The 576,716-nt window shown below is 39.8% G+C and overlaps 2 protein-coding genes across 5 annotated transcripts; one reads left to right on the forward strand and one right to left on the reverse strand.

Annotated features, from left to right (window-relative positions):
* Positions 1 to 31,453: 31,453 nt before the first annotated feature.
* Positions 31,454 to 340,469, reverse strand: PRKCE (protein kinase C epsilon). Of its 2 annotated transcripts, none has more exons than XM_075412859.1 (15): positions 339,417 to 340,469; positions 234,477 to 234,540; positions 148,857 to 149,016; positions 147,971 to 148,005; positions 145,433 to 145,518; positions 143,695 to 143,827; positions 140,726 to 140,868; positions 139,451 to 139,547; positions 137,575 to 137,789; positions 136,182 to 136,355; positions 87,274 to 87,428; positions 61,502 to 61,640; positions 58,922 to 59,110; positions 53,854 to 54,000; positions 31,454 to 34,363 (listed from the first exon to the last, which is right to left on the reverse strand). In XM_075412859.1, the coding sequence occupies exons 1-15, from the start codon at positions 339,762 to 339,764 to the stop codon at positions 34,217 to 34,219; spliced, it is 2,232 nt and encodes a 743-aa protein (XP_075268974.1). In that variant the 5' UTR covers positions 339,765 to 340,469; the 3' UTR covers positions 31,454 to 34,216. The 2 variants fall into 2 exon arrangements, with proteins under 2 accessions (XP_075268974.1, XP_075268975.1); XM_075412860.1 differs by lacking the exon at positions 31,454 to 34,363 and adding an exon at positions 45,841 to 45,870.
* A 22,615-nt stretch (positions 340,470 to 363,084) lies between these two features.
* SRBD1 (S1 RNA binding domain 1) lies at positions 363,085 to 492,644 on the forward strand. 3 transcript variants are annotated; one of them, XM_075412861.1, is made up of 23 exons: positions 363,085 to 363,293; positions 364,257 to 364,369; positions 368,890 to 369,081; positions 370,367 to 370,449; positions 370,889 to 371,054; positions 372,091 to 372,453; positions 373,939 to 374,105; positions 375,263 to 375,380; positions 375,520 to 375,658; positions 378,579 to 378,675; positions 380,033 to 380,168; positions 385,752 to 385,855; positions 390,758 to 390,865; positions 396,666 to 396,823; positions 398,003 to 398,093; positions 399,154 to 399,261; positions 427,375 to 427,466; positions 439,124 to 439,206; positions 470,449 to 470,555; positions 473,164 to 473,340; positions 476,047 to 476,199; positions 487,768 to 487,952; positions 491,666 to 492,644. In XM_075412861.1, the coding sequence occupies exons 4-23, from the start codon at positions 370,367 to 370,369 to the stop codon at positions 491,953 to 491,955; spliced, it is 2,925 nt and encodes a 974-aa protein (XP_075268976.1). In that variant the 5' UTR covers positions 363,085 to 363,293; positions 364,257 to 364,369; positions 368,890 to 369,081; the 3' UTR covers positions 491,956 to 492,644. The 3 variants fall into 3 exon arrangements, with proteins under 3 accessions (XP_075268976.1, XP_075268978.1, XP_075268977.1); XM_075412863.1 differs by having other exon boundaries at positions 368,966 to 369,081; XM_075412862.1 differs by having other exon boundaries at positions 363,085 to 363,210.
* Positions 492,645 to 576,716: the final 84,072 nt, after the last annotated feature.

Raw genomic sequence — 576,716 nt, forward strand, 5'->3', positions numbered from 1 at the left:
TTCACCATGTAAGTAACCGCACTGGGGATTTTTAGATCTTGGGTTCTTTGTCAGGTAACATGGGCAGATGAAACCACCAGTGCTCTGAATGTTTCATGACCACATGACAACTCCTTTCATGGGCCAACAGTTTCCCTTTCTGCCAGAAAACCACACGGAAGGTTCATCTGGAGTGAGAGTCCTCACTCCCTCTAGAACAACAGTCTGAATTTAAAGCTTTGCTTGCGTACTACTAGGTGAGAGGAAGTATTTGCTAGGGGTGGGACATAATGATGTCGACATTTAACAAGAGCATTTCGAATTTTCAGAAGTGTATACCCTGAGCACCTTTAAGGTGAACATGGAAGCTAGTTGGTAGGAAAAACCACTGAGAAGGATCAGGAAAGTATTATTTCTAAAGGCAGCCAATCTAAAAAAAAATCTCATTTCACTAAAAGGTAAGAAATGCAGGAGTTGAGGTTCCAACAGCAATTATCATCACTGCTGTTCTTTGCAAAAGCATTTCCCTGAAAAACAAACCATACTGACAGCCTACTGTGGAATCCCCCGCAGCCTCTGGGGCTTTGGATTGGCAGTGAGTGGGTGGATTGCTGCAAGTTGCAGGATCGAGAATTATCCACCAAATTGCAAACGTGCCCAGACTGTGTAATCATTTGACGACGACCCTTATCCTTTCCTGGATCCTTCCCTCTCCACCTTTTATTAGCGCGTCACCAGTGTCAGGCAGTGGCCTCTTACAGGACGGATCATATCTTTCCATATTGTTTTTCCTCCAAGATGTCCAGACCACTTCCTAGAGACGTGAAAAGAACTCCCAGGGAGCTTAACTCAGTGGGATGCAGTCGTTACGCAGCAGACTCACACGCTTCAGCATTTGCTAAATATGTGCCGTAAAAATCAAATGGATATGCTGCTATATTAATACTGCTTTCCAGCTGTATATTTTGCATGGGTTGACTCTGCAAGTTTCCAGATGAACTGATTCTCTTGGGACAGTTATCGGTAATCATGGAAAAAGAAACTGAATGCCTAAGAACTTGGAGTTAAACAACACTGAAAAAAGGCTCCACCCTCCTATGTCTGCCAAGAAGAGTTTTTGTGACACTTCCTAGCACTTCAGGAGAGCTGCATGGCCAGCACAGGAAGGCTCCAGCAGGTGTCTGGAGGCTCAGAGCGGCTCAGGCTGGCGTGGACCCGAAGCCCTTCCTCCCAGCCTCTCACCCCACTCACAAGGATTGTCCAAAGCATGAAGGCCTTGCTGCAGGAAAAATACTGCAGCTCCAGGAGACCAAATGAGCTAACTGTTCATCACAGGTGAAAAGTATTTCCACCATCTGGCTTCCCACACCCATTCCTGTCTTACATCTTGCTAGGCCTGATGCTCATTAGACTGTTCTTATTAGCCACTTTAGCTCATTAACCCAGCAGGAAACTACGCCAGAAAAAAAGCTACATATATATATATATATATATGAAGTAGTACACAATTTTATGCTGGTATTAAGGCTTAATCATCTCAAAGAGTCCAAGCAGCTGGTGCAAAGGAGTGAGAGAGACCTCTTCCTCTCTGTGGTGAAAAACTGATGTGTCTGCTTATTCCACACATCCACTTGCCCACCTGAGTAAGGGTGCTCAAGGACTCTAGCTTGCTTACTCCTAGGACAGAAAGCCATTCTGTGATCAAGACTGAAAACAAACAACTGGCTAGCGATTCCAGCTGTGTGACAAGAGCAATACCAGACGCCCCTGATGTTTGAAAGCATGCATCTGCAGCTGCCTCCACCATGGGAGAAGAAACACAAGCAGCCTTCTCTAAAGTGGAATGCTGAAAAAAATCACCACTTCTGTTAATTTTTCTGAAGATCTTGGCTTGTGAGCTCCCTGGGATACCTCAGGAAATGTGGATTTCCTCATCCAAACCAGCCAATCTTGTAAATTGGTACTGCAGAAACCAGCAGCCAGTGTGGTTAGCTCTCAAAACCACCGGAGAAATAAACTGCAGACTCTCTAGCAATGCGATCAGTGTTAGGGCACGGGAGTAGCCACAGGCACCGCATCAAATTCCCTTGTCTCCAAGGGGAAAGCTGTATCATCTCTGATCTCAATCTAAATTACCTTACATCAATTGCAAGCCGGTCCCATACTAGCTGGCTGCTTTTCCACCAGTTGTCTGGAATTGCTGGCACATGGGGCCACCAGCTCGATGCTCTGCCTGGTGCCTCTCCCAAAAGGGGCAGAGGAGCAAGAGACGCCTTTTGCCTTGAGGGGCAGCTCCAGAGGTGCAACGTGTATTGGAGAACACTTTAAGCCGCAGGAACAGTGCAACAGATACAGCTACATCAAAGGGCATAGCACTATCCTACCAGATATACTGGTATTTTCTTGCATATAAACCCTGGGACTGAAAAGGTAGAAGGCTGACAATAGGCTTTTGAAATTCAAAATAAGGATTAAAAAAATCTGCATATTTATGTAATACAGTTTATTACATTTTGGGAGTTTTCTAATGTAATGATCTGTTAATGGCTGGTGTAGATGGGCTGCGTCTAAGATCATAAAAAGTCCTGAGAAAGATTGCTGCATAGGTACCCTTACCTCAGAGCACTATGCCAGCTGACAAGCAGTAACGCAGCACATGGTGTCTTCTACAATCACCTAAGTTTGCTGCTTCTCTGCATTGCTGTGATTGTCTTTATTGGTTTATATTGCATTCTCTCCCGGTCCTAAAGCATTTTGCACTTTGAACAGTCCCTTTACAAAACAGATTCTTAGAAAAAGCAAATATCTATATATGCTTCTACACAAAAGTGGCTGAATGAGTGATCCGAGAGCAGAGTAGTAGGTGGAAAAACTTAAGGTGCTCTATCACAGCAAGTGAAGTGTAAAAGTTTACTGAAACCACAGTAAACAAGTTAACTTTTAGCCATTTACTGTACGCTATTTAACAGCTAAATTCACTCTAGCCCCCCTCTAGCGCTGCAGCGATTGCATGCTTCACTTTAAAAGCTGGTGTCACATACCTGAGATTAGGGAGGTATTCAGCTAGATTGCTGAAATTGGGGATCACAGAGCAGTTCATTAATAGTTGTACAATTATTCCAGCTTAACAGCAACACTAAGACTTACCGAGTTCAGTCTGAGCAGAAGAAAGAAACAAAAGAACAGGACTTCTATAAGAGTAGGTACAGACATTACAAACTTTGAGCCAGTGTAAATCAATGAAGATCAAGAGCTTTAACGGACACTTAGGCCAAGCAATATTGTCTAAGGATCTGTCTTTAACAAGCTGGGTTTAGTTAAGCTATAGAGCATATGAACAAGCAGTACTGCTTCAGGGCCATGTCTGCTTCAGCTTTTCTTTTTAATTTTGGTTGAATGCTCTCTTTGGGATCAGTGGCAACCTCGTGATGGGCTTCCAAGAAAAGGATGAAGTTAAGCAAGACCAAATTTCCCTCAGTACTTTTAAAATTCTATTGAAAGCAGGCTTGAACGGTATCTTAATCATCATTCACAGATTACATGATAAACAGTAGAGAACCAAAAATGGTTAGAAATAAGGACAGAGTTAAATGGAATAAAACCTAGGCAAACGTCAGCTATACATGGGGTTTGCAAGGAAAATAATTTGACAGATGTTCATTAAAACACAGTAACATGGAATTGTGAAATTCAGAGCTAGGCCTGTTTCATCCCTGCTGCAAAGCTGCATCATTTAAATTAAATTCCAGCAAGAGCCAATTTGGCCCTTGCAGCGAGAGCAGGCGACATAATGTGGAACCAACACTGCAGCCGACAAGTTCAGTCGTTAGAATGCTTGACTCAGAAAGGGCAAAATGCATTTCTTCGCGAGGCCAGGGACAATCCAGCAGGATTTTCATCTGAACTTCAGAAAGATGTAAACAACTGTGAGAGACTTTGGAGAAGAGCTTCAAAACAATTATGTGATTGGAGGAACTGACTAAGGCTTCTTCACAAGAGCTAAACATATCGAGTCCAGCTGGGCAGTCTCCAGCAGCAGCAGCGGGAGACAGACCTGGGAATTTTTGAGAGTCTTCAGTATTGTTTTGGGCTTTACATGAAGGTACTTACAGAAATACAAAGCAAATGAGTGTCATGGGATAAAATTAAACACTAGAAATTAAGCTGATAGACAAAAGCATACCCCATAGAAAAGTGATTCTACTGTGAAATAAGTAGCCAAGGAAAGCAGCTGCATATCAATCCAGGTACTAACAACCAAATTTGAGGGATATTTTTTACTGGAATCCTACAAAGCCCCAAGGAGTAACACACTTCATGAACTGAGATAACAGAAAATAAGAATTTTTTGATCTGAAGACAGACTTCTTGGTGTTCTCCACATCCAAAGTCTAAAGTATGCTCCTTCCCAAGTTCTTGAATTAGCAACACTGATTATTTCAAACATCTGAATGTCTCACTAAAAATTTGACCCGCTACTTTATACAGAAATCTCTTCCTTAAAGGAAAAAAAAATTTTTTTACAACTGATAAGAGAAAACCAAGTTTTGCTTGCAGTAGTTCAGTTGCAAATTTGTATCATACAGGCTGTTTTAAGTAGGTAGAAGATGTTGGAATACAGCTGTCATCAGAGCATACCGATCGCACTGTCAGAATCTGAGCCTTTTTGGTTCACAGAAAGAGCAGACAAATGCAAAGGGGGAAGTGAGCCTGTAATTCTGCTGTTCATTATCCCCACGTCTGTAATACTGACTGATGCAAATTTCTGCTTTTAATTGTTTTTGCACTTAATTACATTAGCGTACATGGGCACATTATTGGACTGGTGTCTCACAGGGGAGTAGTGTATTGGTAGGAGCAACAAACTACAGAGATCTAGTAAGTATTTTCCAATTCTTAGACGTATGTCCTACTGAAAATGGCAATCTTTCATGCATATTATTCCAGCTTAAAATAAGCCAATAAGCCCTAATTGTGGTCTAAAGCTTGGCGTCTGTTAACTTTAGGGCACATAGATACACAAATATAGTAACATTTATTTTCTGCATATTGTATCCTTCATTCATGCTGCTGAGAACCTTTTTACATCAAATATTCCTCCAGTTCCTACTCCCCCCCCGCCTCTCATCTGCACACAAACTTCATGTTCTTGTCTATCTTTCCTTTTAGCTCAATTTTTCTCCCCTTTGGGAACAATAACTGAGGCACAGAAACTTTCCAGTTACATTTGTCTTTCCCTCAGAAACAAAAATGATAGACATTAGAGGAAACGGACCGCACGGTAGCAATTACACTTCTGTTGAGTACAGCATTTGGTCTGTATATTTTGGTTGCCTTCTGAAGGTCCTTTTATTTTAGCCCCAGGCCTACTTGGCTGCAGTAGGTCACTTGTTTCCAACAGCAATAAAAATAAAAATAAAAAAGAAACAGCCCTGAAAGCAGCATTCTTTTTTTTGCTCCCCCTCCACCCCCCTGACGATGTTGTTTCCTAGCCAGTCTCAGTTTCCGGTTCCCATGGACCAGCTTGTTGCTGTTGGGTTTGGATTCACTGCACCATAGCAAGATGTTAACAGGTTTGCTTTCTTTCAAAGAAAAAGCGAGACACATTTTTAATAGAAAGGCATCTTGGCTTCCATGCATTTAAAAAAAAAAAAAAAAAAATCTATTTTTTCAATCTTTTTCTCTATTGCCTTCTTTGTATTTGGTCCAGAAAATCCCTTTCACATTTACTGAGATTTTGAGGGGTACCAAAGAACCAAGGCTTGGCTTTCTGCAGCAACTCACTTTCCCTATGGATGGTGCTGCTCTGTCAGGAGAGGCTCTCGAGGATTTTGTCCATTGCAGCCAGCATTTTGGGAAATCACGTTCTGTCACCCCTCGAAATGCCAGCCCATGTCATGACCCCACCATGGCGTCACCAGCTAGCTAAGGGCAAGAGCCAGGCTGGCGCCTTGAGACCATTTGCCTCCCTCTTCAGGTCCAACCCATCCCTCTCTGCTTCAAAGGAAGAGGTCAGATGAGCACAACTGGTAACAAAAGCCCGAGGAATAGGCTTGTTGCTCCATGGAAATCACATCTTATATAAAACACACACATGCACATGTATATAGAGATATATATATATACACATACATAGCTATCTTCAGTCACTACTGCAGGACTTGGAGTCAATGGCGGGGGGGGGGGGGGTGTTTGCTATGGATGTTTTTCATAGCCTAGTTTCATATGCTAAAACAGCTGACCCTGCTTCCATTAGTAGGTTGCAGTGGATGATCCACCATGGCGCCTTCCAACTTGAATTGTCATCCTATGACCCTAAAATTCAACTAAACTCTCAGAACACACTCTCCCCTCCCACCCTCCCCCAATAGTTTTGAACTTGACTGACTTCTATCCAGCTTGGCAAGGGATATTTAAAGATAATTAAGGTCCTGGAAGTTTGCTTGGATTTTTTTTTTGTTTTGTTTGTTTGTTTGGTTTGGTTTTTGTTTGTTTGTTTTTCTAAGTATGGCAGGGTAGAGAAGATGAAAAGCAGATTCCTCCTCGCCTCCCCTGGGAAAAACAGACTGATTTCGCATTTTGAATGCTCTTTGGCAACAGCACATACATCAAACCAGCCTATTTCCTTCAGCCGTTTATGCCTGTGACTCAGATAAGTCAAAGACACCAACTCCCACACAACAGCCCCATTTTCCCCTCCTCCAGATGCCAACCATTCTCCAGAGGTGCTCACACCCTGATCTAGCAGATGTCAAGCAGAAGTAATGGTGGCCCCCAGCTGCAGCTCCCAGCTCTGGGGCTCTCCGGCACACCCCGAGATACACACCACACTCCAAAGGGACCACAAAAAAAACCCAGAAGTGGCTTAGGCAGAACCTGGGGGAGCTTCCACATACTTTTGTGTCACTGGCACAGATAAGTTGCGTGTTTTGCTGCAGTTTCACCCCAGGAGATGCCTGTTACATGCTCTGGCAATTTTCCTCTTGAAAACAGCCACACGTACTTCAGACTTCACAGAAACTTCGAGGGGCTCTCACGCCCCAGGAGGTTTTCAAGCCTGAGGAGAGGTACGAGGCAGATCTGAAAGCGAGATTGGGCCCTCAATCAGCAAAGCATCCAGGTTTCTCGGGGCACTATCTCACCCTGGGCCAGCTCACGTGGCCAGCTGGAGAAACCCAGCAGGAACCACCCTCAGGGCAGCAGGCGAGGAGCTCGGCTGGCTGCCTGGTGGTGCAGGAGGCCTCGCCAGGGCTGGACTTGCCATGTCGGCATCAGGTCAATGTAGCAGAGATAGTGGGATCCCTTGCCACAACCCGACGTGCGTTCCCACACAGGAGCCACAGGTCCCGGTCTGCACCTCTCTGGTTCCCCCTCCCTCCCCTGATGTGGGATAAAGTGCAGCGGAGATGGAAAGGTGTAAGGAAGTCCCACATATTTATCTATATATATATTTATGATGCAAGCAAACCCAGAACATTAAAAAAGGTCTTCCCTCCTCTGACAGGCTGCACACGAGCATGGCGCGTTTAAGCGTGCCGTGTATTTGACTAGCAGCAGCCGGGAGACTTTGGGTATTCTCTTAACTCTCCGTATCCTGATCCCTTGCTTCGGTGGACACATACGTGTGGGTATTGTCCCCCCCCTCACACTCACAAGGCAACATCACAGCTTTTTTCACAGCTCCACAGCCTCACGTGCCGGAGCCGACCCAGGTGGGGAGGCAGGAGAGGCCAGTGGGTGCGGGGAGAAGGACAGCAGTGCTTGCGGAGCTCAGCACCATCGCCCAGTTTGGGGCTGGGCAAGGGAAAAAGGCAGGAGTTATTCTCCACATCCCATCATTCACAGCAGGGCTATCCCTGTTCCTGAGAATAGTCCTGTTCATGTCCATCCTGGGACATTGGCTCCCTTAGTCTTGCCTGTGCTCTCCTGTTTGCACTTATGCCTCCCAGGATGAAAAGAAAAAAAAAAGGAGGGAAAAAAAAAAGAACCATCAGCAGAGTAGTGGTAGTACTGAGAAAATCTAAAAGGCCAAACTGACACCTCGTTGCATGGAGCAGCAACTCATCGATTCCACGCCGAGCTCACGTCGCACAAGGACGTGATGGAGGCTGGTGCTGCTCTGTAACCCCCTGGAAAGCTTCCAAGTGCTGGGCAACCCGACCAGGAGGGGTCTGTTCCACCACGACAGGCCAGCACACTGCCTGGAAAGCCTACGTACCCTGCCCCGTTTCCTCTGCACGTCCCATGTTTCGAGGTGCTCTGCATCTGGCCTGTGAGGAGCCCTGTCCTGGGACCCCAAGCGTGTGGGGTGAGGAGCCTGCATGGCCTCTGCTTCTCCCAGGCTTGGGCATCCGGTGGGACACAGCTCAAAGGGTCTGCTCCCAGCCATGGCACTGGCACCCTGATGGCAGGGCTTACGCCGTCGTCCAGCTCGTGTCTGCTGCACTGTGTATGTCCTAGCACCCTCCCCTGCGCCTCACCCGACCCCTCCAGCCCTGCCCCGAGATCCCTCAGACAAGCGAAGGCATCACGTTTTGGTCTACGGGAAGCACAGGGGGGCTGCACCACCCTCCCTGTGAGGCCCAATTTGTTGCCCAGCCAATGTCAATCACAATTTCTTCATACGAGCATTTTCACACAGGCAGCGTTTTGTGTCCGAAAGCTGAGCAGGGTCCCAGTAACTGCAAAAATAGAATCCGATGCAATAGCAGCTTACATAAGCTTTGGTTAATAATAAACCCAACTTTACTCAAATCCTAGTGACTCCAGTCCTAATAGTGAGAGGATAGGAGATAACTATGAGAACATACTGAACTATTTACTGTGATTTGACGAGATTATCCTTCCTGCACTTTGGAAATTGTTAATAAGGAAAGGACATATTCAGGGTCCACTCTCCCTCCCATTGCTTGGGATTGTTCAGGTAGCTCAAATCAAACACCTGATTTAACGGACTGATTGCGAGTGTTACAGCACAGGTTTGTGAATTCTGTTTTACTAGAACCCAAAAGATATAAAGACACACCAAGTGGGATTCTTAGCTATCTTTTGGTTTACCTCTCCAAAATCAACAGTAAAACCCTATTAAAAAAAAAAAAAAAAAGTAGCATTACTTCTATTGGTAGGATAAACTGAGTCCTTTTAAAGTCTGTCCTGGCTATCCTTGTGCATCTTGATTAGACAAGCTGGCCTTTATAAACTATGTTTGCTTCTGCCAAAAAACAACCTACTTGGTCAGGGAATAAAGCGAGTTTCTGATAAACTGGATTATCCATTTTGGAGCCCTTTGAACTAAGAAAATATTAGTCTTCCCTCCCGCCCCTTAGTGATTGTAACAAGGGTCTGAAATACTGTCACACAAGTTTACAAAGCTACCTGAGAACAAGCTCTAGCCTGCCTGTTCCTCCTATTTGGGAGACATTATTTGACGAAAGTGCTAAATAGATACTATTATCGGCCATACCTATCCTCTTCTGCCATGGAGACAGTAATGTCCTAGGACAGGTTAGAGACAAAAAGGCATCCAAGCCTTCGATAGCCAGGGGTCTAAGAACACACATTCCAGGGACAAACAAATGAGAGGAATTTAAATGCACTGAAATGCAACAGTCTCAGAGATACTAACAAAGAACATGCCCTATAAAGGAATTTGCAAGGTCACAACCTGGTAAGAATATTCATATTCCTCCTAGACACTGCCAACTGGATTTGCAAGCTTCTTTGAAGCCTGTTCTAAGTTACACATTGCTTCAAGTTTTGTCGTCTCAATGATATACGTGCTATTGCATCAATAGTACCTGTAACTAATACAAGTTATTCAGATATGTTTGTTAAAAGCAAAACAAAACATATGTTTGCTCATATCAGATCATCTGTTTTTACTCAATTTTACGACAGAAGTCCAACACAGACGTTAATTACAGAGAATACTCCCCAGGTTATTCTGAGAAGTGCCTTTGCTGTTGAAGAGGAATGTAACACTTTTCAATTACAAGCTGAATTTGCCTTAGCATATTTGACCATGTCTCTCTTTTTGGCTACTTATGCCTTTGCTCTTGTTCTGCATACTTAGCAAGGCAAGGAGTATCTGTAGAAAGATAAAGCATATGCACTGACATAATGAGACACTTCCATAACATATGAAAAAAGTGATAAATTTTAATGGTCTTAAAAAGTGATTGTATTTTCTTTGAAGTGTTAGGCTTCCTAACTTTAACAATGTTCTAATAATTTTTTATGCCCTTTATTTTTAATGAGGGAATGCACACGTCATGGTAACAACTAGCATCTCAAAGTCATCATGGAGGGAACGTTCAGGTTCAGATGTGAGCAGCAGCACTGCAGCGGACATCCAGCAGGCAGAGGATGGGAGAAGGTATCAGTGGATCACAGCATGATCCTGAATAAGTTATTTGACTGCTTAGCTCCAGTTTTTTAGTTTGTGAAATGGAAATATTAATGCTTACCTACCTCAATAAACCAACATATACACATGAATACTGAAAAGGCCATGGTACTTCCATGTTAGAAATACAAGTTAGCACATGGGAGCTCCTTTTACCAGGAATTTGACCCTTTGCTATTCCCACACCCATCCAAAAAAAAAAAAGTCTAGAAGAACAACACAAAATTGACACAAGGCCTCAGAGTGAGCATGATTTGGGGAATTTAACTTATCAAAGAGAAGGTCAAAAGTTAACTTGATCACAATCTACAGGTACTTATACAAGCAGACAACAGCTGTAACTAGAGGGCTCCTCTTAGACAAAGGCAAAACAACTAATAGAAATTCAAATTACCCAAGGCTGCAACGAATGCACCAGCAGCAACAATCTTCAGATCAAGGCTGAAGAGCAAAAATTTCTGAGATACACGCTAGGTTCACTCGCAAGTCACTGGGTTACCTGCAGGCATCACTGGCCAAGACCATACATGCATTCTTTGCAGAGGGTCAGATTAGGCTATCTTAATGCATTTTTCCAGCCTCCATCTAGAAAAATATTTTTTAACAGCACAAATTGAATTAGAGATCTAAGAAGGCATCTTTATCCATGGGCTGGTAATTACTTGGGAGCAATGAAGACTGAAGCACTGACACTGGCTAGAATGTTATTAAAGTTTCTGTAGCCACCACTGAAGTTGATAGCTTTAACAGCAGCTCACTACAGTTTAAAAATGGTTTTCTTGGGAGTGCGTGTGGAAAACAGGAGGTCAAGTTTTACCAGAAAGGGGGGCTGAAAAAGCAGACAGCCAAGGGCAGCCCCACAGCACTCCACTTGGTATGGGGGAGGGATGGGTAGCAGAAAGTTATTGTGAGTCAGAAGCCTCAGGAATGAGAGCAAAGGTTTCACACCAGCTACTGCACTACTGGGAATACTCTGCTTCTTTCACCTGTAAGCAGCCTGTCTTCTCTCCTGACTTGAAACCTTTGAGTGGGAATGCACAACAGTCCTTTTGTTTTCCCCTTGTCCTCTCCTTTTTGGTAAAGGCAGGTAATCAGCACTCACCAAATCTGAACACCACAGTCTTTTGAACAATTAATCCAGCTGGAAATAACTGCATGAGGTAAATGTAACAGTGAAAGACAGTCTTTTTGGACACATGCTTCTTTCAAACAAAGTTTATCAAACCTAGGAAATCAAAGCCCTGCACTGTTAGGCTGCTCTTATCCATCCCCATCACAATTAAGAAAACTCCAGCATCTATATACAACATCATCTGGTAATGCAGGTGACTGTTCAAGGGCTAATGAAAGTTTAAACTAGAGCTGTAAGCAGGGATGAATTTGGATATTCTCACCTAGACTGTTACTCCTTCACACATCCCAGAGCTGCAGCTAAGAGCCATCTTCTAGATGCATGCCCCCTTCTCATACAAATCATTAAAAAAAGAACCCCAGAAAGTAAGGCCCATTTCCCTGGAAACTCTCCCCTGTGGAATTAGATGTCTAAGCAGATTGCCTTTTCATGAAAAGCTGAGACATTTGGGCTCCAGATTAACCAGGGTTAAAGGAGTGCTCTGGGTACAGAGGACTTGAGTTTAATCCCTCCTCTTAGAACTTGAATACGAACCTCTGTCTTCTACCTCCTGGGGGCCGAACAGGCTACTGCATCCTAAAAGTACTCTGGAGCAAATACCGGTGCAGACTGTGTTGAAACGATGCACTGCCTGCGGTGGAACATTCCAAAAGGTCGCGTTATTTACTGTAAACATCCATGAACTACATGTACTCTTATCTCTTGATTCAGGAGACCAGCAGAGACAAAACCACAAACACAACATTATGTGATTTGCTGTTTACTTTCTGTCATTTACCAACACAGGTCCATACCCAACTGGCAAGGGATCCGGGTTGCTTTTTTTTTTTTTATAATTTGTACAAACTTGCTATTTTGTAAAGTCGCATAACTTCACGTTGCTAAGTCAACAGTAAATAAGAACAGCTTGGAGTAAGCACTGTGCGCTTGACCCACGTAAATGCTCGATCTACTCTTTAGCTATACAAACAATTAATTAAATGTTTTTACATATTGCAATCACGCTGCTCAGTTAAAAGGTTGAACGGAATCCTAGTAAGGGACATGAACATCCCTGCAGCACATTGCATCCCATTAAAACATTCTGGGAACTACTTTAGATGACACTTATGATCCCAGACCTCTTGTCAAAAATCCTCTCTTTTTCCAAATATTTCACAGAAATCAGTAGAACACAGTTTCTAGGAGACACTTCAAATTGGTTTCAGTGGAAGCTAGGCACCTACCAGTCTTTAGGAGACAAATTATTCCCCACTTGTGCATCTCTCAAGTGCAGGGTATTTATATTTCTATCATCAAAGAAAAAGGGCTTTCCTTATTTTGAGGAACACACATTCATGTGTGCTATCAGCTTAACAAAATACAGACCAGTTTCTGTACCGTTCACATGCCCTGTGCAACACACCTGAGATAATCAGGGCTCCACAGGAAAATAAATTCGTTTCCTTAAACGTGACATATACTTTACCTGGAACAGATATTCTGGGTGTGTTAGTGATAATCAAGCATAAAAAGACAGGAAGACTTCAAATGCAGCTCCCATGCCCCCCCCCCCCCCCCGTGCCCATCCAAGAGATGCTGTTCTGCAGCAGCCTCAGGCCAGAAGAGGCCAGGCACCTTCTTGTCTGGCCCAAACCTCCCTGGTTCTGCTTTTGCAGTCCAATCTAATTCTGGCTGGAGCCAGCTGAAATCACAGTGTAACCCAGACAGTAGCGAGGGAAAGCTAGGCCTCCTGTGTCCAAGCAGGTAGGCATGTCCTGGATGCACTTAACGCACATCAACAGGGCAAACCAAAATGCATCTGCTTGGTCTTAGAGGCAAAAGTTCGGATACTGAGTAGCACCAGCCAGATTCTGTATAACAGCCTAGTGGTCAGACTTCTTCCCAAGAGAGCACAACGACAGGGCTGATCCCTGCTTTAGAAATTGTGGCATCACACAGTCAGGAGTGCAAGGGTCAAAATACAGCCTGACCTGCAATACAGTGTTTAGGGCACTCGAGCAAGAGTCCTGGATTTGCGTCTTGCTCACTGCGCTAATGCAAACAAACAAAAGAAATGCAGTGACACTGAGTAAGAGAATGAACCCTACAGCTTCCCATTCAAATGATCTCAGTGGATGATTAAGTTCCCTCTTATCTCTGTGGTGGCAGGATTTCAACAGGCAACACCTGTCAGGAGACATTCAGGGCTTCCTCCTCAGTGGAAGCAGATGCCTGTTTGGCCGCTGTGACATAGAGATGTGAAGAAACTGGTTCTCACCACTTTATCTGACAGCATTCCTACCTCCAGACTGCTGCAAAACAGATCAGAATCGCTTCCACTTCTTCATCCATCACAGACCATATAATCAAAGAGGGATCTCATCTTACGGATCCCCAACAGGCGACCAGATTTCTTTGCACCTCTAACTTTAGTTGGCCATACCTTGCTAATGGTAGGACTACGGATACACCGCAACACTTCGCATTTCTCAGCAATTGATTCTCTAAGGAGATCATGTTTAGCAAGTGTTTGGCCATTCTGAGCTGAACTCTCTCTGTGCTCAGTTTTGGCCACCAAAATACCTGGAACAGGTATGTGGATTGCACATGAAAATTACTGAAGGTGGACTTTAGAGCGTGCAGCAGCAAGGTAGCCAAGCGTTACTGAGTACACAGCACATGAACGATTTTTGTTTTCCTTGTCTTCCTCTTACCTTGACTTGTCCTAAAACCAGCAGCTATTAGAAGAAATCACTCTCTTTACCCAGTAGGGCTACATTTCTAAGAGGGCAATGGCATTTTGTGACTGTAAAAAGCACTTTTGCCTTCACCTAGTGAGATAAAGGTAACCAAACTCTTATGTTGCTGACTATGCACACCAACAAGTCTTGACAAGGGTGGACAGATGCCTCTCCAGCCTATTCAGACATTTGGTCAATCTCTAGCACAAGGCATACTGCTCTGCTGCTGTAACCACAATCCTCTGTTGTGATTTGACAGGCATATCACTCAGCAGCAATACCAACTTTAGCAGCCCCTTGTCCCTTTTCCTTACTCTTTTTTGTTTGCTCATTGGTGGCTCTCCTTCACATCATGCTGGTACATTTGCCCCTGCAGTTGTGCCTTCAGTCAAGCGAGAACTGACTCAGGTTAAAGACACCCCATCAAAAAGCTTTAGCTCCAACATGGGGGTATTCATAGTTTGGTCCAACCAGCACAATTCAACTCTGTACCAGTAAAAGGGGAATAGAAAGTAAATGGGAGGATAAGCAAGCTATCTCTGGGAAAGGCACGCCAGTCTCCTCCCACAGCTTGCACCTTGCCCTCTGTCTATCTTGCTGCCACCCAGCCCTAAATGGTGTTGACAAAAGCTGAACAGGAATACAAAGAGGAGACGCAGATGGTAAGTTCTGGGTTATTAAGGTGTCAGCTATATCAAGATATATGTATGTTATCAAGAGCCCTCTTGCCTCCCCTACAGGAGGGCAAAGACGGGACAAAGACGTGAACAGAGAACCTCTCTCCCACCCCTCAGAGGACCACTGCCCCACCAAGTCCCTGCGCCCTTTCATGCCACTCCAGTTCTTCTGTTCTACAGAACCACCCAAAGGGGCAATAAAGACAAAAATTATTAAGAACTCTCTACCTACAAATTTGATCTCCGTGTTACCTCTCAATTATATTTTTTGTGTTAGTCAGACCATGGACAAAGGTGGGAAGAGAGGGATGAAAAGGCCGCAGTTTAGAAACACATATACATACCAAAAATGATGACTGCAAGTGAAAAATTAAAGGTTCAAATATGTGATTAAAGAATGTTCTCCTTATAGCTCCAATCATTAAGCACGAGCTTCATTGTTTTTAGGAGTGTTTCACACTACAAACAAAACCACCCTCACTCTTAGTCACAGAGATGCAATCATGTGACTTGAAACTAAGATTAAAAAAAAAGTCTACCACCAAATGGCGCAAGAATCACTAAGAGAGCAGTGTGCAGTTTTAGCGTAGTTTTTATACTTTTGATTTGCAGCAAGTGGGAAAAAAAGGCAAGAGACAAACTAGCCTGCCTAAAGGAGAAAGAAAAATAAAAGAGATAGAACAGAAAGCAAAAGTTCGAATAAAAGATGAACCAAGGAGGTATTTCTCCATCTATGGATTGAAACACTTTGGTGGGTTGTCCAAACAACCAAGAGAAAAAGACAACTCACAAGCCCTTTTACTCATGCAAGCAAAACCCACAAAGTTGAGCAAATATAGGCAATATTCAAAATGTGGTCTAGCATTTCTAGCAATCAACTAGCATTCTAGCAATTAAATAAATTTGTGGTCTAGCATTAGTTTGCATTTGAAATAAGGTTGTTTGCAGATTTTTCTCCCCTAAGAAATTTGAGAAGCTTTATCTTAGGGGACTGGAGTGTTTTAAATCTTATATTAAAAAAGAGTTTGAGGGGATGATTTTAAAAAAAATGGGGGTGGGGGTGATGTCCTTCAAGAAATAAGAGGTTATTCTATCATTCTTCAGAAAGTTCAATTTCAAAGACTGTCACAATGGCAAAGACATGCAGCAGAGATTTTTCTTGGCATTTAATAAACACTGCTACTCAGCTATGGCTTCTTTTCATCAAGTTAATTCTGGTTCATGAGCACAAGAAAACAGAGAGAGCTGACACATAAAGCATTATAAGAAGGTAAACATTTACACAGGCATAGATCAAGAAAAAGAAATTGAAGTAGCTTTGCCTTTTAGCCTTCTCTGTTCTAACTTTCTTGCTGCATTTTTGTAGGGAGTTAAACTTGGAGGAGATGGTGCAACTGTAAGAGAGTACTTGGTCTACAAGATCCTGCACCTGTAAGCTCTCTGAGATCAAGCCACAAGAGTGTAAACCCTCTCTCACAGGTTCCAATTCCACAGACACTTTGCAGCTGGAATCAGCTAGCAATGCCAGTTATACAAGTCCTCCCACCCCTGTCCTGCACAGCTTCCTAGTGCAGCAGAAGGGCTGGCCTCAGCCTGGTTTGAAAGTGGTTCAGATGGCCTTTCTGTCACTGCCCAGTGACAGAAAGCACAGTACAAGTTCCCTGGGTTACTATGACATGTGGTTTCCCGCACAGAGACATTCACATCTTTTCAAGTCCCGATACAAGGAAATCACTCCTAGAAGAAACTTGAGCTGTAAAAAGAAAAACACACAAGGAAAGAGGGTGGACTGAAGTCAGTGTACTAGCTTTCTTCTGTTCTGCACCTGATGGCAGCTCAGGACACTGTCCACCACACCACGTTAACAGCAACTGCACAACAAAGAACCCATGACAGGCTCATTATCAGAACTGCTTCGTTTATGTGTCCAGTCACAGTTTGTCCCACCCAAAGAACTGCCACAGACAATCCTACAAACTTCCTTATCCTTTCCACAGGCTCGCAGACAAGGAGCAAAGCCCCAATCATTCAAGCTAGTGCCTCACCACAAGTGCCCACCTTTATCAACATCAAGCCCAAGTTCTAGTCATTTAGTCTTTTTTTCGCTCCAGGTGCTTCAGGGCAGATCTACCACAGGTGCTATGCCTGCTGCCAGGATAACCACAGCGGCACAGTCATATGTTTCACTTTCTATTACAAGAGGGAAATGTTTGCAGTCAAACTAAGGATAAAGGGCACGCAAATGAAGCTAGCCTGAACCTTCACCCTTTAACTATATTTCAATCCTTCAAAGAGAAAGGGGTGTATTAGTAATAGGCAGGTTTTGCACACAGTTAAGGTGAACTACAGCCCTGCACATTCCACTTGTCTCTGCTTCTAACCCACCTCTGCTACTGTGGAACTGCTAAAGCACAGCAAAACCTCACCTACAGCTCCTTCCTCTGCCCTCTTATCATCCCCATGGCAAGAAAGGGACAAGAGTAGGCTGATCCTAGTGTCAGAGAACCCCATTTCTTGGCTTTTGTCCTTTCACTACTGAACTCGTGCAAAAGAGGTTGACTGCAGGGCTCAGTCTCTGATCCAGAACCCACATGGGAGTTTACTCATCCTACAGCAAACCACAAGCAGAGATCAAGGGAGAGATATCAAGACTTTACTATAATGTCTATATCTTGAGATGAAATTATGTCTTCAGTAGGTCCTCTTAATTTTACTTTTCTGATGAAAATAATCACCAAAAATAACCCTACACATCAACACACAGTGAAGTGTAATGGGAGGCTAGTTTGCTCTACAACTGCAGTGAGAGACTGAGGGACATATCTGGTTCATGCTTAAGTATAGTAAAGCCATCACACATTAGATTTTTTAGCACACGATTTTTTCATTAAGTATCTCTGAATTCATGCTATAACTTCACAATAAAGTAACATGCTTTATTTTTACCATACTTTATCCTACCACAGAGCTCACAAAACACAAGGCACCTTGTAGTTAGCAGTGATGACTAGAAAAGTCTTCTTTTTTTGGCTAGAAACAAGCATAGAGTTTGCATTTGAACAAGATCTAATGCAACAGAAGCCTGACTGAAGCTTCTGTCTGCTACTACAAGCAATAGTTCAGTCACAAACAACCCTGAACCCCCCCATTTATTAGAAAAGCATTGGAAATCCTGAATGCTTCTCTAGACTACACACAGTAGCAAGGAAATAACTCACCTCACGTATCAGAATTTTTACAGAACAATGACTTCTCCTGACATGCTCCAAAATTAAGTCATCTTTCTCAACAAAGGACCAATTTTACCAGCGTACCACAGGTACAAATATACTTCCCCCACCCCCTTAAAGCCATCCATGACACCACCACGAGCAACTGCACTTGTTGCTGCACGACCTGCATTTCTCCCACAACAACCCTGCAAACCCACCTCAGGGGAGCAACAAGAGCACAACTTCAGAGCAAACCTCTCCCCACAACGCAGAGCAGCCCCCAGTTCTTGCTCAGGGCCCGTCATGGCCACCTCAACTGCCACGGCTGCCTTGGCACAGCTGGGGCTCGTTGTGGCCCTGCCAGCTCCACCCCGCTGCCTACCAGGAGCGCGGCTTCACCCCCTCCAACCCCCATCCTCAGGTCTGTTGGGAGTCAAAACCTCCCAGGTACAAGTGCAGCAGGAGGTGGGAGGATCGCAACCAGTAGTGAAAAATAGTGTGAGTACTGCAGCCGTCCCTAGGCAAGGAAAATAGCTTTATATATGTAAAGGTTGAATGAACAACATTAAGTCACTGCATTTAAAGCAAGGAGCACAGCTTTTCTGGAGCATGTAGGGTGTTGGGTGGTGGTGGTGAGACAGGCTGGCGAGCCCAGTGTGTTCAGGTGATGCGGTACGCAGGGTGTCTGGGGAGAAAACAAAACACTCAGGGAGGGAAAAGGAAAAGCAACCTCTTTTCTGTTTATCCTCTGGAAGCTCTTCATAACTTGGCTCCCCTCTTCCGCCGTGATCTTTCTCCCATTAAAAGATCAGCCCTGCTCTTTGCTCTGCCAACACCCGATTCCCTGGCCAATGCTTTAACTTCTTCCCAGGCTACCTTTTACACGACAAACCAAGTCGTGCTTTGGAAGCACCATCTTCAACATCTCTCTCAGCTCTGTGTAATGCACATTGAGCGCTGCAGCGTGCTGACAGCTCTGACTGCAGCCGTTGGTTTTGAATCTCCATTTGCAATTACAACACCTCTATGCCTTCCTCTGCTTTTCTCTTCTACCTGCTTGCTCTTCTTTTTAGATTAGGAATGGACTTTAGAGCAAGAACTACCATGTTACCAGAAAATGTAGATCCCCCATGTGGTGGGATCCTGAGCTGCTTGGAAATATGGCTATCAGCAGAGAATACATGTTCCTATTCCAAGTGGCCTGTGTTACTTTTTCACCTATCAATCATATCTGGACTTTCAGAAGTTTTTCAAATGGGGAATATAAGTAAAATTCAGCAGAGGTGTAAAGATTATTCTTCAGTTATAGGTTGGTCATTGCATGGTCATTACAGTATTATGAGTGTTCACTGCTCATGGTATGGTGCTGGCATGAAACATCTTGGAAACTTCATGCTCAGGGTAGACAGAAAACCAGGAGAGAGAAAACACAGGGCATAGAAAATTAACCTGCGATATTTCCAGGGTGGATGACTCTGTGGACATTTCACAGACAGAGTGGAGGCATCTGGTGCAGACCTAAGTAAGGACTACTAGATTTTGGTTCATATAAACAGCAGTTCCTTTGCTGTCTTTGCACAGTTAGCACACTACTTCAGAAGCAAAAGTTGTGGTATCTGAACATACCTTCTTCACTGCCTGACACTGGAAGGCGCGAATACAGATTGCTGAGTAGAAAGTCTGAATCACTGCAAAGCAGCCAAACTGATGCTCACTTTGCCACTCCTAATTATCATTGCATAACACACAAAAGAGAGGGATGACAATACATGTTTTTGAAAACATATCACCATAGCAGATGTTGTCCCTTCTTTTCCATTGTACTTATGCCTATTGTACACCCAACAATGAAATCATCTGTCACTTCAGCTATCCTCAGGAAAGAGAGTTGTATATATTCACACTGACATGTCAAGCAACAAGTAAATTTGATGGATATCAGCAGTATTAAAACTTACAATAAGAGGAAAAATCATGCACTTTAGATACTTGTAAAAAAATTCCTTCTTTTTATAGCTTTCAAATTTCAATTGGCCAGCAACAAGCACAGGAAGGGGAAAAAAATAGAAAGGGACACGACCAGCAGCACACTGGACGAGACACATGATTAAATCCCGGCTAGATGCCTCCAAGTACTGCAGTCCAAACAACATTGTTAAGGGCCTCACTCCTTCAAACAGCCGAGCTCACAGGTCTCTAGCAAGCACACCACTCCTTTACTCTTCCCAGCATGGGAATATCACCAGCGCTCTGCATACAGGCCCTGCCCAACTCTGCTGGTGACCTGCACCCGTGAAGCAAGCGTGTCCTGGTTCTTGCCCTGCCCCGGCTCCCTTGGCCTGATGGCAGCAGAGAATGGCTCATACTCTGCAGGGGGGCAAGGCAGGGCAGGCCGAAAAACAAGGCACTCAAACGATGCAGAGGTCAGAGGAAGCAGCTGCTGGGCTCTCACCAGCAGTGCAGACGGGCAGAGGGAACAGCATGCACAACCCATCAGGAAAACAGCCAGCAGTCATCCAGAAACAACAGGAGACCAAGTGCCAGGGCTCTTCTCCTCCTCTCCCAAGCTGGGGTAAGAGATTAGTATTTTGCTCATCTCGGAGTCTCAAGAGAAAAGGAGAGGTAGCAGAGTGCTGACCTTGTTCCAGAAGTTGTGGGTAGAAGGGGATGAAATGGTCCCTCCTCTAAAAGCTCAGTTGCTTCTCTGAGGGTTCTGGAGTATTTACAGCACAAATGTATTAGGACCCAGGGCAACGTATTAGAGACTTTCTGGTCTCAAAGTCCTAACTTCGAGGAATCACCCTGTTAAATTCCTAGCTTAATCTGGTCTGTTCTTCATTTACCTGATATACAGTACCATCACAGAACAAAATCCCCACAACGTGGTTTTTCATTGGTAGTTGCAGTATCAGTATGGATTTATTAATTTAGAGGAAAGTTTGCAAGGCCAATGAATCTTTTTCCACTGTGAATCTCAAACACATTTCTCATCTTCAAAGAACTGCAGAGGACTGATCAGCAGTCACAGCAGCTACCGACAAAACCGCAAGTATTTGGAGTAATTTTTTCCCCCTGTTTGCACAGATCTTCTTTGAACAGGATTTCAAAGAGTTGATTAGTGTTTGGTCATTGGGCATCTGTGACAGAAGATGACTAAGAGAATCAGTAATTCCTTTCACTTCTAATCTCTCATTGTGGGTATTGGGTAGCAGATGCACAAAAGTGTATGGCTACTTTTATTGTACATGCAAACGAGCTTTCAAAGCAAACTGAGGGACAAATGTTGCTGCTCAGAACACCCATTAGCTTCCTGATCAAATCTCTCTTTGATATCCAAAGTGGTGCGTTCCAAGAGCACATGCTATTGACTGCAGTACCGTGAAAACTGGCTGGCTCACATGCAGGATTGTAATTTTGGTAAATCTGTTTCCTTTAACATAGTCACTTTTTGCAGTGAGGAGGAAGAGGGGTTGTGTGGAAGAAAAGGGGTGTGAGGTAGCAGAACAAGGCAGAATGCCAGCATTTTCCTTCAGTCAGTGTCTGTACCTATTAAAACGTTTTGCCAAATCAAAGAGATGAATTACCGCACTGTTTCTGGAGTCTGACACAACTCTATTCGCTCACTCTGAGCCTGCAGTCAGCTGGTATAATTTTGCAGGCTAGGAGAGCTGTGATTTACAGTCTGGGGGATATAAACTCAACAGTTGGATCACAAGTTTTGGAACTTTCAGAGCACAACATTGGGCATCTGTTCTTTCAGGATGAGTTTTGGCAGATGGCGGTAGCCAAGGAAATTCACCCAGCCTTCCACCTTCATTAAACATCGGCTGGTGGGTAACTAGTGCTCTGTGTTTATATATAGTTAGTAGTATCATCATTGTTCTGCGCTCCTGTAATGACACAATTTCTTCTCTGCTCCTGCTGTGAATGACACTGAATGAATTGTATTATCTCAGCCAAAGTCACAGCAGGCACTGGGTCAACGGGTAAAACTGTCCAGTGCAGGAAGAAATCTCACCCAACAGTTCACTCTCCAGCTGTTGACATGAACTGGAGGAAAAAAACTAGAAAGAGGAGGGAAGAGACAAAATTAGGTTGAAGGAAAAAAAAAAATTAATAATATAAGTGGAAAACCAGCCAGAAATCGACTAAAACCAAAGCAAGACATACACAAAACAGTTAGAGAGAGTGCTTCGGAGAGGTAACTTCTGAATTTCTATGTTATTGAGGAGAATGGGCTGCAAATAGCATAGGATGTTTGCAGGGCTCTTTGAGATACTGAATTTCTCATCTTGCTTGCCTCCACTCCAGTGAATTTGAGTATTCTTCTTTGCTCCTGAGACCTGAGAATGCTGTGCACCTCACAGACCAGGCTCTCAGTTCTCTTGTTTAAACAGTTGGACCCAACCTCCCATCACTGTGCTAGCCAAGGCTGCAGCTGAGCTGTGAGCTGGTGGCTTGGAAAGGGCTGGTAAATCCCCACCCCAGTCCATGGAAAGCACGGATACAAAGATAAGTTTCAGCAAAGCAACTGCTAGTTCAGCAGTTCTTTTGGTGAAATACTAAGCACGCTCAGTTCTTCGAATATTGCCACAGAGGTACAAACCGACGATCTACGATATCTGCCTGGAGTCTCTGGGGTCTACATTCTGGAAAAAAAAATCCAGCAATGTCTGCTTGGAAAAAAAAAAAACACCACAAAAACCCTCTACTAAAATGCTACAGTTTTGTCAGCCCCATAATTTATTACTTTCCACACCCAGCAAGTAGGAGAGTGGGTGCTGACCTGCACGGCTTCTGCAAGCCCATTGAATCTCTTCGGGAGACCGGGAAGTGCAGCCGGAACGAGTGCCTGTGATCACACAGTCCCTAGCATAGCTCTGGATTCTAGTCCAAGCATGAAGGCGACAGGGAGCACCCTAGTAGGTCATAGCCAGCTGGGCGATGCTGCTCACATCTGAGCGGGAGGAGTGGCTGCTGCTCAGCTCTGGAGGTAGCATAGGCTGCTTGCCTGACGACAAGACATTCTTAACTGGAATCACGGGCAATTCTTCCCTCACTTTTGCTGGGTGGGTCATTATAACTTTTGTATTTTACCTTAATTCCCTATTGAATATTTCCTCTGAAAAATGTGGGCTTTCTCATTATTTTTTTTTTAAATGCACTTTCAAGAACCTGATTTTTTATCTGGTTTGAATCACTACATTTGAACCGCTACCTTTTCAGCAACTGCATCCTCTAATTCACCATGCCAGCACTGGACCAGCACTGATTCCAAGACAAGGCAACACCCCACTGATTCACCAGCATGGTTTCCTGCAGCACAGGATTGTCCTTTAGTTATTTCTCACCTTTGCCCATGGTGTCCCTTGAGCCTGTTTAGTTAAGAAGAGATAAGGTGACGTGAGATGAAGTGCCCAGCCCCAGCACCCCAAAGCACAGTCTCATCTCTTTCTCCCACCTTGCCATTCCCAGTTCCACAACCATACCACTTGCCTTTAGCAGGCCAGCATGCACCCAATCCTTTTCTGAACTAATTCAGCCTGCTAAAGTGGCAGACAACTGACTCACGCAAAAAAGTGAGTTGTTTCCTATCAGGTTAGAAAGCTGGATTGTCTCAACAGAGGTCAGGCAATCGCCAGAGCCAGCACAAAGCCAGCAGTGCGAGCAGGAAACTCCAGGAGGCAGGAAGGGAGACTGCCCTCTTTGTGCCACGGAGCGTGATAAATAGGCTCTGCACACTGTAAATAAACGAGTGGGTGTTGACCTACACCGCTTCCCATAAAGGCGTTTCAGGAAACTGATAAGCAGAGAGGAGGAACGGAGTACAGCACCTACCACACTTGAATCTCGGCTCACAGTGCTCACAAAGTTGGGATCATGCGGCTGAGAGCAAGGACAGATGGGCAAAAAAAAATTTGCGAAGTGCCCCTTTTGTTAGCTTGGTCCACCAGTAGCCTTAGGCTAGTTTTCTGTTCTGAAAAGTCAAGACAACACAGAATAGGAGCCTGAATGTTGACAAATTAAAACATACTCTGAATACATGAAGTATTTGCTAGCATAATTTTCTATCCTCTACATGGAAATTAATGAGTTGTTAAATAGATCTCATATTTGGTTTGTTGTATTGCCTTCTTACTTTTGATGTGTGAAAAGAGTTGTTCTTGCGTTGTTGAATGAACAGGAAGGATAACACTGAAAAAAATCAGCATGTCCCTTTGGTGCAGTATCACGATGCAGTGGGCTAACAGCCATAGACTGGCATTGTAATGATCTCCCTTATGATCTCCCTATATTTTTTGATGTTTCCATCACGAAAAAACACATATTTTCATTGTGCGAAAACATATAGAGCACCAGTAATTGAGGTTCATTCTATTTTATATTAGAAAAATCCACCTCTTTGCTTTTTTTGGGAAAAATCCTAGTACACTAACTGCTCTAGATTTTTAATGCAAAGGCCATAAAGCTTGGATTTCTTGCAGTCTTTCAAAAACGTTGTATTACTGGTTTTAAAAATTATGCCCTTCCCTTGAAGGAGCTGAATGTAAGAGCCTTATGAACATACTTTTGGGAGGGAGATGGTGGCCAAGTGGTAATCTTGATGGAAGAGACCGTGTCATTCCATGGACACAACCTTTGGGTTTTTATTTAGATGGGCCTCCAGTGTAGGTCAACACTATGATTTGAAATTGTGTATAAACACCGTGGATTAGCTTTAAACCAGCTCGCTCTTTACTCCTAGCAATGTAATCAGCAGCCATGTCGAGTTCTCAGCTGATAGTAAAGTCCCTTCCCTCGGGTGCCAGGTAAATATTTGAACATGAGGCCGCACTGCTGAGGTAACGGTACCTGCTAGCTATTTTAAAAGTAGCTTGGGCATATCTTGGGACACGGCTTGAAGCACAGCCATCCACTTTGAATTCTTCTTGTCCTCTGCTATGCTTAGCTTCTATCCAAGATTCACATTTGCTCCCTCGATCACCTTTCAGCAACTTCTTGCTGTTCTCCTTGATCACTGGAAAGCTCCCTCATTCTTCATTTTGGACTGGTACTGCATTTTTTGTCTTTCCCATTCTCATCTACTTGCTCATCAGTCTGCTGTTGCCATGAAAATAACTGTCCTGTCCTTCCACCCAGTTCTTCGAACTCCTCCTCCTCCTGTTTCATGCCAGAGCAAGCTTAAATCGCGTGTCCGCTGGCTCCTGGCACTGCACAGCCGCCGCCTGCGAGTGCCTGATATCGTGTTAACGAGGTGCTCACGCGCGACAGCCATGGCTGGTTTACGTATTTCCACCGGGCGCCCCGCACGGGTGGGTGATTTCCCAGCCGTCAGGCAGGAGGTGGCCTCAGCGCTTTCCCCACAATCAGCAGTGCATCTCAAGGTCTTGCATTCTTCCACTTCCAGATTCTTTCACTGAGGAAAGCATGTTTATTGCTAAGTGCAAAATTGCCTTAGTAATGTATGGTTTCCAGCAGAATTCCTGGAATCTGCTGTTTACAAGCAGGATCAGGGGTTATAGAAATACTTTCAATTTGCATATGAGTGATATACCAGGAGGTTTTTTGCCCATGCACTGTCTAAACTATATGACAACCGCTTTTTATTGGTGTTGATAACCTCCCTGGTTCTGAGATCAGCTTCTTCAGCTGTGTGGGTGGTTCAAATTATTGCTAGACAGCTCAATAAATGAAAATTAATACTCTCCACTCCCCTTCATCACCCAGATTCTTCTCCCAACACAGGCAGGAATATTAACAAGAACAAAAACGTCAGTAAAGCCCTCATATCTGAAGTCTTGCAGCTGTAGATCCTCTCCCAGTATGTCAACGAAATACATGGTGGCAGCATTACTATCCACTGCAAAACGCTCCTGCGGTGTGTTCCTTTCATCCCTGAGCCAGCAAATGAGAAAATGGATAACAGAACCGAGATGGGAATCTGGACAGTTCACCGCTTGGTATGGGCCTCTGCCTCCCCCAGCCTGTTGGCAGGGATGTATTGAGAGGATGTTGTAAGTTGACTTCTTCTGAACGAAGGAGATTTCTCTGGTGGTATCAGAGACTGATGGTTTCACGTTGGTTTTGTAGCCCTTCAACTTGTCAGAATACTAGTGTTCTGCACAGTTTTCCCTGTCTTTTCCCACTGAAGTCAAGATGTGTCCAGCTGCTGCCTGACCAAGCCAGCGCTGGTGATGTGCAATGGGAGGCAGGGTGACAGCAATCTCCCGTTTCGACTGCAAGATGACTATGCAATTAACAGTAAGAGAGACTCACTGTACTGCAGACTTTGGATCAGCACTTTATGGCCCATATTTGGTAGACTGGAACACACTGATGATTTTAGCAGGCTGTCTCTATGACTAGAGATGCTTTGAATGGGAATACACGCTTAAAAAGTCGCCTCATATTTCAGATTGGAAAAGCGTGGAAAAAAATCTGGTGAGGTTCCTGTGCTCCAGGAGGACTGATCTTGGGCTTACCCAGGGCCGCAGTTCAGGAGCTAGGAGGTGGTGTTCCAGGGATTTCACACAACCCTGTACTTCAGTAGGGCAGCATCACAAACCAGGAACAGGTCTCACAACAGCAGAATTCGGGATCTAGGAATTTCAGCTCCTGTCCTTTACAGCGGGATAAGAGGAGTGCAGGTGCAATGCACTAGCATGTAAGGGGGTTAATCAAAGAAAAAATGTCCCAAAAAATTATCCCAACAAATAAAGTTTAAAGGTCTAAAGTTTATTTCTAAACAGGACAGTGATCCCCACCCTAACATAAACATTTACCTAAGTGAGATTTGCATAATCTTTTTGGTCCTCAATCTGCTCATCTTAATCAACGACATAATTGTTTAGAAAAATGTGCCTCCATGTGCCTGATATCTTTGCCTTCTTCTCACTGCTCATTAACCAAAAATCAACAGAAAATGTTCTTTTTTGATGTACTAAAGCCTCTGAGTAAATAGCTTTCCTAGAACACAGAGTCTCAAACTTTGCCTGGGTGTGGCCATGTTTCAATACAAAGCTTATCCCATTGTAAAACCAAAAAACCCACCTCTATTATGCATCAACTACTGTATCTGATTGCACACAACTTTTGGCTGTCTTTTGGCTTAGCAACTGAAGAGAGGAATGAAGGGCACTCCAAGCAGCCGCGAAGCCCTTCCACGTGAGGCTGGCAGGTATTCAGTGACGCATGGTTTGAAAACACCTTGTGCTCAGAAATGCCAGTACAGCGAGAGCACTGACTAGCTTCGCACATGCTCTCTTCCTAGCGCTTCTGCTGACTTTATACCAACACAATAAGAAGTAAATCATCATCGTAGCACCCAGTTTCAGTTTGCTCATTTGTAAAACGGCCGTACAGTGCCTCTCCCTTTGCACAACTCCAAAGTCTCAAGCTCTATGCCACTCGTGTCAATGAAAACAGAAGGTTGCTTAAGCAACTGTACTCATTTTTTCCTACACGTAAGCACAGGGAGCAAGTGCATTTCTAACATCTAGACACACTTCTTCATGCTGATATTCCAGTCTCTCCCTCTCTGTAACTGTCACCATCTGACAGACATATTTGAGCAGGGATGTATTTATTGTCACTTGAGGAATATCTGGCCTATTCCTAAAAGGTTGTAAAGGGTACAGCTACGTAAGGTGACCAAACTAACCTAATAGCTCGTGTATGCCAAAAGCTGGACTCCTGTTCTTTACTTTCCCCCTCGCGGCAACAATCCTGGATGCATGGCACCTTTGGGTAACATTTTGTCTTAATAGGTTTACAGAAATGAGAATGCACATTGGCACAGATGAGCATCAGCCTGGCACTGGCTCTTGCTGTTAACAGCAGCTTCAGTCTTACGTCTGTGCTACCTCCTGTAGTATATAAGACTCTAGATCAAACTGGTAGTATTGGATGGTGATGACAAGTGTACGCAATGCTCAGTTCAGTTCTCAGTCCAGTGCCCAAGTCAGCAATAGACTCCAGGTCACTGACTTTCTTCCTAATTGATTTTTTTCCAAGGATTAAACATCTGTGTACAAATGTGAAAGGTCTTTAATGATCTTCCAACTTCTGAACAGTCTTGCATAATTATTTCACAATATTTATAGTGGCAGCTTGTGTTCCACCTCAGGCTGCTGCTCTTATCTCCTGCTTCCACAGCAATGATGAGGTAAAAGGAAAGATGGAGTGGAAACTATTTTGGCACATACATACATTTTCCCAGTGTGCTAAGGAAACCTTTATCTTTCTCCTCTTCATTGTAGCTACTGTGTCAAAAGAAGGGATATTGAAGAACACAGTAAGAGCTTGTATTGACAGGAGGGCAGTAGAGCATGTCCTGTATCTTGATTTTGAAAAACGTTTGTTGCACACAATGTTCTAATCGGCAAGCTAGGGAAAGACAGTCTAAACATAGCTATATATAGGGGGTACAAAAGCAGTAGGAAAACCATACCAAGAAGGTAATCATCAAAGGTTTACTGCTAAAATGGAAGCCTGCACCAAGGCAGCCTTTTGCACTGGTTAAATTCCTATTTAACCTATTTTCATTATGTCCTGGACAGAACCTATTTTCATTACAACTCAAGAATCTAATAGAAAGCATGCATATTAGATTTACAACTGACACTAATCTGGGAAGGCCTGTAAAATAATTGAGAAAAAATTTGGATTTGGAAAAAAAGATATAAATATGTAACAGAAAACAAAACAGAACACACTGGTCATTATAATAATCCACGTTGCATCCACATACTGAATATTACACATAATTCTACTCCCCAACTTCAAAAGGGATACAGTAGAACTAGAAAAGATTCAGGGAAAGTTGACACAGATGACAAAAAAATGGGATGTGTCTGTATGAAGCCTTTTCAGGGGAAAGATTTTTCAGTCTGAAGAAGATCTGGCTGAGGAAGGATGTATCAGCGACCTATAAAATTCTGAGTGGCATGAAAAAGGTGAACAGCAAATGACTATTTATCCTCTTTCAAAGAAAGACCCAGGGAGCAAAAAATAGAACTACGGCTGGGTCAGAATAAACAAAAGCATGTAATTTCTAACACAACAATTAGTTGAGCTGTGTAGCTCTTTCCCACAGAATGTTTTGCAAGCCAGAGGTTGACATTGTTCAATAAACTGATTAATCAAACAGAAGTTACTTCAGAGATATTAAATAAAATAAAGACACCACCACATACTTCATAACATCATGGAGTCCAACTGCTGCAGGCAGAACAGCACCTCATGCTTTTTCTTGTCCTCAGATTTTTCCACAGATGTTTTCCATTGGTTATATTTTTACACTGCTAAAGCTACAATCAAAGCTGACTTCATGACGTCAAATCAGTGCACATTATTGCTTAAGCTACTGACCATTACCGAGAGCAGGATACCTGATCTGAGTGATGTTTGGTTTTACCCAGTATGGCTGCTCACACCTCCTTTTGATTATATGAATACTTTACTTACGTTACTCAGACAAAAAGTCTCTTGTTCCTAAAAGAGGTCCAATCTAACTCATTATCGTTTTCTCCTCATGCCTGGGATGAGGCATGTTCACCCCGTATGTTTTTAAAAAACTGTTTTGTTGAAACCATATATATAGATGAAGACCGAAATTGAATTTCTGTAGCTTCTTCAAGTCAGGATACATCAATCTGTTTAATGCTTCAATTCACTATTGGATAATTGCTCTGATTTTGATCAGTTTGTTTAGGTGCTGATCGTATTGATTTACTCATGCACCTGATGACACTACTAGGGGGCCAAAAACATTTTTGACTGTAAAGCGACCTAACATCCCCTGTGTGGAAGGCCACAGCAGCAGACAGATACACACTGAGACTCTCTCCCTGAACTTTTAGTACCACATTTATAGCACGGACAGTCAATCAAACTGCGACTCACTCCTCTGCAAAAGACTGCTGTCTTTCCAAATTTTGCAGTCCACTCCTCTGCAAAAGACTGCTGTCTTTCCAAATTTTGCAGTCCACCAGCAAGGATAAAAACACTTCTTAATATACATCAGTTACAGCATTACAAGAAAACGTAAGATGGATTGATGTATTTGGAGACTTGTGATGCTTACTGTTTGTAAGATGATGGTTAAGTTCTTCGTATGCTTTTAAGGTTGCAAAACACACCCAGAAAATCAAGATGTTACACAGTTGTTTAACTGGTAAAATCTGTGTGACAAAGCTTATGCTGATACTGTCAACACACAAGAATTTGGAACACGCTCAGAGGCACCAAACACATTCAGCAACTTGAGAAGACTCAGCATGAAGGAAAAAACTGGAGGTTTATGCAAAAGCTGTAATTTGAACAGAAAATACTCGTCAATTTTTTTTAAATTTTTTTATTTTTTTAAAGCTAGTTCGTATACCTGCTGTCTAGGTATACTAACTGGAGATTGTGAGCTGGAATTACTGCCGGAGTGTGCTGATAGCTGATCTACTGAAACAAAAGTCAAGAATTTTAGACTATGAAAATGGAAGTATTTAAGGTGCAAATTGAAACATGATGAAATATTGAAACATTTCAGACAATGTCACATTGACAGAATAAGGTAAATAAATCATTTATTAAGCTCTGTGACTCTAACTAATTAAACTTATGCATACTATTAATCCCTGTAATCAATCCAGTTAAAGACTAAAGCAGTCTCACGTGTTTGTACCCAAAGTGCTCTACTGAAGTGAGCTTTAACAATGCAGCTAAGCAGAATGCTGGGATCAGTCAGAACTCAGTGACCATTATGCTGCTGGGAAGCAGAAAAAGTTTGGAAACTCACCTGCTTGGTGTTTTTGAGGTAAATGTGATATTGCCCAAGATAAACAGCATTCATGCACTGTTACCTGTGTTTCTCTTGGAATGTTTAGTGCTTCACAGATGAGGCTTGTTAGGAAACCCTTCCTTTGCATAATGTCCACTCCTAAAAGACAAGCTCACGGTATTTTGCATAACATGTAACAGGACAAATATTCATCCTTCGTCTTTCTTTTCTCCTCCTCATTAGGAAATACTCAGGAAAACTTTGGGGAAAAAAATAAGATTTAACATCATTGTATTTATTAGGTTCCGAAACAATACACATTCACATCCTTTTGAATACAGTACATTTGGCACAGTAATAATGTTTACGATGAAATAACACTAATGAATGGCATTACATCCATAAGAAAAAAATTCTGTACAAATAAATCCTCACAATAAAAAAAAACCTACCCCCCAAACTGAATACATTTTATATTTAGCCAGAACTATTCTGCACATAATTTAAAAAGAGGTAATTTGCAAGCCTTTTTTGGAGAGAATTATTCACCCTATTGAGAAAAACGTGTTTCCATTTTTTATTAAAGTCTACTTGGAACGAAAAACAAGAAACAACGGATTCTTTATAATTATTATTATTATTAATAATATTTTTGGCATTTTGCACTCATTTTACAAAGAAGAAACAGGAAAGATTTTACAGAACAGGCAGAAATGTAACAGAATGTCCATTTTTAAGAATTATCTGTAAAAAATGTTCAAGGTAACAGACAGATCTTCTGATGTAAACCCAATGCAGAGGATCTAACTATTTATATTGAAGAAATATCTGCCCATGCAAAAGTTTTTATCTCCTTCACTTTCTCTTAGCATCCTACCAAACATTGCAGGTGCTGAGGCCTCTTGAAATACAACCATTTGCTAATTGGTTTCACGTTAGAAATGGGAACACAGACTACATAGCTTGCTTACAAAAGCTTTATGGGACGCTATTATTCCTTCAACATAAATGCTCAGAGTTTTGCGTAAAGGCCTCTGGTTGTACAAACAGTAGTGCACGATTCGATAACCTGTCTTCCTAGCCACTCTACTCACCTATGGAAAAGAACGCTTTAGCATTGTGATCAGTTCTCGCCTGGATGTCAAAAGCTAACCATGATGAGAAAAAAACAGAGCCAGTGGCGAGACACAAATTGATGGGCAGTTCTACAATATATTTCTAAAAGAGAAAGAAATTTAAACATTGAGATGATGCAATCATTAAGATGTTTCTGTGCTGGTACTCAGCTCCAGAAGCTAGTCTTTTCCCAGTACAAAAGATTACTGAAGATAAATTAAATTAAACTAAAGGCTTGATCCATTATTACACCTGTAGGCCAGACAACACATTAATTGATATATCGTAATATTTAATATTTTGAAATCATTATAAGAATATATATAATAATTACACCTGAGTTTTAAAAACAAAACAAAATGGAACTGAATGTTGTCATCAGTAACAGGCTATGAGCAGCCAGACGCAAAACTGACACAAACTAACTCATCTGCTTGAGACCGAGATTATCTCTTAAAGCCAATGATTCACACCTTGTCCACCACGATTTGTAACATTCCTTTCTCTTTTCGAGCTCTATCATGTCATAATAGAGTTGAAGAGAACTATACAAGAGATTTAGTATAGCTTAATATATGTCTACATCTTTTATAACAAAAACCTCATCTCTCTGACAGTAACTTGAACCAATACACATACAAGAGTATTGCACATGGACATTATTATAATTATTCTTTCATAGACTAACATTTTAATAGTATGCCTGAACATGCAGCAGTTGATACCTCTATATTCAATGAATTCCACAGGCCTTGCAGCAAACACTATATACAAAATCTCACCTGTACAAAAGGCAAAAAAGCTTCTTTAGTGCCACTTTGCCAATCACAAGTATATATATTTTTGTGCAGCTGGAAATCCATGTGCAACAATTAAAATGGATTCCAATGACCGCTCACTCAGTCCAGTAAAATATATAATAAAATGACCTCAGCGATACATGTACACAAAAAAAAATCCAAACCACAGGGTACTCCTGGAAATATAAGTACATAACACTGTTAGCATATCTACAGGAGGTAACTTCACATTAGTAATATTGTCCACATGAGTTACCATTTCAATTCATACACAAAAAAATTCAATTTACAACTTTCAATAATGTCAGTTTGTGAATGTTTGATCTTCAGTTTTTTAACACACTTCCACATAATGCACGTGTAGCCTTATTTTGTGTCTTTTAAAAGCAGATTTCTCTTTAGATTTTAAACATAAAAAACAACAAACACAGTAGTATTATGGTTTTGTAAAAGTGTGCAAAAGTAACACACTGCTGAGAAAATAAATATAAATAAGAAATTATTTATCAACTTAGCTACAATGGAAAAGGCAAATTTATAATGTTTATAATTCATTTTTGATGTAAAATTAACTGTGCACATTTGCAAGCTTGCCATCACATTAATGGTTCATTTAAATGGATATTAAATTTGGTAACATGGATAGTACACCCAATTGCCTGAAAAACTATAAAATGCCTATATATAGCTGTGTTAAAGTACTATAGGCTTTTTATTCTTTAGCCCTTTAATAACTATCCATATAGTATCTATTTCCTGCTTTAAATAAAATTTCAGTTGTGTTTGTGACTCTTCTTATTCCTAAGAGTTCTGTAAATTGTACGAGGAACTTATCGAAAGCTTTAACCAATGTGCTTCTTTTCCTGGACAGCTTTATTTAAAAATAAATTAATAATTGAGGATTACATCTCCATGAAGGCAGAATTCTTTGCTTATCAAAGGGTAACATAATACTTAGTTGTTCCACATCTGAGTACAGATCTTACCATAACCACCAGTGCAGAGGAAACAGTTCTCACCTTCTTTGCATAACTACATATGACGATTACAGAATGTGATCTGCTAAATCACTTTTAACAGCACGGGTTCATTTTCCACAGAAAAGATGCAATTTTGTCCTCTGGGGAGATCTTAGGAATAAAAGAAAAGTTGCAAATATATGGCAGTGTGTTACATCTACAATTTCTGATACAAAATTATTTTGCATTGCTTTGTGAGACAGAAATTAAGAGTGCTTTCAGGTCAGAAGATTAAAGGAAAAAAACAATAAATATATACTTTAAATGGGGATATGGGCTCAGGGTAAGAGAAGTAGTTCTTGATCTACTGAGTCTCAGTAATTTGATGATCTCTTCAGAATCACTTCTCGCAGCATCATTCATCTGTCAGCCTAACGTTGTCTATGGCAGTAGCTCTTCTCCAAAATAAGAGAACCCTTTAAATTCTTCTTGATTGATTTGTTTTATAATTGTCTCATCCACCAGCGTTAATACTGGTTCTTCTCGTGTAAAGTCTTGGTCAAAGTTATTTACATCCCTTTTGGTTTTCTGAGAAGAAAAATACAAATAAAGTGAATGGTAAAACAGCACAGTAAAATAAAAGGTGCTCTCCCTCTTCTCCATCCCCCCTGCAAGGCTGAATTTTCTGGAATGATTGAAATAAAAGAGGAGCTACTCCACACAAAGAATAACAGACGTATGACAGAAGCTACAGGAGCAAGTACTATAAATGAGTTCAGGAGAGGCCACAGAAGCAGTACTATAAATGAGTTCCCAGAGACTCGCGCGTCTCTGACAGGCAAAGGAATAGCAGTATGGTGATAAAGCAGGAAGCTGAGATTAGGACTCGTTTCAAAAGGCTTTGGCATAGTAGGTGGTATGGCTGTTTCCTCTTAAGATTCAAACATAATGATATCTCATTTGAGAGGCCCAGAGCGAGCTGATTTAATTGATTTCCCCACAATATAGCCTACTGTTTCAACTCTAAGTTAACTGTTTCTTTATATCTGGCTACACTCAGCTTTAAAATCAGACCTAGACCTCACAACAGCTCTCAGTCCAAAATCCTCGAGCTCCACATCAGCAACTCAGATTTCCTAACACAGCCAAATTCACTCAGAGCACCACGGCAAACTGCGAAATTCTGGCTCCAGACAAATCCACCTCAGAATTCTTCTTCATTTCAACGGCATCAGGATTTCCCCACTGAAGTCAAAAGCACCTTGCTCCTTCAGCAAAGTTGGGCCAGCAATGTGCAACTGTACATGTTGCTGTTGGGACAAGATGTATTAACCAGAGACAGTCCTGGGAGGCCAACTCGTTGTCCTCAGGGCACTCATGACGGTGACTATCTGTGACCACTTACATGTAAAAAACCCCAAGGCTGAAGGGGAAAACATTCCCTATGGTTATTCCCTTGTGACCTGCACTGTTGGTGTTTTCCACGTTAGCAGCGTATTTCAGGCATGTACAGGTTCAGGGCATCAAAACAAGCATTTTCCTCTACACTCTCTTTTTTCTCTTTGTTTCATGAGATCTCATGGCTCCCTGAGTGATACTTAATGGAGGCACACTGACACACTGAAAACTAGCTTTGTGTCCATCCTGCACGTCTGAGATTCAGATGATACCAGAAACAGAACGGCTATTTGACTTGCAAAGTAAAATGATAACATCATACAGTGATACATCATAAAGTACATTAATGTATTCCAGATGGGATATATGCCTTCTTTCAATGTAGGTAAATTTTCCCATAAAATATACATATAATTGTATTTTCTTCATCAGCTCTACTGAGGCACTAAACCAAATAGTTTTATTTCTCACAACTGTAAAATGGTCATAGTGACCTTCACCTACATTGTTTCTAAGAACTTTATAGATATAGGGGAAAAAAGGGTCTCTATAAAAGCAAGAGACTGTCACTTGTAAACAAAGTGCTTTCCAAGCACAGGCAACCAAAAATCCACATCCTCTGTCTACAAAATTCCATTAAAAGGAAAGGAACATGGACTTAACAGACATATATATATAGGCTTATATTGTTTACATTTGCAATATTTACTTTGTACATAAAGACTGGACATAAAGTGTATGTGACCCATATACTCTGAACTGTGAGGGATGTGGATTTGTGCTTTGTGTTTTTTCCCAGTCATTTGGGCAAATACTGCAAAATAAGAACGAAATTCCACATGAATTTTAAAGTGCACTACATTGCAACTACATCTACATTCTTCTTGTTCCCCATCTCCTACTGTAGTATTTTGACACACCCATACCATGAATTTGCTACAGGAACAGTCACTAAAGCAGAAGGAGGTAAGTGAATACTTGTAGAAAATAGAATTCAAATTCAGAAGTGTAATTATGTGCAAGAGGAACATGACTACACTCACACTTTAACCACTAGCTATCCAGGGCAAATAAGCTCTGCACTAGCCGAGAACAAATACAATATATATTATTTTCAGGTTTTCATACTAAACGTATTTGTGGAAAGTGTTATTTCCTTGTTGAAGCTAAAAGAGTAAGGTGACAAATTCCTCAAAATCTATCGGGGCAGTTGATTCCCAGTAGATACTTTTTCCAGAAAACCATCAGTAAGATTTGTGAAGGTGTTAGGCGAAAAGGAGTACAGATGAGTACATCTGAAAAACTGTCCCAACACCAGTGTACCCAAATCCTATTGATTAAAAATAATTGTACTTTCAGCAGAACTTTGGATCCCAAACACTTGTGAAACAACAACCAAAGGTATTTGCTTAGATTTAAAAGCCTAACATCTTAAAATATGCCTTCAAGACCAAGGAAAGAAATAGAAGTTTTTACTTTCTCAGATATATAAACAATTCCATCTCTATTTGGCAGCATAGATGTACATCACCCAGTTTATTACCAGGACAAGTATGAGGCAATCTAAGATTGCAAGGATATGCCAGCAAGCCTCTAACCAACCAATTCATGAAGTGAGATTAAATAAATCACAGGGAACAAAAGTGAGTGGATTAAATCATATGACACAAAAGGTTCATAGCAAGTGCTTCTTTTCAATGGAAAGATTTATTTGAGAAACCCTCCTTAGCAACTCAGGCACTTTCTTCCTGAAGCTATGACTATTTTGCAAGACCCCATCTGCTAAGACGAAACAGGTCTGGCCACATTTCTGCCACTACTGCTATTTTAATGGGCTTGCACTGTGAATACTCTCTAGGCCAGCAGCATCCATGAACCAATATATAGCTGCAGCATGAGGGCTCAGGATGAAGGTATGAAGGGCTGTGGCTGTCTCCTAGCAGAGAAGCTGAGAAAAGAAAGAAGATCTGCAAGGTAAGGAGAGTATATAAAGGAAACAGACGGCAGCTATTATCCAACCTTGAGCATTAAAAAAATCATGAAGAAAAAAGGAAAAATATTTAGATTGGCTGGCAAATGCATCATTAAAAATGCAGTAATTAAATGGGCGGGATTCTGTTTATTTAGCCTGCAGCTCCTGAGACTTTGGGACACATTATTTTTAACTTTTCAAACTTTTTTCCAGGCAGGACTTTTCAATTTCAGATGGCTGAAGAAACTAGGTTATTAGGAAAAAAAGAACCCCCAAAACAACAGCTGTCCACCCAAACACCCAGAAATTAGACTAAGATTCAGATGCTACTTTTTTTCTCTCTAGACTACCCAAACACCTTGTGTTCAGCATGCGTCAATGCTGCCCGAGAGCCGGGGCACAGCAGCTACCCAAGAGGTTCCAACAATACGTGCCAAATTCCACGCTGCACTGAAACTGCTCCTACTGCGGGCAGCATGTGGGCAGTCTGTCTCCGTCTGACAGAGAGCAGCAGCACTGCCACAGCACTTTTAATGACTAAAAATGACACGACTCCAATTCTAAACCTCATCTGAAAGATGGCTTCTCCACCAGCATGGTATCTCTGATAGTAAGAAGGAATAGTGACTCACTACCTCTTGTGCAGGAAACCCACCAGCTAGTCGATCTTTTATTTTTTCTAGCAGTGTGAATGCTTCATAGGTCTCCCGTCTGAGCACTGACCTAGTGTGACCTACTTATCCTGGGAGACATGGTGGACCTGCTTCATGTGGGTGATACGATCTGATTAGATGCAACACTTCTGCTACAGAAATAGAACCCCTTGAATTAATGAATATTAACATGACCTACTGCTCATGATGGATGACAATTTTTAAGTCACAGAATCACATAATGGCAGGGGTTGGAAGGGAGCTCTGTGGGTCATCTAGTCCAACCCCCCTGCCGAAGCAGGGTCACCTACAGCAGGCTGCACAGGACCTTGTCCAGGCAGGTCTTGAATATCTCCAGAGAAGGAGACTCCACAACCTCTCTGGGCAGCCTGTTCCAGTGCTCCATCACCCTCAAAGTAAAGAAGTTCTTCCTCATGTTCAGCTGGAACTTCCTATGCTTCAGTTTCTGCCCATTGCCCCTTGCCCTGTTGCTGGGGACCACTGAAAAGAGTCTGGCCCTGTCCTCTTGACACCCATCCTTAAGATGTTTATAAGCATTTATAAAGTCCCCTCTCAGCCTTCTCCAAGTCAGCCATGTTTTATCCTATTCAAAGATTACTGCTGCTGTTCGAACAGCTAAAGATATTGGAAATTCTAAAATACTGTCTCTTCATAACACAGCATTTAATCAGCTTTCCTAGTTGGCCTGCACAACTTTGGACAAAGGAATATTGTTTTATGAGTCAAAATGCTTTTTTCATTAAATGCCTTCACATAAATACTAAAAGATTAAAAGGAACTTCATACACTATTAATAAGCACACATTAAACAGTGGTTTTCTGAACTAGGCTTATCTTTACTACCATTTCAATGAAAAATTAATTTTCTACCTCCAGTCACAGACTCAAGCTTAATAAAAACCTCCAAAACATGATTAATAAGCTTTCCAGTGTCATTATCAACCTTCTCTGTTAATTATGAGTACGTTTCACTATATGAATTGGAACAGTGAATAAAGAAATCTAATTTGATGGGTTTATCACCTTAAATACATTGAGAAAGTTAGAACTTGCCATTCCTTCCATTAAACACGTGAACCAAAAGTGAATGACAGGAGCCTTTGGTATTGAAAGGCCACAGAAATCCTTGCAAGAAGGCACCTGACAGCGGGTGTTCCAAACCAGGGAACTCAGCAAAGCTTGGGCACCTCATCAGCTGTGCCATGAGGCCAAGAGGCTGAGGCTCGGTGGACTCTATTCCGCCCAGCAAAAATTAAGTTAATTCTCCAGCTTGGAGGCATTAAGACACATCTGTGTCTACTCCATTATTTGTTTTCATTTAACTTGAAAAAAATCACTAAAACTCTTTGAAGTCCATTGCAAACTCAATGGCTCCGTTGAATTGGGCTTGAATTGTCTAGTGGGTTCAAAGGCTACTCAGAGGAGGTGAAAGAAAGATGGAGATGGTGGCTAGAAAACAACACTGCCACAACAGCGTAGGTTTTTTATTTCAGTCTGATTTTTCTACAAATTCACAATATGCTGTTTAAAAAAACCCTGTAGGAATCCTCTTTAAATTAATTAATAGATTTCTGTTTAGTTTAGCAGATAGAATGAGGAGCTAATCCACAACAGACAGCCAATACAAGTAAATGAGGCCAGAAATGATCATTGTAACAGTGAACCAATATGCTGGAAGAAAAAATACTGTGCTATGATATTTATCAGTAAGTGGGCCTTTTGACACAAAATATATACAAAGCTCATCCAGTCCGAGATACTGTCAGCACAGAAATGCAGATGGAGATTGGCCTTTCTGTACGACTGAATGAAACATCTTTAACTTTACTCCACTGCAATTTTTCTGTCAACAGCAGTGCTTGGCACCTCTTCCTATATTTTCAAGCCCACAGTGAAATCCTGGAGTTTGTCACTCTTCTGGGGAGCTTCACCAGAGAACCCTTCCAGTGCAGCGCCCGGCCGGGCCAGCAGCACACCAAACAGCTGGCAGGCACGTGGAAGCTGGGCAGGCAGCTGCTGCAGCTGTCCGTGCGCAGCCACAGGGGCACGGGACAGCAGGAATGCGACATGCAGCAAGAGTCGCACCTTCTAAAGTGTACTACACAGTATCATTTAATTTTATCCAGATTTTTACTTTGATAAGAAATAAATGATTCTCATGTTTGACACAGTATTATCAAGAAGAAATTCTTAGATCAGGATGATCAGAGTTTGAATATTTTGTATTTACCTTTTCACTGACACGATTTTCAGATTATTTTGTTCAAGACATATGGAAACTCGAGACACCAAACAAACTGGTTTGAAGCACAAGGTTATGTGGCTAACCTCGCATATCACTGTCCTCTCATTCACCTCTCTTTCTTATGATAACAAAAACCACAGCGCAGGCAGAGATCACTTTGCACCAATGACTGGATCTCTTTTCATAAAGGTGCAGTAGTTTCTAAAAAGTTGAGACCAACTGTAACGAGCACTCACTTTCACAAATAACTCATTCTATAGATACAGAAATTCAGTATGAACACTGTGAAAGAAACGGTCTGAGAAGCAGAACACTTCAGGCTTGTCCTTCTGTTTGTCCTGGTGATGTCTCTTCACAGTATCTGCACATTCTGAGAATCTGTATCGGTATCAGAAGTATTTCCTAGAATGTTTCATTGCAGAAGATATGAAACATGTTATCAGAATAACTTTACAAGTTATTAAATTTTTTTCAGCTCGTTAATTGCTCTATTCACACACGGAAGAGTTACAACAGATCAGTCATGAGCTGCAGTATATTCAGCTGAAGGTTATGATGATAAAAAGGGTTTTGAATCCAAGTAGTTTTTACAAGTATATCAACATTCATTACTTCTAAGCAGAGGGTGAGACTTTGTGCTCCTAGATTACGCTTTCATTAGGTGTAAGGGACACCACATTAAGAGAAAGAAGTGGAGAAAACCCCCACTCAATGAAGATAGCGAAACAGTATTTGAAAAGCATGCCAATCTATGCAGCCTACAATCTAATCTGTTATGGAAGTACGCAGATATTTAATAAACACCAAGCTAGTCTTCTGAATTACAAATTTTAAAAGGGATCATTTGTGATCCAGTAAGCTGAAATCACCTTTATACTGAAACGGTATGTGTCTTTCCTAGGAATGTGAAATCAGTCAAGTAGGAAGGAGGAATAACCTGAATGATTTGGGGGTACAAACATTTAATGACTACATGGCCAGGATGCCAGCCTTAGTATTTCACTTTTGCACAGCCTTTCTCCTATCCTACACCCCAAAAGCACCACAATAAAACAAACAGCAAGGCAAACAAAATCGAAGCTCTGCAGTTTTGCTGACAACCACCCCATGTTCACCGTCTGGGCAATGAACCTCACTCAGAAGAAGTCGCTGTAAAATCATTGTCCCCTGTGGCCATACTTGGGTATGGTTGTAGCATGAATGAGTACACAGCCCTAAAGCTATATATACCAAACCCACTTTGTTCATAGCCTGATTGCTAAAGCACAGCAGTTATGTGTGTGTAAAACATCGACGAAGACAGATTTCACAGGAGCTGCAGGGGAGATGAGCACTACAGCTTCCCACCTGGGATTAGGCCTTTACCCTCAAGATCCATCTTGTCCACCTTATCAGGGCTTGCTTCCATTCAGACTTTATCATGACATAACCACTGCACATAAGCTATGCTATGGTAGAATACACAAATTTTTTAGAGTGAAAAAAACCGCAGGGGAAGAGTGCCAACTTCTGAATTTCTACACTATATTTTTCCCTTTTGGTAAGTTTCTTTGAGTGTTTAACTACATGGAAACAATTTCATATTTCTTCTTCAGGTGGGGAGGAAATATGAGAAGAGACAGTAATGGAACAATCACAATCATATGAAAGTATCCTTCATCTGCACAGTGCAATTCCTACTGCAAATTTTATGATCCACTCTGCAGCGCAGATTTTATGTGTGCCTCTAATTCACATTATATTGGCCAGCCTCCACTGATATGCTCAACTGCTCTAAGGTTGTGATCACCAATGTCACCTCCCCCCTTACATCCTGGCACACATTCAAGATTAGTCCCTTTTCGGTTGTGTTCTCCTGAAATTTCATTTTAACTATTGTTGTTACAGCAGAGTTATAGCAGTCAGGGCTGGTGCATCTGTGACATGCTAAACCACCTGCTGGTGAGTCCTCAAATACCTGTGTAGAAGACTTTTGGTTGTCCTGATCGCCAGCACTTTAGCACAAAGGATTGGCTATACCGAGAAAAAGGAGCTGACTTGCAAAGAAGAGAAAAAGGTGAATGCAGGAGAGTTGGTAAGCCTAGAGCACACATCCCTAGAATTCCAGTGGCTTCCAGAAGACATTCCATAAATGACTGAAAAATCACACAAATACAGATAGTCTAGAAGTGCACCGAGATATTTAACCAGATTTATTCTGTAAAAGATCAATAGATTTAATTTGCTTTCCATTCTTTAAGCAATCACAAAGACAGGGAATAAATTAAGGAGAATCTAATGCTAGTGAATAGGTGAACGATGTAATGGCATATTTGAAGACTCATATCTCTGCCATGTATCCTGAAAAAATACTGACTGACTTTCCAATGTTTTCTTCTGCCTACAGTCACCTATGCCACTTAATTACAGAAAACTAGCACATTATGAAAACCTTTCTGAATACGTTATGAAATTATAAATATATAGCACTAACTTGTGATTCTGAGCCCCTCCTCTATTGAGGAGGCATGGACACGCGCATTGTTACACTGGACGCAAAAAACCACCACCGCATGAAATGTAACAGCAAGCACGTACAGTGGGAGCATCATCCCGTGACTCAGCTACAGACTACTACTGTTTGCACTGTAGGCCGTAGAGTGGGAATGTTGTGGAGCTTTTGGCAAGACCGCCTGCTTCAAAACATTTGGGGAAACTCACACTCTTTGGTGGTGATCTCTGGCTCATTAAGAATAAAGCTTCTAGTTTGACATGGACGATGCAAAGGACAGACTTTCATACAGAGCAGTAGCATAGCAGGTCTCACCTTCTACAAATGGAGAAAGCTACACAGTGATGGTTTAATTCTAAGACTACTGAATTGTTAGAGATCACATTTTGAAGTCTAATGATTATTTTTAAGCCTGTGCAAAGACAGATTAAAATAAAGACATACGTGACTTTTTAGAAAGCAGCTGAAGCTGCTGTGGGTTTTTTTTTAAACTAATGCACATACTCATACAAATTGTAGATTGAAAAAAAAAGGCATTGCACAATGATGCATGAATGCCTACTACTTCTGCACCTCAATGTATCTCCTTTCCATCATTCCTCCAGACACTGGAACTGCTTTTTTGGAACACAGTTTAATTAAAAGAGCGCAGTAAGACACAGAAGAGTTTGCAGTGACACGGGTTTCATTCTTAGTTCTGCTACTGATCTGCTTTGAGCTTGAGTAATTTTCTCCTCACTACACATCTAACTTTCTTCCTGTTTTTGTTCTCCTATACATGGATTGTGATCTCTCTGTCTATCATTATCTACGACGTCTTGATTGTCTCGCACTTCTATGGCTTTTTGCACAGCAGGAACTTCATCTTCCTGGGAACTCGAGCTGTTATTGTGGACTTGAGGGCACAATTTAAATTTCTCTTTCTTCTCATGGCTGTCAAATATAAACACAACCCTTCAGAGAGTCATGCGCAGTCATGATCTTCAACTCCTTTTCCACACTCCATAATTAAGCAAAGGGAATAATTGTTCTGTAGGTCCTTTGAAAACATGATTATGGCGTGCAAATCAAGGAATAAGATCTGTGCTTAAGGTTTTTCATGAATATCTAAACTGAGTGTTCCACTCCTCCTGCATTAATTTAAGCATGTGACTCCTGGAGCATGCTGTGGAGAGGACCAGTACAAGGTCTGTGCCTCCACAGCAACAAAATCCCTTGTAAGAGAAGAGCAGCATAACAACAGGAAAGCAGCAGTTAATGAAGTGCTAGGATTCCTTACCATTTAAAGACGCCTTCCCTGTCCTGCTACTGAAGGTAAGTGCCTACCCATCAGCTGCTTCAGTCCACCATCTGCCTATTGGTGCACACCTCAAAGGAAGTAACTTTTGCACTGATATGCTGAGTTGTGAACACATACGATGACAAATTTTTGCTGCCTATTTTGGATGAACATCCTAGAAAGGCACTGTAGTTAACTTTACTCTCACATTAGCATGGTATACTGCGAATGCAAAAGGTTCTGCATGCCAAACAAACGCAAAGGCAAAGCTCTTCTCATACACTATGTTCACCAGACCCCAGCTGTGAATGGGACTAGTCATGGACCGCCAGCCTTTGACGAGTCTTTCCTTTTTTCTGATAAATTCCTCTCCACGGTCTGATAAAGAGCCAGATGTTGCTGCTTCTTAAATCACCTGGTGTTTTGCCACTGGCTTTTAATGACATCAGAAACAGGCCCAACCCAGGAACATTATTTATTATCTACATTAATGCAGAAATAATGTATTTCTGTTTGAATGCTTAAGAGTACTTTAAGTAACCATGATAAGACGACTTCACTTAATCGTTTAGATTACTTTCTGAAAATAGCACTGGAGATTAAAGCAGCCAAAAAGTGAAACAGAATTTGTCTTATTCTGAGGAAGCCCGAAAGGAAAGCAGGAACACTCTGGCTGCTTATCGCTCCATCCCAACCAGCACCACTTAACAATGTACGTTTAACAGATGGTTAAATGAACCTAATTATTCAGTATGAAAAGATTTTAGTGCTGTAAGACTAGGACTCAACAAAACCAAACAAATACTGCTGGATCCCCAGTACAGAATCAAAAGAAGCATAATAAAAGTTGTTTAACTTATAAATATTTGGGAACCTGCAGTGCTGGGAAGTAGCTTTCAAACTTCTGTAATTCTAGTGTTGTGGCAATCACAGCTAAAAACAGCTGCTGCAGGCACTGACGTTGACGAGAATAAAAAACAAAAAATAAGAATAACTGAACGAGCAAGTTCTGGGAAAACAGAACCTTGTTCATCCAAACAAACAACACTGAAATCCCATAAAACTGAAATTCCATAAAAATTATCAGCTCACTTACTCTTGATTTCTCTAAGTTATGATACAAGCTGCACACAAGCTCCTCGAAAGCTATATACTTACACTGTGAGCAAATTTAGTGATTGTACAAAGTGCCAAGCTAGTTGAAGCTTGGGAACCAAGGTCCTTCACTTTGTTGAGGGCAGAGGCTGCAGTGTTAGAGACTTCTCTGCCCTGCCCAGCCACTTGCTAGACCGACTGGTATGAGCTACGTTGCAGGCATGGTACTGTTGTTCACAACTGTCTACTGAAAGCTGAACTGAGATCTCAAACTTCATCGCGTGCCGATAGCCAACACTTCTCAATCAGCAGCGACATGGCTAACACTTGAAGCAGCAGCAGAAAACTGCAACTTCTATGAACCTGTTGACATTAAATATTCTACTTCATGATACCCTGTGCCAGGGGCAGCGTGCAAAAAAGGAGTGTTGGACTTCAACCGTTATGGCTGTTTGTAAATAAAAAGGCTGTCCCGAAAGTCCACATCCATTTTTCTTTAGTTTTTGTAAAGAGTATATGTTAACCATTTGACAAATATAGATTCTTCCCTGCTTCTAAACTTTTTTTTTTGTACCTCAGTATTAATCACCACGGTGTCATTCTCAGAAGAAAGCCCACTGTTCTCCTATGCCTGAAATGCCTGCAGCAAGTGGGGAATACATAATGTGCAATGTTTAACAATGGTACATGAGAGTTGGAGGTCTCAAGATCACTCCCCAGTGTTTCGTCTAAGCAGTAACACTTCATGCAAAAGCATGCAGTATAGCCCCTTGCGTGCCCGTCTGCTAAATGCTCATTGCCATGCACTGATGACTGAATGGAAATATATTATGAAACTGAAGGGACACCTCAAGGTTATTAGGCCTAAAAATGGACCTACCTTGACATTCTCCCCATACTGAAGGCCTTACCTTAAAGAGGGACATTCACACTGAAGCAAACTTGAAAAGAGAGAACATTTATACAAAAAGAAATTTACTTGGCCTGTGATTTCCTAAGTTCCTTTTGGTGTTACTGAATGATACTGCATTTTAAAGGGCTTCTTCCCCACAGCGCAAAGGCAAAGTCATAGTTCTGCATGTATGACGATATAATCCACTGTCACAAAAAAACAGAGGCGTACCAAAAAACCCCACCAAAACAGTATCATGACTTCCCAACAACAGGTTAAAAATCCCTCGTTAAAAAGTAAAAAAATCTTTGCCTGTTAGCAGTCATGTATGAAAACAATTCTGAGATTATAAAACTTATGTTTCAGGCTAATATATTTGAAAGTTTTCTCCAGAAACGTGGTCCCTCTTTAAGGATTCCAGCCATATTTCATAGTAAGCAGATGGTTGCTGCAGCAATTTAAACACGCACCTCTCTAATTGCACACATTTTCGGGAGCCCTCCGGTGAGGCACCTAGCCAGGAGGCAGGTGCGGCCTCTGCCTGCGCAAACAGGCCAGCTGCACACTCTGTAGGTGCTGATTTGTATTTGCTATTTATTACCCAGCTTCCAAACACTGTGGGCATCCGGCTCGTCATAACTCATCAACAAAGGGCTGCCAAAATTTTCCCAGTTTTTCACTCATGTAGAAGAGAGGGAAAAGAAAATTCCCAGTGCTCATTGACTCCAGTGGTAACCCACCATCATTGGCTAGGACCAGAATTTCGTATTTGGGAATGATTTTATTTCAAACCTTTGCTGCAGCGCAAAACTGAAAGAGGACACGTTGCTGGCATCCTTAAGTCAAGACTTAACAAGGGAGTTCAGGTTCACAAGGAAACTGCATACAGACAATGTGGCTCAGATAGTGATAACTAAGGGGGGAGGGACTTCAATAATGCTTTATGATTATCTTAGAGTTACTGGAGCTGAGAGAGAGGTGCAAATTACTGTAGGATATTTGAGACTGAGGACCAAGATCAAATCTGCTAACACTGAGGTCTGGTATAGCACAGAACACTCTTCCAAGGGAAGTGCTACACATTCAGTCAATTTAAAAGCCAGGCTCATCTTAAGCATTTGGTTTTTAACACTTCTCAGTCATATTTCTTCACTGTCAGGGAATTTGCATTACACATCCTGAGATTACCACAGAGTGGAAACTGAGGCACAAAAAGGTTAGGTGCTGAACCTTGGACCACACCAGGAGTTTCTAGAAACTTTGGTAGAAGAACTTCAGTATCTTGCAGTTTTCGGGTCTCTGGTTTTAGCTGCTAGACCAACTCTCTATCCCTGAGAAGTCAGAACTGAAAAAGGAACATCCAACTACTCAGAAAACATTCTCAGCGATATAACAGTAGGAATGGAAGTGGCTGCAAAACAAAAGGAGTCACATTAGATAAACTAAATGGGCCAGCGGAAGTTGTTGTTGCTCCATACTGCAAGATACACTTCTGCAGTAGACCATGTTGTTCATTTTGTTTCTAATGCTCTTGAAGAAAGTGAGCTTCTAAAATGGAAAACCAAGAAATTATGAATGCATAGAGAAAATTAAAATAATGTACTGCTCTGTGAAAGCTGCACATTCACAGTAAATCATTGTAATGTGATTATTTTGTTAATTTAATCTCCATAACGCCACACTATGAATGGATTGCCACAGGCACTGATAAAGCCATTAGCAATGAAACTTTGGCTTAATTGCTAAAAAGAAATACATACGCCAAACATCTGTTTTACCAGGCTTTGTATTACCCTCTGGCTCAGAGTTCTTCAGCTTTTTCATGTTGAGGACTTCTTAGTCAAAGTCTCAAATTTTCCCAACCTGGACATTTACAACAGTGTGGATGAAAACAGCAAGTCTGTCTGTTTGCACGCGCATGTCTCAAGGGTTGACAGTGAAAACTCAGCCTGAAGGGACAGGAGTGTGCCTGTGGTGAGACTGCCCTTGCTGTGTAGTGCCTAGCAGCCTCCTCTGTCTCACAGCTCCTCACAGCACACTGAGGCTCCAACATCAACAGCGTAAGAAATACGAGAGTGAGTTTATTGTGCTGGTCTAATTCCACAAAAACCAAGAAGAAATCCCTCAGAGGGCTGGAACACTTCTCCCATGTGAGGAAAGGCTGAGAGAGTTGGGGTTGTTCAGCCGGCAGAAGGTTCTGGGGAGACCTTATAGCAGCCTTCCAGTACTTCAGCAGGGTTTATAAGAAAGATGGGGAAAAACTTTTTAGCAGGGCCTGTTGCAGCAGGAGAAAGGGTAACAGTTTTGAACTAAAAGAGGGTAGATTTAGACTGGATATAAGGAAGAAATTTTTTACAATGAGGGTGGTGAAACACTGGCACAGGTTGCCCAGAGAGGTGGTGGATGCCCCATCCCTGGAAACATGCAAGGCCAGGTTGGACAGGGCTCTGAGCAAGCTGATCTAGGGGCAGATGTCCCTGCTCATCGCAGGGGGGTTGGACTAGATGGTCTTTAAAGGTCCTTTCCAATCCAAACTATTCTATGACTCTATGAAATTGATGCTCGTATGAGGCTACCATGGCCTTCAGCCACATAAGAAACAAATTTTGGGCTGTGACGTTCCTCCATCCCTGGCAAGTGGGACTGGGATATCGTGTACCTTTATGCCACTCATGCACATGTGTCTGAGCTGTACTGGCTGATGTTGGTGGCCTGTCAGCAGGCCACAAGTTCAGTATGCAAATCCTACAGTTGGCCAGCTGTGCTCTCAGCACTCGCACAAATAATTTCTTGCAGGAATCTAATGAGATATGGAGAAGACTGAGGAAAAAGCAAAATACGACAAAATATACCTTTGTTTCACTGTTTCATATATAAGCTTTAACAGCAAATAACAACTTGGGACAACATCATTTTAATCAATACACATCAAAGGTGAACCAGCAATCTGTTTCAATCACTGTTTTTAATGCATATTCTGTTACTTGGTATGGGATAGACACAATCGTCCCATCACATCACTAAGCAAGACCTACCACGCTTACCACCACACCAATGACTTTGGTATGAAATTAACCTACTGCACCCTTGTTTTCATTTGTAATATGGCAAATGCACTTTGAAAATGGAAATAACCAATTCGACCACGGCAGGAGCATAACTATGGAAACAAAGAGGGATGGAGAGCAGAGAATGACTGAATACTATCAAGGCCTTTGTGGTTCTTGGGCAATAAATTATGTTGAAAACCATAGCCTGGTCTTATGGCTACTGAATAGCGAAAATTCAATCTCCAAATGGAATAAAATTCCAGGAATAATACATGAGACAAAATATCTCAACACAGGAATAAAATGCCTCAAAGGGATTTCTGTCTCACAACAGTTGCTCTGGAGAAAAGATATCTGTCTGCACTAAACCTGTACTTATTTTTGCATATACAATTACATATTCATGTCTGCATTAAAATCAGCAGGGAAGAATAATATTATTCAGAAAATTTCAAGACAGTCTGTGAAACTCTAAAATCAGATTTTAAGAAGAGCAGAAATGATCTTGAAGAGACACTGTTAAGGTCACTGGAGCTTAGATGTAACAAAACTCCTCTTCATAACTGTTCAATAGTTTGCTTGATTTCGAATACACATGCCCCAGAGCTATTGCTTTTCCTGTAGTAGCATAACATTTAAAATAGCTCTACATGGGACAAACCCTCAGTATAGCAAACCATAGTACATATATAAAAAAACTAATTTTGCCACTGAGAAGCCTCATAATTCTGGATTTATGAAAGGAAGGGCTGGTAGACCGTATGCATCATAGGATATTCCAAGTCATGATGCTGGAGGAGAAGCCAAAGATCTTTCACAGCAGATTTCAGGGCCACGAAATCTGCTTCCATTGTCTGTACCTAGCACAGTGTAGTGTGGCACTCCTGTCACTGCTTAGCAATCTAAACCTCAGACATTTGTAGGAGTGCTCTGCCCAGGGCTCTCTTGCAAGCCTCCAGAAAACACACACAGTTTTTCAAGGACCTTTTGGACTTCAGCAATTTTCAATCCAAGGCTGAAAACAGTTAGGAAAGAAAATTCAGGTTCCAAAACATCATTAGAATAACCAAATAATGTACGAACTAGAAGGACATTAATGGTATATTTCTGGTATAATAAGGAATATATTTGCATCCGTCCACAGCATGAATGAGGTTTTAAAAAACCCTCTCAAAAGTCTGGCTAATAAATAGCCATGCAGTGTTTCTTCAAAGTCCAGTTGAAAAATTCAGACTTAAGGGTGGCAGAGCTGAAGAGACACACCAGAACTATGGAGAAGCACAGGCCTTACAGTACCGTGTAACATAAATCTGTTATGGCAGAGAAAGGATAAAAGGCAGCAGAAAAGGAAGATGGCTGTGCTAACCAAGGAACTTGTGTGTTTTGGGGATCAGTGAAGTAGTGAAGCAGAACTGAAGCAAGGTTTGTTTCCACACTAGCACCTCTGTGACCTCCCTTGGCAGATTATTCCATTGTCTGATGGGACCTCAGTGTTTGACCTCAGTGTTTTGGGGATCAGTGAAGTAGTGAAGCAGAACTGAAGCAAGGTTTGTTTCCACACTAGCACCTCTGTGACCTCCCTTGGCAGATTATTCCATTGTCTGATGGGACCTCAGTGTCTGACCATTTTTCCTAATGACTTTACTCATTTAATGTCAGCATTTTATATTGCCCAGAGCTCATCTGAATAGACCCCATGGTTTTTGGGTTTTCTTGAAAGTGTGTGTGATACAGTAGTTACAAAATTTCCCCCCTTAGTCATCTTAACGATTGGTCAGAAAATAGATGAATACCTGAGTAAATATATGCATTCTTGCATGAGCAAAATTTTGTATGTGCATGCAAAACTCAATTTGAATGCACAAATGACTATATATGCATTATACGCTTCCTTCTCTACACATATGTACACTCACATATCACATGCAAGAATGTCTATTTTCTGACTAATAATCTGGCCTCTCTTCTCACAGCTATTTTCACAGATCTAGGCTCTCCTGATCATAAGATTAAAAGTATATATTTTTTATCCCCTTTTAATATTACAAGTCACTTTTGAATAATCAACAGCCCTTTATCAATACTGAAAGATGTTAAAAACCAGAAAACATTCCAAACACAGGCATTAGTTATGTTTTTTCCATAGTTATTCTATAGCTATGGAACAGTAACAGTGGTTAATCTGAATCAACATATCTCAATGCTACACCCACAACTGATTTTAATGAGGAACTCTCTACCTAGATTTTAAAGTAGACTTGATTTCAGTAGTGTTCAACTCCTTCCCTCTTTCCTGTATTTTTCAAAGTGAGTGCAATCTCTTCTAGCTTGGCAAGTATCCAAAATCACCTTTTCAGCATTTGAAATTTACTGCCCTAGATTCCTTTACCACTTCCAAAGTTGCACAATAATCACATTTAATTTGTGTGATATTTGTCTCCAGCCTGAATATATATCACACTTCACTTTCCAACTAATAAATTGTTCAATTTTAAGAGGACAAGTAAAAATTTCAGTATGATCTTGCTCAAAGATTTGCAACAACAAAATCCAAACAATTGCAAAATATACAGCTGATACAAAACATCTTATGGATCATAAACATAGTGTAAATGTATAACGTATATCCTTTCTAAGCATAGAAAAGTTATCAGTCAAAGTTGATAGGACCAGGTCACTGGGGAAGATATCTTAGTGAGAGCAGACTAAAAACGTGAAAATAATAGGGATGTCCGCAACACAGACTACATATTATCTGATTTTATCACCATTAAAAAAAAGTGTTCAGAAAAAAACAAGCGTACAGAACTACTAGGAATCAAAATTGTCAGAATAAAGAAAGCTGGCTTATACAATATGGAAAGAAGTACTATGAAAACATGACATTCTAGAAGCAGCTTGAAGAAAAATGAGAAAAGGTGTAAATAAAGGTGTATAAAATCACCCTAACAATTATTAAAGAGCAAGAAGCTGTCTTGAAACTTATATGAAAGACTGCTCTGAAATAATCTGAAATCACTACTAAAACTGAAATATCCAACTAAAATACCATTAAAGGAAGGAGAAAAGGAATAAAACAACAGGAACGGATTTACAATATAACAGCAGTGAAATAATTACCAGAAAGAGAAAGAAGCTGCACTGAGAAGGCAGAAGGTATTTATGTCAACAATAAATAAAAAAAATCTGACATACTAAATGCCTCCTGACTTTGAAGAAATATCGCCGCAACAGGAATACTTACAAAAATAATAAAGGCCTCCTAAAAATACCTATTGTCGAAGCAACCGCGCACCTTGATCATGAAAGGAAAAGAGCCAATAAACAGACTAGATGTGCGGAGGAATCTGGGACTTACTAGATGCAGGCATCAAGTGAAAATTATTTTGGAACTGTGCATGCTGATTCGATAACTGTATTACCAAAGCGCTGATGAATACTGAGCAAAGCAACAAAAATTACTGTGAGATGAATGGCCAACTTCTCATGGAAACAGGACAAGAGCTACACACCCGCAACTCGGCTAAACACTGACTAAGGCTGTCTGCAGCTAGGCGAGGGCTGCGGAACCCGACTGGAAAGCAGCTAGTTACGGTATTAAATCAGCTCCTGATAGATACTAATGGGGTTCATTTGGGGTTGACGCATCCTGCAGCAGCGCAGAGGCATGTAAGTCAGTGCAGGCACTAGATGCCACCCAGCCAGAGCAGAGCAGGGCAGCAGGGTGAGGGAGCCGGCGTGCCCAGCTGGCTGGACCCTTCCCACTGCATTACAAGGTTTTCATTCTGCCAGAAATACATTAAGAAAAACCTCCCCATATGATAACATTATATCTTACTGCTAGGAAGACATTCAGAAGGGCTTTGACTTGCAGTTGTCAGTCCTTTGGGCTCCTTCTGCATAGCTACAGAGAGAGAGACTTCTCCAAGGGTGGACTCAGATGAGCTACCTCAGGCTGCTGTTCTGGACACGCAGCCCTGCTTTCAGTGCCTACACAAGGAACTTGGGGAAATGCATCTCACTAGATGAGAAGTAAACGCATTAAATGCGACAGACAGCAATTCTGCAATGACAGAGGGGGCTTTCTCACTTCTACATTTAAGCTAGGATTCAGTGTCGAGCCCAAAGTTTGTTGGTTTTTTTTGTTTGTTTGTTTTTAAATATACCTTTGTAAACTATCTAAAGAAAGAAACAAGTACCTTGATCTTATTTACAGGCAAATTCAACCTTGCAACTAGGAAAGTGCAAAGTCAAAAGACGCAAATCATTCTCAAAGGATTTATCACAAAATTATTCTCTTGTACTGTTCAAGCACAAAATTAACTGTACATATTTTCCGCTGAAAATCTGACAGTTGGTGAACTGCAAGTATTTTCACCCAGAGGAAGACAAGAATAAGTAAATTTTTGCTTGGCTTTTGTAGTTTCCGCATGTGGGGCTGTTATTTACACTTTTTGTTACTTTAACACAGAAATACTTGATTATTACCTAGGAAAATGTAAATACACCAATTTATCTAATCATGATGTGTATTTCTTTCCCCCAGGAAGCTGTTTTTTTCAGGTATCTTCAGTTAAAATACTATTAATCAGAAACCCTTTGCTCTGTGTTTCACTGCAAAACCCAGTGGCCATCAGCAACGCAGGACTGTAGCGGAGTTCACACAGAAGTATAGACAGTATATACCCAGATGAAATAATCTCTTCCGACCCAGGTATCTTTAGGAACATAGGAAAATAATTAAACTGGGGCCTCCAACCCTCTTATGGTTTATGTGACTGAACATGAACATTCTCTTGTGCATTAAATCTATTCCTGACACTTACCTTCACAGAAGCAATGACAAGGCAATCTTTTCAGTGCCATTTCTATGTTACTATTTCAACCCCTAAATGCTGCATCAAGTAATCTCATGTCTCAGAAAAGCCAACTAGAACTGTCAAACCAAGTTTTCTCTGAATGTTATGCAAACTGTTACTTACAATCCGAGGTTTGAAGGGTGGCTTGATTTTCCTTTGTTCTAGAAGAACCCAGTCTATTTCCTTGAAAAACGGATGCTGCTTAATCGCATCTTCCCCGTTTTGTGACGCCACACAGCCAAGTCGCTTATTTGGGTTTTTTGTCATGAACTACAGGGTGGGGGAGGGAGAAGAGAAAAAAGTTAAAACATGAATGGCAACAGTTGGTAACCATTTGCAGGTCAATTACTCATTACAATTCCTAATGCCTAGTTTTTAAAGACAGTCCCCTTTCAGAAGGTTATTTTTTCTCTAAGAGAGACAAGGATGCCCCTCCAAATTTCAGAGGTTCCAGCTAAATTAACAAATTTAGAGACTCTGAAGTGTAAGTTTCCTACAGGAAGCTCTTTCAACTGATTGCTGTGACCTCGTAATCTCATCTGGCTGGGAGTGCTACAGGAACACATTCTCTTTCAGTATTTCTAGTTCCAACTTTGCCCAAAAATATTGAAGAAAGAAAGTATTAAAACCTCCAGAGACACTTCCAAATAGATGGTCAGCATAGCTCGTATTTTATCTTATTTGCTCTGTATTAACCATTAATTTGGGGGATAGGGGCTACATATTATGCTTACTGTTGTTTATTTTTGTTGGGTACACAGGTTGCATAATCATGCACCCCATTCAAGAAGACACATGAACAGTCCTAACCTTACTCATTTCTTGGATTTTGTTCTAATACGAGTAAGAACAGCACCTGCAGCTGTGAGAATTATAAGCGTTCTGTCCATATATTTCAGGAAATACACGGACTCAGTACAAGGAGAAAGCTTCCCTTGAAAAACTCCACAATATAACGATATCAAATGATGGCAGCTGATAATATTTTTCCTGATTTTGCTCTGTTATTTCTTCCTTCATTTATTAGCAATTGCTCTACATATTTCCTAATGCATGTGGACATAGAATGCTTGCAATTCAAGTAGCAACAAACGCTGTTCGTATACACACATGCACTCATATTATAGAATTATCCCAATGTTTGCCATAACTCCATATTCAGCTATTATTATACCATTTTTTAAATTAAAAAAGTATACAAATGAAACAAAATGTGATAATTGTTCAGTGTCTTTTTAACCTAGGTACCACATCATACTATACATCTGCAGAAAAAAAAACTTACAAAAAAAAATAAATCACTATAATGCATACTCTTGCTTTAGTACTCCAGTTATTAGATAAGTAGCTACTGAAGCCCTTAAGATGGTTTTAGATAGCTAGATCAACCATCCACAGGAGAATACCATTGCTATCATTTTAAAGACATAACATAGATCAGCAAGGCAATTCTCTCTGTGGTTTCTGACATATACGCGCCGCTCCAAAGTCGATCCTTCTCTTTGGTCTTGTGTTCAACTGCTCTGCAAGTTCTTTTGCAAGTAGAAAAGTCGTATCTAAACTACAGGCCATATTTTCTATGAGCAGGAGAGACAAAGGTTTTGAAAGGATTACTGTGCTTTGGTGAGGTCTCTTGGAAAACCACAAAATGCATTCCTACATTCCTCCGCTTTACTTCACCTCCAGGACCGGAGTGAGCAGGCCAGGAATCAGCAGCCACACGTTTTGCAGAAACAGAACACGGAAACTACAGGATATGCTTTTTGTACTGTATAATCCAGGTATCAAAGGAGTAAAATCTCATCCTAGTATCTGCCATGGTGTATCTTTGTTTTAAGCCAGAGGCAGGGAAAACATCAGAACATGTCATTTTTAAGAAGCCTAGGACATGAAAATACGACTAGATAGTACAGTTTAGTACTGTACTTCAGAAACTTCATGAAACTTGGAAATGGATGACGAGGGAGAGCAAATTTTAAGAAGGAATACTTTAAACAAATAAAAAATTATATGCAGGTGTGATGAAATAATCTCAAACTTCTGGAGTGGACATTTAATTCTATAAATTTCAACTCATGCAATAAATATTCATTTTTTTCACCTATTTCTGAAGCACAAGCTGACATTTATTCTCTGTTTATCATCAGCATCAACAATGATACAACCGTCAGGGCAGAGACCGCTGTTGACTGTACTGTGTTGATGAGATGGTTGCCAATGGAACTGACAACCATAGCCGTAAGTGTTGCCTTTTTATTTTCCCATATTAGGGCAGGAACCTCCTTTTATGAAAAGAGAAGCCTTTCAAGATCGGAGTTCCTACTGACTTAAACGTCAACAGGACAAAAGATTGCTGAGATAGCCTGGTAACTTGGGGCCCACATGAAGGATCATCAAGGTCCCAAAATTTTGCTTCTTGAAATAAATGCACAGCTTAGAAACAGAGTTTCGCTTCTGTACGCAGAGGTCTCTGTCGTCTGGGTACACAGGGAACACACACTATAGACACAAGCTCTTTGCATTGCTTGCAAAGAAGCACAGAGCTAATTTCAGTGAAGAATTGTTTTTCTTACCAGACAGGAAAGAATTTTAAATAGCAATTCCTGTCAATTCACAGAAACAAAACTAATAAGATCTGTGGGATTTCATGGGACAAGCAACGTGCTGCCTTGCAATACTCAGCTGTAAAATTATCCTCCTTAGTGTTTTGTTGCAAATAACAGGAAAACTGTTTCTTCAGAAAACAAGAAAACATTGTTACTTAATACAAGAGACTATCTTCTTATTAGACTTTCCTTACATGCCGTTTAGTGCAAAAATACACTGTTTCTAAAGAATAAAACCCATGTCTCAAAGCACAATGTGAGGAAACGAAGTGTTCCAAAGTTAATCCCTTGCTACCATTCAGCAGTAAACTACATAGACGCCTCTTTCTTTCCTCTGTTTTTCCTGTTCTCCGTTTAACAGAATGTGGACAAGGATCAGATGAAGAACACAAGTTTCAAACATGTTTCACACCATGGCTGCATAAGCAGCACGTTGCTAAATGTAAGGAAATGCTTTCTTTTTATGGTGTAAACTGGCACAGCTCCGTTAAATTATATCAATTTATGCCAATGAAGACATCTTGCTCAATGAGGAATAACAAGTTATTACAGTGCAAATGTATTTAATGGATACAACTCTCTTTTAAGGTTTATAATGGCAGTAAGGATTAACTTTAGGCAAAAAAAAAACCCCAAAAGGCCACAACTACAGCAAAATACAAATCCCCATGCCTGCTATGAAAACGCAGACCTGGGAAAACAGTCTCATGAAAATTTATAGCAAAGTCAGCTTCAAAACAAAGTAGAGGGTTTAACACCCTTGCACTTACAGTCACAAAAATACATAGCTTACACCTGCAGCCCAATTCTGTGTCTGCATTTGTGTGTGGTTAAAGAATGACATGTATAACATTAACAGACATCTCACTACTTGCACCACCAATGAGATAACACAGTAAGGCTCTGACTGTGAAATCTGTTTTTCCCTTTGCTCTGTAAAATAAACACCTTCTAATAGTCACAATGGCTCTCGTACCACACACTTAAAATCAAGAGTTGTGAGTTAACTCTTCCCCTCCAACAAATGTTTGCATGATTCAGAATCATAGAAAGGTCAGTAAACACAGATTCACTCAAGTAGCCAGTGGATGGCAAAGGAACACATCTAACAGACTGTGAAACCAAAATACTACAGAAAATATCCTGGACTTCAGAGAAATTCAGATGCAGATATGAACACTGACAACAACCCTTTCTCTATAATACGTCAAAATAACCTCTGAACCCTCGATATCAGCCTGAATTCTGCAGCTCAAGTCCATACATTTTAACTGCTGAACGGAAAATAATTGAAGGGTCTGGAAACAAAAATGGACACATGAAAGTATCATGTCAGCTAATAAAAAGTCATCAGAGAGCAATCTGGGGGGAGAAGGGAGAATATGTATACAGGTCAGCTTTAATAAATCCTCCATGTTCTCACTACAGTGAATGGAGCAAAAGAGAAAATCCAGCAAACAATTCAGAGAGGTCAACTTTGACTTCTGTTTTGAATCATTTGCTAGAGCATCTCTCTCTCTCAGCAAGAATGAGCCTGCTGATATTTTTATTAAAATATCAAGATGAGCATTTCTGCAGAAAATGTTACCTGTCCACTGGTGTTAAAATCAGAATTTGTTCGAGTTTTATATATAATTTCAAAATGTAACCCCGTATGCAGCTCTTTGCAGGACTTTACCAGCTGCCCTCTTAATTGAAACTCTCCCTTATTTCAGATGCTGAAAGAAAAATAGAAGTGTAAAGGTAAAGATCTTCCACTTTCAAAGAATGTGGAAAACTGGAGTAAAAAACAAATTGTTTGTTTTTAGGCCAGAAATCCTCCTCAGGTTTTCAAACTGTGAGGATTGGCATACTGCTTCTGTTTTGTTTTGCTTTCTATTTTAGGATGATACTAACATAGAAGAAAGAATTTATGTCAGTGTCACGCTAATGAAGTAAACTTGACTTTAGAAAGGTAGTCTAAAAATTGAAGTTGCCTAGTGGCACATTTTGACTGACCAAAAAAATTGTGGCATTTGCTGACACATTTCTGTCAGGTCACTACTTCTATTGAGAAACATCAACCAGGGCAGTAACAATTACACTAGCGTGAGACTGTTTATCAAAGTGTTATATGAACTATGAAATAGAACATGCAGCTGTAAATAAAAGGCTTTCAACCCACCTTGATGATAGGGGAAGAAAGGCAGAGGGAAAGGACATTTTATAAATGGGTTAAATAAAAACATTGTTTTTTTAATTACATAGTGCTCCCCCCACCCTAGTGAACATGCAGCATATAAAGTGTCAATGTGATAGCACAGTTCTAGTTGGTTGGGTTTTCCCTGAAACATGAATCTGTGGTACACAGATTTATACAGTGTACAACTGCGTGGAATACAAACATTCTGTTCCTTTCCCACAAGTGGTGTAATTTATCCCAGGCCCCATTATCCTAACAGTGGCACTCTGAACTGTGCTTGAACTCCCAGCGGTGACTGCTCTCAACAACTTTCAGCAAATTCAATTTTAATCAAGGAAAAAACCCTAACAACCTCCCAAAACAACACGAAGAGGAGCAGGAAAGCAAGTAATGGAAGACTCACTGCTTTTAAAATGCTGACAGCTTCTTTACTGAGCCAGACTGGATACAAGACATCATCGTGAAGGATGGATTCAAAGAGATCATCTTCGTTGTCAGCTTCAAAGGGGGGCTGCCCAGCCATCATTTCATACATGAGAACACCCAATGCCCACCAGTCTACTGATGGGCCGTATTCTAACTCCTGGAGGATCTAGTATAGAAAGAGATTGGAATAAACAGACAAGGTAGACAACACTCTCAGCTGCACGTTTGCTGTTTCAACACGATACACCCCTTCTTTCCCCCAGTGCTTAAGCAGGACTAAATCCCACACTGATTTTGGTAACAGCAGACATAATTTCTTACCGATGCAATTTGCACTAAGACAGCTAAGTGTCAATGTGTAGCTGTTCTCAGAAGGACTGACTGAGTTTATCAGTCCCCTGAGTAAAAGAGTATGCTCGTAAGCAAAAGAGCTGTATATCCTTCCAAACTGTTTAAAGCAGGTCACGCTATAGGGGAAAAAAAGATCACATATACAAAACAGATTGGTGGAAAATGTGAAACATTTCCTTGTCTCTATCTTGAACAAAACAAACTGAACCAGCTTGTAATGCTGCACAGAGATCATCTGAGAGATTTATTCTAGTCCTTTAGGTAGGGCTGGAGGAAGCCAAAAGCATTTTTGTTCAAGTTCTTTTACAGCACTAAAATGCTGTACAATACATGGCTGTAGGACTCACTTTAATGGCCCTTTCAGAAAAACTGGCTACAGCTTTTCACGTGGCACAAGTTCAACCTTGCAGCAAATATCTTTACTGGGGAGTAGTAGGTTAGCGTGATGGTGGTTTATTGTACTACTTCGTGCTACAGAACTAATGTTGTATAAGGAACAAGTTTAATTCTTGGCTCCTCTCCACTGAAAAGAAGCTTGTAGATTGGCTGCAGCATTTCAGCATGAGAGGGGACTGGGAAAGTAGAGTGGGTGACTGTTTAAGGTGAAGCTGACTGCCTTAAAATGAGGTGGAATGGCAACAACTCCACCACCTCCTTAAACACCACCAGTGCTGCAGTCAGAAGCCTTGCGGTGAACCACATGAGCTCAGTGCTTTATTTGGGAATCGCAACTAACAAAAAAACAAATTCAGTCCTAACATAAAAACAGAAACAAGCTTGACATTTGAATACAGCGGTCTGGACCCCAACTACATTCTTAGTCGAATGGATGTTATATTCTATAGACATTAAGTACAGAAAATTATACGCTTCAAAAGTGCACTTTTCAGGTGTTATGGGCACTCTTTCGAACTCAGATATTGCTGAAGAAAAAGAAATTGAAACATACTACCATGATGCAAGAGAAATAGAAGTAGGAGATAAACTTCCGCAATTAAGATGATAAAATGGAAGCCTGAGTTACTGACTTCACTGAGACCAGGATTTCATGTAAAAGTTCCTGGGATCTCATTATTGCTTTGTTTTCAGTAACAATTTTCAAAGAATTTGCCAAAGGACTCAATTAGTATACTGGGTCAGAAAAGAATTAATACAAAACCAAAACCATCACACTGGTATCTAATTTCTTTTAACGCTGGAATATTTTTCAAACTCCCTAAAACACACATTTCTATTATGGTAGTTTGAAGAAGACTCACACTTTATCAGTTGTGTTACCAAAGCTTGACAGCCATGAACACTAAAAATATGGATTTCTAATATATTGTCTCTAACAAATAATAAACTAACATTTTTCCCTGCTGAAAATTTATGGTTGATGAAAGACAAACCAATGAAACTTATACATAAAACAGCACACTGAATCTTCAGTGGAAAGCTGCACAGGTTACTGACTAAACTGAGCTGACAAAGTCTTGCTAGCACACTAACTGTACAATATTGATTCATTTTAGGCACTTGGAAATGCATCTCATAATATTAAAATTTAGTATATGTAAAACCAGCACAATTGTCAGCCATTTCTTTTATCCAATGAATGCCCTGAAATGACTTTGAATGTTGCCAACTGATACACAGCATCCATATAAAAAGTTCCTACTTTTCTATGCAAGTCTATACTTTCTGTTCTTCCATATGGCAAGAAGTACCATAAAACATAGTATCTTTCACTCACAGATACTTCAAAAAAAAGGAAAAAAGAAATATTCCTGCAAAGACTCTAGGCAAAATGACACCAAACGTATGCTGCCTTCTGTATGAACATCCCCTTCTAAGTCTTCTGAAAAATTAAAAACATTTTTGCAACTACTAAAGACCAGTGCTGGCAGTATGCAGTTGCATCTAGCACCCTAAAGTCTAGTGTCTTCACAATAGTGCTGAGTCACAAGTGAGTATATGGAAAAGGATACTGTTAGTTCAGGGGAAAAATGACAGAAAAAACACACTTTGTCACTCCTGTCAACACGGAATATTGCCTGTGATCAATACGGTAACCAATTTCTGCAAGATTACCCAGAGGAAACTGCAGCACAGTCTAGTGTGCATCTTCTACTGTTTTCATCTACATGTAAAAAGTGCCTAAAATTACATGTTACAGTCTGATGAATGACAATATCTGTGTTCTTAGTGCAGTGCAAAAAAATACCTCTGGAGCTATATAGTCAGGTGTGCCACAAAAGGTTGTGGTGGTCACTCCATTCAGAATCCCTTCTTTGCACATCCCAAAATCAGCCAGTTTACAGTGGCCTTCTGCATCCAGAAGAATATTGTCCAGTTTCAGGTCCCTGAAATAAAGAGGCTCAAAATTACATCAACTTTCAAATTTAGATTACATGCTCTTGTCTTTCATCATAAACTATAGAATATGACAAATAGATGGTTTCACTAACACCATTGAGAAACCACTCTTCACACGTGTGCACAAAAAGTTGGTAGCAGTCGCTAAACAGACCTGGTTAAAAGCAATATGGAAGCAGGCAATGACAAGCATTTTGCAAGACCAAGCCTTTACTCTCTCCATAGTGGCAGGAAAGCACAGCTGTATTCAATACAGCATCAGAAACGTTTGGAAAAGATCTCAGTCTCGTTTGCTACAAATCTAACATTCTATGTGAAATAGGTCAATGATGTCTAACGAAGCCATTCTCCATTTTTGCATTAGCACAAAGTCAGGAATACCAATTTACCCATACTCTATCACATGGGTTGAATTAATATGTACTTTCAAACTAGGACTATTTTGAATTGGATTCTTAATGTATACTAGCAATTCAAAGTTCAAACTGCAATGAGAGGGAAGAAAAACAATGCTCTCAGCTTTGGGACCATTATTTTCTGCAATTTAAACCTGCTCAAAAGCAACCTCACAGGAATATTTTGCATTCATGGTTAAACAACACATCTTAGCAGCTGTCTCTGATCACTTGTACAAATGTCTTTGTGTCAAAACCACACAATTCTTCAGTTATTAAACTGGGTGAGGTCAAAAACAGGTTGAGAAAGGGATATCCACCTTTCCTGCCTTGCCCTCCGCACATTTTCTAAATATATCATTGATGGTTATCGCATGTTCCAACACAATGGATGCTAGGTACCATTTAATGTACCTGCCACTCGCCTTAGAGTAAACTACAAAAGTATCTGGAAAGTCAATGAATAAAAGAACTCTCACTTGCAGGGAAAAAACCCCCACAATTAAAAACATTTTACGATGTATAAATAATAAAACAAACATAAAACAATAGCAAAACCCCCCACTTATATTGCATGGACCATATTAATTTTATACTTCTATCTAGGCTTTAGGTACCTCTCTGGTGTGTATTAAAAATACACAGCAATAAATGAAGGCATTGTACAGAGACATACAGAGGTGAGAATCAAAAGTGGAACACGTCCTCAGGTGACTTTGTGGACACTTCCTGATCAGAACTTTACTCCTAGAAGAATTAGAGAAATTTCCATAGGTGGAACTGATGAGAAAAAAGTGTGTGTAGGCAAGTTCTAAATCAGACAGAGGAATAAAATCCCATTACAGCTTCTGTAAACAAATTTCACCCCAAAAGTCTATGAAAAGACACAGGTTTTTTTGCACAAAACTTTTATGCCAACAAATTCCACGTGAGTGAGGGATGAGAAGTCTTCACACCCTACTCTTGGGATTTCTTTCAGAGAAATGTCTCCCTGTCAGCCCCTAGACTTTAGAACAACAGGCACTGTAACATGGTGGAAGCATTCACACACATTAAAGGATTAAACAAGCTTTCCAAGGCTGCGTTATGTTAACAGTTTTTGTGGACATGTCCAAGGCTACAGTATGCTAGGATTTCCCCCAAAATGTTCTTTTCTCCCTATCAAACCAATTTCAGTAGATGGAGTTTATTCTTTGTTTTTTCTTCTCTTTCTTTCGACACTCATTCAAAATTTTCAAACATGCTGGCCCACCTGTATTTACCATATATTTCTGAAGCATGTACACAGGACAGCATAAAAATCAGATATTTCTGGGACACAGTGGACTTACTACTCAAGGTCAACATAATCATTCCACATCTGTGCAGTAAATCAGACACTTCTTGGAAGCACTGGATGACTTACTGTGCATGTAGAGATCGGTTGTGCTGTGTACGTGTTATAAAGCGGTTTGTGCACGTACAAGAAGTCTGACATAGCAAAACAAAGTCAGATTTACCTCACCAACAGCAAACCCACTGTCTCCCACATAAACTAGCTTTATCAGATATGTTTTATGTAGCTGAAGTATATACTGGCTGTAGAAACGTTCACTGTAACCAGTACACCCTACACTGGGCTTTGCTATCTCCAGATCAGATACGCTGCTCTTATAGGTCCTCTACTGGTCATCCACATAAGGCCCCTTGGAGCAGACTACGTATTTTATCATTCCTTAAGGTCATCCTTTTTATGAGTTCCTAAACAACCCAAGATCCAGCTGGCTACAACATAGTTCCCTACACCTAACCATTTAACCCATCAAATAACCGCCTCTTCCTATCCCTGGAAAGTGATTTGCAAGAATTGTCCAACATCACGCAAGGGCAAACAGATATCAACAGCTCTGTGCTCCCAAAGTAGTCAAATAAACAAAATAAAGCTCCTTGCTCCAGAAATCATGTGCCTTCCCAAAACGGCTCTTCCGGTGAATTACAAGCATTACTATCAAAAGACCTGCATTAAGACAAGACTACAACATCATGAAGTAGAATGTGATCAAGTACAACAATAGGATAAAGCTCTTGCAGATGGGAGAAGGGAATAAGCTTGTAGCTGTGGCTTTTAACCTTCCAAATGCAGTGTTATCTTGGATGTTCCTAAGCTAAGGAAGAATACAAGCTACATTTCAAAAAGTCAAGATGTTCAGATAAAGAAATCAAAGTATAATTATGTCTGATGTGATCTTGGAACCACTTCCAGCCACCATCACAACAGACTGTTAGGAAGAAGGTCATAATACAAACAATTATGATAGGAACTGATGAAATTTAAGAGGCTGCTCAGAAAACTAGATCCACCTTAATCTGGAGTGGTAAATGATCATCAGAAGACTCCTAAATGTTACCTTAACTCTGATCCCAGAAGCAGGACTTCCCAGTGCAGGCCGGTGACACAACGGAGCTGCTAGGACCTAAAATGCCACCCATATACTAGACATGGAGTTGAATGGAGATACAGTCGGTAACCCAAGAAACTCCTAAGCTAAGAGAAATCTCAACAGTAATAAAACACTAATAGCAAGCCACCACATAATGGAGAAGGACAGGATACTAACCATTGTCTTTATTTCCTTAAAGATTTGTACAAGACACAGAAATTAGCAATAAAAATTTCACTTGACAGTGGAAAAAGAGAATGAACAAACTGAGAAAAGACAAAAACAGGACGAGTCTAAATATTGAACTCTGACTACCTGTAAAGATCTGCCAGTGAAATTTTAAGCCTACCTGTAAAAGCGCAAGTCAATTTTACTTGCTTACCATTTACCAAACTATAATCCTACTTGACAGAAGAAAAACATCTGGGATCCTGCCATCAAGACAAAGCAAAGCAGTGAAGCTTATAAACCTCTTCAAAACTCTATTGGAGGCACTGAGGACATCAGCTCAATTACTCACGCAATAATGGAATTTAATACCAGTAGATTCTTATTATCACGAAGTGCACCAAAGTTTCAAAAGAAATTTGGAAGAGGCTAAACCAATGGCAGCATGACTCCCATTAAAGTACAGATGGGAGGTGAAAAGGTAAGCTGGGAGTCTGCCAAAGTGCCAAATTCATAGCTAGCCCGCAAGATTGTCATAGTCGATAGAAGTGCTTGCACTGAAAACCATTCAAAACCATTCTGCAATTTACTGTTGATGGATTAAAAAAAAACAAAAAAAAACCCTAAACAAAAAAACCCACAAAACTCCCCTAATTATGCAACTTTGGAAAAAGAAATCTTCGTTAACTAAATACATGTAAGAGAATAGGTAACGTGCTATTAAACACCCCACAGAAGAAAACCTAAACTAAAACAGACAGAGATGAGGAAACAAATGAAAAAGTAAAGAAAAAGAGTTGTCAAGGAAGCTTGTCTTTCCAGATCAGCAGTCTCACTGAAAAAAAAACCTTTAAGTTTTAGTTTAAGACCTGTCTCCCTAGAACTGTTCTAAGAAACTGCCAGCTCTCCTACATCTCAAAAAGTAAACAGCTAGCAATCTCTGGAATTAAATTAATTGTCTGTACAGAGCGATCCATTCTGATCCATTCTGTCTTTTATTTGGTTCTTGGCATTAGTGCCAGCTGCCTACCTCTAAATCAGAACATAACAAATAATACAGTGTCAAATAGCTCAATGACAAAGGTCTATTAAATTCTTCTTTTTCTCATTTTGCTTTCTCTTTGTAGGAACTAAGAAAGTCATCTGTGTCTGACAAAATGAGTTCCTACAACCTGAGTAATTACATGCAACTGCAAACAACCTAACCAGTTAAGCCAGGAAAATGCCCAGAATGGTTGAATGCAGTAATGCTACATTAAGCTACTTCTCTCCTTTGTTTCTTTGCCAAGATACTTTGTACAGTCAGTTCAGTTGACTTGAGCACTCTATTACATAAAATGTTTGGGTTTTTTTTAAATATTTTTTTTTCCTTTCTCAGAAAGCATTAAACAGAAATTTAAGCCTTGGTTTCTATTTCTGGATAACTGCCAGCATTGCAATCACCTCAGAAGCTGGAATGATTGGCAGGATCTCAAGAAAGAATTGGGATTATGACAGCAAGGTTTGTGCAAGTCAGAACAGAAGAGCAGGCTGACTGCAGGTAACCTGTGAGAAAGCTTCACGAATGCTCATTCCTTCCTACTCGCGCCAGTGCCCTGAGACACTGCCTGCCTCAGCTTCCCACAAATGCTCAGTGGACAAGGACCTCACAGGAGACAATGAGATAACCGCCTTGTGTGCGTGGCCTTATGTCACACATGTCATTTAGATAACAGATAATTTTCATGTTGAAAGTAAGGCAATTAAACAGTCAAGATGGGTTTTGACCAGTAAGATCAGAAAGTCTGCCAAACATTACTAACAGTAGCCTTTGAACATGGTAAACATTAGTGACTAAATAAATCCATATTTGAAGAACAAGATCAAGTAGCTAAGAAACATATCACACGGTGGTTTTAAGCAATCACTTTACAATGAAGTGTCTCTGCAGCATCTGCTTCTACACTAGCTGCTGAATGAGCGACATAACTAGAAAGGATATACATTTCAGAATATAGGTCAGAATGAAGAATAAGAATAATCATTATCTACAAATAATAATTATCTACAATAACAAACAAGAATGTTTCTTTACAGAGTGAAAGTTCAGTGAAGGACTGTACCTTACTAAACATCTATAGGACATCAAAGACGAAAGATCTGAAAGCAACACAAATCTAAAATATGCAGCTACTGAACAACCATCAAAGAAGCAGGATCCTCCTTCTTTTTTTTTTTGTGACTTTCAACTGCAGTAAACACTTTCAGTAGTGTATTTGAAATCATTGCCATTGTTCCCCTGCATAGGAAAATCACATCCTCTCTGCGGGCTTTAAATAGACAGGAGAAACCGCAGAAGGTAAAAGGGAAACTTTCCCAACAACATGGAGAACCATCAGAAGAGTTCTCTAGTTAATACAGTTGTTGAAATTCATAACTGAAAGAAATATGCTCATTATATCAATTAACAATTTCAACAAGTAAAATGAATTCTTTTTTTCTTTGATTAAGGTAAGAGTTCTACTTTCCTAGAATTATTTTTTAACTTAGTGGTATCCAGACTGCTTTTGAGACAAAAAGATGCTCACCTGCAACAACAGGTCTCTCCTGTGCCCAGAACAAATTTACTCTTTACTATAATTTTAGTTAATGTTTCATTTTCAATATAAATTTCAATCACAAGCAGTAAATGTCACAGAACTTGGATCATTTGTACCTTACTCTCTGAAACTGTACTTTTTGGAAGACTGGTACATTCACTAAAACCTTTGTCTCAGTTCTTCAAACACACTGGTGTTCTCAAAATATCCAGCTACCTAATGTACTAGATTCTGATTGAAGCAAGATGGAGTTATATATGGAGCTGGTCAGAAAACCAAAAGAAATTTCAACAGTTTTTATGTTCTGATGTTAGCTTCTTCAGTGATTAGCTTTCACCAACTTAATCTCAGCTTCCAGACATCAACTGTCATGAACTAACTCATGGATAAGGCCAACGGCATCCTGGCTTGTATCAGGAATAGTGTGGCCAGCAGGAGCAGGGAGGTGATCGTGCCCCTGTGCTCAGCACTGGTGAGGCTGCACCTCAAGTACTGTGTTCAGTTTTGGGCCCCTCACTACAAGAAAGACATGGAGTTGCTGGAGCGTGTCCATAGAAGGGCAATGAAGCTGGTGAAGGGTCTGGAGAACAACTCTTATGAGAAGCAGCTGAGGGAGCTGGGGCTGTTTAGTCTGCAGAAGAGGAGGCTGAGGGGAGACCTTCTTGCTCTCTACAACTACCTGAAAGGAGGTTGTAGTGAGGTGGGTGTTGGTCTCTTCTCCCAAGTAACTAGTGATAGGATGAGAGGAAATGGCCTCAAGTTGTGCCGGTGGAGGTTTAGACTGGATATTAGGAAAGATTTCTTTACTGAAAGATTGGTCAGGCATTGGAACAGGCTGCCCAGGGAACTGGTGGAGTCACCATCCCTGGAGGTGTTTAAAAAATGTGTAGACGTGCCACTTCGAGACATAGTTTAGTAGTCATGGCAGCATTGTGTTGACGGTTGGACTTGATGATGTTAGAGGTCTTTTCCAACCTTAATGATTCTATGGGACAGATCTACTAGGACTAGTGGCTTCTTTTATTGCTTCAAGTATTTTAGTCACAACAAATCAGCATGGCTTTTTTTCCTCCCCCAACAGATCAAAGAGAAATGGGAAAATCCAAACCTTAACTTCTAAGAAAACACAAACTAATAATCTCATTTTTTCGCACTTGAGAAGCTGTATGGGAAAGAAGGATCCCATACTCTCTGATGTTACTGAGCATAAACATGCACTAATAGCAGCATAATTGAATGTCAGGTTCTACCGGTTGATGTGACTTCCCTTATCTGTGGAGTAAGAAACAGGACACCCCCTGGGATGTTCATGCTTATGAGTGGATTCATGACAGCAGGGCAGTTTTTGTTAGCAGGGAGGAAGTAGGGAGAAACCCCAGTGAGACTAACAGTGAGAAAAAGATGGTTCTGCTGCTTTTATTGCTGTTGGAGATCTCAGGAAGTTTTGCCTGTGTTTATCTGAAAGTCTTGGAATTTCTCTGCTTTGCTATTATGTTGATTCATTAAGTAATTACTAGATTTAGGATATGCATTTTCTTTGTCACTGTTACATTACTTGATATTATTAAAGAATAAGGATATTCTCTATTGCAACAACTATAGCCAAGCCATACTCAGCAACATACAAAAAAATCTGCTGTGCAGATCTGAAAACTGTGACTTTTCAGCAGTGCTAAGTTTGGAATAAAGGGAATCTACCTCATATTGATGTGTATCAGTATGCATAATGGTTAGTGGCAGATGAATGAAGAGCACAGACTCGGTTTCCAATTAAGTCCGATACCATAGCTACTTTTCTTCAAAGAAAACTGTGATAGTTCAGATAACAGGGTAAGCATTAAAGTGAAACGCCAACTTTCAATGTGACCATAGTGACACTCTCGCTCAGGCATGTTTACTTTTAAAACCACACACATTTACTTTCCTTATATAACACAATGTCCATCACCCTGCCATCTGCACAAATATCTTGTGGACTAAGGGGGTGGCAGAGACGGGAGGAGGGATGCAGCGAAAGGCACTTTGCTATCTACCCGCCAAGGACATCAGAGGGAGACAAACACACGACTGCTATCCGCAGCTCTGTAAACCCCAATCACTACGAGGCAGAAGTATGGCTCGCACGATGTATAACATCCCCTGCTCCAGCAAAGTTTGTCATTGAGAAAATTTGCAGGTCAGCAAGGTCCGGAGACAGAAGAGGCAGTTCATCACATGGCATTAAGTATTTACTGATGTCTTAATGATGTATTGAACAAAGGCTTAATTTTCCTTTCCAGTAGCTTAAGGAAACCAACAACTTTTCTGGTAGCATAAAAACATTTTCTATAAAATAATTTCTATATATGGCTTTTTAATGGCTTTGACCATAACTTTATTACAATTGTCGGTAGCAGCTTAGGACATTACAGTGCCTGATCTGCTTATCTTATTATGCCGAGTTTCCTTAAAATAATGTGCAGATAAATAAATATATTGTACTTAACAGCCTTCCTTTGTGTGACTTTTCCTTTCTTATTATTTCCACATTTTTACTGGTGAACATAAGTGAAATATGTAGAAGTTTAAATACGCATTATGTACAACATTCTCAGAAATTGGCTAAGCACAGAGGGGAGCGGTCTCTATTTCTTTTTCAAGAAAGAGTTGCCTTTTACACTCACATCATGCTGCTTTATAAACCTCATCCTCCCATGACCCCTACCTGGGAATGCAACAATTCTTCCATGAGCCTGAGGCAAGAATGGGACGTAGCGCTACCACTGTGCCTCTCCACTTAGCCTACTGACAAAGCCCTAATTCAGACAAATCTCATGCTGGATCCCAGTTGCAGCTCTGCCTTCCCATGGCAGGAGGCAGTTTTTGTCCCAGGTAAGAACTGTCACTAATGGAGCTGGCTGCATGTTAGGCCTATTGTGTAGGCCAAACAATCTGCCTCAGAAACTCGCAGCTAAACCAGATAGCAAATGATCTTCCCATCTTGTAAGGCTTCTTGAGATTTTACAAACCATTTGTGTTTCACGCTGGGTGAAAACACAGACTGTTCAAAGGTTTTTGTGCAAGTAGTGTGCGAACAGCCGATGGCCCGGGGCTCAGCACAGTGACTGGCTTGGAACTGGGCCTGAGCTGCCTGCTCGTCCTAGTCCCCCATCACACCCGTGAGTGCCCTGACTTTAAGGGTACTAGCAGTTGTCTCGGGGATTTTCTTCCTTCTTTCTCACTGTTTCCACTTTGGTTAAAAACACCATTTTCTAACCTTTTTTTGTTGAAGACTTGAGCTGAAAAATTCCTAACTGGCTCCACGTATTCAGGCTGGGAGTGAAAGGGTGAAATCTGTACTATCACTAATGATATTTACTGTTTCAGCCTCTGCCACAAAACCCACGTGTTAAGTTATTGCTAAATACGTAATGTGATAAACCCTGTCCTCACTGACACCTCGGTGATCCCACTAAAGACAATAGAGGTCCCTGGGTTTAGCCAAGGACTGACTCAAGCTGTGGTATGCTACTGTGAGGTTCAATGCTTCATGCTCTTATTTTTATATCTCAAATAACATAAAAATAAGATTGCATATTATAACAATAGGTTAGGTGGAGTGCAAACTAAAAGTGCCTACTATGTATGTCTATAATCCTTTTGAACTAAACAATACTAAACTGTTATTTGATAAAACCACTTGATGAAAGACAGTGAAAGGATGGCATGGAGCTAGAAAAGCTTGTCGGATCAAGTTTTGAAAAATCAGTTCTGAAAAAATGTTACCAGAACCTTAGAAAGCAAGTTTTTCAGCAGACACACTAATTAAGTTTGGATCTGTTAAAAAGTATTTCTTTGGAAACCAAAAGCAATGCTTTTTTTTTTCCTCAGTGACCTTAGTAGGTAGGATGACAAAGTCACTGTCATTTGAACAGCAATGGAATACAAATTATGCAAACACAAAGAAAAGAGTACTTGGGTTTCAGGCATATAGTTCCTGTGGCTAACAAAAAAGACTGGAATTCTTTCTTCTCTTTCCTATTTTTGAGTGAAGCTTTCTTGCACAGAATAGAAAAACAGGGAGCCAACAAATGCATGTCTATCCAGGTAGTATCTTGCATTTTTGTAGTAGTTCTCATTCAGCTATCTCAGCACTGAAGCCTTGTAACTCTTAATAACACACAATAAGGATATATTACTGCCTTACACAGATAATAGGAAAGGCAGAATAAAAGGCTATAATGTAATAAGCCACAATTCCATCCTTTTTTAAAAATTACCTTAAACATGAAAGTAACTAGAGCTCTAAACATTTCGCTCTTTTTATAGCAATTTTCTTTCTGGTATTTTCCAGGGTTCTGACCCAGATTTATCCCACCAGACATTAGGGTTTGATTGAGGTACCACGGTTTGCTCCAGGCTCTCTTCATGGCCATCTCCACCTCTAAGCATATGATTCATGGAATATGTGGGCTGCACAGCTCCCTAAAGACGCCTACCTTTCTCCACCGACTGTAAATGCACTCCAGGACAAGCAGGATCCTGGCTTGGAAGCTTCAGTTGCATTCCTAAAGTTAGGTGAGATGAATCTGAGCCTTTGTGCACATTCAGTATAAGCTGCTTCCTGGCTTCCTGTCTTCCAGCTAGAGGTTTCATTCACATTAGTTGTAAAACTCCCATTTTTGTAGGGGAAAGCCAAACAAAGGTAGCTTTTTTAAAAAGACCTGCACTCATTTGTCTTGTTACTCATGGTGGAATTGCCACATAAAAACACACACAGCTTGATAGGCTCTGAAGTTATGCCCTGTAATAATTCTAAATTTTTCTCACTTATGTCACATGGCATTCTCCTGACTGGAAAAACTCCCAACATGCATATCCATCAAAAAGCCAGACGTTTAATTGCTGTACTTGGATACACCAAATAAAGGGCTCCAAAGCATTATTGTTCTACATTGTTTCGGGCACACAGAAAGAGCATTCTAAAAAAAATAAAACTGAGAAGAAAAGCTGCTACTGTAATCAGCCATGATTGAAGGCATTTCCTGTATTTTGCTATCAAACCAGTTGTTTTTTCCATTACACACTAAGTGAACTTTAGTAAGGTCAAGACACCAGAGAAAAACAGGATCAGAGTATCTTTAATCAACTAAATTTGACTACTTCAGTCTCTCTCTTTCAGATGTTTAGTCCTGGATCTCATCCCACATCTCCAAATATCTTCCTTAAACCATAGATGCATAAACCAGGTCAGTGTGAATTTATGATTTACATAGTTGTTTTCAATGTCATTTAACTTGTTAGCCTTACCCTTCCCCTAGCCTAAATGTCAATGAACCTCACGGTACGTAACAATACCAGTATTATATTAGTATGATATAAGACCAACAGGGGAGATGAGTTTTCATTCAAAATCATAATACTGGGCCAAAAACTTCCCTCAGTTGGAAGCCTATTGTTTCCATCATGCTGCCTAATAAGATCAAGTGTAAGTTTTAAATGACCGTTAAACAAAAGTCAAAGCTACAATAGCACAGGTTAATTTGATCCAATCCTGTACACTGCGATCCTTCTGTCACACTAAAAGCAGACTATTTTAAGGTATGTAGCATGCCTGTCCTGTGCTCTGACCCTATTCTTCTTCCAGAGAAAAAGCCTTTTTTTTTTCCATGAATGCCAGATAATACAAATGTCAACACCTCCCTCGGAAATGACCAGTTCCAAGAGTGTTGTTGACTCAGTGAATAAGGGAAAAGCACGTCATGTTCTCCCAGCAGCTACTAAGAAAACCCTGTGCTTTGGTCCCATTCCGTTACATAAAGGAGAAGGCCAGCCTGCCTGAACACTGTGATAAGGCTGACAGCCGACTCATCACATAACCTTATCACCTACCTGCTGAACACAGATGCACACACAGAATCACAGAATCACAGAATAGTAGGGGTTGGAAGGGACCTCTGTGGGTCATCTAGTCCAGCCCCCCTGCCGAAGCAGGGTCACCTACAGCAGGCTGCACAGGACCCCGTCCAGGCGGGTCTTGAATATCTCCAGAGAAGGAGACTCCACAACCTCCCTGGGCAGCCTGTTCCAGCGCTCCGTCACCCTCAGAGGGAAGAAGTTCCTCCTCATGTTCAGACGGAACTTCCTGTGCTTCAGTTTGTGCCCATTGCCCCTTGTCCTGTCACTGGGCACCACTGAAAAGAGCTTGGCCCCATCCTCCTGACACCCACCCTTCAGATATTTGTAGGCATTTATAAGGTCCCCTAGCAGCCTTCTCTTCTTCAGGCTGAACAAGCTCAGTTCCCTCAACCTCTCCTCGTAGGGGAGATGCTCCAGTCCCCTCACCATCCTCGTAGCCCTCCGCTGGACTCTCTCCAGTAGCTCTTCATCTTTCTTGAACTGGGGAGCCCAGAACTGGACACAGTACTCCAGATGAGGCCTCACTAGGGCAGTGTAGAGGGGAAGGAGAACCTCCCTCCTCCTGCTAGCCACACTCTTCTTGATGCACCCCAGGATCCCATTGGCTTTCTTGGCAGCCAGGGCACACTGCTGGCTCATGGTTAACCTGTCGTCCACCAGGACACTCAGGTCCCTCTCCGCAGAGCTGCTCTCCAGCAGGTCCACCCCAAGCCTGTACTGATGCATGAGGTTGTTCCTCCCCAGGTGCAGGACCCTGCACTTGCCCTTGTTGAACCTCATCAGGTTCCTCTCTGCCCAGCTTTCCAGCCTATCCAGGTCACGCTGAATGGCAGCAGAGCCTTCTGGTGTATCTACCACACCTCCCAGTTTGGTGTCATCAGCAAACTTGCTGAGGGTACATTCTAACTCTTCATCCAGGTCGTTGATGAAGAAGTTAAACAAGACTGGGCCCAGTACTGACCCCTGGGGGACACCACTTGTCACCAGCCTCCAACTAGACTCAGCGCCGCTGATGACAACCCTCTGAGTTCTGCCATTCAGCCAGTTCTCTATCCACTTCACCGACCACTCATCCAGCCCACACTTCCTCAGCTTCCCTAGGAGGATATCATGGGAGACTGTGTCGAAAGCCTTGCTGAAGTCAAGGTAGACAACATCCACGGCTCTCCCTTCGTCTACCCAGCCAGTCATGTCATTGTAGAAAGCTATCAGATTGGTCAGGCATGATTTCCCTTTGGTGAATCCATGCTGACTACTCCTGATAACCTTCTTTTCTTCCACTTGCTTCATGATGGCCTCCAGGATAAGCTGCTCCATCACCTTTCCCGGGATGGAGGTGAGGCTGACCGGCCTGTAGTTCCCTGGGTCCTCCTTCTTGCCCTTTTTGAAGATTGGAGTGACATTGGCCTTTCTCCAGTCCTCGGGCACCTCTCCTGTCCTCCAGGACCTCTCAAAGATGATGGAGAGTGGCTCAGCAATGACATCCGCCAGCTCCCTCAGCACTCGTGGGTGCATTCCATCGGGGCCCATGGATTTGTGGACGTCCAGATCGCTTAAGCGATCCCTCACACAGTCCTCCTCAACCAAGGGAAAGTCGTCCTCTTTGTAGGCTTCTTCTTTTACCTCCGGGGCCTGGGATTCCTGAGGGCCAGTCTTAGCACTGAAGACTGAAGCAAAGAAGGCATTCAGTAGCTCTGCCTTCTCCGCATCCTCCGTCACCAGGACACCCGCCTCATTCAGCAGCGGCCCCACGTTGTCCCTAGCCTTCCTTTTGCTGCTGATGTAGTTGAAGAAGCCCTTCTTGTTGTTTTTGACATCCCTTGCCAGCTTCAATTCCAGGTGAGCCTTGGCCTTCCTCGTCGCATCCCTGCATGCTCTCACCACGTTTCTGTACTCTTCCCAAGTGGCCTGCCCCTCTTTCCACATTCCATGGACACAGTAGAGGCTACTCATTGCTAGCAGGTGGCCTCCAAAGCTCACCTTAAGTCCTGTTCTCCCTTGCCCTCCACCCCTTTTCTAGCTCCAAAACTTTAGTAAAGCTTCTCTTTAGAATTCAGTTGAGGTTGTTTATCAAAAGAAAACTAATGACACTCACATAAATCCCTATTTTTCAGCCAAGGGACCAGATCTTCAATACAGTCAAAGACGAGAACACACAGTGAAGATGAAGAGCCCTTAAAATATTACAATCTGTTTCTAAAAGGTAGCACAAACTTTTACATCCTCAATAATGCTTATTTTGTGCTTGTATCAGGAACAGACAGAACCACCCTTAGATTCAGGCTAAAAATGAAAACGTGACAATGCTGGGAACCTATTTTATAACTTGAATTAGTCGTCCTTTTCTTTCATTCCTTTGAGTAAACTCTGTACACTCTGTAGACTTTTAAAGAAGATGTTTAGAAAAATTATTTTAGTCTGGCAACCACAACACGGGGCATACAACAAAATGGCCCAACACAGGTGATTGGGAGCATATCCTGAGCAAGCCATTAATGCACCAGCATAAGCAGACAATTCCAGTGCATCTTCTGTATTAGCCAGGGCCCTCTGCAGCTTTATGACGCCCAGAAAGTGTAAAGGAGAAGGGTTGCTGAAGGTTTTTACACACAGTGTTTCTTTTTATAAAAGAAATAAATTTATCAGACTTCTCTTCCCTGTGCTCCCAAGGGTGTCCTTAGCAGGGAACAAATACAGCTCCTAGCAGTAAGCAGACTCCTGTTAAAGCTCCATATCATGTTTCCATGGAGAAAAATGCTTTCTTAGTCAGAAAAACACCAACTCTGCAGTGAACTTTTGTACAGACACTGTTTTTTTCCAACCTCACTTTGGTCTCAGTTCCACCTCTTGGGTCTTTTTATGGAAAGCCTTTCCACAGAGTGGTGTATGTAACACTACGCAGAATGGACTAAATAAATTATATAGCATAAACGAAATGATGTAACTCAGCAAGAATGTTGCTTCCAACAAAATGTTTACTTATATGGAATCACAAGATGGAAAATTTGAATAATTTCTGCTTCTATTCTGATTTCAGTAGCATAGTTCACATGCCTAAACATCTTTTTACACAGTCACGTGGTCTGAACTTGGGAAGGGTATGTAGGCTCTTAATTTAAAACCTTTTCTAACCCTGCTGTATTTGTCAAGGCTCAGAACCGCAGCAGTCAACAGCGGTTTAACAGACTGCTGCAGAAAGTCTTGTAAAAACAGTGAGTTAAGTCTATTCAGGTTTTTTATCTTCTAAAAGCATTCTGTTATACAGATAGATTTGTCTGTTTCAAAATTCCGTATAGTTAACAATTTTCTAGTCTGTTTGATGGAAGACTACTGCAGTGGAGGGATTCTGGCAAAATTAAGAAGAATTTTTATTATTTGTCTGTAAAGTATCAAGAAGATGCCTGAAAAAAATCGGAGTTGCTCGCCCTTCTGTGTTGATCTATAGATAAAATAAACCGCTAATGCTGCTTCCAGACAGAGGTCACAGAAGCTCGTGCTTTGCACTGATGGTTCCAGCTCCAAACCTTGCTTCGATACGTAATGAAAAAGGGTTATACATGTTAATACTGACAGCTATATTTCACAACATACTCTTTTAAAATTACCATTGTGTAGCAAAATCAATCACTTTCCCACCCAACCTCTGCCCGAAAGCTGCACAAACATTCCTAAAGAGATTTTTCTTGTGCAGGAAGTTTTGGCTCCAGTGTGGTTTCAAATGCGGCTCCTGCAGCCTTCCCCCGTCTCCTGTAGAAAACACATGCTCAGGAGTGCCACTGCGGCTGTAGTGCCAACGCATACTATCACCACCTAAAATCTACTTATACAAAGCACCCCACTATTTTCAATTAATCCGAATGGTATGGGAAGATGACTCCTGGGTTACTCACATGAAATAAAACATGGCATGACTTATGAAATTCACAGTGTATTCACTTTTGCCAACACCAAGAGTTTTACCTTCAGCTGTATAGGCTACAGGGAAGAGCCTAATAGTCCCACGCAAAAGAAAAGAGAGAGGCAATTCTGAATACAAGAGCTGGGAGGCTAAAATATGATTTTCATCTCTAGCATTTGGTACTTACTGGGTAGTCATTGCATGTAAATACTGACTTCAGTAGGAATATAATGTAAACTGTTGACCAAAGTGGGCTGTTCTTGAACAATTTTGTCAACATTACAAAAAAAATATTTTGAGCCTGAGGAATTATCTTTGTATTTCTATGTGCCCAGCCATTAGGCCTCTCTTCAGAGACCTGCTAACCAGACTCTATGTCCTGACAAGATCAGAAATTATCCTATAAAATTCCCAGATAGTTACGAGGCCAAAGACTAGCGAGAAACCTAATTATACAACTTACAGAAGAACTATTTTACATAAAGCTTCATTAAATTATGATGTTGAATCAACTCTCTTTGCATCTTTCTGACAGCCTTAAACGGAGCACACTGAGTACCATTTAATTCCATCGTAAAATTGCTTTGCTCCTCTGGTGTCAGGAAGAGCTTTTACTGCAAATTAAAATCATGATTTTTAAAGAAACAGTCTGTTCTACACCAGATAGTAGCCTCTACACACCCATGTCATGTTGTAATCACATGTGCAACATATTTTTATTATATTATCACATTCTGAATTCCAAATAAAAATGCATGAACAAATGAATCTCTGAGAAAAACTATCAAAACACTTTTAAAACAAAATGAATTATCTCTGGCTTTACAAGCTATAGCTCATTAATAGCAGTTGATGTTTTGTTGTTACTACTAAACAGAGATTTCCAGGATACTGTTTCAAAATTTCTTTTGACCCTTCTGCTCATGGACAGAACAACTTCTACCCAATCTGCAGATGCTTTAAAAAATCATAGCTAAATCTTTTTCCTCTTGGCTCATCCACAGAAAACCAGAACCTTTGTCCTACTGTGTGTGCAAGTGTACCATTCGCTATGATCCTGTGGAGGCTGACAAAAGATCGCCTCCTTTTTCTTTTGTGAATTTTCAAAGGCTGAAAACAGAACCTGCCTAAACCCAACTGCTGTCCAAAGGGTTTCTCTCACCTCCACTCTCCAGGTCTGTGGAAACCAGCTCGGAGAGTTTTGGCAGAGACAGCTTCCCTCAGCTTGCAAAGGAGTGCCTTCAGCCTCACGGCAAGGCGTACGCTGCTGACCTGCTGTCTGCTTCCCCCGTTCGCAATCTGAGGATCCTTTTATGCTATCGGGTATTTAGAGACTTTCATATAAATGAGATTCAGGACGTCTTTATAATGGTTATAGCCCCTTTGGACCTATTACAGACTATCAACAAGTGAACTGGCACACAGCTGGTATGCCTTTCTATGCCCTCAGTATACAGCACCATAAACGCTTGCTGTCCTCTTATTGGTGGTTAAGGCTAAGCAAATATGTACTCAGGCTGTTTCTTAAGTGCATATTATTTTTGTTCTACAAGTACTCCTTTAGAGTTGTTTCAGATTTATGCTTTTAAATATCCATTACCCACTTAACTGACCATAGCAATTCCATCTGACTCATTATTTGTGTTTGTTAGAATATATTTAGGCATTTTTTAAAATGGGTGTTAATAGACTATAGGCTTTCCCTTGGAAGCCCTGTAATAAATCAAGTAAATACATGGTGAAGTGTTAAAATGTTTATTTTAATTTATACTTAATTTTATCCTTAATATTCCACATTTTGAACACACGTTATTAGTGACTGAGCTTTCTTTGGTTATTTTTTTTCAGGCACTGCTTCTGTATTACTCAGTTTCTTACCAAGGTGCACCCATGCCAGCTGCTATACTGGCTATCTACTGTTGAAGCCACCCCACCCTTCCCTCCCTTTAAAGGGGCAATCACATGCCCTAAGACTGGAATACCTTGTGAAGAATACTTTTACAACTGCCACTGTCAAATCTACATTAAAAATTCCACACAACTGAATGTACTATTTGCATTTGACACGCTTTGAAGAACGGTATTTTCTGGGACTTCCATACATCAGCATAAGGAAATTAAAGTCTGGAGGAAAAAGTATACCTATGTAAGTATTGACATTATTTCTGGCCTCTCCTCTATTTTTGTCTCTCTCACTGCTGTTTTGCAAGACTGACTACTGGAAACAAATTCTAGAAACAGGAGGCAAGAAGTGAAGACCCATCTGGTGTGTACATTGGTAGAAGAAGTGTTGCCTGGGCTTTTCCTCATAAGCTGGATGTTACCGTAGGAATTTTTCTGAATTCAAAACACTACACTCCCAACATAAGCGGTCTTGGGGGTCAAAATTCAATCCAGTGGTAGCAGGAGAGTGTCTTTCCCTGGTGCCATCCATCCCAGGGTGTACCACAGTGCAGAAACCACACAAACTTTCATCTCAGTAAAAGCTGGCCTTGGCATCACTGCCATTCCTGCTTAGCCCAGCTCCACATCTGCCTCCTCTACATGTATTCAGTGCTGCTGAGATGATGAAGACAATGTATTTCTGCCACTGTCTGCTGCTCTGGGAAGCTGCTTGTTCAGACTCTGGGAAACACTGTCAGCTGAAGAGAGGGGCAGGCATTACTTCTGACACAAGAAGGTAAACTAAGTGACTTGTTACCACTCTGGCCTTGTTACCCCTCACTTTTCCGCTCCTTTTCAGCATGGTCATGGCCACCTGATCTATTTTGTTCCACCTTCTGATTCCCCTGGTTAGACTGCACCTAGTCTGTCCAAGGTCCTTCTGATGTAATCCTAGCACTGTTTATTCTGGTAGCAGTAGAGACTTTGATGCACTCTCCAAAACGCTGGGGCTCTTACTGGCTGTATCTTCTCTGTTCTAGTTCATTAGGCCACTTCAGTTAACCTCCTGGTGAACAATACTATTTCTGTTTTCTTACATATAAGTACAAATTGTAAGCTATACAGACATTTTTAAAGTTTCAGTGATGACTCAGTTATGTCAGCTTTTAGATTGGCTAAATTCTCATTTTCTACAGACTTTTGCAGTGGTAAGCAAAATAACATATGGTTTTTAGTAACAGTGCGCTCTCAAATGTGATGATTTTCTATTTTAAAATAAACAAACTGTCAATCTGAAAAGTCAAACCAAGGTCCCAAATAATCCAGGAAGCTGCACGCTTCATGCATATGAAGAGTCTCACCGAATCAAAATCAGCCTATGAGCACAGTGATTTGTAGGCAGAAATGTTTGCCTGAGCAGTGTCTGAGTGATAAGCCCTTTTATAATGAGGAGGTGGATAATAGTGGGGGGGAAGAGAGGACAAGGTGAATAAATGCAAACCTTGAGCCAAAAGTAGCAAGGTTCTGCCCAGAAGACGGAAAAAGTTGTACACAAGTGTCTCAACCAAAGCGTATCATCCAAATTTTGTTTTAAGGTTTTCTAGTACTTTGAATATCATTACTTAAGAAACACTAAATAGAGTTCCTTACATGTTTTCATCTAACGTTTTGCATTACTCTCCAACTTCTCTGTTGCATGTCAAGAGCACAACAAACTCTTTGTGGAATGCTTACTGCCTCAGAACCACATTTGCTGTGCACCTCTCTATTACTACGAAACTTTGGCAGATGCATTCAATAGCATGCAAAAAGGCAAAGCCTCACCCTTAACATGACATAGTTTCAACACCACTGCAACTGGGTTACAGAAATATTTTCCATTGTTTGAAGACAAACATGACTGAAGAGCACAACAAAATTCAGTCCTAACTTTTGCCTGTTAGCAGCAGAATTCTATTTAGGAACCAACTTCAGAGTTTTAATGCACTATGAAACAAAAAGCATTTTCTTTCTTCTGTTAGAAAACTGTTTGAAGAATATAATTTTGTTTGGAACTGGTGTACATGTTTCTGTAGAAACAAAGCTGTGTCTTAGTGTTGTAGCAAAACTACAAGGGATTATCTTGTGTCAGTACGTTTCAGTTATACATGTGCTGCAGCTCTGGTGGATTATTATTTTGTGTATGTTTCTCTCAGTTAAAATCTTCTTATCAAATGCAGAAAGATAACACACATTTCTTCCTGTTATAAAATAAAAGCACAAACATCAATCATCTAAAATCACTGACATTCACCTAGAAATAAATACAAATACGCTCTGTAACATTTTGCTGCTATTATCTGTTGAGAAGTGCTGTCGCCCTTTCTACTGAGCGTACCGGAACACGGCTGCCCTCACAGGAATGTAAACTTGGCATTAACCCTGGCAGATTCCCACTGCCTGCCCTCTCTCATTTAACATTAACTCACTCCTATACTGTTATCAGAAAGCAAAGGTCATAGCTTTATTTACACAATATAGCACTATACAAATGGTCATTAAACAAGAAAATCTTGCACCAAATGAACATGAAGCAAAAAACCAATGCTGACCTTGCTACTGGGAACTCCCCCTGGAAGTACCTGGTCATTCCCCAAATGAGGTCAATGGTGTTGCTCTATCCTTCCAAATACTAACTGCCCCGCACCGCTCCTCCACATGCCCAACTCCCACGCAAGAGCCAGCTCAGGACTTTCTTATGTTCCAAACCCAGGAGAAATTCAGAAAGCATTCTACTGTTGGCAGGACCGCATGGTTCATATCCTATTCCCACAGCCTTTACTCATCCTTCCACAGCTGGAAACCTTGTCAAAGGCTCTCCTATATGACAGCAGCCTTTAGCACAATACATAAGCTGGGCAGATGGCAGGGTGGACTCCCTCGGTCCGAATGCCAGAAGCCTGGGAACCAACCCTTCTTCCTGCTTCTCATCTCCCTCAGCCCCGCTGCTCTCCACCCCGGCCCACTGCCTTTTCCTGAGGGGAAGACATCCTGCTTATTTATGCATCTCATCACTGCCTAGATCCAGCTCGAAAAAGTGCAAGGAGGGCAGGAGGCCACCGACTCAAATCCCGTTGGAGCTCACTCTCTGTTTCAGAAAGTGGACCAGGCAGAGCAGAGCGTGGATGCAGCCTGGGGCACAAATCCGTCCAGGAGCACCGGTCGGGTGGCGCAGCTTGGGCAGCAGTCCCTGGACACGCTGCGACACAGGGACACGCTGCAGCACAATTCACTCCTTGCTCCCTGCTTTTACTGAACGTGAGGGAAATAGTTTGCTGCCCACTTACGCCAGAAGCAAACTAACCTCTCCGTAGCAGACTCCTGCACCAGGCAGTTTATGTGGGTAAGGGCTTGAATTCACGATATTCCCGTGCCTATGTCTGAATATGCTATGTGAGAGTATGAGGTCCTTCTCACCCTCCTTCATGGACCATAGCTCAAGCAGCAATTTAACCTTTAACTCTTTAGAGTTGCAATAACATGATCTTTACACACTTAAAACCAAATTTAAATCAAAATGCACCATGTCTAGTTTTGTATTTTAAAAAGCCAAAAAAACAGGAGGGAGGGGAATTTTATTTGGCTGCTGCCACTCAGAAATAACACAGTACGGTAACTTGGGAGAATGATGACTTTTAACATGTTAACCACTGACCATGCAACATTTTCATCAGTGTAAATATAACTCCTCGTTACTCTGCCAAGGTTGTACTGAATCATACAACCACCAGTGAAGTCAGACTTTCTAAATATTCTTCTTTCACATAAAAACACACTAATGAAAGTGCTTTTAATTTTAGGCAGCTCTTTCTGAAACACTGGTGTATGTTGCCCTGATAAATGGGAATGCCAGGAAAACTGATCATCCAAGGAAAAATTCAGTTGGTGTTCAGACAAGTTCTCAGGGTATTTGTGTATGGAAAGAGCCCGGAGGTATACAAGGATTGGCATCAGCATATTTATATTCGCGTTCAGTGTTAACACATCCTTCATCACGACCAACATACTAATTACATAGTGCACAGAGCCTCAGAAAGCTGCAGTAAGTTACAGGCTGGATTATTACTTCATATTGCTGAGGACCATGATAATTCATAGCTCTGAATGAGGACTCCCCTGTGACCAGGTGCTGTACGATTTGAAGGCAACATCTCACAGACCTTACATGCAAAACCAAAAGAATAAGTTAACCCAAAGCAGCTGCCACTAATTTCCCAGTTAAGATACTTTTCATCCTCTCAGGTGAACTGAAATTGTGTACATTCAGTTTCCTTCTTCGGTGTTTCAGAGAGAGCACCCCATTTAATCACTTGGATGGTCTTGGAGCATGCCAGAGACCATGCAACATGCAACTGCTGACCGTTCAGGTCTTCACTGAAACAAAGTTTGTAGCTCACACAGTCATTCCCTAAACCAAATATGAACTGGGGACACTGGCGTTTATGGTAATGAAGTGCTACCCCATTCTAGTGCTGACGTCCCTGCCTGGGGAAACAACAGTTCTTTGTACGTATTTCAGGCCAGAGTGGGCCACTTGTGTCACCTCACTTGAACTCCTACCACGAGAGCCAGAGACACCCATCCAGGTACTCCTGTCCTCAGCCCAACGACTGCAGGTGAAACAAGAACAGGTAATATTTACATGTATCTGCAGAAAGCGCACAGGAATGTTGAAAGTCAGTACAAGAGGGGAGTATGGAACTGGCAGTTCCTTAACACCCGGTTTGTTGCATCTTCCCTATATCAGAATATATATTAAGGTGATGATAGCTGACTTTAAATATACCAGACTCCAGCCAGAGACAGGTGACAGTGAACACAGCCCACAAACTTTCATCACCGAGTTTGAAGTCCAGTTCAGCTCACAGGCAAAATGAGATTCATAGTCTAGCCCTTAATTCCTGAACCTTGGATACATTTTTTCAAAGTGGTGCAATTGCATAACACAAACAACGACGACCGCCAGAAACTGCGACTGAAACTTCTCTAGTGTCTGATTGACTGTACTTGTATTATCAGGCCCCAGCTTGACATGTGCCTGAATAGCTGAATGCCAGAAGAGAGGGAAGGTGGCAGGGCTAATGCAAATATTTTTGTTAAGTTGTTGAAGTGTTTTTGACACAACAACAGTAACATTATACCCCTAAAAATGCCACACTGAAAATTAGCCTAAAGTTTATCTGTCATACACTCTGCAGTTAGTAACAGCAGCATCTTTATGTATAAAAGTTGTGAGGTTCATCTTCATTTCCAAATTAACTTGATAAACAAAAGGAAGGTACGTAATTCCAGTGAGCACACAGATAATTGGACAAGTCTGGGAACAACTGTTGGGCCAGTTGCAAAGCTGTGAGCTTACAGAATAATATCTATTGCCATACAGGGAGCTAGCTTTCTCTTTCAACTTCAGGGGAAATGAGGATAAACTAGTTATTATAAAAGATGATCATTTAGTATCATCACAGCACTTTCTAAAAATCTAACCAACAAGCCAAAGCATGAGCTAAAGCTAGTTATTTACTTCCAAAAATATAACTGTGTTTAGCTCCAAACAAATACTTCCACATACATGGCTGAAAAAAGATCAGAAGGTATAGCAGCTATTTTGAAACCTGCATTTCCATAAAACATCTTAGTTTATTTATATATTCCCCACTTTCCTTGAAGTATTGCCCACACAAGCAGCATTTCCCACTTTGGAGAATAACCATTAATTTCACACCGCAATGTTTTTTCTAGAAATATAATTACACAGAAGACAAGTACTCTTTATTAAAATATCTGAAGGCATGTCAGGTAGTTATGACTGGTAGTTATTCAGGAGCACAGGTTTCCTTTTTTTCTTTTTTTTCCCCCCTTTCCTTTCCTTGTTTGCCAACTAATAAGAGCTTCGGAGATGTAAAGGAGTGACTTGATCCCAGTGCATTTTTAACACTGTAATAAATGATGCAGTGAGGTACGGAATAATCAGGCTGAAACTGTTCTGTGCGAGACAACTATTCTAACATCTGCTTGAAATCAACAAACGCATTCTCCCAGGGCCTGGCACACTATGAATGAATTGTGACATTTTCTTACGATTCATTATTTTAAGACAATCTCTAACTTCTTCGTTCTACTTGTATTTTGCAGAGTAACTGGGATATACATTTTATGAATTGTTGAAGCTCCTAGTATCCCGCTTGGGAAAACGAGATCTTCTCACAGATCCAAAAGACTGTGTGAAAGCAGAATACAACTAAATCTGTTCCTAACGTTGTTCTTGTTGCTTTTAGATTCTGCTTTCATCCTACAACTCATGTTATTTCTCATCTTTTGCCTCTTCTGACAATACACCCAATATAACATGGCATTTACAATTTCAGTGTTTTACTGTAGCATGCCAAAGATGTATCAGCATAATCTCTGAATCAGAAGTTGAGAGTTATCTTGCAAAGTGTAAATTACAAAGACTTGTCTCATCAGAATGACATTTCTATTGGGATCGAAGCATTTTGATGATAAAATGTCACAGAAACAACATAGGCACATGAAGTGATTCAATGCAGCCAGGAGCCAACACACAGCAGAATGTACACATAAGACAAGGGAAAAGAGGGAGTAAAGAGAGGAAAGAGAAGAGGATGAGTGTCAAAGGATGGGAGCAGGGGGGGAAGAATGAATGCACCCTCATATAAAGAAGGGGGAAGGTAATTTTACCTGTTCTTTCTTGCTGGTTCACAGAAATCACTAAACTGACTGCTAATTACAAAGTGTCTAAACTCCAGTTTTCAGGAAGAGGAAATCAGCTCAAGACTTCTTATGGAAAGAAATCCTCAAAATCCTTCACTTTTTAAAGTACCAATGTTATCTGTTTTCCTTATGACGGATACTTACAAATTCTGAAGTTGCCATGTTCTACCGTTTAACTGTATGAACACATAGCTTTGGAAGTAAATGCAGACAATATGAAATGTGATATGGGCAGCAAAAGTAACAAATGTTTTGGATCTTCAGCACTTGAAAACAAACCTATGCAAAGTGGTAAGGCTGAAAGTCCAATCCAATATGCAAACATCACACCAGTGTTAATAAAAGATGGAAATTAAGAGCTGCAGCTAGCAAAAAAGTTTTCGAAAGAAAACCAGATTTTTGACTGAAAGACCAGTTTCAGAGAAATTTCTTTTCCTCAGAAGATGCAATGTCCTGCTGTTTGCGATGTCTCTGGAAAGGAGACTCCTCCTCTGAGAAGTTTCTCTTCGAATCCCAGTTGATGGGAAAGCTAATGGTCTCTGATGGAAGTCAGCATTCAGTCCTGGTTACTAAACATTTAAAATTCACTTCTTTCAATTTCTAATACTCTTGAGAGCAGCCTTAATATGAATCCAGTAATGTGACAAATTCCACATCCTCATCTTGATGTTTCTGCTCAAGAAAAATGAAACTGCCTGCCCCTGAGATAACTACCCCAAATGAAAATTGATAACCTGAGAGTGAGAATATCAAGAGAATATCAAAACTCCATTAGATCCACAGAACTCAGAATTTTTAGTAGACAGGATAGACTTGTATCACAAAACCTGTAAAGCACTCTGCTTATGAAAGCCCAAATTTATTGCAAGCAATGACAGGCTGCTAAAGACAAAAAAAAAGAGGAAGGGTGAAATGACAAGATAAAGAACTTGATAAATACATTGACATCAGGGTGAAAATTTTCAAAGTGATTCCTCACTTTTAATAATAAAAGCCTATACCTAAATACATGCTTCGACACAGCACAACAATCTGCACTTTTTTGGTGTGTGTGCATGGGTGTTGACAATTACAGCTTTTGGGGGGCGGAGGTTCAAACAGAGGTGGGCCACTTGCAAGCAAATCAAACTTGTCTGCAAAGAGCCCCTTCCTGCTGGTGAGCAAGCCTTCACCCAGACAGTCAAGAGGAAGGGGCATAAGTAAAGCGTTGCGAACGACCACCCTGATTGTATCGGAGTGGAGACAGCCAGGACAAACAAACTCAGGAAGGGGCAGGGAGTTAGAAACTGAGAGGAAACCCATGGCACAGTGAGGAAAGTGAAGAGATTGCGCTGCTGTGCAGAGAGGTCACCTCTGGGTCGCACTGTGCCAAGCTTTTTCAAAACCGCTTTATTTGGACTATAACACAAAACTGGCACACACAGCTGGCGACTGCTGCAGAGGCTATTCAAATGTTAACATTCTCAGTGATAAACAGCCAAAAAAAGTTCTATGTAAGCAAATTGGAACAAACAACTAATCTAAATCTGGTTGCTAAGAGACAGAGGATTCAGCCAAAATCAGCCCCAAGCCTTAAGAATACTTTATTTTTGACAAAAAAAAAGTACCTGTAGATGACGCCATGTTGGTGAAGAAACATGAGTGCTGATGTGACCTCTGCTGCGTAAAAGCGGGATCGAGGTTCGTCAAATTTGCGTGAACGTTGGATTTGAAACATTAGGTCTCCTCCATTTACATATTCCATGACGAAAAAGAGGCGGTCCTGAAATTAATTAAACAGTGCTATTTAGTTAATTTCTTTTAGTCACACAAAGGACTACTTGAAGCCACACTTCAAGCGACTGCAGCATTTGCGTCAAGAAATGAAAGAAACAAATGCTACAAATCTGAAAAAGGAAAAGCTGACAAACAAAATCTCCCAAACCTAAAGAAAATGAGACAAGAGTCTCAAAATGAGAAACAAGAAAAAGGGAATAGAATAAAAATGCAGTAATAAGCAATAAACACACAAATCTCCACACATCACCAAATACATATGGAATTATAATCTATTTTATATAAGAACAGAGATACTTCAGTGATGCCGTTTCATTTAAAATTTAGCCATAGCAATGAAGAGACAAAGTAAATTCTGTCAACTACTGATGGCTGCTGGGCAAATTTCAGGCTCCTTATGCCTGCTCTTATCTCCTACCAGCTACTTTGTCTCAGAAGCATCTTTCCCAAATTACCTAAAAACAAATTAGAACTGTTAAGATATGGAAACCAGTGCTAGCAATCTCAAACACCTACATATACCTCTTTGAATTGCCTCAAACTCTCATAAGACAATGAAATATAATTACATTATTGAAATATGTATCAGGTTCTTTTTATTTTCTTCTGATACTTATCACTTCAAAGGTCAAATTTTCAAGCCTATCTCCATGATGGAGAGCTAGAAATGAACTTTACTTGAGAACAGCAACCGAGATTCTCAGGCAATTGCCCCATTTTGGTGTGTTTCAGCAAAAAACCCAAAAAGTTAAGCACTTGGTGAAGAAGTCAGCACTGACAACAGCAGTAAACTAAAAGTGTGCTTGGCACCTTGAACCATTTCTGATCTAAACTGATAATGCAGATGAAGGCATAAGCAAAGAAACAACACACATCCACTTGATATAATTTAGATCCTATCTTTTGTAAATGTTTGTGATAAATTTTCACAGTGTTCCCTAAACTGCACTAACAGTTCTCAATCATCATCTCTTTGCCCATTCACCCTTGGTTTTTAAGCCTCCTTCCACATTTTTTACTTCCTTATTGTAGAATACCTACGTCTACATGCACAAGAGTTTAGACAGGTAACTCGCGTGTGACATAAAGAACAGCTCTGAACACACACTCCTTGCTCTGCATTAGCTCACGTGACATAAACATTTTGTTTGCTGGCCACACCATACACAGGTGTGTAAGCATGGGACTTCACCCAAGGGATCCCATCTCCAACTTTCACATCATACTGCAGTTTGGCTTTAGCTCATGGTGTCTGGTGTGCTGGGTTGAAAAAAAGCAGACAAGATGCAGCATTGCTTTGGACAAACCAAACCAAAAGAAGATGGAAGTTAATAACGTCCCACAAGTGAATCCAAGCCTGCAGATTACATAGTTTATATATATATGAGTCCAGAAATTCATAAATGTTTGCTGTTTGCCTTTAATCATCTACTCTACAGCTCAGATTCAAAGCACAGCACTTCAAAATATCCTTAAACTTAGCCATGTGCATTAGTCCTGCTCATTAAGTGCTTAAATGTTGTACTTATCAGGGATGTTTCCTGGACGAGACTAGAAATGTTTGGCTGACTTTTTGCTGATTACAGAAAGAGGATGAAAAAAAAACCATTGTGCCTTTCCCCCTGTATCTTGGGAACACAGAAACTGCCAGAGTGGATCAAATTCAGGACTCAGGTGGACTGGAATTCTTGGTAAAACACTGCTAACAACTTTGGTACATTTTCCTACATTTTTCTTACCATTCCCTAGTAAGGAAAACCTACTAAAGAACAACATCAAAGCTTCTGGCTGTATCATACACCCGAAAGAGCACGGCTTTAGAACCATGTCTTCATTCTTTTTGCAATGCTCAATACTGCTGATAAGAAATATTCAAAATCATAGTGCAGATCTCTCAACGTTATTGTAGGCTTTAAATATCACCTTTGCTTGTTTTAATGAGAAATGTGGGTCCTTGTGCTGTCTCTCTGATTTATCTCCGGAATCAATGAGAATTACAGCCTTGGTCTTACGATTCAGAAGCTAGAGCCTAAGGACAACAGCAAATGCAGTCATTTTTGTGATAAAGTCAATCAAAAGCATAGCTATACTGGTACTGTAACGTAGCATAAGAAGATATGACATCCCTAAGAAGAAGATGCAGGCACTGTCCTTCGTTAGGCTCCTCATCACTGTGCTGCAGACAGAGTATCTCTGAAGAGCGGTTTCAGCACGGGTGTCCCTTTGCAACACGTTGCCTTAGATTATCTCACATGGATGTAGTTCAGTGTTTCAAGTACAAAACCCATTCGCAGTGCAGGCTGGGGAGTGTCTGACTAACATTTGGCTGACGTAACTTCTCCTAACACTTGCTGAAATCGAACCTTCTTACATTGCTGTTTTAACCTTTCCAAAGTCAACAGTTTGGACAACAGTGGGCACAACCAGGAAAAGGGAGCTGCAACGCACATACCCCTGAGCAGCCATACTCATTCCCAACATTGCTACCTTTTTGCTGCACCTATATCACAAGCATAAAACAAACAATGCCGATGCAGAGTGATTGTGCTGTATTTTGCAGTTGTGACTCCCAAACAGTGATCCTCAACCTACCACGGAGCTGGGAGCTGCTGCTCCCAACAGCGATGCCACCACCCTTCCAACTGCTAGAGATGGTGGACAAAAAAATAAAAGGCTAGTTTACACAACTATGTAGATCGGGGTCATCTCCTAACACGTCATTGTATCATTTTTATATTAAATATTCTATGTTTGAGCCACACAGAACCAATGTTTTTTTGTGGCATTCACCAAATGCCTAATTGCTGATCCTAAGTATCAGAAATTGTGTTTAGTTAAAACTTCAGGTTCATTTATTTTGGTTCGGTCCTTTGTAGGACATTTCCAGTTTAGCCAGCCGAAAATGTAACCTAGATTGTTCAGCAGAATTTCTTGTCATTAGAGAGTCTGGAAAAAAGCTTTAGCTGCAGCTCCATTCCCAGAGCTGGACAGTGTTAACTCTCCTATCCTCTTTCACATCTTCCTTACTACGTACATCCCATTCTCAATTTGAACGGGTATCTCTGGCAGATTCTGCAGCTTAGTTGACCACCTCTTCAAAAGTATAGCTACTAAAACCAGACCTAACAGCTCAGTGATTGAAATTGCTTTGATGTTGCATTTTTCTGCTATACACTGATATTTCAAGCTACTTTTAAAGCTTTCCTGGGTGCACACTTCAGCTTCCTAATAAGAATTCACAGAAAAAAAAAAAAGTTTGAAAGTTCTGTTCTCTGTTTACAATGACTCTTGGAAAGAGTTTCATTTTGAGAGGAGAAAAATATTAATTTTAACCCACTACCATGGGGTAAACAATAAGATGCACAAAATACACAGCAGGCCAGAGTCTCAACGTTAGAAGGTATTATCTTTTCTGATGAATATACTCAGTCTCTATGAAAACTACTTTCTGAAAAGTACTCTCTTGTCTCTTGTTGGTCAGGACAATGACATGGTCAGCTGGGACTCAAATTTACATACAAGGAGGATGCACGAGAAGAGAGAATGTTTTATGAATATGAGTTGAGATTGGTAAATCTATTTTTCTTCTGCTTACCATAACCTCAACAACAACAGACACTATTTTCATTTTTGCTGCTTAACCTTTTTCCCCCCAATCTTTCCTGAAAAGTTAATGATCAAAATACAAGTTCCTAACAGTCTCCTTCCTTTCTGTCATACTGCATGCACAGGCACAGCGTGACCCAAGACCTTTGAGACTTCATTGCAGAGAGGATTTCATCCTCAAACAGTAATTGTGAAACAACTCTATTATGCCTGATTGTATGCATCTTGCTACATGCATCACCAGGGTATATTCAAATATCGAAGTGGGGAATATAAAGTGAACGCCCTAAAGAATTATGCATTATTAAGGGACAAGACAGTGTTTACTCAGTTAAAAATGAGATACAAGGTACGACTTTATCATTGATTGCGTTCCAAGAGAAAACTGAATGGGTTTGGTTTGGACTACATTATTTTTGGACTACGTTTTCATAAAATTTGAGAAGTATCTTTTGATGAACAAAATAAATGTAAAGTAGTCCTGGGAACTCTTTAATTATATAAACTGAAATAAAAGGCAAGATCACAAACAAAGACATAGATTAATCCTCTCTTGGCATCTATAAAGCAAAAAAAGTACTGCAAAGTAAGACAATATGTTTTCTGAAGTAATGAGATTCTTTTACAGCATTTATTTTAGCCCTTAATCATATCTGCTTTTCCTTGAATTTCTCAAAAGGTATGGTCAAATGAGAATAACTAAAACAATAAATGGAAAGAAAAACAGAGCAGAGAGCATGGGTAAGAGAATTCAAAAGGAAAGGGGACATGGAATAAACAGACCAGAAGTCAAGACAAAAAATGTTCAACTTCACTCTGTACTGCCATAGTATTTTCTGACTATGCCTTTAACTACTGATACCCTAGAATGCAGAACTGCCCGTCTTAACATCTCTACTATTCCAGTTTTTCTTAATTGAGATACTCTCCTGCATGCTTTACAGTTTCAAAACGCAACTCTAAAAGCAACCTCTCTTCTAGTCTCTGTCCCTATTACTGTCTGGAGAAGTACACTAGTCACTTACACTAGAAACTTGTTTTGTCTTCTCTGTCATTCCACTCCTTTAATTGTTCATTTTTCATCCTCCTTGACACTGAAAACAGCCACCCAGTAAATCCTTCTAACTAATCCTTTGCTTTTCATTCTGATTAGAACCACGACCTTCCCTCTTCAAAACCATTCTCTGATCTTTAGTTTATATATGTTTTGTTAACACCAGACTACATGTTATATGCACTCCCAGTTTATATTTACTTGTTTTAAGAAGTTATGAGTTCCATTGGACAGAGCTTCTACCCTTTGCTTCTTTTGGAATAATGTATAAGTTTTTAATTGGGGGTGAAAACGAGGGTGATTTCCAGAAATGTCCATAGTAATAAACTCTCAGGACATAACAGATTCAATCCAGTGTCTTTTTGTGGAGGTGTGATTAATGACCATGACCTTCCTACTAGTAAGACCAGATAACCTTGCCAATCAGTTTTGATTTAACAGATGACACTACACAGTCTGTTAGTTGTTTTACATGTGGAACAATACCATTGTTGAGGAACCAGCTTCTACGTAAACCCTGTATGAAAGCTTAGACATGGAAAGACTTTGATGTATTGTTTACATTAATTATTGTGTAGCCCTTAAAAGATGTATTTAAAACTGTTATCAGTCATTAACCTGTCTGTCCTTTGTTTGTTTTCCAATTAATATCTCATTAACATTAGATTGCAGCTTAAAGACAATACATAGATAGACACAAGGACAAGAACAATTCTCACTGCAATCTGAAGAGTACAATTTTTTTTTTCTTTCGAACGGCTCCTACCAGCTGGGGGACCCAACATCAGTTCAGCACAGCCTCATCACTGAAATATTACAAACCAAAAATTAATCATGCAATCTGTCTCCCAAATCTGAGATGTGCATCCACGCTACAAGCCTGAGAACAAATCTTTGCACTACTGGATTTTGTCTCCCAGTTCAACCCTTATGACACTTAAAACCAGAGAAATCAGGAAAGGCATCAAACATGGACTCTGTAACTAAAGCCCACAATTGATAAACCTCACCAGCCTACTCCAACTACCATTTTTTCCTTCCTCTATATTTTCATGCAATTGGCTGTGAATAAATTCTTCCCAATTCTCACTAGTTCCCTAAACTAAGTTCTTTGTGTGAACATACTTTTTTCCTCTCAATTTCAGAATGTCATATTTGAATTAGATTTCTCCAGAGGCTACTGAAAATATCCAAAAAATAATATATGCATTAAATGCAGGTAAATTTAACACAAAATAGTTAATACTTTAGTAAAGTATTGTTACAAAATGAAATATGTTTAGCCACTCAACTTGTTGCTAAACAAAAGTCAAAGATAAAACTTCTATTGCACAAGAAGTCAGCTAAATGTATCACAACCTTGGTATGCTCTGTAAGATGATATTTTATTCATATCATGCATGTATGGAATTCTTTTCCAGCTAGTACAAAACTGTGATTACTTAACTCTATTTAAACAGGATGCTCAAACAGTTCGTTTAAAATTACCTAAAACTACAGCAACAGTCCCACCCCTCAGAACTTGAATAAACATTTCCTGCTTCAGATGGAAATTGCACAGGCACACTGTACACAAAACTATACGCAAACCTTCAACACCCTGAGCAGAAGGCTAACCAGGATGGCAGCTTCATCTTCCACAATCACAGCATTAGGAGGAACAAATACAAAAACAAGAGAAAATCCAGGTACAACACTAAAGAAAACAACAAAAAGTTGTCTCCTGTTCATTTGGTTCCTTTTTGAAGTTTACAGTAACAATCTTCAACAGGACACTACGACATGTCATCTGTCTCCTATTTCAGTGTTTATACTCAGGGCTAATTGTGTTGTTTTTCCTGTTTTGCTCCAGTGCTTTCATGGAGTTCCAAATAAGAAGGGAACAATTTCTATGAATCCCACATTTCTTGGAATAAATGCCCTGTACATAGCAACTGTTATCTTAAATTTCACACAGGATATTTGCATCTTCCACTTAAAAAAATGAACTCATTCAGATTTTGTATTAAAGGATTTTTTTTGTCAACCAGACACTTCAAATTTCTCTCAAATTGGTGAATACTATTATAGCCAGGGACTTCTTACTCAGTTTTACTCAGCTTTGCCCAGTATTCAATTTTGAACCCAATTTTTTGCCCTTGAAAGAAAGAATGACCTCAAAGTTAAGACACAGAGTGGAGAGAGTCAGAGAGTCACACAGAACTGGATAAAGAAGTCTTGCAAGTCACCCAGCTTATCCCACAGCTGACAGGCGGGATCAGCTGTACCCAGGCCAAGGGGAACTAACCTTTCCAACGCTGCGAGGCAGTCTGTGGGCACTGTGAGCCAGCGATCTAACCCTGAACCCGAACAGCCCTGCTGAGTGGACTCCATTTGGCCCACAAAGACCTAGGACAGAAGTCGCTGGTCTGCTGGAAGGCAAGTGGGTTTGTCTGCGCTCCACCGCAGCGGCATCTCCTGCTGTGCCAGAAACGCTCTGTTCCCTTCTGAGTCCCCTCGTCAGCAGCAGAAGCCAGTAGCACATAGCATTTCTTGAACATATTCTGCCTTGCAGGCCAGAAAACTGCATCAGTTCCTGAAATTCATCTGATCAGCTATTAAAAATCACCACTGATAAGCACTCCTTGACCTCCACTGGCAGTCTATTTCAGTATTTATACGAAATACCACAGGGAACTTTTTTCGTTGCTGCTAATAATTTGCATTACATTTTATGCTTCCCTTACTCAAAATATCAATTCCCAGCTGTGCTGCAAGTTATATACTACCCTCAGAGAACCACTTTGATGCTTTCCACCTTTGTTGCCCACACAAAGAACTGGTTATTGATTTCTCTTGATTTTACAAAACCAGTCACAAAATATATCTATTCTGTTCGTAGAGACCCCAGACATGATGTCAACTGAGAGCCTGTGGCACAAAAAAACCTTGAGACACTGGAATCAGTCTGAAAAATCCTTCTCTACCCTATCATATTGTACCATGTGAAGCGCCGGAAAAAGCTACAAATCAAATACAACTCATTTCCAAACAGTGCTTACAGAATCAGTACTGAGGTTCTCAAAACCTTTACACTGTATTACTGTAAAGGCTTGCATTGTAGCATTTACTCATCCATAACGTGAGTTGCTGGAAAGGGTTTTTAAGCAAGATGTTTGTCTGAGATCTCTAACCTTCATGAAGTGGACATGGTATGTTGCTTTTGTCATGGGAGATTTATGTTGCCTCCCTGTGGAATATCAACTGATACTGGAACAGAATGGGGTTTTTAGCATGTTTTTCATGCCCTTAACGCATCCCATAGTACTGTTCAACACGTAAAATACAGCTAGTGTATGCATCTTGAGACAAACTGGCTGGCTGGGGGTGGGGGACTTGCTATGTGCCAGCAGTAGGTCACAGAACTATGGAAATTACAATTTCTGATTCAAAGCAGGAAACATTAGCTAGGACCTCATGGACATCACCTATTCCTCTCCAAAAATGTCAAGGGATGATTAGGTTTTACTTGGACTGGCATTCAAGAAGGAAGTCTTGTTTAATGATTTTTCCAAAGACAGATCCAACAATATTCTAAAATCGTCCAAAATGAAGAGAAGCCAGCCTGTCTCAGTCTCTTAGAGAGTGAAAAAATGCGCCATTTGGTTATCCTCTTAGTACTGATACTTCCAGCAAAGTTTAGTTGATTGTTTCAATTACCCAAAGAATCTAATCCCACATTACTGTGGCCAGAAAAATCCACTGACATTAACAGTACTTTTGAAATGCACAGGTCTTCATCTGTACCATAAATTTTGGAATATGATAAAATATGGATACAAATAAAATCTATACCCTAGAATCTGCAACTAATAATCATACACGTCAGAATAATAGCTGAAGGTTACCTCCTTTACAAAGAGCATTTTCTTGTGTAATTTAAGAATACCTGATGTTTCAACACAGTCTTCCTACTGGTTTTTCAGATAATGAATTCTGGCAGATTACTATCTGGATTGAATTTACTATGCATTGGATTAGTTGGTGTATGAGGCTCATACAGGGAAAAAATAAAGAAAAGATGGTTCAAAATGTCATTAATCCTGATTTTAAAAAAGATAAAGTTTAGACTAATTCAATGTAGCACAGAAACAGCAGAGAGTTGTCAGCCTGCTCTCCACAGAGCTGTCATTTTATTCCCTAAGAATACTGACATAAAATTCTAGCTCTACCCAAGTTTCTTGAATAGACAAAAATTTCATATTAAGACCCTAAGATATTATCATGTGAGTGCGAACATTTTCATTTTTTCAGTTTCTTCCCACTTTAAAAAAGAATTACAATTTTGTTTTTTGTTTTTCTCAGTCACTAAAGCATATTGTGCCTTCTGCATATGTGAATGTTTTCTGTGACACCTGTAATACAATATCTAATGTTCTGACACAGTATCTACACGGCCTAGTGGTGAGACTCTCTTTAGCTCAGATGGGGTTTAAGTCACGATTAAATTTTTAATGCTGTAATATGTGGAATTTGTTAGCTGAGGGCATGCCATGAAGATGCAGAACAAATTATATGCACTGCCATTTCATTAGCTTGATCCCCTACCATCTAACCTTAGAAATGAACTGAAAAAAAGAGACTTCCAACTTTGGGAAAATATTTAACCCCAAATTATCCTGGAGAGCTATGTGTTTGGTTGTCAGTGGATTTTCCTGGGAGTTGATGCAAATCTTTCAGTCTCTGCCCCAAGCTGCAGTGCTGGCAGCTACGAGCTCCATGGCGAGCTCAGGGAAGGACTGCTGCTCCCTGGAGCAGCAGCCCTGATCCCTGTCTGCTACCCAAAAGCCCAAGCAAGCCCCGGGAGCAGGGTCCCACAAGTGTCCTAGCTGGTGTACTATGCTCTTCGTGCCCTTCCTCTCATACATGGGAGAAACACAACCGGAATTCTCTGCAGAAACTGCGCATTTTGTAGTTCCAGTCACTTCAAAAGGGGTATCAAGTAGGAAAAGCTTCTCGGGCCATCCCCCTAATACCTTCATTTGATGACAGATAAGCTGTGAAAAGCGCCTTTTACGAAATTCTTTGATCTCATCTTCTTTTGGTGTTGTTTGGAAAGAAGGGCTGTTCTGTTGAGATAATTTTAAAGACCTCTCATTTAATGGCCTGATGGACATGGCAGAAAATTATATCGAGCCTGTAAAACGTCACTACGCAGAAAATGTTAAAATGTGCAGGCAGCTATTAATATTCCTTTGTTCTGATTCTTATAGGAAAAATACAAACACCGTCTTCCAATCAGAACTAACTATATGGTTTTTGAAGGCACTTCAGAACTTCTAAGAACAACTTTCAACCTGTTTATGTTCAACCAAGGAGCAGAGATCGAGATGGCACTTGTCCTAGGTGTCTCCTCAGCTCCTAGGCTGGTTCTGAAAACTTTCTTATTCCTGTTTGCTTATGCTGTCTGACCATCTAGGTTATGCCTTTGAGCACACAGGGAAATGCTACACAACTGAGAATGCCCTGGGGAATGCAACCAGTTGGCCCAGCAGCAGTAGTATCAGAAGGAAAAAGAACCCAGTTAAGGAAGATAATGAAAATGATAGGACAAAACACTCATCCAGTAACCATTTTCTGAGAAATTATCCATTATCACTGAAAAAAGCAACTAGAAGCAATTAGCTGAGTGGGCAAGTCTTTATATCATAGTCATGATATATTGCAACAGTGATTTTTGTTTCTAGGGATGCAATCAACTGACCAAAAGGCAGAAGTTGTCTTCTCAGATCTATGAAATCATCAGTCGTGATCCAGGAGGAAACTACCACGTCTTTACCGAAGAGTTAGTTGTATGAAAGCTACCTAGACAAAGAAATCTGCTGCAATATGATTTGCAGCCACATATATCAGGACCAGGCATACTGAACCAAAATGGGCACTACAGCAGAAATGCATGAGCATATTTTATATTTAAATTTCACTCACTGCTTACATTTTCAGAATTAGAATTACACTTAGAAAAATCAACAAAATGCTAAAATCTTTATAAGAAAAGAAAGTACAGCTGTACAGAGCCTTCCTCTTTCCCCATGCAACAACAAATTTTTGCCATTGCACCAGCCTGCAAAAGGAGAGTTGTTCTGCATTACGGAATTTGGCACTGGAAAAACCTGCCCCTTATTCCAGCTTAAAATTGCACTTGCCCATGAACAGAGTAGTAGGCATTGTGAAGGAAAGGCGGCAACACAGAAGGGTACAAAAAGTTATTCAAACATTCAGTACATTCTATTGCAAGTTAACTTGGCTAATGGGAACTTTATGTGAGCATTAGCGCACTTATTCAGAAAGAAATAAACTAGAATTCTCCAAGATTTTCAAATCTCTTTCCCTGTAATGTGGGAATGAGCTTTGGAAAACTGTGCTGCCGTAAGGCCAGCTTCTACACATACTGATTAGACATTCCATTTATGATGCTCTATGTGTTACAGAAACATTTGCTACCAGATATTCTTTACTGCTTTTATGTTGTTATTTTTGCCTAAGCAAAAAAGGGGGGTGGGTACTTTGGTACCACAGCTTTGGTACTTTGCCCACAGCTAACTTTTTTTTTCTGAAGAGGAATCACCAAATGAAACTCAGGAAACAAAGTAGGAGCATTAAATAGGGGCTTTTACCAATTTCTCAGTACAAACTTCTTATTCTTTGCAGCTGATAATTTTCCAAGATCTAGCTGGCTAGCATCTCCCTTACATTCATCAGTAAGTCATTCATAATCAATGTTCCCATCAGAGTGCTCCTTTGCATGTTCTTCATACTTCCTTACTCTTATAATCGACTCAGTCATTTTGCGCTACGGACAAAAAAGTGTAAGATTATTCACTGACGCACCTATCAGCACACAGTACTTTGCATTCAGCAATTTTCCATAAGTTAGAGCACAATAAAACATTCTCTGGCCTTATTTTAGGACTTGGTTTTCTAACTTTTGTTCATTAGACCAGGCCACTGACTCCTACAGGGCATTTTGTGAGATTAAGTGGTAAGGAACTGGCTCATTTATACACTTAAAAAGTTTGCAGTGGGGGAGGACAGGGAATCCTGTGCTCCATTCAAAAGCAGAAGATGAATGAAGTCTTTGGCAACATAAAGATATTCACTACCAGAGAAACAGCTCTTCTCTATTATGTGAAGCGTTTCAGTAATGTTCCCACGTACTTAAAAACAAAGGTCAGCCAGTGACAACAGTTAGTTCTAGCTTGACAACAAAGCAAGAAACTTCTACTGCACTGTGATCATCCAGATGGAAAATTTATATGAGATACTGTCATATATCAGTTCACGAACTATGCCCTGGATGCCAGAAATAAATTGAAGTCTACAGTTTACTTGAACATAATGTTCTGAATAGTAAAAAATAGTTGCATTTGTACTAACAAAACCTTTCTGAGTATTTCAAGTTCCTTAAAATGACACATTAGCATGAGTAACTGTGTTTCCACTCACATGAAAGAAAAACAGCATAGTATTATTTTGCAGTCATTACCAAAGAAACTTTCTTTTTGGGAACTTGGCTGAGCCAGAATAAAATAACTATGACAGCAAAAATAGATGTGTTGCTGCTTTAAGCTAAGTTAAGAAATGTTGCCATTCAGATGTATCTAATTCCAGCTTTTTCTTCAGGACCCCTCTTTTCTTACAGGTATTAATTCATAGCACTCTAACAGCTACAAGCACATTAATGTGCTGATGCTCATATCCTCAAATTCAAGCTCTTCAGATTCTACATATATGAAGCAGTATGTTGAGTTCAAACGTATACTATTATTAGTTGTAATAAAATTCCATAATGAGACTCAATGACAGAAAAACTTTCCACTGATACTGTACTTAGTAATACAGACTGAAAGCTCCTCCACATTGAGACTTGGTATACGCCCAGAAGGGGCAGAGTTCAGATGTACAGGGAGAGACAGCAAGACAACTACTCAAGGTAATACTAGGAAAAGTGCTTGCAGGGCATCTGCTGCCTAACCTGAATGAGCTGCAGCCTTTGTTGAGGGCTGGAGTCGCTGCTAGAGCCTCAGGAATCACCACTTTGCTATGCTTCAGGGATTGCACATGTTAGACCTCACTTTTTTACCCATGCCCAGTCTATTTCCCATTGTGCAAGCTTCATTGCATCAACTGCAGCAATGAAATAACAGCTGCTCATCCATGCTTTGGGAAGTGCATGCTTCGTTCAGAAAGGACAACACAAAATTATCACTGAATAACTCTGTTCGGGAACAGACGAAAAGACCTGTTGCTAACTTCATGCCTGGTGCAAGGCCATACACAAAACTGTGCCCTCTCTTCACCTCATCTTATGCTACGCTTCTTACTCCTAGCCTGCCCTAGCTAACAATTAACATAACAGTTTCATTAGATAGTGATAATATATAATAGTTTCTCAAGATTTTCAGTGCTTTTCCTGAAACCTCTCTGTGGAAACATGACAACACCAAAATTCTCTTGTCACAAGGAGACAGAGGTCAGTATGACGAGCAGCTTACAGGCAGAGCTTCCACCTTGGGTAATGTTCTGAGCAAATCCCTGTGCAGCCTCTGTTGCTAAGCAGAAACCAGATAACCTGCTCTACCAGAGAGCAGCTGCCAGAGAGGGAAACTTAACCTTCGTATGCTCTCTCTCGTGTCTCTTGTACACACCACTATTCCAGCCACAAACTCAGTGTTTTGTGCTTTGATTTGCTCTCATGCAGCAAAAATCCCAACAAACCCACACCAAAAAGGGAGAATGAAATTATAAAGACTAAAAAAAGTTAACATTTAACACAATTAATACCAATTCAAACAAATATGTTTACTTCAAAACAATTTAAACAGATTCTCCTGTTCAGCAAATGGTAAGAGGCCAGCGTATATACAGAGCTCCCATGTGCACTGGTGCAGGGGGATGAGCACTGTGACAGACCCTCCCAGTACAGGACTTTCTGCTGAGCTGAGTGCTGTCATCCTCTGTAGCCCCAAATTTCGCATTTAACACTCTTTGCATCTGAAAAATTGCTAATGACAGAGTCAGGACTCTGAGGGCACTTCCAGGCCCCACTGACCCTGCCCTACCTCCTCCGGTGAGGGACAACCCCGCAACGCTGCCATGAGGGCCCCGTTTCAGTCCAGCCCAGGGCCGCAGGTGTGCACCTGGACCCTGGACCTCACCACACCGGGGGCTGCTGATGGACGTCTCTACCCGCACCCAGCTCTGCTCATCACATCTGGGCCCCACGGGTCTGGGTCAATGGTGAGGGTGGCCTGCGCTCGGTCACTCTCAGCGCCCGGTGTGCAGGCTGGCGCTTACTCTCACTGACAGACAGTGCGTCTCTATCTCCAAAGGTATCAACTCATTTGAACCAATGGTGATTACATTTATATCCCCAAAGGACGGCAATTAATGTTGGGTACAATGTGACCCCCAGGAATTTCAGAAGATTCTCTGTTTGAAGCACAGGTTGTTCCCTGCATGACTTAATCAGTAGTCAAGCTGCTTACGGGAAAGCAAGCGGAGGGAGAGATGCCTTGGCTTACTATGGAGATGACAAGTGCCTTGCAGGTTACACACGAGGACTTTGCTCCAGATTGAGTAATGCCGAACTCACTCTAAGACTGAGTAAAATGTTCGTAGGTTTTAAAACCGGATCATCAAGTTTCCCCTGAAGCAACGAGCAGGGACACGCACATCAAGTGATGCCATGAGGACAACGCCAACAGTCACTGACCTCTGACTTGGGCGAAGCTGTTGCGAGATCAGATTTGCACTTGCTGCTTGGAGCAGCATACGTATGGAGGCTTCAGGCTGCACTTACTCATTGGGCATCTTCAGTGCATACTGAAGCATGGCTAATTTAAAACATTAGTCCTGTAAATACATGCTTGTATGTGGAAATAATTGCACATTTTGAACATACATTTATTTTACTGATGAGATCTCTAAATTGAGTTCAGTTTGTCTGTCAGCTGCTCAATGAATTTCTGTCTTCCCATGGAAGGAAAGTGTTTTGATATACAGCAAACACAGACTTCAACTTATCTACTGTGTCTACAGTCTTTTTAAATTATCTAGAAATCTGCTTCTTTGATTTGTTCTTTAGCTGGTTAAAGGTTAAAAAACTTTAAAGGACACAGCATTTATTGCAACATCAAAGATGATTACAGAATAGCCTGGCAGTTTACCTCTCTGCAGAATGCCCATAAAAAAGAAAGATGTGTGCATCAGGAATTTGCAGAATGTGTTGCACTATAAGATAAACTGAAAAAGGAATGTATATGTGCATGAATACAGTAGAGTTCCCAGTTTGACAGTTACTGAAATAGCTTAAGTGGTACCACTTTTTTTGTAAATCTAGAAGGAAAGATGTTTCTGAAAAATACTTAAAGAGATGACAGAATGGATCCAGGTCATAAAAGTTTAATTCTAGGTTAAATACAAAATGCAATGTGATTCAAAGCACAACAGAGAGAAATTGCAAGGTGGAATCATTGACTTTACACTAGATTCTTGGTACTTGCACCGCCAAAAAATATTCAGCCTTCTGCTGGCATTACAAGCAGATAATGCTACCAAACAGATGGAATGAATTAACATCAGAAATGAAGACCTGGACATGGTTCATGAAGTTTGGAAACATACATTGCTTAACAATTTCAGTAGATCTTTGATTTAAAATCCCCTAAAAATCACTTTTCCTTTCCTGATCTTAAAGAAATGAGAGGCTAATGCAAACTCAAGGTCACACCAACTCCTATTTGCATGTGTGTGTGTTTGTGTAATCCCACAGTAGAAGTAGAAAAATTCACTTAAATTACTTTTTTATGCTCCATTTCTACATCTGTAAAATGCTAACAGCATCATATCTAGATAAAATATGGCAAGAATAAGGCAAGGAGAGGGAACGGAATTTTCTTGAGGGAACTTCTTTAGTATCAGAGGAATTCGTATAAGAAGAATTTGATACAGGAGTACAGCTATTTCATCTGACAGATCCTTAACAAATCAGTATTTTATTAATGGCAGAAAAACATCACTTTATTGGTGGGGTCCCACTAAGGATCATTTCTAAGCTCAGTTTTATTCAACAACTCTATTTTTTCACACAGTGATCAGTGAAATTTGGGAATTCGCTGCTGTAGCTGTGGAGGCAGACTGTATCAGCTCCCTCAAACAGGGATTAGAAACATTCATGGACAATAGATCCATAAACAGACAGTAACAGGGATCAGGCAGAGAAGTCCCTTTTAACATCCTACAATTCGGGATGCTGGTGGACTAGGAAGGGAATAGACTGCAGAAAAGAGGCACCTACATGCCCCCTCTAAATAGCCTCTGGTATTGCATGGTATTGTCAGTAGCAACAAAATGTATTAGACAGACCACTGATTTTACCCGGCAGGACTAGTCTCATTTTCATAGATTACAAAAAAACCTACATGATATATATACATATACAGAGACACACACAAAATGGATTCTTTTAAAGATCACTATCCTAGTGAAGGTGCCAATATATCTGAAGAATAACTGCATTATTGTACTAACTATTTTAAAAGAACAATGAAGGAGATGATATAGGCATCATCAGGCGAAAGACTGAAATTATGATAGCAGCAGGTCAAAACAAGAATGATAGCATAAAATATAAAAGTCATGTTTATTTTCACTTTATTTTGGAAAAGAGACTACAGATCACCTTGTTTCAGGCTTTCAATTCATACTTGGCTCTAAATTTTTCATTTAGGATTCACGAACTAAAATTAATGTATGAAAATATTTAAACAAAAATGTTTGGAAAGTGTGAACAGAGGTCACACAACTTGAGTGTTCAAGTCTTCCAACTCTGACAAAGAATTTCAAAGCCTTTTCCTCTGCATCTATCAATGAACTGTGACATCTGCTAATGTGCAACAATGCAGATCAAATGTAAAAAACATAGTAAAAAAATTCCATTGATCAACCACAAGCTTTCTTTAAAAGCCTGTGCTTTCAAGAATGTAGTGGGGTACAAAACAAATAATAATCTCCTTTAGAATACCATGTTGTGAATAAAGCTCATTATCATTCCAAGGCTCCAGTCAGATGGGTCTACAGACTCTGCATCAATTGAAAGGTCAGTTTGAATAGATTTGACTGTAGAATGGGACCTATTTTTTTTTTTACTGGGTCTTTCACCTGTACATATTTTCTGATTACACCGAAGTACTAGAAACAAAGCCAGTGCTTTACATCTACATAAACAGATTGATTTCAAGCTGCAGATTAAAAAAAACCCAAACACTACACAGAAAAACCCCAAACAAAACCCCTTAGTCTTTCCAAGTACAGGTATTTATGTCAACTGGAGTTTTACGCAGATTCATATGATGTATTGGAACATTATGGTTGTACAAGATTATCCTAAGAGAATACTTGAAACTGAAAATTATAGTGGAATATCCTAAAGTAATTTCACAAAAATGCATAACCTCCTTTATTTATGAAGTATTTTTCCAAATACTTGCATTTTGCTTTTGTGACGTAGGATCACCTTTAGTTTCACTTATTGTACACCAGAAAAAATATAAACTTGACACTGACTCACAGAACCTCAAATGCCTTTTAGAAAAAAAAAGGTTCCATTTCCCCATCAGGTGGCCTTTTTTTTTTCATTCTAACTTTGAAGCCAACCAAAACATGTTTCTATGTCTGCAGTGAGCAGGAATAAAACAATAAAATTATTTCAGCTGCTAGAATTCAGGAAGTAAAAAACTCACCCGATGCCAGAGCAAGGAAGAAAACTCCTAGCTTTCTGTCTCCTTTTTCTCCATCTACACTTATTACCCTGTTGTTAATTAGTTACATTGCTAGAAATAGACCTTTATTTTTTAGGGTGATACTGCTTTGCTAGCTTCAAAGTGCTTTTTGGTCATATCATTCAGATCAAGTTCTTATACGCGTGAAGTCAGCCTGTGAGCAAGTGCAGGGACTGCACTCAATGATGTGCATTTTCTAAAGCCATGTGCAATGGTTTAAATGTTGCACTAGTGTTGAAACTCTACAGACTATGAAGGGATTTTAAAAGTACTTCAAGAGCAAAGAATAAGAGAAGATCTTCAGCCTGGCAAGTTCAATCATAAGACATCATTTGCAGCAAAGCTGCCATAAGAATGAGGAAAGTCCCTCTGCCTAAGGCAGGTAATAATTCCTTTACTTGAGTATCATTTCAAGCACCATTTTTATGTACTGCCTAGGTAACATTTTAACACCACAAGCACTTTACTACTACTGTGGAACCTTTTTAGTCTTTCACCTTACAAGTCCTTTACGTTTTTGAAATCAGTGCAGCATTGGGGTGAATTTCCACTTCAGTGCAAGTTACATCAGCTTCTTCTGCACTTTTATATTACCCTGACTTCTAAGTGAGATAGCAGTCTTACACCTACCAAGATGGTAATGACAAAACGATTGCTTTTACTAAACATTTTAAATTTTAAATTCCGCAAACTCCACATCAATAAAACATAAAAAATGCAAAGTAAATAATTTTGACTAATGCTCTACAGCTGACTGAATGCAGATGCCCTGCTCCTCTAGCCACTGAACTTTAGTTAAATCCACGCCGCCAGAAAAAGAGTCAAAATGTAATATCAAAGGTTTCCCCATGAGTCCTAAAGGTAGTCTGGCAACAATCACTAGGGGTCCATTCACCACCTGGTGACTGCAGGAGTGTGTTATGCTTCATCCTACTCCTTCTAAGGCCTCAAGACAGCCCCTTCACAGCAAGTGAAACAGGGCTCTCAGACCTCTCTGGGTCTGTTACATGAGATTCTACTATACCATGCAAATAAAAGCAAACCCAGGAAGATGCCATTCAGCCTTACTGTTATTAAATGATGAAACAAAATTCCACATAATTTCATTTATACAGAAATTAGAGGATATGATGGTTAAAATACAATGAGGCAGGCTGGACCTAGCTTAAGTATTCTGCCCTTCATATTCATTAAATTCTGTGTTAGCCAGCACCGCAAGCCTTACCACTTTTTTCCTTGGTGAGGCTTAAAAATTAGCCCTTTCACCTTACTTAAATGCAGTCTTGTTTTATCGAAAAAATATTTAACATCCTGGACAGTGAACTGCTTGCTTCCAGCTCTTTCTTTCCATCACAACACAACGAGTTGCAGGACCTTTGCCAGAGCAATCTTGGCTTATGGAGAGACGAGGCGCTTATCCTTCAGAAAGGGCTGGCCATGGAAGTGTCCTGAGTTGCACTGTGCTCTCTGCAGCTTGGGTAGTGTTCCTGTAGTGGTTTATTTATGTCTTACCAGAGTAGAAAACATGCAAGTTTAAGTAAATTGAGGTCACAAGATGTAGTAAGCTTCTACAAATCTAACTCCAGCATAGTATTGTTCTTGGCAAGCTTTTGGTAATAGGATCTCATATAAAAAAAAATAACCTGTTCACTGGTAGGAGGAAGTCAAAGCTCACTGGAATCAATGGATCTGTGATCACTTAGACCAGCCATGAAGCTAATGTGTTGCGTTTAACAGTACTGGACACTGAGCAAGTAAACTGCTATGGTACTGGTACTAGATACTATTGTCTATGTACAAACTTTAAGTTGAGTAGGACAATATACTGACTCTAGTCTTTACACAATCCACAAATTGAAACTTCTTTTGAAGTTCAAGGAAGTTCTTTTTTCTGTTTCCACTACTAGTTGGAATCTTATTAGTCTGATGAGGACTGGAAGAAAAACTGTTAGACAGGATGAAGAACCTTTTTTTCTACTCGTACTACACAGAGGAAATACTCCGACATGATTCCTACTTGAGATGCAGAAGAAGAAAATTTCTAGTCCATACTAAATCAATCACTCCTTGTTTGTAACCTGTTTGAAACTTTACAAAGCTCTAAAAGCCTTTCACTCTCACTGAATCCAAAAGAGAAATAAAACCTTTGTTAAAAACACATTAAATAAAATCACAAAAAAGGTCAATTGTGTAAAACCTAGGAAGATCAGAAACAATAACCTGGAAATAAGCATTCTGGCAACACAACATTTGTTTTCAATTTTTTCTGGTAGCACATCCTTCAATTTAATCTGATTTTATGACACTACTTAGATTTATATGATCAATTATAAAGTAGTTGCTTCTTTTTTGTGTACCTAATAAATATCTGCTCAGTTAGCAGAACACTAGATGATTCTTTTACTCATAGCCATACTAATTCCTTCCCTGGTATAAAAGTAGAGTTCAGTTGTTGAAGGAACGATAACAGTATTGCTAGTGTTGTGATGTTATTTATCTTTGGAAAATTGCAGGCAGTGAAGAGTCTACTCTCTAAGCAGAGTTATGTTCTGAGGCAGACCCCCTGGAATCCCCTGCAATGAGGAAGGGTGAGGTGAAGGAGAAAAACAGATGATGAATAAATTTACTGAACAATAATTTACAGACCCAAGAAATTTCACCAATTATGCAGTCAGACTCTGCACTATTGATTTCCCTGTGAACAGAAAGCAACTTGCTTCAGTGTGGCAGAGGAAAACGAATATATAAGGTTAAGCAGATACTACAGATATTGGTAAGACTACACGTCCCATTACTGTTGGCCTAAACTGCAAAAATAGAAATACACACAAACCTAAGTGTAATGTTATCGTTTGTTTCTTCTTTTTTTCAGTAGGCTCCATGAATCACTTATCTGGGGATCCAAGCCCTCAGTGTCACACACTCCTGAGCAGCTCTCATTAAGGTATCGGCTGCTCTGCTCCATCCAGGTGAAATGGATCAGCATTTCTTCCAGTGGGAAAACCAAGTAGGTTTTTTTCTTAACAAACACCGTCATCCATTCCTACCTGCAGACCATCTCATAGATGAGAGACAAAGCAGCTGACTGCTTGATTTCCACTGGGCTTAGTTCTCCTGCAGTCAGCACATTAGTAAGAAATATTAGGACTATATTTCAATATTTCTACTTCATGCTATACATAGAAATCGGGAAGCTGGAAACTATTAAATAAGTAGCTTCTATTTATGAACAAGCATCCATCACCTAACTGAACTGACTATATTTGAAGTGTGATTTTGGGTGCAAAATGGAGAACAGGCATGTGTTTTTCTTTAAATTTTGCTTGTAAAACCATCCTCTTTTATCCCTGGAAGGTGTTCATTACATAGTCTTTGTGCAACTACGTACTTGCTGTGCTGGCTCTCTTCTGGAGAGGTTAGCAGATAATTTTTGTGAACTATTTATCTCTCAGATAATACATCTACAGCAAACATTTCTTGTTTTTTTTAAACTATTCCTTTGTTACTGAGTTGCACAATTCTTGTCTTCCCAGATTTATTCCTTTTTTCCCATTCATTGAATATGAATGACCTGTCTGACCAACCCAGTGGCCTTCTATGATGGAGCAAATACACCAGTGGACTGGACAAGGGATGAGCGACGGATGTCATCTACCTGGACTTCTGTAAGGCCTTTCACATGGTCCCCCACCACATCCTTCTCTCTAAATCGGATTGAGCGCGATTTGATGGGTGGACAGTGGATGAGGAATTCCTTGGATGGTCGCATCCAGAGGGTAGTGGTCAAAGGCTCAATGTCCAGACGGAAATCGGTGACAAGTGGTGTCCCTCAGGGGTCTGTATTGGGATCAGTGCTGTTTAATATCTTCATCAATGACATAGACAGCAGAATTGAGTGCACACTCAGCAAGTTTGCCAACGACATCAAACTGAGTGGTGCAGTTGACACATCAGCAGGATGGGATGCCAGAAGGACCTGGACAAGCTGCAGAGGTGGGCCTGTGTGAACCTCATGAGGTTCAACAAGGCCAAGTGCAAGGTCCTGCACCTGTGTCGGGGCAACTGCCAGCATCAATACAGGCTGGGGGATGAAGGGATGGAGAGTAGCCCTGCCGAGAAGGGTTTGGGGGTACTGGTGGATAAAAAGCTGGACATGAGCTAACAATGTACACTCGCAGTCCAGAAAGCCAACCATATCTTGGGCTGCATCAAAAGCAGTGTGGCCAGCAGGTCAAGGGAGGGGATTCTGCCCCTCTGCTCTGGTGAGACCCCACCTGGAGTCATGCGTCCAGCTCTGGAGTACCTCAGTACAGGAAAGACATGGACCTGTTGCAGCGGGTCCAGAGGAGAGCCACAAAGATGATCAGAGGGATGGAACACCTCTCCTCTGAGGAAAGGCTGAGAGAGCTGGGGTTGTTCAGAATGGAGAAGAGAAGGCTGCGAGGAGACCTCATTGCAGCCTTTCAGTACTTAAAGGAGTCTTAAGAGAAAGACGGGGACAAACTTTTTAGCAGGGCCTGTTACAGTAAGACAAGGGGTCTACCTTTAAACTAAAAGAGGGTAGATTTAGACTAGATACAATGAGTGTGATGAAGCACTGGAACAGGTTGCCCAGAGAGGTGGTAGATGTCCCACCCCCGGAAAAGTTCAAGGTCAGCCTGGATGGGGCTCTGAGCAACCTGATCTAGTAGAAGATGTCCCTGCTCATTGCAGGGCCGTTGGACTAGGTGACCTTTAAAGGTCCCTTCCAACCCAAACTATTCTATTATTCTATCATTCTATATTCTGGGGAATGGCTAAAAAATAACATCAACACTTTTACCATCCATATATTTTATCACTGAGCACAGCAGCAAAGTGGTAAGTATTGATGGATTTGCAACATCTAGCATTGCTTTGTTTGAACAACTGACTCGAAATAAGCAATGTTATGATCCAATATTAATCTGTCAAAACCTTTCATAGAAAATGACTGTCACTTACTTGAAAATAATACATAAATTTCTGTCTCGCACTGGATTCAGACACTGGAATTTTCATAAACAACTTTTCAACAACTTGCCCATTTGCTTAATTATCTTTTAGGAACTTGGCTGTAGGTAACCAAGTCTTAGAGATCTTTAACTACAGTTCATACGCAGTTCTAGATATGCTTTAAGAGAAACGGAGCAGCTAGAATTAAACACCGTGCTTTCAAAATTACCTTATTGTCAGGCAGGACTTTTTTTTAGCCTTTGAGGATTATCACAAAGATTCAGTCAACATAGCTTCAGTCCCCTCTCACTTCAATGAAAGTGCACGATAAGTTCAGGGTGTGCAACACAGATACATATTAAATGGTAGCCCAGGACACTATCTCCTACTGGCCAGGTGCGAAGACCAGACAGAAGTTTAGAAAAAGCCAGCAATGTTGTCGTTTTTTTTTTTTTTTTGGTTTGCTACAGATAAACTCACACTAACACTTCAGATAGCATTCTCAGGATTCCACTGGAGAGACAAAAGAGTTCCTGTTGTGGTTCTCTGGGAGAGATGTGAATTCAGAAACAATGTCCTCCGGAGAAGATAAAAAGCCAAGACAGATGCCAGGGCTGCAAATTATACTGTGAAAGATGTGTGCTACAGATTTACAGCAATCCCTGCTCAACACAAGCTTCCCGTGTTACGTGCTATTAATTCTGCACTCTTCAAAACACTCAGAATGCTGGATATAATGAAACACCGCATCAACATTACATGTAACTTATCCATTGCCACATAGGAAACAACTTAATGAAAGATTTGGGAAAAGACCTTAATTTTACCTTTCAGTTCCTTTGACTCTGAATAGATGTGATGATGTACAAACTAGGAGGTGACAATAACACTTAAATCTTTTGACATCAAAGAGTAGACTTTCCATTAATCACACAACAGCATGTATGTTACTGAAATCACTCCGATAAAGAAATTGATGATAGGCTTCAGACATCACTGTAGACTTCACTGTACTGGAGACTTACAACAAATATTGTAAACTCAGTCAAGGTAAGCCAAACAATAGATCTCCCTGAAGAAAATGAACAGTGTATCTGAAACTACTTAAAGACAAGAAGCAGCTAAAAATAGGACCACATTATGGACATCCCTGAAGTAAGCAAAATTCTCATAGCAGTAAAAGCTGGATTTAGGGTTAAAGGACTAAGCTTGATTTCCCATCACTGTGAATATATAAATGCATGCAAAAGTGCATATGTGTTTGGTAAATAAATGTAAAAAAACATACACAATAATAAGTAAAAGAACATCACGGCAGTAGTCAAAGACTCAAAACCCAAGAAATGCCAGAATTAAGAATGCTTGTATACCTTCATCTATTCCCCATTTGCCTCTTTAGACTGCAGTTTGATGCTGCTTACTTAAACAATGACTATGTTTTCTTTTAAAACCCCACTTTATTACAAGAGGAAAGCTTAAAGAAATGTTATAAGTGAAGCTGCTTTTTGGAGAAAGTATGGTTTCAGAATTAATTGTCACTCTAAACAGAGGGAGTCTGTCCTTGCCTTGGTTACATCATCAACCCTACTAGTCAGGCCTCTTAAAAGTGTTTAAGAGTCAGTTGCTATGTATTTCTCTTCCCCCGCACCCTCTCTGCAGAAGCTTAGGACATTAAGCTGAAGTAAAACACAAAGTGTTGTCCATAAAACACTAACACTGAAAATATGTTAATATGCTGTGCACAATTTTATTCCATCCAACTTTAAGATAGCTAATAAAGACGCCTAGTTTTGGAGCCTTATGAACCTCAGCTCCCTACACGAAGACAGTTTATTTCCAATTTCAGTGCTACAGTTAGGCAGAATGAATTTAGGCACAAGTGATGTTTTACAAAAACAAAACTCTTGAAGATTATGTCTGCGATCCCTCTGTACCTAAGGTCTCCAGTTGTAAAACAGTTACAGCAGTTTGAGCCGCTCCCACGGGGTACCCTGGTTATTGTTTTGTGAAGCGTTCAGGCAGCATGGTAAAAGAACCACAAACATACTTATCACAGATACAAAAAACACCGTCTCCTCTTCCACTACGGCAACGGTCTGGGATAAAAATGTACACAATCATGGAATTAAGGACTGCATCATACCGAATACTCAGAAGACTCAATTCCACAGGAAATTTCAGTAATGAATTTTCCTAAATGAATTTTCCTAAAACAAAAAGGTTTTGGCTATGTGACTTTACCTCAGTGTTCCTTGAAGCACTTCCAAAGAGATGTTATAGAGGGCTTGTTTTTAAGCTAAACATTTAAAGGCTTAGGTGATCAATGTCTTTAAAAGTAGCAGTTTGCACATAAAAGGAAAATATTAATGTATTCTTTGCCAATCACTTCCTACTGGATGTAAGTGTGGGAGAATCACTGGACTAGAAGTTTTGGGGAGCTACCATGCAAGTTCTTGTACTAAAAATTTCAAAGTAAAAGATTTTCTACAGCACCTTAGAGGTTTACAAGGAGGAGGAAAAAATACCGCTCCTTACAATGGTGGTGAAGAGAGTCAGGCAAGAGTAAGAAAACTAAAATGAACATCTTCCTAAAAGTCCTCAATGACTTCCACAGAGCCAGAATTTTACCTTACACTACATGTGTGGATAGGAAAAATCCTGTCAAGGAAGGGAAACCGATCTCAGCATGGCTGGCTATCATTAAGTCAACTTTAGAAACTGTTGTCTATCTTTTTGCCTCGTCAGCAGGTAACTTGGTAAAGACTAGGTTTATATCCTTGAAGGCGTGCCCCACAATATCTAGGGACACATTACACTGAAGGTGCTGACAGAGAACGGACACATTTAACCTTGGCAGGGGGAAGAAGGGGAACTTAACAATAAGCAGTTTTCTTTAAAGCAGCAGCTGGTTTTTTGAACTTCACTTAAGCAGAGGAAGTAGCATCCAGCTGGGCTATTGCTGTAACAAAGGCCTTGACTAGCACAGAAAAGGGGCTGGGCAGAAAAGGGAGGAAGAAGAAAAAAAATCTGACTTCTTATATAAGATACTTTGTATGCCAGCATAGTTTGTTGGAGTTATTCATTGCTGGAATCCTCTCTTCTCCTCTAAATTTGTCGCAGAAAAACTGAGGGTTTGAGCAATTTCAAAGTGTTGCAAAAATGGTTTCTACGAAATAAAAAAGCAACTAAATATCATGACGCTGCCTCATGGAAGAGGAATGTTTAGCACAAGCACTATTGTGATAAGTGCCATGTAAGGAGATACACTGAGAGAAACTGCCCCCCCCCCCCCCCAGGATTCTTGGATACCTCGGCAATATTTATTTTAGGCCTATCAAAAATAGAAGGAAAAAAAGCAAGGGTGGAGGGGACCAAAATGAATGCTCTGGCAGCTTTGGAGGGCTTAGAAGTCACTCCCTCCACTCAGAGGCAGTAATTCACATGCAGGTGTTGGCTAGAAATTCAAACTCCTGTGTGATCTCCCCCAGTATTGCTACTACACGTCACTCTTGCATATTCCAAGCAAAAAACAAATTAAAAATACTAAGCGAGAGATTGCCTGGTAAGAAATAGTCCTGATACGAGAAGATAAAGTGTACCTACATTCTAAAAATAAAGGAAGATGATCTTTGCAGTCTGAAAGCAGCAGCCAAACTCCTGGCAGTCCTTGCCCAAGCAAAGTTCTTAAAAATCCATTTTAGAGGAGATTGCCAACTATATACGCAGAGTTTTACACTTTGAATGGAGCCTCTTCTAGGACGGACAATAACTACTAATGGAAAAATTATTACAAACCAAAGCACAGTTGGAGAACTTCTGGCTAGGAAAGTCCCCTGCTCCGGGGAGAGCTGTGGAAGCCCCCAGGCTCCTTTGGCAGGCTCTGTTAGTGACACAGGGATGTGACTGGTGCTGCAGACGTTCACTGTCACCAGTCACATGTGGGTGACTTTAAAGCTCCAACAAAGAGGAAATAAAACAATGACCTTCCGTGTTACTGTGATCTTCAAGTAAAACTCTGACGTGGCAACCACCAAAGCCAAGAAGTTACACAGGCAATTCCCCATTATCACAATGAAAAAGTGACGTACCCCTCAAAATGCCCAGATTATTCTTGACTGTAATCCAGAAACTTCAAAGACAAAACACACAAGAACTGGAAGTCTGGATATCTGCTAAAAAATCCAGTATACCCATTCAAGCAGGCTGTTCCTAAATATGTGTCCTGTACATTACAGATGTGGAGTTCATATAACAGATTTTACAAGAGTTACGAATTAATGTGACACAGTCAGATAATGGTGGTAGCTTAATGGCAGCTTTGACATTCAGATCCTTTGAGTTCAGACAGTTTGTCAGGTTGTAAAACATATGTGTTATTCTCCAAGAATCACCACTCTAGTCCAATATATATGCCATATTTTCCAATAATTCTGATGGCTGTAACACAGTAAACATGCTTCTACAACACCTTCATTTTGCCACTCTCTTGTCTGTATCCACAAACCTGTACAGCTACATACCCCTTCTATGTAATTATTCAACAGCCAACGTGTTCCTGCTACACGATGGAATTTCTCATAACACTTTAACACACAGCAGACTGTTCACAAGGCTAATCCTGCAGAAAGTGCTTTTGTTACGCTCCCACCAAATCAGCTGGAGTTCTCTGCGAATGGCTGGACTTCTTGCCACATTCAGATTTGCTTGCACTATCTAGGTGAGAGACCTTGTGGCTCTGGCAAGACTGATCAAGCTGACCCTGCTTTTTAAGCCTAAATTTTACTATGACTTTATGGCCTGTTATTTGACATTAAAAAAAAAAAGTATTAAAATACAACAGATTTAAAATACAATTGAGTCTGAAGACACAGAAAAAGCACGCACAAATAAACAAGGGAACTCAGAAACAGAGTTAATGAACAATTCAAAAGGTCAGTACAAAAATGCCCTTAAAAACCATTAATCTACACACACACACAGAAAAATGATTTGGTAACTGAAGATAAAAAACAGCTACTCCTTTTTTTTCTTGCCTTTAGCATTATAATTAAGTAAGCATTAATGATGAACTTGTAACTGGTTTCCTCAGCACAGGCAAGAATATGTAGGAACGGTTTAATTTTTCCACTACTTTAAAAGTCCTTCCTTTCAGGGACCCCACGAAAGGAACTGCAGACACCCTTCACAATGTGAAAAGGCAGAAAGTCATTCTGATTCTAGCTGGGTAACCCTTACAGGCACAGACTTTTACAACATGCGTAATTCCCACGTGTTTTTTCTTTCGATATGAAAACAATCAAATTATAGTTTTCTAAATCACAGATAGAGGAAGATGCGAGTAATTTTATGGTACACATTTTTAATCTGTTAGAACCTGACTTCATAAGAAAAAACGTGAAGTTTGCAATAACTTCAATGTGACAAATTTGAATTTATCCAACTCCAGTCTTTGGATCATGAAGTCTACATTTTTCAGAGAACTATAATGAAATTATTCTTTAGGATTTCACATTTTATGTTTCAAAATTTATCTCTTGTCAGCACTATATCTCTAGAAGTTTCCTCGTAGAAAATCGGATCGTACTTGTTGCTTGCATGACTTTTCCCCTATGCCACTGTTGGACTGCATAATGTTTTTCCTGCCACATAAGCACGTCTATAAGAAGCCCAAACAAGTTCAGAAGGAGTTATATAACATTTTTTGCATTTTTGGGGACTATAATTAAAGCGATAAGATTATGGCAGAGATCCTAGAACAGATTAAGCTCAGAATTCTATGATGAATGAAAGTTTGGGTCATTAAAAGTGCAAAGCTACATTTTTTTCTTTAAACCACACACAGCTCAACATCTAGCACATAAAATTTTGCACTTAAACACCTTTAATGTACTGGTGCATACGTTGAGAAAAGAAAAACTGAACACAAAAAAGACAAAAAAAACCCCAACCTAAAAAATCGTCAGTAGCAAGCCTCCCTCAAATATCTGTGCTGTGTCCAGATTGAAAGTAATTACATGAAAGGACGTACCTAGTTGTAGATCTAAGAAATTTACAGGAATTCTTAGGGAAAAAACTTATTAAGAACTCCTGACAGAGGTAACTTGGATGTACACAGGATCTACCTCTGAATCCATTTAAATCAATAGATTCATAGATTGTGAAAGCTGTCTGAAAACAGAGCTTAGTATTTAGTTTAGCATATTGAAGTGTTGGAAATAGAAAGCTAAAAGACTCCGTGGTTTGAAAAATGGAAGGAAAATAGAGTCACTGAGCCTCCAGCATGCACAGTGTTGGTCTACAGCAAAAAAAGAGCCTTTTTGTTGAAAGACAGATACGAACAGCCTACCAATAAAATCTACTCCTATGTTTTTCTCTTTACATAGACAATTTTTCTCCGCATTAAAAATGTGATTGTATCGTAACATAGAAAAGTAACCACATGGACATCTGTTGTGACCCTCCTGTTGCTAGATGACGACCAGCAGGTATCACTTCCCTGCATCATTAGTCATAAGCCTTCAACACCGAGCATTCTTCTTCCCAGTGCCAATGAGTTTCAATGTATTTTTTGCAGTCCAAAGCATTTTTATGTGGGATTTGAACTGTTTCTCTAGTATTGAGTCATACAGAAATGTAAAAAAAAAATAAAATCTTATATTAGTACATATTAATGAATTTAAGTAGAAGCCATGTTTAAAAAGACTTCAGCAGGTCTAGCTTTCATCTGTAATGGTAACACAATTTTAATCACCAAGATATATACAACAATTCAAATCAACTCAAGAAGAAAGCCAAGATTTTTTGGAGAGGAAGATAAAATTAAGATGGCAAACTTCTTTAAACAGTTCGAAAAGTTTTAAAATTATAGCACACATGTTAAAGAAATGGTCATGAAAATAATTAACCTGTGCATAGGGGAAGCTGTGTGAACACTCAGCAACCAGGACGGAAATATATTCTAGCAAAAGTGTATGCACTTTGGGTGCATGAATATGCAAACATATTCCTGCAAATGTTTTATATACATGGTTTGGCGAGAACAACAGTGACAGACTAACCCCCTTCTGTCTCCTGATTTCAAACAGAAAGTAGAAACTGTTCCAAAGAGTAGTCAAAAGTGTGTACAAATAGTCACCTGGGCTTGAAGACATAGGAGAAAACATCCCCTGAAACCATCAAAACTGCAACGGCAAACTCACTTGTGCATGCCTTTCGTGTAATTTCATACATTCGGCTTTCCTATTTTGTCCATTTCACCCCCAAACCTCCCGTAACAGCGGGAAAGGCACAAAGTAAGTGTAGCCAGCAGGTTAGGACTTGCGTCTATCTGAGTCAGGCCTTGCTCAAAGACAGGATGTCAAGCCTGCAGACTCCCAACCAGCAGCCACGCACCTGACAGTGACGCTAAGCAGAGCAGTGGTCAGGGAGTAGGGCTGATCCTGCCTAGGGAGCTCGCAGTCCTGCAAGAAGATAGCGACAGGCAGTCACAGGGGATATTTGAGAAAGTTTAGACAAAATTGCCTGAAGAAAGGAGAATACACAAGGACATTCAAGTTCTTGAAAGACTGATATGTCTGGAGAGTGCCAACACTAGTGTACATTATAATGTAAATGCTCTGCAATCTCTAGCTGTTTTCCAAATTAACTACTGCACTTGATATACAGAAATCTAATGGCCAATTATTTTTCTGTCCTTTAAAAATCCACATTCAGATATTTCACATTCCATTTGGGATCAACCATTATAAGTCATCTACCGCATAAGTAACACACCATCCGTCTAATCCACATAATCTAACACTGTACAGAAGTGAAATAACTACTTCCAAAGATCGACATGGAAAATTATGGCGTGTCCCATTAACAGTATAATTAATTTATGTATAACACCTACTACTGAGTCTTCACTGACTATAAACACTAGAATTAACAACAAATAAAACTTCCAAAAAAAACCCCCAAACCCACAAACAAAGCAGCAATTGCACAAGCTGCCCTCATATTTGCAGTGCCAAAAGCTGAATTTCTAACAGATGACAAAATGACACATCTCATCTGCAATTACACTTCTGGTCATGGCAAAAAAAAAAAAAAGGAAGGGTAATGTTTCTGACCCCTCTGAAGTCAAAGGGAATATAACTCTTATCTTCAAAAGGACCAAGACTGACCCACAAATCTTGTTTTCCATTCTCATGAGCAACTTAATAGCAATCATGAGAATAAAGAGTTTAGGATCACATCTAAGGTGATTAGAGCCACAAAAGAGCAATGTGAAAAAACTACAGTTCAAATTTTCTTACTACTCTTTTAAGCAGAAAATCCACTGCTGTCTGGACAGGCAGGGCTACGCGGGATTTCACAGCTGGCTTAGCGTCCCAGTAGCGAGGGGAGCAACAGCTTCCTTCCCACTGGCTGCCTCTCGGGCACCAGTGAGTGCCAGGCGGGTTAATACTGCTCCCTGACACACAGAGTATTTTTTGCAACTGTAGCTTTCAGCTCTACCAGCAAATTGATCCAACTCATCCACACAAGAGCTCACTGGAACAGATGCAATGGAAAGACTGGGCAGCCCTGGCAAGAGGGAGCAGCGGGGCAGACGTCCTCATCCCGCAGCAGCAGCACGGTCTCAGATCAGTGCACACGTATCATGAAACCACACTATTAACTGGTCAATGTTCAAATGGCCTGGAATAAAATACCCATGTTTAGGTTTTGTACAAACACATCCAAACTGTTTATTTTCCATTTTTCACCCCTCAATAGTAATTTTCGCTTTTCAGCTTCAGTGAACTAAACGTAGTCGCTATTAGACCCAATCCCCCGACCCCTGCAAATTAGGCAATATCCTGAAAAAAGTTTTAAATGACTTACACCTGGCTGTCAGATATAGACTGAGTAGATTTTCTGTATTCTTTCCACAAACATTCTCATCGGATGACAGACTGCAGCAGTAAAACGTTACAAAACATTCCTAAAATTTATACAGTGCCATTACACTATATCTTGCTTTCATCATTATAAGCCTGATCAAAAGAAAAATAACTTTTATGAGTTCTGGATCAAATCATAATTCCAGTTACAACTTTTGTGGCTTCACTTAATTGTTCCATGCAAACAGTGATAATGGAAGTACATGAACCTCGTTTTTTAAGACATGGCTTTAAAGACAAAGCTTTCTGTACCCTTTTCTCAATATCAAGGCTGACTACAAAGAACATACAAAAGATTAAAACCATGCAAAAATAAGTACAGGTTTTGATAAGCAGTAAGGAAAAATGCAGAATCTCTATACACTCATTTCTGTTGCTTACCTGTCAAAAATCCCATCCTATGTGTGTAACACCAGCAAGTTTTAACATAGGTTCAACAGCTTTTTATACTAACAAAATAAGCAGAAACAGCCAGTGGCTTGGTGAGATTACAAGCATCAGCTATGAAAATATCAATGGTGTTTATGAACAGTGCAGTGATGGGAACTTCCTCATAGTTTGAGAAGATATGGAAAATTCCTTTCAGATTTTTTTTTTTCATAACATATGTAAAGTTAAGGCAAAATGCCTTTCCACAAATAATGCATGAATAATGCATTCTCTTTGGATAATGCAAACAGGATTGCAACTAAAAATTTTAAAAGACCACCCACAATAGGTATTTGCTGAATTTCTAAAAAAATGAGTAGTTGTATCTGCGATTGCCGACACATATTATCTCTCTCTCCCCTTTCTGGTAGATGTATTTAAGCTTGAGCTTTAACAAAAAAAATAAGCTATCTTTCTTTTCATTATAAATTAACTGATTTCACTCTGTCTATCAGAGAGAAGCATGACTGTATTTATTTTTCTAATTTCAGTTATTCTAGGCTTTAAACTTCAAGCTGAGGAGTGTTCTGTCCCTGAAGCAGCAATGGTTTTCAGTATATTGAAGAACATAATATATGAATAACTTCTTGTTCACAGTCATCAGCATCTTGAAACCAACAACTGGTGAACTGTATATTTGAAAACTGATGTCAAAGGTTCACATAATGATTTTTGAAATAGATTTAAAAAAATGTCGTAACTTCCCACATATTTATTTCACTTTTACTTTATAGCAGTTGTGTTATGTGAAACAAGGCAAGGAGAGGGCAAAGTTTTTATCCTTCTTAGTTCAGGATCAAAAACTACACTGAGGCCACCAGAACTCAACTGACAGACGAACACAGCAAGCCGGTAAAGCGAAACGATGCAATCGGTGTCCGCTAACTAACAAAAACTACAAAGAAATCTCCTATTTTAGGAGAAAAAGAACATCAGTGGGATATATTTCTGGCTTTGTAAGCCAGAAAATGTTGTACAAAATCTTGAACTCGTAGTTTACATTTGCTCCAGCAGTTTCACATTGCATTTCTACAACTATTCCCGGACTAAAACATGTTCAGGGAATATAACATGCCGTAACCTTGGCCCAGTGCAATATTTAATTCTAAGAACAAGTATATTACTAATGAAAAAATGCTTTCTGGAATTAGGAACAAAAGAGCATAGGTAAAAATTGGCACAAACGCAGCCTTTGTGATTCAGTAAGTACACCAGCAGTGATTGGAAGCTTCCCTTTCGCTACCTTGTGGCCATGCTAATCCAGCATTTCAAAGCAAACTTCAGTTGTACTGACACAATTTCCCATGTCTTTAGTTCCATAGGAGAGAGAAGGTCTTTCTGAAATTTTCCCCTACTTTCGCCTCAAGGCTTCATGAGGCTCCTTTGAAGTTTATAACCTAAGGTTTCCACGGGACAACATTTGCGTAATTCAATTGAGAGCTTTCAGGAAAGATCACAAATTGCTACTTGTTAAATTAACAGACATCTTCTATTACAGCAAAAAAGAAGGAAAAGGAAAAATAATTAAAAACCTCAGAATTTTTCATTAACAGATTATCATGTTTTTAACCTTCTAAGCATTCTACTTAAACCTTCAAATATTTTTTTTTTTGTAGTCTGTTTATCTTTCTGAGACCATCAGTAATTTGACAAAGGCGGTAACTTGCAAGCAGAACTTGTGGGTGGGACCAAAAAATTGATATAATTCTTCACTGTATCATGATAAGATCTGGGAACTTTTTTTCCATAGTTTAGATTTCTTTATTCAAGTATAACGCAGTAAATTCAGTTTGCCAAGACACAATGTTCTCTCTCTCATCTGTTACTTGAATAATGTAATTTAGGATTTGCTTCAAGAATATTTTCAAAAAGAACCCATAAACTCATATGTCCTCTAACCTCTTCAAGCAGTAGCTTCCGCATTTCCTCAAAGAATGTAAACAACTTTAAAAACAACATACTACTAATGGATAAAACATTACTTTTCTCTGGACAAAGCCAGTAAATAAACCTCCTTTCTGTCAATGCTATTTGCAGAATGATGTTAACTGTGCAATCAGATAATGGTTAACAAATTTTAATGAAGTCTGTATTGTGTATCAGATCCTGAACTTGGTGATATTTTAGGTTCTAGGGAGCTGCCTGTGGCTTCTTAGACCCAAATCATCAGCTAAATCCAGTTAAAAAGCAAAGTGAAACAATACTCAGATATTGGGTTACACATGTGGCTGAGATTACATGTTAGCCTAAGGGATATTTGAACCACTTCGAGTGTTTTATATAATAATACCACGTTGAACGGCACTGTGGAAAGCAGTTAATCTCCTCAGGCATATCACTCTGCAACAATTCTTTCCTAACTTTTCCCACAGATTCATGGCAAGTTGCCAAAAGTTCAGAGGTTTGGTGAGATTAAGCCTCTTTAAATTCAGATTCCTATCTAAAACTCCCTCATTTCTGGTCCAGAAACCTCATTAGATATGATCTTCCTGTTTCTTGCCATGCTAGAAAAGCTCTGCAAGCTTCCTTTCCTATGCTGCTGCAATACAGCAGTTGCCATTAAAGGACTTGCTGTTGAATAAGGCAGGCACGGAGGCGATGTTCATATCTGCAATGCACAAAGTGAACCTGTGGCACCATCCTGCATGAATGAGAGCTCAGCGACATGACCACTGAGTTTCTCACATCTGAATGCAACCAAAGAGGACTTTCCAGGAGTTAAATACATCACAGGACTACACTGAATTTTAAACCCCTGAAGACAGCCCCTTCTCCTGCCCAAACCTTATTTCATATTTACTCTTTAAGTGTCTAAAAATACCACAAGTGAGATTTCTTGCATGTCCAAAGAAGCTAATTAACTTCTCTTTTAGAACTTGTCCTCCTACTGTATGGGTCCATAAATGAATCCATGGGTTATACTCATCAATATATCCAACACAGCTATTCTCATTTCTGAAAAAGTTGTCTATACCCTGTCTTTTCTTTAAGGAATGCTCAGACAAATCTGCTAAAAAGTGGCTGAATTAAGTTTAAAATAACCTTTATTTCATTTCTACTTCTGAAATTCAACAAAAGAACACTGGAGACAAAATCTGAAAGAGGATGGCATCACCCTTTGGCATGCTTCTGAATTAAGTCTAATGCATTATGCATGATGCCCTTTTGGCTCTGGCATGACATTGCCAGCTGTGGTTCACAGGGAAAGCACAAGATACTGTAACATCTCTTTCTTTCAGTACCTTAGCTCTCAGTGATGGAAAATGTGACTTGAGAATTGTTTTATCAAATTTATTATGCACTATCTACCTACATTACAACATGTAATTTTTTTTTATACCTAATGTATGCATAACAAAACATTATGGAAACGCGTATCAAAACACCTGTAGGGAATCCTGGTTTTACTATCTGAGAAACCTCAGTACGCTTACTTGCTATTTCCATGGCATCAGATATGTTATTTCACTACTGTAGAAGATGATGGAGAAATTGTGAAGCTACATCAGTTTGGAGTTTTTTAATGGCATAGACACTGCTTTCAGAAATATTATTAAAAAGAAACAGTATAAATATTTATACTGCACTATAGGTCTGTCTGTTTGCAGATGTGATATTAAGAGGATTTCTCTACTCCAGGGTGGAGAGCAAAACACAATGCTCTCCAACATACACATTTCTAAATAGTTTCTCACTTTTAACACTTCCCACGAACAATATCATGTGCAAAAGCGCCACCTCATTACATGCAAAACCACCATCTTTGGCTCAGAAAATGCCCAAGTCATCGATCTCCTCATATTGTGATAGCATTCTGGAAAAACGTCATGATATGCCTCATCCTGCACCTACGTTCTTCCTGGGCATCTGCTTTGGCACTGCAAGCGACAGGATACGGGGCCAAACAAGCCATTGTCTGTCTTCTGCAGTCCTCCATGAGATCAGAGCCTGGTTTTGTCTTTTCTTCGGCCCTCTATACAAATTTGCTTTCCAAAAGAGGCCGAAAGGAATCTAGCAAGAGGTTAAAAATTCATGTTTCAAGAGAAAAATTACATGAGCACACAGAATTAATTAACTGATAAATACGTGCAAAATCCTTAGTCCATGTTTAACATTCTCTGTTCAACACGTTTTCATAACCCTTCCTGAAAATGAAGCTCTTTATAAATATCCATTGATCGGTGTAAGCACCACATGCTGATATTTTTGTTCTATATGATAAACATGAGTTACCTGAGCCAGGCTTTTTCAATACCTATTCATACATCTCTCTTCACTGTCTGGATTTCTGTGGTTCTATAAATGCAACATTGACCTTTAAAAGCATTAGTTGTATCTATTTTATTTTCCATACTTTCCTGTTTCCAGAACATGATTAATTTTTGGCAATGCATATGCTTCACACAGCTGAAAACCCTGGCAATTCACAAATATAAATAAGTCAGACAACAGGAAACACTGTCCAAAATTCTGCCATCATTTAAGCCATCCAAACCCTCTGTAATGAGTAAAGCACACAGAAAAAAAATTGCGTGTTTTATCTTCAGGGTGTAGTTTTTTCCGCAATTCAGGAAGCAGTTTTAAGGGGCAGAATTTTGTGTAATTATTTTAACATTGTGTTTCTGAAGACAGAAAAGAGAAATTAAGCACCACTACAGACTTTTCAAGAAACCACTTATCAATTAGAGTATTTGAATTTACTTATCTTGTGTGAGTCTGTGAAGCTTCTTGGAAAAACTTATTTATAGAAGCTTATGAAATGGATCCCTTTCATCCTTCTATTGGCTGAAAGGAAAGTTAAGTACCTTAAAGGACAGTTTTCCTTCTTGTGTACTTGGCAAGGTATACATACTCTGAAAGGATGAATTATAACTGGATCTTTCTTGGATGCATTAAGGACAAAATGGGGTGGCCTCTCCATGTCACAACTTAAAAATAAGTCTATGGAAATACGCAGACTTACTACTACCTGGTATTATTCCATACACAATTAAAGAAGTTAAGTTTGTAAGATAACCTTCAGAGTGCCTTCATGAACACGCAGTTCCCTTATAACATACTACCTCTAAAAGACGAAAGATTTAGTCCAGCATAGCTACTGCTATTATTTAAATTATTTAAAGTAGTGTCATCAGATGATCATTATTTTTAAGAGTCACACCATTCCAGCAAAACCTCATTAATCCTTAGAGGACCTAGTGGTCTGACCGCAACAAAGCTAACCTTACACACAGAGAGTCCCTGTGCATGGGAAAGAAACTTACAGTTACTAAATACACTGTGTGCCGCAGGAAAAGATGGATTAGTACACCCGATGAGGGAAAAGTAAAATATTTATGCTACACTGTGTAGGAAGAGAAAGACTGAGCAAATTAAGCTCAGGATTTCCCCTTGGGAAATAATTTAAAACACTGTTTTATACTAGTTTTATAATATAATAGACATATTCTGAGATCACAATATAAATAATTCATGCTTCAGTCATAATCAGAATCTACTTACTAGGAAAAGGAACATTAACTAAAACTCACAGCCCTTCAGTCTTATTTAAAGGTGACTATGCACATTTTTAGACACAGAAAGTGAAGAATGGAAAAAGAAAGTGTTTCACAGTAATTCACAGCCATTTGCTGTAAGATGAAATAGCAGAGCCCAAAACCTAGTGTTCACTGTTGTGATCTCCCAGTTGCTAACATCCTTTGCATTCCTACAAACTACTGTATTAATAAGCACAGCTAGGACTTGGAGGGAGTCTTTATTATGCAGGTTTTCTTAGTTCTGAATAATTACTTTTTAATGACCGATCAATTTACTAGGGAAGAAGAGAAAATATTAATGACGAGATACAGTTTACCTGTACAGTTTTTATAGATCTACGTTTACTGTTTCTTACTATTAGTATATACTTCTTATACAGCATTTCAGCCCAGGCGTAGCGGCACTGCAGACTCACAGGCCCACAAGTGACACACCACTCGCTCTCCTCTAGAGAGTCACTTCTCTTAACTGCTAAGTTGACATTATGCACTACCTTCCTTGTCATCTTTTTTAAGGAGATAGCCAATGCACTGAATACTTCTCAGCTTACAGAATGGCCTCAGACTCACCTTATGCGGGAACACAAAGAAGCTCTCTACATGCTTCCCCACACACAAGCATGAGACTATAGCCTGGGCATCACTACTCTTAGCTTGCACTAATTAGACAAGAGTATACCCTGCTGCCCCCCAAAAAGAATGTGTGTTTTGGCTCAAAGTACTCCCCTACAAGTGAGATAAAATGTCATAAACTGGATTCATAAACTTGGTTAAACAAGGAGCTTCTAGCGGAGATCAGGCAGAAGAGAAAGGTCCATGGCATGTGGAAAGAGGGACAGGCCACTTGGGAAGAGTACAGAAACGTAGTGAGAGCATGCAGGGATGCGACGAGGAAGGCCAAGGCTCACCTGGAATTGAAGCTGGCAAGGGATGTCAAAAACAACAAGAAGGGCTTCTTCAACTACATCAGCAGCAAAAGGAAGGCTAGGGACAACGTGGGGCCGCTGCTGAATGAGGCGGGTGTCCTGGTGACGGAGGATGCGGAGAAGGCAGAGCTACTGAATGCCTTCTTTGCTTCAGTCTTCAGTGCTAAGACTGGCCCTCAGGAATCCCAGGCCCCGGAGGTAAGAGAAGAAGCCTACAGAGAGGACGACTTTCCCTTGGTCGAGGAGGACTGTGTGAGGGATCGCTTAAGCGATCTGGATGTCCACAAATCCATGGGCCCCGACGGAATGCACCCACGAGTGCTGAGGGAGCTGGCGGATGTCATTGCTGAGCCACTCTCCATCATCTTTGAGAGGTCCTGGAGGACTGGAGAGGTGCCCGAGGACTGGAGAAAGGCCAATGTCACTCCAATCTTCAAAAAGGGCAAGAAGGAGGACCCAGGGAACTACAGGCCGGTCAGCCTCACCTCCATCCCGGGAAAGGTGATGGAGCAGCTTATCCTGGAGGCCATCATCAAGCAAGTGGAAGAAAAGAAGGTTATCAGGAGTAGTCAGCATGGATTCACCAAGGGGAAATCATGCCTGACCAATCTGATAGCTTTCTATGATGACATGACTGGCTGGGTAGACGAAGGGAGAGCTGTGGATGTTATCTACCTTGACTTCAGCAAGGCTTTCGACACAGTCTCCCATGATATCCTCCTGGGGAAGCTGAGGAAGTGTGGGCTGGATGAGTGGTCGGTGAAGTGGATAGAGAACTGGCTGAATGGCAGAACTCAGAGGGTTGTCATCAGCGGCGCTGAGTCTAGTTGGAGGCTGGTGACAAGTGGTGTCCCTCAGGGGTCAGTACTGGGCCCAGTCTTGTTTAACTTCTTCATCAACGACCTGGATGAAGAGTTAGAATGTACCCTCAGCAAGTTTGCTGACGACACCAAACTGGGAGGTGTGGTAGATACACCGGAAGGCTGTGCTGCCATTCAGCGTGACCTGGATAGGCTGGAGAGCTGGGCAGAGAGGAACCTGATGAGGTTCAACAAGGGCAAGTGCAGGGTCCTGCACCTGGGGAGGAACAACCTCATGCACCAGTACAGGCTTGGGGTGGACCTGCTGGAGAGCAGCTCTGCGGAGAGGGACCTGAGTGTCCTGGTGGACGACAGGTTAACTATGAGCCAGCAGTGTGCCCTGGCTGCCAAGAAGGCCAATGGGATCCTGGGGTGCATCAAGAAGAGTGTGGCCAGCAGGACAAGGGAGGTTCTCCTTCCCCTCTACACTACCCTGGTGAGGCCTCATCTGGAGTACTGTGTCCAGTTCTGGGCTCCCCAGTTCAAGAAGGATGAAGAGCTACTGGAGAGAGTCCAGCGGAGGGCTACAAGGATGGTGAGGGGACTGGAGCATCTCCACTACGAGGAGAGGTTGAGGGAACTGGGCTTGTTCAGCCTGAAGAAGAGAAGGCTGCGAGGGGACCTTATAAATGCCTACAAATATCTGAAGGGTGGGTGTCAGGAGGATGGGGCCAAGCTCTTTTCAGTGGTGCCCAGTGACAGGACAAGGGGTAATGGGCACAAACTGAGGCACAGGAAGTTCCGTCTGAACATGAGGAGGAACTTCTTCTCTCTGAGGGTGACGGAGCACTGGAACAGGCTGCCCAGGGAGGTTGTGGAGTCTCCTTCTCTGGAGATATTCAAGACCCGCCTGGACAAGGTCCTGTGCAGCCTGCTGTAGGTGACCCTGCTTCGGCGGGGGGGTTGGACTAGATGACCCACAGAGGTCCCTTCCAACCCCTACTATTCTGTGATTCTGTGATTCTGTGATTCCGTTAAATCTTCTCACATGCCCATTTAGAGTGCAAAAATAATCTGATGCTGTGGTTCTGAGAAGAAGATAAAGTGTAATTTAAGTTATACTCTGCTCGAGTTTGGCCCACCTCGCACATGGTATATGGTGCAGAAGAAATCTTATGCCAAAACTAAAATTATTTTGTGTGCATGCTAAAAAAAGCAATGAAAATTTTACTAAACATGCAAACCCAAATGTTTTGTAAATTCCACTTCTTTCCCATGGTGAAATTCTCGCGTGTACAATCACCATTTACTAAGCTTACTGCTGTTAACAAAAAACAAAAAAAAAGAAGTTGCATTAAAGTATCCAGATGAATTCCAAAGAGAATCATTTCCTGCATTTAGAAAAGAAGCTGCAGAAGAATCAAATTTTATACGCAGTTTCCTTTTTCCTGACTCTTCCTTTGGGGTGCGTTCATTGTTTACTTGTAAGAGCAAGACCTAGCAAACACAGTATTAAATGTTTTCCCACAATCACTTGGGCAAAACAGGCTTTCTTTAAATAGCTTTTAAAATGGTTAACTAGCATAAACAAGGCATCCTGATAGTTACCCATGTGAGCACTACATTTCCACTTGTTTTAAAGATAGGTTTTATTTTTACATATTAATTTTTGTATTGTACCCATTAGAGGCAAATTGTGAATAGTGCTTTATGGCTATAAAACACAAGAAAAAGCACAAAGGGTGCTAGGGCCAAGGACCAGTGGATTTGTGTAGGTCATGTACTCGGGTCTCTTCTGTCCAAATAGGGGATCCTACACCAGGTCTGAGGAGGGTCTTGAGACCTAGATGCAGAGGAAGGACAGAAAGGAGGGGCACAGCACACGGCTGCAGGGGGACAGATCCTGCTACAAACCAGCCAGGCACATTGCTTACAACGGCTGCTGCCACAAGGCGGATTACCCTTACCCTTCCCACTCTTCTCTCCGAAGACAAAACTAAACTAAAAGCCACAATCCAGCCTTACCCTGCAGGATTTCGCTTAAAGTAGCATTGTTCAATTATCCTGCTGGATGAGGAATAGTACTCTATTCCCACAAAAGCTGTAAAATTAAGAATGCCAGATGAGGAACCAACCAGCATGATGTTAACACAGCCACAGCGCAAGGCTTTTCCAGAGATTCTGTGGACCCAGTAAGTGATGGGTCTACTCCAGTTCTGTTCAAAGCCTGCTACCCGCTTTGCCCTGTTTAGATGACAGTATTCCTGGTCTCCTCTGATCTCTGCTAAAGCATGATGTACAAGACAGACTTGCCAGGAAAGTTACTGGAAAAGCATCTGGTAGATATTCTGAAAATTCCTCCCCTCAAACATGTCTCAGCTGGAGAAACACATTTTTCTCAAGAGAAGTGTGCAATACGTAGTTCCAGCTACTCTGTCCAAGAGATATGAAAACTGTACCTAAAAGGCCCTCAGCTCCACCTGTTATCCTAAAAGCCTCCTGTCTGCACATGATCACAGCAGGATTAAAATCCTGAAGTTGAATTTTACGCTTGGTTACACTAAGATGTTTCTAACACAGTGAACTACTGGCACAGTTAACTCTAAAACCCTAATATGCAGGCATGAGGGTCAAGGTAAATAAAGTCAGCACAAACTCCAGCTTGCCCTCACCTATTTCATGATGGCAGTTACAGTGAATTCTGGCCACAGAATCTGACTCGGGACTATTCCCAGAGTTGTTGAGGCCTCAGTTGGTTACAGCAAAGCAATCCGTGGAGCTGCAGCTGCAGCACTCACTTTTATACATGCAAACTAGGAACAAGCCCCAGCTTTGAGAGGGTGTGAAAGAGTCCTGTTCAGTTTGGGTGCTACATCACAAAACAAAAGTCTTTCCTGTCTGAAAGAGAAGCATTTAGACTCTTCTGATTGATGCTGGAGGAGTAATTTCTCCTACGAGCCCCTGATGAGCCTGGCTGCACTGATAGCCTGACTTGAAGTTTAACACTAAAATGACTATGTGAACAATGAATCTTCAGTGAGCTAACCAGGCTTTAATAATTCTTCAAGAGCAGCTAGCAATAACTGAGCAGCATAATAGCAAGTTTCCAAAACGGGGTCATCATGCTGCAAACAGGGGCTTGTGTGTGTGAGAGACAGCGATTACATTATTTAATCATCAGCTTCACCGTTCCAACTATTCTTGACCACAGTGTCTACTTTTAGACAATACAATGATCATGGTCAATGCATTCATACCGTGCAGCAGTCAACAGGAAATCTAAATTTAACATACACAGCACCCAAATTTCTGAAAAACCTTATTCTGCCAAAATTTCACATATTTACATGACTTCTTGACTGTATGAGATATGCGACATCATCAGACACCACTCTAACTTCCAGCGCTTCAGGAAATAGTCTGAAGAATGAGTCAATATCAGTTCATTTTGATTTCTTATGATATGAATTGCCTGTAGAAACCATCTGGGAATTAAAAAATAGCTACTGTTGCACATGTTCTGTGCATATATATATACAAAATAACACAGGTAAATAAAATATTTAAATTTAGTTTAACTATAAATGTGTATAAATGTATATCAAAAGATACCATAATACAAACAACTTGTTCCATGCTTACTTACCACTTTATTCTACCTTCTAACAATAGTCAACTCTTACCATTCAGATACCTTTGTCAAAAATTTTATATTTAAGTTGTACTAAAATATTTCAGCACTGAAGTAGCTAAAAATGCAGGGGCTAATTTAGTCTTTTGTGTCACACGTACAAATCTGCTGAAGCCGGGATAATAATGAACAGAATTGGCCCCTAAAAAGTTCTAATTTGACACTAATCAGTAATAAAAGGCAATGCAAACTTGTGCTAAACAGATTATACCCATATAGCAATATCTGCATAATGGCTTTAGATGCTTAGCAACAAAAGTACAAGAATACCAGATAAAATGGATTATAAGCTTTGATTAGTCCCAGATGAATGTAACAGTGGCCAGTCAGTTAGGTTAATTTGCACTGTATATCATAAATGACACTCCTCTGAGCTACTATTACAGATGACATTTACTTTTTCGTACAAATACATGTAAGAGAAATAAGACTTGCTTTTACATTACCAAAGACAGTTTTGGTCACATGCTACAGTGATTCTTCTTAAATTAACGTAGAAAACATGACTTAAAGACATCATAAGCATATGACCCTCTTTCCTTTTGCTGTTTAACGTTTTCTTACACAAATAAAACAAATCACTTTAAAAATGTAGATCCATTTTACTCCTTTTCCAATGTTCCACTTTTCCATACTGATCCTTGTACTCTGCAATAACATTGTACTACTGGAACTCCAAACCCTCCTTAGAAATATTTAAATACAAGCCATGAGTAGAAGGACTGATTACTCCTGGTTTTTACAGAGGGGTATGATGCAGAAAGAGGTTCAGAGATTTGCCAGAAATCACAGAGGAACATTGTGACAGCTGAAACTGAAACAAACCTCCCTAAATTTTTGCTTTATAAAAATCAGACTGCTAGCATCACCCAGAGTGTGCTAGATCCAGTGCAAATGTGCAGAACGGAATAGTACCTGAAGCACAGTACTCACAATCTAGGATAAACCAGCAGTAAGCCACTAGGTAGAACACAACAGTTAAGGGATCAACATAGCCATAATAGGGTCACTACAGCCTACTCCTAGATGTCCTTCAGTTCTGCCACTGTCATGTGGCTAATCTCTACCTTACAACTCTTCCTTACACAGGAAAGAAGTGAACGGCCTTGCAGGTCAGCTCCGGAGCTACACTATGAAGAGATACGCCGCTTTTAACATGCAGACAATCATTTTTATGTTTTTGTGGGTGGGATAAGTCTGCCTATTTACCTGTAGTAACTGACTTTCTCTTTCCTTTATTTAATTATTTGTGTTCTCCAATAGAAATAGCTATAATGGTGACTAAGGGTCATTTACTAGTCATGCAACTCTATCATTCAACAGGAACACTGCTCTGTACTGACAGTACTCTCTACCATGTCAGTGTGCAAAGCAATTTTGCTGAATACAATACTCTGGAGAGAGCAGGAGAATACTAGCTTCAAATTTATCGGATTTCATGAAGGTGGATAAAAAAGCAAACGGTAGATGTTAAAAGCAGTAGCTCTCTGGTCTTCCAAATTTATAATGAATTATTGTAATAAAGGTTTCACCGTCTTAAATAGTTTTAAAAGCATTTTAATTCTAAAGTATTTATTAGGATAATTCATTATAAATTATAGGGTGTACACATATATGTGTACGCATCTCATATTGTAGAGGTCTAGAAAAGTACTACGAAGAAGGTTGACAGGGGTGTAGGAGGAATAAAGTGAAGTTAGCTATACCTTTCTTTTGTAGAATCTCAACTTTCCATTAAAAAAGACTTATAATTTTCACAGTTCTGAAACTTCCAGCTGTGAATGAAGTATCACAAGTGCAAAAATGTCTGCAGAGAAAATAGCTCTAGAAATACTTAAATCCCCTTTGCCAGCCACCTGACCAAAGCAATATCAATAAAACCTGATGTTGATACTGTTCCATGGTTGATCACTGAAGCATAGTATGAGGTTGGAGGGAGGACGACACTGGAGAGGCGAACTGGGTAGCACCAGCATTATGGGCAGATACTCCTTACTGAAAACACAAGGAATCAGCACACAGAAGAAGAGAAAGAGAAGGCAGGAGGAAGAGTGAGAAAAGAAAGCAAACAGTAGTACCCCTGAAAAAAACCCAACGTTTTCTCAATAAAGGACACAACGAAGTCCTGAATAAATCAAAGATGATGATAAGCAAAGGTCAGTTATTACAAAAATGCTGTACTCTGTATGCTACGACTTGTGCAAGTTTTGCTATGGGAGTGCCAATTACAGAATGCAGTATTCTTCATTTATATCCCGCCTGGACAAGGTCCTCTACAACCTACTGTAGGTGACCCTGCTTCAGCAGGAGGGTTGGACTAGATGACCCACAGAGGTCCCTTCAAACCCCTACCATTCTGTGATTCTGTGATTCTGTGATCCCAGCTGATGACCACAAGCAAAATAGAAATCAAACCTCTGAATACATTGATAGATTCATTGCCCATATTCTGGCAAAAGGAGAAGGGAAATGCTACCGTAGTATAGCAGTGTTGAAAAATACTATCCAGCTGTGACATGGCTTTATAAGATATGCTATACTAAACCCTTGTGAGCTCCTTCCACGTAAAAATGTGCATCAGCTGAGGTCCTGCCAGTAGATTTTACATTCTTTCTAATGTGTAGGACTGGGTTGATGAGTTCACACCTCAAACTTTCACAGACAAAACATCATACATCAGCTTCACACACTTTATCCCAAGCTTTGGAACAGAACTCCACTTCCATGACTTCCAGGTCACTGCAGAAGATCGCAAAGCAATCCCTGAAGTTCAATATCTGTACATATATGTAATTCTAATATAGAATATTGATTTTTCAGGGGGATCATTTTTTGATGAGCTTAAAGCAAACCAGTTTGATCAAAGCTAGCTTTTGGATTAAGAAGGAACATGAGAAATACCAGTCCCAAGAATAGTCCTTTGAAATAAGGAAGCTAGATGGGACCGCTAAAAGTGAATTCACATATGTAGGGCTAAAACCACATTAGTGTCTAAGGTGTGCTGTTATTAGCCATTATTTGGCATGATTTCTGAATTTCAAGATAACTTTAAATATGATCCTTTACTTGTTTTGATAATAATAATATCATTTAGTAAATTATACTAATGAAAAGTCTGCTCCATGTAAAAAACAAATAATACTGAAGCATACTTACTATAAAAAGCATATTAGGCAACTTTTCTGCAGTGTCTTCACCTCATGACTGAAGGAAAACACTGCAATACACAGTCAAACTCATACATTCACATTTTTGTGGAAGAGGAACAAAGCAAGTAATCTCATTACACAAAGTCAACCTCTGAGTGCTTTGACAACGAATACTGAGTCAATCTGCCCATTAGTTCAGGGTGTATACAACAAATATGCTCTACTTAAAATGTAAAATTTAATTCCAGCATGATCACTTCGGGGACTAGTTCTGCAAAGCACAGCAGCCATGGCTCAGCACGCAATTGCAGCAGAAGTAACTAGGCACTACTGTTAAAAACATTTTAAAATCTATTATACAATAGCCTTTGTCTCAGCAGAGCTATTTTAATCACAGACCATGTTTGTTCAAGCAAGTTTTTCTACCTGTTTTTCCATTGAACCTGAGTAAATCATTCAGTACCTAATTTACTCTGTACATTTTCATTTGCTGTCATTCATAAATAACTTACAGCTTTAGCAGTTGTATTGCTTTTGCTTTTACATATGTTTTGCCGTTTTGCTTCTTTAGAAAGAGTTCTTTGCAAATTGTTCATCGGTCATGCTCAGAAAAACCCTTCAGTTTTTCAACTGTGGACTTTTAATTTGGCTGGGTAGCACTAGGTATAGTTTTGGTAGTTTGATAGGAGTCACTAGCTTATGACTTGTAACTGTAAATTATATACCTATCTGTTCCCCTGAGCTCAAGCAAAGCCACAAATGGTAGTTTCTCTCTGGTGAAGAGATGTGGGAAGAGAGAAGATAGTGACAAGAATTTCTGAATATCTTACTTTGATGAATGGCTTTGGAGAGCAGGGAGGAAGTCAGAAAGCATGATACAAAAGATTGGAGAACAGATGAAAAATACAAAAGAAATTACATCTTCAGGAAACCAGAGAAGTAGCAGGAGAACCTTCTGCCATAATTCCCTTAATGCAAAGCTGATCTTTATCAATGTTCTGCCACATGATTCACATCTGGCTGGCGATACGCTTATTTACACTTCAGGGAGCGTGGTCTACCTTAGTCCTGCAGGTCCCTCTCTGTTCACAATGTTTATCCCTCACCCTAGTACAGTCTTTTTATCACTTTCTTCATCTGAAATAATATGCCTAATTGTAGTTACAGATTTTACAATAATATATTCAAACATTTAAAGAGTATGTTCACACATAAATTCAAATGAAATGGAAGTCTGAACGCATGAAACATCCTCCGTAGACATAAACTGTATACACACCTCCCTGGGCTATTATTTTGTGTCAACTTCAAAGCATATAAAACGCTAATGCATTTTCACTGTTTTAAGAACTATATCAACATATTAAACATTCGCTATTTGCATATTTGAACACACTATAATCTTGATCCTACTAGCCATCTTCCTATGGCTTTCCCACAGCTCTATTTATCTTTCCTAACAACTTTGCTGGAAGATCTTCCAGTCACAGCTTTTCTTTAATTCTACACATATAATTATTGCAATTGCTCATTTGTGACATACATGGTTTTGGTTATAATATGTGAATATGTATGTATTTACACATGCAGACACCTGAAGTCATACACACCACTAGTAACTCCTAATTTCGTTCAATATGCTAAATCAGTTATTCATTTAATCTGCCAAACTTCTCCATTAAATTGACTCAAATACTCGACTGTCTTACTGAAAGAAAAAAACCACAGAAGTTTGACGGAAGTTGATCGATTCTCAAGTATTTTATTTAAAACCTGCATATATATTAACGTCTAAACTTACTCCCTGCAGGTCAAAACCTCATCTCATTGAAACAAATGGTGTATTTAGTTCAGCAGGCAAAAGCCCAAACCTTAGTGCTTTGAAGTAGTAAATTATCAGGCACTTCAAAAATAACAGATGCTTCTGTAACTTCGATGATACATGACTGGTATTCTATCTGCAAGACGGATTCACCTTGTGGGTTTTTTTTTGCCCATAAAGCTTTCTGGACAGTCAGGTAAAAAACTATCAGCTCAGCTGAAGGACAAGAGAGATATAAGGGATCAAAAAATGAAACCCAGAAATATTCCGTGAACACAACTGGTTTCAAGCACTTAGACTGATTGGATTCAGAAATCCTAGAGAGTTAGCTAAACCATCCAAACATTCACTTACATTTAAGCAGCAAATCCAGAACATATGCTGTGAAGAGGAATTCTGTATGAAAAATTAGCAACAAGTAACACGCCACAAGAACAGTCTCTCGTTATGAGCTCTCTCTGCCTTTCCTTCTCTCTCCTCCTCAAGCACATGGGAGGCATTAGCGCTATATGAATTTACACATGCTACACAGTATACCTATTGCCTTTCTCTTTTGAACATTTTGTATACTGTACAGCACAAGAAAACTGAAAAGATGAGTGTTCTGTCATAATCTCATTTCTGACCAGATCATTTTAGAATTTTTACTCTGCATACTGGATGTTGAAAACATTTGTACTTAATTCAACAGACGATACACCATATTAATGTACAGAAGAAACCCAGAAAATGGCACCTCAGTAGTTTTTTTATTGTTTTATGCATGCGGGTTTTAAAAAAATTTTAACTCATTTACTGCCATCTCCTGGTACTTATCAGGTAATAGTATTTACACTATTTAACAGCAGCCAGTACTCCTGTTCAGTACTACTGAAATGCCAAAAATTTCTCAGAAATATTTTTGAAATATTGCTGTACTTTTCACATTGCTGTCTTTTATTCTGGAAATAGTGAATTTTGTTCCTTGGGCACAAATTGGTGAAAGGTTCATGTAGCTTACCTTTGTCTGGAAGCAGCAGTACAGTTGTGTTAGGTATGGATGTTTCCGTGCTAATGCCAGAATTCTCTTCTCTGTCATTGTACAGTCTACATCGTCATCTTGAAGTATGACATCTTTCTTCAAGACTTTCACTGCATATACTTCATCTTTTCCTTTTAGTTCAGCTAACATTACCTAAAACAAACAGAAATTCTGTTTACATATGAACAAGAGATACCATAAATGCAGGGTTACATATGAGTTTGACTGCACTGGAAATATAAAGGCGGTTACATAGACAATATCTATTTTGTTAGTTGAGAATGCAGAAGATAAAAAATTTTTATCTCTTCATTTAAATATCTTAATGAGTGCCTATTAATGAGATCTCAAAAACTGAAAAAGGAAGGAAGTTGATATAGAACAGAATTTATTTCCCACTTTTATCTCCCACTTCTGGTAGTCAGATTTGTGTGTGATGAACTTAGTATACTATCTCACATACCATTCTGGCCACTTTAAAGTTGTTGGTTTTAACTACTACTATTGTTCAAGGTTGGAGTCCTATGCTCTGTTTAAGGTCAGTTCTGGCTCGGAGCCAGAGTAATCTTCAGAGCAGAGATTAGAAAACAGGGAGACAAAAGAACTGCCTCAGTCCTGCCCCTCTGCATCCCATATATCAAGGAAGGAAGAGTGTACTTGTGAAACAGATTCGCATTTCAGTCCTCCTCTTTGATTCCACGGTGCCCAGCACTGTGAAAAGAAAATCTGTAAGCCCTGTAAACAGAGCAAGGTCTTTTCCACCCCCATCAATCCCCTGCTATCGAAGGTATCTGGTGAGTTACATCTTTGCCTCATACACGGTATTTTGGGCAGCTACCTAAGCCTCTTGCACTCGTTGTATCTGAGTGGAAATGCTCGAGGTCTCCTTCCTCCAGCACTGAACACACCCACTGAGGAAAAATAAGCATATAAATTGTTCTGTGAAATAAACAAACTTGAACTGGGTATTATCTAGAAAGGTAATGAACTCAGAACTCCACAGCATTACTCCTGGGCAGATTTTTCCTGCTTGACCACAATTAACTATCTTGTGAACTTTATGTATGTAACTGTATGCATATCTTCATTACCAATATCCTAAAACAGTGAAACATTGACATTTTGTTTCAAAAGGCTTGATCCTAGCTAACGAAGTGAGTTAAAGCACAGAAAATGCCAGCTGATCAGGAGGCTGATATTCCTGATCTGTGGGGTAGAAGCTGCTTTACCCAATGGGTAAAGAATGGAAGGAAACCCCTGAGGTGGAAGCACTTTCTGAATGTCATTATGAATACTTTCAAAGCCGTACAATCAAAAAAAAAGCCTGCACACCAGGGAAAACCATCCAACCAACCAACCAAAAGTCACCCACCTTGCCAAAGCTGCCTTTCCCTAATACTTTTATGAAGTTGAACTCTTCAAGGCCTATTCGCTTGGTCTGGGCCTGTTTGACCTCCCCATTTTCACCATTCTCCCCAGGTTTGTTGAGCTGGTTGTCTGCTGACGTTGTAGCTGTTGCTCTGTGTTCTTCTCCCCGATTGTCGAATGATAATGCTTTCCTAATGTTGTTTTCCAGCTCTTTGATTTCTGTGGAAATATGAGAAAAGTGGTCATTTTAACCAACAACCAGAAAAACAGCCTGTGTTAGTCTGTATCAGTTTTAGGAAGGGACATTCATCATCCCTGAATGCTGTGTAGAGCATTCTGTGGTTAATAATACATATTTAGCAAACTGCTTCTCCACCTTAAACGAGACAAAACCCTGTTCTAACAGGAAGGGTGGCCTTTTAAAATTAACCTGAGAGAATGACATATCCAAACTTGAAAGATAAGTCAGAATAGTGGCCAAATAGTTGCTTTAGTGATTTTGGGTGTTCCTGTACCACAGAGAAGTACTTTGTTTTGAATACCTCTATCTTCCTGCAGCCCTTACTCATCTTCCTGCTTAAGTATTTTAGACCTGTATCTTCAAAAGTTCAAAGGACAGTTGGCCCTTGAAGTCAACATGAATGGAGCATCTTACTCAGCTCCAGCTGTTATCAGACACCCGCCAATAAAGTATTTGACCATCTCCTAGTGCTGCTTCAAGCAGCTATAGTGCAGATCTGCTAAATGGTTCTGAAGGTTTCTCCATGTTAGTCACAGTGACTCCCTGTGACTAACGGACCTTGGGGTCTGCCTCAAGCTCTTGCATAGTACTTCTCTCTGATGGCCTTGGAAGGAACAACTTTAGTGGACAACTACAGAAGTGAAATTTAAGAGAGCATTGAGATAAATGCTTTGTTCTTATTTGAAGCAAAACATCAGCTATTTAAAAAAATATTATTCACTCAAAATACTGTCTGTGAAACCAAAACATTGGCAAATTTAAAGCAGTTCTGGACTCAGAGTTTTACAGTACTTATTACCATGGAGCTTTGGAAGTCTATTCCCTAAAAATAACACTGAGAAACTTCTCAACTGTAAATACTTTTCAAAGAATTTGACACAAAAGTATCCGTCTTCCTATGTCTTGGTGTGAAGATTTTTCATTCATCAGTTCACACATGTGATGGTAGGTAAGATAACTCCTAGAATTCTGAATTTTGAAAACAACAATCAGATCAGACTCAAAAAGTGCTGCTGACATACACATTCTGTCAATCAGGCTGTTAAGCTCAATAAAATCAGGTCATATCAATGAAGATTAAAATACTTGTCTCCAAAACTATACATGAAAAAAAAATCACTGAAATGAAACATGGTTTTACAAAGCCTCTAGAGACCATACAGACAAGCTAGCATAGCCTAACTGGATAGAAGTTTTTATTATCACAAATGTTCAACACGGAATTGCACACAGGTAATTTTATCTCAAAAACTGACTAACAGAGGCTTTTCAGACAGATAAAAGCATGCTCAAGTTCTATGGTACTATTTAAAATGTTCTCACTCTTATCTTAGAATATATGACCTCCTTACATAACGGTATTTGGTTAGGCAAGGACTCATCTACTAAACTTCATATTTTAAGATGACTGTTTTATAATTTTCCCCTTAAAAGCCACTTAATTTCACAGATTTCAACAAAATGAGAAGCGGGTGTTTTAAAAAAGTTTTTATAATTCCTAAGTGCGTGCTTCATTTTCTGGTGGTAGTTACTTCATTGATTTGGTTCTACAGAGGGTGGGGCGGATAGCATTTTTACTCCTCATAAAGAAGGAAAATATGTGACAATATATACTGGAAAATCAAAGGAGATGTTCGACCTTGATCACATGGAGAAGTCGGTGCTGACTTTGACCTATCTTCTTCTGATGATGCGCTTCCAGGAACTGGTTGTTGAGTCTCTGCGCCTGCAATTAGCTAAGAACAATTCCAAAAGGGGTACTCAGCTATGAGATTCTCCCGTGTCAACAGGAAATTTAATTTAAGAGTATTAATTCACAAGTAGAAGTATGAAGGAAAGTGAAGATGTTCTACCCATATAGACTGTCACTGGCAGGACCTCAACTACACAATAGAGGGTGTCAAATCAAATGAAGACCATAATCTAAACAGAGAAAGAACCGGCAATTTAAAGAAAAAGAGGTTCTTCGGATGAAATAAACGTAATAAGCTTACCCAGTGAGTGGGAAAGTTTAGTATAGCCACCATGAGACTGTGTAGAAACCTATCTGGTAAATACATTTAACTGTAACAAGTACCAGCAAGCACTGCAAACTAACTCCTGCAGTTACAACATGACAACATCTTTTCCCAGGAAATGCAGATAAATGCATTTATTCCTGACTTTTCTATGTTTCTGTAACATTTTGAAATAGTGTACATGGGATCCAAATGTGCAATGCTCAGGAAAATGAACAGAACCAAATATCAATGTTTCAAGAAATCATGGTAAAAATTGCGTATTTTTGTAAGTGAGAGCAATGGGTCTGTTGTCACAATCATACAAACAGAGATAGAAAGTGTGGCCAAATTCTGATCCAGGATACATATTATCAATCCAGAATAACTCCATCAGCTTTGGATGTACTTGGGGTGACCTATGCTACTTATTTCTAGAAGAGCCACGTTCCTTCTATAATAGTGGTGATAATACTGGAACCGACATCTGGCAAACAGCTCCTCTTCAAGCACACTGCTCATTTATCAGCATTTACAATGTTATGGAATCAATCAGTTGTTAATCAATCAATTATCTGATTCCAATTCTAAGCCAAAGAGACATTTATGCTTTTATGAACTGTTGTGTCAGACGTCTCTCTGTCAAATCTCCTTCCTCAAAATTAATAACGGGAAATCCTTCCAGACTCTATACAGACTCTAGGTTTGCAAAACTGTAGAAGGTCAAAATAAATTTAATCTAAAAATTCAGAATAGATGATTTGCACTTACAAATCAGAAGCCAAAGTCTGAGTTCTCTAGTGACTTAAAAAAAAATCTTGTGCAAGCCAAGTAAGTGGGATTGAACCCCAACTAGTAAAGTTACAATACAGTTGTACTTAAGTCATTTGTTATGTGACACTACATAGTAAAGGTACCTTTTTCCTCCTCTGCCCGCTATTAGTGATCTTATCTGGAGTGACTCCAAGATCTGCAAGAACTTTAGCTATGCCTCTAGCATCCACTCCACAGTTTGGTGCCACATTTGTTTCACAGCGTCGATGTACATTCATCTTGCAAACTGCAATGAAACGTAAAGTAATAGAGTAAATTAAATACTACCTTGGCATGCATTTGTCCTATTTAAATAAGACCTTACTGGACCTACCAAGAGCTTGTTCAAACAAGTATAATTTCAGTAGAAAATTACTTAGCTGGATTTGCAGTGACACTTCAATGCTAATATAAAATTATTAACCTGGATATCATTCTTCTGCTAAGACAATGTTGAACAGTGTTTTCATACAGTACCCAGAACAGACACAGGAACAAATTAAAATACCCAATGATCCCATAAATTTTAAATAGAATTTGAATTAGAAGAAAGTCCTGCAGAGCTTGGATTTTAGCAGTCCACTTCTGTTCTCATACTGAGAGCACAACATTAGTTCCTCATGTATTATTGCTTCTTACTCTCTTTTACTGAAGCAGATTAACTCCTAATGCAGGCAGGCATAAAACCAATAGTGTTTTAAGTTTCAGTAGAAGTCTTTGGCACTGTTAGACACTCTCTTTCTTCAGAGAGCAACCCGTTTACTAAGCTCTTTCTCTTAAATACCACCTCCTGAAACTAGCATACTAGTAAGAGGAAAAAAAGGTTACATTGCTTCCAGGTTGTAGGAACATATACATGGAACCCAGCTCCACTGAAAATAGCACAGCGTGGATTTGTTAGGAGCACGGGACATTTTATCTTAGACTTCACTGCCCTCTCGTGGAGCAAGGCACAAAGAAAGCAAAACTGCATGTGTTATTAAATACTAGATTAGCATTCAATTATTCACTTCATTAATTTATAGAGAAAAATAATTAAAAAGTATGCATTTATAGAGCTGCCTTTCATTATATTGCTCATCAATAATGCTTTCACCATATAAGCCCTAAAGAAACAAACCACATTTGCCTCTGAGACCATACACAGGCCCTGTATCTGCAGTAGTAACCGTGCGCTTCAGAAAGCGAGTAGCAGGTGCTTCTCCTTCTCAAGTATGTTTCAGCTCACAAGAAGAACAAAAAGAAATTGCTACACACAGTACTTTCAGTGCAGGTATATTCAGTGATGAAAGCTCAGCGGCAAGTAAAATGTCTGATCTTAGCAGCAGACACTGAAGAACTGAACTGCTTGAAATAAAGCAAACTGGACAATTTTGTACAGTACGACTTTATGAGCATATTTTGTAAAAAGAAGCACGGGAATAAGCAGGGAAAAAACAGAAGAAGAATAAACCTTTGGAATACACTTTTCATGGTGTTAATAACCATACTAGGCAAGCAAGTACATCTCTGAAGAAGGGAGCAGTCTTCGGCACTTGTTAATAGGGAAAACAAGGCACGGAGAAAATATCATTTCCAGCTCAGGTGAGTTTGAGACTGCATTTTTACAGGCACTAGTTTATGAACCTGGAGAAAACAACATAGGCTCTCTGAACTACTGTTTCTATGCATCTGCCACACAGTAAATGCATACATATGAGAAGTTACATTATTTTCTACAGTTAAGAGGAAATGAACCACTACAGTACTTCAGAGAGACTATGAAAGTGAACTAATACATTCACAGATTAAGTGGAGAGATACTATAGCTCTAAAATTGAAAGACAAAAAAAACCAAAAGAGTTTTAATTAAAAAATCTTTGAACACATCTCCACTATAATTTAGATAGCATTTGAACAAAATCTTTAATAGTAGTAAAGTAACAGTATTTAGAGTCTAACAATTCATCGTTGTTCACTAGCTACAATCACAATAGAAGGCTTGAACTTCAGAACGCTCTCACTGTTTATCACTGTGCCATGAAGTAAATTTCTTCCTTCCCTTGCTGCTCAGCAATTTGTGATATGAAACATTAGGTCTGACCTTCACCTATAGCTATGTCTCATCTTACATACCGCACAGGATACACTGAATAGATTACACGTTTATACCTATATATGTGACTCCACGTTTCTGTTGTTGAAAAGTGCATGTAACATGATTTTTGTATTTATGAAGATGGACCTACCCATTCATAAAGGCGTAACAAAATGAGAATACTTGCAATTCCATTATGTACCACTCTCTAAGAATGTGACAGCCTTCATGAAATCATTCCCATCATTCCCATCAACCCACTAATTGAGGTATTTTATTCACTACTTCTAAAATATTGCTTTCCTTTGCAAGCGTTTGTACTGTTTTCATCCCCTTTTAGAATATATAGATCTGCTTGAAACAAGGAGATATGGAACCAACCATTTCTGTTAGTCAGCTAAAACAACACAAATGCACCTTCCAGCAGTAACTTCATATGCAGTTACTGTACAGAGTACACAGTCCTTAAGCTGCAGAATATAATGAATCCCCTGCTTTCCAGAATAGAGGGGCTAGGCAGACCATCGCAAAGGATGACTTAGCTGGATACCAGAATACCTCGTTCTGGATACAGGCGCACAGAACTGATTCTGCCTAGCCTAGCCAATACATAATAGTAATTTTTGAAGACAGTATTACACGGAAAAGTAGCTGGAACAACGATGTTTAAAAAGTTTAACAAGCATCTCCACAAACTTGAAAACGTAAAAGGCATATAAGCTGAAAGGATGTAAATTCTCATGCTCCTAATTTTCTGTCAATTTCTAATTTCCTGTGTGGCAATATAGGCACCTCTGTCCTCTGCATCTGTTACTGACTGGTGGTGCAGACAGGGCAAAGGACCATTCTCTGAACACGATGGCAATCCCTACAGCAGTCCACTCTTTACTTTCTGTTCATTTCTGTACATGCTGGTAAAGACAGAACAACTTCAAGTCTTTCCAAGTCTACTGCACTCACAAAGAAAAAGAAAAGCTCTGAAGCTGTAATCCTTACCTTTGCATTGTAAACCTTGTCTCAAAAGACCCCAGAGCAATGAACCACAGTGGTCACAGAAGGTGGGCACTTTGTAATTGTGAATGCTGAACTTGTGAGGCATGTTGACACTGAAACGCTGGGATCCCACTTGCTGAAAAAGAAGAGCACAGCATATTTCATTCTAATTAATTTCTTTATAGTAAGTGTATGCTGAGGCCCTGTTAGGTTTTGAAACCACACAGAATTCAAACAAGATGAAATAGGTTTGTGCTCAGATGATGATCTTTGTGTTAGATATACTCCGGCTCCAGAGTTCTCACTACTTTATTTGGGAAAAGAGGGGGAAAGGCTGCTGTTGTCCAAGAGATAAAGACTAAAGTCCTAGTACTTCTGGGAACAACAAATATATAGCTATCAGGAAAGATCTCTTAATGTGGAAGGCAAGGAAGTCACTTCCAATTGTTTTAGGATCAGGAGGCCGAACTAATACAGGACAAAGAAACAGAAATATATCACAAACCCTTTACCTTTTCACATCCCACTCTTTAGATTATGAAAATTACAGTGATAATTTGTTGTGTTCAGGGATTCCAAGGTATGATTATTTACTAATTGAAGGATGTCACTGATAAGTTTTTATAGTGGCCACTGTATAGCAAGAGATATATTTTGATGTTTTTCCTTCCCTTTCCTATCACCTCTGGCTTCTCTCCAGTGGTATAGTACCCCCTCTAAACAATAAGAGGATTATATCAGCAAAGCATACAAGTCTCCACCGGCCTGGAGCCTGGGAATATAAATCTATGCAAGATTTTGTATCTTCCTGTGTGTATTATGCAAAAAACAGCACTAGCTAAACACAGTCCTTTATCACAATCCTATGCAAGCAATCTAATTTCAGACGTAAAACACTGGTTGTCAACCAGATATTAAAGAATGCTTCCAGCATGAAAAATGCTAGTGAACTGCACAGGAAGAATGAGATTAGTTAGTGCCTCCGTGAAATTCCTATCAAAGTTGGAAGAGTGGTTTAAAACCATCGTTACACACAACTCTGACTTGTAATTTAGAACCAGGCTTTTTCAAGCATACAAGGTAGGTTTTTAACAAATAAAACTAAGAAATCTACTTTTTCTGCATGGTCAAGGAACTGGGATCACCCACAGACTACCTCGCCTAATCCTATGGCGAAAGATAGTAGGCTCTTGCTGTTGCACAAAACAGAACAGGACAGTGAGCATTCATGAGCTTTTCCGTTAAGAAAAAAGACAAACAAAAAACTTCTGTATAAAATAAAACATTCACTGGCTACAACTGAGGCCATAAAGTACATATTGTGATAATTCCATTAATATACAAAATCTATCCTTTCAGCTGCTAATGACTCCGCCACACAAAATACAAAAAATCTTTTTGCAAAATGCAAAAATCTTTTGAATTAAAATGACAAAACTTGCATTAACTCAGAAATGGAGAATGTTAAAAGTGAAAAGGATTGGAAGCAGCTCACTGAGACTTTAAGCATTCGGATGTTGTAAAAAGTTTACTAATGAGAAATAGATTGCTGTGTAATAATTCCCATGCAAATGAAACTGCTATGGTAATCTGTCATTCCAAAGTAAATGTCACATCACAAGACGACCAGAAGGGCACAAAAAAGTCTGTAACATTTTTTGATTAAACAGAGGAGATGACACTATTTTGAACAGATGAAAGACTGAGTTTTATCTAGAAAATTTATTTTATAAATATTTACCTCATCGTGAGTTTCCTGTTTTTTTAAGCCAGCACACTTCGTTATTATAAGTTCATGGCATCTCTTGTGGACTACACAAGTGCAAACTATAAACAAAAAAACAGATAAAAGAATGAGTTTTCATGAAGACTGATTTTAAAGCAAAAGTCTTATCTCAGCAGACTACAAATGCTGGGGTTTGAAAGGCTGCAAGTGACTGGTGACTTTGTGAATCCTATGAAGTAAGTCTGGCTGACAAAGGCAGAAGATAATGGACATCTGAGAGACCAATGAATTTGAGAGCTAAAGCATACCTGCCAAAATGTCGGTATGTAAAACCACAAGTTACCTTCTGAAGTATTAATCACAGTTTTTCTCAACTTTTACATATTTGATTTCTTTATATGATAAAGTCTATGATCTCCACATTACATGAGACACAAAGGCAAAAACAATTCCTGTCTGAAGAGCTTCAGAGGAAAAGAGACATAAAGATAACTTGTTGTAAAAGTCAAAGAAAAAAAAACCTAAGTCAAACCTTCTTTCTGTAACACATTATCATAAGTTGATAACAGTAAAAGGTTTCAGGACACAAAAAAAGCTTTGTCAATATTCATATTAATTAATCAATGAATAACATTTGCAGATATGACAGATAAGATTGAAAATTGCAAGGTCTATCGTACTGTGGGACTCAAGGTCATTAAGTGAAGAAAAAAGCCTTCGGAGTAAAACATCAAATTTCATTTTCTTATAGCTTTGGTCACTGTTGTAAGAAAAAAAAAATAAAAACTGATGTATGTTAATAAAGTAATGCTTATTACAGCATGTAAAACCATTATTTGCATTTATTTATTTACAATGAGATTTCATCAAATCTTTTGTAACTGAAAAATCATCACTAACTTGATTACTTCTACTTGTCAGATAAAAATTCAGTAGAAAAACATCACCCCAAGAGGAGACTGCATAAAAAATTAAGAGTACAAGAAACTGAGTTGAAAAATGGGAGTTGAAAACGAAACCCTCCTGCAGTCTTTACTATACCCTTTTCTAACGATGACTTCTATAATTATCTCATCTATTTAATTACAGTCTTTGCAATTACCTGACATTCTTAAACAAAGAATCTTCAACATAATAAAGAATTCATAATTTTAAAATGCAAGAATTGAAAAACGAAGAAGACAGTTGGATGTGCATCAAGAGACACCTAGGAGCTGCCGTTCAGTGATGTTAACTGTGCCCCTACATCACATACGCTGTCTAACAACAACAGTTTTGAAAAATCTTACACTGACTTACTGTATTGGGTTTGTGTGGCAAGGTTTTGGTAGCTGGGGGGCTGCAGGGGTGGCTTCTGTGAGAAGCTGCCAGAAGCTTCTCCCATGTCCGACAGAGCCAATGCCAGACGGCTCCAAGATGGGCCCATCACTGGCCAAGGCTGAGCCCATTAGCGATGGTGGTAGCGCCTCTGGGATAACATAGTTAAGAAGGGGAAAAAAGTTGCTGCGCAAGAGCAATTGCAGTGGGAGAGAGGACTGAGACGATGTGAGAGAAGCAACTCTGCAGACACCAAGGTCAGTGAAGGAGAAGGGGGAGGAGGTGCTCCAGGCACCGGAGCAGAGATTCCCCTGCAGCCTGTGGAGAAGACCATGGTGAGGCAAGCTGTCCCCCTGCAGCCGATGGGGGTCCATGGTGGAGCAGATATCCACCTGCAGCCCGGGAAGGATCCCATGCCGGAGCAGGTGGATGTGCCTGAAGGAGGCTGCGACCCCGTGGAGAGCCTGTGCTGGAGCAGGCTCCTAGCAGGACCTGTGGCCCCATGGAGAGAGGAGCCTACGCTGGAGCAGGCTTGCTGGCAGGGCCTGTGACCCCATGGGGGACCTACACTGGAGCAGTCTGTCCCTGAAGGGCTGCAGCCCACGGGAAGGACTTACACTGGAGAAGTTCGTGGAGGACTGTCTGCTGTGGGAGGGACCCCATGATGGAGCAGGGGAAGAGAGTGAGGAGGAAGGAGCAGCAGAAACAATGTGTGATGAATTGACCGCAAGCCCCATTCCCTGTCTCCCTGCACCGCTTCGGTTGGGGAGGGGGGAGGGTAGAGAAAATCCGGAGTCAAGTTAAGCCAGGGAAGAAGGGAGGGGTGGGGGGAAGGTGTTTTAAGATTTAGTTTATTTTCTCATGATCCTACTCTGATCAAATTGGTGATAAATAATTATTTTCCCCAAGTCAAGTCCGTTTTGCCCATGACACTAATTGGTGAGTGATCTCTCTGTGTCCTTATCTGGACCCAGGAGTATTTCATTACATTTTCTCTCCCCCGCCCAGCTGAGGGGAGTGATAGTGCAGCTTTGGTGGGCACCTGGCATCCAGCCAGGGTCAACTCACCACACTTACTGCAAAGACTGTATGTTTGGAGAGACAAACTTGCTCTGATCACCTTGTGCTAAATTCTTAATACGGTACATATATAATGCTTGATGAAAATATCTTATTATTTACATATTGTAACATAACACATATGTTCAAACTATCCCCATGTAGATTTTCTCTTACCTTGACATTGGTATCCCTGTTTTCCTATCACACCCCTGAAAATAAAACAGTATTTTAGAAAATGAAGAATATGTATATTTTAAAATGAAAAACAAAAATTTTTCCTCTCTTTACTAGACATGCACAAGTTTAGAAGAACAGCTTCTTATAACCAACCATCTGATAACTGCATGCCTAGACCGAGATAATTTCAAAGTAGGAACCGCATTTCAGCTGCTAAGAGGTAACAGGTAGGAAGATAAGCCATGAAGGGATTCAGAAGTAAAGACACATATAGGATCATAAAATAGGCAAAGCCAAAGGGTACATAGAGAGGGAAGCCACGAGCTGGTAAAATAGTCATCAAGAAGGCCTCTAAATAGACAGAAGATGGCATTGGCCAATATTATTGCTTGAAATCATCTTAGCTAACCTAAAGCCTAACCTGCAGACATTTCTTAGAGGAATGTAGTTGAGTTCATGTACAATTCACATCATTTCACAGTAAGAAAGACTGCTGTATTACATACACTTCAGAAATATTAATTACGGATCACATCAGCTCCTATGTGTATTACGGTGCAAATCAGTATCTCTAGGTAACTTTGGAAAACATCAACAGAGTTGCTCAAAAATATCTGAAAACTGAATGTCTCCGCAACTTTTTCCTACCTGAAAATTGACAGTACTCAAAACTAAAGCAAATAATTTCTAAAAGAGAGTTCTCAACATACACTGTAATGAGAAAGACGCTGTACACTGAGCACCCAAACCCCTGGATCATTAGAAGCCTAATATTCCCATATTTCATTAACTTCAGTAGGATGTATAGGAGCTTGGTGTTTCCTAGGAGGAAGAGGGTATGTTAACTCTTCAATTCAAAGTTGCAAAGAAAGCAAAGTCATACCATATAAAATCTCTGCAGTGCGAACAATACGTTGGTTGTCTAAGATAGGTGGCCATAAACTTGTGTCCATTAACCTGATGTACTCTGCGTCGCACAGCACCCTGCCGTTTTCTGGGGCGCATACGTTCCCGGAACACACGTTCCTCATTGTCTTTGGGTGCTGAAACAGAAAAAACAGAAAGTGCTGGCTGTATCAGACACAAATACAAGAAAACTCAAACGTAATACACAAGTAGATATTCTCCAAAAATATAAATAATCCTCTCTAGCTAGCAGTGCAAGATAACTTCCCTAAATTGTGGGTAATGTTTTTTCTTTTTTAGCATCAACTACTAAAGGGCAAGGGTTTTCATTGCCTACTACAGGGTCTTCTTTTTGTTCTAAACCTTTATCTCTAAATTCACGCTAAGCTGGGAATAAGTCTTCTGTGCTTTATCACTATCAAGCACCATGAAAATCTCCTTAACAGTAATTACATAGATTCTCCAAACAGCTCAAACTCTCATCCCATTTGATCTTTTGGGGGGGGGGGGGGGGGGGAATCCACCAAAAATCCCAACATCCTCTGGTCCCCATACACTCAGAAAGTGCTGACACAAGTGCAAGAAAGCTGAGTACAAATACATGTTATCAAATAGAACAAAAATTCCATCCAGAACTGATTACTTTATAGAATTCCTGATTAAGATCTGATCTTCAGGCTCTAATAATCCACGTTGATACTAATACTTTCAGCAAAATGTTCAAGGGAAGGAAGTTCTTCCTCTTAACCAATTCCCCTTCAATTGTATATGAGATTTAATGGTAGAGGAAGTAAAAAATGAAGTTGATATATCTCAGAATGAAAACTTCGGAACAAAATCCTTCAGAGTGTCTTTTTTTGCAAGGCTTTATTTTGAAAAGTATCGCTAACACCTCCATAGCATTCTATATGCATTAAGCAAAAGCTGACGATGAATTAGCAATGAAGAACAGTGCACAGCTGTTAATGAAAGACAGATTTCACAAGCATTCCTGGAGCCACTCGTGTGTGCAAAATGGAATATCAGATTTGGAGGGGCCCACATTCAGTCATCCATTGCCACCTGAATCTATGCACTCACTACTTCAGTGCATATAACATTTTGAAATATATTGAACACTTGTCATTCTCTGAATTCCAGCTACCCTGAATCATTATGCTGGCCTAAAGGTGCCAACTTTGGTCTGTTGCAAGCTTTTCTGTACACAGATGAGTTCTTCAAGTAACAGTACAGTATTTAACAACAACACAAAGAAAATTAAAAGTCTCAGAACAACTCGAATCTATAATAGTCTCAAATTCTTTTACAAACACTGAAATAAAGCCTGGTTTTGAAGCTTGTAAAATTAAAAGGTATCGATTTAAGAATTCTTAGAAAATGGTCTTCAACTAAGCCAATAGATGGATGTCCTGGGAAAATACAGAGCACAGACCCATGAACTGAGATCAATTTCTTTCACTGCACGGCAAGGGCTAATACCCATGACACTAGCAAATTCATTTATGCACTAAAAAGCCTAAGCTCCTTCCACATTAGTATCTTACAAGAACTTCACATTCAGTATCTTACAAAAACTTCATATTCAGAGTGTGTTTTCACCCTAAGATGACTCATCTGTGGGACGGCCAGAATGGCATTACTTTTGTATTCTAAGTCAGCTCTCAGTAAATAAACACTTATACACAGAGCTACTCCTTTTACTTATGCCAAAGAACAATAAAAAGCAATGACTCTAGGTCCCCCTTCAAGAAAGGGGTAAGTACCACCAAACAGTTATCAACTATGATTATTTTTACACATTAAGCAAAATTCTGATGTCTAATAAATACCACAGCCCCTCAAGAGAATGACTGTCTTCCACAAAGAATACACAACAAGTAGTTGGAAATCCTACCAAAGACTCCTAGTTCCAGCTTCTGAATGATCTGTTGACTTTACAAAGCTGCTGGAAATCTTTTAAAAGTTACTATTACAGGAAATAATTCTATAGTAACACAGAACTGTTATTTTGGTTATCATCCAGACTGTAGAAATTGCTGAAGTATGCAGCCTCAATGTGGGAAAGTTAAACTCTCCTGGAAAGGGCTCCCAAAAATTTATCTGCTTTTATGAAACGAACAAGATGTTCTGAAGTGCACAGTTCACACTTCATATGATAATCCATCTACAATACTGCTTTTCTCCTTTCTTCATCTGAAGCGTAATTCTGTACAGATAAAGCACCTGTAACTTTACAGAGCAGATAAAAATCCTCTTCTTCCTCTTCTTGTTTTGGCTAAACACAATATCATGACATCTATCTTTTTTTTTTTTTAAACCAACAGAGTCTTTAAACTAGTTTTACTGTATTACTTTCAGTTCTATTTTTAATACTTTTACAAAATATCATTTTTTACATACAACACTTACAGTATAAAGACAACAACAAAACTGTGTCTTTTTCAGAAATGCACTGACCTGAAAACAGATGCAAGCAATATACCAGTCCTGAAATTATCAGATTAAATGGCAGGTCTCAATTATCGGTAACATTTCTACATAAACAGCATCTCTGTGTGTGTGTCTGAAACAGCTCAGGGAAATGTAGTTTTCTTGGTCTGTCTTGGATAACACTGAGGTCCGTTAGCCAGTTCCCCCCCAACTGTCTCTTCTGTCAGTCTGCTGTTCCACATTTATCCCTAAGGACTGGCACTCGGCCAAATCCATGCACCGCATCCTGCTTCGGTGTCGAACCGCACAGATGAACTGCATGCTGAAGAGCAGGGACTCTCCCGCAGTGACTCTGCCCCCACTTCAACTCTCATCACAGCAGAGGGTCACCACCTCGCCAGTCGGCAGCAGCACTTGTCTGGGGGAGCCGGAGCTGCTGAAGCAGCATCTGGCATTAACAGTGCACGACTGCGTGACTGGACATCAGCCTTTCATCAAAGCAGACCAAGTCACAAGAGAAATGAACTCACCCATGAGCTTTACAGTCAGTTTACATTAAGTTCAGCTAGCTTGCTCACTGTAACCCAACAAAGACACATAAGCAATGCTTTTCCACAGTCCCCAAGCAAAATGCTGCCATGTCTTACACGAGTCACACCGCTGCTGTGGACCACAGGCACCAAATCAGGGAGGAACTTTCCCAGGTGACTTGGAAGTGGATGATCCCATCTGTGCTGGCTCATACCCAGGGTTGTGAACCACTTCTTTCTAGTTGCACTAACAATAGTCTTATGTTTAAATGAAAATCCATTTATCTCATACTGAACAGCCACACTAGAGACATTCATTTAACTGTTTGAAGACATCTCCTTCAAAAGGGAGCTGCACTGCTCGCCCCAAAATTGTCTTGTTGTTCACCAGCAGGAAAGCAAAGATCACTAAATGCTATCAGAAAACAGAGAATACTTGGGAAAACCCCCAACATTTGTGTAATAGAGCCAACTAGTACTTTCAAGACATACTTTAGAAAATATTAGCATCCCAAACAAAATTGGCCTTTAAATATACTTTAAAAAGAAAAAGTCTTACAGTGGTATACAATAGATTCTAGAGAATACTATTAGGATACTGCATACTGCCCAATCGTGGCATTTCTATTCTTAGCAGAGGAGTTCAAATTAAAATTAAGTGCCTTTGCTGTACTCAGTCTATAAGCAAGTTCCAATACAAACATCTGAAAATTAAATTTCTTCTCACAGTTTTTCCACTAAATAGTCACAGAGGGTTATCGCTTCCTCAGTAAAATCTGTTTCTTTATGCAAAGTACATTCTGTTCCCTGTTTTGATTTCGAGTCCTTCAGCCCTTTATATTATTCAGTTTATCTTTTTCTAGTGCATTTATTTAACTTTCGGTTCCAAGAGGAGTATGAAAGGCTCATGATAATTTCCAAGTGTTCATGGAGAATACTGTCAATGCAGCACACTGAGTTTAGGCTTTATATGATGGTACTTGAGAACAGGTAAATTTAGAACTAATTTCCTCTCAAAACTATACCCAGTAATGCCACTACTTCTTTTCACTGTAGCCAAGAGTAACTCTGAAAACAGCAGCATATAATTGCTTTTATAAACTCATATGTACATACAAACGTATTGCCTACAATTTCAAAGACTGAAAAGACTTACAGGCTTAACTCCAAGCTCTTCGAGAAGTGTTACAAAAGTCAAAAGTATTTGGAATGCAAAACTGAACTAAATTCATAAATACTTGCAAAAAGAATGTTTAAATGAACTGTCTGGAACTACATTTAACACTGTTAATAGTGTAGTATCTGTTCAGTATGTATTATAAGTCATAATTTAAGATAAGAAAGTAACACAGAATACTCCCCAACCCTCAAACGGGACAAGTTTGCAAGAAAAAGACCCTGTATGCCAAATAACAAAGGCTGGAACGTGTCAAGTTTTGTTTCATACTAAAATGGTTTTGGCATAAATGAGAAGGGTTCAGCGTGGAGCACTAACCACAACAGACAGAATTCTCCTGCATAGCAAAATGTGTTATTTCCATTCTTTCTCCTCTGTGTTGCGAGTCCTTATAGAAATCTGACAATACAAAAAAGGAAAGAATACTGCAGAAAAAGAAGAAGAGAGATTACACACATAGAGAGGTTTCTCAGCATTCGCTATTGCTCAGAATGCTGACTTCTAAAAGGGAACAGGCTGGGCACTTCCCTTCATTTGGAGGAGATTGGCATTGAACAGAGACAGTGTTTGGGCAGAAAAAAAATCAAATCAGATATTATAGTCAAATGCCCACTGCCCCACCAAAGCCAAACTGTAGGCCCTGTACAATGGTAACACTTGCAGCAGGCAGTGTAGCTGCCAGGTAACCCCATGCAACAGGACACTGACACCTCCCTGGCACTTCTGGCACAAAGTGATTTTCACCCTGGGCACCTCTTGGGAGTCTTCACGTTGCTGTCATCCGTAACTGCAACCAGCATCCAGAAAAAAAAGCTGTTTAACAACACCCTTAGTAACTACAACAGAGCCTAACTGGACAATGAATGGAAAACAACAACGAGCACACTGATGTTTTAGTGCTGAAGATTAAAATTAAAAGCTTTTGTATAATATTTAAACCTGATCACTTTAACCAGTACGTGTACTGAAATACAGTTATTGTTTTAGCACTATATAACACCTAAATCATAGAATCATAGAATCATAGAAAGTTTTGGGTCAGAAGGGACCCCTAGAGATCATCTAGTCCAACCACCCAGCAGCGAGCAGGGACACCACTAACTAGATCAGGTTGCTCAGAGCCCTGTCCAACCCGGTCTTGAATGTTTCCAGGGATGGGGCCTCCACCACCTCTCTGGGCAACCTGTTCCAGTGTTTCACAGACCTCATTGTAAAGATTTTCTTCCTTATATCCAGCCTAAACCTACCCTGTTTTAGTTTAAAACCATTACCCCTCGCCCTGTCACTGCTGTCTCTACTAAAAAGATTGTCCCCATCTTTCCTATAGGCTCCCTTTAAGTACTGAAAGGCTGCAATCAGGTCTCCCCGCAGCCTTCTCTTCTCCAGGCTGAACAAGCCCAACTCTCTCAGCCTGTCCTCATAGGAGAGGTGCTCCAGCCCTCGGATCATTTTTGTAGCCCTCCTTTGGACCCGCTCCAACAGTTCCATGTCCTTCTTGTGCTGAGGGCTCCAGAGCTGAATGCAGTACTCCAGGTGAAGTCTCACCAGAGCAGAGCAGAGGGGCAGAATCACCTCTCTTGACCTGCTGGCCACGCTTCTCTTGATGCAGCCCAGGACACGGTTGGCCCTCTGGGCTGCCAACACACATTGCCGGCTCATGTCCAGCCTTTCATCTATCAGTACCCCCAAGTCCCTCTCAGCATGGCTGCTCTCGATCCTTTCATCCCCCAGCCTGTATTGATAGCAGGGATTACCCCAACCCAGGTGTAGGACCTTGCACTTGGCCTTGTTGAACCTCATGAAGTTCACACAGGCCCACCTCTCCAGCTTGTCCAGGTCCCTCTGGATGGCATCCCGTCCTTCTGGTGTCTCAACCGTACCACTCAGCTTGGTGTCATCTGCAAACTTGCTGAGGGTACACTCGATGTCGCTGTCCATGTCATTGATAAATATATTGAACAGCACCGGTCCCAGTACAGACCCCTGAAGGACTCCACTCATCACTGGTCTCCATCCGGACATTGAGCCGTTGACCACTACCCTTTGACTGCGACCATCCAGCCAATTCCTTATCCACTGAATGGTCCATCCATCAAATCCACGGCTCTCCAATTTGGAGAGAAGGATGTTGTGGGGGACCATGTCAAAGGCTTTACAAAAATCCAGATAGATGACATCCATTGGTTTTCCCTTGTCCACTCTTGTTGTTACACCATCATAGAAAGCCACTAGGTTGGTGAGGCAGGACTTGCCCTTGGTGAAGCCATGCTGGCTGTCTTGAATCACCTCCCTGGCCTCCATGTGCCTTAGCATATCTTCTAGGAGGATCTGTTCCATGATCTTCCCAGGCACAGAGGTGAGGCTGACAGGTCGGTAGTTCCCAGGGTCTTCCCTTCTACCCTTTTTGAAAAGGGGCACAATGTTTCCCTTTTTCCAGTCACTGGGGACTTCCCCTGACTGCCATGACTTTTCAAATATCATGGAGAGTGGCTTGGCAACTACGTCAGCCAGTTCCCTCAGGACTCTGGGATGCATCTCATCAGGTCCCATGGACTTCTGTACATTTAGGTTCCTCAGGAGGTCCCAAACCTGATCTTCACTTACAGCTGGAGGGATTTTACCCTCCTGGTGTCCTTCATGCCATCCATCGACTCGGGAGGGGTGAGGAGAGAGGTTGCCAGTGAAGACTGAGGCAAAAAAGTTGTTGTCTACCTCAACTTTCTCCTCATCTGCTGTTACCAGTTTGCCGGTCTCGGTCATGAGCGGGGATACGCTTTCTTTGACCATCTTTTGCCGGCTGACATACCTGTAGAAGCCCTTCTTATTTTTCGCATCACTTGCCAAGTTCAGTTCCAGCTGAACTTCTTCCTTAGTTTGACCAGCATCTCTTGCCTCAGCCGTGCCGGTCTCTTCCCTTCTCTGCCCGACTTCTTACACTTGGGGATCAAGAGCTCTTGCGCTCTGTGGAATACATCCTTAAAGACCTGCCAGCTCTGTTCTGTTCCCCTGTCCCTGAGGACCGTTTCCCAGGGAGTCCTTCTGACTATCTCCTTGAAGAGCTGGAAATTTGCCCTCCTAAAATTTAGGGTCCTGACTATGCTCTTCATTATTCCCATTTCCCTCGGTAGCATTAGTTCCACCAGCGCGTGGTCACTGCAGCCCAGGCTGCCTCCGATCTTGACATCCCCAATGAGCTCACTCGCATTGGTGACCACCAGGTCTAGTATCGCATCCCCTCGGGTAGGGGTGCTTATTACCTGGCTTAAGAAGTTGTCCTCAATGCATTCTAGGAACCTGCTGGATTGCCTACAGCTTGCCGTGTTGCTTTTCCAGCAGATGGAGGAAGGATACTGAGGCAGGAGAGGTAATTTGCCTAAAGTTGTGTCAGAAAGTGAGAAGGGGGAGGAACAATTTCCAGGGCTCCTTTGGTTTCAGGATGGAGTGTAACCGGATCATTATGCATCAAAATTAGGTCCCAAAGGATTATTCCCAAACTCTATTTTGGGCCTCTACAGCAGAAGCATATATACTGTCACCAAGATTTCTCCAGGCAGAAACCGTTACAGGATTTTGCCTTTAAGGCTTTCATCTTCTTTAAAGAAAAAAAAAAAACCAAATCCTCATATATTTACATATCTATTTCTCCTTGCTTTTAAAAGCCTTGCTTTAAAATCCATGCAACAAACAAGTTTGTAACTCTGAGACAAACAGCAAGGTAAATGCTACAATCTAATTTCATAAAGCTGCTACTGATGAACAGAGAAATGAACTGCATAGTTTATCACAGTCATAGAAAGAGCATGTAATTATTCTTTTTCTAAAAAGACAGTATTTCCAGCCCATTTCTTTAAAAAGGAATAAAAATACAGGCGTTGCTTACTATATCTCATATCTGCTTTCTTTAGGAAAGCTGACAGGAAATTTCTTGTCTAACGGGAGAAGAATCAGATCCTTAGATAATGCTATATTGTTAAAGAAAACAAAGATGATGAGTGTTACTAGAGAAATGAAAAAATGCTCACAGAATGCGTTTTAGAAGAGACAGGTGGTCTTGACAAGTCACGTCTGTTAACATGAGCTATTTACTGAATGCATTGAGGAATAAATTGCATTCTAAAGTATATCAAGCCCAAATATGGTGGGTGGCTTTGTAGCATGGGCTCAGGCTCAAATTTGTTTGCCTTCAAACACAAGCTTATCTTTAGATGCTTGAATTCTTGTCCAAAAGAAAGATTCTGCCTATACGTATTTGAAGACTTCTCTTGACATGCAAACACATAAAAGTGATTTGGCTTGTGACAGGCACACATTTTTGTTTCAGGGCTTATTTTACTTTTCTTTTTTTTTTTAAAAAAAAAGCCCCAACCTATAAAGCTATCCAAATGATTATTCACACACGGTTCAAACCTTCTCTACATACTTATTATCATGAACACACTCATTAGCTCACTCAATGCTGAAGGGACAACAGTAGCTCCCCAGATCCCTTCAAATGGAAATACTTCCACATCCAATTCACTTAATAAGGAAGAACATAAAGCCCGGAAGTACTAAAGAGTCAAATAGATACTGAAGGTCTGATTGCAATTCCAGCACATGGAGAAGTCCGAGTTAGGCTTCAGAAACGTCCCACCCTTGCTGCCTGCCAGTAATTTGGACCAAATGTTCAAAAACCAGGAGCGTGATGCTTGGTAACCGTGGGGACACTGCTGCCCCAGCTGTGGCCCCTCTGCGCTGCTGCAGCAGGGGCTGGGGGCGAGGGAGAACGAGTTCCCATATGTGCTCATGCAAAATTCTTCTTCAAATGACTTTATGACTTTCTCTAAGAAAGCCTTCAAGATAAGCCCTCACATGTATCTGCTCTCCATCTGCCCAGTGCCCACAGAGTAAGTGACAACTTACACAAGCTTAAGGTATTAACAACACATGGTTTTCTTCAGATGATCATACAACTTGTTTTAATGAATCTAATATTTAATGAACAGACTTCTGTTTTATAGGAACTGTTGATTGGATAACTGGTAGGGGATGGATATAAATATAGGGTGCTACATTCATTTTTCAGACCCTTGGGGGCTCACACAGATGACAGGGGTACTGACCTCATCTTGGAGGGTGAATGTATCAATTCCTATGGATAAACAGCTGCCAGATCCACAAAGTAAACAAATCAGAGACAGATTCCTCCTACCTCCTCTCAGTTTCTTTATTGGTGGTATTTAACATTAATGATTTTAAGAAATATGGTATTCCTGAAATAAAGAACTTGTAACCACAACTTTCACACTACATTTTACTTGGCAAAAGAAGTACTATTGCTAGAAACACAACAGGGAAGTTATTGCTATATGACAGGTTTTCTGAAAAGTTGATTTCACATCTCGAGGTTTTTTAAATAAAATTTCAACTTCCAAGACTCTACAAGACAGAATTTAGAGTTTTTTCAGTTGGGAAACAGACAATGTCACAACAGGACAAAAAAAAAATCAATGCTAACTAAGGCTATTTTGGTCCTCCAGTATTATCTTTCAGGAGGAACAAACAGCCTCACTCTAAACACAATACCCTTATGTCAATAAATCTGCAATTGAAATCAGAGAGATGGAAATGCATTCTACATATGGTGAATACTACAGCTATTATTCAGGAGAAAAGTCTTACTTCATGGAATGTAATGGGTCTACTCATGTAATAGCTAGTAATGTAAAAATACTAATTTGCAAAACACAGAACAGTTTTTGTGCCTTAACTTCACATGATAAACTGACAGGAAGAAAATTAATTCAGTTTGTGGCAGTGACATTCAGTTCATGTTGACACAGTGTTAGTAATCAGTAGTATTAGTAGCCTCGTGTTACTACTGATAGTGTTAAGTCCTGGCAGGCCAACAATGTGCGGTATCTCTTACTAAATCAACTACTTACTACAGCTAAAAAAATACATGATCTTTTGAATGAAGAAACTACCTATATAATACATTATATTATTATTATAGTCATGATCAGACCAAAAGCAATCCTGGGGACTAGATTTCCCTACCCTTATTGCTGCAAGACTGCAAACATGTCCTGCAAGCTGATTGCAGCTTGCTCCTCGGAGCACGCCCGGCCACTTGTGGTGGTGGTGGCGGACACTCTGGCAACACACGCTATATTGACTGTCCTTTGGTTGTCTTCAAGGAACGAAGAAAAATGTGACAAAACATCACAGTCAAGGCTGCTGTGGAAGATGAATGTTCCAAGGGGTGTACAAATGCATGTTTATTTTAAGAGAGCTCCAGGCTATGAAAGTATCTGCAGGGTCAACTGATCTCTCTGCAGGGTCAACACCTGAGCTGCTGGCCTTTGTCATTTCCTGCAAAGGAAATGATGTTGTGATGCTAAGAAAGAAAACAAGCATTGTGAAAATTTCAGGATAAAGCCCTTTTTCCCAGAGGTAACTATTAAACCAGACAGATCCCGAATGACAGTATTTTAAGCATATGTTTGTTCAGAGAAGTTCAGCAGTCTTTTTCTAATATTTGCAAAATCTAAACAGAGCGCGATGAAACAGAACCTTGTATGACTGGGGTTTCTGGTCTTTCAGAAAAGAGTTATTTCTTCGGTCTTTTTTCAACCCCAGCTTCGCTCCTTTGCCATAGAATAACAGAAGCGTAAGTGGCAGGCACCTAAGAGATGTCCGAGCCCGGCCTCCTGCAGTGGGGATGGGTCTCATACTTCAGGCATCCTCAGCTTCCATTTTTCTGATGGTTCCTGAAAATCTCCAGCGAGGGAAATTCCACAACACACTTGTGTATCTTGTATCACTGCTCTGGCAGGCAGGCTGTACAGTCAACCTAAATCCTTTTGCAGTAAGTTATGCTGGATGAGTGAATGGCAGGTTCTGAAAAAGCAAGTTTTTGCCAGAACAGAAACTACTGAAGTATGTGTAGAAAGGCAACTACTATACCACTGTACACCGTGCAAAAGACCAGGGGCTGGGGATGGCCAGAGACACAGCAAGATGTCACAGAAAAGACCACTGTAGAAACTTTGCATACTTCTCCGGCCACAGCAAGACAGAAGCCGCTTTGAACTAAACAGGTGTCTGCGGACACCCCAGTCACATACTCACTGCAGTAAAGCCATGATATCTGAAGGTAAAAAGGGGAATGAAAACCAATCCTGCCTTTAAGCTACTAAATCTCACAGTCATCTTGCTGAGTCCATTTCCAGATCCCCCGCCTGATAGCAACAACTTATTTCCACCTAAGCTTAGAAATGCATGTAAAAAAGCTCACTTGCGCTAAAATCTCGATATTAAATCTTACAATTGCATATAACCACATTGAGGACCTATGGTGTATAACCTACACAGGTCAGAGAAGATGGCTTTCAAAACACAGTTTTACAATGATTATATGCCCTGGCGAAGCTCAAGCCAGTGATCTACATTACACATATTCAGGTTTCAGAGTGCTTCTCAGTGGAAGCAAAATCTTCTTACTTACAACTGGGAAAGACACCATTCTGAGGTGTCACCACTGCAGACTTGAGCAGTAAACAAACTTCAGTAAGTTTACTTTACAGAAGTGATTCTTTTTGCTTTTTAAAGTATTTCTTCATTTGTTTCTCAAGAAAGTACTAACTACTTGCTTGTGTCCTCCATGGGGCAGAGTGAGTCTGCTGCAGAACTGCCTGTGATTTAAAAGAGCCTCACACAGTGCGTATGTAATAACTGAAAAAGCCTGAGAAGATTGCATAACCACTCCTTCGTCCCAAGCAGGAAGAATCCTTCCCATTAGTCTAATTTTGGTATAAAATAAAAAGCACTGAATCCTCAATACTTTGCTCAAAAAATGCTCAGGAAGGTCAGAGGGAGTTCTGAGGGCAGGCAGAATGACAGTGACATATTTTATTTATAGGCTTTTTTCATACACTTTCACATAATGGCAATGATATTTTTCAACAAATTAAAATAGAGGCCGTAAAAATTGGGTATTTATTTCCCCCCCAACAGTATTAAAGTAGTAAGACACAAAGTATCTGTACCTTTGTGTAGATAAATCAACTGATGAAACCGTAATGGCTCTCATAAGCAGAAGAGGATTTGACCCTAAGCAGTAGGCCGTGTTATTAGAAATAACAAGTGAGACAATCAACTTCATAGCCACTGTTTGCCAAATAGGTTCAGGATGCTTTATAGCTGTTTTATGTCGCTGTAACTGTACAGTAGCTTTGTCTGCTTAGGGAAATGACTTACAATACTATTTAAAATTCAAACTATTAAGTGTTGGGAAAGAAACCTTTCAATAGTGAAACAAGAAAACAAACTATTTTTATTTCAAAATAACCTAAAAGGCTCTGTTTTCTGAAGTAAGTTGATACTTTGGGTTCTCCATAGAAATCATATCTAGCAACTGCTAAACTATTTCTTGCTCTTACGACATATTCTTGGTAATCTTTTGAGTTAGAGAACGCACCATATTGTCTTGATACAGGTTAGAAACACGTACCTGGTTGCCACTGGTATCTAAACTCCTCTATGTCAGCTGTCCATCTAGTGAGGCAGCCAAATCTGGTAAAACTTTGGACCAGTCTGCAGGAAGGGCTTGGGGATCAGGGTGTCACTGAAACGTGCTCCGAGACAGCCCCATCACGGCAGCCTGACGCACTGGGTCTGGACCCCTAGTGCCACCCCGTGGATGGCAGCCAGGCAGCCTGACAGAAAGATGAAATTTTCTAATATAATCACACGGAGTTTTCATCTTTTTTCTCCTTTTGTTTCACCACTTATATCTTTTATAAATTGGTTCTGCACACTAAAACCACACGATACACCTCTGCTCTGCAGTGAAGCCTGCCAGGCACCCAACAGTTCAGAGTGGGCCCTCATTTGAACTGCACAGATGATTTTTTTCTTTCTTGGATGGAGGGTGTAGGAGTCTATAGGTAATCAACCTCTGAACTTTTCATTTCTCACAACTCCCCCGTTGAACTGAATAAAACAAGTGAAGATATTGGTGTTACTCACGACCTTAGAAAGGACTGTTCCTCAAGGCAGCTGCCACCAATAAATAACAACTGCCACTACTTTTCCCTTTTTAGCCCAATACATAACACCTGACACACTTCCACTGGTGTTCCAACATGTCACTGCTCTTTCTGGTTTGCATCTTTTCCTGAGGGTCGTATTATTACAATGCTGTCATACTCTACCAACATCCTCCTCTCGCCTATCTCCTAAGTGGGCAATTCTTACAATCATTCGTAAGAGACAAAAATCAGCAGTAAAAGAACTCATCCCCTCTTTCCATTGTCTTTCTTGCAAACGTGGGAGGAATTTTTCATATTCTGATACCCCCCCCACACACACAACAAAAGCTTAATTAAGAATATCTCTGACTCACAAGCAGTGCTATTAAAGCAACTCTTCCATCTATGTCTCTCAACATTAAATACACTATTACTAATTTCCATTCAGAGAACAGTAATAGATTATATTATGTAAATCCTGAAGTACTCGTATGATTTATTATCAGCGTACTACTTTAAAACCTCAATTTAGCAAAGCATTTCCGGATATGGCTATATGAAAGCCATGGTTTTCAATGGAAATCTTCCAATACTTAAAGAACTATTTACCTGCCCTGCTAGATGTTAATTATATGCATCTATTGCACAGTAAAAATGGAAATGTGCTAAACAGTATGTTCTTTCTCCCTGCCAGGCTCATTGGCACAGTGTCATGAGGTAATTGCAAATGGCGAGTTTGCATATTGTCAGTAGAGCCTAAATGTGTTATGCAGGTTTTTACTGGGGGGGGGGGGGACTAACACATGGCAGGGGTGGGGGGATGACCACCCTCATGGCCTATAATTAGGAGAAGCATTTCTCAGTGACAAAAAGAGAACTTTTAAAGCTTATTTGCTATTGGATTTCAACATACAGGTTATTCTACAGTCCAAACTCTACATAACAACAAAAAACTACAGGGTAACAAGATGAGTCCACAGCATTAACTCATCCTACTTCTGTACAATTTGGGGCCTACCATGCATTTGCTGCCAGCTCCATCGTGTACTCTGATTTGTAATATTAGATATCCACCTGCAGCCCGTGGAAGGGACCCCATGCCAGAGCAGGTGGATGTGCCCAAAGAAGGCTGTGACCCCACGGAGAACCTGCGCTGGAGCAGGCTCCTGGCAGGACCTGTGGCCCCATGGAAAGAGGAGACCATGCTGGAGAAGGTTTGCTGGCAGGACTTGTGACCCTGGGGGGGACTCATGCTGGAGTAGTCTGTTCTTGAAGGGCTGCACCCGGTGGGAAGGACCCACGCTGGAGCAGTTCCTGAAGAACTGCAGACCATGGGAAGGAGCCACGTCGGTCAGTTCACGAAGGATTGTTTGCCGTGGGAGGGACCCTACGCTGGAGCAGGGGAAGAGCATGAGGAGGAAGGAGTGGCAGAGACAACACGTGATGAACTGACCATAATCCCCATTCCCCATCCCCCTGCGCTGCTTGGGTTGGGGGAGGAGGTAGAGAATTAGGGAGTAAACTTGAGCCCAGGAAAAAGGGAGGGGTGGGGGGAAGGTGTTTTAAGATTTGGTTTTTCTTTCTCATTACCCTACTCTGATTCTGTTGACAATAAATTAAACTACTTTCACCAAGTTGAGTCTATTTTGCCCATGACTGTGACTGCTGAGTGATCTCCCTGTCCGTATATCGACGCACGAGTCTTTCATCACATTTTTCTCTCCCTGTCCAGTTGAGGAGCGGGAGTGATAGAGCAGCTTGGTGAGCACCTGGTATCCAGCCATGGTCAATCCACTACAGTTGATCAAACTTTTTATCTTACTGTGTGAGACACACACATGTGTAGAAGACGAGACTCTCTGTGTTTGAAATGAGTTACAAAAACTTACTTGTTCCTAGCTTTTGCTACCTTCTTGATATTCCAAACTTTCTACCTCCAGTGTTCACATATTTAGTCCCAATTCTCCAACCTTTGGCGAGACAGACGTATCAGTGTCTTCGACATTTTCAGTCATTCAGTAAGCATGTGGCTCAAGCTTTCACATAAAATGAAAAGTGCCTCTGGCTTAACTGGACACCCAATTTCCAACCAAGTCAGAATTTCAGGAAAGTTTTTAAGCATCAGCTGCTTGAAGTAATCTAATGGGACCTGAGCCATTTTTCCTGACCTATGGCAGAATAAGTCTCTAATAAAAGGTATACTCACAGAGGAAAAGAACTGGCAAACAGCCTTTGAAGAGGCAACAGATGTGCTGATTGAGATGTATTTTGTTTTTCATAGCTCTCTAAAACTGATGTAATATTCAAGAACGCTTAAGAACTTACTGATGGAAGCAGCTGGCAAGTGGGAAGGGTGGGATGTTGGATGACGAGGTGCTTTACTGTAGAAACTGAGGGGAAAAAAAAAATGACCAAAATGGAATCAGACAGTCTTAATCCTCTCACTTTGGAGAACGAAACTCTGAGAAAAATAGGACGTGAAAGAAAAGGGAGGGAGGAATGAAAGTGAACCTAGGGTTGATGAAAGAGAACATATCAGAGGAATACTCCTTTTACTCCCTGCAGGACAAACTGTGAGCAATGCAGCTCACATCAGTCAACGACCCAGATGCCAAGGCCAATCTGAGTTCAGGATTATTGTCAATCAGTAAATTAACTTCCTTTCTACCCATTTGCTGTAAAGAAAAGTTAACTCTCCCTGTATGGAAAACTCATACGTAAGAACTAGGAGATACATATGTACAATGAGTTAGCTACAGCAAAGCACTGAAGATCTGTATTTTTTCCACAGGGATCTAGGTATCTGTCTTGCACCGCTCTAAGAGAATGGATATTCTCATGCCTGAAGAAAATATGTTAGACTTGCTAATGTTTTCCCAAAGATACTGAGCAAAGCAAGTTCAATCAAACAACTAACTTCAAAACAACAAGAGGCTGCTTTAGAATTGCTATTGTTTTTTTCAGATATGTGATAGTTAAAGCTAATTCAAACTACATGTATGTGGAAGAACAGGTACAGAAAGCCAGCTCAGCAAGTTAAGACAGTTACATATTGTAGTCTGTTACATTACTTGAAACTAATAGATTTTTTTCTCCTTCAGCAAATCCCCTTTGTTACTTCCTAAGACTAAAAGCAGTTCAATATTAACAAATCCCCACAGCACTCACTGAAAGTTAGCTTTCAAAATGCACATGAAGACTTTATACAAGAATTAATCAATGCGTGTGGGAGAAAACCTACTCCTAACATTTCTTAAAACTGTAAGTATTCCAAGAAAAATATTTGTTAAACTCTGGGCTATGCATCTGTATACTGTAGCTGAAAGAGAAAACGGAACTCAGAAAAAAAACACTGAATTTTTTTCTTCTCTTCTTCAGCACAAAGATCAAATCAAATGCTACTTCAAGATCCAAAAAACTTTCTCCCTATTTAGTCCCAACACTAAATCAGACAACGAAAACACAGATGAAATAATTCTTAGAATGACTGCTGATTTAATTTTTCTCTTGTTATTCCAGTGCCCGAACTGTTTTCCATTCAGCACTGATCCTGCCTTCACACCTGCGGTACTGCCTTTGGATATTCTAAGGCGTCAGGTAAGTTCTCCTGCCACTGCGACCACAAAACTCATCTGGAAGCCTGCGCACAGCACACGGAGGATGGAGTCCAAGCAAAAGCTGTGGAAAGCCAAGGGAATGACAAGGAGACTTGCCTGCAGCACAAAGGACGACTATTCTTAATGCTCTACATGCATAGTCACATGAGGATAAGATCTATCCTTGGTTACAGGCAAAATAAAATCAAGCAGAAATTAGCTCAGTTTACTTACAGTAGAGATAAGAAACCTTGATTGCCTATGTCCAAACTGTAAGGATACAAACTGTTTTTGCAGTTGTAAACTACTAACCTCTAAAACTTCATTCCATTTATTGTTTTGTTTATTAACAGGTGAAGAGATAGCAGACACTTTAAAAAAGCTTTCCTTAAAAAGTGCAAGTTATAACCCATGATCTCAAACCCTTTCTGTCCTCTTTGGTCATATTCAAACACCACATAATTAATTTTAACTTCGCCTTATCAGGTTGCTGAATAAGGATGTGAAAGTCAGCCGGCTGTAAGTTCAAAAAATATATTCAGTGCCTCCTTATTGCTGCTGTCACCAATTTAGCTGTTCCCATGGTAAACTTAAATACCACCACTGGAAGCTGTGGCACCTATCAATTCACAAGTTGGGAAGTGCAGTGTATGGAGATTGGATTTAACAGATCCCAGAACTGTCTGGTTGAAGGATGTGGCAGTTGAAAGCTGGAGGCTGCATTTCTTTTTTTTTTTTTTCCCCTTCCTCCATTTTTTTTTAAACTTGTATAATCTCAAGAAAGCCAAGACATATGGCAGCATTTCCAAGTTGGTTTCAAAGAGATCTTGATTTCCCACTTACTTTCTCTAAGTGTGAATTACCTAAGAAGGTGTCAGAAGTTCCTCGAAAAAATCCTTTTAACACTGGTTGTCTTTCGAAAAAAGACTTCTAGAGAGAAGCTCCCACTTTTTTTCTTTTTTAAAAATGATTTTGACAATTCTATAGCTGGAGCCTCTGACTTGACTACCCATATGACACATCACAGCACTCATGAATTATCTTTTTTACAACCACTTCAATTCAGAAAATAATGAAGCTTCCTCATTAATAAGGAGATAAAAAACACCCTGAGGAGGAGATCATCCCCCAGACTAGAAAGAAACTTTACCATCAGAAATTGCATAGGTAAGAGCTAATGTTTCCTTCCTTCAGTAAATATCTACCAAAAATCAAATATATTCTTACATGTTGAAAAGATTCCTCTGAACTTTTCTTTAATAAAAATGACCTTTGCCATTAGCATACCAGCTGCCAAATAAAAATATGCACTGCACTTTTAGAAACAGAAATAAGGATGGGAAAAAAAATCGATTTTTTAAGGTAATTCAGAATAAAGCCATGTTTATAGAGCACCATTTTCTTTATTTCACACCCAAAAACAATAAACAAAATATTTTAAGAACAAAGAAAAAAATTTTAAAGATTGTTTTTAATAAGTATAAAAGAAAGACAAGGAAACAGAAACACAACATTTCAAGATTCAAATATTTGAAAATTCTCTTAAAATAAAAGAGACTCTTCACTACTTGTCCAGGAGGTGTTACAAAGCCTCCAGTAACACCTCATCCAACACACATAACCAAAACTTCCTTTTCGGCATGCTTGGAAAATGCACTGAACTTGAAAATCTAATATGACACAGTGCACCCAAACCAGTCAATTGTGAGTAGGGATTTTGTGATCCTCCACTTTTGAGAGCACCGTAACAAACTTATATTAGAAAGTACAGATTTTGTAAGGTTCAGGGAAACTGTCTCAACTCAGCTACATTAAACGCATTTTAAATCCTATATTCTAAAGCAGAGGTATAGAGAATAGCTGCCCATATTTAGGAACTTAGACCACCATGTCCTCATTGCAGAATCAGTTTGCTTATCTTCCTACATGCAAGAATATCATCTTAGTACAGACAATATCCCTCGTTTCTTCATGGGAAAAAAAGTCACAGAAATGAGCTAAGAAAATTAGATGTAGCTAAGCAACTTTCAGCCAGCACCCACAGAACATTAGGGGGAAGAAAGCATTCCTCTGAGCAAGTATCAGCGCTATTATTAGCAGCATCTAAACTTACTTAAAACCATTATTCCAGTATTTATTCCAGCAAGCAATACAAATTACACTTGTCCCTTAGACAGAAAGACAGACACAAAATCATGAATATGATCCTCCCTCTGCATTGTATTTATCTTTATCAGAAGCAACAAAAACAGGATAGAAAGCATTCCTGGAAACTAAGGGCAAAAATAAACCTTAGTTTAAAAGAGGCCATTTTCAACATTATGATTACTGTGCCAGAGCTCTGTGTTCGATGAAAATGATTGTAGGTGATTTAGAAAGATGTAGAAAGCTGCATCACACACTGAATGGAGTAAGGTCTCAGTCTGACATTTGTCCATGGACTACACAGAGATCAGCAAATCATTGCTGCTCGCCACCAGCAATGCAAGAGGTGTGCGGCTCCACCACTTCACCAGAAGCACTTTTTGAATCCCACTTTCCAGAACATGGAACCATCAAAATAACTGACCTGGGCATTTGTGAGATTTTAAACTAATGGGGCAATCATGAGATGCAAGAAGCACAGGGCTTCAGACCAGTGAAAATCTCTAGTTTTAGTTATATCACATTTTTCCCTTCCTTTCATCCCCACAACGTGTAACTTCATGCCAAATTTCAGAACATCACCTGTCTGGACACACATGCAACATGAGCATGCATTCCTACAAATAGCTACTGAAATACTACTGAGAAGTTTTCCGTTTTAACAGGGTGTTATACCACTGGTCCCAAGCCAGGAAGTATTTCAGCCTACCACTCGTGTCTTTAATGAGTGCTGCCTCTAAAACAACTGTTCCCTTCTCAGACAGAAATTGGGTACATGCTAAAATATAACGGTCTTGGTCAGGGACCAACTCTGATAAACTGCCAGGAGTTTTGAATTGTATCGCTGTAAACTCACACGAAAAGAACCCGTCTCTCCACATATAATGATTCTCAGAATAACAGTTCTTTGGAATAGCTTTATAGCTTACCCACAACAAAATTAAAGCAAAAATCTCTCAGCAAGTGGGAGACTTCCTTAAGAAATTAAAATAGAAATATTCCTCCTATGTAGAAGGTTGTATTGGACTAGGCTAATAATTACTCGCCAATTTTAAAAATTTATTTATCTATTTGTTTATATGTAATAGTGTTATTTCTTTCACTTAACTTTAACCCCTAAAGAACGGCATTTCTCCTATGATACTTTTTTTCTCCTAACATTGTCAAACACTGATTCTCCCTTTCCCTCCACCCCTGGGTTTCTGAAGAACAACAGCTGGAACTGACATGGCTGGTTTGGTCTACTCTATGGCATCGTTCAAGGATTTTTGAATTCATCATCTATGCACTGATCACAGTGACTATGCCAGCTCAAACTGTGGGAATATAGTCCAGTAATGAAAATGAATCTGTCATAGGTAAAATTATGAAAAAGCTACATAAATAAAAGAAAATGTTTTATACTACAATAATGTTATTTTTAATTTCAGAATAACATACAAGTAGGACTGATAACATCAAAGCAAACAATTACTAAGGAAGAATAAGCCAATGATTCTTCTTAATAAATCCATATATAAAAGCCAGCTGACTCATCCAGAAGTTATCCCATGCATGTATCATTATCCATGTATCACAAATACATGAAAAACATACTTAGAGTCTACAGCCTTGCTTTCACATCCTACTTGCCTTCATAACCAGCCTAACTTGGTTAGTACAACAGCAGCACTGAATGTGTGTGACTGTCACTAGTAGTCACGGTATCTCTGAAATAGCGGGTTTTTTGCCGCTACTTGTCAAAGGGCTTTACCCAAGAGGCACAGAGACATTGAGTGACATTCCTGAGGCCACCCAGATAACCTGTTGCACATGACTTGCGCATGGTGCCTTCACAGCCTTCACCCAGGATTTTCTTCCCATCATTTCTAAGCACCTAGAGACTGATATGGTGCTTACGACTAACACCAAATAATCACTTCCTTGAATCCTCCTGCTTGATCGCTAAATAAGGACATTTTGGCTTCCTGTGATTTTTCCCCCATAGCAGGAAAAATACAAAGGGCATTAGTCCATGCTCAGTAGCTTTAAGTTTCTATCTGTTTCTGAACTATTAACTCGGTACCATGTTACAACCATTTTTCCAGATTCACCCATCTCCCAATTGGGCAGAAACTGGTGATCAAAAATCAGTTGCAGATAAAAGCCAACAGAAATCTTAGAAACATCTGTGACACCTAAATCAGAGTTAAAAATACCTACCAAGTGCTTTTATCTATACTACAGATATATAGCATAGCTGCGTTTTTCAAAGGGAAATTAGTATCACGATGTGTTTAGCTAAATAAACACAACGGTAGCCTCATGTGCCACTGTTTTGTTCCTAAGAAAATTGTATATGTAGTAGATCCACTATAAAATTAGGCATCTTAACAAGTTTGTAATCACCATCTCTCCAGTTGCCTAACTTTATCCTGTATCCTCTTTGCCTGTCTTTTGTGATTCCAACTGAACACTCGTGACAGTCAGCTGTCCTTTGTGCTTGGACACAAAATGATGCAAAATTCATAAAAAAACCTGTCCTATGTATTTAGGACAACATTGTTTTTTCTATAAAAAACAAACAACATTGAATAAAATAACATTTTGTAGGAAAAACAAAGATCATCATCAACCCAAAACACCATTAGGTGTCAAGTGAAAATTTCTGTCTCTCTGTCACACACTGTCTTCACAAACCACGGGGTAACGCAGGCTGGAAGGCGCCTCTGGAGGTCTCGAGTCCAAACCCTGCCCCAAGCAGCTCCAGCTAAGGCAGCCTGCTCTGGGCCTTGTCCAGTCCAAATCCAAGTACATTCAAGGTTCACATCCATTTTCCAACAACTACCCTCCAAACAGCCTCTATCAGCTTACTTAATTTTAGCTACACAGACTATAAATGACAAAGCCAGGACTGTTCCCTCAAAAATCTGAGTTCAGACCACTGGATCCAAGGATCAGACTACAAAATTTCCTCCCCAATTTAAACCATAGGAATTCATTTACTGTCATGTGTCTGTAGTACAAATGTCTCTGCAAGATCAAGTTTCCTAGGTAGTATCTTCTTCTTATATTATGGAAAGGTCCTTTAGAAAAATACATATAAAAAAGCAGAAGCTAGAACAAGACCAATAAAAGAATCAGTGGATATTACACAGTAATTAAAGTGCTTAACACACAAAATGAGTTAATGCAGGAAACAGAGGAAAACTTACTACTGCTTAAAGCTAGGACTGATACCCAAAATCTTTTGATTAACTTAATTTGAGGATGACCACTATGATCTTCTACATATCTGTTTTCTCATCACATCAGCATCCTAAACACTGAGCCATATTCCATAAAATATTATACAATGTCTTTTAAGGAGTACATTACTATGGAGCCTAAATAAAAAATAGAAACCTATTTATAAAACCTATTTATAAAAGTAGTGATTTCACAAACACTGACTTGGCCATGACTGCCTTCTTCCCTTCCCCCCCAGCCCTTATCTAGGGCTAAGAAAATAGTGCATATAAAAGCTGGCAAGATTTTTATATATAATTTACAATGTAGCAGGTAAGCAGGCAGGCAGACAGATCAATCAACTTTTTAAAGTTAGTGCGTAAGGTTTACTGTGAAAGGAGGTATCTTTCATGAGAGACAGGAGTTCAGGATTTTCTCGGTTTTTTTTGGTTATCACATCTTTCTAACAGATCATGATTCATTCAGTAGTCTTCAGGGAAGATCAGTGCACATGCATATTTTTAAGCACAGTGCCTGCACAGTTAGCTTAACACTCATTTGCTGCAGTAAGATTAGACTCTAATGAAGCCTCAGCATTTCTGCCCATATAATACATGCAAGGAGCTGTGGAGAGCCCCACAACTCACGCTGGACTCAAGGCTCCGCAGAAACCAAGCTGCCAAGCAGCACACAGTACGGGGACTTCTCCAGATCAGGCTGAATTTATGTTCCTAAATGGAGTCTTCAGCACCGTGAAGTGGATGTTTGACGCACTGAAGTAAAATTTTAGAAAGAGAAGCTAAATATTTTTATTTAACATACATGTCACATGGCATGCTTTTATGGGCACGTATAGGTATTTACACAGCCAAATCTGATGTCAGACGAGATGCACACCGTTCTGCTGTGCCCTCCTCTCCCTGTAAAAATCATTATCACGTCTGATTTGTGGAATTTGGGGGATTGCAGAAGAAAGCAAATTTGCCAGCATAGAGGCTCTCTCTTACAAACTTCACTAATGTAAATTCTATTTTGCAAGTGCAATATCCCTTTTATTGCCACCTTTTACCTATTCTGTCAAACACAGGCATAACTTTCAGGCCTCTTCTACAAAATCGTGACCAAATATCTTACGAGTAAGCAACATATAGAAGTGTTTTGTTTTCCCAGCTGCAGAAAATCTATTCTTCTTAGTGCTTGAGGTTTTTCAAGACTACTTCAGTTTAGTGATGGTCCACAAACTAGTACTCTGCTGCTCATTGTTGCTGAATTACTAAGAATTGGAAGTAACATTTAGAAATTTTAAGGAACTTCTGAAAAAGGGGAATTCCTAGGAAACAGCCTCTCTAAAAAATAAAACAATATGTTAATATTTAAAATCATAAAAGATAAAGAAACAAGTCAATTATTAAAGTAGGAAGACTACAGGAGCTATAAAAATCCTGGGCATTGGAAAACAGAGGATTCATAATCACGGCAAACAAACCTTTGAACACGGCAGTTCAAACATCCCATCCTTCCAGGCTCCAAGCTGAACAAACCTTTCAGTTACAAGTGTAAACCTTGTATATAACCCATAAATTAGAAAAGAACCCTGAAGGCTTTAAGCTATGATCCAATACGCAATTAGAAATTTCAGGACCTAAATTTGCCTTATGACAATTGGCAGCAACCATGACGTATTTTATCATACCTGTAAGTTGCACAATGTGTTATTATTTAACTCACACTACTTGTTTTTAAGTACCTGAAAAATTTTATTCTCAGACACTCACATACACTCAGTTATGCTTGGTATGGAAAGCTAACAGGAGTGTTTTTCCAGAAGAACCATTCAAGCTAACTTTCAATTATCTAGGTGTCAATTACCACAGTTTTTTGTTAATTATTTAATAGCAACAACAATGAGATTTTAATTATTTGGTTTTTTCACCTAGACATAAATAAGTTGCCAAATTGCAATCAAAGAATGCTATAATTTACACGGAGAGACCACCTGCCAAAAATGAAACACAGAACAATTATATGTAAAAATCTTAGATAAATTTTAAATTAATAGAAGCTTAGTTTATATTTAAGACACTATGACATAGACGCATGACAATATAAGATGTTATTAGTCACAGTGTTGTGCTATCACTTGCTGTAATGGGTTTCTTTTGCAGACTGAAGTGAATGTGGAGTTTGCTTCTCAAACAGGAACTCCAGAATGAAAAATTACATTACCCTCCCAAAAAAGCTCACACCCACAAAGCATTAATGAGCATATCATTTGTTTCAGGTGACTGCACTACCTTTTTTCACTTAGCAGAACTCACTTAAAGATTCCCTAAAGACTTGCTCCTGAACAGCTCTATGACCTAGTTCAAAGAAAATCTAAAAGCATTACATTTTTGGCTCTTTAAATCAATGTTTTTTTGGCATTTACAAACTTTGCTGAACCGTTTTGGCTGTGGTGCCTTTCCTTATCTGCCCAAGCAATACTCAGCAGCATGGAATTTGCTTCCAGGGCACAACGAAAGTGCTAGCACTTTGCAAAAACCATTATTTCTTTAGTGAAACATCTTTCATTGTATTTTACAAAACAATTTTGAAGTCTTTTCAATACATCCACACAATGTCCATCAGCACAGTAGAAATGTACTCAAATGCATCCAAGAAAACCTCCAGAGAGGTGCGTGGGTCTATCAAAACATAACCTAAAAAACACTGCCCGACAGAGCTCCGTTGATTAATACGTGAACATAAGACCCAGTGGTTCAAGCACAAAGGAAAGAGCACCAAGAACCAATTGCTAAGGCTGTTTGTCTAGAGAGGCTGACTTATTGAAGGTTTCAAAACCTGCAAAATCAATTAAAAGAATCAGGTTTTATTATTGAACATATTCTAACTACATTAACAGTATAAGGCAGATGACTGAGCCTCAGAGTTAACGCTCAGTAGAGTTAATAAAAAAAAGAGCTAAGCAATTTAATTACACCTTTCAAATCTGCCTGCACACATCTACCCCATACTTCAACATTCAAACTTAGTTTCATCCCTTCTACTAAAAATACCTTTTATTACAGAGGGGTAAAAGCAAAAAGCTTATTCAGAACAAAAATTATAATTTCAGACAATGCATGGTGTGAAATGACATGTACCTTCCCATGTTAATGAGTATTTCAGTAGCAGCACAGCTTACGTAATAATCATGGGGTTTATAGCAGCTGGTTATTTTGACAAGAAATCTGAAGGAGTTGTATGAAAATAGCACAGAAAGAAGGAAAGAAAAGCAATAGGTCTGACATGTCAGATACCCTTTTACAAAGCATGCCAAGTCTGTACTTTGTTACTTTTCTTGGGTTTCATATTGAAGGTCCAATTTTGAATCCTACAAATAGATAAAAAAGCAATTTGCAGCAAAAAGTCTTCAGGAATCCATGTGCAAACATGTTTCTACAAGTCCCTCTTCCACTGAAATGGAAATTGTTAAACAGGGAGTGGGCATTTGCTTATTTTTTAAACAAAGTCTAACTTTTTAATACGTTGTAGTGAGTGGGGAAAAGAGAAAAAAGGTTTAATCAGTACAGTTCAACTGTGGTGTTGGAAATGCTTCAAAAAATGTTGGAAATTATTTCAAAATGTAGGGATCAATCCTGTTCTAAAATAACTAAGAAAGAGCTTTATTACTCCTTTTCAGCACGAAAAATTCTAAAGCAAGACTACATAATTTACAGTAAATCCCAGCAGATGAAAAGACACAATTTTACTTAATGAAATGTTTTCTTCTACATATGTATTTTAAAGTTTAATTTTTACAAACAGCACAAGTTAACATAGTCTGACCACCAAAAATAAACCAGTTGTGATTATTTACAGTCAGTTTTCATAAAAAAACAGTAGTGCATCTTAAAATGGTCGTTGATTCTAAACAAGATAACCACATGGTGGCAGAAGAATCAATGTCTTGCTCAGAAACTGGATTGCTCCCAGAAAAACATGCAACCTGAGGGGTTTGTATTGCACAGTAAATGGTTTGCTGCTAATAACGTTGATGAAAAATGCATTGGTTCAGTGTAACTCAACCCAAGGGCTGGTAAAAGTACTTATTTTTCCAGAGCATTCTAGCTACTGCAAATCAAATTGTTACTTTATAGATTGAAAGTTTGTGCAACTGAAAACTTCAGTTTAAAATACAATCAGATTATTTTATATCTAATTATTAATACAGTTTCATAAAAAAACCCAAACAAGCTTTCGGTGTATTGCCACATTCAGCCTAAAAATCTGGAAGAGCTCCCATTTGAAAACACGCTACAAGTAACAGAATTTACTGGAAACTGTAAGTTCCGTAATTTCATCCGTAATTTCTAAGAGTTTATTTATGAATTTCAAAGCAGATCACTAGTTAGAATAATAAATATGAGCTCCTCCTAACAGTCTATTTTACTATTCTCTTCCCTATTTCCCGCTATAGCAAGACCCTCCCAGAACCGAGCGTGTTTTGCCGTGTAGGAGCTGGGAAGAGCTCGGGCTCCTCACAGCCACCAGCCAGCGCAGAGCCAGGACTGACCGAGCCGGGGCCAGGCCCTGCACAGCCCCAGCCCGCAGCACCCGTCCCCACGCGGCTGCTCAAACACGGGTCAGCATCACGCCGCCTCAGCGACGCTTGCACCTGGCACAGCCACAGGAACTATTCCCTCTCCCCGACTTGTGCACAGTCCTGCCACAAAGCCGAAAAACAACTAACCTGCTAACCCAGCAGGATGATTCCTGAATGAGCCTGAAAGCTTTACCAGCTCACGTGGCTCAAGTGAAACCAGGCAGAAAATGTACTGAAGCAAAGCTCCGGAGAATACCTGCTGCGAAATTTCTAAAATATATATATTTATTTTACGAATTCAAACAAATTATTCTGTTTTGCAGCCAAAACCAAGGAGCCAACTAAAGGGATCTTGCAACCTTTATATACAGCTCGCTAAACATAGCTACTACTACTTATAACTTCAAATAATTACATATGATGCTTCTACCTCTCACCACTGATCTCTCTTTTCCTCAGTGTTTACTGACAGAACTGAAAATGCCCTTAGCTAGATTGCAGCAAAACAGAGGAATGCATGGTGACAGATGTAGATCCCACAATGAATTATGTTTATGATTTCTTGTCATATTCATAGATATTAGTTGATTCTGTAGCAAAATGATAATCATTGAAAGTTTTTTCAGTTTGCTTTAGTGTTGATGTATAGAGAAGAAAAAGACAGCACGAGACTCCCCTCTCAAAGTAAATGAAAAGTGCGTTTACCCAGGCATTTTATCTCCAATTAAATGTGCCTTTTTGAAGCACGTCTTATGATCATCCATATCTACCACGCTTTGCTTCGCATCACCGAATGCTCTCAGACAGCACAAACAGGACTCTTTTTTGAGTAAAACTAAGTCAGACAAGAGCTAGCCCAAAGCAAAACCTTCACAGCACATACAGCACGCAAAGCGGATCCTCAGTACTGAGGCTTTACCTTACAAGTCCAACCCCGTGGCGCTGGACGGTGTGCTAACGCAGACCCAGTAGGTTTTGGAACACCTCTCGGGAATATGAAATACCAGGAGCATGGCTGCTATCTAAAATCACTTTAAGGCTTTCTCTCCTCTATGCATTTCAATGTGTCTATCATGGTACCTCTTGTTACTTGTAGAACATTAAAGTACAAGTGTATTAAAAAGAGAAAAAAACTTGAGAAAAATATTAATAAATGCTTTTAAAAATAACAACCAGATTTAGTTATTGGAAAACCCATACTAATTTACTGATTTCAGTAAGATTGGTGAAAAAAGTAGGCATTAAAACACAGGAAAAATCACTGAAAATAATCTGGGTAATATCAACTTCCTTTCTTTCCCCAGATCACAACTACTATACAATACTCATGAGCAGGAAACGGGAATCCGTAGTAAATGCTTTTGGAGAGGATATTTGCATCATCAGTGTCAGAGTGACAAAATGTTCATATTGGCAAATGGCACTTCAGCTAGGTTCTGAGACATGGAGTTAAAGAGAATGTTCATGTTTTTCTTCTTGTGATTTTCTTCCAAGAGAAATAAAATTTGAAAAAATAAATATGCAAAATCTTCTACATGAATTAAACATGATTAAAATAAAGTAAAAGGAAAACATTTATACTAAATAGTTTTTCAGCTCTGCTCAGCAGACATAGCCATAGTAGAACACATTCATCAACAACTTCCCACTGCACATGACTAATTTGTTTGATTGGTGTCACTTCTACAAAGGAAGAAAGTTTGAATTTACTGAAGTTTATTTTTTGGAAATTGATTTCTGTTGCATTTGCAATGGAAGTTGGAATTACAACTACCCTTACGGAAAACTTCTTCCCTTACTAGATTATACAAAGAAATGTAACACTTCAGCTTCTATTGAGCTTTATTAACTCTCAGATTGCTATGTGCTTGTACATCTACACTGCATCCAGGACTGAGGTGGCATTGCACCCTAACCATGCATGTGCATTCATAATTTAGCCTGGAAAAGACCTTACAAGGTCATCTGGCTGGGAGCTCATTCAAAGCAGGAATAACCTCAGTGTCACTCAGAGCTGACAGCATTCGTCTGTGTAGGCTCTGTTTCCCGCTTGCAGCCTCATGACATACATTTGAAAAATTCACAAGGTCTCAGATTTCTGTAGCCACAATATTAGAATAACAATAGTACCTCATCTGTAACTTGTGAAATATTTTACTAATGCTTTTACATCCCTTTGAAACCTTGAAACTAATATAAAACATAAAGTATATGAACAGAGGAAACCAAAACTTTCATTTGAAAAACATACTTAAGAAGCATTTAGATGCTCAAGTGTATTCGCTAACTGGAAAAGTTGGGGAAAAAGAAAAGTTATCTTAGATCCAAATGCCATGAAATCAGTAGCTAGCTTTCTGGCCGTGTGAAGAGCAGCAACCCAAGCAACACTAAAACTGGTCATAGAGAGCTATTTCCCATTCCAATTAGGAGTTAAAAAAGGTTCTCGTTACAAAGTAATTTCAGACTGTCATAAATCCACAGGGCCAGTGGAAGCAGTGATCCTCTCCCCTTGCCGGCTCTCCCAGAGCATCACCTGTAGCTCTGGTGCTGCTGTGTGACAGGTTTGGTCAGGGCACCGACATGCTGAAACTCAGCAGGACAAGAAGGTCCACAGAGAGCACAAACTTACGCTAGGTTACAGGGCATGTTTAAACACCGCCTCATTTTAATTTCCTAATACAATTCAACATTAGACTGGACGCTATTTTTTTAAATTTATGCCTTCAAACAGGAAACATAAGGCTGTACAATCTCCAGATTCTCCAGAAAACACTGCCAACATGCCCTTACAAAAAGGCATACTGATGTGGGGCTTCCTAGGTCCAACATCAAGGACAGTAATATAGGTCTATAAATTAGAGATGCAATTACAAGTGCATCAGCTTTACACAATGAAATGCTCTTACATTTGCATAGCCTCTTTCATATGGGACTAACACCAGCTGATTTAACATCTGTAACTCTGATGCCCCATTGTTCCCTTTTCCTCCAACAGAGCCCTGGAAAAGCAAGATTCCTACTGAAGACGAAAACATCATGATGTTTGAGCTAATGGGGTGGCCCTTGCTAAAAAGCAGCAGTTCCCAGCTTTGCTTTTCCTACCCTGCAGAGAGAGTAGGAATGCTGCTTTTTCTGATCAGCTCTATGCATTGTTGCTTTCACTTACCCTTCCTAAAGCAGGAAAACCCTGGCTTGTCACCCTCAGGATGGCAAAATGTATTTTCGCTCGTGCTTCTGAGAAGATTTGAGCTAAACTCAGAGCTAAACCTTACGAAGCCCCATCTGCCAGCACTCGGCTCCGAAGCCAAGAAAACCCGACGTTGCCCTCAAGGCATCCAGTGATAGCTGAAGCATTGCAACCTAAATCCTAAACAAACCCAGGGCCTTTGCTATACGTGACCATGTTATTTCTATCTGGTAAGATCTGGTTGAACTAGCATCAGAGTATACATTTTAAATTTACTTACACACATAAAAGGAAAGCAGTCTCAAACTAGAAACTTCATATAATAGTCAGCCTTATGAAACAGCCCCTTTCCGGCATCAGTGCCCAGGCTGTTAAACTGCTGTTTAACAGCAGTATGGGAGAATTGCTTCAATCTGCTTTTGATGATGCTTTTCAAAGCGTTATTGCAGCAGTCGTGAAAGCTGCAACTATAGCCTTCCTGCCACAGGTAATTCTGAAACTCATTGATGAAATTAAGAGACAATCTATCCTGTAAACTTACAAACAATTAAATTTAACAGACAAAGAAATGACAGTCACAGAAAGTAATTTTGCTCCATTTTATTTTCTTATGGCATTCTGGCTCTTAGGGATAGATGCAAATCTTGGCACCAGTTTGGAAAAAAATGATGCAAAGCAGCAGTTCCCAGAAATCCTTTATTATTTCAGTGGGTTCAAACAACTCAAGACAAAAGGAAAGCTGGATTTGCCATGCATTGTGAACTATCAATAATTTCTTAAAGGGACAGAGAGGAGGAAAAATTCTTCAGTTTGAAGAACGACTTCCACCTATAGACTGCACTGGTAATTGCCATTCAGGAGCTTAAGCCTCCTTATTGAAGTGTTAGAAACAACTTACGCACTCTGCACTAGGGAACTAGCACAGCTTGCTCGTTTGGGCCAGCTCCTTCTGTTTTCCACCTTCCATTCACTTTGAAATTTCTCACCCCTCTGCTGCATCACATTCCACACGTCTATCCCAAGACACTAGCCAAAACCAGAGGAGAGAGCGCCAATACTCTAAAAGCCCAGATAAAACTGCTGTGCTCCACTTGCTTCTTCTATAGATGGGGCTCCTGCCTCTCCGAACTTTCACGACTGGATTCCTCCCCTTTCGATCCACTGAGCAGTCACAGTTCCTTTTGTTGCTTTGTTGACTCCCAACGTCATATTGCTTTTTCACAGCACTTGTCGTGCACAGAACAGCATCCCAAACATGGCACATATTCTGAGGACCTAAATGCTATTTAAATCCCTAGGCTACTTGGCTCCTAGAGCCAGGGCACCTCTGATGGTAGAAAGCCAGATGATGGGAAAAACTAGGCAAAGGGACATGGATGAAATGAGGCTGCTTGACTTCAATGTTCTCCCCTTCCCTTGTTCAAAAAATGCTGTATTTCCTATTTATTCCAGGAAACATTTACAATGGAGAACTGAACCACTCTGTTTACTGCACTGCTCTTGTGCTGTTAGACTGCAAATTGTTTGGGGAAACCAACAGTGGAAAAGTTTACTACAATATCCTGCAGACATCCCACAATTTCTCAGCTAACATTATGATTGCTTACTTGCCACATTTGCTATTGCAGACTGCTACTGAAGGACAGTAATTTTCTTTGTTTTAAAATAAAGAGACATTTCATTCAGCAATTTCCATTCTTTTTGGCATAGGGTATCAAAGGAGACTCCAGAGGGGGTGGCATGGCTCCTCCCTTGCTCACAAGCACAGGGGCAGAATTATCAGGAACCAAAAATTATCACCTCAGTGATGTACTTGCTTTTTATTTATGTAGTTATTTACACCCCCCCCTTTTTTTTTTCTTCTGAGTACATATTCTGATGATTCTCTAAGGCCTTCTTTCTGAATACAAGGCATCACCTAGATGGCAAGAGTAAGCTGTGAACACTGTCACTCTCCATCAGAAACAGTTAGCTTATATTTTTGAAATGTTGTATCTGAACTAGTTCACGGATGGCCCACTGTACTGTCACAGAGCAGGAATTGGGTCTTTGTTTCCTCAACACTCCTAAACTCAGGTTTTTGATCAAAGCAGACAGGACAGGTGCTGTCACAAAATCTTTCTGAAACAGGGTAGCAAGATGACATTAAATTGCTTGCTATGCAGTAAGGAAAAAAAGAATAATAATAATAATAAACCCCACACACTTATCAAAATGGATATATTAATTTCTGTATTAAATCCTTAAAGAAACACTATCCAAATTTCTCAATGTTTTCTGTTTCCTTGGTCTATGTTCTGTGGTCAGTGTTTGAATTTGGTAGTTCCACTCCCACTCTTGACATCAGATTGTCTGTTTCTGCTCGATATTTTTGTGATTAAAATTAAAATGAAGTTCTAACGCAGCTTCAGTTTAAATCACCCTGATGACGTTAAAGCATCTCTCTTTGAATCAGAATTACTGCTAATACCAACAGAATTCTCAGAATAGGTTAGTGAACACAGTGCTACAGGGCCTTGAACAGAAGTATACAATTTCCCCCCCCATCTATTTTAAGGAAGTGACTATTATTCTCGTAGGTGCTTTGTGACAGGTAAGGACATCTCCTGAATAATCCAAATGCTAACCAGCCATGCACCATGACACCTGTCTCTTTGGCCCAAGGAAGCCTATAATGGACAAAAAGTGACAAAACCACAGACACACTAACCAGAATGGGTGGTCCCAAATCTTCTTGTGCCCAAGTGTGCTCTGCCAGGGATTTTTTGGCTTGCTTATTTATGTCCAGACTAACAGAACAGAGATACTGGAAAATACACAATTTTTCCAAAATTAATTTGCCTGGGTTCCAGCAGCAGTTGTATCAATTGCAGCTGCTCCTTGTCTTGTCTACGAATTGGATGAGGCACTCTGTTATTTGTAAATGGTCATATAATACCTTGAAATAGCTTTCTAATCACTATCAATACACTAAATACAGTTTATGAACTTGCTTTGAACCACGACAAAGAATAGAGGTCAACCTTATTCAGCAAACACACACAGAACAGCCTGCATTGTACATTTTAATTATTCATCCACAGCCTGCTGCTCTAATGGAATAGTTCTGCAAAGCAACAACACAGGATAAATGTCTGCACATGTTCCCTCTCATTTTTACCAGTAAAAGATATGAATTGGAATTCATTTCAGAAAAGACGTCTTGACTCTGTGAGGTATTACTGGATCTTTTATGTTGTCTGTCTCTGAGAGACTGACTGATGAACATGCACAGAGCTCTATACTACCATAACTAGACCGTCTTGTTTCTTAAGAGTTCATTGACAGCTCATTCAGAAATCTTTCAGAGATATAAGGAGGGTTGGGAGTATTATGGTGAGATGAATTATTTATCCCAAGAAGCAAATATCCATTACAAGTACCGCTCCTCCTTATCTTCCCACAGCTCGTGCCCACAGAAACTCAACCTCCTCTTCCAGTCTTTCTCTCTGTTCTATGCTCTACAGTTAAGAGCCACATTATGCTCATGCACAGAGGTATTTCTGTCTAGAACTCTTTATAATTCTAAAACTCTTTAAAATCAATGTTAGTATTCCTTACTTATCTGTATTTTAAGAGAGTTTATTGGCTTAGGTTTCACAAGGACTCCCAGAAGAGCTATCACACCAACTTTCCCTGCTCACACCTGGCATGGAAACTGTGCTCACTTCAGGCAGATTCAGACTCAGCCGCGGGACACACCGGCAGCATCTCCAGGAGGACCTCGTGGTGCTCTGCACACCCATGTACCAAGCACACAGTCTGAGGAAGGTCCAAGATTCACCAAGGCTTTTACATGCTTACATCCTTTTGTTTTCAGTGGTCTTTGGGTTCCAGGATGCCCTCCGAGCCTAAATCAAAGCGGTTCAGGTGAGTGGCGGCTCTGGGTGTGACTGCAGGTGATCGCAGAGGCTGTGCAACGCTGTGCGAGCCAGAGTCAACATGAACCACAGTGCTCCCATGGTGACACACACAACCTACTGCGGCCACCCAGCCCTCCCACAGCAGCACCACAAACTAAGCAAACAAGAAAACTGCTATCTTCTATTCCAACAAAACAAAGTCCAATTCTTCCTTTAGGTAGGAAAGGAACTGTTTTGAGATGCTCTCTAGAATGTAGGGACAGAATTAAAGAAGAAAAATAAAAAGGAAGGATGGCTCAATGGTTATCAATGTAACTGGAAAAGAAGGATATACTAGAATAAGGATTTTCTTAACAATGTATAAGTATCTATATTTATCACTGTCACCATCTTCCAATTAAATTATTGATGATAATAATTTGCATTTGTGTAGCATTTACACTCTATGCAAGTAGTCAATAGGCTCTTTTTAGACCTAAGGCTAACCTCAGCTGGAAACATGGCCAGACAGTAAGAGAATCACACTCTCAGGCACAAGTCTTTAAAGTAGACTTCAGACCACTAATAGGCAACAGGGCTTGCCACTAAGCGATATTTAGTTTATTTGTTCTGGATTTTACAGAAAGAAGAATAGCTGCTAGTCTACAGGATCTTACACATAAACATGTACTTCTTAGGTTTGCCTACAATGACTGCTTTTCATCTATTTTAAAGCTATGCTGTCACTGGCTATTTAATTTGCTACAAACTAAATTCTAAATAGCAAGCACAGTGACCACAGATGAGGCCAATACTGAAAAAAAACCTTTGCATTTATTTTCTCCTTAAAACCTAAGTCAGAGAGAACCTACGAGAGGGAAAGTTCTTGCAGAGCTTGCCACTGACGGCAGAGGAGGCAGCTGCCGACACTCAGATCTGCGTGGGACGTGTTTCCTACATGCAGCACTGGGATAGGGCAATAATCCATTCATCACTCCCTGAAACTGCCCAAATACTGAACTCTGCAATCTAGGCAAGATCACTTTAAAACAAGCTAATGTAAAAGTTTTAATTACCTATCAGATCTCTTGCCATATCCTGCACGTAATGAAGTAAAACCCTTGTTGCTGCAGACACAATCACTAAGGCTTTGGACAAATGCTTCTAAAGAATGTAGCTGTGAAAATGTCTGCACCAAGGCACATGTTTATGTGATGCCTCTACCACTTTGGAGTTAGCACAGAAATTAAGCTTTGTCTTAAAAAAAAAAAAAATTCCCTTAAATTGTATTACGTGTACAAAAAGACAAGTTCTTCATGTGTGGGCTGCTCTCTTTGAACAGCCTCCCACATAAACCACTGCACATTTCTCCTAAAACCAGACACTTCTCTCAAGAAAAACAGATCTGCATTTCTTTCACCAAATTACATGACTGTAAGCAAAACATTTTTTAAAAAAATGGTATTATTTGCTTAACTGCCAGAAGTATATTTTTTGTTATGATAATCATTCAGTACTCCACGTTCAAGCTCGCCAATTCATAGTTTACCAATATCTTGGATTTAACCAGCACCATCTACAGCATTATAGTGTCATTAATAATTCTATTAAAAGCACCAAAAACTAGTTCACATAAACTTCATTTACTAAACTTATTTATATTGCCAAGGCTGACAGAGGTCCAGGCAAATATAGCAGTGAAATGCTCTATGGCAGGCCATTAATTTTAAAATGCTGTCAAACCATCCTCAGTCTAGCTTTCATTACTAATTTGTAACTAACTGCTCAGTCGCTCAGCTGTAATCTTTCATGGAGGGCTGTTTTTTAAACAGAATACGAGGCACCAACACAAAACCGTAATGGGTACTTCCCCTAGGGAGCCACCTTTTTAAAATTTCCTCACATCCCACTCTCCGACAACTCATCACTGTAACAGATGACTCTAAGCTTTTTCTCACCACTCGGCAGTACACGACCTTGCCGGTGAGAAAAGGGAAATCCACAGTTCACTACGAGTGCAGAGGAGGGGCAGGGGAGATCCTCTGCGCTCTCCTGCTTCCTTGCAAACTGCCGAGCCCCTTGCTTGTGATTTCCCTGGCAGACAGGAGCCAGGCAGGACAGGGAACTGGAACACCTGGCTTGTCGTCCCCCCTGCCTGCTGTGCCCCACACCAAAGGGTGCTGGTGGGCCGAGCCACGGAGGCTGCTGCTCCCCAGACACCCCCTAACAACGCCTGGTGCCTGCGGGGACCAGCCCAGTCACGCAAGCCAAGCCTCTGCCCTGCCCTGGGTTGCCCTGTACGGCACGAGCATCCAGATCTTTTCCTTCCCTTCCTTTCAGACTCAGAGGACCAGACAACTCTGTCAAGTACATATGAGAAGATCAGCAATACCTACATTTTGCTCTAAAGATGCCATATACCACAATGTGAGATTATTTATTATTTCCTATAAGACCTGTACGTTGGTACATACGTTACCCCCCTTCTCTTAAGGTTTTACAATCTCTACTACCAGTCTCCAGTTGCTGTGCTTACGGGCCCACAGTGTTGCAAAAGAGACTCTGGGTCCTCTATGTGCAACACACGTGTCAATACTTTATTAAAAAACCTTTAGGTAAATATTCTCTCTTGCATAGTCAATTTGACATAAACAGTAATTTTATTTTCACCAGCTTTTAAAGGTATTTTAAAAGGTATTCTAAAGGTATTACAAAAGGTATCACAAAATACCATTCACAAAACCAAATAGAAGACACCCACTTTTGGCGAAAGCGGAAATGTGAAAATGTCACCATTATCTTAAACCAAGAGCCCTGGTAAACTACTCAGTCAACTGCTCAGTCCCTCTGGAAAACAGGAAGTTTTGTCTTTTCTGGAAGAAAAATGTAAGAGAATTTTCAGGGTTAAATATTTACTCAACCAATATATTTAGTGCACAAATGTGACAAAATTGGATATAGACCTAGGGCTAACATTTGGATGTGTCACAGGCAATAAGGGTGGTGTGGGTGTGTATATATATACACACACAGACACATGCTGACACGCACAGCACTGGCAGGCTAGAACTGCATCTTCTTTTTTTCTCCTCTATCTTTATCTTTCCTCCTCCATTCCAAGCCTGCTAGAACAATATGAAGGAAGTCTTAGCATGGCTCTGCAAACGCAAAAAAACAAACAAAACTACGTAAGTCTAAACCAATTAACTGCACACTCATTGCATAATGATTACATTTAGCATATGCCATGCAAAAATTATGTCATCAAGATACTCACAAAATAACAGGACATTCTTGATATCAATGATTTTTCAGGGTAGAAAGTTGTCTCCACCATCTATAAGGATGGCACACCTAGCACACAAATTCCCCTATGTTTTATAATTATGCTGCCAATTAATGCCATTTAAAGAGCCAAGATCATAAGAAAAACATACAAAATAAGATCACCCACAGAGAAACAGTTATATTATTTGACAGTTCTTAATTCCACTCTTTTCTTCTTTTTCAGCAGAACATTAGAAAGTAAAAAAAAAAAAGGAAGAATAAGACAGTTGTTTGTACAAGTACGAGAAGAATTTGAAATGCAGACTGGATTGGATAAGGGTAGCTCTAGATAATCTGGAAGTGTTCAGCAGCTAGTACATTCCAAACAGCACCTAAGAGTGATTTTAAAGGAAGGTATTTAAACAATTGTGGCCTGAACAGTTGAACAATCCCAGCCAGTTCTTGATGCAGCTAAATATGTCTCTTTCTATAAACAGGGGAGGTAAATTAAACAAACAAGCAGAAGTTAACAACAGTGCAACCAGTTTTAAACTTTTTTGGGTTGTTTTTTTTGTTTGGTTGGTTTTGGTTGTTTTTCGTTTTGTTTTTTTAAAAAAAGAGCAGGCTACTTTTGGAGATAGGTATCTCCACACATATTCGGGCTTAATTCTAGTGATTTACGCTCTGACCATCTGGTCTACTTGACCAAATCTAGGAAAAAAAGCTTAAGACCACACACTGAGAAAAGATGCATAATTAAAACGGGTAAACTGTATTTCTCACCTTTGCAAATTACACAGAGGGAAATTTTACTATTAGCAGCAGTAGCAAATAATCAGAACTACCTGCACAGGGTTTTCCCATAGTTTAAGGCAAGCTTTCCCCTTCTTTCCATTCCAGCCAGAAACACAGAGTGAGTGATCTCGTCCCTGTGCTAGGGCAGATACTTGGTCCACCTAGCTTCAGTTACCTCCACGTCCTCCGAGACAACAGTCGGCTTTTTATCAGCACCAGGACCTCACAGAAGTATTTTACAATGCACGATGGTATTCTTTTAACATTTTCAGGCAGACATGAAAATTGTGCCAAGCTTGCAGCCTTTTTCCATCATAGTATTTTTGCCTTAGACTCTGGGATTTGGCCAGACTGCCAGGGTCTGATTTCATTAAAGCTTGAATAGTCTTTTGCAAAACCTAGTTCATGACTGTGATAAATTGCTTTCTCTATTTGTGTATTAACAAGCAGATCACAGCTAGAGGAGGTTAAAGGCAGCACTGTGGATGAAACAGTGTTTATTTAACTCAGAAAAGCAGCTGGACAAAGCTTCCCTCCTGCCCCTTTTCCCCCCAGATGACTTATCTAGCCTACTTACATACATCATAAACTCACATTTAAATTTCTAGATTACTCCTAGAAAGAATAAAGAATTTCAGGTGTTTCAATAGCTGAACATATTTTAACTTGGCCTTTTTGCTTATTGTACTGCAAATCATAAAACCTGCACAGATGACAATTCAAACTACAAGAAAACAACCACTGCGCACACACCCCAGTGTATTCATCACCCTGGCTTCATACAAACCTTCTTGGCAGTCATGGACCCACCAGATACCTGCATGCTCATTGATGCTGTACAGACAAAACCAGCTGCAAACATTATCCAGAACACACTAAGGTGACACAGCTGATGCACTGTGTCAGCTTACTACTAACCAGGTGTTTCCATTTCTCTCATAGTTCGGCACACTTACCAATGTTTCTCTTGTACTTCAAGCTTCAAGTAAAGGTTGATAGAAAACTATGAACAGAATAGTTTTGCCTGGTTTTAACTAATATTATTGCTGGAAATATTTCACTTGATTTTTAAATTGATGTTAATAAAACATTGAATGTTTCAGATGAGTTAAAAGATAGGGAGCTTTGCCTTTGGCAAATTACGACAAAGCAAATACCCCGAGGAATACAGAAAACCTTTACCAGCCCTTCTACAAAAGTTGAGCTCTAACCACACCTGCAGACCTGCTCTTTAACCCCAACCCTAGGGACGCAGAGTTCTGTTCTGCATCTCACATCCCTTAATTAAGTAGCAATTCTGTGATCTAACACCTTTGCAAGCGTTATTTAAGGATGTTAATGCAGAAATAGTTTTTTCCTGCTGAAGACAGGATAGTATTTCTCTGCTTTGTAATCTCTTTAATGCAAATATTATCATCTTGGCTCTCTGGTTTTGACTCCTCATCTTTCCAATGCAATGGAGTCCATGCTTTTTAGAAATGCTCTCAAATTCACAGAATAAGCCAGAGTAACAACTGGTGTAAATTTACCGCTACACCAAGTGTGAGGCGATCTCAAAGCATTTGAACACTTCCCCATCTCTATACTGATAAGGAGAAGAGTCAATGATAAATCTGCTTGAGTACTAGAGGACATGGACACAGGACTTCCAGTGAGCTTATCTGTCAACTTTCCAGAAACAAAGAAATTAGATTTATTCTAAATTTTAGATATTATAATAAAATAAAAATTATTTGAAAGTACTGCATCTGTCTTATCCACATCGATAGAGCTCTTACCAACATAAATGACACCCATAACGTTTGCCAAATTTCTGTATAGACTCCCAGAATGGAACCAACACCTCAAGCAAGACAGCATCCATTATTACACATTTACTGGGACATAATTTTTTTTTTATGAGACAAATAATTATGTGAAACTGTAAAAGCATTGTTCTCTTAGTTAAAATAGTTGGCAGTTAAAATAACCTTGCAAAGAAAGATACACTAGATTCATACTCTTTATTATAATAAAGGTATTAAACAGGACACATTTTGCCATAATATCTTGGCTTTTCTGATTATTTCTTACACTTTAAATGAGTAAGCTTCTTGCTATTTTTATAAAAAGTCTTCCATTATTTTTATTTTTAAAATGCTGCTTCTGCCACCTCCTTTAAAAACTGCAGAATGATGAAGAATTAGCTGGAAGGAAAACTTCATGAGTTCCACTGAAGCAGTTTATTCTGGAACACCATTTATAGAAATGCCTTTTTGTCATTTTTACCCTGAACAGAAACTGTATGTGATATTTCTGCCCTTATACAACTGAACTCATTATACTGTTTCCATAACAACAAATAGCAGTACATGAAATTAGATCTCAATAAGATTCTGAGAAAATTAAGTTACAGCCTGCTAATGTGTCTCTTAGAGACTCATACAGTAAATGAGAAACCAAATGTGCAAAGCTAGCAATGTGGGTACCTAGTAACAGTGGTACAAGAGGTTAATATCTCATGAAGGGAATCAAGGAAAAACTGCCTTAGCCTATATCCACTATGTAAGAAAAATCTCTGTTTAACACAGAAGCGTAAAAACTGCTATACAGATGGACACATTTAACTCGGTGGTTTATCCGAGAATTGGCCTAATAGCAGACGCTTCAGAAAAAAAGATTAACGGCTCCATGGGGTAGATTGTCAGACAGTAGCTTGTCAGTTGGAAAATTTCTTCCTAACTCCTTAGGACTCCTACGGTCCTTCCTTTCTGTTACAGATAACACACACAACTGAAGTCTTTAAAATTTATCCTTGTCTATAGCTGAAGACTATATTTAATTAATTTCTTTTCAACACAGCTTTGAGTTTGCAAAACAAAAGAAGTTAAATGAGCCCGTGACTGACCTCCTCTCACAGGCACTTGGTCTTAACACAGCACCTACTGAACTCCAGCGCTAAGCTCTGTTGCTGCTCTAATTCAGATAAATTAACCTTGCATTGCCTGCAACACCATCACCACACACACAGTACAGCCAAGTGTAAAGTCTGTTTCAAACCAGAAGTTAGGGAAGAAGCCTTCTTTCCTCACTAGAGCCTGTTTTTGTATCTGTTCAATGATGACAGCCAAAAGCACAGCACACAGTTTTAATGGAATTTAATAAAATATTGCTACAAACTCATCGGACAGTAATGACCCTAGATCATGCTACTTTATCTCTTCTCCCCATTCCTTCAACTTCCAATGGCAAGCAGCTGTACAGCAGTCCTCTGACTCAGAGGAATGGAGAAGAGAGTGATGGAGGTGCCTAAATCTCAATAAAAAGCATCCTCCTTCAGAACTGCTGACTTGCTTCTGGTACAAAGCATGTATAGCTTTTCATATAGCAAGCAACATCCTGCAATACACACCTATCTACAGACCATTAGTATCTGAGGATTGCAAAAAAGAAAAAATTCAAAACTTGACTCTGTCTTAGCCCAATGAACTGCTTGTTTCAAACACCTAGACACCAAATTTTCAACATTTGAAGGATGTAAGCTGGTTACCTAGAGAAAAAACTGTCTGAAGTTTAGCTTAAGCTAGATTGCAAGATTTTTGTAAGCTAACTCTTTCCAAAAGATTTTAATCTGTCATTCATAATGCTCTTTGACATAGCCATAATAAATGGAATGCAATAGAGGAGTAAATGGATATCCTGGGGAGACACCAGCACTCAGAATATTTGTCTGCAGTGGACACGTAACTAGTCAAACTCAAGGACTGATATCCAGGCATTCTGCCACAACTCATAGGGCCTGAGGATCTAACAAAAACACAAATAAATAAATATATAAATAAAAATAACTGAAATAAGGATATTGTCATGGCCAGAACGTCTAAAATTAGCCGCAGTAGCCATGTTTTGGTTTGTATTGTGCAAGCCCTTTTCTGTGCCAGGCAGTCTCTTGTGCTGGTCAGGTTACATATCAAAACAGATGAATCCTCCTCATTACGATACAAACTGTTACTGTCTTCAGCACATGCTTTCTTCTCTGATTTGAATGAACAAGCAGGCAGAAAGGGCAGACTGTTCATGCTTCTGTCACAATGTTATTCCCACTTCAAACCAGATGATGTAGAGATGCACAAAAGAGATGCCTTATTACAATGTATGCCAGACATCTTTCTTTGTGGGAAACTGAATTGTCGTAGCAATAAAGTCTTCATCTATACCCTGCTGAAGAACGGTTCTTCAAAGCACAATAAATCCATCAGTTTAGGAACAGAAACTAGATCTCAAATACATACTTTACTTCTTAAAAATGTGCTACATTACAATTTTCTTTCAAGAACTAAATTCCGTGGTGAAGTTTCCACCATCTTACTATGCATTGCTCCTGAATTTCAAAAGGACTCATTCATCACGTATTTGCTCTAATTAAAAATAATCCTACTGTCCTAGTAATGTTCACAGAAATAGAGGCCTCGTCTACAAAAAGTAATTCTGAGCATATAAATGGAAATACAGTTTCTTCAGTGAATGATCTGATAATGTACAAGAACAAATATATAGAAACAGTCCCTGCTCTGAGCCTGTTGTGATGACCACAAAAGTCTATTTTTTCTCCAATCCTTACAGAAATAGCAATCACAATATAAAGTACAAGCATATAGTATATATACTATATAAAGTATATAGTATGCATTCACACTAAAATGCCTTTTACCTGTTTTTCCATACCAAAAAGTTTTCAGTAGAACAGCTTGCATGTAGATACAGAAGTATAGAGCACAACAAAAGTGGTTTTCTTCTAGGCTGAAAGCCATCCTCAGGGATAACTTACTCCATAATGAGCCCAGGACAGCTAGTCAGCGCACATGAAAGACAGTGAACTTCCTGCATTCACATTAGAATCACTTTTGCTATTATTAGGAAATATTGTCAGTCACCTACATCTGGATGCAAGCATGGATTCTGAGCACTTTCCAAAAAATTCGTCTTTCAAGTCCTAAATACGGAGCAGAGTTAGCTTCTAACTTCAATAACCCAAATGCACATTTCAGCCTTTTGAAAACAAAGACCGTAAAGTATCCCCTGGCTGACAAAACAGAAGAAATATTCATCAGCAGGACATCAGAAAATGAAGAGTGCCTGTGGTCAAAACAGCTTTCTGCACACGAACAGAGTAGGTCATTGCCACTGGTACACTCCTGGCAATTTGGCAAGTGGACCACTCAAGCTGGGTAGGACAGGAGCGACACAGAGAACTCCTGTCCCAGTTACAATGCAATGTCAGCGTGGTTTCACTACAGTCAGCTAAGAGGTTGTAAGCACAAACAAACTGCTATGAAGTAAAATACGAACTTAAATTAACAAACTATCAATACTCCAAAAAGAAAGAAGATTGAGAACTTCATGTTTGCTTCCGGTCAAGCACACACATACAGCAATCATCAGACATAGTGGATAACACTGCAGCAGAAAAAAACGGTAATGTGATCACTTCCTAATCCACTACATCTGAAGAACCTTTCCTATCTCCTCTAAAGCATCACAGTAGTCACCGGTGATGAAAAAAACTTCAAAAATAAAAAGATCAAATGCCTCTAAGGACAACATACAGACAAAAAGCACTTAAGTGATACTGCTTTTGATGTCCTCTTTTTAATTTTACAATAAATTACTCCTTCAGTCTAGTGAATAAGACAGGAGAAAGAGTAGCTGTTACTCAGTAGACAGCCACACATGCAAGTGATTGCCTCACTGATTCTTCAATAATACAAACTTCCATGGAAAAAATAGTTTCTAGTTCTTGTAAAACAGATAACCCTCTCCACTGGATTACAAGTGAGGCCCGAAAGTCTCTTCAGACAGGAAGAAAAAACAACGGATTATTGTAAAAAAAACCTGAACAAAACCACCAATATATCCCGTCTCCCCCTCTTACTGCTTGAAGTTTCAAGCCCAGCAGTGAGAACTTCATAATGATTTCAAATACAGATCACTGTAACAGATATAATCAGCAGGCATATTCTTGGATAAAATGCTGACAACTTGGGTAAAGTCAGGATCTGTAAATCTCAGCACTGGAGGATTTCCAAAAATAGGTCGCTTGCTTATTGAACAAAAAGTTGCAAATAGCTCAATAAGTTTTCAAGATCTTGAAATAATTACAGATAATTATGCTGAAGTTTGGATGTTTGTATGCAGTTTTCAAACGTAAGAAGAAACAGTGTCACTACTCAATTAAGGTCACTTCAGTGCTTTGGAACCTTTGAGAAAATGCAGCAGCTAAACTGTTAAGACACTACCACCAATCCCCCCCACTTTAAGAATAAAAAAGCCAAAGCACACTAAGTTTTTCTTTAAGTGGTGGGTTGTTTTTTTTTCTCACACAAAATTACCATTGGTACTCTTAGACAGCGCAAATAAAACTAAATCTCTAGAGGTTAATAACTTGACTTGCTGTTCTTAATCACTTTCATCTCAGTAAAGATTCCACAATTTCCACCGGCTTGAAGCATCCATAATTAGTGAAAAGAGAAATAAACTTTGTTAATAAACTGTGTGTTGTACTGTGACTGGCACTGGCTTTCTCTACCTCTCTTCTTTGGTAAGACCCAGAAATTGCTGATGGGAAAGATGGATGTTTTATTTTTAAAGTTTCACAGAATATAGAAAGTATTACTACTTAAACTTAACCTGCCTTTCCATAAGTGCTGTAAAGACACCCAGTGCTGCTACCGCCTTTCACATTTTTGGACTTAATTATGTGCCATCAATATTAATATCATTTGCTAAGAATCATCTTTCTAGTAGTTTCCTGTGCTGCTACACTAAAGATGATTAAGTCTAGCAAGGAAGCTGTAGAGAAAAGGCAATATTAATACTGCATTCGTCTTGGAAGTTACACATCAGCAAGCTAGAAAATATTAAATGCCAACAGGCAAGGTACTGCTAGATAATAAATTTTACGGCAAGAAATTAAAGCCCTATGCAGAAAACCATTAACAGGCAATGAATTACTTACAAGATTTTTAACAGCAATCCAAATACCAATACTTAAAATTAATTCAAATCCAGTGAGAATGTTCATGAAGTAAGTTGCAACTCCATAAATTTTACCAGCAGGAAGAGCATGAATAAGGGTAGCATAATCTCGCTGTCTGAAAATACATGGTTTAATTTTAGTGTACTTTTCTCAATCTATTTTTGCCAACTTGTAGAATGTAAAGAGTACAGGGCCTTTGTTTCAACAAACAGCTTTTCTGGTCCAGTACAGAGCTGCTTGATTCTCAGAAGAGATTTATTACTCTGTATCTGAGAGAGCAGAAAGAAATAAATTCATACTCTTCTGTGATTCTGAAGCCAAGTCTTCTCCCTTATGGGCTCATAAACAGCAGTGCACAAATGGATGCTGGTTTGGTGAGGTTACAACAAAAGCAAAAAATATGATTTTTGAGAATTTAACCTAAAAGATATGCATGCAAGTTGGTATGTATAGATATAGTTCCCTATAATTTTAATGAATCTGGAATTAAAAACCCATGCAGTTAAAAATAAGATATTTTTAATTTTTGCTCCAGAGCAACCATACAAAAAAAGTTAGACTGATTTTGAGAACTGTAACAATCAATAAAGAAGAACTTCATTAATCTTCAATAAAAGTTTTGATCATGGGTTCAAGTGAATCTCAAATCAATTCTCATTCCTCCTGTACTCATTTAAAAACGACAAATAATGAAAAAGCAGGGCAAGGAAGAAGTTCTTTCCAAAAGTTGCCTGCAGTAAAACAGATTTGAAAAGATCGATTAGCTGTGAATATAAATGTTGAATATGTAATTTAATGCATTGTTTACTAAGATAAATAATTCACTCTTTCCTCGACTGTCTCCTCTAAATGTATTTGCAACTGAATGACAGAAACTACCCGCTCTTCAGAACGATCATAGCTTTAATGATGCCTTCAAGAGAGGAAATCCAGTGCCTAGAGGACCTCTCATCAGCAGGGACACAGTAACCCCTACAGGCATGGAAGAAGCAAGCTCCCTGATCCTTTTTGCATATACTTTTTGTTTTCTTGGTGCATAGTTCACGTACTAGTGAACACAGCAAGAGAGCGAGCCACATATGTATTTTATATTACTCCTCCTCCAAGTCCTCAGGCTTGGACTTTCAAAAATGGGTGAGGTTATTAAATGCTCCCAAAAGCCAGAGGACTTGGCACTTCAGCATATCTGACAGACATCTTCTGAAAACCAAACTGTATGTCAAGAGCCTAATCTGATGCCTTTTGGAAGCAATGGAAGCCTTCTTATAATTTCATTCGACTTCGGATAAAGTTTTACAGGAAACACAAGGAACTGCAGGTGAAACTGCTCCTGTAACGGACATGCTGACCCAGTCTGCAAAGCAGACCATGCAAAAACTTCTGCAGCAGTAGGACGCAGTATAATTAACTCCAAAATAACTTCCAACTCATTTTATACGTTGAAATCTGTGGATTTGTATGCAATTTATGGATGTGACAATCTTGTCCCTGGGACCAAATATTCTGCTAAGTATCAGCCACGTTGGTTACGCTTTCCTGCGACCTGTTTTAAAAGTGGTTACTTCTTGGTTTCACTGGAGCTCTCTCAAACTTTGGTCAGGAAATGTTCAAAGAAATATGTTCCCTAATGGCCACTACACATTCCCCTGTTATGCTCTTCAATCATTATTTTACTATGACAACTAGCAATAATCGCCGATGTATAGAAGTCCATTAAAGACTTTGCTATCATTTTTCAGGACTATTCTGCATGTGCAACAGCCAGTTAGAGTAATAAAAAATATCAACAGAAAGAAAACATATAATGAATTTACTTGTTTAACAATATTTTTAATACTTCTAGCACTGTTACTCCATCCCTTTCTTAACATCACTTCGTATTTGCTCATTATGCCCTGCAATGGAGTTGGACTTGGAGCATCACATAACTACCTTGTGTGAGTGAAAGTCTGGCGTTCTAATCCACTCTGTCAGCCCCACTCTGGCTATCAAATACCAGCAGAGTATTTTGACACTTTCCCTGCCCAGATATATGGCAGAAGACTAAGGAAAAGGTAGAGGAAGATCCTTCCCCAATCAGTTCATCTTCTGTAGAAAGATTAGTAAAAACTTTCATCACGCTTAAAATAGATTAGGACTTCCTAAAGTTGGAGAAAAGCCAAACCTCACACCCCCATGAAACAAACTTTCATTTACCAGTAAAAGTGGATGATGAAGTTTTAGGAATTCAAGGTCAGATAGAAATTTCAATGTGGAAATGAAAGTCCTGCAGATTTGCAAAAGTGACTAAGCAGATACGGTCCATAAATCATCTTTCCTGAATCCTAGTTACCTGAACTATGATTTAGCAAAGTAGTCATGTACAAACAAGTTAATTCAAATTAGATTTAACTGAAATGAAGGAAGCAATTCACACCTCATAGCTATTGTTTCAGGCTCTCCTGTAAACTCAGGAAATCATTTCAACACTTCTGAAGCTCTTTTCATGTTTGGAATGTTTTCTTTGCAATTATTTGAAAGGCCTCAGAAATCTACCACTACATGCTTCAAACATTAATATGAATCATGCACTATCTACTCATTCAAGTATTCTGTATATTTGACCTCTGAGAACTTGAGTAGCATATAAATAAAGACTGTATTTCTGCAAATTTCTCACATAATGCTACTTGTCACTCAAGAACCTCAAATCCCTGACCATTTTAAAGAAAAATACCTCCTATATTACTTCTCTGTAAATCAAAAGACAAAACAAAATCAACCTCAACTACATTTATTTTCCATCTTCTACTTTCTCCCCCTCGCCCAGTTTCCGGTATTTTGCTCTAACTCCTATGATTGCTAACCACAGAACTCAATTTCACTTCATGTTTCTAGTTTTACCATGCGGCTTTCTAGTCGTCTTACGACCCGTGCTCCTTGCTTTTTAGTCTTTCCCAACACATTATTAGCACCACAGCACACTCAGGGGGGAGCAGGGACGAGCAGTACAATCAAATATCATTTACATGATCTGAAGAAACATTTGGGATTTTTTTTGTGTGGAATTATATATCATTACTATGCCATTTTAAATTATGCATAGGAAGTCCACATTTTATATTCCCAGAAATTCATGACATTTTTCAGCAGTCAGGTCTATTAGACTAATGTAATAACACTGCCAGCCACCACGCATAAGTCATAAGTGGTATGATTGGATTTGTCTGCTCATTGCATTTTTAATTTGAATAATAGTCATATTATTCAATTGCAAATATCTTTTTTGTCTAAATACTCTACTGTGATATTTAGTTGGAGCTGGGACAGCAGCATGAAACACTAAGGAGGAACGGAGTAGACTATTTCTACTGTACTGGTATACAATCAAATTCCTGTCTTTTGTTAGGCGCCGTACCTCAGTACAGCACTAAAAAGTCTCATCCCCTTATGCTACTGTTATGAACAGTACAGTTGCCAGAAATATTTTGAATTGGCAAAATTAGTCTAATTTTTTCCAAATGTTTAGTTGCCAGCTTTATAAGAAAGAGAGCTTTGTGATGGTCCAAAAAGGATGGCAAGTACAATGTAAGTGCTGTCTATATCGAGGAGCAAGCTGGAACGGCTGTTCCACAGCAGCTCCCACAGCAGATACTCTTATTTCAGAAAAAGTGCTTTTTTTACACATTAAGAAAGAGTAGAAGCCAAGGCACCCTGAGGCTTTAGCTGTGTGAAGTAATACAACCCTCATAAAGAGTCAATGTGAAAGAATTACTGTTTTTCAATATGTACACTAAAGTATTTCATAGGGTTTTAATGTCCCCTCCCTTTCCTTTCAGCCAGAAGACAGCTCTTAAGTGATTTAGAAGGCTTAATCAGGTTGAACAATGTTGTAATAAGAGAAGGCACTAGGACTTCACCAGAAGAGGATCCAATTTTCTAATCCAGGAGACCTTCCCAGCATGATTTCAGACAGGCTGTGCAACGTTGCTGCAGTGATGTAGTTCACCATCTAAAGAAAGAATCTATCTAATGGGGGGAAATCTTGAGGTTAAGATACTGTGCAGGAAGGCCAAAAAGATTTCTATTTTAAACATGAACAAAATTCCATTAGTTGAAGACAACAGAAATAAAACTCTGTGTTGAAAAAGAATTTAGTTGCTCGTAAACTAGACCAAATTAGGCAAAAAAAAACCAACTTCTTTCAAAAATGGCATAGAAGTAGATTGATTTTTGTTCTACAATCTAAAATACACTGACATTTCCATTTACTTCGTTCAACGTTTATATTGCCATTTTGTCTTCCCCCCCTCTACTTGCCACTGAAGTAGACTGAAATAAAGAGGATAAAGAGAAAAGAACTTCATTTTGTTTAAAACTTTGTCAAAAAATTTAAGTTCATTTTTTCCCCAAAACCACTCCTTACATTGAAAGACAGGAAGAGATCTTTTGCTTTTACATAACCAGCTCCAGAGGCATTTGATTTGTTTTTCTCCAGCTAGTGAAACCATGTATGTACATTTTTTAATCCAAGAGTACCCAAGGGAGAAAAGAGCGCGTAATAGTCCTGTCTATATCGTAAATAACTTTCTCATCTCTCAAAATTCTTAGCCTTTCCAAGTATCTGAAACACTAATCAAGCTGAATCCCGTTCTTTTTGTTAAATACAGGTGTTCTTTCTTTGCCTTGATTTTTCTGAAATCCTCAAACGGAAGAGTCCTCACAGAATGCGCTAGGGCCTTACAGGAGGAAAAAAAAACAAACACAAAACTATGGAGGGCTGCATTCTGTACTGCTCTCTGCCAGCAAAGGCCAGGGCTTGGGCTGTAGTTGTGGTTATATCCCTCTAACAAGCTGGAATGACCTCAGGAGGAGAGGGTTCATCATTCACATGCATGGGTACCTTTTCCCCAAGACCTAGCCATATGCACATACAAACTGGTGATTCACACAAATAACGTTGCAAACAACTGATGCACATGGCTGCAAGGGTTTCAGAATTTTTATTTAAATCGCATTTATTTCAGAAAACTGGTAGCAATTCAAGAAATAATGGAAATTATTATCGGAAGTGTGACTAATAGTATTTAAGTCAACTGCATGTGAGAATAAGCATGCACTTTGGGGTAACCAACTCCATCTTTCATGCTGCTGCTTACAGGGACATCTGCAGATGTCGGAGCAGCCACCAGAGGGCTCCCATATTTTTTCTATTCAAGCTAAAAAAATGTTGAGATTAAAAAAAATATATATAAATTTTGCCTTAGAAGTTTAAAAAGTAGAATTGAAAGATGGAAAATAACAGACCGATATGATGATCTTACGATACTTGGTAGCTGCAAAGATTTTTTTGAGAAAAGATAAAGATCTCCAGATTTTGAAGGCTGTTTTAATGCCCGCGTTCTTACATGTAGCACTAAACAAAATGGGTCAGAAACTAAGTGTGTGCAACCTGTAGGCATTTCAGTGAAATGAAAAGCCTAATTACTACGTCACCTGGCACACTGTCTCTCTAGGGAATGCCTAAAAACTACCTTTAAAAGAAGTCTGGGGAAAAAACACCAAAAACCCACTACAACAAAGACACCCCAATAGTGCAAAGGAGAACTTCATAGAGTTCACAGAGTTCACGCCAACAAGGGTCTAAAATGTATCTTCTGAGAACCTGTACTCCCATCTGCAGAAGGAACCTTGTCTTTCCATGGAACAAGGTAAAAAGAAAAAATAAAGTAAAAGCTAAAACCAGTACAAGTCTGAGCAAAGCAGTGAACTCACACATGCACACTCAGAGATGGCATTAAAGCAGATACGATTAATTCTATTCCAGGTCAGGAACTGCAGGGAGCCGTTTTGTGACTGTAAGAAAGGTCTGAACGTCATGAGATCAGCCAATACATTCACAACCCATGACAGGAAAGACGGCATTTTTCAAACACTGCGTGACAAAGCTGCACTCCCCGAACTCCAGGTAGGGTGCTGCGGGAGGAGTGGCAGGGAATCTCCACAGCACTTTCAATTGAAACAATCCAAAGAGTGACTGGGATTAAGAGGGTTGAGCCTACAGTAGCAACTTTACTACTTTCCTGTCCCTCACTTCTATTTAACACACAGGCACAGCCATCAGAGATGCAGCATGGAAATGTGCCCAACAGTGACCATGCAGCTGGTTGGAGAGCACAAAAAGCTGTAACATTCTGGAGAAAGTTAGTACTAATAGCGGAAGAAAATAGCTGAGGAATAAATACGTTTAGAGCCATACATTTACGGTTCACTGTTTGGGACTAATGAAGGCTACAATTCAACATTAAAATGGATCCTGCACAATTTAAAACAATCACAGAATCACAGAATCACAGAATGGTAGGGGTTGGAAGGGACCTCTGTGGGTCATGTAGTCCAGCCCCCCTGCCAAAGCAGGGTCACCTACAGCAGGCTGCACAGGACCCCGTCCAGGCGCGTCTTGAATATCTCCAGAGAAGGAGACTCCACAACCTCCCTGGGCAGCCTGTTCCAGTGCTCCGTCACCCTCAGAGGGAAGAAGTTCTTCCCCCTGTTCAGACGGAACTTCCTGTGCCTCAGTTTGTGCCCATTGCCCCTTGTCCTGTCACTGGGCACCACTGAAAAGAGCTTGGCCCCATCCTCCTGACACCCACCCTTCAGATATTTGTAGGCATTTATAAGGTCCCCTCACAGCCTTCTCTTCTTCAGGCTGAACAAGTCCAGTTCCCTCAACCTCTCCTCGTAGGGGAGATGCTCCAGTCCCCTCACCATCCTCGTAGCCCTCCGCTGGACTCTCTCCAGTAGCTCTTCATCTTTCTTGTTAATAAAACCACAGTAAGATTGTGAGAAGGCATAATGACTTGCTCATAAAGGCATTTTTAATTCAGCTTTGTATAAAAAAGTATTTTATGAAAACAAAGGCAGAATGCAAGCAGTTTGAAAGATGGAGAAGCCATCTTCTAAAATTTAGATGCAGGAATTCATACAAACATAGCAAAATACATACTTTTTTAAACTACATGCAAGATACAGACCCAATTTCTACCTGATTATTAAGGAGAAGGCAAAAATACACATGCATGTGAGAACCAAGGGATACTAAGTGGGACAGTACAGTGATGTCAATTCAGTGCCCCATCGTCTGCAGAATGTGAAAAAATATTCCAGTATCTGTATATTTATATCCCCATAATGCAGGCAATCAAAACAGGAAAATTCAAGTCATGAATGAACTTACAAGGTCTAGCCTCAAACTATACAAATATGTTTATAAATCAAACTTACAAAGGCAATGCCAGACAGCAAAACATCCCAATGGTGTTACCAGGTGTTATAGAGAAGCAAAGTAATTCCAGATAGAAAAAGCTGTATATTATTTTTCAAAAGTAGATACAATGGCAAATGTCCCATGCCTTGAAACTTTGACGTCACTAATGAAATTGTCATAAGTGGTACTGAAATTCGGCGTAGGGATTTCTATTTGATACCGAGCAGAAGTAAAAAATTTTCCAAGGAGGACAGGTAGTGAAACAATGGGTAATGATGCTGGACCACTATCAGACCATGACTCTACACTAAGTGTGAGACACTGTCAGTGTTCAGCTGGACAACAGCTTCAGCAGGAGTGCACTACAAGATGGAGAAAGTTACCAGTGCTGTAAGTTTGCATATTTGGTGACATCTGTAGCATCTCAGCACTATTTGGAAGAAGTATAAGGGCCCTCTAAAAGTCTTCTAGAATAGAAACAAGCCACAATATACCCCCATAATAATAATCATCATAATCTAATACATCTAGAAGAAATACAAAGCAAAAGAGTATTTACTAAAGACTTAAACAAGTCTAGTCAAGGTCACACATTCTAGGGATTATATTTAACATAAAGAAGTTACATAACATTATTCCTTTGTAGTTTCAAACTTGTATCTCCAAAGTGATATGCCGAATTTCCTCTGAATGTCCCTAGCACAGTTCCCTGCTGGCACAGGACTTGCGGACGACCATTTTCAGCCACACTGGTCTCATTTCAGCAGTGCTAGAGTAAGGGTCAAAATAGGTTATATACTGGAAAACTAGTCACAGCAACTGCTTTTTTTTTTCCCTCTGCTTTTCCATAAACAGCAGAGAAATTTGGCATTAAGCCAAATATTTATTTATAGACAACATTTATTTTTAGGTATTTATTTTAGTCACAGGAGAACAATTGCAGCTAAATGTACTTGTAACTATCTGGAAATCTATTTTTTAAAATATCCTCTGTGAATGTAAATTTTTTTGTCACTGTCTAACTGCATTTTGCCCTTTATGCACATGCTGTGTGTATTAATCGCATACATTTCCACCACACCTGGAAGCTGAGTGATTTTCCCAAGTAAAAGACACAATGCTGAAGTCCCCCCTCAGGTTTTATGTAGAAAACCCTAATTGCTCTACATACTGGTTTTCTTAAATACATGCCAGAATAAGAATCAAGTCTCAGGGTTTTGCAGTATGACTTCAGTGAGCTGGTCTTTGCTAGTAGAACCAGGTTTCTTACAAACCCTGTGCATAGTAACCTCGACCTACACTTTCAATTTAGAGCCACCCATTTCCACTGCCGAATGAGAAAGGCTGTGGCTTCAACACCATCTTTGTTGCTTACATAGGCAAAACAGCATAAAATGAAAAAAGTGCACCCTCTTTTCATAGACCAGAGCTCCTCTACTGAATTCACACTTAAAATGTCATGCTTCTGTCAAGGATTTGTCTCTTACTTTACAAAGCAGTAACTCCTTCTCTTTACATTTTCTGCATCTTTCCCCTTGCCCTCTTTTGTCTGACTGATTTGTCCCAGCCTCAGGACAAGGCCTGAACTGACCTTAGTCTCCATATGTTTGCCAGTTATTTATTGACATATGTTCAGGTCAACCTCTGCAAGGTAAGAAATTTTTATTTACTCCATTTTGCAGACTGATAATGGAGCCGGAGATTAGATGATTCATATAATACAAGCGATTGTACTTGTAAACTCCATAACACCAGTGCAATGTATTTCAGCCAGCTCTTACATTTCAGCTATCAGCAGAGATTTTCAGATGTTTCTGTGCTGCTTACAGGGCTCAGAGGGATGCAGCCATTGCATTGAACACAGGCCTGAAGAGGCACACAACCATAGGCACATGCACAAAATCAGCTTAACGCTCATGACTCCTCACAAAACCTTCCCGACTCATTTTCCTCTACAGAAAAGAGGGAATCATAAGGACAACAAAACAGAAAAACAATTCGGAGATCAGCAGTTAAAATCACTGAGTATGCAGAATGCCAGACATCTATACCAGCTTTCTTGGGTTCAGAGTGCTGATGCAGTAGGTGAGAAGTGAGCTACCACACAGCTTCTCATTTTCTTGTTCAACAGTTGATATGACTTTCTATTGAAAAGGTGACAATTCCTCACCTTGTGATCCACTGATTTTACAATATTTCAAACTACGCAGTGAACACCAGTGTCTTAAATTGTACAAAGCTTGCCTACATATTCTCCCCTGCAAACACCATAATGGCTTTTCCATTATTAATGATAACTTAGAATGTTCCAAGATGTTGTAAGGTGGTTACTGGACCCATACTCTACCTGGGCCATTAACTGTTTCTCTGATTATATCAAAATGCATCTCAACTCCCCATCTACCTCCCCGCTACAATTACTTCATCAATATTCATAAGATCCAAGAGCTTGATATTGATTACCACATCTAATGGACTCATTATGCAAAGTCATCGTGACCTCTGAAGCAATTCTACTTTTGTGACTTATCTAGATGCTTGCTCAAAATGTTTTCAGACATGTACCGATGCAGGAGCAAGCACAGCAGGACAAAACCCACCACAGCATCTTTAACTGATGATACTGATAGGACAGACCATTTTCCACGTCTGTGTGCGATGCCATGCCACACTACAAGCTCTGTCACATTATCTCCAACTTAACAGGAGGCCTTGTTACCACACAGCAGAAAGAAGCAGTTAATATTAACTGATGATTATTAACATTCATTACGGAAAATCAATCTGATTGTGCTGTAACCTCCCGCTGCAGTCAGCCGGGTTATTCTGATATTTACATAATACGGAGTTCCTGCTAACTAAAATGATGGCGGTTATATAACACATTTCAATGTCATGGTGATTCCGCAAAAAAAATCTATTCTGTTTGTCAGCACCAAGGTACAGTCTAAATGCATTCTGCAAACAGTTTCTAATGGCAAATCTTTTACTGTTTGTTATGTCCAACATTAACAGTGACAAGCATTCTTCCTTGGAAAGATAAGAATAAAACAGTACAACTACAGGGTGAGTTCATCTTCTATTCTCAAAATCTAACTGTCTCTGGAAGAATGATATTCAGTAAGAACTCACTTTTAAAAAAACACAATTCTCTTATGCTAAGAAATCGAAAGAGTGAAAACAAAAGTTAGACAAATTCTAGAGTAGAAATGAGGAATAATGTGTTAAACTAAGTAAAATAAGCCACAAGAATGAACGACCTAGAAAGGTAAGTACATCATCACTTGGATTCTTACAAAACATCTCTAACTCAGAAACTGTCATCTGGATTCAAGAATAATTTAGTAAAATATTATTGGTACAGCTGCAGTTGTTCCATTATAGTCAACTATGAAATGATTATCGGGATGTTTTCTGCTAACTACATCTGATTAAATCAAGATGGAAAAGAATTAGTACACATACTTTTTCAGGGTCGCGTCCCCTCTTCCCCCTTCAAATATTTTTTTGTGGATCAGTTACTATATGTGTCAAAGTATAGGATGATTTTCAGCTTAGTTCTCTTCTACGCTCTCCAATAATGTTCTCAGTCAAAAAATTAGTTTTCATTCAGATTTTAACATTCAATCCAAATTTACTTTGAAGACTCCCAAAATGAATCTAAATATATTATAAATATTAAATAAATATATTTACACAAAAGATTAGCACATTATTCTGTCCTTTAATGTGAACATAGGATAAAGACTTTTAGAATATAACTGCATACTGGTTTTGGACTTTTCCATTACGAGTGTGTTAAAGCAGAACAGCTTTTGATTACATCATTTTAATCTTCTTTATTGAAAATTAATCTAAATATAAGGTCCATATACTTCAAATAATTTACACACATCTAACTGAAAATTTGAATATCTTGAAAAGGTGAAACATTTTTATCCATCTGAAATAAATTCAAATGATAAGACTGAAGAAAAATTGTCAGCTGTAGTCAGAAAGTAGAAGCAATACATTAATCTACCTGAGCACACTTAGCAAGTGTATCTATAGATAATCTCCTTGGTTTAAAACCTGACTCGTGTCGCATTTTCATCTTTAGCAGGAACATACAGCAGAAGGTAGGCATCTTTTACTCAGGTTTGACTTCTGCTACATCTGAGACTTCCTAAGTAAAGATGGAGCAACATTAGAGCCACATCTGGCCTATTTTATGCAGCATTATTGCTGGTTGCTTCAGAATTAGCCAAAACACATCTAAAAATGATACAAACCAAAATATAGCTTGCCATAAAGTCTGTATTATTTTCATTCCTCACACAAAGTAAATCTATATTATGCTGCAGGATAACCTTAAAACATGACTCCAAAAAAGTGATTGTTTAATTAGAGCGATTCATAGGTACACCATTCATGTTTGGGCATGGTGTAAAAGTCCAAATTTTATCTTCATTCAGAAATTTCTATTTTTTTGAGCAACACGATCTAAAACAACCACATTTTTCTCCAGACAGAACCAAAATTAAAAATTCAAAGCACATACTCTCACTCTGTTTCACAGCTGAACTATCTGCCAATTAGCAACTCTGTCAGCAAAAACTTAACATTGCAAAAATTTCAAAGGTAGAACTAATTAGAAAGCAAGCATAATGAACCCAAATGAGATGACTTTAAAACTCTCAACCTTCAGTGAGTATTTAGATGTATGTTTGAATCGAGAGCATTTATGCGTACGAACTAGCACCTCTGATTTACAGAACTGCAAAAAATCATTTCCCAAATATAAACAATATAGAGGTGTTTGCTATCTGTCATTACTGTCACTATTCATACTTCTATACAAGAACACTAGTGGATATAAATTAATGGATTAGCTTAGTCCTGGTATCACAGTTACAAAGAATCTGCTGAGAGTACGTAGAGGGTTTCATAGGCAAACCCTCAGCACGTGCTGTAGCAGGGATCACAGGGGACTGAACAAATTAGCAGCTATAGACAGGGAGAGGGTGGGACCTTGCTCTTGAAGCCAGTCCAAGGGAGGAAACAGCAGACCGTGACTACGTAGCGTAACTATGCACTGCCTTCTAAATAGGGCAGCCTTGGAGGAGTGCGGCCAGCCCAGGGGAAGGTGCTGCTCACTCTTAAAGCACTCAGATCTTACCCTCAAGAATTAAACTTCACTACACACAAACAGGCAAGTAGAGTTTATTAATTTATTTTTAAATTAAGTTCCTTACTGTATGTTTTCTATTAGTCAATTTTTCCCCCAGCAGTTAGGCAGGCCTATTTATTGATTATCCTTCCTACCAATACTTTCTAACATCTGAATCCAAGGCACTTCATTTATGTTATAAACGTGTGCTAAAAATCTGAATAGCTGCCATGTTTATTTCTAAATACAAACCCACTCTACGTCTGCTTACAACGCTACCATACCTTTGGGCAGAAGGGCTCCAAATGTTTCAGAAACTGGAATGTCAAATGCTACAAAACCCAGTAGCTTTGTGAATGAAGTTGCCTGACTTGACTTTGCACCCGCTATAAAGCTATCAGACTCTCGGACATCTCTTTCAGATGCTCCATGACTACCAGCAGAATAAAAAAAGATAGACATACTGTTATCATCAAGGCCTTAGTACAGTTAGAGTAGCAGGACTTTGTTGCTTATTTAGGATAAGATTTAGGAATGCGTTTGAAACCTTTGCCTTCAAGCTGCCCAGAAGAGCCTTTAAACCAAGGGGAACTGTCCTTGAAGGAGATAAGCACACCATGAGAACACTGCTTGTTAACGCTTGGCTAGTTTTGGCTGGTTCTGGCCAAAAAGTAGTGTCCGAAAGTAACCTATCCTTCATTATAACACATTATAATACTAAAAATCACAACCCCTGGGGGCAGGTCCCCCGGAGCCTTACTCACTGAATATGGGCAGTGTGAAAATGCTGACTGAGTGTTATGTAAATGATGCAACCAGTCAGCAACATGGGACTGCCCCACAGGCTGAAACTTTTCGGTAAGAAATTGAATACAGGAATCCTGCTTTGATACATGGTCTGCACGTTAGGAGGAACTATGCCCCGTGCATCCGGCGCCGTAATAAAGAATGCTTGCTTTCTAGAATTCCCAAATGAGTTTTAGAGAGTCTTTGTTTTTGCTGACTTATGGCATCAATATACACATTCCATGAATGGTACTAACGAAAATCAAGAGAAATTACAGTATACTTCACGTTACAGTAAAAATGTTACTGAATTTTGCCCCTGCCTATGATGACTGCTGTTGTGGTGGTCCTGTTTAACAATTAGGCAATCACTGATCAACCTGTAACTTTTATTTTCTTGCCTCCCTCTGGGAAGCCACATACCAGACACAAGTAATAAAGGCAACTGATGGCGAAGTGACGTCCTGTTTCACAAAACCTCACCAGCCTGCAACATTAGTTCTGCACTTCATCCCCTGTAGAGGTGCTCTACACCTGTATGATCAAGTTACACAGATTCAGTTCTAAAACCCTGCCTACAAAAGCACCACAGTAATGAGCAGCCAAGGTCTAAAAACCAGGCTCTGAAAGTCAGCGTAAAACCAAACAGGATCAATGGAAAATTTTCCAATGGCAACAACAGACTTTGAAAAGTGATCTACACGGCCAAGATCTTTCATCCACCTAAAACCAGATACTGTTGCTGTTAAGTACCATCTACAGTCTGAATATAACAATCAAAAAATAGAACTTATAAGTGTGTGACATAATATAAATTTATCCTGTTACCTTTAGTATGACAGCTTCTAGACATCAAAATCATTTGGTCCCTTCAGTAAAGGAGTTGTTCATAAGAAAAAGTAAAATCTAATAAAAATATTAATATAAGTCATGGAAATTCAGATGAAGTTGACTGTGCAATCAGCACAACTGTGACACTGGCACAATGAATCTGACTGAAAGAAATTAATTTTGCATGGATGCTTTTCAGTATACATTCAACTGATCAGTTAAATTTATACTGTGATAATCTTGTTAATCTTAATCCGTTAGGGTACCACAGAAAATTCATCCTGCTTCAAATACTTTTTTTTTTTTTAATCACAATATGCATGTACCAAAGTAATAAATACTGTTACAAAAAAAAAAAAAAAAGAATCAGGAATCAGCTAAACTTCAGTAGGCAGTAATCCAAAACCCCCTCAGGGCTGAAGGTTTAAAGAACAGATTCGGTGGTCTTGCTGGATGAATGCTCCATAAAGAACAGACTGGGTTTGGTCCCTAAATGTGGTTTTTTTCATGAGATGGACAGGCCAAAGCTCTAGCAACAGACCTGCTTCCTAAAGCTCTCAGTTATCTTCTGCTAGGAATCACAAGTGCAGATGAGATATTTGTATCTTATGAGACAGGATAATTTATAGAGTTTATGTGAGGTCTTCAAGATGGGGGTGGTGGATCACTCAGTGTCAAAGACTGGAATATTATGCTGAAATATGCATTCTCCGTTCAGTGAAGTATGGCAAACTCTCAGACTATTAAGCTCCTCGGATAGCAGTGTGCTCAACAGGGGCACAAGCTTAGCTTCAGGCCACAGGCAAGAGGGCAAACTGTCTAACCACCGGATCCACCTCCGACAGTGAAGTGATGAATCAACAGCTAGCTGGTGCACAGAAGGGGACTGCTACAAATACCCTGTGCGTTTAAATTACATCTGTTTTGACAAACTTGTGGTCAAAGTAATGAGCATTTTTTCAACAGCTCCTCTAAAGAAAGAAAGGGAAAAAAAAGACCTGGAAAAACAACAGGTGAAATAATTGGAGATGCCCATGACAGAGAAAAGTACTTCTATAAACCCTGGAATTAATGAAGTCTGTTTGAGATGAGCTCTCTCTAAGCACTTCTCAACCCTCCATGAAGGTCCTCCCTTCTCCACCAAGCCATTTATTTTTCACTGAGCTTGCAGCAGCATAATTAACTTTTGACACTTTTGCCCCATCACATTTGAAATAAGCCAGCAGATTCCCAGAAAGAATAGTATCTTCTTCATTAGGAAGAAAGGGACACAGACACAGAAAGATGGAATAGCTTTGAAGCTGTTTCCAGTGCGAGTGTATGCTGGGGCACGGAGCATAAAAATCCTGAGAAGCAACAGGCCCAAACAATATGGACCTTCCACAGAATTTTTGTTTTTCAATCCATCCTTCAAGTTTTAACAGATTGTTATCACAGTGTTTCTGAAAAGTATGTACCTGAGCATGAAATGTTTCAGATCTCCTCTTAGTTCCCACATTTAGAACAGCACCTCCTAACAAACCGGGAAGTTTCTGTTCTAAAGCTATTTTGTCAAAATGCAAAGCCGAGCAGAAACACTATTTACAAGAAATTCAGTTATAAAAGCCCCATGCTACTTAAGGAGGTTTAGTTAAGATCATGGGTTTATTTATTTATTTATTCAGGAAAAATGGCTGTGAGAAGATGGGAAATAAGATTTCTGACAAAACTTTGCATTATTTTCAGAAGCTTCTATGCAAGACATATTTTTGTCAAAAAACTCTCACAGAAAGAAAAAAATACTTCCTGTGCAGTTCTGGCATCTTGCCTTTCAGTGGACAACAATAACAGCCCAGTAAAAACAGAGCGCAACACACAGGATCCAAGTGTTTCCTCCAGATGCACCTGCAGACGTCCCTTTGCCTCGTATAAGAAAGTGCACTGTCTCTCCTGAATCTCGTCTTTATAGAATGATAATCTGAAAGAAAAAAGTCCCATCAACTCGATCTGATTTTCTCAGTGTTTCTATTCCCTTCTATAGGTTATTCCACAAGGAAGAGTGTTCTGCATTGAAATAATTGAAGACAAGGAAGCATTGTTTTATTCACAGCTTGTGTATGAAATTTAAGGTAAGCCTAACAAAATTACACATTTCCGAAACTGAAATGAAAACAGGAATACAAATGAGCAAGCCAGCTTAGACTAAACATGTAAAGGTTCTGCATTTGCTGTTAAGCGTGCAATAGAAACACTGTTACGTTTCCGCTTTTACTATTGCTAAATTTCACTGTTACTGAAAATTTCTTCAGTGAACACTAAAAATGTCTTTGGCTATCACAGGAAACATTGCAACATGCCAATAATTAATTTTATTACATTTAATCACAGTGATGCTTGCTGAAGATGTACAGGGGAAGGTGTCAGTCAAACTATGCTAGAACTTCTTGCACTGGACTTATACAAGTGGCTTTGGAGAGCATGAAGAGGAAGCGCGCAGACTTTCGGCTGCATGACTGCTCGGCTAGGGCACCTCCCGTTCCTGATTCCTGGTTTGCAGAATACTGGGAAACAACAGGAGCAGAAACATGAATGGTTTGTTTAAAGTAAAACATCCTCCAACAAGAAACTCCATTGGGTTATTCGGCTCAGCAAACAGCTGAGGACTACACTTTTCGCACACAAAAGGATGAGACAGAAAAGCTCTCAGTCCAACACGAGAGGGGCATACAGCACCGCGAAACTACTGCAGTACAGAGAGCCCTCATCTTCCACAAACACAATCTCTGAAACATTCTTACAATGATGACAGACACAAAGGTTTGGGTGAATACTTTGTGTTCTGCTCTAACACTGCACAGCTGTTTGTGTACAGTTGTCCAGCGAGGCACCTTTAAAAGCAGCACCACCAAGAACATGAAATGTTGTAGCCACTGAAATCAGACCATCTCCTGCATTCCTAGCCGCCTCAACAGGTTTAGCTGGTGGCCACAGATAACAGCGCCTCTGGATGTAGGTGCAAAACAGTATTACTCATAGTCTGCAGTTTCTGAAACTTCACACATACAAGAACCAGGCTATTTCGTGTCAAAAAAGTCACACTGTCTTTGTTACCTTTCTTTCTTGTGTCTATTTTATGCAATCTAACAGTTCTACTATCTATTATTTCTGCTTTTTCTGCAAAAGTACACCAACAGCTAAGGATACTTACTCAGTACAGCGTTTACTTACACAATACCATTTCTCAGTAAACAGGATCATACTGAAAAAAGCTAAATATAAACTTACCTGGCAGAGATCCACATGTAAACCAAATGACAGAAACTACTTTATAATTCTACAGACAGTTAAAATTATTAATACTACCATTTGGAATGAAAAAAAATTAGTTATAACTTCCCCTGCTCATCCCCAAGGAATCCTTCTAAGAAACATTTGCATAAGATAGCCATTTGTAGACTTTATTAACACCTTCCTCTGTATATCAAATTCATTTAACAAGTTGTGAAATAGGTTGCTACAACATTGATGCAACCCTAATATACCCCTTCAGAGTACCTGGTAAATTAATAAGTTTCACATAGCATCTAGAGGCTCAAGGTTTATAAATTCTGTGTCGTGTTATTCACATCCAAGATAATTTAAGCAATAACTTCGCAGTAATAATAAAAGTCTGTTTTTTAATACAGGCTGTACTTTTCTCACATGATTTTTTGTAAGTCATTATAGATAGATATAGGCAAAATAAAAATGATCACCATTGCACATGACATCATTGCTGTTCCTTAAAGAACACATTTCATATTGAAGAAAGTGACAGGCTTATCTCCAGATATCAGTAATAAACAATCACAAATAATATACCTTCTCCATTTATATTTGTATGTAGTTGGCTATAATCTAATGGTGCTGTGTATGAGAGTTCTCAGTTATCTCACCAAGAAGCTAATTTATTTGGCTCCCATCAACAGTACGTGCATTTCCTCAGCCACGCCCAACAGGAGCCAGCGTTAGTGAGTGGAGTTCAGTGCTACACTCGCTCCTTTCTCTTCTTTTGACTGACAGTGAAGAGCGCACTGAACTGCAAAAATGCAACCTTATACGCAGAATCACAAATCATATCAAATTTATCAGTTCTTAAGTTTAATTAGTAGGTATCCAAATACAAATATATTTCTATGGCTAACTTCCTCTACTTGCTCAGAAATGAGCAAACAGTGGACAGAGCTCCCTTCTTAGACTGTATCCACAGGATGATTTAAGGAAACTGAAATCCAGCAAGGAAATAACACAGTGAGCAGTATGCAATTTTGTCTACCAATATGGACAGTGTTCCAGGAGAAGTTGCATCTAAAGGTCACAGAAAATTTCGTGCCTCCACAGCTCAGTTCTTGTTCCATGCTGAATGTATCAGCAAGGGTATTGTTTATAACAGAGGGGTTTTTTGTTTGGTTTTGATGTATCCATGAGGAGTTAGAGCTAGACCACCAACTGATTTCATGCAGGCCACCCAAGTATTCCCTCAATATCAAAAGCAGGAAGATTCCTTTTCAAAATTTTAAGATTTTGCTTTTGTCTGTAGTACCGATTATAATCTAACACAGCAAAACACCACCACAGATAGAAGATTTTTACTGTAAATCAAAACAGAGGAGTTCTGCATAAAAGCAAGGACTATTTAAAGACAGGACAAAGGGGGAGCCATGACGGAATCCATGCATTGCAAACAACATTGACATCATGGTACAGTTCACCCTGGAGAGTCAGTTTTCCATGCCCTAGGCAAACGCTCAACTGCCTTTTATCAGCACTATTAGTCATTATCCTGACAGCAATATAGTATGAAATCAGCATCCGTTACATTGCATAGTTACCTTAAATGCCATCCAGCCACTGAAACACAGAAGGCTGGAAAATTACTTGGAGCAATATTGCAATTTTGCTTGTGCTAGTGCATTTTTCAATTGATGCAAACGCATTAAGACAGTTAATCAATTACAAATCAAAATCCATTCTCTGTACTATTAATGAATACAACTTTGTTTAGGTAAAAGCACGGTGTTGAAATACTTTGAACTAAACATTAACAGTGTATGAATTCTGAATAACAAGAGCAAAACAAACTCCTCCAAGGGTTTTTTCCTCTTTAAAAGTAATTCTTCCATCATCTAAAGCAACTTTTTGTTGTTTTCTTCTATAAATACATTCTAATAATGTGTCAAGGATGAATCCTAATCATTTGAAGTTCTCTAACAAAAGGAGCTAAGCAGTAGTCAATGAAGGACCTGCAGAATCACCCTTCTACCTCCGTAAAAGCATACACGCTGCCTATTTCAAACATGACCTTGTGTAGCTTGAAAGGATGCTTCAGCTATTTTCATAATCAACTGCTCTGCTCCTCCAAAAGTTTTCAAGTAATGCAGTGTGGAAATTGCAGTGTCCATATCTTACATTACAGTGACTAGCATAAGGATAAAAAACTCAGCAAGAGCGAGCTGGTTTGATACTCTACACTAAATCTGTAATGTGAAACATTTTATTAAAAAAAACTAATTAGCACCCTTTCATTAAGCTGCTGCTTTTTCCCAATTTGTGTCACACAGGTGAGAGACAGGATAAAAGGACCTGCTTTGCAACCTGTACATCAGCAATCCTCACTTGCCCTGCATGAATAAGGATCACAGCACTGGATCCTGAAAAGAGATTCAGTCATAATTCAATAGCTTTAAAATGAATTACCTTCATGTCAATACTATTGCATGACTTCATATTTCAAACTTGATTTTCTCCTCCAGGAGGTCACAGGTGAAGCATACTGTAGGTGCTAATGCATCTCTGAAGTGACAAAGTGTTAACGGAAATACTGAAAAGACTGCCTAGTGCTGATCCCCTGGGAAAAAACCTGCACACCAGATCTCTGTCTCAGCCTTCAGCAGCAGCTGACAGGAAAGGGAAGTAGAACAAACCAGAATCTGCACCAATCGCTCTTCCTCTAAACTGACAGAACAATTCGACGTATTTACTTCATCTATGCATGTAATACAAAAATTCATATTTAAAAATTATTGCACTTCAGTTACAGATTATTCAGAAGTTTTGATTTGAGAATATAAGAGGGAGCAGGTAGCTGACAGCCCTTCTTTAGGGAGCTGAAGCCATGCTCCTGTGCCCAGCTCCCAGAACGCAACTCTGCCTTGCAGATCTGCCTGCCATAGTTAGATGGCCTAATGCAAAAAAGTAAAGCACTTGCTGGAGTCCTTCAAGTACTGCATTGAAAAACAAAAATATAAAACCAGAAATATCAGCATTTCTAATGATATTTTCCTCCAGAACTAGAAAAGCGCTTTCTTGTTAACAGAAAGGATTTAAAAGTCTACCGTCACATCCAAGACAGAGTTATCCATTAGTTTTATGCAGCTTTTTTTTTGTTTTGTTTTTTTGCAATGCCTGACTCTGGTTCAGGATGGTAACATGGGCATCAGGAGAACTGATCTCAGCTCCAGCATGCTCCAGACTCTTGGCAGCCCTACCTGCTCGATTCAGTTTTCCATATATTTTATCCCTGGCAGTCCTATTTAACAACAGTGTTGACACACAAGCAGAATTGAGATGTGGGGTAAACTGATGACTTGTCCAAAGTCACAAATACTTATTTGCTGAGGCAGCTTCCTGAATCCGGTATTCACTGAGCAACCCACTAGCCTATAATCCTCCCAAGTCTGGAGGAATGGCAGCATCTCTGCCTCAGTTTCTCCATGTAAAAACACTTCTTCTAAAGACGTAAGGCAGGGAAGGCGACTAAAAAAATTTAGAAGTGAAATATCTAGCCTGTTTTGGGTATCTGAAAGTCTTGCTACAGTTCAGGCTGTAGCTGCCTGTTTTTAACAGTGAAGAGTAGTTGGTTATTGGGTATGCTGAACTCCCTGTTGTTCATAGTCTCTACAACAAGAGAGGATGTTTTCCTAAAATTTGACTACTTTTCAAAGGAGAGCTACGAGCTTAAGTAGGAATTTCTGGGTTACTTTATTTGGTCAGTCCTTTGGAAGAAGTCAGACTAGAGGATCATAATTGACGGTTGGACTGGATGATCTTAAGAGGTCTTTTCCGACCTTAATGATTGTATGTTGTAAAGCTTATGCAACATATAGAGTCTTCTATGATGGTAAGAAATGCCATATAAATGCAACTTTTACCATATACAGGAAATCTCGTCTCTTTTCCTTACAAAGGACATCAACAATACCAGCAGAAGTAGCAAGACCATGGTGTCAAGATCAAGGTTTATATAATATTTAATTCTAAACTACATTACCTACTGTCCTGCAACTTCTTTTGTAAAACCACTTTTTTCATACCTCACATAACAGATGTTGATAAACACTGAAAACGTCTTACATTATGCTTTGCTGCATAGTCAGTTGCTGCTTAAACTTTCGTTAACCAAACGAGTAAACGGCCATTTTGTGTACTCCAGCATCTTTCAGCTAAGCGATACAATTTATTATCCCTAGGAAGACTCCAGACAGCCACAATGATAATCTAGGATTAAAACTCTTAGTAGCTCGGTTATTTAAACATAAAAAGAATACATGCTACATCAATATAAATAATACTACTACAACCATTATTGATTATTAAGGTGTTTGATAAAACCATAACGGAACTACTTGTTATTCTGATACAACATATCAAACATGCTAACATTTTCCAGGCACTCACAAGACATTTTTCAGTTATGAATTATTTATTTAAGCTATATATATATATTTATGTGTATACATACACACACGTGTCCTTTTGACTGATGGAATCAGATTAGTCTGAATTTTTTCATCGTTAATTTTGGTTTGGTAATCTGAATTGTCTTTTAACGATAACAGAGTATCTCCTGCTTATTCTGTTTTTCCTGTGGATTCTGTTTATCTTCTCAAATGCAAAATGTACAAGTGGTGGTGTTTTGGACTGGCAGCTCCATGCCTCACTATTGCCACATAAAGGCAGGCTAATTTATCCCTAAAACTTGTACTAAGATACAAATATCACAATTTGCAATGATTTTATTCCTAAGAATGCACTCTAAATAATAGACAGCCACAGTTTCTCTGCCACACCAAAAAACAGTGACTTCACCCCACAGCAATTACATATTTCAGTAGCCTTTTCAAGACAAATCAAAGAGGAAAAATCTACTCCGCTGTTCATCTGATTCGGTCATCTGTGTAACTGCTTTTACTTATCCTAAGTATAGCAAGCTTTAAAGACCTCGGCAAGGAAGGATTTACAGGAAATTACAGCTCCAAATACCGATATCCAAGTAAGAATCAGTTCTGCCGGGGCAGGGACTTCAGACTTTGGCCTGCCTGCACTTCTGGAGATGAAGCTGGCAGGAAGTGGAAGGGGAAGCAACGCACTTTGGGCCGGGATAAGCAGCTTGGCAGGAAGCGAGGGAAGGCAGTCACAGACCACTCAGCAAGATAATGAATCCAATCCAACCTCACAGTAACATGGAGAAAAAGAAGTCTGACTTTGATTTTTAGCTGCAAATTCAAACAATGCGATTAATGGTCATCTGCTCTCTTCCTCCCATTGTAAGAAGGCATAAAACAAGCTTTGTTTGGTTTAGCATTCAGAGCAAGACACTACTCGTATGCACTGGTGCTGAGAGCTGTGCATAACCAAACCCCATACAAAGAACCAGGGGACAGATTAAGGTTTTAGTGCCTATCGAGACAGATACTTAGGTTCTTGTGAAAATCCCACCTGGTGAGATGGGTGGCTAAATCCCAGGGAAGTTAAGGAACAAAAAGAAAAAAAAAGCCTTGGTTCCACATTGCTTTCTGTGGAGAGATATATGCCTCAAGAGACTGTTTGCCTAATCGCCGCAACTTTTCCATGGGGTTCTCTAGAAGTAGCTACCAAGAACAGGCACTAACCAAGTGAAAAAAGAAAGATAATGTCTTTAAAAATAAAAGAAAAAAATTACAAATCTCTTTCTTCGGTATTACTGAGGTTTTGCGTCCGTTTCTTAGAAAACGACCTTCTGAAATGCTATTTATTACACAGCTACACAAAAGTAGCAGTAGATTTCCAAAAAGGATATCAGTATTAAAAAAACACCAAGAGAATCATTTCAAACTGAAACTACCTAATCTTTAACAGCACACTTCACATTCAGCTCATCTGTGATTAATGTACACCAACCTATGAAGTCACTCCTCAACTCTTACTTGAGGAAGGAGGACTAGAAGGGAAAAGAAGGAAAAGGTTTAGTTGGGTGCTACAAAAATAGGGAACTAGTAAAAAAATTTAGATCCTACTGAATTTAACAATGCCATTATTTAAATTTATTCTGAGTAATCCTTAACAGAAACTTCCATTTTCTAACTAATTAAAAACCGCAACCGTATGTCTCCCAGGAATAGAGAGGAGAAGAATGAATAAAAGAAAATGCAACATCAATACCAGCAAACTGATGAAATAGATTCCAGATGTTTAACGACAGATTTTTTTTCCTTAGTCTTTCTAGTGTAAGTATGAAACTGGAAGGTTGGACTTTTTCCATGTTTTCTTCCAAATCTCTTACTGATGTAAAATTGTTCCAGTGGAACTGGGCTGGCCTCATTACAATCACAGAAGAAATACTGCATGCCTCATGTTATCCAAAGTTTCTCAGACCAGATATGGTGCAACATTTTCAGTTTCACCTGTGCTATAGCAAATCAAATCCACTTCTAAAGTCTTTTACGCAGTCCTTCAAAGTTGGCGATGTTAGCAGTTGCAGCATTGCTAGAAGGAATCACTCAAACTACTATGTCAACACAACCCTTAGAGATGATAGTTGTGACTTCAGCAGCATACAGTATTTGTAACAAAAAAAGAATTTGGTAACAAAATAATTCCATTTTGATATTTTATATGGTTAAAAGAGTTTGTGCAAAGAAATTAAAAAGACGCACGTTCTTAAATACAACTTCTATAGCCTTTATGTCTGTCATATACACAGTAAAGGGAAACTGCTTCCACTACTTTTAATATATATTAATTTAGAAATTGGGAGTCTTGTTCCCTAGAAGAAAATATTAACACTGCAGAGAAACTAGTGTAGAATGTATTGGACGTATTAGTTGCCTCAGCTTTCCACAAGATTATTTGTAAATGACTTCAGGATTCTTAAAGGCTTTCTCCTCCAAAGGTAGTAGCAATGAAATTGAATACTTTCCAATACTTTCCATAGTTTTTTACGTGTAGCTAAACTGGCACGGGATAAAGATGTTTGTATTTCCTACTTTGAATCTTTCACTAAGTCGCTATTCTCAGTTTGTAAGGAAACAGTGTGCCCAATAATTCAAGTGATCTGTCCAGCTGGCGGCAGGAGTTCCACTGACTCCTGCTGAGGCCCAGAAAATGGGTGATAAACCTCAAAAAAAATACAGAAACATAGGCCCATGCTGTTTGATAGCTCATGTCCCAAAGTCAGCCTTTCTGGAGCAGTACAGAGTTAGATATCTGTACATAATGAGGACTGTGGTGCTGCAAAGAAACAGAAACGTGAAAAGCTGGATCACATTCTAATATGCCAAAAGCCTTGGCTATCCTAGGTGGAAAGTCTGTGAGTGCACAGTCCTTCAGAGAAGACATCAAACAAGATACTACGGAGTGCATGAAGTCTCCCTCCCCTTCTCCCACTCAAAAAATTAGGAAAATTGCTGAAACAATAATATATGATTTCCTTACATAACTTGGTTAAACACTCAAGCACAGGTAAGGGAAACGCTTGATCTACCTAAGAGAAGCTAAATAACTTGCAGTGATGTATACATTCTTCTGAAATGAACACAAACCCTCCAAACCAGCATCTTCACAAAACAGGAAATGTCATTTCTGATACTGATTATATCCCATGAAGACTAAATGAAGAAGTAAAATGTATCTTCTACACATGGGATGTCTGACCTTCCCTGAGCGTGCATAATTTATGCTCTTTAATAAAAGACTGGGGATGACAGCCTTTTTTTTTTTTTAATAAAAAAACAGACAAACTATAATTAACGATTTTTAATCTTCAAATCCTCAAAGTCGTTTGTAGAGTCTTCAGCTTTTGGATTTTTTTGGTTTTTCTGGTTTAAGATCCGTTCTGAAATCCGCTACAACACCACACACTGGAAGAAAAAAACTATTCATTGTGGTCAACTTGCCACTCTCAAATCTACAAGTATAACTAAGAACTAATAACTCCTGCATTTGTACACAAAGGTACTATATTCAGCAAAATGTCCCAAGACAGGATTTTGAAAAAGGACCCCTGATTACAATTTAGCAGCCAGCAAAGAGTTTCAAAATAATGAATTCTTAAACAGCAAAAAAAACCCAGTACTACAAGTTCATTTAAGATTCTGAAACAGGGACAAATTGTTTTTTAATAACTGCAAGTTCATTGCATCACACTGAGTGTACTTCCTACTTTTTAAGTGAGGAGTATGTAGTTAACTGAAAACAAGATATAAATCTAAATCTCAAGTGCTTTTCCAGTCTTTAACAAGCTCTTTCTCTCAAAGAAAACTTCCACTTATTAACATCAGCCTTGCAGCACAACAGGCAGATGTACTCGTATTTTCCAGAGAAGTCTGTTGACACGCAGAAGAATCTTGCCCAAAGTCAAGATGGCAGACGCACAAATTGCTCCAGTTATGGCATTTAACCAGACAATCCTATCCTCAAAAATGTTATTATAAATTGGGTTCATCCGTGACCCCACTGCATACATGAAGGAGCTATATTATCTTGCCTGAAGTACTAAATTTGCACCAGCCTTGAAGTTTGTTCAGTATAACAACTATATATTTATATTCACTCCAAAAACTATGAATACATGAAAACTGGATGCTCTAAAATAAACATCTGCCATCACAGATATTAGCAAAATTTGCTGTACATATGGAATGCATACAAATTAATTATAAAACACCTTAGAACTCTTTACAAATTTTAACACTATTTTTCTTCAGAAACACTTTAAAGCATTTGAAAGTAAATAAAAACCTTCTTAGTCCATTAGCTGTTCTAACACCAAAGTAAATCAGACACCAAAACAAATATTACTGTAGTTTAAAAACAAAACAAGATCTCCGCTATTTAAATTTTACTTATTGTGTTTGCAGCTAATGAGTCCTTTCTCTGCCTCTGTTCAGCATGTATTCTACATGATTCTCACACTAACATTTATAAAACACTGAAATATTTGTGAATTCTGCTTCTGAATATAATATTAAATATAATGTTAATTGAACACATGGGTGTACATTGCTTGTTTACTTAATCAACTGAAATGCACAGGACAATTTTGTAAAACTAAGAACTCACCCACTGAGGCAAAGCCTCAAACTTGATCTTAATATTCTGACCTCTGCACCTGAAACTTTCTTCAGACGCAAAGACAATCCCACAGCAGTGATCCGACTTTTACCAACCCTCAAATAAAGTCCTTGCCCAGGATTACTGGGAAAATTGTACTGCTAAACAAGCACTCTTTCAAAAAGGAAAACAGAATGGCTGCAGTTCTTTGTCATACAATAGTTAAATACTAAATCATATTTTTAATAAAGGCCAGACTAGATTTTCAAGCATCCTGACCAAAGTCTGAAAGTGATTATATATTCACACAGTTTCATTTTTCTGAAGTCTAAATGGGAAAAGAAGTTCCTTCTTCCTCTCTAGTTCCTTCTTGCCTTATGATATTGCTGTGCAAACGTAAGCAATTACACTGCTCTGAAAACAAAGTACAGCTGCTTCCAGTATTTTAGACAGAGGTGAACTGATACCATGGGTCACTTCTCTACTATGGAAAAGTCACGAATTGCAATGGAAGATGTTTCCTTTAAATCACACCATTCACAGCAGAGCAGACTTCCAAGATGATGGGATGAAGTTAAAAAATGCTGCATTGAAGACTAATAAAGAAGAAAAACACATGCTTAGGAATTAACTGGAAAGATTCAGTTTCCTGGTACTGATCTAGGAATTATAAACAGAGAAGTAAGTAGAAAGGGCGTATTTCTCAGTGTTCCTTTACAACACTGTAATATAAGTGAGATTTTCTATCTGTTCTATCTTGGAAGAAGGAGCCCCACTGCTGCAAACCGGAGTTATTAGAACTCCGATTTATTCAGCTTGAGTATTTTGCCCTAGATTCTGATATAGCTTCACTATTTATTAATGGTTAAGCTTAGTGTGTGTTACAGTAATACAATTTCTGAGAAATACACCTTAGCCTTAGTATAAGGGAACTCAAAGATCTATACTGCATGCAATAGCTGAGAGTCCAACATATCAGGCAGTTAGTCTGTTAAAGCTACTAGTTCAGATTAAAATCTACATTTTACATTATTCCTGATAGCACATTAATTCACCGTTTTTGAAGAATACATTAAAGAAATATGGCAGAAGTAAAGAAAGCAAATTAAAAGTCATAGCTTAAAAAAAAAGATAAAGGACTAGGTCGTGTTTAAATCAGAATATATATCTCACTTGCAATATTTTCCTTAGAACAGCCCTTATGAAAATCCACAGAAATGATGAAAGGGCTTGATCTTCCTTTTTGGACTTGCACCTTGCTTTCTTTGAAGATTTCTTTTAAAAACTCTAACTTGCAAGTAATACACACATGCTCTACTCAATCATTTTTATGTCCAGAGACTGCCTTTTACAGTGACAAAACAATTCCCCCCCTCAGGTACAAAGCATCCATGAAAAGGACAGATAAAGGTACCGATGGAAAATGAACTGCTCTACCTTATTACTTTAGTGGTAACCCCTGCTAACACAAAAAAACAGTTTACCAGAGTATTTATATTCTTTCAGCCAAATTCTGTCTACATGAAGGTGAGGCAGGGGTGAGAGGGCAGGTGGAAGCAGAAGCAACATTAGTATGAATCGCAGACCGTACTGTATTCTGAGAGTACCACAAGAATTAACACATTATTAGCACTGCAGATGCCTTTGCAGAGGCATTTCCAAGAACACGTTACGATTACCAAAATCTTTAAAGAAAAAAACCACTCAACACAAACCCACACTATTACAGTTTGAGATAATGAAGTTCCAATGCAGTAAGTCTATTTTTCATTGCACAATCCACAGATTTAGTTAACAATATGCCTTAAAAGATCTACCACAGGCTGAAGGTGTACCAAATTATGAGCACAGCTGTTGTTATAAAAATGAGAAAAACGTTTCTGAATATGCAAAAGTGTAACCTGCAAAACCTGCCAAGAAAGCTTCTGACTGACAAAACTACTGCCCTTTTGTATACAGCTCTTTTTACCTTCTTCTATGGTAAAATATATTTAGCTATGTATTTACATCAGCTAGTGATACTTACTTATAAAATACTGAGATTATAGTTTGTCTTATTCTCCAATAGTATAAAGAATGGCTTACCACTGAGAGGTATAAACACACATATTTAACAGTACCGTATGTCCAGTAGTAAAACAGAGTCCAAGGGTCCCTTTTAATGATGGCCACGTTCACTAAAGACAAGGGCTTCCCACGTGCAGTGTTCTTTGTTACCTAATTTTAATCTCTAATTATTGGGACACTCTCTGTACTGCATGATCATTACCTCAAAAAAAAAAAAAAAGTAACAGCAAGTATAAATTTTGATGATTTGCAAAGCACATAATCTATTAACTTTTCTCAAATGCTTTGTTTTATCTTTACTGAAACTCCATATTCTACACCACAGGTTTTTAATATTGTCCACTCTTCCTAAATGGAAAGTGCAAAAGACTGAAATGATTTAAGATCCTCTGACAAACGAGCACAGGTAATGGGATTATCCTTTTAGAACATCTGCTTATTATTTTTAAAATGTCCAAGAGTTTGAAATTCAGGCTTTTACGTAAGATATAACAATAGTACTTTTCAGTTAAGTGATTTTTAAATAGCTTTAAATTCTTTTAAATAGCTTTTAAAACATGAAAAATTATTTACCTCTGCTTATTACAACACTTTTTTATACTTATTTTCAATGGATTAATAGATAAATATGCAACTGTATGCAGATTTTGAGCCTCTACTAAGAACGAACTTTCCTAAATTTACTTCTGTTTCCAGCTGTAGTAAAATATTTTAACCTCTCAAGACTATAGTCAAAAAATACGTAGTTTTTGAGACTACAGCTGTTTACACTACTGTAGAACTCATTTTAAAAATAGTAGTAGAATTTTAGGCTATGTTGAAGGCAGTACATGTTTGGTTAATGATGTTCACAAAAGACAAACTTACCGCTCCCAAAGTTTTCACAGCCTCACTGGTACATGAAATGGCCAGGAACATGGATATAACCGTCTTTAATGTACGTATTACCTCATCTATTCATCCCCTAACCAGCTAATCAAATTACAATATACCAAGACTTTCTTCCTCAATGATACTAACAACAAACAGACTTGACTATCGTTGGGGAGCATAAGGGTGAAGAGGGAACAGATTGATTCAGAGCACAGTAGCGTAACAACAGAATTGTAGAGCAAAACACTAACAAATCGTAGCAGAGTATAGGTTATGTATTTTATGAAGTACAACAAAACAAATACACATAAACCATAATATTAGATGTGGTTTTCACATCACATCATGTTATACAATGAGCATTAATCTATGTTGTGTCTTCTATTATGAAATAGCGAGTCATATACAGATTTCCAAAAATGCATTTCTAATTGAAATCTTATTACTAGTTCATCTTTCCCTTCTGTATGAAAACACCATTATAGTTTTTAATTTAATACTTTTCTCCAGTTTTCTTCAAAAAACACACTAGGTATACGCAGTGGTGAAATTAAACATGTCTATTCCAAAGGCCTTGCACAATTTTGTTAGGAAAAAACCCCCAACATATGGAAATCGGAGCTTTTACTACATAAGTGGAGAAGAGGGGGACAGCAGTTTGGAACGTGGTACGTACACAAGTTTCATTATTTTTCTATTTCAGTCTAATGCAATTTTCCTTAAACAAGTACAAACTCTTAAAATACAATATAAAGGTGCCTTTAAACCAAATCTTCTACCAGTGTCTTGCTCCCTGCAAAGCACTTGTTTTGGCAAACAGCTAGAAGGCTGCCAAGAAAAGGTCATCCATCTTTGTCTGAAAAGTTTGAGCCAGCTTTACACAGTAAGGGCTTATTACAAACGCACAATGGTTACCAGATGTTCCATCAGCTAACTGGATACAGTCCAAGGGATGGCTATAAATCCACGGAGAGATGTTTGTTACGAAGGCATTTATCACACAGCCAAAATTACATAAGCACCCTTTGGAGAGCCTCTTCACCGAGCAGCGCAGTTTAAAAGGATCAGGCACCAACAGACTGAACTGTCACCTAATACTGATTTGCGTTTGCACTGATACCTTTAAAAAGAATTTTGGGTTTGAATAGTTAGCCTGCAAGGTTCGTTTTCCCAATCAAATCCCTGTGCCATTACTAAAGTCAGTGTTAACTTGCAAGAGCAAAGAACTTCATGTGGACTCTCACACTATTATTTCACAGCTCCTCCTCTCAGGCTTGACACTTATTGTCATTCGGGTAACAACACACAGATGTCTGCTTTCAGATGCCATGCTACCAACAGGTGAAATCTTGTCTCGGAAGAAACACATCGCCTACCCCACCAAGTAAATATGCAGAGTCAGAGGAATTACAGGTTATCTACTGACATTAACTTACTCTAACAGATTTGGGAAAACAAGAGATTTATTTAAAGTTGTTCATTTAGGATATGACAAAGTTGTCTGGCTGAGCATCATAACCTTCAAGTTTCTATATTAGTATAAATGCACTGCTTGGGGGGGGGTTGGTTGGTTGGTTGGATTTTTTTGTTGTCTGGGGTTTTTTGGGGGGTTTTGTTTGTGTTTTTTTTTAAATAAACAAACCAGAAACTCAAGATCTGGATGGGCAAGGATTTCTTTCAGTTGTAAACACAGTCATAAAATAGATGAATAGTTCCAAGAAGAGAAAGAAACAAACATAGAAAAAAAATTTCATCTTTGTAATAAGCATCTATGCATCAGCACAGACGTATTTTAAGATTAAACCAAATAAGACCCAAGAGAAAAGACATATTAATAATAGTTTTGAATTATCCCTCCTAAAAGGAGAAATTGAAGGCATAGCAGAAGGAGAAAACTTTGCAAATCAGTTTAAGCTTCCTTTAGTTCTTTGATTTTACCCTTTTTCCTCACTTGTGGTTTTTGAATGAGTGCTGATCTTTTGGTACTGAAGAAATGAAAAGCTGAGTGGGGGGAAAAAAATAATCCCCCAAACCCTGCCTACATAAAACTAAAGCTTCAAAGGAAATAGGTTCTCAGTTGATACATTGCATAACGAATTTCAAAAACAAAGATTTTGGTTACATTAGAAGTTGGCTCACACACTTCTGCTTGCTGTTGTTCTGTTCAAGCAAGGAAACCTACGTCATGAGAACCAAAAAGCTGGTGTGGTATCCTATCTTTAACCAATCTATGAATAAAAATGTGAGATTAGGCCTTTAGAAGAAGCAGAGTCCTCCTTACTGAGACTGGACAGAGCAGAGCAACAAATGTGTGCCTGGTTTCTTTGACTGGATATTTTGCTTTGCACTGGGAAGGGAGAAAAGCTATACGCTATGGACACTTCAAAATCTATCTGCCTGAGTACACAATATTCCTGAGAACGTTCAAGGTGAGCTGCATTTATGAAAGAGCTCTAACTCTTAAACCTACCTGAACCAAGTGACTGAAGACAGAAATCATCCAGTTCGCTCTGCCCGTTCAGCACTGTCCTGTTCAGATAGTTTCAGATTATTTTCACTCCCAGAAAAAGCACCATCCTTGAGTCTAAAAATGTAACATTTATGCGGCTTGTTGAGTTTTGGTAAACAGCTTCCCAGGCATCAGGCATCATCCTTACTTCACAGGTACTTTACATTTAATTGCTGGAAGACTGCCTGCCCTAATGTCACAACGGATCCATTCGTGCAGATCCCTTTCACTCCAGAAGCTGCAGAGCCTTGCTGGGCTCCCCCAAGGGCAGTGCACCCTGATCCCACCTTTGCCTCTCCCCAGACTCTATATGGCTCTTCCTAAGCCACTTCCAACACATCAGGTTCCTCTCAGACATTAAAATACAGAGGAAGGTAAGGATGAGTGTGTGTTGAATGCTGAATCAAATTTTGGGTTGCATAAGAGATAAGGCCTCTGCAGTGAAGCTGTTAAGGGAGTCTGAAATTCTTTTCCATGAGTTTACCATAAGTGCATGGATTATTATACAATAGGTTCCCCATCCATTCTCATTTAAAAAAAACACACAAATAAATCTAGAAAAGTGATAACCCTTATACATAAGTGGTTAAACCAGCACAGACAAAATGAATACAATAAAGAAGGTTGACTCCTGTGTTAAAATCTTAAAATGTAATTATTTACAATGAAAACCTAGTGATTAACTTGAAACTTTCTTTCAGAGAGAGATGGTACTGCCAGGAGGAATAGCAAAGGTGGGCTAGAGATATATCCTGATGGAAGAGATGTGTCAGTGGGAATAAAGAACCATTTGTACCTTCTAAAAAACTGAGAAATGTTTCTAGAAAGAGGTGAGCTACTCTCCACCTACAGGAATAATATTCAGCTGAGGTCTATCTACCTAGTCATATAGTAGAAATTCTGAACAAACACAAGCGTTCTTTCACAGCCTGTTCAACACCAAGATCAGCAGCTGACGGCTACCAGAAACTATTTCATGCCCTACCTGACGAATCTTTCAACAGCACCACAAACGTCCCGACATGGCAACAATCAGAGATGATAATAATAATAAAAAAAAAAAAAAAACAAAAAAAAAAACCAAACACCACCTTTCAAAGCTGTATTTGCAATAGAAGACATTAGTGAAAGAAAACACCACTCTACACTAACACAAATTCCCGAAACAACCCAATAAAAAGACTAGCTCCTGGATGCATGTCATTTAGACTTTGAGATTTCTGGGTAAGCACCTTCTGCTCTTCTCTGTGATCTCTGTTCAGGGAGTGCCTAGCACAACCAGATCTCATTGTCTGGGCCCCTATAGCATAAGAAACACAATTGATCATGATGACAACAATGACTAGAAAATAGCGTAAGGAACAAAAGCTCTGACAAATGGATACATCATTAGGAATTGTAGAGACAGTTTTCAACCCATGAGATATTTTCTACTAATAGATCTTTGCAAAAGCAAGCTACAACATGGAAGAGAAATACAATTTTTCTTGGTGCATTGATTCTACTGAAGTTGGATGCCTGGAACAAATCCTGTGGATATTCTGATTAACAAGCTGTATTTGTGTTCTGGATTTATCAAGTACAAGACATAAAAATGGCATCAACAAGGACACCCTGCCTCTGCTGCTACTATTTTCCCTTTTCCTGCAGAACTTCTACCATAACATATGCCAATCAGCAAGAACTGTATTTGCAAAACAGAGCCTTCAAGTAAATAAGCTAAGAAGAACTAGGAAACCTCTTCTAAACAAATGTATATATTTTGACTTAAATGTTAAACATAACCTGATGCAGTCAGAAGTCTAAGGACTTCTTTGTTGGATATTTCCATAGAAAAGGTCAGTTAATCAACCTAAACAAAGTATTTTGCATTCACAAAGTACTGCCATGACTTCAGCTAACAGACTTCATTGTTAAGTATCACCTTGAGTACTTCATTCTGTGAAACTTAGGTTTATGTTACAAGCAGATGAATCTGAAGATTAATGTATCAGAAGATGTAATCTTTTGTAACTACGTAACTTCTAGACATAACCAAGAACTTACAACAGGCTGCTTTCTGCAGTACCTCCCACCTCTAGCACAAGCTGTGGTTTTACTGCAATTCAACTTGCCCGCTCTAAAACGGGGATTCTGTAGTTGTATAGAAAGACAATTGCAAAATGCAAACTGGGACATCTAACAACGATAAATAATCATTACAATTGATGAGACATAGTACACAGTTCTTTTCAATATTTCTTAAATTTTTAGTATGTTACTTCTAATCAATACAGTTGAGAAAAACACTACTGTGTCAAGGTCATTCTGAAGTCATTCTACAGTTGATTCAATATTGACATATTACAAATGGTAACTAAATTTATAAGTTGGTAGAAAGCTACCATAAGTAACTGTATACATCTGTGTCACACATAAACCAATAATTCCAAAGAAAGAGGAAATCTACAATGACAAATGCTGCAGTGAGGTCACAAGCTTTTAAATACAGCAGCATCCATCTTTCAGTCTATATAAAACCAACTTTGTTGAAAATGTTTTTAATCATTCCTCAAGCAATTTACCTCTCTTACCTACCTGATGGCCATGTGTTATTCTAGCTTTTAAATTGAATCATTGTGTCATCATATTAGTTCTGTTTTAAACTTGCAGCCTGCATTTGGGTCTTGATCAGCTACACCGGAGCTCTTAAGTATTTCTGATATCCTTCAAAAAACTTCACTCACAAAACTCTATAAACACTAAAACAGATCAAAAAACACTGCCACAGCATGTCAATAAAACAGTCAATGAGTGCATCACAGCCTAGAAATCATGCATACACTACAGCAACACTGAATTAATACAGAAAATCAATATGACCTCGGACAACAAGCAGCACTGAAGAAACAAATAAGACAGCATGTCTTCTCGAGCCTCCTGTTCATTGAAAGACTGATAAACAGACACACACTTCTCCACAGCCCCAGCAGAAGCTGAAGATACAAGACTAAAAACATGTGTAATCATTAGATCCAGTTTGCAAAGTAAGAGACAGTAAATATAATGGACCTTTCCCAAACTAATTGCTTCTTACAAACTCTGGTCTGCTATAAACTTTGTTTTCTTATAACTGCATATATAAAGAGGATGTTCGGTTAATAGCAGCATTGACTGATTACCTGCTTTGCAAGTCTCGCAAAATATTCTGGCAGAGTAACAACAACCACTACCACCCATATTTTGATCTGGTCTCCCAAAAGCAAATTATCAGAAATGCTTATTCTTAAAGATCCTACGTGCTTGCATATGGCACAGTACACGGCTCAATGAAGTTACACAAAAAATTCCAACTAATACTCCCAGACACTGTGTCAGGTCCACAGAAGCTCGATTTATTTGTTTGACCAAAGGGATTTGATTTTAAAATACCCCTTAAAGTTCTAAGTGGGCAGTTATTATTTGTCAACACTTTAAAAATCCAGTAAAAGTATTATAAACAAATAGTTTTATAAATCGACCTTTACTGATTAACTATTGCAGTTATTTTAGCCTGTGAATGGATACCTCAGTGCGTATCTACATTTGGGAAGTTTCCACTGACACAGCTGTTTCCACTCATTGGAAACACAACTACGTATTTACTCTGAATGCACAGAGCCATTTCAAAGTAAATTCACAGAAGGTAAATAACCCTGCAGATCAGTTTTGGCATACAGCGTGTAAAGACCTGAATCACAGGCGTTACAGAAATACTGGTTACATAGTTTAAAATGGAGAATTTTAAAAACGTATTTTAAGAGCTGCTTTCTCTCCCTCTTCCCATGTCCCCATTTGCAAATCATGCTAAAGTATTTTGCGGAACTGGTTTTGAAAGCACAATATGGGGATGCTCAAATTTTAGCAGAAAAATGTAAATCCTAACTTTTGAGAACATCACCATCTGCGTGATAAATAGCTCATTTAGCATTTTCTTTTCAGTACGTGGGCCAGACAGAATTTACTTCCTACTACAGAATTTACTAAAATAAATAGTTACTCACTCTCCCTCTCAGTGCAGAACAAACATTCAGAAACTATAAGCAAGTTTCGAAACAGGATTGGTGTAAAAAAGGTGACGATAAAACCATTCCTGTTGGGTTTGTTGTTGGTCTTGTAAGGACTTTTAACGTAGTTTGCTTTCCACTTCTCAGACTTTAGCATTTGTGTTTTCCACCCTTTTTCTGCTTCAAAGACTAGAACTGAAAGGGAGCAAGTTCTAGAAAATTATGTTTTCAGAACAAACACAGATACCCTGAGATCTGAACAATCCACTCGGAGAGCTGGCAGTGCCACAAGACTTGCAGTGGAGAGCAGTCTAAAGCCTCGGGCTTTCCAGCCTGCCCCTAACAAGTGCACTGCTACTGCTGGAGAACTACAGCTTCTCCTTCAGGCGGCTTCTCAAAGAAATTTCACAATATCGGAAGTGGCAGAGAAGATGGCACAGCTCTATAACCTCCCATGGATTTGTAGCTTGTCTTCAAAATGTGAAAAAAACTGCAAGTAGCAAAGCTAGCAACTCAACCCTTCTTTCTACGGTTTCACATAAAAATAGGTGCCAGATGCCAATATTGATATCTAAGGGTGGCTCTCAACAAGTCTGCCTCAATATGACGTAGAGAGGCAGAAGTACTCTTTACCTCTGTTTGTAATCTGCCATATTTCCATCTGTTCGGTACACCTAAGTCACAGAAGTGATGGAAGTCCATGAATGACTCAGTTTAGGGGAGGGGGAAGGAGGCAGAAAAATTGTTGTGTACTTTTGTTGAGGAAGCGAGCTATAACAACGAACTGTTTTCATTGTTCTGCCATGCAAGTGCAAATAGTGCAGAGGGATAAGCAGTCTGGCAGCTGGAGCTAAGGGACAATTGAATTTTAGGAGGTACATGGTAACAGCATCTTACGTCAGTATTACGTAAAAGTTTACTAAAACTAGTGAGAATATACTACTAGTGAGAATGTTTCTTCTTTATCCACCATTTAGGATTTTATATGTAAATTTTCAATTTATATAGCAATTTATTCACATAAGGGCTCATTTCTAAAACTAGAACTTTTGCCTCTTGGATGCAATTTAATAGAGGACAAAGCTCTCTGCCCATATTAATGGATTCAATTAATCTGAAGTCAGTAACACCAATACAGAATTTGGAGAGCTATCTTAAAAATCTTTCAGAAGTGCAAATAACTGAAGTTACATTCTTGACTGCTGATAATCAGAAACCTGCATATATCACGCAGAAGAAACAAGAAGCAGCAAGATCCTCCTCGAAACTATACTAAGGCACATGGAAATTAAGGAGGTGATTGGTGACAGCCAACATGGCTTCATTAAGGGCAAATCATGCCTGACAAACTTGGTGGCCGTCTACGATGGGGTTACAGCACTGGTGGATAAGGGCAACTGATGTCATCCACCTGGACTTGGGCAAAGCATTTGACACTGTCCCGCACAACATCCTTGTCTTTAAATTGAAGAGACATGGATTTGATGGATGGACCACTCAGTGGATAAGGAATTGGCTGGATGGTTGCACTCAGAGTTCTGGTCAACCACTCGATATCCAAGTGGAGACCAGTGACGAGTGGCATTCCTCAGGGGTCGGTACTGGGACTGGTGCTGTTCAACATCTTTGTTGATGACATGGACAGTGGGAATGAGCGGACCCTCAGCAAGTTTGCAGATGACACCAAGCTGTGTGGTGCTGTCGACACGCTGGAGGGAAGGGATGCCATTCAGAGGGACCTGGATAGGCTTGAGAGGTGGGCCTGTGCAAACCTCAGGAAGTTCAACAAGGTCAAATGCAAGGTCCAGCACATGGGTCAAGGCAATCACAAGCACAAATACAGGCCAAGCAGAGAATGGATTGAGAGCAGCCCTGAGGAGGACTTGGGGCTGTTGGTCGATGAGAAGCTCAACGTGACCCAGCGGTGTGTGCTCACAGCCCAGAAGGCCAACTGTATCCCAGGCTGCATCAAAAGCAGTGTGGCCAGCAGGGCAAGGGAGGGGATTCTGCCCCTCTGCTCCGCTCTGATGAGACCCCAACTGGGAGTCCTGCGTCCAGCTCTGGAGCCCTCAGCACAGGAAAGACATGGACCTGTTGGAGTGGGTCCAGAGGAGGGCCACAAAAATGATCAGAGGGATGGAACACCTCTCCTATGAGGAAAGGCTGAGAGAGTTGGGGCTGTTCAGCCTGGAGAAGAGAAGGCTGTGTGGAGAACTTCAAGCAGCCTTCCAGTACCTGAAGGGGCCTACAAGAAAGCTGGTGAGGGACTTTTTACAAGGGCATGTAGTGATAGGACAAGGGGGAATGGCTTTAAACTAAAAGAGGGTAGGTTTAGATTGGACATAAGGATGAAATTCTTTACTGTGAGGGTGGTGAGGCACTGGAACAGGCTGCCCAGAGAAACTGTGAATGCCCTCTCCCTGGAAGTGTTCAAGGCCAGGTTGGATGGGGCTTTGAGCAACCTGGTCCAGTAGAAGGTGTCCCTGCCCATGGCAGTGGGGTTGGAACCAGATGACCTTTAAGGTCGCGTCCAACCCAAACCATTCTGTGATTCTATGATAAGTCCAATTTTCAGTACACAGAATTATAAGAAAATACTGGTTGGCAAGTACATACTACATCTCAATGGTTGAGATTTTTTTATTGCCTTTTATTTTTTTTAAATACTGCTGAGAAATATGCAATGTGATTGCTTCCTCCAGTTAAAATTGTTGCTACAGGTATTTTTATTTTCATGAAGTGCCAATTTTTTCCCCTCCAGAATCCGAGGAGAAATAGCAAAACCCATTTGTGCAGCATGAAAAGAACGCTATGTACTCTGTTCAAAAACAAGATCCTAGTTAAAAAGTTCGGTCAAGAGCAGCAATCACCTCAGCCAACCCTAGCCACTCGCAAGTCATGCATTTAGTCTAATCTTCATCCTACGTTCCTTTCATAGTCAGTGAATACAGATCTACAATGAACATACAAATGTACGCATATATACATTGATCACATGAAACAGACATTTTTGGAAACACACAGAATGAGCTACTTTCCGTGTGGGTCAAGTGTTTCTGTTCTCTACAGATGGCCACATACAGTTGTTATGTTAAACTAGATACTTCACTAAGACAGCTGAAGTGATAGGAGACTCATCCAAAATTAGCCAGGTCTCAGCCCTAATAAGGCATGCTAAAAATGGGATTTCGTAACATTGCTAACAGAACACCATAAAAACAGTGTATGAACTGTTGGAGCAACCTGGTCCAACTTCCCTTGTGAGGCCTAGAGAATTTTGCAATATTTCTTTACAACACTTTTCCATGGTTATTTTAATTGTATGGGAAAGCTCTAGAACTGTAGAAGTTCTGTTGCATTTTGTAAGCACACCAACTTCTCCAGGGTTCTACCAAATTCATCCTAACTAAAGCCTCCCGATCTTCCCAAGGACTTCCCATAAGACAGCATTTCATTAACTGTTTTCCCTCAGAGGCCTGTTTGCATTCGAGTGCTCCCCTTCAACATTAATGTAGCGATACAAATTCCAGCTCTGCAAATTTCTTTCCAAGCACCTTTCAGGTGCCACAGGATAATGTACCACATAATATGGGAGACATTACCATAGCCATTTTTTCTTTTCCTGTATAAAAGGTTATAGAGTTTCACAGAACTTTTGAAGAACAACGTAACACCATTCTTCCTGCTCTTTGACAGTCCAACACACATGAATGCATCTTGTAATGGAACAGTAACACTATGCTCATTTGGGTATCAATTAATTATCAATGGAAGGTTGGAAGAACATCTACCTGCCCTATGACAGAACCCGACCAATGCCTTTAACCACATTTTAGTCCATCACTGGCCAATTAGCAAGATATGTGACAACTACTACTAAACTGATATTTTCTTCAATATGCAGGAAGAAAAAAAAGGCAGAGCGTATCTTATGTGGGTACAAAATGTGGCTATAAGACGAGGTTTAAATACTAGCTTGCTTTGTTTTTAAAACTCAGTGCTTTTGCAAGCTACTGTTAGTAATTGGTCAGAGCACAGCAATTCATTACAAAGAACAGAAATATAAACGTGTTGTTCTGCTGTTTCTCCACTGTGCCAGGCAAAGTAATTTAATTTCATTTCACAGCATTTTCTGTTTCAGCTCCCGTCAGGGTTTATGTGGATCTTCTTTATGTACTGTGAACCAACAATAACTTCATTTAGCTGAGCCCTATGAGGTACTGTGGAAAGCTGCTCAGCGGACATCATTTAAAAGAATCAAACCCATACCAGCCACCTAGGCCATTTCAGCAGGTCAGTCTGTCACTGAGAGCATGACTAAGATACACAGATTTGCTTCTCCATAAATTCTCTTATTCCCACCATATACCACCTGACTCTGTTCCCACTTAACAGCAGAAAAATATCTTAAGAATTTAATAAATACTTCTCTTTCATCTTTCTTTGTTTTTTGTTTTTTTTTCCCCCAACATGTAACTGCTGTGTCATAAAAATGAAAACACCTCTTATTATTGCAGTGTTTTGGTCATTACTTTACTTGAAAAAGAAAACATATAGTGGAAAAATACCAAATTTTAGAATAATTTTAAAAGCCAATAAACTACACACACACACACCCCCCTTTGACATCTTTTAATTTCTACCTACATAATGGTTAGCCTTCTTCTAAAAATAAGAATTTGGAAGTTTCTTCTGGAAATTAATACTACTAAACTATTCTCATTTCATTACTGTCCTTTTAGCTGGTATTGTTACCACTGGTGATTAACAGGGAAAGATGAACTGCAACTGTTCATGGACTCACAGGCCGATATACCAAAATGCGTTCACTTTAACTTCAGCTCATACAGATTTAAGAGGATATTGGCACAGCACCTCCTCTAATACTTCCATTGCAGAGGCCGTTGGAAGATTTCATTCGTGAAAGAGTAAAAGAAAACATTGAGAGTCCCTACCTTCACCTGACGATCCTGAAAGGTCTATGATGACATACACTCTCCCTTCTGGCTCCAAGTCAATCTGAAATCAAGAAGAGAATTAGAAGAAAACTTAGAATGACTCCTAAAGCAAGTGACTGCACATGCAGGAAACAAAAAGTTTCCAAAACTCAGGAAGGCATGGTGTAGACAGGACACATGGGCAGGTCTACAGTTCACTACAGTTCACCCTTTTGCAAAGAGGTGTTGAGGACCCTGCACCTTCACTAAAGTAAAAAAGAAGTGTATGCCCTTAGCACCTGGAAAGCTTGAACCCAGTGAATTTTACAAATCAAATATTTAAAGCACTGTTCTGCCACACATTTGCACCACCATTTCCAACGAGACAAGGAAGAAAGTTAAAAAGTGATATTATCAAATAACTTTTTTACTGCAATTTATACCAAGCCCAGCTATGCAAATGTGAAAAACAACACTATGACTTATTCAGATCCCAGTGAGACAAGTCAGCTCTGGTCACAGAACGGGGGAAATGAACACACACAGCTCATACAGCCGGTTAACACGTGTTTATAATACTTCCTTTGTATCCCCACTGGGAGAAAGAAATACGTGCTTTATCTTCCTTTCTTGAAAGACAAGATTTGTTTATTTCTGTGCCATTCTGGTAGATTTTAAGGAGTTTTTGCTCTTGTGGAGATCACTTTCACTCAGCATGAAACACAGGTGCTCAGTGTCAAGCTGCCATACTTCAAGATTTCACGGATTGTGGGAATAAGCTCCTGTACATTTAGGCATTGCAATGCAGAGCTTGTTACAAATCATCCTGTATTTTACCAAACAATTCATCAGCAACTCTAAATACTGACAGATTTGAGTATCATAATGGCACATTACAGACAATTTTTGCAGCCACCCGTCTCTCAAAAATTAACTAAAATGCTATGAAATCAATAGCTCTTACTGTCACACAGCAGTTGTCACCTGATTTCAGAGACTCAGTGAAGCGACATGGTGTACATTAATACTATATTTTCATTCTATTTCAGTAAGTAAAGCACACAGGTAAAATGGCACACCCACTGCCAGGATGCCTCAAGGGGCCTTCTCTGCCAGGGTCTGTCCATGTTCCACCACCCCAGCCAGGAGCAGACAGCTGGGGAGGCACCAGGGCAGCCCCAGCCCTGGGCATCAGGCATCTCCCTGGGGATGGGGGTGGGCCAGGGCCAAGGCCAGGCCGGGCTGTTGGCCCCTGAGTGGGCCCAGCTCGGCAGGACCCATGGCCGGGCAGGGCTGCGGGAGCTGGAGCCCAGCCCTGCTGCTGCGTTGCTGTGCCAGGGGCTGACACAGGGTCCTGGGCACTGGGCAGGGCTGTGGGGAACCAGGGGCCGGGCAGAGACACTGGGGCCTGCTGGTGACCCCTGCACCCCGACACCCACATGGGACTTGCTGAGAACAGGCCTGCTGTGTATCAAACCAGGGTACATGGGGCAGGCGAGAAAACAGGAAAAGAAGATGTGCCCCAAAAAGCCCCTTCTTCCCCAAAGGGAAAGAGCGGCAGGACCATGGGTCCTTGTCAGTCCGAGCCCAAACGGACGCAGGGCGAGAAGGGCACGTGCCTCATCGCCAGAGTCCAGCCAAGCCCTGCTCTCCAGAGGCACAAACCCCAGAACTTTCCTGACGCCTCTGCTCCACTGAAGCAACCGCACATGGGGCTTGTGGCTGGGAATTGGCCACCCCTCCTTCACCCCACCATGGCCCTCGTCCCCCCCACGCCAGGCCACCCTGCCACAACCAGGGAAGGTGGGCCTTGCCTCGCCCACACCAGAAGATGACGCCGAGCTGCCTCCCAAGCCACGAGCCACATCAGGGTATGGCACTAGGCCAGGAGGTGATGGTAACCAGGAGACCACCAACTCACACCAACAACTTGGGAGACCAATCTGTAAAGCAGCAAGTAAATGAGGAAAGGAGATGCCAAAATAGCTGGGCTATGCCAGGCTTTGCCTGTCTGCATTCAGCGGGCAGCTCCATGGGGCCACCTCTTCTGTCTCCAGGCTTCTCTCATCACCTGAGAGGACCTTTACAAAAGAGGAAGCTCTGCTGTTTCCCGCTTTTGGGCCACAGCCGTCGAATGCATCAGGGTGACAGAAGCTCCTGCCTCCACGAACCAGCTTCTCACAAGAACACTTCTGTGCCGTCCAAGAGCGAGCCGGTAGAGGAGTTCGTGGGTCCGGCTGATGTCACTGGACCAACAGATCAAGAAAATGATCTCAGCAGCTGTATTGTAAACAGACGAGGCAGGAAATAGGTGTTAGCAAGGCCAGGGGTTACTCAGAGGAGAGGAAAATGAAAGCGTGGTTGAGTCGTTTTCCATAAATAACGTGTTGAATATTCAGTAAAGATATTTTTAACAATTTCTGAACTGGCAACGTGAGTTTTGTGGGGGACTTTTTTGAGGGGTTTTTTTGTTTTTAAATAAAGCTACTGATCTTGAAACACTGCTCCTCTCCTTCTGCAGTTTTTAAATAAAAAAAAAATTGAAGATCAGAGGCACAGGTGCATGAATAGACTTTGAAGTCTATGCTGAGGGAGGCTTTTGAAAAACTGCTATAGCACTCAACAGATGGCTGTATTAAAAGACAGGCGTGTCTAATGCTCTGTTTGTATCAGCACTATACACTGTTTGGTTAAGCTTCCAGTAAAATTCTTCATGCAGTTCAAATCCCAGTGTGCACATACACATACAAAACCCTAACACCATTCCTGCAGAAGACTCAGGCATCTGCACGAGTTGGTGACCACCATCATAAAGTCTCCGTTCTGCTCATTTAAGTACAAACAGCATTGGAAGCAACTCAGGAAAAAGACTGGAACACTGAACCCAAGTTTCCATTACCTATCAAGTGGACTGTTTTAATGTACAAATTATTAGAAATGTTGCTTACTGATTTTGATTCAGAATTTTTGCTGGTGCTCTAAGCAGAATGAAGTATATGTAAGAGGGAGTCTCTTTTACAAAGAAAGTATTTTTCAGTGTTAAAAGGCCCTAATACCAATGAGAATGAGAATGATATGGACATATTCTTATTTTTAAATTTATAAAATACCCCTGTTTCATTTCAGTGAGTACCTATGCTGACAGTCTCGTCACACATGAACTAGTACTTTTGTCAGAAGCTGGCAGCTCAGCTGCCTCAGTTGACCTTACATGTAAAAAGAACCTCCCCAAAAAAGCAGAAACCCCTAAACTGATAGGAAACCTTCTTTTGATATCAGGTCTTTCATGTATCAAAGCAAGTACAGAATGAAGAGGACTGGTTCAATCCTAATTTTGTGTAAAACATACCTGATGTAATGCCTAGAAACATAACAATATAAATACCTCAAAAAAAAGTCAGACTACTATAATAAAAGCTATATGTCTTTCCTTTCAATCTGCACATTAAACTACACTTAGAAGAAAGTGGAGACAATGCAATGTCATTTTATAAATAAGTGACAAAAGATGCATACACCACAATCTAAAGCTTCCATGAAGTTTTCACCAAATGCCCTGAAAGATATCACATGTGAAACGCCTCAGATATATGTAACCAGAAACAGAATGACTGGCCAAATTCAGCTGAACGTAACAGACATCCTTGAATGCAACGGAAACAGTCTGATCACGGCAGTTCTGATTCTGATCCTTCCCTTTGACTAAAAATACTTCTCTCTGAATGCAGCCAAGCACTTATACATGCAGAGAGACGCTACGAAAAGGTATCTAAAAAGACAGGACTGTTTAAAAGGACAACAGAGAGCAAGGCAAGATGCAAACTAGGGATGGGACAGAGGAGTGAATACAAGAACAGCTTTGCTGTAAGCAAGCTACCTTGCAAAATATATGCCTCGCACACACACCCCACATCCTTGGCATGCAATAAAAGATGTAAAATCTATCACTGAGCAAAATTTTTGATCACCAAACTGGTTTATCCTGTTACTGGCCCACGCTATTGCTGTGACTTTTGTTAAAATACAGTTTTAATAGGTGCCAGGAAGATCAATTGTAAAGGTACTTTAAACAACTTCTTTATGGCTAAAATAATCCTCATGCGGCAATGTATTGAGATAACGATTGCTGCAAAGCAGCACAGACCTTGAGAAACTCCAAGCATGAATAAAGCATATTAGTAGCCTGTTTCAGGGAACAAAAGGCATAAAACCAGACATACTTTCAGAGGAAAAAACCCATGTTGAAACCATGGCCAAGTTTCAGCATATTGAAGGCATTTATATATTTTCACAGTCATTAATGGATTTTATTTTCAACACCCTTCTGAGACAGTTCCCCATCTGTAAAATGAGATACTCCCAAAGGCACAGACTATACTAAATGACTTGCCAAAAAGTCATATAAGAAATCTACAGTTAAACAAGAACCGAGCTCGGGTCTCTGGAGGCCCCGACTGCCCACTGGACCACTTCTATTCCTCAATTAAGCTTCACTTTGTCAAGCTATACACATCCTGTCCTCCTCCAATATCAGAGACATCCAAATACTTTAAAAAAAAAAAAAAAAAACAACACAAAACAAAAACCAACCTTAATGAGTACATACATAGCAGGTAATTTCCTTTCTTTTCTATTCAGTTGATAATCATTAGTAAAAACAGTATCAAAGAAAACATTGATTAAATATTTCTCTGCAGCATTTCCAAAATGTCACGATTCTTGGGCAACTCTGCATAATGTAAAGTTTAATCAAACTATGCAGAAGATTGTGAAAATAGTTCAGCTTTTCCTCAAGGTTTACTTTTTGCAAGATTTTAACTCCTAAGCATTCTTCTGAAAATCTGAGTCCTAAGCTCGTCACTTTTCTCCTCTCAGGCATAAGACATAATTCCCACCCCAAAAAATATGAAATTCAGACAGAATTGTCTTAGACTAAGATTTTGCTAAGGAAATCACACACTCTCTCTAATCTTGTAGGGATGAGGAAGATTAGAATACGCCATGCAATTATTTGGGTTCCACTGATGCTTCATATCTGAATATGAAGAAGATTTTATGTTTTTGACCACTACACAGCCTGAATCATTCCATCAACATTTGTGAGTGCTTTTTCCACTCTACAGCTAATAGCACCAGCACAAGAGATTTTGCAAAGTGAGACCTGTTTTAAAGAAGTGATAAACCACTATCTTCAGTGGTTCAGTGCCCCATGACCACAGGTTTTCACTCGATCGTAACAAGAGTCCATCAGCTACTTATGTTCCAACACAAGAATGTCACCTAAGACTAGGTGTACTGTATACACTTAAACACCAACTTGCCTCTTGCGAGAAATTTAAGGGTAGTCATTGACATTGACATAAATCTCAGATCTGGAATAAATAATAACCAGACAAATGCCTTTTCTAGAACTGAACTTCCTAACAGCCCAAAGGTTCAGTAAGTTTTACTCTGATGCTAGACAGTATGTGAAATACAACAAAAACCCTTCAACCACAAAACTGTTTCAGATTTTGGCAACAGTATAAACCTAAATGAACTGTATAACCAACAGAAAGAATTAAATCATAAAACCGGCTTTGCACCTCTTCTTGTGATGTTCTAGGATTATCTGATATTTGGATAGATTAAAGCATAAACCTCCCAGCACATGGTCTGTCGCTGCAGGTGGTTATTTGAGTCATGGCCGACTTGAGAAGCCACTATGTATTAACCCTTACTGAGCACAGCATAACAAAATTTCTCATTGAACAAACAACTTCTCTGAAAGTAGAAGGGAAGGGATTGTGTTTAAAGAGCTGACATCTGCAAAGGCAGGGGTGGGTTATGTCTGCTGTTTTGGAGGGCATTTACTTCTCCAATTTTGATAAAATATTATTTTAAATTTTCAATATTATTTTAAATTTTTTTAAATCAGAACAGTTGTAATCCAATAGAAAATGACTGAAGACAGAGTCTGTCCTGGTCTTTTGTTCTTTAACCACAAGATTTTTCTGCTCCAATTTAAACAGCCAATAGAGTACCTATTTTAACTTTTATAATACAAAATAAAACATTAATAGTGACTCTTCAATATAGTCAAAATTACTGCAGACCGAGTCATTTAAAAGCTTTCAAAACCACCATCATTATTGGAACAGAAGCAAACTCTTGACTAAAACAACAGCCAGAGGTAAGACAAAACTACAAACTTCTCCGAGCATTCACGCCTGAACTCCTAGTAAGCTCACCTAAAATAGGCAGCTGTGCAATAGGCTCTGTACCGTCAGCAAAATACCTGAGAAAACTTTATTTACTAACATTATCTGAAAATTAACAGATTTTGCACATTACATCACTAATTACATGAGGCAAACTTGACTTTTAAAGAAACTGCCCAGAAAATATGTTGAGATAACTTCCCTAGAACCTCTGTTTACCTCCACAATCTTTTTTCCCCCCACAGCCTCTTGCTCTTCTGGCCAAAGCAAGCAAGTCTCTTTCGGAGCCTGTGCACTGCCACAGAATTCACAAATCTGCCCTTCATTATGAATGTTATGTATTTGATTATTATAATTACAGAGAAACGTAACACAGCCTGCCACGTTGTAATTGACCACAATGATATACATAAAAGTTAAGAAATTTTGGCCACAGGGGATTCTATCATTTATTTACTCATACTGAAAAGTCAACAAAAAGACATCAAACATCTCGCATGATCTACAGAAAAGATCAAACACTTTCCAGTGCCAGACACATGCACAGACATAATACAGAACAGAAGCAGCCAGGGAAAAAAAAGATTCAGCTGAAATAACCACAGGATTCAGAAATCAATTCTACACAAGAATCCTTCCACTACTTCATATAGCTAGCATACACCGATACTCAATTGCAGTATCCTGAATCACACGAGGTATGACTCTGATCTTCTACAATCTACTGTACCTAAGACCTCCCAGGCACCAATGGAGGAACATTTTTGAATACATGGCAACACACAAATGCATGTGTGGTTGTGCACAAGCATCCACATCTCCACACTCGAAGTCATGTACTCATTTTGCGCATTTTATGGACCACCATACCGGGACTAGGGTGTTCATGGTTCATTTTCTGGCAGAGTCCAGAAAGCGAACTTGGACAGATGGTTGTGTTTACATGCAACAAGACAGCAGAGCAGTACAAACAGCCACAAAGACATCAAGCAGCATGACCACAGAAGGGTCACTGCACAAAACCAAGTTTCTGCCTCCCTGACCTGAAGCGGGGAAGAGATTATCTTCACTTTCTTGAGAGCTTCAGGTGTTGAGAGTATGTATGGCACAAGGTATTAACTATTATTAAGGTGTTTAACAGTTACATGCCCAAACTGGTTCGGGTTTCTAAACATCTAGAATCAGAACTCATGAAAAAGGGAAATAAATCAATGAGAGAGAAATTTCCTCATGAGCAGAAAAAGAAGCTGAGACCTAAAGAGACGAGGCTACCTAGACCATCCAGTCAGGGCATTCTGCACGTGAACAGGTCAAAGGAGACTTGTACCAGTATGAGTGTTTCAGGCATGTGCGTGTGTTTTTTTAGTTTATTTAACCCAGTACAGTTATTCTGATGATGTAAATGTCTTCTATTAGTAAATTATATGAAAGCAGGGGAATAAACCAAAGTTACAAAGTACGTTTTCACTGTGCTGTAACTGTACCCACACTAGAAGAGGAGGTTGAGTTATTTTAGCAATAGTAATGAAGATAAAGTACAAAGAAACTATACAAGCCCAGAGATAACGTAAAGTATGACGTGTTAAGAGTTGGGTTGGGCTGAACAACGCTCAACTAGACTTTGAGTGGAAGAACAGTAAAACCACCTATAAAACAAAAGTCTGCACAAAGTCATTCACTTGGAACATCTGCTAAACGTATTTCAAGAAAGAAAAGAAACTCTTCAGAGCACAATCACTTTCCCAAGCAGATGGTTATTTGATTTAAGAATAAAGGAATTGCATCATGTGGTGAGATCTGACCTGTAATTTCATCACCCAGCTTTTCAAAATCTGTTCCTTAATGCACTAGTGCAGTGGCACTCTCCAAACCATAGGGAAATAATTAGCTGTCACAAAATATTTAAAACACATTTATTGTTTTAGCTTATGGACATATTTACTGTCGTGCTACAGAACTGCAACCAGAAGGGAGGGGGTTACCTATACACCCAGGAATAAAACATTCAACAGAGAATCAGGACTGCAAGCACATCAGGGTTAGCCAGTTAACACGTTAAAAACTGTATTGCAGTAAAACAATTTGACAGCATTTACCAGTTTCAGATGACCACTTGCACATATGCATAAGCCAAACTTCTAGTTGGCACATCTGTTCAGCCTCAGGAATCACCCAAATGTGATCCACGCAGATATCTGGAGTTTCTCCTAAACTGCAGTAGTATTTCCTCTGTGTAGACACCTTCACAACACTTTGAACAAGCATCATGAAATAGGTATCTGCATAACAGTAAGTACACGGGTAAGCAGAGGACTTCACAACTGACTGGTACTGTTCCTGGTCATATACAACAGTTTTGGTGCACTGTACGCATTTTTCCTTACTTTCTTAAGTAACTTCCTATGTCCTTACTTCCCTTAAGTAAGGCTTTCTGGGTGAAGTCTTACAGATTCAGATATCAGATCAACACTACCTGTTTCCTGTAAAGCATATGGTATTTTTCTTCTCTTTATGGTTAAAACTCTCCTTTCTTGCATTCTCCTCCTGCCAGATATATACTGAGAAACTCAAGACAGCATATAGTCAGAAATATCCACAAGAGCATTACCGTACAAAGAATAAAGAAAATGGCCATGCTAATTTCAAGACCTTAAAAATCAGGGATTCCCAGATCAACTATTAGAAAATAAACATACCTTACACGAAACCCCAGAACAAACCGGGTGGACACTTCAGCATTGATCTCAGAGCCTTCCCACAAGAGGTCCACGTTTTCAGTCTTTCAAACACTACTGCGCAACACCTTTCAGTAACTTTAGAGAGAGGTCCTACTGGACACACGACCATCAAATCGCCAGTTAGAAGAATGCAACAGAGAACTGAATCCACTTTGGTTTAGTTCTAGTTCAGGTTCAGTGCTAAGCATAGCTGTGCTGGCTTTGTTCCAGTCAGCAACAAAACTTGTACCTAGGTTTTGTTCCAATTAAAAAAAAAAATTAAAACAAGAACTACTGTATATCAGTTTGACCTCAGTTCAGCTCCCTGGGAAGAAAGGAGAAAAGCCTTTCTTATCTGAAAGGCAACCACATTGTATGTACTCTCTAAATAGAGATAAAAATTTCATGATAGAAATCAATCCTCCATTAGGAAGGAAATGGCTCGATACAATATGCTGCAAGTGGACAAACTGTACTTCGACTACATTCGGTGAAACTTTTAAGTAGCTTGTTCATGTTCAACACCAGCACCAGCTGCAAGCCAGAGTTCACCAATAGAGAGAAGAAAAACTCCTACTGGTAAATTCTTACTCTTCTATTTTGCCAATCTGATTTAGAGATGAATGAGATTTCCTCTTCCCAAAGCCCCCAACTAAAGGGGCTGAAACTACAGAATAGGCAATTAAGATAGCCCTGGAGGTGTGCCCAGAGGAGTCTTTGATCTCAGTAACCAGCGACAAATTACTAAACTCTTCCCCCAGATTTCCAGAAAACGAACAATATCTTACTTGTAAAGCACCTCTAGAAGCTATAAAGACTTGCCTGAAAATACTCCAGCATCCAAGCTACTCCTCTTTCTGTGCAAAACCGGTCTTTTAACATGCCAGACTCTCTTTTTTACTTTGCAGTTTCCCTTAGTGTACCCTTTGTGAAATTTTGGCTGATACTGAACCTGTCAGCACTGACGAACACCACTGAGTCATGACACATAGTGACTGACTTGAGGTCTTGTTGCAAGTCTCACCTTGGCACCCAGCGCCAAAGAAGAACGTCACAGGGCTGAACTTGAGCCACCCAAATAGCCAAGCTGCTCCGAGGTGGTGCTGAAGAGGAGCAGCTCAATGGACTACCAGCAGGTAAGAAACAAAGAACACTGCTCCAGGTAGGCAGAACTTAAGAAAGTTGATGAAATAACCTAATACAGGACCAAAACATCTTCAGTTAAAAAACACAGGTGAACGAGAACAACAAAGGACCTAGGGAAGAGAGACAATCATAGGAACATACAGAGACAAAAATAACATACACAGTTCAGAACTGGCATTAAGTTGTCACAAGCAAACAAAAGGAAGTACAATAATATTTCAAGAACCAAGCTATGCTAAAAATCACTCTAAAAATGCTGAATTTTGTTTTTGAAACAGAGCCATACTCTACTACTTTTAACCTCATTCTTAAATGTTACAATGTTCCTCATTTCTATTTCAGCTGCCCTGCTATGTCAAAAGACCACTTTTTTATCCTAACATAAGGGCTAAGCTTTTTAAAAGTAATAAAGAAGTTTAGAAGAGTTTTTAAATCAAGACATCAAAACTATGATAACTGAAGAGACTTTATTACTCATCCAGGGAATTGCAAGCTCGTCATTTTTTAAAATACAATGTCCTTTTTAGAGATCCTTGCAATTGATCATTTTTAATAACTTTTTAAAAATGAGTCTCCTGCTTTCCCATTTAGGTTCACCACAGACACCCCTCTATTTCCGAGGAAAGAAATTGGAAATACATGCAAAGAAGGAACAGTCACCTTAGTGAATTATCTAAATTTGATTACAGAAAGGGGAGGAGATTGCAAAAATACCACAAAAATATTTATTTCCCAGTTCAAAAAAAAAAGTAATTATTCAGCAAGCACTAAGATGAAAGCATGAATACACAAGCTTCAAGAATTACAAATAAACATTCTTCTGCTGCATTATGAAGATGGAAGGAAAAAGTATGTTCTACACAAATATTCTCTGTCTTTTCACATATGTATCTACAACCTGAGCTGCTTTACAACAAACACTGACGTTACAATAAACAAACATTCCATGATACACAAACCACAATAGTAAAACAGAATTGGCATCAAGTATTTAAACAAAAGTATCCTTCCTGGAAATAGCTCTCCTACTTGCAGCCTGCCAAGAACTGCATCAATTCAGCGACTTTGTTCAAGTTATGCTAAAAGTTTAGTTTTAAAGACATTGGAAAGGTGAAAGAAAACAAAACACAAGTTACTTGAAAAAGTGTCTTTGCTTTTTTTAAAAAATATCTTTTTAAACATTTATTTGAGAATGAAAGACTTCATTCTGCCTTCACGCTACGCTACATACACAACTGCAAGCAGTATTTGCAGAAATTGGCTGTCATGCAGCTACATTAGTCCTATTCCATACTGAGCACACAGACAGAGCACACGCAGAACGATGCTGGATCTGCATCGACCCCTCTGAGCCCCCCAACTTCCCTGTCCACCACCCTTTCCACTTTGGGGTTTTAAGTAAGGATATTTGTAACAGACTAGGAACTGGATGCACCTCTCAAGTCTCAGTCCGACACCTAAATAGCAACATCATTCTTGCTTCCTACAGCAAAAGGTAATTTTGAAAACCTTGTATTAGAGAAATGTTTTGCCAGTAAATGTGGCTGTTTCAATCAGAGAAAAATATTCACATTAGATATGTTCAATCTTTCAGGCCCTGAAAAGAATAAATTTAAAAATAGCACCAAAACACTTTTTTTTTTGTTGATTGAACTAATACCCAGAATTGGCAAGAAACACCCCAAAAATTTGACAGAAAATGTAGCCCCCAATGCTATCTTACATGCCTTTCTGAAAAATTGCCAGAGGAACCAGCATTTTTATTTCCAGAAGAAAACATCATTGGAACACTCTCTCTTTGGTTCTATTTTTTTTCCTTTAGAAAGCACTACAATAAGATCTTTAGATACCATTTAATAGTGTTGGGGGTTTTTTTAAACATAGTTTTTGGATTGCTCTGATGATGTTTTACCCTCTGTTTAATTATCAGATTAGAAAGATTAATGAAGCTAATTCTGTTAACAAAATGGCTATCCTGAGGACTACAATTATCTGTGATTCACTTGGACTTCCTCTGCAGCTTTAGCCATAACAAACCCAGAGCAACTCTGAGACTCCTCGGATGTCTGCTACAAAACACTTCGTTTAAAGAAAAACAAAACAGAAAACTGCTACAGTCCATGCTACCCAAGTTTAAATGCAAAAGGGAAAATAAAGTGAAATAAAATTTAGTAGCTGGACACACGCTGCCAGGCAACCTATATTCCATGAAACAGATAGAGCAGAACCTAACATCTTGAATACAGAGATTACAGCAAAGGAAATGGCAAAAATAGCCACTACTATTATTACTGTTCCTGAAAAGTTAAGACAGCAGAGTCCACCAGCCAGAAGTGGCACGTCAGGAATAGACACATCTTCAAAACTCCCTAAGAAAGAACACGTTTTAGGATATGTTTCATTAACAGACATTTTTCTTTAGCATTTATTTTCATTTACTACAGTGTTTTAAACTGAATCACATGTGGAGTTCTCACACGTTAGATAGGAGTTTGACATGAAAGATGCTGGGTAAAACTTCTTTAAATCTCACTCTTTCAGACATCCATGCAAGCTTTCCAGCATTTCCTGGATTTAAGTAAAAAAACAACAACAAAAATTCCCCCCTGACTCTTAGTCTGCCTTGTACTGTAGCAACTTGGTTTTTCCTCTTTTAGTCCACAATGAAACAGAAAGCACAGAGTCATTTACATGTGCATTCAGATTTTGTTCTTTGAAGGAACTGATTATAATTCAAACTTTTTTCTCTCTCTCTCTTTTTTTTTTTTTTTTAAATACAACAGTACTCAGGTTTGGGTAATTTCTTTGTAAGACCTTAGGTTAGCTTTTATACAGCTAAATAACCAGATCTCCTGGAACTGGACTCAGGATAACTGAAGAATTTTTGTTGATTTACATCTTAAAATTTAGTTCCGAATGTACAAGAACCATCCAGTCCTGGTAATGGAGTGCATAGCAGGCTGCCTACTTACTCTTCTATCGAGCCAAACAAGTAGAGCAAAGCTAACGCCTGCCTTCCACAAAATACTTTCAGTCTTTTCTGAAAACGTCTAGGGATGAAGGATCTGCTACATCCCTTGCTAAGTGGTGTCATTAGTTTATCACTTCCAATGTGAAAAGAAAGATGTGCTTTGTTGTTCATTTTAATCTATATGGCTAGCCCTTAGTTCTTGTTCTACCCTTCCCAGATTAAAAAGCCCTTTATTTTTTAAATAGTACTCTTTCAAATGGTACTTTACATACCCAAATTCAGTAACCTCCCATTGTTCCTTTTCCTTAAAGCAAACCAGTGAGCTCAGAGTTTCTCCCTATAAGAAAGAGTTTTCCCCAAAATTTGAATGCTTTCAGAAATCCTACTGTGAGCTCTGCTATTGACACGCTGAGTTACCCTGGGCAATAAACTTAATTCACCCTCCATGTGCCTGTTTCACCTCCTATAATTAGTCTTGTTTAGAGCTCAAATTCTACAAAGTTCAGGCTCTCCTTAAGACATTTATGCAATTAGACCCTGATCTCTTTACCATTATCTACACTGGAGTTTGTAGGTTCTAGGCATGCTGCCACACACAGTTTTATTTTAACTGCTAAATTGACGAGAAGTAGTCAGTCATTATTGTAGCCTATTGATAAACTTGCCCATACATCTGCTATGGTGCACCTATCACTTCCCAAAAGCAGGGAACCTTACCACTTGATCTACAGAAAAATCTCCATTTGGGGTTTACAGCATGAGGCCTTGCAATTCTAATTGCACAGAGAGAGGGCAGAGGCAGGTCTTGCAGCAAATCCCTCTGGCCTTCAGTAAACTTTTTGTCTCAGTTTCCACACAGTTTTTAAAACGTTTACCACCCATGATCCTCCTATGTGCAGCCTACAGAAGGATGAGGAATAATTTCACACCTGGTGGAACTGTCATGACAAATCTGTCATCTGTAAGGAGCATGGAGGCAGGCAGGATAGGCTTCTTCACGAACCCATCTAAGTTTTGGATACCCTTGTTCCTCATTCCTCCATCTCTGGTCAGCCTGCAATTTCCGCAAGCGCTATCACACACAGCTTGCAGAAATTTCTCCTTTGGACAGCCCTGTTATCAAAACTCCAGCCTATCAAAGTTTGTTTCAAAACTCTCTCCAATCCTACCTGAAAAAAAACTTTCCTTAAATGGGAACTACGTATTTAAATTTTTTGCTAGAAGTGTAGAAACTGTTTCCAAAGTTCTGCCTGACCAGTCTTTAACCCTGAGACTTCAAGGACAGAAGCAGAAGGAAAGTTACCTTTGCACTGGGGAAGAAAGGTTTTGAGTGCGTGGGTTTGGGGGTTTCTTTGGCATTTTTTTTGTTTTTCTTTTTTTTTTCCTCCCCTAAATGCAGTGGTTTTTCCTTACTAGTAATAAAAATTAAGATGATCCATGCACAAGTATGACCTTGTTAACTGTCTGGGCAACCCCCCTTTAAGTAAGGCTCTCTGGGGAATCCTATAGATCTCCGTGATGTTTGTGTAATATTGCAGAGCGAGAGTTTTGGACTGTTTCCATTTCTGTTTCTCTGACCCTAAACAATCTGTTGCTTGTGGCTCAGTTAAATATGTTGCATTTTAACTTTTCCCAGGAGTCTACACTGTTTCTCTTTTGGGTTGTTTTACATTTCGTTCTCTGCAAAGCAGATGCCTTTAAACATGCTTTCAATTTATCCCATTACAAAATCATTCCCCCCTCATCAAGTAAAAAGGTTCCCTCTCTAAAAACTCAACATTATCAGCATGCACACATGTATGTAAGTGGCTAACTGTTGAAGATAAAGATGCAGTGGGATCCAGTAAAGATAAAAGGATAAAAATGTTAGCATTCTCTGGACCCGACTCAAATAGTAGTTGGTATTCAGCCGTGGAGATGTGACTAGTTCTGGGTAATTTGGTTATTTTTCTTATACTGTCCTAAAAAAAAAAAAAAAAAAAAAAAGAAATCATGCAGCTTTGGAATCGTGTGTTCAGAACTGAAGTAATGCAATTCAGAACCACTTTCCATATACCTGCGGAAATGCTGGGAAAAAACCATGCAATTGCTGTTTTACTATTAAAATTTCTTTAAAATCATTGGTTAAGTCAATTCATTTTTTTTTTTGGCAAACCAGACAAAAAGTAGGTTAAGTCTGAACCCTTACCTGCAATTGGTTCTCATTTTCATCTTGGATCATTCTAAAAGAAAATCAACTGGTTTTAGCACCATGAACTGTCCCACCAATAAACCCAAAACACTACCATGTATTTTAGAAGTACTTGAACAAACTTTCTTCCACTTGGTGACAAAGCTGAACACTCTCCGCCTACCCTGGCAAGGAGAGCTGTTACCCCTGGGACAGTCACGCTCCTACAGGCACCCAAGTACGATCTATAAAACAGGAACACCCTGAAACACCCCACAAGCGAGTAGAAGGCACAACCTGGCAGCTACACTGGCTCTTCTGATATTCCTCACCCACTGTGCCCTTCACCCCTCTAAAAATTGTAGCCTTTTATTTTATGCAGACAATGACAGCTTTTCTGACTGCTTCCACAGATTTACCACAAAGTAAAGGGAACTTCTTACTTCACTTTGCTCTCACCCCTTGAACTATATCAAAGGAAGGGACCGGACCTCTCTGACTCAGCAAAATATGAACTTAAGACCTGACTAGTTTACCTGAAGTTATTTCATTATCGTTTAAATGAGATGAGGTTCCCATCCTCCCTTCAACTTTAGTTATAGAAAATGCACAGCCAAAAACACATGCAGCAGCAAACATGCTGACATTAAAAACAACGGAGAGAGACTAGCTCTCCTACTGCATAGCCATATAGCAGAGACGTCACAAGTTCTACCAGACATTTGGGCAAGAAAAAGCAATACTGGAATAAAAGACAATATACACAAAACCTAGGTTAGCATCATTTTGAGAGCTGACATTTTATCTGCACAACCAACGCTTCTAAAAGATTTTTTTTCAGGTATAAAATTAACTAACAATTGATGTATCAATACTTAATTCAGAATTATTTTCTGAACGCATGGCTTTGATTTCACAACCATAAAACAAGGCACATTTTTAAAATATGAAATGGTATCTGTTACATGCTGGAAGCTAGTTAATTCTGAGTGTTCAAGAAACAGCAGCTCATTCTGGGAACCGCAGCCCAATTGACTTATATTAGTGTAACAACTACTTTAAATACCTCCTACTCTGACTCTTCAATTCCATTTTATTACAGCCTTTTCTGGGAATTTAAGCACTTCTTTTAAAAGATCTTTTTATACCAAAAGATTTCAGTAGCTGAGGATAAATCTATTACCTGCATTTAATTATTAATACGTATTTGTAATTTTCTATAAAATTATTGAATAACAAGCTTTCTGAGAGCTGTAAATACTGTTATTTCTGCACCACGCCGATATTTAGTGGTGGTTTGTTTATAATTAGGCACGTTTATAAAGTCATTAAAAATGGTAATACAATATATATAAAAGCATGGCTTCCTTCTCATATGCTAAGCAAGCAGAGTACGCAAACCAAACTGCATGTTTTACTCTCCACTACTTATCTTCCTTTTACCTCCCCTTACTTTGTACGTAAATCCGGATAATTACAGAGTTCACATTGCAAAAATATCTATAAAGAATCAAGTTTAATGGCAGTGTAAGAACCACTGTGAAGGCTCATGCACTGAAACACTGCTAGCTTATGGCAGCTTTGCCCTTCACACCAAATTGAGATGACTCTGGACCACCATCAATGAAGAGAAACTGAATGCTACCGAAATATTCCCTCTGCAGATAGCAGGTCCTTCCAGAGAGCTTCGAGACATTATTCAAGGCCAAAACCGAAAGAAGATTTTGGAGAACATGGCAGCAGCAGTGGGCTTCTCAGCTGCAGTCTGGAAGTGATGACTGAATCAACCTCTACAAATAAAACCAGCTGAACTCCAACAATATTCCAAAGGTAATGAGCTGACCCAAAACCTACCTAACTGCCAAACCTGCTGTTGACTATAGTCTGTATTAGACTGGTGTCAAAGACTCTGGGTCTTCTGCACACATGGCTCGAGCAAAACCAACGTTCAAAGAGCATCCAAACAATGTTTGGGGTTGGTCATCCAAAGCTTTAAACAAGAAAGAAAAAAAAAAAAAATCTGCCAGACCTCAAGGCTCCATGTTTACTAGAAACATATCTGGGGAGAGACAGAAAGAAATTACCCCCTTACTGGCACAATATTCTGTTTTTCTCCCCTAAACCACCTCCCTCTCATGACCACCTCTACTGCTAGAGAATAGCTCCACAAAACGAGATGTAGCCAGTGAAAACAGAATAGAAGACCAGCATACTCCACCAAATGACATTTGGTCTCTTTGAGAAACCAGGCACACATAACAGCAAAACCATCTAGTTACCTATCTCAGAGTTACTCTCCTTGAAAACATCTGGTACTGCAACAATGGTTCTGAGCACGTCTGTGCTTTTCTGCTGTCTTCTTCCATCATTTGTGGTGCACTGATTTTGCTTAGTGTCACTAAATGGATGACATAAAAATAAAGATGCCCATGCAACGATAGTCATGGATACTTCTATCCCTCAAGTGTATTACAAACCACATGCAGCCATCTATGGAAAGCCGCATCAGAAGAATACAGAGTAGGTTTCAAAAGAGGGGAACTTCAACAAGAATGCTGAATGAAGTCCTATTTTAAGCTCTACCACAGAATCTTTAATATCATTCCAATGCTGCTAGGCTCAGATCTGTCAGAAAAAATGCCTTTTCCTGTTAAATTTTATTAATTTTATCAAACTCAAAAAAGGAAGGTCTCAGCAGACCTGTATTTCAGTGTGGCATTCCAAACCTAAGGTTTAATTAATTCTCTTACTCATTCTATGGCTGTATGCATTATACAAGTGCTAATAATAAAACACCTTGAAACTAAAAATGAAACAACATACAAAGACAAATTTTGCAGAGCAGATTAAAAATGGGATTCATACTTGCTACCTGAAGAAAACAAGATACTGAGCAGACATATAAGCTGTGGTTTCTACATACTGTACAGAAAACCCCCTCCGGTCCACAAATCTGAAAAATTAATCCAGATTTATCTAATGGAAATTAATTCAGATTTAGCTTATACTTCATACTTTAAAAACAGTGTACATAAACATGATTTAACTCCTGAAAGTTGGACAAATATAAATAAAACTCCCAGATATAATAATCTTCAGAAATCATTTCCAGTGGGGCAAAACGCTATTACTTTAGGGAGGCTAAGGACTGAAAAGGGGGAAGGAACATTCAAAAGTGCGTGTAGCACCATTATTCTCTTTCTCTGTTATTTTCAGTTTTGATCCCTTCTCTCTTTTTAGAAATGCTTGTGCACAGGGTAAAAAACTTAATCCTTAACTTTTATATGCACAAGAAACAGCTTTGCACACAGAATCACAAACTGTAGCAGGGTTACTAAATCAGCATTATCTTGGACCCTCGGTGTGCCCCAAGTTGTTCAGAGACCACTGGGAGCATCCGACATTGTAGCTCCTACTGAATAAATGGGCATTCAGTGTTGTTATCTGATGTCTTTGCAGCCTGCATGCAGGACAGAAAGGATTTCCCATTAAGTTTTATTACTTTCATAACAAAAATGCAAATTCATGGAGGACAGAGGATGAGCAAGTAAAAATAAGTAACACAGATGGAAAATGATACTAACCCCTATAACTTCAAAGGACAGAGGAATACGGAACACCACGCACAAGGCAAGTGCCCATTCCCAACACACAAAATTCCTGAATCTGAGAGGCGTACAGAGATTTTATTTTCTTCTTTGCAATTTCAGCTGTGCCACATTTTTGCTGTTTTGCAGTCACATAATTTCTGTGCAATCTACTTGATACTTCTAAGCTGTTGCAATCTCCAAGTACTACTGTAAAAGTCATTCTAAACTCTGGACTCTAAGCAAATGAAAACACTACATCCATTAAGCCTCTCTTAAAAGAGTTCAGTCTTGATGTACCTACTAAAAACACATTAGAAAAGAATTAAGATGCAAATCTGCTTGATCCTCATTTGGCAGAAGTAGGACTAATAAATTGGCACTGCAGCCTCTGTGCCCACTGCATTCCTTTGTTCCTAAAGTTTCAGATAAGCAAAGAATTTTGCACTGCTGCATTACAAGCTAGAAGATTCAAGGAAGATTTCAAGAATTTTTCTGATGTTATTATTGAAGAGACATAAGACTAAGGGACTTGAAAAAGAAATAAAATAAATAACATGAAGAAATGCTTGCCTTGCCTCAGGAGAAAGCTGTCGAGGAGCCTCCTATTACATGAAACGAACACTCTGCAAACTTTTATAGTAAATACATGATTTGATCCTTTCTACACAAAACTGGTTACGTTTCCCGGCCCACCAAAACAGAGCCTGGTATACACAAAGTCTTTGATTCATACACCTGGAGCTGAGAGTGCTCCCTTTACAAGAAGCCTGGTTTCCCCTAGGTTGCATGTTCGTTCTTGATGAATTGCCAAGGAATTACCTATTGCTTTGGAGACCATCTGTTACTGTTCCATCTCTCAGCATTGCACACACATCCATTTCTAGTTGCCGCGTACATGGAAAGTTTCGAAACTTCTCTGTTCAGAGCATGTGTTAGGAAGAAAAAAAGAAAAGGATATCTTCCAAATTTTATAATCATGCATTGTCTTTGATATTGTTATAAGCTGCCTACAACAAAGAGAAAGAACAATATTACTTCTGAAACTATCACGGGGAATAAAAATAATCTGAAAGCGATACATATACGAAAGAGAAACAGCACTAATTTGGGCATGCAGTGATCTCATATGGTCTTACATCACATATTAATTAATCTGAACTTGAGCGCAAATTCAACTGCTGAATTAGTTCCTGCTGCTTCCACACCAACAGAGCAATTCTGTGTTTCAATATTACAGTCCCAGGTTGAGCATTAATTCAAAAAAAAAAAAAAGAAAAAAAAAACCAAGGCGCAAGACGTATGACTTCATAAGGAAAAGATTTCTTTATAAAGAAATCAACTCCAGTTATCTAGGCAACCAAGTTTTTTTTAAACATTTGACATACTCCTTTATCACAAACTCACTGACTAAACCCTTTCAATGTTATTTTTAAAGGTAAACACGTGACTGAACTGTGGTTTTTTTTGCCCACAGTACACAACACTAGTGTCTTTACTACCTATATGATAGTTCTCCCAAAAAATCCCAAATTGTTCAAAGAAATTTATGTTGTTTACAGTAAAAAGAAAATCAAGGTAGGAGTAAAAAAGACACAACAGAATTCATGCAAGCAACAAAAACCTCCCTCCTACAACACAGATCCTCACGTGAGATTTGACGCTAGCCAGAGGTCAGTGAGGCAGAACGTTTGAGGAAGATTGTTCCAAGTGACAGAAGCTGCAAGACACACATGATGTATCACCCACCAGAAAAGACCCAAACTTCATTTAAGACCATGACACCAGTAGACAACATCTAACATGCTACTCATGCAGCCCTTCAACTACATGCAACCCTTCAACTACTAGCATGCTTGGACAAAGAGAAATAAAAATGTTGTAACTCACAAGCATCTACCTACCAGCTGAATTAGTTACATTTGGACAACTTTCACTTGGAATTAACTGAGGCTAAGTTTTCAAAACGTACCTTGAGGATTCAAGTGCTCAAAATCTCCTGCACTGTGCCTCTAAAACCTCAACACACCTTTTAAAAAAAAAAAAGTCAACCCAAAACAGCACTGAGTACCTGGGCCAGGAATATTGGCCTCGTCGTAAGCTGCCTCAGATGTTCGCAGTATCAAGTCCAACTCTGCTGCCAACAATAATCTCAGTTCAGTAGAGCAGCTCCAGCAAAACGTTACAAGACAATGTAGGCTCTCAACAGGAGTAATGAATTATTATTGCTGCAGCAGTAATGCTGAAGGGTGCCTGTCTATGAGAACTTTTAGCCCATGTAGCAGCTTCAGCATAAAACAACCACCTCCTATTTCGGGGAACTTCAAGGAATAACAATCTGGTTTGGCAATTCAAGTAAACACTTCTGTTGCTTTCCTTGGACACCACTCACAGGTTTCTGTTGCTTTGCCTCCTTGAGTTTTCAGTATAAGGATTTATTAATTCCCACTAATGAATTAGTGGAATTTGATTTTAGACACAATATGAGAAAACAAACAGGAAATCTGGGAGAGAGAAAAAGCTGTAGACTATGTACTTTATCTTAAAAGGAAACAGGACAAATTATGACACACTTTTAACCAGGAAACTGAAAAGTACCTGCACCAGCATACAAAATACAGGTTTTTTTCCCCTGTTCTCTTTTGAGGACCAAATTTGTACCATATTAAATTGCAAACCAGTTTTACTACTTACATGCTAAATGTACTTTGATTTTGTTCATTTGTACTGCTTCATCGTCACACAAACTAGCCCAAGCCTGTTAAAACTGTAAAACTAAAATGCTCTGTCATCTCAGCTGAAGAAGGCTTTTAAAGTTGTATTCGGTAACACTTTGAAACACGCTATCAGAAGTTCCTGAACTGAATGATACCTGGTACCAGCACAGATGACAGCATAAACACTGAGAACAGACATATGTGCCTGAGAGGGTATGTAAAGAAAGCACTTCCCTGTAACCCCACGGCCCCCGCACACCGCGTGTGGTGTGGTGTGCATGCATGTACACACACGCACACACAAACAGAGCTCGCCAAGGGTCTCTCCTCCCCACTCCCCCATTCAGAACCATTGCTTTTCTGATGGCAGGAACAGTTTCTTCACTGAGAGCCTCTCTGCCAGAGCAGAGCTACATCTGGCCTGATTCTAGACTCTGTTATAGCAGGAGGACTGAGGTGTAATTTTAGGCAAACTAGAAAAAGTACATATTTAAACCAGTGTGAACTGAGCTGAAGTTGGCATGAATACCATTAGCAGCACGCAAATGTAGGAACAGATGTATATCCCAGATTTCTTCCTCTCACTAGGACTCCTCACTCGTGGGCCATTACTAGTGAGCAGGCAGTCCTTTCTTGCCCATCTCTACAAGCTCCACGGGCACTCCAACTTGTAGGAGAACCGAAAAGCATTTCTTCCATTTTTTATCTCTCATGTAAGTACAGCAGTATTTCTGAACCTACTGAGACAGTTTCTTAAAGACTCCCTGCTCGAAAAAAGCATATGCACTATGCAAACTATACATGCGCCCCAGAAAATAACTGCCTATATTTACTTAATGATTAACTATTAATGTCCGCCATTTGACAAGAAGTCTTGTTATAGCACTAACCAAAAAAGCCCTCACAGTCTTATAGTTTGCTCTGTGTCCAAATATCAAACTCCAGAGTGCTGTCAGCAGTTTAATTTTAAAATCGTGATAAAAATGACACTTTCACCACAGTTTAGTACTAATCTATGGAAAAAAGTTATGAGTAGATTAAAAACTCATTTGCATATTATCAAAGGAACAGTAATTGCTAAAGACAAAAGGAAATCTTTCACAGTTCTCTAATATTTTTTTCTAAACCTTCAGCTATTAAGCACATGTTATCTATGATTAAGGACAAAGAATATTTGGACCATATATGAGCTTCTGAAGGATGGTTAAAATACATTGAATTAGAACTCCACTGTGTTTATAAATCCTCATGTGTCTGTCACATCCCAGGCCAATAATTAATGGAACGTGTTAAGTGAGAAGAAAAAAATCAAACCAAAAAACCTCCAATTTGTACAAGCTCCATGAGCTTTCCTGAGTTCCTTCCCTACAACTGATCCAAAATACTAATCAAACAAAAAGATGAAACGCTGACACAATCTTTTCCCAATGGTGTGATGCTCCTACACCCAACATAATTTTCAAGAACCTTGTTTTCATGTGCCAGACAATCTTTGCACCACAATAGCTTTGTGCTGTGTCCTTCATGCTTTCAGCCACGCAGATCTTCAATGGAGGGTTTGCCCAGCTTCAGTGGATGACAAAGGGTTAAAAGAGGTTTTGAGAGCAGTTGGCTGATCTGGTGATGTTCTCCAGCAGCCTGAACAAACAGGAAGCCCGGAAATGAGTGATAATTGTTGAATAAGAGCTCTTAAAACACCTGCTTAGCTCTAACTGCTAACTATTAAACCATTACAGCAAGTTAAAAACAAAATCCCCCAGAGAGATTTCCACCTGCTTTCCCCATCTATTTTCTTAATTTACACAACGGGACATGCAGAAACACCGGGTGGATCTGGAAGTGCAACCCCCTCCCAAAGCAAGCAGACCCGCAAGGCTGGTGGGCTTCAACACCCTCCCAGAGCCGTGCGGGCACTCACGGCCTGTGGCTTCTCAGAGAAACCCATGTCTGAAGTCAGCTTGGTGTTTCTGAAGTTTCCATCCAAAGTTTTTCCCAAACGTGACTGTCCGTACTTCTCTTCTGGGCAGAATTTGTACAGCTGTTCATCCTACACAGCGAGGAAGCAGTTTTGCAGGAGTACGCCATTTTGTAAGGCAATTAAGAGAGAAGAAAAGGATTTCCAGGTCCAAGCTGGACAGGCGTGGACCTTCCCTGCCATTAAACTTCATGGAAAGGCTTTCTGCATTGTTAAGGTCAGGAATACAGGTAGAATCACAATTGTTTATTTTTTTAAACTGCGCAAGATTTAAAACACAACCATAAACTGCACCAAGAACCTACACAGAAAAAAAGCAGCTATTAATAAATTACGACTTCTTTGGGTAAAGGAGTACAAGCATCAAACACAAATCATATCCCTTTGTACTGGTGCCATGAGTGTTACCGCTATTCTAACTGCCCTCTTTCTAGGGTAATGCATTTTCTGGGAGGGTTATTGATGGCCATTGATAATTGCCTTGCCTTTCATGAAAGCACTTCCTATTCCATTAAATCCATTACTCTTGAAAGAAAAGAAAAATTATTTATGATCTACATGTCTTTACACATCTTATTCCCTTAAATAGCCTTAACAAACTGGTTCTTAGGATTAAGAAAAAAATTCTCCCTCCAAATTTCAAATAAATAGGAAGCTAAGGGAAAAGATGTCAGTTCATCTACTTCAGCGAATATTTGTAATTTTGTTGCCAAAAATGATCTCATTTGCAATGAATAGGCCCTCCATACACACAAGGTTGTTTACTCCAAGCAGAAGTCAGATTTTCTGCAACTACATTGGTTTTCAATGAAAAGGAGTTAGAATCTAATTTCCTTTCCTACCCAACAAACAAGCGAAGTCACAGAAACATGAAATGGAACAGAATGCAGCGGATGATTCTAACAAATGTAAGCAGCTCATCAGGACTTGAGCAGCAGCAGCTTGTGCTTCTAAATCACTGTGGTTAACTATGAGAGTTCAAATTGCTACCCATTACCACTTGCTATAAGTATTATTTACAACATATCTGGTTAAGTTTAAAGTTGCATGCCTGTCATTTTCTAAAAGCTTATGAACTGATAACTTATCAATAACTCAACATTACTCAATATCTGATTTAAAAGCTAGAATTTAAAGTAGATGTACGTTGAAAAAGAAAATCAAGTGTGTTACCACAGCAGCTTGGAAACAATTCACTAAACACTTGTGCTATTAGCCTAAAACAGAAAAACTTCAACTACAGTTCCCATCCAAAAACCTGTCAAAGGTCAACATGAAACTAACACCTCCAGAAGACTTACCCTTCTGAGAAACAAAGTACCTGAAAGCATTCTTTGTTTCAATTTCACACACTTCATCCCACACAAAGCAAACAAAAAAAAAAACCAGCAAAAATTACAAGCTTATATGAACAGCTCTAACCTACAAACACAGAATAGTACAAAATTTATAAATGGATTACTAACTGCTTAACTTCTTTAATAAAATGAGTTTTATTTTAAAATCCTTAATTTTCATCTATAAGTTTGTTTAATCCTTCCCATTATGAACATCTACAGCAGAAATCAGATTTAAGAAGAAAATGCACAGAACAGAAAGCTCCAAAACCACTGGACTGAACACACAACTACTTCCACGTGCCATCATAAAACACCAAACGTTTTGGGTTTATACTAACAAATTAGACCTTGAAACGCCCAGCATACCTACCCAGCTGCACAGTGCTGTATTTTTCAGCAGGCTGATGAAGGACAGAAAACCTCAGACACAAAAGACCCAGGAGAAGAGATCAGAGTCACCTGTGAACGCCCTTCCTCTGTGTAATGTCGCCCAACAGCTTTCATTCTCACCTTCTGCCTCAGGAGGGGAACCTCTCGGGGAACCTCTCGGGGACTCAGGCCGTGCCCCAGGCCTCCCCACGGCACCTGCAAGTCCCACTTTGCAGTTCCACAAGGCAGGTTCTGCCGTGGCCTCTGGGTTCTGCTACGGCAGCGGTGGCTCCAGGCAGCTGCACCGCATCACCGCAGACACCCGGCCCAGGAGCACGGTGACACGCAGCGCTCACCACAGAGGTGCGAGCCCTGTGTGGTGTGGGGGGCACAGCACCTCTCCTTCCCCACCACCACGACCACCACCCCCCTCACCCCCCAGGCAGGAGCCCCATCAGCGATCCACTGCAGCCATGGCTGGGGCTTCACACGTGGCTGGAAGCCCACCGCTGTCTGTGGAGCTGTGGCTACAAACGCAGAGGTGCATGGCCAAAGTCTACCGTGAGGGACCAGATCAATGGCTGCACGGGACACCAAGGAGCTGGTCCTCAACCACAAAGGACTGAAGCACAGGATTTCGCTGCTGGATCCCATCAAGTGCCTAAGAGCCCATGCCAGCTCCCACCAGCACTCACTTCGGGACAGCCTGTCCTTCAGACAGGCAAGACAGTTGGCAGATAGGGACCTGCACCTCACAGTTAATGCTTCTTCTTTCAAAAACCTTTCTTTGGCCAACAAAGATCATTACCACACTGCATATTGGACTCCAACTACTTCAGCCTAGCTTGTATATCACTCTGCCTGCACTCCCCACCACCAAGCCTCTGCCTGCTCTTGGTTTATGTCCTCCAGCCACTGGGAATGAAGCGCGTGTTGCCAATTAGCCTTGTTAACAGCCCCCCAAGAAGCTCCCACTGCTCTATTGAGCCGTAATACTGGCAGCAGCTGTGGCGTGTCTGGCAGTCGGGGACAGGACTTAATCCCTTGCCTCCTGGGCATGGGATGGGGTTGACCTACCCTACCACCAGTAAGAGATGGTAATGTAGGAAACTTTACAAAAACAAAATTAGAATCCCCACAAAAAAGCCTGGAAAATCTTCTTGAAACCCTGAGCAGCCACACCAGCAAGGCTGGAACAGATAAAGAATACTCCTTAATTAAAACTGGCGAATGCTTCTATAATATTATCTGATGCTTTGTACTCTTTCCTGCTTTCTCTCAAAATTTCCTGTGGTAAATCAATCATGACAAATACAAATATCTGCACTTTCTTTTATCCGCAGCAACTGACATATTTATATATATTTCATGCTTTACAGCCATTGCAATATTTCTAAGTTTTGCTGTTCCAATAAAACATTCTCTGGCTTATTATGTAGCAATAACATTTTTCAACCCAATTTTCATTTCACTGAAAATCTGCCTAGAGAAGGACAAACAGCTTTTAAAACTACAGCTTAACCCCTAACAAGCCTGGCTATTTCAACAACGCCCACCGATTCCTACCCTGCTAAATCTCCCGTGAGGTCACATAAGCCCCCAAAAATGCATCATTGAGCCCAATCCAAAGCACAAAAGGAGTGGACATCACACCGGTGCATCTGATAGCAGCAGTGTGTACCCTGAGATGAGAACTATCTCATCCTCACTTATTATAGTGCTAATTCATCTCAGGAATGAAGACATCATGGGGTTTTTTACATACAGAACTAAGTTGTTCTTCAATCTCTTCTTTACCACACACTTTTATTTTTATACTAACAACTGACCTGCTTGGGGAACTTCCCAAAGGACAAGAAAGATGACAGGATGCTTTTGTGCTTGTGATATCAAACTGGATTTTCAGTATTGGACTAACACTAAATGGATAACTCTCATATTAGCTGAATGAAATTTAATAAAAATTACAGAAATACCAATATGAAAATATAAATAAAACCTGCTGCAGGAGGAAGTCACCAGCTCAGAATTACAATGCACTTTTCAACTGCTTTGCATTTTGTTCAGGACTTGATATTGCAGTCAACTCCTTTTTGATATGAAAATTCTTTATTGCCTTTTTTTAAAGGCCGCCCCCATTACGTAAGAATCAGTTACAAATTTCTTAATTTTGACTCTGCAGAAGAACTGTCAACTTCCAAGTTTAGAAAGCTTTTCTAGTTCATGACAAGTATTTCTTAAACGACACGAAAATTACATTATTTAATGAAATTTATGTTATTAAAAACAGGATAGATTGCCATGGCGCACAGAACTCCACAGAAGTATGCTATTCTTTGGAAAATTGTTATAAAAGATTGAAGTATCCTGTGATAATAAAATCGGCACTTTTGTGCTGTATGCATCTCTAAATCTCTAACGGAAGATTTTTGTCACGCATCTGTACCATCTCCAGTGCTCCAGCACTCCAGTGTGATCCAGCTACATGACACAGGAAGGTCAAATTAAAAAAAAACCCCAGTGTATCACCTTTCCCAAGCAATAATCACCACTCTTAGAAATCATATGATGAGATACTAATTCTCGCAATCCACCAGAAGAAAACGATGTCCCAGTCGGGCATTGTCAGGGTGACAGGGCTGCTTAATGGGATCAGAAGTGAAATCATTGCTAATTCCATCCATCCCATTCAAATCTATCTTGTATCTCTATCAAATATGCATGTTGTAATGATCTAATGTGGAGAAAGCATTAATAGTATTTAGTTTATAAGGTTAAATTCTGACCTAACTTTAACTCCACAAAATGTCAGTAATATCCATGTGATTTCAACCGCTGTTGAATAAAGCTCATGAGAATTTCTGCTGCAGCATCTACCCCAGCTTGACTGACAGACTGTTCTCCAGGTCTGTCAGAAACAGAACATGAATTTTACAAACCACTGGGCATGCTATCAGGCAGAATTAACCCTGCCTTGATAACCAGTTTTCATGAGGTTCTTGTCTCTGCTTTTAGACACTCCTTTTCCATCCTCCACACACAGTACTATGTCTCCAGTTGCCAGCACTGTACTTTTCTTTAGCTAGAAGGGAAAAACTACTCAAACTAGGACTTTCATACAGAGGAGCAGCATCTTACTCTGCTAGGCTTCTTTCACAGCATGTCCAACTCAAGTTTACAGCTGACAGATGTTTGGCAGGGGGACGGAATTCCACTCAAAACTATCAAACATACCCACTGTTCAGAAAACACGGTTCTCGCTACCCTGGGGATTACTGACAGTCCTAGCTCAGATCCTACTTAGCAAATACCCGTACCACATACGTCATCCTTGCAACTGACTACCTGTCACTCCTAGTGGAAATCTCACAGGAAAAGAGAAGATACTGCAGGTTGTGAAGGTTAAGGTTATTTGGGTCCATTTAGTGTAGCTTCACTAAACCTAACAGTGCTAGTTTAAACAACACCAGTGAAAAGCAGACTGCTGGGAATAACAAGAGCAGAGGGCTTTCAGGTCAGAAGATTGTTTAGTGATAGCAAAGGTCAAGGGTATTTGGTCTACAACCAACTGAGGAAGGATACAAATCAGGACTGGTGAGATGAGGAACAGAGCTGCTTGCTTGTGAGCAAGGAAAAGCCTGTCTAGTTGCGGCAAAGTATGCAAGCCAGGTGTCAGCGGGAAGGGACCGTACACCTCAAAGCACAGAGCTTCAGGGCTCTTGTGCTCAGAGTTTCTGGGCACCAGAACTCCTGGGGCTAGGAGCAGAAACAGCTCTCCCAGAGCAGTTCTGCGAGGTGGAGAAAAGCCATGAAAAGACAAGTAGATGTATGTACATTTTTCTCTGCTACTTAACTCCTGCAAATTGAAGCAACGCTTAATTTACGATCTCTACACTTTTTTCCAATGGGTACCCAAAAATCCGCCTTCAAATACTTCTAAAAACCCAACCGTCTCTTTGTTAGAATTAAGAAAGTTTACGCAGAGTTACAAGTGTTTAATGCCTTCCTATACTTCCCACCAACGCATCTACTGATTTTAAAGACCAAATCCTTCCCTTGCTGCTTCATTATTCATGGAAGAGACAGAGAACGCTGCTTGCCATTTATTTCTGCTGAACTACAAATATTGTGCTGGTTTTGAAATAGGTCCATGGGAGTGATAATAAGAAAAAGCCAATCGATGAAAGCTGAAAAATAAGTGAAAGATAAAAGGGCCATTATTCTGAAATCGATAACGCTGCTCCCTAAAAGGCGTTCTACACCGTGGTAATCACATTTGCTGCGGTGGAGCTGCAGCAGCTGCCCGGTGCGGGCCGGTTTGCAGACGGGTGCTGGTGCAGGTCGGCACCACGCGCAGAAAGCCTTGGTGGGCTGGGCAGCCACACAGAAGAGAGCACACAGCCAAGGGCACAACGTTGTTTGCTCAGGGGCCAAAGTCCACCTGTACCACACAAATGAAATTTCCTGGCAAAAGCTCTTGAAAAGGTGCTTTGCAAGCTTGTAACCTATGGGATCCTAACACATTCTTTTTTGGTAAATTCAGTTTTCGCCCTAAATACTTATATTTGAAAACTTTATTGAAATTAGTAATTCACTGGGGTTGAGACTTCCATAATTTTCTACCTATTTTTCATTTTATCTAGACACATTTACAAACTATATTATGCTCCCTGTAACCAAAAACATTACAAATCACTTCTGGAAATATGACTCTGTGGGTGTGCCGTATTCATAACACCATGATAAACATACCAATAATCCCAAGGAAAGTTAGATCTGCAAATTCTGCAGAATCAGACATTTTGTTAATGTAACCACTTCCCAGAATCATCTGAGATGCTAAAAGGATTCAGCTATTGCTATAGCGATTATTGATCCCAGCTAACAGAAAGCCACACGTACAAACTCCCTGAAACAGTTCCAGAGACAACCTTCACAATGCGTTGGAGTGGATGGAGGGGCTGGCAGGCGTTTTCAGCATCTTCCATGAGGAACCGAAGAACCAAGTCAGACAGGGAGCATTTGGAGGATTTTCTCCAAAACAACCATAAGCAGCACTATATAAAGCCTGGTGGGTATCTGTCGGGATTCTGTGGATATGATTCTGAACCACAACCCACCTGAGATGAAATGACGCAATACGCAGCACTCTATCAACTGGCACTTTCAGCGTAAGAATAACAACAAGCTTCATTAAACCCTGAACGTTATTATTGATGCAGAATTATTGTGTGCACTTGACAGTAATGTTGAAAGTACTTGAAAAATAATCTTTTATAAATGAAGTTTTGCCAGTGTTCGTTTTTTAGCTTTATATGGACAGCAGTTCCACACAGTGAGAAATGCCAAACACATTTCAGGAGTTTTAGTTCTTTTTATCAAACATTCATAAGCAAGATTTAAATTCCACTTCTAAAGAACAAAATCATCAGATTTTAGAAAATCCAGTTTACCACTCGTAGTTCAAGTGTCTTAAATTCAACTGCAAATAATAGAAGAGATCAGGATGGGAAGGACAGCCTATTAACTCATCTAGCACGAAGCCCTGAAAACAGATAAATTTAGTTACCTTTGATAATGCTGTCGTAATTCAGGACCACCTTTTAAGCTCTAGAAAAACTTTGCAACTTTCAAAGCACAACACAAAACCCAGAACAAGGGGAAAAATAGGACCACTCTCCTTAAATAAAATTAATTAAATTTAACTACATGAAGGTGGATCGTTTCAGAATACTTAACGACAGATGTTGTGATATAACAAACTTCAGAAGCCTAGTCCAAAGTAACAAGGAAATCAATAATCACACACGCGCAAACAATATTAAGAAAGATAGTCCTGGCTTGCAAATGACACTTCAAAGCACCTATGAAAATGAATGCCATTCACAATACTACATACTGCGAACACCATATACTCCTTAAGACCCTAGGATCAGTATAGATTTTAGACTCAACAGAAGTGAGGAAAGCTTCAGGCTGATTCCCCCCAGACTTCCCTGATCTCAGCACTTTGGTCCTGAGGTTCCTGCTAGCCCTGGCTTTTGGAAGTTCTCTCTTCTGATGGACATGCATCGTCTTCAATTTGCATATCTCAATAACCATTATTCTCATATCTTGAAAAATATGTTCCCTGACTTCCCACTGGGGGAAGTTTCTGAGACTGGAGTAGAAATTTTAACTGATTACAGAACACATATGAAGTTAGGAAGCAAGGTTTTTGCTTGGAGTGAATTAAGCTAAATGGAAGATAAAATTAGAAATTATAAATTAAAAGTTAATAGCCCTTAACAGGGAAGACAGTGGGGTGGAAGCAGAGAGGCCCTTTGCCTCAGTACGGCTCAGAAATGAAAGAGAAGGAGTGGGAGCTTGTGAATTTTCACAAAGAGGAAATGAAAGAGGAAAAGGATTGCCATTGTTATTTCATTTTGTACAATGATGTACAAAAGATACATTTAATACATCCTCTCTGAAATTAATTCTTCATAGTGTATTTACATACGGTATGCTTAGCTATAATATACAGATCTTTGTATTTCCAGGATTTAATGTCACAGTGGAATCCACTCACAGTGAAACCCTTAATATACAGAATGTCTCCCGTTATCCAATTTCTTTTTAATGTATTTCAACAGAAAAAAATTTTGTAGACAGCATACTAACGTGGAAATGTAGATTTGAGTAAGTATGGATGAAGGTTCAAATACAGCACATTCTACCAAACAGCACAAAAATTCAAATACACAAATGCATGGTAAGTAAGGTAACCGATTCAAAGACACGTAACATGTTTTCCCATTATTTTCAAATCAATTCAGCATTGTTATGTGATAATTTTTCATTCTATTTTCCCAGTTTCAACACCAGTCCTCCAGCGTACAAAACTGTCTGGATCAAAATCTGATACTGTAGATTTTTCTTGTACCTACTGTAGCTGCATTACAATTCCATCTCCAGGCAAGAATCTAAAACCAGCCCCCTCTGTGGTTTACTAATTATCTTCAAGACATAAAATTCAGCCCTGCTTAAAAGTTCCTGTCTTCTAATCAAAAAGAAATGTTCTCTGTTGTACAGTCTCTGCATCCCAGGTGTTTTACTGAAGTCATTCCTTGGCACATGGCATGACTCTCTAGCTCCTTTACAGAGATGATCACAACAGACCAGGACATATTTTAATTTAGATTTTATCTCTCACTTTCAGATCTATCAGTGAAAATCCACTTATATTACAAGTGGAAGATAGCCCCAGTGATAGCATTAAGTGTTCAACTGATGTACCTTGTCAAAAGAAAATATATGGGCAATGTAACACACGCAGCAGTATCAATGTCTTGTTGAAATTGTATAGATAGTACTGTGAAAGCCAGAGGATTCAATTTCAGTGAAAATTTATTCAGGGCTTTCCATATTTCCTTCTGAAATTGAAAAAACCAGTGCCAGCACACAAAATCAAGAAAGGTGATAGTTTTTTTTTAAAGGTTGTGCATATCATGAAGGCCGAACTCTCTAATATTTAACAGTTGACAATTTCCAACACAGTTGATTAGTGCTCTCTTCTGCACCAAACAATAGAGTATAGGTACAATTTAAAGGAACTGCTCAGTGAGAGTACAGGTGACAGAATAAGGTCTTGAGAAATTAAAAGGATTGCATAGGAAATGTTCTTCTAATTAGATATCAAATAGGATATATCATAAAATACATGAAGTGCAATATAATTAGCCATTCCAAAGCTGTAGTAATTTTTCCTGTTTATATGGTTGATTTCTAGATCTTGTATTACACATTATTATTCAGATCACTCAGTTGCTGCCTTGACTTTCTAACGTGTGTCCTTGCAGACATACAACAAGCAGCAAGAGGATAACTCTACATGAATAGTAATGAGCTATGGAGCAATGATCAGGGAAGACAAATTACAAGAAGAAAGACGTAGAGAGGGAGGGAGGAACTCTGAATAGCTAGGGTACCTGGAAAATACATGGTCAAGAAATCAAGGTCTTGGTTTCTCAAGCCATAAAATAAGCTAATTATATTTATATACACAATCCTATTTTTCCCTAGAATCAAAAAATGGTACTTTGGGGTAAAAAAAAACAACAAACACAGCCAACAAACAGAAAAAATATCCCTCCTCTAAATTTTTAGTAGCAAATAAAAGGAAACGAGGTATTTGAGTCGTAGGTGTTACCACATTCTTGACAACACAACATTCACCCTGGGAAGCAGGATATGAATAGGAAAAATACCCTGCTACATTGCTATTCCCAGGCTTATTGAGAACAGCAATAATAAGGGATATTATACATCCTTTGTAATAAATTCAACCATATTTCTTTGCATATGCAAACTCTCTCCAAAAAATCAAGCTCAAGTAAGGTTAGTAATGTAGCTCTAAAAGCACACAGTGTAGGAAGGATTGGAAAACCTGCAGGAAAGCTAGAAGGAAAAGTTGGGCAGCTGGCCTGAGCTAAACTTTGTTCTCTCTAAATAATGTTTTTTCCAGGCTACATAATACCTAAGGCAGTAACATCAGGATACTCATGTCCACTTTGAGAAAGAAAAGCAAATAAGGCAGATAGAAATTACTCTTGCTGCAACATACACATAAATGTTTGTCACATTTTTTGGGAACAGCTCCTTAGAAATCCAGAGGGATTTGACATAGGGATTGAAGAACCACTCCTCCTTCTGTCAAGCCAGGTCTTCTATTTCAGACAGTTCTAATATTAAAAAAACTTCTTTTTAAAAGATGCTAATAAAGAAAAATATGGCAAAGCAAATAAAAACACATTTATGCAAATGCAATCATATACTGTTCTTCACACAAAATATTTTTCACATATAGTAGCAGAGGGACATCAGATAATAAAAGAAACTTTGAATGACTCAAAACACTTTGATCTTTATTTTCCACTTTGTGTAAAATCTGAAAATCGCAAGTATTTCTGTCAGTTCTCTATCATAATAATGTAACAGAACTTGCTGATTCATTCTAATTACCTTTATCTCCTTAAAAAAATTATTTACTTTAACAAAGACTGTTGGCCACTGGCTAACTTATTTTCATGCTCCTTATCAGCTTTGTCCTTTTTCCTCTTCGTTGCATATACTGTCAGAGAGTTACTATTAAATACGCTATTTTAGCAGGCCAAAAATTTGTACTAGTACAGACACAGAAAGATGAAGAGAAGATGGTTCAGAATCCATGACAATACTTCAGCAACACTGTGCTGAGAAGAAAAAATCTGTTCTCATAAATCTTGTCCAGAGTAGGAATTTTAATGTCCATTTTTGCTTAGAAAACTCCTTTACACATCTGAATGACTAATACCTGAAGATCCACAAAAAGCAGTGGATCAAATACAGATCACATGCATGAACACATTTTCCAACCTGACACAGAGCGCAATCTCTAGTGCTTCAGTACAGTTTTGATCAATCACATCCACAGGTGTATTACTCTCTTTTTTTAAACACTACTTGGCCATAGATGGGATATACTTTCCTCTCAAAAAACTAAAACACTCCCTGGTAATTGAAACTCAGGAAGGTTAACGGTAACTATGACTGAGAAGTACTGAACATACTGTATAACTGTCTTCAAAAGTCCCGATTAGTTAAAACAGGAGCAGTGGTATTACTTCTGAAATATAAATCGCTGTGATCACCCAAACTAGAGCACAACATCATCAATCAAGCCTGGACAACTACTGACAGTAAACAAGACACAGCCTTCACAGTTTGCGTCCAGAAGAAGTTACAGTCTGAGATAAAAAAAATGACAGGAAACACTGGGAAAGTTACCTAAAAAAATAATATGAAAGTTATAGGGTTATTATGAAAAGTGACACAGCTTAAGAGAAGGCTTGAGGTTACAGAGTTTTTACCAGAGATTTTGAAGGTGCAACAGTAATCTTACATGGAGTGCGGGAGAGCTTGGATGAACCAGGAGTTTCCTTCCCAACTATACAACTATAGGACAGCAAATTTAAATTTTGATTCTGCAGGGCTAGAAAAACAACTGGAAAATGGCAGACACCTGAACCCTGCATGCCACCTAAAGAAGTTAAGCTGAAAGGTGATAAGCACACAGATAGTCTCGACCACTATCCAATACTAACACTGTCATTTACATCCTCTGTATGCTTCAGCACTTGTGTGCCAGCCTTCTTATTCTTCCTCTCTTGCACCTATTATGGATACCAGGTCCTTGTCCAAATTTTTCTCTTATCTTTATCTTTTGCTTGCTTCAACTAAAATGCGGGCAGTACTATCACTACAACAAATGCAGACCTATAATAAATATCTTGATTGCTTTGAAGTCCTGTTCCAAATAAAGGAAGCAAACATCATCCAGTGCTGCTTCTGAGGAGGTTGGATCCCAGATATTCATCCCAAGCCAACCCAGTACTCTGAACTTAAAAACATTCTCCAGCCACAACTCTGCCCTTCCCAAAGTATCTCATACGTGTCTCACCCAAATATGAACAGTAAGACAGGGCATCAGCAGTGATGCAGCACTGAGCACACAAAAAAACCTCAAAAGTACCAACTGCAATTGATGAAAACCAGATAAACACCCTCAAGCAAAGAAAGACAATTAAGAGTCAACAGTATTTGCCATGATGAAAACACATAGATTTGTCTCTTTTATGGATCTCATAGGTTTTCAGAAAGACAGGGAGCAATTTGTTTGCCAAGACACATGTAAAGTGCTCTAGATTAAATTCAGTTCATTGCTGGAGGACTGGGGGAAAACAGGAAAGAGAAGAAAGAGTGGTAACAGCCACATTGTCATAACTATCACTCTGCTGTTCTGTGCTTCAAAAGCAGACTGAGGTAGAGTATGTGTTAGTGATTACTGCTTTAGCACTTTGATTCAAAACTGCAATAATTGGGCATGAGAATTAACTAAAACCATTACTAATGTATTTAGAAGTAATGCTTAGGTTCTTAGGACCTTGCATTGCTAAGCTGCAGACTGATGACTAAAGCGGGGAGATTAATTAAATGCTATGATTAAATCCAAGAAAAAAAATTGCTACGTAGCCGAGTCCAGACAGCTACAGTTTCAGAAGAAAAAGTGTAACAAGGTAACAATAATTCAATAAAGTGTTACAAGGCAACAAAAAAATTAATTTAATCAGGTGTCATCCTGTCTCCATTTCTATGAACCCCAGTGGACACTGATCTGAAACAAAGTAGGGTAAAAAGGGGAAACCAAACATTCTGGAAATCACTTTATCTCAAAGCTTCAGCCAAATCCTACCTCCCGTTCTGCTTCCTTGAACATTTTCAATATATGTTTGCACATATATCCTAGGACATTTTCCATATATTTTCGCCCAAAGACTTGAAAAAGATATATTTTTCTGATACCCTTTACAGATACCAGAAAATCAGTACATTCAAAGGTTTAAATTCACCTGCATGTCGAAGAGGTGCTGACACCATAACAGCACCCAAACAGACTGTAGCACAGAAACACTGCCCTGTCCTTCAATGGTGTACTTCAGAAAGCAGCTTGTAAAGAGCCACATTTGGCTCTCTACACCTGCAAAATATTTCTGATTATCCAGCAAAAGACGCAAGAGTAACTTCAGCAATAAAATGATAAGATTTTCCCCATAGTTTGGGGAGAGAGAAGAACTGCTGTACACTCAATAGAAACACATGTTATGACTCCAAGAGAACGGCGAGATAACAGTAGAGGGAGGAGCGCGACAGGTCAAAATCTTCACTCCCACTAGATGGCAATATTGGTTTTTTTGCAAGTGCAGAATATGCTCTGATCGACTGGAAACTGCAGTATTTTTCGTGTTTATCAAAGTTGTGTTCTCTGTTAGAAAAAAAAAAATCCAAATCAGGCTTTATTAATCACAGGAGTGGGGGAAAAAAAGTGTTTATAATACATATAAGTTAGCCAACATACGCATTAAACCATAAATAGAGACTAGAGTACCTCAAAAATACACTAAATGAATAATAAATACAATATATGTTTTTAAGGCTGCTAGGCTTATAATTAGGCCCACATCAAATTAGATCTTCGATTTAATCCTTTACCACTGTATCAGCAGGATGTGGCAATGGAAACAGCACATTTAAATCCTGCAGAAGAGAGCATCTCAATTTACTCTCAACCAACCTCGTGTGACATTAAGCAGGAGCTTAGAGCAGCATTAAAGCAGCTCCAAATTAAAGAGGGCTCAAATTCTAGCTCTCATGGTCAGGGGAAGGGTCACTCTGACAGCAGGCCTAGAAAAAAGCATTCTGATTACTTTAAAAAAAAAAAGAAAAAGAAAAAGATAGAAAGTAAAATCTTACAGTTCTGAAAAAGACCTAATGTCTGTATGCATACATATGAACCAAAAAGCATGAAGACATGCTTCTGAATTCTTCAAATCATTCTACAAACAAGATTTTAGGAAGTTTTTATGGAAGTCTTAAAAATATTCAAGTAAGAATAGAGCTAACGTAGAAACCCATTGAAATCATCACTCAAACAAAAAAAAAAACATGCTCTTGCAAAAAATGCTGCAGCCAAAAAAAGAAAATGAATTTTCCATTGCGAACAGTTAAAAAGAAATACCCAGATGCCAGTCACCGTATTAATTCCTATGTTTAACTTTGGCCTCTAAAATTTGCTGAAGGAGCAGGGCATAGACCCATCCCGCACACAGACAGCAATGTACAAGGGGCGACAGAAAGGCCCAGCGATCCAGACACACGCAGCACACCGGATGAAGGATGACGTCTGGGGATTACAAACCCAGGACTCGGAAGAATCAAGTTCAAGGTTACTTTGACTTGAATTCCTGTGCTAATCAATGGCCCTTACAAACTGGAAACCAAGGAAGAATGGGACTAAGTTTGGAAGATAAATGCTCTGTGAGGTGATCAGACACTACAGCAGCGGACATATCAAAATACTAATCCCAGTTCTACAGCATTTTGTCCAAGAGACCCATTTCTGGTATGCCTGGATGCTGACACATTCTACAGTTTAATCATCTGCAGAAAGCTTACACTCTTGTTACAAATAAAAACAACAGCTCGCAATTTCAGATCAGTCCTGACTCCTGAACTCAAGCTATTTCAGCACATGAGACAGTCATTTAAGTTTTGTTCACAATTTATTATTCCGCTTTGCTAGTAATCTCATTAAACAACTGTCACACAACTGAATGCAGCATGATACAAAACCATTCTTCCAATATTAAATATTATATGTGTACCTCCCAGTTACTTCACAGTATTTCCAGTCTTGAACGAGGCCTTGAAAAAAAAGAAAACCTCAGATTCTTTAAACAATGTCGGAAAACAATGAGAAATGTTTAGTAACAAGTTAACTGGTTCAGTCTCATAACTGCTTACTTAAAGGTTTTGGAAAGCATTTTGTATATTGTCAAAATACCTTCAAATTACAGCTTAACATATGTTCTGGTGGTGGTACGCTGGCTTCCAGAAAAAGTAATCTATCATCAGAATCTTGTGTAATAAATGGACTTTTCCCCTCCCCTTTCAATCTTTTTTCCTCTACTCTCCTCTGGTTTGTATTTGCTTAGCATATGAGATACACAGAAAAAACATTCTCCTCCAAGAGCCAGTAATACTGTCATGTTACTTCCAAACAGCAGTCCAGACAGGGAGCAGAAATTACATGCACGGTAACTGAAACTGCTCTCCCTTCAGGCAACCTGCCTCCAACTCCATGACTGCCCACACAAACTTACATGCACTTACACACAGGTATCTACTGTGTTAAAAATAGAATTTAAGAATGTTGTACATCTACCAGCATGTTCGTAAGTATTCTCAGAAAGTACTAAAGTTTTCCTGAAAGAGGTTTTACATGAATGAAAATTGTTCATATTCTAGGAAGCTTTCATTTAGCGCTTCCTCCCAAATTCCCCATTGTCTTCAGAAGATCCCCAAATCCTACAAGGTTTGCTCCACAGTTTTTAAATACTAATGGCAAAGACAGTTCGTGAATCCAAACTGACAGCACCAGTCAGCTCCCTAACAGCACCAGTGTCATACAGATCTGTCCCAGTTTTGTGATCTCCTTCAATAGAATCAACACCAGTCCCTTCGTAAGGACACGCAGTATCTTACAACAGACATAACTTCAACACCATCTCATATGCAACAACAAAAGGAAAATCGCCTTGTCTCCAGCCCTGTATTTTCCATTAGCTGGTGGTGGTACAGAAGATCATGCTCCAGTGAAGCACAGAAGCAATGGCATACTTTATGAAACCACATTTTGTTAATGCTTGTGCAAATGAGAATCATCATCAGTAACACCACTGGGCCACAATATGTAATCTGAAACGTGAATGTCATTCTGGACAAGGTGTGAGGTATTCAGAAATGAATGAAGGTGACTTGAATGTATCCATGCAGACAAAAAAGCTTAAATGCCTTCCTTTGTAATGCTGACTTTCCTCATTTCCCAAGGAGAGGATTCTGCAGGAGCTGTCAGCATTCTGCAGAATGAAGTCGTAAATGATACTGCTTATGCTGCTGTCACACAGCATTGCCCATCAGATCCTGTGCTAGGCTGGAATTTGTAATCAGTGGTTCTCCAATTAACCAATCTATACTCTTCTGCAGCTTTTCAACGCATAAATCTATCCTCTTCTTGAGACTTGATGGCAACAACAGACCAGGACACACTTGAATATTCTGGATGATATCAAACATCAGACACAGCCATACACTTGTGGAATTTTTAGGTTTTGAATCCAGACTCATTTGTTCTGGCATGCTTGATCCAAACACATCACTCAGATCACTCCATGTTGAGTATATTACTTGTTGCACACTGCCCTAACTTTGCAACCTGTCCTCTTTCCTGCCATGTGGCAGCCATATAGAACACCCACATCACACAGTCACAGCTACCATGTCTTCACAATGAGTTAATAATACATTGCTCTCTTCGTTTGGTGATTAAGGCTTAGAGTCAAAACCCAGGCACTTGACAGTTGTGCCAAATATGTGATAATTTTGTTTTAAAGGCTAAGAACACCCACTGTGAATTGACTGAATTTGCCAAAATTAATATTTTATTCTCACAATAGCCATATGCTATTCATTTGTACCTTAGCCTGGAAACAGCCATTATAAATATCAAAATCTCAGTAAAAACATTTTGCAGCAAATTAAAACAATTTATTGCACCAACAGAGAGGGGCAGGACAGAACCTGTGAGGTCAAAGAGAGTCAGTAAGCTTGACTTAAGAGAATTCATCAGAAACAAAATTGTCGAAAGTATTCCAAGCCCAAAACAAGAAAAGAGCTTCCAAGCACATCAGAAGGAATGTAGGTGAGGACGTCACTTGGATCAACTTGGTTGCAAAGAAAACAATCTCATCATACAGAGCTAAGACCGACTGGTCAGCACTGGGATGGAACACTGCACATGAGGGTCAAGTTTAACCTCAACCCAACCTTGTTGGGCTTTATTGTATTGATACAGAAACATAAATTTAAATATTGTCCAGACCCTTAAAAGATCAGGCAAATCCAAACAGTCTTGCTTCCTTCCTTCAGAAAAGTAAACATTTAAGGCAGAACCTGCTTCAGCTAATGGCCAGCAATCTTTCCTCCCAGGTTTTCCTTCCTTGCTCTCTACAGAAAATCCCAGAGACAGAGAAACAGAGTGCGTGGGAGGTGGGAGGGAGAGTTAAGGAAGCAGAGGGGAAGAGCAGAGAGTAGGGAAATAAGTTTATTCTCTACAGACAGCCCAGCTCTGAAAATGGTTCCATGCAGTCACTTCTTGAGCTGAAGGGAGAAAACCAGTCTCTTCCCCGCCTGCATCCCTGCACCTCACCACACTTCAGGAACGGGTAAGTGGACAGAAGGGTGGAAGCAAGAACTCCAGTGTTACCACTGCTGGACTCAGCAGTAAAACACTTGTTAACTTCAGCAAGGCCAAGATTTCATGCCAGATTCACAAACAAGTCATTTATACAACTCCAGAACAGGTCCCCAAACTATTTGTCAAGGAAAAGCAAGAATCTGATGAGAAATTTTCCCCTAAGTCTGCTCTTTCTGTAAGAAGGTTTTATTTTATTTGGCTATAGCTGTAAAGTATTGCTAAATGTCATTGTAAAACGCAAAAAATATTCATTCATAAATATTCAGTAACATACTGAACTTGCAATGAACTACACTGGCCGTAGCAGCAAATTTAACTCACAACACACAGAATCCTAGAAGCCACACAATTAGATCTGATCTATTTAGCTGCTGATAATAAAAAGAGTTGCACAGTAATAAAGCCTATCCCTGCTTTTCGAACTACATAGCACGTACTCGTACAATAGATTGGCTGCAAAACTCTGAGGAAGATATTCCATTAACCTTCAGAACCTGAAGCTGTTACCATAAACAGTATTTGCTCTTTTACAGACTTATCTCTTCAACAGATTCCCTCACCACCTTCACAGTCCCTCACTTTGCTTTCTCTGCCCGTCATACATAAAAAAATACAGGTTGTTTATGAGGCAGGGGTTCTGATAAAGGCAAACAGTACCCTTACAACGACGTAGCGATGTTCATTCTACAGACAGTTGCAAACCTGTACCTAGCTACACGTGGTACATTCTCTGCTGCAGTCCTTTGACTGCAGGGCCTTACATGTACATGAATGAGTTCAACTGCTGTAGCAAGACAGACGTTGAGTGTGAAACTTCAGCTGCCCAAGAACACAGAACTACGGGTGGAAGCAGGAAGTGAATCACATCACATACAACTGAAATGAAAAGTTTGTTACGCGGCGACTGACTTCCTTCTTAGGCACGACTATCCTTTGAGGCCAATGCTAGGGACTGCCTGGATGTTTGCAGGGAAAAAGAGATGCACCATCTCACAACGGGGAGATTCATACTCTGAGAACGACATAAAATTCCTGTTTCTATTACATATAACAAGGCCTGGGTGCCATGACTACAAAAAAATGACACAGGTATCACTACTTTAACTGAAACTCTTCCCATTTATGTTCCAATCACAAGAGAGTAATATTGCCAACTACCATCCCTCCTAAGCCACTGCTGAAAAACTGGCACTTGAAGTAACACAGGGAAGTGCTGCCCACAGGAATACTAACAGCTATTACAGTAACAGGAAGGTTTAGGTTTGCAGCCTATCAATTTGAAATGGATGCTCTGGCAGCTTCTAAAGTAGTCATAGCAAGGCTTCAGGGATTCCACTCTACCAGTAACTACTGAATAAGGCATTTTTATTGGTGTTTTTGATACTCTTGAAAGTATTCAACTTTTTCCAGCTGATAATGAAGACTGAAGTTTGTGATAACAATGATCCATTAACTTACTGCAAAACAAAAGAAAGACCACTTTGCTTCTTAGTTAAGGCATTTTCAGCTCTGCACTTCTGTTGCATCAGTAATGGTTTGGAAAGATGGGATTCACACCAGGTATAAATCAGTGCAACTCTAGCAAATTCCAGTGGAATTGCAGCAAACTCCGCATACCGTAAACCATTCTGCGCAGCTGCCAAAAAGGAGAGAGAGGAATTGGGCTACAGAATGGTTTGGCTCACGCTGTCCTCATGGGGAAGAAAAAGTCCATGTACACTCTTCTTCAAACCCAGGCTAAAAAGGCAGGACAGAGAATGCTTAAAAGGCTGAGCCCAGTTTACTCAGCAGTGTCTATTAAGGAGTTTCTGAAATTGTGAAAACGAAAGACATCTGATTTATAACTGCAAATGTTGGAACTGGAAATATTTCTCTAATACTAACAGAACCTACCTGAAAGCAAACTTAAAGCACAGGAAACTAGCTGCAGCAATCATGATAAAGTCAGTAATGGAAGCAAGGAAGTGCTTCCTTTTCAGCAGTTACCATTCGAATGCAGAGCACCTTTAGCAGCAATTTTTCCTAGAACAATTTTTCAGCTGTCTTACCCTACTTCACATATAGCCAAATCCCAGCCCCTACTGAGCGTGCAGATGGCAAAGCTGAGGACTTAGAAAGGAAAAGAAGAACGGCAGAGAAAGAAACTCTTGAGACATAGCCCAAATTTTACGTAAGAGGCTTTTAATTCCCTTCTTTTCCTGGTTCAGAAGACTAGCTGGTTGCCCTTCTGCATTTTATATACATTACTTTTATTTTCAAAGGTAGGTATATAGAGAAGATACTTGGACTTTTAGAAGACAAAAAAACAAATTTCTCCTTCGTACATGCAGACTCTGCAGATTGGGTGTAAGGCTGAGGTTGCTGTCGGGAGGGCACAGGGAGGAAGTGTGCAACCACAAACTTAGCAAGGGTGAAAGAGTATTTGCTGTATGCAGCAGTGGTAGAAAAAAGAAGAGACTTCTGCTTTTGTCAGTACGCAGGTTCAGTTTATTACAAGAATATGAAATCACAAAAAAATTTCTCCCAGCTTTGTTCGGGCAGCACCTCTGCTTTTAAACAGACTGCTTTTTGGTGTGTTCTCTCCCAAAACCAGGCACGTGAGCATTAGTACAGAACTGATCCAGCCACGAAGACCACCTGAAGACATCCCCTCTTCAGAGACATGCTCCAACAAACAGCAAAAATCTTCTGTTTAAAACTCTGTATCTTTGATCCTTCTCCAGGCTAGCAGTGGTGTACGATATGCTGCCCAGCTGCAGAAGAGGAACACCTGGGAAGCTATCTGTGGAAAGGAGAATCTGTCACTGAAGGTAAAGTAGCTGTCAGACCATATTGACTTTCACTCTGTCCCTTGCAGCACACTCACAGAGTCAGCAGGCAGGTCTGCTCTGACAGTTCCAGGAACAGCACTGGCAGCAGCTTAGCAGAGTTAAAGGAGCCCCTTTACCAAAGTAAGTGAAGGCAATTATGCCTTTACACTGAAACTTTATCTTCTTCTCAGGCTCTGCTAATTGCAGGTAGCTACAGTTTATGTAGAGGGATATTTGTTACTTATTTTTCAAAATGTATTGCCTTTCAGTCTAGTTGGCTATCTTCAACTTCAGGAGAAGAAATATTTCTATATTCTAAATAACTAATTTACCGCTCCTCTACATAAACAATCATATTCACTGACAATAAGGTCCACAGCTTTTACCTTTATGGTTAGTGTTAATCTTCATTTCAGCAACACAGGCAAAGAGTTCAAACAAATCTTCAGGGACAGATATGCTGCAACACTTGAACCACTATGAAAATTCACAACAGAAATTCCTACTTGCATGCTTTGACCCATTGCCAAATAATGATGTACTGTTGCCTTTTCACAAAATCACAGAATGGTAGGGGTTGGAAGGGACCTCTGTGGGTCACCTAGTCCAACCCCCCTGCCAAAGCAGGGTCACCTAGAGCAGGCTGCACAGGACCTTGTCCAGGCGGGTCTTGAATATCTCCAGAGAAGCAGATTTCACAGCCCCTCTGGGCAGCCTGTTCCAGGGCTCCGTCACCCTCAGAGGGAAGAAATTCTTCCTCATGTTCAGACGGAACTTCCTGTGCTTCAGTTTGTGCCCATTGCCCCTTGTCCTGTCACTGGGCACTACTGAAAAGAGTTTGGCCCCATCCTCCTGACACTCACCCTTCAGATATTTGTAGGCATTTATAAGATCCCCTCTCAGCCTTCTCTTCTTCAGGCTGAACAAGCCCAGCTCCCTCAGCCTCTCCTCATAGGAGAGATGCTCCAGTCCCCTCACCATCCTCGTAGTCCTCCACTGGACTCTCTCCAGTAGTTCCTCATCTTTCTTGAACTGCAGAGCCCAGAACTGGACACAGTACTCCAGATGGCGCCTCACTAGGGCAGAGTAGAGGGGAAGGAGAACCTCCCTCGACCTACCGGTCACACTCTTCTTAAAGCACCCCAGGATACCCTTGGCCTTCCTGGCAACAAGGCCACACTGCTGGTTCATGGTCAACCTGTCATCCACCAGCACTCCCAGGTCCCTCTCCACAGAGCTGCTCTCCAGCAGGTCCACCCCAAGCCTGTACTGATGCATGGGGTTGCTCCTCCCCAGGTGCAGGACCCTGCATTTGCCTTTGTTGAACCTCATCAGGTTCCTCTGCGCCCAACTCTCCAGCCTGTCCAGGTCACGCTGAATGGCAGCACAGCCTTCTGGTGTGTCTACCACTCCTCCCAGTTTTGTGTCATCAGCAAACTTGCTGAGGGTGCACTCTGTCCCTTCATCCAGGTTGTTGATGAATAAGTAGAACAATTCTGGGCGAGTACTGACCTCTGGGGAACACCACTAGCTACAGGCCTCCAAGTAGACTCAGCACTGCTGATCACAACCCTTTGGGCTCTGCCATTCAGCCAGTTCTCAATCCACTTCACTGTCCACTCATCCAGCCCACACTTCCTGAGCTTCCCTAGGAAGATGTTATGGAAGACAGTGTCAAAAGCCTTGCTCAAGTCAAGGCAGACAACATCCACTGTAGTCCCCTCATCTACCCAGCCAGTCACGCCGCCATAGAAAGCTATCAGATTATCAGATTTTGCCCTGTAAGTACTTATCCTATGACTTGAGTGCCTTTCACGAGGAAGTCTGTAAAAATTTTTCTAAATGTCTAAATTGTACCATTCTGTTCACTCACTACTTTAGGGGCATTTCCAAAGAATTCCTTTAAACTGGAGAGTTCAGTTTTCCTTTCCAGGAAACATGGTGATTTGGCTTACAGCTATGTTGGCTTAGGCATTATAGAAAATCATTCAGATGACTCCATCCAGACTTAGTATTGTAATTAATTCAGTATCTGAGTGCAGGCACTTGGACTTACCATCAGTAACTCCAGATACTCAGTATGTCTTCTGCAAGATACCCTTTCTAAAGAAAAAAGCAGCTCAAAGGCAATGCTTTAAAGGGGCTATGGGCACAAAAATGCTTTTTCACTTAGCTGGCTCCATCTGTTTGACAAGTTATGAACAGATGCTCCATATCTTTCCAAATGCATTTTACCTGTGACCAGAAAAGTTAATTTTTCAGCAGACAAAACATCAGCATCCAGAAGCGGGGACCAACCACTTTCAGAACTGTTCCCCTTTGAACTGGAACAGTTTGTACAAAAACAGGTGTAATGTTCACAGACAGAAATATGGACCATTAAAATAAATGGAGGCTATTTTTCTTTAATCTGGAGAAGTTAGAAAGGAAACGACACAGAACTGAGAAAGAAACATGAAAAAATCAGAAAGCACCTTTAGGAGAAAAGGGGCCAAGGCATTCATCATTCAGTCATGGAGCAAAATGGAGTTGTGGTTATCAGCTATACTCTGCTTGCTGGCTCAGCATTTGGGCCTAGTTTGCCTCATTTTGGGTCTATGTGAAACAGCCCCCATCGGGTCACCATTTCTCTACTCCTACAAACAAAGAAGCAAAGGAGAATGACCATGTCCATTTAACAATAAACACATTCAGAGTGCATGTCTCTATCAACACCTCCATCTTGCACATCTCTTCTTAAAGCAAAAATGAGCCCTCGCTTCTGCTGCTCCCCCTGCCAAACAGCTCCGCAGTCAAGCAATTACTTTTCCGAACCAAGTGTCCACCGATAGGAAAACAAAAAAAATCCTAAGAACTTTATGAGGATATGTTCTTAACTTGCTGTCCAGCGGTCAAAATGCACGTGTGCTGCTCAGTCCTTTTGGCCAAGCTTGCTGCTTGATTTGCCTTGGTCCCAGAGCCCAGATGGGCTGTGCCAAGGATTTGCTAGAGGAATATCCCACACCCACAGGTGACTGCTTCTCACCTGCTCCACAGGTGAGGCATGCCAGCACAGTTGAAAGGTCCCAGAGGAAGCTGTCAGTGGCCCCAGCAGGGCTATCTCTGGAGGGGATGAGGAGCAAGCTTCCCATTGTATGGAGTCAGGGTATAAGGACAGTCTGATACCACACACTATTAACCACCTTGTTAGCTGGCAGGTGTTAACAGCTACCAAATATTTAGTTAACAAAGATAGGTAAATTCTACATTCAGGGTCCAGACCAACCAGAATTCATGGGTATTAAAAAATAGCAGTGATTTTTTACCATTATCATCTTCTAACTGTGAACAACAAACTCAAGTTAAACCTAGCAAGATTATACTTGAAGTCTCTTTTCTGGGTTTTCTGCTATGGCAAAGAAACTCTCCATGTGTCCCATCAGAGAAACTATAAAACACAGTTCAAGGTTAAGAAAGAAAAGGCACAGTGAAGAGAAGACCACAGCAATTTAAGCGATATTTCCTCTGGACCTCAAAAGGTTAGGAAAATGGCAAAAATATTGCTAAGTCCAATTCAGCATTACCTCTCAGCAGTGGATGCTGCCTTTTCCAGCGCCAATTATTATCCCCCACAGAGAAGACCCATATGCACAGAAGAGATTTTTAGAGAGGGCAGATTTACAAGTGCGGCCTCTCAGGGTAGTCACGGTCCCAGCAGGAACAGGTAGAGGTAACTGTAGTCATGACTGAGGCTGCGAAGGTTCTTCTTCATTATGCTGAGTGAGACACCAGTCCCAGTCTCGTAACAGAACCAGAGTATTATGAAGTCTCTTTGTGCTTATTGCTCTGCCCCACCTTGCAGTATAATCTTTTCTTCGGTAATAGTGAGTTTTCAGGAGAATACGTTATCTGACAGGTTCTTTAAAAATTTGATAGGAGAAAAAGCGAGAGACTGAAGATGGTAGCAGAGAAGACATAGGTTAGGTAAACTCCTAATACTTCCCAATGTTAGTTCAACAGAAAGTTCTACTGTTAACGTGAAGCAAGATTTCAAAGGACAGACAGACAGGGTGAGACATATCTGGCTTAACAGAGGGTAGTCCTTGGCCTCCAAACGAAATTGTCTTTAGTCACTTTTACTGCATTAATATCTTCCATTGCAAATTTCATTTTGGAGACTTTCCCAGTTCTCACCATGAACCACGAGCCAAATTATTCACATTTACAGGCTACTGCAATAACTGGCATCCCACAGAATATCAAACCCTGCAATTATTAACGACATCTGTTGCTCTAGCCCCAATGTCCAAACTCAGAGTTAAGGAGGCAGTCAGTAAGCCATTCCTATTAGTGTCTGAAATTGAAAAAATATTTTCTTAAAAACGTAACTTTTATCCTACTGTACTCTGAAAGCCAAAGCAAATGTGAGAGGACAAGGAAGAAAATAATGTTCAAGCTATGACCAGTAGAGACAGAACTTTGATCAGTGGTTTGAAACAACTTTCTGTGGTTACTGCACGTGTAGCCACAGCAAACACAACAGTGGCTGAGGTTTCTAGTGGTCAAAAGCAAAATACAACCAACGACAAGAATTTTCACATGGAGGCTGCGCATGAAACTACTGGTGCTTGGTAGCAGCCACATGACAGTTTAGGTTCGTTAAAAAAAGTCTGCCATTAAACTGAAGAAACAGTCAAGCTGTAAGACTTGCATCTTACTTGTTGTATTTTTTAAATTATTTTATTATAAAGCTTGTGAAACTTCCAAAATGCAACATTTCTTTATTTATGTTGTGCAACTGGCTCCTCTACACACAATACTGTTACTGTGAGGTTCACACAAAATTAAATCACAAAAGCAAAGCGTTGTGCCTTCTGCCTCCAGAAAGCCCAGCTGCAATGTACCCTTGGTCTGATTTGATATGAGGAAAAAGACTCAATATTAAGTTTTCTTGTCCATACTCTGCAGCATGGAGCAGGACCAGAGAAAGAATTTAATAAGCCCTCTTCTAATCCCTAATTCAGATAAGGCAGACAGACAAATTGTTTGTACCTGCATCTTCAGGTACCTGGTTCTCTGCCACTCCCCTTCTCCCATACCTGCTCGTTGTTCAGTCAGTGTGAAAAGCAAGGTATGCAGCCTTGCTGAAGAGTGAAAGCCATTACCTGTCCACAACCAAGTGCAATGCATATTTGAACAGGGCCACAAGGGACTACTCAATACATTAAAAAAATCTTAAGTATCATCTCTATCTAAATCATCTTACTTGTAATCGACTTAACTGGAAACTAAAAACCTGCTGACAAGGAATTTAGTCAGATCTGCTACGAAGATGTTACAGTAATACAACTGTCAGTCAGTGACTTTTATGTCCTGTTTCCCAAGGTTTTCTGCATAAACTCCGGAGACTGTACTCTGGGGGATTATGCAATATATACAGCTGTGATGAGACCTCCCAGCTTGGCTTGAAGATTTTAATTCTGAGATTCAAAATCGTTTAACGAAGACGAAATACAAATCACATCTTTTAATAAGCCTTTAGAAAGTACAACGTAATCACAGCCTGCAAGCCTGTTGGTCAGTGACCTCACTAAGCAACAGATAACTTTTGTGTTGATTTAATTCTGCAAACACCACTCGTAATAGTTTTACACGGAAAATTTTACAGCCTTGAAGGGGTCGTTAGAAAGGTTGCTCTGCAATCAGAAAACACTGAGGGCTCCAGCTATGCTGAGCTCTGAAGGAAGGGGTGTGATTCCCATCTGATCAGACAGCAGGTTCAGTGATACACTGGCCTCCCCCTGTGCAAGCCAGGTGCCAAAGTTAATTCTATTGAGTCAATGTAGTGATATTGATAAAGAATGGGCCCTAAAATTTCCAGTAAAAAACTACTTCCATGTAATACAGGAGATGTGGCTGTACAACTGACATAGTGGTTACTTAACATCATGCATTAAGCAGACCGGTGGTCTATTTCGTAATGTACCCAATATGTTGCTAGTAACTGGTTTTCTAAAGAAGTAAAACATCTTTGTTAAACAATCACAATATAACCTCACTGGAAGAGAGCTAATTTCCTCTTCACACCAGACTCTTTGCAATGGATTTACATCAATTAGCCTTCTTATTTCATGTTCATTCTGTAGAGAGGAATGGTGTAGGGGGGAAGTTTTCCCTTTCCCATTAAATACAAAATACGCAGAGAGAGGCCAAACACCAAACATCTGGCACAGTGCAGGAAAAGAAATGCCACCTGACTGCAGTAAAAACAAAAGTTGTGTAAAAAACACATCATGAGAAAGGCACAGCAGAAGTACACATGTTCCTGAGTACTCCTTGAATCCCAGTTCTGAGTATCACAGAATCACAGAATGGTAAGGGTTGGAAGGGACCTTAAAGATTATCTGGTTACAACCCCCCTGCCATAAGCAGGGACATCTTCCACTAGACCAGGTTGCTCAGAGCTCCATCCAGCCTGGCCTTGAACACTTCCAGGGAGGGGGCATTCACAATTTCTCTGGGCAACCCGTTCCAGTGTTTCACCACCCTCATGGTGAAGAATTTCTTCCTAATATCTAATCTAAATCTGCCCTTTTTAGTTTAGAGCCGTTCCTCCTTGTCCTATCACTACACACCCTTGTGAAAAGTCCAAGTCCCTCTCCATTCTTCCTGTAGGCCCCTTCAGGTACTGGAAGGCTGCTATAAGGTCACCCCAGAGCCTTCTCTTCTCAACAGCGGTTTTTTGGAAGCACAGAGAGGCTTTAGTACATCTATCGGTTCACTGGCTCTGTTACAGAAAAATCCAATCATATTCTTATAAAAATAATGCCCCATCTGGACTGATAATCTTGATTTTACAGAAGACCAAACACTACAACAATTATTCATTGAAATCATTATGAGGCAGAAATACTTCACAGCATGCAGACAGTCCTCCTTGTGACCATGGCAACATATGCTCTAGGATAGCATTCACACAGTCTTTAAGCACCTAAATTTGGGTGCTATGCACCTACTTTCTCTATGAAATGGGTTTAGAGATACAGACTTCTGCTCCGAGTTGTTCTGCAAAAGCACCCTTTAACTTACTGGCTCCACAGGACACCTGCTCTCCCAGCTTAACTCCAAGATTCAGCTCCATGACAAAGTCTGAACACCCCTTCCTGACTGACTTTTGCCTTGCCTGGCATTCCAGTTTGAAAGAACTATTGCATTTGCTTTACAGCCTGTAACTGATTATCGACGCGTACTTGGCAGAAACACAAGCTGCTAAAGTTTTAGAAAGATTCACTCTGGTAATTTCAACATTTTTATCTGAATCAATGGTATCGTGTACATCAGTTTATCTCTCCTCACTTTGACAGCCCATCCAACAAGATGCTGAGTGCCCCAAACACCCACTGAAATCAATTCTGCAAATTCTGAAACCAATAATTGCTGTAGACATGCTGCTGCTGTAGAGACTGCTAACGGTGGTTACCCCTTTTCTCTTTGCTAACAACCCTGTTTTATTTGACTAACTACTTTGTCAGAAGCCTAGTGTAAGAAGCCTCAAATGTGTAACTATGAAGTGACTTCTAAGACGGAATAGGATCACAAGAGCAAATTTTCTGAGATCTGGAAGACCTCTACCCACCACCGATACCCAGCGCGCTCTGAGGTCTAGTCTTACAGGAGTGCCCCGGGTGTGCAGGGGACTCCCCTTCTCACACCCTTCCCTGGCCTGCCTTTAGACCCCATCAAGATGAAGAGAAGCAGAGAGCAGCCATTAACAAGAAAGAAGCTTCTTTATCCCAATTACTACTGCTATCCCTCTTTTGTCAGCAGCTTAACAAGGCCAGGGAATACCTGCATTCCCACCTCTAATACCGAAGCTGGGCCTCTTGAAGTCAGTGCAGTTTGCAGAGACCAAAGCTTTTTTTAACAACTGAAACTGGAAGAAAATAATACTCAGAATTACAGTACCTTGCTGAACATACCTCCTCCCGCAGTCCTAAAATTTTAATCTGAATCTTTCTCCTTGGCAACAAAGACACACTCAGGCTGTAGATGGTGAACACATTTGACAAAACCTCTTTCGTCAGTCACATTTAACTAGTATATTGCCACTTCTTTAAGAGCCAAGGGATGCATTAGTGTCATTAAAAATGTTTTCCATTCACTTTATTCAGAAACTATTCAAACTGATGAAAAAGATACAGAAACCTACAGATAAGGCTCTATTTTTTCTTTCAGTCAAGGCCCAAGTTTCTTTGATAGCATAACAGAATATTTTTTGGTTATCTGCACTTCAGCTCCATCAGCCCAAAGGATAAAGTATAAGCTCCATTCTTTTATTTGAAGGCAGCAATAAAAAAGGTCATGCAGAACGAAGCTTGTACATTTTTAAAAGAATGCTCAATGCTTAGACAACCCTCTGCTATTTCCCTCTCACAAAGTTTAATGCCCCTTGTTAATCTATATATGCTTTTATGTTTGTTCATTACCGTGGAACCTGAACATTGTATTAAATCAAAGACATAAATAGTGCAGCTTCCTGTGGTGTAGCTAGCCCTTGCTTGAGTTGGTGAGGAAAGCCACTGAATTAAAGCTATAATCTGCTTATTTCTGTGAGCTATTTTGCTCAGCTATGAGCAAAATTATTTTACTGCCTGTATTACAGAAACCCCTAAGCAGACTTGCCTAGTGTCATACAGCCTCACACTGTACGTCATCTTGCAGGTTTCAACCTCACTTCATGAAGTTCTCATTTTCATGCTGAAGTTTGTAGCAGGATGCTACCAACATCCCACCTCCCAGTCTGGGTATCTCTCACCAGGTAGGACTCCTGCACAAAAGGGGGATTAGGAGCACTGCACATACTAGACAGGCAACCACACTTACCTCTCTACTTTCACCCTCTGCAGTGTCAGCTTCCCAGCTTCCCTTCCCTTCTGTCTTTTACTGCATAACAGTGCCAAAGCCTAGATAGTACCAAAGGAAAAGCCACTGTTTTTCCACTTGCCAACTCCACTTTTTCTCAGAGTAGTCAAAGACTCGTCACAGAAGGAAATCATCCTGCAGAAAGTGAGCTTCCTCTATAAGCCATCCGATCTGATCCAGTTTCACTGAGACTACTGATATCACAAATCTTGTAACAAGTCATAACTACAGTACAAATCCTCTTTGCTCTAGGGATGAGACTTGCATAAACGGTATTACAGATGTCACATGAATTTGCAAATGTCCCTAGAGGAAACTAAGACCCAATTTCCAGAATTTATTTTAAAGAATTTTTTTCCATCTGTACCGTTCAGAGTATCATCTAAATTTACCTACCATCATGAAGGCAGTCAAAACCACGTTTCCTATGATAGAAAAATAAGTCCTAGCATATGAACAGTGAAACAGACTGAACAATCACCTCCAAAGAAAGTCCGTTTACGTAACGATCTGGATTACTTAAAGGACTTGGGAATCTGTGAAAGGATGATGGTTACAAATACTGAAGAAAGTCCTGAAGCAAGGATTTTTATCAGTCTGAAATACAAAGGCATAAATTAATTGGCAGTCTGCCAACCAGCCCTGAAGTTGATGTGCTAGTAAATGCAGCCATGAGGATTTGGTTTTTCAATTCAATGTATCTGTACTTCCATATGTTTCCAAGCATGGTATCATATAATTAACCTAGATGTTAAAAGTTTTATTTAACTTTAACTCTTCAAGTTAGCTGATACTTTTCCTCATGGAAAAGCCAGGCATTGGAACAGGCTGCCCAGGGAAGTGGTTAAGTCACCATCCCTGGAGGTGTTCAAAAAACGTGTAGATGTGGCACTTTGGGACATGGTTTAGTAAGCGTGGTGATGTTGGGGTGACGGTTGGACTTGATGATCTTAGAGGTCTTTTCCAACCTATGATTCTATGATTTTACAACCACCAGTTTCCCCTACCTGATTCTTTTTAAAATCAGATTAACTGCTAGAAATGCATCTTTATCAACCCATCTTCTTCATTCTCTATTGTGTTCTCTGTCATTCCTACCCTGTCTCACTTTTTAATAAACCACTACAGTAAAATTATTATGCAACTGGCTAATTCACTTGTCACAATGCTACAACTTTCCCAGTTCAAGGCTGGAGCTAAAACAGTCACAAAGCAATGGAAAAAGAAAATCAGTCTGAGACAAATTCAGAGCAGAAAATTTTTTGCTAAGTTTTGTGAATTTTAGTGTTCACATGCTTCTATTTGTAAGTAACACTTAAAAAAACTAAAACTCTCTATGAACAACCTACAGGGGCAGTGCAGCAAGAGGACTAATCGCACTTGTTCAGACAAGAGCAAAAGAAAAAGAGTGGACCAAGAGTCATGTGGAGGTTTGGGTTTAAAGCATGTTCTTTTCAATCTGCCAGTTTTCTTTTTAACCAAGAAACTCAACTCCTTGTCTTTTGCATTCAGCATGCATATTTCTCAAAATACTGACCGATCAGAAAGATTTTGTCTGCTGTTTACAATACCTGGTCTTCATAGCCGCTGTGTGTCCCCAGAAAGAAGGGGATGGGAGAGACGGGTACCAGTGTCAGGAAACCCTGATGCATGTGGTTCAGCTCATACAACGGCAACTTCGATGGCATACCTACTTCTTGCCGAACCCAGGGCTGCTCTTTTTCTGACAAAAATGTAGGAGAGGAGTCTCAGCAGGGAATACTTGCAGATGGCTTATACATATAGTTATTTCCAGGGTGATACCGGTACCAGCACAACTCAAAGCTACGCTGATTTCCCACTGCTCACTGGGTGAGCAGCATGCCACACACCACCTCTGACAGGAGAACATCATTCAGAGAAGAATGTTGCAGGTGAGTCTCTCTTACACCTACATTAGCTCCATGCTCAGAGTTAATGTGTTTACGTGCATTTTACCAAGAGGTCTACCATGTGGCAATTCTTAAACTGTACTGATCAAATAAATGTTTGATCTGTCTCTATTTCCTTAATAAACGTGGCTTGATCTTTTCAGCCTGCAAAGTTACCAAGTACTAAGATACCATGGTGATGGAAAAAACAGAAAACACCGAAACAGACAGATTCTCTTCTCTTTAACTGAAATGCAAATTCCTTGTTTCGCACACAAACTTTTAGTCAGAACAACTGCATAGACACAAATCTTCCCAAAGGTGAGTTTTGTGAATCAATAGTTAACGTAAGGTAAAGTCAAGCTTTTTCCCCGCAGATGCAAACTTGGAACAAAGAAAGAAAATAGCAGTAGAAAAAAAAATCTACGTAAAACTAAAATAACCTGGGATACAGTCATATTAATCTATACAAATGAATAATGAAATAGACATACAAAGTGTTCAGAAAATTACTGTTGCAGAACCATCGCAGATTGTATTCAGTGAATAATTTCTTTCTCCAAAACTGCTGGAGGTCAGGCCTATTGGTAACTTTCATGAGCATGCTACAGGACTCGCAAAGCAAGCAACATGCTAGTCCTCAAACATCTGCCTTTAAAGTGACACAGCTATAACGCAAGCAGAAAAAGCACCATGCAGACAAATCAAGTGTAGTTACTGTGGAGCAAGTTTGAAAATCAATTCAGTATTGCTTCATCTGTGGGATTTTCAAAATGTCTGGGCTCCAGACAGTTACATGGAAATTTCAGCTTTCAGTTGTACATTCTTTTTTTAAGTTTCTACCCTTCAAGCCACTGCCAGGAAGACCAAAGCTTGAAAATATGAAACATGGGAGTCTTAAAAACTAGAAAACAGACAAAGCCTCTCATAATTATTAAATACTTACAATCTTTAAGACTAACTGCATTTTCTTTGCAGTCTTGACTTACAATTTTACAGCAGAGACTACAAGTAATATTAGCAGTAACTAACACAATGCACAGAAGTGCAAGCAAAATTGAGTGTCAGCCTTCACGACACAATATTCAACCAGCAACTATATATATGACCTTCACTAGATATAGCAGCCAAATCTCATTCTTTACGTATCACCTGAGCAAATGAGCAGTCGGAGGAAGCAAAGACAACAGGCCATAAGACAAAAGAACTGTCATTGCAAATTACTGAAAGCCCAGAGCTGCAGGAGCCTCTGGTACCATTATCCTCCTTTGTATGGAAAACTTACTCGAATCATTCAAATCTGGTGCTATTACTACCCTCTAACCCAAAGTCTCTCGCACTCATGTTTTGCATACCAGCTCAGCATCTCTGTAAATAGCACCACAAACAAAAGAACTGAGCCATCTCATACCCTGTAGGTGGCAAATTATTAGGAACTTAAACATATTGCAAGTCATGTCCAATATCGGTTTACACTCAACTTAGCCACGCAGCTGTCAGCACACAAACCACTACGTTTGTACCTCTGTTTCTGCAATCGTAACTGTGTCAAGCAGCATCTGCTAACAAGTTGAGTCCCCTTAAGAAGGATTTAAAATATTTTATCACATGAATTGAACATTTTATCATGTGGATTTCCAAGTAATAGTCCTTTTGATTTGCACACAGCTTGAAAACATGTCAGACATTTCTTTCAAAATCTCTTGCCAACAAGCTATGGAAAATGGATTTTATTTCAGGCATTCTGGACTGTTATTGACAACAGAACAGTTCTTCAGCTTGCTATACAAGTTTCCAGGATCCCAGATTTATCTCTCCATCTCCTCGCTCCTTGTTCCCTAGCAGCTTGTGTAACTTACCAGTGATACATTCCTCAGCATAGGCTGTCAGCTCTGTACCCATCTGCAGCGATGTTTTTAAGTCACTAACAAGATGACCTAATCAGCATCTGTTCTTGCTATGCCCATGTGCTGCCATGACATGTATTTCTTTTTACCATGAACTATCTCAGCAGGGTAAGCACTTGTTTTAAGGCTGATCCTTTATTTTTATCCCTTGTTTTTTAGGAGAAGCTCTGCTGTATATCATGCTACTACATGTGGTTTTCCTATCTTATTATGAGCAATTTTGGACATATTTGCACCTCTAGCTCAGCTGTACACTGAGTCAAAATTAATGGCACATTACTTTAAATTTATGGGATTTATTTTTCTTTCCATAAAGCTTAAGATAATTGTTGATATGCATTTTATTTCCAGGATGAACTGCGCATGCTGAAGATAGAAAGCAAAAGACAGACAATGTTTCCAAGAAGCCATGAAGATTCTGACATGTGAGATGTAGGAGGAATAAACTCAGGGGAACACTATGAGAGAGCATAGATGATGGTATGCCAACAGATACACGAAAGGCAAATCTTACACAGTATTTACAAGTGTCCGCTGAAAACAACTATCACTGCAAATGTACAGAAGAAGACAGCAGACCAAAGCCTGCACCAAGGAAGGGGCAGGAAAAGGTACCAGATTGCACATCACCGTAGGCATGGCTAGCCTTTCAACAGTACAGCATGATCTCCCCTGCGTCACTGTGGCCCACTAGCTGGTATCGAAGGGGAGGAAGAGGAAGATAACAACCCACCAACCACCTGTCCCCTCTGAAGCATCTGGTGCCAGTATTTGTAAGAGAGAGCCTTAATTATCAACCCCCAAAACATACAGACAGATTGTCTCCTTACTCTCATCCACCCTTTCAGAACTACCTCTGCCTTTGTTCACATCTTTTGGACTAAGTCTGGTAGCAGGGACTCAGGTAAGTCAGAAACAATACATCTTCTTCTTTGCCCCAGAGGAGGTACGTACAATCTTGCATCATGAGAATACATACCAAAATGTTCTCTTTTGGTTGTACCCAGCAAACAAAGCCCCCCTTTAGCCTACTCATATAATGATTAGTGCACTGTACACTCATGAGACAGACAAATAAAAGTTACAGTTGAGTATACAGAGCAACTTTATCTCATTAAGCACTGAAAGCAAGAGCACACTCCATAACCTCAGCGCTGTAACCATATATTCCTATAACCAGCAGAGCACAGCAATCAGCTCAAATCCTTGCAATGCAGTTGTATCATGATATATTTGCATTGAATGTCATGTTCCAAATTGGAACTGGCAAGCATCTTAGCCTCACACAACAATGCCATATGGAGTTACATCTGATACTGCTCGAGAAGAACTCCCTTCCTATCCAGAATACATCAAACAGTGCCACAGATATGCTATGGCATTTAAATAGTAATAATGCGGATGCGAGGGCTAAATTAAAAATGTGTTATATATTAGAAACAATTTGCTCACTAGGATAAAAAAAGGGATTCGCTCGCTTTTGGCAGCAGAACTTACAGATACGTTAAAAAAAACATTTTAATTACCTATATGTCAACTTTTCTAGTGGAACTGTTATAGGACTAAAGGCACAGCAAAATTATTAGCACAGAGAGGAAAGCTCAGCTAGCAACAAGAAAGATTTTGTTGCAAGCAGATAAAAAAGGAGCTGAGCATTTAGAAGTTGTGCATCCAGCCAGAACAGGGCACAGGGTGCAGGGCTGGGCTGGCTGTCAGAAATGGCAGCTCCACTTCAGTTGCTGCTTTAAAACTCCACAGACGTGCGTTTTGCGCTTGTGCAAATCAGGTTCATGTTTTCCACTCGCACAACAACCAGCTGAGACGCGTGTGTTCCCTCACCACCACGCCGCCGCTCTGGCGAACCAGGGCCACTTGAAGAGAAAGAAAAGTAGTTCAAATCTCTGATTTTACTACTTCTACAGAACCCATACTTCATACAGTTGCAGTATGCTGTCGCTCTCAGCACAATTCAACTGCTTGCTGTCAAGAAAATTAAAAGATTATCAGAATTTTTCTCTTTCTAACAGCAGACCACTTGCTCAATTCATGCCTAGACCAGCCAGCCATCAAACAGAGCCACTCACTACAGTCGACATCAGGATTTGAGAGCTATCATGTCACTGGAGTCCTGTTACCAATTGACCAGGCTGCCCATCATCTCTTGGGAAATCTGTTCTTCAGTGGAGGTGACTATTCAAGGCTCCGGTGCTGGACAATAGAACCAAAACGCACGGTCTCCCATAATAATGATACCATTACTTTTCTGAAGGAGCAGATTATTCCAGAAAGCCAGACCAAGAAGGTTTTGTCCCAGGATCATTTAAACAACTGTTTGGATTTTTTTCAAATTAGTATGTGGCACGCTAAACACTTCAAAAACACTAAAACGACTACGTATCTGATGGGTCAAATCCCGGAGGCTTTTCTTCAGCTCAGACAGACTCACTAATGACTCCACTGGGAATGCAGGTTGAGTGAAGACAACAGGATTCCTTGAATAGTTTTCACTTCCTGGAGCACACAGCTAACTAGTATTTGCAGCCTGTTTTCTGAAGGTCCTCAAAGGTCAGAGCACTTCCAAGATGTCCTCTTCTACCAACACAGAAATAGGCCTTACTCAGCCCTTGAACAAGGTGACCACCTGCCCTACCCTCTACCTGCTCTGCAGGAACGCTGGCCTTCCAGTAGAGCATAGCAAAACTGATCCTGACACGCATTTTCAGAGATCCCAAGTTAAAGCATTTATAAGACAACTGTGCTAAGATAAGCTTTCCACAGCTCCAAAGAAAAAAAAAATACTCTTCAAGTCACTTCGTAATTGTTATTAATGGTATAGCTTCAGGTATTCCAACCATTCAGAGCATCCAGAAAACAGTATTATATTTTGCATAGCATAGCATGCCCATGCCTGCCAAGTCCTGACCTCGCTCAGCGAAGCACAGAAACTGGCTGCTCTGAGGCACGCTCCCAGGGACCAACCAACCAAACCCATGAGACCCAACAAGGCAGCAAAACAACTGTCAAACTACAATAGCCCACTACCTTTCTAGTAACTTCACCCATGTCATCAAAGCCACTGAGCATCTGGGTAGCTTCTGAGCAGCGACTCAGGGATGGCAGTCGACCTAGTTCAGACGCGCTTTCGCCACGCTTCTCGCCGGTGCTGGGATCAGTGCAGACACCCCTCGAGACAAGCCAACAAGAAGATAAGCCTTAAATGTCCCAGAATGCAGAACTCTCACAGCTCCTTTCCCACACGCTCTGTCACTACAGTTGGTTTCTGACAGAAATGTCCTGCTGCCTGTCATCAGGCTTGCATTTTTGAGGGCAGCCAAGCCACTCCGCTGCGCCTGGGGAGTACCTGCAGTGGAGGCAGCCCCTTACCTGGGGATTCAAGGAGATGGCAGTTCTCTAGACTTGTGCTGCTTGGTGACAACTTCTCATTTTTAAACAGTTTTAATCACATGCATCCAGACAACAAAAAAAGAGTGCAATATTAAAAACCAGCTTTCCAAGGGTGTTATTCTGACTTTGAATAGCGGCAGCGATACCTTCTGCGTATGAGGATAGTTCATTATAAACTATGGGTATGTTCAAGATTTAAAAAGCTTTAAGACCTAATTTGTGTAAGAACTTTCAGCAAGAAAGGATTCCAGGAGCTGGTAACTTCCTGTGAAGCAAAACAGTGGAATGAAAGAAACTCCAATTTCTACGGGAACATGAGTTAGGCTTTAAAACAAAAACATGCGAAGTACAAGAAGATGTCAGTGTATAACGTTTATCAGGTGATCGTTTTCACACATTTTGGAACTAATTGCATCACAAAACATGTATTAAATATAACTTGCCTGTGCATGGAATCCTTCTGACATTTTGACATCCTTTGGTTTATCATTGAACCATACCTCCTTGTACAAATTTTAACCTAACTTCACTTATGTGTAAGAGTTCTATGAAAGCCAATGCAGTTCATCAATCTCACGAAGTTTTGCCTTAAAATATCCAGCCTTTTCTGCTGAATTGCTTTAGACTAGACCCGACAACTCCAATTTTGCTGACACAAAAACCAGATAGCTGTATTCAAAACCAACAAAATTATATTAAAGTATGTTTGTGTGCAGTTATTGCTACATGAAAATACAAGATTTATGCTTGCTAGTTATAAATAACCAGACATTTTCTAACCTTCAGCTGGAGCTAGGTCAAAGCTATAGAGCTCTGGCACTGACAGCAGTATGTACGAACTGAGAAAAACAGAACAAGGACCTAATGGTCAAATTCTAACTTGTAACTCAGTGTATTAGAAGCAAGTAACAGCAAGTCTGGAGCTTTACGTGTGATGTAAAACCATATTATCCTCAGGGAAGCAGAGAAAGCTTTTCAAAAGCAGTTAATGGGTTTGGATGGCTCATATATTGGGAGTCTACAGGAGGAACTGAAATGGGCTCGATTTTCAGAATATGAATACTTACAATGTCCTGAAAGATGTCCCAATTTGCCAGTCAAAATTTGGTCTACCAGTCACAAATTCCTGCAGTTCAGCAACGGAGCAGTTAGGTAATCATTACCACTCTCAGCCTCGGAAATCACATGTCTTACATACACATATCCAGAAGAGTGTTTGACCCCAGACAAGATTTCCCCCCCTTCCCCAGTGGTTTCAGAGGACTCAAAACTCCCTAGCAAGATTCCTGTGTGAAATTTTAAAAACAGATGAACTAGCATTAGCTACATTGGGAATCATGGTCCAGAAACAACGCCAATAATCAATACTTTTCAGCGCAGCTCTCGTTTATGTCTCAAATTAAACCATAAACTTTCCTAAATCTAGAATTTAAGTCACATAAACTTCAGTAACTGCCTAAACTTTCCATCCATTGGTCATCTTCATTCTTCTTTCAAGCAATACATCACTGACAGCAAGATTTATAAACAAGGGAAAACAAAGTCAAATTATTTAAAGTCATCAAGAGCCAATTCTCTTTTAGCAGATACAATTTATAAACTTGCAAAGGTTTTAGCTTTATATATATCATTAGAACATGTAATAAACTTACCTTGGAATCTAAAAGTACTGATTTCACTTTCTTCTGTTGCATTTTTTAACTCCAGCTGCTATGTTACCAGTATATTGACCCATATTTATAAACCAATTAAATTTTCAAGAATGCTGAAGTGATTTAGACGTCTTATGTTCCATTTTCAAAAAGAAACAACTAGAGTAACCAGGACATGTGTATCCCTAGATGATGAACCGCTCTTGCAGATCTTACCCACAATTATTTTAAAAAGTTTTTGTTCTCCTCTCAGTCTTGTTCCTGTTTCCATACATGCTACGTAACTTTTTCCCTCCATTCCTTATTCTTTCATTAGTAGGCTATTTGTAGTACTGTTTGACCTAGAGGCTCAAATCAAGTGTGAGAGCTTCATTAGACTGCGTATGTGTTTGTACAGAGCTTAGAAAGAGACACAGGAAGCCATACTCTCTGTTAAACACTGAGGCACACAGAAACTAGGACCAAAAAACTATAAAATTAAATAGGCAAGGTGCATTTGAGAATATGGGTTTACTTTACTTCCTAAAATTATAAAAGTTATCTCTGGAAGTTGCAGAAATTAAACTCAAGTTGCTGGTTTCCCAACCCACTGTCGTAAGTATTTTTAATAGCTGTTCTTATGTACTATTTTCACTTCAACATGCATAAATCTCTTTTGTCTTGGCAAAAGCCCTCAGCATAATAACGACGTGGTATGCTGCCTCCAAAGAGCAGAGGTATGGGTGAAAGGATGTCTGCCCAGAGGGCAAACCCTCTGCATCTTCCCCTGCAACCTGCATATCCTTAAAGAGAGAAGACAATCTCACTGTTATCAAATATACTTGCCCAAGGAAAACCTGAACGGAAAATTAAAAAAAAAAAAAAAAAACCCAAAAAAAAACCAACATAGCATCACACCTACTTCGTCTATTCCTCCCTTACTAAGCAACATCTGTTCCTCTTTGTTCTGAGTTTACATAAACTAAAAGAGAAATACTAAAAACTGCATCTAACTATGATTGGTTTAGTATCAGCACATGCATCCACAACACTTTACAGAAGACGGCTAAAGCCCGGGCCTCATTCCCGAATGAAAAGTAAAACCATTTGAATGGAAGATTCTCTACAAACAAAAGGTAGCTGCTAGTTGCTTATTAGGAAGATAATGACTAACAAGCAGGTAGGATTAAGCTGTGCAGAATGTGTTGTTCTATTTTTAGAGTCTGCAGCCCCAGGCTGAGTGCTGAGGTACTCTGAATTACGTGAATTATGCTAACATGTGCCACAGTTGCTTACTAGGCATGCTTCTTATTATCTAGACAGGATAAGAGTCTAAAGAACATCTGTACGGACGGAATGCGAGCCAAGACCTCAGTGGATGATCCCGCTAACATCAACTTTTTGTTGAAATTATCTGGACTAGACATGCTGTAAGAAAACTAACAATTTGGGGGATGTTTCTTCCCAAAAGAAATTATTTTAAAAGATAGTTTCAAAATGCCAAATAAACAAACAAATGGCATTCTGTTCACTTTTGACAGGATGTAAAAGATAAATAATCTGATCATGTGGCAAAGGAGCTGACTTCCAGTATAAATACATATTCTAATCTCTTTGTGTTATAAAAAGAGAAAACGAATAGGATTTAGGTCATATCCTCCGCACTGCAGAGAACACTGAGAGATCGGCCCCGCATCTGACTTCCAGCACAGCCTCTCTCCACGCGACTATAAATGGGCCCTCAGTCACTTCACATCTCCACTTTTTTCCCCTGAGTCGCAGTGTAAGGCTGATGATGTTGCCATTAGCTCTCCCATGGATGCCTTTTCATTTCACAGTTCAGATCAATGCTAATCACCGGGCAACTCTAATCAGATCGCCCAGGATACATCTTGCTACACCTCATGTTACAACGCAGAGTGGAAGAAGCAGGTAGCTCCTGAAAAAACCTTTGGAACCCAGTGGGGCTTGTAAAAACTCTGGCAGGAGAGAGGAAATGCAGTTCAGCAGGACCTACAAACAGCCTTGGAAGAATCAAGAGACCGCTTACACCAAGATGAGCAAAAAAACACCTTGCTGACAACGAGGACTAGGAAAGCATCTATCATCTCTACCATACAGGCATACGAGAAAAATACAGTACAAAAAACACGAGCAGAGAAAAGAACCTTTCACCTTAAACAACCATCACGTTACACAAGGGAACAGACAAGTCTGCTGAGCTGAATGAAGTTCATCAGATTCTCAGTGAATCACCATCGCTACCTGCAAGTGCAGAAAAAAGTAAAACCATTCTTTACTTCCATGGTGACTTCACAATATAACTTATTCATATGAAAGTCATAAACACCACAGATGCTTTTTTTCATCTGTTGCTCATTGGAGCTCCTCCAAAAATACAAGCAAGTTCCTCTGAGTAACTTCACACCCTTATCCAACATTGCAAATGACACAGTTGATCCAAGACTTAAATTTCTAATATTGTAAAGCTAACTCTTCACTGAGCTGGATTTACAGCAAATCCTTTACACCCAGAGGTAGAAGTTCAGGACAGACAACATTTTGTAACATTTGGAACTTGGAATCATGTTCATAACATCTATATCCAATGCTTACATTAATATCCATCTGTTCCGATGGCATGGTGCCTACTTTGAAGCCAGCTGAACCTGGTGTCCAGGGCACGGATGCCAAGAAGTTACACATGATTTTCACGGCAACGCTGTGGAGACCGTACATACTGCAGAAAAGCCTTTTCTCCTTCTCATTTACATGGAAGCACTGTCGTTAGAGAAGCTCAACTGCACTTCTTCAACAGACAGAAAAATTTTCAACAATGAGCGAAAGGTGACAGAAAGACGAACTTCATGGGGTTTCTGGCTGCCAATTAGACTGTGTTGCTGCAGCGATAATGAAAACGTTGTACAATACAAAATAAAAAAAATACCAGTTGCTGTCCCCCTTGGTCTGCAAGTGGGCATACGGGAGAGACAAGACATAGAGGCAGAGAAAAATGGCTCACTAGCTATTACAGAAAAAGACAGCTGACAGCACTCTGAACATGCACCAAAGCACTAGCTCCAAGGAAACTTCAAAAGAAGTGCACTTCACAGGACCTATTACGTCTGGTATGGCTTCTTGTAATCTGTTAACAAACATGGTACATGGGAAAAACACGCACACATATGAGGGATTGCTTTTCAAGACAAATTTTCAACTTCTGAATATGGGAAATTCTTAGCAAAGTGAAATGAAAATATGACCATGGTATCCACATGACAACAGCCAATCCAAGTTAGAGGCAGCAGCAATCTGAAACCCCCGACGTGAGGAATACTGAATGCAAACGCACATGGTGGTTCACAGTACAGGCTGCTGAGCAAGCTAAGGGAAGTTCTGCTCGGAAGCAAAGATCTCGGCATAGCAATGTCTGAATTCTGCACCACACTGAAAAAAAGTAGTAAAATCAGTTAAATATTAAGGACATGCTTCATGTAGGACGTTTAACAGTGAACAGAAGAAAAACATGTCTCTGCTGCATGAAATTCATAGGTCTTGTCAGATACACACAACAATAACATCTGTGTGGCAGCCTGTGAAATCACTCCTTCTAAATGCCATTCTGCAGATGAAACACACTTTTTTGGCTACAGACTCCTGTAGTTCTGAACCAAACTTCATATCTACTCATATCTACACAGACACAAAAGACTGACTAAAGCACCAACTGAATTTCATGCAATATGTGCGTCAAATTAAAAACAAAACCCAGAAAAATCCATCTGTGACTACATGTTCATAACAACATAAAGGTATTTTTCATTTCTTAACAAAATAGAAGTCTTATTGTAAGTATCTGTGCGTCCATAATTCAAAATACCACTTATCATCAACTATTACAACACTTAACTACATTAGCATTTAACATTTAAGTTACTGTTAACACAAAATGATACACCATATTTCCATCAGTTTGGATTATTTTTATGTGTCGAAGGGAAACACCTCATTATCCACCACAGTCAGGTCTGGCAGAAGAGCCCTTCTGCCCACCAATGTGAGTCTGGTTCTCCCTCTCCACAGTCCATCCTCTCCGGGGTCTTGGTGTAAAGACATTTTGGTAAGCAGACAACATTTTTTCCGTTTGTATACAACCTTCCTACTAGACTGTGCTGTACCCTCACCATTATCTCTCCACTACACATCTCACAGTTGCATCTCTCACCTCAGCACCACCTATTCAAACCTCTCCTTAGAAGGAGCCCTTCCAGAACCCACTACCTCTGGGACCACCACCTCACAGCAAGAGTTGCTATCCAGTTAGTTAATCATGTCTGGGAGAAGTAGTGGGTCCTTCTGCCAATGGACTACACCACAGTATGCACAAATTGACTAACACCCACATGTGGGAGCTGCAGGTGTGCGGCAACTTCGAAAATTGCATCAGGATTCTCCAAAAATTAGATGAAAATGCAAAGGAGAGGACTTTGGGGTGCCTCCTAGTGAAGGGCACAGTTTCAGCAGTTCACTCTGCAGTCTAGATGAATTCAACAACTATGCAGAGACGTACTGACACTAGGGTAACAGCAGAGATGAGACGGTATACAGAATCACAGAATGGTAGGGGTTGGAAGGGACCTCTGTGGGTCATCTGGTCCAACCCTCCTGACGAAGCAGGGTCACCTACAGTAGGCTGCACAGGACCTTGTCCAGGCGCGTCTTGAATATCTCCAGAGAAGCAGACTCCACAACCTCCCTGGGTAGCCTGTTCCAGTGCTCCGTCACCCTCAGAGGGAAGAAGTTCTTCCTCATCTTCAGACGGAACTTCCTGTGCTTCAGTTTGTGCCCATTGCCCCTTGTCCTGTCGCTGGGCACTACTGAAAAGAGCTTGGCCCCATCCTCCTGACACCCACCCTTCAGATACTTGTAAGTATATATTAGGTCCTCTCGCAGCCTTCTCTTCTTCAGGCTGAACAAGCCCAGCTCCCTCAGCCTCCCCTTGTAGGAGAGATGTTCCAGTCCCCTCACCATCCTTGTAGCCCTCTGCTGGACTCTCTCCAGTAGCTCTTCATCTTTCTGGAACTGGGGAGCCCAGAACTGGACACAGTACTCCAGATGAGGCCTCACTAGGGCAGTGTAGAGGGGAAGGAGAACCTCCCTCGACCTGCTGGCCACACTCTTCTTGATGCACCCCAGAATCCCATTGGCCTTCTTGGCAGCCAGGGCACACTGCTGGCTCATGGTTAACCTGTCGTCCACCAGGACACCCAGGTCCCTCTCCGCAGAGCTGCTCTCCAGCAGGTCCACCCCAAGCCTGTACTGATGCATGGGGTTGTTCCTCCCCAGGTGCAGGACCCTGCATTTGCCTTTGTTGAACCTCATCAGGTTCCTCTCTGCCCAACTTTCCAGCCTGTCCAGGTCACGCTGAATGGCAGCAGAGCCTTCTGGTGTATCTACCACTCCTCCCAGTTTGGTGTCATCAGCAAACTTGCTGAGGGTACATTCTAACTCTTCATCCAGGTCGCTGATGAAGAAGTTAAACAAGGCTGGGCCCAGTACTGATCCCTGAGGGACACCACTAGTTACCAGCCTCCAACTAGACTCAGTACTGCTGATGACAACCCTCTGAGTTCTGCCATTCAGCCAGTTCTCCATCCACTTCACCAACCACTCATCCAGCCCACACTTCCTCAGCTTCCCTAGGAGGACGTTATGGGAGACAGTGTCGAAAACCTTGCTGAAGTCGAGGTAGACAACACTTCATCTATCCAGCCAGTCATGTCATTGTAGAAAGCTATTAGATTGGTCAGGCATGATTTCCCCTTGGTGAATCCATGCTCACTACTCCTGATAACCTTCTTTTCCTCCACTTGCTTGTTGATGACCTCCAGGATAAGCTGCTCCATCACCTTTCCAGGGATGGAGGTAAGGCTGACTGGCCTGTAGTTCCCCGGGTCCTCCTTCTTGCCCTTTTTGAAGACTGGAGTGACACTGGCCTTTCTCCAGTCCTCGAGCACCTCTCCTGTTCTCCAGGACCTCTCAAAGATGATGGAGAATGGCTCAGCAATGACATCCGCCAGATCCCTCAGCACTCATGGGTGCATTCCATTGGGGCCCATGGATTTGTGGACATCCAGATCGCTTAAGCGATCCCTCACACAGTCCTCCTCGACCAAGGGAAAGTCATCCTCTCTGTAGGCTTCTTCTCTTACCTCTGGGGCCTGGGATTCCTGAGGGCCTGCCTTGGCACTGAAGACTGAAGCAAAGAAGGCATTCAGTAGTTCTGCCTTCTCTGCATCCTCCGTCACCAGGACACCCGCCTCATTCAGCAGCGGCCCCACATTGTCCCTAGCCTTCCTTTTGCTGCTGATGTAGTTGAAGAAGCCCTTCTTGTTGTTTTTGACATCCCTTGCCAGCTTCAATTCCAGGTGGGCTTTGGCCTTCCTTGTCGCATCCCTGCACGCTCTGACCACATTCGTGTACTCTTCCCAAGTGGCCTGCCCCTCTTTCCACATTCCATGGACCTTTCTCTTCCACCTGATCTTCGCTAGAAGCTCCTTGTTTAACCATGCAGGTCTCCTGCCTCCTTTGATTGATTTCTTTCTCAGGAGGATGCATCGCTCCTGAGCACGGAGGAAGTGATGTTTAAAGAGCGACCAGCACTCTTGGACCCTCCTGCCTTCGAGAGCCCTGGCCCACGGGATTCCTCCCAGTAGCTCCTTGAAGAGGCCAAAGTTAGCCCTCCTGAGGTCCAAGGTTTTGATACCTTTAAATTGGGATCACTCTGATCTCTTCAGATAAAAACACATGGTAGTCCTTTGCCTGCTTGCTCGAACAACCACTCTCGCATTTCATCGAAATTTCTAGGATACTTTTTCAGGAAGGTGATAAAAAAAAAAAAAAGACTGAAATTTTGCAAGCCCAGTACCTCTAAAGTACCAAAGATAGATACCAGAGAGATGGAGGCAATCAGAGATAGCCCAAGTATCTGTGACAGCCTAGACAGGTTAAAAAAAAAGGCCAAATAAAAAAAAACACCTCTTCCATCCTGCATGGTCCTGTCCTAGATCGTATCCCAGCCAGTACAATCAGGGCTAAAAACACTCCCCAACCCCAGAAACATCAATCAGTTTAACAGCTAGCATATACATACGGTACACCTAAACAGTCTCAATGACTTAAACAGTGCAACCATAGTCTAGGTACATCGTGTTTCTAACTGTGACATTTGTCAAATCTTAGGAGGGAAAAAAAAAACAACACAGAAGCAAAATTATGTTTCAAAGATAAAAAATATATTTCCCCATCCTTCAGAGGTGACCACCAGAAGCCCAGCAATGTTGAGATTCATATAATTAGGCAAGTGCAGAAACAAAACACAGTACATCCTCTTCGAATCACACTGAGAGACACCAATATATCATACAGCCAAGGATATCATAAGCTCCATTTTCTAGCTCCAGGAATTTTCCTATCTTGGCATGAACAAAATTATCATGCTCCTCCCCCAAAACAACCCTTTCTTCTTGCCACCACCATCACGTCAAGAACACTGTTCTTGTGCTTCTCTCCTTATGTGACTTGAAGCTTCTTTCTAGCTTCCAGTATTAATTTCACTCATGACTGCCACAAAATTAATACAAAACTTGCGTGTGCTAACGTTATACTTGTTCTTTGATAACCAACGTGGCCTAAGAACTAGCATTACTTAAGGCACGGCGAATGCAGTAATCCAAGGAAGTGTTATGATTAACCCCATGTCAGCACCATTCATAGACTCCAGTGACCAGTATAGAACTGGTTTGACTGGAAGTGCACTTTGGTGCAGATCCAAAACTCATCACTCAGGATCTGCAGCAACATACTTCTTGGGCCATAAAGACGGGCTGAAGTCCTGCTCTTTTTACAGCAGAAAACGTCGAACTTCAGTCAGGATTTTGCTTGCGAATTTGCCACGTAACTACTTCTTGTGTATTCAAACTCTTCTATTTATCCAAGTTACATAAATTTGCCTTTCCTGTGAAACTTTTCAGATGACAGTGATGAGGATCTAAAATTTGAAAACATTTCTATGTTTGTTCCAGCATGACTTGAGATGAAGTTTTATTCAAGGACTTTAATGTCTCCCAGTGATGTTTAATAGCATCTTATATGATTAATTATAGATAAAGAGCTTCTTACTGTACTCTAATGCTTAAAGTTATTTCAGTTAATTAATGAAATACTCTATTCATCAAGACTTGAGCAAGAACTTCATTTTACAGATGTCTGACATTCAAAAACTACAGTTCAGGACAATCATTTAGATTTCTTCATTTGAAAAAACTTGATTAGCAAATGCCTTAAAAAGCAGGAGCCAAAGACAACTACTTCAGGACTGTTGAGTTTTTCAGTAGAAGAATCCTGTAAGAAATTTCAAACAGGCAGCTTAATCATCAAAGGTACAAACTCATAGTATCAGACACTATTTATGAATATGGATCATATTCATATTGTTTTGGTCGAAGATTTATTTTCCAAAATGTAAAATAAGTTATGAAAGTTTTCTGCATTAAGTATTTAAGTAACTTCTATTAAAACAATGTTCTGATCTGAAATCAAAAGATACCGAATTCTGATTTAAAGAAAAAAATACTTCTCTTAATTTTCAAGGTTACGTATATTAAAATACATAAAGATACAATAAAGTTTGGGCCTTATGTTCTGATCAAGACAGAATAACAATTATTCTAACTTGAAATTGTCTTTAATCCGTGCTCCTTTTAATCAATTTTAATCACTTTTGCTGCTCAACCTAAGAGCCTTGAATATTTTCCTTCCAGCTAGAAGACATGGTTCAGAGTTTCATGCACACAGACGTGTGTGAGATGGAAAATACCCAAAAAAGAGCTCATTGTCTGGCTAACTGCTAGTAAATGTGTCAAGAGGTTAAAAGCCCTTTCTTTAATGTATTAAGATACATCATGCCCACCTCAAATTCTTTAAAGCACGCAGAATCACCTTTCTAGACTGAGATGGCCATCATCAATTTGTTTAAAATGTACTATTCAGCTTGGCTTCCCACACTCCAGGTCTCTTCAAAATCTGCTTTTTGAGTAGTACAGTGGTCTCTCATAATGGTCATGAAAAACCCTTTAAAAGATGGCAGGTATAGTATTAACTGAGCTGTTACTGAAAATGTCATAAACTGCAACTACTTCTACATGGCAAAGAGGCATCCTACATACTGCTGTATAACCTTCCAAAAAGCATTTATGAGTCTTCTACTAAAATCTAACATTTTAGTGAAACAACTTCACATTAGCAAAATTTGCCGTGAGAGAGTTATTGTATTACCACCACTCACATAATATTGGCCCTTCTTAAATTTCAGTTCATACTAGCTTTTGAACTCTGCACCACTTCACTGAATCTCCACCACTGAAGCCAATGGGAATTTTTTTACTGGACTTACAAACATTTGATTTTGCACACAAATACATACAATATAATAATTGCATAATAAGCTACAAATGTGACAATATAATGTATCAAAAAATATGTAATTTCTACCCTAAGTACTTTTCCCCCATTGTGTAAATGTACTGTTACAGTTAGACACTATTGCAATAAGACAACAATTGAATCCCACACATTTGCACAATATTACATACATTATTTTCATACCTTAATTCAACAAGTCAACATAAGTCAGAAGGCAACACAAAAACAGACAGACTCCAAATGAACTGGTATTATGACCTACACTGGCATTCCTCAGAAAATAAAGATGTTAACCAGTATTTTCTCTTATACTACAAGACAGTGGTAACAAATGTCTGACGTACTATGCTGCATGTGTACACTTCGACAGAAGTGCCTGAAAACTTTCAAAGAAAATGAGTACTTTAATCAAGTTACAGATTCTATCTACCGCACTGAGATAAACCAGAAAACCCTGAAAAGTGCTTCCAGGATCTCTATTGTAGTTGTTCCACACTAGAGTTTCTTTTGGGGAGTGATTGTATTTAGTTGTTACAATGTATTAAGCCAAACCCAACAATACCATACAGCTGACCAATATTTATTAATATTTTTGTTTATGCAAATCCCTGTTTATTGTATTACTTTATTCTATAAAGGTACTAAAAACAAGAAACAGAAGAAATGTTAACTCCATAGTTCCATGAATCTGTTTTCATACCTACACAAAGTTTTCCAGAGAAGACCAAAAGTGTCCCAAAGTGCCAGAAAAGAGATGTAAAAATTAGTATACCTAGATAGCTCTTTCGCTACCTACCTATCTCGCAGATTCAAAAAGGAATTTCAAGCAGGAATTTGTACACACTATCTTGCTCGATATGTTACTTCAAAACAGTATAAAAAATGTGCGGTTGTTACGTGGGTAAGTATCATTTTAGATAAGGGAGCTGCAATACTCAGACTTGTAATAGCAAAGAAGGTACAAATCGTGTACATTCTGACACAACTTTGCAGTTGCTACAGGATTACAAGTGAATAAAATGCAGTTGTCTTGCTCTCTTTTCACTCTTCTTCAACAGAAAACCGGAACACCTTTGCTCTCACTGTGCTAACCACACCACGAGACAGTTAGTGGTTTTAACCTCCCACAGTCAGCAAACGCAATGCTGTACGTGCAGAAGCCATGTCGGGGAAACAAGTCCATTAAAACCTTCAGTTCAGAGGACTCTTTTAGTGAAGTTACAACTAGAACTGACTGTAATCTGCTGTGTTGGTACAAACCCAAGGTCTCCACTGCAGGCAAGTCACTGTAAACAGTCCACTATTCTTTTGCACCGAGTTGTGGACTCCTACTCTGATTCCTTCTCACTACAGTTGACACCCTTCTCTTAAGCTATACAGTACAACTTTTTTTCAAATAAGTGAAGTTAAGCAAAACTCCTTATTAATTTTAACTGTCATGTTTAACTTCATGAAGGGTGCGTCCTGTGTCTCCACTGAAGCCAGTAGGAATACTTCCACCAGTTCATTCTACTCAAAATAATTCAACAATCAAATTCACAAGGATTTATTTAATGAATTATTGACATGCCCCTTCTGCTTTGAGAAGGAGATCTGGGATAGAAACAAGCAGCTACCTGCTCAAAAGAAAGAGCCTACAAATCTGACTTACCAGCTCAGTGATGCTGAGTGCACAGTTTCCTCCACATTTCTGCAAATTAGACCATTTTCAGCCATCGGTGTGCAGGCAAACCTCACAGCTGCGAAGCATCCTAAGTCAAGAACATCTAGATCCCACTATGCTTTTACAAGAAAAACTGGTATGTGAAATGACAGTGAGAGTGCTAAGCCACCCCAGCCAAATCTGAACTCGAGTATAGAGCAGAGAAAGTTGACAGAACCCTGCAAGAGCAACACACAAAGCACTGCTATAATAGCACCTTTCAGCTGCTGCGTAGCTGCTGGGTTTGCTTCCCAAAGAACCCCCAGTTCAGGCTGATAATGGCCATCCAGGGAGCACCTCACCAGAAGCACAACCCCCAAAATCTTTTTGTTTCTCTTCTGCGCAGTAAAAGCACACAGACAGCAGAAGCAACTTGTAACAGAGTACAGAGCATTCTTGTTTCCAGCTTCAGAATCCATTATTTCATGTATACACCTCTTGTACCTTCTATGAAATCCTGCAATTCCGAACAACTCAGTGGAAATTACACACCAAATCCATTGACTACTATGCTACTGCAGATGTTACTTTTCAGAAGAATATGAAGTCTGATATTCATCATAATTAAAGTTCTCATTTGTTTGTGTTGGCAGGACTTGGATGCTGTTCTTTGATATATAAGGGAAATATTTTAAAAATAATTTTATATATTGATGTGAGCTACCAGGTTTTACCTTCTAGCACAAAAAAAAAAAATGTTGTATCTTACCAATATCTCAGCACATCTAGTAACAACAAATCATTGTGGAATTCTTCAGTATGAAAAGCGGCAAAAATGAAGAGTGAAATTCTCGTTCCACTGAAGTTCAGGTAAAGCTCCCACTAATCAAAAGAACTCCTTTAAACTTTGTCACTTACTTCACTGAAAACAGAATTTCACTCAATATTGTTCTTTAAAAAAAAAAAAGTAAAATTCAAATTAATTTAACATAATTCTGTATGCATGTGTATCACATCACATGTTCTAATGACTATCTCTTGCAAGTGTACACACTTTCACGAGCTCTGTTCCTCACAGGCTAGCTTCACAAAAGACCTTGAAGAAAGAAAAAATATTTCAGGATGGTTTGTGAACACAACAACAGAGGTTTTGCTGGAACACAGTGAAACAGGGAAGAAGAGGTGAATACAAATCAAGAGAGACAGAAACAGCTCACAAGCAGCATGCTTGGCCTGAGCATAGCAGGAAACAGGGCAGGAGACAAACGTGAACACTAGACCAGGAGCACCTGAAATAACACATGATTTACGCAGTGTCACTAACAAATAAATAACTTCCCTTTCAAGCCATACTATGGTATCTGATTGCAGTGTTCTTAGCAGTTGCCTTCCATGGACAAGGTTATCATATGAGTCAACTGAACTCCTAATCTGCTATACACATACAGTGAGGAAGTTTAGGCATATTACTCATTAATACCAGTAAAATCTGTTGTATCAGTATATCTTCTGAAAGTTATTATCCTGCATTTATGCTTGTTGTTGTCATTCTGCGCTGCTGCTTAATAACAAAATCCATAGTATGTGTGGACATCAGAGTCATCGTCTAGAATTTTACATGAAACCAGGAAAAAAGTTACGATCACAGGGTGGACATTAAGCAATACAATTCAGGTTCTCAAGATCAATAGATGGTGTTACCCTTTCATATGTCAGCAACAGTGTTGGAGATGCCCTTAGTTGCTAAAAGATGAAAATTGAAGAAGGAATTAACCCAAGCTCTAGTGTGAACATCACTATCTTAAAATATGGTAATTGGCTTCCAAAAAAAGAAAAAGAAGTGTATCAAGAAGTTGAGTCACAATTATAAAAGGTACTACACTGGCAGCCTCAAAATTATTCAGAATTTAAAATTATTTAAGCATTCCACAAACTACTAAAGAGGTCACTACTTTCTACATGTATCTATTTTTAACACGCAAGTATAAGACTCCAGCAAAATTAAAAGACTCTTTAATATAGAAAAAAATAATTTTAGGTTAAATTCAAGATTGGGTAAAGAGTTATATACAGAAGCTTAAACCAGAGGACAAATAGCTTTTTCCTGCATTTCATTATAGGGTCTGATCTCTGTTCTCTGTACTTACGCTCAGTCATCATGGCCGCACACTTGCAATGACTAAATTCAAAAGGACTAAATTAAAGAAGCTATCAAAACATTAATCAAAAGTTGCATTGTGCGGGTCTATGTAAACCATGAAGACGTACCAGCCACAGAACATTATCAACGTTCTTTCTATCATCTCACTGGCTACAGTAAATGAACAGGCAGTATCAAATAGTACAAATGCTTGTATCAATACATAATCCAGGAAAACACAGGTTTTTCTCCAGCAACCAATGAGAAACTTGCCAATGACAGTAATATTTGGATGTCTGCTGTATAGCTGACCTCTGGCTGGGAAAGGAGGTTATGTAGACATCTGAATTCTGTGTAAAAACCTAAAACCATCTCAAAACTCAGCCGAACCTGCTGTCCTAGACCTTTGCCGTGTCCATCACAGACAGAGGAATCATTTAGACAAGAATTGTGATTAGTTACTGTTTGTGTAACACTAAGATAATAGATCTCTCGCCCCCAGATAGAAACATAATACATACAAATAACAGTAAAAATTGCAATACCAGACATTTTGTGATTCAAGTAGTGTCTCCCTTCCTTAAATCTCTAGGGATAAGTAAACTCCAGATAGGAGCCAACTAGACATTCCAGTTCAGAAGACTAAAAGCACTGCATCAGTGACTTCCACAGCCAGAAGAGAATTTCTGATACTTTGATGAGACTTTGTTCTGAAGGCAAACAACCCAGCTTCCTCCTTCTTTATAGTCACTCCATCCCCCTTCATGGTTTCATTCTGCACCTCTTGTCTTCTGTATACCCCAGTCTCAGAGAAGTTGAAACGTCTCACATCATAGAGAAAGCTGAGAATGCATGAACACCATCTGACAAGATGCAATAGATCAGATCTTTTTCTTTGCTAATATATGCTTTGAACTGATAAGAGTGATCAAAGGCATGAGAAATCTGGGTACTACTCAACTGTCATAAATTAATCCCTCTCTCTACTCCCTTTCAAGTTAAATCATCTACCAGAAAAAAAAATGGATAACACATTATTCACTTTTTGAGGCAGCAATTTCCTTTTTGTGAAATGTCGACTAAAACGAGACTTATTTTATTGCTTATAGCCTAACCAAAATTAGAGCCTCAGGAACTACATGAAAAAAAGAGAAATAATATGAGATTTACATCTCTATTTAGAACAATGCTATCCCCTCATAAAGCTCTTGCAGAGCTGTGTGACTAATGCTAACTAAACTAGCTAGCAACAATTGCTACTTTCCCCGTTTAATTACTATTCTGAAATGTGATTTGTGAACCAAAGGCTGCTGGGAAAAAGTGTATCAAATCAGGTATATCATTTCTTGGGTATGCTAGTATTACCAATAAATTTTTTTAAAAAAATATATTAGACAGCAGGCTGCAAAGGAGAAGGGAGCCTCAGCTTCTGTCATACTGAAGGTCATACTGTCGCTTGTTTGCTCACTTTTTATTTAGGAAACACCTTGTTTTTACCCATAAATAAACAAAAGTAATCCAGCCTCCCTTTACAAATTTACATAGCCAACTGGTCTTGCATTTTTCAGAATCTGCCATCAAACTTTGTTTTATAAACTAAGTAGTTATTGAACTAACACACATTTTTCCAAGCATCTGAAAACTAGCCCTGATGAACTGCATCACTGCTGGAAATCAACCTGACTGTTTCCTAACAGTTTAGATTACCTTTTCAATCATTCCCTCAGCAATTCCCAGCATCTGTAGCAGGGTGGAGGCTGCTATTGTTTTAGCTTCCTGGTTGTATAAAGAAGCTTAATCCTTGCTACCATCACAAATAAAGGGACTGGTTGCACCTTTAGTTTTGGAGAGGTTTAAATTAGCTAAAAACAAGGTTCACAATGTAAAGAAAGCAAGCTGTGAAGGAACACCAGCTGATAATATGCCACAGCACAGGATTTCTTCTGTGCTTAGATAAAGCTAGAGTTGTCAAGGACACCGCAGATCAGGAAATTTCTAATGCTCACACTCTCCTAGCATAAAGACCACCAGTGATAAGATTTAAAGACAGGCAAAGTATTTGCACACAGCATTAGGGCATACCCAAGGTACAAAGTATTGCACAGAGCTGGTCCGAAAATGGCTTTCCTCCCCCATCCATTACAATTTCAAACTTGTTCTACTGTGTATTAAAATGAAACCAACTACCTTTGGAGGTCTTGAAATGAAACGAGGGGAGAAGAGGTATCTACCCCTGAACAGTAACACAGTTAGGCTACTCAGATGTGACACAGGAATCCACAGTCGGCAAAGAAACAGGGCCCTGAAAGGGCTCTCCTGCATGCCATTGAACCACTCCCATCACGAGCTGCTGGCTAGGAGTGGTAATTCCACCCAGGACCTCATAAATATTTCTCCTGTGTAAATTACGTGAAAACGGCTATGCTCTGCTGAAAAAAACTGCAACGGATCAGTATTTCCAAAATAAGAATTGGATTAACAAAAAAAGTCCTGACCAGCTGGAACAAATAGGATGGGCTAGAGGTCTCCAGTTTGCTGATCTGGCTTTCTCCTGAACTTGGGAATGCAGACCATTATCCTTGCTTTTTGGCACACTCATACATCTGAAATAACAAAGCAAGCTACCTTTATACTAGCAACCTTTATATGAGTCTCCAGGTAACCCTGACTGCCAAGGAATTTATAGCTTCATTCCATGGACAATGGAAACTGCACTAATGATTTATCAAGCTATCATCCAGGCAAAATTCATCTTTGGCACACGCACCAACACCCACAAGCATTTGACCAGCTCTACATGACGACACGCGTGTGGCATTTTATACGTGACTCAATGTGTGTAAGTAAAATCTGACAAGGATTCCTGTGTCTCTCTAGGCCACTGACAACAGCGGTGCTCTACACACTACTGCCTAACCACAAATGCTGAAGCACCTAATCCAGAAAAGCTTTGTGTCTCTCTAATCTCCAGCTAAAGATAAAATGTAATAGAATTACAGAAACATGCAAATAAATATCCCGTTTGGTTATATACAGCCTGTATATTTTAATTAAAATAGCATACACTGTACATCATTTCATATTTTATAGACACCTGGACCCATGCAGCATATAGATTCATCATGCAGCTTGAAACACCCCTACATCACATTGATCAGGCTCACTGAACAGTGGTTACATTGATAATACCATACTGCAGTGTGGTGTAAGGTTTTCTAGGCACAATCTTAGGATGGCTACATTAAAAGGAATGTAGACAGGAATGAACTAACATCATTATCCTTCCAGAGCAGTCTTAATGCTATACTACTAATACTTCTCCGCACAAACAAACATGAATTAGTAATATATACACACATGCCTTAAGAAAAGCATAAAATACATCAATACTTTGCTATTTGGGCCTTGAAAATCAAAGAATCTCCTCCTTCCAGTTTTATGTTGCTGGAAGGTTTGAAATGCTAAAACTGTTCTTGGCAGAAATGAAGCAGTGGAAAGAAGCAGAGCATTAGCATTCATATGAATCAGGCAAAGCCACACAATACATAAAATTCTATACAGTGTGCTATTTGGCTTTGAAATTTGCTATAGAGAAGACATATTTTTCCTCATTTAGAGATTAAACAGTTTTTAGAAAGTCAGTGGATTGTTCAGTATCCTTCTCCTAGATGCCTGAGATTTTTTGAAAATCTAAAGTTAACACTGATGCAGTGATCTTTATAAAGAAAAATATAAATCAACTTAATTGCTAATATGTTGCTCAAATTCTGTCTGTAGTTCTTTAAGAAAATCATGTTCTCATTTGCCAAAGAACCAATGGATGCAACTTTATAATGCTTTTTTTTTCAAATGTCTTCACTTTTTGAAAAAGCGAGGTATAAAATAATCCAAGTGGCCATTGCAAAGAGTTGTTCCAGGAATGCTTTGAACAAAAGTGCAAATGATACTTAAAATTCATATCACTTCACCAAAAGCAAATTCAGAAAGCTAAATGGGAAAAGGTTGATCTTTACGAAATCCCACTTCCCCACAAGCAGGTGCTCTCACAGGGACAATCAGTCAAGAAGGAGGGATGGGTGGACGTACAGACCATATTGAACAACTAGTACTAAGTTGGAGAATAATACTAAAATGTTTGTTACCATAAAGAGTTGCAGGCAACTCTGAAGGCTGTATGTCCTGAAATGGCCTCTCCCTTTCCTATCTTCCCCCACCGCTTTGCTCCCCAACATCATGCAGGGGCCAAGGCTTTTCATGATTCGGGTTGATTATCATGCCCCAATGCTGGAAAATTTCATTGCGTCTTCCTGGCGACCACAAGAGATGCCAGCTGCTTCCTTACTGTATTTGTTCCCACTTGTGATTTGCAGCGAGCGTAGCCCTGGCTGCAGCCACCTCTGTGTTTCCTCTCACTGGTTTCCTATGGGACAGATTCAGCAGCCCCTACCACAGCAAGACTTCCACTCAGAGTTCCTGCAGACCCTTATAAAGGCAGAAATCCTGGTGCAGTCAGAGGAAGAGTCTGTCTGGCAGCACTCTGGTTGCACCTTCAAAGACTAAACTAGCTTTATTTTGAGTTACTGTAACTATTAACCCCTTTTTCATATGGGGTCAATATGATTCCTTATTTTCCACTAACTGGCAACTAACTCCCACAGAAAGACACTTAAAAAAATCCCATAAGAAAATGATTACCTGTCTGTAAGCAAAGTACCATGTCATAGTATAGCTCAATGTTCAGTAAGAAATTTACATATTTTTATGCCATGATAGAATATCAGGTGAATTCACCACGACACAAAACCAATACAAGCAGTGTGAATCTTACTCCTTTTGCATCTACATCCAGCCTTTCCATGCTAAAAATTATAACGCAAGATGAAAGTCATAGGGCACGACTAGTAACTCAAATGCAGCTGTGCTTTATTCCTCCTAAACCTCTGGCTACAGATGAGCAGCACTGAGCTGTGTTTCAGATGACTCTGCTACCTCTGCACAACTGATCTGTCAAGCCTGAGGCATGAAGTTGGCATAATTTTTAGAGGATTTGCTACTACTATTATGCCACAATTAAATTATTTAAATTAGAGAAAAAAGGAGCTAGAATGGGGAAAGATATATGCAAATAAATCTCACTGCAGTAAAGAATAAAATACTATTTGGCAGACCATATGGCTGGCACAGTATTCTTGAAGAAAATCCTCAACGTACCTCTGAAGTCTTAGAGAGGCTGAAAGCCCACCAGCCTTCCCTATGCCTCCCTCCCTTCCTTCTCACACAAAAAAGCATATGGGAAAAATACCATCCTCAGCTAGGGATAAAACCAAAACAAATATTTAACTGGACATCCGAAGAAAGCAAATAAAACACAGAAAAAGTGCATTATTTTTAGCCTAGGTGCCTATCAATCAACACAGCCCTCCTACAGCCAAAAACCTGGAGGATCACACATTCCTGCTGCAAGTAAATTTCTGGGTGCCAGACCAGTGCCTGCTCCTCCAGCCAGCCAGGCAATTCCCCAAGCCCCTGGGGATGGCCAAAAGGTAGTCCCCTTCCTGAGAAATGGAACAGCCTTCCCTTGTATACATTTCTCTAAAAGCTCCTGCTTCCTTCCAATAGCTCCACTCACTTCGGTGATAAAATGGCAGCCACTCTTCCCAGTAGCCAAACCATAGCCGCCGACATCTCTTGTCTGTGTCTGCCTGCAACAGGAGCACCTCAGCTGCGATGGCACCCTAAATCGAGCGAGTTTAGTCTCTGTCTGCCTCATACAGCCAAGCCAGAAGATGATTCTGGTTTCACAGTTGTCACTTCAGAGTAGTTCCAGCAGGTTTTAAGACAGACATGTGAAGCCAATTGCTGAGCTGGGGGGAATCTTAGAACGCTAGGCCCGTATATGGTTGTTCTTAATATGGTACTTTGTACTTTGCTACTAGAGACACATAAATATTTTATTTTTGGATTACAAGGGTTGCAAACAAGGTATGCCAACTAATGTCAAACAGAATAGCTTTACAAATTCCAGGAAAGTTACGTTCAACGTTTAGACAACACATACCCAACAACAGGCTTATTCGTGGTTACAGTAATAAGAGAAGAGACATATACTCAAAATAAATGACCCCACTGGAAAATTCAAGGCACATTACTATAATTAAGCTAGAACATTTTCTGCAAAGTCATATTATGTAGACTTTTTAAAGCGGCGCTTATATCTCTTCATAAATTTTAGTATTGAGACATCTTAAACTGTATTTTCCAACATTTTAAAATACAATTCAGCCCCGTTCCTTAACAAAACTGATTAATGACCTCTAAAAACCATTTTGGCAAAACTAGCTGTCAGAAGTTCATTAACTACAAAGACGTAACATTGAACTTAAATATGAGCAACTTTTTTGAGCATCTAAAAGTGAGTACTATCTGACACTATGCTTATGTATCTCTCACACAGGGCACAGTACTGTCTCTCTAGGTGTATGATCGTACAAGCCCTTTGATCTCTACTTCATCTCCAGTCTATCCTATGATCACAGATGTCTATTGGTTGATCTGCAGTGCAACAGCATGGAAGTGTCAGCGTCTCCTATGAGACCTATGCCATACTGCCCTCTCCTAGCGTACCTGAAAGTCCCACAAGCTCTTCAGTTTCACCTCATTAGGACTCACCACTTAGATTTATTCGAATCCACTGCATTCACTTGGTTTTTGAGAATTCAAGGAAAAATTTCTTATGTTTACCACATCCTATAGACAAAAACGACACAGGCTCTACATAATTAGCAGCTGCAATACTTTTATAGGAATTTGAGTTACAAAACTATTATTTAATCATTTTCTTGCTCAGACAATGGAATGTCGCTCAGTGATCTCTCTGTCACTAGCAAGCCTTTAAAATCAAACACTGGAAATAAATTGCCCCAGGTTAAATAAAATAATCCAGCAAACAAAACAAAAGCAAAAGCAAAAAAGGAGCAATCTCAGCAACATATCCCTTCTTCATCGTTATCTGGCTGTAGCCAACACCCGCTTCCACACAGAACCAGAAGAAAAAAGTAGGCCTTGCCGTATGTCCTAGAGGTTAGCAAATCTGGGCTGTTAAACAGCAGGAACTGGCAAATTCTAGAAGTGCAGAGTCCTAAAAAAGACGCCTGCCAGATACTTCCCTCTCCCACTCCAAAGAAGCTTCAATTCAATGCCTTCCAGAGTCTCTATCTCTAGCAAAAAAGCTATATTTTTGGATGCATTTAACTGCAGTCATACTCTCTTAATTCCCTCCACCACAGACTAAGTGTCACCTGGCATGTTAGCTGCTATGGTCATAAAAACATTTTTGCCTAGTTCTCAAACTGCCAGTTACTAGGTGTTCTTTCACTGCCTTTAAACTGAAGGCAGAGAGAGAGAGAAAGAGAGGAAAAGAAAATGAAAAAAAAAAAAAGTGAAAGCAACCATATACAAAAAAGTGCAGGCAGAGCCAGATTTTTTCAGCGTGGAGTTTCAAATACTCACCCCTCAAAATTCAAACCAGATTTTCAAAAAACCTAACCCCCAGTAGCTTCTATTGTGATACTTATGATTAGATAGTTAAACAGATTTTAACAATCTGATCATTTATTTTAACAGCTAATGAACTCTACTATAAAAAAAAACTGTCGTAACTTAAAATTACATTTATTTACACACAAAACATTTCAGCAAAAATCCATGCTCTCTATTTTGCAAGCCCTTGTTATTTATTTAAGAAAATATGATCAAACTCTCTCAAAGTTGTTGATGGTTTTTTTTTTCCATGATATGTCACTTTTCACACAGCTGTGGGAGGATGAATTGCGGCAGTGAAGTTCATGGTAAGGATGAGATTTTGAGTAGAGGAATTCCTGTTCACTGAAGGTCATGCGTCAGAAATACCCTTTTCTGTATATCAGGCTTTAAAAGGACAACACCTCACTTCCTGGTCTGAGCTGAATCTGCTGTGAATTTTCAAAATAACACCAATGTGTTTTTAGGGGTTCAGTTTGTAATGGCTAAATCTGCTGTTAAAAACCCCCAAAGCCCAACAACAACAAAAACAAGGCTATCATCCTGTAGCTGGCTGCACTCAGCCTGCCTGCTTGTGGTTTACTTGCAGAAAATTTCAGTAACAGAGGGATTGCTTTATTTTGGGGGGAGGGGGAAGAAATAATTTTCCCAATATGATCTGTTCCTATTTATCTTCACACAGGCTCTGCGAGGAGGGACTATAAAGTATTTTTTAGTTTTAACATTTAGTTTATTTGAAAACCATTTCATTTTGTGCTTGAGCACAAAGAGCAGAAAACAAAACAAACTCAGAGAGAAAAGGGAGCAATGACTACATTCTCTCCACCCCTTGCCAAAAACGCTACAAAGAATGGAAAAACCAATGTCTCACTTTAAGCCCCAGAACTGGTTAATCAAAGCAGTTGATGATCAAACACACCAGCTAGGAAAAAAACAGTTTTCTATTGATACTGTTCTTATAACCACTACCTCTGGCAGCTTCAGACGGAAAACAAGAATGGCCATGCTTCTGTCAGAGGTCTGCAGAGTGAAGACATTTGTGGGTAAACCCCACAGAACACACTGAACAAAGGTGCCAGAAACCTCCTAGTGGGCAATTACTGAACAACCAGACCCGCAACGACAGGTGCCCAGTCCCTCCCAGTCTGTACTTGGCCCATATTCGGACGCATGATGACCTGAGGATGAGGTATCGACTGGGACTGCAGGTATGAAAATAGCCTACACAATTTGTAGTTAACATACTAAGACCTTGGTGTCAAAGATATATAGTATAGGAGCAGAGAGCTCTAGGTATGTAAGCAAATTTTATAAATCATGGAATTGTAGAATGGTTTGGGTTGGAAGGGACCTTAAAGGTCATCTAGTTCCAACTCCACTGCCATGGGCAGGGACACCTTCCACTAGACCAGGTTGCTCAGAGCTGCATCCAACCTGGCCTTGAACACTGCCAGGGAGGGAGCATCCACAATTTCTCTGGATAACCTGTTTCAGTGCCTCACCACCATCATAGTGATCATAGTGAAGAATTTCTTCCATATATATAATCTAAATCTGCCCTTTAAAAGTTTTAAAGTTTAAAGACATGATGCCCTTGTAAAATGTCCCTCTCCAGCTTTCTTGTAGACCCCTTCAGGTACTGGCAGGCTGCTTGAAGGTCTCCACACAGCCTTCTCTTCTCCAGGCTGAACAACCAACTCTCCTCACAGGAGAGGTGCTCCAGTCCTCTGACCATTTATGTGGCCTCCTCTGGACCCGCTCCAACAGCTCCATGTCTTTCCTGTGCTGAGGGCTCCAGAGCTGGATGCAGCACTCCAGGTGGGGTCTCACCAGAGCAGAGCAGAGGGGCAGAATCCCCTCCCTCACCCTGCTGGCCACGCTGATTTTGATGCAGCCCAGGATACGGTGGGCTGTCTGGGCTGCAAGCTCACGCTGCCAGGTCATGCTGAGCTTCTCATCAACCAACACCACCAAGTCCTTCTCCTCAGGGCTGCTCTGTTTTTGTGCTTGTGATTGCCTTGACCCAGGTGCAGGACCTTGCACTTGGCCTTGTTGAACTTCCTGAGGTTTGCACAGGCAGGCCTTTCAAGCCTATCCAGGTCCCTCTGGACGGCATCCCTTCCCTCCAGCGTGTCGACCGCACCACACAGATTGGTGTCGTCGGCAAACTTGCTGAGGATGCACTCGATCCCAGTGTCCATGTCATGAACAACAATGTTAAACATCCAGTTTAAAATCATCCAGTACAAAATAATTTAGATACAGTCCAATAACCTTGCAGTACATCTTGTGAGCCTATTGTTTTAGCGAGGTTACAGGATCACATTACGCACAGATGGATGTGTTAAGACTACATATATAGCCTGTGATGATTAGCTTCTCACAAGCATTTTAACAAGATCAAGGCTCATTTATCAGGGCACATGTTTCTCTGGATAATACTGAGGTGTTTCGGTGTTATTTATTTTTTTAATGTTGCGATTATGATCCCAGTTTTCCTCTTTCCTCCTCTCCCCACTCAGGCAATGCTACCAAGCAGGACCAATAGCCCCGCCAGCTTTGATTCACGCTCTCCAGCAGAAAACAAGGGGGTCGGGGAAGAGGGAGGATCAAACATTACCCTCTTCATTTAAGAGAAGAAGCATTCAGTTCCCAGTCAGATCTCTGGATAAGCACACCGATTTCAAAAACTCTCCAAACAACAGCTCATTCATGCTAAGCCTTGTGCTCCACGTTACCCCGCAGGAGATTTTCTCCCGTGCAAGGCCTTCCTCGACCGCCCTGTCACACAAAGAGGGGCTTCACAGCCTACAGAGTGACCCAATCCAAACTAACTGAGATGACACTATTTACTGATCATCTTCTTGGGCTAAACGAGGATTAAGAATTGTGGAGAGTGTACCTCTTCACCCATCCTTTATTCCACAGATATATGGAAAAGGAGGGGACAAGTGTGCTCTTTTTGTTCCTTGGCACTCGGGGAAACAAGAACTTTTAGCCTAACGTTCAAAACTAGCACAAGGTATTTTTAAAGCTCTATAGGCTTCTGGATTCCCTTTTTGAAGCTGACAGTCTGCAAGCCAAAAATATCACACAGTTACTTATTTGTTGTATTGGTAAACAAACTGGGAACAGTTCTTTCCCAGCTCTTGATCACTGCAGGCCTGGCTGCAGGAGAGGTACTCATATCTTCCATTTCAAAATTAATCACTAATATTCAACTAATTTTGACCTTGTCTGTATAGTGAAGAGTAAGGTTTTGTCTGGTTCTTTTCTCAAGAGTAGGCACTGTCTGAAGCATGTTTATTTTCACACAGAGAACCCAGAGATTCAAAGGACAGTCTGCAAATGTTTCAGAGGAAGTTCTCCTTGTCAGTATTTTTCAGAGGAGTCCTGTACTGAATACTTGGGCTCAAGAAGATGTAATAGGAAGTTTATACCCAAAAGGAGGTTAGAAATGCAACTACCGGAATAGCTCCCCTTTCTATCATCATGTTTTTCAGTGTTAAGATCATCTCTAGGTAAAGTGAGAAACACTGACTTCTCCCACATGACGATATATATGATTATGTGATATTGTCTGCTCAAGATTACTGTCTATTAAGGAATATGCCACATTTCCCAGGCTAGTCCTTTGCGCTATTTTCTGGGTGATATGCATCATTGCACGATGGGAAACAAGGCTCCCCAGGCTTGGCAGGAGACTACCTCCCCCACCAAAGCAGCAACTTCCTTCCTTGCTTGCTAAATTTGGTTTCACCTCTCTGTGGCCTCCCAGAAGGTGTCACCATGCACCTAGGGAAAAAAAGCTGCCTTGGAAAACAATCCCCAGCCCCAAATGATGAGAGATCTGTACTTTAGGTATCTCCTGGGTGCTGCTGGTCCACAGGCATGGAGGCACTCTTTCTCTGGAGCACAAGGAAAGCTCTCAAACCTCATGATTAATTGAGCATGGTCAGCTTGACTCTCCTCAAGAGGAATGAGGAAACAGAGGTAGAAGAACCTGTTTGATGGAACTCTGAGCACTGAAGCCTGAGGCAGGAGTTCTGGAAGAATTACACACTGTTTCTTTTAAAAGTCTGTCTAATTTTTCCTCCCCTTTGCCTCCAGTTTGTTTTATATTCCGTATATTGGAAGGGTCAATGAATGCACAAGTTTTACTCAAGCCATGGAAAACAGAGCAACACACAAACCCTGGAAAAGGTATAATATAATCAAAATCCCTTTGACTCAAGGCAGTCCAAGTCTTTTATACAACATTAGCATAGATTTAATATTTCAGAAAAAAAAAAAAAAGAAGGAACCATGCCTTATTTCTGTCATGCAACTAAAAACGTCAATACCATTTCAGAGAATAGTTTTATTTCTGCGTGCTGCAATAACCAGATGCAAAAATTTTAGCCACTTGCTCATCGTACCAGCAATAAATTATGAGAAAACTTAATCTGTCTGACTATTGTATGTACATTTTCAGTTCATGGTTAGAGGATATAGATTTTTTTATGTAACTTCTAGAAACTACTGTCAAGAAACAAGTAGTTTTCCCCTTCAGCATGACTAGCAGTGAAGTCTCTTTATACCCACCCTCAGTTCAAATGACACCAACAATGACTGCAGTCAAATATTGGTAGCAAATTAACCTCATGGAGACAGTAAAGCATGTATCAGTGGGAGAGGAGTTGTCTAATTCAAACCTCCTTCACAAGCTCTGAATCTCAGTGCAGGCCATCGTGTATTGAGATACCCATACACCATGAATGGCTCCACTGAAGTCAACAAAGCCAAATGTGAAGGCCTTTGCAATTCATCCGAAAGTGAAACACTACACCACTACATGCTCCTCTACCCAAAGGTCTTGATTGCATATTCAATACATTCATCAAAGTGATATCCACTTAGGAATCTAGCGATGAAAAGTACTACACAAATTTGGCATTATTTAACTCTACATAAGGGAAGACTATGTATAAATGCTCCTACACATGAGAGCAAAACTAAAGAAGGGTTTTTCCTTTCACCAGTAAGCATCTGGTGTTTTGCCTTACCCTCTTGATGTCTCATTTTCATATCAGAGTTCTTATTAGTACAACAGACAAACAACGAAAATGTGAAAGTGATACAGTCTCTCTCCATCAGCTTCTATCTTTACTCAAGTGCTGTACACGTCTGCGTACATACACAGCACTGACGACGTGCACTCCAAGCAATACTGGCAGTTAAAGAAAGCCGACAGCAGTAACCTGATTTTACTTCAGAGAGCAGATCTAATCTTAGGACCTGATCCTGTCAGGAACTGAGAGCCATAAACTTTCTGGAAATCAAGCAAGCTCAGCATTTCACTGGAGACACTCAGCTCCTCGCAGGTTCAAATCCATACTTTTTAAAAGTCACTTCCTATTTGTCCTTTGTTTACCCTGGCTTATCCTGAACAGCGAGGCTTTCCGACATAGAGATAACTTTGGAAATGATTACTCTCATATTCTTTGATGATTTCAAAAGGCAGGAAAGAATCTCTCCCCTTTCTGAGGGCCACGCAGCTGAAGCAAAGAACATTACTTTTTTCAGGCATGCTAATAAGAGACAGTAATAACTCAATTCAGTCGCCTTGGCCTTGAAATACCTGACCAAACCTGCTTTTGTTCTCTCCCAGTAACATATTTTCCTTCTGTATCTGCTTTCACACAGTTACGATGCAGACAACCCTAAATGGGAAGCTACCCAACACCTCCCTTTCCAGTCAGCATAACCTCTTCCTGTGACACATATTCACAGCTTTAATGTGTTTCATCCATTATACCTAACTCACATTTGGATGGAGCCACTGGGAAACACAGTGTAAGAAAGTAGGTCTTCAGATTAAGCTTTCTAATGATTAAATACATTAACTGTAACTAAAGCTGCTACCAGACTCTCTTTCTCCAGGGAAAAAAAGAACACACAAGCGATACAGAATGGCATATCCTTTCCTAGATTACTAACAGGAAAGAAAATCTGGAATGCATTGGACATACATACCCAAATAAATGAAGATAAATTATTTCATCCCTTCTCACCTTCATGTATTCTGTTTATTCTGAGCAAAAAACCTTTTTCTGGGGGAGGAGGTGGGGGGTTTTTTTGGTTGTTGTTTTGGTTTTTTTAAATCAGGCTTGCACGTGCATGGTCATCTGTGGCTATATACTCTATTTCTGAACCAGGATCACTCACAGGAGTTTTGACAAATGCAGCCTGTCACCATGAATTTAAAATATGTCAGCTTTGAAATGAATATCTAACATACTACATTCATATTTTAAGAAGTGAGGGCACAAATGTTAACTTCACACTGAAGCGATGATGACTGATATGATTTCACGTTGTACAGTGGACCTGCCAACAACACTAATAAACAAATCTGTATTCATCTAGTATCCATTCAATTCTAGTATACAACAAAGCTCATCCTTAATCATTGTTACTGTTCCAGGAAAGTAAACAGGACAGTAACAGTAAATTCCCCTGTGACACCAGGAGAAATTCAAGAGAACTGGTTATACCTGGGCACCATGTCTTCTTGTATTTGCCTAATGCAAGAAAATCACAGCTCCTATGCAGTCAAAGTTGCCACACCATTACAAGCCTACAGTAAGAAATCAAGATGTTAACATACTCCCTTAAGCCACTATTCTAATTGAATTTCATGAGCCACATACATTTGAAACCAAGGAAATCCATAAGACTATATTCTAAGGGCACTGGTTTCTTGCAGTAGATCTCTGACCCAAGTATTGCAAAGTCAATATTAAATTTTGGATGGCCACACAGAAATGCATAAGTTGTGAGTTTAAAGTCCATTGTCATGAACAGATGAAAACTCTAAGTAACTGAAGCCGTAAGTTCATCACCTTTGCACTCCAATGCCTTCAGCTTCGCATAATACCACAAAACTGATAATCCCATCACTGACTACTTTTAGTATCATGGACCTTAACAATCTACATTTTGACATTTTTTTCTGTAGTGTCTGTGCAATACCTTTTGGATGAAATAACTGTAAATAAAAAGCTTTACTACACTTACAAGTCCAGCTGTTAAATTTATATTGATCAGGAACCTCAATAATGTATGCAATATCACAAGACCCAACAGAATGCTACTTCTTCACTGCGAAAGGATGGCAATGGGTGTGTCGGGTCCTTCCCCCACTTCATTTGAGCTCAAAACACAATAAATAAGCAATAATTTTGCAAAGCAACTCTAAGTAGCTAAACTGACACCTCCTTTTAATTTCCCCAAAGTCTCTCTTCTTCAGATTCATAAAGCCTCAGTTGCTACAACCTGCACCAAACTTATCCCACCCAAGACCAATCCTGAAGTATAACATGTTAACCCCAAGCTGTGTTAGCATCTCGGGTGTAGCAACTGAGGCTTCTTCAAAACCAGCAACAGCCTTGTGTAAACCACAGACTAGTAATTTGCCAGGCAGGCAACACCAATATAATCTCACCTTATGTGTTTTATAAACACAGTCAGGTGTTGGGCTATCAGGCTTTGCTGCACTGCACAGCTGTTCCACAGCACACACCAGCTGCACTTACTCCCTCTGCACAAACTCCAGCTGTAGGATCCTAAGCCTTTCTACTGCTAGCAACAAAGACGAGGCCCTAAAAACGGAGAATTAAATGTTTTGCTCCTTCAAATGAGTGACTCACATGGAAGTCCTCTTTCCTCTGAATTTAGTGCATGAACGATCAAACAACAAATACTTCAATGTTACATTTTGCCTGTTGTTGTCTTCTACCACACTAACTACAGTTATGGGATTATAAGCGATACGCAAAAATATGAGTAAGAATGACAGCTTCCAAAGGTGCTCAAAACCACTCATTCTACATTTCAAAGAGATTTTCACATCCAGCTCTTCAGCCCCTTTGACAGCCTACGTATATCCACACACAGTTAGGCTCAATATCGAAGGCACTCCCACTACATGCATGCAGGATACCTCCAGATAGTAATTTTTTCACTGTAACAGTAAAGCTGGTGCTGCCCACAACTATTTATCCAGAGAGGCAGCCCAACTTCAAACTACCGACTCTGCTTTGACAGTCTGGAAGCCTGGTTTTATAGGTCCATAACTCTACAGAGAGAGCTCCAGTGTAAAGAACGCAGCAAGACAGAGGCCCTGCATTTCTGTTTGTTCACTAGAACTGAAGGAAAGAATCCCCACAATAAAGTCATTGCAAAATTAAACCAGAAAAAACACCAACAAAACCATAAACCCAGTGGCTTGCAAAAGCTATGTTACAAGAAGGAAATAGAAACGTGATGGTAAGAATCTTTCTTTTAGAAAAAGAGAGTAAGTGGAGTGATTGACAGATGAGGAAGAAGCTGCAAGACAGAAAGAAAGATATCTAAAAGGTATCACGCAGAAACCTTGTTTCAGTAGTCTAGGTCTCAGCCCCAGTCTCCCCTCTGTAAAAATGACGATATTGATACCTCTACCGCAAAAGTCTGAGATTAAAACCATAATGCTTGTGCCATACTTCTGGGAGAAAGGGAGGAATACAGCTTCTCCATCCCTTACACTTCCTCTTAGGAATGCTGTGAAGATGACTGCTCAAGATTCTCCATACTCAGATACTTTGCCTGAGAAAGATAAGATCTATGTATCACTACGTGTAAATCTAAAGCAGACAAAGGCCTCATCTGGAACCACTGATATAAAAGGCTAGATTATTCATTTTATAAGATTTATACCTGAATTATGAGGCAATGCCCATCTCATCATGCCCCATTACTGACATCCCCATTTGTTTGAAGGAATTATGTAAATGGAAATAAAGGCAAAAATTACAGAAGAGAGAGGAGATAACCTGTTAAGCAGATGCAGGACAACAAAGTATGTAAAGACTTGTCTGACTAGTTCACAGCACACAAGATTATGATGAGGTTATTACACATTATCTCATGGCTCACTAAAACTTCAGACCATAAAGTAATCAGTGCCAGGAACACTTTGTGCACTTGTGAACATCAAATCGCCAACCTCACCTGTTACCACAACCACTAAAGAAAACCAAGTAATACTGATGACAGACATTTTTATGTTGTGACCTGTTATGACATTTTGAAACTTCTATTTAAATAAAGCCTGCTGCAAATACAATCTTCCTTATTTGTGTAATCTGGCATATTACAAAGTGGCTTCACTTTACTGACCATCCATCTTATTTACATGTTCCTTGGTTAAGCTTCAGCTCTTTCTCTGCTGACTCACGTGAATAAAAACACTTTACCTTAACTATCCAGTTAGACAACTATTGTTTCCCCACTGGACATCAAATACATTTTTTGAGGTTGCTATAACACACTATTTATTTCTTTTGCATACTTCTGTTCTGAAAAGTATAGATTTGTATTTTGTTATGCATTTTGTGTGGCTTTTGCACAACACTTCTATCTTGATACACAGGTCCAAAACCTCTACAGATCTTATGTTGTAGTTCACGACCTTATTATCTAAAAGTGACAGAAGAAGTTTTCTTATTTTACAGCATAAGATCCTCCAGGAAGAAACTAGTAATTTTCTGATTTTGAACAACCGAACACACTGTGAGTGTTATCAAAGGGAAAGTAATAACTCCCACATTCAAAACTGTCACCCCGCCAGAATGTATGCATCCACACTCCGAGAAGGTTTCAGCACTTCAGTCCTGTCTTACTGGGGATATCACTAGCATCAAGTACATTTTCATAGGTGCATAAAATGTCTCCAAGACTTCACATTATTTGCATCATAAAGTTGATTAACCGTGCATAAAGCTTGTATACAGGGGTTCTGCAGACCGGCACGCTGCTGCTGAGAAGCAGATTTTACTTGCTAGGCTGCAAACACCGTGCAGGGCTGATTCACAGTTGCTGGAAGAGCTGCAGACTTTTTGGCAGTTCTACAAACATTCAGCCTGTAATTTGTCTTACTGATCACTGCCGCAATTACACCCAGGTCCCAAACAGAAGAAGCCCATACAGTCCAGTGGCAGACTGCTGTAGGGAGAAGAGGCTTCACCAGAGCTTCCCCTATTTCTCACTCTGCCTGCCTTCCATTTCAGTCAGATGCTTTGTTTGACCTCGGTCTTCCAGGAACAGCATAAAAGACAAAATGACATTCTCACACTTCACATCTGATCTTAAATCTGATTTAAAAAACTGTAAACTTTGGATTACACTAAGGATTTTGAAAGCTTTACAGTATTAGTAACACAGATATAGCAAAACAGTGCTTGGCTGGAGAGAGCACACATTTTAAACAAAGTATAACAGTTGGAACATGTTAGAACCTGTCAGCTTGATGTCCAGAGTACATTCAAAGAAGGCTAGAGATCAGTTTCATGTTATTTGTTCAAATATCCAATGATTTACTACTGTTTTATTATCAGTCAGAAAAAAACAAAATGTTAAGGTTTTGTTATTTGGGTTTTTTACTTTAAAAATGCTCTGTTGTTATTTGGGTTTTTTACTTTAAAAATGCTCTGAACAATATCACTTGCAAGACAGTATGTACATACCAAACTGAAGAGAAGGCTCGTTGGTCAGTTCTGACCAATGCATTCACAAGCAGTTCACAAAGCAATCACAAACTCACTCACAAACAGATAAGACACTGAAATAACCACCGATGAAAAGACAGCCAGGTAACACTTTCAAAAGACTGCTGAATGAAGAGCCTAAACTCTTCATGTGACTTCCACACATCTGAAAAATTTACAATAAGCCTCAATGCTGAGAAATACATAAAGTGCAATATTAAACACAGAAGGAATGGTGCTGTAACTACCCCTCTGCCTAACTCACTATGTATGGAACTAAGTGATACACGTACTCTCAACGGTTTCAGCCACTGGGAACACCACTCAAAGAAATTCCCATTAAAATCAGTATAGGAACATCAGCTTTGAATCAGTGTGCAAGACAACTCCTGCTCGGTCTGCCCTCCAGTCATTAGTGTACAGCACACACAACACACTTAAACTTCTTTTGTGTTTGTTTAAGGCATATTGGTTTTTTCTCACTCACACATCTACTTACCAACAAAACCAACACAGAAAAGTTTCTGCTTTTTGCACTGCACTGGGCTATGGCAAACAGAGGTCAACTGTACCCGATCTATTTTTTTACACCATACTACTGTTGTATAGTGAACACCTTTCAGAAAGGATGGGGACCCCACAGTCCTACTAAATGATATAAACAAGAAGCTGATACGACAGCCCCTACCCAAGTAATCTTGCAACAGGCAAAGCGGACACAAAGAATGAGCATGAACTGGCAAGGAAAGAGCACCTAAAGAGATCATAGGGACTTGTCTAGGTCATGGTGTCTGGGCTGTTAATGCACCACGGAAGTGTTAAAAATCAGTTTAGCTGAATTTCTATTTTAAAACCTTTTACATGGCCTTATAAAAAATGCATATGCAAAGCTACCTCCTAAATATGACCATTAAACCAATATTCTTTTTAAAGTAATGGACTTTATTCTCTCTGTATATAAAAATAAATAAAGTATTGCATAGAGGTCATCAGAAGGAGCTTCAAGGTTTCACTCTTTAGGTGAAAAGCACTGTCACTTAATTCTGACGCAATGGGTAACACTTCTACAAAATCAGTTGGAGACGTTAATAAAACTCTTCTTTCCTCTTTCCTCCTCTCAGAGCCTTGACATGACTCTGAAAACTTGCTGGCACAAACAGTAAAGGTGTGGAATAAACCTTAACGAAGCTTATCTGAGCCCAGTGACATTAGTATCTAAGATTAACCCTATATATCATGTCCGTATTTGATTATTCTACTGGCAGTGCTCTAACTCAGCTACCGATAAAGAAAAAAGCTCAAACAAGTTACAATACAGTTAATACCAGCTTTCATGTAATTATACAGAAAAATCCTGCAGCTCCCTAAAACTGGGTGATCCCAAATATTCTTAAAGCCATATAGGATACTCAGGAGTAACTAGAAATTTGGGAACCTTGGACTAGATCATAAAGGCTGTCCCTCTAAACCTGTCAGCTCCTTGAAAAGAAACACCACATCATGCAAAGCATCAGAATCTCCAAATATCTCCAGCACAATTTCCACTATTGCCGGTCCCCTTGAGATTTTGAGTTAGGGACATAAAGCAAAGCTGAACTTACAGGCTGTGCAAAGATACTGCTACAGCCTTTCACGCCGGTAAGTATTTTCCTAGTATTTCTTTTGACTTCCCCAGTCTGCTTTTTTTGACTTGTGTTTCAAATGTAATTTTTTGACGACAGAAACCTTAATTTTGCTTTATATAAAAACCATCAAACAATACTAGGTATTTTCTGTGATTAGGAGTACTTGAAAATCCCAATATTCAGTACCAACTAAAATTTTACAACAGTGTTTCCATGGCTTGGGAGAGTCCAGATTTCAGGGACAAATCATGTTCCCCACTGACTCCTCTAAAACCAGAGAATTTTGCTTGAAGCTCAAAGCTTCTTCCTTCAACCAGTTCTGTAGTATAACTAACTGCAAACTCAGTGCATCACTTCTTCCGATTGAAGATAACTGCTCCGACAGCCACCGGTCTGATCAGTTAGTTCCCTCCCAACCCCCATAGAGCCTCAGGTGCCGAAGATGCTTCCGAGTCCTACTAACACGAGAAACTCCCTGGTCCACCAGAGTGACAAGAAGAAGGAGGGAATTGGAGTGGTGGGAATAACACCAATGTGGATATATGGGAAGTAGTAATGAGAAAAATGAAGGAAAACTTAAAACAGACAGCCTTGAGGACAAGGTGATAGCAGTGGATTAAAGAGAAAAGTGGGCCATGAGGTCAAATGTTCAAGAGGTGCCAAGGCACTATGGAATTACAAGGAAGGAAAAGGCAAGGAAACTCCGAGAGAAAAAAAAAAAAAAAGACTCCTCAATACATCCAACTAGAACCACATAAGAAAGACAACAAAGTGGACACAGCATGAGTGGCCTTTAGCCTTTGCTTTTCCAACACATTCTCAGACATAGTTTTCAAAGACTATGGCTCAATCTCACCTTGAAATAAAGGGAAGTTGACAGATGCCGCAAAGACTTAATGCAATGAGTAAATACGGCCCCAGCAAGAAAACTGTACTTGCCATAGGTCTCTGTAGAGATCTACAGCAGGACACTTCATTCACGTAGCCTGCTGGCATTGCCAACATCAAAATGTTATGCAATCCTGTAAAGGTCACCCTATCATTTCTTGATCATCTTGAAGCCAGAACAGATTAGGAAAAATGGAGAATTCCTCCATCTTGGAAGCTCAGCATGAGCCACAGTGTGTGCTTGCAGCCCAGAAAGCCAACTGCATCCTGGGCTGCATCAAAAGCGGTGTAGCCAGCAGGTCGAGGGAGAGGATTCTGCCCCTCTGCTCCACTCTGATAAGACCCCACTTGGAGTCCTTTGTACAGCTCTGGAGCCCTCAGCACAGGAAAGACATGGACCTGTCGGAGCAGGTCCAGAGGAGTGCCATAAAAATTATCAGAGGGATGGAGCACCTCTCCTATGAGGAAATACTCAGAGAGCTGGGGTTGTTCAGCCTGGAGAAGAGAAGGCTCCGGGGAGACCTTCAAGCAGCCTTCCAGTACCTGAAGGGGACCTACAAGAGAGCCAGAGAGGGACTTTTTACAAGGGCCTGTAGTGACACAACAAGGAGTAATGGCTTTAAACTGAAAGAGGGTAGATTTAGATTAGATGCAAGGAAGAAATTCTTCACTATGATGGTGGTGAGACACTGGAACAGGTTGTCCAGAGAAATTGTGGCTGCCCCCTCCCTGGAAGTTCAAGGCCAGGCTGGATGGGACTTTGAGCAACCTGGTCTAATGGAAGGTGTCCCTGCCCATGGCAGGTAGTTTGAAACTAGATGACCTCTATAGTTCCCTTCCAACCCAAACCATTCTACGATTCTATGATTCTAACTGGCAGCATGAAGACAGAACAGATGATACAGGGGAAACTGAAAGAACATAAGGAAGGAGAACTGCTGTCTTACTGGCTTTTAATCTGTGAAACAAAGCAAAGCAATTCCAACCATTGCCTCATCACCTATGCAGAATATGCATGTCTTCCCTTCAACTCTCCACTGTCACTACATCTGCTTCATTGCTACCACATCACTATCTAGAGATATTTATAAATCTTAACATTGACAAACCCATATATTTTTTAATGACATTAAAAAGGCCAATGTCCTGAAGAATGAAGAGTTCTAAAATGTGTAAGAAACCCTGGTCCCCCTGATAAGAGGCTTGCTACATATTTATACTGTAAAGTACTGAAAGATACTAAGTTGGAAACACTTAAGTATTAAGTTTGCCTACTCTTCATTTAAGATCCAGAGATACAACGGAGGCTCGCTGTTCAAACAATGCAGAGATAAAATTTATTTGGTAACATCTAGCCATTATTCACACTTTTTTGTTCCTGCCTGTGACGAAATTGCCCAGCAGGACACCAGAAACAACCAAAATTATTCTATTGTCTGGAACAATTATCTCAGCTCAAGTTAGCCGATATAAGGCAGAAATGGCTGCATGGAAGCCTCCGACGGAATTAGACTTTGCCTTTCTTAATTCTAAAAACAATGGTCTGTCTTTACTTCTGTTCTTCAACAATTCAAGCCCTACAGAGTTCAATGGGGGAACAACTCTCAGAACTGTGTAGCATTTCTCTAACACTGCTTCCAATAAAACAAACTTTAGAACTTCTGCTATATTTAATGGGAACATGCCAATACTACTAGGGCTTTTAGCTGTGCTGTTCAGAAATATGTGAAATCTTGGCTTCTGTAACTTGTGTTAAATCACAGCAACGATAATCTAAGATTTTTTAACTCTTAGAGGAATGTGAGAGAACACTCAGAAATCAACTTTACTAGCAATTCAAGCTACTGACTGTGAATAATAATCAGAGTAGATAATAATTCTGCAGATGTTCTTACATCATATTCATTTGCATTTTGCTTTACTAAAATATAGTGCAAAGTACACAACCGCCATTAAAGTTACCCAATCTCTAGAATTATTAGTTTTACAGTTGCAGTTTCATATTAATATTGCCAAATATACTTTTTAAATCTTCTAGTGACTGCCTGCCAAATAGGAAAGCAGTTGCTTACAAACCAAGGTTAAAACTTTTTGTCAGCCTTCTGCTGTGACTGCTTTGCCCCCAAATGGTAGAAACCCCTGCAAATGCTACAATTTGCATGACTTAAAAGAGCATGCGAAATATCCCCATTCTTCAGACCTTCCTCTATCTCGCTTGGCAAAAGGGTTTGTTTGGTTCCCCCCCCCCCATAAACTGGCAGTTTTCCAAGCTGTCTTTGGACTTCTGGTCTTATTCCGTATCCAGATCATTCCAGCCCTACCTTTCCATGAGGATGGAGGGAAAGTCTCTTCTCAGTCCTCTCTGACCACGGATTTCCCTTTACTTGCATACCCTGTTGTTTCCAAAATCTCTCTTACCATGAACTGTGGATGTCTTTCTCTTACAGTCTAATAACTGCAGTGAGGGAAAGGAGATTAAGACAGCACCGGCTAAAGCAAAGCTGAATTCAATGAGCCAGTTCCAAGCAAAAAGCCTCTAATTTTTTTACAAATTGTATTCACAGCCTCCCTTCAAAATTTGAAAACCCCCAAAAAGTTCACTTAAATGGAAATTTAGTTAGGGAGTGGAAACTAATCACACTTAGATGCCAAGTCCTACAATTCCAATTTAAATCAAATCCTCATTTGGGCAGTATTTAAAGAATTCTGGATGGGGAGGGCAGACATTTAGTTTTGATGGCTGAGGAAAGCAGAAACCAGGCTTGCATGTGCAAGATTTGCAGAAGAATAATAAATCAGTACGAGCAAAATGAAAGCAAAGGATGTTGTTAAATGTTATTTATTCTCGGTTTTCCCTTGGAACACAGGCCCCAGTTGAGGAAAGAATTTAAACACATGCCTGCATGAAACCCAGTGAACCCAGTGAACCCAGTGAACCCAGTGAGATTAGTGGTTTACTCACAACCATGAAGTTCTGCACAGTGTCTATGGAACAGCCTGAGCTGGAATAATGATATGCACTGTCTAAAAACTGGTGTGAGAAGGACATCGAGGAATCATTTTCACCCCACCTGGACATTTCTTAAAGTCCAGCTTTGAACTAATACTTACGAACTGGACTCTGTCACTGGTAACTTTGTTCTAACAAATACTTTCTACAGAGTTCAGTAGAATTAATTTCACTATGTGGAACTTTGTATCAGTATCTATATTGGTATTAGTAACAGTAGGACGAAATTCTGATCAGTCATGGGATCAAATCCTGACCTACGTGTATGAGAATTCAGTGATAAGTGAAATGCATGCTCTACTACGCACGTTTCATGCCCTGAGCAATTTTTTTTCACATCTGAAGTGAGACTTCAAAAGCCATACACTAAGCAAAGCAGGCAAAAAAAAACCCCCAAAACAGGTCAGTGAGCAACATATGGCCTTCAACTAGTCAATTTGCCTATGCCAGCTCATCCCCGTCTTCTATATGTGTAGCTTTCTGCTGTTGCCAAAAGGGCAGCTGGAGTATGTGGGGCAGCAGCAACTATTCATTACCCTCCTCCAGGTTTCTCTCCATGCCTCATCTCTTCCTTTCCCCACTTTGCCCTTTCCCTCTCCTTGCAGTAGCAACCACAGAGGCAGCTTTTTCCCCCTCTGTCGCTTCTCAGCAGGCTGGGAAGCACTGCAGGTAAGCAGGAGCTGTTAGCAGAGAGCATTTCTAGCAGGGAGTAGGAGTAGATTTATGCAGCTGTAGAAAGGGATTGATATAAGCTAGTGAGTGAGCTGCGTACTGACTGTACTGCATCCCCAGCAGACAGGGAAAAGAGGAGGCACAAGAGGGAGACAGGCTGGGGAAGAAGGCAAGGAAGACCTCGATCCATACAAAGTCCTCTCCAAAATCACCCATCTCCCCCTTGACAACCGCCCACCCTCACAACTCCACTGTGTCGTTGTGAAACCCTGCTGGTCCCCTGTAGCTCTCTCACCCTCGCCCCCCAAACCTGACAGACCTTGCTTAGTGACAGCCTTGTCATGCAGAAACCTATCAAAGAGGACAGCAATTTCCCTTTCATTTCAGCAAATACTCTTCTGGTAACAATGGTTTTCAGCAGCCTGTGAACTGCAGTTTAGATGAGATGTAAAGCTTTCACAAGCAAAATCCTAGGCCTTTCAACACCATCAGCACAGATAAATTCAGCCAGTAGATGAAAATAAAAACAAAAATATGCTACAATCACACTTTGCTAGCCCAATGCCAACCTTCAGCAGCATATGGTACAAGCAGAGGTTAACGTGCAGGGTGACCTGCACTAAAATGATCACGATTCCACTCTCTGTGTGCCAGCTACAACAGGTCACCTGCTGACTGAAAGGAGTTCTCATTTCAGCACCAGAAATGGCATTTTAAAAACAACAAACAAACAAACAAACAAACAAACAGAAAAACTCTGATAAGCATCTAAGCAGTCTTTCCAGTTAATTCACATTAGAGGCACTGGAAGGAGACACTTCTACTGCTCAATCCACAGACAGCTCACCGGACCAAGGACTCAGAAGAGTTTTAACCCCTCCACTTCTATTGCCTTTCTGGGTGACTGCAGGCACCTACTTCTCAGTTCCCCAAAGAGAAGGAATACTGACCTTTCTCTAAAGTGCTTTCAGGTTTTCTAATGTACGACATACCTGTTACTGTTATTTCTCAAACGCGAGGTGAGCACCATGACATTCACAGCTCTGTTAACCTAGGTGTCTAACTGTATGGACTGCCACTTAAAGACCTAGTCTTTCCAACAGGAAAATGTCTTCAAAAGTACACTGTAAGTATGATGTAAAAATACGTAACTCATTAGTTCAACAAGTATGTAAAAGAGTGTACCTCTTCTCCACACCATTTCCCATACCTCATCATCAACTTGTTATTAAGATATTATAATACTTCATAATAAACTTGCTTTATGCAACGGTGGCACAGTTGCACGACAAACTTCATATTGATAAAAGGAAAATGTGAAAGGATGCTTTTAAAGAAGTACAAGGTTTTAAACTTAGCTCTTAGGAAGCAGCACTGAAGAGGGAAAAATAGTGTGAAAGATATTTAGGACTAGCAAAGAAAAGCTCACTCAAATCTGTGTTTTATTTTTTTCCTGACAGCGTTAGGAATTTTTTTAAGACAGCAGAAAATTAAACTTGTTTCATTAACCTAAATATAGCTGTAAAATATTTCCAGTGGAAACAGAGGCTTTTCTTGCTAAACTTGCTAATGTCCTGACTGATTTAGTGAGTTCTGCTACTGAGCCCACAAAAGGATTTCTTGGGACAACTCAATAGGTTTTCTCATGTACAACCGAGCTAATGGCTAAGACCTTTAGATGGAGTCTTTGGCACAGGTCCAGTCACACTGATTTCATCTATCATCAACTCTGGAAAGTGGACTTGAACTCAGAACCCATACTACCAATCATCCAAACACATAAACATTGATCGTGCTAATTCACAGGAGTGTAACCACAAGGCTAAGCATCAACGGAATTTTCCTTCCTGATCTCAATTCTATGGATTAAAACGTAGCTGTATTACCAACTCAAGTGCAACATTTACATATGCCATATGTAAGAAAGCTGGAGAAAGACATACTTTATTACTACCTGAATTACCTAGCTCAAGAAAAGTACAGCCACAGCTTTCATTCTATTAGTTTGTTTTTCAATCAGAACTTGCAGGTTGTTATTGTTCTGTATTTCATATTTTCAAAAGTGTAAATTCACTGACATCCTCTTGAATACCCTGTGCCATTCTGTATAATATTTTATGCGCTTACAGAAAAGCCTGTAATGTCATAAATCCAAAGCTCTCTTCAAAACTGCAGTGTAGCCATGACTAAAAAAATCTGCAAAACTGACACTTGTACTGTGCTATGTCTGTATTGACGCACCACTGGAAAAGCAGCCATCTTTTTAATTGTCACTATACCTTTTTTAGAAACCCAAACAAACATTTTTATATTGATATTTCAAAAAAAAAAAAAGTATAGATTTTGTTTAAAAGCTTCCATCCAACAAAATCTGAACCACTGTTTTAGGCCACTACTTTGACCTTTTTTTAAATATATATATATTCAGTGAGCATACATATCATACGGTTAAAAATCATTTTTGCAACTGCTGAATACTCTGTAGATAACAGGAAGCAGGATTTTACATATTTATCTGACTTGTCCTAATACAATAGACGCTATCATGCTTTCAAGCTTTGTACTTGTTTATCATTAGTGTTTCCACTGTAACCATGGCATCAGTATACAGCACAGGCTTAACAGTGAGAAAAATACCTAGTATTTGCCTAAAAATCTCATCTCTCAGAAGAAATACAAGAATTTGCACAATGGCAAAAACCAATAAAAGTAGGTGAGGTGGCTAGCAAGAGAAACAATTTCTTTCTAGGGGAAAAAACAAAACATTATTTGTTTGCAAGCCTTTTTTGCATTTTGGACTTCCGACAAGAACCTAGAAATGTATTACAGGATAAGTAACGTAACCTTGAGCCTAGTGCAGATATTATAAAACAATTATTGAAATCTCCTTACAAAAATACACGCAGTATTATATGAGATCGAAAGAATTAAAGCTATTAATATAATGACAAGAGAGCTATTAATATATTGACAAGAGCTGTTCTAAGCACATGAGCATTTTCTCAGACCTATTCAAATAGTGACAGTCCAGTCCTGCAAGAACTGTTGCATCATTCTGAAGGTAAAGAGGGGCAGCAGTGCAATTACACTGAACACACTGAACAAGTAGGTGGCACCCAGTTCAAACTTTCAGGACTGCTTAAGGGAAAACCCTCAGAATGGCACAGAAGGACCTTATGGTCTCCAGGAGTGTTCCTTAGGTTGCATTTATTTGATATTTCAGACAGTAAGGAGGAATGAGTCCTGTGATTGCTGCTTTTAATTTACTTGTTACAAAGTTGGGAAAGACTACTACAAAAACATCTGCCTTTAATGCCAAGAGTGAAATTGAGGAATTAGTCTTCGTATTAAACAGAAGAAAGTGACTGTATTGTACCAGCAGATCTTAGCCTAACGTTGGGTTAGGCCACATGCATTTTCCTTGTGCTCTGAAACACATTCATTTCATAGATGACTTCTCTTTTTCAGGTTTCAATATAGACTCCAGACACTGACGAAGATACCAATAAATCTGTTTACTTCACTATGGACTCCATAGAGATGCCATGGCCACAGGCCTCATTTTACCTCAGTGAAACCAGACAAAAAAAATAGTGTAATTTTGTAAAAGCCAATGCTCTGAAGGTCCCTATGTATTAAAAACCCAATAAACACACTCGGTATTACAATTACAGCAACACATTCAGTAAACAGGAAGATTCTGGAAAGACTAAAGCACAGTCCTACGAATACTTGCCTCCTCACTGATTCTAACTCTGGTACAGGGAAGGTGGTGTACACTGCGTATTACATGTACTGCACAAACACAGTCCAAACTATGAGGATTTACAGCACAAAAACGAGGTAAGTGATGCTTCAAAAGCTGCATTATATTGAGCTGACCAGTTACGATCCACTGCCATGCCCTCAATTCTGTCACATCAACAGACAACAAGCGTAGTCACTCCCTCGTCTCCTCCCACCCAGTGAATGCTGGACAGCAATGATCCTGCTGCAATAAAACACAGCATTTATCTGATTCAGCTATGTAGTTCCTCCCAGATCACGTTTACAATGGGCCTCAATCTGTTAAATTCCACTATTTATCTAGGGAACGTGTTCGGATGTTTGAGTTCACCTTAAAAATCAGAGCCAGGATATACCCCAGCATGCCAACCAGCCCCACCAAAATCCAAACTTGGCATCTGCAACCTGCAAGGTCCTTCCAGATTTGGCGACAAATCCACAATGTGTACCATACACAAAAAGAACATGCAAAATTATTATTGTTTCACTAAGAATCTGTGATGACGTCCTCGTCCCGTTGGTCTCAAAGGTGAAATCTCCCTTGATTTCAGGAGAGCCACAACTTGATTATCATTCAATCCAGGTAAAAGACATCTGCAATACTGCTGCATTTGTCTTTTCCTGATTTGGTTATTTTTCCTCTGCCTATCGCCCACTTTTACCACCCGAGCTTACTAATGTGCAGCTTTTATAGAGCATCAGAATAATCTAGATCTTAATTATCACAGCGTAACATATATAGCAGAAGTGAAAAATAATTTAAAGTTAAAAACATATAAGTTTTAGCAGTAAATCTATTCGGCTCCTAATCAGCATAAATAGAGCCTAATTCTTTCATGCCTTTCCATCATTCTGACATCTCTTTACACCACCGCATTAAGTAAAAAAGCCCCAAAGAATACATGAAACTCAGAGCTATTAACTCTCGCTATTTTCACTTTGGTCCTGGGTTCTTTGTCTGTTTGCCAAAGAAATATTGCCCCGACTACTATCCTTGACCATAACAAATAAATACACAAAGAGATGAGCACGCACATTTCAGATGGCTGGTCAAGCAGAGCACATTTAAAATGAGAAGACAGATACTGTTGTTTTATTATACATCTTGTTTAAAGGATATACCATTTAACTGTTTAACTACAAAAATGTGAAATGTGCAAATTCACGTTTCCTGTGTTTCTTTTTTTTGTTTGTCTGATTTTTCCGTGTTAAATCACAGTACCTGAGGATGCCAGACCAAGGATTTTCCATTTTTTTTGTACTCCCACCGAGGCACGTCAGCCTCTGGGTCTTTAAGACACTGTAGAAGCTGTTAGACACATTGTGTATGGTGGCAACAGATTGTGACTGGTTGGGGCCAAAATCCACCAGGACCCTTTTATTAGTTTCATGTATCTGAAGAAGCATTGCATTAGCTCTGTGCATCAAGGTGCAGATCATCTCGGGGAAGGAAGGAGGAGCATCAGTGCTGATGCAGCAAGCTTTCAAGTGACACGAAGACCCGAAAGCGTCTCGTATCAGAGGTCAGGTCTGGATTTTTAAGGCTCGTCATTGCCAGGGTGACCGAGAGTGTTCACACTGAAATTATGAACTCGGTCTGAGTGCTGGAGCTGGGTTTTGCGGTAATGTTCTGTTTGGATGCATTCAGTTAGGGTTTTTCAAACACAATAAGATAATTAGACTTGTATTTATGTAACGTAATTTCAGAAACTGAAGTGGCAATTATACATCTCTTGCTTAGATCCGGCATATTTTTCTTTCCTCCCTTGTCTGTGGACCACATGCATTAGATACACAGTAACCATGACTATCTCCGTATAACAAAGCGTGGAAATAATGAAAAGCCTTCAGAGCCATTACATGCCCTTGGCAACCTAGCTCTGCAAGACAGATGTTGCGTCCAGAGCTGTGCCACTGAAAACCGTACGTACACGTATGTATCCACGGCGCGAACACTTACCCAGTCCTCGAAGTGGCGGCTCCCGTTCTGCAGCAAGTCCTCAAACTGTATAGTGCAGTTGGCTACAAAATCGTCGTACCCGATGGGGGCATCATGGAAAACAGCCATCTCTATCTTCCTGCCATTACAAACGTCGGTGACAAACTCATCGTTCCAAGCAGGACTGTTGGTCTTTTGCTTGGTCGAGGTCTGCCCAATCCTGGAGTCGTCCACGTTGAGGGCTATGTAAGGGTCCAGCAAAAAGGTCTGCGGCCTGGGACCCACCGCATGCCTCAGCGACCACGCCGTGGGTTTCAGATTCACCGCCTCGCAGATCTTGATTTTCAGCAAGCCATTGAAAACCACCATGGCTGGATGGCTGCACTTTTCCCGGGATTAAACACTCGCACAACGCACTCGCACCGAGAGGGAGGGAGGGAAGGAGGGAAGGAGGTCTCGCCAATAAATAGGAGGGCAGGTCTGGGAGAAGGGGGAGCAGGGTACAGTGCGGGTCTCTTCGCCGTGCTGCTGCCGTTACCTTCGATTATTTAGCCTTTGCTCTTGCGACACCCAGTGAATACATTTATTTTCTTGCCCGTGTTTCTAACGGAAAACAAGGGAGGGGGGCCGCCGGGGAGGGGGAGGCGTCCGCGGCTGCAGCAACCCCCGAAGGCCGTCAGAACCCGAGCGCAACCGCTCCTCGGGGCGAGCCGCAGCCTCCTCCCCCCACCCCGACCATAATCCCGGGGCAGCGCTCGCAGCGGGGGCAGAGCCGCGGACCCCGGCTCCCGCACGCGCCAGCCCGGCCCGCGCGCCGCGCCGCACCGCAACACACGCGCCCGCGCCGATCGGAACCCGCCGGCCCGACCCGCCGGCCCTGCCCGCGGCACAGCCTCCCCTCAGCGCCCGTCCGCCCGGGGACCTTCCATCCGCGCCGCCGCCTCCTCCTCCTCCTCCGCCGAGGCCGAGGACCCAGCGCAGCGACCCCCGCGCATGTGGGGGGCGGGGGGCGGCAGCGGAGCGGAGCGGGCCGCGCGGGTCTCGGCGGGCTCCGGCTGGGCGGCCGCCGCCCTGGCGATGGGCAGAGCCGCCGCCGCCTCCCGCCTCCCTCCCTCCCTCCTTCCCTCACGCCGGCCGCCCCCCCGCCCGCCTCCCTCCCTCCCTCCGCGCCGCGCGCAGCCCCAGCCCGCCTGCCGGTGCCGCTCCGCCGCCCGCTCCCGTGCAGGAAATGCGCAAACGACGTCAGTGTGTGTGCGTGTGTGTGTGTGTGTGTGTGTGCGTGAGAGAGCGGGCGCCTGCGTGCGCGCCTGTGTCGGAAGTTTTGCGGGGCCGCTCCGCCGCACCCGCACGGGGGGGGCGATTCCCGCGGGGGCCTCCGCTCTACACCCCCCCCACCCCCGCGGGGACAAAGCGCTGAACCAAGCGTGGAAAAAGCCCGCCCGGCCGCTTTCATTAACGCGCTCGGGCGCGCGGGCGCTGGCCCCGGCCGCCGCGCGGCGCTGCCGGTACCGCCGCGGCCGCCTCGCTTCCACCGCGCCGGGCGGCTCTGCCCCGCGGGGCCGGCGGACTCCCCCCCCCTCCCGCCGGCCTCCCCGCCCCTCACCCTCCTCTCAGTAACGGCACCGCCCCCGGGACCCCTCCGCCGCGCCCCGCCGCTCCGCCCCGCCGCCTGACAGCCCGCCGCCGGCCGAGACACCGCGACGTCAGCGGGGGCCGGCCCGGAGGAAGAGTTTCCCCGCGGTGTGCGAGCGCCGGGAAGTGCCGCCCGCCGCCACGGGAAGCGGCCTCCCGGGGCCCGCCCCGCCCGGCCCGGCCCGGCCCGGCCCGGCCCGCAGCCGCCCTTCCCCCGCCCGGCAGGCGCTGCCCGGGGCGGCGGGGCAGAAGCCGGCTCCCTCCCTCCCTCCCGTCTCGCCGCGGCGGCGGGGGCTGCCGGCCGCTTTGTTGGCCGCGGAGCACTGCCCCGAGCTTGCCCCCCACCGCAGCCCCGCTGCTCCCGCCTTTGAGCGGGGACACGGCGGGGCGTCCGTCGGCGCTGCCCTCCGAGGGTGCTGCCCAGAAGGCAGGAAATAAAATCTCGTCAGACGGTAAAAGGGTGTCCTGGACCGTGCTATTGAATGCTGCCTGCGGTGTTCAACAAGGGCAAGTGCAGGGTCCTGCACCTGGGGAGAAACAACCCCATGCACCAGTACAGGCTTGGGGCGGACCTGCTGGAGAGCAGCTCTGTGGAGAGGGACCTGGGAGTGCTGGTGGATGACAGGTTGACCATGAGCCAGCAGTGTGCCCTGGCTGCCAAGAAGGCCAGTGGTCTCCTGGGGTGCATTAAGACGAGTGTGGCCAGCAGGTCGAGGGAGATTCTCCTTCCCCTCTACACTGCCCTAGTGAGGCCCCATCTGGAGTACTGCGTCCAGTTCTGGGCTCCCCAGTTCCAGAAAGATGAGGAGCTACTGGAGAGAGTCCAGCGGAGGGCTACAAGGATGGTGAGGGGACTGTAGCATCTCTCCTGAGGAAAGGCTGAGGGAGCTGGGCTTGTTCAGCCTGGAGAAGGCTGTGAGGGGACCTTATAAATGCTTATAAATATCTGAAGGGTGGGTGTCAGGAGGATGGGGCCAAACTCTTTTGAGTGGTGCCCAGCGACAGGACAAGGGGCAATGGGCACAAACTGAAGCACAGGAAGTTCCGTCTGAAGATGAGGAAGAACTTCTTCCCTCTGAGGGTGACGGAGCACTGGAACAGGCTGCCCAGGGAGGTGGTGGAGTCTCCTGCTCTGGAGATATTCAAGACCCGCCTGGACAAGGTCCTGTGCAGCCTGCTGTAGGTGACCCTGCTTCGGCAGGAGGGTTGGACTAGATGACCCACAGAGGTCCCTTCCAACCCCTAACATTCTGTGATTCTGTGATACGCATCATGTAAGATTTCAGTCATTTTCATCACCGTGGTACCAAACACTGTATTAAATAGCCGGGAAACTCTGCAGCCTGGCTTTCTCCTCCTCAGGACAAACATACTCGGGATCTAGATGGTTTCCTTTGGTGAAAATTACTACAGCATTACTTTTAGTTTATTTCGCCAATCTTTTGTGAGAAAGTCGTTGGAAAAGGGATGGACTTTGTCCTTCAGCGGGATTTGAACTCACCGTAACATCACAAGAGAAACCGAGGGTCGGCGCGGGAAGGCAGCTGGGGTGCTTCGAAGGGTCAGGACACATCAAGCGAAGAAACTTGATTGCCTGGATCCAGTCGAGTAAGGGCATAGAAGTCCTTGATCTGGACCAAATATTCCTGACTGGAGCTGGAGAGCAAAGAACAGATAATGATGGATTTCTGCAGGTAATGGCTCAGGAGGCAGGTGTTATATTTGGAGCTGGTGAAATAGCTCCAGTATCCGTGCTTCCAGAGTAGTTTCCAGGTAGAAGGTACGGTACTAATGAAGCCTAAGGGTCATGAGAGCATTCACAGTAATGGAAGAAAGACTTTTTGGTGCCTGTTGCCACTTAATCTACTAGGCAAAGTGGAAGTACAGTAAAATCTCCATGTTCATTATCATCTTGACAATCCCCAAGCAGAATCGTTTCACACAAAGCTGTGATACGGGGCCAATTACGGGAAATGTCTTCCTTCGCAATTCAGCTTTTCCTGGGCTCACAGCAGCCTTGACACGTCTATCGCGTTATTTCTGTAAAGGACCGTACCTGCAGGCCCCACCAGAAACACAAGAATCAGCTACTCCTTTCCTCCCGCCCCCACCACAGCCTAGCACATACAGGACTATATATTGAGCTATACGGTCTTACATTTAGTGTGCTAGAAAGAACGCCATAATTAAATCTTTCCTCTGGATGTGTTTGTGTTGTTTCTCAGTAATGGCAATGTAAACAATATGCTCTGTTTCCTTAGACAGTGGAAAACATAAAAGCCAAACTGATACACTGTTTAATTTTTTTCTGTTTATTTTTAAGAGACCTGCAACCACGTGTATTCTGAACGCCCAAGGTAAGAGTTAAGTAAACACGGTCTCCATGGTGAGTTTAATGAGCTAGCATCTCCGCGAGATCACACATGCGTATTACAAAAGTCCGGATAAAGAGAGACAGTATTAACACAGTATACAAAATAATATAAATAAACCTTACATTTGGCTAATTACATATACTATCTACTGCATGTATAGCTAGGCCCTGATATCTAATTTGAGCCATCTGCACTTTTCCATGCGCTGAAGCAAGCTAAGGTTAGGTTTCACAAATCATGTTTTCTAAGAAGACTGCCTGCATGAAGAGAGATTTACAAGCTCACACAGGATCAGACAGCTCAAGCCTTACACTGCTTAGGAAAATACCTGTACCTTGCACTGTTTTCATTTATATATATATATATTATTTTTTTTATGCTTTGGGAAAGCGTGTTTATGCCAAAACTGAACTTTTAACACTAAGCAGTTACTAACTTACCAAAACACCCCAGAACAAGATTAAAATTCAGTAGCTCAGGTGCATTGACCAACATTACAATGCTTCCTGCAAAATTCATCCGAAAAATTGGCTCAGTGGTCTCAAAAACTAACTAATGGACAGCAAAGAACATTCCAACTGTAAGTATCATTTTCCACTTCAAAGTTTGTTAAATATTTGTTTGCTTGATATTTTTTTTCTGTTCTCTTCCTGTGGGTTCCGAAGGATTTGGTTCTCTAGGAGTGGAAGAGCGAATGCTCTTCCTTCTAATTCTCACAGGGAGGTCAGGAGAGGTGATACAGCACATGCCGTACTTCTCCTGCAGAAGGGCAATAAAAAACACTCTAGAGGGGTTTCTGTACCCCATTACAAAGGCTACAGCAGAGCAGTAAAGCATGCCCTGTAATAATTATGCTGTAGGTATTCCTCCCAGCTGTTTGTTTGTTTTTTTTCAGAAGGGCAGAGAGGGCCTACAGGGTCCGTAGGCTCAGGACTGGTTAAGGAGACCTATCTAGTCCCCAGCAGTAACTTTCGGTGGTAGAAGCCCCTCTGCTCATCCCCCTGAGACCAACCTGCGCGTAGCTCTGTGTCAGGACTGCCGCTGGCACACGCTGCTCACCTGCGGGTGACCACGCCGGTGGTCTGATTTTTTTCGTTAGCATTGCCTCAGTCCAGCTGATGCCTGGACGAACAACCGCATCGTTAGGGCGTCCTGTGAGCCTGTACGGAGTGGACCCCGGGGAGATCATAACCGCGCAGCCTATTTGCACCAGCTTCTATTCGCATTCTGACTTACGGAAAGAAAATACGTCAAACCGGTAACGGATAGCAACGATGGCAACCCCGGCACGCAGCCATCGGCAGAGCGCAGCCCGCCGAGACGCGGACCGAGCCCCGCACACCCCTCTCCCCAGCCTCACGCATGCTGGCGGTGGCGTGGCGGGGGGAGCGGCTGCGGGCAGGTCAGCCCCCGACCTGTCCCTGGGCTGGGAAACCTCTCCAGCTCTGTGGAGAAACAGCACTATCTGGTGGAGGGAGTGCGTAAGGTGCTGCCAGGGCTCGCAGCGGGCTTTCTGCGACCACCGCAGCCGTAATTGCAACCGCTTTTGGGGTGTTCTCGCCCGAGGCTGATAGCCAGCTTGACTGGATTTTTCAAGGGGATTTCTTTTTCTTCTAACAGTCCAAATAGCAGGGGAATAATATCTGGCTGAGCCTTTGCAAAACTAATGCTTAGGTCAGTTTCTTCTGCTTTCCTGAAGAACTGCTTTGAGAAACGTCAGCATATTGTCAGGGTTTTCCAGGTACAGCAATATGAATGAACGAGAGGAGATTTTGTGTTGTTTTATTTTTAAGATGAACATGATTTCTTAAAGTTATACTAAGCAGATGCACAAGCAATAAAATCAGGCTTGCACGCAAGGAAAGATTTTCAGAAACATCTTTATGTCAAAAATGAAATAAAAGCCAGAACCCAAGTCATAAACACTGTGAAATTTGAGGGACTTTGGCTCTGAATCCACACTGGATGTAAGCATATTCCAAGCATGAAGATGTTCACTAGTATGTGTACATCTACTGAATTCCTTTGAAATTAACAGATATGCTTATACAAGTGCAATAGTTAAGTGTTAGCGGAATCAGTTCCTTCCCGGCAAGAAATCATAGAAATCATAGAATCATAGAAAGTTTTGGGTCGGAAGGGACCCCTAGAGGTCATCTAGTCCAACCCCCCAGCAGCGAACAGGGACACCACTAACTAGATCAGGTTGCTCAGAGCCCTGTCCAACCTGGTCTTGAATGTTTCCAGGGATGGGGCCTCCACTACCTCTCTGGGCAACCCGTTCCAGTGTTTCACAACCCTCATTGTAAAGAATTTCTTCCTTATATCCAGCCTAAACCTACCCTGTTTTAGTTTAAAACCATTACCCCTTGCCCTGTCACTGCTGTCTCTACTAAAAAGATTGTCCCCATCTTTTCTATAGGCTCCCTTTAAGTACTGAAAGGCTGCAATCAGGTCTCCCTGCAGCCTTCTCTTCTCCAGGCTGAACAAGCCCAACTCTCTCAGCCTGTCCTCATAGGAGAGGTGCTCCAGCCCTGGGATCATTTTTGTAGCCCTCCTTTGGACCCGCTCCAACAGTTCCATGTCCTTCTTGTGCTGAGGGCTCCAGAGCAAATCAAAGATTGCTGGCGAATGCTGACTATCTTTGAAAGTCAAATTATTATTTAGATATCTAATTTTAGACACACAGTTATGAAAAAGGCATCCTCAAGAGAATTTTCCCTCCTGTCATGCTGCAAATGATCTTTAGGCTACACCGATAGCTAATTGGTCTTTTCTAAAGATGAAGCAAAAGCCCAGTCTCACTGAGCTTGGTCCAATGCCCAACTCCATTCCAAGATTTCCCTTGTGTCCAGCCAATTTCCTACTGATTTATTCTTCAGTCGCAGAGCATGTACCTGACGAAGTTACTGAAAGCGTTCCTAGTGTTCTCTGTGAAATGTCTCAGCAAAAGAGATGTTGTCAATGTGTGATAATTAGCTCTCCAACTCTCTCTACTTTAATTATACTTTTGGTACTCTTCCCAACCTCTTTTAAAAGAATGTATTAAACGACCTCAATTTGTTAACTTTCGCTGGGAATAGATCTCTCAGAATACATCTGCGCTGCAACTGACGTGGGACTGCAGGATTTGCAGCTTTAAGGCACCTGGTTCTGGCAGACACAGTGGCACAGTGACTTCAGCGCCGTGTCCACCAGCCAGGCTGATTTCAGGTACGCACCCGCTTTGCTAGCCAACACCAAAGCCCATGACATCATACCTTCCTAGCAGTTCTTATCGGAGCTAGATAGTGCCAGCTTAAGCATCTCTGCCTGTGCTACAAAAACATACCACCAGTTGCAGAACATATGCTCAGGTCACACCTAGACAAGAGGCTTCTGGCTCAGTTAGGCAGGGCTGTAGAGCAGTACGATCCCAGACAAACACAGCTGTGCCAGGGACTGTCACCATTACAGTTTTTAAAACCATTTTCTTGCTTGTAGATGGTGGTTTTATTATACTGATATAAGCACTGTACACCTCTCTGGAAAAATATAGTAGTATTTCTATACTGGAAATGTATTCCAAATATAGAAATAGGCATCCACTTGGTCTAATACTTGTATCAGCCTTCACGTGTGTAGCTTTCCTTGCTGGCAGCATTCAGTGTGGGCTTGCCATTCACAGGATTCTTGCTATTCTAGATGTGGGATTGCTGGAGAAACTTGTGGAGGGTAAAACCCAGATCTGACCTGTTCTTGATTTATCAGCCCTCATCTAGAGAACTTACAACTGATTTCTTGGGCAGGGAAACTTGCAGTTAAATGGCATTGCTCTGGACTGTAACAGGAGTCTATTGATACTCAGACTCAATGATTAGATTGTCCTTTCTGGGAGTAATTTTGGGACAGAGTGATAAGGAGAGAAGTCTGAAAAGGATCAGGCTGCAATAGATAAGCCCCTGCCCTCAGTCTGTCTCTCCATGCACACAGGATGAGCCTTGGCAGAAGTGTTTTTCTAAAGGTACAGCTCACTATCTGCTTCAGAAGAGGACAGGAACATAAACTTCAGTCTTGCCTTTCCAGGCTGTTGCTTTCTTGAGCAGCATACAGAAAAAAACCCTAGTATATATGCTACTTGAGTGAATGGTTTTGTATTATATAAAAAAAAAAAACAAAACGCAAACCCAATCCAACCATGCAGAGTAAGCAGGAAAAAGGACAGGTCCTTATCATTCCTTTCTTCTCTACCAGCTAAGCAATTTCAGGGAAGGAGCAAGCATAGTCTAGTGCTAAATGGAATTCCTTTCATCACAGGAAAGCTGGTCCTTGGGTTGCCACAATTGTCACAGCCCCCTGAGGCTGGACACCCAATGCATTTGGGGATCGGTTGCCATTTATCCATACTGCTGTTGCCTTTTGATCTTTCTGTTTCTCTCTGTAAAGTACCACAGTATTGTTGCCACTGGAAACTGTTCCCCATTTGAGGTGGACTTCCCCAGAAGAAACTCTCTGAGGGGATCTGAGTGTGCCTCCAGGAAACGGCATTGACCCTCCACTTCCTCATACGCTACAGGAGTGCAACATATGGCAGAATACAGCATATTCTCCCCACAACACGCTAGAAAGGTCCACTGTTCTGCTGAACTATATCGTGTGAGTACACCAGAAGAAATTTGAAAAATAAGAGAAGCTGCAAGTCTGGGCAACATGATATCTGCGTGCCTAGCCATCACTGGATGTAGTAAGGTTCCTGAGAATAGTGGCAGGGTGCATGCACTTAACTGAAGCATCACTAGGATTCTTCTTACCGTCTTACCCTGAACCCTGTACAGGATTTGGAGCATCTGGTACTATTTCACGTGACACTTGAAGGCAAACTCATTTCACAGTTGATAAGCTGCGGTGGAGTAAGAAGTGTGCCCGAGGTGTAACTATCATTACTAGCTTCTGCTAATTTTTTTTGATGATTTTAAATTATGCATCAGTTCAGTAGTATCAATTAAATGTAAACAGAACATGCTTTTCAAAAGTAGGTATTATCAGCATTTCTCAGAGAGGAGGACTGAGAAAGAGAATGATTAAAGGGCTACACTGGAGAAGTGTCTCTGAATTTTTTGAGTGCTTTAATTGTAAAATAACTGTCTAGAGATATTTTAGGTATCTCAAGTTAAGTGGACAGTTTCGAAAATTTAGTCCTAATCACCTGCTTAAAATCACATATTAAGTCATTAACAGAGTCATTAATAAAACCTGTATCTCATGATGCCCACAGCCTTCCTCCAGCCTTTTCACACTGTAGTATTCAAGAACTCAAACTTTTTAAAACTCGGAAACTAAGGCAGAATAAAGAAGTGATGTAATGATTTAAGTAGTTTCAGTATTGCCACTCTGGACACGTAGGACATGCTGAGCTGTGTTTTCTACCTGGCTTCATTAACCAGTTATGATGATGGCCAAAGCCTAAAAAGGCCTATGTGTATGTGAGTAACACTATACGATCTGAAATGTCGGGATTCAGGACTCTCCAGTAGACTTATTCCTGCACGTGTCTCTGGAGAACTGAAATATAGTACCTAGTTACAGAAGTGCATAATATTTATGTCTTTAAAGCAGCTACAGCCAAGCTACATTTCCTAGTATACTTGGCAGTTTCAACTCTTTCAAAAGGTGGACAGACCAGCAACGTTTTTTGCTCTAACATACTTCTCATAAGGGAAGAGAGGAAGTCAATGCTGGGAGAAAACTTTGAGGTGTGGACTGACAGAGATGTCTTTTCCCACGTGGTGGTGCCTAATGGGCCTCTACTGGCAAACACAGAATAGAAAACAGTTGACCACTAAACTAACGTGTCTCATGACTTCAGAGTTCACAAACAGGATAGAGACAGAAAGGATTAGCAGGTCACAATTACTCCTCCACAGTTTATTTTAGGTTTCTTTCTCCTTTTTACGTTTGTGGATGTGGTTGTAAGTTTGTCATACTCCATTTTTCTTCTGCATTTTCATGCCCGAAACCTACCCACCTCACTACCTGTCCAGCTAAAAGCTTCATCTGTTTTTCTTAGTCTTTTCTATACCAGATTGCAGAAGCTCTCAATAATGCAAAGAATTTCTTCCTTCAGTGTAATCCCAGTTTCTTCTTACACAGCATAAGAGGGGCAGAAAGCAAAGGATGGGATCCTGCAAAGCAGAACAGTTGTGGCAAGACAGGGCACGACCCACGCTCATTACATACAGGTAATGGGGAACTTCTGAGCCCAAGCAGAGCGCTACAGGCCTGAGTTAGTACTACTTAATTAGTAATTATATGTCTGTAACATTGTAGCTTTCTACAAAACTTTCACACGTCTATCTTCAAAGCACCCTCTTGACTTTCGTGCTTTCATTTTAGGATTTGATAGCTATTCTATATGGGCAAAGAGAATTTGTAGTTGATCTAATTAAAAGAACATGTTTTCTTCCTTATGAAAATCAAAGAAAACAATAGTTTTGGTTTTTAGTTTATCTAAACACATTCAAAAATAAGTCTAAATTTTTCTATGTTTACCACATAACTTCTAAGAGACATCCTTTTGCTCTCTCTCTACCATAAATATTTCTGCTTTTGGACATATCAAGCATTTGGGGAGAAAGAAAAAATAGCATAGATCTTAAATGTTCAATATCTGAAATGAAACTAGCTCTTAACTGAAAATAATCCATCACGGAATTCACAGTTTTCCTACAAAGATGTAAGTTTAGGGATTTGGAGTTGTATGCGTTTTTTTTAAGGAAAGCAGACACTGCAAAACAAATGTGTGAGAGCTGACTGCCTTTATCTAAATCTCATACAGTTATGTCAGTTACTTCTTGTTATCTGAATTTAGACAAACTAATAGGGGGATACTTGCCCTAATGCTGCTCGTGTAAAGACAAATAGGTAACTGATCCAAAGGAATCAAATGTAGGGCTGATGACTCTTAACAAATCCGAGATAAGACAAGTTACATGAATGATCTTTTCCAGGGAGTTTGAATGTTAATTAAAATGTTTAAATGAGATTAGTTACAGTGTTTCTCTGAAAAAAAAAACCAAGGGAAATATTAAATACTAAGTATTAATAAAAGCCTTGTGTATTTATTTTTTGTTCTGGCCATAACTGTCAAAATAATTTGATGAAAATGTATGTCATAATCATCGGGGCATGGTGGCTTTCTCAAGTGCTATTGACGAAAAATGCTTCCCATCTCTAATAATAATATAACTGCAGGAGTCCCTTGTGAGATCCTCAATATCCACAATTTTAACATTCTACCTGAGCCTGGGGAATCTGGTATCCTTCCCCCATCCTTAGTGGAAGCGGAAAAAATTAACTTCATCCAGAGGTCTAGATGGGATGCTTTAAAAAGTAGCATAGAGAAAATACTAACGTTTCTGCTTCTGAATTACGCTACTATCCTTGTAGGTACCAAAGTCCTCACATACCCCTTTGTTCTTCACAAAATAAATAATTAAAAGTATATATCTATTCAGACCATGTAGTACTTCATTGCTTCAATTTTGTTTTCCCCCATTTATTTGTTTTAACCTGTTTGTTTATATTGACATTAACATATATTTGTATCCTTTTCAAAGTAATGAGATTTCTGGTTTGTGCTCTTATGCTCCAGTTTGTATTTGATTTTTTTACGCTAGATTTAGCCTGGAAAGATATGTTGGCACTTTATTTGTTAGGATAAACACATATTTATAAATTAAAGCAGCATTGTTCCGTTATGTTCCTCTTCCTCCAAAATATGGAGGTAGCTTACACTTGCTCCAAGATACAGAAAGCTGCGATCTGCACTAAGGAGTCGTAACGGGGACAGGAAGGGAAGGGGGGATAGCAAGCAGGTTGAAAACTATAATATGGTATTTATTATCACAGAAATAGCTATTATCCAGTATAATCAAAGTAGAATTTAATCTATAATTCTGATATATTTTTCCAAGTCTGTGCTGATATAGTCATAACTTTACAAAATACCTTTTTTGGACTGGAACTTTTCTAGTTTTATCTACTCTTTCTTATATAAAAGCTTGAGTAATATCATTCCAAACATTTCTAAGTTATGTGTGGATTAAGAACATAACCTTTTTCAGATGTTTCAGTAGCATATTTTATGCCTGAATATTTCAATAATGGCAGAGGACACGAACATCACACCTAGTTTGTTTTGGGGTGTTTCTTTAATGCTGTTGTGATCTAATAAATGCCAATCCTGGAAAAATGAGTATAATTGTTTCAAAGTTATGAGTTTTAAATGAGACGTCCTCAAGAAAACTTTGTCTAGGTTTCTTTTCCTTCTCACTCTAAAAGGACAGAAACTAACAATTTCAAATGCACTGAGATATCCAAATATTAAAGTTCTGGTGTCCACAGATGGTGACAAGATCATGAGACAAAGCTCCCATTGCTCCTAGCAGCTTTTAAAGCTACAGCACTGTACTGAGACATAATGGATTCAAATACCTAATTTTAACGACCTCTATTTTGTATTTTTGGAAAGAGTTCAGATGTCTTCTGTTGATTCAAAAATTTATCCAACGACTGGATCTATGTGAATATCTATCAGGGAAAGAAAAAAGCAGAAGTGAGAGGGAGTGCAAATATTTGAAGTCTGGGATTGTTTGAGGAAAAAACACTGAATCCTACTTCATCCATTAGGTCATTAATGGAACAGTTCAAGTCTTCTACTGACACTTAACACTCCTTACTTCAGCACTACAAGTCTACTGATGAGATACAGCATTCGGAAAGGTACATGAAGTTGGCAAGCTGTGACATGTTGCCCCTTGCCTTTTGCCATAAGGACAGTGTATCACCATGTAGAACATAAAATGTGGATGGTTTTCTTCTCTTTCTTGCTTATTAGTGGATTGCATGAAGTGGATGATAATGTAATTATTGACATAAGTAAGCTGTTTGAAATACCCTTTATAGGGATTTTTTTTCTAGCTTAGCAGGTGAGTGCTTAGTTTCCTCAGGAGACAACCATTAGTCATATCATAGCTGTCTGAAGCCATGAAGCTATGCCGTGAAGCATATGTTCAGGTTAAAAGGAAATCTGCAACTTCAGCAAAGTGCTTCGGAATGAAAAAGGACATGTTGTGCATGTTTTTCTGAACTGGTTCTCCATTTGACATAAGTGAATTCAGGGAGGTTCAGATGAAGATATGGGACACTAAGCAGCAGTGAGTTACTGCCCTGGAAGGGGGCAATTACTGCAATGGAAAGCCACAAATGCTCCGTCCTCAACAGGTGGGAAATACAAGATTGATTTCCACTGCATGATTAACGTTAAACCTGTTCCTGGGAACTGACCTGGGTTGAAATGATTTCCAGATTTGTCCATCAACATACCTGCCCATATCCTTCTGCTTTACAAGACAGCTTCCCAAAGCTTCTCTCAGGAGGGAAAACCAAAATGTATTTAATTCTATGGAGGGTCTTTCCAAACTCTACAGAAAACTCACTCAGTACCTCCTTTAATGGGCCAGGCACTGAGATTTGCATTTCTGTGTTTCTCTTTCAACCTTCCAGTTGACTTTTTTCACAAAGACACTTTATATAGGAGCTTTTCTCGAACTGGGCAGAAGAGGTCTATCTAGGTACACACAGGAGATTGATCATACTGGTCATTTATGGCAAATCGAGATTGATCATGGGGGTCATTTATGGCAAATCTTCATCATATATGCCAAAATCTGCACACAGCACTCCCAGCACACAGACAGCAAGTACAACAAGCTCAGCAGAGTTTGTGGCTGATCTACAAGTGAAATATTACATATACTCACATCAGTACTTCAGCTCCCTGTGACAGCCTTTCTATGTGAAACTGGCGATCATATATATGAAATCAGTTCTTGCTGGATACAACTTCCCTGGCACAGCACTTTCTGATAATAGCCTACCCTCTAGTAAGCATCAGTTAAGCAGTTTGTGGTAAACTAGTAGCTTGACTATACAACTTTCTTTGGACAGATGAAAAGTGGTGCTAAAATACTGTTTCTACATAGAAAGGCTCAGAGTCAGAGCCCAAACTATATTTACTACTGGTACTTACAGTGGATGACAACATTTGGATATTTATTATACTAATGCAAAAATATATCATGAACCTATCAAATACCGGGACACCACAAAAATTTCAGGACAAGGGCTATGAAATTTTAGGGCCCTTGGGCTCTTATTCTCCAATTATTAACTGCTCGGCCTTGAGCCCGTCTGATGGGCTTGTTAGACGAAGCCTGCCTGCATGCGGTAGAGTGCTGCAGCCCAGGCTGATGCAGGGACACGCTCGTCTTCCAGATCTCCAGAGTTACAGGGGCAGGAAACTCAGGCAGCTCATATCCCTATTTTTCTCTGTTGTCCACTGGAGCAGCAGTTGTGTGTTCTCTCACTGTGCCTGTGGGAGAGGAAAGCAAGGAAGAAAGGAAAGATGCAGAGTAGCGGAGCCGGGCCACAGGGAAGACGGCAAAGGGGAGCAATGGGAATACTCTTTGATATTGCATGAATTTACAATTGGGATACTGTTGTGGCACTGAGCTATTGGCCATCAACAGCATTTATTACTTTTGATACAGATGCAACACTGCTGAAGTATGGGATGTTGCTTGATGTAATTTTGGTTGACAACAAGGTGAGAACACAAAAACCTGTATTTTTGGGGCAGTTGATGTTGAATTGCTGCAAATGTATTCAAATACAAAGAGACAAAACAAACAAGCTAATATGATTTTGTTTCCCGTAGTGAATTTTTCTTGTTATCTGCTTTCTTGTCACACTGCTGTCATGTCTAATAACACAGGCGTCATTTTCTACTCTGAATTCTCTTCAGAGTTTGTCTTGCTGTTTTTTTTGGCAGTGAAATCCTCAATCACAGCCTGTCCAAGATACAATGGAGCATCATTCTGCTTTTTTCGGTTATGACAGATGTATTCCTGCACCACTGCTGTTCATTTAGAATGTTGTAAGGATTTGTGTAGGCTTTTGCCTAAAACAACACACTGGTTGCCCTCATTTATTCCTGTTCTCATAAACTCATGCTGTTGATTTGCATTTCCAGATTCCTACCAGCCCATCCCCACTCTGCCTACAATGGCTCCTTCCTAACAAGATGTCAACACCCTTCTCTGATCATTGACTTGTAGAAGCAGGCAAAACTTCTTTCCTGTGTTTTAATTCAAGTACAGAAGTGTTTTTCTTATGCTGCCCTTATGCCTAGGAACTCCCTGGAGACATGGGCCCATCTGCCCATTGGGCTTCAGACTCAGAACTCTCCTTCACTGCAACACCTATAAAAGTGCACAATACCAGTCTGCTTTTCCTCTACCTACAGCTTGGTAAGATCCTGCTCCTTCACAACAGCTCCCAGATCTTATGATAATATTAACAGAAACAACAATAAGTACCGAATTAGCAAAAGCTATTTCCCAGGAATAGACTTGTATTCTTTCTGAAAGCTCCACATGCAAAACCAGCTTTATCTAAATAATGACAGACAAGGAAAGAAAAAATAAGGGACTTTCAAACCCTTATGTAGATTCCCTCTATAATTCTCACAGGTGAACTTGTTAAATCTGTACCAATAAAAGGTATAAAGGATGAGCAGGCTTTCTAGTTTTACAAGCAGTAGTAAGCAAAAAACCCCACAGTTTGTGGGCAATAACTTGTATCACCTTCCGTCTCAAAGATGGATCACACGTTTATGAAGACACATTGCTTCTGCTCTGATCTTCTAGCAATTTATCTCACTTTTACTACCTATAACTGCCATTTAGGAATGGTTGAGTCACCATCCCTGGAGGTGTTTAAAAAACGTGTAGATATGGTACTTCGGGACATGGTTTAGTAAGCAAGGTGTTGTTGGGCCGGTGGTTGGACTTGATGATCTCAGAGGTCTTTTCCAACCTACGATTCTGTGATTTCAAAGAGACTTTTTTTAACGGGTAGGAGTTTCAAAATGCTATTCTCTAAATAATACAACCAAATACCCACGGTCACCTAAAGCCTTTATTATGCATTTATAAATCCTCACTATAAAGCAAGACTAACAAATAATTGCATTGCAGTATATTCAGTGAAACGACTGTACTTTTCTTTACAAATGAAAGGTGAAGTGGCCAGCTAAAATGAGAACTAAGAAGCTAATGGAAGGACACTTCATTTAGGAATGTGAGGAAGTGTAATAAGCCACGCATATCCTAATTTAAGTCTTGTGGCATTGCAGAGCTATGACTGCAAAGTCATCATGTGTATGTGGGTGGGAGTCGGCAAATAGCTGTGATGGGAGCTCAAAGTTTCTCTTTAATCTTGTAATGTGTTCACTGGTATTTTATTTACAGAAGCAATTACTTCTGGCTATATATAGTTAGTTACTGTAATAGTTATTTTACAGAAATAGCAACAAAGTTTTATGTGTCAACGTTCTCCATTCACTGGAATTTTTGGAACTTCTTGTCAGAGAATGAATGACCTGTGATGCTGCAGGATAACCAAGACAAATCCAAGCAACCAAACTGGCCGCTTTCATGGCCTGCTAATACTATTAAAGCTGAGGTTGCTGGCTCACTGTTTCTTGAACCTAAAAACATTGCTTTAAATCTAGCAAGGATGAGGCATGACATATGTTTATGCTACTTCCAAAATGTTGGCCTGGTTTCAAAATACTGTGCACGCTTGGAACTGAACAGATACTGCAATGGAGTCTGCAAAACTGACTGCAATTATTTAAAAGAATCGTTGCTAGGACTACTAACACAACCATTTTTTATAACAAAACTGCAGGCTGCCATGCTAGTAAAAATGCTGACACACTTTACAACCACAACCAGAAAGTGACTTCTAACTTCACCAGGGACAGGCCACGCCATGGTCTAGCTGTTGGCAGCAGTCATCCATTCCAGAAGAGCTGGATCTGAAGGGAAACGCATCTCTCCCTTCAGGCAAGAGCTGCATCTTTCTCAGCTCTCACCTAGGATCAGGCTAATCTGCCTCCAGCCGCAGCTCTGCTGAAGACAGTGGAATTTCAGGCAGGTGAAAAAAGCATTACATGATGCTTATTTTCATCTCTAAAGTTGGGTGGACTTGCGACATGCATAAAACCACATTTACAGTCTTTTGAATTTTAAAGCTTGCTTTCGAAGATCGGAAAAGAGAGGAAGCAAAGACTGAGAAATGAAGAAGTTCTCTAAATGATGATTTGTGTCATGATATCTAGTATTATGACTATGTTTTGACAATACACAAACTTTCTTGCTTCAAAATTGTCCCCAAATTGCTTGGTTAGAACTGTTTAAGTACGCTTGCACAAACTGTTGTGTCAGTGACAGACAAGGAGGCAACATGGCAAACATCAGATACTGTTACTGTCCATGCACTAACTGGGACTGGTCAAAATTTTTACAGCAGGAATTTTCCTGTAAAATTTACAGTTTCTGTAGTCTAAGATTCTTATGCAGCCCCTTTATGTGCTAATACCTGAGCGTATCACAGTCATTATTTATCCTCTCACACCGTTTTAAGAAACATTATTAGTAGCCCATTTTAACGATGAGGAACCGAGGAGGAGAAAGAGTCGCTCATCGAAGGTCACACAGGACATCTGCAGCAGAGGAGGAAATTGAGTCTGAGATTCAGATTAATGCTTCCTAGACTGAAGCCCTTTTCATAGCTTGCTGAAAGCATCTGATCAATTTGTAAGCACTCAAATTGCTATTCGAACAGACGGGAATAATGGACGCATTCTGAGGCCCCTCCGCTTGGCAACATTGTCTCCTGTTTTCAGCAGTGATGGATTTGGTCCCTCTGTAACAAGACACGCAGCCTCATGGCTGTTGAAGGTCCTGACCTGGGTGCTTCTGCAGAGTCAGCAGATGAAACTGGAGACTCAGACTTGCCTCTGAGGCACCCTAGGCCCACATGCAGAGTACTGACATGCAAATATATATATAAGGGGTAAAATAAAAAGGAAAAATGCTTTTATATGGATAATAGTAAAGGAATAATGGGGTTTGCTAGTTCAGTGGACTAACTTTGAGTGAAGTATTTTAGTTCTGATTCCTCCAAATGTGATTTTTTCCAAAAAACTGTTGCAGCCTAGAAAAAAGTTTGCTATAATCTTGAGCATGCTTGTTTACAGAAATCAGAACTGACCTCTACAGAAGCAGAATCACCCTCTAGCAATCCCTAAGCCAGTATTTCCTTCTGATTCTGAAGAGGCCTTCTCTTTTGAAATAGAATAACCCAGGAACAATAGTCTACACTTCAGTCTAAATATCCTTTGGTACTCCTTACCTTCCTTCCAAGACTTAGATATTTTTCCATTCCCTTATCTATGTAGACTGGACATATTAGCACACAACGGAGGTTCAGGAGTAACTGCAAAACAGTTGCTGGATCAGTTGGGAGAAGAGCCACACTATCATCCTCTGCAGCTGCACAGTTACAGATCACGTATGGAATACCTATGGATTTTGAAGATGCAGGATACGGTTCTCTACCTTTGCACAAGGCACATAATTTGTGTGTGCTTTTGTTATTCACAACAGGGAGAAAAAAAAGGCTGTGAGGATAAATACCAGTGCTGTCTACAGCAATTTAGAAGCTCTTCAAACACACACTGACAATAGGTGTTTCTGCCTGTAGGTGCAGAGGTACTCTACACCATATGGACCATGCACCTTGTGTCATCCACACACAAAGAAGAGCTGCTGTAAACATGTACAGAGCAATTACATAGCAATGGTCAGCAGATTCAGTAGGTGTTGGACTAAGAAAGTTGGCTGCAGTGTCTTCTTCAAAGTGGAACTTAGGATCTGAGCACAGAGGACCCCCACTTGAGAAGACATCATGACAAATACATTAAAGACTGTGGAGCATTCAAAGTCTGCAATGATGGAGGTCACATCAGTATTCTGGATAGTCAGAGCACAGGCTAAATGTAGGGTCTAACTTTCTGACCAAAGTGATAAGCTCGCAGTAATGGCGAAAGTAACAGTGACATGGAGCTTCCATTTACAAGAACTTACTACCGCAAAAAATAAAAATATTGGTGGTTCGTCCAGTTGGCAAGTAGAAACCACAAATGCAGTGTAAATCATTTACTGACTGATCTCTGCTTTTGCTGATTGACATTTCTATCAATTCCAAATCAAATGGTTACTTAATACAGATCATCCATATCGCTGCTAGGCACACAACAGTGTTTAGGCGTCAGAGGCACAGACGAGGTTGCCATCACACTGCATTTTTGTACAAACACAGGCAGTGAGATGGTCTCACTCTTACAGACCTTCCAATATAAATACAAGGAAGGAAGAAAATGAAGAAACCAAAAATAGATGGAGACTACAAAAGCACTTTGAGAGTATATTGGCAGGACAGACAGTAGACACAACACTGGCCATGTTCTTCTAGGTCTTGTAGACAAAGAGAAATTGAGGAGATTTTGAAGCACGTTTTTTTTTGGCAGATGCTCTTATGCTTGCATTGTTTGCAAAACGCCTTTGCTAATTAACTGGGAAATTACTGAGCTTTCTTTCTGCAAGGCCAGGCACAGACAGGTGCAGACAGATACAAGCAAGATCTGCTCATGTTCTGAGCTGCCCAGACATACGCTAGCTTCCGTCTGGAAGATGTAGAGTCATGTTAATGTGGCACCATGCCCAAACTAACATACCCTACCTCTCAGCAGTGTCATTAGCTTAGGTTCATGCAGTTATCGTACTTCTGGACTGGGGCCTTCCGGTGTCTGACAAGCTCAGGGCACCAGCAGAGTTCTGTCTTTCTGGCCTCCTCTATGTACATACACCTTCATGTCATTGCATGCCGTCACCTTTCGTTGAGAAACAGATTGTTAAAAATGACCGATTCTCTTCTCCCAGTTGCAGTCCTAAGGAAATTTTTGTCAGTCTGCCAAGATGATAACAAAACACATAAATATCTCATGGTTCAGCTCACATCACCACCAAAGCAGCAGTAATGGCTGCAGAAGAAGCTAACTCACAAGCTGCCAAAGCACTGAGGTAGGACACAGGAGTATGGATTACATTCTTTATGAAGCCTGAGCACAGACCTTACAACCCTCAGCAGGTTCCTGCGACGTGGCCAAGAACCAGGTTGCACTCTCATACCATAAGTAATCCAGCATCTGCCCCCAATGGCAAATTTTTGGGAACATTGTGAAGGACTGAATTTCCTCTGGTTGTCCAGGAGGAGAGAGGAAGACTCAACACATTGCCACACTTTCAGGTGGTATCAGTTTTCCAGCTCCCAGAAAAAGAGAAAGGAACGCAGCTCTGCTGTGTTTCTTCCCACTGACCACTGTTAGGACCCATAATCCTATACCAAAATGACAAATTTGACTGGTTTTGTATTGAACTACGGCTGCTGTGGAAAAGATAGAGGATTCAATCCCCACTGGTAATATAAGATACGGGACAACTGCACTCAGTTTAGCTTTTACCTTTCTAGCAGAGTTATGAAATTGCACTCAGCCATATGAGAATGCTACTGGGAATGCAACATAAAGGACTCAGTAGGGGGGAAAGGGACAATTCCGGTTGCTTGTCAGACTTTAATTGTGCTTCCTTGTGGTTATTTCACTATGACAGTCTATTTTCCATAGGATGCCTCCCTTCATCAGTAAGTATTTGCACAAAGGGCAACATAAAGATCACACAAGCAGCTCTAACCATGGCTTTTTGCTTGGCTTTGCAGCCTAAATAATATTTTTTAAACACAGCTTTAAAAAAACAAACCAGGCATATATAGTTGTATGATAATGTTTATACTAATATATAGATGCAAGATTTTACCATGGTTATACCTAGAGTGTCTTTTGCAAGCAAGTGTACGCTTACTCTGCCCAGCCTGCAGACTGCTAGGAAGCCATAGCAGCACAAAGCTGCAGCTCACGCACTCTCCATTAGCAGGGCCCATTAATTCAGTGCTGCAGTAGCTACGGCTATGCAGCTTTTGGCCAGCGCAGAGCACAGGTGGATGTTTTGCTTCTGAAAGAGCACATACCCGTACTTCGAGCTGAGGAATTTTTAAGCCCGAGCTTGAGAAAGCATTCTATTCAGGGCAAGACTGGAATAGACTGACACTGAAGTCCTTCTGAAACCAGAGCGGTAATCTGTGTTTAAACTTAGTCCTATGCTTTAATCTGCTTTTTTACTGTTTCGCTATCCTGAAGAGAGATGAACATAAGCATGTGCGTTCCCGAGTGGAGCTCTAAAACCACGAGCACGCAGCAGTTCAGACAATGATTTCTTGGTGCTGAGTCTAGCCCCTATCAAAGAAGAGTAACACAAAGAAAAAACATTAAGTCTGGGACATGAAAAGCTGTTTCACTTTGTAACTATATCGCATTGCATTAGAAAGTAAATCCTACACATGTAAGAGAGGAAAAAAGCCTCGTATGATTAGACTAACTTTATTGAAAATGATCCAAATTAGGGAGTTGCAAATTTTATATACTTAACTTGAATTTACAACTGGCTGGTCCTTTTGAACTGAACTCTGAAATAATTGGGTAAATGCGTTTTTAAAGGTTTAGAGAATCATCATTCTTAATCTTTTGCAGCAGGGGTCACTATAAACAAATCTAAGAAAATCTGCCAGCATAGAATACATATGCCAGAACTGACAGTAAAATTACCGATTATAGATGAGGAACGGTGTCACTGTAAGTGAGCATAAGAAGAAACCTCAAACATTTTTATATAGGTAATTTCTTTAAAATCAGTTGTACAGGCTTGGCCCGTCCTTACAAGAATGGTGACCTAATTTCAAACGATTAATAGAAGAGAAATAAAGTAGACTCCATGATATGTACTTAGATGTAGGAATTTTAATGCAGTGCATCAAAGAAGTCAGATGACACAGGCAGTATTTCTATATTCTGCACAAAGTTTCACTGTATTACAAAATATAATCAGATCAAATATTTAAATACGATTGTAAAGCTATTTATAGTCACAATCTTTTGTCCTTAGTTATACAGTGCACCAAGTTCCTATATTTAGAGGTTGTTTTCACGTTGGCATAAGACCAGCATCAGAACCTTCCCTATCATAAATGATGATGTTTCAGTTGACAAACCATCTGAGGTCCTAACATGATTTCATACGTATGACATTAGCTGGTTAAATTACAACAGCTCAGTCTTAGCAATGGATATTTCTACCCTTTGCCCAGCTCTTACTAGGACAAAATTCCAAGTGAATCAGCTCTGAGCCTGCAAACACTTACACACCCGATTACCTTTAAATCTGTGAACAGTCCTGCTGAGGTCTGCGAGTCAGATCATCAACTTGTGTACATCACTGGCCCTATTTAAATCAACAGAGCTGTGACAGTTTATATCAGCTGAAGATTTGGCACCAGAGACACAACCTATGCATAAAGACAAGTATGTGCATAAGTCTCTCTCCCGGCCCCTGAAAGCTATAGGGGTCGGACAAACTTCACGGAAAGGGAGAGCCTGCATTGAGCATTCTTGTGTTTAAAGTCATTCCAGACCATTAAACATGCATTTATTATAAAGTCAAGATGAAAAATTATGAATTATTTATTACAACTTAGTTATATTTAAGAAGTTGCCGTTCCAAGGCTGGAGGACAGCTGGCTGGTAGTTATGACCACAAGTTACAAATATTTATGATACAAAGCAGAAGACCTTTTAGGGTAATGGAAGCTCGAAAGGCGGCTTTGCTCCACGAGGCTAGCGACGGCTCCAGAACCCAGCACCCACTGAACCTCACGTATGAGACGGAGAGCACGGGATCCTCGCTGAATGTTCACTTAGCAGCTACGGAGGGAACAGGCGCGGAGATCGCAGGGAAGCAGGACTTTCTGTGAAACTTTAAGATGGGCCACTGACACTCAGATGCTTTTTCCAGCACTAGAGTGCAAATGTTTGTGGTCGTAAGGAAAAATAATGCAAGTCCTAGTCCGCGTGGGTCAGGGAACACCAACAGCCTGGGCATATTTGGGCCTACGCGCTCTCGTCTACGCGGAGCGCTGAGAGAAAGGGCATCTATTAATTTCTGCATCGTCTGCGGTCCCTTTTGGTACCACATCTCAGCCTCACACAGCGGTAACTCCCGCTTCCCAACGCCCCTGTGGAAAATAGCAAATCCCACTGTTTGCAGCGGGGTTTTTGGCTAGCGGAAGCATTCCTAACCCCTTCCAAGCCCCCATCGCCCCAGACCCGCGCCGAGGCAGCTGGCAGCTCCGCTCCCTGTCCCCGGTACGCGGCAGGCGAGGGGTCCGCCGCCAGCCGCCGACACGAGGGGCAGGGGAGAGCCCGCCGCCGCCGCCCCCGCGCTGCACCTGAGGCACCGCGGGGCCGGATCCCGCACTCGGGCCCGCGGAGGCGCGGGCAGAGACGGCGGGAGGGCCGGCTTCCTCCCTGCCCGCCGGCCCCGCGCGGCACCCGCACGGGAACCGGCTTCCCGCCCCCGGCCCCGCCGCTCCGGCTCCCAGCGCCGCCTGGCGGTGCGGCGCGGCCCGCCCGTCCGGGGCCTGCGGGCAGCTGGAGCGCAGCGCGGCGGTCGCTGCCGCCCGGCACCGCGCCCGAAGGCCGCCACCGCCGGTGGCAGGCGCCGCGGGGCTGTGGGCGGCCAAGCACGGGGCGGGGCCGCCGCTGGCCCCGCCCTCCGTCCTCCGGTGCCCGCTTCCTGCGGAGCGGCGCGGCGCGGCCGCCGCTTCCTGCTCCTCCCCGCAGCGCGTTGTGCGGGCGGCTCCGCCATGGCTGCCCTGGCGGCCCTTTCAAACGCGGCAGCCGGCAGCAGGGGGTAACGTCTGGGCAAGGCCTCCCGACCCTCGCCGGGCCCGGGCCGAGGCCGCGGGGGAGGCAGGGCGGGCCCCGGTGCGGCAGGCGAGTGGTTGCCGGTTGTCTCGGTTGTCGAGGTGGAAACGAGCGGTTTTCTTCCTGGGCCTCCGTTTCTGCTGCCTGCCTCTCCCCCAGCCCGGGGCGGAGGGGCTGCTCGGGGCTCCTCTTGCCCTGGCGCGGTGTCCGAGCGGGGGTGCAGGGCCGGGGCGGGAAGGGGTGCGGGGCTGCCGGTCTCCTGCGTCCCCTCCTTCCCCGGGGGCGGGAGGGGGCTGGTCCCCGTGGTCCTGCTGGGAACCGGTGCCCTTTCCAGGCGCGGGGGCTGACATGGAGCTCGGCCAGCCCTTGCTCTCGAATGCTGTCAGCGGGCCTGAGGAAAGCGGGGAAGAACAGGGCTGCGCAGTACCTGAGGAGCATTTTAAGCTCGGTCACATTTCTGGGCCGAAAAGCAGTGATTTGGCTGGTCAGCAGACAGCGCTTTGCTCGCAGCTCCTTTGTCTCCGCAAGACCCCGCAGCGAGTGTTACTGGTGTGGTAACTCGGCTGTGGCGGTCGCCATGTAGCTGCGCATGATGTAGCAGGCTGTTACTGAGCCGGAGACTGCATCCCTCGGGTTTCGGATCATGTCTGTTTTCATAGGTGGTTTAAAAAAAAGTATGGAAAGTGTTGGTTCCCCCACCGTTCTGCGCACGCTTCTTCTGGCTCGCTGACCCGCTGCTGCAGGGCACAGGTTGTTGCTTTTCCCCGGTGGCACCACCAGTTGTAGGGACAGGCTTAGAGGAGGGTGTGCTTTCTAAGAGCGTGACCTCGGTGGTTTGCCATTGTGGTGGTACTTCTGTAAGTAGCAGCAATAGGCGGTACTCTACTAATCTTACACTTTTTCCTTTCTGATTAGCGTTGGGGACTGTTTTGCCATGTGTGTGTACCCTGTGTGTCTCTCCTTTTCTTTCTGGCTGCAATTTTCCAGTTAGCACTGGAGTCTCCTGATCTGTGTCTGCGACTCCTTTCACAGGCGGTTCTGACCGGCTTTGTGCAGGAAAAGTCCTTGGAAATCTACTGCGCCAGCTTCTCTTGAGCAAAAGTATCTGGGAGTTCTCCATGATTTTAACCTCGAGAAGGATTACTGTAAGTTGGATTTATATTTTGAAGTACAGCTTAGTTGTTATAGGTGATAAAAGCCTTCTGGAGCGATTGAACAATTTCCATACAAGTCCCTACCATTGGTCTGCATAGGATTTTTTCCCCTTGCTGTTGACAGCGTGCTCACACTTTGATGTCTTCTTGGGATGTTGTTCTAGCATGCAATGGAGGTGTCTTAAAATGACAAGCAAAATCAAACTGTTGAGACCTGACATAATTATTGAAGTGGGCCATTCTACTGCTACTAATAATGGTCTGAAATTCATTTGTCAGCTGGGATTCGTAGTCCTTTTGTGTCCTGCCCCAGATGCTTGGTGTTATAATAAACTGTCATTTGGCTAGGACTATGTGATTTAAGAAGAAGCCAAAATGCAAAATTCTGTTATCCTTGCTATTTTATTCATCCTAGAAAAGCAGAGGCTGCAGAGCAAAGTTTGAGGAGCTTCCTGCATAAACAGATTTGTTTTCTGGAAGGAACAGATTACTTTAACTGAAAAAGAGCTTTAGAAGTTTCTGTGTCCCCTCCTGCTGGAGAAGGTTTTTTGCAGTTACTGGAATGAAATTAATTTCCACGTGTATGTGTGACTTTGGTGATATTCAGATCTATATTTCTCTAGTTAAGAGGGATTTATGTGACTTAAGATAGCAAGGTTATGAGATTTAAATTTACCATAATATCGTTTGTTTGATCATACACTGAAAGTATAGTTTTTTCTATAACTTTCAACTGTTAAATACAATTTTTTTCAAAAGTGGCCTGTAGAAGATGTCACAGTCTATTAGGATTACTGGAGCAATTTCTGACTGAAAATCGTTGCTCCAATGGTGGAGCTACAAAACATAGCCTTGTGCTAGTGCTGGGATTTTTTGGGGGTTTGGGGGGGAGTGGGGGGGGGAGAGGGTTTATTTAATCTAATTACTTTTAAACTATTACTAAACTTTTCTTTCTGCAAGTAGTTGCTTATGCCACCTGGATTCACATGTGGTGAAATTTACATTTAATGGGTTGTATCTTTGCATGAGTAGGGAGGTTGAAGAGAATATCAGTCTTTAAGTGAGACTTGAATTGCTCTTTAACGTAATAAGGCCTTTAAAGCCTCACTCCTATTCTACACGCAGCCTAGAACTCCTGTTTCGGGAGAGAGACCAGAGGAATGATTACTTCCTTGCTGTATGTTTTGTGCATCCCCATATTAAGATTCTATACAGTGAAGTGTAATAAGAGCTACCCCGTCACTCCTCTTTGTTCCTGGCATGGCCCAACACCAAACTACACTAGCCTTACTTAATGAGTAGCTGACAGGCAGGGAGAAGTGTGCTGTTTACAGCCATCAGGATAGCTCTGGTGCGTCGTGGAGCTCTGTATTGGGTGCAGAGAATAGAAGTGGTGGGAACAAAAGAACTGGCAACGAAACCGATGTTAAACTATTTGGAGAGTAGACCTGGGAGATAAATATACCTACAATAGCAATGATTTAAGTAGCTTCAACTCTGCTTCACTGACCAGTGTAATAGCTCTGCAAAATCCTCATTCTTTTTCAAGTGGAAGTACTTTAGAGGAACATACTGTAACTGTTTTGGGTTTTGTGGAGAAGCAAGGCTTTAGTGATCACCGAGTGTGTGAAGCAAACAGAATTCGGGTGCTTCAGGCAAAGATGTTTCATGCTGCCTACTATCATTTGGGAGATGGACAAGCAGAAGAGTTTTAGTTCCCTTGAAAAGGAGATCAAAGGTCTAGTGTGAAGGTTCAGCGTTAAGGTTTCAGCCTATTGGACAGAAGCAAAAGATGATACGCTGGCAGATCTGAGACGAAACGAGTTGGGAGCTTAAGTACGTGGACAAGGCCAAAGTTTCCAGGGCCTAGCTCGTGTTGCCTGGCAAATACTGTTGGTGAGATGATTGCGAAGAACTCTTTTTCTCAAAAAACATAATTTTTTCTTAAATTATGGCAAAGTTTCTGACAGTGTACATAAAATGAGAAATAATGTGTTAGCAAATGTTGCTTGGAAGTTTGCTGGTCTCAGAGGTGAGGAGAGCCTCTAGAACAGAGCCTGTAGGAGTTCAATACGCCAACTGGGAAGCCAGTGAAGTACTGCACAGGGTGGCCGGATAACTTGTGCGCGCCACTGGATACTGCTTGTTTACTTCCTTTGGATGATGAGTACAGGAGACACCAAGCACTGTGAACACCTGCGATAAGCTGCAGCAACATGAGCACAGACACAGAAAGCGAAAAAGTTTGACCTGGCTCTGGTATAAGTTGGTTACTCTTAATTTTTCGGCTTTGTAATTGGCTTTTCTACAGCTGTGGGGCTCTTCTGGATTTGGGACACAGATCTATGCATGCTGTAGTTTCTTTCCTCAGGGTAGAAACCAGCTGTGACTTTGAGTGTGGTTATCTGGAGGTGACAGAGAAGGAAGAGGTAAAGGCGGTTTTCCCCCTGAGGCCAGTCTGTCTGGAAAATATAATAGGAGATAAATGGCCAACTTCATGCTGTCTTGATCTCAGGCACGCTGTGGGAGGGTGAATAAAGCTCTTCCAAGTTCCCTCAACACTTGAGGCAGGAGGCATGGGGGACAATATCCCGGCAGCAGCGGAGCACGGAGCCAGGCAGTGGCTTGTTTGATTGCCTTGTCATGTAGTCAGTGCAGTCAGCGTTGTAGATGCCCCAAGTGGAGCATAACTGTGTTTACCTGTTTCTTGAGTCTTTCTGCCTCACTTCAGGGACTGTCTCTAAGCTTTTTTTAAAAAAATTTGTAATAGTTAATCATCATCATCAGTGGCATTTAGACTCGTTGCTTTTTTGTCCTCATCCCTGCCTCCCCCTCCGCAGTGAATCACAGGACTGTTTTTCTTAGTCATTAACTGTAGGTGTTAGCACACCCTGGCGCAGGCAGCTCAGGAGGAAAATTTAGCAGACAGCTGTCTGGCAATTTGGAATCAAATCAGAAGTACTTTTGTGAATTCAAATCAGAAAAATGATTCTTTGTAAACAAAAAGAATGTATGTAGCAACTGCAAGATTCTTTTTCTATGAATATGAAGTACAGTTAGTTCAGTGTATACATCATTAGGAGGGGAGGTGGTTATCATTTGCCTTACAGTGAAGTATCAGGACTTTTTTTCCCTTTGCAATACTCCATGTCTGATATTTATCTCACAGATGCTCTTTAGTATTGGGCGTTTAGCTTGAGCTGTAGAACTCCCTTTTGGCTTCTGACCATGGCTTGTCTGTTCATGGAGAGTTATTCTGAAATCATTTTTGTGCTTCAAATTCACATCTTAGTTCAAATTAACTTGAAGTGCAAGTACAAAAGCCTTTAGGGACAAAGTTACCACTCTTCTCAAGAAAATTTAGTAGATTAATAATATAATTGAAGTTGAAGTTTATGTATCTGAGGCCAGTCCGAACTCATTGTGTGCTTGTAAGAACTGATGCGATATTGAGGAGTGGGACAGAGGACAGATTCTGTGCTGGTCTTATCGTCTCTGATCTTCAGGATGAAATGAATTTGATTCTTCTCCAGCTTTCTGAAGGATTGCAATAAACACTTAAAAGATAATCTAATTATTTTTTAAAGTGGAAAATCCAAGAAATCAAAAGAAAAAAAATATAAACATTGAAGTGTCCCATAAAGACTTAGCCTTATGACGTATCACTTTCTATTCTATTTCATGCTTTCCTATGCCATTTTTATATTTGCTATATGGTAATTTTGCCGCATTCAGTGCATTGTATGAAGACAAGTAGACTTGGACTTAAGGATGTAGGAGCAAATTCTAACCTGTTCATGAAGAACGTGGAAAATACCTGGTTTCACAAACCAAGGAGCTCGTCTCCTATTCTTATGCTGATACGAAGAGTTACATCAGTCACCAGTGCTGGATGGCAGCAAGTACAATTAGCTTTATGGACTAAGCTTTACTCTTGCTGTAATCTTACTTAATGTAACAATACAAACATTGGGATATTTTGAGACCCTGCCCTTGGCCGCTTGAGATGGGAGGGAAATATTAGCAGAAAAAAGACCTTCCAGATCAGGCTTTCTTTTTACCTGGCCTTTTGTGTAAGCCCAAAAACTATCATGGTGATGTGCTGAGTGTCCAAAACTGGCAGGGAATTTTAGAGAGTGGTATTTACGCAGGTGAAATGCTGACCTCAGGTGAGAGAGTATGTGTGTTGTTTTTTTCCTTCTTCCTTGCTGTCGTTCAGTGGGTAAGTGTGAAGAAGCTGGTTAGAGCATTTAAAAACTGATCACTGGCTTCTGAAATTGCCTGGAATACTAAAAATACCCAACCTAGCTGGATTAGCTGAAGAAGCATGACTAATAATGATATGGTAAGCTAAATACCTAGCTTGAAAACAGGGACAACAGTGACTATGTGAAAAGTGTCCCTGTGCCTGCAAAAAATGGATCAGAGATCCATCTGGATCAGGTGTTAGATAATTTAGAAATCTTAGCATTGCAAACATGAATAATGTCTTTTGTTTCTCCCATTCACAGATTAAAATACAATATAAAATGGAAACATTATTTTCATGCCTCTGAGGTAATGGGACTAAATGTATAATTAATTCAGGGTTATAATGACTGTTCAGCTATAAAGAGCAAAGGAAAACGAAGAAGCAGAGTGGCTGGGTGAAGTTGCAGGTGTCCCAGAACTGACAGTGAAAAGTCACCTGGGAAGCTAATAAGGTGAGTAATATTTTTAATGTTCTGTGGAGATTTCTGTTTTCCTGCGGTAGGCGTGTATTCTAACCAGTCACATAATGGGATTTCAGTCAGTGGAACAACACAGAAACCCTGACCTGTTACTGACCATGACGATTGTTACGGAAGGTGTTTTGCAAGCAAGCTAATAGCTAGTGCTGTTTGATGTCGGCCTCAATAGTCCTGTTCCATGGCGGTTCTGGAAATTATTACTTAAATTCTGGTACTGCTTTACAAGGAAAACTTCCTGAAAGACATTTCTGACAGTAGTTATGTTTCTAGTGCTTGAACAGAGTCCAGTTGAATTAAAGTGTTTCACCCTGAAGTTAAATAGCACTTTGCAAAGTGCATATCCAGTTTGTGTGTGCAAACAAGGGACTTTAAGGATCGCATCACAGTGGTAAGGCTGGATCAAAGGTCAAGGCACAAAAAGTTGGAGAATAGAATGTGAAGAACGATGAAATTGTACCAGGCATAGGTAAAAGATGTTCATGAATTTTATGGGGGGTTTTGTTTTGTTTTTTTTGGTTTTAGTTTTCTGGCAGATTATATTTTGAGGGTACCTAAAATTCTTTAACTAAAACTGCCAAATGTGATTATTTAAATTCACGGGCCCAACCATTGCCAAAAAATCTATAACTGATTAACTCAAGCTATTGTAGGTATGAATCTCAGGTCAGGAGAAAGTCTGTGCTTTCCCTTTTTACTTTTGGTAATGGTTTTATACACTTTCTGTATCTGAGCAGCTCTTTCAAAATCATTGTTTTTATTATGTGTACATGCAACGGATAGTCTTTTAAAGGTGAAATTCTGGATCAAAATGGACAATATCCTTGTAGTCCTGTTCAGATCAAAACCGTATGCGAGCTCCCTTTACTAGATATTAATTTTATTTTCTGTGCTGCTTAGATTGATGGAGGAAATACTGACACAATATGTGAGTGACACCCAATAATATGTCTGAGAGCCAGTACTCTTTTTGCTAGGATATGTTTACATGCAAGCCAAATAGTTAGCTTCATTTGAAGAGAAAAATAGTTTGAGAGGCTATAGTGCTGGTTTGTCTGTTTGCTTAGCTGAACAGATTGTTGAATGTGTGCTGCTGTGGCATAAATTCTTGGCTACTAAGAAATCCAAACTTGCTTTAGAGCAAACTTTTGTGATTTGTGAAGACATTATGAGGGCACACTTGGCAGTGAGTTAAAGGGCTGAATAAGGGAATACAACTACAACCAAATGTTCTATTTCTCTCTTCTCGCCTCTGTTTCAGATGTCATCTCTACCAAGGAGGGTGAAATCTGAAGCCAAAGCCCTTACGTCGGAAGATGATGAACTGCCTTCATTTCTAGATTTGTAAGATTACTTTTTCCCTTTGAATTTTTTTTGAAAGGTTTATACTAAGCATGAGGGATTGCATAAGAACATCACTCTGTTTCTGAAAGGCTGATTAAAAAGTTTTAAAGCACGAAACTTCAATTATAAAACACAAATTATCTATGCTGCTCCATGCTCACAATGAGGATAGTATGAAACTGAATTGCCGGTTGTCCAAACAGAATCAGGTGTGTACACATCCCAGTGACCAGCTTCAGGAAAGCTGGGTAAATCGTTCCAGCCATTAGCTCTGCAACAGCATGAAAGACCTGTGTTTGTTAAGTCTGCCTACCTTTCTGTTCATTTTTCCCATTTGCTTCCTTTTATGTCAGAAAACACTCACACTGGCGTGTGGTTTTTTTTTTTTTTTTTTTATTCTTCTCACAAACAATATTGTTCACTCATTTGTGTTTTTCAGGAGCTCTGAATCAGAGGAGGAAGAGGAGGAATGGGAGCCAAAACGCAAAATCGCCAAGAGACCTCGCTTGCCAAAGAAAAATGAGGCAAAAACTAAAAAAGTTGCAGCTCCACGGTCAGCTGTAGCCAGAAAAAAGGTCAAGGAGGTGGCAGTAAAAGAGGAAATGGTGAGTATCTGTAAGCAAGAGACAATTAATTACAGTGGTTGGCAAGTAACATGAGCAGAATTTTTTCAACTCTGTCTCACTTGATTGCCTGGGTCTGATCAGCTCATCTGATTCCACTGTTACTGTGAATATTCAGGATGTTTCATAAATGTGGCTTTCTTATGGGTTTAAATGTCCCAGATCTAAGGGTCCTCCTTTAACATTTTGGCCAATGATAATGGGACATGGTTTTCCCTGGAGATTTCTTTCAACAGCAGAAATAAATAAATAAACACCTCTGTTCTTCTTTCTGTAATGAAAACTGAACATTATAATATCTCCGGTTTCTGTGTTGCACCTTTGATGTCTTGTACCTCTTCACCAGCTGGGTACCACAACATAAAGAAGGCCTGTGCTGGCTGTGCGACCCAGTAAGAATTTCAGTTTTATTATGATGAATAGAAGATGCACTTCTATCAGAAGCTACTTACTTCTGTCAAAGATTAACTTCAGAGGTCAGATCATGACAGAAGCCAGTCCTTCTGGTTTATACTAATGTTTCTGAGTGTTTTGACATATGTGGCATGTTGAGAAATACATTCTTGGACTCTGAAGATGATCTCTGGGGAAATTCAGGACATAAGGTGTGGCTTGTCCAAGGTTAAACACTATCTTTGCAGACCAAATCTCAGTTCCAGTTCCCTTGCTGCACCTAACACCTCATTTAGAAGAGTGCTTACCTGCCCTGCTGTTCCCTGTTTTGTTGAGATGAGTGGAGGCAAGGTCAGTGTCTTCTGAAGGACAGCCCGATTAAAGTCTTTCCAGGACAAGTTTATGTGATCTTTTAAATTACAGTTCTGCTGGCGATGTTTGTATCTTTTCCTCCACGCAAGGTATGTTTCAGGTTACTTGATTTCTGGCTTGGCATTTCCCTGCCAGACAGAGACACCTCTTGAGAAAATGATGTCTGGTATCAGGTTTTCCTAGGTTTTAATTGAAATGTTGAACCAGTTTGTAACAGTCAATGCTTAATATGGTTTCAATGCCTTGTTGGCAGGATGTATCATTGCCTATTGCTCCTGCAGAAGACAGTAGAATGCCACTTCTAAAACCTAAGGAAGAAGATGTAGGCACTAAACCAAAAACTTTAAATCAAAAGCCAGAAATGCCCCAAAAAATGGAAATAAATTCATTCCGAGCGAAGAACATAAGGAGTTTAGAGAGTGATGAAAAACCCTCAACAAGCGTTCCTGTAGTGGGAAATCGAGTGAAACATGAGAAATCTGAGGAGGACTTTGCGTTCGATGAACCACCTGTTAAAAAGATTAAGTCGACTACGTGTCCTGAAGGAAAGCCAGTTAAAAATCTAGGAGGCAACAAAGTAAAAGAAGAATTTGAAATGAACTGGGATATTGTACAGGTATGAGATCCTTTCCTTTTCTGAGGTATCAATCAAAGCATTTCCTATAGAATTAGCACTCAGAATCTTAACATACAATTTCAGTCCTCTTGGCATCAGTTGGAGTGTCAGAGAGTCATTGTGCTATTAAGTAGTCATTTAGCCTCTGCTTAAATTGTCATAATACATGTATAAATATAAATGCTGGTTGGTGACTGTTAAAACTTCAAACTTTAACATTATTCTAATATTTGTGACTTTGGCAGTCCTTAGTACAAAGCTTGCCTGTAACAGTTCGTATGTTTCTTCTGTACCAGCACGTGCGTTATTTTATGGATATAGTCAGCTGAAACTCTTGTAGGAGGGGGTGCTGAAAGATTTGGGATATCTGAGTGCACAGTTTCAGAATTTAAGATTTAGTTAGTATGGATCGTTTCATTGTAGAGACTCATTTGAGAGTGTATATCAATTTACAGTATCATCAAGGAGGAGATTGCATTCTTGGAACAATAGTGACATCAAGGGAGATACCATCTTTGTTTTTGTAGGATGTTAACTTTGAAGCCGTTCAGATGATGGCAGGTTTAGGATGGCTCCTGTTCTGGGAGGCTCTGTATGGTTGTGGAAGATTTTAATATGAAGAGAATGGCAATAGATTGGGACATCCTATTCAGCATTCTTAGTACTGCTTGCTTAAGAAAGGCGTAAAATTTTGTTCCTGAGTCTTTAAAATATTCTACGAAATGCAGATGGAGAATTTGATCTCTATGTATTGCTGCTCAGAAAGCAGTGAACATGATTGTGCAGAAGTTGTTACATTTTTAGGCTTCAGAATAAAACTTTTGAAAGGCTTTTGTATCAGCCCTCTATGGGAATAACTGTAGCGAACTGTAAACAAACCATGACAGTTAAAATGTTACTAAGCTAAGGTACTTCCATAGTGTGTCCTCGATTGGGTATTGATTCACTGTAACTTTATCTTCAGAAAGCCCAATTTGTACAAAACAATCTTTAACTTTGTGAGGCTTGATTGATCTTGAAACCTTTAGTGATATCATGCTAGTTTCCAATTATTACTGGAGTGGAATTTCGATCAGCTCTGAGTTTGTGGTTTTTGTTTGTTTTGTTTAACCATGAGATATATCAGTGTTGGCTTAAAAAAAAAGAAATGTTCCAAGTCTTCTGAGTTGCCATGTGCAGTTTTTTGTTTTTGATTTTCTTTTTTTTGATTGTATGGGGTTTCATTCGGTTCCCAGGAAGCACTCCTTCCTGCATTTTTTTCTGTAGTTACAAGTTTCTGGAAACATTGGTTGCTGCATGTGTCTTTCTGAAGGACTGGGTGTGGTGGCTGCATGCATCGAAAGCCTGGCGTCCTGGCTTAGAGAGGACAGTAGTCTCTGCGGGCCAGCATAATATTCTGGGAGTGGTTTTAAACATTGAGAGGCTGTTTAGAGTAATCCATCACATCTCTTAATTTTTATTTTTTTTTTTTTTTTGTTCTGACAGGCCTTGTCAGAAATAACAAATGTTGAACCATGGGTATGTGCAAACTTAATTCGTCTCTTTCAAGAAGAAAACACAATTCCTTTTATTGCTCGGTATCGAAAAGAGCTCATCAATAATCTGGAGGCCGATGCCTTACGAGAAGTGCAGCAAACATTGGAAGAGCTACGGTAAGTAAATTAATAGGAGGAGGTATCTGGTGGGGAGATAAGTAACAACTGGCTGCTGCTTCTGTGTCATTTGTTTTGGCACTTCGTATGTTTGTATATATTTATATAACTACAATTATAAAGGAACTTGAGAAGAAGAAAGTTTAAAACTGAGGTAATTATGCTTGATACCTGTCTGGCTTTTTTCCTACTATAAGTAACAAGAAATCTAGCATTATTAATTGCCAAAGAAAAATGAATTAATTTCTCAGCAGTTTACTAAAACTGTAGAGAAAAAACTCCTACTAAAAGAGTACTTTATAGGTTCTGGAGATAGGTAGCCTGATTAGATGTAAGCTGCACCCTAAGAAAAAGAATCACCAATGAACCCTTGGCTCCCTGGTTGGCAGCAGCCTCTAGCAAAGAGCACTATTTGAAGTTATAGTGTACCAGGAGGGCAGGCTAAACTACTCCAGACTGTTGCAGCAAAAAATGATCAGCAAAGCCCACTGCAGCGGTGGATGAGACTGCTGTCGTTCCTGCTTGCTTTTGGGTGGTTGTATGTTCATGAGATGGCATGGGAACAGACTTGCCAGCTGTTCTGTCAGCATGGTGTCTTCCTCATTGTACTCCCCGCTATTCCCAAGGAAGAGATTCTTTCCAAAGAGGGAAGGTGGCCTGACAGAGTTCTTGTTCAGACAAGTGATTTAAATCATAACAAAATATCTTTGCTGCTTGCAGTTGCTCACAGGTATCTTACTGAAGGTCTAAGAGTTTAAAATCTGGTACCTTGTACTTGGTGCTGCAGAACTATCTTGATATGGGTTACTGCCGTAAGTGCTCATCAACATGGATTTAACTTGGGGCCTGTTTATTTGGCTTCCAGGGCAGTAAACTTGCAAAAATGTGTATAACAGTAATGACTATCTGTGCTGGGTGATGGTTTTTCTTAAGGCTACCACAAGATACTTTGATACAGTTTTGAACTAATTGGAGAAAGAGAGTAACAGTTGGAAACTCTTTGGGATTATTGGCCTTGGTTGGTTGAGGATTAGCATGAGATACCATCTTCAGGGGTTTCAGTGAGCTTCAGCAGTGCAGTAAACAAGGTCGTAATCAATAGCCTTCTTAATCTACTGTGAAATCTGACTGTTAATATCAATCTCGTGCATTTTTAGTACTGTTGCGAAGAAGACGCATACAATGATACAGAAGTTGAAGAAAGAAGGGAAATTATCTGGGTGCCTTTTATCAGCACTGTTAAACTGCAGAACTTTGGAGGAATTAGACCACGTGGTCAGTACACTAGTCTTTTTCAGGTCGTCCTTTGTTTAAATGTAATCTTGCGTAACTAAATAGTGCATAACGCAAAGTACATAGCATGACTGAAATATTTCCTTGCCTTTTAATAACTGTGTTTTTTGTTTGTTTCAAGTCTGCACCTTATAAAACTGGGAGTAAAGGCACCAAAGCCCAGAGGGCCAAGCAGCTGGGGTTAGAACCTGCTGCGCTCTCCCTCCTGCAGAATTCTATGGAACTCAATCTCTTTTCTTACGTTAGACCCAATACCAAAGGTAAGTGCTCAGTTTCTATCAGCAGTGATGTCCTTAATGTCTGAAAATATTTTAAAAGGGGAATTTCTTTAGTTGCTCTGATGTTGCTGGAGGTTATGCAAGTATTTTAAATTCGATATTTCTTTTAGCAACATGTGGTAAGAGTTTACATTTAATGCCATGGCTCTCCAACCTTTCCTGTCTTTGTACTGTAAATAGTAACAATTCTGGTATACAAGAGATGGAAATCTGGAGATGTTATAGTTGACATCTGTATTTACTGGTAGGAGGGAGGGAACTGCACCACACACCTGAGACCTCTTCATGGTTCAGCTTGAATTGTTTACTGAAGATTCAATGCTGATTGTGCCAGGGACTTACACTCGTACTCTGTACTGAAGGGAATGTCACCTATCGAAGCATATCTAATGAAAAAACTGGCCTTGGTGATTGGGAGTGAGCGGGAGAGTTTTTTGTTACTGAATGACAGTAGGAGCTGGAGAAGATACAATCTCTGAAATTTGAGCAGGAACTTTAACGATATGATTGTCACATATAGACTGCAATATTGAGCTTCTTTGTGAATGCAGTTGTGGGTGAATCTGTAGGGGGCAATCTCTGACAACAAAATACAAAGATTGCTGCAACCTTCTGTATGGTGTTAAAATAGAGACATACTTTAATTCCTCCCTATCCCAACACTTTTTAAATTTTAACATAAAGGTACTGAACCTCCTTAGCGAGGCTGACTTTTACTCTTCCCACTTCAGTTGTTATTTCATTTTATTTAAATATTGCTTATAATATGATCCTAACTTTGCATGGAAAATCAGTTACCAGCTATTCTGATTGTTTAATTACTGCATTTTAGCATATGTCATTACTTCATACAGCAGTGTATTGCAACCACATATCTGACTATTCTGGCAGAATCTAAAGAGACACAGATAATATTCATGGTGAAAGTTCAAATAAATTATTTAGGGTGCATTCAGAAAGAAGTGCTATTTGTTGCAGCATAAACATTTCAGTTTTTGAAAGCCAGTACACCTATTTTCAATGTTGTGCTAAAAATAATGTTGCTTAGGTCTATATAATGCTTTTAATTTGAAAGGCACATCAGAAGTTACATAAATCTATGAACTGGGTCACTTTAATCAACTTGGGAGTCAGTTTGACATACAGCTTGAGATCAGAGTGAATTTTTTTTTAAAGGGATGAGCCATTTGCCATACAGAAAAGTTCTCATCAAATCTTAATATTCAGTTCTTTTAAATTCTCGGGTTTTTTTAAACTTATACTAAAAATAAACTGAAATAAAAAAACATTAATTCATGTTTCAAAGCCAGATATTGGAAAGTTAAGGAAGCAGGCTCACCAGAAAACTTTGTTCTTCCTTTTAGTTGTATGCATGGTCAAATATTTCTCTAATTACACAGGCATGTGCTGTTTTTGCAATGGACACAGTAAAATGCCCATGTCAGTGGTGCTTCTGAATGGGAACTTTTCCGACTCTGCTTTGGCAGGGGGCTTGGACTGGATGAGCCACAGAGGTCCCTTCCAACCCCGAACATTATGTGATTCTGTGATTCTTTAATCCTGACTGGTTTTGGCCTATTCTATCTCATTCAAATTCTCTACTAGAAGTACAATAATGTTGCCACGTACACTTCAGCTACTTGACTATCTCAATTCATATTCGATATAATGCATGTGTTATAATTCCCTTAGCTTTGTATTCTGACATGACATTACTTTTACCATGAGAAGCACTAACTCATAGATGTAAGGATCCAAATTCTATAACTTCTGATCAGCTCAGGCATTTAATAACATATTCTCAGATTTTTTTTTTCTTTGACAGGTAAGTTTAGCTTCTCCTTCTTAAAAAAGGGCAAGATTATTTTTTTTATGGTGTGTAAACTCTATATCCCAATCAGAAGCAGGGTTCTGGATTCAGTACAAATATTGGTTATTAAAGCTATGCAGTTTTTTAAATGGTGTTAATAATGCTCTTTCAAGATATTGGTAGTCCATTGGACAGCAGAGTGAAATGTATTGTGTCCTGAAGGAGACAATTAATGCTGCATCTGCCAATTCTAGGATTCTTGCTTTTTTCTCTGAAGAATTTGTTACGAACTGTTGCTAGAAAGAGGGTTAGATATATTGACTTGAAATACAAGATGTCAGTTTTATTTCATTTCCTTCTGGTTCTGGTCCAATTCATCTGCTGTGCTAAGGAGAATACTGTGCCACCTCTTCTGGTTTTTTGAAGTGAGGGATTGTTCTGAGTGTTGGAAAGCTGAATGATTCTGTTATCACCTCTCTAGAATACTTTATCTATGGAGACATTTTATAACTTCACTGTTTCAACAGTGTTTTGTGGGAGAGGATGAGGGCACCCTGACCTCAGAAGTGTTGCTTTGCAAACTCCTGCTACAAACCAGTGGAAATATAAAACTATTACACAGTGAAAAGACAGGATTGCCTGCAAAGGTTTTAAGCAATTTCCATATCAGTAGCAAAACATGTAGACTTCTGCTGCAATTACTCACTTTAGTGCAACTTCAGATATTATAATTGAATATCCAGTTTTACTGTTGTAAATAATTCATTTGCATCATAACTGTCAAGAACTGTTAGTGCCAAAGTAAAAAAATTATTATTTTTCTCATTTTAATGTCATTTTGACTTGTGATATTGCATTGGTCGCTTTACGTTTGTTAAAAATGCAACAGTTTCAGATGTTTTGGAAAGCAAGCTTAGTTAATAAAAAAATTCTAATGAATTAGGATTCTTCATTTAAATCTCTGCAAATCAGTCGGATATCTTGCATCAGTTTTCTTTCAGCTTGTATATATTTTCTTAGTGCTTGTGCAGTTGTGTAAAGCAATTTTTCATATTAGTTTTTTTATAATGATTAACTGTTTTTTCTTCTAAGGACTTTCAACTATCCAGGAAGTAGAGGCTGGGGTCCAGCATATTTTAGCTGACATCTTTGCTAAAGATAAAGACACACTGGATTTTATCAGGAAATTGTAAGTTTGACTCCTTCTTTCTAAAATTCTCTGGTTACATGGTAAGATTCATGATACATTCAGTGGTACTGTGGGATTGACTTAGGCCCATTCCTTCCCTTGTACTGGAGATACGTTCATTAGCCTTTCTGCCCATCTGGCTGTCAGTGGAGGAGAGATCTACTGTGAGCGTGGCATGACTCTGACTCCCAAAGACTGAGAAATTCCCTGTGGCTCGGTTCCATATAGAGCTCTTCCGCTTGCGGTTAGTAATCTATAAGGGAAAGCTTTCTCTCCTTACACTTCCTTTAAGCTGTAACTATTTGGAGGTGCATCTGCTTAAGCTATTGCTCCAGTATTTACTGCTTGACACCACTCAGTATAATTAGCGTGCAGTGATGGTTGTTTTTGGCATTGATGGTCAATATGGCAAATATGACTGTTTTACAGCAGGAGTTACTGATCCTTTGACTGTGTTAGCTGAAATTAAATTTTCTAACATTACGTGATTTCAAGGTTGTCATGTTCAGGGGGTTGGTGTAACAGAGTGATAGTTGCTTGTTATTTTTTTGTTTTCCTCTGCTGTGTACACTCTGGTAAAGAGAACAGGGTTATCAAAGAACAGGTGCCACCTTAAGAGCATGCAGAGTTGGTTTAAATCAGCTCAGGGCTGTTTAGTTGACCATTGTTTGCTGTTGCTAGAGTACAACAATGTGATAATTTCAGTGGAGGGTGTTTTTTTTTTTTGTAAAGGATGTGGTGTCACTACCAGACTATCACTCTCATGCTTTTGACCACTAGAAGCTCCTTAACTGGATACGCAGTGCTCTACAGATGTATCCCGTTGATCTCAAGTGTGTTGTATGCATAATAATCATGAGGAGCGTTCAGGAAGCTATCTATTTGGGATCCCTGTTACTCCTAAAAATAATAAAAACTTTTATGCGTGTTAAGTGCTCAAAGCAAGAAATTAATTCTGAGGCTGGGTAGATTCAAGAGAGATTTTGCATTTGTAGAAAACGGATAACTACTATAACTTTTTTTGCAACTTCCCAAAATTTGTTGTGTGAAGTTGAACCAATAGCTGACCAAACTGAAGTGCAGATGGTAGCTTTTGAGTATCCATTCCATTCAGGAGAAGGGCTGTGCTCAGCTTTTTCTTAGGTCTGCTTAAATTTCTTCTCTTGGTATGTTCCAGTCAGTATACGTTATGTCAGTCTCGGCATTAAGATATGGAATACAGTTCTGCAGGTAATTAGAGTTAACATAACTTGTAATTGGGCAGACTCCAAATTTCGTTTTTATTAATATAAGCACTGATGACTTGTAACAAGCTTCATGCTAAAACACATTATTAACATTTGTTTCTTTTATGCAGATGTCAGCAAAGGTACATTTGTATCCAGTCAGCCTTGGCAAAAGTGTCATCCAAAAGTGGAAATGAAAAAGATATCGATAAATTCCAACTGTACCATGAGTTTTCTTGTAGTATAAAGAACATTCAGCATCATCAGGTACACCTACAAATTTGTATTTTTTTTTTCTTAGAATTTTAACTGTAGCTAAGGTGGCTTTGCTTTTGAATTTTGTTGCTTAAAACTGATTCTAAAGATACTTGGTTTTGATTTTCAGTTATCAAAGGTAATAGAGACTTTCAAATTATTGAAATACAGGACTAAGCTATTGAGCAAAGGACTGCTTATTCAGTATGCCCATTGTCTAATCAATTCTCATTAAATATTTACAATGGTTTATGTATTAGAGATTTCAATACTGGTGTGATTTATTTTCAGTGTGTGTCATGCCCTCCCTCCCTTCCCCCCGTGACAAGTGCATAGCCAGTGTTATCAGGAGGAGGATAAAGGCTAAGTGATAATTTGTGGTCTGTAGGAGTGAGACTGGGGTAGTAGTGGCATAGTAGTGGAATCTGCTTGGTTGGAGTGTGAGTATTTGAAGCAAACTTCAGTAAACTTTTGCTTTGTTTCTTTTGGAAGTTTGCTGCAGCACTGAGTTAGAGGGCTCTGAGCCATGTGACACTAAATCTGTTTGGTGAAACTGGTGAGAAGTGTCAGGGAAGGATCCAGAAAAATGGAATTGAAGGCAACCTACAAAAGCAGCTCAGGGGAACATCCCATGCACTACCCCAAAAACAAGTTTGTTTTATAAGCCATCAGTATTCCCTTCTTCAAAGCGTCTTTGGTTATCCTAAGGCTCAAGCCTAGACCTATGTGACTAGAAAAAGAAACGAGGGACAAAGCAAACTTACTAGCTGATGAGAAGCTGATGACTTGATAGCTAGGCTGCCCCTGTTACGGAAGTTCAAAGGCTGAAGTGTGATGCACTCAATGCAGCTGTCAAGACCTTTGTGCTGATTCATAATTAATCACCAAGTGAATTGTCTCTTGTTTTGGTCCCAGTTACCTAGCTTTAAAAAAAAACACAACAAAAACCAATCAAAAAAACAGACAAAAAAGACTATCTTAGCTGTTTCAAACCAGAAATATCCCTTTACTTTAGAAGGTTGACTTATTCTACAGCAGAACGCTTTTGCTTTTATATCTATGATATGATCTTATTTTTTCTCTGCTTGCTGTTTTAAATCAGTGCGATGTTTTGAATTAATAAAGGATTTTCTTGGATGTCTTGAAATGAGTTTATAATAAAAAGTGTTTTACAACACCTATGGGCTAATTTTGAACCTTCTCTTCCCCCCCCCCCCCCCATATGTATGATGTTAGGTGAAAGACTGAAAGACTAAATTACAAGTGATTTTAGTAGACAGATCTTTTGTAGGTGTTTGAAGAGGTACCTGTAATTGTTCTCTTTGTAGTAAGTATGAACACTTACTGTATTTAGATCAGTAATTATTTGGTGAAAACCTGCTTCTAGATGGTCTGGAAAAGTAAATAGAGCAATCTAAGACTGCTGTGGTGACATATCACAAAGACTTGTGGATATGTCAGGGTATTAAGAGTTGTGCTGTGTGGATTTTTTTTTTTTGTTTGGGTGCTGTACTGTAGAATGAATACTCTGGCTGTCAAAGACTGTTGAGTTTTTCCTGCACTGAGATTGGTAGATACTGAGATATGTAACGTGTATTGGGTGTACAAATGTTTCCTGGGATGATGGTATGATTAACTACTTGTCCAAGGCTTCCTTTTTTTTTGTTTTAAATAAGGAGAACTGTTGCTCAGCTAGATCCAGGGCTAGAAACCAGATTTACCAAGCCTGGTCAGCACTCTGACCGTGCGGCTGCACTGTTTCTTATCCAGGATATATCCTTAGTTTGTCTGTTTGATATTAAGATTAACTCAATCTGTTTTGGCTTATTTCTCCTTGTGTCTGTCACTAACGTTCATGCCTCTTTCTTTTCCTGTTGTGGCTCTCCAGTGAAGTAACCACTGTTCTTGCAGCAGGTAGTCCTGTAATCATGGGATCTTTTTGCACTCTTATGTGTTGTCTTTCATCTCTGTATTACTGATATTGCCTATTCTAACACATTGAATATTTCTCTGTTATGAATCTTAAAAATCTGAGTTGTTTGTGCTTCATTGAGGTTTCAAGTCCCAAGGTATGTCAGGGCCCTTTTCTACTAGCTGAGGAAAAAAAAAAAAATCTGTTCTTTGATCGTCTCCGACGTGCGATTTGCAGAGTTCCCTGTTTTGTAAAAATACTAAAACTTCTCAGTTCTGTTAATTTTTTTTGTTCTTTTTTTTCCAGTTCCTTTCTTTGTCTCCCATGTGTGTTTTGATGACCAAGTCAGGAAAGAAAAAGTGTTTTCTTTATCTGCCATTTCTTCCTTAAGGTTAACCCCTAGTAGTGTACTTTTGACAGTCTTTCTCATAGCCTTCAATTTCTTTATTACCCGACCTTACTACCCTACTGATGCAGATGACTTTTTTTTTTTTCTCTTTTATGTTATTGCATTATAACGGTCCTTTTTAAGACTAAAAGTCTTCAGTTTCTCCTTCACCTAAGACTTTGAAGAAATACTTTTCTGCTTTCAAAAAGCTGGTTAAAAATGTGATCTTGAATGTGCTTTGGGAGAGGTATAGATGTGAAGAAATTCTCTGGTTTGGTTCAGGCTTTTGAAAAGAAGTTTATACCCAAAAAAGATACAGGGAAGCCTGAAACTCAAAGATTCATAAAAATTTACTAATCCCCCAGGACTGCAGGTTAAATAACTGCGTTTGAAGAACACTTGCAAAATTCACTGTTTTGAAGACTTTCTCTGCTGCTTTGGTGGCTGTGCACAGACGAGTGTTCTCAATGTGCTTAGCTAGAGGCAAAAGTAGAAGCTAGCTTCAAATCACCTCTTCGTAGAGTTGCAAATAAAGGATTCCATAAAATACTGCACTGAAACTGGTCCCTGACTGAGTGGGGAAGTGCTAGTAATCTTAAAGGTCTGTGTACAACCCTAAATCTGCTCTAGCTTACATGTAAGTAAAGGGGCTGGGCAGTAGGCTAGCATGTTGGCTATAAGAGAATAAGCTGCGTCTTTATGACCAAAGCATTTATAGCCATGGTCGTGCCTTGCAGCATGTATTGCAGTGAGGTAAACTGGTGTGCAGCTTGGTTCTGCGGTTCTGTAGCTGTTGTGGCACGCGCTAGAGTTCTGGGTTGCTTTGCGCACTGTTGTCATTTGATGTGTTGAGACATGCCATGAAATAATCAGGACTGGAGTGGAGTCGGGTTGTTTAACTGGAAAAGTTAAAATATTGACCCTGAAATAGGTTAAAAAAACCTTTCTTGTTTGAAAAGCCTGACTCCAGATTTTGACACGGTCAGATACCTGTAGGTGTTTCCAGCTGGAACATTTTGCTGTCGGGAGGTTCAGCCACAGTTCCTTCCTTTGGCAGCAAGGAGAACCGGACTGGACTGTTAGGGTGGTAGTTGGGTAGCTGTACTAACACTGTCATAACTAAGGAAAAACAAATCTTTCAAGAGTTTGTTTGAATTTTTGACTAATTGTAAACAGTTCAGTTTGTGTATGCCTTGGGGTTGCTTTCCTCTGTTTGGAGATGACTGAATTAGTGGGAGGAAAAGAATTCATGAATAAATGTAATGTTTGAGGCAAGTGCTCTATTTTCAGTCTCATACTTAAAAAGGAATTGGAAATTAAAGTCATTGGCAAAATATACAAAACTTATGCAGTGAGTCTAAGTAAATCTACAACATAGAGCTGTGCAAAATGAAGGATGTTGTGTTTTTCTGATAAACAGAATAAAGTTTGATATATCTTATGGCTAGATCAAATTATTGTTCTTGCTTTCTTAGAAAAATGTATGTTGATTTTATTAACCCTTCCCCTCGATCTGTTCCAGTCTTTCATAAAAACAGTCTTTTTCCAGAACTGAAAGATTGCTTTATGTCCAGAATAGCCAAATTTTAACCTGTTACTTAAAAAAATCCAAAACAGCCTTTATTATATTAGAAGGAGAAATTGACTAATTAATTTCTTAACTGAGCATTTCTTGGAAGATAATTCTTCTCTGAATGCATGTCACTTAAAACAGGATAGACGGATTGGTGAAGAATAAAAATGTAAATAATATTAGTGACTGCAGTACAGCTGGTTTAAGTTCAGGTGACTGACACATTCTGCAGACAGAGTGCCAGGAAACAAAATGCGATGCAAATATTGACCCCGCTAACAGCATGCTGAATGATGACATTATAATTCTAGCAGCTACGTTCTCTGTTGTGAGCATCATTTTGATTTCATTTTAGCTTGACATTTAACTTTCTCTCTTTTTTTAAAAGTAAAATCAGAATAAACGTGAAAGCATTTGATTTGTTAAAATGTGTCTTTCTAATCTCTACGTGAAATCATTTGCTTTGGCAGTCAAGGTACCAGATGCTATAATATTTCACATGCAATCTTTATTATTAGCTTTGTTGTTCAATGATATGTCAGGCCTGGTATGTCACAGGAGCAGTAAGGCTGAGGAATATAAATTGGTACTATGTCCTGGAGTCATTTTAAACCATTGTATTTAACATATGTGACATGTCTGAGTTAGCTAGTGATTGAATTAAAGTTCATGATTGACACAGAATGCTCTGTTGTGACAGTGCTCAGGGCCTGCTACATACAGCAACATGTGTAGTCATACAGGAATGTCAACTTCTAGCAGATTTTCTTTTTTTTTGCACTTTAAAGTGTTTTAGAAGCAGAAATGAAATCTAAAAACGTGTGGTTTTTATTTGTAGCTGCTTCTAACTATTACTCTGTTTCTAAAATCCCTTGGCCAGTGAGTTTTCATAATATTATAAGGCCCACTTCATTTCGTTCAACATTCAACGTCTTCATAGCGAGACTGGACTAGTAGATACCCACCAGGATTCTCCAGGATCCACCACCTGTGTTGTGATCCTGGTTTTAAATGTAGACCCACAGGCTTCCATTTGAAATCGAACTCTGTATGCAGATAGCATGTGTGCAACTGGATTTACCTTTAGATCGTGAATATGCAGTTGTGTACATGAGACAATGCCAGAAATACGTGCATATGTTTTAAGGCTGGAGTGTTAATATTAACATAAAGAGTGTATCTACAATATTTTCTGCTGTTTATGAACTAGGCATGAATAACTCTAAATTCATCCTCTTTCAAATTAAGCTGATTACCTTTGTGTCACAACTTGTGATTCATAATTAATTTTTAATTTGTATTGATCTTGGGAAGAAAAATTAAGCCTGAAGCATAGGACTGACTTTTTCCCTTTCTGATCTCCAGTAATGATTGGAATCACTTTTCAGTTAATTTCTTGAGTTTTAATTTGGGTTATTAAGTAAGATTATTCCACCAGCTAAATTCATGCTGACTTGTATTATAAGTCTGTTTATGATAAACTGGAACTTGAGATTGCAAACTCCAGGAAAAATGTAAGATTTGTTATGCCATGGCATGATTTAATCAGCGCTTTAAATTGTGGATGTTATCTGTACATGCTAGTACTTTGTGAACGGATTTACTGTACCACCATCGTGATTTGCTACAGAATGTCAAGCAATCGCATACACAAATGTTGATAAGTTTTTCTTCTGGATATTTTGTGTGTCATCTGTCTCTGCCATTTATGTTTGCACTCAGATTCTGGCCATTAACCGAGGGGAAAATCTGAAGATCCTGACAGTGAAGGTCAACATTCCTGACGGAGTGAAGAATGAATTCTGTTGGTGGTGTGTCAATGAAAGGTCTGCATGGATACATATTCTTACAGAAATCTTTTTTTTTCTGTAGAAAGCTGCATACTGAAATGTACCTCACATGTCTCGTTACATTAAGAGAACAATTTAAACAAATACTTACTAGATTAGATTAAATTAACATGTGGATAAATCTTATTCTGTATTTCCAACTGCTGTAGCATTATGCTGATAAGATCATGCCTTTGGCCGTGTTCAGGGAGTTCTGCTACCATTCTTCCAGCAATTGAATTTAAAAAAATAAATATGTGAAGGCAGATGAAATGTGAAATATATTTTCAAATTGTAATATGCATCACATCCAGTAGTCTTTAGTGAAAGGAATTTCTAGAATTCAATAGAATATACTTCTAACTTCAAAAAATAACTTCATATGCCTGATTACGATTAAAGAGGGCTACCTCAGATTTTAGACCAGTTAAAGTTTTGAGTTTCACAAATGTAAGGAATTGCATGTTTAAAAAATGTGTTGGATTTAATAGAGATATTATTTTAAATGTGGCTGTCTTCAATCAACGATTCTCAAATCTGGTGTGACCTGACTCTTGTGTTTTGATCTCTGTTCAAGTTAGAAAACTTGGTACTAAATCTTGGGTGATTCTTTTATTTCTCACTGATTTGCTCTTTACAAGTTGCTTTTTTTTAAACCTGTAGTGAGATGTTTAGCATTGCGTCATTTTGAGGTTTTTTTGCAAAAGTTTAGGTTAAATATATGTTGTTTTGTGCAACAGCTCTGTCAGTCTTTTTCTTGGAAGCTGTACCTTGATGTCCTCTGTTGGAGAATTTTGTGATCCAAGCTGTGCATCTTCCTTGCACTTGTAAAAAGCCAGATTTCTCTTTCTCGGTAGTTTGGGATACTGGGCATTGTTCTGAGGATGTCTTAGAAACTCCTACCTTTGCACCCTAAAATTGAATAACCAGAAGGAGGAGAAAAAAAATAGGAAAAAATGCACTTTTTTTTAATGTATAAAACTGTATACTGTGATGCTGCTTTGGCATGTATTCTTCTTCCACACCAAGTCCAAGAAAGGAATGTGGTAAAACTGTTCCTTTTCACTGTAGGAATGTAATTGTTCTGTTTCCAACATGGAAGCCTCTGAAAGAGTTAAAATATTGTTTGGCCAGATAACATAATATGGTCTAGGACTAATAGTAAGTAACTTTTTTTTTTTTTTTTTAAAGGATAGTATCAGGATTCATAAACACACGCAGGTTTTCTTTTAGATTTAATGCCTGCAACGGGAATTTCTGTCCTCCCCCCAAGATGTATATCTGTAGGCAGAACATATCTGTCAGTATTGCTTTTACTGCATCCATGACAGAATTTGGAAGCACTGTAAGCTACAGATAATGGAATAGCTTGTCACTGCTACACAAATGAAAGTGGGATGTAAATTGAGATATTTTTGGCTGGTTACACTTTTGTGAGTCATTCTGAGATAAAAAGAACGTTGACCTTGGAAATGGAACTACTACTTAATACTTAGCATTCATGAGACTATACATGCTTACAGCTTTTCACTATTTAAGGACAACCTCTCCACCATCAGAAAACTTCGAAAGGAATGATTTTAGTAGATCTTGGTGCATCAACTTCTAGGACAGATTCTGATCTTCCTCATTAGATTGACAACTGTGTCATCAAATTGACAAATAGTAAATGTGTTTTCTGCCCTACAAGCTTGGAAATGACTGTCCAAGGGTGGGAGTTGCATTGTTTTCATTCAGTTGATTTACTGGTGAGAGTGGAAGGTTAAGAACTTGTGTTTGAGGCAAGGATTTAAAAACTTTGCAAAGGTATTAACTAATTTACTGAAGGTCACACAAAATCAATTGGAGAATCAGAAATGCCGTGTTGCTAGAGTTTAGCCAGTACTCTAGCCACAAACCAGTGTCACCTGCTGCCTATTGAATTAGTGGCAAATATGCTGACCTTGATGTGTTCTTCTGAGGCAAAATTTTTAGCATTAGATGCTTCTGTGGTGGAAAGTGGGTTTGGAGGACTGGAGTTCGTTATCGCATTGAGGTCCATGTAGATGCTCTCCAAGATGACTGTATTTTCTTTGCAAGTTCAGAATATTGTTAGCCTGTAGAAGCATCTATACTTCCTTGAAATTCAGGTTTGTGCTGAAAACTCAGGAATATCCTTATGCCTGGCCCTATGGATTGTATTATTCCCCAGAAGCTGGCGTCTCTGTGGTTTGATAGTGAACTTGGCTCCAAGAACACTACAACTGCATTGATCCCAAAGATTTAGCTGTGAAGTGAGACATAGAAAAAGAATCAGTGAGAAACAGTCGGAGGAGGCCTGCATAGCTTTGAGTGTAAAGACAATATGGAGTTGTTCCTTGGGAAGGGACGAGAGTTTGTTCCAAAGTGGGATTGAAGCCTTGAAAATTAAGTTCAATGTTTGACAATGTTTTTTCAGTTTTCCGATGAAATTCTCAGATCTTGTGTAAAGTCTATGGTACAAGCCTTAAAGGCATGCTTTGTGTGTGGTTACCAACTTGGTACAAGTTTCATATAATGTCTTGGAGGGAAACAAAGCTCTGCTTTTTGTGCTTCAGGTCTAAAAGCCTGGCTGTACTCTTCCTGAAACAGTCATTAATTGATACTAACGGTTCTTAATGTGGGTTGTGTGAATTCTGTTGATGTATTATTTCACCCTCTGAGGTATATCAAACTAGTCTAAGCCATTTATGCTTGTGGTGGTCCCTGTTGCGAGCACACACACGTGGACAGTTGATGAGCAGAGTAAGATGATATTATTTATATGGAGTTTTTCTAAATAGGGCTACATTTAAAGGACTTCAAAAGTCAGCTCTTGATTATTTAATCAAGAAAAATCTGGCCTTAGAGGGAAGCTTAACTAGGCTTTGATGATCTTTAAAATTATACGCACATGTTTCTGCTTTGTTTTCTGCAGTGAAGTGGATTTTTCTCTCTTCTCGTGAAGTATTGGGATGTTTAAAATGCAGTATTTGTTATGATTGAATTTACTATTTGGGTATTTTTGCATTTGCAGCAATTCTAGGATTTCTAGTAGCACGTTGCCTGAACAGTTTGTACTTGTACCTATAGTCAGGTAGTAAAAATAAACTATTTGCAGAGAAACAGTTTGCTAACTAGCTTTAGTGGATGGAAGAGAGGGAGAAAAGTTGGCACATTTCCAAATTCATTCTTATTTGTGCTGAGGATGGTTTCTGGGGGAGCGTAGTCATACTTGCCACCTGTAAAAACTCCGTTTGTGGAATTGGATGGCAATAAGGAGATTTAAAGCCTCTGCCAGTTTTATATAGGTATGAAAAGAGTCTCTAGTTACAAAGAAGTATAATAGAACTATTTGCAAAAACGGTTAGCAAAGTGATGAGGTCATGTGGCTAAGCACTCACAGCTCTGGATGTTATAAAACTAAATGGTAAGCTTAATTCTGCTCCCACGTCTGTCTGCGTTAATGCAGTGTTGACTTGATCACACATTTCTAAACTACTTTATGCACAGACGCTTAGAAAAGCTGTTACAGGAAATTGTAGATCCCCTTAAACAGCTGAAAAGCTGTCTGGATGGGAGCAATTTAGGATTCTCAGTATTTTCTGAGTGAGTGCAAGTAAACAAAGTCAAAAGTAAAATTCAGTCCTGTTTTTGCCTTAGCCTGCACCTGGACACATTATCAAATGGCCATATTTCTATAATGTTGCATTCAAAAAAACTCCACAACCAAACAAAATACTTAAAAAACTTACCCAGACAGTAAAAAATATGTATGTGCCTCACTTTGCAGTTGAGGACCCAGGCATATAAGAAAAATACACTTAATGAAGAGAACTGTGGATGTTGCCAGTATTTTTAAAAGAAATAAACAGATGGACTGTAATAGAAAATGTTCATAATCTGGATTATTATAAATATAACTGACTATGTTTCCTCAATCTTTCTCCTTTCTTATTGAGTGGACAATCTCAGTGAGTCAGTTGTGCTTGTTCAAGGACCTCCCGCTCCGTTGCCCAAAGCAAAAAAGATCAATGGAATAAAAATCTGGGATCTCTGCTCTGGGGAGCTTTGAAACTGAGGTGTATTTTAGGGCAAAATTTGAAGTAAGTGTCATCATGGCTTTGACCACTCCTTTGAAAAGGAGTCTCCTTTGAAAAGGAAATGCTCCAATGCATTTGACTTAGGAAAAGTTGGGGAATAGCCTTGTGTTTGTTTGGTATTGTTTATTTTCTTTTCCCTTTTTCTAGAATAATATTTACACTTTAACTATATCAGCAACAGGTGTAAGAGAAAAATAATTTGCAGATTGTTTGGGTTTTGTTGTTTAAGGACTGCAGCGAAACTTACAGATTTGAGTTTTAATAGAGCTACTCAAATAATTAAAAATGAAATTTGAATTGGATTTTATTCAATGACATTAGTTTAGCTTTTGAATTTCTATCTGGACGCAGCTGCCTTACATCAGTAGCTCTGCAGTGACACTCACAGAGGATGTTTAGTCCTTTTCTTATGTGTCAAGGAATAACAAATAATGCAATCCTAATCGTAATATGGAGCGAAGTTCATCATTCAGTTGTGGTAAGCTTTGACTTCTCAAAGTGAAGAGTAACTTGTTTTAATATTTTCTTTAACACATAAAATACTATTATATTCTAATACCTAACAAAAAAGTAGAAGAGATAGGCGTTGTCCCTTGTCTGATAGTACAACCATGAGCAATTTCTCATTCCATTCATATTTGAAGCAATGATTTCATTGCCTAATTATTGTAGTAATTCTGCAATTTATAGGACATTACACTCAATGTAGAAGTCTTTTTTTGAAAATTCCCTTTTTATCTGAGTTTTTCCATATGTTCTTAAAATATTTTTTGATTTTTCTTTTTCTAATCTTTTGCAGATGGAGACCAAAGCAATTTTTAAAACCAGAGTTAATGAAGATACTACGGAATTCAGTAGAGGATGCATATAAACGCCTTATATATCCACTCCTCTGCAGAGAATTCAGGTAAGCCCAGAATAAATGCATATTTTCATACTACCAATTTCTTAACAATTCCTTCCCCAAATTTTTATTAGAATATCTTTTATCCATTTGAAAATATTGACATGTTTTTAATCATCTGTGCTTACAGAAAAAATTAACAATGTAGTCTTGGTTCTGTAGATTTAATTTGTGACCCCTATCCAGTTTAGGCTACAGTAGAGAAGTTATCTTTCTGTTAAGACATTTTACATGTTTGCATATCTGTTGCTTGTACATTTATCTAATTAAGTGCAGTTTAGATCTACATTACCGTAATAGTTGTATCTTTATCCTTGTATTAGCATAAACCGTTATGTCACTGAATTTTCCCAGCATCTCTTCATATCACAGCAATAGTACTGTCACTGAGATTGTTCTGACTCCTCTTTTTACCTGTCTGAAAGAAACCAGCAAAATAATTGTTGTGGTTGGAAGTATCCCTCATGTTTGTCATTTGCACTTTGTGGTGAAAGAATTAGTCATAGTGTTAGTCCGATGCCACTTCGTGGGTATTGTGATGGCTCTGCAGAAGTCAGTAAACTTACTTCTGGTGATACTGTAGTAATGATGTCATCAGGCAAAGTGTCACTTGTAAGATCTGCAGTATTGTCCTAAATTTAAAGGAAATTTAAAACTTAGTATCAAAGTAACATTAGTTAAATAGGGTGTTTTCATGGTGTAGTATAGGAGTTTACCACGTAATTGAAATGATGTAATATGTCAAAAAGTCTACATTCTGAAAGCTTTATTTTCTAATGGCTAACAGTATTAATAGTATGATTATTCTCCTGAATACAAGAGAAGCTCCTCAAGATATAACATGTTTGATTCTGGCAAGCCTTTCTGCTATGTGACCTGTTTTGAGGTACTTCAAATAGAGTTTGTCAGAGACCCTGCTTCTTGGACCAAAAATGTTGAAATGACTTGTATCAAATGACATGTGTTGGTTATTCACTACCTAAAATTAGCATTCACATTCTGAAATGTGTTCTTCTGTACCTGCCTGGCTGTGCTCTTATGTGTCTGTTCAAATTGGAGTTGTTTTCCTGGCACTTCTTTTCGCGATCATCATTGGCTGGATATTCCATATTCTTCCCCTGTCAAAAGAACTGTCAGCTAAAGTTTTGAACAGCAGATATTTCTAATGGCTTTTGGGTTTCTTCACTATAGTATGTTGTGTTTGCTCATTACTTTGCAAGCAAGATTGCTTCACCTGTTTTGGTTAGTGTGCTTGTTTTTTGCTACTGTGAATTTCAGCTTTTTGAAAGAGCAGAGTTCGCTTATTTTTTTTGTGACCACAGTGCATGTAGCCACTTTAGGGGAGGCATTGTGTCCATTGTTTGGCCAAAATGATGAACATCTCATGATGGTGAGTCCAAAGTTGGCTTCTGTCACAGGTGTGAAAGTAGTTGTCATTCCTAGCCTTCTCTACCATCAAACTCTTTTGAAGCAAAGAAAAAAGACTTACTTTTTAGTGGGGTTTAGTTTTATCATAGATAAGCAAACTGACATAAGGGTTCTTCAAGGCTCTTTTATTGTGTTTTTGCTCTGTGGTTCCTATCACAGGACTGTTGTGACCTATGTGTTGTGTGTAATGCTGAGGGCTGCTGCAGCAGTAGGTTGTTGAAGGTTTTCTCTTCTCTTAATTAAAAAACAAGCTTCCTTCCCTACTACTTCTGAAATGTAGCTCACAAGTCATAAATGCAAAAAATACAAAGCTTGTTGCCTGTTGCTTGGTGGATGTCTGCTTATTTTTTTACTATTTGTGATATTTTTGCATGATTGGTGGTGTCAGCTTAGGAAAGGCTGAAACATCTCCTGTATAGAGGAATGCAAAGCACCTGCCAGTAGTATTCCTGGTCCATGACCGCTTAACCCTTATTCTTCTCTTACTCTCTTTCCGCCTGCACCAGAATCTTGATTTTTCAGACTTTCGCAAAGGGCTGCTGAAGTATTCAATACCTCCTTTTAGCATTAATATTTCCAACCCACCCCCCACTGTTCTTCTTTTCTTTTCTTTTTATTATCATTAAATGTTGGAACAGAAAGTTTCCAAGAGTGTATTGAGATTTCTGGTGCTTCTAGTGATCAGAAGAATGAAACTTGCCAGCAAGACAGTTACCTTATTTATTGTTTAATTTCCTTTCTTCCACTCTGTCAGATACCATAATTTCTTGTATCTGGTATAATAATGTCCAGTGTTGCTTTTGGCTCTTTGAAATACATTTTATTTTGTTGCAGTACTGCATGGAATGATTCCGTTAGGATTTGATGCAAGTGATGTGGCACAGACATATTTTTTTAATGGATAATCCTTTCCTAATTTTCCATGCTTTCTCAGAGTGAGTGCTTTCTCTCCTCTTGTCTTCAGGGACACAAACATTTCTCCATATATCTTGTTTCGCACCTGAAGCTATTTTGCAGATATTTTTCCATGGAAAGGATTGCCTCTCAGACTGTGTATGGAAGTGGGGAGTTTTAAATCTCAATTTAAAAACCGACTCTTACAACATTGAATATAGAAGCCAGTAGGTCACGATTAGGTTATTTGCTTTTATTACAATATACCTGTCAGTGGTATACAGTGAATGCTTCATAGACTTCAAGGGAGGGGCTTGAAATTCTGACTTAGTTGATACTTTTTCATAGAGTAGGAACAGAAGGATTATGTTTTATTTTTTACAAAATAACTATTCCTCTTCTGTTTAGAGATGAGGACTGCTATCCGCCTCTGCCTTATATCTCTGCCATATTAATGAGAATTGTCACAAATTGAAAAAACATGAAGCTGGGCATCTTGCCATTTGGATGAAGCCAACAGTGCGCTGAAAAAGAGAAAAATATTAGATTGTTTGAGGTAGCTTGATATTTGTTCAAGAATCAAATGACTATCCCAAACTTGAAATTAAGGGCCAGTACTTGGGACAGTAGATCATGTCATTGATCTAAGTGTTGAGTGAGAGACAGTTAGAGAAAAGAGATGTCTATATTTGAAATTAAAAAATACAGGATATTATGTAATAGAAAGGACATACGTTATGTTCCCCCTACGCACCTGGCACTTTCAGTAACATTTCCTGTTACTATAAAAGTTTCTGTATAACCATGCCAATTTTAACCATGATTTCTATAAGGTGCACATAACTAATAGCACGTGTTTAGGGGCAATTTTAATTCCTGCATACGATTCCCTTCACAGGTGCACTGATGTGAATTTGCAGTGTGGGAGGACTTGGTCTTGTGGGCACTAGGGATGCCGTATCTCTGGGATAGATGGAAAGCTGGAACTTGGCCTGTCTCTGTACAAAGCCTCCAGTCCAGGAGCATTGAACCTTCCCTTGTTTACAAGCCACTTTTAAACTTCATTTCCATGCCTGTGTGTCTGGATGAATCTCTGTTGTGTGTGTATGTAAAAGATCCAGATGGCTGTGAGACTTAAGTGTTTGCTTTGTTGTCTCTGGTCTCTCACAAACATCATCAAATTGTTTTGGTGATTGCATGGGCTAGAATTCAACCAACACCTCCAGCCCACATCCCTGTACTTTCCCTGGAGGAAGCTTGTTCTGTGGTTTGGGTTATTTTTTTCTTTCATTTTTTAAGAATGGGAGAAGGATGCTGCAAGACTGAATGAGCAGGAAATAAAATAATGTGTGAAGAAGGATTGACTAGGCTATGACTCTTCAGCTTGGAAAAGACAGGACTTACAGCAAGTGAATGACGAATGGCATGTGGAGAGTGGCACAGGGTTTGTATGGATAAATTTTTACTGTCTTCCAGCATAAGACCTAGACAGACGTAAAAATTATAAAGAATCAGCTTCCAACAAAAAGGAGGCAGCTATGTGCACGGTTTGTGATGGACTTGCAGAACTTGCTGCCGATGGACTATGTAGATGCAAGAAATGCACACAGGTTCAGTGGGAGACTGGATAGTTGACAAGAGATCTGTCATGGGCTACCAAAGAGACAACTCATATCAAGCTCGGGAAATACTCTGAGCTGGAAATAGTTGGAGGCTAGGATAAGATTATGGGACAGGTCAGGTATACTAGTGCTGCGGTATCAGCTCTCTAGGCAGCTGCTTATAGCCACACTTGCAGGCAAGAAACTGGGATAGAGGGACCGCTTACCTGCACTAGTGCAGCCATTCCCATATTCTTGTTTGTAGTGGTGGTAATATACAGTGTCTGCTCTTTGGTGCCAAGGGCACATTTGAATTGCGAAGGGGTCTTGGAATGCATGTATACCCTTCACCATCTCGCTCTAAATCAGGGCTGTGTTAGTTTGGTATACTTGATACAGAAAGAAAAAGCATGGGGATATAAGGGATCTTTTTCCTGTTGCACTCTTCCTTAGAAAATGTTCAGTTGATACTGTGCGAGAGAATCTAGACCGATCTCTAGACCGCTTTACAAATGAGAGATGATGAGGATGTACCATCTCTTTCTGTTCCACTGTGGGGTGGGATAGGGATGAGCTGGTTGCTTGGTTGGATCCTGGGCAAATTGAAGTCAGGCTCTTAAGTTCTTCCATATTTGAAAATTGCTCAGAACAGCTTCATATCCCGTCATGTCAAATAGCCCTTGTGATGGTTGTCTTTGAACTGTTTGTAGCCTGCTTGTGTCATGCACTGATTGACCTAAACAACTTCAGTAATTTCCCCCACCCCATTCTTATAGGGTTAGTTAAGTGGAATGCAGTTTTTTTCTTCTGTAGAAATAAACCCAGGTATTACTTCTTTCAGTGATGGGTAAAAGGAAAAGGAGAATAAGGGCACTGGCTACCCTTCTAAGTTATAGGAAGGCTTTACGGGATTGCTTTTGCTTGCCTAATTATTGTAGTTATTGACAATGTAATGCTGCTGAAAATGGCAATGAGTACTTGCAAAAGAAAAAAAATATCAGCTGAGTGATGAATATTTGTGTCCCCATTACTTTTTCAATTTTGGGGGGTTTTTTATGTAAGATGCCATGCTATGATGAAAACACTTGTCCTTATCAGTCGTTGTCTTACTGGCCACATCTGACAAATAAGACATCATGCATCTTGTACATCTTCATCACACGAGACTGATTTGTTTCTTCTAACACTCTGCAGTAAGTATTCTTGCTTAAAGTCATCAAAGTCAATTCTTGCTGCACTAACTCACTTCTTTCTGTTGAAGGACATGGAAAAGAAAGGTAGGGAACATCATGGCTCCATCAGCTTTCTAGTTTCCCCTAGAAAGACCTGAAGTCTACACACTTCTGTGATGACTGTTAAATAACGTAACTGGTAGAAAAAATTAAATACCTCATGAGTCATGGTGTGTTAGCAATTAATTGGATAGGCCCTTGCAGTTTCTGTCTAGTACCTCTTAGCTCAAATGGTCATCCTTTTTCTGCTGAATAGTGGGTTTTTCTCCAGAACTGGGAAGTTTTGATGTATTCAGTCCATGCCTTCTACAAATCCACTTTTCTTTGCAATTAGGTATCAGCTTTGATGGGAAGCTGTTCTTCACTTAAAATGATGAATTGATGTTTGAATGTTTGTTGGTATGTGTACATTCTTACAGGTGTTTCTGTTATACTGTTTATGTTGATTTATTTCCTTAGAACCAGAATGAGATGGTCATATAGCTGATCCTTTTTTATAAAGTCATGAAAAATGTGATTGGAAGTGTAATATTTAATTAAATATAATGAAAATGTGATTGGAAAAAACCTTACAGTTTTGGACCAATTCAAAAGTGCATTTGAAAGCTAATTAAGGGGAAAATGTGTTTTTGCTCTCATCCTTCTAAGATCAAAGTTGACATCTGATGCAGAGAAAGAGTCTGTGATGATGTTTGGGAGAAATCTCCGGCAGTTGCTTCTGACCAGCCCTGTGAGGGGCCGTACTTTGATGGGAGTAGATCCTGGCTACAAACACGGCTGCAAGTTGGCAATTATTTCACCAACCAGTAAGTTTCACTTCCAAATATTTTTGAAAGGACTGATAAAAATATATTCATTTAGAGGAAAGGATGTTTCAAAACCTACTTTTTTTTATCAAATTGATTTCTTTTGTAAAGCTTTTAGTGATTTCCATGCATCCTGTCATGCCAATTCCTTTCTTCAGGCTCAGGTTAAGTTTCAGGCACCTGGATTCCACTGTCTCCTTTGGTGTTATTACTCCTCTCTAAAATAGAACTTAAAATCCGTAATGCCTTCTTGAATACAAGGTCAAATATTTGTGCCTCTCAGTAGTCATCAAAGAGAACACCTGGCATTTTTAATGTTTAAAAAAGAATTTGGATTTAAATACTTTCTACAATGTTACTTTTTTCATGGGGAATATTGTGGACATCTGGACACTTTATCAGCCCTTTTTGTTTAGTAGTATGTGTGTTAATGTGAGAAGTCAGAAACATTGTATTCGCAGAACATTTTAGTTCAGTTTCTAGACACGTACAGAACAGAGCCTTTCCAGTTCATCCTGGTTGGATCTGGGGATACATACCTCTAGGCCCATTCGAAACTGGTTTGTTTTACTTTTATTTAGTCATTGTTTTTTGTCTGAGAATATATCCACCCAGGGTGGATGTAAAGAAAGATGTGCTCTTGACATGTATTAAAATGACAATAAAAGAAAGGTAAATGGTTATTGGCTTGCATTTTACTGTATACTGTCAGTACCAGTTAATACAGAGTTATTTCCAAATGTGATAGATGGGGTGATGGCAAGCACTGGCACTGGAGTTCTAGAGCTCCTGGACTGCTGAGACTGCATTCCTAATTTTCATTTCTCTTTATTGGATCTGTAAAATGTACTAGACTAGAGCAAGAAATCTTTTGCTGTTTTTCTCTTTGATAGTATAATATGCTTTATTTGGCTAATACGACTAGATGTTCATTATTTGTTATGTGGATATGTCCCCAGGGAACTAGAAAATGTAGCAACTCATTTTGCTTTGGCAGCCAAAGCATTTTTGTCCTCTGCCCACTATACATTTCCTCTAATTAAATACAAAAATAAAAGGGAAAGATGACTTATTAAGAAGCTTTCTTTGAATTATCAGTTTAACTTTAGTAGTTCCACAGAATATAGCTTTTGGATCTTTGTGCTTTTTATCAAATGGCTTTGCCTTTCATTGTTGTAGGTCAGATACTCCATACCGATGTCGTTTACTTGCATTCTGGTCAAGGATTTCGTGAAGCTGAGAAGATAAAGAGGCTTCTGCTACATTACAAGTATGCTAAGAAACTTCCATTTATTAATCTTTCTTACCAAACATAGTGAATATCTTCACTATATAAATACTTGCTTTTGAGAGGAATAAGAATTCTACTGATTTAACTGGAGTTATTCTTTCTTTATGTAGTTCAGACCTTATTTTTCTTTTAGTCTATGTTCATATTTTTACACTATGTATGTGTTAGAAGTACATGAAATCAAGCCGTGGTTATGACTAAGGCTGCGTGCTGTGAATGTAGCCCCAGAAAGCTCTGTCAAACCATTTATTTTTAGGAATAGAAATTAACATTCAGTTAAGGAATATGTTTAGTCCCACTCTTCCTACCCCCCAAAACCCCCAAACCACTCATTGATCTTTCCCTGTTCCAACAGCCACATTTAATTTTTGGAAGTTTTATTAAGCAAAGGAAATCCTGCTCAGATAGATCTCCAGATGGACGTGCAAATAGACGCAGCATGATTAAAAGGTTATTGTATCCAACTATTTTGGATCCCCTGTGAACAGACATCTGGTCCACTGAGTCAGCTGCTGAACTGCCACAGCATACAGTGCAGTTTGTCTTTAAACATTAGATTGGCTTTAAACAAGGTGATTTGATGGCTGACTTGTGGTGGTGGAGGCAGTCGGAGGCAATGACCTTGCAAGCTGTTGCAAACTATGATGTTCCCATTAAGGAATTAAGATTCTAATTGCTTGGGCTTCTGCCCTTTTTCATTACTCATAACAGATGAGGGAAATACGACGTGAAAGGGTTTGAGGACTGTAAATAACATTACACTTCTATGAATATGAAGTATCATTTTTGTTTTTTCTGCAGATATTACCACAGTTCAATAGCATCACAAATGAGTGAAAATTTTGACATGTCTTGAACTGTCACATTGAAAACCTATTAACCACAATGTGGTATTACTAGGAATAGGTTGTCATCAAGTCCAGGCCTTGTGTTACATAAAATAAGATGTATTGGTTGTTGTTGTGCATTGAATGCTATGTATGAAAAAGTCTAAAAGAATAATTAAGAGTAATTATTCGTCTTTTTACCCTGTGCAAAGCTGTAGCACTGTTGTGATTGGCAATGGCACGGCCTGCAGAGAAACAGAAGCTTACTTTGCTGATTTAATTATGAAGAAATATTTTGCACCGCTGGATGTTGTTTACTGGTAAGACTACTTTGCTTGCTTGTGATACTCATCGGTTCAGCATATTTTAACTTAACAGGTAGTTCTAAATGTATTTTTTTTCAGGTGTTTCTTTTTATTGCCTTGTCTTTCTTTTTTTGAGTCAAACTTGACCCATCATTCTAGCCAAAGGAAAATGGCTGTAACTCTTCGGAGCATGAAAGTAGTTCTCCTGAGTCAGTAAGACCCACTGAAGCATTTTATTTTCTCTTCCGGAGGCGCTTTCATTATCTCATTATCTTGCTATTATCATTGTAACAAAGTATGCGAGAATAGCAGCTCAAACAGCCAAGGCCCTGAGTTTGTCATTGTGTGTCTATTTCTTGATAAATGAGGTCTATACAGAAATGATAAAGCTTGTGTTGTCTGACTGTGGCACGGAATGCTTGCTGATCCTAGGAGTGTTAAATGGTCTGGATATAAATATTTTGTTAATACCTCACAGACAGTAGTGAAGGTATTTATTCTCTTTGAACTTCAAATTGTATCTGTTGGTTTGTCAAATTCAAACTAAAATATTCTGCTGTTGGTTTGGATGGAAACTGCACTACGTCACTTTCTTTTCTCCCATGCAAAAACTGCTCTTTTTTTATAATTCACACCTTTATTTTTTTAAAGCATTTTTGGTGATTTACATTGGATTATCTTTCATGCTGAAGTTTAACAGCAGTATTTACTTTTTACTGTCTTAACTTACTGAGATAACTTACCTAAATTTTTGAAAAAGTTATGGCCTTTCTCTGTTCAAACTGCTCTATGCAGGAGCCTTTTCTCCATAGATTAGGAAGTTCTTACAGAAATGTTCAACTAATGTATTATTCCTACTAATTTATGCTATCATTTAATTGCACTTGTTCTTTGTTTCTAAGATTTCTAAGTAAATTTGCAGCAAGAGCTGATACTTCAGTCTCCTTTTTTTTTTTTAGGAGACGTAGTAGGGTTTTTCTGATTTTAATTGTTCACAAAGGAAGAATGCTGTTCAAGCTTCTGAAAAATTATGCATCCTCTTTCCTGAATCCAACTCTACTAGGGCAGTTTTAATGACTGTAGAGAATGGAAAACACTTCATATTGTGTGGTTTTTGTCAAATGTTTAATGACACTGTTGTTCACTTCGTGTAGTTTAAAAATCTATTACATTGACATAAGCACTTTATCTGAAAGGGTAACAGTGATTTTTATTTATTTATTGATCATACGGTACAAAATGTAACCAACTATTTACTTAGCACAGAAAAAATTATTTATATAATACTGTGGTGGATGGTTTTCTTGCTGTGTTTTCTTTTATTGCTTTAATATTTTCTCCCTGATTATAGTTCAAGATTATAGAATTTGCGAAATGATTACTGATAAAAGCCCTTGTGAAGCAGGAATTAGAATAAATGCTCTAAGGCAGAAGTCAGGTCATCAAGTTGGTTGCTTTTTCTATTAGTGACCAATAATCTTATAACCTTTCAGTTTTTCTGAAACTTATTGTGATATTTGTAGGAAAAACATATAAATGCAGTTGTTTAACCTACAAGATTAATACAAACCATTTTTGTTTTCAGTATATATATCGTTAATGGTTTTCTTGTGCTGTGCTCATATATTGTGAAGAGCTAGTTCCTACTTCAGAATTCGTATGCAGAACACTGAGACACTGCATGTTAAAATTAAAATCGTAAGAATGTACTTTATTTTTTTTTCACTGAGTGCTGTAGGTGACATATTTGATGCTATTGAACTTTGTAGCCTGCTGTTGTGTGTGCATTTAAATATGTGGGTTTACAAATAAGCTGGACTTGCAGTCCTTGTCTCTCTTCACATTTTGACAGTCTTGGCTTGCTTTCTTGAAGATTAGGGTTCCCATGTAGCCCTTTCAGCTGAACTACTTTCATGTGCATCTCATTGCATTATCCAGTGCTGGGGTTTCCCAGCCATGCTGCTGAATCCTGCAAGGTAGCTGCTCTGTTTGCTTTCTAACTCCAGAACACTTTCTTCTCAATCTCCTTGGTATTCCTTAGTAACAGTAAGGAGAAGTGCCTGGAATTTATGTCAGTCTGAGTTAAAAAAATGTAAGTGATACTTGCTAAATGAGGGGCAATTAGTACAGAATTATCGTTTGAGCAATAGGTGACAGTAGGCATATGCTGTGAGAACTTCTGTACCTCTTCAGGGGAATTAGGAAAGATGACTGAAAAGAATGTGCTCTGCTGATCCTCTTTTTTTAAATAGAACAAATCTCCCGGAGCATGCACTCTTAGATCACAAAAAAAACTTTTCTGTTTCCATGTACAAAATCTTCCCGTGATTATGTTGTTTTCTCATAAGGGAAAATGAGGACTTTGTTTGTACATAGGCTGAATACAGATCTCTGATCAGTTCTGTGGAAACCTGTAGTATGCTTTTGGATCAAATGATCTTTATAAATTGTTTTTCAATTAAAATCTCTAAGAAACAATTTAAGTATTGTTGGAAAAATTCATTTTTAAAAGGATCTACTTCAGCAGGTTGCAGTTGTAACTAAAAACTGGATTTACAAACCAATTTGGTGTTTGAACTATAAAAAAAAAAAAAAAACCCCAAAACCCCAAAAACCCAGAACAAACCAAAAACCTTTCAGTACTTAAACTGTAACTGAATGAGTCAGCTGCATCTAACGCAGTATCCTTTCCCAAGCATACAACTTCTCACAGTGATGCACTGATCTGCATGAAGGTGGAAATCCTCACCCAGCAAAACAGGACTCGGTTCATTGTGGTGCAAAAGTTTCAAAGAATTGCCAATTGTATTTGCATTTACAGTCTTTTTCCTTAAAGGAGTCCAAATGTGAAGTGGCTTGGCAGATGAGGGTGGATTCTTTTATAATGCTTTAAAACCAAAATCCCAACCAACTTCTAAAGCTGTCATTCAGACAGGTGGCTGATAGAGAGGTACTACAGACTTCAGTTTCCTTGGCAAATAATGCTTGTAATATGATACTACTTAATTTTTTTTATTAGAGGTGGAGAAAAGGATCAGAAATTATTATAAAAAAATAAAAATATGTTCATACTTTTATATCCAGTTCATCATATGGATATAAAAAAGGAAATGAGACAATAATAGAGTCTATAATTTTAGAAAGAATGTACTCTAATGAATGTTAATGATAATAACCAGCTGACACTTAATTGATTGCATGTATGTGCAGTGCATGCTGGAATAGTCTCTCTACTGCTAAAATCCCGTACAATAGTTTCAGAACTGTGCATGAAGTTACTCCTTGACTTCAGTATCTGGTGCTAGCAAGCACTTAACTGCAGACTTAAATGAGAATACCGTTTCTCCTTTTTTAAGTTGTGTGGTGAGAATCAAATTAACTGATTCTCAGTTTAGAAATTTCAGTCGTATCAGTATCAAGAGAATTCCAAAATAATTTTTTTCATTTCAGTGTCTTTATTTCAGTTTCTCTCAAAAACAGTACAATATTTTATCTGATGACTACTTTGTCTCTTTTAGTGCTAATAAATATATGAAAAGCAAGCAATTAAAATAACAAAACCTCAGCAATGGCAAATACAAACTATATGTAATTTTACTGAAGTTTTCCAAAGAGAAGACAGATCAGTGAAGACAGTAGTAGGAAATGAGGCATATGGCACAATTTTTCATGTGGCTTTAAAACCTGTCTGGACTCAGTTTGACAGTTTTTGATTTAAAGCAAATATTTTTCACTATTTTTGTAACCAACATACTTTCAGATACCTACATCCAACCTAAATAACTGCAGGACTTTATTTTTTTTTTTCTTCAATGTAGTTTCCCTTTTAGAGCTATGTTTATTGACTTAGATTAGGACTGGACTAGAGCCCAGAGACAGTCATATCTAGTCTTCAAGTTTTTTGTTACAAATCAGTTTTTGTTACAAGGTTCAATAAATATTCTTGATTATTTATGTTAGTTCTATTGTGAGTTCTTGCCAAAGATACATTGTATTATAACCAAAACAGATGTTCTGTTTTAGACTAGGGTATTTGTTTTAACAGGACCAGAAATGTAAATTAAACAACAGCATGTTCAGCATTAACATGGCAGATGATGAACTTTTAGGATTTCATTGGCCTTTTTGGATTAATTGAAAATCTTGAAAAAATATTTCAGGAATCTCATTCCGTATTTCAATCACTGCAACTGTTTTTCTTTGATTGCTGTCAGTTGTAGGCATCTTGGAAATGAAAGCTGTCTGAATGACAGAACTGTGCTAGAGCAGGACAACATGAACAGCTCAATCGTATTTGGAAAAATAAAATCCAAATTTTTCTTTTATGCTCAGTGGTTTCATTGTCGCAATACAAACATTCTTAGGAGTCTGACTTTTCTTATGTGCTTGTTACATTAATGCACACTCAGAATGGAGTATTTCAGTTCATATTTAAAAGAAAGTTTGATAGGTATAATGAATTGTTAATTGTTTTCAGCAAGCAGTAAAGGATGCAGCCAGGCAAGTGTATTTTTTGTTGTTGTTTTTTAAGTGGTGTGCTGTTTAATTTCTGTTTTAAACTCGATACAAAATCCTCTTCTGCCACTTTCAGCAAAATCTTTTCTTGCTCTTGAGGCTTTATAAGCAACGTAATTAATAATTTACTGCTGTTTAAGTTCAAACACTTCTATACTGTGACAAATAGGGGAAAGTCTGTAATGTCTTGTAAAGTTCTCACTGGGTTTTCTTTAATGTTTAAATTGTCTACTTTAGAATACTTAGAAATGTTCTGCGAAGGTAGAATAGGACTGTTTAATACCTTTTGAAGTTGGACCTTGGTGGCAAGAAATTGATTTGGAAATGTTTGTTCTACAGGATTTTGGGTCCGCTTGTATTTTATAGGTGTCTGCACATGCTTTAAATATCCTTTTCAATTTAAATGTGTTTTATGTTGTTGAATATCTACATTATACTCTCTCAGCTTTAACAAATGCCACTTTCAAGTTCCATGCCTCTACATTTCTAATGTTACACTAGCTTAATTCCCATTACTTTTCTGCTTCATAGCACTCGCAGTTTGAAAGGGACCTAACATTCGGGTTCACATTATGATAATTAGGTTTCAAAGCAGTGTGGGGGGATTAAGATGTCTGAAGTCTAGTTGCCGAATAAAGCTCAGAACTACTTGTAAAACTTGTTTGAGTGGTTAACAGAAGTGGTTTTATTTATTCAGTGCTCATGCAGCATTAATCCGTATTTCATCAGGTACCCACAGTGCTGTAACTCTAGATATGACCTTGGGACGTAATTTACCCCATCTCAGTTTTCCTTATTAATGTGCCATGAAAGAGGTACATGAAAGATAGCCAACATCAAAGCACCTTTTCAAATAAAGTGGTTGATATGAATCCTCTGGTATTTAACACTGTCTGTCAAATGTTTCAGCTGGTTTGCATCCTTTTACAAGCTATTGCTTGCTGCATTAATGCAGTTGTTTCAAGTCTGTTGAGAGTACAAAGGGTGGTAGGAATACGGGAAACTTTATTCCTATTTCTTTTTGATTATATTTTCTTTAAGCTGTTATTTTTGTCTGTTAAGCTATGTAACTCTGTTGATGACACATTTATGTACACACATCTACACACCTTAGGTCATTAGATGTCTGATACAGAAGGTAGAAAGTTGGAAAGTTTTGGCAAAGGGAATAGATATTCAGCGGAAACAATGCACACGTCTGAAATGTGCACTGAAGAAGCATTGTTCTGCTTTAATCTCTTTCAAGCTCTAATGGAGTCATGAGAAGTCCGAAATAATGAAGAAATAATTAGAGAAACAAACAAGTTCAAAATGTGCATGAAGAGGACATAGTCAATGAAAACATTTTAAATTATGTAGTGATTTCCAGCCAAACTGTCTTCTGTCCCTTACTTAAAAATTAATCTCTGTTGTGATTATTTATCACAGCTGAGTAAGAACTCATGATCATGCACACTTCAAATGAGAAATCATTTTGTGTATATTTATGTTTACAGGAGACAGTCCTGTAAATTGGAATCTCGCTCAGCATAGAGACTTCTTCCTCCTGCTACTCTTGATTATTCGTGACTTTAGTAATTAGTCTGTTGTTCAGCACAACATGGACTTTGATAAGTGTCTGCATTTAAAATAGTATCCAGTGTTGTTCCTGGTGTATCCACAGACTGGTATCTACATTGAGCTGAATCCATACTACATTCAAAAGGGAAATTCAGAAGTCGTCTTGGATTTTGAAGCAGTCCAAGAAAGTAAAGATTGCCCTCTGCCCCAGCTCCGTTCCTTATTTTAAAAGTTTACTGTAGGCAACAGTACTGTCTTTATTGTGTTTGTCTGAGTGGAGGGAAAGAAATAGGTAAGCACTGAAGATACACTGAGACAGGTGAAATAGGAGATAACTTCTGGCTTGTGTAGCATGAATTTGAAACTTTTTAAAACAAACTTTATAAGCAATAGACTTGACATAGTTACGGAATACCATCTTTGAATTCTGTTTCAGAAAAACAACTTCACAGTTTTTAAGATGAGAGCAAGGACTAATTGGGAGCATTTCAGTGTAGTTAAAGAGACTGTGAATGCCTTTTAGTTCAGAAAAAGAGCAAGATGTATATGGAGTCTAGACTTTAGCAATATGAAGGCAGGGGGTCAGGAAGTAAACGTAACCAGCAAAGAAATCTAAATCTTGAGGAAAAAGTCCATTTTTCCAGAACACTAGGACATGTCATTTGACTTGGGTCCAGGCAATCTGTGGGAAAACAGTCTTGGGGGAGGGAGGAAAGTTACTCATGCAACTTCCCTTCTATGTTTTCACTTTCCAAGAGAAAATCATAGTAACAGTAATATCAAGCAGTGATTTTAAGTTATGTATTCTCAGTGTGTAAATCTCTTCAGACCTTTAAAGGATACTAAACAAACAAACATACGTCTGTAAGATTAGGGAATATTTTAGGATGAAAAGCTATTAAGCATGTGGCAGTATGTTCAAGGGCAACTTTGCATACTCTTCAATTAGACATGTACTGATCTTGGATGTGAGAAATTTATCACAATAATTCCTTTCTCCCCCTTTTGTTTTGTAATAGAGAAGTCATTTGTTATGTTTAGGATTGCAAAATGACTTTTTCATTTTCAATTTTATTTCATGTTCCCCACAGAGCAGTAATTTGTACATAGGCTGTTTCCTTGTATATCTTTGTCATTTTCAGATAAATAAAACACTTTTAAGATAATCGGCTAGAAGACATCTGGTATTGCAGTACAACAGAAGTCAGGTGAAGAGGGAAGAAGCATCCAAAAATATTTACAAACACAAAGCAAGAACAAATTGGAAAGGTAAAAGATTATTGAGAAATGCCAGACAAAGGATATGCAATGAAAAACTGCCTCTGTGTCTGCACAGTGCGCCTGTCAGGTCCCCTGGGAGCAGTTTTGGAATGTGTGCCTTGCATGAGGTATATTCATAGAACAAGACTGCACGTTTCGTTCCTAAAGCTCACTTAAACCGAAATTACATTCTTGCCAAATATGTGTAGCTGTGATTTTTACGTTCAGCATAGAACTACTAAGGCTGTACTGTGAGCAGGGAATTTTATTTTTGGAGTGTGTTTGACTCAATAGTGGAAGTCTTTAAAATACTGTTTTTATCACTTAACATTGTGCGCTGGTCAGCATTTCCAGTTCAGTCTCATTTAGAAAGAGCTTTCTGTGACAGCAATGAACGTTACTCTGGCCTAATGTCTCTTATTCAAGGCTACTTCCAAAGCTTGGGAATGAAGAAGGATTTAATAGATTTAAAGAAAAAGGGATGACTACATCTAGGATTTTGCTAGATTGTTACAGTGAAGCAAAACTAGTTCATCTGAGTGTCTGATATTTTTGATGGGATGGGTACAGAGCAGGCTAAAAATAAGCTTTTTATTTCAGACTGAAATGATTTAGGTTATTATTTAATGTGGTTACAGCTTTCTGTGCCATTTGGTCAACACCACAATGTTCTTACTGGTTTAATTTCAAAGAAAGATTTCCGGGAAGATCTGTTTTAGCAGAATGAACATAACATAAGGTAATATTATAATGTGCCTGCTTCTCCCAGAATCAGTGTTTTTATTCGGTCTGACATCCTTCTTTCTGTGAAGGGTCACTAAACCACCCTTCCTTGCAATGGCTGTTGACTCGTTCTCGTGATGTTTGGAGTATCAGTAGAAATATTGAAGGGTGAAGCTTTCAAGTCATTGTCTGTGTCCGAAACGTTGCATGCAGGTCTCTGCACTGTCTGTGCCTTCTTGTACTTCTTGGGAGGAGAAGGTAAGGAGCCTTTTCTTAAGAGGTGTCTGCGTGGTGGCCAAGGTCTAGGGATGGTTCAAGGAATGCAAGAAGCATGAGTGACTGGGTAGCTGGTGGAGCAAGCAGTGCAGAAGGAACAAGGGTGCAGTCAGGGAATAAGATGGTACTTCTAGACAGAGGCACTGAAGTACGGTCTGTGGGAACTTTGTACAGCTTTGAGCTCATTTGAGCTGTGCGTTCCTTGTCTTTTCAATGCAGCAGGTTATGTCAAGAGAACAGTTCCCTCTCATCTTCTGTTCCCTCCCCTAATCATTTGTGAGTGCGAATGGATGGTGTACAGTCCAAGTTAAAAACTGAGGTTTGGACTTGAGCTGAAAGGTGTGATCTAATGAGTTATTACTGCTTCTCACAGTGAGCACTGGAGACAGACTCTCAACAGCTGCATCTGTGAGTCTTTCTCCAGTACTGCCTTTTTTTGTTTTTTTAAATGCTGTGAGCTGAAGTACACTTGTTCCGTGTAACTGCAGAGTATGTTTTAAAATGCTGTCTATTCATCATAAGGCTTAGAAGGCTAGGTTTTGGTCAGTTACTGTGAGACACTACATGAAGAAAAATAGTCATGCTCCGTATGCTGCTAGGATTGTGAAGGTTTAATGATATGAGCCTTACATGTTCCAAACTTGTTACTGATGTTGATCTCAAACAAACCAGAAAAGCTTAGGCTTTCAGGTAACCTGCTGCAGCACTGTTTTAAGAGCTTCCAAAATTAACATGCAAGGTTCAGTGTCTGTGTTGTTTTAGGTGGCTTTTTTTCTTTTAAATAATGACATGTGTGGTCACCTCCCTTGCTGTCGTAGTAGAAATGGAATGTAGTGAGATTTGGATGCTACCTACTCAAACAGAAGCCAGGAGAGGTGAGGTAGTGACTAATCTGAATGATGGTGGATCTTTGTGTTTTTGATTTGTAGACCATTGAAAATTTGGTGATGGCAGTGTAGAATTCACTCCAGAGACTGTAAGCCTACTGACAGTGGGCTAGTTTCTTCTGTGTCCTTTGTGAACCCCTTGGAAGAAGCCTGTGAACCACAGGTTCAAAACCACTGGGTTTGGATCTCAAATTAACAACAAGTGGAAGGACCCAGAAACTTCATATTTAAAATAGGTGAAGTTGTGCGTAGGAAATCCTTCCTCTCATTTGTATTTGCAGAACTTTGATTACGGAAACTTGCAGTGTGGTTCTGGTTACCCATGTTCGTGTTTTACACTGCTAGCCTTTACCCATTGCCTGAGATGAAATAGCATGGCTCCACACTAGTATGGTATTGCCACGCTAAACGAAGTCTTTGATACTGAGAAGTGAATGTAAATTAAATCCATTAAAATGTTAGCTTATGATTTGTGTCAATATTACCTTTCTAAAATAAGTGATGCTTGTAGTGTTTGGGATATTCAAGACCTGCCTGGACTAGGTCCTATGCAGCCTGCTGTAGGCGACCCTGCTTCGGCAGGAGGGTTGGACTAGATGACCCACAGAGGTCCCTTCCAACCCCGAACATTCTGTGATTCTGTGATATTACTTTATTATCCTCTTCATACTTAAGTGACATCAGAAACATATGTTTGTGTGTTTTAGACTTTGTCATGAAATAGCTGTGGCAATTGGTAAATTTTTCACTAGTAAAAATTGGGAAAATTAATTTAAGGTCCCCAGTATGTAAAAAAAGTTCCAGCAGGAACTACTTCTGGAATCCTCTCAGGAGTTAAATTAAGTGGAAGCATCCAAATATAGTGTGATTAATACTGAGAGCATCCAGACTAAAACTAGATAAATACAAGATGTATTCTCTGATTTGTGAGGTACTAAAACTGAGTGTTATTGCACAGTCTGACCTGGTTGTATATTTGGATAGTGTTTTGTCTTCAAGTAGACATTCTGTAGGAACCTCATGGAGAAGCAAGCATTTTTCCATTTGTGTGAGGTTACCAGTAATATGTTTTTACTTAAGCTGAGATTCTGCCAAACTTCATACCTATTCATTTGTGAAACCACATTTGGTGTTCTGCATTTCAGCTCTTACTGGGCTTATTTTATTGTTGTGAGATGTGATATACAGATTTATTTATTTATTTGAGCTTAAACTGTCCTATTGTCGTTGACGCCAATAGCAGAAGCTTAGGTTGGGTGGTTAGGTTACATTAGGCTGTCTAACAGTCTACATTAGATACCTTAATTTCAGTGGCTTTTAACTGGCAGAGAGTTACTTTGGAATGAAATTCTTCATCCTAGATCTGTGTTAGAGAGTGAATATGTTTGGATTGCATGTATTTCTAAGTAATAATTAGAAATGTTTAATAAAGGAGTGAGCATATGCACAAAATGCTGTATTAGTGGGGAAAAGTTTCTTTATTCTTTGAAGTATTTAGTACTGTTGAGATCTGGTAAAAATGAAAGTCTGTGGGCAGATCCAAAGTTGGACAGAAGTCTCCCTCTGAAAATATGTTCAGGTTTGTTTTGAGTAGTAAACCTCGGGAAATTGCCACTTGTACAGCTGCTAACAAATTCCCCCAGTACCAGGAGAGCAACTATTACAAACCTTGATTTTGAAGAAAAGACAAAATGGCTTGGAGTTGAGCAAGATTTGAAAATTAAACGTTAATGACTTCTAGGTGTCCAATAGCCTGAGAATCTTGCAGGACTGAAAAGCAAATATGCAGTGTCTGTCAAAGGGCTCTCTCCCTCTGCAGTTACGTAAAATTGTCATTTCTATTCCTGATTTCAGGCTGTTGGCTCTTAGAGGCTGTTGGCAGTGCAGGAGCGAGCGCTACCCATGCTGCACTTTCACGTGGAGCAGTTTTGTGTGATACTGAAACTGGGGGCTATGCTTGCCTGGACTCATTTAACTTTTCTTATCAACAAAGTGTATGGCAGTCTTAAAAGCTTCATGAATGACATTGAAAGAAGCCACAGCAACAGGAGACACTTCAGCATTCTTCTGATGTTTTCAGGGTGTGAGAGGCAGAGAGTATAGACCTGCTGTGTGTCTCAAAGGGCCTTTGAGTAGGTTATTTCAGCTTGAAAAGGGATTAGATTTAGATGACTGCAGTGTCAGAGGGTTGTAACTGAAGGTGCTTATTGAGGATAATTCCTTTCTATAGCTGGAGCGCAGCAGTTTTGTCAATGATGAGTAAGTGGAGGGAAGGAGAAAAGATCCATTTGTCGTGGTGTGTGATACAGAGGCGAGAAAGAGCATGTCTGAAAGGAGACGGCAAAATGCACAAGCCACACGAAGCACCTTCTTCAGTACCAGACCCTCCTAGCAGCAACAAGTGGGAACAATGGGCAAGTGGAGGGGAAAGGACAGAGGAGAGAGTGGTGCTGGTTTTCCTGTTCCTTTTCAGTTTTGGGAGATCTGTGTTGCTTTGGTGGCTTTGCGTACAGTTGTCAATGTAGTTCCTGCCCATCTAGCAGTTCTGTCAATCAGTTATCTTCCTTTTCTTCCAACACCCAGCACGCCTGGAAGTAAATTTGTTGCTTACATTGAAATAACGTTTTCACTTTAATCCTGTTTGCAGCTACAAGTGATACCACAGTTTCTAATTGTATCAGATTATTTTATGTAACATCTGAGTTGTCTGTGGAGCTTTCTAAATAAAAAACATGGAGGTGGTGGGAAAGATGTCCATCTGTATGCAGTTATAGTTACTGCTAATATTAAATTGGCTTTTCACATAAAACTTCTCTCTCAAACCTAATTAATTTCTATATATCGTTAAACATCTTTGGCAGTGAAGGCAACATGCCTACTGCCTGTTCAGTTCTTTTATTGGGTTGAACTAGAACTAACATTTGGATAAAATACATTTTGACATTTGAATTTGATATAAATGTTTCAGGGAAACAGTTTAGACGTGCATCTTCCATGGGTGATTCTCTTGTCAGTGTTACGATGTTGTACTGTAAATATACTTTGGAAGTGGGCTTTCAGTAAAATCAGTGATGCATTTATTTCTTGTTCCTGGTCTATTTTTATTCATCGTGCAAAGTCACAGCTGAAAGTTACTTTGTCATTTTTTTTATTAAAGTTATTTTCTAGAAGTTAGTTTGTCATTTTTAAGTAAATCAAACTGGATATTCCTGTGATACTTCTCAGTGAGTATCTCTCTGCTGAAGGAAACGTTAACTCTAATCTTCTGCTATAAGAGCAAACAGAGAGAGACATTGTCAATTTTAATGTTTTAAAATGAAATAAATCTGAAATTGTGATATAGTATCCTTTTAATATATCTCGTTTCTTTGGCTAACAACAGCAACAAAAAAAAGAGCTTTAAAGGAATGCTTGAGGCTGTCCTCTTCTCTGTACCTCTTGTTTCCCCCTACTCCTGCAGGCCCGGCGGGCTCTGCCGGCGCCCTGATGTCTCTCTTACCTGCCTGGCCACAACGGCTGGGTGCCTCCTCCACCGTAGTTTTCTTGCTAGGGAAAATGCTTGATGACCGCTTGGCATTTCTGGAGAAGACCACTCGCTGGAAAGGCCGTGCTGCTGATCACTATTAGTGGAGCAAGTTGGGGGAAGTTGTTTTTCCTTTCACTGGCTGCGTTTTGATAAAGTGGTTACAGCAGGTTGCAGGTTACTGGACTTCTGGCGTTAGCAGGGGTGGTGTTGTCTGATTGAGACAGGATTGTTGAATAAAGGGTTGTTCTGGTGCTAAGAAAGAATGTAAAACTGGTGGCATCTAATTTAGAGCAGATTCTTTTCAGTTTTGTGGTCTGTAGGGAGTTTCTTCCAGCTTTTTCTAAAGTAAAGATACAGATTAAATGTTGATTATAATGGTTTGTGTAAATATATTTTATTTAGTATCCAATGCAGAAAGTGTGAAGTTGATTACTTTGTGGTGAATCTTAAATACCGGTATTATGAAGCCAAGCTAATATGTGGTTAATAGGTTGTGATAAACTAAAATTTATAGTTAGTACAGTGAACTTTGGGGGAGATGCTTTATGCAAATTGGCTTTGGGTCATCTGAAGTACCAGTTTTTGGACTCAGTACAAATTGAAGCTTTTAATGATTAAAACAGGTCTGATTTCAAAATTTTAATGGAATATGTGGGTATGGTTTAACTTGCTGTCTACTCTCTACTTATAAAGCATTTGTAAGTTAGTTTCCGTTGGATTTAATGACAAAATACAAGCTTGGGGTTTCTTCCTTACTGTACCGCAGTTGATGTAATTAAATTGCATAAATCACATGGTGCTTGTGATGATGTTGATTTTGTGAGCCTTTATGGACTTCAAAGGAAGTTAAGACTTGGAGCTTGTGAAAAGTATTTGTTCTGGTTCTCAGGATTTGATTAAATGCAAATCCAGGACATGCTAGTTTGTGGTATTCGTACCTTTAAGGTTTTATTGATATTTTCTAAGAAAATGTTTCAACTTATTGAACAGAATGCAGAACATACCTGTCTTTGGCTAATCTCAGAAAATAATTTTCAAATTAGTATTTTTAGAAGTGCTTATGTGGCTTTTTAGGATTAGATTCTGTGTTCTACAGTTGCATAAATTAGGAGGAAAAAAAAAAGCAGGGAAGTGACAGTTAGACCCTTAATACAGAAATCTACATCTCTACTTCTTCAGTAGAATTTGGATCTCAATTAGTTGAACTTTTATTTATGCTTAGACTTGGAAGCCTGTCCTTTCTCTGGGGGGAAATATTTAATGTTTGTGCCTTGTTCTTTTCCATCTGGCACTAATGGTGGAGGAGCATCTTGTTATTCCTTCTCTGCTGTGGATATAAGAAATGCTCTCAGCCTGATAACTACCTGCCCAGTGGAAGCCCTGGAATGGTCCCATGCCCACCTCAGTCATGTTGTTGTATGTGACAACGTTGGTGTGCAAATGTGAGCTTCGTGTTGCTGGGGCTCAGGGCAGCGGAGACGCGACAGCAGCGACTGTGCTGCCTGTCTGCCAGGGGCAGGCTGAGGAGGAGGCTTGGCTCTGCCACCTTCCGCGCTAGCCAGCAGAGCTGAGCGGGCACCCGAGGGCGGAAGATGCTCAGCTGTGTTAAAGGGTGCTGCACATCCCACCCTGGCATATGTTCTCCATAAGCCGCTGTAGGAGCTGTCTGCATCAGCCAGAGCACCTCCAGGCTCTTCGCTGCTGCACGGCCGTGGCGTCCCTATCTGATAAACTCTTCTCATCTGGACAATTACTGTTTTAATATTGTGTTGTCTCTTCTTCTATAGCCCCGATCTCCAAATTGTTGTGGGTATTTTAAGCAACAGCAGTTAGTTATCAGCTGCAACAATAGTCTTAGCAATTTAACATCTGACACTTGAAATTAAGTGGGCTTACTCTATTACTGCAAGAAAGGGTGCACATTTCCATTCATTTCATTTTCCTCTTGCTTTTAGCATTTGAGGAAGCTGGGATTGTTTAGTGAATTTTCAGTGCAGCACTGTTTGAAAAAAGAGTTGACTTTTTAAATCTCGAATTGTTTCTTAGGCACTATTACAGGCAGATACATACTTTACTGAAATGTATACATGGTGCTAAATTTTTAAACTGCTATTAAAAAATTTATGAACCTTGGTTTAATATTACCAAAACCTCAGGTCTCAGCTACAGAGGATCCAAGTATTCCTGTTAATGTGTAGTAGGTTTTGGAGTCTTTACTCACGGAAATATTTGAAACCTGACTGGACACAGCCCTGAGCATCTTGATTTGGCTGACCCTCCTTTGAGCAAGTGTGTTAGACTAGCTGATCTCCAGAGCTGCCTTGCAATCGCCATGATTCTACGACATTCAACAGTTTCCAAAACCTGAAAGAATCAGTCCAAGACCCTCACTCTTCATTGCTTGCTTGTTTTGCAAGATCCAGACATAAGAATCTTTATGACCGATCCAGAGAAGCTGGTTTGGAGTCAATGCCCATTGCCCGTATGATGGGGTGCCAGTATTTGCAGGTGTAGGTTCTGGTTGTCTGCACCTTGTGTGGTGCTCCCCAGGAGGCTCTTCAATTGAGTTCCAACATACCTTCCTTTCTTGCTGAGCAGATACGAATTGACAGGAGAGCATTGAAATAACTTGCTCTCGTTTTGAAGTAAGGTGAGGAGAGAGAACAGAGCTTTGAATGGGGAAAAGGAGGACATCAGTAGTTCATTCTAGGGCTTCAGGTTTGGGTGGAAGCTGGGCTCTTGATGGATTGTTGTTTTTCTTGCCTTCCAAGAAAAACCTGAATATGAACTTCCTGGTGCAAACTTTGTCATCTGTTAGAGAAAACAACATAGTTGTATTTGAAAAGGATGAGTCAACGGTTTTACTTTTGCTAGTACCTTTGTTTAAAATTGTGTAACTGTGACCTGCAACTCCTCAAATGTTTCTAAGAGACTTTCCCATTATAAAATGGGGGGGTCAAAAAGAGGGTAAAGTGATTAAAAAGATGCATGTTCCAAGATATTTTTTTTCTGCAAAATATTTGTTGTTGGACTCACAAGTAATTAGATGTATGAATGTGTTAATAAACCTTTACACTGTTTTAAGTTATTTTATTGCCAGAACTGCAGGTGATTGAGTATCTAAGTACTGTGTAACATACCTGTGACTGGAGAATCTCTTTGAAAATTGTGATGTAAAAAAAAAAGGACAAAATAATTTAGCTGCATTTTTAGGATTTAGCTGTAAGGATATCTATTCAAAAACTAGAAAGCCATCTTATCCTGTGCTTTCATATTTGGATAATGAAAAAAAAAGAGACTATTTTATAGGTGGTTTGTTTGGTTTTTTCCAGAGTCTAAAAGTAATTGGTTAGAAATGAAGCATAAGAAATTCCAGTCCAGAAGAATAATTTTTTTTAGGTGTTTGTAACTGGATGAAAAATGTGTTTTAAATGAAGTGGTCTTTCACCATATGTTTATGCCAGTTCTAGTGATATTAGTCATAGAAAGTCTCCAATATGGATCTGTCACAACCTGAGGGAACAAGTTATTCCATTTAAAGAGAAGGGGGAAAACAAATACAGCACTACCTAACTGAACTTCTGTTTCACTAATTCCAGATATTTATTTTTGTCACGTTTTTCCCCCTTTTGGTTACAGTCTTACTAAAGGAATTTGTTTTCTATAAAAACATGCAATTCACAAATCCATTTCAAGTTTGTGGGAATTTGGTGGTTATTTTTATCTGTTCTTTCACTGAGGTTGATACATACATACTTCTGTTTGTAATACAAAATAAGACTGTATATATTGTTTTAAATGCTTAAAAGATAAGCAATAATATACCTAATGTTTAGCTCACTTTCATCTGGAGATATATTTGATTCAGGTTAGCATCTCTTACTGTAGATGCGTAACAGTTGCATATGATATCAGTAAAATAATAATGTTTAAAACTATGACAATGAGGACCAGAAGAGAAGACAAGAAAGAACTCTAGAGACCTAAAAAGATAAAAATGTGTAGTTTGATAACAAAGCACTCGGTCTACTTATGTTGCTCTATAGACATTTGAGTACATCTTCTTACCTTTAAATCTGAGAAAAGTAACAGCTATTAAAATACGATTGCTGAAGTAAAGCAAGCTTCATTTGATTTTTTTCTTTGCATGAAAAATGCTAGCTTTTTCTAAAGAATGAGTAACCCACACTTTTTCTTAACTTTCTTGGTTTTTTTCCTGTCTGTTGCTATAATCGTTTTTATACTGTAATGCTACAGTTCCTTCATAGGTGATTAATAGATTTTGCTGGAAACATTAAACTAGTACCTCTGTTTTACAGCCTTTTTTCCAAGGAAAAACAATTTCCTTGATGGACAGAATAGAACACTTTTTGATCAGCATCGGTTTTGAATAGTCATAAACTAGACTATAGGAAAATGTCAAAGCAAACTGTTTTTTCCTGTATTAAAAAAATTAAACCAAAAACAAACGAGGACTTTAAAATTGTAAGAGCACTGTCATGGTTAAGTTTGCAGAAATTATTTCTGAGAGATAGCAGCATATAATTTTGATCAAGTCTGCATGAAACACAATTTACTTTGCGTAATGTTTGTCTTGAGTATGTTGAGGTGGAGAAGAAACACAGGAGGCAAATGTATGTTCTGTGAACTAAAGCAGACAGCTTTTTTTGCCTTTTTTTTTTTTTTAGGTGAGTTCCAAATCAAAGTAAAATAAGAAGAAATGACATGGCTAGAAAGGTGTGGTCACACTTTTCCCTAGTATTTAATACCTCAAAGAAGTTTTCCTGCCAGCAATCATTCTGATTCCAGAATGCTTAATTTATTTTGAGTTTTTCTATGTGGAAAGCCTAGGTACTTCAGAGTTCAGTAAACTGTGCCAAGAAGTGTTTGTAGTTTAAAAAATATTAAGTATGATGTCTGCAGATACAGCCTAGATGTTAAGCGGCATGGAGGTGGAAGAGGGAGGAACAGCAGCAGGGGATCTGTGATTCCCTTGCACCACGCAGAGTCTCCATTGCATTGCTCAGCCCTGACAGAAGTGGCATAGTTGATTCCAGTGTTCCCTCATGGATCTGTGCTGGGGAGAGATCGAGTACTAAGATCAGTGATACTGTAGGAAGGGAGGAAAAACAGAATAAAGCCTGACTCGAGCCAAAGCTACGGGCCAGAATTTTGCATGGATCAGGCTGTGGAGGCTGCGCGGCAGCGCTGGCCGGGCTGCCTCCCAGCTGACTAGAGTGAGCACTAAAGAAAATGACAGTTGCTGGAGGTGCTGTTCTCCAAGAGGCATTTTGCTCCATATGTTGTGGTCTTGTCCATTTATACTCCACTCTGGGGACAAAGTCTCCATGAGAGTTAATGTGACTCTAAGCTCCAGCCTGTGGTCTGGCATAACTAACTGCATTTTAGCCAGCAGTTGCTGCATCTGTATTGCCTGTTCTACCAGATAAAAGCAATTACTGAGAGCAATTATAGCAACTGAATAGCATGTTCTTGTAGCCTTTCTAGATAATTTCAAACTGATTGTTTACATGTGACACTTCTTGGTACAATTTTTATTGGACTAAATCTGAATGCTCTGTGAAGTTGCTGACAAATGAACTGGTTGAGCTCTGTATTCACTGGAGAACCTGATGGACTCTCCTTAATGGATCAGCTGTGTCTTAAATGTCCGATGTCCCACAGGAGAATGATGATGTGGGTAGGAGACAGTGCATGCAATAGGGCAGTGCTTTGGTTTAAAAATTACACAGACTTCAGACAGACATCAGTTTTCCCAATTATAAACTGCTGGTGACAACACCAAATGTAGATGGTACTAGCAAAGTCTTGCTTTACAGGCAGGAATCTTTTTTTATTTTAAAGTCTGATTTCTTCCAAAACCTTAGTTCTTGGAACTTTAGAACGCTCCAACTTCAATAACTGTGCATGAACATGAACTGCCTAGTTCCAGGGTTTTACCCTTTGCCAATACTGTTTCAAAAAGCAGCCAGGATGGGTCTTACCTCTTGCAAGACCCCTGCATGGCTGGAGAAGGGCTGGATGAAAACAGTAGCTTTCCTCATATATGCTACCACTGTAGGGGTTTTTACTTGGCTGAGCTGAGAAGGAGCTGCTGGCTAGACAGTGTTGGAGATGGTCGTCTGCTCTGGGACCTGCAGCTTCCTTTGGTCTGCTGTTTCATGGTGTTGTGTTGGTCTTGTTGGCTTATCAGCCTCCTGAGAACTGGGAGGGTCGGGGGGCTAAGTAAGGCTGCTCTTTGAGTTCTTTGCGGTGGAACGGTTTTGGTAGGCTTTTATGGGAGCAGCAGCATCATCTTTTTGGACTGTGCCATGTTTCTAATGTACGCATCTAGACAATTTCATTTCAAGAGTCTCTATAAATATATGAAATGCATTTAACATCACCTAGTGTTTTTCTTTTTTGAAGTGTGACTGCCAAAATCAGGTGTGTTTCTTTGTCTCCCTGTGCCCCCCACCAAGTGAGTAAAAAGAGGTTAGGTAAAATCTTGCCAGCATTTGGCTATATTTTTCTCTGTTGTATGTACGGTTTGTTTTTCTGAGATCACTGCAATAATTTAGTTGTGTAAAACTGCGTGAGTGTTGGCAGGAGTGGTCTTGACCATACCCATCTTTATGCCCATTTTATTTTTAGAAGTGGACTTTAGGGTTTTCATTTCCTGTGTCAGCCCTGAAGCCTTTTTTTACTGTCTTTCCTTAGTTCTGATGTTAATTGACTACAGATAGGTAACGTTTTAACATATTCAAATATGTTTATGTAATTAATTTGGCTTAGAATTACTTTAATGCTCTCATATTTCTAATCACATAAAATGCACTTTTTTAAACTTGTCCCGTTACATTAAGGTGATACTGTATTCTATAATGTTAACTGTGTTGCCATGATTTCTCTTCATGATGTTGTTGCAACAAGGAGAAGAGCAGTAGTTATATTGTCTCTCAGGTTCCTACTATACTACAGCATTTAAAGTGAAAATACGTGACTTAACTGCTTTTTAGTTGGGTGGTTAACTTAGAAGTAGATTTTGGACCTGAAGTTCAGATTTTAAAGCTCTCTGCGAGGCAGAAAGGAGCTTCAACTCCAGCTGCTTTATGAGCGATGACAGGACCTGTTTTCTGAAACTGTCAGTGGAAGCAGTGGGGGCAGTCACAGGTGAGTCACCTTCAGTCCTGAGACGTGCCACCCTAGGTCTTTCACTTTCCACTGCAGACACAGGGCATGTATTTCTTCTGGGGATGAATCCGCAGCACCGGTTTTGTTCTGATAACAGCATCTGGCACTAGATTGATTTAACAGGCTATGAGGTTTGCTCTTTTCAGATATGCACTTGTACGGCAGCTTCTGTGCCGCTCTGACACGGCCACACGCTGCTGTTGGTTTTTCTGCCTCCTAGCACCACGTGTGAAGCTAAAGCTCTTTGACACCTGCCATTTGGACCCTTTTCTTACTGAAAAATGTCATCGTTTTCAGACAAGATGAAGACAGATATCTGATTATTCTTCCCTTTGCAGGGATGTGCTGAGGGCATGGTTCATGCACAGATAATAAGGGATTCCAGGCCGTAGCTATGCAGTTAGTTTTATTAGTCTAGTATGGTAAGCAGTTTTTGATTTCGGGGTTCATAGAGTTATATCTAATACAGAAGAAACTGAAGCATGGTAACTCATTGTTGCATCTTGCAGTAATCCTCAAACCTGTTTCGTTCTGCCACAAGTAACAACTGTCTTACTGTTTTAGTGGCAGGAAATCTCACACCACTCGTCTTTGGGAGAGGAATGATGGTAGCTGACGAATTGAATCGGAAAATTTTGAACCCTTCTGATTCTGTAATCAGGGAAATATTTATGTGGGGTATGTTTTCTACAGTCATCCAAATCTGGAAGTAGAACAGGGCTGTGTTTTCCAAAGGAGTAACTCTTCGAAAGGAGCAGCTTTTTAGATCCTGTGCTACAGTTGCTCCTTCCACATTCTTTAAACCTGTTCTGTGCTAACAAATAGGCAATCGGGTTGTGTGGCTCAGAACATAGTTGTCCTTATGTTTGAAATATACTTTTATTATGTGTGATTACAGGCAAGTGCTCTTAGAATGTAAAATCAATGCGCAGCCCTCTTTTATACGCCAAAGCAGTGAAAGTCAAAAATGTTGGGCTTTGTTAGCCCTACTGTTTCCTAGCTTGCAGGGGAGTGGGTAATACTTGAAGACAACTATTTCAATAAGTGCATTTTTTAATATACTTACTGATTTTTCAGTCTTTGTCATACATTTCTTCTGAGATTTGGATGCAGTTCTTCTTAGTTAAACTGTCTTTGATCTCTTGTATTCCTTTTAACTTCATATAAAACGGTCATTGAGGAATTTATGCATTTTATCTGATGTTGAAAGACTATAATTTGGTATTTCAAACCGTTACATTTCTCTTTAGCTTATTGTTCTTCATCTGAAAGTGCATACTTTAGTTCTGTAGTGAAGTTTAGTTCTGCATAAGCATACTGGAAAAACAGAAAATCAAATATTATTCTAAGAACTAGTGTTATTTTAAGATAAGTCACTATTAATAATTTGAAGCAATGACACAAACTGTGATTAGAGTATCTTGCTAAACGCTGATAGAAACAGATCTAATTCTTCTCAGTAGGTTCTAAAGATCTACACTGTCTACCAGGAAAGCCATCAGCCTGACTGGTGCAAAATACCATTTGTGTCTGAACTGGAGAGAAATGATCCTTAACACAAGGATGGTTGCCTTGAAATTCTGTCACTTCAGAAGCTGCTTTATAAGGCGCTTATTTATTGTCCCTGCTGTAGGGTCAGCAAGCTGTTTCAAAAGTAGGGTTTGAGACTGAAAGACGTACTGTTGTTATGTGTTGTAATCTGCTGCAGGACAGAGTTCCTGGTTTGAAACAGTTTAATAATTTTTGTTTACTTTAAAAAGTAGATCGAGTTGATCAGGACAAGATTGCTTTCTTCTTTGTATGGTGTAGTTCCTAGTAAACTGTGAAATACTGAGCAAACTCATTCATACATGGGGGGTAGAAACATTTACAGACTTTTTCGTTGTGAATTCAAAACACTGGTTGTAAGTAGAGTTTCACCTAATATTCTATGGTCACCTAATTTTCTATGGTAATATTCTATAAGTCTATGGAAACTTACAGAGTGTGGCTGAGCAACAATGCGGGGGCTGTATCACTGCTTATTTGATGTGCTGTCTGAAGACACTTTGTGGGCTTAACTTCTTGTGTGCTTGGGAGCTTCTGAGCAGGAACTGTTCTTTTACACTTGTTCCCGCATCTAATTAAATGGCGTCACTATGAGCTTTTTCTGTAGTATTGTTGCAAAAGAAGGCTATAACACCTCTTGTCGAATATGACTGATTTTGAAAGGTGGACTTCCACATAAGCAAAACTTGTGTGGTGAGTAGTGACTAGAAGTTTTGAATGAAGCAATGGAAATTTGATGAAATTCCTTTCCTGTCTAACAGTATGTTTTGTGACTGGAAAATATCTCCCGAGTTCTATATATTGTTAAAATTTAAAGCTAAATCTTCAGATTATTTAAAAGCACAGATAAATTGTATGGGGTTTCCCTTAATTCTGTTGAATAATGAATTTTTTCTAGTGTAATCTTTTTTCATGATCCTGACGTCTTCCTTTGCCATACCACTAGCTCATTGGAGATGGAGGAAAGACCAGATTTTGAATTTAATCTCATCTGTCAGAATGAACAGGCTTTTAAAAATCTTTCGGGGCTTTTTATTCTTTGAATTCATTATTGAGTATATATCAGAAGCTTTTTATCTTGCACTTTCATGACATATGTTCCTCATAAGAAAAAAAAAAAAAAAGTAATGACTTAGCTGTGTCAGAGTCAGGGTCTGTCAAGCCTGGTATCCCGTTGTTCCTGTGGCGCAGTGCGTGTGGCTGAGTAAATCACAGCATCTTGCCCAGCCTGCGCTGGACTGCGGTCTCCAGTCAGCAGTACTCATCATTTCCCCAGCAGAAGGAACTGTGCTGTGCAGGGCGCGTAGGGGCTGAACGTGAGACCCTGGGAACGGCAAGTAACTCTGCCCGTGACGGCAAGAAACCTGCAGCTTGCCATTGGTAATGATGGGGAGTTGGAGGGACTGCCGAAGTTGCTTCTGCCGTGGGCAGTCTCCTGCTTGACAGGAGAGGCAGGAGCGAGACACAAGTCGACGTGCAGATAAAGGGATTATTGCTATTTCATATGAAGAGCTTCTTTGACTTCCCCAGGTGGTTTTCATTAGTTGCCAAAAATGGATGCACAGGGAGATGTGCAAGAACAGATGCAGACATCCTATTTCTCAAGTAGTTCCGTAGCTCTCAACCATTTGTAGGCTCTTCTGGAGCTAGTTGTGACTTCTGTGTTTTCAGTAAGGCCCAATGGATTTCTCATTCATGAAATAGCCTGATCTTGTTTTGAGCCTGTACTAATTAAGTCCTCCTTGCCCTTCCTCAGTTTGTTTTTAATTACTGAATCTGTCAACAGAAATAAACCTTGTAGCATTCCAGTTGAGCTCCTAAATGTAACACTCTTTTCTGGCAAATATTTTGTCATTTTATTTTGTTTTATTTTTCTGTCCTGGGTAATTCTTAGGCCAGTTATTTTAGTAAGTAACACTGAATAATCCTTTGACACTTCTGTACTTCTGTCCTTTGTGGGAGCTTCTAGCTTTTGTTGCCACAAGCTTGTGAAGAATGTATTTCTCAGTTAATATGTAAAAAGTTGGGCTGGAGGAGTTAGCCACAATTACTAAATTTTGATTGGGAAGGGAGTTATATTTTGGCAGATCATCATTTTATGACCAGATATGAAAATCCGGGAGCATTTTGAGGTTGACATACGCTTTCAGTTTAGAGTGACCGCGATTTACCTCCAAGTATTAACACTAGTCTCTTCTTTGTACTGGTATTATTTCTTAAAATGTTATTTTAAAGGCTTCAAGTTGTAAATCAGTGTTTTGGAGACTGTAGGAGCAGTAAATTATGTAAAGTCAGATAAAGTTACTTTTTCTGTCTCTCTAGGTTTTTAATCCAATGTTGCATTTGATTGTGGGGAAATGACTTCAGTGTAATACAATAGTCTGAAATGCTGTTAAGGTTCAGGAAAATGTCAGGAAACTGCATCCATCTTTAACCCTAGAAGCCTCCAGCCTGATATCTTTTTCATTATACATACATTCAAGTTTTGTGCGTAGTTTTAAAAAGGTTTTCAGTGAAATCTTACTAAGAAACTTGTAAGTTTTAAGAAGTGTGCCATTAGATAGATGCATGTACATGAAATTGTAATATAGTTAAACAACTGTTGGTAGTTCTAGTTTGTTACGTGTAATTTTTAGTTATGCATTCTTGTAGGTATGTAATAGCTTTTAATTTTAAAAAAAGTACATATTCGTAGATTTTTTTACCTTTTGCAAGATAGGGTTTTTTCCTGTAAAAATGAAGAGATTGAAAATCTGAATGTTTTGAACAGGTCTTCAGATTATCTTTTTACATGAAATATATAATGCTTATTTAAGCTGAGTGAGAAAATAACTTGCTCTAGTAAATGTTAAAAGGCTCCTTAAAGTATTTAGAATACAGTGGCATGCTCTCTAGCAGAAAGCTGAGGGCCCACCAGGTGGTGCTGGTGGAACAGATTTCATGTTGGTTTGATGACTTCAAATGTATCTTAAGAAATGGGCGAGAGACGGGTACACTATACGAAAACTTACTTTCTATGCAACAAATCTGTTTGCGCAATTAAAAAGAGTAAATTAAATACTGTGTAGCAGCTTTGTGGTTTGGGCGCTGTTAATTTTTAAAAGTTGGATATAGATACTGAGGAAAAAAAACTTCTGCAGGACGGCTGATGTGGCAAGCAGACAGTATGGAGGCGTATGCCCAGGTATTCTACCTGCTTTTTTTGGTAATTCAGTGAGCAGCTTGAGACTTGTCCGTTCATATACTCGAAGCATATCATACCACTTGCTCATTTACCTACTACATTTTGACTTTAAATAGTAAAATAACTTGAATAATAATGTTTCAACTGTTAAGATTTTGGTCAGTGCAAGAATTCGTCCTCTTAAGGAATGCACAGAAACACGGATCTCATGTTATGAGGGGATAGAGGAGTTTAGTTTTCTGTTTTAATGCATTATGTGGCTTAAAAAGTCAAAGTAGAAACAAATTCTAGTTCTGAACATACACAGTTTTTTAGATACAGTTTTTACCGACTCTTGTGAGGGGTTACTTTTGACTCTCTTGAAAATTATATCTTTTAAAAAAAAGGGGGGAGGGTGCAGGTTAGACAACAGTGTGGACTGCAGTAGTTTGGGGTAAATTTTTGTCACCTACTGATTTGAGCAGGTCTGGTTTTGTCTGAGTGTGCCCTAACATAAAATATATATATTCTTTGAAAGCATGATGCAGAGCATTTTACAACATTGAATTAGTGTAAATTATCCTATATAGGATCATCACTTTAAAGAGGAGTATTGGAATTAAAAAAAAAAAACACCAAACACCAGAAACCCACAAAATGTCTTTAAACCAAAGTGCCTGTCTCTTGTCTAGTCAAAAAGCAAAATCCAGAACAACTGCAGACAAAAATCTCTAAACCTGTTTTGAAATCTTGAAATCTTGCACTTGAAATCTTAGTATTGTGACCAAGCTAAATGTTTTAGTGTTGTATGTGCCAGTGTCACATTAGAAACCACCTCACTGTAGCTAAAAACAAACTAAATAGAACCACATGACAGCCACTAATAGGTCTGTGAAAGTTTGGTTGGCTATGGTTGAACGAACTAGAGGATGGTTTCTTTGGAGTTTGTGGCCCTACGCATTTACTCGGTAACAAATTTGTTTACCGTCTGGGTTTTTACTGTCTTAGACACAGCAGTGTGGGGTTCTGCGTGAGCGGAAATTCTTCCCCCCCTTTTCCAAGTCTGCTACACCAAATACTTCATAACTGCTTGCGTATACAAAACCATCTTAGAGTGGATGTCAAATATCCAATGTATACCTCTTCTGAAAGTGCTTTTTGTATCTTGTTTTCCTGCTTGAGATAACTTTTTACTTGGCTTCCCCACTATTTTCTCCTCCCAGCATATAAATGTTCTTGCACTTGAGGAAAGGAAATGTGCTGTTTTCAAATGCTTCTTTCTCCCATCCTGAGTGTAATTTTATTTACTCATTTTAGCAAGAAGTTTTTATGCTACCTACCTTAAAATTTGGCCCGAGTCACTCACTGCCATAGAAAGATAGTATTATTGCATTCCTCTCACTTGTGAAAATTGTCACTGTAGCATTAATAAGATTCAGTAAAATGTGGTGTGTTAGAATTCCCATCCATGCCACTTTGTTTTTTCACTGCACAAAATACTGGGAGACATCAAGCAATAAGTTGCGTGCAGTAACACCATTTATAGTACAGCGCTGTAAAAATGTGTACAAAACATTAATTTTTAGAATTTTTTTTAGCAAAGTGTAATATCAATGTATTATATTTAGAAATTGCATGAGAGGTTAACTTTTGGATCTTCTAGAATACAAAGAGATCGAAGAGCAATTAGTTAAAAGCTGTTAGAAGTACGTGCTAATGTGTATGGTTTTTTGGGAGCAATTTCCAAAAAGGGAACGGTTGCCAGATGCTGCCTTTATAAGGTGTGAACGGGTTAAGAAATACTTTCTGCTGCATTGTTCTTTACCATTAAACTGAAAAATCCATTTGAGTCTTCTGTCAACATCTCTGATTTTCAGCAGTTATGTTTTTGTGATATGACCGTATTTCCGAACTTGGTTTGCTGGTGACCCTCAGTTATTGTCTGTTACGGGGCTGTTTTCTGAATGCCAGGTAGAGCGAAGGTACATGCATAATACTGAAGCTTTTTAAGACTCGTGTAAATAGTTTTTTTCATTTGCCTCCTTTAGCCTGTTGACCAATTGATTTGAGCAATTTTTCTCTCTTGTAAACCTGTTGTTTGAATGGGTCTGGAGTTATGCTATCCAGTTCGTCTGTAATATTGAAATGTTCTTTTGAGTTTCTAGTAACTATAAAATCTGACCTGTATGTACAGCACTCTACCAAATTCCATTTTGATCAAACAGATAATAATTTTTATATGTATTTAAAAAACTGTTAAAACAACAGTAAGATGATCATACCTTTTATATCTGCATTTTACACTATTTACTGTTAACATACTTGGAACACTGAATGGGAATGTTTTTTATCGCTGAGCTATTCTCCAGCTTTTTCTAAAGGGAGGAGCCTCTAGATATCAGTTTCTTTATTTAAAAAATTGACTTACTAAATGTTATTAAATGGAAAATGTATAGTCTAACTTTAAAACAATATAAAGCAATTATGATTTTTATTGAAAGGTCTGGACTGTGGTTTCCCTCCTTATGGCAAAGATAAGGTTATTCTAGGAGTGGAACAGTAAAAGTAAAAATAGTTCTGAAACCGATAGTATTCCTCTCCAGTGCAGTAGCTGTACGATGCCGTAATTATCAGTCTGAAATTCAAGTTCTGTTGAAGTTATTTGAAGAAATATACTGTTGGTACAGTGGTGTCAAAATTTCACAGCTGAAAATAAACTTACGCTGTGAGTATTTGATTGCAGTTTTCTCCTAAGTGAAACTAGAGCACTCAAGGGTTTTTTAATTATGTGTTGTGAGTTGAATTGGTGAGTTTATCGTCAATACAGAACGAGTTTGAGGTGTGTGGTGGATACATGAACTGTAGTTTAAGTTGCTGAAGACGTGCAATCTGTGTTTTTAGTTTGGGGATGGCAGTGAGAGCAGGGAGAATACCGTACCAAATGCTGCTGAGAAGCGAGCTGCAACTCTGTGGCTCACCCTGTATCAGGTTGGTTTATTTCTGGGTATTTTAGGCAGCTAGCTTTAGACAGCGTGCATGCACACTTGTGACTGGAGTTAGGGTGATGGAGTAATTGATGTTAGACTTTAGAAGCTAGGTGTTTTTAATGAAATTGTCAGGTAGGTTTTTGGTTTGTTTATGGAAGCTGGTTTGCTTATCTGCTTCTGGTAACACTTGTTTCTTGTGTTCATTTTCTCCATTGTAAGATTACTGCAGGGGCTGATAACACACACGGTGTGTATTTATAAGAGGGCCAGAACTGAAAAAGTATGGATGTTGCAGGTTAGGGAGGGGTGTTTTGGCTGAAATGGAGATATTTTCCTTTTTCTGTACTGCCTTACTTTTACAAGTATTCAGTTGATTCAAAATATTTTTAAAACATGAGGCTTTAAAAAAAATCCAGATGTTCAGTGAAGTCAACTTCCCAAGTCTTTCAGTAGGGTAGTGTCTTGATTATTTGCCATTTTATTTTTCAGCATTGTCAGTGAAGCAGGAGCATCTATCTACAGCGTCAGTCCAGAAGCATCCAAGGAAATGCCAGACCTAGACCCTAACCTAAGAAGTGCAGGTATGAGGTGTATTTAATTTCTGTCACCATATCAACATGCAGCTCAAGTGTCAGTTCTCAGACTGTATTGTTTATACTGTTAAGTATAATAATAGCTTAAAGTGTAAAAAGTAATGTTTTTTTGACGTTTTGTTTCTGAACTTTTTTTCTTCTATCATTTCATGTTTGAACTGCTAGGTATGCAAATCAGTGACATCATCTCTACTAAGGCCTGTAGCGTAAAGGTCCTTGTGGATGTATTCCTTCAGTAGGCTGGTACAGGAGAGTTTATGGGGATTAATATAAAAAATGAATTACATAAACTTTCATAGCTGGACATGTCCATGCCCACAAGAGCCAGATCTTCCATCTCTTCCCTTGTACGTACACAAATGTCTCTAACAATAATTAAACATTTCAAGGGCTAGAAAAAATTGTAAGTATAGAACAAGTAATTTAAATGTGTGCATTCACTGAGATGACTTTGAAGTCTTCAAGTAGCTGAATGTAGTACTCAAGAAATACTACTTAGTTTTATTTTTAAAAAAATTACCTACTTCAGCATAAATGTTACTGAGGTATAATACTGCCCAAGTTCCTAGAAATGTACAAGTGTTGCCACTCTTGTAATTTTCATTGTTTGGTTAAAGAGTGATCGTTAAAGTTCAAATTCCTAGCAGCTTCAATGGTATCCGTATTCTACTTTTGGATTTGGTTTATTGGGAGACAGCTGTAAGGGCAGGTCTGAGATTATTTTGGATTACTACATTTGTGTCTTTTTAATTTTATGTCTTTTTGTATTTGTTTTTATTAACCCCATTTTTTTATTTTCTTGGTTTACCTGCAATTTACTGTTGTATTTGAGCAAATAAGGCACATTTGAAAATGCAGCAACATTCTCATATAGAACTCTTTTCCAGTCAAAACGCTACTGTTCTTCATTTTATAGTTAGTTTAGCAGGTTACTGGCTTGGAAATCCTGAGAAAGATGTGTAGGTCAGCAGAAAACAGTTTTGAAGTTACAGGGTATTTGGGGGTAAAACTGCCTAGCATTCCCCATGTTCGCCTTTCCTTTGATTTCCACAGAGTGAAAAAGGGATTTGTGTTAATTTGATGTTTCAAGTGAATGATTTTACGGGAATATTCTTTGAGTGTCTGTATCGGCCCTTCCCTTTGCAGGACAGGCCTCTAGCTTCTTTTTGCTTGACTCTCTCCCCCCTGCCTGTGTATGGACTCTGCTGTGATTATTTCTTCCTTGGGCCACAGGTTTTGAATGTGTCACGGTATGGCCACAGTGAATATTAGGCATGTGACATTTCTGTATTTGTGACAGATGCCACTCACTTTCCCTTGGGCCAAAGATTTTTATGTAGCTGATATATTAAATGTGGAGTTGGAGTTGATGTAAATGAACAGAAAACCACTGAATCTAATTATTAATAATACGTTTTTCCAGATGTACATGATTTTCCTGTTTTTCAGAAGTTAATTTTTGAAAATTTCAGACACTTTTATTTCTTATTTTGCATCAAATGCAGTAAATGAAAACCAGACTTGTGATACGTGACCAATTTCAGTATTAATTATCTAGACTTCATAATTTCTCTGTTATTACTAGGAATTGATTCAGGTATAACTTAAGCGCTGTTGCATCCGGTTTGAAAAGCATCAGCAGTTTACCATGCCACAGCAGTACCGCAGAGCGGATAGAGATTGAAAAGGGGTAGGATAGAAAGTGAAAAATAATTGCTTAGTTCCATGGGTGTCAGCTGTTACGGAACTGACAACTAGAAGTATATTTATTACAATAGAATCTTTCTAAAAGTTTTAGACTTTCTTCTTGGTGTATTTTTATGCTGATTTGTAATTAGCTGAGCTAAAGGTGTGGACATTTTTTTTTTTTTTTAAAGCTGACCACAGAAATCTGACATTAGAGGAAAATAGTCACTGTTTGGGGATTTTTTTGCAAACTTTTTTTTCTTGACTAACTTTTGTACTTTTGATATTCCTGTAATTTGCAGCAAACAGAAAAGTGACATGGTGTCAAAGCTGACTTGCTTTTAATTTTAATTGTTGTGTAACATCGTGTTGGGTTCTGTGCTTACATGATAGCATTTAGTACATTAAAGGAAGCTGACAGCTGCATGATGAAGTGTGACATTTATAGTTAAAATAAAAGGTACAACTGATGTGAGATATCTGTGATCTTAACGCAGTTTGCCACTTTAACATTTTTCTTAGCACAAACTTTATGGAAGGATTTGGGGTTTTTTGAATTACACAGGTAGAACTGATTGTCTATCAGCTACATAAATGTAAATTATTAAATAACGCATATTACATGAGAACTTTTGTTCAGCTGTTTGTAGTAAGATTTCACTTCCTACAGACATCAATCCTGATGATAATACTACCTTATTAATTTCTCCTTGGCTGAGTGTTTTATATAGGTGGAAAACCAGCAGCCTTTAGCATTTCTTGGGGGTGCTAATTGAAGATACTAGTTAAGCTGAGAACATGGGATAAGGTGGGAAAGGGAGTTACTGCTTTTCAGGCATGACATTTGTATTATTGCTTGTTAGAAGAGATCTCATGCTAAGCCTTTCCAATTTATTTCCCATAAATGCATTTCCAGTCGTACGCATTTGGTTTTTAATTTGCAAATCTGTGTTTAGATGCTGAAACAAGAGTAACATACTTGTTCTTGTCTAATGCAGCAGCTGCAAGAAATGCATCTTTTCCTCTGAGCCTGCAGAGGCCTGGGGTACTCTGTTACGACCACATAGCAAAGCATTGAATGTAGATAAAATATTCCTGAAAGTTACTTTTTTTACAAAGAGTTGGAGTACAAACAGGGCAAGAACGTAGGTCTTGCAGAATGCACAAGTATGATCAGTATAGAAACTGCGTTGCTTCGAAAGGATGGTTTCTGAGGGTAAAGAAGAATCTGGGAGAGCAAAAGGTCACCTAACACAGCTTGCTTTAGCATTGTCAAATCCCATCTGCTTTGTCTCCTCTCCACAGGGCAGAATGCATTGGATTATTGTAGACTCAAAGTTCAGCACACCACTTGCACTTTTCCTTGCAAAAGAAAGCCTTATAGGCTTTGGGGGCTTGTTGGGACTTTGAGACTGTGGTGCTACAGGGTTTTATTCCCTTGGGTGCTGTTAGAGACATACAGTTCAGAGCTGTCACACTGGCCAGCAAGTAGAAGGTAAAGATTGGAAAAAATGTAATTTCTTTTGACTTTATCTTAAGGAAAGTAAAACAATTTGATGATTAGATGTGTGGGACATAGTGCCTTCATGTCTACTTGAGCTAATTTCTTCATCTTCTTAAAAGAGCACTACTCCCCCTTGGCTAATCAGGAGAGAAGGTCATTTTTCAAAAACTTTATTGGACAGAAGTCTTATGGTTAAAACGTTTGCAGTATTTCCTAAGTGGAAGCTTCCTTCTGAAGCTAATCGTAGAGGATTGGTGCAAGTTCCACAAGTTTTCCAAGTTAGATGAAAGGAAAGGAAAGCAAGCTCTGAATTCTTATACATTAAAACCTTTTGCCTGGGCTACAAAATCTTACCCATGTAATTGGATTGTGTGCATTTACAGCAGTACAAAATGAAACTGCATTTACCTGATGTATTCTATAGCATTTAAGAATGAGTTTAATTACATTGTTGGAAGGGAAATGATGCAGTGATTAGAAAAAAAAATGGATGGTGACCAGCACTAAGAGGTAAAGATGACTTGTTCCTTCTTTCCCGATAGGACCCAGTTCCCACCAGTAAGCAGAAGCTCATCTGAAGGTGTAGATTGAGCTCTATAGTTTGAACAGAAGTTGTAGCAAATCTGTAGATAATCTTAAAAAAGAGTTCATAACTGCAGATAGTCTGGATGTGATTGGGCCTCCTACAGTTGTGCATGAACGTGTGTGCCTGCATCAGGATTTTGAGAGATAGAAGAATGGGCTTGAATTGCCCAAACTTACTGGCATAATGCTGAGTGGGTTGTTACACAGGTGTTGGAGGTGCTTGTAGTCTTTACTTTCTTCTTGTTCTAGACAAGAGTCTGATGTTTTCCAATCTGTGCAAACCTCATGGCATGGATGAGAGATGGTATATGATCATCATTATCTTGCTCATCAGCACTGTATTTCCTCTGCAGCTGTAGAGTGTAACAGTAAGCTAGAGTAGAGGAGTCTGATCTATAATCTGCAAGATCAAGACCCACTTAAATTCCCCTAGGCTTCTGTCATGTTACAAAATTAAAACAGATTATTTTAAGCTAGGTGAAAACTCTTATGTCTGTTTTGCATCAACAGTTCCACTACACTAAGAGATTTGTGTATGTGTATAGCTTGTAAGTGAGCATCATTCTCTGTGCACGTGTTAATGTTTGCAACTGATGTGTAATCTTTGTGTAATTTGTGGAAAGATGTGATGTTCACCTTGTCTTCCTCTCATTTACCTATTTGTTATGTCCCAGACGGGTCTGAGTTCAGCAGGTGGACTTGGCCTTCTATTTACAGAGCATCATTTGGAGGACTTCTGAGCAAACTGAAAATACCCGACCAGTTCTGTCTTAAAGCAGTCTCCAGAAGCAAAGTTTTAGTCCAGGCTCTGGTAAAGCCAGTCTCCCTTAGCATAGAAGAGTTACAAAAATGGTTTACTTCCCTTGCTCTGGATCCAACTCTGCATGCATGTGTCTGTGTATTTTCCTTAGAAGGCTTTGTTGCCGCTTTGAAGCGTGGAGCCAGGGGAACAATGAGTACGAGGATGCTCTTCAATTTGAGGAGTTTGGGGTTGCTTTTAATACGGCAGTATGATGTGTTACTCATGAAAGTTGCTTTTCTTACTATAGGTATAGGAAGGGACACTCTGGTCACTTAGGAAAGGTTTTCGGGTTTAAATGAATAACTCTTGTAAGTACAGAACTTCAAATTTATTTTTTTTTAACTTCTGGTGGTAACAGTAGTCAATGCCATAGTGATGCAGTTAAAATTCGTACCAGCAGTCTGAATGTGAAAAGTGTACTGAATATTTCTACCTTTTAAGCTGAGCACATGGGGAAAAATTTTTCTGAATTTATACAAGCCTGTAAGACTAACTCCTTTCAGTTGAATGATTATTTGTCTCGCATCTCGCCTTAGGAAAAAAAATGTGCTATTATCCTGTGATACAGAAATTACTTGAGAAAAGTTATTTTGAGAGTGTGTTTCTAACAAAAAGTACTGAATTTTAAAAGCTGTATTGTAACATTCCCTTGTCAAGGTTTTCCCTTTATATGTATTTACTTCCTTTTTGCATTCAAGCCTTTTCTTTTTAAGATTTTTGTAGTAAGTAAATAGAACATTGTCATTCATTATTTCATCAATTTTAGGCAAATAACAGATTATCAGTTTTATGGAGTTAAAAGTAAACTAAAATGTAACCTTTTTAAAACAAAAACCTGCTCACTTGCCACAGAAGAATTTGGGATGAAATGCAGCTGTTGAACAGTTGCTTAAAATAAATTGCATACTTTAAACTCACCAAGAAGATATATGAGGATTCAAAACTGTGTCACAAATCCTGACCTACTGAGAAAGAATGCTTAATGAAAAGACTACTGTACGTTTCACTGTATCCTTTGCAAGGAGGGTGAAGTTCAGGTCAACAGGATAGAAAGCTTCCAGAACTCAGGAAACCTGAACAATCGATCACTGAGTAAACATTATTGCAGATACTTATGGAGAGTAATTGATCTTGAACACAATAATAGGCTTTAGAAAAGGATTTAAATAAGTTGTGGTGTTTCCATATCTACCCTGGTATGATATATTGACAATAATTACATATGCATTTGTGAGTTATTCTCTGATTACCTAAATATATTATTAAATATATTGACATTGAAGTTTCAGTCCAGACTTTTAAGGTGCAAAGATTAATTTAAAAGAAGGGGGGGTGTGAGTTACTTGGATGTTATAGTAGCATGTCTCAGCAAGAACAAAATACTGAGGTTTTATAATAAAATACAGAATGTTCTCATTTATGAAAAAATTGAGGTTGAACTAATCATAGCCTAATAGCTTGTGCCTGCCATATATTTATTTGTAAAACATTTGTAAAACTACCCACTGCCTTCACATCTGGAAGCTTCACATTGTTTCAAAACACAAGCAAAGGCTCCCGCTCATATGAGGTAGCTAAACTGTCACCATTATTGACTGGGACATGTTTCTTATTCATGTGTTCAAGGCCTGGTTGGGCGAAGCTTGGAGCAACCTTGTCTGGTGGAAGATGTCACTGCCCATGGCAGGGGGGTTGCATTAAAGATGATCTTTAAAGGTCCCCTCCAACCCAAACCATTCTGTGTTTCTACGTGTCTGTGTTTATCCTTATATAAAGATCCATGTGTTTAAAGGAATGCCATCATCATGAAATTTCGACTTTTGGTCAAAAACGTTTTTCTGCTTGTAGTGGCAAGCAGTATTTGAATACCACTAACAAAAGAAATTGAATTTTTTTTTGCTTCTTCCACCCATAGTCATTCCTGGCAGTCTCTCACAGTGCTTTTGGCAGAACTTTGAATGTTCATTTTCACTCTTGTCCTGTCTACAGCCATTAAGCTTTTTTTTTTTAATGCATAGAGCAATGCAAAAGGCCAACATTTAAACATGCAACTGTCTGAACCACAGAAGTTGGCAGGCTGCCTCTGAAGCAGGCACAATACTTGAAACTGTTTATAATGAATGTTGTTGTGTAACCAACATGATTTCTAGCTGCTCTTGCACCCTAAATAGTGTGCACATCTGATTTGGGCCATAATGATTGCCTTAGATCTGCTCCATTACTGGGGGGAGGCAGGTAGCCAAATTAAGAAGTTAGCACTAACACTGTGGCTTTTTAGGACTGGCAGCTGGCACGGCCCTTGTATGGATACCATCTAGAGAAATAGTTGGAAGCCTGCTGTATTGGTTTTGCCACTCACTGTTGAGAGTAGGCACGTTTTTCAGTCTTTAGTCTGAAAAGATCTAGACTGAAAACTATTACCAGTATTCCAGAGTGGAAACTCTCCTTTTTAATCCCTGTGAAAAATAATATCTTTTTCTGTCGAAAGTACTAGTAAAAACAAAGTGATGTTGCCTGTATGTGTGAGGAAAATAGTCTCAATTTTAATTTTTTCAGTTTGGAATTAAGAGAGATTTGATCTTTTTAAGACAGGAGTAGCCAGATAGTTAAGTACGTTTGCAAGTTCATGAGGGTATTAGGCTCACTAGCCATTAGGAAACAAAACATTTTAATGTAATCTCTTATTTTCTGTGAAGATCAGAGACTGACAGAGCCATGAGTTGTGCAAGCAACTGTTACGCAGGCTTTTCGCCCACCACACTGTCATTGCACTTAATCACTGACAGGCAAAAATACTTAACTATCTGGTGGGTTTGTCTTGTCAAATAGCCAAAGTGTGGAGTGAATAGAGACCACCAAACAGTTAACTTGCCTTTCTTACAAAATAGCAGAAAATGTCCTAATGAAAAGACAGGATTTCAGTAAATATGCTTTCTGTAACCTCCTTTATTTCTCATTCCATTTGGAGGTGAAGTTCTTCTATATTAAAGTCAGAGGACCACCTAGGCCATCCTGTCCCCCCAAGCTTTAAAATTGTACATGGATTTAGTGCATAGCAGCACAAGATGTTACTGTCATTCCAAGTGTTGCAATAATGTTTTCTTCTTAATTGACAACTTGAAGCTTTGCATCTATTGGCTGTGCAATTCTTGTGGTGATTTTCTTAGAGGGCCATGTCATCCTGATCCTAATACCTTATTTAATATTGAATAGGGTTTTTTTTCACATTTTACTTAAACTAACGTATTTTAAGAATGGCATCACAAACATTTCACATTTGGTCCTGATGATTACTTTTGAGAAATCCGATTTTCTGCTTTTGCCCTTCATGCTATCATATATTTTATTTTGTATTTGCTTGAGCAGAAGTAAAGCGCACCTCAATAACTGTACAAGTGGGAAAGCATTACCTGTTTCGTTGTCAGTCTTCTAAAAATGCGTGGTTTCTAGCCATTCCTGAAATGTGCTTTAAGCATATAAACAAATAGTTTTAGGCAAATAGTATAAAAAAACCTTTTTGAAATGTATTTATTTAATTTTTAAGGGGAAAATGTAAGACCATCAGCTTTTACTTCCTCTGTCTGGTCTATGGTAGCAGACCTTGCACTTCTGCAGAACCTTCCTGATTTCAGCAAGAGTCTGCTGGCGCTGTAAGAGTCCAGCCACCTGGATCAAATCGCCAGAGCGGAGCCTCATTGCCCCCTAAAAAGATCTGGCTATTGCAGCGTGCTAATACTATAACGGAGAAGAAGTAGGTTTTCCTGTACAAGAGATAGTAGTTGCTAATCTTGACTGAACTTCAGTTTAGGGAGAATGTGGACAACTCTTGCCTTTTCCCTGTTGTGCTCTCTTTTATTTTGAATTTGAGAAGTTCTAGAGTAAAATTGCAGCTTTAGTGGGAATTCCGGAGGTCAACTGTCCTGGGTACTGGCTGTAGGAGCTGCATCCCTTAAATCATATAACTGACTGTTAACTGATCTTCACGCTTCGATACTGTAATTATCAGACCTGATCCAGGAAAGCACTTAAATGTCTATGTAACTTTATGCATGTGAACAGTTTTGCTGGTTTCGGTGGGAATACTGGCATGCATCTGTGCTGAAGTGCCTTGCTGGATCAGGTCCTACGCCTCCGCTGGAAGCCTCCTGGGGAGATGACGGCATTGTCAACCTAGCTATTATGACAAGAAGAGTCTAAATTTTGCTTTGTAATTGAAGGTTCCCGTGAGAAGGCTATGCTTGGAAAATTCCTATATCAACTTATCCATGTAGTTGTCTATTTTTAAAAGATTTAATTAAAGGATATGTGGACAGTGAGAGATATTTGCTCTGAGCTTATCTAAAATTTGACTTTTGAAATGTGTTTTGCCTTTAGGTGAAACTAAAAGAAAATTCTCTAAAACATTGTGTAGCTATTAAACAAGTTGAGTTTAAGAAAGCTTGCTGAAAGACAAGTATAGTACCTATACATAGACATAAATGCATTCAGAAGAAATACATAGTTTTAAATGTTTCCTGTTGAGATCAATGCTACTTTCATTGGTGTTCTGTTCCACTTTTGTTTGTTAGGTGACTGGTGATAGGGACCGCTAGTGTTTCAAAGTAATTAATATGAATTATTGTTATAGGAAAGCATTTCTGCAGTAAGCTATATTTGTGTAAGCGATAACTGGTGTGCTTAGTGGTTAACCTTCTGTAATTTTTTTTTAAATTTTTTTACGACCAGTTATATGTGATTGCCTTTGGATTCAGAACTTCTCTATCAGAGAAACAGGCATATCAAGTGTCACCAGCACAGAGCTTTCTGAGCCTAGCTAGCAAACTGCCATTGTCAGCGTGTGTTAAAGTGGATAATAAAGGATATGAAAACTCTTGCATGACCGAGTGGTGAACTTCATGTTAACTGCGAATTCAGCAGTGCAAATCTTTAAAAATGAAATCTCTAATGCTGTATTGAAACAATAAACTTTGCAGTTGTGGTTTGAGGAGCCTACATAGACGATAAATGTTAGATCAGTCTACTGTTTTGGCCCCAGGCGTCATCATTTGGTGAAATCCTTTTCTGAAATGCTGTGAAGTAGTGGTAGTTGCTATTTAAATTAGGTCTCCAAAGGTGATTAATGGACTGGAGTGCATTTCATATGAGGAGGACCTGAGAGAACTGGGAGTGTTCAGCCTGGAGAAGAGGCGGATTGGGGGATCTTATGAATGTGTATGAATACATGATGGGAGGGAATGAAGAAGAGAGCCAGACTCTCTTCAGTAGGGCCCTCTGTCGGGACAAAGGGCAATGGGCACAAACTGAAACACAGGAAATTCCATCTGAACACAAGATCACACTGATTTACTGTCAGGGTGGTCAAACACTGGAATGGATTGCCCAGACAGGTTGTGGAGTCTCCATCCATGGAGGTATTCAAAGCCCAACTGGACGTGATCCTGGGCAACCTGCTCTAGCTGACCCTGTTTCAGCAGGGGTGTTAGACGAGGTGATGTCTGTCATCAAGAGGTCTGCCCAACTTTAACAATTCTGTGATTCAGCAAATGTATATGATAATCATAGTCATGCTGATGATTTTATACATAAGTGTGTGTGTATGGTTTTCCTATTTAAACATTATGTATGTATTGTTGAACAAACCACCATGTATTTACATATTTACTCCTGACTCCTGTCTGTTCTTCCTCTAATCCTCTCTTTATTCACTTAAAAATGAATTTAAATGTAAAAAATATTTTAGGCAATGTCTCTTGAAATGACTAATGCCAGCTGTGGGGTTGATTCTGGAGATAGCTTACAAAGGATCATAGCTTTCTTCTGTCCCAGCCCATTTCTCTCATTCTAGCAGAAGTGCATGTAGTAGGGAAAGCAGCCTTAGCAACAAGGCCTGGCCTTGGTGTTTTGTTGGTTTGAGTTTTTTGATTTTGGGACGGGGGGTTGGTTGGTTTCTTTCTTTGGCGTTTTTTAGTTTGGGGGGTTGTTTTTGTGGATTTTTTTGTTCTGAGTTGTGGGGTTTTTTGGTGGTCCTTTTTTGGAAAGCTTTTTGCAGTACCTGCAGACACTCCTGTTCTTCGTCGGTGTTTACTTCACTAGTTAGAATGAATGTTCTAAGAGCTGCTAAACTAGCTAACCTATTTTGTCTGTAAACAGGAGAAAATAGTTTCTGTATGTAATACTAGTAGAGTAGAACTCTTCTAGTTCAGTGTATGTGGGAGGGAGCACAGTTGCAAATACTGAATGCAACCCAGCATCTGCAGAATTAGACCAGGGTTGAGAATTTACATTTGCAAAGAAGGTGTTTTTTTTTTTCCTAGGATTTCTGTAAGTAAAGGGTTTGTCAATAACTATAGGCTTCAAAAATGCAGTTGTGATTCAACATTTGGATTTAGAAGACCAAAAGTTCTTCTTGTATGCTCTGAATGGCACCAGAAATGTTGGAAATTGCCCTTCCCCCCTCCCCCCCTCCAGTTATAATGATAACAGATTGTAAATTGATGAGTTTTGGTATGCAGTTTAGATTGGTAAAGTCCAAGAACCATTTTCAGTGTGAACTCTGAGTTTTATGGTTGAGTTATATAAATATATAATATATAAGTATATAATATATACCTTAGGAAATACTGTATTAGGCAAATAAGTCTGTGAACAGTTACTCCATTCTTTTTTAAATGTTTATTTGTTTCTACATATCTGTGATTTAAGGTTAAAGGATGTTGCAGAGTTTAATTTCAAATATTACATGTGCATTTAATATGGATACAAGGAAAAAATTTAGTGTACACAGTTCTATTTATTAACACTGTGGCCTGAAAAAGCTTTTTTAAATGTTATGATTGTAGTCTGAAATACCCTTAGGTCTTTATTTGAATTATTCAATTAAGAAGTTTGATTAATGTACATTAATGTCCTGTGTCTAACAGTGAAAAAGGATTCTGCTATATTATTGATTATTTCCAGGTAAAAAATGATAATTAAATATGTAGAAGATTTTAAAAAAAAGCAAAAGCAATTACATTATTCTGATTTTTTTTATAAAACCCATAGTTCTTTTCTAATTCTGTTTTTCAGTTTCCATAGCTAGACGCGTCCAAGACCCATTAGCTGAGCTAGTGAAAATTGAGCCCAAACACATAGGAGTCGGAATGTATCAGGTAAGACAACACATACCAGTGAATCTAAGTAATCTATCATGATATAGAGCAACACCAAAATGCTGCTTTATAATCATAAACTAGTTACGTTTCCTTTAAAAGACATTTGTAGAGTTGATAAAATGATAGTAAATACTTGGAAGTCACAGACTGCCTCTTTTTTTTTATCTCTACTTTTAACAATTGTGATTTACACCCTGAAATGGCTGTAGCCAGATGTATAGTCTATTAAAAACATCAAATCAGACAGGTAATCTGATCTGTAAGGCTTTCTCTTTTTTTGTGTTTTTGCAGCAATGGGGTTTTAGCTCTTTGTGTAAAATACAATGCGATATTGATCCTCCATTTAGAAACCATTAATTTGTACTATTAGGTACATTCCTTCTTAGAAGTTTGTAATGAAAGTATTTGTTTTGAAGTTTTTCATTTACTAAAGCTGAATTGGAAAATGTTTGACAATTCTTATTTTAATACTTTTTTGTAGTTTATTTCTGAGAAGTAACTTTTACCTTCAAAATGTCTCTACAAAGTGAATGGTATTGAGAAGTGGTACATAAGTTATTGTCATTTTATAGCATATTGGTATCAATTCAGGAAAGCATTTATGCATGTGCTTAAGTTCCTCCAAGCAGAGAAGTAAAAAAAATAGAAAATTCAGCACATGCTTTTTGAAGCTGTAGAATATGAGTAAATTTGAAAGGCTGGAACAGAATTCAGAACAGAAAGCACAGAACCGTCTCGATCTGTGCTTTCAGGTTAACGCATGAGAGTTAATGGGATAGAATGTGATTAGCAGCCTAGAATCCTTTACTGCCACGGCTCAAGGTGGCGTGACAAAGAAAGGTGCTATGAAAGATTTCAAAGAAGTGTTTATCTTCTTTTGTTTTTAAAGAACTGAGGTCAGCATTTTAGTTGGTTAAAGTAATGCTCAGTACTTCTTTTGCAAGCCCTACTTGTATTGCCACAAACTATAAAGTGTACTCACGTTGCTTGCTAACTGCAAAATTATTGGTAAAACTAACTAATATAATTAATTTTTCAGTGTGAACTATACCATAGTTCTTGAGGAAAATTGGATTGAAGGACTGAAATACTGTAGATTTCTTTAACATATGTATCCAGTTTTAAGTAAAAATTTGCTTTAATGATGGCAGCTGTAAATCAGGGAGTGGTCACCTGGCAAAAAGAGGAGCTTCAATCTGAAGCATAGTTGGTTTCCTTACTTGAGGACACCCACTGCTTTTATTTATAACAGTAGCAGCAATAACAATAATGAAAAGTGGTACAAATTTTTGTTGGTCCTTGCTTTAAGGAAAACAGTATTTAACAAAAAAAAAACCAACTTGAAATGCTATGTCAGCACCTTGAGGAAAAATTAGTTGTTTGTTTTTTTTTAAAACAAAATTTTAAAAAATCAATTCCAAAATGCAGTATTTTACTATTTGAAGTACACTGAATTCGTATGTATTAGGAACTTGCATTGCTGTGGCTAGAAGGTATTCATTTAAATGCACGCTATCTACTATGGCCCACGTGCACACTGTACAAGCATACACCTAAACTAAAAAGCCATGGAGCTGGTGGTGCTCGTATGATTTTTGGGAGCATGGTATTATCAGACGAATGTTGCAATGAACATATTGCAGCAGTGCATTAATGCCTCTGTGACTGAAGCTGCCATCATTTACTTTGCACTGAAACAGAGTAGGGTAAGTACCGTGTTCTCGGCCCTTTCAGGGAAGCTTCTTGATCAACTAGATCAAGTAAACACGCAACTGTATTATTTGTTCATGTCCAAATTGGTTACATGAAAAGTTTCAGAGAAATAATTCCTATATCCACACTTTCAAGTGGTTTGGATAGATCCTCTGAGATAGATAGACCTCCTGGCAGAATTCTTAGTGATCACAGCAGCTCTAAGGTGCTCATTCAAAGATACAGAAATTCCTGAGGTACTAGAGCTTTATGTGACACTATTGTAAGCAAATTTGGATTCATGAAAGCAAAGTCGGAAGCTCTGCTGCCCTTTGGATGCAAGTGCTCTCTCCTGTCAGGGAGGGGAAGGGAGGAGATATGAGCTTTCTTGGAGTTTGTGGAGTGTGTGCCCCCTCACAAGAGTGCGGTGTGAAGGGGCTGAGTCTTCTGCAGTCACTGGTTCCGTGGAGCTTTGGATCCCTCCCACCTGGCCTCTCGGTACTTCATGTGTATGTTTGTGAGAATACTGGTGTTTTCTACTTCTTCTAGTGCAAGTTTTCCAAGCAAATCTGCTCATTTGGGCATGGATACTTTGAGTATGGAAATACGAGTTTCCAAGTAGCAGGAGATCTCTGGAGATTGAGTCCCATCAGCTGGGATTTCTGTTTACTTATTTTGAGATGACAAAAAAAAAATTGAAACTTGACCACATGCTTTTCTTCTCATTCCAAGTTATGATTCTGAGTTTGTGCACTACCAAGAAAATCAGGTTTGTCAGAGAAAAATAAACAGGCACCGGATCTCCTATCAGGTATTTCCTTAAACAGAGAGAAGCACAACCTGATTTATTAGGGCCTCTCTCAGACTAAAATTCCAGTTGCCTCAAGGTCCTTGTCTTCATTCATCTTTATCTTATTAGGAAAATTGTTCTTTTCTCCCAGACAGGAACCTAACCAAAATTAATTTATCACCTTCAGGCCGTATTACTATGATTTCTTCTGTAGTTGAACATGAAGATGATGCCCAGACTCTGTGTGATACTGAATAAGTTTGCCTTGCCACTTCCCCATGCCAGTTCAAAGCTAAATTCCTAGCGGGAAAGAAGCAGTTAGCAGCTCAAGAGTTTATTATGCTGCAAACTGAATTTTGGCTGATTACCACTACAGTTGTAATGATCTTGGAAGATGTAGATAAGAGCTGAGAACAAAGCTGCTTCACAACGATTGTGGTTAGGGAATTGAATTCCAGAAGTAAAAAAAGATGCATAGAGAAGAAAAAAATTCCTTCCTCTGAGACAGAAACCAAACTTCTAGGAGAATAAACCAGCACTAGCGTAAACTTTCTGTCCACCGGTCCCTATCAAAGACAAATAGCCTCAAGTAAAGGGGGAATGAAGTTAATAAACTTCTTAGAAGTCAAACCTGAATCCATATTATAAGGCAGAGAAAGCAGAAATAATGCTAAGGACTATATTAAGTTTGATTGGTCTTCTGCTGTTCATTTAATTTGCAAAATCCCTGGATGCTAAAACAAAGCAGTAACCTCTAGGGAAAGAACTAGATGGAGCTCAAACTCATCTGTAGCCTAAGAACAAAATATTTGGTGTGTGTTGAAGGATCAGATTTTTTGACAAGTCATGTATAATATTAACAAAAGTGCACCATGTCTGGTCTTGAAAAAGTAACATCCTATTTTGTCTTTATAATTTTTGGAGCTCAAAAATCTCTTCATGATATATTTTTGTATGTGATAACATCTTCACTGTTTAACACGTTTGGAAAATTAACGTCCCAAAAGGATGTAACAGATAATATATTTAGTTTTGTAACCGCTGAAGTGGAAGGATACTTGATTCCAGATGTAGCTGGACATTTTGTGTCAAATAAATAAAACTAGTAAACAATACTCTTTAAGTAGCAATTCCTTCAGGAAAAAAAAAATGGTTGAGCTAATTCTTGGTTTATTTTCTATATAATGATGGAAGGTCCTGATCATAGGAGAGTTTCATAAAGACTGATCAGAATGTCTAACAATAACTACATTTGGAAATGCATTTTCTGCCCCCCTTGTCCTTTTTGCTCCTTGTGTTCCTCTCGTTATTGAAGTGCATCACATTTGCATTTGATTATTACCTGTAGGACATTTTGTTACTTCAGTTGCCGTTTGGTACGCCTGTTGGGCTTGGGCTTTCCCCAGAAAAGATGGGTATGTTTTATTAAATGACGATGCAACATTTTTAGTCAGATACACTTGCTCTGTAATAGGGCCAGTTCTGTCATAATTATGGTACTGTGGATATAAATCAGTTCAAAATCTGCAGCCAGCTAGTTAATAGCAGGGCATCTTGCTGAAGTCATATCTCAGTTCCTGTTGGAAAGGAGGGAGGCTTTTCTCCTTTCTCCTAGAAGGCTGTGAAGAATGCTTTCCACCATCACAGGCAATCCCTGCATGGGTCCTGCCTTCCCTGACCCACTGCCAAAGCACGCTCATGCTAGTGAGGGGGAACTGGTGGGCAGTGGTGGAAGGATGTTGCTGGCCTCTCCTGCATGTGGCTGAAATTGCATGTAGCACTTTTAGTTTGTTGCATTCTTTAATCATCATCTTCTTGCCTCAAAGGAGGTGCATGGCATCACCTCTGTCAAGTCTTTCTAAACCTCCAGTGGGTGCCTGTAGTGACAGGATGGGTGTTAGAAAGATGTGACATTAACCTCATGTTTGACAGTAGTGCAATTTCAAATCATTTTACTTTTCTGCACACCTATCATAAAAATCATTTATCTGAGGCAAACTGACTGTATATTAATGCTTAATAGCTACTAATTCTGGAGATATGAGTGGTGAACTACTGCAAAATTTTACAAATACAGGGGTCAAAGGGACTTCAAGGGTACCTCTAAGTGCAAGAGTAAGATCAGATACAGTTGGGTGAGCCTGATACAGCTGTGGGTTGAACAAGCCTATGCATTATTTCCATTTCCTGCAAGAAAAGCTGGCTTGTGCCTTGCACTGCAGGTGTTTGTCAGCCTACTTTTACAAATCCCTAGCAAAGGTAACTTGGTGGCTTGAAGTCCTTCTGAAGCTTAACAAACTTTAGATTTATTTCTTTACTATCTAAGCCGACATTTTGGGTAATTAAATGTTGTGTTGTTCCTCTAACAGTGGAAACTTTAAAATAAGTGTGTAAATAGGAAGCTGCTAGCAAAAAAAGCTGAAGTAGTGAGTACAAACAACAGTTGTCACAACCTGAACATCGGCCATCACAAAGAATTGGTGTGAGGTTTAAGAAAGGCTCTGTCTTCATTTTTGCTTAAAATACATGCATGTTTTTTAATGGTGAAATGTAAGAGACTTTATATCCTTCTTGCTATCTGATTCTGGTTATGCATCCTTTGCATGGTACGCTTTTATTTTGTAACATGGACCAAAGTACTGGAGCTGGCTGGGTTGTTTTTTCAGGCAGAAATGTACATTTTTTCACTGAGAATTTAAGAACTTTGTCACTTTTTTTTTTGTTGTTAATTGACCCGTAGGGTATATGAATAGTTAGGTGTGTTACTTCGATAGCATAGGGGAATCACTCATGTATGATGTGAGAATATGATGACATATGATGTGCAAGAGTGTCTTTTTTTAAATCTCTGAGGTGCGATTGTCAAAACAACCTCAAACATGAGCTTCCTTTATTAAGCTTATTAAACAAATTTATGTTGGTTTGCAACTTACATTTTTATGATTAAGAGCATAGGATGTGTTATTAGGTGAGCCGTGCTTTACGTTGTGTGATTCGCATAGCTCCTGTGGAAACTCAGTTCAGCAGGAATGTTGTTTGCTGGTCAGAATTGCAGGTTGCAGGTTTCAACACCCAGTTGAACAGCCTGTCTACAAAATGCTTCAGCATTCCTTCTGTATTACTGCATTGAATTTATACATACAGTTAAGCGTAGAATGGATCTCCTATGATATAATTGCAGTTTTGTGAGCTTGCTTATGATTTTCTGTACTTTAATTGAAATGGTTGCGTGAAGAGAACCTTTGCTTAAACAGTGTCAAAGGATGCCAGTGCTCATGTCCATGTATCTCGTGGTAATCAGACCACTTATTAATGAATGTATATCACTCCTTTTTGGCAGTATATGGCAACCAGTTAATTACGTGTGTACCTTAAGTTGAAAAAACTTACGAGATATGCTGGTGGACTGGAGTGTGGCTGAAATTATGGGGTATCATGAAGAGAAACCTGGCTATTCTGATACTAAAGAAATTCCTGAACAACATAGACTAAAGGATATGTTGCCAATATTGTAAATAAAAAAAATTATGATAGTTACAGGACAAATTCTGGGCTGCTTCTGTATTTATCTCTGCATGAACTCGCTGGGACTTGAAAGACAAGGGCACATGGGATAGTATTTCACAGTGCTCTTAGCTCTGCTTCTCAGTAAAGGAAACTGAAACCTGTCCTGTGAACCTGTAGGCCCCTGCAAAGAGACAGTTGTCACAGAATTTTTTTGCAGCATACTGTAAGGTATTGCTTACTTTAAAATTTGTAGAAAAGAGAGAGGAGTGCTTAAAGTTTTAAGGTGTACAAGAACTTTGAGGAGTGCTCAAAGTTTTAAGGTGTACAAAAACTTTAAGGGTGGGGTGTGGTGGCTTTACCTAAAAAATGTTGTTAAAGGCAGGCAAAAAAACTGTGTCTTGTCCGTAGGGAAAAGGTGTATTATTTTCTACAAAGTGGACAGTTAAACTGGTGAATATGTTTGTGCTTAACGCTGGATTTCCAACACATAGCAACTTAAAGAATCCTTAGTGGTTGTGTAGTAGTGGTGAAGCATTAGCTCTATGAGGAAAGCAAGCATAATCATGTGTGTTTTTTGTCCAACATCATTTTTATGGTAAATGATGTGCTTCTCTTTTTCAAAGGTAAAACCCTGTGAATGAAGCCATCTGACATCTATGGGAACAAAATCTTTGCAGACAGCTTTGTCAGGGAGAAGTAGTCACCCCATAATGTTTTCTGTATGCTTCCCCACCCTGCTGAAGTCGGTGTGCAAAACTTAAGATTCCTTTCCAAATAAGTTACACCTCTGGCAAGTTTGGGTAATTTAATCTTCAGCAGCAGTTTTGCTGGCTGCCAGGGATGGGTTTACGTATCCTGTAACTTGGCAGAGTCTCTTTGGTTGTGTCTACCTGCTCTCTGGCTGGCAAAGAGAAATCAACTGTCCCGTCAGCGAAGTGCCATCAACTTTTGCTGGTCTGTTATGGCCGGTTATAACAAAACAAAGGGATATAGAAAGAAGTTAACAGTTGTGTTATTAATTATTTTAGCTAGTATACTGTATATTTTTACTGGCATCTCCCAAGAAAACGTGCCAGCTCACTCGAAGTGCGATGCTGCCCCTTTAAGGAAATGAAGGCAAACGTGTGCGTGTGTATTTACACGGATTGCAAGAGCACAGGGGCATCACCGCATCTGCACATGTCACTCACGAAGCTGCCCCTGGACTGCATCTCTCTCTGCTGCTGTCACCAAAAATGCGCTGTAGTCAGCATTTGAGAGCTTGTCAGAGGTGTGCCTTTGTAAGCAGCCTGAACTGCAGGTAAATTTTGGACATTGCTGCTAATAACCCCCCTCTTGCGTTGCTGCTATTTATTAGTAGAGACTTTGTATTTGCATGGGTGGGGTTTTATGGAGCTGCTGAGGTTTTAGCAAAAGCAGGGAAGTTTCAGGAGGAGCGTTGGTAGGCTGAGGCGGGACGAGCTAAGGGCATTGATAGGAAACAGCTGCTGGACAGATTTGCCCTCTCTTGTCAGCTTGTTCCTGATGGCTTAATTAGCAGCTCTCTTGGCAGAAGTTTGCTAGGAAGTTTTTTGTTGCCGTAGGACAACAGACTCAGTGCAAACTTTCGCAGGTTATCTGTGCTCTAATTGGATTAAAATTCTACATGTTACTGTTCACGAAAAATAGCTGTAAAGGTTGTTTGCTTCCAGAGTGCCACAAAAGCAGCAGATAGGAACTGCTGAGCAGAACTGCCTGGGTATAGGGAACCATCTGTGCCTGCTGAATATTGCAGTTTGATTTTTTTTTTTTTTTTTTTTTTGCCTTTCTGTAAACGTACTTGGGCAGAGCTAATTCAAACACAAGCGAGCTGAGTTACAATACAGCTGGGGAGATTTAAACTCCTGCGAGAAGTTGTTCTGATGTGGGAGCCAGGTGGCGGGAGGAGCAATACGGGAGTCGCGAGGCTGGGATAGTGCAAACCGGCTTGATATGGCTTCTCTGTGTGTCGGTTTGGAAACGCTTGGTTGACTGCAAGCTGAAAGAGAAAAGGGGGTGATGAAGTCTATCTTTTTGAAAGTATTTTAACTGAACAGCTTCCGAAATGTGCGAGATGCTGTTGGGTTTCCTGCTTACATTTCAAGTGTTTAATAACCTGAAGTGAAAATACACAATTTTAGCAATCAAAAATTGTTCAGCTCCGTTCATCTAGGTTTCATGTAAATTTTTGTAACAAGTTCTTTACATTTTTGAAACATTCTTAAAAATACTACAGTAAAATACTACAGTAAAAAACAGCCAGGGCGCTGCAGATTACTACTGGCATTACCTGTATCCATGATGTGATAACTGTGTTCATAGAAATTGCATTTCAAGCACAAACATTCATCTTTTATGTGAAGTCGATCTTTAAGATGCTATCTTATAAATTTTAGTCAGATTTTAATGTAAATATTATAATGATAAAATTGATTAAACTGTGACCACAGTAAAAGCATCTCTTTAGGGTCCAAAGTCAGGTAAAAGTGGCAGTGGGGATGTGAATCACTGGCTTTGAATGGGGGGGGGTGTGGAATGTGTGTCAATTTAAACATCATGAATGTAAATATTATTTGTTGGGGGAATTCCGTAGTCACTGCTTGCTGTGCAGCGGTGGTCTGTTGCATCTGTTGTTTTGGTTTCATGAATTAACAGTATATTCATTTGACTCATAAGGAAAAATACTAATATTATTGTGCTTTTGAGTGATTCTGTGTGAGTTCATAGTACAGCAGCTGTTGACTTGATATCCAAAAATCTGGAATCAGCAGCAAATTTGTTTTCGCATTCAGTAGAAGGCCATAAGTGGAAATAAAAATTCTGATGATATTTTAAACCCATAAATGGTTTGTTAATATGTATGGTTCTAGTGGTAGATATTATGTAAAATAAGAACTTGATATGTTCCACACTGAAATACATAAAATAATTACTCTTATTTCGTTTGAACAACTGTCAAATTATGGAATGCTGCAAGAACTCTTTCATAGGTTCAGTTGAGCTACAGATTTATTTTTCTCAGTAACTGCTTACTACAAATGTAAATAACTGAAAAAAATCCTACTTTTTGTGATTAAGTTGTGGTGCAGTATTAGTGTACATATTTGTTAAATACTGGATCTGTGATCAAATTTTTCCTCACTACCTTAAAGTAAATTGAGCTTAAATTAATGTAGGATGAATATAAATTAGTGTAGTTCTTCCACATAATAATCCTGTGACAGTTATGTCACATAGATATCACTGAAATATATGTCAATACATACCACTGAAAATTCTAGCCTTTTTTCACGGAGACAATAAAACATGCAAGATTTCTCTGATGTTTTGTAATTTGTTGCTTTTTAGATTGTTATCTTGCTAATAACACTTTTTCTAACAAACAGTTTTGAAAAAATCATTTTAGAAACAAAAATCATGTTTCACTAGACAGTGATTAATATCTGTGACCTTTATTTTTGGATCAGGAACATAAATATACACTTTTTTCTGTGTCAGTCATTGTCTAAGATTTCATCTTTGTTCTGCTTTCCATTACATACCATGAATTATATGAAATTAATTTAATCGCTACTCCAAACAGAAATTAAATGTGCCCTAATCCAGAGTTACGTTGTTTGCTTTTACAACTGTAAGTCATAAGTAATTAATTTTCCTTGGAAAATTAATTCACTTACCATTCCCAGTAGCATCATATGTTGACACAGGGTTAGAGATAGTTTAATATTTTTGTTCAGCATGTTGAACTCAACTTTGGAAGACCTTAAAGCAAAACAAATTCAAATTTACTCAACTGTGTATAATTCAGGGTTATTTAAAGTGAATGTTGTCTTTATTGCTGTCAACCAGCTGACAATGATGATTCTAAAATTATATTCAGTCTTCCAAAAACCTAAAGTCTGTGGACACATGTGAATTATTTCTTCTTAAAAAAAAATAAAAAAAAAATTGTTTCACGTCAGACCTTTGATTAACATGGCCACTGGAATGCCAGCAGTAGTAGAAAAATTTAGCTCCTTGGAGAACAGAACTATATATTGCAAAGCCTTGCGATAGAGGCAATTTTTTTTTTCAGCGTGCCTTCTGTTGCTGGAGAAGCCAGTAGGTGATTCATTATTCCTGTTGCGCTCGGAAATTTCTGAGTTGACTTACTTGAGAACATTGTTTTGTCTCCTGTGTTGTCCTGTAGAGAAGAGCAGCTCGCTGCAGTGCCAAGGGGGAGCGCGGACACTTGTGTGGGTGGCCCTGCTGCCCACGGCTGACCGTCCTTCAGAGATGGCATTGAGTAGTGTGGGCCACAAGTCTTCCGGAATGAGAGGGGCAGCTTTTAAGTCTAATCTTTCAAGTTTGCCAGGAGGACCTGTTTTTTTCTCTTGTGCAGTTCCATAAAACATGGTGTTTATTACTTGGGTTTATTTTTATTTATTTAAGTCTCCCGGGTGAAACTCCAGTGACGGCAGTGTTGCACTTCAAACAAGCAAGGCTTATTTTATAAATGTCCCTTTGTGGGTTGGTGGCTGCATTTTGCCTGAATGCAGGGGGTCGGTGTCAGTGGCGTTTAATTTAGAATTTTGGGGTTGGAAAGTAGAAATTGACGTTTAATTCCAGTGTAAAGTTACTGCTAGATCAGGCATAAAAATATTATTGCATTAGCAATCACAGGAAGAAAATAAACTATGAGCACATTGACAATATACAGTGGTATGGCAGACTTGTATAAAATAGAGCAGTAGATGGAAGAAAATACTTCTTCAGAAACTTTCTTCACCACAACAAATTTTTATCAAGTAGAGAGTGTACAGAAAAGTATTCTACTAATAGAATTAGGTGCTACTAATCGTGTCTGCAAAGGTAAATTCATCTGTACATAACAAAATTGTGTATAGATAAGTATTACCACACATCACTTATACATACATGCATGTATATGCAACATCGATGAATGTGTTGACAGAGCTCTTCGTTAAATTCTGTAACTTTTACTTTCAAATTCAATTATTTTGAGTTTCCTTGTTCTGTGCAAGACACTTGATGACACGGTGTATGTCTATTAAAGTAACAGGTATCAGTAGATATTGCTAGCTGTTTCATAATTATGACTTAATTACTTTCAAAAGGCTTCACTATGATATTTAAAAATAGACAGTCTCCTGCAAAAGAAACATCAGGCTGGTGAACTGAGTTTGGCCTCATACTTCTCGTTGACAGTCATGTGTGTTACTGGAGCTGCATCCTACCTACGGCACCGAGCTGTTCATGTCTCCCTTACCTGGGCTGTCAGTTTTAACGAAGTGCAACTCTTACTGACCCTGCAAAAGTTGTTCCTTTCTTCTTTTTCAGCTACTCTGTGATAACGATGTGCCTCCCATCTCAGGAAAATGAGAAGCAAGCACCCCCTCTATCTTTTTCTTACCCTTTATTGCAGGAGCTTGTGCTGATTACCATACAAGAAGCAGGCTCAGAACACCCTACCCCAGTGTGTGAGCATTCTCGTTACAGTTACCCTTCTGTGGTACTGTTATCTGTGTAATGTATGTAAAAATGGTATTGTGTATAAAATATTTTGGGAACCAACCAAAAGCTGTTGCTGTTCTTACAAATTTCTTGGCAGGGGGAGTTTGTGTTTCTTTTGGGAATATTTCCATTCATTTTATGGTGACAGTGATTGTCTAAATTTGCAAGAAAAATGAAGTTAAAATAATTATTGTTTAAAAAAAATCTGGAGAAACTATTTCTTCAGGCAAAATTTATATTTTGAGCTGAACTGTAGTGTTGGATTAGATAATTCAGAGTTGGCACTAATTCTGAAGAAAACATTGAGCTGTGAAGTACAATAGCAAAAAGCCCAAGAAGCATGAACAAATGCATACAGTGTCTCCTAATGTAAGTGCCTTGCTCTTTGGGGGCCACCAAGAAGTCTACAGTGATTGACATGCGTTCTGGTGAAGCTTCCCCCCACAACCCCCACCCCTGCAACAGTGTTGAAGTCAGTCAAAGTATATAGACAAAGCTGAGTGAATACCAGTTTCCCCAGTACAGGGGCTATTTTTTCAGGAAGTCTAACTCAAACCAGATGTTTTGCTTAGACCTAGAGTTTGTTGCTGCCAAGCATCTCATCAGAGGTCAGAGTTCTGGGCTCAGGGCCCTGCTAGAATTCTTTCACAAATTGCTATTCGGTGAGGTTTTAATCCTAATGGAAAGAATAATGTGCTTGTAAAATCTGCAGTTATTACAAACACAGTATACATATTGTGGACTTCAAATGACTACATATTTCATTCCCATAAACAGGGAATGCAGATGAATGCAGTGTGTAATAGTTTTAGACATTCAAACTTAAACCAAGTATATAGTTTATACTACTGTTAACCATTTGCATTCTTAACACTCCTGTAAAATGAATGGTAATCTTGACTAACAATTGGCAGCTCGAAACAAAACAAAACGAAAAAACCTCCAGCACGTTTTTACTTGTAAGCTGTTTCCTGAAGTAAATAGGAAGCCGTATGCTTTTGAGAATGTTCAGAGAACCACTCTGCTTGCTAAGGCACTAGGTTTGGCACAGCTTGTTTCTTTCCTTCTTTCTTATTTTCTGTCTCAGTTTGTAAATAGCTTGGTAGCAATATTTTATGGTCAACTTAATCTTACTTCAAGCATTTCTTCACCGAGCTAATTATTCACCCCCAGAACCTCAGAGTAGACTGTATATACTCCAGCTTACTTAAAAACAAATGCTGGTGACGCAAAGTGATAGGAACAAGAACTAGTGGTGAAAAATCTCACTATGTTTTTGTCTTCTTGTTGGGAGCATTAGTGATAAGCTTCTGCTGTAATTCTGCTGAAGTGAAGTGTGAGTATAAGAAAAAGATCTTAGGTAACTTTGCTGGGGTGCTGCAGCATGCAGCTGGACAAATGCAGCTTGATATAGTATGAAGGTTGAGATTTTGGCTATCAGAAATGAATGTATGCTATAGAAAACAGTACTACAGTGTGAAATTGGATGATGTAACAGATAGTACAGTGAGGCTATAGTGGTGAGTTGTTTGAGTTTTATGTTGTGTAGCATCTTAGTTTTCAGCGAATGCTGCAGAAGAGTCGTATCTGTTATTTTCCAACTCTGATAACTCTTCAAAATTTTAAGTCTTGTCATGTTCAATTATATTTAATATAACTGTGCTGCTTCACTTCATTCTAATTTGGGAATTTTATGTAGCCCGTAAACGTGTTTTCACTAGGGTGAAAAGTTTAGCTTAAGAAAAGGTGATGTCTCTCAAAAGAGTTAATGTTATCCCGTTCGCATGGTGATCGTAGTCAGTGACAGTCATGCTGGGAAGGAGGTAAATATGTATAAGGCAGTATCTCCACGTGAATACTCTAAACTTTGAGACATACTGAGGTGTTATCTGCTCTGCAATTTATTCTTTTTTTAATTTCTTGTTTAGAAGAAAATTGCATAATGAATGTTGATGCTACAGTACAGGTGTTGCTTTGGGGGGGCGAGGGGGAGAATCATTTACATACTGGTATAACTTTTCAGTAAGCCTCCCTATTGGCTAGACTTGTTTCACAGCATTGAATGCAGAGATTTGTGAAATAAATCTCTGCTACATCAGTCCAGTTGTTGAAGAAGAAATTGATGAAACTGGTATTTGGATAGCAAATTGATTTTCGGAGACTGCATGCATGATTCAGAGCATAGAAAAAATAACATTGTTCCTGCTGTATTTTTTAGAAAGGAGAATGTGGCCAAAGTGATATTGATAAGCTTCTTTTCCATTATAGTGTACACTTCTATAACTAGTATTTTTCCCTTGTTTTATTGAGTAAATGTGACTTATGTTTGGGTGTACAGAGCTGAATTAGAAAACTTGATTTCTTTCAGTGGGTAGATTATAAGTTTAACTTTGTTCTGTTAGAATCTGTGTCTTGATTGCCTGAGACTGTTTTGTTTAATAAACACCATAAACCCCATAAAGACATACTACATCTGTTGCAAGTTGGATGATCTCGGTGCAAACTCCTGCCTCAAGGCGAGAAAGCAAATATTAAATATGGTTTGAAAATAATAAGTACAACCTAATCATTCAGATGCAATAAGAAATGGAGACAAACTGCAATCTTATAAAAGAAACTTTTTCATATTAATGAGTTTCCATTTGCCAATAATTCTGTCATTTGTAACTTGAATCATTCATCACCCCTGCAAATGATTCTTTCAAGACATTATTTGCAATTTTGTCTTGTGTTTTTGTCCTTGATGTTGTGAAAATGACCGTCTACTGTTACAGGAATGAAAAGAGATCTCATTCAAACATCTTTTGTGTTTCCACTTTCAGTGAAAAATGTTTTTCAAACCTGCAGCTGGTTATTTCTGCAGGAGTTCCCACTTATATTCAGGTTTGATTGACATTTTGAAATGGCAGCTTTTCATGAAAAGCTGTTAACTTGTAGAATTTGGTTATGGTACTAAGACAGACTGACTTTGTTCTACTGTTGGGGCCTGTCCAACCTAAACACAACCCTGCATCTGAATTTAATAGTGCTACTCAGCACAGAGAGTGCAAGTTTTTTTTTTCTTTTTTTTTTTTTAACACTGGTGCTTCTGATGTGTTTTTGAACCTGACCTGATAGGTACTAATCCTGATATCTTTTCTGTCAGTAATTAATTGGCATTCTCCTTCTTTCTCACTCTTCTGGGCTAGCAGGTTGTGCTAGGTTGTGCTTCCATAATTTGAGTGATGGAATATATTTTCATTTCACGTGATGAAGAAAAGTGGAAATGTTTTTTAATGACTGTACAAGTACTACATTGTCTGTCTTAAGATAGAAGTAACTATCTGCAGCCTCTATTACTATTTATTTTTGAAGTTTTGGGCGTGAGGACAAGTCTATGATATTAAAAATCTTCTGAGCAATGATTAGTGACTTAATTTCTAGTCAAAACCTGAGAAAACGGTGCATTACATAATTATTCTGCCCTCGTCTTTACCGAATTATTCTTTAATATTATGCCAGGATGTATTATATCTCTGCGTTTCTTGCCAGGCTTCTAAATAAGGATATAAAAGTACCCATATGCACCAGCTGAGAGGAAGAGGAGTATTTTTAACTTTGGAACAGATTACTGTTTGGATAAGGGAACTTCAAATAAGTGAAGATCCAGGCATCCCAGCATCCATCACTTGTGTCCGCTGTTGTTTTACTCTAGCGTGAGAAGTAAAACACAGGGAAATATTTGGGATCTTCCGCAGGTTAACTGTACAGTCCAGTAAGACTAAATTCTTATGAGGGAGCATTTGACTCGCTTTTTATAAGGAGGTGAGTAATAGTGTCATTGATTACAAGTGATTAGACATTGTTGAGTTGCTGATTGATTACAGAACTTTTTTTTTTGGCATACTATAATTAGAATTTCTGCTCTGTTCTACTAGCTGGCTAAGTACTTTTATAAAACCTTCTCTATAGATTTGCACCTATCCATGGTGATACACAAACTCACATGCATCCAACCCCATGCCTCTGTAGTTTGTTCAGGTTGCTGAGACGGTAACGTAAAATATGTCCTGCTTGGGCTGTCTCTGCAAATGTCTCCTAAGTCATTTCTGGTATGGCACTGGTACAGCCACATTTAGGTTAATACTAAAAATCATCTGTGTTCTTGCTGTGAAATAAAATATGATTTGCTTGATCCTTTTCTTTCAATCTAGATCATTTTAATGTTTTCTTAGATGCCTGTTCTGTAGTTTCTAAATTTTTGAGTAGCAATGGGAAGATAAATTTTATGTTAATGAACGAATGTTTGCAGTTCTGTCCTGTGATTTTGAATGAATGCTTGAGAGCTTTATGTGAGCTTTCAAAGTAAGAGCGAAAGTGTCCTCATTGCCACTCAGACGTTACTGTTAAAAACCAATACGTGCCACTGCTATTCCTCCGAGCAAAGGCAGGGTACATGGGTACAAGCTTTTCGGTATATCCTTAAGGTCACTGTGAAATACTAGCCCAATTGAATTAAATGGCAAACTGCGCACTGTCTTCAGATGGAGCCAGGATTTTGCCCCGTAACTCTGTCAAGCCCTAAGGGCAGGTAGATTTCATTCTCAAACAGACCAAACATGGCAGTGCTTCAAAGGAAAGTTGAGTGGCTGTGAAGTTTGAGCCAAACTGTGCAAAATGCAGAGGGCAGTACGGGGACCTTGAACTGCCCTTGGAAGTACCAGGGGTAGAGGTAAATGGCTCCTGTCCTCTTGGATGCAGTGGAAGGTGGTTACCATTTTGAAATGCTGTCCTCCATGTCATTTCCTATAGGAAAACATTCTTTTTCCCTTGTCATTGGTTGCAAATGAACATTCTTCATTTGAAAATGGGTGGGAGAATACAGAGAGCAGGAGAGACGAACCAATGTGATGCTGCTTCACACTGTTCCCGTGCAGAGTAAAACACGGTGGATTTTTCTTGTGACTCTCCCAGCAATAGGGCTAAACATTTGAAAATGATACTTCTTTTTTTAATTACAAGTTTAGTGGCAACTTTTCTGGTATTCCTTCTTTAGCATTCTGTGGTAAATTTTCAGTAATGTGTATGGTCATTTCATGACAGAATGTTTATCAAGAAAATACAGACTGAAACATTAGAATGGTTTGCTGTCACAGAAATCTTGGATTGCAAGATAAAACTTTGAAGAAAAATATTCATTTCAACCAAGTCAGCATACATTGAGGGTTTTCAAACTCCCTGGTTTTACAAGAGCAAGTGTAATATGTATTTGCAATGGTGTAAGTACTGTACTTTATTACAGAGCAAAATGAAAATTCTGTGGTGAGCCTGGACTCTTTCTGCCACGTTTAACTGGGCGGAAGAATTAAACATCCTTATAACATTTTTTTCTCTCTAATTCACTGTTTTAAGTTATCATACTTGATTTCAATTTGGCTTCCCAACTTGCATAGAAATGCTGCTGTGAATCAAGATTCTCATCCCTGTTTGGTCCCTTAAGATTAGCATAAATTCAGAAATCGCAAAACCTCGAAGTAGGTGAGTTGATAATCTGGACGTTCTTTGTAGATATTAAAACCCTCCCTGTCTGTTTGGGTACTTTTTCCCCCCCGCCCTTTATTCCTCCTGTGTAGCCGTCTTTCATTTTATTTTAATTTGGCTGCTGGATACAACTATATGTTAATGAACTGGAGGAGGGAAGTTAAGGGAATACTATTTCCATTATGTCCTCCTAAATTTCTGTCCCTTCAGTGGCAGAGGTTTATATCAGTCACAGATCCTATTTATTCCTAAATTATAGTGAAACACTACTTTCAATCTTAGTTAAGGCTGTTCTAAAGGAGAATTCCTGAACATGCTCTCACTCTTGTCTTCTCAGAAAGTGTAAGTTGGCAGGGTTGCCTGCTGTCTTCTGTCGCTGCAACTGCTTCTCTCTACGGTGGTGTGGTAAAGCCGTGTTGATGAATGTTATGTACCTGTTATGATAAATGAGTATGGTAGGGATATCTCGGGTAAATCTGTTTTTAGCTGTAGCTTTTCTTTACGTACCTGAGGGCCGTTGTTAGTACTTTACTCTGAGTAGCACTGTTAAAGAACCCAAGTATTTTGCTGTAAACACTTGTAAGTGTGGATAAGAAAGGTAATAGTACAGATTTTGGCCTGAAGTGTGTGCAAAATAGTGTATCCATGCTCTTTATTCTCATAGCATTCCTTCCCTCCGTGTACACATCATTAAACTGTCTTTCTGGTTTATCACCTCCTGAGATCTGATCCTATGTTTCTATTACTAGGTAACACATGATTTCCCAGCTCTGTTTAGTAAGCTGCTATGCTTCTTCCATAATCTTTTCTGAAAAGTCAGTGTCCCAAGTAAATGGCATATCTTAATGTGTTGTGGGGTTCGGTTTTTCAGAGCTTTGGGAAGAAGTGTGCTAAGGGTTCTATCTCTTTGGGTGTCAGCATGCTGAATTTGAGAGAGATCTTTCAGAGTAGCTTTTTTTTTCTGTAGGTGGGTCATTTGCCTTTTTTTCTTCCAGTCATAAAATGTGAGATACATAACTAACACCGGTAGAAAATAGTCTTCTGAAAATGCCAGTGTGTAGATTTACATTCCTGATGTCTGAAGAGACAGCAAGCTGGAACTGGACTATATTGACTATATTACAAAGTCAGTATCTTAGGAATCTACTTAACTGAAACAGTTTTGGAACCACTCATCCTATTTGGTTCTGCATGTAAGGTGGTCTAGTTGATGTTGCCAGCAGTTAAGTAGCAGCAGGAGAACTTGGAGATCAGCTTTTGGAGACAATTTTTTCCCCACTGCTAGGATTTGATTACGTCTGTAGTATTAAATAGTTTTATTTTCCAACTTCTTGTCCAGACCTTAAATCTATTAGTCTGAGAGGATAGCCTAGTTCCATCTAAATCTGGATTCCTGCTTGAAAATAACTTATGAAAGAGGGAAGCTTAATTTTTATCAATGAACTGGGCATGTGAGCACTTCCTCTGGAACAGGATATAATGGATTCAGTTACGGCACCTTTTTTTACTGCAGCTGTGATAACTAAAGACAGTTGCTTAATGAGAAGTGGTTATTAGCTTCTGAAGTGAAGGGCGTTTAGAGCTATGTTGTAATTGTTTCCCAGTGATGCATGGGACAACTCAAAACAAAGATATGAAAACATTTGTAAGCTAACACTGGACCATGCCATCAGAGAACATAGCGATCAGTGCGTGAATGTGATAAAATATTGGAGACCAAAATGTGTGCTGTTTCCTTCTGGGTAATCGTGCTCGGGTTGCAGACAGGAAGAATGGTGGTCCTTTGCTTTTCTTTTTTTTTTTTTTTTACTACTACTTTGGTTTAAGAGAAATTTCTAAGTTCTGTGGTTTTGATTTGTCATCTGTAAAACTGGCACTGTTTTCAGGTACCTGTGTCTCAATGGTGTGAAGTTTAAAGGTTCTGCAATGTTTGTGCGTGTATGGCTGTGGCAGGGGAGGTTATTGCTATTGTAATTTCACAATATCCTAGAAAAACCAGAACTGTTACTGTTAAGAAAATATCTCACAGAAGTTCTGTCACCTACAGGTCAAAGTAGTCTGAGTAAGTACACCAAAACCAGAAGTCACCACTTTGTATTTCTGCACTACTAGCTATGCATTTTCTGCCACTGAACGTTTGGAAGAAGTTAAGAGTACTTTTAATGTTTTATGGGCGGGCTTTAGAGTTTTCGAGAATGCACTACTCTAATGTGCAGATTTCCTAGACTCTTAGGAGCAGGATCTAGGGAATCAAAAAGTGGTAGCGAGACATTGAGGTTCAGTGACCAGTTTGCTCTTAGTTGCAGGATGAGTAACTGGGGAAAAAAAAAAGTGTATTCTTGTATGCAGCAGCTATTTGGTATGTCTTTTCAGGTTGCCTAATACCCCCCAAAAAACCAAATCTAAACCTGATTAAAAGGTTGTGTTCAATTACTGGTAACTTAAAATACCAAATTAATTGAGTGACTTTGGGTTTTACTTTTCAGCCTTAAAACCTTCAATTCTTTACAAGCCCCCAACTGAAATTATCTCATATCCTAAAGAAGTCTGAATTAGAGTAAATTCAGCATTTTTCATCACTAATGAGTGAGGCACAAATCATAGAATTTCATATAACTGGATTCTATGTCTTTTGTGATGAGCAAAGTCATATACATGTTGTTTTAGACTAGTAGTGTATTCTAATGATGTCTAGTCCTAATTATATTTATACTATAAAACACTCAGAAATGTCTGCCTTTATGTATTCAGAAGGCTAACAGACATGAAAATGGAACTTGAAGACAGAAGCCTGTTACGCAGATCACCTCAAATGAATTCCTTATGTCCATGTAGAATTATTCATATATGTACATGTTTGGAAAGGAATATTGAAACACCAAATTCCTGATTCAACTAAAACCGCTCAATATTTATGTCTATTTTAAAACAGAAAATTACATTGTTGAAAGTAGATTTTAAACCTATATCAGAACTGTGTGTGTTGCAGCTGTGACATACGAACTTCAGAGCTTTGCTATGGTAGAAACCTAGTAAGCTGAGATTTGACTAGCTTCCAGATCATCTCTCTGAACTCTCATCCTTTTCTGTTGTGACATCATGCCAATCCCCTTTTAGAACTGCAGCTACCCCTGATCTACTGAAAGCATTATATCCTTGCAGGTGTGAGTCAGAAAGCAGGTCTTCTGCCTGGCACTGAAATGTACCTGAAAGCGGTCTGAATATTGCAATTAAAACACCTTTGTATAACTTTATTTAACCTGCACATCAAATACAAATGCTTTTTTTTTTTAAAAAAATCATTCTTAACATGTAGCCCAACGAGGGTTTTTTTGTTTTATTTTAAATAAGCTAAGCTAACAAATCTAAGAGGAAATTGTTCTGGCTTTGTGATGGAAGAGTGTTCCAGGCAGCAGAGAATCACCAGTGCTTTTACTTTTTAGGCTGCATTTTCCTCTTGATGTTCTTGACTAACTGTGTTTTAAATTGTGAAAAATGGAGTGGTTTTCTGAAACTTTTCCTCTAATGGACCTTCATGTTCTGTCTTCCTTGAACTTTTCTTACTTTTTTACAATCGTATGAAAAGTTAATTATTTTTGTTGTTCTAAGTCTACTGAACTATCTACCATAGTTTCTGAAAAGTTCCAATTTCCTGCTAGATTCTCTTTTTAATTACGATGGCTAAATCCTGTAAACGCTTGAGCATATACTCAATATTGAAGTGGCTTATCAGTAAACTTTGATTGGTCTTTGCTCCGGTTGGGTAAGTGTAGAAGTGTGTATTTGCAGGATTGCATTTGGATGTGAGAATTACCTTTGAACCTCAGGTGGTACACACCAGATCTTTGTGTGGCGGAAACTTGCATCCTCAGTTATATCTTACTCCGAGATGAGTTTGGAGGCTGGAAACGGCATTAGCTGTCCATGTATCCTTCTTTTGCATCGGAAGGTAGAAGTTGCTTGGGCCAGAGTAAGTGAATATGGCTTGCTAGGCATAGCTGTCGTCTTCATCTCACCATGATTTGGGTTACCTCTCTTGCATCAGCCTAGCCAGCCATGTGCTGTAGACCTCGCTCCAAGACTTGCACTTGAGCTTTCTTGCCAAGCTCTGTGTGTTCCAGAAGATGAAGCTTGGCCATAGCTGATCTAAGGCGTCTCAGTTGTCAAATTTCTAATCAGAGCAACTTCTGCCTTGTGTGAGGAAAAGTCCAAAGCTAGATGCCTTAATCTAGATTATTTAGAAGAGCAGCTGTCTTTTGGTGTTCTTAAAATACAAATTCCATACAGAAAGAAGCATCCAATAGTAAAGATCTTTTTTTCATATATTAATAGTTCTGGATTCGCGTAGTATAAGTAGCAATTTGCCAAAGCAGACACACGTTGAATAAGCCTATCTAATCATTTGGTTGATCCATCTCTTAACTCCCAGTCCTGCAAAGCACAGCTAAAACTTCTGTTGAACTTCTGTCCTTAATTAACGTAGTGGGACATCAGCCAGTGATTTCAATGGAGCACACCTTGATTATGAATTGCTCTTCATGTTGTGAAGTAAGAGTATATTTTGCAAATGGTGGGAGGCAAAATCAGAGATGGTTTTAATTCCATTCTTGCTCAATTATATACCAGCTTGCAATTGTAAATGTTTGTACAAATAGAGAGTTCTATTCACCCTGCCTTACAAACTCGAGCAAAACCAAACCTGAGGCAGTACAGTTGCTTTTTAGACTAAATGCTTTTATAATTAGAATTCATAAAGATGTCAGATTTCAAAATGATGTGGTTTAGAAGTTTCTAAACTATTAAATCTTAAATTTGCAAGTACTTTGTTTCTTATTTTATTTCTTTGTGATTTCCCAAGCTTGCCTAAAACTTGTTTTCATTAAGCTTTAGATCCTTTATAAAAAAAAAAAAAAAAAAAAGAGGTTTTGCAAGGGAAATAGAGGTCAATCTTTAAAATTAATGACGCAGTAATCTGCGATTGGGTTACACATTTGCAATGTATATATTCATATATGCAGTAGTTAAAATCTTTAACTTTGTAAGTAACTTGTGCACATTGTAAGTCAGGAATAGTAATGCAATGATTACTTACATCTCCAAATCTTCCACTAGAGACTGCCTAAGAAAACTTTGTGCAAGTGAGTTTTACTAATTTGTGGCACTGCAAAATTTTATATTATTTATACATTTACAAATAATTTAAACACTGTGTTTTTTTGTTTGCAAGAAGCCTTTTGAAGGAATTTTCAGACATTTAATAAAAGTGAGGGTTATGTTGAGGCCACAAATCACTGCGTCTGTTAGGGATACTGGGAAAATAAGTGCTCTTGGATTTGTGCTTTTCCCTCCTACCTGCTGAGATCTTACTTGTTTAACAAAATATGTGTATTGCAAGAGTGCTCAATTGCTATTTCCACGCACAGGGTAGTACACTGTTCTTGTTTATGCCATTCTATTAGTTCATTTTGATTTCTCACTTTTTATATTATGCTAATCACTGTTGATAGTACATGACCATTACTACTGTAGTGAGGGTGGTTTTGAAAGGTCGCTTGTTTTTGCGAATGGGAGAAACGTTGGTGTTCTTGTTCACTGGTAAAAATTGTCAATGAGAACTTTATTTTTTAGTGCTGACAAGTTAGTGCAGCTAATTTATTATTCACTCCTGTCAACTTTTTCAACCCTCAATGTGTAAACATTTTGCTTGTGCTGTGTATGTAATAGGGAAAGTACTAAAATACATTTTAATGAAAATTGTCAGGCATGGTGTGGAGTGGATTTTTAAAAAGGCACAAATTTACTACATCATAGAGATTTTTTTTTTACCAATTAATTATTTGTGCATTTGCTTTAAACATAATTTGCTATTATATGTAGTGAGTGGTGCTGAAATTGGTTTCAGTTATCAAAGATGTGAATGACACAATGGATGCTTATGTACTCTGCCTGCCAAATCCATAAACACTGGTACTGCACAAACTTCTGTTTTCTCACGTGTTTCCTGGTTTTCTGTCAGCTTTCAGTCTTCCATGGGTCATTCAATAAACACTACCCTGGGTGACTTTTTTGAGTGGCCATATGTCAATCAAACTGAAGTACATGCTTTTTAGTAAGCAGAGAATATAAGCCTGCTTTATTTGAGTTTGGCTGTGTCTCAGCAGGACTGTGCCTTACAATCTGCTTCATTCCTAGCTTAGTTTTGCCTTCAGCTGTACAGTGGAAGAGGTTGGGGATCAAACGAGGAGGAGTGCCCGATGAAAACAAAGAGCAGAGAGGGAGAGAATTCAGCAGCAGCATTTGAAAGTATTCTTTAAAGATATTCAATTTGAACTGATCCAGTTTAAAAAAAAAAAAAGGGAGGGGCAGGCACAGAGGGGTCGAGGAATGTCCAGTTACCTAAAAGCTTTTTCCAGTGAGCGTTTCAGCAGGTGGTGTCACATGAAATAGAATTTTTTGTTTTTCCTTTTAATTGTATCTGTTGGTGTGGGATTAAAAAACTGTTGAATGTCATTGTTTGGCATATACATTTTTTTTCTAATGAAGGAATGGATATGTCATTTTATGAAAGATATTCTCAGTGCATTGCTGATATGAATCACCTGGTGTAGCACTTACTAAGTGTGTTTGTATACTAATTTTGAGAAAGCGAGTGAGCACAAGAAGTTACTTATATTAGGCATCCAAGATACAATAAAATGTCAGCTGTACAAATCTTTCCTTTCTAGAAAATACCCTTAAATGAATTTGTGTTTTTGTTGTAGTTTTTAAAAATATTTCAAGTACCGCATTCCTCATTAGAGATGAGTGAGAGGAACCCCAGCATGGCTCCAGTGGAGCTGGAAGAAGTGTGTGTATTTATATAGACTTTTTACCAAGCTTCTCACATCTCCTGGGGGCTCCCTTTGCTCTGAGTGAGGCCAGTGGGAACTTTATACCCAGGTGCTGCCATTCCTCTCCCAGCTGCTGCGAGGTGATGGATGGTCACTGACTTCAGACTAAACAGAATTCCCACAGATGATCAGACTCACCTGGGCTTCATGACTTCTGTCTTGTCCCTCTAAAAATGTGTTATTCCTTCTCCCTCTATCAATGTAATTTTTTTTTTTTTTTTTTCTCCTCTTATCCTTCAGCACTTTTCAGGAAAATCCCCAACTGAATTTGTTGCCTTTCAGCCATGTGATCTATGAAACTCTGCTTTTGATGGTCCTCGCTTTATCTTTCTGTATCATTGCAGGGTATCCCCTATATTTGTAGAAGTTTAAAAACCGCAAAATACAGGTTTGGAATGACAAATGTAAGGCTTTCCACTTAGCACTTTGGACGAAAGAAAATGTCCTACTGAGATCTCCAGGAATTCTGCGGTTGATTATAGTTGCCATTCAGATTGCTGCCTCTTAGTCATACAGCAACAGGCATTAGAGAAAACTGGTACCTGCTCTGGAAAGAGGAAGGTATTTTTGGATATATGTCATTTGCTGCTAGCTTGCTGAAGTCAAAGAAGTTAGCTTTAGAAATCAGAGATGTTAGCAATGGGATTTGTGTAACTGCTTCTGTTAAGACAAAAGCACAAGTAAACAGATGAATTCCAGCAACTTGCAAGTAACTTGAAGCATTTACATGATCAAGTGTGCTTTTTTGTTTTCTTTTTTTTAATGTCAGAGCTGACAGACTTTGTTTTTGTTTTATCATTTTCTTTGAAAATATAAATCCATTTCTCTCTCTTGGGATATTTCAGTAATAATAATATGCTGTTAAAATAAACAGAATTTGGATTTTTGAAAACAAAAAATGAGTCAGAGTTAAGTACATAGGATAACAATATATCCTATAACAATATAACATTTGGAGAAACCACAAACAATCTTCAAAAGAAATTCTTGAAGTTAGGTCCTTTTTATCAAACATCAGAGGGATAAGCTTGTTTTCTTAGACTCTAACTGAAAGGGATTTTCCAGAGGAGGCTAGAGATTAAAACGCCCCGCCTGAACTTTTCAACATTTCCACCTAACATGTAAGGTGCATTTTTAATTCTCTTCTAATTCTGCATATGAAAAAGTATTTATCATTAGACTATATATTTGTGTTACATTACTCTTGCTGTACTTAAGGACTTGTCCTGAATGCATTTTGCTTTTGTGGTTTCACAAGAATTTGAAATGCAGCTGATTGTATGTAGACCACAGCGCTAGTAGAGAATACTTTTCCGTTTTATAAATTTTAAAACACATTTCCATGGGTTGAATCTCTAAAATAATATAGGTTTGAAATTTGCTTGGGCTGTGTTGTCCCACCTAATTTCTCTTTCAGTAAATGTCATTCAGTTTGTACAGCTATACCACTTTTTAAGGAGAAAAGTTTTTTTCAAGAGGCATGTTGGCTCGTCTCACATGCCAATATTAAAATTCATGGATACAGAAGTTAATAGTAGGTACCAACAAAATAATGTTTTATGAGGTGTTAGATATGTTTCAGGACTTACTTAAATACAGAAAAAAATAAATTGCCTTGACTTCATTAAAAATTGACTTTTGGATTCAGGGAACAAGTGAGGTGTAACTTAATCAAAAACCAAAATAGTTTGTCTGCCGTGCAGCTCAGTCTTATTTAGGATGAATGTTGATCTTGTTACAATACTGTAACGCCGAGCCTGGGTCAAGAACTTGCGGGTTGCTGCGCAGACTTGAGAGCTCTTCCCCTCCCCAGTGCTTTGTGACCAGCATCATTAGGTCATGTCTGCATTACATTTGTAGGCTCTGCAGCGTACGAATAATTCGTGCTCAACTGCGTTGGAAGGTGCCTTTCTTGGCTCTTGGGTATTGTAAAGTAATAATGATGCACGGGCTGGTTGTGTCGATGTCTACTAATGTTTGGAAATGTAAAATAACAAGTATTTAAGAATCGCTGTGTGTAGCAGTAGAATTTTAAGCTGTTTGAATTTGTCTTCCAGAGACACATGCAATCATACCCTGTTTTCTGAAATTATGTTTTTTATAGGGGACCAGGAAAAGCTTACCAAATGCATTATAGTTACCTGTATTGTTTTAGTATTTGTGGGGCTTTTTTAGATTGCCAAAGATAAAGAGCTTAGAGTTGTAATTTACTTCCACGTAAAAGGTGCCAGTTAGCGCTGTTCTAGTAATCCAGTGGTTAGTGTGTTTGGTCAGGCAAAGTCAGTCAGTCTGCTGGTCCACCATCTCTGCTTGTGCAGCTCGACTAAGTACAGCCTCCAGGCTTCAGGTGAGCAGTGGTTCTTTGACTCGCTAAATTTGTCATGCTGATGACAAATGTATTTTTACAGTGTACTGTTAGAAATAACTGAGCTGAGACATGCTGTTTAAAATACTGTCTTCCTTTTGTGTGCATCAACAGGTTTTTGAAACTGGAAAATAGCTTTTAGTTACAGTTGTAGTAACACCCTCGCAAGGAACAGATAGCTTTTTAGTTATGTTAATTACTTCCGGTGAGAGTTTGTAGCTCTCAAAACAGAGCAAAACAACAGTCCTTGCTCTCTGCTTCATACCGTATAAAACGACGAGGTTGCTGAAGTATTGGGGGATGTAATAATAGGACAAAACCATCATGTGCACAATAGACAGGTGCTCTTAAACACTCTTCTGTAGTGTTAAACATTCTGTGCTGTTTAATGAAAGTACATGAAATGAAGTCACAAAGATTTTTTTATTTTTTTTTTTTTAGCATGGGTTTGCAGAATGGTGGTTTTAAAATATGCAACGCAATATTCTTTTTCTGCTAATTTTAACAAATTTACCACAGACTAGCTTGAGCAGTAATCGGGACCAGAAATCAAAATAGCAGCCCTTGATTTTCTTCCAGGTTCTTGAATGTAAGTTACATTTGGGATGTTTGGGATAGTCTTTATAAAAATAACAGAAAAATGTAACATTTGATTTTCATTTATTGGTCAACTACAATTATTTACTGTAGTAGTTTCAATTAATCAAGTAATTAAATGTAATGTATCTTGTTCTCTGGCCCACTTAATAATTCTTTAGAAAACAAATAGTAAAATATGGTTACAGTGCCTGATATTTCTAAGGGCAGAATAATTTCTATAGTCCTACCCGCAAAAAAATGAAACCAGACAGAGGTCTAAGTACTTCCTAATGCCATCTGTGAAGGTGCCTTTGTTTTCTGGAGAGTAATGATAAAAGAAAGTGCTCAGATTTGCACTGGGCATCGTGCAGTTTGTGGCAAGTCCCTTGTTTCTGCTCGCCTTAGTTTCCGTAAATTTGGGATCCCAATCCGTTTTATTGCTTGGAGATAATCATACAAACTCAAGTCGTCTGCTCCAGATCTACTATTCCAGCAGTGAATATTTTAATGGTAGTAATGTGTGAGTATCCTTTTAATAAAAACTTAGGGATTTATTTAGGTGGTAAAATCAATTTTTAATAATTTTAAATTTTTTTAATTTTTAAAAAAATTAATAGTTTTTTAATAATAAAAGCTTAGGGATTTATTTAGGGTAAATTCAAGGTGATGTTTGAAAATCACACCAAAGGACATGCTCCAACTTGTTAGGTATAGCTGTTGGGGCACCTTGTGTGCTTGACTCTGAGTAAGCTCCTGGTACGCATGGTTCAGCTGGCTGAGGGGAGCTAGTTTCTCCTGGTTTTGTAAGGGGGGGTTGTGCGGGCAGTTGTGGTGTTTGTTCCACAGATAAAGACAGTTAATGAGTAAGACATTCTGATTAGAAAGAAGAGACAATATTTAACAGTTTTAGCAGGGACACCCTCCTGCATTGGGCTGCATTCAGAGTTAATGTTAATATGAAATGTTTTATTTAGAAGGATTTGCAGGGGATCAGCTAATTCAACGATCTGCCACATTGGTGTGGAGGGGTTCTTGGAGGCGGTGCAGCATAAAATTCTGCATATGCACACTTTGAAAGTAGCCTTGCATATTGGACTTGGGCTTTATTTGTGTAAGTTTTATTCTGATGCACTTAATGCAACAGTGGAGAGGGATTCCTGTCCTTACAGACCTGTTGTAGCAAGTGAGTAGCATGGAGTATGTGTCTGGGTAATCGGATACCATCCAAGTGCATATAAATAGTATACAGAAGTATATAATATAATCTAACCTGTGATATTTGAGAAGATGAGTGAAATTTTTGGAAGACTGGAAAATGCGCTGCAGTTTAAAGGTTTCTGAAGTGTAACCTGTTAGCAACAGGAAGTCTTGACAGTGATACTGGGATAATAATGTTTTTAATTAACTACTTTTAGAAACTAAATTCATAACATTTCTCTGTACTTTATGTCAATATAAAGCGGGATGTAGAAATTTCTTCATCATGGCAAAAGGAAACTCCGCTGGTCAGTAGCTGCATCTTGGAGGCAGATTTGCCATCTGGAAAGTTTTCCTAATGTTTGCACTTTAACATTGTTCACTAGCTTGAATGTATCTTACTTCTGTGAGGTATGGGTAGCTTAGGGACTGTTTTAGCCATGCTGTCTTATGCTTATCCTGTTCTGCCAGATCTAGCCATTCACTTTTGCTTTATCCATACCTTCACATACGTGCTGTGATGTCCATTCCAAGTGGTACCACTGTTATGTGTTGGAGTAATAAAGAACAACTGGTGCATGTCTTATTTTATTTTTTTAATGGTCACTATCAAGGAGCAATAAAGTTAAAAGATGCAAATCATCTTTGAGAGACCCAAGAACTTCTTGTTTTCCGGGCAACAGAAATAGGCAGTTGAATATTATTGGTATTCCAAATTGTGTGTATTCTGTCACATGAACTTTACACAAACTGTTGCATCCACGAACTTAAACCTTCAGATAAATGCCAACTTCACATCTGAAAGCCAGGATCTGTGAGCACTGGGCTTTCTTCCACTACCAAGGGTGTTTCAGGAAGCTTAACTTTTGATTGTGATATATTCTTTCTTTGTTTTGGGGGGACTACAGCTGGCTGAATTGCTATCTAGGATCACTTTCAGCAGACTGGAAATGAAGCTTCTGCTGAACCAAGTCTCTTGCAAAGAAGTGCCTGGAAAGATTAGGCTGGATCTATGGATTGCCTTCTTTGCTACACCCTATGCTGTAAGGCATTATGGAGACAGTGATGAATGTGTCTGTTTTAAATCACATAACTGCACATTGTTATTCCTTTTGAAGAATGATCATCTTAAGTAATGAGACTGAAACCTAGGGAAACAGCAGTGTACCCTGTTTTCTGCTACAGAATCTACTTTATATTTTGAGTAGTTGTTTTAGTTGAAGGTGGTTTTGGTTTTTTTTTTCAGAGGTGGCCAAGATCTGCTGCAGTTAATGGAACTTGTTAATGGAACTTTTGAAACTATATGATAGTCAGCTTCCAAGTAGCTCAGAGTCAGTGGCCTTTCCTAAAGCAGAAGGAAATTCTGAATATTCTGCATTTTTATTTCTCCTTTTGCCTTCCTCCACCTTAATGAAAAAAAATTGTTAAATTAGTATCTTTATCATACTGAATTTTTAATTGGTGGATCATCATGGAAAATCTAGCCCAATATTTGGCTGCTGTACTTGGCAAAGAGGAGAAAATGTGAGTGTTGTTTCTGAACAGTTTTATTCTGGCTCTTGTATTATACAAGTACATCATTGCATGAGTGTGGGTGTGAGCTGGAAGCCTCTAGCTCTAGTATTTTACCTGGCTGATGGCAGGAGGAGGAGGCAATACACAGAACATGCTCACTAAGAGAATCTACATCTCCAATGAGTCAGAAAAATAGGAATATAAGACTTCTTTTTAGGGTGTGTTTTTTGCTTATACTCTATTCAGAAAAGAAACTGTTGTGTTGTAGTAGCAACACATTAGTATGTAGAAGCTGACATTTGATCTGCAAAGTGTACAAGTAAGCTTTGTGCTTGCGAGGCCAAGACTGAATGGAAATGCCAGTACTTATGCATGTACGTGGCTTTTTGCATGCAAACTCTATATAGGAGGAGTAATACTGGTGAAATTTGCGCTACCTGTTTGTAAGTACCTTCATTGTGTATTGCATCATGAAAAGACATCACATTACCACTAGCCAAAGTGAGGGGACTATGAAATACATTGCCGTAAGTTTTATGGTTATTTCAGTTATTAGCCACTGCTTGATGAACTACCAATATGCTGTTGGCATGTTAAAGTAGACTGCGAAATCTTTAAAAGATCCAAATGGCTTAGAAGGTGAAACAAAGTAGTGGATGAAGTGTGTGGTGTCTTGGCTTGGATCCAGCTTGATGTCCTAAACGAATGCATCATGAAACCACAGCAGATCAGCCCAGATTTACATGAGTGGCGTATAAGAGCCCCGAAGCTAAGCCAACATAGTGATTGAATTAGCTCCCGCATTGAGAGGCTTCCCCCTCCAGGTCAGACTTCTAAGCACTGATGGGATTGTGTGGGGAACTAACATTTACAGATTGAAGTTTGCCTGCATTTTGGAGAAAAAGAAATCTTAGAGCTTTAGAACTTTTAACTTTGACAAGTGTGACTGATTTTCTTTTGTGAGGGAGGGGGAAACACGATGAAGAATAATGGAAAAACTGGAAGAATTTCCATTAGTGGTGCTTTGGTCAAGGACCTGCCAATCTTCCCAGAAATATCTGTTCAAAATCTGAAACATTTTGTTGCTGCAGGGCTGATATGTACCTTACGTGTTGCCCACCCTCGTACAATGCCTAGCTTGTTCTTTTAGTAAATAAGAACTGTACTGTAGTGTGGTGCTCATAAATAGGACAATTTTGCAAACGTGTGTGTGCAGGTGCAGAAGTACAGCATTTGTGAACTTTTCTCTAAATATCTTATTTTTTAAATACTGTCATATTTTTATTAAACTGATATGGGGAAATAAACATCAGATTAAAGACAAGACGTAGATGAACATAAGCATTACTCCTTTTGAGTAATCATTGTGCTTTTAATATAGTTTTGTGTTTACGTGATGCAGGGAAACAGTAAACAAAAAAAATACGAAGAGTGTCTTATTCTAGGGATTTGTATCATGGCAAAAATGTTGCAAAGAGATACTGGACAGCTTTTAAAAATATGTTCTACAATGTATGTTGTTGATTGGTACCCTCACATGAGATACTGGCAAGTTCCAGCAACTATTTCATGAATGTTAGTGTTGTTTGCAGTTCTTATTTATGTATGCTTCGATATTTCAGTAACCCAGTATCTCCATTTTTGTTTCTCAGCATGATGTGTCACAGACTTTGCTCAAAGCAACTCTGGACAGTGTGGTTGAAGAGTGTGTCAGCTTTGTAGGAGTTGATATTAACATCTGCTCAGAAATACTATTAAGGTGAGTCAAACATTTTCCTATTCCAGTAATTACATGGCTCTGCATCACAGAGTCTCTGTTTAGTCTGCCATCTGACTCAAGCTCAGCTGGAGCAAATGGCTCTTGTGTTAAACTTCCAATTACATGAAAATGACACATTAAGACAGTATTTCACTGCATCATTAAGAATCAGTTTTTAAGAGTATGTATGGTTGTTCAAGGTCAAACTATGCTTCAGAGAAAGATATTTAAACGTTTTGAACTAACACTGCAATTTTAGAAAAACTTGATATAATTAGGTTGTATTTTTACACTGAGAAAGGGATTTTCAAATGTACTTTCTGTCTCTTAGAAGGTATTTTTATAGGTACTGCTAAGTGGAACAGGTTGTAAAAGTTGGGTGAGGAAAGGAGAAAAGGAAAGATTTAAGGGGAAATTGCTGAAAAATTTATCCCTTTCTACTGTGTTGTTTTTTTAAGTAATTATGCCATATTTACTTCGAAAATGTTCTGGATTTTATTTCTCATTATTAGAAATTAAAAGCTCATTCTGTCTCTTGAGTGTGTAGAGTTCAGAATTGTTTAGCTGAACCTCTCAGAAGAGTAAAAGTGTTGCTGTCATCTCTAGTATGAGGGGAGGAAAAAGAATGTCCATAATCGTGGTAGCGACAGTTATATTGGGTATCAAAGTTAGGAAAATTTATTCTTGCTAGCTCTATCTTTTTTTTTTTTTTATGATTATGATTATAATCATTCTTGAAAACATCTTTCCATATTTTGGAAGAGGTTCTCTTTCTGTTCTTCTTGGTTTTCCGCTTTCTCTTCTATATTCTTTTTCTCTGTATCCAATCCATAGCCTGACTCCTGATTTACCTTCTGTCTTACTTTCTTTCAGATTTAGGTCAGCTATTAGTAAGAAAGCAAGCAGTGCCTTTTGGTAAATGAGGCTGTTCCATGAAGAGAACCCTACCTGAGCAAGTGCAGTGGGTGAGCAGGGTCAGCTTTCTGCAGGGTACAACTATAGTGTGCAGTTAGCAGAGGGCACCAGGCTGAGGAGCTGCTGTGTCTGCACAAAGCTGTAAACGTGTAGTAACCCTGTCCAGTCATGGTTACAGGTGGTAACCGTGTTGGCTAAGTACTTTGGTCTAATTAACCTGGCTTATGATGCTCATATACAGGTGCTGTATCGAGTTCTGCATCTAGCTTCATCCTCAGCAGTTCAGTTCTGCTATTCTGTGTAGATGCAGTCTAAGTTTCCCTCAGATGTACAGTGTATGGAATTGTCACCCCAACTAGAATATACCATGAGCAGGGCTTTCTGCTCATGCTTTCTGATGCATCTAATACTCTCCTTGACACGTGTTACATGTGGAAGGGGTGACAATGCTACAGTCCTTGCGTTACTGCTGAGCATCGTACTTGAAAGACTTGAGATCATGAGCGGAAAATTCTGTGAACTCTGTGTGATGTCCCTTTGTCAGTGTAAATAACCTGGGTTTCATAATGTTTCTAAGAAATCTTTGGAGAAAATTCCATTCTTAATGATTAATATTTTGTCTGTGGTTAAAGGTGTGTCTCTCCAATTTAATTCTGAGGTTTCAGCAATGTTGCATTATTTTTTTAACTTTTGCTTGAGGATGCGAATAATGGAAAGATTTTTTTAATTTTTTTTTTAATCCTCCTTTCCCCTTCCGATTTTTGACTATTCTTGCCAGGTTTGCTGATGGTGTTTTTCTAGAATCAGCCTGTGCCGTTCCACAAACAGGTCTCTGGTGCCATTAACTTAAAGCAATGACATCTGATATATAGAGCCAGATGGGTGACATTTCCTTCTCTAGTGCCAGGAGTAACTGCCCACCACAGCTCGTTTCCCTCTTTCTATGATTAACATACTCCATACACAGAAAGTTGTACTCACATGTATGTACAGAAAACATGCAGCAAACCCACTGTTTCCTGAAGGAACTTGGCTTACTGCAGTTGCACTTCACAGGTAAGTTCTCTGCCAGATCCAAGCTGCCCCCGGAACAACTCATGCAGCCTGTTCCCAGCTGCTTTTTTTAATCTCAAGAGCAGCTGAGAAAAGGAACAAGCTGTGTGGATCTGTTAAGTCGTGTGAGGAAGGCAAGCTGCTCGCAGCCGCTCTCCTGGATAGCAGACGTCAGCCCTTTGTGCTGGGGCAAGGTGTTGCAGTACTGTTGGAAGAGAATAGCTGAGAGGGGGCTGTTCTCACAGGAACAATTTATCTGTCCTGAACCCTCCTCCTCCCACATTGTTTCTTGAACAGGGCAGCTGGGGGCAGGTCATGAGACATGACAAATTGAATTGGCATCACAGAAGTAGCCAACAGATCATAAATTACACGTCCCTGGCTTACTAGTTAGGTATGTGCAGAACCATATTGCTGTACCAAGTTTTGTTGACTTGAGTGGATTCCTTCCATGGAACTAAGAGAAGCGATCCTTTTTCAAACGATACCTTTGGTCTGGGAGTCTATTTGCAAATTTCTTGGCTGTTTTTAAGTTTTGTAAACCAGATTTTCTACAGTAATGTGTAAGCTGGTAATGGAAAGGACTTGTATTAATGACTGTTCAATGTTAATGAATGTATTCTGTAAACTTTTCTCTTAGACACATTGCAGGACTGAATGCTAACAGGGCTAAAAATATAATTGAATGGCGAGAGAAGAATGGACCATTTATAAACCGAGAACAGCTCAAGGAAGTTAAAGGTCTGGGTCCCAAATCCTTCCAACAGTGCGCTGGCTTCATCAGGTTCAATCAAGAATATATAAAGACCTTCTGCAGGTAATAGAGATGTTGGCTAGCTTTGACTAAATTATCAAAAATATTATGAGAAGATTTCTTCCCCTTGTGTTCTATATTCAGGCTTGAGATCTGAAGAATCCTGGGCCGTTTCCGTCTGAAAGATAGTATCTTCACAAATAAACTTCTTTAAATCGCTAGCTGAACATAGGTCTTCTGTTGAATAGTCATGGTTTATTAACCTAATATTCTAAGTCAGGGTTTCTATAAATGTGTAAGTTTAATTATAAATTCGGCCACAGCGTCAGTAGAAGACATTTGGCGTGTGGCATTGTTGTGATCTGAGATATTAAAACCTTACAGTCTTGTGTTTCAGGCAGAATTTAGAGATTTATAAATTCATTTTAATGTGGTAAAGATTACTCTGCATAACATAGTGGTATTAGAGTGGATTTTTGGAGAGTTTCATTTCCATTACCTGGAGAGAGAAAGTTGAGTAAGCTGCCTGGACCAAGCTCTGTGTGTTACATCCCTGTGCCTAGCAAGCATGATGTGATTGCCTTGTATCTCAGATGTGTAAGAGGCCCTTTCTCAGCTCCAGTTTGTCAACCTTTTCCCGGCCATCTCATTCCCTGTATCTATGCCAAGCCTTTCCCTCTTGCCACCATTCATTGTGCTTCTCCACCTGAAATCCTTCCTCTCCACAATGGAAAGTGCCCTTTATAGGGCAACATCTCTTCCTCCTGTCTTTCCCATTTCTCCTTCCAACATAAAGAACTAAGAAAGGGCACAGTAGTAGCACCATCCCCACCCTCTTGCCGCTGACTCTTTTCAGAAAATATTTTCCTGGGAAGCACATGCTATTTTTTAGCCAACCCAATGTTCAGAAGCAATACTGTGTTCCCAGTTGCTGCTGGCCAAACAGCACATGCGTCACTTCCAGGCAGGAGGTAGGCACATTAGGGCTGGCTTACTGCCCAGGTGGAAGGTATACAGATTGGTTGCCCATCTGGCAGGGAGGCACTTGCTGCAGGCCAAGTCGTGCGTACTGCAAGCACCAGAAGACCAAATAAATTGCTTTCAAGGCTGTAGATAATTGATAGGTCTTACGCTGTACAGATCTGTTGTAGTGAATGCTGCAATACAAAAGAGGAAGAAAAGGCTGACACAATTTTTTTTCACCAGAACTTCACTGTGAGATGTTTAAGAACATTGTATTTTTTTTCTTCCTTGCTGGAGCGTGCTTCTGATGTTAGTCAGATTCCATAAAACTTGAGAACACTGTACAACCTGAGAAATCTGCTGTAACTTTGGAGTCTGAGGCCAAAATAAAGCTCTAACACCATCGCCTCCGCAACAACTCTTGTGGGCCCAGGTGGCAAAGCCAAACGTTTTTGAAATGGACTTTGAGAAGGTTTCATTTCTGTCTTCTCTGGCCATGTTAATGGCTATAGAGTGCTGTGTGAATTAGTTTTTGTGCTTTATGCTTGGAAGTTAACTAATAGTGGTTATCGTAAAAATTTATATGGAAGAAGAAAGTTATGTTTGCATTTCTGCCGACGGTCCATGCATATGTAGAGCCCAAAGTGCGAGTGCTAGTTCCGTGTCCTTCAGTACATTCTCTGTTGCTCTGCAAAAGCAGGAACCCCTTGTGATTTAGGAAAGAAAAAAAAAAAAACAAGCAAAAAAGAGGCAAGAAAGGAGCCTTTGCCAGTAGGAGTCATTTGATGCCTTTACTGTATCCTGAGCATTTTTTCACTTAAGGGAAACTTTAAGGGCAGAAGTGTGCTACACACACCAAGGTAGATCTCTCTCTCTCTCTAGTCTTCTGTAAAGTCCTCCTACCAACGTGGGCAATCTGCCAGTGGATCTCTGAGACTTTGGAGCCTTTCATTATCCAGCCTGTTCAAGGAAGAATAAAAAAGAGCCCAATCCAAATGCTAACTGAAGCTAACTGACTAGTGGTCAATAATGTATTCACTCAGTTTTAAGGAATGCTGCATTAAGATACTTTTGCAAAAATGGTTTATAAATTCTGAAATAGTGGTGGATTTCACCTCTATCTTTTTTCTCCTCCAAGCAAATCTTGGTCTGTGTTCTTTAGATTTGAAATTTTTCATATTTTGACCTGGCCATGTTTGAGCAGAATTCTTTAGAAATTTAAGTATAGGAAGTCAATAAATGTGGTTTAAGGAGTTCCAGTGTTTAAACATTCACATATTTTCCTGTTCCGTACCTCATGCTTGAGGTGCAGTTTGCTTACCTAAAGATGGTATGAATAGGAAATTTTGTTCATAAATTTTTCAAATTTAAAATGATGCTGAGTATTACTCAGCATCTGACACTGACAGTTAAGTATGAAAGTATCCTCCCAAGATCTTTATCAAATAGGTAAATGCAGTTGTCCCCATTCTGCAGACAGAAAACGCTACCCTGATTGCAAACGATACAATAGGTTGTGTAGTGTTTTCTTTATAATTTGTCATTATGAAGAAATTTTGATGAAGCCCAGAATCCCTTCCCAATGTTTATTTATATTTTAAATTAATGTATGCATACATTGATATGTTATATTTTTATGTTATAATTGTATTGTTAAGATTCACCCACAGTGACCTTTTAGGGGGGTTGTACTTTTATTTTTTTAAAGAATGAACATTATATTAAAGTCTGATTGCATTCATGTGTGGGCACTGGACTAGGGTCTTGTTCCTTAAGAATGACATGTCCATTTTGGATTTCTGACAGTAATAAGAAAACTGAACTTGGAAGTCATGCACTTCTGACTAAAGCAGGTGCACAGGGTAAAAAGAAGAGCAAACCAACACCATGTGCCTCGCGACAGCCCAATCCTTTGGACCAAACTTGTATTCATCCAGAGTCTTACAACATTGCAATGAGGTAAGCTTTTGAACCATTGACGATGTCAATTTTTAAAATGAAAGTACTGATATTTCTGACAAAAGCCTGCTCAGCCTTTTGAGACAGGAATGCTTATATTAATTTGATGCTTTCTCCCCTTTCTCCAAGAAGAAGGTATGCTTCAGAAGTTCTTTACACATGAAGGGTTTCAACTGGTGCGTTTTGCCCCTTATTTGTATGCAAGTTCTTAGTTTTATTCTTTTCTCTTTTTTTTTCAGTTTTCACGTTGTTTTTTAGTGAGGAAATCAGTGAATTTTCAAAATTTCAACAGACTTTCCTCCCATGACCCTGTTTTCTTCATATCACCACTTTGTGCCTCATTGAGGCCACTTTTCTCAATCTCCCTCCGTTTGCCAACTCTCTTTGTGCCATGCATCACTTTCTGTTTGGACTTTCAAAGTGTGGATACAAATAGTTTGTTCTAGAAATGTCTGAAAGCTCTGTTTTCCTATACCTTGCCCCTGTCTATTATGTAAAGGTCCATAACTAAAACATTTTTTATTTACTCTTAAAATAATCTAATTGAAATACCACACAGATCTTCAGTCGGTGGTAGTTTGATACCTCTGCATCATTAAGAACTGCTTTTATATTGTTGTTTATGTTCAGCATGTGCCAAACAAACTTTCTGCATGGTGAATTTCGACCACCAGAATTTTTTGTTTGTGTGCAGACAAGTGCATGGACATATGTGAGCATGTATCATTGTTATAAGCCTTTAAAAATGTTCTGATGTTGCGAGATCTAATTAAGATGTATATAATAAGTTCCCAAATACATGAACACCATGGCGGTTTTACCAAGTGACCTTCAGCTGAAAGAAGAGAATGGTTTTTGTGTAGGTCAAAACAAAGTAATAAGGCCTCTGGTTTGGGGATACTGCAGCTTGTAAATGCTGGTAGAAGTTGTGATCTTTTCTATCATGAGCCCTGGTTGAAATTGGACTCTGTTTTGTCCTCTTGAGAAAGAGTTATCTCCTACCATAAACCAGCATTTATTTATTTATTTATAAGTGAATTGCAGTGAACACGTTCTTTTCTTAAAACGTGCTGGAGCCAATTTCACCAGTAGCTAGATGTTTCAGGGGTCTTATCTCTGCTGAGAATATTATTCCTGGAGAAACACAGTTGTGCTTCCTGTTGATAACAAAACCATCTTTAAGCCTCAAAGAGATATGCTGAATTTCTGAAATCATGAAGCTTGAGTTTCCAATCTAAAAATTCTTACAGGACCTTGCATTTTTAGGACACCTTCCCTACTGCGCTTGCTCTGTTCTCTCTCTGGTGGAAATAATTGCATATACAACTTCCTAGGCATCGGTCTGCGTGCTTTCCTTCTGCTAGGCATGCAGTGTGCTTTTGTTTCCATCCTCTCCCTGCCACTGTTCATTCTTCTTTGTGCCTGATTCTCAGGCCACCATTCAGTTGCCTGCTAGAGTCTGTGCTCTTTGTGCATGGTAACTTTGGTTTCTCGTTTTCCATGACCATTTCCCTTTTTTTTCTTTTTATTTATGCATCAGCATTTGTTATTAGTTCTCTGTCCTATGCATAGTTTTGGAAAAAGTCAGGCAAGGTCCAAATCTTAATGTGGTAGGTAGCTTATAGAGTGAGGAAGCCTGGTCACCCTTACTGGAGATTACTCAGAGTGAGTTAATGTTAAAAAAAAAAAATATTCAAAATTAATGTTGATTTTTAATATTGTATTTCATTCAATTTACATATCAAGTAGTCAGGATTTGGTTAGTAGTCCATTTAGGTTTCCAGCACTAGTACACTAACAAAATAAGTGAAAGTGTTCACAGTGTTATGAGCTTCACTTAAAAGCTGATGTGGAAAGATTGTTTCAGGGAGCAGAGAAGTGTAGCCAGTTAATGGTGGAATGCTACAGGAATTTATCTACATACAATACCATCACAAAGGCTGGCCAGAAAATAAAGAATTGTGACTTTGTTTCCAGAGCAGCATAGATTAATTTTGTGTCTGAAGTGATGAGTGGGATTATTACTGCATAGAGTAGCTCACATACAGTTGAAATTATGGAGACAATTTTAGTAGGTATCACAAATCAGATAACTGTGATTTGGAGTTTGGCTGGGAACCCAGGATTAGCTCTATTTAAAAAAAAAAAAAAGTAATGAGCACAAGTTTTATATCTTAACCAAATGACAGGGGTCTGAGTCACAGGCTTATGCGTGATTCAGAGAGGAAGCTGCCACCTATTGCACAGCCAACTCTGCTGAGAAGGTACCTTGCTAATTCTTAAAATGTGCTCTGGGTCAAACTCATGAGACTTTGAGAGCTGTGAAGCTGTTGCAGAAGTATGACGTGGCTACAGACCAGTGCTACTGATCATGTCGTTTCACTTTGGCTAATGCAATTACTTTCAGGTTTCCAGCTGTGCTGTTGTCTGTTCTCGGTTTCTCACCAAACACTTTGCCTTCCTAGACTGAATTTTCAGTTGAAGTTTTTAGATCCAAGTATGTGTTGTAGGTATTGTACCGTACAGGGGGTTTTTATGCAGAAGATTAACAGTTGATATGAAAACAAATATAAAAGCATAATAACATTATCTGCTAATGGAACATGAAAAACTAATAGATGTCGCATCTGTCCCTATAAATAACCTAATCAGTCTTTTCTGTTTTCTTTGGGCTTTTTTTTCTGTTGTCATACTTCTTATATTTATGAGTATTTGTACACCTAGCTTGATGTGGCGGGGGGGAAGTCTCAAAGTGCTTTCTATGAATGTACTCTATGTTCAAGGCTATCTTTCTTTTTCTTGCAATCGGAAGATAGTTTCCTTGAAAGCTCGTTAAATATGAAGGTAGTAACTTTCATGGTATAGGTTGTATTAACATGCACTAGCTTGGTAACACAAAATGGTGTGGGGAATGGGGCAAATACCTCTAACATTTTTTTCATTGCAAATAGCTGTTTGAAGAAAAGAAAATACATCTCTGCAGCAAACTGACAAAAGCCAAGAAGTGTAGTATTAAAAATTGACATTGATGACATAAGGGCTAAATATAAACCAGACATTCTCCCCTCAAGCAACTAATGCTATAATTTAGCTATGATTATATATTTAAAATTACTTTTCAGAAAAAGTGTATGAGCTGTTAAGCTTTTCAGAACTTACAGCAACAGCTTTCCAAACCAATTTGCTGGCTAAAGAAGAATTATGAAAAAATTCTACTAGGAATTCAACCTGCATGGAGGATTCAGTCCAAAGCATACTGGGGCTGTTGAGAAGTTTTGCTGAGGTTGATAGGCACTGGGTGGGACTGGGCTTGTAATTCCCTGTTGCAGAGCCAGTGTTCCTGAGAGCTTCTGAGAGCCTGAAGATCCAATCATGTTCATGTTGTCAATTTGAGGCGTCTCGCTGAAATCAACCAAGCTCCAAAGGACTTTTTAACGTGTTAGAACTGAACTAAGTTTAAAGCCTAATTGATAATTCTTTAAATTAATAAGCATGAGGAAAATTGAGACTGTTAGAAGTGGGTTAGAATCAATATTTAATACATGTATTTTTTAATAAAATACATTTTAAAGGAGTTCTGTTTCTTTACTGCTTTCAAAGTATTTCTTCTTTTTCTGTGCTTACACAGAAGTGTGTGAGGGACCATGGCAAGCTCACAGGCGGATCTGTGCTAACAAAGGGCAGAATTGTTGTCTTGAAGATAAGCAGATTTGATTCAAGGCATCAAAATACAGCATTACCTACCTCTTACCACAGAAATTCAAGTGAATGGAATTGATGCTGCATAAATGAGTCATAAAGGCGTCCTCATGCAATGTCTACCACATCTTGCCATGAGAAAGTCATTTGTGAAAATTTTATTGGATTAAACATTTTTATGGGAAATTACATTTATTTTTAAACAAAATAAGCCAGTAATTTTTATCCACTGCTTCTATCCAAATTACGCAAAAGCATCAGTCCACATTACAGATTTATGACATGCAAAATTATCAGGCTTTAAAACGATGTTTTTGAGGGATAGGAGTTCACCAAAATTTGAAACCACTAATTTTCTTTTTCTGAACTATTTTGTAGCGTGAAAGGCCAATCCATTTAAAAAAAAAAAAAAAAAAAAAAAAGGAAAGGTTAAAAGAATTGCTCCCAAGTGGTGACTTTGGTTGCCAAGCTTTAGGCTGGAGCCAATTTTTATGGCTGAATTAGAGACCCCTGAAAAATAGGGTTTTTTATAATGGAAACACTGATGTAATCTGTACTACAGTGGCACAAATGGTGCTGGTATGATTGATTTGTGGCATTTAAATGTCTTAACTTAAAATCTGTACAATTTCTGTAAAATAATTGGAAAACATCCTACTGGTGATTTCACACTCTACAGATGACCAAACCATTTTTGTTCATGGTTTCCACACTGTCAAAGCTTGGCTTTGTCATGTGGAGTGACCAAGCTTACCAACACCTCTAAATATTATGAATCAGGACTTCCTAAAATTAAATTAAAAAACCAACTTTGTATGCAGTCTATTTTCCTGCAAAGCAGAGCTGGGTTTTAAGTTTCTGAAAAGTCTATATGTGAAAACCAGTTTATAATGGCAGAGTCTTCTATACACAATTAATACAACATGTAGAGCATATCCAATTTCTTGGTATATATTGTAAAAGAACTGCTAGGAAGACTGAGGAAATGTTTAGGAGGTCCCAAGAAGTTACAGTCAGGTTATGCTTATAAACCAAAATGATGGAAAGAAAATGCAACGTTTTTTCTTTGTTGTATCAATCTACTGGGTGCAGTTGGTTTCATAGGACTGAATCTTAACATTTACTGATTTTTATTTAAATCTCATAAAAATGCTCTTTGCTAAAGGTTGGCACTCAGAATGTGTATTTGCTGCTCACAGATAGCAGCATCTGGCACACAGGTTGTATTTCAGTCTGACTTAGAAATATTTTACCAAATTCTAAAGTTGTGCCTTAGCATAAGGAAGGTGAGGATCTTCCTAGGATAATTACCCAGGTTGAGGACCTTGCCTGGTAGAGGATAGTACTGCTCACTGAAGGTTATGCCTTAAAAGAAGTTTTTGACACTGAGCAGTGACTTGCAGTGAAGACTGATGTCTCACTCTCCGCTGTGTATTGATAATGCTGCTTGATATCCCCAGACAGACTTCAAAATCCCGAGAGAGTTCAACAAAGCACTTATTGTGTGCTTATTCTTCACCAAAGTAAAATGTTTGGATTTGATGCTCATTTCAGCAAAGCATTCATGGTGACAACACTTTATATTGCGCTGTAGATGGATTGATCATTTTCAAAATATCTCTGGTGTTTCTGCCACTCTTTACAGGAGTGGATGTAGCAGCTAATCCGTAGTGTCTCAGTTGCTACGCTGAAAAGCTGCACTTGCTAGCTTTGAAGGCAAGAACTGGCACGTAAGAAACTGCAGAAGAAAAACTGTTGGTTAGGGAGAGACCACCGAGAGAAAGAAGTCTTCCTCTCCTGCCTTTTATGCAACTGCACACTTGTCCTTTGTCAGCGTTTCCAATTCTCTGCTGGGCTGGCTTGCTTCTGTCCATCTGCCCTGGCTGTCAGTGAGCAACTGAGGCGACGCTTAAGAGGAAGAGAAATCAGGGAGGGAATACATCAGCTACTTGTTACGGTGTTCGAGCAATGAAAAAAATTGTTGTGTTCTATTTAATAATGCAGTCTACATGTGAATATTTTACAGAGGATAGGAGGTTTTACTGTGGCAGGATGCCTTTCCTTAAATTCACTATAAAGTAATCGGAAACTTCTTTTGTCCACTTCAGTAACACTGTACTTGAATATGCACACATATGTGTGTGTATTCAAGCTATTTAATGAGCAAAATAATACTCTTTAGTAAAGTCGTAAGTTTCTTTTTAAAAAGCCTAAAAAAAGTTAAGCTCAGTAAATTAATGAAGCTTTATGACTATTTCCAGTAGGACATGGCTAACCCTAATTAAGGAGAACACTTGCAGAATTAGGGACATTACGCCAAATAATAGTTCATATTCGTCACTTCAGAAGACCAGTTCATTCACAGGTCTGACTATTAATTTACTAGTTGGATTTTTAGAGGGCGTATTTTTGAAAGTTATCTTGTCAATAAATAGAAGAGCAAAAAAGGCTTTCACTGCTAATTGCCTTTTGATAAAGACATTTTAAAACTCTTATGTGGTGTAAAATATACAGTTAACAAGAATGTTTAGAAGAAGTTGGAAATAACAAAAAATTATTCTCCAGTTACATTATAAATACTAGACCCATAAATCAAGTGGTATTGTTTTATTTGTTGAAATTTTTGAAACTTGCATAACTTCCTACTGGTTGCATTTAAGAAAAAAATATGAAGAAGAAAAAAAGGTCTTTTTTAGAAATGATCTCCTTAACTGTAGTACTAACTCCTTGTGGATAACTAATCATGTTTCACTGTTTTGTATCTCGAGTTACACTTTTAGTTATGTGATACATCGGTAGTCATGAAAACAGCTAACAACAGTGTGCCTAATGGTATGGTAGCAAAGTGGCTATGCTGCAGTGTAACTGTCTGAATTTCTGTTCTCATTTAGCAACTCATGGTTTCTTAGATTTATACATTCAAAATGTCGTAAACTATCCGAGTGCTTTCTGGTCTTCTGCATGCAGTCAGATAATCTACAATATTAATAATTTATGCATTTGAGGAAAAACATATCGGTTAAATACCCTTATTTGGCTAAACCACATGAATAGTTTCGAATATATTTCAGACTTTAACTTTGTGTCCAACAACTAATTGCAGAGAGTAATTCACAAATATTGTTTGATATATAATCTGCATCAGTAGTTGAAAGTTGAGGATCCGTATCACTAGTGAGAACAAGAACAGTCAACATCTGCATTATACAAATAATGCTTTTGCATTTCAAAACATTATTATAACATAAATGTCTGCATAATTTGTTTGCTACTGTCATGAGTGTACATTTTACCTAACAAAGTGCGTGCTAATGCAAAGTAGTTTTGTTTTCAGAGTGATTATGTTGCATTACCATTAATTCATGTGTGCACTGTGACAAGATGTAATGGCGTATCATGTTGCTTTAATGTAATGAATCCAGTCCTCCCAGCTCTTAAGTCGTGTTGCTGGAAATGATTACATAAAAGAGAAATGACTGTGACTAAAACCCTTGCAAAGCTTTAGAACTCCTGCACATTATAAGAAGCTTTTTGGGGGGTTTAAAGTAACTTCTTAAAAATTTACTGAAGGCTCCCCTTGGTACTAGTTTTACTCTTTTCTGACTGTTTTCTGCATTCCACTGAAATTTGCATTATCATTTAAGCATTGCAAGGGCTGTGCTATAATCTTGTGCAGATGTGTATGTTAAGTGAACATGATGTGCTTATTTGTTACATTTATGCTACTTTTCTTTCTTTATCTAGGTAAGATGGATGAAATTATGTATTAAATAAAAACATCAGTGATTTAGCCATGACCATTCTCTGCAGGTTCTGTAAGACTGCAAAGATTGCTTTTAAAACTAAGGTGGTTGCAGAGGTTTCTGAGTATCCTCTAAATCTCAAAACCATAAAACTCAAAGTCTCTAAACCAGCTAAATTTCGCTCTGTTCTGACTCTCCTAAGACTCCAGCAGCTTTTATTTGAGTTGATGTGCCCTGAACAGAAAGTTCGCCATTCGCTCAGACACTCAACATTTGAGGAAATAAGGATAGTATATCTCCTAAGAATGACCTCAGTTCAGAAGAAACATCTCATCTTTCCCATTGCCACCTCTGTTAACTTTTCTTTAGGTTTTATCTTTCTAGTAGATAAACATAGCACTTGAAGTACTGCAGTGTGTTATTTAATTCACATACATAGCCAGGAAAATACTTGAAGCACTTTCATTTTTGCACAGATCATTCATGTTCTTATGTTGTGCAGCTGGAACTGTCATTTACAAATTGGGTAAGATTTTTTTGAAGATTGTAGTGAGATAGTTAAACATTAGGAAGATCAAAATATGTAAATTCAGGAAAACCTCTTTTTTCCCCTTGTAGCCGTATCCCAGTCTTATTATCGACTATATCCTTTTTTTCTGACCTTGAAATAACTCTGTAAGGAAGTTGTCGGGGTTGCTTTTTTAATGAGGAAGCATTTAACTTTGTTCTTACCCATGACATTTTAAAATAGAAATCATCAATATAATGTGCCACTGATCGGTCAGAGATTTGTGCTTTATATTGATTTTTTTATTCTAAGTGCCCTCAGGCTATGCTCATTTTAGTGAAAATAATGCAGTAAGTATATAACTAGATTCAGCAGTACTTTTAAAAACGACTTCTGTAATCACCAAGAAATTGCTTTTATTTGGAAATATTTTAATACATAGGTTTTACCAAAACCTAACCTAAAAAGGTGAGAATTTCCAAAATAGAAATATACTGTTTCTGTTAAAGATTATTTCTCTTGTGTGTATGTGAATGCTGGGCCTAGTTACAGTGCTCTATTCTGCCTATAATATACCTCATAATTCTGAAATATTCTCAACCAAATGCAGGAATTTTAAAACATTAATAATTCAGCTGAGGTCGGTAGGATCTTCTCATGTGCTTAGACTTAGGCATATGTTTGAGCATCATCTTCAGGTTGAGCCAAAGTTTTATTCTGAGCAATAACCGTGTTAATAAGTGATTTAAACAACTGTAATTGATAACATAGGGCCCAAACCTACCAGCCTTGCCTAGATGAGAAATCCTTTTTAATATCAGATAAATACTGTCATTGCAATTTCCGGAGGGTGAGGGGGGCAGAGGAAGGAGCGCGGGGCAAAATAACTGTCATAAATAGAAACTGAGGGCTCGGGCACCTGAGTTGTGTCCTGTTTTGGGCTGGGTTTCCTTCCAGCAGCCTGCACGTAGCACTGGACATTCTGATTGCGTTATCCATATGTTCGACAGCTTTGTATGTAACGGGGTGGGGGTGGGGGGTTGTACATCGGTGGCTGTTCCATGTGGTTGCGCTTATTAGCAGCAAACCCCACCGTTACTGATTTACAAAATGAATGTGCTTCTGCGAAATCCTGATGGTAAGATGATGTTACTTGGAGGTACTCAAGCTGAATTTCTGTTTGAAGTGAAATAAAGCCATGTACATGAATGTCAGCAAACTTGTTTATAGGGGCGGGCGGTAAAGCGTGCATTATTTAGAAGGTTGAGTCATGAGGCTGGTCGGGTTTGCCATGTTACATCTGGCACGTCACTCAAAGCTGGGGCAGCTGCCGCCTGTCACTAGGGCTCTGGTGAGGCATTGTCCGTCCGGCAGCGTTGGCAGCCGGCAGCCCGAGGAGCTGCATGAGGAGCACTTCGCCTGGACCTACGCGCATTTTCAGTGCTATTATTGCAGCCACTTTTAGCGCTCTTTTGAGACCAACAGAAGATGGTTTCATAGAAGGTCTGATATTTTTCATATATAGGCTCTTATTAAACAAAATACTTGAATAGTAGTAGTGTTTTGTTTTAGTTTACAGAAAATAAATTTTTTTTTAGTATTATAAATAATTTTACATCTGTTTTCATTTTGATATTTACTTTGTTTCCAAACCACTTTAAAAAGTGAGGTCAAAGGTTGAAATGCAGTCAATCAAAACAAAATTCAGCAAGTTCAGAGAACAGCATCATCCACTGAATCCCTATTCATTTTGTTTTCTTCATACATTGCCACATGAATGATCTGTATGCGTTAAGAAAATGAATGTGAAAATTATGTCTATCGCTGTTAAGTGCAAATAGATGTGTTTGAGCTAACAGTACCCTTAAATCACCGTACTTGCACTTGAATTCAGTAAAAAAGTGGAAGTCCTGACAGCCTGTTTTAACGGATGTCCTTCTTTTGGCAAAATTAGTGGGCATTTTGGAGTGAAGATTTGCGCTTGTGCTTCAAGATGATTTTGGTGATTTACTGAAAGTCGGATATTGCTTTAATTATGTTCATTCCATTTACATTTTCTCAAAAATAGTTTTGTATTTCGGTGCATATAACTTTTTATCACTCATCACCTGAAAGAATGTCGGGTGGGTTCCTCAGGTTAAAAAAAGAACAAACGAAACAAAAAAAACCCCCAACTGTCTCCTGCTCAAAGCCTCACGTTTTGATAAAAGCACAGTATGTATTTCTGAGGGGGAGAGGGAGGTTGAGTACCGGGAGCTTTTGCTTTCTTGCAGAGCTGGGATGTCTCCCACCACTCCCAAGTGCAGGGCGTGGACCTGCTGGGCAGTGCTGCTTTTGCAGCTTGTAGTTTACACCTGTGGTGAAGTGGGATAAGGACAGGAAGGAGGGATCTTTTTCAGGAATTGGGAAGAAACTTTTACTTGGACTCTGGAGGACAGGAACAATAATTCTACCTGTCTGCTGTGGTGGAGAGCATGCGAAAAACCATGTGCATCCCTCCAACAATACGGGACATGATAAAGCAGGGTGGAAGAGGCTTATTCATGGTGAGATGCAGAACAAGCAGCAGGACAGGTAACTGAAGTGTCTACTGAGAAGAGGACAGATTGCTTTATTTAGTACAATGTGGCTCAGCTGCTATGAGCTTCATCCTTATTTTCATTGGTTTATATCCATTAACAACTTGTTTTGCATTTGTAAGTCCTTCAGTAAAATAAGAATATTTATTCAGTGATAAATAAACATTGTCTAAGGCATCGCTACTGATAATGAGGACTAGGGTCTGCATGCAAATTTTTGTCATCTGTTCTCTGTGCTTCTCAGTGTATGTACCAACATTACTGCACTAAAAATCTCAGTAAGTGTGTTCTGGCTTTTTGTTGGTTTTTCTTTTATTTTAAAAAAAGATATTGCAGATCAAGACATACTTATTTTTAAATATTTCTTGTCAGCCTTTGTAGATGTCAGTCCAAATGTGTCTCAGTCTGCAGTGTGTCTATGTATGTGACAACAGGGCAGAGTTAAGGGTGTTTGTGTTGCGTAACTATTTTGACTTGATAATTTATTAGTTTCTGAAATGCTAATTGTTCTTCATCATGGAGTTCATAGATGAGAAGTGTTTTATGTAAAATTTCGTTAAATTTGGTTAAATATTCTTGGTATTAATTTAATACTTTTAATGTTCATTATTTTACTAAATTGCCATTCATTGTAATTTAAAGGAGAGTGACAATGAAAGTGGCAGTATTATAGAACTCTCAGTTCTAGAGAACTTTCATTGTAAAAGACGTCTTTCAGTCATAATCGTATTGGATTTTAGCATGAGATGAAATCATCGCTGACAAGCAATTTACCTTTTGAAATTTCACTTCTAGTTTTGTAATCTGTTTGAAGAGGTGCATGTGTACAGATAGACTCTAAGTTTCCATGTTTGTCTCAGTTCAGTGATGAGCAGAGAGGATATGCACTTGGGAAACTGTTCACTGTTCATGTTTTTTTATCAGAACTTTTGTTCACGCATCAGTGCAAAAATAATTAAAACCCCTAAATTAGTAAGGGTTCAGTTCACACCAGAGGATGTTACGAATCTCTTTCTGTATCTTTGTTTGAACTTCCCAGGTTTTTATCTTTCATTGGAGGAAACACAAATGACATAGGAAAATTGGATATGCAGCAAAAAGTAAATGCAGTAATTCAAAAGGAAGGACTGGAAGGCACAGCTAGAATGCTGAACACGACGGTGCACACACTGCAGCTGATCATTGATGGTCTGACTCAGCCTGAAGGCTTTGACATCCGAACAGGTAAACCTTTGTTTTCAAGGTTGTAATCTCAGTTTATTGTTCTACATACCAGTTTTAAACCAGCACATTTTCTTCTTCTAAAGTCAATAGTAGATTTTCATGGACGTGCGACTCCATTTCTTTTCTCAGGCAAGGTAAAGTCTATATCAGTCAGATGTTTCTTTCCAGCTGAGTTGGTAAGGAGTGTGAATCCTGTCTTAAATCATGGCATTTTCAGCTGTAGGAAGGGGAGTTGTATGGCTGTTAACAAATGAAATAGTTTCAATATGTTGACTCTATACTGATTTAAATCTGTGTTGGCTCTCCATCACAGGAGTGAATGCTGAGGCCAAGCTGAAACAGTAGTAATAAAGATCTGTGGAGAGTAGTGTAGTAGTGTGTAGTTCTGCTCTTTTATTGCACTAGTTCCTGGAGACAAGTGTAACTGGAGCACGTGGCTCATGACCTACCTTGGTTAAAACCTTGCAGTAGTGCTGAACGGTTTGAAGTGGAGGGGGAGAAAGATGAGGTAAACAATGAAGTAAAACATCTGGAGATACAGTTGTTAAATGAAGCTTATAGCTGGATTATCTTACGACAGCAAGAGATGCAGCAAAGATGCAGGCTTGTAATAACAAAGAATAAACTTTAAAAGAAAATCCGTCTCCCTTTTTGGGGTTCATTAGTAGTTTCCTTGCAGATTTTATAAATATTTCCCACCAGTGATCTTGAAAATGTGTGTTTTCTATGACTCCAGTTGTTCTGGTGGTCTCACATCTAAATTGCAGTAGGATAGGCTATTAATATATGAAGATATAAAAGCAGAAGAGAATCTTCAGTGGAAATACTCGTATTCTGCTGATCCATTACATTCAGTATTACTGTAGATGGACTCAGTGACTGGAGTAGGCAGCCTAATAGCCTTGTAGAGCTGTAATTCATTGTCTTGGTAACCCTGCTAATGACTGCCAGTGAGGAAATGCATCACATCTAGCAGGACTCAGGCAGATTGAATGGTTTTACTCTACCCTGATTCAAAAAATAATCTTGGTTTAAGATTCAATTCCTTGTTGTTCCCAACAATAGAAACATGACGTAGAGAACTGCAGGCAAAGAGTAGCTTTCCTATGTATCCTCTTAAATTTAATTGAAATTCTGTGATGTTCACTTTTCCTGAATGATTTTAGTACAAAGGAAAATTAGAAGAATTATCTGGGGAAAGGGAAAGAACAGAATATTTTTATCACATTATTTTAAAGAACTTGCAAGGCATTTCTTGCAAGAAATTATCTTTTTAACATTAAAGTTGAACAGCTAATCAGGTAACTGATGAATCTGATAGGATGGTTGTAAAAAAACAGGTTTGCAAACATATAAAAAGATTCCCATCATTCCACTGAATCTTCTTGTGCTCATTGCCCTGAATGGCTGTTAGTTGATTTTTTCATTAAATTGCAACTGCACAGTATAATGTCACCAAAGGATTAACCATTTTGGATTTGAGCAAGTAGGTATATTCCTTCAGTAAAAAAATTGATGTAATTCAAAGCCTATTGCTGCATTTGCCAGCTTGTTCACTCGATTGGGATTTGATCCTGTGGTGAGGTGACCCTGGTTGGATGCCAGGTGCCCACTGAAGCTGCTCTATCGCTCCCCTCTTCAGCTGAACAGGGGAGAGAAAATATAATGAAAGATTCCTGGGTTGAGGTAAGGACAGAGATCACTCACTGATTACCATCATGGGCACAACAAACTCGACTTGGGGAAAATTAATTTGTTACCAATCAAATAGGAAGAATTTCTTCACTTTGAGGGTGATGGAACACTGGAACAGACTGCCCAGGGACGTTGTGGAGTCTCCTTCTCTGGAGATATTCAAGATCCACCTGGACAAAGTCCTATGCCGCCTGCTCTAGGTGACCCCTCTTCAGCAGGGGGGTTGGACTAGATGACCCACAGAGGTCCCTTCCAATCCCTACCACTCTGTGATTCTGTGAAATCAGAGTAGGACCCTGAGAAAATAAAATCTAAATCTTAAAATCTCCCTTCCTCCCGGGCTTAACTGCACTCCCAAATTCTCTACCTCCTCCCCTCTCAGCAGTGCAGGGGGACAGGGAATGGAGATTGTGGTCAGTTCATCACACGTTGTCTCTGCTGCTCCTTCCTCCTCACACTCTTCCCCTGCTCCATTGTGGGGTCCCTCCCACAGCAGACAGTCCTCCATGAACTTCTCCAGCGTGGCTCCTTCCCACGGGGTGCAGTCCTTCAGGAACAGGCTGCTCTAGCGTGGGTCCCCCATGGGGTCACAAGCCCTGCCAGCAAACCTGCTCCAGTGTGGGCTCCTCTCTCCACGGCTCCACAGGTCCTGCCAGGAGCCTGCTCCAGCAGGAGCTCCCCACGGGGTCACAGCCTCCTTCAGGCACATCCACCTGCTGCAGCATGGGGTCCCTTCCACGGGCTGCAGGTGGATATCTGCTGCACCATGGACCCTCATGGGCTGCAGGGGTACAGCCTGCCTCACCATGGTTTTCATCACAGGCTGCAGGGGAATCTGCTCCAGTGCCTGGAGCACCTCCTCCCCCTCCTTCTTCACTGGCCTTGGCATCTGCAGAGTTGGTTCTCTCACATCGTCTCACTCCTCTCTCCCGCTGCAATTTTTTTTTTTTTCCCTTTCTTAACTATGTTATCCCAGAGGTGCCTACCACCATTGCTGATGGGCTCGGCCTTGGCCAGCAGTGGGTCTGTTTTGGAGCCGGCTGGCATTGGCTGTATTGGACATGGGGAAGCTCTCACAGAAGTCAACCCTGTAGCACCCTGCTACAAAAACCTTGTCACACAAACCCTGTACAGATCCACAGCCTGGTGAAGTTACAGACTGATTGATTTCCAGTGCATTTTAGCTATAAACTTGTTGAAGCTATATTTTATTTCTCCAAGGCAAATATAGGAAAATGGTTGCAAATTCTGGTTTGGTCATACACTCTGTGGAAAATCTCAGTCCTATTATATCTTGGAAGAGGTAAAACAGCAGTAGGAAAGGTTGAAAGGGAAGTTGTTGAGATGGCTCGGGTTTTCTGCAGGAGCAGGAAGTGGTAAGCAAGTAACAAGAGAGTTTAGAAGATCTGTCTGTGTCCTTAAATGCAGAATGTGAACTTTAATATATTGGGATATTACCTGCTTATAATCATGCATGTGTGATTTTTACGCTGTCGGTGCAAAGAAGCAGTTGATCATGTGATGTCATGGTGCAGATGAACAAGCCTAAGAACAGCGTATTGTTGAGTTTTTTCTCTTTATGTGATGAGACCGAGTATTCCCCTTCCTGTATACAAAGTTGTATAGAAATAGAATTTTATGTAGTAATTTATGTAGCTCAGGTAAGAGTCTCCTCAAATGTTTGCTCCCTAGCTCCAAGAAAGTTTAAAGAATCCCTCAGTCACTAGCTAATACACTACACGCTTCTGATCTCCTTGTGATAGTTTCATACCACAGAGTTCACGATGCTTGTTACTCCATGAATCATAGTCTTTTAAACTAATTCATAAAATAGAAGAAAGCGGTTGTTTGTCACAGATGGGTCTTTAGTTAAAAAAAACGATGAAGCAGTATTTGGGAACTTAGAGCTACCTTGGGATGACTTCTTAATTAGAAACAATCAACTGGGAACAACCTTTAGAAAATAATGCAAGGTTTTTCTGCAGTGTCTTATTTTTGTTTCTTGTTTCTTATAACAGATTTTGATAAACCTGACTTCAAGAGAAGCATAGTCTGCTTTGAAGACTTAAGTGTTGGTACTGTTCTGACCGGAAAAGTTGAAAATGCAACGCCATTTGGAGTTTTTGTTGATATTGGTGTGGGAAAAGCAGGTTTGATTCCGGTGCGAAACATAACAGAGGCAAAACTCTCGAAAGTGAAGAAGAGAAGAAGCCTGGGGTTAGGTCCTGGAGAAAGAGTGGAAGTTAAAGTGCTTAATGTCGATATTCCTCGACTGAGGATAACGTTGGATCTTATTCGTGTTTTATGAGAGTTTTTTTTAAGCCTTCTTTTTAAAGGTTGAGTAATGTCGGCAAGGTTCTGGAGATTCAGGCATTTAATGAGAGTGTGGAAAATGAACAAATTTTGAAACCTTGAGCCTTCCTTTTTTTTTTTTTAATCTAACAGTTTTTCCACATTTCTTGAATCCTTTTTGTTAATAATTGTTGGAACAGTTTATTGGATTACCTCCAAGCAACCTTGTTATTTTGTCTGCAAAGCAAATGAAATTCCAGTAGCCTGTCAGACAGGTCTCTTATCTGTTCTGTCTGTGCAGAAATTGCTGTCTCAATCTTTATTCGGTACTGCATGAGCAGACACATCTATGGCTCCCCTTCAAAAAACAGCCTTTCGGTTTGCCTGTTTTCTGGTTGAAAGTCTAAAAGAAGGTACCTAGTTGTAGGAAAAAAAGTGATCTTTTTACATTAGTCGGTGATAATATAGCTTCAAAAGTAGACTAAAAAAGAGCATCTGCTAATGCTATTGATAGTTCAGAAATATTTGGCTTTAATTTATTTAAGCAACATTGTTAGGAGGTCTGTTTACCTGTCTTATTGCTTGTTCAGTTACCCTTGATTAGCACGCTTAGATGTACCTTGGGGCCTAAGGAACTTTGCTCAAAGGTGTCAAAAGACATTTGTGTTGTTCTACACGTGTGCAAAATAAAAACATTTCTGGCCATCTTTTCTCGGTGTATTGGTTCTGTAAGTGATTTAGCAGTCCTAGTTCTCCTTCTTTCCAACATGTGCTCCATCAGTCACACTTCAGCTTAAGGACGCAGCTTGTGAGGATGCACTTTGCTGAGCTTTAATACCAGACTACAGCCCGTGGCCTGATGTTGTTCCTGATTTAATAAAATAGTTCTAGTCTGTCTTGGACTTCTGTAACTTGACATGAAATTTTTTTCCCTCTTTTCTATAATGTATTTTTCTGCCTGTTTTGCGTGGAGAACAATTTTTTTAACATTTGTCTTCACGCGCTATGCTTGTGAAGGCATGATTCTGCATAAAAAACTTTTTGCTGTTTGTAAATGCTTGCAAAGCTTTCTAGACTCCTGTTATAATAAGAATGCTCATTGTTTCCTGTGAGGAGTGCCTAGCACATGAGGTTTGTTCCTTCCACCTAGAGACTTATGTTTTGGTGGTGTTTCAAAGAGTTTACCAGTTTGTCCAAGTTTGCAAAAGATGGGCAATGGTATAGTGGCAGAAGAGCCTCCAGCAACAGGAGATGTATGTAGTCTTTCTAGGGAATTTTTGGTGTATTGGATGTTTATTCCTGTGAAGTCATCAAACTCTCCGGTAAGTTGACAGAAATTCCTGTGTTTAACAGATGAGCACAGATAACGCCTACAGCGAGTGTCAAACATCTTTGATGACAAGGTTTCTAACTACAAATATTCAAACAGCAGTTGGCACAGGGACTATAGTTTAGTTAAGAGAAGGTTGGCATCATTTAATGTCCCAGCTCTGTGCTTTAATTTTCAAAACTGAGCCAGCTGTAGACAGTGTATTATGGAGATTATGGAATCATTTAACAGATGGAAAAAAGGAGACGGATCTTACTGTCTTCACTGCATTTTGTTTATCGAAGGGAAAAAGGACCGTTCTCTATGATGTGAAGATCAGCGCAGCTTGGAATCATGTTTCTCAGGCCTTTTGAAATTTTCCTACTTTTCTTCTGCAAAGTAGATTTTATTGGTATGAAATTAGAAATTGTAATACCATGTTACTGTTGTTAAAAACACAGATGCAAGGCTAACAAGCTGAGATTATTTTTTTGCTTCTGCAAGTGATGAGTTCACTGATAATGCTGCAGTATTTTCTGCTGTCTCCATCAGTAGAATTATCTGAGTTCTGCTGAGCTTTGTATATGATCTTTACAGTATCTAAGCACTTAGCAAATGAGCTGAATTTACTTGATCTTCTCTAAGGACATAAATTTGATCTTCTGAAGCTCATTTCAATGGCTAAATTGAAGAGTATTTTCTCTTTTTGTACTATTTTGTTACTGAAATTCATTTTTTTAATCTTCAAGATCACGAGGACTGTAGCATCTCTTGTATTTTTGTGTACATCTCTTGGATGATTGTAAAATTCTCTAACTGAAAGACATCTCTCTCAGACTGTGTTTTTCTGGCTGTTAATTCACAGGAAGGTTGCTTTCTTACTCAGAAGACTGACCTACAAAACTTAGGTACTCATGAGCTAGTTTGGTTTCTCCTTAGTGGAACTCAAAAGCTTATTCTGTGGCATCACAGGGACTATTGGAAAATACCATCTCTGTCTCTTGGAATTTTTTTAATCGCACCATAATGGGAAGTTCATGACTATTAATATCTTAAAAGTCTGCAGCTCTATAAATGTAATCCCATTATTTGTCAGCTAATTCAGTGTCTTAACTACTTCCCACAAAAATATGTTTTCTTTGAAAGTTCTTTTTTTTTCTTTGGCAGAACACAGCCATTATGAGAGCCTGATGAGAGTCTAACAAGGATGAATATGTGTTCGTATGACCTTCTTGGGTTTTGTCAGATCTTTTTCTGGAGATTTAAAAATTCTTTCATCTTAATCAGTTTTCCTCTTGATTTCTTGTGGCTTTCGGATTTCTGACATCAAAGCATCAAGACTGTTTTCTATAATTCGTCTTCCTCTTTAGTTTGTAAACCAAGAAAAAAATTACTGACTGGGTGCTTTTTCCCATTTGAGATGCTCTTCAGGATGCAGTCCAGTCTTTGGAACAAGTTCTGTAGTGCTTAATGGTGATGCCTTCAAGATTTAAAACAAACAAACAAAAAAAAACCCCTGCTTCATCCTGAGCTTACTTAAATGCTTCAAAGTAAAGTTTCTCAGGGGAAAAATTAAATACTAGTCTTTAAGTCTCACTAAAAATTTTGCTTTTGCCTTAAGCTGTAGATTCCAAGGCATCTACTCACTGTTCCACCTCTCCACAAGAGAATCCAGACCATTCATTTTAGCTGACAATCTGCTTTTTGAGTCCCACCCTCCCTCGAATAGTCTGGTATTTTGCAATCCCTTCCTCCGATGTGCAGACCCATAAGAAGAACTTCTAAAGATTTCCTGTGCTTTAGATGTTACACAAAGGAGAAGAATGCTTCTACCAAACAAGATGGCACTTGTATGCCTGGCTGTAGTAATGCAAATCAAGAGTTTAAAAGAAGCCATTTGTTTTTTTTTTTATTCCTGCCTCAGGCAGTTTTAGACAGCATATATCAATTTTCCAGAAACTTGTCAACCTCAGGAATGATTTAGTGTGCTGTTAAACATAATAAAATCAATAGGGAAACAAATAGAATTTCCATGAGGAGCAGACGGTTGGAGAAGCTTGTCCATATGGCATATAGACATGCTGGAATTCGGAGCTTTGTCGGGTACTTGCGTTAGAAAAAATGCATATCGGGTGAAGGTAATGCATAATTCAGGAGAACAAATAATCCAACAGCTTTGTGGTAATGCGTCTTGGTGTCTGTATTTATTTAACAACAAATACACTTAGAAGCTCTATGCCTGGAAGCTACAAACCAAACATGAATCATGTTTACTTAATTTCAGAGCTTTATAGAAGGAGCCTCACCTGCTCTGAAGTGAATGCTGAGTTCTTGGTTCAGCCTGAATGTTGCCTTTGCTTTTCTAGCCTTCCTGAGGGTAATTTATGTAGCTACTTGGCTTTGCTTACGGACGTCCAACTTCAAGACTATCAGTCCTGCAAGAAAGTGGAGGTAAGCAGTTGGTTATGCCAGTCAGTGTTACTCTATGTCATTCCCTTTCATTCAAGTTTCCTAAAGAGCTGTGAGGGAGTTGCTGTGTCTCTGGACGTACGTAAAAGCTAGGCAAGTCAGCAATTCCATTCCTCCTGATTAGAGACCTAGAGGTTTGAGAGCACCTCAATTTACTGGTCCCAACTGTGCTTCACCCTCCTCACAGGCATGTCAAAGGAGTAAGTGTTTAGAAATGTTTCGTCTTGAGAAATGCCTATGAATCCATACTCCATGAGGTTTCACAAGTAACTAATAAGTCTGTGTTTCTTACAGCAAACCTCAGTGACTAGTTTTTAGAGAACTTTGGTTGCCTGTTTCCAGCTGAGCCTCTAAATGGTCCCTGCAGTGGACATTGCAATTGTATGCTGGCTACAGGTACCTTCTGCAAGGAGGCTGTTGAAGAGTGCTGCCTGTTAAGAGGTGCCTCTAGGAGCTGACCAGTCCTTTCCATTTAATACATGTTGGAACTTGCATTAATGGAATTGGTTGGGTGTCCAGATGGACATAAATGAGTCAATCATGACAGGTCAACCTGTTCTCATAAAGCTTTTCTGCAACTGATGGCAATTTCTAGAGAGCTAGAGTTGAGTAACAAATCATAAAGTCTGTGCTGCAATATATAGACTTCTTACTACAGCTTCTGCAACTTGGAGAGCAAGTCAAACAGTCAAAATTCTTCAGTCTGGGAGGGACCAGTGCTGGAGTATTGCTTCTGTGTGAACTTGTACAACGGGGCTTGCTGCTGTTAATCAATCTGATGATTTTCATGCTGTTCTTATAGCTGTTAGGTATCCCCTGAGCATGTTCCAGCTGCATCAAGAATCCTGAGAGATTCTCCACAGTGAGAGAGGACTGGTGGCTATGACCAGAGCGAATGACTCTCATCCGATTGAGAATTTTAAATCTAACCAAAAGTTGAGGGTAAAGCTCTTAAATCTTATCTCACCTGTTCTCTGTCCCAGACTAGGAGCTAACAAGCTTTTGAAATTGGCCTCCTTACTCCCTGTTTCCCTGGTTAGAGCTTTTACCTTATTTGTCATCTTCTAGAACTGAAGATGATTAAGGTATGCTCAACACAGCAGTCCAATTACTATTATTAGAAACTTTTGTTTGTTTTGTCCCCCTTTCTTGTTCTCCTCCACAAGGAGCAACAAAGAATGGAACACTTAGTAAACTGAGGAGCCACATGATTTCTTTAGCTTTATTAAATCTGGTTGAGTTCCGGCTTTTACTCGTGGAGAGTTGCTATTCAACCCGTAACCAGGAGGCTGCCACCTCAGAAGAGTTAATTCAAGAGTTACTTTCTTCTTGTCCTACAGATCCCTTTATCCTACTGCACTTGTATGTTACTAAATGAAAAGTATTTTCAGTATCAGCTAAACTGGAGTTTTGCATTCTCATATCTCATCATCAGTCGTGTTTCTAGTAAAGACTATGCCTTTATTTGTGGTCAAACAGTGAATTTTTTTGCGTGTGACTCATGATGAGGTATGTGGAAATAATGTCTTGAGAAGAACTATTATGCTTGGGGGTCATTTACGAAGACTGAATAGAAGTGAAATCTTAGGAAAGTATTTTCACCTCGGAATTAAGTCTGTGGAATAGCTTGGCAGAGAGTGGAAACTGCCACATACCAGAGGCTGTATATTGGCACTATGACTGCTTTTTTGTGTGATGAGGAGAGGGAGGGGCAGGAAAGGGGAAATGGAAGGAAATAGAGGGATCTGGGAAAGAACATCCTGGAGGTGTAAATGGTCTTGTGGGAATGAAGTTAACATGATGAAATGCAAATGCTAGGAATGTAATGGTAATGTAGTAGTAATGGAATATGAGCCTGGTTATCTCTTAGTCCCTGTACCTCACATGAAGGTAGAAAGAGGAAATATGAGTATTTGTTATAGTTAAAGGAAATTGGATATCTCATATCAGTGCATATTACTACTAAGCAGTAGTATGGAACTATTTGGCTTCAAGTGGGAGAAACACAAAGTTATGTGCTGTTAATTGATTTGCTTCTCATTTCCCGGTTTTGCTGTTTCTAACTAGTTTAGCTCCAGTAGGTCAGTCCTTGCTCATCAGCACTTCTGGCTGAGAGAGTGCAGCTGTCATGTGTAGCATATATGTCATCTGTCGACGCGGCGGTGTGGCAGTGCTCCAGCACTGGAGCAGTTGCAGCCACCAGAATTTATACTCATTTAGACCTAGTGGGAAGAGTCCCTGGAAAACGAGAGCTTGTCATATCTTTCTTTGATCCCGTGAAATCAGTGTGCTGCTATCATCAGTGCATGGGAATAGATGCAGAGCCAATCAAGCTGAAAATAGCAGAAAATCCAACTATTTGTATACTGGGTAGAATTTTTTTCTAAGAGCACATTGCATCAATGATTTAAGATATGCATTGGTGCTTAACTTTTTTATGTAAGCACATGCTTGTTAGCATCTAAAAAAAATTCTTTGCTTACCTGAAAGACCATCTCTCCTCGTGTTCTCCATGGCTGAGATAGTTATTCAGTTCTAAATTTGAGCATGTTCTCAGGCTGTTGTCTCTTATGGACTGTCCAGTTTAGAACTGGCCCAAAGTAGTCCAGGTATGTTGGTCTTCGGTAAGTTTTATGAGACCTTGTATTTTCCAGGACAAACGAGTGATAATGTAAGAGCTGAAAGAAGGATTCTCCAATGTTTGCAGTTGACAGACTCTTAGTTTATTGTGTGTGATGATGTTATGCCGGCACTATTCATGGGAGGGAAGGGTGGGCAGTAAAGCTTATAAAATGAATAAAAACTTTCAAAATGACATAAGCGAAATGTCTGCCTGGCAGTAGGAAATCCTTAACAGTCTCTGTCACAGTCTGTTTCCCGTATTTCAGAGTATTGAGCTTCTTTCTTGGATCAAGTTGAAGTAGGATGTTTCTTGAGGGAACCAGTGTCCAGACTTTGCTGGACCTGTGACAACCTGGCCCTTTTTAGAGACCAGCGAAACAGCGATAAAAAAATCCCTCCTATGGGAGTGGAGCTTCAGCTCATTTCTAAAACCAAGATTGCCCCCAGTCAAAACCCTCTGAAACAGTTCTGCTCCTTTTCCAGTTGTAAGAGGAGGGACTTCCTCAAGTCATCTTTTGTCTTTGTTGATCAGAATGTCACTGATGCATCATTATTTCTGTATGCCAGTCTTTTTTTTTCTTTTTTTTCCGCCCCCCTAATGCTCTGCAGTGAGTTATTTACTCATAGGTAAACCAGAGCACTGCAGAGCTTTGTTTTCAAATATAAGTACAATTTCATTATTTCATATGTTCTGTGTCCTTTAAACATAACTTTTTTCTGGGTTTGTTGTGAGAAATACTAGAACGCTTTGCTTATAATCAGGGTGACAGTTACGGTATTAACTGATTTGGTGTTTATCGGATCGCAACCGTGTGGGAAGGCATAACTCGCTACAGAATGTCTGCCTCTATTCAAGCAGAACTTCTTGATATTGTATGGCCTTTAAATGTGGGAAAAGATGAAAAAGGAATGGTGCTTAAATTGACAAATGGGGCACTTGAAAGTTGGGAAGTGTTTAAGGGCTTCCTTTGGAGTGCCCATCCTCTGCGCTAGGCCAGGCATGGATTCCACAGGAGAAGGGGATCGTCTGAGGCAAGGCAGTGATGCAGTGCATATCCATAGCATAACTGTAAGAGGGCAAGCATAAGTCTAAACAGTGTTTCCTAGCCTCTGAGGGCTTCACTTTGCAGCTGGAAGGACGTCTTTCTCCAGAGATGTTAAAATGTCCCTTCCTGGCTTGTTCTTTAAATGAGAATCTAAAAAGTAGTTAGGAGCAGAAGGTAGGATGTGGTCCTGAGTCCAGTTTCCACTGGGCTCAATCTTGCTGCATCACAGGCATCACACCACAGGATCCCTTTCATCAGCTTGTCGAGTTCTTGTTAAAACCCGTTTGGCAGTGTTACCCAACAGAAGCTAGCGATTGTATTCTGTGTATGGAAAAGAAGTCAATGGGGGAGGCCCCAACCAAACTTAGCCCCACTGTCGGTGAACTGGAGTTTCAATTCTGTCCACCCAGGAGTGTGACTGGTCAGATGGGATTTATGTGGAGGTGGCATGCTTTGGTACAGGCGAAGCTGTGTTTCAGTAGTATCGGCTTCCTTGTCAAATCTACAGAAGCTAGAGATGTGGGCTGTAAAAGTAGTGTTAATTACAGCATTAATGTTTTTAGTCAGCATTTCTAACTGAAGCTTTGCTGGTCGTAGTAATAATGAGGGACCCTGGCATTGGAGGCAGGCTTCGTTAACTTTGCAATGCATGTAAGCAGTTACAGCATTCCAGGAGCTCCTCTGTGTCTTGATGACTATTAAAAAGTACAAATGTATCTGAAAAATGATTGTCCAAATATACTCATCACAGAATGAAAATATAAATATGTGTGACATCTTTGTTCCATTATTTCATTTCTGTTTGTAAGCTATGTTCGTAGACAAATCTATTTTGTGTATTTCTGGCTAATTTCTGGCAAGATAGACATAAATATGTCTAGGAATGGACATGCAATAGGCAAACTGTCCAGAGTTTTTTAAAAAAAGTATTTTCATGGTTTAAAAAAAAATATTTTCGTGGTTTTAAAAATAGAATGGTTTTGGTCAGTAGATCTTCGCTCTGTGAATCAGCAGATCAACATGCCAGGTAATGCTTGTGCACATTTTGTTTGGTTGAGGGTGCTGGTTCATTGTTTTCTACTGGTGCAGAAAACAGAGACAAGGTTTTGTTTTTTATTTTCCTAGAACTATTTACAGGAATTACTTCTTTAAAGGGTTAACTAAATGAAGCTGAACCTTAGCAGCATCTACTCCAGACTGTCTGGGTGACTTTTCTAAATTTTTCTTTCATCCTTCCAGTGGCTTTTTAGGACTCGTAAAACTCTGACGTTGCGTACTTCTAGTAGCATCCTAAGGGAGCAAAGCTCATCTCACCAGCAAAAATAAAAAAGATGGGGAAAAAAAGGCAAGAGGCATGAATGTAGTCTGTTATTTAGGTGTGTACAGTGTTCCTACTGTATCCTGCAGAAACACCAGTCTTGTTTTTTCATTCAAACTCAGCTAAATGATACTTCGCTAAAATAATTCTTAAAGGAGCTTAAATCAAATGGAATAGGGTAATTTTAGTAAGTGAAATGTTATCAATGGAACAGAGATTGACTGTTCATCATGCCTGGTGTATATTGCTTTGTCTAACAACTCGCCCCAGCAGGCTTACAATTGTGCGCTCTCTGAAGACCCTCCCAGCTGCAAGACCTGATTGACGGAATCTATGGGCAGATGCACCTACCAGACTCCAATAAAGATGGGGCCTTGGGAAAATCTAAGGCAATTATTGACGGGCAGCAATCCACTAATCAGACAATTTCAAAATTAATCCCACAGTCCCTTACTGTATTAGCTTTCCTCCTTGTTTGTACTTATACAGCAAATTCATGACTTCAGTGAATACTCTCCCTTCCAGCCCAATTATGTCTCTCTGAGGGTATTAAATTAAAAACGGAAGAAATATTGAAAGGGGCTTGCAATTAGTTTCTTTAAAAGCTGGTATGGCACTTGCAGGCTGGAATTCTTAATATGGTGCTTGATAATAAAAGTAAACAGGATTTTTTTCATCGTGCAAGCAAGGCAAGTATTTCTAATATGCCTTGTTATAAAGCAGCCTATACATAATGAGAGGAGAAAAGTGATTTGATTTTGGAGCTTAATTGTATTATCATAAAATTCTTCTAGAGTAACTGACAAGTCCACAGTGTCTCCAAATAACATAAGTAGGTTTTGGGTTGTGCATTTTGATTTATCTTTCCCTTGTTTTATTTTGATCACTTTATAATACAAAATTACATTGGATTTGATAGTAACCTGCCTTTTGGATGAAGACCGATCCAAGTAAAACATTTCTTTCACATGGAAATGAAATATAGAGCAATCTTCATGGTGTAGCTGTTTAAACATGAGTCACTGCCTAAACTCCTTGTCTGTGTACAGTGTATCTCATGCTTTTGAAATTTGGAATCCTATACTGAGTTTTGCAGTGGCTGCAGAGTTGTTTCTGCAGATCTGAGGCTGAATGTAGAATTTTCTTTTTTATTATCAAAAACGGGCAACCCAAAGACAGACATCACTTTAATGGAATTATTTTGTATCTTTGCGCTGCAGATGGCTATAGGCTCGGGTAGTAAGAGCACTGTGCACTTCTGTTTCCCACATGCAGTAGAAAGCATACAGTATTATTTTTTGTTTATTACTGATCAATTCGCTTTCATGTATAGAGGAATAAAAAAAAAAATTGCCAATCCACTTGGAAGTCAATAGCTAAGCTCAGTGCACATGTGGGTTAGAGAGTAAATCATGCAGTGCTAACTGTAAAAAGTGTAGCAAGTATTTCTGAGTTGAGGAATATGTGGGGCAGAGATTTGACTTGAGAGGCTTAAGGCTTAAACCCTTCCTGAGTGACTGTGGTGAGTTCAGACCATTTCTCTGTATCTCAGATTTCCATCTGTATACCACCTTGAGCAGATGCCAGGAAAAAAAGGAGATGTAAAGTTTTAATGGGTTTTATTAAAAGTATTTAATTGGTATAATTTTCCAGTAAAAAGGATGAATAATTCTGTAAGTGACAGCAGGCCTGGTTAACTCTGATCTTTGTAGTAAATGTACTGGAGCTGTTGAAAATACAGCAACACACAACTTCATCTTCTACTTTCAACAGAAAGATTGAATGAACAGTGTCCGTTTCGGCCTTTTGTAATCAGTCACAAGTTGGGATTGATTCACAGGGATGGAGGGCATATGAGGCAAGAGTTACACCCTAAGTAAACTGTTTTCTGATTAGTCAAATGATTTCTCTCTTTCCAACTGCTATGCAGTTGCTTGTCATGAAAAAAAGGGCTAAGGAAACAGGCTCGTGTGGTTGGGTACCTTTACACGATGAGGCTCAGGAGACAGAAGGGTAAAAGTTGCTGTGCTTACTTTATACTCCAGTGTCTAACAACGTGCCTGCAACGATGCCAAGCTGCCTTTCCTACTGCAAGCAAAAGCCAGGGTGGAGCTACTGGTAGGCCTTGTTTTATATTACTTTTATTTGATTTATTGCAGAAGTTGTTAACACCTCATAGTTCTTTGAATAAAATAAAACAAGAAAACCTATAAGAATTGGCAACAGTATAAGCCAGGGAGCCTTTCATCTTGGTTATGAACTAATTAAGCTGTTGATTACCTGGGGATTAACACTTCCATGTGTAACAAAAGAGGCACAGCTCATGCAATTTGGCGTATTTTGATCTAGCTCAGGAGGACAGAGCATGAAATGTGGGAGGCTGGCAAACAAAAAGTTACCCAGATTTCTGTCCATCCTCCCGAAGACATCTTTTAAAATCTGTCAATTCATCAAATAGATTTCACATGAAATGGTAAGTGCTTTAAAATCACAGTGCTTGTTGAGAAGGTAGTACTTGATAAATTAAGGTCACAGCTCGGTGATGTTGGTGGAGCTTTGCCCTTTAGCAAGAGGCTGAGCTTGGAGGTTTCAGAGCCTGAAATCCTTTCATATAACTAAATAATATTTTAGTAAATGGGGGCAGCTCTTCAATCCACATCTGCCTAGAGGAATCCTCCTTAGGTTTGGGTACAGTTCAGTTTCTCTGCTCGCACTGCCGTTTGGCCAACTGATCATGCTGCTGTCTGTGGGCATTCCTTTGTCTCTGTTTTATATGCGCAGGTGGATTCAGACCGCTGGCTTTACGTATGCCACCAGCTGGTGACAGCTTTCAGCTATGGTTGGCCTGCGTCAAGTTAGAGCTGGTGACCAAGAAGCAACAGTTGGCATTACCAAAGCCTAAAGTTATTTGTTGCCCTTTAGTGGTTGCTGGTTCTAAAACAACAGCAATTAGTTTTGTGTGGCACAATAAACAAAAATAGAAAGCGCATTCATATGGATAATGTAAAGATTAAAGCTCTTGCACTCTCAGCTGCACATTGAATAGCTCGCGTTTTTATATGCTTTTAAATAGGAGAGCTGAGTAACATGACCCTCTAGTTGAAAGGATGCAGAATCGCTATACTCCCATCTGGATTATTGCATTCAATTTAGGCCACATGAACTCCGGTGCTGAAGGTGTACATCTAAGAAAATGGTTGTGAATTGAGCGTGACTTGCATAAAAGAGCAAGTTGCACCTATTCTCTCTTGAAAAGCATCTGCTTTTAGTTAAAAATCACCGTTGGCTTGCCAGCCAGCCATGGGGCCCCCATCTTCTTTTCTGTATCACCCCACATTCACATGCTTAATATACTAGTAATTTTATTATGGAGCTGTGGTCAAGACTCTGTGGCTAAGGTTGCAACCAGGTTCTTTTATAAGCTCTGTTTTTTGTCTGCTCCACTACAGCTTTCACTAGGAAAATTGACTTGAAAATTGGCAACATTCACTCTGCACTTCATATCCATATATTTACATTCTCAGGCATGTTTAATTGTCATGCTTCGTGCTTTACTACTCTTTCAACTTTAATGTTAATTATTGGGCTCCACTTAAAGTTGAGCCTTTCTTGGTGTCTTTTAATTAGAATAAAGCCCTAGGCAATTGGGTTACTATGACCTTTACATATTACACAGTTCTTGGCTGTGTCCCTCAGTTGCCTTGGTATGGCTTATTCATACACTGGAAGCTCCTTGACTTTTTGTTGAATTTGTTTGAGCAAGTTGAGGGTACCAGTCTGCAGCACAAACCTCTTCCTATTACTGCAGTAAAAATAAATGGTGATAAACATCCAAACAATTCGTAGACACAACGTGGCTCCAGTTGAAACTGATGGCAGAATTTTCACCAACATCAACAGGAAAGGGGTGCAGCTGTGGCTCTTATTTGTAAATTATTTATAGTTAAACAGGATCTTCCAAGTCCTCTCCATTTTTTTCAAAATTTTATCTAGCTTCTTCAAATAAATAGGTTATGCAGTCAGGGAGGTTTTAAATTCATAAGAGAACCAAAATTATCTGCAAGAAACAAGAAGTCCTTTGATAATTTCAAAAGAGATTTGATGAAGGTCAAAAATTGAAAGGCAAAGGCAAACAGAAGAAAGTCCACTGCTGGAAGAGAGAGAACCTATTAAAAGTAGGGCTAAGAGGGTGATAGTAAGGGTGGTAAGGGGAGACAAATCTAGAAGAAAGCGTGGGGTGTGGAACAGGAGACATTTTCAGGCAAAGACAAAATAGATAGACATGAATGTGCTCAGGCATGGTTATTGCTCTGTAATAGCTTATTTTTGAAAAAAGTAATCTTTTTTTGAAAATACGTAGGTTTTCCTCCTCCTTCACTGAACTATTCAACATATTCATTATGCCTGTTGTGCAAATTTCTCAGACTTGCAATGCATTAATCATTCTTAATGTAAAGTGCAGTATCCTTGCCTCTGAAGTATAAACTCACATCCACTTGGGAGAAACCTTGTCCATTCTTCTAACAGAAAAAATGTAGTTCTACCAAATGACAAAGAACTTGTGTCTGAGAAGTCTGTGAAAAGTTGGTCATCTCAAAAGTGTAGCGCTGGATCTGCCAGTAGCACCAGTCCAAGGAACGGTCTGTCATATGGCACTATGCATGTTCAGAGCAAGGTATTGCAGACCGGAGACCACAGCAACTGGAGCTTCTAGTTTTCAACAAGTCATGGTATTGTTAGTGACACAGCCACAGGCTACACACATGCCAGAGAAATTTAGGAAGTGCTTGGGCTGTTGTTGTAGCTGGATGATTCCGCGAATCTCTCTTGTCCAAGAAGGGCTTGGAGGAGTACAGAGAAATTGGCCAGTCCTACTTAAATGAATAGCTAAATACTGAAACTCCCTGGAAATTCCCTTTCCAGACCTCCATCCCTCTGCTCTGAGAGTAACACTGTGTTGCTGCTTGCTTGTTCGTTCAGCTGGTACCTTTCCTGTCAAGGGGTGCTTTGCTGTATTGAACATGGGAGGTCTTCACGTGTTCGTTGACAGCAAAACCCTCTGCAAACCAAGAATCTGGGATATCTTTATTGTATACCTAGCACAGAGAGTTGTCACTAGTCTATACTCTGCAGAGAGGGTTTGAGATGATAGAAAAATCTCTGCAAAGATCAGTCTTTTTAGGAGGTTGCACAGTGAAGTTTTCCTTGTTGATTTATTTGTCTGTATTGCAGTTATAAACTTAGTGATGCATATATGAAAATTCATGTAACTTATTATGATGCTGTTTACTAACTTCATGCAATATATATCACTTTAAAAAAACACATTATATATAAATGCTAATAAAGTGAAATCCCTTAGCAGTCAAAGGAATTAGCCCATATGTGAGTGAAATACCAAGGCAGGTCTTGTTATTTTTATGAAACTGTGAATAATATAAGTATCCAATTGATAAAATTTTATTAAAGCTGACAGCCCTTAAGTGATCTAAGTGGTAAATATTGAAATGAAGTTTCAACAACACTGCAGTACCAAGGGAGGCCTAAGGCAGTAATAAGGATTAAACAATGATTTAATGTTGTTCCTTGGGGGTAGGGATTGTTGTTTTAATGGAGAGCAAAAGCTCACTTCCTTCTAAATAATTAAACTGTGATTTGAGAAATTGATCTAAGGTAGTTGTAGTGGTTTGTTAAGTCCGAACGAGATAAATGAAGGCAAAGTGTCCTGGGGCAAGGGGAAGTCAGGGGAGAGTAGTGAAGAGGTAGTTTTGCAGGATAGATTCGTGACAAGTGTCCCTCGGGAAGGGGGAAGCTGGCAATGAGCATATTTCATCTTTTATTTGTAATGTAAACAGACTTGTGCTGCCTGAGGCTGGATAATAGCTAATGAGCAGGGGGGTTCCGTGGGGTGCAGATTTTATTAGCACAGCTTATAAAAAACGGAGCTAAATTAAAAATGTGGTGTCTTCTTGATAATCCGATAACCAGGGATGCTACAGGGAGCACCTCCACCTAAGCAGAGCGAGTGTATTAGCATATGCATGTAAAATCTCCAAACAATTTGTCCAGCAGTTTCTGTGAGCTGAATGGCTTTCCCATTTTCGTAGCAGAAGGCGGATTTCACATGATAGGACTGAGTATTTTGGGCTGTCTTAGAAAGGCAGGAATGAAGGAATTTTGTAATGTGTTTCGAATCTGTCATTTGTGTATAAGCAGGGGGAGACTTGGCCAGAGAACTTCTCATCATATATGCCTCTTGGGTGATTGTTACAAATGAGATGACAGCTAGGATGGTGGTAGAGATGGGATGTAAGTGGAAAAAGAGAGAGAGAAAACTCTGCCTAATTAGATAATTGCTTAAGGTAATTTCCTTTGGGTTAATGTGATACACAATCCTGAATAGTTCTAGACTGCCAATGTAAAGCTTCCAAAACTGTGGTGGATGGTTTCCAACTAACCACCCCTCTCAGTCTGTGTGCACGTAACACGGTTTAGAAACACAATTGAGTTAACATCCAAGAAATCATTGAAATTCCTTCTACTTACTGGAAAAGACTGTCTCTGTGCTCAGTCCGTGCCTTCAGGTGTAGATACAAATGGGCAAGATACATGTTGCTTGTTCAGAATAATGTGTATTTGGGCTACAGCCCACCAAAGGAGGAATGGGTTGAAATATCAAAAGCTCCTGAGAACACACACCACTGTCCAACAAAGTCTTGTGACTGCTGCTGCCAATGCCTCCATTTTTCTCTGCACCCAAGGCAAAGCTCCGAAGGCAAATTGAATCCAGAGTATGAAGGGCGAAAGTTTGCTAGAACTGCAGTTTTACATATTCATAGTTCCCATCAGTAAGAGAAAAGGATATTCCAACAACATGTGGCTATTGGACACTTTAGGACTTAATGAGTGACTTCCACTGAAATAGCAACAACTGACAGTAATGTCCCTGGATATCTCACTCCAGGCTGTAAGAACTGGGGCCGGTAGTGTTAAAGATAAGGTTACTCAGTCAGAAACGTCTCTATGAGCCACCTGCTCCTCTCTGTGCAATAATATGAAAAACTGGAATTGAAACCATGCAAGCAGAGAAGTGTGTATAAAATTATTTTGCTGGTTTGATTTTTCCAGGCAAACTGTTTTGTGTTGTCCTATTTTGGACACATTTTACTGTAATTAAAGGAAAACCTCAGGACCACCTGGTGTACAATCAACCTTATTGTTCCCTACTCCTCAGGCTAGCAAGGAGAAGACATTGTACAATGATCAAATAAACATTGTTATTATTTACGGATGGTTTTCTATGAGTGCTAGGCAGGTGGCAAGTTCTAGTCTATGTAGTTTCTTAGCATGCACCCCTTGATGCACTGAAGGTTGCATTCCAGCTGTTTGGCTGTTCTTCAGCTGTTCAGTCAGATGACTGAAATCCATCATGTGTCTGCACTCAGCTTCTGTCAGAAGGAATAAAAAGTGTATAGGATGTTATGTTTTGGTACATTAATTTGTCAGATTGGACCTGGCTTTGTATGTGTACATCTTGCTTTTTATTTCTATTGGCGAACACAAGGCAGAAGAAATGTCTTGCACTTGGAACCAGAAGATGGTAGAACTAAGTCTCAGGAAATGGGGTTTTCCTTCCCATGGGTTCGACCCATCCCTAAGATTTGCATCTCCTGAAGGGGCAAACCCTGCTTTATGGAGTGCTCCATTGTATGAGACCTAAGGTTTTTGGGAAGCCCTTAAACAAAATGAGCTGGGAATTCTCAACATGATTCTCACTACCCTGGACTTCAGGAGAGCAGACTTGATCCTCTGCAGGGATCTGCTCAGTAGAGTACCATGGGATGAAGCCCTGGAGGGAAGAGAGGCCCAAGAAAGCTGTTTAATATTCAAGGATCACCACCTCCAAGCTCAGGAGCAATGCATCCCAATAAAGAAGTAGTCAGGCAAAAATGCCTGGAGGCCCGCATGGATGAACAAGGAGCTCCTGGACAAACTCAAACATGAAAAGGAGGCCTACAGAGGGTGTATTCAAGGACAGGTAGCCTGGGAGGAATACAGAGAAATTGTCTGAGCAGCCCTCGATCAGGTTAGGAAAGCTAAAGCCCTGATACAATTAAATCTGGCCAGGGACATCAAGGGCAACAAGAAAAGCCTTTATAGCTACATCGGTATTAAAAGGAAGGTTAGGGAAATTGTGGGCCTTCTCTAGAAGGAAACGGGAGACCTGATTACTCAGGATATGGAGAAGACTGAGGTATTCAATGACTTTTTCCCTCGGTCTTCACCAGCAAGTGCTCCAGCCACACCACCCATGTCACAGAAGGCAAAGGCAGAGACTGGGAGCATGAAGAACCGCCACTGTAGGAGAAGATCAGGTTCAAGACATCTAAGGAACCTGAAGACGCACAAGTCCATGGGACCTGATGAGGTGCATCCACGAGTCTTGAGGGAACTGGCAGGTGAAGTCACTAAGCCACTATCTATCATATTTGAGAAGTCATGGCAGTCCAGTGAAGTTCCCAGTGATTGGAAAAGGGGAAACATAACCCCAATTTTTAAAAAGGATAATAAGGAAGATGCAGGGAGCTACAGGCCAGTCAGTCTCACCTCTGTGCTCAGCGAGATCATGGAGCAGATCCTCCTGGAAATTGTGCTAAGGCATATGGAAATTAAGGAGTTGATTGGTAACAGCCAACACGGTTTCACTAAGGGAAAATCGTGCCTGACAATTTTGGTGGCCTTCTGTGATGGGGTTACAGCATTAGAGGTAAGAGAAGAGCAACTGATGTAATCTACCTGGACTGGTGCAAAGCATTTGACACAGTTCTGCACAACATCCTTGTCTCTAAATTGGAGAGACATGGATTTGACAGATGGATCACTCAGTGGATAAGGAATTGGCTGGATGATCACACTCAAAGAGTTGCAGTCAATGGCTCGATGTCCAAGTGGAGAGCAGTGACAACTGTCATTCCTTGGGGGTCAGTATTGGGACCGATACTGTTTAACATCTTTGTTGGTGACTTGGACAGTGGGATTGAGCACACCCTCAGCGGGTTTGCCAATGACACCAAGCTGAGTGGTGTGGTCAACATGCTGGAGGGAAAGGGTGTGATCCAGGGGGACCTTGACAGTCTTGAGAGGTGGGCCTGTGCGAACATCATCCAACAAAGCCAAGTGCAAGGTCCTGCACCTGGGTCAGGGCAATCCCAAGCACAAACACAGGCCGAGCAGAGAATGAATTGAGAGCAACCCTGAGGAGAAGGACTTGGGGGTACTGGTTGACCGGAAGCTCAGCATGACCTGGCAGTGTGCGCTCACAGCCCAGAAAGCCAACCATATCCTGGGCTTCATCAAAAGCAGCATGGCCAGCAGGTCGAGGGAGGTGATTCTGCCCCTCTGCTCCGCTCTGGTGAGACCCACCTGGAGTCCTTTGTCCAGCTCTGGAGCCCTCAGCACAGAAAAGACATGGAGCTGTTGGAGCGGGTCCAGAGGAGGGCCACAAAATTGATCAGAGGGATGGAACACCTTTCTTATGAGGACAGGCAGAGAGAGTTGGGGTCGTTCAGCCTGGAGAACAGAAGGCTGCATGGAGCAACCTTCTAGTACCTGAAGGAGGCCTACAAGAAAGGTGGAGAGGGACTTTTTACCAGGGCGTGTAGTGATAGGACAAGGGGTAATGGCTTTAAACTAAAAGAGGGTAGATGTAGATTGGACATAAGGAAGATGTTCTTTGCTGTGAGGGTGGTGAGGCACTGGAATAGGTTGCCCAGAGAAGTTGTGAATGTCCCCTCCCTGGCAGTGTTCAAGGCCAGGTTAGATGGGTCTAGTGGAAGGTGTTCCTGCCAATGGCAGGGGAGTTGGAACTAGATGATCTTTAAGGTCCCCAAACCATTCTATGATTCAAGTTCTGTGGAAAGACATGGTAGGGAGCTGGGACAGGGCTGACATGCTTATGGTAACTCATGTTAGTAAGGAGGTGTTATCACAGCATCAAAGAGGTTGGAAGGTGCCCCTGGACATTGCCTATTGCAGTCTCCCTGCTCAGAGAAGTGACATGTTCAGGGCCGTGTGTTTTAGTACTTGACATCAGCTGGAGTTTCCAAAGGTCGAGGTACTTCCTGTGTAGGTGTAGATATGACACATGGCTCTAGTCCATACCTGAGGAAAGGATGGTGTAGGTAGATGAACATTATCACCTGCCAGGAAACAGTAAGAGAGTAATGATAGAAGTATTACTTGTTTCTTATTACATTCAGCCTAATATCCATATGAAACAGCGGAGTATTTCTAAGACATGGAATTAACAAAAATAAACTATTTTAAAATAATTTCCTCTGCCCCTAAGATGTACTTGTCCCACAAGGCGTTCACCCATGAGCTTATCCTAGGTATTGGAACTTATCAATAGTAATGAATGATAATACTGGTTGAATAATAACTACAACACTGTAAGTAATCTTAATCTTGCTGGCATGTGAGTTTCTCTTGTCAGTTCAGCTGTTTCAGAATAGGAAGATTTGGTCAAAATAAAGAAGTGAAGCATTTCACAGTTGAGAAATTATATTCTGACCTCCATCTATTTCAGTAGACCAGTACTGTGCTGTGGATAGATTTGGAAGTGTGCCCGAGTTGAGACCCAAGATACCTACACTATGGAGAACAGTATTTTATGTTTGATCTTCTCTAAGCATACAATCCAAATTCTTGGATATCACAGCATGGCAATTCACAATGTTTATTCAGGGAGAATAATGCTCTGTTTCAGATGATCAGGTGGTACGCGTCACAAATAGCAAGATCAATAACGGCTTACTAGGGTGTCAGTAGAGAGTTCCATTCCCAGCTTTGCCCTGTGCTTCCCAAAGAACTATCGTGCAAGTCGCTTGTCTTTCTAGGCTTCCATTTGCCATATCTACAGCAGTAGTAAGGGCAGTTGCTTTCTTGCTACTTTTCTAACCTGACTGCTTTGTTTAGACAATCACCGATTCAGTGTACCAAGTGCCCTGTTCTCTGCTTCCGAAATGGAACTCAAATGAGAGCTTGAAAATGAATGTGAAGAGCTTTGTCACTGTTGGCTTAAAAGACATTTTTGCCATGGTCGGGTTTCTTACAACAGCTCTTTTTGTGGCAAACTTTGTTATGTTTTGACTTAAATATAGCAAAATTTTCAACATGGTGAAATGGCAAAAAATGTCACAGTTCATCATGCTACAGAGTATAAACAATCATCAAACAAGTGAAAAATACATTAAAGAAGAATAAAACTTCAAACAGGTTTTAAGTAGTTCACTTTTATGTTTTAATAGCTCTTTAGGAGCCTGTAAATAGAAAGTCAATTGGATTTCAGACTTGTTTCCATAGTTATATTACACACAGGGAGTATTCAATAAAACAAATCTTTTATTTAGTTCCTGACAGGTAATTAAAATGTGCCTCTGCATTTTCTTGTCTGTTACAGTAGGAACTGATATCAAAGATTTTTAGAGTTTACAAGTATTCACAAATATATTGCAACTTAATTTTATCTTTCGGGCTGCAGACCTAGTGCTGACTGGAAGTCTTTAGTTAGTGGAAAGTTTGAATCCTGTTTGGCATTCTCAGCCTATCATTTCTTTTTTCCTACAAAAATTTGCTCTCAGCTTCAAAGATCCTGAGTCCCATTTACACATTTTTTGAAGTAATAAGCTGTGGGGAAAGCCAAATATGTAGAAAAACAGCAACTAGAAACACATCACTTTTAGAAAAAAGAAAGAAAGAGAAAGAAAAGATACTGTGTCAACATTCCTGAAAATGTTGAGGGAAAGATGTTCTTGAGGGTTAAAGAAGTAATGAATTTATTTGAATTTCTTAGTAGTCAATGCAAATATTTTTGTTTCAAGCATCTGATATTTTTTGAAGTATGGTTCCACAAAGGACCATTCAGTGCTGCGGTCTCAGTATTCTATATATTTTTAGCAGTTTTAGAAGACATCACCTGTGAATGTCAAAGAAAATCTAAGCAGACGTTTCTCTTTATTGCTTACGTGCTACCTGGATCAGTCTGGCTAAATCAGAAACTTTCAGTCCTTGTGTTTTTATAGGGTTGTATGTGATGGCACCATGAGGTAGGATTTCACAGCTGTGGGATCATATAAAGATTAAGCTGCCTTTTACCAGCCTCACTTTTTTTCCTGGTATATCATTGTAGTCTCTTGCCATTAAAAGTTTTAGTACCCACTATAGGGCATGGTGACCAGTAGACCTACTAGGATTAGAAATAACACTATCTAAACAGATACATTAGAAAATGGCTCACTTTTACAGGAAACTGCCTCTGTGCTATTCCTTGTGTATCTCCCAGATATATGGAGGAGTTCGCTTTGGGAAGGGCTTTATCAGTCACACTGCTTAACAACAGGTTAATAATAATTAAGACTGGCCACAGTTTTGCATTTGGTAACTGTCCTCTGTGATGAATTTCCGGAACGTGCCTTGTCATCTTGGCTGCAATTGCCTGGTTGCATCGATAACAACTGCCTTGTTCTTTGTCCAGTGGTAAGCGCTGGTTGTTCTTCCTATGTTTATCTAAAACCATTGTAATTTTTCTTTGATCAGGCATGCTTAAGACCATGTATCATTTTTCAGGTGTGTTGGGTGGCTCTTCCTGTTAGCAGCATTTTTATAAGACCATGCCGTAATCCACGGTTTTTGACCAGCTCGGTGCTGCTGGGGGATGGTTGAGGGGCATAGAGAGGAAAGACTGGGGGAACCGGGGTCGTAAGAGGTGCTCCTGGATAAAACAGTCAGGAGTGATGGGGCTTCCCAACCCAATACAGGATGGAATATGAAGAGACTATTGCCTTCCAGATGGCAATGTCTAAACGGAGGCAGCAGTGTCCAAAGGGAAGGGTTTCAACTTCTCAAGAATTGCCAGCTTGGGCTGTTGACTATCACAGGTCTGTTGAGTAATGTGACTAGTTATGGCTATTACTTTACACACGAATGGATCTCTGCCCCTTGCTGGGGCTTGACATTAGGCAATAGGCTTATGTTTTATGAGTATTAAACTATCATAGCTGTAGTACTAACCTGTGCAATTTCTGGTATAATTCCCCCACCCTCACTTCTTCTTTTATGTTGGAGTTAGATGAACAGTTACAATATTTATTGTCCTTTAAAAACGAGCTTGGAGAAATTATTATAAAAGTGGTGTAATCTCAACAGAATGAGAAGATTTGCAGTATTGCTGATGGGCTCAGTTAGGCCAATAAAATTCCAGAAAAAAGCCTAAGCTGCAAGAATTTACAGGGATTTATGAGTTCTTGGCACAACCGGGAGTAACTGTTTCCATGAATGGCCATTTTATCAAAAAGAAAAATTAAAGAGTTATGTAGGACAAGATGTTTGCTGTGGTGGAAAAAGTCCTCATTTCTGGATTACTCTTGGCTCTATCTGTTGTCAAAGCTAATCACACTGAGCAGTTTGTCTGATCATTACTGTAATATTGTATTTACTGCATGCATAAATACAACTCTTTTCATATTAAGCCTGATAGCCGCTTTAAACCTGTCTTTTATCTATTGCTCTTGTATTTCTAACCCACTTATTGCATTTGCAGATACTGCAACAAATTTATGTGTTTTATAAACTTAACAGAATGCCTTGTGTACTGATTGATGGAAAATCAGTTGTTCAGTTGCCAGGCAATGATTGATTTTCCAACACAGCTGCTCCAGCTGTGCTACAGATGCTATTTTTTCTCAGATACCATAGATGGTGTTGTAAGCTATTGAATATGATCCTTAATTGTAAAGATCTCTGAGAAATCGGTCATTTCAGCAGTTAATGACCATTTGGTCACCATCTTCAGCTACGCTTTGTGTTTTTACCTAGTAAGCTTGCAATTAGCAGTGCCACTTGGAGGTTACTTTGGTACATTTTGCAAGAAGTTGGTTTAATATTTGTGACATAAGTAAATGCTTGTCACAGAAAATTACAGTTCATTGCAAAAGGCTGTAGCCAATAGCATGTGCTGATGACAACAAGCCTTTTTCCAGGAACGCACTTCAGATTCCAGTATTTTATTTTAAACCTTGCTCAGCTGTGTATGGCTAATAAATAATAGAGGAAAGTACCACTCAACAGAAAATTTGCAGGCCTTCTTTTCATCTGGGGAGGCAGACTGCGGTTGCTTGGCATTCTTTTAGATGACCTTCATAATTTAGTTGCAGGCTGTGATTTGGCTCCGCTATCCACTTTCACAGCGGCATAAAATATTAAAGTCAAGTAATATCAATAATTCATACTCTTATGGCACTGGGAATATCGATGAGAGGATCATTTGGATTTGCTAAAATTAAAAGTGCAACTCTGCTTAAAGTACAAATGCAAGTTTAAGGCTTTCTATGCTCATTATGAGAGAGGAAGTTAAACGAAGTCTCATGTTTCATAGAAAGAAGAGCTGCAGTTGGTAGGTGTCCTGTCATTTGTACATTAGCCTCCTATTCACAGCAGGGTAATGTGTCCACTTGCTAAAATAGTCAGACTTGTTGGCAGACTGCACCCTTTTTCCCTGCCTTCCTTAAAAAAAGCACTTTTTGAAGCTTTCTCCCTGGTATGAAGTCTGGTTGTTTTTAAAGGGCCAGCTACTACTGGCATTGACAGAGTGGCTGGTTGCAGACCAGAGAGAATTGGAAACAGGGCACGGACTGGCTTCTGAACCTGGTTTTGTCACTGTCCTATGGGCAAATCACTTTGGGTATCCTGCCATCTCCTGCATTTGATTAGAAGCTCCTCAGGAAGGAGAAGTGTTTTTCAGTGTCTAGTCCCATAGGCCTCTGATTTCAGTGGGCTGAAGCAATGAAGTAATAGGAGTAGGAGATTAAAATGCAATTCATTGCCACTCCAACTTCTAGAACATGATATTTTCCTTGATGTTTTCACTTTTAAAATTAACTTCATGTCTCCTTTGCCTTGTCTTCTACTAAATACATTTCTAGATAGTATAAAATGCTAGACGACTTAATAGTCTGGTAGACTTCCATGCAATAATTTTTGGAAGAGTCATTTATACTTGCCCTGTGTGTTAAGGCAACAGCCTCATGCCCATTCATTTTTTCAGAATTTATATTCTTCCAAAATGCGATAAAAAAGTCCCTCCCCTTTTCAGTTGTAATTGATACCTTTCAAAGCCAGCCTACTAGAGACATTTTAGAATAAATTCATGCTTTCTTTCCATAAGTTTTTTCTAGTACCTTCTTCAAGAGAGAGGGAGATACAAGGGTTGCCTCCGTTTCTTTTCCTTTGGTAAATTGCTCAGCTTTTCAGCAAAGACCTAGCAAATGTAGGATACAGTTATAGGAGAAGGAGTCCCAAACCAAATTCTCATTGGGGTTACTAGTTTTAACTTAAGCAAGAAGAACTTCCCTATAAATTAGGTACCTCCCTCTTGCCGTACAGCTGGTGTGGAGTGGCTCTGTCATTTTAGCATTGCTGTTGCAGCCAGGTAGGCTGCAAGCTGTACTTGCTGCACAAGAAACTGGAGTAGACATGATTTCCAGTTGTGGTCGTGTGATGATATCTGGGTAAATGCTGGAAAAAAAGACGAACCGAGGCCTGGGTTGTCTTCACATAAAGTCTGTGCATGCTCATGTCAGACATACGACAGGAGGATTCACCTCGGAATTCTGGCTTATTTCAGAAGTGAGGACGAGCTGTAGCTATCAGTCTGCAAGAAGGCAGCTCGGGCTCTCGTAGAGCAAACAGAACAGCCTGGTGGTTCTGGCCTACAGGAGAACCTGGAGGGAAACGACCTTAGCACTTCCAATCAGTATTGGTGTTGCAAGGATAGAAGATAAAATGAGATCCTTTCCATTGCTGCGTGTCCTGTGGGCGCACAAAAGGAATTGCAAACTGCAGATGAGCGTGTATGTCAGAGATACTTTGACCTATTCAGCTAAACTTGTGGATTAGCTGGTTACTTAGGGAAAAGGAGGTGGTTGTAAGAGAATAACTTGATCTTTCTGAGGCCTTGACTCAGTTTTTCCCCTGGTATAACTCTTCCCTGAACATCTCTACCATTCTGCTGTGAGGACTGTGGGAATGACCCTTAAGTCATATTTTGTTCCTGGTAGAAGTGCTGCTATTTCCTTTTATGGAGAGGTTGCCAAATGCTGTTGTCTGGCAATAGCAGAAGATGTAGTCACTGTGATCACCTGATCTGCAGAAATGTGTAAGACTTCACTTAAACTCCCATGTCAATTCTGAAATCTTATTATGCCTATGTCTGGTGAATTAAAGAGCCCTCTACTTTCATGGATCTACTGCTCCTGTAAGTACTTGTAGACAGTGACTGGGTTATCTCTTGACCTCTGCACATAGTCTAGCTCAATAAAGCTCCATCAGGCTTTGGTTCTGGGATGCATGTGGCATTCTTAGTACTTCTCTTCTGAGCCGTTCCTCATCTTCAACTTCTTTTCAAATTTTATTAAGACATTCTTGGAATGTTTCTTCATAGCCCCTTTCCTATTCTTGGCCATCCTTTTAAGTAATGAGGACATCACAATGGTAAGCATATCGCAATACAGCTTTTGCTATAAACAGCGCAAAGGAAGCCCTTGCTGTTCTGCCTATTCTGCTCTTCTGCCTAATAGACCAAGACTGATTACCTTGCTTAATTACATGCATTGTTACTCAGTGCTCATTGTCCCCCTTTTAGACCTTTTCCAGCTCAGCATCCTCCTTTTCTTGATCACATATAAAATATCTAGGTCTTTATCCCATGCTATATCTTTATATTATTATTGAATATTATTAAAATATTATTGCCCCCTTTTCATTTGGCAATTCAGATCACATTGTGTGAAGACCGATCATTACCCTCATTTACCACTGCAGCAACTTTGTATTGAACTTTTTAAGCATCACAGTGATTCTACAAATAAATATCACATAGGTCATGAAAGAACTTGAGTATCAACTATTTGTGTGTGTTCCTTTTGTTTTCAAAAGGGGTTTCACTTTATTCTTTTGAATTAAACTACAAACCCCAAACATGACAAAGTGTTTTCCCTTTTTTCCCCCCACTAGAATAAGCAGAAGTCTCAAGCTACCTCCAGCTCCCACCCCTCTTCCTGTTCCTTTTGGGATTTGTAACATTGGAGATATGTGGTGACTGCTGAGGAAATTGCCCTAAGTGATATTGGAGTAATTCCCCTTCATTTTAGTAATAAAGGTTGCATATGTTTTATGAGAATAGCACCCCTGCAGTACAGAGAGCTACTGTGATCCATCACTTTAAATCAAGAAATCATTTGACACGTTTATTTCCTGAACAGGAAGTGTTCTGTCAGATCAGTTGGAAACCCTGAAATCTGTAGATGGTAAGATGAAAGTCAAAATAGCAGACACTGGAATTTTACTGGGCCAGTTGCATTTTCATAAGGAGGCCACTCTACCAATGGGGTGCTGAAGAAGTATCTCTTTCTTTTCAAAGTGTGTATGTCTGAAGAAATTTATTAAAAAAGGGATTGTAGTTAGGTACTTTTAGAGGACTGTGTACTTGATAAAATATGTGGTAAAATCTGATCCGAAATAGAAATATAGTTCAAATATATCATATATTATATAGAAGTGGTTTTAGCAGGAAAAAAGTGAGAAATTTTCCCATGTTAGTTTAATCAGAGTTAGAAAGTAGATTTTGCAAGTTTAACGCAAATCATGGTTAACTCACAAATGTATACATAGCAAAACCAAAATTGGACAGTTTGAAAACCACTTGTAAGCAGGGAGGTGGCAAGAAAGGCCAACTGCACTTCCCTTGAAAGCATCAGTTGCACGATAAACATTGTGTCTAGATGGTAGATATCGAAGGGGCTTCCCACCAGATTACTAACTGTATACATGGTAAAGCTACCCGAATATTCTCAGGCTGGGTCAACTTTAGCTTAAACATTACTAATATAAAAACTGCTCTGGAGATGTATAAGCCTTGCATGCCAGCTGCATTTTTATTGGCCGTCTGCAACTTCAAAGGCTTTCCTGCTCTAAAGCCCAGGCAGGTACCGTAGGCTGCCCTCAGACCTGCTTTTGCTGGCTTATTGATTCTCAACACGGCTTTACCTACAAGTCAGTAGATTTGTTTTCAGTGCGAAATTATCTTGAAAGTACGTTCTTATTGACCTGCTTAAGGTTTTTTAAATTTTTATGTCGTTATTAAATATGCATTGCTGTTTTCCCCATTCTTTGATTCTGTCTGTTATTTCATCTGTCAGAGAGATCTGTTTAAGTAACAGATGCCTGAAGTATTTTGACAGGGTGTTTGTTTCTGTTTCCAGCATAAAACTCATGTGATGACAAGCAGACAGTAAAAAGAGATTTGCCCCAAATGTGCTAGAGCCCCGCTTTTCCTCTTCCCTCTCCCACTTGAAAATTAGCTTTAGTGTTATTACTTTGGCGCGTGCCTTGCTGAAAAACATCTCTCCCTGCCCAGGACCACTGAATCCTGATCTTCTCTCTTTTTGAACAGACATTCCTTGGCGAGATTCTGTATGTGGTCAGGAAGAAGTATTAATGTCTAGGAGTACTGTTGAAGATGAGATCTGTCCATCATCTTGAATACACAACTCTTGAACATCTTGAACAGTTGAGGAGGAATCCCTGAGATATCTGTTACACTCCTGTAACTCAAGAACAACAGGTATGTCTTGAAATTCATTTGAAGTGTTCATCTTCAGACTTGTCTGTGTGTATCAAAAGCAAAGATGTTGAAGCATGAAAATGCTTAAGTATGCCCTTTCTTGGCTCTGGTGTCAGATACTCAGCAGAATGACTCAGTCATTTCAGGCAACTACACTGAATTTATTTTAGTTAATACCAATGTCTAATAGTCTGCTGGTACTATTTGTGAAATAAGCCTATGTTCATTACCACATGGGGTGAACTCGCTGCATTTTGAAGTTGTCGTTTAGCAATTTGTAAGACTTTTGTCTTTAGAGTATCTTTGCCTGCACTACCAACATTTTATTATAAAAATTACTTCAGTGAAGCTCCTTATGGTCAATAGTACCTCAAGATCTGACTTTATAAATTCAATCATGTCTAAGCATCTGCAGCATTTTGGAGCCTTCCCGCTTGTTCATACCATGCAGCGGAACAAGGTTTAGAGGTGTGCAAAAGAGCAGCACTCAGGAACCAGATGGAAAATCGCCCCATGTGTCTCAAATAATCCCTCCATTTTCACACAGTAGGACAACTGTTGGTGTATGGTGTTAGCACCAAAACTTTCTTTACAGTACTGCAGATGTACCCATATGGGCAGATGGTACCCGATACATGACACTGACATGTAATTCTGCCCCTCAGACTGCAAGCTCTCCATAGTAAGGCCTGTCCCTTATTATGTCGAAGCAGCAGCCAGTAGAATGGGATCCTGATCTGGGATGAGGACTTTAGATACTCTTATAAAATGGTGTAGTAAAGACCAGGTTGTTGAAACTGAAAAATACATTAAGCATCCAACTGAATTTCCTCATTGTTCCCTATTCTCACAAAGAAAAACTTGGCACAGCAGCAGTGTATCTGCTTTTCTGAAGTTTTTGTCTTAAAATCTTGGGATTAAAGTATAAGTGATGAAGGCTTACATGACTACAAAGAACATCTTTACTGTATGTTTTCAGATGAACCGTCCAATGCCTGATGAAGTGTCAGCGCTCTAGATGGATGGCAAGATGCTGAAATTCATTTCAGCCCTGGTACGTTTAATGTTTATTTTCAGGCATAGGCCTGCAGATAAAATCAGTTCAAAATCTGTAAGTCAGCATGGCAGAGAGATTTCAGGGCAGCCTACCTGTCTGGGCATTAGCGGAGGAAAAGCCCTTTGAAGTCACAGAAGGCCAATAAAAATGCAGCTGGCATTCAGACTTTAAATGGCTCCAGCACTGAGCTTTTACATTGCTGTTACTTAAGCAAAGGCTGAAAATTTTCAGAAAGTGCTTTTGAATACTGGTCCACAGTAAAACTGTGTAACTACGGTCTGACCAAACCCCATCACCCTCATTTCCTTGTCATTAAACACAAATTATGAGGAGCTCTCCAGGTAACTCGCAATGCTGAGAGGTATGAAAGCTCTGGGCTGCCGTCATGCCTGGGGACGAGGATGGCAGGATCCTGCAGTAGTTCGTGGTTCCCTCTCTGCAGGGCAGGGCACCAGCTGAAGACCTCCAGAAGGTCTGTCTGTGCCAAGGCTGGGCAGTCACTCAGGAAGGGCTGGGTGGAGATCCTGCTGACGTCTCAGAAGTGGGGACATGCATCTCGCAGGCTGATACAAGGGCTTACAAATTTGTAAATCACCTGACCTTTCCCCTTTTGCAGGCTGGCTCTGTGCAGGTGACGTTGCACAAAACTTCAGGAGGGAGGTGAGCTCTGCTTCCCCTGGCCTGTGGTGGGAACTGGTAAAGTTGGCACACGCTGTCTCTGCTTTGAGTCCTTGGCGGATGCAAGCTCTTTCCAGGGCCTTGTACAGCCCCTAGCACAATGATACAGGGGTTTCTGAGATTACTGGCACAGCTGGAGTACGAAGACTTATGAATGACGTTGGGATGGATGGCTCTCAAATAAAATTAAAAATAGCCCACAGCTTTCTGAGTTATCCATGTTTATGGGTTCTTAAACAAGAAAAAGATTTAACGCTGACACATTAGATACTTCTAAGAACTTAGTGAATTTTGCCTTTCCACATGATAGAAAGTGATATATCTATTCTTAATCCTGGAAGTACTTTAAATGCTGTTTTTTCTAGCTTATAAAGATGCCAGGGAATCTCGAGTAGCCTACTTTTTCCTGTGGGCAGGTTCAAGGGTGGAAGATTTTTGGAGTAGGCAAGAGTGGGGATATAAAGCTGTTCTTTTGTTGTAGCAGGATCACGATATGGAAATGGCTGACAACCACTGCAACTGGATTTTACAGGGAAATCTGAATTATCACACTAAAAAAGAACCCATTTTTATCATTCACAAGTCCTGAAATAGCGTGTCATGGATGTAAGCACTGAGCGTTGCCTGTGCCTGGCCTCAGGTTAAGGTAATTTGGAGGAATGATAGATAAAATTTTATTGCTGGCATTTGTGGGTTTTTTTTTCAAAATGACAGCTGTTAGCAGCTGCTTGGTGGTTTGCAGGGTTAGAAATAGCCCAAGTACAGCTAGACCAGTGAGCAGAGTTCGGGTAATGGAGCAGTCGAAGGTGCGTGGGGCTTGGCCATTTCCTCACTGAATAACCCCATACACGTGTAGGTGGGTAGTATAGTCAGTTTATTTCCAGATAATTTATGCTTTTATCCAACTATAGAGCACATAATAGAAAATCGTCTTTCAAAATGTTTACAGATGTTCTCCTTTGGCTTTTTTCATTCCAGTTGCAAACTTCCTGTGTTTGCCATGTAGTGCAGAGGAAAAAAAGCACATTTTAGAAGTTGTAGCTACTTCTGCACCACACAAATGAGATCATCTTCAGTTTAGCACAATAATTTCATTCTGGTGGGAAAAGTCTCTTTACCCTGTGTTAAAACCTCACCTGAATAGATTCTAGTTTTGAGTAGAATGAAGAAATAGTTAGAAAACAATCAAACATTGCTATTTACAGATTGTGTGCTTTGCTAGCCTGATAAATACTTGCTGTTCTAAATAAATGCATCAAACATTCATTGGATTAGGAGTGTAGAAAAGCAAACGTGTTCAAATCTTAAACACATCATAATTTTAAGCGTCCACAAGTGTTTAAAAAGTGTTGGTAGGAATGAGCACATCTATCCATTCACTGGTTAAATATCATAACCTGTTTCTTTTCTAAACACATGCGCAAGGGAACAGAACACATTTAAAATGTTAAACACATTGACATGTTTACAATGTGTTGCAAGAAAGTGTTTAACTTATTGCGCTCCAAAGCTAAACACTTTGGAATTAGAGGGTTTACTAATTCTGCATTATTCAATATGACTATCACTTACTGACACTTATTGGATAAAGTTTGCATGGATTCAGAGAAAATAAAAAAAAATAATCAAACACTTTGTCTTTGGAATCATAAGAGAAAAAGATGTGAGTTAATAGTCTACAGTGTTTTGTGGTTTATGTATATATCCCAGTGAGCAAATAATTAAAAAAAAAAATTGACCCCAGATTTATGAACTGTCCCGTATCTGGTTCATGTAAATACTAGTACTGATCATTACTTCAAATTAGAGGTCAAATTAGAATTCATTTACAAGGTGCATTTAAAACAAACCTTTACAAATAAAATCAAGTTTTAAGTAGAACGCTATCTGATTGGCCTCCCAGATCACAAAATTAACCCTAGGGATCCTGGATTAGTAGAGGCAGCACGGCAGTATGGCAAGGGCAGGGTGGGGAGGTAACACTGCTAATCTTTTCAGGTGGAATTTTTAAAAGTACACTGTTCTGGCCTAATTTTCTTTATTTTTGACCCAGTTCTGAGGCTTTCTATAGTTTAGCTTCCAGTTATCATAGAACCAAAGATATGCTCGGTGCTTTTAGCCCGATCTGCTTTGCAGGGAAGTCAATGGGGGAAGCTGGACTCCAGCCCATTTGGAGAGGATGATGTGCTCTGCCATTTCTGCTGCAAGCCCCTCGGAGCCCGACGCAGTGCTGTGCAGGAGCTGAAGCCGCAGACCAGTGATTTGTCAGACCTCAGATAAAGGCCAAGGGGTTCAGCTGCACCGCAGGGTGCCACGTGGTTACCTGCACTGGCTCCAGATGTAAAAAGAACTAACAAAATACCTGAGTGAAAGCGTGGGGCTCTTAAAACCCATCAGGAGTTGAAACTCTCCAGAAATGTGGAGGATAGCTGAAGGCAGCTTAAACAGCACTTGCTGGAGCTTTAGGCGGCAGGTGCGCTGGTAAGGAAAACCAATTAGAAGAAGGCTTTATTGCTGACATCTCATCTTTTTCATAGGTTTAACTTAACTTGGACAGAGAAGGCTAACTATTATGCTATATAGCATGCATTTGGGAAGTACTGCATTCCACAGTAACCCTCTTCCAGCATGTGAATGATGTATTTTAAATGGAGATTATGAAAACAAAATCAGTGTAATTGATCGAAGGTTAAGAGCTACATTTGGGATGTGAAGGCTACGTTTAAAGTGAGTGATGGATGCTTTTACGTGAGGGGTCCATGCAGCCATAATGCCTGGTTTTCTTCCTGTAGGTGCAGTGTGTATCCTTGGGAAGACACTAGGTAACTGTGGATGTAATAGAAAATCTCAGGACTATCAAAGGATACCTGAGGTGAAACATCATGGGTTTCAAACGCAGCGGAAAGCAATGGGTATCAGAACAAGCATAGCATGCTAAGTGATTGGTAAAAAATTGCTTACAATACCTCTTCATAGGAGCAATGGGCAGTATTGAAGGAAAAAAAAGAAAAAGGACTTTCATCTGAGAGTAAATGAACGTTTTAGATTTGTTGTTGGATACAGGTGCATGAGTCAAGATTGCACTTGTGTAATACCAGAAGAGAGCAACAGGACTTTTGGTTAAGAGGAAAGCTAGTCTCTTATGGCAGTCTTGTTCAGGAAATGAAACCTAGGGGTAAATAACAATTTGGAAAACTACAGTTTCTAATGAGAGACAGGAGAACATGATAGCTTTTGAAAGTGTGTCCAGAGTTTTGTGTCATGGAAAGGGTGCCATCACTGCAGTAGTAGGGAATACGATTTTCTCACCAGCCCTCTGCACTGTGCTGGGCACTGAGGTACAAAGATATCTGAGATATGTGAAGGTTTCCTGCTCTTTATAAAAGAGAGAGCATTGAGGTCTACCTGATGATAATATGACCCTATTTAAGATAAGGGCAATATTTATGGTAAACATGTACCTAAATTAGCTGTGAATGGCTCCAGGGCACTGCTGGTGTGGAGGCTGTACATTTTAAACATTATGGTTAAAATTGGAGATTAGGTGTTTATGAATGGCTAGAAAAAATGATGGTTGAAGTGCTCACGTAGATGATGGTGTTTGCTCATGCAACTTTCTATCACCTTTTTCCTTCATGGAGATGTGGATTTTTTTTTTAGCTACATGGGTATGAATAACAGATAAGGAAGAGTTTTGGTATTACAGAAGATTTGTGCTTGATAAACACTACACATGTACACAAGCAAATATCTGCCACTTCTTGTTCAACTTCAGGTTAAATAAGGACTGATGTTGCACCTGCAGAGGACGGGACTTTCAAACTTTCAGTGCAATCAAACTTTTTAGCAGACTGTGAGTCAGACAGAATGCTATGGACCCTGTTAGAGACTGAAGGGAGAAATCTTAGACAGTGATTGAATTTTGCTTAAAGGCAGCAGGATGGCGATTCCTAAGGTGTTACAGGAAAATGTATAGGAAAAGACACATGAAGGTCATTTAGGGATTGGAAAACCTCAGAGAAAGGCCAGAAATGCTTTTTACTGCCCTCAAATAATACTCACATTGAAGAAGTTGTTCAGGCCTGTCTCTGGTGCCAGAAATATAAAGCAAGTGAAGTGTCCTGTACTGATGGTATAGGAAAAACGAGCTCCTGAAGCAAACTAGGGGGGTTGGTTTGCCTTGGCTAAGAGAAGCCGTTCTATATTCTAGAATATAATTCTGCTTTTTATGTGATGGTTTTACTAGGAGATACACCTGAGCAGAAGACTGCGTACATTGATTGCATTTTCATTGGATATAGTAGGTGTAGCATGATCTGACTGAGCCCTGGTTTGATCATCACTGAAGCGCAACTGCCACTCCACATTATACTCAGTCTCCAGGCTGGTACAAGTAGATGCCAAAATAATAAAGCATCTATTGGAAAGGATTGTAGCGTCAGATTCTGGTAGCTATTTAGCATGGCAGAAGGGCAGAGAGGAGCTAGTGAAGGATGGGGTTGTCTCCACTGACATAAAACAAGACTACATGAAGCATCTGAAGTAAATGGTAACATCACCAGAGGTTTGCAGAGTGTATAAAGAGTCAATGTGACAAAACAGAAACTGGTAATTTGAGACCCCTGAAATGACACCACTTCATTGAAAAGGAACGCCCACTATGCCTAATACTTCTTATTCACTTTGATGACAGTAGACAGTGGTGTCGATTTAGACTGACACATCCAGAATCAGGGAATAAGCAAACACTTCTCCCAGCACCCAGGACAAAAGCAAGGGTGAGGGTAGCAGGATCAGGCGGCCTGACCCAGGCCGAGCTAATGCACACCAGTTTTACATGGAAGATATGGGGTATGATAAGTTTTTTGTGTGTGTTTGTGTGTTCGCCCCGCACTCAACAGCAGGAATTCGGACAAGGGATAGGGAAGGCTTCTCTCAGACTCCTGGGATCCCACTGTTTTCTGAACAGCTCAATGTTTATGTCTTGGGGCAAGCAGCGAAAACAGAAACCTAGCACTTACCTGGCACAGCCTGCTGCTGCTTCTTGCAGCTTGTGGCTTTCAGCCACTTGTTCTGATGTCTCCTTCTTTGAGAGCTCTTTCCACAGAGGGAAGGTCATTAGCGACTGCTATTCTACTGAGCCTCAGGCCATTAAGTGTTTTGGTTTTAGGTCATTCATTATTTGACTAGAGCATCCTCTGGTTAATGGCAGTGCCAGATAGTCCTGCTCTCTCTGGAGATACTTGCCTGATAGGTCCAACTCAGGGTGCTCACTGGTGCTGGAAAAGTGTTGGTCAGGCTGCATCTTTTCACCTTGCAAGACGTTGCCTTGGGTTTGCGAGAGGCAGTTGAAACCTGTCCCTGGGTGCATGGCAGCTGAGAGTCACTCTGACGTGCAGTTGAAGGCTCTGGTAGCACCACAAACCCCTACGTTTTTCCTTCATACACCATTCAGGTATTTTTGTTGGCACAGAAGTGACAACAGGTGCAAATCAAGATAAAGAAGCATATGGGAAATTTCTGGTTCAGTGAAAGGTTTTCTTGCAGAAAATGTGTCGGTGACACTGCTAATTAATATGTTACTCTCGTCGCATGCACTGTTCGCTTGTATAATGAGTTTGAAGGAAACTTTAGCATCTAAACATATGGGCATAACTATGGGAAATGAAGAGGTTACGTGTATTGATACAGAATGATATGGATGATGTTTAAAGCCAACGGGGACAGCAGACTTGCTGGCTGCCAGCAGGATCTATTTCTGAGGAAGCAACAGAGTTGTGATTTTTTTGTTTGTTCTCAGCAAAATGGAAACATTGTTGGAAATGGAAACACTTTCCTGAGTTTCATGATGTTTCTGAAGCTGCGCGTGATCTTTCTGAGGGTAAGGGCATTTGTGTGAGTGAACAGGGGAATGGAAAGGAGTATGAAAACTGGAAGCGAATTCCATACAGGAACATGAGGAGTTGGCTGTAAAATCTCTTCCCTCATGACCATAGGCTAGAGCTACAAGAGCTTATAAGAAAGTCCTCAGATCACGCATGCAATGCAATGGTGTGGATCAGGCAGAAGAGTGGAGTGGCATTCCTTGAAATCTTCACACTGGAGGAAAATCCCGTTGCAACCAAACTAGAAGTGCATGGACAATGAGAACAAAGATGGTTAAAAAATATCTGAATGCAATTTAATTTTACATGAAGCATTTTTAATCCTCAGAGACTATTTTTGCACTGATATTTCTGTGGAAAAACCCTAGAAGTAGAAAAAATAAAATTTTTTTACACTTATACTGTAAAAAGGTTGGCTAAAATGGAAGGGAAATAAAAAAGCAGAAAAAAAAATTCAAAATGAAATTAATTTTGAAGTTTTTAAAGATAAGGCTAAGAAATAACCTTTTTTAGTCTGGGAATAAGAAAATTCCTCAGATCTTTGAGTGAATTCCTTTCCTTCTTTTCCTGGTCTTCAGTGTTGTTGCTTTCGAGTGTCTGTCACCCCTTTTGGTCAGTCAAATGATCCAGATAATTTGATAAAACTGTTATGTTCTCATCATCTTTTCTTACAGTATGTGTTTTCTGTTGCCTGCACATAACAGCAGTAGAGATTTTATGTTTACTACTGGTTTATTGATGAAAACTTGAATATCGTCTGTGTTAGTTCAGATTCCTGTTGAACCAGTCAATGGCAGGTCCTCATCAACACCTTCCTTCTGAAATCTGTCTCTTATCCCGTGCATAGCTATTTATCATGTAGCCCACTGATCATGCACAGTGCTAATTAGAATATTTGTGGTTCTGATTCAAATGCTTTGCAAAAGTTTACAGATTTTTTTTTGCCAGAATTTTATTTTTTATCAATTGCATTCATAATGCTAATGAAAAATTAAAACGGACTTCTTGTACAGGCTTTATTTATCTATTTTCTCTAGGTCTGCTGTCCTGCTTGTTGAAGATCTGCGTGATATTAGTCTTTCTGACCTGGAACTTTCCTAGAGCTGCAAAATCTGGTCCACTTTTAAAAGGTGCAGTTTGTTCGGAACAGCAGATTTTAAAAAATTTTTTCTAGCTGATGTTTAACTTTGGTATTTGCTATCATAGGGCCATACCTCTCACCTACCTGTTAAATCCATGCTTGATTAACCACTAACCTGAGCAGTGTTTTGTCATCCTTGTGTGTATATCATCCTTCTTTTCGAAGTATTAAACCACAAAAACTAGCAAATACTTCTGCTTTTTTAACAGTATCAACACACTTACTTTTTCTTTCATGTAAAGGACAAGGACATGCTGAGACCATTTTTTTTGTTTCCAGACACAAAAAGCCCTTCTTTTTCTTCCCCCCTGATATCTCAGTCATATATTTATCCTGAAGTCTTTGTTTTCTCTTATCTAAGTTTTCATTTCATAACTTTGAATTATTATCAATTGCTCTCTATTATTCCTTAATATAATTTATTATCTGTACATTTTTAATTAATTACCTTTGGTTTACTGTTGACTTGACAGTAAAGTTTGGTGTCTTTTTGGCTGAAGTTTTTCCCTCTCCAGGATGAATCACAGCTGTTTTTCACATTTAGTAAGCTTTAGGTACTAAAGCAGCCTCAAAGTCCTTTAGACATTAATATAAATGGAAACAAGACTGGACTAAACTATGGCTCCCTAGGTTTACCCTCACGATTGTTTTATTTCTGAGCACAGAAGTGGCACCTTTCCCATTCACAAGGGATGAGAGAGAAGTAGAAAAAGACAAAGCAGGATATGAAGGGGAGACATAGGAAACCTGAGCTCACTTCCTTGCTCTGCTTTAGCCATCCTATAAGTGGGCAAGCGATGTTGACCCTCTGTGCCTTCCTTCCTGCAGGATGGAATTAACACTACTACATTGCCTCCAGACGGTCATTGTGAGAAGAAATCTTTAATGACTATGAAGTGCTTTGAAAACACTATGAGGGGAGGAACAGGTAAACAAAACATCCAAAGGAGCCTTTTCCATCCTTCGCTCCAGTCCTGACTTAGTGACAGTAAGAGTCAGTCTCCATACACAAAGTCAAAAGTCTTTTGACTCTGGTGGCCATGCATAGAAGGCAGCAGGTGGAAGTTTCAGTGCCTTCTTTGTTCTCTGACCTCTCCAGGGACCTCTTCTTGTCATTGGAAGCTCTCCTCTGGGCTTGGTTACCATTGAATCCCTGAAAGCTTCCAACCAATGTCTTCTTTAGGACTGCAAATTATTTGCTTTTCAGCCCTCTCTGTATTTTTTTTGTTTGTTCCATTTCTGTTTTGCTAGTGCCGTCCCTTTTTAGGCTTTTTATTTTTTCATGCCTCAAGCATTATCTTTTTTCGCCCAGCTGCTGGTCCTCTCCCATGTGTTTCTTATGAAGGGGACAGAGCGTGTCTGTTCATGCACTGGTCACCACTTGCTGCCTTGAGCAACAGCTCTGCAGCACTGCTGGGACTGTGCCACAGAGTGGCCCTCCTTAGTGCGAGATGCTGGCTCTCCTCACTCGTGTACATGCAGGCAGGCGCTGTTTCCAGAGTCATGTATGTTACATGAGTTCGTAGTTGCACACGTCTGGGTTGCATTTCTGTGCCGGAGATGCCGTGTGTTACCAGCAGGCTACCACAGGGGTAAAGAGTGTGGGGCCGTGACGAACCAACCCTGACTCAGAATAACTTTCTTTCTGTTGTCGGGGAGGAGGTTTAAATTGATGTGAGTTCGTAGATCCCATTCACTGCACAGTTTCCCTAATATACATATATATATGTGTATGTATCAGCACAACTGTGGCTGTGCAGCATGCCCATGTATGGGTGAAGCTGGGATTGCTCCTGGATGCCCTTTCTTATGAAACCCTGGAGCACCAGAGGTTAGAGAACCACCTTTCCTTTCATCACTTCCTTAATCACTCTTCTACCCATACACATTACTTCGGCATTTTTTGGCTTTAAACAATTTGTGGTCCTCTCTGGACTAAGTGCCTTTCCACTCCGTTTATGTCACAGCAGGACACTTTATAATCTCAAGTTACATATTTTTCCTCTGCTACACCAGTGGTGTGGGTGTAATTTACACTCATCCAACAATTTACAGCAATTCTCTTATTGGCATGGATTCAGCTCTCAGCTAATCAGCGCATCAGATTCAAGCACAATTCCAAAGCGTTTGCATAGAGATAAGGAAATCAATGATGGGTCATTACTTCAGTAGCCCTTTATTGTGAATGTAATGTCATGTACCCTATAAGAAAAAATGTGATGTGTTTTAACAGAGAGTAAAAGACATAAATTGTACACAAAATACTCTCAACATAAATTCCTTTTTGACTGCTCATCTCACTCTTACACAACCTTGGGTAACTTGACCTTCTTAATTGCCATATTTACAGTAGAAATTTGATACTGGACTGATTGCAAATGCATTTCTAATGGATTTTCCCCAGAGATATTTCAATAAAGTCTGGTGAGAACCTTTTCATTGCTTTTCGTATTACTTGTAAAAATGTTCTCCTTGGAAGCAGTCAGTTTTAACAAATGATCATCCGTTTGCCTTTTTTTGCCTTTGGACTTCATGTTCTTTGGAATTTCTTGCAATAATAATGGTATAAGGCATTTGTTCCAGCAGACTTCTGTTATTTTGAAAAAGTGACCCTAAATTTAAGCTTCCCATTGTTAATGGGGCCTTCAGCTCAAGACACCTTTAAGATGACAATCAATCAGCTGAATAAATAAGTAAAAGAAAATTAATTAAACAATGGAGGGGAAAAAAGGGATATCTGCATTTGGAGTTCATTATGCCTCAAAACCAGTAAACTCTGTGGGTGCAAATGCCAACATTGCCTATCTGTGTTAGCAGTTGCACTGGTTCAGCTAGTAGCTCTGATACAGGGGAAAGGCCCAGTCTAAGTTGGGGGCTGATGGAAATTGGTGCAAATCAGAATTTTACTTCTGACAATGTTGACAGATTTGACATCATAGTCAAAAAGAGGGGATGGGGACCTATCAAAAGTGTAGTAACAATCTGTGGTGGTGGGATGAGATTTGGACTTCTAGAAAGATGGAAATAACCCAAAAGAGACCAGACAGGGAAAGCTTTGTGGCACCTCTGGGAAAAGAAAAAGAATGGTAATATGAAATGGAAAGCTATACAAAACTTAGAAAACAAAGAGTGAAACAGCAGAAAGCTATGGATCTTGGACGGAGGAAGTCATGATTTCCAAGGGAAGGGACGACAGTGATTCCAAAGAGGTGGATGGGAAGGAAATTAAACGCACTCAGACACGCGCTGAGGGACCTGAAGGGGAGGAGTTGGAGCATTAGGACAGTGGTCTGCCCCCTTTGAGGGTAAGGGGCTGAGTTTGTCCTCATCAACCCGAGTGAAAAGCTTTTTCACTACTGGAAGCTTTGCAGGAGCCTTGTGGTCTGACACTGAAAAGAGTCAAAGCTGTACAGAGTGAAGGAAGCTGTTGATACCAGAAAGCAGTGAGGCACATAGGCAATCTCTAACTGCTATAGACTAAGCCTATGTGGGGCCAAATTCTGCTCTCAGCTTGCCTAGTAAAACCAGAAAATTTACTGGTTTCGGTCATAAAATTCCCCCAGGCTTATATGAACAACGTAACTGTGTCACTGAGACCAGAGTTTGGCTCCAGAGCCAGAAGTAAAGAGCTCCTACTGAAACTCCAACACAGAGGAATTAATTTAGCTGAGTTGCATACAGCTTCCAAAAAGGGAAAAGGGAGTGAAAATTACAGAAATGACTTCATATATCCGGCCATGGATAGGAATGTGCTGATTTGTAAGAATTTTTTTCAGAATGTTTTTACTGACATATGTGTGAATCCTGCTGTCTGTATGAATTTATTCTTTATATTTACTCTTTCCCCTAGAAATATCCACAAACTGTTTGTGTTTAAAATCTAATTGTATTTCTAATCTGCTGTCTTTTTAAATCTCAGTCCACATCATTCACATCAATCCCAAAGAAGTCTTAACTGAAACACTGTTGTGAGGTTAAACATTGTGAGAACTTGAGGCAAATAAAATCATTAAGTTTGGAAACATTAACCCACAAAAAAATGTTATTGTTAATAATGTAGTTATTAAAGTACTTGACAGATAAATATTTAAACAACTTTGGTTGCTCTGATACTAAGATTAATAAATATTTTTAATTTTGCAATATGAAGCCCCATAGAATCAGACATGCATTTCTTGAAATAAATATATCTTTTTATTCAGTGTAATTCGATGAAGTGTGTTCTGTGAAACATTCATAGGCTACTTCAACTTTCAGAGTTGCTGAAGAAGAGAATGGCTCTTTAACATTGAACATAATTGCACAATAATCATAAGATAAATGTCTTCCATCAAACAAGACTGTCCTGTAATGAAAGATTCTTCAGATTTATTAAGGCAGCTAGAAGGATTCCTGTAATGGGAAGCTGGGATGAAGCCCACAGCTCAATTCTGTCTATGAATGATGTTTCTCTAATTTCCAAATTTTTTTAAGTTGTTTCAAATATAAAAGCCTGACCCTAAAAAGTGCAAAGTGTTTTCTGGAAATGTGCGAAACACCCTCAGCCCTCTCTGGGCTGAGCTGCTCACAAGCCTAATCTGGATTCAGAAACTTGGCACTGTGCAGTAACTGGCTATTTAAATAAAAAAAGCCTGTTGTGTGAAAACTGCACTGAGATATTCTTTAACAATATCAATGCTTTAAAATTTCCTTTGTGTGTCTGTAAATTAAAACTATGCATCTCTCATTAAAACTTAAAGGAAGGTAGGTCTATTACCCCTTGGATTTTGATTTTATATTAATTTTATCACAATTACTAAAGAAAATTCTAGTATGGTGGAAGAAAATCTTGCAGTATTTTTAAGTTAAAAGGAAGTGAAATACTTGCATAAAGACCTGTATCTGCTAATCAGATTTCTGGCTGCTTAAGATCTAATTTAGTGTTGTTTTCACTGCAGTGTTTACTGCAATACCATTAAGAAATCCACTCAATGTCTTTGATTAAGAGCAGGCACACAGACACCAGCAGCAAACTTTCTGCTTTATTTTAAGTGAAAAAATAAAGGTTCGCTGAAAAGGATGAAATTATCAGAGTTCAGGATTTCTACCCATCCTTTCAACTGCGGGTCATGATCATATTTTCTGTTCTCTGCAGTCTTAGATTAATGGATAATATTGGCTCACCTAGGACTATATGCTGGGTATTTCATTCCCTGCTGACCATGTCATCTGGTGTGTTTGTGCAGTCCTGCTGTGACTTGCACACATGCTGGGTAAACAAACTTGGTTCCCATTTTCTTTCTTTGCTCTCATTTCCCGCGCCCTCCTTGTATTTGAATGGTCCGTTTAACTTTACTAGAGCTCTGTAATGGATCTATACGTACTGTTGTAAAGCTTGGTATTGGATTATCACTTTGCCACATGACAACTGTCTTTCACTGACCATATTGCCTTTTCTCACCTGTATTCATAAGAAATTCAGCAGGCAGGCAAATGCTTTGTGACAGTGGATCTTGTTCACAAGCATCTTCTCTGTGGTAGTTTGGTAGTCAGGTAGGAGAAATTAGCCTCTAAACACAAGACCAAACCAAACCCCGAAACCATAAGAGTGGAAAACTCCTTGGACCATTGCCATTTTTGAAAGGAAGAATATAGGTCAGTGTTCATGCCTCAGGATAGATTGGGTAGATACTGTGTGTTGGGGGGAAGCATGCTTATAAAGGATTTTCCATAGTTATAAGCTAAGCATAAAGAATAAAGATATTCTACCCTACAGCATTATAAATTCAGCTGCTTGAAGAAACTCTAAACCGGTGACACTGGTCATGCAAGTTTCCTCCTCATGTTCTGTCTTTCTAAAAGATTAAAAAATGCCAAAGAAGGAGAGATTGTCAGGTTATTTAGAGTAAAGTCATTATCTTAGCGATTTTTTCCCCTTACTCCTGAGGCTCCTTCCTGTCTCTGAATTAATAAAGTTTTTAAATTTAAGAAACTGATTGTGACAGATGGCCCCTATGTAGGATAGTGGGCACGCATGTGTGGATGTGTGTGCACTTGTGGCCCTTTAAGCATATAAGGAAATGTGATTTTTGCATTGTATGCATTACTTGGGTAAGAAATACAAAACCAAGCCAGTGTCAGTTGAACATTATTTTTATGGCTATATCATATCACTGGTGAATGCGATTAACAGGGAAGGTGCCAGTTCAGGAACCTAAAGGCTATAAATTTTCTGTGCAGCAAAGAGACAGTATAAGGACCAGAAAACATAGCTGTCCCACACTGACTCACTACTTGTTTTAACTTTCTTTAGGGACTTACAAGGGCCTGACAGATCTCTTCTGTTTCAAACTACGCCAGGTGGTGCTTTTGTGGCGAGTCTGTCAATGAAGATGTTACTAAGAAGTGGGTTTTGTAGTGCCTGGACATAACCAGCGAGGAATGGGGTAAAAGCCAGAGATCTGCTTATGCTGCCACACTGCTAAAAAACTGTGGCATGGGGGTGTGTCCACTAATTTGCAAAAGATTTTGGTCACATCTGGACAAACAAGGTAGATTTTATGACTTGAACTGGGAAGCAGTTGTTTCCCCCTCCAGTCCCCCTGGTTCCTTGGGGATTGTGGGGCTTCTAGGTTTTGAGCATAACGGTGAAGTGAGAGAAAAGTGCATGAATTAGGGTGAAAAAGAAAGACCTCTAGCCTTGCCTGGGAGCTGTGGTCTTTCAGCAGTTTGATGGATACAGTGGTGATTTTCTTAAGCTTCAGGGCTGAATTTTCCTATGTGTTTCAAGTTCTAGAAAAATAGAAATTTTGATTTGGAAATCACTTGACAGAGTTGTCCAAACTCTCTGAGTGGCTGTCCCTTGTCCCCAGGAACCCTTTTCCCCTAGGATAATCTCACCAATTACATTTTGATTTAAACTTGAGGCCTGATCTTCCATTGATAAAGTGAAGGGAAGCTTAGGTCTGGCATGCAGACAGACACCTTGAGTTTTACAGCAGTATGTCTTATAATTATTTGCCTGTATTAAATTGTTATGTATGTATGTATAATGAATATGCAATGCACCTTTATTAGTTATAGTTTCAGGAGACAAATTCTGTTCCCAAGACTTTTATTACCCTTTTAATCCATCTGTGTAAAGCAGGTGCCTGAGAGTAAGTCCAGAGAGGCCCCAGAAGACATGTTGTTTGATCTTAAGTTGTGACAAGGTATACAGATCTCAATTTTCAGATTATTTACTATGTTTTCTTTATTGAATGCTGTTTCTCACATTGCTCAATACATCAAGTCTTTGGCTGAGTTCATGATTTCTTTTAAGACGTGTTTATGTTTTATTTATGTGATTTTCTTTCAATATTGTTTTAGCAATTTTGGTAATGACATTATGAAAGACAGAGACAGAAATAGTCCCAGCACATTCTGTCAGTCCTGCACAGTCTGGTTTATGCTCCCAAATCCAGACCTACCAAACACATACGTGGATAATCTCAGTCCAGAGCAGAAACCAACATACCTGTAGCATATGACAAATTTCTTGTCGTTGATGGGAGTTACTTTCTGCTCTTATTTATTGTTGTCGTATCAAAATATTTTTACAGTATTTGGTAGGAATATTTTCTGAGTGAGATGAACAGGTGCAATGATATTTATTTAAAGCTATAAAAACCTCTGTCCTTCCTTAAAAAACAACTTTATTAAAAAAACCCCACACAAAACAAACTAAGGCAAAAAAGGTTTTTTTATAGGTTTGGCATTTTTATCCAAACTACTTTCTTAACAAGTCTTAGAGAATCACTTGCTACACGAGGTTTTCATCTTAAAAATAACTCTCTGACTTCATTCTGACAGAAACATCCTCTAACGTGAACCAGGCTTCTTCAGGAAGGAAAGGAGTGTTTAGGGAAAAAAATGCTTCCTGGAGCAAGCTAAGCAGTATAAAAGGGAAACGGTCAGCAGCATCTGTGTAAATTTTGAGGAAAAGCTGAAGTAATCCAAGTGTGTGAGATATTTTTCAGCAACAGGAAAGCACGTTATTTTCCTCAGCCATGTATACCGTATTTCTTGCCTCTCCCCTGGGGAAGCTGGTTTGGTTTTTTTTAAAAAAAAAAAAAAAAACTTGAAAGATTTGAGAAGGAAAAAAGAAAGAGCAGAAAGTAAATTATAAATTGAAAATACATATATATGATGACCTTCTTTGTCTTTGCTCTTCAGTTAACGTTACTGATCTTAATCAGTGAACTAAGTCTGTGTTGCGGATCCCCGTATTCCCTCAGCGTGTATGTAATCCTATAGCTTTGTTCTCCTTTTCCTCAGGACCCATAAGACGGTTAGCCGCAGAGGATATGGCAACTGCCGGTTTATTGCGCAGGCAGGAGGCATCCCTGCTGTCGCAGTGGGGTCTCACGCTTGAGTTGCAGCCGTATGAGGTCTCTCTCTGATCCCTGCCTCCGGGGAGGAGGAGAGGCTAGCAGGGCGGACGGCGTTAGTGAAGCCCAGGTGAGGCAGTGGAGGTGGTATGTGTAGGCTCCCCCGAGCAGTGGGAGCACCTTTGCTGTGCTGGGACCTCCTTCACCTCGTGTGAAATGTTGGTTGTAGAGAACAGGGAGAAGCCAAGGTGGTGGGAAAGATGGAAGGAAAAGGAGCACTGACGTTGGTTTGACCATGACCTCTGGAAAACCCAGAGGTGAAAAAACCCACTCTGGTGAAGTGACTCCCCTCCAGCTCCGGCCGTGTGTGGAATCTTGAGGAAGCCGCTTTACCTCCAGATCTTGCCCGCTTCTCCCCACTGCTTTCCTCTTCTGCTGTGTCTGCTCTGATTGCAGACCCCATAGGAGCAGGACAGTTGCTCCTCACAGACATAAAACACATTGCAAAGGCAATTCTGTTCTGTTGGTGTACAGTTGCCCCCGAACCTGGAAACAAAGCTATGCTTTAAAAATAAAAAGTGCTTCAAAAGGTATATTTTAGCAATCTGTAGGGCATAGCCAGTGGTTTCTTTGAGTGCTCCTGAGTTTGTGTCCGGAAGGGTCTGGAATTTAACTCTACTGCTCTGATTGTGGTTTATTTTTTTATCATCTAATCCTAGTCTTTCATACAGGAAGCAAAAAGTACCCAAAGACATATTTTTGAAGAAACGCCATAATCATGCAATTCTGGTTTCTATCATATCCTTGAAGGGACATTTTCAGATCCCACTACCACCCTGGCAGGCAGGAAGGGTTTGTTCTGGCTTCTTAGGCTGAAGCGGGAAAACCAGGAGAGAGATGGAAACTGCAACTGTTTGTGATACAGAATACTGTTGTTCTGGTATCTTGCCAGTAACGCTGGAGTACCAACGGATGTTGCACAGGTGATTAGAGCCTACGCAGGTAGACAGAAGGAAACTGTGTTACGACATGGCTGGAGTTTCTAGCCTTTGGTTAAATTGCTAGAACCCTAGATAAAATCCACCCACCTGAAAATACCTCGAGTTTGCTCTTTTCTTGGGTTGAAAAGAGTTTCCTGGGGGATGTGCTTGTAACATTGGTATAGGAAGCCAGATTTTCTATTTTTTTAAAATAACTCAGAGAAAATATTATCATTTTTCAGGAAGAGGAACAGTTACTGCTAGAAATACTTGATTGTTGGCGTCCAGCTTTGGAAAGCCAGATGTATTGTACATCACTTCTGAAGTGAAGTACGTTATCTTCAACTATAAAAAGGCAGGGTTAGGCCTAGGAAGGGGCAATGGCCGGCTTTGGAGGGCAGAAGCGAGCCTGGGGAAATGGTGCAACTGAGGCTGCAAGGCTGGACTGCTTCCCTGGGCTTTTGTTTCCCTGATAAGGTTACTGCCTGGTTCTCTGCTGCAGGCCAGACTTGATACATACCACAGCTGATCAGGCCACTTAACCGAGGTGGACATGTTCACACTTTCTTTTATCTGTTTATTTCTGTTTATTAAGAAGTAATAAGTGGCCAACCTTGTTGCCAGATGAGAATGTGCTGTAGCTAACACTGCAGAGCAGGCATGATGCGGAGGTCTTTGCTGAGGGAAAGCGCTGGGCACGACAAGGCTTCCCACTCATTCTGCTCCCTCCGCAGCTGGGCATCTGCTCCAAAGCGCCAGCCATGAATTCAGGGGGTTTTCAGGGCTACCGCTAATGCCAGTGGGAAATGACACAAATGTTATGTAGAAAATTGCGTGGTAGGGAACTGCTGAGTTTTACACATTGAAATCAATGGGGTCTTTCATAGTGCTGGAAGACCAGAATCTGATCCTATGCTTTACCTTCTCTTGGATGTAACCTAAGAGGAAAAGTGGGAGACTGAATGTTACTTTTCAGGAATCTGGCCCTTCGCCTTTGATTTTATTCCAGGGTGGAAGTAGCAGTGTTTGCAGCTCCTGCGTTACTGGTGTGTATATCATTCTAGACAACAACTTCATTGTTTAAAGATGCTTTTAGATGTAGGATTGAGTGCATGGAGTGCACTGATGTTTAGCTTTGTTTTTTTACCCATATACCTGCAAGTCTTTCGTGGCTGTAATCTTCTGTTGATGCATATGTTTCTGGTCTACAGGCAGTCTTTCACAGCATCGTTAACTGTAGTATGCTCTTTAACAGAGAGCCATGGGAAACACCTGCCTTCTGCAGTTGCCAAGGTTTTTTTATATGTAGTCTTCGTTGCATTGTGCTTGTCTTTTATATACACATACATGCATATACATGTAAATAAATACATGCATATATATACACACAGAGAAACTTTTCTATATAAAGATATTCTGGCAGCTGTCATGAAATAATAACAATGCATCAGCAAATACCTTTAATGTCCCTACTCTCAGCAATTTCATACTGTGAATTTATATAAATTCATTGTTTTCAATTATAATTTTTTTTAAATTGTCATTCATCTTAATGAGCAGCAAGAGCTTAATGAACAAGTGCCTACATTCCTCTGTAGTGTACGTGCATTCTGTTCTATTTTTAGGTATAATTTTAAAGAATTTTAAATTACTGGTGGTTTTTTTTAATTAAGGGGTCAGAGTTTTTCCTTCCTTGATGCAGAAGGTGGCTAGATGTTTATAGGGGTAAGACAAAAGGTCAGACAATGGCAAATTAATACGTACTTCTGAATAAAGTCATTATTTTTATCTTGGAACATACAAGGCTACTGTGTTAATGTGTGAAGTTTGTATTTCACTTGGCAAAATTAGAGAGAAGGATGGGAAAATGCATTATTGGGCATGATAAAACCTGGGCAGGGGCAAGTTCTGGTGAACATCTCATAGACCAAGAATAGTTGGGTTTGTGATTTGAAATTTAAAGGGAATACTCTGCCCGAGGATGGAGAACAGGTTGTCTTGGAATGGATACTTTATGCCACAGCATACAAGCTACCAATTTTCCAGTCCTAGTGTGTGAAATAGATAAGCTCTGCCTCGTCAGGGCAAGAGCTGTAAAAGCACTAGCTCTCTGGTCCATCAAAGCAGTTGATGCCCAACAGCCCTGCTGATGGGTAACTGGGGTGGTACTAAAAGGTTCAGCCATGTGAGGCCATGCACGTAATGTGTCAAAAGGCCAAAAGTCACACTGCAACTACTGTCTTGGGAAGGAAGAGAAATATAATATTTAGTTTTTAAAAATGTTAATTCTTTGAGCTGGATTAGAGAAGTCATCCCAAAGACGGGGCAGTGTGGAAGAGCACACAAACACAAGGGTGGGGGGTAGTGCATGCCACAGAAAGTAGCCAGAGTTTGTAGCAACAATAACAAAAAAGGGCTTCCCGTGTTTTATTATGCATTATGGCTTTCCAGCCAACATCGACATTCTCCTGCAAGGACAGCCTGGTGGCCCCAGAGAGCAACTCCTCCAGGTGACTGTATTCTCTTGTAACATGTTTCCCATTCAACTGTTCTGAGATGCTTTCCAGTTTAAATACAGCCCCAAATCAGCCACTTACAAGGAACTGGTGCAGAACAAATATGCTTGGAGAACAAGCACAAACCTGTAAAGTTCCTCTCCATCATTTCAAATGCCTCAAAAATGAGGAGAATAAATAGCATAATCTAAGGCCTCAAAGGAGGGGTTATTTAGGTTTTCAAACACGTTTCTTGCTGCTAAGCCAGACACATCAAGAGATGGCATGGAAATAATGTCCCTAAGTTAAAGCTGAGCGGCAGCATGGAAATGCTAGTGTTGAGGATAAAATATTAATAAAACAGGAGTTTGTCAACCAGAGTGTTGTGAGCTGTGATTACGAGGCTGTTAAAAGCCAGCCGTTAAGGTCCTGTAGAATCACCCCCTTGGGTAAGGAGCAAAGGCTCGCTGAAGAAGCTATGAGCTGTCAACAGGAATAGTTAATAGAAGGGCTTGCAAGGGTGCAGCCTCCCCCGCAGATCAAGTGGTGACATTTCAGAGCCATTTCATCAGGGGAGGGGAGTGAGATGTACAAGGCAATGATCTTAGAGCACTGTGATAGCATTCCCTAAAGGGAGAAGGAAAAATAAATTAGATCAGTGATCTCCCTGAGCAGAGCTGCCAGTTGTTAGCATCGCTGAAGGGAGCGCACAAGCCAAGACAACACCACTGAAGGAAAAGGAGGAACTCATTTGTCTAGATGTACAAATGTATTATTTTTATTGTACCAGAGCTGTGGGCCCCTGTTGCAGGAGGTCAGAGCTTGACAAATGCTGGTTAAACAGCTCCTTTCTGAAGATAAGCTGTTGCAGAACAGAGCAGATAGGCAGGACTGAAGGTGTTGTTTTCCTCGAGGAGATATATGTGGAAGTTTCAGAGCTCTGTTGGCCTCAGCTGCTGCCCCTGAAGAGGGACAGGCAAGAAGAGCCCTCGAAGTTTTCAAAGGTATCGTTAGGCTTTAAAATACAGTTGTAGTCTTGGTTGGCACTGGTATCCATTGTCACCCTGCAGATGCAATGTCTTACAAATGTAATCTGAACTCATACTTTTTAATGGAGTGTATGCGACTAATCACTTAAAAATCAGCATTATTTTTTTCCGTTTATAATAAGTCTGGTCTCTTTATTTGTATGTGGATGAAGTTTTGCCAGAAAGGATTATGTCAAGTGGTTTCATTCAGCAACGTGAAAACTTGTGTGCTTGTCTCTACAGGTATAGAGAAGTGGAAATCAGGCTGTTGCAAGAATGTCAGTAATGACTCCACTTCTGTATGTGATTTTTTCCAGGGACCAAACTGGTGTATAAGTCTTTGAAAATGTGACTCAAAATGAGACAAGATTTTCCTAGCCTGAATGTTTAAGTCTGTCTTAAAACGTAAGTATTGCTTTGTGGGACCACCATGCATTACTGTATAAAATTTTATGTGCAGTAATCAATAATTAATTTGGAAAATGGTGCTAGTATTTTTTGTAAACTGTTCATGACTCTAAGCTATCTTGATTAGAAAATCAGAAAACAGTTTGCATTTAACTTGCAGCTGTAGTAACCCTTGACTTAAGTGGACTGTAGACCAGGCCCAGAATGACCGGGCATTCATGTTGTGCTTAGGTCAGGGTCTCGCCTATCGAGCAACATCACCTACGTTTCCTTGCAACCACTTCCTACAAGTATGACTTTGACTTTTCAAGCAACTGTTTAGGCTCTGGCAGAAGAAGGTGATGGCCAGCTGAGCCTTTACAAAGGAAGGTTGTCTTGGCACAGACACAGGTTGGTTCTCTGTTCTTCTGTGTCTTCTACTGGCCAAAGCGAGTGTGAGTGCTACCATCCACTGTGATTTGTGACAAAGTTCAGAGCCACAGGATAAAATGTCTTGGGCCATCCCACTACCTATGATGATAAGGAAATAATGGTAAGGACTGACACCTCCCACATAGTTTTAATATCTGGTTTTAGTGCTGCAGCTTGCAGTGGAGATGATCTGAAGTGTGTAATAGTGTAACATGTTGCTTGGGGTCATTGCTAAAAGGGAGAAGTGGCATAGTTTTGGAAACCATCATCACACCTGGCCCCAAGATGAGGATATAGCTGCCTCTCCAGACTTGGGTCATCTCCTCAGTAGTCACACCTGTGCTTTCCCTCAGCAAGTTAATGTTTTGTTGCAGGAAGGCAGCAAGGTATGGCAGAGTTTTTCTTCACTGCAACACATTCAGTGCTGTGCTGAGTTTTGTCATACCAAATAATTGAGCTGATTCAGCCTTTCAGCGGGATAGGGGTGTTTTGAAACAAGGAATTAGTTTAAAATCTTGTGACAGAACTAATTTCAACCCTTTCCTTTCCCATTGGCAATGTGGAGCCTTCACTTGGCCTTGCCATTGCCAACAGCTTTTCCAGCTTGTGGGTGACAGCCTCTCTTCTCTATGGTCAAAAATCATAGAATCTCTCCATTCCTTAAAAAGGGAAATGAAAGAACAATTGGTTATACTGTAGAGCCAGCAAAGATCAACAACCTGGAGAGACGAAGACTGCAGCATTTTACTAAAATGTTTTCTTGAATAGATGTTTCTAAAGGAGATTGATGAGAGCAAGGGAGCCGAAAGAGAAAGACTATCCATTATCTGGCATGACCCCAAGTAGAAGCCAATTTTTTTGAAACTAAATGCTTTCCAGTTTTGATTAATGACTTGGCACCAGAAATTGGACATTTAACAGCACTGGGTCCACCATGGAAATGAATTTACTGAGAATCACTGATGCAAAGCTAAAGGTTTAGAGTAATGACCAGACAAGCAAACTATTTTAGCTTTTTGTGTTTTCTATGTGTGTGTGCAAGGAGTCAGCGCTGTTGTTTATCAACAGCCTCTGGGTCAGAGGCTTTTGTGCTCACGATGGTACAGCAGCATAAGTTCTATCGTAAGATCAAATCTAGACGTAAGCAGAAATGTATCCTTTCCATTTGTCATCATGTATTTCAATAGGAAGTGTATTCTGTAGTCGGTAGGAGACATTTAGGAAAATATTTGACATGAAGAAAAAGCAAATGAGATTAGCAGTATTTTTCCCATTTTCTAAGCAGACTACTCAGCAGATTATGAGCCCAGTTCAATGCAGAACTTCACTTAGCCCATCTTGTTCTTTGCAGAGAGACTAGCTCTTTGCTAATTCTCCCGACATATGCATAGTCAGAAACCTTAGAACTGAATGCCAAAGAGGAAAAACAGCTTAGGAAATGTTATAAACCTATCACAGTTAAACATGTCCAAATGTCAAAAAAGACATTTCAGGCTTGAATTACATGAAGACAGGAGTACGGCTTTCGTGAGTGCTGGTTGCTGCACTTTCTGCCGGCCGGGTCAGGCGGGGAATCCACCGTCAGAATGCATCACTGTTTGCAGCCATTTTACTCTTTCCCCACATTTTGCTCTAATCTACTTGAAAGCGTTCATGTACCTTGGCACCTGCACGAGAGACGTGTGTTAAAATGGCATAATGGCTTTCCAGGCCTTGTGGCGATTAGAGCTGCTGTAAGCTGTTCTCCAGAGAGTTGGGCTCTGCTGAAAAAGCTCCTCCAGGCAGACTGGGAATAGCTCAGGAGCTCACTTCCCTCTTCTCATCGAGTTTTGGATGAAAAGGCAGGTCTGAAAGCTGCTAATACTTATATTTTTGTATTCAGCTGTGCTATCTGAGGGCGGTATCAGTTATCAGCACCAAGAGACAGACAAAAAAAGAAGAGAGAAACTTTGTGCTCACAGTAAAACACAGATACTTTTGAGCTCATTCCTTAAGTGTGGGAGGGAAGGAGTTTGGGATTAGGTGTGTGGGGGTGTGTTAATGGAGGTATTTCTCCACCAGCTGCAGCCAAGATCTCTCAAGGCTCATAAATATGACGAGCAGAGCTTTTGTTTCTGTTGTTGCTGAATGATATGGATCACTAGGTAGCTTTTTTCCTTTTTTTCCTGTGGTTTTTTTTAGTTTTGTTGTATTATTTGCAAACTCTCTCATCTCAGATAAAAAGAAACTGCCAGAATAAAGAAATCAACACAGCCAGGCTTATTTCATTTCCTACATCGCAGCAAAATCCATATTATTCTTCTTGGGTGTTTTCCCCTTGAACTAGTGAGATTTCTCCTTCATTATGAAGAAGGTCCTGACAGTGTACTTCTGGAGTATATTATTTCTGCCAAGTCATTTTATAAACTACAGTAAGACTTCAAGGCCCAAGACAAGGCCAGTCCTCACTGACTCTGGAGATCCTGCAGCCCACATTTCTCTTTGCTGGATGGGCTATAGTCCCTCCTGGCTGAGTCTGCTGATGAATTGAAACATCCAGTAACTGCAGATTGTGAACTCATGAAATTAAGCAGTAGCAAAGAAGAGAATCCGCAGCTTCTTTTTCTTTCAGTAGACCAGTCTGTACCTCCCTCAAGAGCCTTTTTAAAGACCTTCAAAATAAAGAAATAAAGCTCAGGAGACTGAAGTGCCATCAATTAATCACAACCTGAGCTGCAAGGCATGCTGCAGCTTTCGGGACTGATATTTGAAATCCCAGGCCTCTTCCGCAGAAGCACCTGTCTGCTGTGTCTTGGGGTTTAACTTTGTCAGCTTTTTTTTAATCTTTTTCCTGTGTTCTCTGATGGTGGCTCACCCATCGTTTGAGGAGTTATTCTGGCCCTGCTGTCACTGAAGGGAATATTTGAAAGGGTGATGAGGTTTACTGAGAAGGAAGAGCTAGTCTGTTTTTCACGGTTTTAAGGACACATTCAAACCAGAATCTCCTGTTAAGTTAAGGCTGTGGCAGACTTAGTTACCTGTTTTAGGAAACGACTTTTATGTAAAAAGTTTATTATTTGAAGAAAACTACTTGAGTTTAGTAAACAGAAGCACCTGTTCTGTTCACAGATCTTCTGTTTCAAGAGGATTTGGGAATTTAGGATTTTTTCCTGGCTTTTTCTTTGATACTCTCCTAGCAGACTTGTTCTTATTTAAAGTGTATTTCAGGTTTGTTATACGTACATTTCTGTATGCTTCATGCTTTTGGTAGGTCTCTTTCTTTAACAGATGAATGATGTAATCTTTCTTGTCTGCACCAGTAACTATTTTCTCCAGGTCAACTTCTCACTGTTTTGTGAATGTGCCAAAATTCCCAGCTTGGAAAAAAAAAAAAAAAAAAACAACTTTGTCAACACTATATTTTTGGACTAGAACTAAAAAGTGAGATGGAATATAACATTTTTTAAATCTTTTACTTAAGATGTAAAATACAAGAAGTGCACTATGAATTATTTCTTTCTATGATCAGACACATGACACCAGGACAAGAAGGTCATAGCTTCAGACAGAGAGACACAGGACAGCAGGAGATTTCCACAGCTCATTTAAAATAAGATCATAGTTTTCTGGCATCTCTAGACTTGGGTCTCATTGCTAAGGAAAAAGAAGAAACTTACAGACAAGGGAAGGTTAAAATCTGTTGTAGCTTTCTGAACTTTTTTACTAATTCCAGCTTTTCTGTGTGAGCTTCAGTTTTATTAACAGTTTAGCTATGAAATTATTATCTATCACTCCACTGAAAGATTAATGTTCTTGTAGATGTGCAGCTTTATTCAGTGCTGATTTTTTGAAGCATTTTAGACATTACTTAAGTGTTAGTAACACCTTCCTATTCAACCTGTATATTCAAAGTACAGTGACAGCAACTGCTGCACAGTGTCCTCACTGGGAGAAGGGAAAGACTGTTATTCATAATAAATACAAGTGTGGGCTTGTGTTAAGCACAGTTAGTTGCAATAACCATTTAAAATGCTAGAAAATGCCTGCCTACCTGCAGGCTATGTGTTGTCCCTCCTCTTTTCCTCAGTGGTGAGGCTGTGGCAGGAATTTTAGGTGAGAGTTTAGAAGTACCAACTGTGGCAGACAAGTCACTCAAAGGAGGCAGAGTAAAAGGCTTTTTTTTCTTTCATTTGGCGACCCTCTTGCTTATGAACCACATCTATATATGTGCCACAGAATCAGTAACAATCCAGTGTTTAAAAAATCAGTTAGCTGGGCTAGAATGGAGTAACCTGCTGGGGTGTGGGAGGAGGAAAGGAGACTAAGAGCAATCTAACAAAAATACTGCTCCTAGAGATTTCCATACCATGTGCATAGAAGCTGACTTATGTAAAAGCAAAGAAAAGAATGCCATTGGAAAGAAAAACTGCTTTGTGGGCATCTTGCATGCGAATACATCTGTGCGCACATCTGTGCTGGAATACAGACGTAGATACAGATCATTAACATCTATTTTCTGAAGGTGATCCAAAGTATCAATCACCTGAATTACTGCAGTAAAACCTGTCTTTTAATGAAACAAAAGTGAGACATGAAAATAAAAGGTAACCTACTTTTAAATGTTTATAGAAGATAAAGGTTTAACCACAAGTCTTTCATCAAATGGAAGACAGTAGGAAAAAAAAGTTTAGAAAATGCCCTTTGGCTGCTCTTTACTGTGTGGTGAAACCTCACAGTATCTCACCTCATATACTATATGGGCCCTAAAGGCAGCTGGAAATGTTTAGAAATACGTCTATTTTGGTACATGGCTGCCTCTGTATCTGCTATACGCAGCAGTGTTTCAAGGAAGGGAGATATTTGCTTAAATGAAAAGCCCAGACCAAAGTGTGAGATGGTAAATGGCGCTCAAGGGTATACAGCAGCCTAAACGGTGCCCTCTGTTAAAAGAATCAGCCACCTGACTGCTCATTAGTTAGCAGTAAATAATGAGAAAGAGCTTGAGGCAGGAGCTCAGAAGTGCAGATGTCCCAAAATGTTCACCCAGTTTGTGGTGTCATGAGATCTGTAGTGTCGTAAGGTAAAATACACTTAATCCCTCTTCTGAGTGAAGTAAAGCATTTTACAGTCTTTGTGGAGTTCAGTAATTTTGTATAATCTTTTCAGTGAGGATATCAAAAAAGGAGAAGCAAGGTCCGTGAGACTGGGCAATGACTGCATACTTTCCTCATTCCCCGTCACGTTGCACAACAAAAAGGCATTTAGCAATAAGTGGGCACCCCTGGAAATTCCACCTTTGGGATGCGGCCCCCTCCTCCCTCTCAAAAGGTTGTAGGTGGTGCCTTTTGAATTAGACTGATAACAAATCTGAATTTCTCAGATGGCTCCTGTAGTTTTAATGGGAAGACCAGTATCCCAAACCAGCATTAACCTGAAATGGGGGAGGGGGGGATTCTGGGTGAGGAGGGTAGGCAGTGGAAAGGCTGTGGGAAAAGCCCAGTCATATTTAACAGTGATGGTGCCATTCCAAAGAACTGCAGAACTATAATAAGTTTGAGTAGTAACTAATCTAAAAATACATAGATATTTTTAGCAAAGGTTGTATCTTTTTCTGTTAAGGCATTCTTATACTTAGAAACTCCCTCTCTTTGGAGTTCTATAGCAAGGCTGGTTTTCTTTGCTAAATTTTAAGTTCCTCTGTATTTTGGGTCCTGTCTAAGGTCAGAAGGTATTTGTTGTAGACTTCTTATAAGCATTTTAGTCACAAGGAAGCTTCAGTCTTATTAAATTTTAGTGAAACTTCGGATCCTAGATGCCTACATTTTCCCTTTTCTGAGCATTCTTGCTCCTCATTATCCCTTTTTTCTGTTTTTGCCATAGTTTGGGTACAGCTCCCCAGCTGTCTGAGGCCCTGTGAAGTGACAATCTTTGAAGGAAGATCAGAATAAAGACAGAAGTGAAGGTCTGTTCTCCATACCTAGCCTGATACAACACCCCCTGCCCTGGTGAGTAGGAGACACCTGGTGTCCGGATCTATTCTGACTTCTCCCCATCTCCTTAACCCTTCAGCAGTGCAGCAGGGCTCAGGCTCCAGCAGGTCTCACCCCCTCTCGTATCTGGTGTCATGTCACCTTCTCCCTACAGCTCTCAGCAGTACCTGCCTTGATGTTTCTTTGATGTGTCCAGCTCAGTCTCGTACCAGACAGCCCCTGCGAAGGTGTCTGCACCGGAGGGTGCTCCGGGCAGACTCTGATGCCATGGCTGTTACACGCTTTTCAGTCATTGACTGCTGTAGTCACTGCCTGTGAGGGTACTGGTTGAAGCCCCTGCTTTTTGGTCTACGCCCCATTCACGGTAGCTTTCTTTCCTCCTCCTTGCGGCAATCTGCCTCTACTTGTGGCCTACTTACTATGCTTTGCAAGTTCATTATCTGAACTAAGATGTCAACCTGAATCCCCCTCTCCTTCTGCCTTCTTACCTTTCAGCACTGTGTCAAATCCTGTTTGCTGAGAACATTAAACATTTTTTCTCTGGTCTGAAAAATCAAATAAACACTGCTTGGGAGTTACATAAACCCCACAACCAGGGTTTAAATTAGGAAGTGTTTAGTATAGGAAGAGCTTAAAAATCTGGGTCTGAGCTGCAAGTCCAGGTTATTTCTTTCGTCGCTGAATGCCTCTCATTGATCTTAGCAGAGGGGACATTTGAAGACAGATGGGGAACTGGGCAGTAGTGACAAAGTGTGCAGAAAGGAGGATGGGTGCCACTGCTGAGGCTGCTCTGAAATAAAGGGGTAAATCTGGCTATGTTCTCCCTGTCTGTGCCAGGCTGGGGCCACCCTGACTCTCGGCCTCATCTCCCCTGCTGATGCTGGGGTGCAATTCCCACCTTGAGTCCTGCACATGCTCAAAAAATTTTGTCTGCCGAGGGGTCCAAACTCAAAAGGTAAAGGAGATCTCCACCAAATGACCTCTGAACAGCAACAGCCCAGGAAAGGCTGCTGTGTGACTGCTCTGGGGATTTTAATCTGTGAGACAACCAATCTGACACTTTTTATGGCCATTAAGCTTTTGTATTCTCTGTGTCTTCCTGTCATGCATTTACACGTATAGAAATTCGAAAAGAAAGTGCAAGTGGAAAGAGAAGTGGGAAATCCAACCTCAATAAACTCTTCATAAAATCCACAAATTAAAGGCAAGTACATCATGAAAGCATATTATTCAGAGAGCTATAAATTCCAGCAAATTGATTGTCATATATAATCAAAAACATACTAGAATGTATAATAAGTTGAAATAAATACCGCAAACCAACCTCAGGCTGTAAATGTTTAAGATTAGTCCTTCATACCGCGTATACCTGAGGTATAAATAAAGCAAGCAGGAAAACTTTAAAAAAAGAAAAAAGGAAAAAAGGTGTGTCCCTAAAAATGGGGATTGAAATGAAAATGTGGTCCTTAGAGTTACACTCAGAAATTAACTGAAAGTCACTGGACGGCTTGAAAGGTTTTCACGGCATAGATGTATTGTCGTGTACTGATTAACAGTGACCGGTCTCCCCTGCTTGAGATGAATCCATAGAGAAGCCTGCAGTGGTAGTCCTCAAAGAGTGTGTCCTACTCGTTCTGTGCAGAGATGACAAATGCAGAGGGTGGCTGTGGCACAAGGTTTGTCTTGAGCAGCCGGCGTGGCAATGCCTTGCCTTGGTTGGGAGTGGTTGGAGACAATCAGCTGGGACTTCAGGAGCCCCCTTGGCTGGAGTGTGACTCTGGCCATGTCCCAGACCTGCCCGTGCTCCCTGGGTACCCCTTTCCACCCGCAGCAAGCTGCACACTGCCTGAGGCACCTCAGTTGCGGATGACGCCACTCACAGTGATGGGAGACCTCCAGGAGCTACCTCATGGTTTTCAATGCTTACCAGGACCTGCTAAACACTGATGGGCTGATGGGTTTCAGATCACATGTCAAATTACTGCGTATGCTTTTTTAAAGCAAAATACTTATTTTAATGCTCAAAGTTAACATATGGACCTAGTAGCCCAAAGCTAGCAAGAGCCTGTATTTGATCTAACAGTGTGCAATTGTTTCTGTGTGCAATCTGAAATGACCTGACTAGGATTCCCAGTGCCTAGGCTAGAAGCCAGTTTCTTCTTTGTTTAGTATATATTCAGTACCAGTTGCCTAAGGTGCCTTCCTGTCTGCGTTATTAATTGCTAGAGGCCTGTGGTTTCCAGTATCATATACGTGGAATTTCTATTCCTTAGATCCTGAGCAATCCGCATCTAATCCTCCAGCGGGAAAGCTGTTTAAAAGTTGTAGCACTGGACCTTCTGTTTGAAACCATTTTGCTTAAAACAAGAAATATGTGATGTTGTAACTTACAGCGCTGCCTCCCAGCCAGAGGAGCCTCTGTGTTATTGAGGACACTTCTGGCTTAGCCAGCAATTAAGTCCAATAGGAGAGGCAGTGGGTGAAGTCATACTGAGAAACCGGTGGGGACGGTTGGCAGCAGGGTAGGGCAACCCCCAGGACAGCCAGGTTGAAGATGCCAGCCCTGGTCCCATGTGGGGATCTCCCAGCCCGTCTGCCTGAATCCACGCTGGGGCAAACACTGGCCGGGAAGCAGAGATCTGCTGTCAGCTGGGGCTGCGGCTCAGCTGGCACAATGCAAATGAAATCACTGGAGATGGAGGCTGGTGAAAGGGAGTGCCACCTCACCCCAGCCGGCTGCGGGCACCGACTGCACCACGTTCACAAACGCTCACCTGGAGACGGTAGGCAGTCTTCATTCACACAGAGCCTGAATCGCACCATGTTTCCATCTGTCAGTAACTATTGCCAAAGCCCTTCAGGTGAAGATAGACTTGAGAAGCTCCTGAAGCTGCCCGAAACCTGATACTTCCTTCCCGGTGGGATTAGAGTCCCGCTGTCAATAGCATGTCAGTGCAAAATGGAAGCGGTGATGTTTACAAAATTAACAAATGGACTTCAAGTCAAACACCGGGCAATTTGTGAGACAGCTTTTTTTTTTTCCAGGCGTTGACCAGTCTCCTGAGATTACTTGCAGGTGAATGTTCTGTTATTCTTTCTGGACTGACTTATTCTAACATTGTGTCATTTTTAATTGCTTTTCTTGAGAAAATATGCTTGCAACTGCATCCTGTTAGCCTCCTTAGAGTGCTCTCAATGTTAACCTTTTCCCAAGGCTGCATTCACCATTCCTAAATCACATGTATAGTTTTACTGACTTCAGATCAATTAATGAAGTTGGGAATGTGAAGTTGTATTCTCTGTATGGTGTGTGCCCTATAGTATTAAGCTCTGGGCTTGGATATAGGAGCACCAGCACCAAGACTAAATGGCACAGGCTCATTTGTATTGGACCCTGATCCTGTGAGGATGAGGATGTACATATCTGGAGCAGTCCTGCTGAATTCTCTGGGACTGCAGATAGGAAAAAAGTTCAGCATGTGCCTAAAGCCTTGCAGAATTGGGACTTACAACGCTAAATCCTACAACAAGGAGAGGGAGAAGCTGTAATCACAAGACACCCTTGGGAAGGTGCAAAGCGGAGGGTGGCTTCCTATCTGCCAGCATGGTGTCTGCCTGCCCTGCTTCGCTAGACCCCCATCCTCCCTCCAGCCACCACAAAACTGCGTGATCAGAGTGCTCACACCCAGATATTCACATCTGAGGGGGTCCCAGAGCGGATACAAAGCCTTGGCAGGAGTGGGTCCCCTCTGCTTACCATCGCCGCTAACCATCTGGGATGAGGCACATAAAAAATGTGGTATTTTTAGCAAACCCAGCTATACCTGGTGAACTCAAAGTTCATCACTTGTTTCAACAAGTAGCAAATATGAAGCTGGAGGAGACAGCAGGAAAGCAGTCAGAACTAAAATGAACATAATTACTTTTCACTAAGCTAACAGGAGTCCTTGCAACAGGATCAAAATAGCTGTTTGTCAGTTATTTTGGAAAAAAAGAGATTAAAAAAAGGATTTGCTGCCAAGGTTTATGAGGAAGAAACTGTATTAATGCATTATTTTAGTTATAAAGCGTTTCTTACTTTTTTCCTTTTAGTCTGCACCATGAAATGTAAAAAGCAGATCTATCAGCATCTAATGTTTCTTCAAAACATCGTGTAGTGTCTAGAAAACTGAACTGTCAGACATGCTTGTCATGTACACATATTTTGTTATTGAATGTGTTCGGGCATGAGTTTTGGCAGCATTTCTTCACAACTATCCTGAACTTTTCTTGACACCTTTTATGGCACGTAATACATCTGCAACTCAGGGCTTGGTAAGCCCTTGACTCTTTAATTATGCGCCTAGAAACTCCCTTCCTAATTATTGTTCTATGCGCAACATGATCTAATTCTCAGGCCAAAGCCCAGAAATTCGTGCTGCAGGTGCTTCACTTTGTTTGGCTGCCTTTTGCTAACTTTTTGCTTTTTACAGTGCCAGGGGAGTAGTGTGTGCTCTGCATTCTTGTGTCGGTGGAATCCTGGAGCGGTTTGCAGTCGCTTGGTAGCTGACCTGCCTGATATCTAGCACTTGTCTCTTTTTCTTTCATCTTTTCTTCCAGCAAAGGACACCACTCAGCTCTCACACAGTGCATGCTGGTTGGACCAGGTCTAACTGGAGGACCAGTTTCCTCCTGTAAAGGGCTGGGGTTTAGCATCAACATTTGCGTAGTACCAAGTGATGCCAGAAAACTTCTCTTTTAAAGTGAGTGGAACTTGTGTAAGTACTGCAGGAAATAAAAGAACGAGACTTACATAGCTGACGTGTCTAATGCTATATAAATCCCATTTTACCCTATGGAGAAACTGAGCTGGAAACTGGCTCAGTATCATGCCAAGGGCCACAGAGGATATCGGTGCCGGAGAGCAAACAGACCTCGTGAATCCCGACTTTTTAGCCTCTGTGCGATCACTTTGAAAACTTCATTTCCTGCTGTTGGACTGATTTTAAAGAGAATAATGACACAGGGAATTCTGCTCTCTTCCTTACAGCCTGAGGGAGCAAGTCAGGAAAAAGTTTGTCTGATGATTTAATTAATTTAATAGAAGAGGAATTACCTACGAAGTTGTTTTTGTGAAATTTCTATAGAGACTATAAATCATGTGTATATTTTATTAAATATGAAGTTAGAAAGCAAAGATACAGCAATCTCCAAAAATCTAGAAGACATTTCCATCTTTCTAAAGTGTTAGAAAGTCCTATCTACTCATGTCATACATGAATTTATACTCACACAGTTTTAAATAAACCTGAATATATTTAAGCAAGAATATTTTGCTGACTCAGGCTCTAAAGTTATGTAATTCACTGCTAAGTATTCTTCTGTTCCTTTTCATATTCATTCAGTACCATGTATAAAGTTGATTATCTTACTCAAAAAAAGGTTTCTGTTCTTCCTTAAATCTGTCTAGGACAGCCCCGTCAGCCAACAGCATCCTTCTGTAGCCTTTCAGAACATATACAAATGGTGCAAGGTGTTAAGAGATGCAGGCCACGAGGCCAAGAAGTTTAATGATGGATTTATTATTGAGAAGTGTATGCACTTTTCTCAAATACTAGTTGAACTTCAGGCTCCTCTTAAAGTTGCTGTTTAAAGAACAGAGTTCAATACAGAAATAATCCATGCAATCTCCAGAGAGGAACCCAAAGGACCCTTCCTAAATGACAAATTATGGAAAACTTCCAAATCAAGTTGTAAACTTTCTTTCCGGGTAAATAACAATTGTCAAAGCCAGGTAGCTGTTCTTTAGGTTTATACGCTGAAAGAAAGAGAGCTTAAACTTCATCAAAATTCCAGACCTGAACAAATTCAAACTTTTGGATTCATTTGTACTTGGATTTGAATTTAATAATTTGGACATCTTTCTATAGCCATACTGTTTTTGCAATAGAAGCTTGCTTATGGCTGTATTTTTCAAGGCTGATAATCTCTGATAAAGCTTTCTGAGGTTCAAGATCAGCACCGCCTGGAATCTTGTTTAAAAAAAGCGAAGTATTTTCCTACCTCTTCCCATACAGCTGAGTAATTACTTTAAGTTTTGATGTCTTTGTGTTAAATGGCATTGCTTCAAACTCTGTGCATGTCAAACAGCAGAGAGCTGGGAGAGTTTGAAAGGTTATCGCTGTTTCTCTTCGAATTCCTGCGTACTGAAACCTTTCAGAGATGGCTGCCTACTGCAAATCATTGTTTGACAGCTTCACTCAACTTCAAGGCTTGTCAGCTCAGGGGCCAATCTGACAGCTCTCAGGCAATAAAGTAAACAAGGGATTTGGAGCGTCAGAGAAGGAATGCTTAAAATCATTCCTAATATTTCTCCTATTCATAACATGTCACCAAACCGGTGAAGTTATGAAGGCAGCAAGTCTCAGCTTCTTAAGCATCCCAGGTGGCATTCGCAGGGTAAGGGAAAGCTTGGGGGAACCCTGGCACCTGTCTTCCACCAAGTATCATCCAGATTTGTTCTGCTGATGGTATTCCTGATAATAATGAAAACTTAAGGCATTCTTCTGGAGAGGGACCGTTTTTCAGATACTTTATGTACTAGTGTGAATTAAAAGGTGATTCAGTATTGATGGAAACAGAACCTCATTTGATAGTTGTTCTTTATATACAAAGATGACCACCTTATAGGTTTTCTGTGTAATAATGTGGTTAAGGGATACTTCTTTCACAGCAGACAGGAAATCTGCAGATGCTTTGGTTGTGCAAATGCTCGGATGCAGAATCCGTAATGATGCTGGAACCTGCTCAGGGCTGATTACTACATGGATCTGACCACTTACGTACCTGTTTATGGACTTACAACATATATGCACATGAGCTAACAGGTATGTTTTCTGAAGCAGTCCCTTACGAGGAGTCCTGCCTTTGTGGAAATCACCTGAGACACCTTAAACAGCCTTTTTTTTGGAGGATGCTGAGCCCAAATTCTGATAATCTGACTATGTTAATGCATCGCCAGTTGAATGCTCAAAATGATTAGCAGCTTTTAAGAATGTAACCTGGTTCTTTGGATATTTTCCTGTGTATGTTTCTGTATTCCTATTAGGGAATAATTTGATACAAAGGAAGTATAGAAAATCTGACCTAATTTTTAGATTAGTGTGACTGTTCCTTGCACATCTATTTTGAGAATTCCTGCCGCTAAGATACTTAGAGCTGACCCCTTTGTTAAATGTGTGGTGTGTGCATGACAATAAATTACCTGTTCTCATTACTGAAAATGACTGATGGCCTGTTACTCTTTTAGGATGTTATTTAAAAGTCATTTTTCTAAAAGAAAAACTGTATTCCCTCTTGAGGTAATGGGTTTTTATTCTTTTTAAATAACTCAACTTTTGCTGCTCTCTGCTATTAGAAGAGTGTTTCTAATTACAGTTGTTGCTGTACAGCAAAACTGCAATTACAGCTAAATTGTCTTTTGATTCTATTTCTAATAAGGACACCTAACTGGACACCCAGCTCATGTAAATCTCTGTAGCTGTGTTTTCAAAGGATTTAATCTAACATAGACTAGCTGTAACGTTTAGGGGTATGGTTAAAGATCTTCATTTACTGCAGTATTACAACTCCATTAATTCACATTTTAAACTGAGTCCTGAGCAAATGCACTTCAGCAGCCACTTGCACTTGCTAAAAGATTAAAGGCTCTGAACCATGTGAAGAAAGGAAATCTTTATAGATTGCTAGCTAATGGCTGTTTTCTTTACTGTTGGAGTCAGTGAATTGAATTGTAATGGACTGGATTGACTCCACATATGGAAATTGCAAAGAACAGGATCGGTTTTTTACGGATTAACATTTCAGTCATTCTGGAAGTTAGCTATACACTTCAAAAAGCTGGACTGCAAGAAAATATTTGAAACTCTAGTGGGCCTTTTTAGCAGAATATTGCTTGCTTATGTGTCTGTTCTGTACTTTGCATTAACAGCTGAAGAGCTGCTGTAAACGTAGTTGATTTGGCATCACCCAGGGAGGTGCATGTAGCACCGTGTACAAGCAACTTACATTGCACCATGACAGTATGGAGTACCTGGGCCTTCCACCTTCCAATACACATAAATACTTGGTCAAGGGCTCACATTAATTTCATTGCTACCAAAGTGCAAGTAAAAATTGATCAGAGGAGTACAACTGCCGGGATGCATTTTTTTGCAGTGTTCCTAAGGCTTATCTTGCCTAAACTGTATTCTCAGATTTACGTCTCTTGCTGATACTGTCATGACAAACTCAGACACATCATAACCGCTCAGACTGAGTGGCAGAAGGGCAAAGAAAGTTTCCGCAGCTAAAACTGCTCTTACTGCACAAAGCTAGACAGAGAGTGATGGGAGTTAATCACTGAAACACGAACAGACAGGACTAGCTTGTCATAATAAGAAGCTATCAAATCACAGTTCTGTTAAACTCTTCAATATTTTATCATGAGCAGCTGTCAAACTCTTATAATTTCATGATTAATACATCACAGAGTGATTTCCTCCCTTATTCTGTTGCCTGCAGCATTTCTTTTAACTGGAAGTGGTATTGGTCATATTTATTTAAAAAGTGAGCTACAACTCTCTGTGTGCATGTACAGAAATGTGTAAAAAAGCACAGAGAGGAGGAAATAGCCCTCAGGCCTGGGTCCATGCATGGGAGGGGGCTGCCCATCCATTCTGCCTTTCATTGTGCCCCTTGGCTGGCAAAGTAGGGCTGTGAGCAGAATTAAAACCTGTGGTAAGGTAGACAAAAGTAATTTTTGGTGCCCGCGGTGTATCTCCACACAGTAACATCCGTGAACAGTGCCACTAGAAAGGACTTCACCTTCAAACAGACACAGAAAACCAGGATGAAAAAGAGTTATTTCTTATTTGTACGTAGCCAGATTTGGGGATGAAAGAGAGAATTTAATTTTTGCTAAGTCTCTCTTGGAGTGTTTCACGTGAAGGCAAAAAGTGTGCGTCATTCACTTTCCTGAGGAACACCTGGAGCTGCCGATGCGGTGTTACGGAAGTTGTGGAGACTTTGAATCAAACTAGGTGAAACAAGCTGGCCATTAAATTACTTCAAACTTTGGCCACCGAGAAACTTCTGGGCTGTCCCCGAGAGACCCCCACTGTCCCTCCCTGGTGGGCTGGGAGCCAGTGACTCAAGGTGTTTGGAAAGAATCTGGTTTTCATGTCCGGGCATTTTACTTGAACTGAAATTAATGCCCTTGAAAATTACTGCTAAACAACAGGTATTACAGGCAGTAATAACCACTGAGCTGCTCTTTGCCATAGTGGACTCCTGCCAGGACAGGATTTCCATCTTTTGAGAGATATTTCAAATCAACCTGCGGTCTGGGACTTTTTGGACTTGTGGCTCTACGGATTTGCTTGTTTAAGACTGTTGGTGTTTGCTTTAAGTTTTCAAGAAACAAATAATAATAATTTTTAAAACCTTTGAAGAAAAGAAAACTACTGCCAGAGACTCTTTCTTTTGGAATTCCTAAAAAGGTTTCTGAGGAGAACTCCTTCGTGACAATATAATTAAGCAATGAGACATGACAGCCAGTCATTTCAAGGTTATTATTGTACGCCTAAGGTGGCATCGCAGGCATGAGGCTGAAGGGCGAGTGGCTTTAATCACCCATTAAGTGCAATAATGCCTTTGATATGCACTGTCTGGAGAAACTTATCAAAAAGGAATTTAGGAACAATATTAAGAGGAACAGACAAACTAGTGAATACACTAGGCGTGAATATTAAAGTGGTTGTAACATCACTGACAGACACTCAAAACTGTCTATATGTGTCAAGTTTTCAGCATTAAAGACATCCCGAAGGAATTACTTTTAATGAGAAGAAAAATATTGCAAGGACTTCCTTGGTATTTTTGCTTTTTTTCTCCTTAAATATTTGTCTTATATACTTTAAACATAGATCATATGGCCTTTAGAGTGGATGAGCTCATCCATGCTGTACAGCTGAACGAAAATGCTAATGTCAGACAATGACACAGTGCCTGTCCGTAGCAGCACAGTCCTAGTGTGAAACCTGGTTTTTGGTGATCCACAATCCTAGCTCACTTCGGTACCTTTGCCTGGCACTCTGCTCTCAAGGCAGGCAGTTCTTCTGAAGGCGAGCTCCTTCACACAGTGTGTGAAGATCAGTGGTGTGATTTCCACATCTGTTTCAGCTAGCAGAGCTGGGAATTGAACTGTAGTCCTCAGCGGCGATACAGAGATAGATGCCAAATTGCCGAGCTACTTCATTGACCTAGTAAAATATTTTGATTGGTTTTAAAGGAAGGGCATAAACCACAGTTATTTTCATATGAAATGGTTTATGGAAAGATATAATTTTTCAAAAAAACATAATTGTGTGAATTTTTTGAAATGCAAAGTTTTGTACTAATATGCCACTAAGTGGAGAAATTCAGTGCCAACATAAATGTTGGTAACATGTTCTTCGTATTTACAGGTCTGAAAAAGTTAGCTTTTCTTTGGCCTCTTTTTTTTACAGTAATACATTAAAATAATAATCAAGGTGTAAATGTGAGAGATTAAAATATTTGCTATGACTCAAAATATAATTGCTCTATAGAAAAGAGTATTTTCCTGATTTGGCCCTTGTTTGAACTTGGGTAATGTTTGCATACTTTGTGCTGTATACAAAAAGCTTTGCCCTTTATTTGAAGTCTGCTTTAGGTAATTACTATGCTCCAATTTCCATTTGGACAATCAAGGTTGTCCTGTCAGTCCATTTGAGTACACATGAGCTGAACAATGAAGATCTTCCTGGTTTGGGTGAATGGGGGGGTTGTGGGAAGTTTGTTTCATTAAGGAAGAGGGCTAAAAAATGTAAACCTGAAAATGAAAACTGATGAGAATTGGACCTTATGTTTTGTTTTGCCTTTCAAGAAAATTTATGGAAATGCAGTGTAGCAGGGCTGTTGTCGCTGGTTCCCTTCAAAGTTACAAATTCTTAGTACTAAACAGAAAATATGTTCTTTAAATAATATTTGAAAAATTAGACTTTAAACAAAATCAACAAAATTCAACAAAATTTGCTCCAAGGAAAGGGTTAGAAAGATATCCGCTAGAATTTCCCTAGGGATAGGATAGTCCAGTTTTGAAAAAAGTCATTGTTATGCTAGTAATAGGATATGCCTTAAGCTTGTTCTTAAGTCTTATTTTCTTTACTGCAGGTTGAGAAAGTTTCTCTCCATTGCGTTCCATGCAGTTGTTCTGGAAAGAATGGCGAAGCTGTGCAAGGCTTCGCAGTGAAAAAAACCCTCTTCCTGTCAAGGCAAGACCCTGCCAAAATAAATAGGGACTGCAGCAAATGGTACAGATGGTCATTTCTTTTAAGCACATGTGTATGTATTATATATAATACAAATATACATATGTAGTGTGTATACGTGTGTGTGTGTGTATTTTTGTGAATTTGCATATGTATCAATATTTTCAAAACTATACATTCTGGAGACAGCGTATAATGAAGGAGTCTGAATTTGAATTTGCATAAGTATCAATATTTTCAAAAAACATGCTTTCTGGATTCTGCATATAATCCATGCAAGCTTTCCTGGAAACTGGGCTCTTAGCACAGCACAGCCCGCCCACAAGTTCATCTTGTAGAATCCTGAGATGAAGATTAATGTCCTGGGACACAAAAGCTAATTTTTTAATAATGATAAAGTTACCGAAAGCAATGCAAGCTCTTGATGCCTGAAACAGCCAGATGAAAATGGCACGGTCTAGTGATTAGAAGGTTTTAGTAGGAAATAATACTTTTCTTGTCACTGGGCTGCGTTGGCAGAAGGAGTGCAGCAGCTGGAACGCATATGCAGAGTGTTTACTGGAGCAACTCTTACACTTTCAGACAGAAGGAAATCCTGTGCAGGATTGGCAAGCGCAGAGAGCTGTCACCAGGGAATAGGCTGTCTGTGTGTCTCCGTGAAATAAAAGCTGTGTGGACCACAGACCCTGCAGTGGGCACTTCCTGCCCCTTTTGCTGCAGCAGTTCAAGATTGCTTTTTCTTTTCCCCTTCTTTTTTTTTTTTTTTCCTGGAAGATATCATATCTACTGGTATCATTGACAGAAATGCTGATGAAGCTGAGGATTTATTTTGTATCAAACTTCAAAAATCTGATTAAGGGTGGGGATTTTTTGTCTTGGGGTTTTTTTGTTTGTTTGTTTGGCAAAAGGAAAACCTGGAAATTTTGCCATCTCTCGGGTCGCATAGATTGATCTTTCTAGTCTAATAAGACATCTGATATTACTTGAGGTGGTTTTTTTGGTTTGTTTCTTTTTTTTTCCCCCAAAGCTGTGTAGGTTTCTAACTACTGTGAACGCATTTAAAGGAGTAGCAAACCCTGGTGACTAAAAGCTGCTAGCACAGGGAGTGTTTTATTGTTTGCTGATGGTATAGCAATGGCCAGTGTCTGCTAATGAATAAGAAAACAGGTTCATTATCAAAATAAGTTTAAAAACCTAAATTAACAATGTGTTTATGTGACAGATTTGTGGGAGGGATTTCAAATATAATCACCATCAATCTGGCTACAGCCAAAATAAATTTTATGAAAAGTAAAACAAACTGTTCCACAGACAAAGTAGGCCTTCGGGGGCTCGTGCAATAATCTGTGTTTTCTTATTTGGTTGTGTATAATATTTCTGTTCATTTCTTGTCCTGATAGAATCTCAGTGTATATAACATTGCTCTTAAAGCTAAGAAGAGTCAACATCTGCCACTACCCAAAAGAGAGGGAAAAAAGAAATGAAGGAAAGAAGTAAATGCTTAAAATTTTTGTTTCAAACAAACAAGCCTTGCCCAGGTAACCATGTCAGGAGTGGTGCGAATGTAAAGGTGAGCACTAAACATAAAAGCTTTAATTCCAGGATGGTAACTTTTCACAGAAATCTGTGACTATGTTGGGCCGTAAGTCCTGGAGACCCCAGATGCTGCTGTCACTACTCATAAAATTGTTACAAGGTTCAAACTTTCGGTGAAGTTCCTATATATGTTCTCTTGTTTACTGAACAGAAATGTCGAATTTTATCAGACGAAAGAGAGAGGTGGGGGCCCGGTTCCAGAAGCACGTCAGCAGGGCTTGCGCAGGGACAAAGCGATCCGCAGCCCTGGTCAGCGCCGTCTGCTCCGGCCGGGGCTCAGTGGCAGGCGATGGACGGGGAAGACGTGCTGGTGTTTGGGTGATGGTGAATCAGGCTGGAAATGCTTCGCTGGGCTAAGGCGCTGAAGGCTGCTGAGCACAGCAACCAACTCCATTAATTGGTATCATTGAGGAAGAAAGGCTTAAATTTCTACTTGCATGTTTCAGTAAAAATGCATCGATCATTTTTGATTGTGTTCTTGACACTGTTCTGCAAATATGTATTAAGCGTATTTTTGCCTGAGAAAGGACTTGTGGATTGAGCTGAAGGCTTGTCACCATCTTTCATTCACAAGTTCAAATGCATTACATATGGCTGCCAAAAAAATCTGCTTTTGCATTGTTGTCCAGCTTTCCTGTTCTCGTTTTTGGTTTCCAGTCAGTGTAATGGGAGTATGTGGCTGTCATTCAAACAGATGAAAATCTTTGCATTGAAAATATATCAAGGGGTGCCTGTTTTTTAAAGGAAATATACGCCTTCCTACTATTGCATGGTTTCTTGATCAGATAAAACCCATCTTGTGCTAACGTTTAAATTAAATGCACCGCATTCTGGCCCAACAATAACAAAATCAAATCCACTCATTGCCAAGTATCATAAGCTCTTAAAATACATTCAGACAGTGCGATGATATTAATAGGGAAGCAGATATCAGGTTTCGACCGACAAAGCAAACCACACAGTGGAACATGAGAAGTACTGTTCTTACTGACTTCAGAATAAAATGGAAGACAGAAGCCCTATCAAAAATTGTATTAATAATCTAATACTGTACATTTATATGGAGACTTCGCCTGGAATATGTCAAAGATGCTCCACAGAGAGAGACGTTTTTATCTTATCTCTACATCTAGGTGGCTGAGGTAAAGAGGTTAAGCAATTTGGACTCAGATTTCAGAAAAAGCATTTTCCAAGGTGTGTCTCAGCAAAGGCTCTGTAAGAAACTGGATTGTATTGCAGCAAAAAGACACATTAGACCAGGAAATTGCCAAACTCCACCAAAATTTGGTAAAACACTGGACAAAGCTTCACTGTGTGCTTGTCCTGTTCTTAAACTCTCCTGTTAAGCATCTCTAGTAGCATCTCTTCAAGGTGAGATACTTGAGGGGATACTGGGAAGGACTCTTGGTCTTCTTTGCTGTGCCTGCCAGTGACAGAGTTGGGAATAAAACTTGGCTGCACTTTTCTGAAGTCTGTAGTTATCATAGATAAACATGCATCCACAATACATGACCTATTGACATATTGATAATTAATTTTTTAAAAAGCTAGTGAGAAATGTTGTTCAGACATTGGAATATGAGTGATAGGAAAGCTGAATTTCCTGGCTTACATGTTGTTGCCCTTATCTATCTAGATCATACCTCCTGTGAGAGGGAAGATTATTGAGTTCCATAATGTTTTAACCAAAAGAGCATACTATGAGAACAAACTCCGTCCAGCTCTGGTGGCTGCCTGGTGACTTCTGACAACACAGATGCAGCTGCATCAGCAGTTTCCCTGGCCATACCTGTCATCTGGCAGGGTGTTCTGCACCAGAGGGAGTGCACTGTTCTTTCTGGATCTCAGTAAGAAAGGTGCGGCTACAAAGAATGTAATGAAATTCCTTTAATAATAAGAAATATAGATAGCGAGTAAATCTTACGTCCATTCAGATGCTGGGAACCTGGCTGCTGTGCTGCATCGGACGGACCCCTGGTAGACAGCCACGGCATGCAGCGTGCAATTCCTCTGCGTGGAGGGACTCTGTCTCCCTCCCGTACCGTGGTGCCTTTTAATCAGCGTAACAAACAGAAAGCCGTATAGCCTGTCTTGACAGGTTAGGAGTGTTATCTCTTTCTTTCTGTCTGCCAGAGCATATCCAGCTGCACATATCCAGGAACGATACCCAGGAGCAGTACATGTTCAGGTGGGTCCAGCATGTCCTGGGGCATTGCCACATACGTTGTGACAGCGGTCACTCCTGCCAGTGTAAGGGTTATTAGGTCTTACACTGGCAAGATCACTAACTCCCCAAAGGCAGTATCTTCCACAAGGCTCCCAATACAGACGGAAAATTCCTGATTGTAGAACTGTAAAAAAGTTTTCTCACTGATACAACAGGTTTTGCTTTGACCACAGCATCTTCTAGGCAAACCAGTCTTGACTTCTGTGTTACATTTCAGAGGTTATGCAATAGTATGTATTATGGACATCCAGGATTGTCTGTTTCCTGCAGTCTTTATTGTAGGCTTATTGATAATATATATTTTATAATCTAACTTACAAAAGCTTGAGTATTGGTACATTCACTGTAATTGCATGCTCATGATAGGTATTGGACCAAACTCATGTAAATAGTGGAAGAATCACAGACAGCTTAAATACTAAGGAATGGTTGGTTCAGCTTTGGTAGTGTGAAGGTCTTTGGTGAAGAGAGAAAGACAACTTGTATACTAGTTAAAGCCACCTGGCACAGCAGGTTCATTCATTAGTAAAGAGTTAAGGAACTCTTTGTGCAGAAAACAAAACCTTTCTCAAAGAATTTAAGCTCATTTAGCTGATATCTTCCATGAGTTATCAGAATGTTGTCCTCAGCTGGTTTGATGAACAATTACAAAAAAGATGTTCCTGGGAGCATCTGAGATCCAGTCAAGCCTATAAAACCTGGATTGCCCAAATATTTATCATGGAAATAGACTCTAGAACAAATTTTAACTCTTAGTATCACTATGCACTTGTGACCCTGTGAAGGAAATAGAAAACTTTGTAGGAAATTTGTCCTTGTGCCTTGTTTGAGTTCTTTCCATTAATGGGCTTAAGGGCTGTTGCTGTTATGTAAACAGGAATTAAAACACAGGTGGTATAAATGTGTTGCTTTTGAAAGAGTCAGTGATTAAATGGTCTCAGTATTTAATGTCCACCAACTGTGCACAGAACCAGCCAAAGGTTTGCTTCTGAGCTATAACAAGTTGCAGTGTACTATATTATGCTGATAATGCAGAAATTCGCTGTTTGTGTACATATTCTTTTTGCAGTGGGGTAGAATACAGTGCATAAGGCTACTGGGATGTGATGTCATGTCACATCATCTCTGCCTCTAAGCAGAGCTATCTCCACAACAGCGGGTATTGTATCGCGGAGGCAAAGCAGCAAGTCTGCCATGGTGGGCTGATGTTCTGGACAAGACGGTTTTGCGCACACGGAGGCTGGATGCTCCCTGTCTTACCCACTGCTGAGGAAGATGCTTCCTTTATGTCATCATTTTTCTTTCTCTGCAACGGCAGGTCTTCAGACTCCTCTATAGATGTTCAAAGGCTCATCTGCCAGTGACGATTATGTGGGCTTCATCTGATTGACTGGAGCAGTCTTTGCACACCCTAGCAAGTAATTTGTGGCACTCCTGAGCTTTGCCCTCAGGACTGTCAGTCTCTGGCTAGTGTAAAGCAGTGTCCTTGCTATTTGCTACCTGTCACTGGTTAAAGTTTCCGAAGTGTTAACATGCTTGCATTTCAATACGTCTGCCTAGGGAGATGAGAACAGAAATGCCAACTTCTGTGTCAAATCCCTTATTCTTCTGTGCATCTGTTGCTGGTGAAAGGTTGTTCTCAAGAATAAAAGACAACTGTTTCCAATATGTTTATTTTTGCAAGCAAAGATGCTTCAGCATCCTCTTTTTTTGTTTGTTTAAGTATGGGGGGATTCCTCTGCCTATTGGTGCTCCCTGTGACTCAATTAACTTTGGAAGAACCTGTGTGTCAGTACCAACAACGGTTTGGGGATATTGAATTTAGATGATCTCAGCGTTATGCCAAGATATCCAGGTTCTGCCATAGTCCTGATGCTGTGTCCACCAAGAAGTCTTGATACCCTCATTTCTTTCAGTATGTTTCAGCCCACCTCATTGCCTCAGAAGTTCATACAGACACTTGGACCTGCATGAGAAGAGGGCGTACTTTTTTAAGCTCCTCTCTGTCTTGTCCAGTCTGTTTAGTCCTTAGTTTCTGAATACTTTTTTGCTGACTTAATCATTATTTATTTTTTTGATTTGCATAATGGTGGGGTCTACTGGCTTTTTCTCATAAGTTGACCAAAGCTTTGACGCTGGTTGAGCAGTCTTTTAAGGCAGGTCATTTGGATGCTCTAAAGGCTGGTGAGAAGGGAATGGGACTTCATCATTTACAGATTATTATAGCTAGCTACAGCCCAGGTTAATAAAATTCAAGACAGGACAACCTGAGATCTTTTGAAAAGTAGTTTGCAATTAGATCGACAATGGAGGAGCCTGTGTGAACCTGAACATAGGAACTGTGACTCACTCTAAGTGAACAAAGTAGGTGTTTGAAGTTCAAGCTCCAGGAAAACAAACAAAAAAATAACCCACTCCCCAAATCCTCTCTGGTGGGAGAAAAGACATTGGTGACTCAATGAGAACACAAATTTGTATCTTTTAAAATTACACATGGTATTTTGACACAAACAAAACCAAGTAGTATCATGATTAATGTTGTATTTAAAAAATCTCTAGGGTGTACAAATTTCTCACTCAACTATGTGGCAACCATAACAATTGGTGCACTCACCTTCAAAGCACTGTATAGACTTCAGCTAATGACCCTCATTCCTATGCCTGTTTCACAGCTGTGCTGTGAGTTAAAGGAAAGCATACACCTTCTAAAAGGAGTTTCTGTGTGGACACATAATTTTATCGAGAAGAAGCTACCTTTGGAGGATCCATCACAGTGGAAGACTCTGTATAAAGGAAATCCGGTTTGTTTTCTGGATCATAATCAGTAGTCCTCTTCCTTAAGCAGCCACAAGGTTGGTAAAAGAAGATAGGAATAGGAATACACAACACTAATTAACTGGTGAGGGAGGCACTTTTTCAATATTTGATTTTGCTGAGCTGAGATACAGGTTAAGAATTACTGACCTTCTACATGCTTACTTTGGAATAATCATATATTTTTAACCAAGCCTACTAAATAAGGAGAAAAATGTATAAAGGAAGCTGTAAATCACAATCAAAACAGAAAATAATTTTATGCAGTGAATGATATACTGCTCAATAAGAAGTTATAATTTTGCTACCAGAATTAATAAGCTCTGCCTTTTCTTCCTGGTAGATATTTAAGGACTGTCAAAGAATTAAATGGCAAAAGTAATTTAATTTTTATCAGCTCAGTTACTTCTTTTTTAGCCATTTACAAAATCCAGCTTGGTTTGGTGGAAATATTAGTAGTCTTTTCATTAATTTTGTAAGAAAAAAAATGCAGAACATTTGTTCATAGGCGTAATTTTTGATGTATGGTTCCAGATGTGAATAAGGAAGCTGTATTGTATATTCTGAGGTTTCCATATTGAACATTTCTGAAATTTCAAATATGAGCACTGAATAGGTCTAAAAGATACAGTATGGGGTGCATGAGAGATGTTTTTGACACAATAGGGTCAGAGAAGTTAAAGACACGTTCTTTGTTGGCAATTTTGGCAGAAATACTAAAACACAATGTGGGAACTGCAAACCTTATGACATTTCGTAAAATGTGAAAGGCTTCATGTCTGTAATATATGACTTGATGTCATGTATATGAGTTGGTAACTTTTGCACGATATATAATGAATCTCACTTTTTGTCTGAAGTTTGAAAAGATTTTCCCAGTGTAAATAACTCGTGCTTGAAGTGTAGTGTGAATTTAAAGCCCCCTATTGTCCAAGTGTAAAAAAAGTTCATTTCATGATGTTGCAAATAATTTGTTCTATATTCTTAGCTTAGTGGCTCCTTATAAAAAGGTAAACCATTTTGAGAAACCTTTGGTATCCCAATGAAAGATGTATAAAGAGAGGTATGTATAAATGCAGGGAACCAATTACACAGCCGCGTCACTGGAACTTGAAGTTCACTTATAGTTCCCCATTACTTTGCTGGGTCTTTTATTTTCTACTGTTGTGTGGGCTGCAATAAATATAACACAACTAGACCTTTCTGCTTTTGTTAGCTGAGCTCCGCTGGATTCTGCTGTTGGAATGTAGCATTGTGTCTTGGGAAACAACAGAGGTATTTCAGAACCATTTCAGAAAAAGGTCTGTAAACCTTTTCTTTGCAGTTGTGTTGGTATTGCGTTCAACTGTGTTTGCCCTTAGGGGTGTGGGAAGCTCTGATACACTGAGTCCATTTTACCTGAGGTGCCAGTTTGACTGAGTGAGGGACTGTCTGCAAGGCAGTAGGGAAGGAATCTAAACAGATGGGACGATCCAGCTGTACTGGATCTGGCCAACGCCTAATGTTCTGAATAAGCCAAATCCAGACATAGTTCACCTCTGATGGATACTGTAGCACTGTTGTAGGAACGGTACAGCAAAGCTTAATCTGAAACCTTGTCAGAGGAGAGGTGATTAGTGCCACAAAGATGACTGGGGCACCTGGCATATGAGGAGAAGCTGAGGGAACTGGGACTATTCAGCCTGGAGAAGCCTCAGGGCATCTTATCAATGTGTGAGGGGATAAGAAAAGAAGGTAGAGCCAGACTCTTCTCAGTAGTGCCCAGTGAGGACAAGAAGCAATGAGCACAAGTTGAAACACATGAAATTTCATTGAAACATAAGAATCTTCATTTAAACATAAACATCTTTTACTGTGATGGTGATCAAACACTGGAATGGGTCACACAGAGAGGCTGTGAAGTCTTCATCCTTGGAGACGTTCAAAAACCAACTGACCATAGCCCTGAGAAACATGCTCTAGCTGACCCCGTTTTGAGCAGAGGGCTGGGTGAGATGGTTTCCCAAGGTGCCTTCCCACCTCAACAACACTGCAACTGTGCAAGTCTGTTTCAAAGCAAAACTGACTGCACTCAATCCCAATCTCTTGCTCACGTACTCAGAAGCACCACTTTGCATGTGTCCAAATACTCTTGCCAGCATGCAGACACCAAGACCTGTGTCTGGCCAGGGCTTCTTGAGGTGAAAGAGGACAAGGAAATCTGGATATTGAATTCTTATCCCATCGCCTTTTATCCTTAGGCTAGCAACTATGTACTAGCTTTGGATGTCCTGTTGTACCCTTCAAGAGCTGATCATGATTGTAAATTTCTGTCTCTCCATCCTGTCTCACCTTTCTGAGTATTTATCCACTCTCTGCCTTACCTGGTGCCTTAAAGCTCCAGCCGTTGATCTCCCTGCCATTATCTCTCAGTCATGTGAGCTTTTGTGTAGTCTGGATGGAGACTGCCCCTTCTTCTCAAATCTTCCTTGGTTTCTCGTTCTGGGTGTCCTTGAAAGCTGCATGTTGACGCGCTGGGAACCTGAGCATCTGCTAACCTGGGTGCGACCAGTGCCGGCAGTTCTATGTGTCTTTTTGTGCTCTTCTTTGTGGTGCTTCCACACCCATATATAACTTTTCATTTTCCATTCATCCGGTCTTAGCATTTCTTTTACAAATTTCTAACCTCAACAGTCTTTAGGGTACACCCCAGGGCTTCCTGAGATAAAGTCTGTATCCATAGCTTTAATAACCCTTGGTGAACTTTTATTTTCCCTTATTAATTTGTCTAATTGTTTTTAGAACACATTTATAGTTGGGGGGTTTTTCTTCCACAACGTTGGATGGCAACTAATTTACTATAAATCCTGTGGGGGGAAAATATTTCATTTTATTTGCTTTACAGCCTTACACTTTGCTTTGGCATCCCCTAGGTCTTGTGTCAGGAGAAATAACAAATAATTGGTCCATATAAACCTTTCTATTCCAGTCGTGATTTGAAGACTCTAGCATATCTTCCGTCAGTCATTTCTTCTCCAAGCTGAAGAATCACAATTCATTGCCTCTCTTCTCTTCTGGAAGTCATTCCATGCTTCTTGCTTTTCTCTGTCATTTTTCTGCTTTGCCACATGATTTTTGAGGTCTAAAGGGGTGCACAACACAGAAGGTACAGAGGGGCTAAGGAGCTGAACCGTGGCATAATGCTGTGTCTCTTCTTTGTTCTCTGTTCCTTTCCTAATAATTCCTGAAATTCCATTTGCTTCTTTTGCCTTTACTGAGCACCACCATCTGATGCACCTATCCATGAAAACTACAGAATCTCTTTCCTATGTTGTGGTGAGTACTTAACAGCACATAAATGTAGATGATTTTCCCTCTATATGGGTTTATTAGAAATTATTTATTTTGAATGTTCACTGTCCTTTTATTACCCAGGTCTTTTGCAATTCTTTGCAATCTTGTAATCAGGCAGTTTTTACTATCACCTAACTTTATTATTTAATTTATTTTTCAAATCATTGTTATAGATAAGTCAGATAACATAGGTTCCAGCTCATTTATCCTTTCAAATAATCTGGACAGTTCTGTGCTGCATTGCTTCCCTCTGCCAAAGGGACCTCAATTGACCTCCCAGTTAAACAGTAGATATATTCAACTGTTTGCCAGCATCTGAAATTGGTTCCTAAAAAGTTGCCTGATAAAGAAGTCAGACTCCCCGGTCTGTATTTTCCCAGGCCGCTCATCTGCCTACTCTGAAAAGCAGTGTCATATTTGCCAGTTTCCCTCACTGCGGTACTGACAGAGATTCAAGCAGTAAGTTGTACCAGCTAATAGTTTGAGAATTTCATAGCTGAGTTTCTCTAGGACTCCTGAGTGAATGTCACCTCCTCCGGCCAATTTATTACTGTTTTAGTGATTTATTCTAAGACCTTGTCTCCTGACTTTTCAGTTTCAGACCATTCTTCCTGCTCATTCCTCTGAAAAGAAAGGATCCTCTGTAAGTTACTCAATAATGAATCAGAGGGAAGTAATTCTTTTGCTATAGCTGTGTCTTCTGCAAGTGCTCCTATTATGCTGTGACCATCTACCAGCCCTAAAGGCTCTCTGGCAGGCTTTCTGCTTGTGATGTTTTTGAGAAATATTTCTGCTGTTAGTTTTTACTTGTTTAGAAAGTTCTTTCTCAAAGTCACTTTTGTCCTTTCTTATTCTGGTTTTACTTTTGATGTGCTTTAATTTGTACTGTTTTCTGGTTTTCTCCATTGTATATGATCTCCACGTTCTGAAGTGTGCCTCCTTGTTTCTAATATTCCTCTTTACTCTGGTGCTTAGCTCTGCCATCTTTTATTTCCCTTTCTTCAAAATCTCCAGCCAGCAATATATTTTTACAATGTTGTCTGTGAACAATTTTGTACCACTTGTGAGTAACTTTTATTGATTCTTTTTACCTCTTTTTATCTAACCTACCAATTAATTATTCCTGGGGATGGTTTTTCATTTTGGCTTTCTAAGTCCTCCAAGGAGGTAGATTATGAGCACATCGTCGTCCAAATTTTTGAAAGTAATGGTTTGGATCAGAACCTCCACTGGGTTCAGAAAGTAATCAATGAACAGTTTCTTTTTTTGGAAGTCCTCTGACTAGTTGTTTCAAGGAAGTAGTTACTGCAGGAAATGGCAATCGTCCATCTATTTAAGACCATCAAAATTCTCTTCTCTGTGTTTTCTGTCCCTCCAGTGGCTCTGATCTCACTCAGCATGTCACCACTGACAGGCTGCTATGATTGTCGTACTGTCTTTTACCAAGTACCAAGAGAGCCTAGAACCCTTGCTGCCAACATTTAAACCCAGACATTCTCAGTCAGTATTTGCGCATTGTTAGACTTCTAGCATTTGTTTGGAAATAAGTATTTACTTGAGGTCTTCTTATCTATTTTGGTGTGCACTGCATAAATGGGACCCTATTATTGAGACTGCTGTTGAGATGTCATTGTTTCCTGTCAGAATTTTATTGATTTCTGACCTAACTTGTGTATTTTCAAAGGGTAGAGAGTTTTTACGACTTTCCCAGGAGAGGATGAGTCATTACAGTCTTTGTGCTCTTTCCACAGCCTTTCATTTTACAACTCCCCTGACACATTTCTAACTTCAAGTGCCTACAATGTGATTTTTTTTTTTTTTTTTTTTTTTTGGTGTTGAGACTGTCTTTCCTCTGTAGGCCTATTTTAAAAGTGTCCTTTGATACTAATTAATCTTCTTTCCTAATTAGTCCCTCTTCCCTGATCAGAGAGAGAGAGCAGGTAGCCAAAGTGCTAATTTGTAGGGCATTTGAATAATTATACACTGGTTGCCTAGGTTAATGCACATCTTCTGTTAAACAAACATCTGTCACAACTTAGAAGGGTGGAATGTGGTCTCTCCTGGAGGGGAAAGGATTGCACCAGAGCTTGAGTTAGGGCTATCAGCCTGAATTAGTCACGTTGCTTGCAGCACAACTGGCTTGTTCAGAGGTATCTCTGTTATCTCCACAGGACAGTGCACTGGTTTGTGTAATCACACCATGAATTCCTCATAGAGTACATGAGTAAAGGCAGATATCCAAAATGGGTTTCACAGCCACCAGTGGTTCTATAAGTGTTCTCCAAGCAGGAAGTAATTTAAGCCAAACAATAGGAAATACTGAGAAGATAATGATATTGGGAAATATGTTTCTCAGTAAGACATATATATTTAACTCAAAGCTGGTAGGTGGTGCCTCAGTGGGACCAGGATTCACAACCTAGAATCTTCCTCTGGGTTTTTTTACCTAAGGCCATCTTTTGGATGTCTTAGATGTAGCAAAAGTGCTTGACATGAGACCAAGAATGTAGAAATGAAATTATCATTTTCATTATATATACACCTGCAAGATATCCCAAAGGTTTGCATAATAAATTATTATTGTACAGCATAACAAGGACTTTGTACATGCTCTGATTTCTTTTTAATATTGAATAGCATCCTATGTGATCAGAAATTTGACTGATATCACAAGTGAATCTGGACGTGGGAATTTTCAGAGAAAGCATCCTGGGCCCGTGAATGAATACAGAACTACAGACATCTTGTTATTTCTTTGTGTAAGTATCTATTCATATTGCAGTCAGTGTAAGTGTGAAAATTTGTCCTTTTCTTTCAAACTCTGAAGTATCTAACTCAATTTTGCATTAATAGAAATTATTCAAAATTATATATGAAACCTGTCTGCAAAATTTCAAACTGTTTGAAACTGTTGATGATGACAAAAATCAGTTTTCTGCCTGAAAATGAAAACTGTGTGTATTCAGCATCTTCCTGGAGGTAGATACAATTCCTTAAACTCCATATCTCATGTACTCTTCCAATAAGTAATGAAGGCTGAACAAGATGAAGAGATATGGGAACACATTCTAGGGCCTGTATGTTCAGTAAATGGCCAAAGCCATCTGCAAAATATTTGTGGAGGGAATGAGCAACATGTCACTGAATGTTGCAATGAAGGAGAAAATGAGAATTCATTTCCAGGCCCAACCTGGCTTGCTGCTTCCTTGTAATAAGAGACCATTTCAACACAGGCAGCTTATAAATAAAGTCTTCTCATTGAATGTGGAAAATATTGCACACGTTGTGTAATGTATATGTTAAATAAAAAAGTCTCACTTGTTGGATTGGCAGCTTGAGACTGCTCCATTAGCTCGACAGCAGAGTTGTGGGCCCCTTGGCCCCATCCCACCAACCCTAACTTGGCTTGGGAAGTTAATTTTGAATTTGGCATGGGCACAAATTTATTTAAGGCAATGTTTGTTAGGTTCTAGCTGGTGGATGGAAAATATTGTATTTGATGCCCAAATTGTGACCTCCCGTGTGGAACTCCAGCAATGACTTAAAACTAAGTATAGGAGAGAATATAAAGTGTAGGCACAGATGTACTTCAGCAGTTTCAGCTACTATGGCCTCAGACAGCTAAAACACTCAGCAGCAGAGCTCACAAGATAAAATCCTGGTCCTACAACATCCTGTGTGACTGGGCCCTAAAACTCCTTATGAGAAAAAGGACTTTGAACTGAATTTACTAAACAAGAGAGGTTAACGGAATAAGGTTTTGCTGGACCTAAGTTGCTCCAAATTAATCTCTATTTCCCCTTCGGTCAGAGTTGGCTGTCAGGTACTTTCAAGGACTTTTCCTTGAGCATGTGCAATTTTCTTTTCCCTTTCATTAAAAAGAAATTGACTGTGTTTCTGCACTACTAGCTCTGTCTACCCTTCAGCAATTTTGCCCTCTTGCCTAGCTCTTTATTTTGTAGATGACTAATATTGTCTCTCCTCATCTTTCTCACCCTCTTCCTGCTTCCAGCTCTTATAAACACTGTCATTACCTTGGCTTCTGTGGCCCACATAGGCTTTGACCAGACTAACAGTGTTAAAGAACCACGATACCATTGCCGGGGAAATGGAGGAACTTTAATAACAAGCTCCTTTTATGAGAGAAGGTAATCTTTCTGGGAAAGAACAAATAAACTTGCTCTTTGTTTTGAAATTTCTTCTGTTTATTTTCAGTTAAACCCCATATTTTTCCCATGTTGTTAATGTTTTCAGGTGCCTTTCTTATTTTTTGTGGTCATTATGACCTTAACATTCATCAGAGCTGAATAGCTAAAATTGATTTGGTTTAGACATAGTAATAGAATGAGTCGTGTCAGTAAACTTGTTCAACCATTTACTGAAGTCTGGAGCCTCATGTGCATTTGCAATTCATACATGCTTGAGAGGAGCTTTGCTTAATGGTTGCCCTGACAAAGACATTCCTTTGGGTCTCACTCTATTTGTGACTTGTTCCTGCTACTGCCATGCACTTCTGACTTTCCTCCGTTTTTCTGACATCGACAATGTCTTGGTGAAAGAGCCCAAATGTAAAGCTCAGTTTTGGGAAGAGGGGATATGAGCAACACCCAGGTTACCCTTTGTCCCCTTGAAGCAAGCATCAAGCTGGAAAAACACATGGGTAACATTCTGGTTAGCAGGTCAGATAAATTCATTTATTGACATTTCCTTGATAGAAATACAAGCCATATGGGTTTTATTGGTTCCCCATGAGAAGCCATATCTGTTTGTTACAAGGTCAGAGATATAGATGCCAAACTTACTTGTGTCATGCATTATTCCAGCAGGTGAGCCTTATTTTTTTGAAGATTAAGAAAAAGACATGCTCAGAAATCATCTTTAATTTATTTAGCTAAAATCATTAGTAACTTGTTTTGAGGTGGAATCAGCTATAGTTCTTTGCCTTCAAACAAGCAGAAGATAACCTGAATGCATTTGAATGTTACATGGCTGAAGCTTTTAAAGGCTGATAATGTCTATGTCATGGTTGCTACAAATGACTGCTGCTCAGATACACTATCAAAACATTTAAGAACATAAATATTTTTTGAGTACTGCAGAGGCACAGATGGGATAGTTACAGTTTTTCTGGAAAGCACATATCTGAATTTCATGAAACTTGTTCATTCAACCATGTTTTTCTAGGAGAAAGACACACTGTCACTGTAAAAGTCCAGTTTTTTCAAGCTCAGTTTCCATAACTACATGTACAAAGAGTTGCAAACAGACTACAAGTCATCTTGAACAATATTTTATAATAGCCTTTAATTTGGTGGTCAGTAAATTGTAGGAAATGCTCTTCTGCTAATCTTGCCAATACACTTCCCCAAACTTTCTCCCAGTAGCATAACTTTTGCTGCCCAAATCACTGTTGATTCCTGGACTGCATTTCCAAGTGGCTGACTGATGTCTGTTGGAGAAAGTCTTGAAATGTAGAGTAACTGAACTGATGAATGAGTGTCAACAATGTGACTAATCCTTGGTCACAGAAAGTCCATGTGCAGTGCTTGAACTTGAAGACGTGCACAAAAAGGGAATGGGAAACACCATGAAGTTGACTTTTTCTAGTGAGAGTGCTGTAATAAAAGCATGCAGAAGGTGTGGCTTGCATCTTTCTGTTGAATGATAACAATAGTTATTGTTGCTTTTAAATGAAGGTGTACCTATAAATTTACATTCTCTGGTGCTTCCGTGGAACGTGGGGTTTGGGTGGTTTAAAGAACGTCAGAGATGCAGTTTAGAAGTATGCTGATATAATGAAAAATGAGAAGCCTTATGAATATCACACATGGATCTAGTAAATAACCTTGAACTCTTGTAGCCCTCTTAGCTCAACTGGAATGCAGTAATATACATTTTATGAGGCAAATTATTTTCTTGTAATGTGTCTGTCACAAAGGCAGCATAGCTGAACTCCTGAATACAAAAAATAAATATTAATAGCTGGACCTCAGGGGAATTCTGCTGATTTGTTTAGGATACCATCTCAGGATGTGAAGTTTGAAGGAGATGTAGGTGCAATCTGAAGGAAAGTGAAACAGCTGAGTTTTGCACACCACTTCTCAGGTGACTGTGGGGATCCAATGAAACAATGATAGCTGTAGTGAAACATTTTTAAACGCAGCCTTGAGCTAGTCTAGCTACTTTTCATTGTGTGGCGCATGTAAAAAAACATCTTTGGACAGGTTCAGTAGTATTCTTTGGCACACTGACATTTTTGTAAATTATGTCTTTTGCATTTAATATTTATGTGGAAGCTGTATGTATGTTAGTGTTTGTGATGGGCCAGTTTCAAAAGGTTTGGAATTCCAGCTTCAGCTGAGCATTTAAGAGTTCAGAGGCTTGTCCAAGGCTTATCCAACCTCTCAAGTATGAAAACCTGGAGTGGAAACAGTCTGATGGGAATAACATATTGCCCCCAAATGAAGCCAGTCTTGTAATCTCTTTTGTTTCTTTCTTTCTCACTTCCTCCTCCTCCTTTTTGTGCTGTTCCTGAGGTAGGATCATTCCTTAGACCAGGCCTTAATGCCCTCTTCAGTCATACATTTTCTAAGGACTGATTGCTTCTGCAAATCCCACAGACACTAAATCAGGTCTGCTGTACTCAAGTTTCTATCCTTCTCCCCAGGACTGTTTTATATCTGCTGCATTATGTGATTTTTGTTCTGTTTTATTATTTTTTACATAAATGTGTGATTGAAGGAATACATCTTACTCCTGGAGTGGAAAGCCAATAAGGCTGGTGGCTCCTGCATCCAGCAGAGCTTTTTTGTAGTTCTGTAGAGGCTGCAAAGGAAATTGTGTCTCCTGTCCAAGAAAGTTTGCCCTTACCATAGGCAACTCTATCGTTCCACTGGGAACACACTGGGAAAGCACTCTCCACTCTCCACTGTTATTTTGGTGTAGAAGAGAGAAAAAGTAAGAGAACAAATTGAATTAAAAATAAAAAATCCTTCTTTTCTCAGACTTTCTATTTAGGTTTTTCTGGTATTTTCTTCTTATAGCTAAGGTGAAAACAATGCCAAGAGAATTTCCTTGGTGGCATTTTGGTGATCCTACTTAGAGCCACTTGTAACAGAGGAAAAAATTAATACAACTCTTTAAATGCTCAGTTAGGCTAAGTTCAGGATTTATACAAGTTTTGGATTAATTTGAAATCCAGATCATAATACCCCCAGTCTTTGGTGAATTTGAAGTCTCCCTTTGAAAACCAAATTACTGGCAATCATTTCTCCTCATTAAAACAAAGGCTGACACAAAGTACCTCAGAACAGCAAGGCATTTAAACCTGATTCGGCAGTTTACCAGCTGAAATTACATCTGGGGAGGTCCAAGGCTGCGGTGGTGCCGCGTGGAAAGGGAGTGCTCCTGCTGCTGCTCTGCCTGATAGGGACAAAACACTGTTACCTGCCCTCCGCTTGCTATCTCTGCCTTGTTTCTCCGTAATTATCCTGGCAGGGCTATGATGATGATGGGTAGATTTTTAGTGCCGATTATTTTCTAGTTGCTTTTTATTCTAGTTGTCCTTTTTGTCACCCCAAAACTTATGCAAATCCAGATTGCTGAAGGCTTAGCCACTTTGCCTACCGTGCAGGGTCAGCAAAGACAGCCACTTG

Source organism: Opisthocomus hoazin, chromosome 2 (assembly GCF_030867145.1).
Source record: "Opisthocomus hoazin isolate bOpiHoa1 chromosome 2, bOpiHoa1.hap1, whole genome shotgun sequence".
Classification (NCBI taxonomy): domain Eukaryota; kingdom Metazoa; phylum Chordata; class Aves; order Opisthocomiformes; family Opisthocomidae; genus Opisthocomus; species Opisthocomus hoazin.

Bases quoted from the DNA above. Each gene is read 5' to 3' on its own strand.
- PRKCE (XM_075412859.1), bottom strand. From the start codon at position 339,764: ATGGTGGTTTTCAATGGCTTGCTGAAAATCAAGATCTGCGAGGCGGTG. The intron at 137,790-139,450 runs GTCGAACATCTC...ATATTTCCACAG, and splicing joins GACTTCTCCATGTGATCAAG to AAATCAAAGAGCTGGAAAAC. The intron at 136,356-137,574 runs GTGGGTGACTTT...TGTTTGTTTTAG, and splicing joins GGAAAGGCAGCTTTGGCAAG to GTAATGTTAGCTGAACTAAA.
- SRBD1 (XM_075412861.1), top strand. From the start codon at position 370,367: ATGTCATCTCTACCAAGGAGGGTGAAATCTGAAGCCAAAGCCCTTACG. The intron at 385,856-390,757 runs GTCTGCATGGAT...AATCTTTTGCAG, and splicing joins TGGTGGTGTGTCAATGAAAG to ATGGAGACCAAAGCAATTTT. The intron at 399,262-427,374 runs GTAAGACTACTT...TTTATTTTTCAG, and splicing joins CCGCTGGATGTTGTTTACTG to CATTGTCAGTGAAGCAGGAG.